A 576,716-nucleotide genomic window follows, 5' to 3' on the forward strand; every position below is an offset into this window, starting at 1 on the left:
ACATGTAACTTTAAAATTTATTCTTTCTCAAATACTGCCATAGGAGATTATCCTGAAAAAAGGAGATAAGGACATATATAAATGTATGCTTATTTCCTATTTTCAGCCTGATAGCGTTGTTCAAATTACTTTACATCACATTAGGCTTCACCACATAATAAGCTGTATTGGTCCCAGAGTCTGAGAATATAAAACGATTTCTGAAAAATCACATTGTGATGTACGCTGACTGCTTGCCCATAAAGAACAAGGAGCAGATGTCAAGGTTGAGAGGAATAGCCTGAGAACGGAGTGTGGAAAGGATAGGGTTTGGGGAAAGCTATGATATGCTATAGCTACCATTGTGATTTTGGACTATGTGGTTGTGCAAACATCAGAGGCCCCATCTGATGAGAGGTTAAACAACTCCCCCCTCCCCGGTAATGCCATTATTTAAGTCTTAACATCCATATTTGCTACACTTGATCTTAGCCAAAAGGCCGAGAAGCGATCTTAACATCCATATTTGGATGTTATAAAGGAGACTTGCATGAGTTGCCCTATGGCAAAATCTGAAGAAGCTCCTTTTCAGTTGAAGTCCTCCCTCCTCAAAGTGGATCTTGGGTCTTTGCCTTAAAACCTTTGCAGACTCTTTTGGCTGCAGGGGGGGGGGGGGATGACAATTCTCTATACACTGTCTTGAGATTTAGTGAGTTTAGACTCTCAGGCAGCCGAGTGTCCACTTTCCAGTTCTTCCCCTCTTAGGTGGCAGCACACATTAACCAGCCCTTAAAAACCAACAGCAAAAAGCATGGGGTAGGATGAACAAATCTGTCATTTTCATTTTTCTGCTCTTAAGTTTAGTTTACCACATCAGTTTGTGATAAAAAAAATTGTAATGAAAATTCATCAACATTTTAGTGCAATTTCTTCTAATGTGCACATTTTTGTATGCAATTTTACCTAATACACACATTTTAAAAGAAATCGTACATAATAGAATGCATTTAATATAATGCATTTCACTAAGATATGAGTTCATATGCATACTGTCCCATAATTTGTTGTTGTTGTTGTTCAGTCGTTTAGTCGTGTCCGACTCTTCGTGACCCCATGGACCAGAGCACGCCAGGTACTCCTGTCTTCCACTGCCTCCCGCGGTTTTGTCAGACTCATGTTTGTAGCTTCGAGAACACTGTCCCACCAGTGATTTGTTTTTGTGTGTGTGCTTTTGGTTGAGATAGGATTGCCTTGCTTTCTTTTATGTTTCGTTTGTTTTTCTTTTTTTGCTGGATAGGTGTTTTGCTTGGTTTTTTTTTTTTTTTTTTGGTAGGTGAGGATTCTGAGCCCACAACAGTGTCTTAGATTCCCATTTGTGCCTCTGAGCCCAGAAAAATTGAAGACCCCAATCTTAGATATACACAACCACCTTGTATGATAGACCGGTGTTATATTGTTGTTGTTGTTTAGTTGTTTAGTCGTATCCGACTCTTCGTGACCCCATGGACCTGAGCACGCCAGGCACTTCTGTCCTCCACTGCCTCCCGCAGTTTGGTCAAACTCATGCTGCTAGCTTCGAGAACACTGTCCCACAATCTCATCCTCTGTCGTCCCCTTCTCCTTGTGCCCTCCATCTTTCCCAACATCAGGGTCTTTTCTAGGGAGTCTTCTCTTCTCATGAGGTGGCCAAAGTATTGGAGCCTCAGCTTCAGGATCTGTCCTTCCAGTGAGCACTCAGGGCTGATTTCCTTAAGAGTGGATGAGTTTGATCTTCTTGCAGTCCATGGGACTCTCAAGAGTCTCCTCCAGCACCATAATTCAAAAGCATCAATTCTTCGGCGATCAGCCTTCTTTAGTGGTTCCCAAACTCCACCCCCACTTGAAAATTGCTGAGGGTATTAAGATCATCATCATCATCATCATCATCATTATTTCTGCTGTAGCATTTGTAATGCACTGTGTTAGATGCTGTAGGGTTAACTGTATTTTAATTGCTTATTTTATTTCTTATATTGTATTACCATTTGAATTCCATAAAATTCTGCAATGCAATAAAATATAATATAAGAAGTAAAAGATGTAAAATAAATACAATTAAGAATCCAGAGGACAGTTTAATGTTGACACAGCACAGAACACCTGAGAGAATCTTGGGAGCCCCTGCCTTAATTTATGTACTTTTGGACACTTTTTTTTGTTAAAAGAACCTGATCCCAAAATTCAGTGAAGCAGAAATTTAAAAGGATAGCCATGTTTTGGTTTGTGTACTGTTTTCAGAGGAGCGAATTAGGTAGATTCACATTTAAATATGTATCAAAACCAAAAAACCCGTATCCCTAGGCAAGGGAGACAGCAGCTGGGTCCTAAAAGTGGCATACAAAGAAACCTGTTCATAATGAATTCACCAAATGTTACACCTAACACTTATGATAGCCAAGACCCTTGATTATGGGAGATAAGGAGTGAACTAGCTACTACTGCAATATTATGTTTCCTAATCACCTATAAAAATGTGAACAATAATCTCTTGTCAGCAATGGCTCTCTTTGAAAGATTGCAGCAAGAGCAGTTTCAGCCCTTTCCAATCAAAGAAATCAAATCTACTTTATTTCTGAGAGGTGATGATCGAGCAGTGTTTCTAAACAACACGTTTTCTTAATGAGCTCACTCTTAATGAATAGCGGATGCGAAAGGAGCCTTCAAAGGTCTTTTTTTACCTGCCTATCTTCATGATCAATCTGAAATGAAGGCTATTCATTTCCCCCCTCAGGCAAGCAGGAAAGCAGCCATCATTCATGGTACACATATTAAAAGGCTTCTGACCAAAGAAGGCCCTGTGCATTATACTGCAACAGCAATATCTATTCAAGGGAGAAGTCTGTAAGCACTATAGATGGTCTATGTGAGGGTATCATTTCTTTAAATGAACCTGTAACGCGTAAAACAAATGCATAAATCCCAGAGTTCTTATATTTGGCCCAGATCATATTCCCTCCACAGCTGATGGACACATGGTGCACTCACTCTCTTGAGAACTCCAAACACCCACCACAAGTAATAACATGTCAGCGAAAAATAAGCTTCTTATGGCTGAAACCTAACCCTGGGGAGCAGTGAAAATGACATCGGTAAAAATAGCTCGACTGAATGTGCTCCTTGGAGATGTGCTTGTAAAGGAAATGCTGGTCCCAGGATAGGAGCACAATTTTTTATGCCAAATTGAGTTCCCTTCTAAGGGTGGTTTCTCTTTTGTGCAGGGCCTTTCCACATACAAAGCCTGTGCTCTATCACTGTACTATTTTTTATCTTAATTTTTGCAGACAGGACATACTAATTTATCAACTGCAGAACAGTCAGAAAGTCTACAGAGGAAAGGTAGACGTAGTTTGCTAGGCTGGAAAAGTTAAAAGGCATACAGAGGGCAACTTGCCTTGTCACTCTGCATTCAGGAAATTATTAGTATACACTTATGCTACCACTTAAACACCAATCAGCTCCTTTAAAAAAATCTCGTTTTCAGAAACAGCATTTTATATGTGAGATGAGACTGTCTGGATATGCTATGTATTTGAGCCTGAACGTCAGAAACAGAGGAAATTGGAAACTCCTGCACTTTGGTTAAATTACCAAAGGCCAGAGTAGGAAACCTTTAATTTTACTAGAAGGATATTATAGCTGGTGATAATGATTAAAGTCATTTTAGCTTTGATTTTAGTGTCTAAACTGAAGCTTAGCTCTTTGGAAAATATTACTCTCTAACTGGCAAAACACAGTGGTGCAAAGTGGAGATAACAGGCATTCTGTATCGTGTTTCGGAACTGTGTGCTCTTCGAAGAGTATCATTGGCGCTAGAATTTACAGAAGGTGCACAGGGAATCGGGCCCCTAATCTCAATAAGAGAGGGAAGCTTCAGCTCCCAAGCTGCAAAACTGCTTATGATGCATTGCTAACAGGTACTTCCAAGAAGGCAAAGGAAAAGGATTTAAAGGGTGAAGAAAGGGAAAGGAATTTACTACAGATGCAAATTGAGTCTTGGGATCTTTTTAGAAGTCAAGAGGCAGTGTGTGGATATTCTTATTTTATCTAATTAGAGGAAGAAGTTTCGTAAAGCCTCCTTCAGCTGTTAGCATATGGAAGATATGCTGTTATTCTAAAGGTCACCATTCTGCCTCATGAGCAACTGTTGTATCCTCTCAGGTCTTACTCTGACCTGACAGTCTTTCATCTCCTGACTTTGAAACTCCAAAGCTCAACAGCTTCTCTGGGTGTTCCTCTTCCTTGGGGATGAAAAAAACTTTGGGAAAAAATGTTATGCTGTGCAGCAGCAGAAATGTACTCCTTGCCATGCTTTAAAAACTGCTCAGAGTCAGTTTAGAGACTGCTTAGTTCCTTCCTCACATCACAGCTGAGTTACAATGGTACAATTCCAATATTTCCTTGAGTAAACAAAGTGTGAAAGATATATGTCAGTAAACACTTGAGGGTGTGTGCTATGGACAGCTTTCTGACGCATGTCCAAAGTGTGCTTAGGGCCATTTTGCCACCTAAAGTACTTAATCGCTTATGCTCTAGAAGAGCTCTCTCCAAACTACAGGCACAGGTTTCAATTCTGTATCAAATGTTTTGTATCAACTCAACTGGTGCTCTGTATATACTCTGCTTCAGATGGAACATACCCTGTCACACACCCCTCCACATTTCTTATGAACTGCCATCAAACCAACACAGAAGGCTAAAGGCATGCTGACATTTTCTGCTCAAGAAGAATGCAAAAGCTACACAATTTGCATTCTGTGCATCACAAATTTTAAACACCCTACAGATCACATAATTGTATTGCATTTTATACTTGAGCCTTCTACAACATAATGCCACATCATTACATAAGTTTGCATTTCATCCAGTGCGTTAGTATAATATAGTCAAATTTATTTTATCCAGAGTGGTTAACACAATGAACAAATTTCTATTCTGGGTCTTCTCAAATTACCCTGTTCCGGAACCTTAGAAACAATGCTTGAGGATGGTCATTCCCTCAATGATTCCATAACCCAATAGACCTTAGTAATTGCAATATTTATGGGGCTTTATGTAATTCACCATGTCCATGGTCCATAGGATCCTATTATATATTTATTGTGTGAAGTCAAGGTACATATGTTGAATTGGTGCTGGAGTTGCTACCCCAAAGCTTTACTGATGTCAGATGCAGTGACCACTTCCTTTGCCCATTTATTTATTTATTTATTTATTTATTTATTTAATGCCCCCAACTTTGGGAAGCAGTGGCTTGGACTATTGTCCCAAATTATTACTCAGGTTATCAGAGAAAAAGTAGGGGAACTTAATGGAATCTACAAGGGTCACCTCCTAACTTCCTGCAGATTTAGCCAAAGTAAAAACAGCCTCCTAAAAACAGCGGTCCTGTTTACTTGTATCCCCTTGATTATCATTGCAGAGGGTGGGTGGAGTGGGGACAAATTAATTGCATATCCCTGTCATCATTCCTACAGTCCTTTTTGAGCTAGGAACTGACTGACTGACTGACTGACTACAGCAGAAAGCCTATTTGACTCAAGTATGCTCTCTGCACGATTAACAAGCTTGGAAAGTTTCTTAGAAGATGCAGGGAGATCTACTTGAGTAGTGCTTGACTGCAAACATTCAGACCTAGCATTTAAAGTGGGCAGCAAGGACGATGACAGGAACATATCCAAGGGAGCAGGGTCAATGGACATGTCCCTGATTTCCCATCATGGGATATGAGACCTGGGCTAGTAGGTAAAGAGGATACCGCAAAAGATTCCCTCTTCTCTGCTGCATTACAAGCACTGTATTGCAAATCAGAACCTCCTAGTTATATCCAGCATCCTCTGTACCAAACCATCTCTCTGTACTCCCTAATCTACATCAGGGACAGTATTGTTGCAGGAATTTATGTATAGGTTGGGGGGGTTGCCCCTCCAGCAGATATCATACACATGCAGCCCACTACCAAAATCAACACAATCACTTTGGTGACTTTTGTGATTTGTCCCCACAAAACACTTCATCACAGTTTCTTCCTATCTAGTTACAGATAGGTAGCCGTGTTGGTCTGCCATAGTCAAAATAAAAAAATTCCTTCCAGTAGCACCTTAAAGACCAACTAAGTTAGTTCTTGGTATGAGCTTTCGTGTGCATGCACACTTCTTCAGATACACTGAAACAGATCTGGCAACTTCTGTTTCAGTGTATCTGAAGAAGTGTGCATGCACACGAAAGCTCATACCAAGAACTAACTTAGTTGGTCTTTAAGGTGCTACTGGAAGGAATTTTTTTTATTCTTCCTATCTACTCAAAGTTAACAGTATAATGCTTTCAGAAGTGCCATTTACAATGCTGAAGGAAAGGACAGGAAACAGGAGAATGTTTTTCCCCCCATGGCACAAGCTTTGGCGTATCGGAATAAAGGCCAGAGAGACCAAAATTATCTCAAGGAGACCTCTTGATCATTAATATTAATTATTGCTCAGCATGACAGCTGGAAATTAGATCTATGTAATTACTATACTTTGTTAGCAACTTAAGCTAGAGCAGACAAGTCTCTTTAGCAGGCTTTCTGCAACTCCAGGCACAAACTTGGCAACAGCGTAAGGGCCCAGTAAAAACTGATATGGTTCCCAGACTTGTCTCACAGATGACAGGCTCAGAAATGAGGTGGCTCCTTAGAGATGGTTTATGCTGAGTCTGAAGCAACTTATCCTTCTGGCAAATTTGACCAACTCATATGGTGTCCTTTGCACCACTGTAACCCCATGTAATATTCTGTAATGCTGAATTGCTTGGCAGTTCATACAGAAAATAATTTGATTGGGGCTTTGTTTTTAACTCTTAGTGCCTGCCAAGCAGAAAACAAACCTACCCGGGTGTTCTTCCTTCTTTCCTTCAAAAGTCTCTGTGTGGCTCGCTTGTCAAACCCTTAAAAAGTAAATCACATCTCGACAGGATATCAATGTGTGTGATACTGAGGCGATACTATGACAGACACTTTTCTTATCAATCCCAAATGAGGCCCTAACAGTAATCTAAGATCCTATGTGCCTAGGTGAAAATGTGAGAAGTAGCAACACCACTGCTTATGCAAACTTACTGTATCACAGCTCTCTCCGTGCCCTGCCGCCCCAATCCTCTGGCACAGCCCAAGAAGTTGTCAAAGAAGCTACAAAACGGGATGGAAATGGAAAAAACATTCCAGCTATTCAATAACATGTTCTTGGCATAGCTGTCAACTTTTCCCTTTTCTTGCAAGGGATCCTATTTGGAATAAGGGAATTTCCCTTAAAAAAAGGGAAAAGTTGACAGCTATGCCAAGAACATGTTATTGAATAGCTGGAATGTTTTTTCCATTTCCATCCCGTTTTGTAGCTTCTTTGACAACTTCTTGGGCTGTTCTTGGTAGAAACACTGTTGGGACTTAAGGTGGTTTTGTTTGTTTGTTTGCTCAGCACATGGTTAATTAAATTCGACTAATGAAATGACATGTTAATACCAATCATATAATCTAGTACATGGAGACCAGATCACTTTATGCACAGTAGAATTGCTTCTCATGCCATTGAAATCTCAAGTGTACACTCATTGAGAATGAAGTATGACAGCTATATGATAACACAACTGCAGAGTTCACAAGTTGACCAGTAGTGTAAAACTCCGATAAGGATTATAGATTGTACGTCTTGGGGCGCGGGGGGGGGGAGTTACTTTAAACTTCATTTTAACCAGTGAAAAAAAATCTGTATAGCAAATTTTATATAATAAACAGGATAACATTCTCATCTTAATTAGAACTAAACAATACATCAGAAGCCTTATATGATGGACTGTGAAAACGCAGGTGCTCATTGTGGAAGTGGTTAGACAGGTGACCATACCTAAACCACATTTTCTGGGGAGCATATCTGAAGAAATAGCTGAAACAAAGGTGACAGTCATTGCAGTTCTGAGGGTGACAAACTAAAAATTATGGTGCTGAGATGGATGGAGAGGTTTCAGCTGTCTACTCTGGGGTTATTATTCCTCCTTAAGACAGCTAGGGTAGAGGATGGGCTCTACAAATCTGGGTGTCTCTGGCAAGAGTCCACCACTGCCTCAATCATGGCACTGCATACCCTCCATGTATGTGTTGGGTTGGTGGCAGTGCAACTGTGGTTGATGACAGCATCCATATGGGGTGGGGCATGTGCGTTTGTTTATCAGGTTGTGCTGTGTTGCGCTGTTGGTACAGTGGTACCTCAGGTTACATAAGCTTCAGGTTATATACGCTTCAGGTTACAGACTCCGCTAACCCAGAAATAGTACTTCGGGTTAAGAACTTTGCTTCAGGATGAGAACAGAAATTGTGCTTTGGCGGCGCGGCAGCAGCAGGAGGCCCCATTAGCTAAAGTGGTGCTTCAGGTTAAGAACAGTTTCAGGTTAAGAACGGACCTCCGGAACGAATTAAGCACGTAACATGAGGTACCACTGTATATGTGGCTATGCAATTGGCAGAGCATGTGGTTTATTCGTCCTGGGTGTGCTGATTGGCTGCCACAGTGAGCTTTACTAGGGATGCACTGTACACTGTGTTCCCTGTTAGCTTGTATTCCTGTACTGGTGAGCATGAGCTGCTTTCCCCAAAAAGTGCTTGGGAACTCTCCTCTGGGTAACAACTGGTAGGCCCTGTTTCCATGGCAATGTCAGCTCTCTGTGTTTTGATGGCTTCTTTTCACTCCACTCAGCCAGCATTCACCCCTTCAAGGGAATCATTGGATCATGAGCTAAACTAGTGTAACTTATGCTGGCTTCCCCTAGTTAGGATCTTGCTGTTAATCCTCTGTCCTAAATACCTCAGTCAATTAAGTAATCTATAATTTGAAAGCATTCAAACAACCCTGGACCAAACAGAGTTTTTAACTTTTTACCTTACAGAACAAGAACTTTTGGACGTAAGACAACATTTTAGATTCATAATAAATCAGTGAAATACTTAGGGATTTTTTCCCTGAAGAGTAAATGAACAGTGGCAGGCACTAAAATATAATACTTTGGGAAAGGAGATAAAGAAAGATGTGAAGAGATGAGAGTATCTTAAATTATCCTTCTCAGGAAGAATTGCAGCAATAAAAATGAATGTACTTCCAAAGATAAACATATTTCCATGACAAAAATAAAATGAAATTATGGCAATAGATCATTGATTATTTTGTATGTGGGGAGAAACAGAAAAAAGTTAAAAACATTATGTATTAGTAGGAAAGAAGAGGGCCTTTCCTTACGAGATTAGAAGACTTAATTGTATATAATTGTATAAAATGAATTGCAGACTAGTATATTGAGAATTTATATATTGGGAAGCGGATGGCGCTGTGGTTTAAACCACTGTCCCGCTTGGACTTGCCAATTGAAAGGTCAGCGATTTGAGGCCCCGCTACAGGGTGAGCTCCCGTTGTTCGGTCCCAGCTCCTGCCAACCTAGCAGTTCGAAAGCACACAATGCAAATAGATAAATAGGTACCGCTCCGGCGGGAAGGTAAACGGCATTTCCATGCGCTGCTCTGGTTTCGCCAGAAGTGGCTTAGTCATGCTGGCCACATGACCCAGAAAAACTGTCTGTAGACAAATGCCAGCTCCCTCGGTCTGTAAAGCGAGATGAGCGCCACAACCCCAGAGTCGTTTGTGACTGGACTTAACTGTCAGGGGTCCCTTTACCTTTTATATTGAGAATAAAGTTTTTGTTTAGGAGAGTTTTTGTTCAGGATCCCCCAGCACAGTGGTGGAAACTGTGGCTCTCCAGAGTCTCCCATCTTCTGAGGAGGGACTCATGGAAGTTGAAGTCCAACAGCCTATGGAGGCCACAGCTCCCCTATCCCTATCCTACAGAAAAATATATTTTCAATTAGGGTAACTGTGATGGCAGCATGGCCAGGCAACTGCTAGTTACCCAGCACCACCTCGTCACTGCTTTCTCCATTGTCACACTTCTGCTCCAACTATGCTGCTATCACCTTCTCCTCTTCCCCTTTCCAGCAATATAAGGAGAGGTCCCACTCATGCACCTGCCCACTGGGACTGGTTATACTAAATGCCCAACTTCTGTAGCACAGGGGACAGCTAACAGTGCATTGTCATAAGAATAGCCCTGCTTGACCAGGCCAGCAGCCTGTCTAGTTCAGCATCCTGTTCTGAAAGTCACCACTCAGACAGTGAAATTTGTAAATCCAAACTTACAAATCCAATTAAAATATCCAGTCCTCGACCCCCTCCCCCCTTTCTTCAGTTACTTATGTTATAGCTTTCCTCACTGCACATCCAGTTTGTGTCTATCTACTAGTGCACATAACACCAGTCTTGAAAGACCTACATTGGCTCCCAGTACGTTTCCAGGCACAATTCAAAGTGTTGGTGCTGACCTTTAAAGCCCTAAACAGCCTTGGTCCAGTATACCTGAAGGAGCGTCTCCACCCCCATTGTTCTGCCCGGACACTGAGGTCCAGCGCCGCGGGCCTTCTGGAGGTTCCTTTACTACGAGAAGCCAAGTTTCAGGGAACCAGGCAGAGGGCCTTCTCGGTAGTGGCACCTGCCCTGTGGAACACCCTCCAACCAGATGTCAAAGAGAAAAATAACTACCAGACTTTTAGAAGACATCTGAAGGCAGCTCTGTTTAGGGAAGCTTTTAATGTTTGACAGACTATTATATTTTATTGTTTCGTTGGAAGCCGCCCAGAGTGGCTGGGGAAACCCAGCCAGTTGGGTGGGGTATAAATTATTATTATTATCATCATCATCATCCCTGACATTCTATTTGAGTTATTCTCACTGCACATTTTTATATCAGTCCTGCTAGTGATTTAAGTTGTTTACAATAGTTCTTCAAATAATCAATACATTTCCCCCATTCTATAATAAAACATTTCTCTTCATGATTTCTTAACCTTCTGGTAATGTCTTGGCATTTCCTAATGCTAACATACGATTGTGGTTGAGGCTAAGGAAGAGTAACTGAGCATCTCATATTACTGTAGTGGGTGCAGGGATGATCTCTGCAAAAGGTCGAGAGGAATGTTCTTTGAGCTTCATAACCTTTGTACAATTCGCCTGGTGGATGTGGATGTTCAGTAGTAGTAGGGTATCGGTAAATCTTTACTTGAAAGTCAGTAAGCTTGTAGGGCCCTCCAGACCACTAGTTTTGTAGTAATAATTTTGCATGCGCGCGCGCACACACACACATATATATGTATATGTATGAAAAAAATATTTAGAGGTTGAAAACTGCTGTACTAATTGAGCCTTTAAATATAGTGGGAATCCTCTCCAGCATGGAAGCATTCAAGCCCTGTTTCTTCAAAGTACAACTACCACTTTCCCCATTATTATTAGGAGCTCATAGGCAAGTGTATTCAGGGGTCCTGTGTGAAACCCCTGCATTCTCAAAAATATGCTCCCTGTCAAATCAAGTGCTGTTCTCTGTGTGTTTTTGAATCTTCCCAGACTACAAAGGTGTGCCCACATGGAGATTATAGGAAAAGAAGGAATTTATTAGAAAAAAATAACACGATTTTAACAATAAAGCTTAACAGTATACATTTACAGCACTAGGTACACATAACGCAATATTCTAACACAAGCATGCATCTAACTTAGAAAAAAGGGAAGAAGCTGTTGCAAAATTTACCTATCCTAGCACTCAGTAAAGCACTTCTGAAACCGTGTGTGTGTTTGTGTTTGTAGGTGATAGAAGAGCTGGGATCAGGCATTGAGCTCAGGAATGTATACCCAAAGTGATTTCAGATGTAATGACACTTGCAATGTGGAACTATTTATGATAATTATAAATATCCAGAATGCAGCAGCTAGACTGGTGACTGGGAGCGGCCGCTGAGACCACATAACATTGGTCTTGAAAGACCTACATTGGCTCCCAGTATGTTTCCAAGCACAATTCAAAGTGTTGGTGCTGACCTTTAAAGCCCTAAACGGCCTTGGCCCAGTATACCTGAAGGAGTGTCTCCACCCCCATCGTTCAACACTGAGGTCCAGCGCCGAGGGCCTTCTGGCAGTTCCCTTACTGCGAGAAGCAAAGTTACAGGGAAGCAGGCAGAGGGTCTTTTTGGTAGTGGTGCTCACCCTGTGGAACGCCCTCCCATCAGATGTCAAAGAAACAAACAACTACCTGACATTTAGAAGACATCTGAAGGCAGCCTAGTTTAGGGCAGATTTTAATGACTGATTTTTAAATGTATTTTTAATCTTTTGTTGGAAGCTGCCCAGAGTGGGCGGGGTATAAATAAATCATTATTATTATTATGGTTATTTAACAGATAGATAAAGGTAAAAGATGCAGCAAATTTAATCTTAAACATGAAAGCCATGGAGGGAGGGAGGGAGGTCCAAAGGTTCAAAAGAACCTTGTACTTTAATGTTTGAAATGGTTATGTTAAAATGTATAAAATTATGAACCCCCCCTCTCTCCACACATACCAAAGTGATTTCAGATCTTTATTAAAATAGGATTACAGGCATAGACCCTTCAACAAACCTTAGGTTTAAAGTCCAGTGGCAAGTTAAAGATGTTCCTGAGGTGTGCAGAGAGGTTGCTCAGAGGGAGAATAGCCCCTCAATCACTTCTGAGCTCCGGCCCCTGAGTCTCAGATGCTGTTAGTCACCTTCCCAGAAGACCTATGGATCACTGGAAACATGTAATACAGAGTACGGCATTCTGTGGCAACCATGACAGCCTATACATATGCTAGTTGAAACCTTCAAGGCGTGGGTAACAGTTCAGCCCTGTGCCTCCCTCATTGGGGAGGCTGATAATCTACAATACCTCATCTCCCTTAAGGAGAAGGGGCTGGCCATCAAGACCATGGCCTGACCCCTGCAATCACTTCCACATGCACAGGTTGCTAGAAGGTTGGTGCCGAGGTCACCCTCCAGCCCTAGACACTAGAAAACCTATCACTTATAACTGCCTTATGAATATTTGGAAAGTGCTGGGCACCCTTTGTTGGTCCAAATATGAGACCCAGCTATTCCAGGTGGCCTGTTCCTTGGCATTTCTTGGCACTCTATGTGTCAGGAAATGCACTGCTGTCCCCCATGAGCCCAAGGGGATCATGATAGGGGATGTACACCTCTCCCACTCATCCCTCAGGGTTCGTGTGTGAACCTCAGAAAACTGACCAGCTAGGTAGAGGGGCTACAGTCCATCTGAAGGCCTCCCCCCACCCAAGACTCTGCCCTGTGGTAGATCTAAAAAAATTCATTGGTGCAAGGCCAGCCAACCATTGCCCACTCCTAGTGCATGCAAATGGTCCTCGTCTGTCCAGGGGCCAATTCACGGCTATACTTAAGAAGACCATCTTCATGTGCAGGATAGACCTTTTAGAGTATGCCACCATTCTTTCCACATAGGTGCAGCCACCACAGCCTTCTGTTGTTGTTTCTCCTCTGCCTGCACAAAATCCCTGGATCGGTGGTGCTCATCTGCCTACAGGCATTACACTGGAACTGCTGGTCTCACTCTTCCCTGTTGATGGTTTTCTGTTCAGGTGCTGGCCGTGAGAAGGTTTGGATTTGTGGCCACAGTATCATGCAGTGGGCCCAAGGGCACACATCTTTAACATCTTGGAGTGCTCAGTTTGGCTTGGATGACAGCACCCGTATCACATGGTTGGGTCAGAGGGGCATGCATTGGGATGACCTAATGCAGTGGCTTACATCTTGATTCACAGTTTGTGGTCTGCCAGATGTCTTGGTGATACAGCTGGGGGGAAACAACCTAGCTGGCAGGAAGGGTATCAACCTCACCTTATCAGCAGCCTCAGACCAGGTGGTCCTTCACTCAGTGCATCCCCAGATGTTCATCCTGTGGTTGGAGATGTTGGAATGGCAGCAATGGTGGGATGTTATGGAGCCTGCATGCATAAACTGGGCATGAAAAGGATGAACGGGACAATGCTGTGTGTGGTGTTGTAATTTGGGGCTGGGTGATTTGGCACCCTGGTATAATGTTTGATAAGGCAGAACTGTATAGGTCTGATGTAGTGCACCTGGCTCCCATGGGGAATGAGGCTTGGTTGCTAGACACCGGTCATGAACACATCTGCCCCAAGTAGAGAGGCACAGCATGAGTTAGGAAGCAGCCAGCAGCAGGAAAGCTTGCATTTCTCTCGGGCAGCAGATACAACGTTAGCAGAGGGTGAGATGGAGAGAAGCCAACTCGCTCAAGAAGCACAGGCAGGCTCGGAAAGCAGGAGGGGGAGTGTTTCCTCACCGGAAGAGGGGGCAATTAATCCTATGAGCCCAAGGAGTAGACGTATGGGAAAGGTATTAGACAGGAAACAAAACCAGAAATATAAGGGTCATAGGTTCAGGATATTCTGCAGAAGCAGGAAGTACTCATCAGAAGGGTCAACTGAATCATAAGGTATGGAAGCTCCGATAGAGCGTCCAAGGCTGATAGTTTGTTTTACAATAAATCTTCCACCTAATTACAACTTGTGTGCTGTGCTATCAAGATGGCAGCCTGGGCTCCTGACAACACCTACTGGAGCCTATGTGATTGGTTGCAGATGTGAATGGTTTGGTGGTGAGAGGTGAGAGGCCAACTCGAGTGGCAGAAAAAGACATTGGGTTGGATCCTTAGCCCAGGAAAAGTGGGTGGGTAGGAGATCAGCCCCCCTCACCACTCGTCAAAGTAAAGTGCACATCATAGGGTGATCCTTAAATGCAGGATTGAGTCTACAAGCTTAATCAACCAGCAAATGTACAGTGGTGCCTCGCAAGACGAAAAGAATCCGTTCTGTGATTCTCTTCGTCTAGCGGTTTTTTCGTCTTGCGAAGCAAGCCCATTGACGGACTAGCGGATTAGCGCTATTAGCGCTATTAGCGGCTTTTAGCGGCTTATCTGCTGATTGGATCAGCTGATAAGCGGCTTAGCGGCTTAGAAAAAGGGGGGGGAGGAAAAAAACCCAGCAGGAACTCGCAAGACATTGTCGTCTTGCGAAGCAAGCCCATAGGAGATTCGTTTTGCGAAGCACCTCCAAAACGGAAAACCCTTTCGTCTAGCGGGTTTTCCGTCTTGCGAGGCATTCGTCTTGCGGGGCACCACTGTACAGGTTAATTCAAGATCCACGCCCAATGTCTATGCCAAAGCCTACTGACATCTGTAATCAGTAAAATTGTTCCCATTTTCATCCCAAGGCACTGTGTTGTATTCATTTCTACCTATCACATCCGTGACCTTGGGCTTACTGCGCCTGGGCCCACAATATAAAAATCAACAGTGTGACACTTGATGATCAGAATGGATCCTATGAATCCATCACAAATGTTTGCACAACAATTGTGCATTCTGCTGACTACATCCTCCATTTGGTTGCATAATTAGCATGGAGCTGATGTATAAGCATTCTATGGCATTGTGCAAACTGCCCAAGATGGTAACACATCAACATAAAACTAGAGCACACATGTCCACATGGATACTCCCTAAAGACTTGCACTAATTGCATATGCAAGGCGATAATTCATCAATTCTAACTGTAATGTTTCTGAAGAGGGTAACAGTTATGTGCCATCTGTATTGTGGTGCTGAATAAATGGGAAAAGGCATGCACGTATTTCCTTCTTTGAGCTTTAACATTTTTGCTTTTGGAAAGACTTGAAGAAAGTTGAGAAGGAAGAGCGGTAGGAATCAACATAATCTTCATTGCTAACTGAACTGTGATGTGTCTCCCTTTAATAAGCTTTTAGGATGTGATAAATGTTCATCAGCTGAGCTTCATAACATGAATATTTGATCTATTTACTCCAGCGATTGCCAAGAATGTGCGGAAATAAATAGAAGAAAAGCAATCTCTCCTATTAGTTGCTTGCAGGGTCACATGAAGTACTTGATTTTAGAAGTGACAACCAGGATAGTTCTCTTAATCATAGCTGATCTCCTGAATCCCCTATCCTCAAATTGATAATCTGTTTATGGGCACATCTTCTTAGTTCTTAAAACTCTGTGCTTCAAGGCCTTCTAGATGGCCCCTAGTTAAGGAACAATTCTATGGCTTGTGCCATTTTCAACAAACCCCACTAGAGTCTCAATAGCGGCCTACAGGCCCATTACCTCCTTACAGAGCGAAGCCACACTTCCAAAAATTCCTTCAAACATGTGTTGAGGTAGAAAACAATGAATTCATGGAGCCTCCCACAGTTCAGGGCCCCCACTTTCATCTGTTCACTGAGTTTCTGTCGCAGAACTCTCTTTGCCTATAGCTAGAGTAGTTTTAGCCTGGGGGATTGGTATTGTGCAGGGTCATTGAAAATAAAGGGCTGGGTCCATGGACCAATTAATCATCTCATCAGCAGTGGCAGCACCATACTGTCCCCTGGAGTATGGTGATCCATACTGAAACCAGAGCTGTCAGAACTATTGAGGGAACCTACATATCAATCTAGCAGTGGCTGATTTACATCCAGGTGCCTTGTGTTTGGAGTTCCATTCCTGGTTAGTAAGTTGTTACCTGTCCCATAAATGGCCAATATAGATTTATGCTGCTGACAGCGCCCTGTTTTTTTAGCCTTTTATGAACAGTAAGGATGGGGAGTACAAAGTTCTTCTTTTGGCCGACTTTCTTCAAAGTTAATTGATGGACTAGCAGGCACTGGCTGATCTCCCAGATGCTGAGTTATTCCAGCAACTCCAATGCGGTAAATAAGAAATTGGAAGATAAGATGGTGAATCATTACAGATAATATGAAAAGAAGAGTATGCTTCTCTCAACTTTCAACATTCACATGGCTCACTAGATAGATGTGTTCTGGGCAAAAGATGACCAATAAGCCATGTGATTTTAATTCTGAGATGCGTTTTCAAGGGATTAGTGACTAGTTCAAGAAGCCACTCAAAGCCTTAAGTCAGTCCGTGGCACCTTTTTCTCACTCTGCTTTTTTTACCTCCATTTCAACACATTCCTGGAAACTAGCTGCCTTTGATCTTTTAGATTTTGTAAGTTTAATTGTTTGGGAACCTTGGCCTGTAGCTATCCACTACTTATTCAGAAATAGCCTCTAAGTCATGTCCTGCAGGTTTTTATATTATGGGTTGCTACAGTTCTCTCAGCACTCCTGGAAATGACAACAATCTCAAGCTACTTGCTGGGCTGATGGATGGAGTTGTGCCAAAGTATCGAAGGATGCCAGACCATGCAGTCAATCTAGTAGAAAATCTCATGGGGATTTCATCGGAACATAACAGCTGTATATCTGTACAATCTTTATATACAGGGGTCATTTTACATTCCCTACTCTGGAAGGAGTTAACCTCATTTTGGATTCATATATTGCCTTCAGCTCTTTAACATACAATGCTTTGGAGTAGGATTCATAGGTTCTTATATATTCATTGATTTAAACATAAAGATGATGCCCTAGTGTTTGTTCTTTAGAAATTGGAGCCACTGAACTATTTTCAAATGCTACATCATCAAGTCCAGTTAATTTGCAACTTTTGTAAGTTTATCCACTCGTAATTTGAAGTGGTCTAAAAAAGGAATCATGCCCACACCTTATTTTGAATTGGCACTGTTTTATTATTGGGTAATTGGCTCTTCCAATCTATTCCCTTGCCAGAGTAAAGAACACTTTAGTACTTATATAACCAGTAACCCACTAACTTGTTCAGGTTTTTGAGTTTTTTAAATTATCCTTGTTGAAGGATTATATTACCCTTTAATGCCAGCACATTGAAGTTAGATTCCTTTTTTTATTCTGAAAAGCTTATTCAGTTGGTCCTTTTGACATGGGTACAATGTGATGAAGCCACAATGGGTTTATTTCTTAGAACTACAGTAACTTGTCCAGTGGTACATTAAGTTTCATATGCAGTTAAAAAAAAAAAAGGTAAAGAACCCCTGGACAGTTAAGTCCAGTCAAAGGCGACTATGGGGTTGTGGCGCTCATCTCGCTTTCAAGCCGAGGGAGGCAGCATTTGTGCACAGACAGCTTTCCAGGTCATGTGCCCAGCATGACTAAACCGCTACTGGCGCACGGAGGACCATGCCAAGTGCCAGAACACACGGAAACACCATTTACCTTCCACCACAGCGGTACCTATTTATCTACTTGCACTGGTGTGCTTTTGAACTGCTAGGTTGGCAGGAGCAGGGACAGAGCAACGGGAGCTCACTCCGTAGCGGGGATTCGAACTGCCAAACTTCTGACTGGCAAGTCCAAGAGGATCAGTGGTTTAGACCACAGCGCACAAGTAATATGTTTATTTATATATTATCAATTCAAGTATTCTCTCCACAGAGATTCTTGTGTTGTGGGTGGAATAAATGTATTTTCTGTCTCATTTCTAAAGGAAAAGAATGGAAGCCAAGTTTCACCAAAAGTGTCTATTCTTGAAGTGCCTTTAAATACCCTTCTGTGGTGAGTAAGGCATTCTGATAGGACCACATTCCAAAGATTTCAAGATTTCATTTGAGATTTCTATAGGTTGCTTCCAGAATCGGGCTATTGTTATTTGGGCTGCTGATAATAATATTAAATTTAAATTTGAGATTATGCAAGAGCAGAACTGGGTGGAAGGGATTCCCAAAATGAGTATACCATCGTGCAACTCCACCATGCATGAAAATATGAGCATATCTCCCTACAGCCTTTCCAGCGTAGGGAATAGATGCTAGTGTTTATTTGGGCTAGACGTGATGGAGCCCAGTGCCAGCAAAATAAAATTTTAAGAGAAGCCTCCTGCAAACGAGCAGAAAAGGTTCGTAGGGACGGGTTATGCCAAATTGAATGCCATTTATTATCTGCAATTATGTTCCCTACGTTTCCCCCCCATATTTGTCCGGAGGCCTCCCGTATCGCCTGCGTATTGTCAGTGGCGTAGCGTGGGTTGTCAGCACCCGGGGCAAGGCAAGTAATTTGCGCCCCCTAACCCCTAACCTGCCGCCTCTGCCAGCTTCTTCTTGCTGCTGCCTGGTCTGGGCTGGTGTGGTTCTCTCCCGCGCTCAGCGCTGCGCTGGGCGGCCGCTGCACTGTCCCTCCCCCAGATAGTCCCTCGCTCTCTCTCCGCACCGCACGCCTGGCACCCACCCCCTCCACAGTGGGCGGCGACCCGGCGGCTCGGATCGGATTCGCACAGCCAGCACTGCAGTGAGAGAGAGTGAGTGAGCCAGGTAGGGGCAGAGAGCTGAGAGTGCGAGCGCGCCCCCCCCCAGATGTTGCGCCCGGTGCGGCTGGCCCCCCCTGCACCCCCCACGCTACGCCACTGCGTATTGTTCTAGAAGAATGCTATAAATTAAAGACGCAGCTCCTTTTATTTCATATATTGATTTGTTACAGAGAGACTCAAATGACATAAGAGAATGAAGGCCCTCCCTCTTGCATCCCAAGTATCTTGCAAATGTGCACAATTGAATAGATTGGAACCAGGTTAATTGGGCATCACCCAGTTTCTCCATGAGCTTATGCTTAGAAATTGCTTTATCTCTAGGCAGAAGGTCTCTTATCCGATAGACGCCTTTCTCCTCAAGTTTTTAAAATTGTCCATATTCATCCTCCTGTTGGAATAATGGATGGTCCAACAGTGAAGTCAATGGTGAGGGTTTGGGGGCCAGAACTGAGTCCCATCAGCACTGCTTTAAAAAATGGGTTTTGAATTTTTCTCCACTCAGTTTGGGATAGTTTTAGGAAAGAAAATGCCCTTACTGACAGTGAAGAGGGAGAGGCCTCAATCTGTACCCATGGAATGTCATATTTCTCCCTAATCAAGGGGATCAGAGATTTAATCTGAAATGCTGCAAAGAAGAGTCCTAGGTTGGGCAATCTGAGACCTCCCTTAGATCTATGCCAAAATAACGTTTTGTAATTTATTCTAGATTTTTTCCCCAGATGAAACAAAGAGAATTAGCTTTTGTTGCCATTTTTTAAGCAGAGATGAGAAAATATGGATGGCCAAAACCTGAAAAAAAATATGAAAACTTCGGAAGAATAGACATTTTAACCACGGCTATCCTGCCAAGCCAACTGAGATTTAAATGTTTCCATTGTACCAATTCTTGGGAAATATCTCTGAGCAGGTTTTTATAGTTTCAGCGACTAAGCTGTTTTAGATCTGATGTTAAATTGATACAAAGATAACTAAAGCCTCAATGACCAATGCTAAATTCTGCTTGTGATATTAGTTGCTCACAAGTCATTGTGGGTAGGTTAATTGGAAGAATGGCTGAAACTACCGGTACTTTATTTTGTACACAACTGTGTGATGCTTGATGACATGCACACAAATTCACAGGTACGCTTCTTATAATGTTTGGTGAAACTTAGCATGTAACACCCCCAACCAATGGCCTCATTACATGTTAACATGTTACTAGAGTTCACCAGACGTACATACTTTGGATGTACGTTTATAGCTTTGTGCTAAGCTTCATATATGCAAAAACATGCAGCCTCTGGTGTATTAAATGCTCATCCAAAGCCACCTTAAGCAACTCTATGCCCAAGTGACCACATCAATCAATCTTAAGATGGCAACTCTTTCTTATGCCAAGAACAGCAATTCCAAAAATACTTATAATAACAATATAATTTTAATTAGTTTGGAGGATTAGAATTAAATTTGCAAATACTTGTTTATAAGCACTTTACAATAGGAAACATTATCAATCCCATTTTCTTCTCTTCCCACCCACCTATCCAAAACAGAACAGAACAGTGAGATATGAAAGCAATGCTCAGGAGGTCATTCAGCAATGACAACACCAGCAATAGCAATAGCACTCAAGAGGCCCTTGTGCCATACTCTGGCTTTCTTGAATAGCCCAGATTCTCTCCTTTAAGACCCTTGTGAAATTATTTATAGGGCATTTACTCACATAGTCTGTAGGACATCAAATATTTCTAATTATATCCAGTCATGTCAAATGACAATTATGCCTTAGCCAACTTTGCCAAACAATGCTTTACAGGGAAAGGTTAGCCAAAATGCCTTGAGTGAAGAATGGCTTGGGGGTGGGAGGACAGGGGCTGGTACTTGTGCTCATCCGAGAGTATAAAAGTGTCTCGGGCCAATTTGTGTTGTCCTTCCACAGATAGTTAATAGGTAAGTGTTGGGGGGTGATTGTGGGGCTCCGGAGGGGAGGGGGTAGCACCCCTGAATTCCACTCATGCCAGGCCATTCCTTATGCCTTTGCCATTAGCTCAGGAGAATTGACTATGTCAAATGGGATTTCAGATATGCTCCTTTGCTTCCAGTCAGTAATTCATTGTTGGAAGACTCTTTGAAAAGTCACCAGTAAGAAGAGATTTGCACTTTTTGTTTTGCAGTACTGGCCAGTGCTGAGCCTGAGCATTATTCATTTCGTATACCAGGAGGTAAGACTCTGATTGTACCCATTCCTGGGGGAGGGGGAAGAGGTTCAAAGAAAGTCTTCTTTTGGATCTGAGCTGAGAATACAGGTGCAGTGCCCCTTGCTAATTATGTACCGCATGAAATATTTCATGGGTATTGTGTTCAGATTTTATTGCACAGTGTCCATGTTAACTGATCATGCAGTTCTGGCATATGAGGCATTACTAGCAAGTGCTCCTCCCCTCTAAGCACAAGCTAGAAGTTCCAGCTTTTAATTGCTGTGGGTTATCTGTGAGAGGTCTAGTACTGTGGCCCTACCTTATTTATGTACCCCTATGATCTTATAGTTTATAATTATTGTGTTTTATTTCTGACTATTGGTGGAATAAAGGATATTGATTGATTGAGCTTTTAATTGCCCTCTGTGACATTATCTGATACTTCCAGAGGAAATCTAATTGCAAAATGGGCAACCATCAAAGTGGGCAACAAGTTGGCATCCAGGACAAAGTGAATTCTCTAATGAATACCACTCTTTGGCAATGTGTACTGGAGTAGACTAGCAGCAATAACACTGTGTTTGACTGTTCCTTTATTTCAGGTTTAGTTTTGAGAAATGATAGTGAAAATCATGTCTTGCCTTCTCATTTATTTACATTATTAGTTAATATTATAACATTGGCATGTCTTAACAAATTGAACTAAAATTTTCTAACTGGGACTACTTGAGAGCTGCTTTATGATGTATATATTTAATTCCCCAATAGCAGAATCCAAGCGGAAAGGAAAGTAATGTCTAGGGCTGAGCATGAACTTCCATCAGAATACAAAGGTTAGGATTTCTGATCCACAACCAAGAGTATACTCATCAATCAACAAGATAAGGGAGGAAAATGGAAGTTAACAGGGAGGGTGGCAGCTTAGTGTTTTGTATGAAAAGGTCCATGGTTCAATCCATGGCATCTTCAGGTAGGGCTGGGAGAGATAACTGTTTCAAATCCTGGAAAGCTGCTGTCTGTTGGTAAATGTAAAACTGAACTTGATGCACCAATGGTTGGGCTCCGTATGAGGCAGCTTCCTGGGTTACTGTGATGACTGGAGGCTAATTACATGGAAGCAAGCAAGGTGGAAGGGACGTGGGTGGCGCTGTGGGTTAAACCACAGAGCCTAGGACTTGCTGATCAGAAGGTCGGTGGTTCGAATCCCCGCGATGGGGTGAGCTCCCGTTGCTCGGTCCCTGCTCCTGCCAACCTAGCAGTTTGAAAGCACGTCAAAGTGCAAGTAGATAAATAGGTACCGCTCCAGTGGGAAGGTAAATGGCGTTTTTGTGTGCTGCTCTGGTTCGCCAGAAGCGGCTTAGTCATGGTGGCCACAAGACCCGGAAGCTGTACACCGGCTCCCTCGGCCAATAAAGTGAGATGAGCGCCGCAACCCCAGAGTCGGTCACGACTGGACCTAATGGTCAGGGGTCCCTTTACCTTTTTTAAGCAAGCTGGAGCTAGAAGCCAAAGAAACATATTCAGCTAGAGGCATGAGGATAGAACAGCTTAAAACTAGAGCAAGAAATTCAGAGGGGAAACAAATTCAGTATGTTCCTAAAATCCAGTTTGTCTTGCAAGCTTTCACATTCATTTTCTAGCTGCTTGAAAGTATTGGTGCAATCATGAAAAGAAATAAAACAGAGCCATTCACGACTGAGTTGAGGTGCTGTGCCAGAGTCGGATTGGACACTAGCACCGCTCAGCGGGTGCAGTGACCCCTTCTGCTCACCAAATGTGTGGGCAGGTGGCAGTCAGCAGGAGGCCCTGAAATGGTGCTTTCTGTGGGCTGGCAAGTGGGAGGGCCTAAGGTGGCATGGGATCCATTGGATCCCATACCAGACCCACTGCTGGCAAGTGCCCGCCCTCTGTCCCCCAGAGGGCCCAATACCTACACAAGCTCCACAAATGAGAGGTCATAAAAGGATGCTGACAAGATGTTGTGCCTCCCCCTGCCACTGAAGGGTAAATTCAGGGAATATTGGCTAACATTTTGATGCCAACAGGGTTGTGTAGACACAACAACAACAACAACAACAACAACAAAGTATGTTCATAAATGAGAAACAGTGATGCCGCAATAAACATCCACTTGGAATCACCCTTAATTATCACATTTTGGCTCTAATTCTGTTGGCATTCAACCACCTGAGTTCTGTATTAGAGGGAACAAGTGGGACTTGCAAACAAAATATTACTGTAATTTCTCTTTTAGAATGACCACTCCACCTTAGGCTTCTAGCCAGCCACTTACTCCCAGCAGGGCATTTCACTCTTCCTCCTCCCCAACCAGTTTTCTGTTCCCCTTAACAACTGACACTTAACATTCTCACTGGCTTCTTTTGGAACTTTTTGCCTCCTTAGGTTTTTCAAAAAGCTCCCCTGCCCCACTTCTGCAAATGTTGATGTTCAACCAAGCATGCTCCTACCACCTTGTTTCCAGTGGCCATCTTTGTCACTAGTCCTGTTGGCACTCACCACCTGAGCTTGCTACCGGACTGCTGTGATGATGATGAAGTTCTGTGGAGTACCATGACACAAAACTTTCTGCAGATTGTGCCAAGGTGCCCTGATCACTTCAATACAGATCCTTCACAGATGTTGGCTGCCCCATTAATTTTGATAGATCGACCAATCTATAAATTTGTTCATTTCTTTGCTTGAAGGAGTGGGAAAACTTAATGTTTGTTCTGGTTTTACAACTTCTTAGCTTTGATGGATTGGCATGATCAATTTGGGGAATTTAAATAATGTGACTGTGGTCACCTAGTAGAGCACTCAGATATAGCAGGGCCAGGGTGAGAGAGTGCTAGAGTCCTGTCTAGTCAAGTTGCATGAGATCAGTTCCAATCTGTTATCTCCAAGGATGTGGACAGGCTGCTTGGATGAGTGAAACCAACCACCTGTCTCCTTGATCCTTGCCAATCCTAGCTCATAAAAGTGAGCTGGGAACGGCTGGGTGCTGGGCTCCATGGGGTGGTGAATACCTCCCTCTGTGAGGTAGTCTTTCTAGACTGGCTTAAAGAAGCAGTTATTAAGATTGAAGTTGAATCCCGGCAGGACAGAAGTACTGTACTGTTTTGGGGGGACAGAGGGTGGGCAGGTGTGGGGGACTCCTTGGTCTTGAATGGGGTAACTGTGCCCCTGAAAGACCAAGTGTGCAGCCTGGGAGTCATTTTGGATCCATAGTTGTCCATCGAGGTGCAGGTCAATTCTGTGTCCAGGGCAGCTGTCTACCAGCTCCACCTGGTACAATGGCTGACACCCTACCTGCCCACAGACTGTCTCGCCAGAGTGATGCATGCTCTGTTTTCTCCCACTTGGACTATCGCAATGTACTCTACATGGGGCTACCTTTGAAGTTGACTCAGAAACTACAACTAATCCAGAATGTGGCAGCTAGACTGGTGACCGGGAGTGGCCTCCGGGACCATATAACACCAGTCCTAAAGGACCTTCATTGGCTCCCATTGTGTTTCCGAGCAAAATTCAAAGTGTTGGTGTTGACCTTTAAAGCGCTAAACAGCCTTGGCCCAATATACCTGAAGGAGTGTTTCCACCCCCATCACTCAGCTCAGACACTGAGGTCCTCCTCTGAGGGTCTTCTGCTGGTTCCCTCACTGCAAGAAGCAAAGTCACAGGGAACAAGCTGGAGGGCCTTCTCGGTAGTAGTGCCCTCCCTGTGGAACACCCTCCTTTTAGATGTCAAGGATATAAAGAACCATACAACTTTTAGAAGACATCTGAAGGCAGCCCTGTTTCGGGAAGTTTTTTGTTTGATTTTTTTAATGTTTTAATATATTCTGTAAGACACCCAGAGTGGCGGGGGAAACTAATCATCATCATCATCATCATCATCATCACCACCACCACCACCACCACACCATAATTTCAAATATATTGAAATACTTAGAATCCATGTGCCTCCTCAACAATTTCCTCTACTTCTAAGTCATACCAATATTAGAAATGCAAAAGAATATATAAAGTGGCATTACACAGCTGCAATTCTCATGTGGGCTGTCATTCTCTGTCACAGTGTTCTCTGCTAAGCTGCAGCCATGTCTTCGGACTCAGAAATGGCAGCCTTCGGGCCAGCTGCCCCTTTTCTCCGAAAGTCAGAAAAGGAGAGAATTGAGGCTCAAAACAAGCCATTTGATGCCAAAACATCAGTTTTTGTGGTGGATCCTAAGATCTCCTTTGCAAAAGGTGTTGTCCAGAGCAAGGAGGCAGGGAAAGTCACAGTCAAGAAAGAAGGTGGAGACGTGAGTAGAGAAACACCAACTGACATTGAAAAATTAGGAATATATTTGTCCTATTCTTTATGCTCTTTGTTGAATGGTCTCTTGTTTCCTTGCAGACTGTGACAGTTAAGGATGACCAAGTCTTTCCTATGAATCCTCCCAAATTTGATAAAATTGAGGACATGGCCATGATGACCCACCTCCATGAACCTGCTGTGCTGTATAACCTCAAAGAGCGTTATGCAGCCTGGATGATCTATGTGAGAACAGTTTAACATTTACCATTGACTTCACAATACAGATTATTATTCCACAGAGAATCAGATTTACTATCCATCTTTTCTTTACAGACCTATTCAGGTCTCTTCTGTGTCACTGTCAATCCCTACAAGTGGCTGCCAGTGTACAACCCAGAAGTGGTAAATGCCTACAGAGGCAAAAAGCGTCAAGAGGCCCCTCCTCACATCTTCTCCATCTCTGACAATGCCTATCAGTTCATGTTAACTGGTAAGTAGGTCAACCTACCTCAAAGTGATTACAAAGTGACAGTTCCCGAGACTGAGTCAACAGCTTTTCCAGAAAGTCTCATGCACGATGCGGTTGCAGCTAAGAATTATTTCTGTAGCCATTAAAGCTCAAACGAAGGAAACCTCAACTCAACTGTCCTCTAAAACACCAAAACCTAATAGCACTGTGCCAACATTTCAGGGCATTCTTCTTTATTGCTTTGTTAACTCTTCATGAGCTTATATGTAGTTTTAGAACTATTTAATAGTTCAGCATTTTCTATAGCAGCTTGCAGTTGGAAGTAAAATGCACAAGAGACATCAGGATTATAGTGAAGAGCAGTAAGATGTGAATTTATGGCATGCATACTGAAATAAGTGTTGGTTATGAATAATAACTGATAACAAGTCAGGTTGTTTTCATTCTTAATGGATGTATGGGACTTTAAAATGAAAAGAAATATTAGAAAGGGACCATCCAGATTCTGAACAATCATAGCCTAAAATTATCAGGCTACCCTAGTGTATTTTAAATGAATATTCCTTATTTCAATAATTGGGCTCATCCACATTTCCACTTATCCTGTGTGTCTGAGCAGTTTCCCCCTTGCCCCATTCCTTTCCCAGGGAAAACCTACTCTTTAGTGCTAAATCAGAGCAAATATTAATCCGGAGAAAACCTGAACAGCTGTTTGCTTCAATTGAGGGCTAAAGCATGGTTTTCCCTGGAGGAAAGCAGCGGGACAAGAGGAGATGTGGATAAGCTAAGTTACACTGTTGTTTCTTGATTTTCCTAGATCGTGAGAACCAGTCCATTCTAATCACGTAAGTATGCTTATGATGAGTATGATTCTAGTCAAAGCAAGCTTTGTGTGCAAAGCACTGTTTGACAAAGTGGTCTTTCCTTCTGTTTTTGTTGACAGTGGAGAATCTGGTGCTGGAAAGACTGTGAACACAAAACGTGTCATCCAATATTTTGCAACAATTGCTGCAGCTACTGACAAGAAGAAGGAAGAACCACAGCAAGCAAGCAAGCTAAAGGTGAGTTGTATATCTAAGAGGAAGCTAACCTTTCATTTTTGTTAACTGCTGTAGTTATAAAATACATAACTTTGCAATAACACTTTTTCAGGGAACACTAGAAGATCAAATTATCAGTGCCAACCCTTTGCTGGAGGCTTTTGGGAATGCCAAGACTGTGAGGAATGACAACTCTTCCCGTTTTGTAAGTCTTGCGTTCAGAAGTACCGTACTTTTTGGCCCATAGGGCGCACCTAGTTTTTTTGGGGGGAAATAAAGGGAAAAAAATTATCTCCCCCCCAGGCACGGGGCTGGGGCGGGGGAAGCCCGAGCTTCCCCCGACCCCAGCCCCCAGAACAGGCAGCTGTCCACAAGCCGTGGGAGAGCTGCGCGAAGCCTGAAGCCTGGGGGGGGGGGCTGAGCTCAGTGTGCCCCCAGGCTTCGGGGTGCAGGCAGCTCTCCAAAAGCCATGGGAGAGCTGCGTGACTTCACGCAGCCCTCCCACGGCTTGCAGAGAGCTGCGCGAAGCCCGAAGCCTGGGGGGGCGCTGAGTTCAGTGCACCCCCACGCTTTGGGGTGCAGGCAGCTCTCCACAAGCCGTGGGAGAGCTGTGCGACTTCGCACAGCTCTCCCACGGCTTGCGGAAAGCTTCCTGAAGCCTGGAGAGTGAGAGGGGTCGGTGCGCACCGACCCCTCTCGCTCTCCAGGCTTCAGCGAAAGCCTGCATTCGCCCCATAGGACGCACACACATTTCCTCTTCATTTTTGGAGGGGGAAAAGTGCGTCCTATAGGGTGAAAAATACGGTATGTTTAAGAGTGTACCAGTGAGACAATTTCATTAATTAGTTTTGTGATATTTTTCCTAGCATTGGTTGAAAAGAATCAGGGCCAATGTAATGCAAGAAATAAAGTGTTAGATTTGGGCATGAGTTACCCAGCCACAAAGATCACATTAATTGCTTTAGCACTATATTTCTTCATGCTAATTCTGTCTTACACAATTATTGTGATAATAATAAATGGATTAAGAATAGTAAAGCCCTATCTAATGATAGCTAAAGACAGAAACAAAGAAATAGATTTGTTTGAGTGGGTTTTACTCTGCGTATGACATATCATTGGGTAAGTCCCCATATGTCTGCAAGATATAATAATAATAATAATAATAATAACTACTATTAAAAACACAATGAAAAGGAAGAACCAAAAGACCTTTGGTTTACAAGACATTGTACATATAAGACATTTATGGTTCTTCCTTTTCATTATGCTTTCTTAGTAGTGGCTGGTGTACACCATTTTTGTCCCGTCAGAAATGTATAAAATCAATAAAATGGCACTGTGCAGATAACGAAACACATGCAAAACATGGTTTAAATGTGTTGTAATTAAAATGCCATTTCCCTCCATAGGGTAAATTCATCAGAATTCACTTTGGTGCTACAGGAAAACTGGCTTCTGCAGACATTGAGACATGTAAGGAACTTTGCTAGACCATCACACAGTCTCCTTCTTTCCTTCCTTCATCTTCTTTTCCTTCTTTCCCTCCCTGACTTTTACTTAATTACCCTTAATTGTGTTGTCAGATCTCCTGGAGAAGTCCAGGGTTACATTCCAGCTGAAAGCTGAAAGAAGCTACCACATCTTTTATCAGATCATGTCCAACAAGAAGCCAGAACTAATTGGTAAGAGGCATTTGTTATAGTGGCTGCTGCTGCTGTTGCTAAAATCTTGTGTTGATGCTTGATTATTCAATGGATGAAAATAAATCTGTATCTTTGCTTCTCCTTATTCAGAGATGCTTCTGATTACTACCAACCCATATGACTTTCACTTTGTGAGTCAGGGTGAGATCAGTGTTGCCAGTATCAATGATCAAGAAGAGCTGATGGCAACTGATGTAAGTAACTTGTAGATTGGAATATATGAAATTTGATCAGATCAGTTTTGGGCTGAATTTATTCAGCAGAAATTAGATTTCTTGGGGTGATGAACCCTTGCTACAATTTATTTGGGGGAGGGAAGCATTCTAGAAATGCTGGGGGTCAGGAGTCTTGCTAGAAATGGGAATGACAGCAGCCTCCCCTCTCCCAATTTCTCCATTAAACATAGTCTTGTTGCCTTGAGTAGTATCAGTGGCTTGCCTTTTTTTGGTCAGAATGCACCCTTGGAACAATGTCATGATGTGTGTGTGTGTGTGCGTGTGTGTGTGTGGTGTGTGTACGTGCGCACATGTCAATGTAGGCCAGCAGAGGCGGCAGTAGTGGCATCCTTCCCACATACCCTTGAATTTGCCACACGTGGCAACAGCTTTCCTTGACGCTTCCTCCCAAAATGTGCCTTGGAAAAATGGTACATCACGCTTTAGTGTTGTTTGCAGAGCATTCTCTCTCTCTCTCTCTCTCTCTCTCTCTCTCTCTCTCTCTCTCTCTCTGCGTGTGTGTGTGTGTGCGTGTGTGTGTGTGTGTGAGAGAGAGAGAAATAATAGGCCCCTCATGGCCAGTGAGGCAGACCACAAATACCTCACCAACAGAATGCCCCAGAACAACACTACACCATGACATGTTGTTCCAAGTGGGGCAATGTGAGATGAAACACAGGCCTCTAATTGCCAAAAAGGGTCACTCAGATTCTTTACCTCCTTATGGAGCAGCAAATTTGAAAGGCCAGTTGCAGTCAATATTATATCAGACAGAATTTTGACTTTGATTTGGTTGATAGGAAGCCATTGACATCCTGGGTTTCACTGCTGAGGAAAAGACAGCCATTTACAAGCTAACTGGAGCTGTAATGCACTATGGGAACATGAAGTTCAAGCAGAAGCAACGTGAGGAGCAGGCTGAGCCAGATGGCACTGAAGGTATTTGGAAGACATGTGGCAGGATACTGAGATTTTCCAGAAAGAAGGGGCTTGCTCTATAGAAATTTGTATTAAAAATCCAAAACAAATTATATTATTATTGTTTATTAAATTTATATATTGCCCTTCATTCAAATTCACAGGACGGTTAATAATAATAATAATAATAATAATAATAATAATAATAATAATAATCTTTAAAAGGCCATAGGTAGTTTAATCAGCCAAAGGTCAAATGATTAACAGCAAGCGATTGAGGTGAATGCTCATTGTTATATAGCCATCCCATAAACAAATAAGAACAAATGCTCAACGAAGACCAGGCACAATCTAACCACCACATAAACTTTGTGCAAGCAAATCAGGATGAATGCTGAATACGTAGGTTGTCTGGAGAAGCCCATAATTTGTATTCCAGTGCTGATAATCTCTCTCATGTCTATGCTTAGTTGCTGACAAGGCTGCCTACCTCATGAACCTCAATTCAGCAGATCTGCTGAAAGCTTTGTGCTACCCCCGAGTCAAGGTCGGCAATGAATATGTCACCAAAGGCCAAACTGTCCAGCAGGTAAATGCCACATTAGCCAAAATGCATGGTTTGACTTAACTATCTATGATTCACTGCCTTGATAAGAGGTGAATCACATATCATTATATCTACCATTGATTTCACTAATGATTAAATCAAACATATTTATCTGCTATCAATAGTAACTCCTGCTGTTATCTTGTCTTCTTAGGTGTACAACAATGTAGGTGCTCTTGCAAAAGCAGTCTATGAAAAGATGTTCTTGTGGATGGTCATTCGTATCAACCAGCAGCTGGATACCAAGCAAGCGAGACAATACTTCATTGGTGTGCTGGACATTGCAGGCTTTGAGATTTTTGATGTAAGGAAATAGGGAGAAATTAAAAAATAATAATTGTAAAGTGTTAGGATATTTCCGTTCCACCTTAAAAGGGAGCAGGCTTTGTGAGTCACATTTCCTGTTCACAGGTTTTATGTTTCCTATTGCTTTCGTTTTCTCTCTGTGTCTGACAACCTTGCCATTCTGGTCTGTTTCAAACCCTCAACCATCATGGACTGTGAGACTGGCAAGAGGACATGCAAAATGTCCTCTTTGCCTTTCCTGATGACACAGACACTCCTCTTGAAGGAAATCTCAAGAGAGAAACAGTGTTTTGTATCGGCCAGTTCAAAACTGTATTACATACTGAAGTGTGACTCTGGCAGCTGAAACATTTCAACTGATACAAGTTGCTATTCATTGAAAACATGCAGCATTTTCCTATACTGTACTATAAAATGTGTAATTAATTGTAATTAATCTCAAAGAAAAGGCACATCTAAACTGATGCCTTCAAAGTGTTTCAGCATGCAGCACAATACTAGAAGCCACATACCATGCAGGAACTGAAACACTCAGAGGATTGAACTGAACCATACAAATGCAAAGACTAAATGAGGCTGAGAAAAAGAACCCATACAAGTCTAGTTCTGTGGGCAAATGCCTGCAGGAGAGGAAAGAAAAGTGTCAAGCTGCTGTAGGGCTGTTTCATGTTACTGAAAATGTTTCTTGTTTTTCTGTAGTACAACAGCCTGGAGCAGCTGTGCATCAATTTCACTAATGAGAAACTGCAACAGTTTTTCAACCATCACATGTTTGTGCTGGAGCAAGAGGAGTACAAGAAAGAAGGAATTGAATGGGAGTTCATTGACTTTGGAATGGATCTGGCTGCCTGCATTGAACTCATTGAGAAGGTAACTTTCGCAGTGTGAATACTTGGTATGCTCTGAAAAGTTGTAGTTACATGGGAGAACATGCATGCAATTTGCATTCCTTTCTTAAGTGCACCCCAGCAGAGGGGTTGGTTGCAGGAAACTCCAGTGTATTGAACACTGTACCATGAGAGGAAGTGGGTTGGGTGTGGCAGGTGATTGAATCCTGTCCAAAGAATCGTATACTAAATCTTCACAGTTCTATACTCTGGGGGCCTTTCATGCATTCTTGTTTCATGCAATAATCATGCAATCGTAACTCAATTTATTGAACAGGATGTAGATACAGTGTCAGTTTAGTAGCATTTGGTTGCATTGAATCAAATTTCTCCACAGTTGTGTAAGAAAAAATGATTTTTCTAGACCAGCCTATTTATTTCTATAGCATCAAGTGTGTCCATGGCATTTCAAAGAACAGGCCTGGCAGCCCTACTCTAGGGAGTTTACAATCTAAAAGCAGACACAAGGGAAACAACAGAAGGTGGGGAAGGGAAATGGAGACAGGTGCAAGCAGAGAAAGACTATATTACTGTTACTCATACTTTAGCTTTTTAACGGTATGGCATTGTCAACAGAGGCTTGTTCTAAAGCAGGTGTGGGGAACCTGTGGCCCTTCTGATGTTGCTGGACTCCCGCTGTCATCAACCCCAGCCAGTATGGCCAAAGGTCAGAGATGATGGGAGGTGTAGTCTAAGAGCATCTGGAGGGCAATAGGTTGCCCTTCCCTGTTCCAAAGGTTTCATGGGCCTGATAGCAATGGGCCAGAAATACTCAGGTGGCTTCTTTCATAGGGAATATTGTTCAAGAATAAATAGTAATAGGGTATACACTCTCTCATAGTAGATATTTGCTGAGATTATCCAGCAGGATATATTATGGAACATGTCTATCCATATGTACCTTTTCGGTTGTAACAATTGGTTGATCTGCATCTGGTGTAAACCTGTATTCCAGGTTTTAATGGGACTTGTGCTTGCATATTTGAACTCAGCTCCTTCTCAACTTCTCTGCTCCAACAGAAAATTCTTCATGCTTTCCCAAAGGCAAGTGTTTCCAAAAGCTGACTAAGCAATCTCTTTATTATTGTTATTCCTTCCAGCCAATGGGCATTTTCTCCATCCTGGAAGAGGAGTGCATGTTTCCTAAGGCAACTGACACTTCTTTCAAGAACAAGCTCTATGACCAGCATCTTGGAAAATCTGCTAACTTCCAGAAACCTAAGCCTGTCAAAGGCAAGGCTGAAGCCCACTTTGCCCTGGTGCACTATGCCGGCACGGTGGACTACAATATCACTGGCTGGCTGGAAAAGAACAAAGACCCTTTGAATGATACGGTGGTGGGTCTGTATCAGAAATCATCCATGAAGACTCTAGCTTTCCTGTTTGCTGATCGTCCTGTAGATGCCGGTAATGGCTTTATAATCAACCCTCTGACTAATGTATATATAAAGAAACATTTATTCTAATATAAAAGTATTATTCAATAAATCTAAGGTCATTTTAATATTTTTTCATGTTAATTTTAGATGGTGGCGGCGGCGGCGGCAGTGGTGGCAAGAAAGCTGCTAAGAAGAAGGGGTCTTCCTTCCAGACTGTGTCTGCTCTTTTCAGGGTATAGTATAATCTTTATAACTCTTTTCAGTGTGTGAATTTAAAAGTGCTTTATGAAATGCCTGTATTTGTCAGTATTTGTGTACCAAACCATTTTGGATCTTCTGAGAGATATGCTGAATCTAACTGAATTCATGGAATAGTCTTCTTTTCAAAAAATATCACCACAGATTTAAAATACATGCCCACATCCTTCCACATAATTCAAATATGAACAGAGTACAGTATGTAAAATATCCTTGACTGCTCTAAGTCTCTAAAAAGAGGGGATCAGTATTGAATACAAAGGCAAATAAATCTTTATTGAAATGCTTCATGTGTTACTTTGCCTAAACGATGTGTCTGCATGCTGCTGTGATATTTATTAAAGGAAGAAATATGGAATGTGGCCCTCCAGGTGTTGCTGGACTAAAACTTCCATCATCCCTGAGCACTAGCCATACTGGTGGGGATGATGGAAACTGGGAGTTCAACAACATTTGGAAATTTACAGGTTCCCTACCAGGGGGACTAAGGATTAATTCCAAAGAAGCAGTATACACTTAAGGGAGCTCCTCTCTTAAACAGCATACATATAGTACTTTATTTAATGGTATGCTCCTAATGTCAAAGAGATAAGCTGCTATTAAACCTGAACAGCAACTTGTTTAACAGCCCAAACATCAAAAGCAAGCATTGACAGTGGATATTAGGAGCTTGAAACAACCTGATTTTTTTTTAATCTCTGTTACATTTGATGGTGCTTCCCCACCCCTATTTGCATGCACTTGTCTCCTCTGCATGCAAACATCCCTTCTTTGGACTTTTGCACAAAATATCTGCTTCTGGTCCTACAGGAGAACTTAAACAAACTGATGTCCAATCTGAGAAGCACTCATCCCCACTTTGTGCGCTGCATTATTCCCAATGAAACAAAAACACCTGGTAAGGCATACAAATAAACAAATAAAGCAGATGTTACTGTATTTTTAGCAACCAACTATCACACAATTTCAGTGGGAAAAGCCCATTTAGTTTCATATTAAGCATTAATCCAAGTCTTGCACAACATGCAAACTTTGAGAAAAGTATAATGCAAAGCAACACAATGGATCAGTTTGGTTTTCACTTGGCATGCACGGCAAAAGGAAAACTGCTAGCGAGACATTTCACAAGTACGCCATTAAATTTTCATTTCATTAAAATTTGATTGCTTTTTCAAAGCCTGTTCTGATCATGGTCTAATTTGTCATGTTTGGATTTCCTTCTGAATTTTAAAAGTAATAGTAGAATATGTTTAGCTTGTAGTTCTAAATACATTCTCCTCTCCATGAAAAATGTGTAAAGTTCCCCTCACTGTTGATTATTTATATGAACATACCAAAGCAGTCTAAAGAATGCTCCTGTGTTCCATGAGGGAAAGCATATTTAACTGAGCTTGTGTAAAAGAAGGCTTAGTTTTCTGTGCCTCAGGTGTTCAAAATATTGAGAAATCTGAACATGAATAAATACATATAAATGCAACAGCATTCGCCCTTACAAAATAGTGCTAATTCCTTTTTGATTTTTTCAAAAGGTGCAATGGAACATGAACTTGTACTGCATCAACTGAGGTGTAATGGTGTGCTGGAAGGCATTCGCATTTGCCGAAAGGGATTCCCTAGTAGGATCGTTTATGCTGATTTCAAACAGAGGTTAGTTTGGCCCTCCTATAGAGCTCCGTTCTGTACATTTCACATCTCATATGCTTTCTTGACTTTATAAAAAAAACCAACCCTTCATCATAAATCCAGTTAACAACAAGATTATATTTATTCAGCGTTGATGAATATCCCAGACTAGATAACTCCTTTGAATCAAGTGTTGTTTTCTCAACATGCTTTGAATGTTTTCAGAGATCAACAACTATTTCATATTAATTCATTTTTACTCGATCATTCCTTGACAAGTTTTTGGAAACCAATAACCACAACAAATTGCTATTCATGAAACTAGTGAATTTAATGGCAAGACACCAGCATCTTCTGTTTTCTCCAACAGATACAAGGTTTTAAATGCAAGTGCTATTCCAGAAGGCCAGTTCATTGATAGCAAGAAAGCATCTGAAAAGCTTCTTGGATCTATTGATATTGACCACACCCAGTATAGATTTGGACATACCAAGGTATAAACTGTCACTGATGCAAATACCTTTTCTTTAATTAGGACAAGGTTGCATTTGTGACATTCTGCAACCTTTCTTTTCTCCAGGTGTTCTTCAAAGCTGGCCTTTTGGGTCTTCTGGAAGAGATGAGAGATGACAAGCTGGCTCATCTGATAACACGTACACAGGCTATGTGTCGTGGCTTCTTAGCAAGGACAGAGTACCAGAAAATGTTGGAAAGGAGGTATAGCCCTCACAATTATTTAGAAAAGCACTGTCAGAAGGCCTGATTTGGTTGCCCTGCTCTACATGCCATTTAATATGAATCTTAACTTTGTTGACAGAGAGGCCATCTTTACTATTCAATACAATGTCCGTTCATTCATGAACGTCAAGCACTGGCCCTGGATGAAGTTATATTTCAAGATTAAGCCCTTGCTAAAGAGTGCTGAATCAGAGAAAGAGATGGCCACCATGAAAGAAGAGTTTCAGAAAACTAAAGAAGAGCTTGCCAAGTCAGAGGCAAAACGAAAGGAACTTGAAGAAAAAATGGTGTCTCTGATCCAAGAGAAGAATGACTTGCAGCTCCAAGTCCAGTCTGTAAGTGTTATTGGTGCCATTAATTTGATTTTATTCTTGATAAAATTTAGGTAGAGGAATGCACACATTGTAGGGAAAGTACACTGTAAATATTTGGGGTTATTTAGGCTATTCCCAAAATATGGCGCTGTGTGGGTGGGTGTGTACACCATACAATCTGGCACTGAGTATAATATATAAGACACTATGAAGACTGCATTTTATTCATGAATACACATAGGTAGGTCTAGCATACAGCTTTTTGTTTTCACACCAACATTTATATTGGATAGTTTATTTGTCCATATAAATGGAAAATCCTTTCTGAAATGTTTTTAGGACACATTCTGTCCATTTTATTTGTACCTACTGTGTGAAGGACTGAGAGAAAGGCAGTGGGGAAGCTGACGTTGTGATTACAATTATGTAATATAAAAAACACTCATGGAAGAAAAACAGCATTGATGATCATTTGGCAACACTTTGCAACTTGTTTCTTGAGTCTGGAAAATATTAGTAAAGTCACCAGCAAACGCTACTGTCTGAGGAAACATTACAGTTGCTTAGACATGATAGGAAAATGAATTTAATTCACTTATACAAATACAATTTCTATACAATTAATCACAGATTAATATAGATTAAAATTTTCAGAACGCAGATTACATTCAGTAGGAAAATCTACCCAGAAATCCTACTGAAATCCTACAGAAATGAAACATGGATTATTCTCTGGAACATTACCAGTACTGTTATTCGCATTTAGAAAGTGAAAATACTGGAAAGACATTCCTTTTACATGCTACATTTCCCCCCCAGGAAGCTGATGGCTTGGCAGATGCAGAGGAGAGATGTGACCAGCTGATCAAAACCAAAATTCAGCTGGAAGCTAAAATTAAGGAGCTGACTGAACGGGCAGAGGATGAGGAGGAAATGAATGCTGAGCTGACAGCCAAAAAGAGGAAACTGGAAGATGAATGCTCAGAGCTGAAGAAAGACATTGATGATCTGGAGTTAACACTGGCCAAGGTGGAAAAGGAGAAGCATGCCACAGAAAACAAGGTAATGGTCACAATGTGCTCAGCTCTGCAACCTATAGTCAGAATGTTGTATTATCATTCCAGGGTGGAATGATACATTGAATCTGTTTGTACATTTCTAAAAGGTGAAAAACCTCACTGAAGAGATGGCAGTCTTAGATGAGACCATTGCCAAACTGACCAAGGAAAAGAAAGCCCTCCAAGAGGCCCATCAACAGACCTTGGATGACCTGCAGGCAGAGGAGGACAAAGTCAATACTCTGACCAAAGCAAAGACCAAGCTGGAGCAGCAAGTGGACGATGTAAGCACCAACACATGCAGAAGAATAACCGTGGGGTGAAAGTAGTATTAGAGTGACAAAGTCTTTGTCCCTTCTTTGTCTTTAGCTTGAAGGGTCCCTGGAGCAAGAAAAGAAGATACGCATGGACCTGGAGAGAGCCAAGAGGAAGCTTGAAGGTGATCTGAAGCTGTCCCAAGAATCCTTAATGGATTTGGAAAATGATAAGCAGCAGCTGGATGAAAAGCTGAAGAAGTAAGTAAGGTTTGCTTCTGGAAGACCTTTTAGGAGGTCTCTATAGAACCCAACTATTATTATTTGATTTGGACTCAAAAAATCCTTGTGTTCTGTTGTGAAAAGGAAAGAATTTGAAATCAGCCAGTTCCAAAGCAAAATTGAAGATGAGCAGGCCTTGGGCTTACAACTTCAGAAGAAGATAAAGGAGTTACAGGCAAGTCAAGCATATATCAGATCCATTGTGACTATGAAAACTACTTCCTCTGAGAATATATTGTGAGTGTTAATGGATGCTTCTCTTTCTCTAGGCCCGTATTGAGGAACTGGAGGAGGAGATTGAGGCTGAGCGTGCATCTCGGGCCAAAGCAGAGAAGCAGAGGGCTGATCTCTCCAGAGAACTTGAAGAGATCAGTGAACGTCTGGAGGAAGCTGGTGGGGCAACCGCAGCTCAGATTGAGATGAACAAGAAACGTGAGGCAGAATTCCAGAAAATGCGCAGGGACCTTGAAGAGGCCACTCTGCAAAATGAAGCCACAACAGCTGCTCTCCGCAAGAAGCATGCAGACAGTGCAGCTGAACTTGGGGAACAAATTGATAACCTGCAACGTGTGAAACAGAAGCTAGAGAAGGAGAAGAGTGAGCTGAAGATGGAGATTGATGACCTTGCTAGTAATTTGGAATCTGTCTCCAAAGGCAAGGTATCATACAGCAATTTCAGTATATATATATTGCAATCATAAAATATACATATTGGATTTACATTTCTGTAGCTTTATACAGGATTGGAGTGAGGTAATTGTAATTTAAAAAGAATTTCAACTTCTGTGGGGAAAAAAGAAAAGTAATTTTATTACATTAGCATCTCTATCCATCCATATATAACGCTGCTTCTATTTAATGCTGTTTCTATTTGTAAGATGACCAAATTTTATTCCATCTCATATATATATGTGTAGTGGATTGGAGTTACTCGTGTGTAAACTGTCCCCGTTAGGGAGCTTAACTGCCTGGGTTAAACCGTCCTGACTGCACAGCCCATCTCAGCGTGGCTGCCTCAGTCGCTGGCAGAATCTGTCTGTGGGCGTTTCTTAAACCTTTTCCAGCATAAAAGCTGTTTGACCCCCAGTCGTCTCCACCTCTAACTGCGCGGGAGTCTTCTGCGCAGGGAGGGCGTGGGTAGTGGAGAACCAGTGCTCTCCTCACTGATGTCCAGGGAAGAATCCCGGAGCTCTTCCCCCTCTTCTCCCATTTGCCCTCCTGGATCCTTGGTGTTACGCTGATTTCCTTCCCCCTCTACCAAGCTGCGTCTCCCCCTGGTGCTGGTACCTTCTCCTGCAGAATCGGGGAGCTTCTCCTTCTCCTTTTGCTCTGATGTCAGTTTCCTGACAATATATATATTCCTCATTTCCCCCCTTAAATAATGCATCACTTATTCAGGACTCCTTATTACATATTATTTTTCATTATTCAAGACATTCCCCATTCTTCAGTGTTATAGTGTTATATGCTTCTGGACTTCATTGTGGCTCTAAAACATATATGAAGCGTCCATTCTGAATACTACAAAGTGTTACAATATGCAAAGTACAATGGTGTTAGTTAATATGGTTCTTTCACTGTACACCTATAGGCTAATTTTGAAAAGATGTGCCGCACCCTAGAAGATCAGCTTAGCGAGCTTAAAACAAAAGAAGAAGAGCACCAACGTTCCATTAATGACCTGAATGCTCAAAGAGCTCGTTTGCAGACAGAATCTGGTAAGATGCTTAAACAAATTTCTAAAATGCTGGAGATATTTGTGAGAAGGACATGGCTTGTTCTGCAAAAATACAACTATGGGTGATATTTCCCATCCCGTCCCCAATTCAGCGGGAGTGGTGGTTGTAGCTCGGTTTGGTGGTTGCATGGAGAGATGGTGCTCCAGCTTTTGCAGGATAGGAAGGGTGATTTCCGGCCTCTCACAGATGGGCTGAAGTCAGGAGAGCCTGCAAGGCTTCAGGAGCCAATCGGTGCATGAGCTGGGCTCCTGAGAGGTGGGGCCTTGGAGCAGCCCTGGGGGAAGACTTCACCCTACCAGGTCCACTCCAGATAAATAAAAGGAGATGTGTGGTGCAGGGCCCAGGAAAAATTGGCCATTTCTTCCCACCACTTCACAGCAATCTTGAAGGTAGAACAACCTTGAAGGTGGAAGAGGCATTGGGCTGGATCAGGGATCCCCTTAGATGGGGATGCCCTTAAGAGTCCTTAAAGGGCAGCACTTCCCATCCAAATACCTAATTCAGGGGCTGAAGAACCACACCTATGGAAATTAAAACACTTAAGTCCATAAATTTAAGCAGGTCTTCTCTTATTATAACTAATATTGAATATCACCTTCACTTTTTTACTACTTAATATGTCTACTGTGAACACCATCATTGTACCAAATAATTGCCAAAACCTATGCAAAAATGATTAAATCTTGGAGATTTCAGATATTAATTTTAATATAATTTTTCAATTTACTTATGTTAATTTATGTTATATATTCTCTACTTCAGGTGAACTCTCACGACAGGTAGATGAAAAAGATGCTTTGATTTCCCAGCTTTCCAGAGGCAAGCAAGCTTTTACTCAACAAATTGAAGAACTGAAGAGACAACTTGAGGAAGAGATAAAGGTGAAAATTTGGAATCAAGAATTTATTTTATCGTCTGTTATAATGCCAGAAACAGTGGGCAACTTTTTTGTCACAGATTCACTACTGCAAGAATTGCCTCACCTGCATAATTATTTATGTTTTATACATCTCATTCTCTGTGTGCTTACTACATCTTGTGGACTGGCAATTGTATGTGCTGAAGCCCACTCCGAATATTTACATAATCTACAATTCTATGTTAATTCTATAGGCCAAGAATGCACTGGCCCATGGTTTACAATCTGCAAGACATGACTGTGACCTTCTTCGGGAACAATATGAAGAAGAACAGGAAGCCAAGGCTGAGCTTCAGCGTGCCCTGTCCAAGGCAAACAGTGAGGTTGCTCAGTGGAGAACTAAATACGAAACTGATGCCATTCAGCGGACTGAGGAACTGGAAGAAGCCAAGTATGTGCAATGATGTGCTTAAAAGGGTGTTAGGAAATACCAAACAAATAGTTGTGAGAGAAGAATTAGAGAACTCCCTCCATTAACTGGAGCACCATTTATAGGTGGAGGACCAGAACAATTAACAGAAAGGACACATTATTATTATCTGGGCTTAGCCTGAGTATGAGATAGTTCTGTGAATTTATACAGTGGTCTATGGTGTTATTCAACACTGCATATCATCATGTTTATCTTAAATCTTCATGTTTCCTGAAGAGAGGTTTGGGGTTTTTTTGTAATCTAATGAAACAGCTGCATACAGCTGAATCTAATAGCTCCTCAATGAGTGCAATGTTCACGGTATTTTCAGATGCAGCAGGAAGAAGACAATATTTTTCAATGTAGACTGAATTAGAGAAAGCAAGTTATATTTTTATCAGAATCAGTGTACAGAATAAGTCACACATTGGTTTATGCTAGGCTCAGAGTAGGGATGTACTGCAATTTTACATGAGTCACATTTTCACTGGAGCAGAGGCAGAGTCACTTGATCATGAGCATCTATGGCAATTTCCAAGTCGATAACTGCATTCTGAGGTGTGTGTGTCCCCCAATATTTGTGGAACCTCTTCCTGCCACTGCTGCAGAAAGAATGAGTGAATGTAGTGAATCAAATTCCACAACCAATTTCTTTGTTTCTTTGTTAGATGTGCTTTCTCACAATGTCAACGTAAATTGTGCTCACAAATTCCATGGGAAAGAAAAAGTCACCAACATCAATTCTGCAATAAATTATTTTAGGTTAAGTTGCAAGGCATTTAGTGAATTGAATGACTTAAGCCAATTTTGCACATGGACATTTTGAAAACAATTGAAAGCAAAAAATTTCAGCAACTTGTATCCCTAGCTTAGAGTGGTAGTGAGACATGATTACATTATTACAATGTTATGTGTTAACATGGAAGGAAAAGATGATATGTCAAGACAAGGTTTGAAAGGAAAAGCGAATTTGTATTATCAGTATGCACTGAATACCTTTCAGCCATTTATTATCATGGATAATTAAGAAGCACTAAGTGTTGTAATCACATTCCTCTAGGAAAAAGCTGGCTCAGCGTCTGCAGGATGCTGAAGAACACGTAGAGGCTGTGAATTCCAAATGTGCTTCCCTTGAGAAGACAAAGCAAAGGCTACAGAATGAAGTGGAGGACCTGATGATTGATGTGGAAAGGTCCAATGCTGCCTGTGCAGCTCTAGATAAGAAGCAGAAGAACTTTGATAAGGTACTTTTGGCCATAATTTGAAAGAAAACTCAGCACATTGCAACAAATTCTCAGGTACACATGAACACATTTCTTATTTCTTGTGTTTCTTCTTTCTGGTGTTTTGCAGATTCTGGCAGACTGGAAACAGAAATATGAGGAAACACAGTCTGAACTGGAAGCCTCCCAGAAAGAGGCTCGCTCTCTCAGCACAGAGCTCTTTAAGATGAAGAATGCTTATGAGGAATCCTTGGATCACTTGGAAACTCTGAAGCGTGAAAACAAGAATCTCCAGCGTAAGACCATAGTCTTTACCTAGGCATTCTGCCAAGTTTGGTCATTTTTGTAGTAGGAGGCTTCCACTTAATTTGTATACCATTATTTTTTTCATTGCCCACTGATAGATTCAAACATTCAACTGAAAACCATTCACATGAATGGCAAAAGTGTAATGCTAATTATTAAATGATTGTTGGGTTCTGAATTTGTACTCCATACATAATCTAGTGTACAGATTGCGGATCTGCTCTTTCTCTGACTGACATTTTAATGTGTAAACCAACAGAGGAGATTTCTGACCTCACGGAGCAGGTTGCTGAAGGAGGAAAAGCTATCCATGAATTGGAGAAAGTGAAGAAGCAGATTGAGCAAGAGAAAAATGATCTGCAGACTGCTCTAGAGGAAGCTGAGGTAAGTACACTATTATGCATATAATTATTTTGTGGCATATATCAGACAAAAGGGTTGGCAATGCTTGCACAGTGCATACAAACTAGTGGTTTTTAGTGTTTCCTATTGAATAAACTTTCAGACAGTGAGTCCATGGTATGGTATTCTTGTTTTAAGGCCTCACTGGAACACGAAGAAGGCAAAATCCTCCGCATCCAACTTGAGCTCAACCAGGTGAAGGCTGACATTGACAGGAGACTTGCAGAGAAGGATGAGGAAATTGATCAGCTGAAGAGGAATCACCTGAGAGTTGTAGAGTCCATGCAGAGCACACTGGACGCTGAGATCAGGAGCAGGAATGATGCCCTGAGAATAAAGAAGAAGATGGAGGGAGATCTGAATGAAATGGAAATCCAGCTAAGCCATGCCAACCGCCAAGCTGCTGAAGCACAGAAGAACCTCAGGAACACCCAAGGAATACTCAAGGTACATATATATTTCTGTAATCAGGATACAGTTGTGATTGTTATTGTGCAAAGAATGGTCTCACAATAATATCTCAATATCATTTTTTAGGACACCCAGATACATTTGGATGAAGCTATAAGGTGCCAGGAAGATCTGAAGGAGCAAGTGGCCATGGTTGAGCGCAGAGCTAACCTTATGCAGGCTGAGATTGAGGAGCTCCGGGCAGCTCTGGAACAGACAGAGAGGGGCAGGAAAATAGCAGAACAGGAACTTCTGGATGCCAGTGAGCGTGTGCAACTCCTCCACACCCAGGTGAGCTTCTAGCTTGTAATGGGAACATAAAATTCTCTAAGCAGAAGATGGTTCAGGTAAAGGGAAGAAGCTACTTCTGTTTTTTGAAATGGCATTGTGTATTGCCCACCTGTGTCAAAACTCCTGATATTTATGTGTCCATCTCTTTTTGCAATGTCGCTGACTCCATTTTCTATTCCTTATGAGCATACCTTCATGATATGGTCAAGTGCCTCCTAAGGACTTCATCAATTAAGTCATCTCCATGTTTGTTAAGCCTGAATCAATGCTATAAGAAATGGAAAGTAAACGTTAACTTATAATTTGAGAGCTTTCTTAAGGGTTGATGAAGGCTCCAAACATTGCATTTGCTGTTTTCTAGATAACCAAGAATGCCTCCCACACCAAAGAAACATGAATTTCATGCTGAATATATTATGGTTTGCGACTAATAGTTAAATGTCAGTTTTATTATTCTTATACAGAACACCAGCTTGATCAACACCAAAAAGAAGCTGGAAACGGATATTGCCCAAATCCAGAGTGAAATGGAGGAGACAATTCAGGAAGCACGCAATGCAGAAGAGAAGGCCAAGAAGGCCATAACTGATGTGAGTTTGGGGGGTTTTTCTTTGGAAATATTTCCCTGATTATACTTGGCATGCATGGCTCTCTGATTAATAATAATAATAATAATAATAATATTTTACTATAACTGTTAATAGGCAGCCATGATGGCAGAGGAGCTGAAGAAGGAGCAAGACACCAGTGCACATCTGGAGAGGATGAAGAAGAACCTAGACCAGACTGTGAAGGACTTGCAGCACCGTCTGGATGAAGCAGAGCAGCTGGCACTGAAAGGAGGGAAGAAACAGATCCAGAAACTGGAGGCCAGAGTGCGTATATCTCATAGAGGAACGGTTTCTCCATGCATTTTGAATCTTGAATAATCATTTCCCACACTTTCACGTCTTCACTCCCTGCTTTGCCCGCATAGGCAGGAGACATACCATCTAGGAGAGGTACTATCTGAAAGTTCGGAAGGCAGCAATGGTAGTAGTAGTTTGCTTTTTTATATATTCTTGATGCCTTTCTTCTGGGAGAAAGTCTCCCCTTTGCGCACAAATGCCCATTCTCTCTGAAAACTATACAGAAGAAACTTTCCCCTTTGCTTCAGTTATTACTCCTACCTCCACACCAACCTCAGACCTATTTGCATATCTAGGAACCAACACTAGTAACCATGTCAAGTAACCAGAAACACACAACAGACGTTGGGTGACAGAGCAGGACTTGGGGAAACAGGGGTACATATTCAGTGTCTGAGAATTTGGAGGGGCTCGTGGTAGCATGGCCACAGGGATGGGCCACAGATGAATAGAAATGAAAGGGAGAAGGAATCTTCTATGATACGGTTCTATGAACTGAGGCAGCTCAGGTAAGGAATCTGACAGAAGATAAGGTTCAAAGTTGCTATCAGAGGAATGAAAAGGCTGCCAAGGGAAAGATGGGACAAATGTACCTAGAATGTTTCTACCCATTCAGCTACAGCTTATCATTACAGCCATATTTCCATTCACATCATCATGATTTAGTGAACAGCACTTGGATTACAATACCAGCTAAAATGCAGGAGCCTTTGTTTTTGCATTTCAGGTTCGTGAGCTGGAAGCTGAGTGTGAGAATGAACAGAAGCGCAGTGCTGAGGCTATAAAAGGTGTAAGAAAGTATGAGAGAAGAGTAAAGGAACTGACCTATCAGGTGAGAATGGAGATTTCCTTTTATCTAGGGTTGCCATATTCCCAAAAGTGAAAATCCGGACAAAGTTGTTGTGCTTTTCTTTTGGGGAGGGAGAGGGGTCAAAGTTATTGTTTGGGAACATCTCTCCCCCCCTCTCACCAAATTAAGTTTTTAGGCTTTTAAAAACATTTTAAAGCATTTTTAAAAACAAAAATTGCCCTGCTTGCTATAAAATCTGCTCGGAAGCCACTACCAGAACCTGATTCCCGGACGTATGGCAGCCCTACTTTTATCTGAAAATGCCGTAGGTACTTGCATATGAGTTCACACTCTCTTCTCTTACTTTTAAACATTTAGGCTGAAGAAGATCGGAAGAATGTTCTGAGACTCCAGGATCTTGTAGATAAACTACAGCTCAAAGTGAAAGCATACAAGCGACAAGCTGAGGAAGCTGTAAGTATCACACAGAACATGGTGCAAAAGTTTTGGCTTGTATGTATTGCACTAACACACAAAACCTGACCGAATAATGAAGTCTAGTTTTGAGCAGAACATGTTTATATCACATACAAATATTTTGAATTTACAGCACTTCTCATAAGAGAATTTATACACTGCTCTTGTGCACCCAAGAGGTGAAGACCCCATGGAGCTTTGCACATTCAGGAGCTGCCCTGCTATCTTAAATATTACCAAATTCTTCACATACTTGCAGTTTTAGATTTAAATTGAATTGTATGCCCTTCAAAATGGCCTGAGAAAAATTAGTACATGCTTTGTGTCTAGTTTGCTAAGAATTCAATCTGGTGCTGTAAAGCAGAAAGGACATACTTAGTTCTGCCTTTTTCATATCTCTCTGTCTGTTATCAGGAGGAACAATCCAATGTGAACCTTTCGAAGTTCCGCAAGATTCAGCATGAGCTGGAAGAGGCAGAGGAGCGGGCTGACATTGCTGAGTCCCAGGTTAACAAGCTCCGGGTGAAGACCCGGGAGGTGCACAAGAAAGTTGTTGTAAGCGAAGAATAAGCTCACCAAAGAGATGTAGAGTGACTGAAGAGAAGCACAAAATGTGAAGCTCTTTGCCACTTCCTGTACTTAATGTTTATTCCCCTCACTGTTTAGAAAATAAAGATTGTAGATTCCTTTGCATACTAAATATGGACATGGCTTTTCATTTTAACTTGTTAGTAAGTATTAGAGACCTGGAAGGATTGTGCATTTCTGGTGACAGTCTTAACTCTGCCCTGTTGTGCATTCAGTTGAACACAGTTCTCAGATTCATGAATATATATGATGATTCTCAGAAACATTATTACATAATCAGCGAATCACCATGAAATTGAAGTCTCCTTGCAGTTCACATTAAGCCTTAGTTCTGACCTTTAATCACGTTGGGTTTGTCTTCATGAAGCAAAGGCAGAAAACGAAATAAATGAGCAAAATTTTATATGGTTAGTTTAAGTAAATGGTAACAAAGCACATTACTGTATCATTGTTATATTGAGCCCAGCTGCTGAACACCAAATGGGATGAACAGGAAAATATGGGAACATATATTGCTAAGCAAGGACCTCAAAAAGTGGTTTTTGTTTTGCAAGAAAGCACTTTCTTGAGATGGGTGTATCAACTATTTCTGAACTGTACTGTGCCCTCTAAACTAAGAATGAACCTAATGAGCACTGAGGCTTAACCATATGCAACTCTATGCTGGATTGTGGTAATGCTGTCCAAAGGGCTATCTTGTCCTTGGGACAAACTGTAAAGGCAGGTTGCCAAGTATGCAAAGGTTCTAAATAAGCCTTTCACATCATATGTAGTCATAAGATATCAAATGCAATTGTATGGAGCAATTAAATCAACAGGTGATTTTGGGTTGTAATATTTTTAAAATCACTGATCAGTACTATGAAAACTCATGTTAAATAGATTGATTTAAACAAATAATATCAACAGTATGTTACTTAGTATTCACACCATAATGTTATATCAAAGGGATCAGCTCTAATTGAGCACTCTTTTAGGGGTTTATTTTCTGGTTCCAAACTGAAAATACATACAATGCAAATGATATGATTCCTGGAAGTGAGTTAAATAGGAAGTAGCACACAAGGAAAGTAGTCCAGAATAAATTGCATGTATTTGTGCAAAAATGCAAATTAACACAACCTATACACTTTGAACAAATATTACAGGTCAGAACAGGACTTTCAATTTCCGTCCACCTGTCCCCTCCCCCCAGCTTCAGAGAGCCCCCCAAAGTTCCACAGTAGATTTTGGGAGTACACAGAGTACAGTGGGCTGTAGCAGGGAGAAGATGAAGGAGAAACCTTGTTGTGTGGTGGACACCAGTTCACACTATGTTGAATCTCACCCAACATCTAAATATTGGGTTTCTGGTAAGTCTACTGTTAAAACAAATATATATAAAACTAGGGTTTCTTGTCAAAAAAGTTTGCCTTGAAAACAGAAAATATTTACCAGAATGTCTGGAAGGAAGTACAACAAACGTTATGCAGAGCAGACTACTGAACTACCAAATACTATAACTGGAAGTGTATCTGAAAGTGTATAACTGGAAGTGTACCAAATACTATAACTGTTGTGTATCTGAAGAAGTGTGCATGCACACGAAAGCTCATACCAAGAACTAACTTAGTTGGTCTTTAAGGTGCTACTGGAAGGAATTTTTTTATTATAACTGGAAGGTATTTTCTGTAGTGTTTTAAACAGTATGATAATCACACAAAATATAATATACCTCTCATTCTTTTTTTGATCAGTTACTAACTCACTGGATTTTAATTCTGCTTCTGGTTTGGGCCTATATAGGACATACATGCTACATATATAGGAGTATAAGTATACATTCTGTGTCAAGTGTTCTTAAATTTGAAGGCAGCTGCTGATTCACCTATCACAACTGTTCTATACTGTATCATTTCATATGCTGGGTTTTTTCAGGCGGGGTGGTGGTGGTGCTAATTCACTGTGCAGTCAGTCATGGCAAAAATAAGATGGCATAAACTGGGGGGGGGGGACTCTTTATAGTAACCTTGCATAAGAAGTCTGTAAAAAAGGGAAGAAACATCTAGTAGTTGCCAATTAAATAGCTTTTCCATAGCAAAATGTTAATAGTATCCCTGAAAGACCCTAGAAAAGACATTATTTATATCACCAAAAAACATCTGTACTTAAAACTACCTGTGCATGGTTTGCAGCAATCACTGGTGATTTATTACTTAACAGAATTTATGCTTAAGTAATATTTGTATTTTCCTATAAATTAAGCATTTAACCAATAAGTAGTTTTCATCTGTAATTGCTTTTGTTTTAGCAAATGCTTAATTTTTTTCAAAGTTGTTGTTCCTTTTCATCTTGAAGCTACGAAAAAGATTTTTGCTCCTTCCATGTAGTTCTGGATATTGTTTTACCATCTTCTAAATCCTCTCCAAATTGTTTGCATATCAAAACTGTCACCAGGATCCAGACTGAGGATCATCTAATACCAAGCAGTGCATCGCTGAACTCTCTCCCCTCTCCCTATCTAAATTATACCAGCACAGATGAAACAGCCATTGGTTGCACATGCGGGCTTGAAACAAAACACACAAAACTGTAAGAGAGGTCCTTTCCACTTGTTTGACAATATGGTGTTATTGTGGTTTACGTGGAGTGTGCAGTCCTTGGGTGTGCAAGAAGTGAGAAACCATCTCAAAGCAATTATTATGTTCACTACCGCAGAACCTAAGTCCTATAATGCATGCCTCCAAAGCTCTGGGAAATGTCCCCAGTGACCAAGTCATGTTACAACTTTTAGGGGGTCGTCGCAGATTGTGATTAAGGTCAGGGAATGGAACAAAATACCTGGGAAAGCTATCCTTACAACTACTAAAACGCTACTCATAGCTCAGTGGTACAGCTCCTAGTTAGCAGCTATCTATCTAAGCAGATGAAAAAAGACAGGAAGGAGAGACTATTGAAGGCCAAAGGTAGGTGAATGTCAAGCATGAGGGATCTACTCCTTTTCCCTAAAACCTCAAGGTCCAGCAACTAGAACCAAGTGAAAAATAGTGGCTCAGAAAGAGGGCAGATGCACACTTAGAATTGAAGATCAGGACATCTCTGAATTCAGCATAGTCCGTAAATCTGCTTTCAGTTCCAGAAATTTCCACGGCCTTTTTTTTTGGGGGGGGGGGAGGAGTGGAAGTTGTGATTGTTGAATAATAGCAAAACAGAAATCCTTGTTGATCTACTACACTTCACTCAGAGATTAGCCTGTAGATCCCTACCTACTTTCTCCTCATCGCTGTTGTGGGCACCCTCCTGGCCTTCCAAACAAACGGGCAGTGGCTAGATAAAAATGGAAGCAAAAGGAATAGCTCCTAGATTGGGTAGGGAGAGTGCAGTGGGGTGATGTTAGGCTTCCTCAGGTTTACATCTGTGGAAGAAGTTAAAGGGAGAATGCAATACACAAATAAGGACTTGGAATAGAATTATATCCAATTGTGGTGTCCCACTTGTGCAAAACATTTCTGCATGTGCATGCAAATGGGACTTACTTTTCCACCCCCCCCCCAAAACCCCATTTCTCTGGATGGTTGCAGGACATTATGGAGCAGATTATGGAATTAACAGTGTTGCAAATGAAGAAGTCCCATTTGTATCCACTGGTGCAACAGTGGATCTCACTCATAGAATCTTCAATGCAGCATAAGTGCCTCAGGATTTTTACGTCCAACTGACAGCTCATTCACTTTTCTGTCACTTTCATCTCCTTCCCAACAACCTTTGCCTTTCAAGACAGGAGTTACCCTTCACAGCCTCTTCATTTGGACTCTATTGCAGAGCACATGCTCTCTATAACTAAAATTCTAGTCATGGTCCGGAGGGTTTATGAGCACAGTAGTTGTCCAAAATGGTAATCATAGAAGGGATGCCAAGAGTCTTAAGCCTCCAATTCCTTACCCATCATCATGTCTGTTTATCACTGTCTGAAAATAGTAGACAGAATTCCATATTTTCATCAAATGATTTTAAATGCTTCAAGATTTTTGAGACACCAACATTTGCTGTAATAAATTTTGTCAAATTATTTTTTCTAGGTGCTTTTTTAATCTGTTTGGTGCTAGTACTAGTGAGGAAGTTATTTATCATTTGTCCTCTGCTTAACCTTTTAATTGTTTAGCATTCCTAAGTGCAGATAAATTATTTTAAAAAATAAAACCTAACCTAAAAAACAAAAATAAACCATGGGGCATGTTAGCTGTGATTTTCTATTTGGATAATTTCACTGAAAATATAAGAAGCCAGTGAGTCCTATAAAATATTTTTAGAAATGATACAAGCACTTGTAGTAATGGAGTGTCTTGAATATTTCTAATCTAAATATACCCAAGGATAATATGAGTAAGAATGATGCTTGCAGTCAACCTTGCCAAAACAATACTTTGCCAGAAATAATTGACCTGACCTATGCCAGAGGAGGTGCTATTCCCTGAGCAGACCTTATAAAAGAGTTCCTGGGACCTATCTTGTCTTTGATCTGCCTGCTCTCTGCATACAGCTTCAAGGTAAGTCATGCGCAGAAACAAGGGTTGCAGGGAAGGAGTAGAGGCCTGAAATTCTTCACATCCCAAGTCACTTGGTCACCTCTGGAACTAATTTATATGTGGATATTCAAACCTGCCCTGGAATTCAAACCTGTTCTTTCATCTATTTCTTCTCTCTCACCTATTCTTGGAGCTTTTTTGGCAGCAATTAAAAGAGGTTCATCTTTATTTATTTATCTTGTTTCAGTGGTGGTCAGCCTCAAGCCTGCATATAACACCTTGCACAAGGTAAGCATGCTAATCCCCATGGCATACAGAGAGTATAATATAAAGTATAAATGCTGTTGAAAAATTATATTTATAATGCAATTTATGCCAATACTAGTTACGTGTCGAAAATATAATTTGGAAACTGGAATTTTTGTACAGTGGTACCTCGGGTTAAGAACTTAATTCGTTCTGGAGGTCTGTTCTTAACCTGAAACTGTTCTTAACCTGAAGCACCACTTTAGCTAATGGGGCCTCCTGCTGCTGCCGCGCTGCCAGAGCACAATTTCTGTTCTCATCCTGAAGCAGAGTTCTTAACCTGAGGTACTATTTATGGGTTAGGGGAGTCTGTAATCTGAAGCGTATGTAACCTGAAGCGTATGTAACCCGAGGTACCACTGTATAGATGAATTAATGTAGAAAAAGAAATGCAAATGTGCAATTTCAAATGATAAATGATAAAAGATGATAAATAGGAGAGTCAGAGTGGTGTAATGGTTAGAGTGTTGGACTATGACCTGGAGGCTAGGGCATGTTGAATTTTTCAACTTTCAAATCCCCCAAACGAGGGGTGCTAAAAAGTTGCAACATGACTTGTGAATTCAAAAGATATTTTGGTCACATGAGAATCGACCAAGAGAGTGGCCGACACCTGGCCACTCCCTTAAATAGGCTGGGAGTGGGCTGCTCGCAGGCCCCAAGCCCCAACCTCCGATTGGCTGAGGGGGCACTGCCCACCCTTATCTGAAGGCCCAACGTGGCAGTGCCAGCGATCCCCTCCCTCAGCTGCCCCGAAGATGGCAGCTCCCTGAACCCACCACAGCCGCCCACCTGGAGTCCTAGCTGAGCAGATATTTTGGCTAAATTAATATAACTTAGCGTAGCTTGGTAAATAAAATGTGTGTAAAATTATAAAGAAATCATTTAAAATGGTTGCTAAGTACTTTCAGTCATATTTATTTATATATTATACATATTTTACACTACCTGACACTTTCAGAAGGTAAAATTAAAATTCTTTGGTTTCCCCGAGAACAGCTTATTTCCTTCTTAATCAAACGTAGACTAGCCAAGCTAAATGTTGTCTAATCACAAATATAGCTGATTTGAAGTCCTCACACCCAAAAACATATTTTTAAGCCCCATCACTGAAGAAATTTGCAGAAACTAAGTTTCACCCCCTAAAATGACACACCTTACTGGGAGTCCAGGGTTCGAATCCCACTTAACCATGAAGCTCACTGGGGGACCTTGCCTGTCAAGTCTAACCTACCTCACAGGGTTGTTATGGGGATTAAATGGGGAGAAGGAGAAACAGATACATCACTTTGAGATCCCTGGAAGAAAAGGTCGTATAGAAATGGAATAAATAAATAGGTAGGTAGGTAGGTAGCCCGAAAATGCGTAACTCAGAAACCTGTAGCACAAGTTTTTATTGGAACAAAAGTCTGATACTTCCATCACTTTGAGATGCTCAGTAGAAGATAGTGTTTCAATCTCTCACACTGGATCTAGATCTAATAAGGAAGACGTATCAGTTGCTTACCCAACCTACATTCTAAATGATGCTTCACTTGTAGACTTGGAGCAAGCTGATTTACTTTTCAAATTCCTGATAGGACGCACAGGGATTGTTTAAACACCGAAAGCTAACGAAGGTTGAATTTTAATTAATGGCTGCAAATACTGGGAATTGTATTTCCCCCCCACCCAAAAAATGGTAGAGCTCAAAAAGAATGAAATACAAAACTCTTTCCAGAGAAAAGCACAGGGGAGAGTTTTTTGCCTTTCCTACATAAATTTCAGAGTTCCTTCACTGCTTTCTTTCTGTCTTATCAGAATAATTTGCATACAGTGGTACCTCGGGCTAAGTACATAAATCGTTCCAGAGGTCTGTTCTTAACCTGAAACTATTCTTAACCTGAAGCACCACTTTAGCTAATGGGGCCTCCTGCTGCTGCCGCCACACGACTTCTGTTCTCATCCTGAAGCAAAGTTCTTAACCCAAGGCACTATTTCTAGGTTAGCGGAGTCTGCAACCTGAAGCGTCTGTAACCTGAAGTGTATGTAACCTGAGGTACCACTGTATAGCCAAGGTAGATTCACGCACGAGGCAAGGCAAGGACGCAGGAATCCATAGGGGCAGCACCTGCTGCTGCTGTGGTGGCAGCGATGACTGTGGCACACCCCTTGGCGGCTGGCTCTGCAGCCTCCTGAGAAGCTCCTGCTGGTCTCCTCCTACCGCTAGGGAGTGGGGCTGCCTTCTGACGTTTTCTGAGCTCTGCACCTGTCTGGTGTGATTCAGAGCGGGCCCCTTCCCCACCCCCATGGCAGCTTTTGATTCCCACTTCAACTATTGGGTAAGGGTGATTTGATCCCCAACCCATTCCAGTTGTAGATCTTAACCCTGCCCCACCCCTGCCATTCCCAATGTAGATCTTCACTCACACCTTCTTTCTTGGAAGGAGGCCATACACCATTTTGTGGTTCACCTCAGGTGCCAAAATGTCTCGTGCCAGCCCTGCAAATATGCAAAAGGAACATTTGCTTCTGAATGCCAGTTGCTGGAAATTGCAAGTGGGGAGTGTGCTGTTGCAGTCAGGTCCTGATTGTGTGTATCTCATAGGCTGGTGAGAGCAAGATGCTAGAATAGATGATCCTTTGGTCTGATCTAGCAGGGCTTGAATTAGATGTACCCAAAACACATGTTGTATGTCACTGAATTCTTGTCTTCCAGAGTAATGCCCAATCTTCATTCTCTATTCTGCTATTTTCTTTATTAGAAACAGAATTGGCTTTTTGCCTCCTAAATTCTCAGTATACAGGGTCCTGCTATATTGTTTACATTCAACCAATACTACTCTCCTTGGAATACAGATATAGAAACCATCTAGCCCAGGAGTCTAGTCTATTATGTCTTGAAGTAGCTCTCCAAGGTCTTCCCCATATTTTCTCTTAACTGGAGACGCCAGAGATCAAACCTGGGGCCTTCCTTATATAGGCAAAGCTTGTGTTCTGCCACTGTGGCTAGGGTAATTTTCCAGACATACAACCTCTGCCCAATGGAATGCTTGGTACTTGACACAGTAGGATCTTGAGCTCTACAGATCAGCATATGGGATATAAAAGTCTCATGAAAGCAAATTTTTGTGTGTCATTGAGTAGTGGCCACAGAAAGTTATATACCCTGAGAGAAGGAAACCGACAATTCATCTTACTAAAGAGGAATATGCGCTCACGTGTGCACTTCAGGGTTTTGCATTCATGCTGTTTTCTAACCATTCCAACAGAGGAATACAGCCCAAATGCCAATTTGTTTGTGCATGCAAATCAGATTCTCCTCACTGAATTAAACTGGGAAGCTCTTGAGTGTAGGGTGCTCTGTATACACAGATGTCGTATCCATATTTTTTCTTCCTTTAAATGAAGCTACTTCCATAGGAAGAAAGGAAGCATTGGATGCATCCTGAAAGACCTATGCATGCATAAGCAGTTACTAAATAAAGGTGATGGAAGGTTAAAAACAAAAACAAGTTAATACTATTGAAAGGATTATATTGATCCAATAACACGATGGAACATTTTCTCCCATTTAGTGTTGTGGAGCTGCTTTCTATAAACTGCAGCCATGTCATCAGACGCGGAGATGGCCATCTTTGGGCCAGCTGCCCCTTTTCTCCGGAAACCAGAAAAGGAGAGAATTGAGGCCCAGAACAAGCCCTTTGATGCAAAGAATTCAGTCTTTGTGTCAGATCCTAAGGAGTCTTATGTGAAGGCCACTGTCACAGCCAGGGAAGGAGGGAAGGTCACAGCCAAGACTGAAAAAGGAGAAGTGAGTAGAAGACAACAAATGCATTGTTATAATTGCCTTGCCTCTACTTTTTAAGATGCCATAAACTTGCCTTTTGTTTCCTTGGCAGTCTGTGACTGTGAAAGAAGACCAAGTCTTTTCTATGAATCCTCCCAAATATGACAAAATTGAGGACATGGCCATGATGACCCACCTCCATGAACCTGCTGTCCTGTATAACCTCAAAGAGCGTTATGCAGCCTGGATGATTTATGTGAGTACAGTCCTTGTCTTTTATTTTATTTTTTGCTTTCTGCTAATGCAGTGTTGTGGTCTCAGATTAGGGAGATCTGTGTGCTAACCTCTAAAGCTCTACTGAGACCTCTGTGGATCACCTCCCTTGTTCTTCAGTCCAGCAAGCGATAGGAACAGGCTGGCTTTACCTTTGCTCTTTGAAGTGATTGTAGTCTCAGCACCATTTCTCATAAGAATCAGGAAAAGACGTGCAATAATTTTATTAAAACTTAAAAAGTTTTACTATTATCCTGTTATAATCTTGTTTCCTTCTTTGTGATTAAACATTTGTTCAATATTTGGGATTTTTGAAGAGGACATACACTTGATTTTTAGAAATCCAAAATCTGTCAAATAACAATACTGATATAAGAACGTTGCAGTTTTTATCTTTCTCCTTACCATTTATGGATAAATTATATGTTTGCCAACTTTTAGTTTGGCTGGAAGTTTTCAGAATTTAAGTCTATTTCTTACTTTATTTCCATTCATGCTTTTCACCCTCTAAAAGAAGAAACTACTTACATATTTTCCACAAGAGAAAGAAAATAACAGTATTAATAGAAATATTACTACAAGCAGATTAATTGAACTAGTTCTGTTCTTCTTCCAGACTTATTCAGGTCTCTTCTGTGTCACTGTCAATCCATACAAATGGCTGCCAGTGTACAACCCAGAAGTGGTAAATGCCTACAGAGGCAAAAAGCGTCAAGAGGCCCCTCCTCACATCTTCTCCATCTCTGACAATGCCTATCAGTTCATGTTAACTGGTAAGTAAGTGAAAAGCTTTGGGAACAAATAATGTTTTCCTCAGAGGACCTCAGTGTCCTTTCACAATGTTGGATTACTGCTGATGACTGCATTCTTTATTCTGCTAATAAAATCATGAAGCTCACTCTCGCCACCATCTCCTAGCTTAATATGCCTGGCATTATGTGAGGAAAAAAAAGCCGAGAATTGGAAAACACTTGCACATAGTGAATATGCTGTGCAAAGAGTACTGTATTATGTTAGAGGCTTAAACTGAATATTTTGTGATATCATTTTCTCTTTCTTTGTTCATAAGCCTTTCCTACCTGCCAACACAGTTTTGGCTTCCCTAACATCCAGGATCCAAAACATAGAGCCAATGAGGTGTTTGGATTAGGGATGGAGCAGAAATGTATTTGGCCTGCTGGTTAAAGTAAACCAACATAATCCTTGATTTATATGCATGTTAGAATGCAGCTATCAATCAGATCACACAAAATGAACACAAAAGTATGTATTTTACATTAAAATGCATGAAATAATTTGGATTTTGGCATAAAAATAATCAAAAAGGCTTACAAAAATGCATATTTTATGGAAAGAATGTGTTTAACATGTATAAAAGGCATTCAAATTAATGCATTTTTGCTCATTTTAATAAAGAACTGCAAAAATCAAAAGTGGAACAGAACAGAAAGGCTGATCTACCCATCCTTAGCTTAATGAAAACCACATAGAAACCATTTTCTTAGGATTTAAAATACGTGAGACTGGGAGTTCAGATGATAATTAAAATTATGGGGTTCTACTCCTCATGTATTCTTGGACAGATGTAGGTGCTTCTACACACACACACACACACACACACACACACACACACACTGCTTCATATTATTTTAAAATTAAAAGTAACTTTTTAAACAATTTAATATTTTCAGATCGTGAGAATCAGTCTATTCTGATCACGTAAGTATCCTTTCTAGCTTTTTTTCTGTGCAGACTTTTGAAATGGAAGCAGGGTGCTGTCATTGTATTAAGGAAAAATCATCCCAATGCTTAACATGGGACAAAACTATATTCATAACTTAAATGGCATAATAGTCATAGTTCTAAGAAACTTTGGAAACTGCAGTTCTGCAATAGGAGCTACTCAGCAGTTTCCAAGATTTCTCATGAAACTGAAATTCCGAAGTCTGTTTGGGAAAAGCCATAGCAGTTAAACTGGTATAAAACCAATGTAAGTTTAAAAGTCCATAGCATATAATTATAACCATTAGAGCAGACGTGGCTAACTCTTGGTCTGGGGACCTGATTTGTGCTGTAAACAAATTTTGGCTGGGGTGACTTAAAAAGGGGGAAATTAAAATAGACCCAGCACAGGGATGGATGGAGAAATTTAAATTTCTCCACTCAGCCCAGCACCTGAATGAGATGTAAATCACTCCCTCCCCAGTCATCAGATCAATCCTTTGATGAGCAGGGAGGGGACAATAGGCCCCTCCTCAGCTGATCTACAAGGATCACCTGACGAGAGGGAGGCTGTGTGTATGCAACAATGTGTGTGCAAGAGTGTAGTAGGATGGCCACAGCTACTTTTAGCCACATATTTGGCTAGCATGCAGTCCCTGCAAGGTGGACCAAGAGTAAATGTGGCTTCAGGCAAAAAATGTTAGCCACTTCTGACCCATTGTTGAGATACTTTCCCCTTGACTATTGGTTTCCTGTCCCACCTTTCATCAACAGTGGAGAATCTGGTGCTGGAAAGACTGTGAACACGAAACGTGTCATCCAGTACTTTGCAACAATTGCAGCCACAGGTGAGAAGAAAAAGGAGGAGGCCACAGCAGGCAAAATAAAGGTAAGCTTTGTGTCACAAAAGGATGAAATGTGGTTTTGATGCAGTCTCTATATAATTAATCTTACAATAATACATACATTGCAGGGTACCCTTGAAGATCAAATCATCAGTGCCAACCCCTTGCTGGAGGCTTTTGGAAATGCAAAGACTGTGAGGAATGACAACTCCTCACGTTTCGTAAGTCATCTGCAGAACCTGAACATAATAGTTGGCCTTTAAGTGTAGTGCCTTATTATCATACACAGCAAATCTGTAGTAACCTATATGCAGAATCTGCCTCCTAGAATTTGTAATTGCCTATCTTTTCCTTTTTAAAGGGTAAATTCATCAGAATCCATTTTGGTGCCACAGGCAAACTGGCTTCTGCTGACATTGAAACATGTAAGGGCTCCTTCTTTAGATGAACTCTTTGTTTGTTTGTTTGTTTGTTTGTTTGTTCATTCGTTCGTTTGTTCATTCTATTTCATTACCTTGCCAGATTTGCTAGAGAAGTCCAGAGTTACTTTCCAGCTGAAAGCTGAAAGAAGCTACCACATCTTTTATCAGATCATGTCCAACAAGAAGCCAGAACTGATTGGTAAGAGGCATTTGTTATAGTGGCTGCTGCTGCTGTTGCTAAAATCTTGTGCTGATGCTGGATTATGCAATGGATGAAAATCTGTGCTTCTCCTTATTCAGAGATGTTGCTGATTACTACCAACCCATATGACTTTCACTTTGTGAGTCAGGGTGAGATCACTGTTGCCAGCATCAATGATCAAGAAGAGTTGATGGCAACTGATGTAAGTAACTTATAGAATGGAATATATGGAATTTAATTACAGTGGTGCCTCGCAAGACGAAAAGAATCCGTTCCGCGAGTCTCTTCGTCTTGTGTTTTTTTCGTCTTGCGAAGCAAGCCCATTAGCGGATTAGCGCTATTAGCGGCTTAGCGGGCTTAGCGGATCAGCTGATAAGCGGCTTAGCGGACCAGCTGTTAAGCGGCTTAGCGGACCAGCTGTTAAGCGGCTTAGCAATCAGCTGTTAAGCGGCTTAGCGGCTTAGTGGATCAGCTGTTAAGCAGCTTAGCGGCTTGGGAAAAAGGGGGGGAGGAGAAAAAAACCTGCAGGAACTCACAAGACATTTTCGTCTTGCGAAGCAAGCCCATAGGAAATCCGCTTTGCGAAGCACCTCGAAAACAGAAAACCCTTTCGGACCAGTTTGGGGCTGAATTTGTTCAACAGAAATTAGATGCCTTGGGGTGAGGCATTCTAGAAATGCTGGGGTTGATGATGTGTGTCTGCGTAGGGGGGGGGGGAGGGAAATCACAGTGCACCAATAGCCAAAATGCTCTTCCTCCAAATGAAATGGTAATTTGTAGGGCCAGTTTTTGCTCAGCATTTTAACTTTTGATTGATAGGAAGCCATTGACATCCTGGGTTTCACTGCTGAGGAAAAGACAGCCATTTACAAGCTAACTGGAGCTGTAATGCACTATGGGAACATGAAGTTCAAGCAGAAGCAACGTGAGGAGCAGGCTGAGCCAGATGGCACTGAAGGTATTCACAAAGTATCTCTGTTATGGCATTATACTTGGGGCCCTAAATACAATATGGATTGTGTGTGGCTATGAAGCAGCAATTTACATAGTCTATTAATAAGGTATTGTTCTTTATTATGACTATTTACCTCACTGATTAACAAACATGTTGTTAGGTTGTCAAATCTTTAAATCATAGTATTGTAGAGTTGGAAGGGATCCCAAGGGTCATCTAGTCCAAACCCCTTGCAATGCAGGAATCTCAACTAAAGCATCCATGACTGATTGATATCCAGCCTCTGCTACAAAGCTCCAATAAAGGAGAGTCCATCACCTCTCAGAATCTACTCCGCTGTAGAGCAGCTCTTACTGTCAGAAAGTTCTTCCTGATGTTTCTCAGAGTCTCCTTTCTTGTAATTTGAATCCATTGTTTTGGGTCCTAGCATCTGGAGCAGGAAAAAACAAGCTTGCTCCATCTTCCGTGCAACAGCCCTTTAAATGTGAAGATGGCTATCATATCTCCCCTCACTCTCCTCTTTACCAGGCTAAACATACTCAGTTCCCTCAACCACATAAGGCTTGGTTCCCAGACCCTTGATATCATCTTGGTCGCCATCCTCTGCACATGTTGCAGCTTGTTAATATCTTTCTTAAAAGGTGTTGCTCAGAACTGGATACAGTACTCCAGGTGTGGTCTGATCAAGGCAGAATAGAGTGATACTATTACTTCCCTTGGGGTGTATGGAGTCTTTGGGGAGGGGTAGTACTTCTGGTTGGGGACACATGTTGCTCCTTCTGGGGTAGTTTGTCCTCCTTTGGTCCCCAACCTACACTCAGCTCTCACCTGTGGCTCCTAGAAGCTGTCAGCATGCGACAGCGGCCACACCCCGAGAACAGCTTTGACTGGCCAGCTAAACCAGGTGAGGATAGCTGATAGGTCTCAAACCCTTTGAAAGTTAGGGTCTTCCCCTGCATGTGAAGACAGACTCCAGAAGATTGAACGTTCAATACCAATAGTGGGCCCAATGGTCAAGAAGGCGGTTACTGCATGTGCTGTAGAGGGAAGTAAGGGACAAATGGGGCTCATCAACCTGGGAAAGTAGCTCATCTAGGAGAACCATTTGATTGATAATAGTGCAAGTGAAAATGAACAATTTAGAAAAGATTCTGAAACCTATATAATTTTGAGGTTAATGATTGTCATAAGTAGAATCTATGTCAGACAAGCAAAATATATTTTGATAAATTATGGTCTATTTGTGCTGATAATCCTTTCTTCTTATGTTTGTGTTCAGTGGCTGACAAGGCTGCCTACCTCATGAACCTCAATTCAGCAGATCTGCTGAAAGCTTTGTGCTACCCCCGAGTCAAGGTCGGCAATGAATATGTCACCAAAGGCCAAACTGTTCAGCAGGTGAAAATCTATGAAATGCTGGATGCACCACTTGATTAACTACTATTCCTCGGAGGTTTGGTCCTCTGCTTTGTATATTAACTCCAGTTTTTATCATGTTATTCTAGGTGTATAATAATGTTGGAGCTTTGGCTAAAGCTGTCTTTGAGAAGATGTTCTTGTGGATGGTTGTTCGTATTAACCAGCAACTGGATACTAAACAGCCAAGGCAATACTTCATTGGTGTGCTGGACATTGCTGGCTTTGAGATCTTTGATGTAAGTGAATGGAACCTTGTCACAACGAAGGTGGATCCCCACTCCCCAGGTCTTTTAAAATCTCTTGGAATGTTCCTTCTGAAATAACCTGGTCAGCTTGTAGCACAGGATGCCAATTCCCACAACTGTACTGCAATGGACTGACTGGACAAGCTTTGAAGGTGGTAATAACTCATCTAAGTAGCACAGATTCATAATTTCAAAAGATAGCTAGTATACAGGGAAGTCTTGAGAAAGTATTACTAGAGAATGATGAGGTCCAGGATAGCTCCAACATTGCAGAAGGACCTCAGTGAAGCTGACAGTACACTTAAAATAGGTAGGGATGAATACACAGAAGTTCCTCTGACCCCATTAATATTACTTCTATTTATAGCATTTTTCTTCATCTGTTAGGTCCACCTATGTAGTATATTTAATCCAAGTTAATGTCTAATGGGTGGAATTCTTTCAATCAGGTTAAGGGTAGCTTAGGTAGACATGCAGGTGGAAAATAAGCATATGGGTGGAAAATATCATGAAGTACTGTACCTAGAATTGAAAGTGGATCGCACTGAGTTGTACTCTTTAGAATAAATGTACTCTTTCCCCCACTAGTACAACAGCCTGGAGCAGCTGTGCATCAACTTCACTAATGAGAAACTGCAACAGTTTTTCAACCATCACATGTTTGTGCTGGAGCAAGAGGAGTACAAGAAAGAAGGAATTGAATGGGAGTTCATTGACTTTGGAATGGATTTGGCTGCCTGCATTGAACTCATTGAGAAGGTCTTTTAAAAAAGTTTTTGTTAATCTTCCATACAATGTAATTAAGCATTCTTTAAAGTTTGAAAGATGTGTCCTTACTTTAAACAACAAAACAGCCATTTTATTTAATTTAAATTCATTCTTATAAAATAGTATTTGCTTGCGACATAAAAATAATGGGAAGAGAGAGGGTCAAATCTGCTTCTTAGTGTCTCATGTAAAAATGCCTTGATATGGCATTTTAGAAACTCTTGCCATACTCAAAATACAATCATTCAACAGGAAGCCTTACAGAACAATTCTTGACTGTCATTGTGCAATGAAATCCCGACCTTAAGTTACATATTTGCAGAAAGAACCTCTTGCTTTATTTCCCCTCATTAAAATCACAACACAAGGTGGCTGGCCAAAAAAACCTATCCCTATGACACTTGCTTGCAATAATATATGCTAATATTACAAGCCAACAGCACACAAGTTATAAAATCTTGCTTTCTCTCTGCTTCTTATAGCCAATGGGCATTTTCTCCATCCTAGAAGAAGAGTGCATGTTCCCCAAGGCAACAGACACATCTTTTAAGAACAAGCTCTATGAACAGCATCTTGGCAAATGCAAGAACTTTGAAAAGCCCAAACCTGGCAAAGGGAAGGCTGAGGCTCACTTCGCCCTGGTCCATTATGCCGGCACTGTGGACTACAACATCAGTGGGTGGCTGGACAAGAACAAGGACCCCCTGAATGAAAGTGTAATTCAGCTCTACCAGAAATCATCTATGAAGACACTGGCTTTGCTATTTGCTGACCGCCCTCCAGAAGGTAATTCCTGCTGCACTTTGCAATTGGCTTATGAACATAACCCTGAATAGGAAGGAACCTAAGTTCAGTAACAGCAACCATTTACTGGGAGTGCAGCAACACCATCTGCATATGGCAAAACCCAGTCAGTCTGGTTGAAGATTCAAGAAGGGCTAAATCGCACAATGATTTTAAACCATCAAATGTTAAACCGTCAAATACTTTGCATACACATCATACATTTAAAGCACACATGCAAGAATCCTGGGAACTGTAGTTTAAGGATGCTAGGAATTATAGCTCTGTGAAGGAAAAATTACAGCTCTCAGGAATCTTCTTTTTTGGGGGGGAAGCAATGTACTTGGAATGTATGGTGTGTGTGCACAATGGCAGCTCCTCTGGCTTTTTCTGAGGACCACTCAACTAACACTTCAGCATATCTCTGTCCCAAATATTATTTCACATTCACCCATCACATGTCTTTGAATAATCCTACAAGAATCATAACCTTCCAACCCTCAGAGTAAATATGGTGACAATATATTATTATGCTTAGGTCTGGAAGTCCCCCCACCCCCGTACTGGGAGCAGCATTTGCAGCCTCGTTGCAGCAGCAGGGTAACACACAGTCACATTCTGGTGTGGTTGTTTTCCTGCACCTCTCATGTCGGGAACAACGAGGCATTGCAAAAGTCAAGAAGCCAACCAGCATTAGTCTGGGCTCCCTGTGAACTGGATTTCCAGGGAAGACCTGGGTGAAGACTTTGCCCATCTCGGTCTGCTCTGGGATTATTTAAGAAGCTGTGGCAGGGTGAGGGTTGACCATTTAGGGGGCTACTTTGAACTTGCTGTGGGTTTTTTTTTTAAAAAAAGTTGCTGTTTTCAGAGCCAGGAAGGCATTTGTGCTACAGTCAGTTGACTGGCCAGGTCTATGGGTTTTGCCCGCCTCATAGCAAACTTTATGGTGGAAGAGGGAGACCCCCTAAACTTTAGTCAGCTGGAACAGTTCATCAACCAGTAGGCAAGCTAATTGATCTTCCTGATAAATGCCAAATGCTTACACCAAACCTGTTGCATCTGTAATCAATAAAGTTGTCACCTAATTTGAATCCAACACACTCTCCCATCCTTGTCCTTGGTCTGTGCACTCCACTGCTGCCTCACTGAACCTACAGCCACAAATGTAGTTTATACAGAAGAATAACACATAAAATCCCTGATGTATACGTTTTAATTATAATATTTATTATTATTATTCAGAGGGAAAGAAGGCTGCAAAGAAGAAGGGTTCCTCATTCCAGACTGTCTCTGCTCTTTTCAGGGTATAGTAAAATCTTTGCTTAAGATATTTGTAAGGGGAGAAAATTCTGATTTCTTAGGGCTGCCATACGTCCAAGTTTTCCCGGACATGTCCGTGATTTGGGCAGCAGAAGTGGTGTCAGGGTGGATTTTTGCTGAGTCAACAAAATGTCTGGGGAAACCCAGATGTACGGCAAGCAGGGCGATTATTTGAAAGAAATGCTTTAAAAATCCTATAAAAGTCTGTCCTTTTTAAAGAATATTTTGGGAATATAGCAACCCTAGATTTCACAATCACAGAACACCAGCATGCCTCTAAGCACAAGAGAAATGTATTATAGGTGAAGGCTGAAATTCTGTGGTAGACTACATTGCCTGCATACAAATGACCCCAGTTTTGATCTTTGCTCAGGAAAGACTCTAGTCTAAAATCCTGAGGAACTGCTAACAGTCAGTGTAAACATTACTGTGCTAGACAGACCAATATTCTGACTTAATAGAAGGCACCTTTGTATGCTCTGATAGATCCATCAAGAGTTTAAGAGTCCAAGACTGCTTAGTCCTAGAACAGAAAGCATGCAACTGAGCTTCTTGGAGAATGGGCAAGATAAATGTGATAAATAAATTATACAAAACACTAGGTCACTGCATTCTAGTCTAGCTGAAGTCTCACAATGGTCTATGATCTGGAGATTACCAAGGCAAACGTGAAAGTGCCCAAGTCTTTATCACTAGAATAGTGCAGTTTGTGAATCGGACAAGGATGATTTTTTGAAAAATCCACCTAGGTATCTAGGAGCAACCCCAAATTGTGCTCTCAATTTGTCAGAGGAAGTATGAGTCCAATCAGGTTAACCACACACCAATTTCATAGAGGTTTTTCAGAGTTTTTCTCTATTTTTTCTTACTACCTATGGAAAATTTAAAGGAAGTTTTGCATGTATATGTGTGTGGAATTTGTTAACCAGGCTCTGGCTTCTAATTCCACAGGAGAACTTAAACAAATTGATGAGCAACCTGAAGAGTACTCATCCACACTTTGTGCGTTGCCTAATCCCCAATGAAACTAAAACCCCTGGTAAGACACAGAACTCTACTTTGATTTTTAAAAAGAAAGATGTGATGCACCAGTTGTATACATTTTGGTATTCATATCTTCTCTTATTTTCTAAGGTGCCATGGAACATGAACTTGTATTGCACCAACTGAGATGTAATGGTGTGCTGGAGGGCATCAGAATTTGCAGGAAGGGATTCCCCAGCAGGATTATTTATGGTGACTTCAAACAGAGGTCAGACTGCCCCCCAATCATTAACCTATTGGTTGTTTGTAGTTGTTTTGCCCCCCCCCCATCAATAGTTTTGAGTTGCTTTTTGACTGTTTCTAATATTGCATTATAGCAGTTAGCACCACGTTTGGACAAAAGGCTTAAGAGGGGGAAATGCCATCAGTGACAATTAATAGTCCTTGCATGAAGAGATTACAAGAAGACCCCAGTTAAGTTTAGCCTCAGTTAAATTTTACTAGTCTCCCTGATTTAGGTAAATGGCCATTAGGAATAATATTTGTTTAAACATTTACAATCAGATGCTAAACTGGATGGACCATTGGTCTGACCGAGTTCCATGAACATGGCATCAAATCATAAGCATCTTTATCTTCCACTTATTCTAACAGATATAGAGTTTTAAATGCAAGTGCCATCCCCGAGGGACAGTTCATGGATAGCAAGAAGGCTTCTGAGAAACTTCTTGGATCTATTGATGTTGACCACACCCAATATAAATTTGGCCACACAAAGGTAAATTTACTTTTTATTACAAGACTGTAAAATTAGAGTTTGTTGAGACAGTGACCAATACTTTGTAATATTTTCTTTTCCCAGGTCTTCTTCAAAGCTGGCCTTTTGGGTCTTCTGGAGGAGATGAGAGATGACAAATTGGCACAGCTGATTACACGTACACAGGCTATGTGTCGTGGCTACTTAGCAAGGGTGGAGTTCCAAAAAATGATGGAAAGGAGGTAGAGTTTTGCCATCTGTAATAGAACTCATTACCACACTGGCCTATCATGTTAATATGCCCTACACAAGGATTACAAATAATAACATATATAAAATACTCTTTGGGCTACTCTCCAAATTCTGGGGCAGATTCTATGTAAAACTTGTAAGAAGTACAGTCGTACCTTGGTTCTCAAACTGAATCCGTTCTAGGAGTCTGTTTGACTTCTGAAACCATTCAAGAACCAAGACACGGCTTCTGATTGCTTGCAGGAGCTTCCTGCAGTCAAGTGGAAGCCATGCTGGACGTTCGGCTTCCGAAAAACATTCAAAAACTAGAATACTCACTTTCAGTTTTCGATTGTTCAGGACCTGAAAAGTGGCAGTTCTCTTAACATTTATTAGGTTTGTATTAAATTTGAGTGTAAGAAGTATAAAAATAAAGTGACAGCTATGCTAAAGAAGCATAATGAAATTTGAACTACTTTATAAAATAGTCCTATTTTTGGAAGCTTTATTTGATAAATTTCTTCATATACCCCATGTGCTCCTGAAAATATCAACCCCTTCTTTATAAAGAAAAAAAATATTCATTTTTCTTACTCTTTCCTTGAGATATAAACCTACACTTACTCCCAAATAAGTGTAGTTAGTAGTGCAGTCTAAGACCTGTTTTGCAACTGGACAAGAATCGGACAGTTCATATTTTTTATTAGGAGAGTCACAAAAGAATTTCATTAAACACTTTGATCACACTGTTGTCGTTTTCATCATCAAGGTTTTATTTTGTTGTCTGGTTGTTACAGAGAATCCATCTTTACTATTCAATACAATGTCCGTTCATTTATGAATGTGAAGACTTGGGCTTGGATGAAGTTGTACTTCAAGATCAAGCCTTTGCTGAAGAGTGCTGAATCAGAGAAGGAGATGGCCAACATGAAGGAAGAGTTTGAGAAAACTAAAGAAAGCCTTGCTAAAGCAGATGCCAAAGTGAAGGAACTGGAAGAAAAAATGGTTTCTCTGATGCAAGAGAAGAATGACTTGCAACTCCAAGTCCAATCTGTAAGCATTGTTGGTAACATACATTTTTCTTCACTCTAGACCAGTTTAGGTAGAGGAATTCAGAAATTGCAGGAGAAATGTGGCTATGTTTAATAAATCTGTATATCTTATATACATACTACATATCCTCTACGTAATAGTTCACCACAGTCAAAGTTAAATTGGACATAAGTATTTTTTTACACATATATAGTATACTGGTGAATATAGTTTATTTTGGTATTTGATATACCAACATATCCAGTGTCTATTAAAGAGAGATTTACTTGAACACTGAAAGAATATGGCCTTGAATAGCTTAACAATTGGTTTTAAAGGTGAGGCCATGTGCACATTCCTTTGTGTAAGTAGATTCTGTGCAAGAGATCGGCGTGTGCATGAACTTTTTAGTAGGATAATAATATTATTGCTATATGACATACATTTTCCCTGTATAGGAAGCTGATGGCTTGGCAGATGCTGAGGAGAGATGTGACCAGCTGATCAAAACCAAAATTCAGCTGGAAGCTAAAATTAAGGAGCTGACTGAACGGGCAGAGGATGAGGAGGAAATGAATGCTGAGCTGACAGCCAAAAAGAGGAAACTGGAAGATGAATGCTCAGAGCTGAAGAAAGACATTGATGATCTGGAGTTAACACTGGCCAAGGTGGAAAAGGAGAAGCATGCCACAGAAAACAAGGTAATGGTCACAATGTGCTCAGCTCTGCAACCAATAGTCAGAATGTTGTATTATCATTCCAGGGTGGAATGATACATTGAATCTGTTTGTTCATTTCTAAAAGGTGAAAAACCTCACTGAAGAGATGGCAGTCTTGGATGAGACCATTGCCAAACTGACCAAGGAAAAGAAAGCCCTCCAAGAGGCCCATCAACAGACCTTGGATGACCTGCAGGCAGAGGAGGACAAAGTCAATACTCTGACCAAAGCAAAGACCAAGCTGGAGCAGCAAGTGGACGATGTAAGCACCAACACATGCAGAAGAATAACTGTGGGGTGAAAGTAGTATTAGAGTGACAAAGTCTTTGTCCCCTCTTTGTCTTTAGCTTGAAGGGTCCCTGGAGCAAGAAAAGAAACTTCGCATGGACCTGGAAAGATCCAAGAGGAAACTTGAAGGTGATCTGAAGCTGGCCCAGGAATCCACAATGGATTTGGAGAATGATAAGCAGCAGCTGGATGAAAAGCTTAAGAAGTAAGTATGGTTTACTGTCTAGAAGACCTTTTGGGAGCTCTTTATGGCACCCAGCCCTCTTAGAATTTGACTCAAAAAACTTTGTGTTTTGTTATGAAAAGGAAAGACTTTGAAATCAGCCAGTTCCAAAGCAAAATTGAAGATGAGCAGGCCTTGGGCTCCCAGCTTCAAAAGAAGATAAAGGAGTTACAGGCAAGTCAAGCACATATTGACTCCATCCTATTAAAATCAGTTCATCAGGGAAGACTCTGTTAATGGCTGCTTCTCTTTCTCTAGGCCCGTATTGAGGAACTGGAGGAGGAGATTGAGGCTGAGCGTGCATCTCGGGCCAAAGCAGAGAAGCAGCGGGCTGATCTCTCCAGAGAACTTGAAGAGATCAGTGAGCGTCTGGAGGAAGCTGGTGGGGCAACCGCAGCTCAGATTGAGATGAACAAGAAACGTGAGGCAGAATTCCAGAAAATGCGCAGGGACCTTGAAGAAGCCACTCTGCAACATGAAGCCACTGCATCTGCTCTCCGCAAGAAGCATGCAGACAGTGCAGCTGAACTTGGGGAACAAATTGATAACCTGCAACGTGTGAAACAGAAGCTGGAGAAGGAGAAGAGTGAGCTGAAGATGGAGATTGATGACCTTGCCAGTAATATGGAGTCAGTTTCCAAAGCAAAGGTATACTGCAGCAGTATATACTTTCCTTTAGCTTTATCAGGTGGAGGCACAACATACAGAATTCACAATCTTACATGTGGAATATAAATGTAATAATAAACACATGGTTTGGGAATATAAAGAGATTGATACGTGGGTTACAGTAGCACCCATTCAAGTACCTAAAAGCAAAAGCAAAATACTCATATTAAGCAGATGGAACAGTGGATAGTATATTGGATTTTTATGTAAGAGAGCAGCTTCTAAGTTTTTTTTAATAGGTCTACACAAAACACTTTATTTATACCTTAAATCTACAAAATGTGCTTAGAGCAAACGATCCACCTGGCTCATGCAGGGACAACCAGAAGAGTGTCTGGAGTAGCTGTCATTTGGTGCTATGTCTATAATAATACTGAATTTTTTATTTATAAAAATATTTGCATAAAGTAATTTCTTTAAAAAGAAATTCAAAGTAGTTTACAACAATTCAAAGCATGTCACCTAAATAAGCACTATCTCAGTGCTGTTGTGATAAATATTATTTATCCCTGCCCCCACTTTCCTGATACTTCTTCCCAATGTGTATCATACTGTAATGTGACACTGCTATAGTCAGATTATTTTGATAAATTATGTGGGGAAATGGAAGAGGAATTCACTGTAGCACTAAGTGGATTGCTTCTTCAGGGCAAGCATATCTGCTTGCCATCCTTACCACCACCCTGAACCAGTTTGAGGGAGCATGCACAGGTAGAGAGGGGAAAGCCCTGTTGTGCTAGTGGAGGTCATTGTGCAGGCTTCTGCTGGCAGGGCCAGTTAGTTAAATCTGGCCTCAGCTGTTTTATATAGCTATACACTTTATTATTTCACATCTAGGCAAATCTTGAAAAGATAAGCCGCACTTTAGAAGACCAGCTTAGTGAACTTAAAGCAAAGGAGGAACAGAACCAACGCACTATTAATGACCTGACTGCTCAAAGAGCTCGTCTGCAGACAGAAACTGGTAAGAAACTGAAAGTAAATTATTTAATGCTGCAATTCTTAGGTCCAAAGATAGCAAAGTACCAATCTACTATGTCTATACTATCCAATTGAATCTTAACTGCACACAAGTTTAGGGCAATGCTTTTTCCTTTTCTTGCAACACGATTTCATTATGAAATCTGATTCTATGATTGTTTGTTCGGAAGTAAGTTTCTCCAGCTGCAATAGGACTTGATAGCAAACGAGGGAGGTTTATCTAAGTGTGGCTAGTCATAATTTATAACTACTAAGAAAAATATTTTATGAATAGTGAACATGATTAATTTATTTGTTGTTACAAATGAATTAATGCATTTGTTGTTATAACCATCAAGGTCATTTCAATCACCGCTTAAAAAGAAATATGTACATACTATGTGGGACGGGGGTGGCGCCGTGGGTAAAACCGCAGCGCCTAGGACTTGCCGATCACATGGTCGGCGGTTCGAATCCCCGCAGCGGGGTGCGCTCCTGTCGTTCGGTCCCAGCGCCTGCCAACCTAGCAGTTCGAAAGCACCCCCGGGTGCAAGTAGATAAATAGGGACCACTTACCAGTGGAAAGCTAAACGGTGTTCCGTGTGCTGCGCTGGCTCGCCAGATGCAGCTTGTCACGCTGGCCACGTGACCCGGAAGTGTCTGCGGACAGCGCTGGCTCCCGGCCTATAGAGTGAGATGAGCGCACAACCCTAGAGTCTGGCAAGACTGGCCCGTATGGGCAGGGGTACCTTTACCTTTTATACATACAGTAGATACATAGATAATATGTACCGGTATATATTCCATTTAATCCGTTCTCTTGTTAGGTGAATACTCACGCCAAGTTGAAGAAAAAGATTCACTGATTTCTCAGCTCACAAGAGGCAAGCAAGCCTTTACCCAACAGATTGAGGAACTAAAGAGGCAGCTTGAGGAAGAGATAAAGGTGTGTATTTTGTTCAACACTGCAGGCCCTCTATCACAGTTCTAAAGAACACAGGGCCTCTTTCTCCTATTCAGTTATCGACACCCATGTGCATTCTGCAGAAATCCTAATTATTATGATTTCAGAAGCTCTAAGGTTGCTCAGGAAACTTCTCTAGATATCTCCCTATGGTGGTCTCTCTATTCTTTCATTCAAATGGGCAAAAGATTGCATGTGCTTACCTATCTTAGGCTGCTTGCAAACTAGGCATTTATTCTGGTATAGCTATGATTCGTTCACTCACATTTGAAGGAACAACCACATCATGACATCAACATTAAATCGCTCTCTTGTGTTTTCTCCACAATTCTTCCATCTCTTTGGAGAGTCAGAATAGCTGACTTTGGGAGCAAGAGCAGAATACTAGCATAAGTGGGATGTGGACAGGAAGATGTAAAACTGAGGCAGGGATGACATGTTGGAGATGCCCCGTCTTTCTCAAATTTTTGTGTATTTCCTCAGGGCAGCTAAAAATAAACATTAAAAATACAAATGCAATAGAAACTATGCAACATAACAACAGACATGGGTAACACCCTGACATTCATAACTACTAAATTCTTTCCATATTTCAGGCCAAGAATGCACTTGCCCATGGTTTGCAATCTGCCCGTCATGACTGTGACTTGCTCCGGGAGCAGTTTGAAGAGGAGCAGGAAGCCAAGGCTGAGCTGCAACGTGCCATGTCTAAGGCCAATAGTGAAGTTGCTCAGTGGAGAACCAAGTATGAAACAGATGCCATTCAACGCACAGAAGAGTTAGAGGAAGCCAAGTAAGTACAAGAACCAAGAGCAAGGGAGAGAAAGGGAACTCAAAAGTAGAAGAAAGTATGCCATTGTGTAGATGGAATTGGGGGAAATATTTATTTGTATCACTCAGTGAACAGAACAGGTCACTGAGTTATTTGTGCTAGGCTCAGAGCAACAGATATACTGTAATAACGCAATCACATCAGTGTTGACATGGAAGGAGCTGATGACATGGCAAGACAAAGTTTGAATGGAAAATCAAATTTGTTTTTGAGACCATTTTCAGTATGCATGGGCCATTCTCAGTAAGCCATTTATTATAGTGGATGACTAAGTGTTGTAATCATATTTCTCTAGGAAAAAGCTGGCTCAGCGTCTTCAGGATGCTGAAGAACATGTAGAGGCTGTGAATTCCAAATGTGCTTCCCTTGAGAAGACAAAGCAAAGGCTACAGAATGAAGTGGAGGACTTGATGATTGATGTGGAAAGGTCCAACGCAGCCTGTGCAGCTCTAGATAAGAAGCAGAAGAACTTTGATAAGGTACTTTTGAACATAATTTAAAAGAAAACCCAGCACGTTGCAACAAATTCTCAGGTACACATGAACACATTTCTTATTTCTTGTGTTTCTTCTTTCTGGTGTTTTGCAGATTCTGGCAGACTGGAAACAGAAATATGAGGAAACACAGTCTGAACTGGAAGCTTCCCAGAAAGAGTCTCGCTCTCTCAGCACAGAGCTCTTTAAGATGAAGAATGCTTATGAGGAATCTTTGGATCACTTGGAAACTCTGAAGCGTGAAAACAAGAATCTCCAACGTAAGACCACTTTTTCATAATAAGTGCAAAAAAACTGTGAAGTTCGTTTTGCAGAGCTGAAGCAATAGATCATAAGGATGGGATATCTCATACAGTCCTTCTCCCCAAAGCTAGAAGAGACACCCATGTGCATGGGAGTTTACAATGAGTGTCTTCACAACATGCAGTTTTATTATGCAGTCTTCACAAGGCTTACGAGGAGCCTTACATCTTAGGTCATTAGGTGTTGTATAAAATTAAAAATAAAATAGGTCTGACCCACAGGGCTGCAATTTAAAATTATGCCAGTATGGCATAACAATTAGAGTGCTGGACTATGACCTGGAAGACCAGGGTTTGAATCCCCACTAAACCATGAAGCTCACTGCGTGATCTTGGGCCAGTCATAATCTCTTAACCTAATCTACCTCAAATGGTTGTTGTGAGAATGAAATGGGGAGGAAAAGAACCATGTACGCAACATTGAGCTCCTTGGAAGAGACTGGTGGTATATGAAAAAATGTAATAAATAAATTAATATAAATGAATGAATAAATGAATAAAATAATGCTAGTACTATAATTGTTCACTCCAAATAGTGGAGCTGAGATGAATAACTGAAATCCTCCTTCCCAAACCTTCCTAAATGTTTATTATTAGCTGCATAAACACTATTAATCTCCTTTCTCCTTTCTTTGTGTGAAACTAACAGAGGAGATATCTGACCTCACGGAACAGATTGCTGAGGGAGGAAAGGCCATCCATGAATTAGAGAAAGTGAAGAAGCAGATTGAGCAAGAGAAATCTGAACTGCAGGCTTCTCTAGAGGAAGCTGAGGTAAACAATACAATTATGCATAATGAAAAGACACAAATTATTGATTTGTAATACTGTGAAATATGGGACGCGGGTGGCGCTGTGGGTAAAAGCCTCAGCGCCTAGGGCTTGCCGATCGAAAGGTCGGCAGTTCGAATCCCCGCGGCGGGGTGCGCTCCCGTTGTTCGGTCCCAGCACCTGCCAACCTAGCAGTTCGAAAGCACTCCCGGGTGCAAGTAGATAAATAGGGACCGCTTACTAGCGGGAAGGTAAACGGCGTTTCCGTGTGCAGCTCTGGCTTGCCAGAGCAGCGATGTCACGCTGACCACGTGACCCGGAAGTGTCTCCGGACAGCGCTGGCCTCCGGCCTCTTGAGTGAGATGGGCGCACAACCCTAGAGTCTGTCAAGACTGGCCCGTACGGGCAGGGGTACCTTTACCTTAATACTGTGAAATAATTGAAGAGGCAACCAGAAGGATGATGATAAGGTAAGAACATTGCTGGATCAGACTGAAGGTCCATTTAGTCCAACAATCTGCTTTTTACTTGAAGGTCCACAAGCAGGGCATGAAGGCAATAGTCCAATCCTGTTGTTGTTCAGTGTCACAAATGGGACCTGCAACAAAACGCTGCAATGTGGAGTTCTCTTGTTTAGTATTTCAATCCATCGGTCAGCAATGCCTTCTTCCATTCCATTCCCTGCCCTTCAACCATCAACATTCTGTGGTCACTGAGCAAGCTCTGCTCTCTTGTAGGCTGCTTCTGAGTCCCACCCTTTTTTGTACTTCTGCAAACATTGCTGTTCCCTCAGATCTTCTGATACTTCCCTCTTATGTGTGGGTGGTACTGTTTTGGCTGAGTAACTGTTAGCACTCATGCATGGCCATTGGAAATAGAAGCATTACTGTATGCTTACTGCTATTTTTTACCCCATCCTCTTTTGATGAAGTGGAACATTTACACCCTCATCCCTTACAGATGCTCTGTCCCAAACCAGATGCTCCCCAGTTCTTGTCAGCTTTCCCCCAAAGGTCAGCTTAAAAGCCACTCTGTGACCTTTAGAATTTTAAGTACCAGCTGTCTAGTTCTATTTTGGTACAAGTGAAGACCATCCTTTAATTTAACTTATGCCAAGATGTCCCCAGGTCAAGTCTGAATACCTAGCTGAACATGCAAAAGGTAGCATTTCTGAGATGGCTTCCTTTGAGTATGGAAATGTGGTGAATACACTGCTAAATAGTATGTTCAATATAATGTTGAGCGTACTTCAATAAGGAAACAGCTGTCAAATTAAGTCCATTATTAACAGCTGTTATAAATGGTTTTCTTAAGGCCTCACTGGAACACGAAGAAGGCAAAATCCTCCGCATCCAACTTGAGCTCAACCAGGTGAAGGCTGATATTGACAGGAGAATTGCAGAGAAGGATGAGGAAATTGATCAGCTGAAGAGGAATCACCTGAGAGTTGTGGAGTCCATGCAGAGCACACTGGACGCTGAGATCAGGAGCAGGAATGATGCCCTGAGAATAAAGAAGAAGATGGAGGGAGATCTGAATGAAATGGAAATCCAGCTGAGCCATGCCAACCGCCAAGCTGCTGAGGCATTAAAGAACCTCAGGAACACCCAAGGAATACTCAAGGTTCATATATATTTCTGTAATCAGGATATAGTTGTGATTGTTATTGTGCAAAGAACGGTCTCACAATAATATCTCAATATCATTTTTTAGGACACCCAGATACATTTGGATGAAGCTATGAGGAGCCAGGAAGATCTGAAGGAGCAAGTGGCCATGGTTGAGCGCAGAGCTAATCTGATGCAGGCCGAGATTGAGGAGCTCCGTGCAGCCCTGGAACAGACAGAGAGGGGCAGGAAAATTGCAGAACAGGAACTTCTGGATGCCAGTGAGCGTGTGCAACTTCTTCACACCCAGGTGAGCTTCTAATATGTAATGGGCACGCACAAGGACATGAGGATAATCCAGTGGGGATAAATCAGGTGTAGGCTCTGCTCCAAAAATAAAGAGATTGTTGCTAATGTGTAAATAGGCAATTAACCTACTCATCGCCACACAGCCTATTTTTCTCATCATATTAAGCATCACTACTGTCAAGGGACATGAAGTGGATGTTGGTACTCAATTAAGACCTTGAAGGGAGCTCATTTTATTTATTTAGCGTGTTTTTAGCAAACCCTTTAGCCAATAAATGTTCCAGAACAGTTTACGTAAGATCAATAACAAGCAAAATAGTCCTTGTTCATAGAAAGGTGATTTACAAGGCATGACTCAAGAAGAAAAAGGCGTAAGGAGGGAAGAGGAAAACAAGCACCAGTTATTAAAGTAGCATAGTTGTTATAATGACCAGAAAGAATGGAAACAGTTTAGTAAGAGGAGCCAAATGAAGCTGGTCTCCTCATGGAATTGATGTAGTGGCCTGATAGAATGATAGTTGCTTGGCAGCAACCTGATGAAATAACCAAGTAACAGTTGAGGGTAGGGATGAATGAAACTATCTGCTTTGATTTCTCTCTGTTTCTCATTTTTCCAATCTTCAGTTCACCAAGTTTCCTCATCAGTTTGTATTTTTTAAAAAGTAACACAAAATTCATTTTTTTAAATTATTACTATTGTTGTTGTTGTTGTTGTTAGCAACAATAGCAGCAGCATTTTAGTGTGCCTTTCTCTTAATATGCACATTTCTGTATGCAAGCAATTTTCCCTAATATAATACATTTGGTATGTCATTCTCACTGATAAATGCATCTTTATCCACACATCCTCAATATGTTTTTCTGCACACATTTTTTGCATCACAAACTTCAGAGAAGGGCACATTTTTAAATACAGATGTATTTAAGTTTTACACATGGTTTCAGGATGTGTGAATTAAAATGTAAACCAAACCAAATTCCTCTCCCATTCCCTAGTTGAGGGAGGGAGGAGCCCAACAGAGCTGGTTTCTGCATCATAGGTATGCTGGGGAAATGCTTGTGGCTCATTTCTGAGTACCTGCAATTGTACTCAGCATCATTCTTTTGTACAAAATGCAAACAATATGAATGACATATTTAGGCTTGGTCCTTTACGAAAACTATGATCTCCCATTCTGTATAGAATACCAGCTTGATCAACACCAAGAAGAAGCTGGAAACAGACATCTCACAAATCCAGAGTGAAGTGGAGGAGACTATTCAGGAAGCACGCAATGCAGAAGAGAAAGCCAAGAAAGCCATCACTGATGTGAGTTGGGCAGATTTTCTTTTGAAACTATAATCCTGCTTGCAGTTGGCGTGGCTGGTTTCCTAAACTGGGGAAAATTTCTCTATTAATAGGCGGCCATGATGGCTGAGGAACTCAAGAAGGAACAAGACACCAGTGCCCACTTGGAGAGGATGAAGAAGAACCTGGACCAGACAGTGAAGGACTTGCAGCATCGTCTGGATGAGGCAGAACAGCTGGCAATGAAGGGTGGCAAAAAGCAGCTCCAGAAACTGGAGCACAGAGTATGTATTTCTTGTAAACAAGTCCACTCAGTTCTACTTCTTGGACAAACTGACCAGCTGGACAGCTAATGGCTAATTCCATTTCCCCCAGGTACGTGAGCTGGAAGCTGAAGTTGAGAATGAGCAGAAGCGCAGTGCCGATGCTATCAAGGGTGTGCGCAAATATGAGAGACGCGTAAAGGAACTAACCTACCAGGTGAGGACAGATATATATTTTCTGCATCTTTTGGAGGAACTGGTAAAAGCATTTTATAATCAGATGTACTCATGTTGTTTTCTTTACTTTTGTGAAAAAAATATCCTGCTCTGTCCAGTCTGAGGAAGACCGAAAGAATGTTCTTAGACTCCAGGACCTGGTTGACAAGTTGCAGATGAAAGTGAAAGCATACAAGAGACAATCTGAAGAAGCTGTAAGTATTATTCTGAACTTGCTGTAGCTTGAGCTAGAATTATGAAGGTAAATTTGATATAGCAAAGGTTTCATTTCTATCAATAAGTACAAAATGAATTAGTCTCCATGTGGCAGAATTAGCTGCATGAAACAGGGGAGTTTCACATAAGTGAAACTTATGTGAGAAAAATTATCAGTGGATTGTGCCCTCAGTAACATGAACCCAAATTTTCATAATGGGAAGATTGCAGAAACCTTGCTCATATTGTTTTTAAGAGGAGAAGATCCTTTAGCAGTCTGAGTAATTAAAGCAATATGAAATAGCAATAGTCACTTTTGCATACCACTTTACTGTACACATTGCAGTTCACAATAAATACTGTGCATTTCTCTAGTCGATTAAAGACATTATCATCTCATATAATAGTATTAAAGTGGTAATATACTGACCAATAATATCATGGGCAGGTCTGAATGTACAAAGAACAGTCAAGCTAAACTAACCAAGGTTTGGCATTATGTCCTAATGCTGCTACTGAGATTTATGCTTTCTCCTATACTCAAAATCATTTATACTATTTAAGTGTTAAAAATCCAGTACCTTGATTCATATATTTTTATCCATTTTCAGGAGGAACAATCCAATGTGAACCTGTCTAAATTCCGCAAGATTCAGCATGAGCTGGAAGAGGCTGAGGAGCGGGCTGACATTGCTGAGTCCCAGGTTAACAAGCTCCGGGTGAAGACCCGAGAGGTGCACAAGAAAGTTGTTGTAAGCGAAGAATAAGCTCAACAAAAAGCTGCAGTGACTGAAGAGAAGCGCAAAATGTGAAGCTCTTTGTCACTTTTGTAATTATCATTGTTCAGTTTCTAGAAAATAAAGATTGTAGATTCCTTTGCAAGATGACAAAAAAGATTTTATGCGTTGCCTTTCTATACAGTACCATTCTTTTCATAGCATTTCATGTACATCATAGTTTCTGGCTAACCAAAGCTTTCTTAATCACTGAACTGGAGGAGAAGTCAATATAGATCTTATTGTTACCATTCTTTTGAGTCAGACAATTTTGAATGGCCAAGTCCCTTTTTTACTCCAATTGGATTATTCTGGGCTTGGTGGTTTAAGTCTGTAATCCTAAATTCATTTCCTTGGGAGTCAATTCCATTGATTTCAGTGGGACTTATTTCTAGCTAGACATGGTTAGGATGGTGGTCCAAAATCCAAGCAGGGATGCTTAAGTGGTTTGTGGATCAAGCACTTGGTTTCCCTTTGCTTCAGTCACATTTAAGACAAATTAAATGGATTAGTACTCACAAATTTAAACATTTGAACAGGTATTCCTAAAGGAAAACAACTTTAAATGCCTGACTGAGAGCTGTGTACAGTCAGCTCTACTCCACAGATTATTATTATTATTCACCCACCTTTCACCCTAAGGCCCCAAGTCAGGTTACAATAATTTAAAATACAATATTAAAAACAGTGACCACAAACAGTCACACAAACTGTACCAGCCAGTGGAATTATTCAACAGTGATTAGTAAATCTTTCCTTGTCAGATAATGCATGCATGTTTTGGAATTTCACAAGAGATCAAGAAAAGGTACAGCATTCTTAGATTAAGCTGCAATATAAATATTTTCTGGTGGAACCCCCATTAAAACTTGTAATATATTGGTTCTTCACCAAAGAAAGTCAGTCAGGATGAGAAAAGAACTTCAACTTTATTTTTAAAAAAACACCTTTCAAAACACCAGCAAAGTGAATATAGAAGATAAATATCAAAGCATCTTGAAAGTAAGCAGGGATAATAAAATATGACATTTATCATTTAGTATGATGCTTTCATCTATCATGGGTTGAGCCCATACCTTCCAGTGATTCTCAGATGAAAACAGGGATGTTCTAGTCTGCATCAGGAAGCTTCTCCTGCATTTTGATCTCACTGCACATAAAGACGTCATATACACATACACACCTGTCACCTTGAGCAAACTGCAACCTCTCCGCCAAACCCACCTCACTAGATTGTTTAGAAAAAATGTGCGAGGGAAGTGATCGTGTATAAGACCTTCAACAGATAAATGGAATGAAATAATTTTTTTTGTGGTAAGCAGCCTTGAGTCCCTGTCAGGGAAAAAGGTAGGATGTGTGCTATGCTTACAAAATGAATTTGATCTGTGTGCTGCTGCTGCAGCAGCAGCAGCATAGTCTTAGGATATGTACACATTAGTGGCTGAAAACAGTGCTTTGTTTCTTAAAAAATGTTTAGGGGTGCTCTCATTTTGACTCAAGAAAATCACCATTTTATAGTTCAAATTGGGAAAAATAATTACAGTAAATGGACAAAAGTACAAAGCTTCACAAAATGTTTAGGGGTATGCGTACCCCTGCATCCCCCCCCGAAAAAAGCACTGGCTGAAAATATAGCAAAGTAGTCACCCACCCACCCCACCTTTAAGTTACATTTCCACTTGCCATACACATCAGAGACAGGGCAGGGATGTCTTTACCAGATGCATTTTCCCTATTTGGTTTCCCCATGCCTGCAATGTGCTTCATCTGCACACGCACAATGGATGTCCCAAATGTACATACCTCAACTTTACTGTGGCTTATGTTTTCAAATCAGACAGAAGCTGGTTTGAGGGGAAATGCCTCAGACAGCATTATTTCTCAAGGGACTATATGATCCATAGCTGTCAACGTTTCCCTTTTTTTAAGGGAAATTCCTTTATTCCGAATAGGATTCCTCGCAAGAAAAGCGAAAAGTTGACAGTTATGATATGATCATGTGTACATTGCTTCAAACACCAATGAGGGAAGTGCACTGAAGCATCAAACCCCAAAGCAGGGAGTGCACGTTTCAGCAAAGTACCATCTCTGTCTCAGTATCCCCTGCCTGCTGCCTATTATACTATACTATTATACAAGGTGGTTGTGTATATCTAAGATTGGGGTCCTCAAGTTTTCTGGGCTCAGAGGCACAAATGGGAATCTAAGACACTGTTGTGGGCTCAGAATCCTCACCTACAAAAAAATAAAATAAATCCCAAGCAAAACACCTATCCAGCAAAAAAAGAAAAAAGAAAAACAAACGAAACATAAAAGAAAGCAAGGCAATCCTATCTCAACCAAAAAATAAATAAATCAAAACCACAAAGAACTCTTCCTTCCTTTATTGAATTTATACACCACTCTTCCTTCCAAAGGAGCCCATTTTAAAGGAAGGGCAGCACTTAGGGGGCACCAAGGGGAGTGTTTGAGAGAGCTGTGATGCCTACAAGTGCCATATTGGAGATGCCATGTCTGAGATAATCTATATGAATTTCTCTGTGCTCTTCAGAAAGCAGTAAATCCTTGTGAGTGGGAAACAAGACAATAGCACAACAAAAATTTCCATTTGCTTCTGCGTGCTAATTTAAAGTAACAAAAAGGATAGATCATTTTTATGAAGGTCAAATCTAAAGCTTATGGGAAGGATGAATAATAGAATTGTAGAGTTGGAAGGGATCCCAAGGGTCATCTGGTCTAACCCCCAAATACATTTTGGATGAAATACATTTAAAAGTGCCACCTGGCTCCTGCCGTTTTTCTGCAATTCGCTGTGCCTCATTGTGGGGCAATGAATCTTCTGTTTAACAGAGTATATACAGATGAGCTATGATTATATATTTTACTTATTTATTTTATTTTTAGAACATTTCTATCCCACTTTATTACCCTCACAGGCTCTCAAACTAGTTTACAAAAGATTATCACAATAAAAATGACATTGAAGTCTGGTACAGGAACAGAAATGATATGGTGTCCTCATGATGCCAGGGTGAATCAGCTGGCACTCATCCTTGGTCTACTTTGGTGTTACTCTTCCTTGGTATTGCCCTACTAGGCAGTAAAGCCCACTGATGCTCTCTGAGACAAGAGAGTGGGGCTGCACAACTAGAACTCAGTCAGCCCATGATGGACGCAAGTTCTCCTTTGCAGTGATTCTACTCCTACTTGGACGACTTGGAATTGATGCTAGAAGATTTCTTCTTGACCACTTGGAAATTATGTTTTAGTGTTTCATCTGTTCCTCCACGTTGCTTAACATCTGAATGAAAATGGGTCAAAATCATCTGGAGATTTGGACAAAGGTGCCATTAATATGCAAATGACACTCAGCTCCATCTCTCTTTTTCATCAAATCCTGGAGAGGCAGGATGTGTTCTGAGTGCTCAGATGCAGTAATGGACTAGATCAAAGACTATAAACTAAGACTCAATCTAGACATGATGAAGGTATTGCTAGTGGATGATTCATGTTCCTATTTGAGTGGTATTCAGCATGTTCTGGAGGCATTTCCCTGCACTGATCCAACATTGTCATAGAATCATAGAATCATAGAGTTGGAAGAGACCACAAGGGCCATCGAGTCCAACCCCCTGCCAAGCAGGAAACTGAGACCGAGTGGTCTCAGTGACTCAGAGTGCCTTTTATCAGTTGCATCTGATAAATGAGCTGTGACCCAACTTGGGGATAACCTAGTTACAGTTATCCATGCTCTAGCAACTTCCTGATTAGATTACTGTAATGCATCATATTGGGCTTCCTTCGAAAGTGGCCTGGAAACTTCTAAAATCAGAATGCAAGGTTGTTAACTGAACATTTTGAGCATATTACACCGGTTCTTTATCAACGCTACTGGCTTTCCACAAACAATCCCCCCCTTCCTTCAGACATATTTTGCAATTATAATTATTTTTGTTTAGACAGGACTTTACAACATGAATTTTCTTTTTGAATCCTATCAGTATTTGATGATGTTTCTAGGAATATCTTTGTGGATTTTATATGTTGTATTCCACCTTGCCACATGCAGATGCCCTTTTAAATGTGTTGTGGAAGGGGCGATTATTGGTTTGTTTCTGTTCTTATTTTTATAATGTATTTTGTGTGTTTTTTTATATTGCAATTTTATGTTGTGAACCATCCTGAGATCTATGGGTATAGGGCAGCATACAAATTTAATTAATTAATTATTAATTATAATAAATAAATAAATAAATAAATAAATAAATAAATAAATAAATGTTGGGCCTATTTGACCTTTTAATCTCTAAAGAGCTTGCGGTCAAGCTATGTGAAGGATAATTTACTCCTAACCAATGATTTTTTCCTAGAAAAAAAGGTGCCAGTACTCGCCATAAAGTTGTTACAAGTAAGTGCCACACTTTTCAACAACAACAAAGATGCCGGTACTGTGTACCCTTGAGTACCCCTGGAAAAATCACTGCTCCTAACTGAACTTTGAGGTCATTCATTCTTTGGAGTGCCACTGCCAAGTGAGATCTGGCATGTGGCTATAAGGAAAAAAGGGTTCTCTGTGTTAGCACCCAGAGAGGCAACACCTGGTGCCAGGCAGAGACTTCTTATTCTCTCTGACTTTTAAATGGATTTTGAAATTTTGGCTTTATAAGTTTTTAAGGCCTGTTTGTATTTAACTATATTGCTTAATCTATGCTACACTGTGCCTTAATACTGCAATTGTTTGTTATGTTTTAACAATGTTTAGGTGTGCCACTCACTTGTAAAGGTAGCATAAAAATACTGTTCATACATAAAAGAATAACATTGAGCACTATAGTTTGTATGCTCAAACAATCAGAATATCCCTTTGGGTGTATTCAATTAAATAATTGTACAAAATGATTTCACCCTTCTCCTCCCTTGTGTGCCCCCAGCCCCATCTTTGCTTCAGAGGGTTTGGGAACTCCCAGAACAGACTTAGCAGTGTGCGGGGAGAAGAGGTGGGGATGTTCTATTATGCAAGGAAAAATCTTTGTGCTGATGGAATGTTCCCCTTAGTGCTACTTTGAATATAACACTTTTGTTATGATGAATAAACATAAATAAGTCTTGAGAATGCCATTGGAGTAATACTGTCTTGCACCAGCTGAGTTTCTGAGTCTCGTCTTTTAAATTCTTAGAATGCCATACACGTCTGTCAGATCGTTTTGTGCCAACCATGAAATCTGACCTCCCTAAGTTTCCCTAAGGCCCTGTCACTCAAATTCAGAGCTGCAGAATACATAGAGAAAGCTGATTAACGAAAGCCAGAGTCTGCAGTAAATTAAGAGTAACTCTTTTCTTCCTATACATACAAATGGAAGGCTGTCGTCACATTGCCCCCATTGAAAGATTTGTAGTGCTGCATGACAATCCTGGCGCAGCAAAAGAGAAAGCAGGTTGCAAAGCAGTATTGGCTATCACTTGGGAGGGAGGAGGAAGCGACACTCACAGGGGGAAAGTAGTGGTTTACAACAACAGCAGAGGTGTGAGTAAAGCATGGAAGGAGAAAACAGAGGGGGAAAGTGGCGATTCGAAACAATGGCAGATATTTGAATAGACGTGGTGGGGTGGGGGAGTGGCAATTTCAAATAAGGTCTGAGTACAGTGAGAAGGAAGTTGGGAAAGGCTATGTTGCATTAGCCTATTGGTGTTAGCATCTGTGTTGTACCAGGGACGCGGACTTATAAAAAATATTGGGGGGGGGGGCCGGGAAAGCTCATGGATATTAAATAAGCTCATGAATATGCAAATAAAGTGGCGCCGCCTCCTCGTGAGCGAATAGGGGAGAGCGTGCTGCGCCTATTAATCAGCCCCGAAGGAAATTGGGTGGAGCTTTTGCTCGGGAGGGAGGGCAGGAGGCATGCAGCCCGACCCTGTGCATTTTGGGCTGGCGGAGGGGCGGCGATGGCGCTCTGCTGGAGGGGCGCCCGAGATTATTGGGGGGGGCGGAGCCCCCCAAACGAATTTTTGAGGGGGCTCGGGCCCCCTCAAGCCCCATGGAGTCGGCGCCTATGTGTTGTACCCATCTTTGTTTCCCCCCCGTTAAAGTTGTTTGCTTTGGGGTTTTTCCTTTAAAAAACCCTCAGTATCCTTCTATCCCTGCTTTACTCAAATCTCTACCATTGTTTAATGGTAGACAATTTCCCTCTCAGTGTTTCACACTGACAGGAAAACAATGGCTGTTTTAAATTTCTCTTTCCATTATTCAGCTGCCTCATGTAAGAGGTATAATGGAAGCAAAGCCTGCAAATATTCAATTGTAACTTCCAGAAATCATGTATTTCACTCCTGGTACCATGTGTTGTGTTTAACATGAAGTTCCAGATTCAACATAGCAATTTAGAAGAGATACTTTATTAACAAGCAAGCACACATATATGTACAGCACCTATAAACCGAATTTAACATTCTCTAGCTGAATAATCTGACAGGCTTGCACAGTTCATCTTAACTGTACAGTAACATATATCAGCATGGAGTATATGTGCAAAGGGGGCTGCAGTATAGAAGATGAAGGCATGAAAATGGGAACAGTAAGAACATAGCAAAGAGAAACTAGAAATCTGTGTAAGACAAAATAATAGGCTGAATCTCAGGTTTCTCATATACAGATTTTGATGTTGAATATTTTCCAGTTATTTCCTGTATGTTAGGAATTCTCCAGATAGTTGATATATGTAATATTCCACGATCAGCAGTTCACAAAGAAGGTTGCACTTACGACTCAAAATTAAATTCTTTCTTGTCCTTCTGCTGGCAGGTGAAGATTTTCTTGTAACCAACAGGCTTTTGGGAATGGACTGCTTTTAACGAAAGTGCTGGTGCTATGCTGTTTTACTGTCATTATTGGTAGGGTTTTAATAGATTTTATATGGATTTAATTTTATCAGTGTTCAATTGTTTTTTAATTATTGTTTTACTATGTTTTTAGCAGTTCTTATTTTTATCTGTAAGCCACCTCAAGTCCCCATGTGAAAATGTAGAGTATTTATTTATTTATTTTATTAATTAGCAGCAGCAAGATGTAAGCCATATATTTTTGTTTTAAAGCATGAGAATGGTATAAAATGTAATTCTTGCATTTAGATTTGTTTGGGGATTAAGTGGTTAATTTGTTATGCCTGACCTGTCTGAGGATCAAAGGGGAGGTAAAATTCAATGAATATGTGGTGCTTGTCATACAGGCATTGTTTGCAGCTGAGAATTAGGACACTAATTTAGGGATTGCAAGTCACAATGGTGAAAGTCAGAAACTAGCTTTGGTTGACAGTTTCAAGGCAGAATCTGGGAGACAAAGGATGAGCAAATCAAGGTGTGATATCAGGTTACAAAGGGAACATAGCTAAAATTTAACCTGTGGCTTTTCATGGGTGTGTAGTACCATCTTTGAATATTTTCTCTCATTTTAGTTGACACTGACCAAAAAGGTCTTTCCATGGCTTTTTTTCTGGCCAGAACTTACCAGAACTCAGTTCTGGCAGCTCTCAGGTATGTGCTATTGCCATTATAAGAGAACAAGGCACCTTTTTTCTAGAAAAATAGCACTGGTCTTTTTCATCCCATTGGGTGACTGTGCAGAAGAAGACTGTGAGTAGTTTCAAACCACCTTTTTTGCTTTCCTCAATTCTTTTACCATTATTGTGCTTCATTTCTGCACCTCCATTTCTATAAGGTCCATCAACTTATTATGAATGGCTTCTCTCACACACATCCAGTGCCACTTTGCAGACCAAGAAAACAGAAACTAGAAGTTTCAAGTCAAAGGATTAAGGAACACAAAAGTAAGATAGTGGATTGTGAAGAACTGAAAAGCAGGGAAGGAAGAAAAATGTGGAGTGGAGAGAGGGAAAGACTGTAGGTCAAATTTGGTCAACTATGTAATATGTAGCCATGTATCTTGTTTTTCCTTAAATAATTACAGGAATGGGAAAACATAATTCTTACTGGGAAAGCACCGTGGTTATCTGTCACTCCCACACCATGATCAGACCTGGGATAGCTCAGTCGGTAGAGCATGAGACTCTTAATCTCAAAGTCATGGGATCAAGCACTGCATTGGGCAAAAGATTCCCGCAAGGCAGAGGATTGGACTAGATGAGCCTCAGGGTCCCTTCCAACCATATGATTCTATGAAAACTGAGATTAGCCCTCCAAGTTTGGCTAGGACTCTTAGGAAAAGAGTCTTTCACAAGGCTCCTAGCTGTGGAGGGTTGTGTGTGTGATATAGAGTGTGTGTCTCTATTCTGATCATGGTGGAAATGAAAAAGTATCCCTACGTGTGCTCTGCCTTCCCAGTAAGCACTAGGCTCCCCCATGGCTGTAATTATTTAAAAAGAAACAAGATAGTTAGCAACATGCTATGTTATTTAGCAAATGTCTAGCCTGTGTATGTCTCCTAGCCTTATAAACTGTGTTTTTGCAACCAGATGCTTGCTGGAGCAGCCAAAATGAGAGTATCCCTAAACATTTTTTAAGGGGGGAAAAGCACTCATTTAATCTATAACAGTACAGTATTTCACAGTTAACATTCAGTGGTGCTTAACATATGTATTTGGTGTCTGGCAAGCAACTGTATTCAGTATCTGACAGCACATGACAGATTACACACAGTGGTGTTTATTTGATGGTGTTTGATAGCTCACAGGTTGCAAAATTTCATATTTGATGCTTGCCAAAAAAGAGCATATTTGACTAAAGTACTGACATTTCAACACTTCAGATGAATTTGAATTTTCCTAATTGAAATTTCAAAAAAGGAAAATTGGAAAAATTAGCAAATTTCAAATTACTACAAATATTTATTTCAGCTTCACTATGCACTCACCAGCCTTCTCCTCTTCTCTCCTTACCAGTTAAAACATATTTACTGCCATTCATTCTATCATAAGCATATGGGTTTCCTTTGAGCAATATGTTGCACTCCCACTGAAACCTAACAACATCAGATGCATATATTTCTCTCCTCTACCAGAACACAAAATTGGTATCAGGATCAGACCACAATATATAGGCTGCCACCCACTCTTCCCTCCTCTTGTCAATTTATTTTTAGATTGATTCATGGAGCTGAAAGATCTAATTATATCTGTTCGCGTCAAATATGAATGGAAATCTTGCTGGGAGTTAAGGCTGCCAAAAAGGTTTTGACCGAAGAAAGAAGAGGAGGCTGCTGTGTATGCAAATCACTTCCTATATAAGTAGTCCTGGGACCAGCCTCTCATGTCCTTGCACCAACAGCTTAAAGGTAAGAGTGTGAGAAGCTCGAGTTTAAAAGGAATAGAATCTCACCCTGAATTCTTCACATCCCAGTACATTCCTGCTGCATTTGACATTTCTGAGCACAGATAGCCTGTGTCAACAGGGATTTAAAATCTGCCCATCAGTTGCTACTCTATAATTTATTACTGGACCTTTGATAAAGGATCTGTCATTTTTATTTTACAGTATTGGGCAGCTCAACCCTGCTTTACAGTCCACCTGATACCACACAAGGTAAGACACTGATTTATTAATTCCCTGGGGAAAGTCAGATACATGGTAGGAAAGGATCTGCATGTTTTTCAGTGGGTTAATTGCTTCCTCCCAACCTTTATGGAACATGTATAGCTATATCAAATTTTGTTATAAAGCAGCATTCCACTTAGCAGGAGGAAGTCAATTTTGGGAACTGGCCTTGAATATACTGATTCTTTTACTATCCCCTCTAATAGAACATCTGCCATAGCACAAACCCATGGGTCAAATTCTGAAAGGATGCACTATGGTAGGGAATCACAGTCTGCATCATGCCATGTATGCATAAAGGCCATAGTCTATATGGCTGTATGAATAATTTTGACATGGGGTTCTACTGTGCAGGGAGTACGCAATTCCTGCTGAAAGTTGTATGGTTTCTAATTTAATTGTAAACATAACAGGTAGCAGCGTAGAAGGGCTGTAGCTCAGTTGTAGAGCATCTGTTTTGCATACAGAAGGTCCCAAGTTGGATATCTGACAACTCCGGGTAGGACTGGGAATGTCCCATCTAAAACCCTGGACAATACTATGGACAATACTGACCTAGATGGACCAATGGTTTGACTTGATGGTATAAGGCAGCTTCCTAAGCCAATCCTGCTTGACAGAACTTCTTGCTTTTTGGCACACGAAAGGACATAAAAATACAGTTCAAGCTACAAACTCCTGCAATTCCAGCATTCAAGTTCCTAACAGAGCGGGCTGAAGTAGCTCAATCTGGATGAGTCTGTAGGGGATGAAATCTAGTATCTGGTGTACAGAATCATTTTATAGAGGGATAGTTAGTTGTCTTGTAATAAACAGCAGTCTTGAGGCACCTTAGTCTATTGTGCACTGATAAAACAGTAAAGTATAAGCCACTTGAACTAAAATGATAATCTTTGGCTAGTTATAAATATAAGATACAAAAAGAGAACAATTATTATTTGTATATTTATGAATCACCTTTTGCATCTTAAGACATAAAAACTAAAATAGTTTTAAAAACAGTACAAAACCAACTGGAGATAGGCATTGGATTTTGTTTTTAATCAAAATAATATTATATTCTAACTCATATCATAAGAAAGAAAACAGTAGCCTTGCTCTGATAAGCACAGTCTAGTCACTTTAATCTTATTCCTTATTGGCTACAAAAAAAGAATTTATGTGATAATTTATACTCTATCCTTCAACTGCAGTATCAATTCCTAGGGTGGCTTACAAAATATTAAAAATGACCAAAGCAAACAATAAACCAACCAACCAACCAACCTACCAATAAGGTAATTTGACTCTGGCAGTTCCTTCAGCTTCTGCAGTTTATATAATCCGGTGTAATGGATGACTGAACAAATCCCACAGACCTGAAAATATCTAGATTTCAGGATTCAGAATCTATAGGTGCCAAGTATATGGTATTCCATATGAAAAGTAGGACCATTGGTTCTAAGTGCCAATGGAGCTGGATGTTGCCAACTCTCTGAAATACAGGATGTAACGCCAAAGGAAAAGTTGTATATTGGACGTATGTCCACATTTTCTTTATATGATTCATATTTTTCTTTCCTTCAGCTTTTCATTTGCTGAGCTGCGTGCTATAAACCGCAGTCATGTCTTCAGACGCGGAGATGGCCATCTTCGGGCCAGCTGCCCCCTATCTACGAAAGCCAGAAAAAGAGAGAATTGAGGCCCAGAACAAGCCCTTTGATGCAAAGAATTCAGTCTTTGTGACAGATCCTAAGATATCTTATGTGAAGGCCAGTGTCACAGCCAGGGAAGGAGGGAAGGTCACAGTCAAGACGGAAAACGGAGAAGTGAGTAGAAGGAATGCATTGTTAAAATTGCCTCATCTCTACTTTTTAAGATGATATAAATTGGCCTTTTGTTTGGTTGGCTGTCTGTCCTATATTTGTTCATCTTCCATTTAATCCTTTTCCTCCCAGTCTGTAACAGTCAAGGAAGATCAAGTCTTTTCTATGAATCCTCCCAAATATGACAAAATTGAGGACATGGCCATGATGACCCACCTCCATGAACCTGCTGTCCTGTATAACCTCAAAGAGCGTTATGCAGCCTGGATGATCTATGTAAGTATATTCTGAAGTAACATGCCTCTCTCTTTTTATGGTGGAACTAGATTTTAATATAGGGGTGAGGAAGTCTGTGGCTCTCCAGATGAGACTCTAACTCCCAGAAACTCCACCTAGCATGATCAGTGGACAGTGTGTTGTAATACAGTTATATTTGGAGGGCCATAGGCAGTTCTGACTTTGGGGCAGAAGTCCAGGGTCCCTTGCAGCAAAATGCGCTCCAAGTGCAGCAGGGCTAGCTTACCACATTTTGAAGTACATGAAGTAATGCACGTTACCATCTAAAGAAGTAGCCTCATAAGACCAATGCCTAAAATTAGCTAACTGCACTTCTGGCCACAGGTTTCCTACCTCTGCTTTAAGACCTCCCAAATATCACTTTCTTCTCTCACACCACACAACCATGTTAGGTTTCTACCTTGTATCAGTTAGCCAGTTTGTATTGCTCTTTTGTGGGCAAAGTAACTATTAGCTGCCAGATCCTATATTATGTTCCTAGTGTCTTGTATCAATCAAGGACAGGAATGTGGCAAAAGTCTACTCACATACAGTGGTACCTCGGGTTACAGACACTTCAGGTTACAAACACTTCAGGTTACAGACTCTGCTAACCCAGAAATAGTACCTCGGGTTAAGAACTTTGCTTCAGGATGAGAACAGAAATTGAGCGGCAGCAGCGTAAGGCGCCATTACCTAAAGTGGTACCTCAGGTTAAGAACAGTTTCAGATTAAGAACAGACCTCCAGAATGGATTAAGTTCTTAACCAGAGGTACCACTGTATTTGATTTCTTTTCTTTTCTTTTCTTTTCTTTTCTTTTCTTTTCTTTTCTTTTCTTTTCTTTTCTTTTCTCTCTTCCCTCATTCCCAATGATAAACATCCTGTCCTAAGTATATATCCCTGAATATCCTGCTCAGCTCAAAGTTCCTTAGTTCGGGAATTATATACAACTGACTCACAATTTTTGCAGGGATTACATTCTGGGGGGTTGTGCATAAAACCAAAATTGTGTATAGCCAAAACAACTCTGAAACTGCCCCCACTTTACTATCCCTACCTTTCTGAAGCCAGTGTGCCAAGCATGCCTTGCCTCCTATGCAAGGCAAAGAGCATCTAAGCTCTCCATCTTGCTTACTACGCTCTGAGAGGTCTTGGGTGGCCCCTGCAATATCCTGTCAGCGCCTTTCAGAGCCTGTGTGAGACCTTCCCAGAGCCTAGTAAGCAAATTTGAGAACTCTTTTCATGCCAGGAAAACCTGCTCCAGGAAGAGCTTTAAAGCAATCTGCATTAGGGGCATTTAATCTGTGTGATTTCAGCTCTCTGGTCACCAAGTATGTAAATCTGCAATTGTGCAAGTTAAATTTGTACAAGTTGTGAGCTAACTGCATTTTAAACTCTATTGGGAATATTAGAAAAATCAACAATAGGCTCCTCTGTTGGCTAGCAAGGCCGCTCTTACACCTTAATAACTGTTGATATATACTATTGTTGTACTGTGTATTTTGGGTCTATGGACCACAATAAAGCTCTCTCTGTGTGTGTGTGTGTGTGTGTGTGTGTGTGTGTGTGTGTGTGTGTGTTACAATAGACAGGATAAAACAAGCTAGATATGTTTTTCTTCTTCCAGACCTATTCAGGTCTCTTCTGCGTCACTGTCAATCCATACAAATGGCTGCCAGTGTACAACCCAGAAGTGGTATCTGCCTACAGAGGCAAAAAGCGTCAAGAGGCCCCTCCCCACATCTTCTCCATCTCTGACAATGCCTATCAGTTCATGTTAACTGGTGAGTATACGGATCTCTTTGAAAGAGCGAACATTTTCTGAAGAGAAACCTTAATAACTTTCCTAGGAAATGTGGAGGTCTGTTAAGATAGCATATAGAGAAGCATTAGAAAGCTGGCTCAAAACAAATTAAGAAGTTCCCTAATCATGCTAATACATGTAGTCCAATTCCTGCTCAAAAAGTAACGTTGGCTCATTTTTTCACCAAAAAAGAATACAAAACTTAAAAATCAACAATTGTTGACAAGAAGAAAAAATACCAATATTGCTGAAATGTGATTCCATTTTTCAGTGTAAATAGAGAATATTCAGTTTGACTCTTAGAAATGAATGGTTCCATATTTTATTCTTACTGGGGAATTCATTCCTTAAACAAAATTCATGCAGAGCTATTTATAATTAATACACACATGCATAAATGGCACACACAGTTTTGAGAGTCATTGGGAAAAGCAATGAATATGCATTCAAATTATGGAAAACTAATTCAGTTTCCCATTGCTATAGATATTTCATCAAATGGTTTCCACACATTTCTAAGCATACTTTGTAGCCATAGAAGCTATATAGTTCCTTAAAAAAAAAAATCCCACAAGCTGTAAAAGATACAAAAGCTGTAAAAAATACAGATGAATGTATTTTGTGTGCATGGCTGAGCTCCTCTAGCATCATAGAATATACACAATCTGGGCTTTGCCCTGCATATTTCTTACCTAATATGACCTGCTTGTATGCAAGCCACTGCAAGTTCTTTAATAATTACATGCAGTGTCATCCTAAGCATGTTTGTTCAGAACCAGGTCCCACTGAGTTTAATGGGACTTTTCCTCAAGTTAGCTCACACTGAACCATAGCTGCACTAAATTAATAACAAGTTCTTTTTTGTTATATATCTTTCCAGATCGTGAGAATCAGTCAATCCTGATTACGTAAGTTTATTTCCTTAATGAAATCAATGCTGACTTTGTGATACAGTACAACAGACAATAAAGGAATTTTGTCAAAACTACCTTATCCTACCAGGGAGGAATGATTCAATTACATGTATAGTCCTCTTAAATGCTGGTACAGTAAATCTCCAGTGATCTAGTTTTCTGAAAGTTCTACAGTTGCATTATACAAAATTTCAATTTTATTTCTATAAAAGAGGGGCATTTATCTGACCCCCTAGTTTCTTAGTAGGCTTTGAAGAACATGTGCTGCTTGCTGGCTATTCCTCTCTAATATTCCTTTCTAATAATATGGGGTAATGGCAGGGTAATAATAATAATAATAATAATAATAATAATAATAATAATAATAATAATAATTTATACCCGACCCATCTGGCAGGGTTTCCCCAGCCACTCTGGGTGGCTCCCAACAGAATAATAATAAGAATAAGCAACAAAACATTAAACATTTAAAACTTCCCTAAACAGGGGGGCCTTCAAATGTCTTCTAAAAGTCAGATAGTTGTTTATTTCCTTGATATCTGATGGGAGGGCATTCTACAGGGCGGGCACCACTACCAAGAAGGCCCTCTGCCTGGTTCCCTGTAGCTTCATTTCTCGCAGTGCGGGAACTGCCAGAAGGCCCTCGGAGCAGGACCTCAGTGTCCGGGCTGAATGTTGAGGGTGGAGACGCTCCTTCAGGTATATTGGGCCGAGGCCGTTTAGGGCTTTAAAGGTCAGCACCAACACTTTGAATTGTGCTCTGAAACGTACTGGGAGCCAATTTAGATATTTCAGGACCAGTGTTATATGGTCTTGGCAGCCACTTCCAGTCACCAGTTCAGCTGCCACATTCTGGATTAGTTGTAGTTTCTGGGTCACCTTCAAAGGTAGCCCCACGTGGAGCGCATTGCAGTAGTCCATGTAACGCTCTGATATGTGTTTGATCAACAGTGGAGAATCTGGTGCTGGAAAGACTGTGAACACGAAACGTGTCATCCAATACTTTGCAACAATTGCAGCCACAGGTGACAAGAAAAAGGATGAGCCGGTCGCACAAGGCAAAATGCAGGTAAGCTTTTTGTTAGAAAGGATGAAATGTGCCTTTGCTGCAATTTCTATATATTTAATCTTACAATAATACATACATTGCAGGGTACCCTTGAAGATCAAATCATCAGTGCCAACCCCTTGCTGGAGGCTTTTGGAAACGCAAAGACTGTGAGGAATGACAACTCTTCGCGTTTTGTAAGTCTCCTGCAGAATCTGAACATAGTAGTTGACCTTCACTTTTTTAAGGGTGGTCATCATACAGCAAATCTGTAGTAATGTATTTGCAGAATCTGCCTCATAGGATTTGTAATTACATGCCTTTTCTTGTTTAAAGGGTAAATTCATCAGAATCCATTTTGGTGCCACAGGCAAACTGGCTTCTGCTGACATTGAGACATGTAAGGGATGGGATCTTTCTTTCTCTCTCGCTCTCTCACTTGCTTTCTCTTTCACTCGCTAGTTTCTTAATTGGTTGCTTCTGTTTCTTGCCAGATCTGCTAGAAAAGTCCAGAGTTACTTTCCAGCTGAAAGCTGAAAGAAGCTACCACATATTTTATCAGATCATGTCCAACAAGAAGCCAGAACTGATTGGTAAGAGGCATTTGCTATAGTGGCTGTTGCTAAAATCTTGCGCTGATGCTGGATTATGCAATGGATGAAAATCTATGCTTCTGCTTATTCAGAGATGTTGCTGATTACTACCAACCCATACGACTTTCACTTCGTGAGTCAGGGTGAGATCACTGTTCCCAGCATAGATGATCAAGAAGAGTTGATGGCAACTGATGTAAGTAGCATGAACAAGTGAGTTTTTTGGCGTATCAACTAGAGGTAATATAAAAAATATTCACTTGCACATCTTGATTCAATTGTCAGAGTGCCATTGACATCTTGGGCTTCAATTCTGAAGAAAAGACAGCCATTTACAAGCTAACTGGAGCTGTAATGCACTATGGGAACATGAAGTTCAAGCAGAAGCAACGTGAGGAGCAGGCTGAGCCAGATGGCACTGAAGGTATTTACAGAATTTGCAATGGGACTATGAGCAAAAGCCTTCAACAAAAAAATGCCCTTAATCCTCAGCTGCTCCTAACTTTCACTTGAACAGCTGAAGTCCAATGCATAAGAATGAGAGCCTAAAGTTACAGTCCGATTAACATTTACCTGCGTTTCATTGTGTTCAATGAGGATTAATTTTGAGTAGACGTGTCTAGCCTTATACTATTTTATATTCATTTTCTTGTCTAAGTCAAGCCAGAAAATGTTTGAAAGTCGATACAATCTAGAAATTTGAATAACAGTGATGGAATTTTGGTTGCCATAGTCCCGCCAAATCTATCCCAACTAATCTCTTAGCCCCATTACGGTGACAAACATAGGAGTCAACTCTTAGGGGCTGAGGTCCCTTTGCCGCCCTCCCATAAAGTATTTGAAGGGGCTGTACACAACAAAAAAAGTTAATGGGCATTGCCATTCAAATGGTGTGCACGTGATGCATTTTGGGATCAATTATGCAGGGCAGTGCTTACCCAGCCCCAGCCCAATATCTGATTCAAGTTGACACCTCTAGCGACAAACATGTAGTTTTAGCTGATTAATTTGCTATTATTTTATTTATTAAATTGGTATACTGTCCTTCATCCAAGGATCGCCAGGTGGTTCCCAGCATAGAAATACAAAGTGAGAACACAAAACTCATAATAAAACAAAAACAAACCAATAACTCTTTTCTCCCAAACACATTTAAAAGGTCATAGAATGCTAATCAGCCAAAGGCCTGCTTACAGAGAAACACTTTTGCCAGGCGCCTAAAGATATAAACAAGGCAAGCCTCCCTAGGCAGAGTATTCAACAAATGGGGAGCCATTGCAGAAAAGGCCTGTTCTGGACCTCTCATGGAGAAGGCACACAAAGAAGGGCCTCAGATGATGACTGCAGAATCCAGATAGGTTCATTATGGGGGAAAGCAGACCTTGAGGTATTGTGGTCCTGAGTCATTTAAGGCTTTATAGGTCAAAACCAGCACTTTGAATTGGACCCAACCACTGCAGTCAGGCCAGGATTGGTATTATTATTAATTATTATTAATTATTATTAATTATTATTATTATTATTATTATTATTATTATTATTATTATTTTATCGTTTATACCCTGCCCATCTGGCTGGGTTTACCCAGCTACTCTGGGAGGCTTCCAGCAAAATATTAAAAAATACAGTGGTGCCCCACAAGACGAATGCCTCACAAGACGAAAAACTCGCTAGACGAAAGGGTTTTTTGTTTTTTGAGCTGCTTCGCAAGACGATTTTCCCTATGGGCTTGCTTCGCAAGACGAAACGTCTTGCGAGTCCTTGCAATTTCCCCCCCCCTTTTTCTTAAAGCCGCTAAGCCGCTAATAGCCGCTAAGCCGTTAATAGCCGCTAATAGCCGCTAATAGCCGCTAATAGCCGCTAAGCCGCTAATAGCCGTGCTTCGCAAGATGAAAAAACCGCAAGACGAAGAGACTCGCAGAACAGATTAATTTCGTCTTGCGAGGCACCACTGTAATAAAATGTCAGACATTAAAAACTTCCCTGAACACGGCTGCCTTCAGCTGTTTCCTAAAAGCCGTTTAATTCTTTATCTCCCAGACATTTAATGGGAGGGCTTTCCCCTTTCGCCACTGCCTATGCCACCTTCCTCAAACCACCTTGCTCCAGAGAACAGCCTAACAGCCAAATTCTGTACCAGCTGAAGTTTCTAAACCATCTTCAAAGACAGCTCTACATTAGTAGTTTCCATGTCATACACCAGGAAGTTAATTTGTGTTCAGAGAGGCAGACCTATTCTTGCTTCTAATCACTGAAAAATCAGTCACATCTTAAAAAAATTAGGGAAAGTATTTTACTACTCTGCTTCTTCTATTTGTATTCCTAGTAAGATCTGTAGTATTTCTAGCAGTATTTCTATACAAGCAGTGTTGTTTATTTATACATTCATCCAATGTAGAAAATATTATATATTGGGCTCATAAACCTTTCCTCTTATATCTGTGCTCAGTTGCTGACAAGGCTGCATACCTCATGAATCTCAATTCAGCAGATCTGCTGAAAGCTCTGTGCTACCCCCGAGTCAAAGTCGGCAATGAGTTTGTCACCAAAGGCCAAACAGTCCAGCAGGTAATGATCTGCAGTACAAAACTCATGGTGGATGGGCTCCACTTTGTTGCTCCAATTATCTGCTGACTGTTGTCATTCTATTCTTATAGGTGTACAACAATGTTGGTGCTCTGGCTAAGGCTGTCTTTGAGAAGATGTTCTTGTGGATGGTCATTCGTATCAACCAGCAGCTGGATACCAAGCAGCCTAGGCAGCACTTCATAGGAGTGTTGGACATTGCTGGCTTTGAGATCTTTGATGTAAGGAAACAGGGCCTTGATGGAACAGTGTGAGAACAGAGATGTGGTGATTCTGATAGTCACAGTAAAACCTTTAAGCAATTAAAGAGTGTAGTTCAATAATGTTCTCAATGCAAAGGCAATGAAGGAGTGAAATTGTTTCCAAGCCGTTAACTGGAGAGGATGCCAGACACAGAAATATCTGGCAGTAATAAGGAATTGTAGATATGATTTGGTATGAAGAGCAGTGGCGTAGCGTGGGTTGTCAGCACCCGAGCAAGGCAAGTAATTTGCGCCCCCTAACCCGGTAGGGGCAGAGAGCTGCAAGTGCGAGCGCCCCCCCCCGATGTTGCGGCCGGTGCGGCTGGGCCCCCCCTGCACCCCCCACGCTACGCCACTGATGAAGAGCATGGTTCATAAATCCAAAGCATCTCTGGAGCGAGACAGAGTGTAAGCAATGTATCTGAAAGCACTGGAAGCAGTAAGTTCAGTGAATATGCATGAATTTGGGCTCAGCAAAGGAGAAAATAACGAGTAGACCTACATGTATGTCCAAAGTTTGTTTCGGGGGCCAAAACCAGCCTGCCCGATCCCAATTTTACTTTGGGGTAAAATTGTAAAAAACAACTTTGGTCGGCCCTCACGCATGTTCACTCCATCAAATCTGGCCCTCTTTGAAAAAAGTTTGGGCACCCTGAGATATGACTCTAAATTACTGTCAAGAACTGTAAAAAAAACCCCATTAATAATTGCAGAAACCTGAAGAGATGTAAGGTTTTTAATATTAACCATTAGAAAACTAGAATGAAGAATACTGTTAAACATGGTGGTCTCTTATACGATATATTTGCACTGTCTAGTTCAACAGCCTGGAGCAGCTCTGCATCAACTTCACCAATGAGAAACTGCAACAGTTTTTCAACCATCACATGTTTGTGCTGGAGCAAGAGGAGTACAAGAAAGAAGGAATCGATTGGGAGTTCATTGACTTTGGAATGGACCTGGCTGCCTGCATTGAACTCATTGAGAAGGTCTCTTAAAAATTACTTGTTTAGCACATGTGTAACTGCAAACAATCCCTGTTTTAGCAAGGTGCTTAAGCTTATGCTTAATTATAAAAATGAATAGCTCCATAATAATAACAGAAATTGTGATAATAAAAAAATTCCTTCCAGTAGCACCTTAAAGACCAACTAAGTTAGTTCTTGGTATGAGCTTTCGTGTGCATGCACACTTCTTCAGATACACTGAAACAGAAGTTGCCAGATCCTTCTATATAGTGAGAAGGTGGGGAGGGGTATTACTCAGAAGGGTGGTGGGAATGGGAGATTGGCAGGTAGCTGAGATGAGCCTGTTGACGACTCTTAATGACTGTAGCTACCATCCCAAACATACCAAACAGTCCACCTCACCAAGAAATTGTGATGATGCTTTTGTCTAAATTTCATGCAGGACTATGCCATTTTACTAAATGTGCACTATGAATAGTTCACTTTTACTGTCAAATACTAATTACATTAGTTGGTTGGAGCGTGGTGCTGAGAATGTGAAGGTTGCAGGTTCAATCCCTGTATGGGGCTGCTGTATATTTCTGCATTGCAGGGGGCTGGACTAGATGATGCTCAGGGTCCCTTCCAACTCTACAATTCTATTAATTTAATTTAGTAATTTCACTTTTACTCTCCTTGTTCCCTCCAGCCAATGGGCATTTTCTCCATCCTAGAAGAAGAGTGCATGTTCCCCAAGGCAACAGACACTTCTTTCAAGAACAAGCTCTATGAACAGCATCTTGGCAAATGCAAGAACTTTGAAAAGCCCAAACCTGGCAAAGGGAAGGCTGAGGCTCACTTCGCCCTGGTCCATTATGCCGGCACTGTGGACTACAACATCAGTGGATGGCTGGACAAGAACAAGGACCCCCTGAATGAAAGTGTAATTCAGCTCTACCAAAAATCATCTATGAAGACACTGGCTTTGCTATTTGCTGACCGCCCTGCAGAAGGTAATTCCTGCTGCACTTTGCAATTGGCTCATGAGCATAACCCATAATTAGCAACTTAAAGAGATGGTGGCTTTAAATTCTAGTGGTATATGTTTATGTAATTCATTGAAGGATTTTAATTTCATCCATGTATTTTATAATTTTTATGTTTTAGAGGGTGGCGGCGCCAAGAAAGGTGGCAAGAAGAAGGGTTCCTCTTTCCAGACTGTATCTGCTCTCTTTAGGGTAAGCACAACTTCTGTTTGTGAAATGGGGAATAAACGTGCTTTAAATCAATGTCTTTTTCCTAGCTTATATTACGATTTGTCAAATCACAACAAAAAAGGGAGAGGGGAAAAACATAAACATAAATGAGATCAATATGTTCAAAATAGATTGTCTACAAAGAGTATATTTATATATCAAAATCTATTTATCTATAGTTATATCTTCAGCAGCTTCCAATGTCAAAGAGGTGGGCTGTGTCTCAGTTGAAAATTTGGCTTCTTCTTGTGTATTAAACATCAACATGCAGGTAAAACAAATATTTCTGACCTCATAGGAGAATTTAAACAAGCTGATGAGCAATTTGAAGAGTACCCACCCTCATTTTGTGCGCTGTCTCATCCCCAATGAAACTAAAACACCTGGTAAGACATTTTAGTAAACATTCTTCGAAAGAGAAGGAAATTCTACCCTGTAGTGTTAATCCATACTCTAATGTTCTCTAAGGTGCCATGGAGCATGAACTTGTATTGCATCAACTGAGATGTAATGGAGTGCTGGAAGGTATCAGAATTTGCAGAAAAGGATTCCCTAGCAGGATCATTTACGGTGATTTTAAACAGAGGTCTGTATATTCCATACTATTTTACTATTATGCTTCTCAGTTCTTTAAAAATATGTTTTCAATACAATGCAGTATAATCCAAAGCACTAAGAAATAAGTCCCACTAAAGTAAAAGTAAGTGTAGTTAGGATTTCAGCCTTTGTACATGTTAAACTTTTAAGAATGCTGAAAATCAACTAAGAACTCACTGATGGATGATTAGTGTATGTTTATATTGAATGTGGTTGAGAGAACTGGGATGAAATAATAAAAAGGTATATCAGGGATAGGCTGTGTACTTCCTTAACAGCTGTGTACCTCTCTGTACAGCAATGGAACTTCTTATATTGCATCAGCTTGCAGCAGCATAATTAGATAAGCTGAAAGGCCACCTGCAGTAAGATCATGTTACTAAGAAACATCTTTTCAAATGTTCATCATGTTTAAGAAAGTTTCCCTAGACATAAGTTTTACTTCACAGCCAAATTCAGTTTTTAATCTCTTTCAGATATTATTCTGTAACAAAAACAATTGTGGAAGTTAGTACTAGCTATCATAATACTTTGGCAAAATAAAAACTGTAAGCTTTTCTCAACAGATACAGGATATTGAATGCAAGTGCCGTCCCAGAGGGACAGTTCATGGATAGCAAGAAAGCTTCTGAGAAGCTTCTCGGTTCTATCGATGTTGACCATACCCAATATAAATTTGGCCACACAAAGGTAAAATTACTTTTTATTACAAGACTGTAATATTTGAGTTTGTTGAGATAGTGATTAATACTTTGTAATATTTTCTTTTCCCAGGTGTTCTTCAAAGCTGGCCTTTTGGGTACTCTAGAGGAGATGAGAGATGATAAGTTGGCACAGCTGATTACACGCACCCAAGCTGTTTGCCGTGGTTACCTGATGAGAGTGGAGTTCAAGAAAATGATGGAAAGGAGGTAGAGTTTCATAGTCTGTAACAGGACTCATTGCGTGCCCAGGAGGAGACTCCCTGGCCCCAAGAGACCACCAGAAGGAATAATGTCTCGTGACAATGTTTTATGGAATAAAAATTGGCCACAACTTTATTAAACCTTTCAGATGTAGGAAGGCCTTGACTTAGGCACTGGGCGTGTATCCCTCCCAGCCCCCAGCCAGGGGAACTGGAACTCCTCAGGGTGAATGGGATATGGGACATGCACAGCAAGATGCTTGTGTATGCTGGCAGCCCACCCCATATCCCTGCAATGCAGGGGAGTTCACTGACAACCTTTCAGTGTATGGCCAATGACTCCCATATATAAACCCCTTTAAGAGGGGACCCTGGAATCGCTGCCACGGGGGGGGGGTTGAGTCACCACTTCACCCCCCCACCCCATTTAGGGAAGATAGACTAAAGGATTCCACCCAAGGCCTAAAACCGCCAAAGTTGTTACAAATTGCTATGGGGAAGGCAAAACCTGACAATGCAGGGAAATTCCTTCCCGGCTCTTCAACAGCAACCATCCAAAGACATAGCAGCACACACAAAACATTGTCTAATGCTTTTTGCAGGTTAACGAAAGGGAGGGTTGGGTGGGTGAAGCTCCAGAACCGCCTCCTATTTAAGCAACTGGCCCCGCCTCCCTGTGGTGCTGATTGACTGAGGTTTGGCAGGAACCTCCAATGACTAGCACAGGGAAGCCAGCCCAAACAGCTGGTGGGTCCCACATGACTGGAGTGCTGTGTGCGGCCCTGCAAAGGGCGCCCACAAAGGAAGATGTGAGCGCTCATTATCAAACTGGCAATGAGTCCAGTTTGATAATGAGTTCATCAACACATGCAGGTTTAATACAGATTAAACAAACTTGAAAACAAATTTTATTTTGGAATCGTCCTTAAGGTTTAGTTTGCTTTCTTTACAGAGAGTCTATCTTCACTATTCAGTACAATGTCCGCTCATTCATGAATGTGAAGACTTGGGCTTGGATGAAGTTGTACTTCAAGATCAAACCTCTGCTGAAGAGTGCTGAGTCAGAGAAGGAGATGGCCAACATGAAGGAAGAGTTTGAGAAAACTAAAGAAGAGCTTGCCAAATCAGAGGCCAAACGGAAGGAGCTGGAAGAAAAAATGGTGTCTCTGATGCAAGAGAAGAATGACTTGCAGCTCCAAGTCCAATCTGTAAGCATCACTATAATAATAATAATAATAATAATAATAATAATAATAATAATAATAATAATAATAATAATAATTTTTTATTTATACCCCGCCCATCTGGCTGGGTTTCCCCAGCCACTCTGGGCGGCTTCCAAAAGAATATTAAAATACTATGATACATCAAACATTAAAAGCTTCCCTAAACAGGGCTGCCTTCAGATGTCTTCTAAAAGTCTGGTAGTTGTTGTTCTCTTTGACATCTGGTGGGAGGGTGTTCCACAGGGAGGGCGCCACTACCGAGAAGGCCCTCTGCCTGGTTCCCTGTAACTTGGCTTCTCGCAGTGAGGGAACCGCCAGAAGGCCCTCGGTGCTGGACCTCAGTGTCCGGATAGAACGATGGAGGTTGAGACGCTCCTTCAGGTATACTGGACCGAGGCCATTTAGGGATTTAAAGGTCAGCACCAACACTTTGAATTGTGCTCGGAAACGTACTGGGAGCCAATGTAGGGCTTTCAAGACCGGTGTTATATGGTCTCGGAGGCCGTTCCCAGTCACCAGTCTGGCTGCTGCATTCTGGATAAGTTGTAGTTTCCGGGTCACCTTCAAAGGTAGCCCCACGTAGAGCGCGTTGCAGTAGTCCAAGCGGGAGATAACCAGAGCATGCACCACTCTGGCGAGGCAGTCCGCAGGCAGATAGGGTCTCAGCCTACGTACCAGATGGAGCTGGTACACAGCTGCCCTGGACACGGATTTAACCTGTGCCTCCATGGACAGCTGTGAGTCCAAAATGACTCCCAGGCTGCGCACCTGGTCCTTCAGGGGCACGGTTACCCCATTCAGGACCAGGGAATCCCCCACACCTGCCCGCCTCCTGTCCCCCAGAAACAGTACTTCCATCTTGTCAGGATTCAATCTCAATCTGTTTGCCGCCATCCATCCTGTAAGCATCACTGGTAACATTAAATGTTTTTGTCCAAGTGACTCAATGCCTGACACATATAGATTGGATACAAGAATTCAAAAAGTGCCAAGAATTTTTGGAGCTAATAAAACATATTTTAAAAGATAATTATAGATATCAAGTAGAGTGGTGCCCCACAAGACGAATGCCTCGCAAGACGGAAAACTCGCTAGACGAAAGAGTTTTCCGTTTTGGAGGTGCTTCGCAAAACGAATTTCCTATGGGCTTGCTTCGCAAGACAACAATGTCTTGCGAGTTCCTGCTGGTTTTTTCCCCTCCCCCCCTTTCTAAGCCGCTTATCAGCTGATCCGATCAGCAGATAAGCCGCTAAAAGCCGCTAATAGCGCTAATCCGCTAATCCGTCAATGGGCTTGCTTCGCAAGACGAAAAAACCGCTAGACGAAGAGAATCACAGAACAGATTCTTTTCGTCTTGCGAGGCACCACTGTATACAATAAAGTGCAGGAACAAGGAAAGATAGAAAGGGAGAAGAAAAATCCTCAGTTCCACCTCTTCATTTTTATTCATTATTTTTATCCCACATTCCCTTCCTTTGCCTGATAACTCTTGCTTCCACACAAGTCTCTGTCCACTTCCTCCTTCAACCCACTCCTTAGTTTCTCCCCTGCCTCCAACCTTGCTCATGTCTCCACTATCTTCCCTATGCTAAACTTCACTGTACACCTTATTACCTTCTTCCCTTGTTCAATGCACCCCTTTTCTGGTCTGTTAGCAAAGGCCAAACTTCCCAAAGTCAGAAACAGATGAAGTTTCCTCCCTGGCCCCTCCCACCCACACAGTTGCATATCAATGTGCAGATCGTCCTTGAATCCCTGGTAAAGGAATTTTATGAAACTTTTGCTTATGTGGTGTATGTCTCAACTAAAAACCTACTTCTTCACTCAACAAGACGAGAGAGATGCATTAAAAATATGTTTTCAACTTACAGGAATCTGATGGCTTGGCAGATGCTGAGGAGAGATGTGACCAGCTGATCAAAACCAAAATTCAGCTAGAAGCTAAAATTAAGGAGCTGACTGAACGGGCAGAGGATGAGGAGGAAATGAATGCTGAGCTGACAGCCAAAAAGAGGAAACTGGAAGATGAATGCTCAGAGCTGAAGAAAGACATTGATGATCTGGAGTTAACACTGGCCAAGGTGGAAAAGGAGAAGCATGCCACAGAAAACAAGGTAATGGTCACAATGTGCTCAGCTCTGCAACCTATAGTCAGAATGTTGTATTATCATTCCAGGGTGGAATGATACATTGAATCTGTTTGTTCATTTCTAAAAGGTGAAAAACCTCACTGAAGAGATGGCAGTCTTGGATGAGACCATTGCCAAACTGACCAAGGAAAAGAAAGCCCTCCAAGAGGCCCATCAACAGACCTTGGATGACCTGCAGGCAGAGGAGGACAAAGTCAATACTCTGACCAAAGCAAAGACCAAGCTGGAGCAGCAAGTGGACGATGTAAGCACCAACACATGCAGAAGAATAACTGTGGGGTGAAAGTAGTATTAGAGTGACAAAGTCTTTGTCCCCTCTTTGTCTTTAGCTTGAAGGGTCCCTGGAGCAAGAAAAGAAACTTCGCATGGACCTGGAAAGATCCAAGAGGAAGCTTGAAGGTGATCTGAAGCTGTCCCAGGAATCCACAATGGATTTGGAGAATGATAAGCAGCAGCTGGATGAAAAGCTTAAGAAGTAAGTAATGTTTACTGCCTAGAAGACCTTTTGGGAGCTCTTTATGGCACCCAGCCCTCTTAGAATTTGACTGAGAAAACCTTGTGTTTTGTTGTGAAAAGGAAAGACTTTGAAATCAGCCAGCTACAAAGCAAAATTGAAGATGAGCAGGCCTTGGGCTCCCAGCTTCAAAAGAAGATAAAGGAGTTACAGGCAAGTCAAGCACATATTGACTCCATCCTATGAAAATCAGTTCATCAGGGAAGACTCTGTTAATGGCTGCTTCTCTTTCTCTAGGCCCGTATTGAGGAACTGGAGGAAGAAATTGAGGCTGAGCGTGCATCTCGGGCCAAAGCAGAGAAGCAGCGGGCTGATCTCTCCAGAGAACTTGAAGAGATCAGTGAGCGTCTGGAGGAAGCTGGTGGGGCAACTGCAGCTCAGATTGAGATGAACAAGAAACGTGAGGCAGAATTCCAGAAAATGCGCAGGGACCTTGAAGAGGCCACTCTGCAACATGAAGCCACATCGGCTGCTCTCCGCAAGAAGCATGCAGACAGTGCAGCTGAACTTGGGGAACAAATTGATAACCTGCAACGTGTGAAACAGAAGCTGGAGAAGGAGAAGAGTGAGCTGAAGATGGAGATTGATGACCTTGCCAGTAATATGGAATCTGTCTCTAAATCTAAGGTATTGTACTTCAGTGCATTAGGGAAGGGATGCAAGAACTACTGCATCATCTCATAAGCATTTGACCCATGGTTTTCTAAGAGCTAAGCTGCCAGAACATCTCTAAAACTGACCATAGGCTAAAGTTGAAGCAAAGTCAGATTGTATGGCATAAGCAAATGAAGCAGTACTAAAAACATATTCTGGATGCCAAGAATTACTTGTTAAGGTACACTATATATGAAAAATGGGCAATATTTTTTAAGATTAGACTGTAAAAGGTCTGCTCCTAAGTGTACAATATTTAATTGCTGCTGGGTAGTCAATGTAATTGCTAGATGAATTAATTAGGTGTTTATATATTTTATCACCTATAAAGAATACACAGGTAAACACATTCCTCCACTGTTTCATGAAATTATGTTGTGTGTGTGTTAATATACTAAGGACTTCAAAGATTGCCTATAAGAATCTGACTTGAGGAAGGCAATCAAAATAATAGATTTCAGCACAATTATTGGATTTTAGCTCTTTGCAAAGTTTGTAATTTCCATGTCAAATTGTGCCAAACTTCAGAATTTGGTTTAAATGTATGCTGTCATTTACTTAGGCTGCAATGAAACTTACATTTGCATAAATACAAATTTATAAATTATCTGTATTGTTTTCATAGTTTTACTTTCTTTTTAAAGAATGTTCTTACTAATATATCAGTTTGAAGACTATTTCAATGTTTTTCCAATTGCCCATTTCAGTCAGCTCTTGAGAAATTATCCCGCTCCTTGGAAGATCAGCTGAGTGAGGTTAAAGCAAAGGAGGAAGAGCACCAGCGCACAATTAATGACCTGACTGCTCAAAGAGCACGTCTGCAGACAGAATCAGGTAAGGCACATGACTGGTTACACACTGCAAGTTACACACTGTAACACATTATATACACTGTTAAAGTTGTTTGTAAATTCTCGTAAGAAATGTAACTTGCAGCTGATTTTAACATCAAAGGATCACAACATTGAAAAAGTGAAGAATAGCATTATTCAACACTAAATTACGTAATTAATGTATCAAGGTTGTGATTCCAAAGTGAGAGAGTGGCACGTGGTCTCTAAGCAAGTGCTCTCAGCCCAATGTACAGTCTCTTCTACAATCAGATCATTCCACTTTTTGTAAAGTTCTAAACTTTTCACTTCTACATCCGTGGTGCAAGCTCTCCTGATCTGAGTACTTGTGTATATCACAGCAGGAAGAAAAGTGAAAGTGTATGCTCTTCTCAATTAGTATTTGAGGAATATGGGGTTTATGTGGCATTATGTATAACCTCAGACATGACTGTACAGCTAATTTTATTATTTTAAAACTCCCAATTGTTCCATTTCTTCTTGAGTACAGTTTTTTCAGTCAACTTTATTCCAGTCCTATTAAATATTCCCTTTTGCTCTTCTCAGGTGAATTTGCTCGCCAAGTAGAAGAAAAAGATGCTTTGATTTCTCAACTTTCAAGAGGCAAGCAAGGTTTTACTCAACAGGTTGAAGAACTGAAGAGGCAACTTGAAGAAGAAACAAAGGTGGGCACTATGACTAGATCTAATAAATGGATTTTCAGTGCTGTATTGCAAATCCTGCATGCTGCTGTAAAGGGCTAAAGTATTATGGAAATATCTTAGAAATTTTATTCTTTTTGTTTAAAAATTATACCGCCTTTTATCCTTTGAGTTGCTCAAAGCAGTTTACACTTCAAAAGCGACCATAAAAGCAACAATGATCCAACCATCAAAACACAAATTAACAAACTAAAAACAGCAACATTGTACAGACAAAACCATATGTAATGAACTGATATTTGAGCTGTACAGCAATGTCATGGAAATAAATCCCCCCCCCAAAAAAAGTTACTTAGGCTAGGGATGAGGAATCTGTGTTCCTCCAGGTGTTGTTGGACTCCCATCATCCCTGACCATTGGTCATACTGGTTGAGGTGATGGGAGCTGGAAGTTCATGGGTTTCCCATCTCAGATTGCAGTCCTAAACATACTTGCTAGGCAGAAAGATCCACGGAACTCAGGAGACTTAACTTCACACAAAAAAATCTAGGCAAATCACTTAACAAATATTTTAATTTCTCCAGGCTAAGAATGCATTGGCCCATGCCTTGCAATCTGCTCGTCATGACTGTGACTTGCTCAGGGAACAATTTGAAGAGGAACAGGAAGCAAAGGCTGAGCTGCAACGTGCCATGTCCAAGGCAAACAGTGAGGTTGCCCAATGGAGAACCAAATACGAGACTGATGCAATCCAGCGCACTGAAGAACTAGAAGAGGCCAAGTATGTTGGGGAGATTGAGATAAAAAGTGTTATTCTGCTACAAAACGTTGCAATATTTTTGACTAGGAATTCAAAAATTGCAACTCTCCATTCTCGCTAGGAGTGGTTAAGAGACTGCTTGCTTGTCCACATGCACCCCAAGCTGCTCCTCTGCTGCTCTGGGCTCTTACAGCAGCCCTGTGGCCTGTTCCCCAATCAGCCAGTGGCACTATTAGAAGTGTGAGCAAAGTGCCCAGAGAGAGTGGAGCACTCAAGGGGGGGGGGGGGAGAGAGAGAGAGAGAGAGAGAGAGGATGAGAGTTGCAGGAGGAAAGAAAAGGGAGGGAGGGGCACAAATGATGGTGGGGCGCACCGATACAGCTCCTTGCCATGGGTACAAGATCATCTGGGTATGCCTCTGTTCTCATTCAGGAAGTCCCTTTCCTGCCAGCCAATCAGTGAGGGTTTGGAGGCTTCTAGGCCACCAACGTAGCACTCACTTCTTCACCAATCAGCCAGCCCATTTCATTCCTACACAACACCCAGGTTTTCCCACTGATTCAGGGTTCTGTGGGTACTTAGCATTCAAAGTCCTCACTGGGCTGTTTTGGGGGTTCTCCCACAAGTACTCCCCAAATGTTTTTTATACTTTTGGACACCTTGGGGTTCCCTCCTTCTGTCCCTCTATGATGTCTGCAACAGAAGTTATGCAATGCTTATGGTAGGATAATAGACCTTCCTGCTTAGCCAAGCAGATTCATGCAATTTACTACTGACTTTTTTATCTTCTTCAAGGAAAAAACTTGCCCAGCGCCTGCAGGATGCTGAAGAGCACGTAGAAGCTGTGAATTCCAAATGTGCTTCCCTTGAGAAGACAAAGCAAAGGCTACAGAATGAAGTGGAGGACCTGATGATTGATGTGGAAAGGTCCAATGCAGCCTGTGCAGCTCTAGATAAGAAGCAGAAGAACTTTGATAAGGTATTTTTGGACATTTTTTTAGATGAACATATTGCATGAAGTTCTCAGGTCTAATGAATTCATTGCTTATTTCTTGGTGGTGTTTTGCAGATTCTGGCAGACTGGAAACAGAAATTTGAAGAAGCCCAGTCTGAACTGGAAGCTTCCCAGAAGGAGTCTCGCTCTCTCAGCACAGAGCTCTTTAAGATGAAGAATGCTTATGAAGAATCCTTGGATCACTTGGAAACCTTGAAGCGTGAGAACAAGAATCTCCAACGTAAGTTAATAATTGTATATTCTAAGAAGCAGGTTTAGAATACTATAGGCACAAAACTGAGAAGCTATGTCTTACTTCCAAAGAACCAGCTGAATCATATAACTTCAAACAAGCCTTCTCCCTGATTCCAGGACAGACCCTGGTGTCCATAAGGTCATGCACTGTGTGTGCAGAACAACTAATCTATTCCACAAGGATGAGCTGGAATTAAAAAATAAAGCACTTTACCCCTCACCCCCATCCCACCCTAATGCTGTGTATCATCATCCATATTACAACAACTAAACTATCCATCTATTTCTCTTTACTTTGTGTAAAACCAATAGAGGAGATTTCTGATCTCACGGAACAGATCGCTGAGGGTGGAAAGGCTATCCATGAATTGGAGAAAGTGAAGAAGCAGATTGAGCAAGAGAAGTCTGAACTGCAGGCTTCTCTAGAGGAAGCTGAGGTACACACACACACATATATATCATTCTTAGAGAAAACAGGATAAAAGTATCTTGTTCTATGATATAAAACGCTCAAAGAATTACTAACAGTGTTAACAGAATCATGATGGACACTTCTGTTTTGCTGTTGACTGGAGGAAAGAATGCACAAAATATTTCCTTTTAAAGATGATGTCTAATGCATTTTAATAAAATGGAGAGGGGGCACTTATTTTAGTCTATTATTAATAGCTAATATAAATGGCTTTCTTAAGGCCTCACTGGAACATGAAGAAGGCAAAATCCTCCGCATCCAACTAGAGCTCAACCAGGTGAAGGCTGATATTGACAGGAGAATTGCAGAGAAAGATGAAGAAATTGATCAGCTGAAGAGGAATCATCTGAGAGTAGTAGAGTCCATGCAGAGCACACTAGATGCTGAAGTCAGGAGCCGGAATGATGCCCTGAGAGTAAAGAAGAAGATGGAGGGAGATCTGAATGAAATGGAAATCCAACTGAGCCATGCCAACCGCCAAGCTGCTGAGGCATTAAAGAACCTCAGGAACACACAAGGGCAGCTTAAGGTATCTGCAGTACAATGCCACGCAGTTGAAAGTGAAATCCTGGAATTGCCATGTTGTTAAGGACTTTGTGTCTCATAATAATTTGTTTGATAGGATACACAACTGCACTTGGATGATGCTGTTCGGAGCCAGGAAGATCTGAAGGAGCAAGTGGCTATGGTTGAGCGCAGAGCTAACCTTATGCAGGCTGAAATTGAGGAGCTCCGGGCAGCTCTGGAACAGACAGAGAGGGGCAGGAAAGTGGCTGAACAGGAGCTTCTGGATGCCAGTGAGCGTGTGCAACTTCTTCACACACAGGTAAGCTTCTAATATTGTAATGTGCCCCACCTTTCATTAACCGGTAGAGAAGAGCAGGCTGTTTATCTTTGGGGATGTTCTCTTCCATCCTGCTCCACCTTTAGCCATATTACTTGAAGGAAACAAAGCTATGCCTAAATAATCGTTGCTTGCTCTTATACAAAACGTCTGTGGACATGACTATTTAGCTTATTTCTCTATGATTAGATTCAATGGTATGCATACTATGATATTTCCATCTCATGTGAAACTCTGGGGATTTAGGAATAAGAAATTCCAGGCAACTATTTGAGGCAGAGCTTCATTGAGTTCATTTCTAAGTAGATGTCATTGTTTCCTGCTTTTTAAAAATCCTGTCTTAGCTGTTTTAAGGCAATTTTTCAAATACTGTATGTTTTCCCCCCAAACAGAATACCAGCTTGATCAACACCAAGAAGAAGCTGGAAACAGACATTGCACAAATCCAAGGTGAAGTGGAAGAGACTATTCAAGAAGCCCGCAATGCAGAAGACAAGGCCAAGAAGGCCATCACTGATGTGAGTTGCAGGGAGTTTCCTTTTGAGATCTGAACCTGTATACATTTAGTATGGCTGATTTCTTGAACTGGTTTGGCAACTTTATTAATAGGCGGCCATGATGGCTGAGGAACTCAAGAAGGAACAAGACACCAGTGCCCATCTGGAGAGGATGAAGAAGAACTTGGAGCAGACCGTAAAGGACCTGCAACACCGTCTTGATGAGGCAGAACAGCTGGCAATGAAGGGTGGCAAGAAACAGCTCCAGAAACTGGAGCACAGAGTGCGTATTCCTCATATATCTGTAGTCTTTATACATTTTGAACGTAAAGAATGCAATGGAATGCAAATTCTCCCTTCTTCTGTGCCTTCCTCAGGTACGTGAGCTGGAAGCTGAAGTTGAGAACGAGCAGAAGCGTGGTGCTGATGCTATCAAGGGTGTGCGCAAATATGAGAGACGGGTCAAGGAGCTGACCTACCAGGTGAGGGTGATAAATCTTTTTTTTCAATAATACAGTCAAAGAAATGCTACTGAAGTTATTGAACACTCAAACTGGAAATGTTTAATAGTCATGAAATAGAGTGAGAGAAATTCTTTTCAAAAATATTTTCTTCATCAAAGGTTTGTAATGGGGTAAATTACATGAACTCTTCATTTCCCCCTATTACAATATGAGCAGCTCCATCACTTATATCATCATATATCATCACTTATATCATCATAAACATGTCACTGCATTCCCATGCCCTGATATCCCCAACCAACCAAAAATACGGCCAATGCACAGCCCCCTGCCAAAAAAACATTAATAGCTATTCATTTCCTCTTATCAAGCCCTCAACCTCTCTAATCCATGGAATGCTCTCCCACAACATATAGTGCAAGTTTCACTCTAGAAAAATATATTATTTAAGAAAATCAAACTGAGGAATGAATTTTAAATTATATGAACTCACTTTTTTCTTCCATTTGTTCAGTCTGAGGAAGATCGGAAGAATGTTCTGAGGCTTCAGGATCTGGTGGACAAACTGCAAATGAAAGTGAAAGCTTATAAGAGACAATCTGAAGAAGCTGTAAGTATTGACTGAAGATGGAACAATGGTTACATTTCAAATAAATCTGATTATATTTACTGTAATGAGTTTCATTAAAATGCCTGTGGGCCAAAGTCCTAAACAGTGGCACATTATCTGATACTACAAATAGGGAAAGCAAGAGTCAAAAGGAAACTGTGAGATGGAAATACTAATTAAGTAATGAACGCAAGAATATTGCATAACACAAATACAGTGGTACCTCGCAAGACGAAAAACGCGCAAGACGAAAGAGTTTTCCGCTTTTTGAGTCGTTCCGCAAGACGAATTTCCCTATGGGCTTGCTTCGCAAGACGAAACGTCTTACGAGTTCTTGCGAGTTTGTTTCCTTTTTCTTAAAGCCGCTAAGCCGCTAATAGCCGCTAAGCCGCTAATAGCCGTGCTTCGCAAGACGAAAAAACCGCAAGACGAAGAGACTCGCGGAACGGATTAATTTCGTCTTGCGAGGCACCACTGTATGGAGAATATCATTTTTAAAAATGAGCTATAATAAAGGAGTGGATAGTTACACTTTAACAATTTTGACTTATGTGTATCTGTCATATTTTTAATTGGGAGTCTAGACTAGATTTCTCATAATTTTTTCCTTGACAGGCAGAAAATTAAGAACTGAACATTTTCCCAGCATGGAGAAAACTATATGTTGAATCCAGACTTAATTAAACTTAGAGTGGACCCATTGAAATAAATGAAACTTAATTAGTCATGACTAAGAAGACTCTACAAGATTTCAATGGATCTACTACTTAGGCAGTCTTGCTAGCCTGGTTTATATTTTAACACTTGCTAGGATTATAGGGATGATGATGATGATGATTAGTATTAATTTATATCCCACCCATCTGGCTGGGTTTCCATAAACTGGTGCCCACAAACTTGTAACAATAGTTAAATCACATAATCAAATAATGAAGAATCAAGACATTAGCATCCTGCTCTCAATCACCTGGTTATGGTTGAAATAAAAGAGAAGTTGGATTTTTAATAATATGGTTTTCATAATTTTATTCTCAGGAGGAACAATCCAACCTCAACCTCTCCAAATACCGCAAGATTCAGCATGAGCTGGAAGAAGCTGAAGAGAGGGCTGACATTGCAGAGTCACAGGTCAACAAACTGCGGGTGAAAACCCGTGATGCTGGAAAGGCAGTCAAAAGTGAAGAATAAGCATGTATAGAAACTTCAAGGTGACTGAAGAAATACACAAAATGTGAAGCTCTTCATCACTTTGATGTGTAATTATTGTTTGTTCTGTCCTCGGTGTCTAGGAAATAAAGACTGTAGAAACCTTTGCATACATAAAAATGTGCCATCCTTTTTGTGAATCTCACCCTCCTGGTGTTATCTCAAGCTTTTCCTCATCTGGTGGGTCTCCAAAGTGGTGAATAAGATTAAGTGAGCACTTAGACTAAGATTAAGTAGTCAGTTGTGACTGTAGTAGTTATTCTATTCACATATAGCTGTTCTTTTTTTGTGCCTCAGTTTTCTGATTATCAAAACTAAAATGCAAGTACTGTACTTAAGAAGAGCCTAAAGGCCCATCTAGTCTAGCATCCTATTTCCTATGGTGGCCAACCAATTGATTCTGCAAAGTCAACAAGAAAGGCATCAAAATGCAGTAGTTCTCCTTTATTTGTTGCCTCTCAGCAGCTAAGTTTCAGAGGAATCACTGGATATTTTTTCATTTGTTTACAATGTTCATATGCTGCCTTTCAGGCCAAAGCTTTCCTAAGGAAGCTTATGAAACATTATTAAAAGCCACAGTTCAAATTTTAAAACACAAATGAAATAATTCAAATAATTCAAAGCAACATCAGATTAAAACAATTTAAAATCAAACTTACAGAATGCAGACTTAAACATTTTTCACTTCCATTTAAGAACAGAGCAAACCTATTTCTTTGGGATAGAGTTCCAAGGGTGTGTGGCCACCATTGAAAAGGCCCTGTCTCTAGGGACCAACTAGTATAAGGTACTTATGGCAAGCCAATGAGCAGGGACCCAGAGGTTATACCTGCCCCTTGCAGTTAATAGCAATTGACAAAACGATATAGTATATCCCTGGTGTACAGGTGTTACCTGAGCTTCTGGCTTAGGAAACAAACAAAAGAACAACCACAACCCCAAATTAGCATCCTAGACAGGAGTTTCTGCTCTCATTTGGGACTTGTTTTACTGTATGTCCAAAATGTATTTTTTTGAACATTTAAAGTCCAACCAGTCCAGCAGTATATATAGTAAGAGAAAACCGAGTGGGAGGTGGGCACGGCGTAGCTTTGCCAAAACCTATACAACTTACTCTCACTTTACATTAAATAATAATAATAAATAATAATAATAATAATAATAATAATAATAATAATAATAATAAGTAGTTGCAACCTTACATGGGTTGAGATTCCTGCATTGCAGAGGGTTGGACTAAGATGACCCTCAGGGTGCCTTCCAATTCTATGGTTCTATGATAACAGAGAGCTGGGAAAACCCACCATTCCCTGGTCTACATTTGTTTATTTCCCAACCCTGAGCACAGTGGCTTTTCCTTGCTTCCCGGGCTTCCCACAGCCCAGTCAGCATCCTCTGATTTGCATTATTCTGCCTTTTTGTGCCTGGACCCCTGGAACCAAACACTTCTGTTAAGTGCTGGGCAAACTGTACCTTCCTTTCACAACAAAACTAGGTGTAGTGGCTGGTGCAGATAGTTTCCATCTAATTTAATTAAATGGTTTATTTTTTAAAGAAACATCCCATTTTACCCACACCACAATTACAAGAGCATAGGCTAGAGAGTGATTCAACACCCTATACTGCAGGACACACAACCGAATGAGATTATGGGATGTGCAGCATGGAACTGACTGTCTCCTCAAGCCACACAGATTTAAGGGTTCTTAAGGGGAACTCTGGTGAAGGGAAGCTATGGAGAGTGCTTTGCAGAAAAAAAAGTGGGACATTAGATAAAACAATGATCTGTTCCTGGGTACAGAAGAACCAACCTTTCCCCTAAAAGGAACAATACTTACAGATAGCTGTGGAAAACACTGTTCAGCGGCGGACCAAGGAAGGCAGCGTGTTTCAGAGATTGAAATCACAGACCAAAGAATCTAGCGGAGCTTATATCAAATGGCACCCTTTACTAAACAAGCTCGCTTCAAATTCCTCTTTCTGTGTGTCTCTCTGCAGTTTGTTGGGGTACTTCCTGATGGCCGTTCCCTGCTCTTGTCCTCTGTGTCAGTGGTTTATTCTGTCTACTGCTCCAGCTTTCCTACTTACTGTAGTTCCACGCTCATTTATGCAATGGGTTGTATGCACATAAGTTTTACTTAGTGTAGTAAGCCCATTGAAATTAATGGAACCAAATAAAACAGTTGGACATTATAAATCCTCTGTGAATCTTCTACAGTACAGAGAAATTTGGAGGAACTGATCCCTCAAAAGAGATTTCTCCTCAGACTGACCACCCACCCAGTGACAGCTGGTTCTAATAAGTTCTGACAGGAATTTGCTTTCATGCAGCTCTTGTTTAGACAGGCCTTCTGGCTACAGAGGCCTCCAGATATGGTTTTCAAGGCCTGACACTTCCAGATAATTTCCTAGGAAAATGTATCAAAGGCAAACAGTTGAAACACATAGAATTTACTGCTTAGGCTTATGTTGAAGAGAAAGTCAATGTTAAATGAGGAAACTATTGCGAAAAAGTGGTGTAGGATCTGATGCCCCGGCCATAAGAACAGTACAAAGCAGTTTTACTACTCATTCTGTTCCCACAGGAAATCTGGTAAACCAGTTCAGAGGGGGTGGGAGTGATTGGATTGAAGGTACAGATCCCTGACAGAATTCTTGGCAGTCTCACTAAATTACAGCTGCCAGGATAATTTGGGGAAGCCATGGCAGTTAAATGGGGGTGGAACTAAATATAATTTGTTATTGAGGGTATATTCAAATGGATAAAAGTTAGAAGCCATCTTTCTTCCTCATGGAGAGCATACCCTCCAACATTTCTCCACTGAAAATAGGAACGTCCCATTCCATAATGATAATTTTACTACAGTATTTATACCCCACTCATCCACTCTGGGCAGCTTCCAACATATATAAAAACATAATAAAACATTAAACAAAACTTTCCAATACAGGATTGCCCTCAGACAGCTTGGGGGTCAGATAACTTCATACCCTCCAATATTTCTCCAATGAAAGTAGAGACATCCTAAGGAAAAGTGGGACATTCCAGGATCAAATCAGAAACTGGGATGGCTTCTCTAAATCAGAGACATCCCTGGAAAATAGGGGCACTTGGGGGGTCTGGGAGAGCCTACATATTTAATAGGTTGTATGAAAGTTATAAACTCAGGTATAGTATTTCCCATAATGGATTCAACAACCTAGCCTGGGCCACTAACACCTTCTGAGAGTGACAGAACTATCTGCTGATCTCAGCATCTGATAGGGTCTTTGGGAAACAGGGTAGTGGTGTTTCAAATATTTGGGGCCTACATCATTTAAATGGAGCAACTTGAATTGGGCCCTGAAATGCAGTGGCAACCGATGCAGCTGTTTAAAAACAGGGGTTATAGGAGATCTAAAGGGAACCCCAGTCAGTAAACTGGCAGCTGCATTTTGGACCAGTTGACGTTTCCAAAGTCATCTTCAAGGGCAGCCCCATGTAAAGCACATTGCAATAATTCAGTTTGAAATTTATCAGAGCATGGAGTACAGTTGCCAAGTCATTTCAAGTTCACAATGAGATGCAGCTGGAACTGGAAATAGGCACTCCTTGCCACTGAGACCACCTGAGCCTCTAGTGACAGTGTTGGATCTAGGAGTGTTGGAAAAGAGAACACATCTATCTTTTCAGAATTCAGCTTCAATTTGTTGGCCCACATCCAACCCATCACTGCTTCCAAACGCTTGTTTAGCACCTCAGCCATCTCTCCTGATTCAGATGGAACTGAGAGATAGAGCTTCACTCCAAAAGTCACAGTGGTTTCATACTGGTGTTACATAGCATGAGGGCCAAGATGGAACCCTTCAGAATACCACAGGAAAGTTCCCATGATATCATACAGTGGTCCTCTGGCCCATAATTACCGTACTTTTCCGTGTATAAGATTAGGGATTTTTTTACTAAAAAATAATGTTAAAGGGGGGGGTAGTCTTATACACAGGAGCAATCTCCCCCCCCCCATTTTCTTCATTTTGAGGCCTCCAAAATAGGGGGCATCTTATACATGTGAGCGTCTTATAGACAGAAATTAGTCCTAAAGATTTTGACTAAACTGTGGGAGGCAGTGGAAGACAGAAGTGCCTGGCGTGCTCTGGTCCATGGGGTCACAAAGAGTCAGACACAACTAAACGACTAAACAACAACAACAAAAGTCCTAAAGATAGGAGCAAAACCATGGAAGAACAATGCCTGGAACCTCTTGAATTAACTCAAGTTCTATAAGTTTTTGATCTGGCAAAGCAGCATTGTGCAGCAATAATGAATGAGAACGAAACATTATTGCATATAGCATTTTGCTGGCAGTGTGAACCCCTGAGAATCTCCCAGCATCACAGCAGTCTAGGTTACTCCACTATGACTAGATGGCACACAGTGGTTCCCTGTAGGCTCAGCCCACCAATGAGGCATGGGGAAGTGACCACCTCCAGCTGCCGACTCAGGACAAGCTCAGTTGGGAGGTGCAGCAGATCTGTTCCTATCACCACCCGCTGTGTGCCACCACTGTCCGCTTCCCTCCGGGAAGAGGAAGCCACAGCCTTAAGAGAGAAGGCTAACTGAAAAGGCACTCAAACCTCTCCTTCTCTAAAACATTCCAGACTACAGTATTACCTGCCAAGCCTTTTGTTCAAAATTCCACAGGGGGCTTATTGTGTCTTGAGCTTCTTTATAAGTGGCATGCTTTTTCTTGCAGATGCTTGACCTTTGTTTTGTTAACAGAGGACTAGATTTAAGAATTTTGTTGTGCCAATCAAGGTATTGCCACTATTGTTGCTCCTTACACATTGTTTTTGGTTTAAAACAAACAAACAAAGAAACATAGGCACAGACCTTGCAAAGGGCGTATTCACTCTCCAGCTTCTATTCAATTCTCAGCCCCTATCCTTCTTAGTCTCCCTAAGGATGTTGAGCTTCTTACAGGCCATTTTATTAGCCGCCACCCCCAATCCCCATGTGAAATTGTGGCAGGTCAGATTGGTCCTGCTTAGGATCTTACATGACTCTATGAGAATTCAGCCAGTATGTGACACTCGCCTCTGCATCCACAACCACGCATATTTAGAAGGAAATAAGTTCTGTGCTCTTCTATTGGCTCCAGATATTATTATTAGCTTGGAATATGATCATGTCTTCTGGGGCTTATTGGTATCTAAGGAGGAGTGCAATAATGGTTTTAACAAGGTCCGGAAGGGTTCTTTTCATTAGACATGAAGTGACTTTCTCTTGTACAGTTCTGAGGGAATCAGTATGGGGAATCTTGAAGAACTGCTTTAACCTTGAGGAAATGAACTGACAGCTGACAGTAATGGAGAGGTAACACTTGTTTGTGAAAGAATGTGGCTGCTGATTCCTCTGATGTTATGCATTTTACTTTGAAGTTTCAGATTTGGAGTTCTCTAAAATCTCTATTTAAAAAATAATAATCAAAAATATTCTGAGAAGTAATATCTACCCAGCCCAATTTACTGTTGTATTAACCAAGCTTAATAATGTGCTTAAAATGCAAACCGGTTTCAAACGTTTGTAAGATCATATTCTAAAATTGTAAACTAGCATCCTATCTGTGTGGGTGAAGGGATTTCAGAAGGTTAGAGAATTGATTTGCTCTCTTGGTTTTGAGTAGACACTGTTAATTTAATATGAATTAAGAAAATTAATTCCCCTTGGACCTCTTAACAAGCCATTTCTTGCTTGAGTGATGTTCCATTGGAATATACAGATTTTTCCCTATTTGAGACATCACCACAACCCTCTCTAGACTAGAGTTTTCTGCATTAGGTATGGAAGCTGGCAGTGGGTGATATAATGTCAGAGGAGGAAAAGAAATTTCTGACCAGCTGACTCCTTGTAACCTTTAGCTAATCATGTCCCTCCCTTAATTAACAGAAAGAGCATGTGAGATCAGGTCTTCAACACATTTGCAACTAAAGAATAAATTATTAATTCACCAAAAATAGAGGCCTAGAATGCTGCGTTGGCAGATGGCTGTGTATAAAGGCTGTAAGGCCCAAGGCTCCTTGATTCTTCACTAGTTCACTATCTCAAGGTAAGTCACAGTCTTTGCTGTGTTCTAAGGAAGCCAGAACTTTTGCCCTTGTTCAAGGCTTTATGTGACTGCTTCTCCAGATATCCTAATATAATGCCGAGTGTCAATAGCATTAATACAGTTGTGGTTACAGTTGCAGGAATGTACATTTATTGGCCTTTCCATAAATGCCATTTTACAGATTTGTTATTGTTCCAAATTCCTCAGATGCAAACTTTAAAAAAATCCAACATGCCAAAAGAAATGCAGATAAAGTAAATATATAATATGTTTCATAATTAATAATTTATTTGTTTAAAAGTATGTTTATTACTGATAGTAGGGGATAAATGCAAGAACAAGTCTGTATTTGAATACAAGTGTTCTTGCTCCTAGGTGGCAATATTAGTAAGAAATTGTAAATAATTTGATTTGCTGTAAAATGCAGTTTTTTCAGTTATGCCCTTTATTGCAAATTCACTGTTTTGGATTAAAATATCAAGGAAATTCAGCTATATACCAAGTCCATGCTATTTTTCTGATTAATTTCTTTATTTCTTTCTGTTCACATTCAAAAGATTCAGATCTTAATCTGCCTTCTTAGTGACTGAAGGTAAGAACCATTTCATTTTAAATTCAGCGTGCATAAATGGTTACAATATAAATAACCAGTATACTTAAATACGGTGCACAGTACTGCACAGAACAAACTAAAGCAGAATAAATCCACCACTATTTCACTATCGTTGTCAAGAAGATGTTACAGAATACATCCACAATACAACATCAGTCTGGGGAGGGCCAGAATCTCTTGCTCTTTTAACATTCACAAATGCATATTTTCTTAGTGTGGGACCATAGTAAGGAGAATATAAATGTTGGAGCATGACCAATAGTCAGAAATACTGGTGTTATCACTGTCAGTTTCGTTGAGCACATAAATACTGTGGGTGCAATTATACCTTAAACTTCTTTAATTCCTTCAGCCAATCTATAATCATGACCTCAGACTCTGAAATGGCTGTATTTGGAGAGGCGGCTCCTTTTCTCCGGAAACCGGAGAAGGAGAGAATTGAGGCTCAGAATCGTCCATTTGATGCTAAAGCAGCCTGCTTTGTGACTGATGACAAAGAAATGTACGTCAAAGGCACTATACTGAGTAGAGAGCCGGGGAAAATCACTGTCAAAATTGAGCAAGATGACCGTGTAAGTAGGAATCTAGCCTACCTGTTTCACTGAATGGTTCTTGGTTACCTAGTTCAAGGTTGGCCAGCTTCTGCAGTCTAGGGTACCACTTTGTTTTTCCAGAAAGTGGTCTGGAGACTGGGAGTAGTCAACCATTAAAATATTGGCACTATCTAACCATAAACGCTTGGGAATTATGAAGCAAATATGCTAAGTCTGAATATTACATGCCAACATGTATAGCGCCACAACACACACAAAACTCAAAAGAGATGTTTAACATTAATTGTGCTGAGATGAAAGATAAGGAGTTTTGTGAATCTTTTCAACCCCCCCCCTCCATTCTAGTGGTTTCCAAGTAAGCTTTTAAATTCAGGACAGTATTTGTTGTTGGGTCATGTCTCTGCTGCTTCAGGAACCATTTTAATATTATTATTTTTATGAAATCAACCTAAGTTGGAGTTCATTTAGCACTCCCTCAAAAATATCTTTCACCCACCAAAACGTTCAGCACTAAACATAAAAATGTGGAGTCCCTACTGGATATTTATAAATATTAGGATCCAACACAATCCCAGAGACCTCTAGTTGAAAATAATGGCCTGCTTTCAAAATACTTACCTCTCCCATATTTGTTCATCTTCTCTATAACCCTTTCCCTCCCAGACTGTGACAGTTAAGGAAGATCAGGTTTTTGCCATGAATCCTCCCAAATTTGATAAAATTGAGGACATGGTTATGATGACCCATCTCCACGAGCCTGCTGTCTTGTATAACCTCAAAGAGCGTTATGCTTCTTGGATGATCTATGTAAGTTGAAACTGAATCTGAAGCCTAGTTTGTTTCTTTTTCAATCCATCAACTATGTACCATGATATGCATTGTCTCCTTTTTCTTCAGACCTACTCAGGTCTCTTCTGTGTCACTGTCAACCCTTACAAGTGGCTGCCGGTATATAACCCAGAAGTAGTGTCTGGTTACAGGGGCAAAAAACGGCAAGAGGCGCCTCCTCATATCTTCTCTATCTCTGACAATGCCTATCAGTTTATGTTAACTGGTGAGTACTCAGAAGTTAGTGTGCAACTAGAGTGCAAAGTTCAAACCTACACATTACAGAAATATTTGAGGCATAGAAGTTTAACAAATTACATGCACCACAACCCTCATTTTGGAGGGATATACATCCATGTAGTCTTCTTAGCATGCGCAGTAGGACCCATTTGCCAACATCTCTTACAACTATCAGTATCCATCTCCTCAGCCAAAATTCCATTTGTTTCACCTTCCTTTTAGAGGTGAGGCTAAACAGGTAAAATTCTGTCTGAGGAGATGGAGATTGATAGTTGAGAGTGAAGGAGAGATGCTGGTTGGATGAAGCTGTCCCACCCTTACCGAAGAACAAGAGGACTGAGCTTCAAGCATTTCAGAAGGAGCAAGAGAAGTGTTCACATTCCTTCACAATTCCTCCTATGCAAATTGCTTCTTCGGCATAATATCAGAAGTCAGAGAAGAGGGTTTGCCTAACCACCACAGGTACTTTTTGAGAGAGGTGCTTTAAGACATTTATCTAGTTATTTGAAGTAGGATCTTGGGTGGAAAGCTAGTGCTATAAGCTCATTGGCTGGGAAAGGTCTTCTTTTCTCCAGTTCCTGCCAACTTTCCAAAAGCAGTCAAGTTGAAGAAATTATTAGATATGGCACATGGGAGAGGAGGTAGCAAGGTTCACGTTTCTATCCCATGTCCTCTAATGCTCGGTTTCTGATACTCAACTCCTCACCTTCCAGCATCCCCATACCTTGAAACACTCTCTACTATAAGAAATTGGAAGAGGGTGACAAGATGCCATTCTGAAGTGATCCTCTTACATATACATAGCACAGTTTATCCATAGCATGTTTTCAGCTGACTAATCTGTAAGAAGGAGACGGACTGTAGTTCAGTGGCAGGGTACACTGAAGCAAAGCAAATGGTCAATGTCCTTAGCATCTCCACTTGGGGCTGAAAAAGTTCCCTATCTGAAATGCTGAGAACCACTGTTAGTCAGTATAAGCAGTAATGAGCTTTATGAACCCTAGATCTGACAATTCCTAAGCATAATCCTCAGATCAGCCCTTATAGAGTTTGACTAGAAACAGAACTGACTGGTATCTCCTTTTTACCTTTCAGACCGCGAAAACCAGTCAGTCCTGATTACGTGAGTATTCCCCCACCCCCACCCCCAGAATAGCTAATGTTGTAGGAGCGGATAATACAGTCATTGGTTGTTTCCACACTTCAAGTTGTTTACAAAACAAAACAAAATTGAATATGGAAAAAGAAGTACAGTGGTACCTCAGGTTAAGTACTTAATTCGTTCCGGAGGTCCATTCTTAACCTGAAACTGTTCTTAACCTGAAGCACCACTTTAGTTAATGGGGCCTCCTGCTACTGCTGCACCACAGGAGCCCGATTTCTGTTCTTACCCTGAAGCAAAGTTCTTAACCTGAAGCACTATTTCTGAGTTAGCGGAGTGTGTAACTTGAAGCATATGTAACCTGAAGTGTATGTAACCTGAGGTACCACTGTATTTAATTACTGGCAAACAAGGCAAGGGGGGGAGGAGGGGGGTATAATCACCACAATAAGAAAGAAAGACTAAGATAATTAGTTTGGACTCCTTTGTTCCAACAGTGGAGAATCCGGTGCAGGAAAAACTGTGAACACCAAGCGTGTCATCCAGTACTTTGCGACAATTGCAGTTGCTGGGGACAAGAAGAAGGAACCTCAACCGGGTAAAATGAAGGTTTGTGATACTGATAAAAGTTTTCAATGGCTATTTCATACTGTTGTTATTTTGGAAATATCAGTAATGCACCCTAACTTTAGCAGATGTAAAAATCAAAATTAGCTGAAGACACACAGAGAGAAATGTAAGCGACTTACATTAACCATTTCTTTGATCCACCCCTACTGCATCCCTTCTCTTGAAGGGAGATCTCATTTTAAAGTTTTGTGTAGTTTAACAGAATGCTTAAAGCTGCCATAATGAACTGTGATCTTCAATGCTTTCCAAGCACAATTTCACAGGAAATTTCTCATGTTATAATTAGGGAACCCTGGAGGATCAAATCATCCAGGCTAACCCTCTACTGGAAGCCTTTGGCAATGCCAAGACTGTGAGAAATGACAACTCTTCACGTTTTGTAAGTTCTGACCATTTATGTATGTATTTATGTATGTATGATTTGCTCAGTTGTGCAGAAAATCTGCATGTGATAAATTAAATATGTGTTCACTTCCTACCAAATTTGCAAGAGAAGACTTATACCAATGTTCAATTCACCAGGGAAAATTTATCAGAATTCATTTTGGGACCACAGGAAAGCTGGCATCTGCAGACATTGAAACCTGTGAGTGGCTGCCCCATTTCTACTTGATAAATTAAGCACAGTATTACAAAGAACACCTTGGACTTTGCTTATTTGTTTTTATATTCAAATTATCACAGATCTTCTGGAGAAATCTAGAGTGACATTTCAGCTCTCTGCTGAAAGGAGCTATCACATATTTTACCAGATAATGTCAAATAAGAAACCAGAGTTGATTGGTAAGAGGAAGCAACATGGAAACCCATTTTACTGCCTTTATTCAAGCTATTCAAAAGGAAACCAACATAGTTGCTCTTTTTCTTTTTTCTTTTTTGCTTGCAGACCTTATGCTCATTTCCACCAATCCCTATGATTTCCCATTTGTGAGTCAGGGGGAACTCACTGTGGCCAGCATAGATGATGCAGAAGAGCTGTTAGCAACTGATGTAAGTCTCCCTGAGGGTGTTTGAAAATGATCATTTTATAGTGCCCTAAATGCACATTTGTTTCTCAGTTGATGGGGGGATCCAGATATCTTTCCCCAAAGAAAGGTTCCTAATGCAGAGTGATTGCATTTGCCCAGCAGTCTAACTTAGCAGATGTATTGAAGCAGTGCTATGTGAAATCTGGTTCTGTGTGGTTATGAACAAATATTGACAGTTTCCACTGGGACAAAACGAGTTACAAATTCATTATTTGCCCATTTTTCCAGAAACATGAAGTACCCAGAAAGACAAGTACCAGAGTAGTCTATGAAAGTGTTCTAAATTTGCCGTGGATTTATTACACAAATTAAGACATTTCTGAAGATACACAGCAAAAATAATTATTGATTTGGTTTATCACAATATACAATTGGAAATATCTGGAATGTGGAATACTGCAAATTAAGCTTTGGTAAAATGCATGTTTGGGAATATTTGGAGGACATTGAGGATCAGTGAGTGTTAGAAGGAATGCATTGAGTATTTTAATGGAAATCATTGTTGTTGGTGCTTCTTCTAATCTTACTTTCAACCTGAAGGCAGAAACATCAGGTGAAAATGTCTATTTGACAGCACTGCACACACTGTGTGGCGACAAGTCAATTGACTGAACCCAATTAAGAATGATTCACAAATGGAAACAGGTTTCTGTTGTTTCCATTTGTGAAAAGAGCACAAATGACTACTAAGAACTTGAGGAGGAAGAGCCCTTATCTCCTTGGTTACAGATGATCCTGGTGGCCTGCCTGACATAATTTGGTGGTAGGAAGAGAATAATTTTTATTTATTTATATTGGTTAGTTGCTCTTCTTACATAACCGAAAGCAACTTATACTAAAACCAATTAAGAACAACAATAAGGATATACTAGACTTCATCTAGTTGCCCTCCACTCCCACCTACTTAACAGGTGACCGGTTTTATCAGAGCTACGGACAGTGCTGCTGATCACATCTTAGGCAGAGCAAACTGTGGCTTCTGTGATACAACAGTGGGCAGTCTTACAGTGTCTTATAAGTTTCCTTTGTCAGTCTGAGCAACTTCCGTGACAAGGGCAAGATCTTCCAAAACATTCTGTGAGCATGCAGTCAAAATATCTCAGTCGCTACCAATAACTGCAGTTGAGATCAGAATATTAAAGCTTTTTTATGAGTCCCTGGTTATTTTTCTATGCATAAGAGATTGTAATTGGATAGTTAGTTACCTGCATCCTAACACAAACTGAATCACTGTTTAATCAATTACAGAAGATAATGGTTGGGATGTAAAATTACAGAGGGCTTTTGCATCCCCAAGTAGTACAGGATGGTCATTGCTGCTAGAGAACAGAATTCACAAGAGTTCACCTTCATTTCCTTTGGAGTGGTGAGGAGAGCTTTAGCTGATTTCACCCTGTAAAAAAAAAAAGGGGGGGGAATTGAGTTTAATCTGAACAGTACGTTTCCTGAAAATACATTAGAGGGCAGGGAAGCACGTAGACAAAAATAACCTTGTTGTTATTTACACTGCTTGTAGATCATAGACACTCCTGTAAAGCTCAGAATGCTATTATGCATGACAAAAAACTAGGAATGGCAGATCAGGGTTTCACACATTGGATAGGGCAAGAAGGATAATGGTGGGATCTCTATTCTGTGGAAAACTGGAATAAAGGGTATCCATTATTTTACGTCAGCTTCGATGATTTGGGTAAGTGATAGTATCTTATAGGAAATGACATGAAATATTTCTTCCCTGAAAAAAACAGTACTTACTTAGATGTGTGGGTGGCCTTTAACTTTTCCACTTGCAGAACCCACTAATCCACTATAGCATTGTGAATCGTTATTGACAGGTAGGAGTGCTTCTGTCTCCTTTGTATGAATTAAGTGCTCTTCATTTTTTATTTTTGCTTTCAAATGCCATCTACCGTTGGAGACTTCCACAAACTTAGCCTCTGTATATTTTTCTTGTTACTCTCTGCAGAGTGCCATTGACATCCTGGGCTTCACTGCTGAAGAGAGGGTTGGAATCTATAAGCTGACAGGGGCAGTGATGCATTATGGGAACTTGAAATTCAAGCAGAAGCAGCGGGAGGAGCAAGCAGAGCCAGATGGTACTGAAGGTAAATGTTATATGGTACATTGTCCTCAAGTCTGCATTATATGTGTTGGCTGTTCTGTGGCCAGCTTTTTCTTTTCTTTTTTTTTACAATTCCCAATTCAATCTTTATTATTTTTAAAAATATACATTTATACAACATTTATACAACACTCTCTGTTTTTGTTTGCAACAAAAAATGATGGCAACTGAACCAAAGATACTTTTTATACCTCACAATACACATGACACTACCATTTATGGAAAGAAAGAAAAAAGAAATAAAGAAAGAGAAAAAGAAAAGAAAAAGAAAAAGAAAAAGAAGAAAAAGTAGTTGAGATTTTAAAAAAGACTTCTAAACATTGTCATTGTACGTTATCTGTTAAATACACTTTTACCGCACAGTTACTTTTTTCTTCTATTTTTTATTGTATTTCTATGTAGATTGTCAATTACCTTTATATACTACAAGGCTCAGTCTAGGTCTGCCAGGAGATTACCCCTTATACCATGGTGGCCAGCTTTTTCTGATGACCAGATTGTATGTAAAAGCACGTTCCCAAAGTTCCGCTCCACACTTTTAACAAAAATGTACAATGACTGGATGAAAATATTAAAGCCAATTGCATCCTATATGGGTATTATATAAAGTCACCATCTCTACAGACAACTGGACGGCTTTTTTGTGGGTGTAACATGGAGTTTCTGAATGCTGTTGATGACTCCAGAGCTGATGGTGGACTGTATAGAGTTAATATTTGTTTTTGTTTTCATTTACTTATATCTAGTGGCTGACAAAGCAGGCTACTTAATGGGCCTAAACTCTGCAGATTTGCTTAAAGGTTTGTGCTACCCACGAGTGAAAGTTGGAAATGAATATGTGACTAAAGGACAAAATGTTCAGCAGGTACATTTTCATTGTGATATTTGCTTTTAAACTAGCAGTTTTGTCCTGAAGTATTTTATATATGTAAATGTATGCATTAAATTGATTGTAGGCACACCGCAGGCCTTAGTAGGACCCTCGGGGAACGTAACAATATATCAAACCTTAATAAACTTAAAATAAAAAAATTCCTTCCTGTAGCACCTTAAAGACCAACTAAGTTAGTTCTTGGTATAAGCTTTCGTGTGCATGCACACTTCTTCAGATAGGTATCTGAAGAAGTGTGCATGCACACGAAAGCTTATACCAAGAACTAACTTAGTTGGTCTTTAAGGTGCTACAGGAAGGAATTTTTTTATTTTGACTATGGCAGACCAACACGGCTACCTATCTGTAACTTAATAAACTTGAAACAATATATTTGGAAAAAACAGAACAATTATAAAGCACTATGATAAATAACAATTCATGTCCAAAACAGGAGCAGATTCCTACAGACCCACAGTGAAATCTGAAAAGAAAAATGAAAATGTCTCCAGAACAAACTAGCCACAAGCTTCTTAACAGCTGAAAGGCAAAATTGAGTGGTTCTTCCAAACATTTGTACAGGGGAGTTTTACAGTGAGAACATTACAATGGAGAATGCGCTGTCCTTTGTATCAGCCAACCTCATATCAAACAATGCTAGTGGTGGGAGCATGATCTTGCCTGATGAGCAGAGCACTCAGGGAGTACTCATATAGGAAAGATTTCCTGACATTCAAGCCATTTATGGCTTCTAAGGACAAGAACAGCACATGAAAATTAATTGGAAGCAAGTACAGCTCTTTTTAAAATAGAATTTCTTCACTTGCTTCTCATTGGGATAGGTGTACAATTCTGTGGGTGCGCTCGCAAAATCTGTCTATGAAAAGATGTTCCTGTGGATGGTGACACGCATCAACCAGCAGCTGGACACCAAACAGCAAAGGCAGCATTTCATAGGGGTGCTGGACATTGCTGGCTTTGAGATCTTCGATGTAAGTGAACATTAATCCTACACAACAAAATAAAAAAACCATTCAAAATGTCCATGCTCATTTAAAAATACAAAAACTATTATTTTGCTTGTAAAGTACAACAGCCTGGAGCAGCTGTGCATCAACTTCACCAACGAGAAACTGCAACAGTTTTTCAACCATCACATGTTTGTGCTGGAGCAAGAGGAGTACAAGAAAGAAGGAATCGATTGGGAGTTCATTGACTTTGGAATGGACCTGGCTGCCTGCATTGAACTCATTGAGAAGGTAAGAGATGCTTCCTGTTTTAACTCTCAGCATTTCTTGGCAAAAGACGTGCAATTAAATGAATTTCTGTACCTGAGCAGTTCAACCTATAATTCTGACTTAATACTTAAACAGTTGTTCCTTTGTGGTGTTTTTATCCTATGCTAAACAAGGTGAGTGGGTGACCCATGCCATCAAAAATGATGAGATGGGAATGGCAGAGTCAATAGAAAGCAAGGCAAATGGGACAGGTGGGCATGAAGGGCTGAGGATCTGAGAAGAACGTTGCAGGGCCTAGACAAGTAGTAGATCATGGAAGAGCATGAAGATGAGGCGCACCTGTATACCGCACACCTGCGTGGCCTGATGAATAGACAAGGAATTTGCAGAGAGAGGAAGCTGATACAGGGAAACAAACAAGTTGCAGTGGAACACAGGGAGAAGATTCAGTAAAGCTAACTGGGCCCAGGATATTAAATAAGTTGAGCAGGGGCTAGGCTTAGCTCATTTCTTGGAAAGCTCTGATGATCATGATCATAATGATGATCATGAAAGTGGTATCGATTGGGGGGTGCCTTTGGTTTAATGTATTCAGTTTAACCTATCTCTCCAACAGGTTTCTCGAGGCAGTTTACAAACGTGTCACATTTTGCACTCCCAGTGGTCCTGCTGTGTAGGTTAGATTGAATTATAGTAGCAAGCATTTGAACCCAACTATGTATCTGTTGCATCACACATGACTCCATCCGCCTCTCATATTTACTGATTTCCAACAGAAACTGTTGGTTTTGAATCAGTAAAAAAAAATGCCTTGTGTCATTTAATGTCAATGTGTAGTTATTAACTTTACATTCAGAGACAATAGCAATGCTCCAGAATAGTACTTGTGATGCAGAACAGTGATGCATTGTACACTCCACTGAACAGTGTCTGTTTCTCTACACCTGTTCCCTTCTTGTTCCCTCCAGCCAATGGGCATTTTCTCCATCCTAGAAGAAGAATGCATGTTCCCCAAGGCAACAGACACATCTTTCAAGAACAAGCTCTATGACCAGCATCTTGGCAAAAGCAACAACTTCCAGAAACCCAAGCCTGTCAAAGGCAAGGCTGAGGCCCACTTCTCCCTGGTCCATTATGCTGGCACTGTGGACTACAACATCAGTGGGTGGCTGGACAAGAACAAGGACCCCCTGAATGAAACAATTGTAGGACTCTATCAGAAATCATCACTGAAATTGCTGTCCTTCCTTTATTCCAACTATGCTGGTACTGATGCAGGTAAGCACTATTTCTGAAAAGCATAGATCTGTTTAACATCTTTTGTTTCTTGTTTACCTCTGTTTGAATCTCTTGATTCAGCCATTCTGATAAGGAATCAGAGGAATTGCTTCGCCTGGGTCCATATGTCCACATAGCCCCACAGAAGCCACATACGTAGCTCCCATTCATAGCCCAGGCTGACATCCTGCTCATCTATTCTAGGGAATTGTAAGGTCAGATGAGACTATGTAAGGCCAGATGAGACCTCCAGGTATAGGGCGATATATAAATTCAATAAATTATAATAATAAATAATATGTAGGGGAAGAGAAACTCAGCAAGTTTTGGGGATACTGATTCTTACAGTTCTGGTAAGACACTAAAGAACCAAAACAAAAGTTCTCTTGCAAACTTAGTTTTAAATTGAACTAAAAGGGAAAAGACTACTTTGGTTTTCTGTGCCCATCAGGGAAAAAGGCAGGGTATAAAATAATAATAATAATAATAATAATAATAATAATAATAATAATAATAATAATAATAATAATAATACTAATATAATATCTACACCAGAGGTTAGGTTTACTGCCACTGTTTGTTGTGTCACTGAATTCAATTATCATAGATATTAGCTCCAATCCAGAGAAAGTTAGTTATCCCATTATAATCACTGGGGCTTAAACTAATTGTGACAAACTAGTTCTACTGATTTCACATGTTACTCTTACATACAACTACTTCTCCTGGATTGTGTCCAAAAACAGGAAACTCGCTGACTTAGCAGTCATTTACTGTACTCTGAATCATGTATCCTTTATCTTAACTTGATCTGGTGCTCTTTTCCAAGGTATATACTACCTCAACTCTTTCCCAGCCATCACAGAGCTAGTTGAATGGATATGTGTATGTATGCTATTTAATATCTCAAGAGACAGGGAGATTTCTATTTAAGAGTATAGCATCTCACATGGCTGCTGTTTTGTTTGAAAGGTGACAGCGGTGGCAGCAAGAAAGGTGCCAAGAAGAAGGGTGGCTCTTTCCAGACAGTATCTGCTGTATTCAGAGTATGTGGCACTTCTTTCAGCTCCCCCTTTATAGTATAGATTAACATGGGAAACAGACCTGTGTGCTACTGCATTTAGAACCCATTTCTTTTCTTCTGATACAGGAGAATTTAAACAAGCTGATGACCAATTTGAGAAGCACTCATCCTCACTTTGTGCGCTGTCTAATTCCTAATGAGACTAAGACACCCGGTGAGTTACTGTGTCTCATTGTGTTGAATCATTCCCCTATCTGAAGTTGGTAAAATTGCTTTATTATAAATAATTTAATAATCAGGCAAACTATATGCCTCTTAATGGCTACAAGATCTCCTTGCTCAGGAGTTCATTTCCCCCCAAGCATCAGTCTCCCAAGCAAATGTACCACTTTGATATAAGGCACTTAAGAGCTAAGTTTATTAAGTAGTATCAAAAAGCTTTCAAATTCCCAGGTTTAAACTGTAGATTCCTGCCAAGATTATAAATCTGGCCTTTATTTTATTAATTACATTTCTATACCGCTCTTCAGCTGAGGATCACAGGGCAGTTTACAGTATAAAAACACGAAAATATATAACATAGTGGCAAACATAAACAATATTCCCCAATATTTTAGTTAAGTTCTTACAATTTGTCCAGCCATGTCAGGTGACCAATATGTCATGACATTATGACTCTACCTGTAAGTTTGACATTCTTTCTTCTTTTCCCCTTTCTCCTTTGGTTTTCAAGGTGAAATGGACCATCACCTGGTGATGCACCAGCTGCGCTGTAACGGGGTATTGGAAGGTATTCGGATCTGTAGGAAAGGCTTCCCCAGCAGAATCATCTATGCTGACTTTAAGCAACGGTACACTTTCCTCTAACAATATAAAAAGGCTACTTTTTGCAGTTGCTGAAGTTGGTATTTCATAAATATATTCTTTTGTGTAGGCCGTTTCAGCACCTAGTCAGAAAGACCCAGAATTTAGTCAATAACTGCAGAGTCTTTAGAGGAGAGATTGTATAGTTTCATTTTTGTTCCTGAACTATTTGGCCCTCTAAATAGTGCTGAAAAGAGAGTAGAAACAAACTGATATTAATGTTTTACTCTATTTTCTTGGTTGTATAAATAACGATTCTAGTATGTAATGAAGGGTGTGGTGCTCTAATGGGGGGGGGAATTGTGCTTTTAGGAAGTATCTGATTCCCACTTGTATAAGATATAACCATATTGGCTGTAACATATTCAGTTAGATTCTGGGTGTCTTATGGCCACATGGTCTATTACAGTCTTCCTCAACTTTGGCCCTCCAATGTTTTGAGACTACAATTCCCAGCATCCCTGACTACAGGTCCTGCTGGCTAGGGATCATGGGAGTTGTAGGCCAAAAAACATCTGGAGGGCTGAGGTTGAGGAAGCCTGAATATTCATTTTGACAGATGATTTCTGCTAGCATATTAATACTAGTTGCTTTTTTATATTTATCTGAGAGCCTACTTATTCCTATTGGGGTAGTTCATAGAAGCTACTTGTTATCACTGGGTTGTGCCTTTCCCCAATGGGACTTCGATCTCCCATTTTTCCCTGCATATCCTCTAAATATGATTCCCTCAACCCTTTGGAGCAGATTTGGGAATAGCACAAGGTGCGTGTGGTGAGGAGGGAGTTCCATTGCACAAGCAGAGGGCATTCCACTCATGCATTTATTTAGCTGGTCCTGCGTTCTCAGTTCATTTCATGGAGCACATGGCAGTTGAAAAATTCAGAAGAAGTTCTCTTCTGTATCAACAACTGTTGTAACCCTTTCAGCATGGAGAAATGTAGATTGACTCAAAACGTGTTTCAGTTCAGTCTACAGCAAAGTGTGTGATTGCATCTGGATTATAGCACTTTCATATATTTGGCATTTCACCAGTTGTGAAAAGCTATGGTACAGATGCACTATGATTGCTTTACAAGTGTCTGAGCTTCAGTGGTGACTAAGTCAACTCATATTTTTACATGCTACTCAGTCCCCATGCGAATTGGATCTGAGAATGATAGATTTATCACACATCCTCTACACACACACACACACACACACACACACGGGAAATGCTTCCGTGTAGTGCCTTGCATACTATCAGGAAGTGTGTATAAATAATCAAAGAAATAAACAACTATCTGACTTTTAGAAGACATCTGAACAAATTAAGTACTTAACCTGAGGTACCACTGTAGTAGTTACTCCCACATGTGTCCGTGTGCGTGTGTGAAGAGCTCCCATGTATATTATTCTACTGTTCTTCATATTCAGATATTGTTTCCCCATTAAGGCCCTAGTGTATTGTGTTACTGTTCTCCTACCTCTCTGTTCATTTCTGCCTTTCCTACCACAGCTACAAAATTCTTAATGCCTCTGCAATTCCTGAAGGCCAGTTTATTGACAGCAAGAAGGCTTCTGAGAAGCTTCTCTCTTCCATTGATGTGGATCATAATCAGTACAGATTTGGCCATACTAAGGTAAGTACAAGCACAGAGTTTGACAGTTGTTTCCAGCAAATAAAAAACGGATGAAGTGCATGAGAGGAGAATGGTAGAAAAGAGGAGGTAGTATATTTGGGTTGCCTAATTTATTTATGCATGGCTAATTCCCCTTTGGGACGCGGGTTAAACCACAGAGCCTAGGACTTGCCGATCAGAAGGTCGGCGGTTCGAATCCCTGCGACGGGGTGAGCTCCCTTTGCTCAGTCCCTGCTCCTGCCAACCTAGCAGTTCGAAAGCATGTCAAAGTACAAGTAGATAAATAGGTACCGCTCTGGCGGGAAGGTAAACGACATTTCCGTGCGCTGCTCTGGTTCGCCAGAAGCAGCTTAGTCATGCTGGCCACATGACCCGGAAGCTGTATGCCGGCTCCCTCGGTCAATAAAGCGAGATGAGCGCCGCAACCCCAGAGTCGGCCACAACTGGACCTAATGGTCAGGGGTCCCTTTACCTTTTTAATTCCCCTTTTAGATATTTTTACCCATGTGAATGTCATCTCCTCCAAAAGCATGGAAAGCAGCCACTGCATATTATGCTTTTCTCTCCATTCAATGGCAACGTGATTAGAAAGGGATGAGCTCTCCTCAGCTCTCCTATGATGGACTGTTGGTCCCAGACAGAAGGTTGGAAGGATATGGTTGTAAGCTGGACAGGGCAGACATAATCATATGTTCAGGTTCACCAAGATAAGATAAGCATGGCAAGGTTCAGCTTCCAGTTAGGTAACTAAGTGAGATAGGCAAATGTCAGGTATTCATAAGGTAGGTTACACAACCCAGAGATCAGGTTCTGAGGTGGTGAGTCAGATATAGCAGGTAGCACTCTGGAGAGTTCCAAATGAGGCTCAGATTTGAAGCATCAGAGCAGCAAGCTCAAATGTTGCTTCAGTATCTGGCAAACTCTGTACCTTAAACAGACCTGTAGCTCTGTCTGGGTGCCTGGCTCTGCCTCTAGTAAGCACAGTCTGCTTTGTTTCCAACATCATGGGGGACCGCATGGCTCAGCTGCCTTCAGGGCAGGAGTCCTCAAGGGTAAAAAGACAGCATTGCAACCTCCTCAGGCTGGAGAGGTGTGAGCCATATAAGTTCCTCTTGTACTGGGGCTTCCAGGGCAGAGATGGTGTTCAAGGCTGGTTCAAGGCCTGCTGATCCTTCTGAATCTGTGGCCTCATCTTCCTAAAACGATGAGCCACAACCTGGCGTCATGACACTGGCTTGGGATTTTCCCTGAAAAATCTGAAGAAATTTCCTGAGCTAACCAGAAGTCTTGGACAGAAGTCTCTTTCTGTTTCTCTCCCCTCCCACACATATACCAGCACCCTTTTCTTTTAACATGACAATAGTGCTGAGAGCAAGAATAAAAGATAGAGAAGGGGTAAGGATCACCCACTTCACATACCACTTTCCTCTCCCCTATGTGCTTGTTTAGGGACGCAGGTGGCGCTGTGGGTAAAACCTCAGCGCCTAGGACTTGCCGATCGCATGGTCGGCGGTTCAAATCACCGCGGCGGGGTGCGCTCCCGTTGCTCAGTCCCAGCGCCTGCCCACCTAGCAGTTCGAAAGCACCCTTAAGTGCAAGTAGATAAATAGGTACCGCTGTATAGCGGGAAGGTAAATGGCGTTTCCGTGTGCTGCGCTGGTGCAGGCTCGCCAGAGCAGCTTCGTCACGCTGGCCACGTGACCCAGAGGTGTGTTTGGACGGCGCCGGCTCCCGGCCTCTAGAGTGAGATGAGCGCACAACCCTAGAGTCTGTCAAGACTGGCCCGTACGGGCAGGGGTACCTTTACCTTTACGTGCTTGTTTAGTGATAACTTTTGTTTCAAACTTGCCAAAACATCACAGGTATTCTTCAAGGCTGGCCTTCTTGGGTTGCTGGAAGAGATGAGAGATGAGAAACTGGTAGCCCTCATCACCCACACACAGGCTATGTGCAGAGGTTACCTCATGAGGCTTGAATTCCAAAAGATGAATGCAAGAAGGTAACTAGCCATTTCCTTGCTGAACCTCCAGAGAGCAGCTCACTGAAACTTGTTTGTACACGTTAATGTCTGAATATGTCAGTACTAAATGTATGGTCTTCTGTACAGAATGAAGACCATACAGTGTCATACTTAGTTCCCTGTCTCATACCTAAACTTTTGGCAGAGCTAGGATATATATTTTTGATGCAAAATCTGGCACTGTTACTTTCTCATCTTCAGCATTTGAACCTTGCTTTGGCAAAGCTTGTTGCTCCTTTATGCTACAAATGTAATGCAGGTATTTTGGAATTCCCCCACCCTCTTTTTATTTGGAAACGACTAGTTTGAGTTTATTGTGCTAGCCGAAGGCCCATGCCAAAGCATAGAAACACAAACAATTTCAGATACAAAATATAAATCAAGGCATCAACTAAAACAGAGTCATCAATTTCTAGTGAGACTACAGATATAGACCCCCTGAATCCCTGTTACAGTTCACAACTATGTTGTCCCGTTCCTTTTTCCTAATCTTTCTTGCCACCAGCATGAGAAAGGCCACTTTATAAGTCACTAACACATTGGAGTAACCACTGAACCTGCTCCATTGAGGGATAATTGCTTGCTTGAGCAAGTAAGTTTTAGAACGTGGCTCCTCAGGTCAGCATATAAGGGCCAGCATAACAAATAATAAAGAATATCTTCTACCTGTAATTGACCAGTCTGCTTTAGGAGACTACTACTGATAAAGATCAGTGCTTATTTAAGTATTGAAACATGTGCCTCTGAAATCACTTTCCGCTTAAGTCCCTTTCTTTCCATACATTCGCAGAGAATCAATTTATGTAATTCAGTACAATGTCCGTTCATTCATGAACGTCAAGCACTGGCCCTGGATGAAGCTATATTTCAAGATCAAGCCCTTGCTAAAGAGTGCTGAATCAGAGAAAGAGATGGCCAACATGAAAGAAGAATTTGAGAAAACTAAGGAAGATCTTGCAAAGTCAGAAGCAAAACGAAAGGAGCTTGAGGAAAAAATGGTGACTCTGGTGCAAGAGAAGAATGACCTTCAGCTTCAAGTTCAGTCTGTAAGTAAAGTGCATTCTCCTAGTTGCACTTCTGATTACCACCTTCCATTGTAGAGAGAACACTCAGTGGGCAAGCTGAGAGCAATAACCTTCAACCTGGTTACTTGACAATCTAGATCTCATAGATGAGCTTCTGGAAAGAGCATACTGCCATCTAGTCCTGCTTGACAGAGGATTCAGTGGCAGTAATCACATCAGCACTCCTGATTTTTATATTAAAAAATAAATACACATATCTGGCTTCTTCTTTTCTTTCTATAGGAAAGTGAAAGTTTAGCAGATGCTGAGGAAAGGTGCGATGGACTCATCAAAAGTAAGATTCAGCTAGAAGCTAAGATAAAAGAGTTGACTGAAAGGCTGGAGGATGAGGAGGAGATGAATGCTGAGTTGACGGCCAAGAAGAGGAAACTTGAAGATGAGTGCTCAGAGCTGAAGAAAGACATTGATGACTTGGAACTAACGTTGGCCAAAGTGGAGAAGGAGAAGCATGCCACGGAAAACAAGGTGAAAAGAGACTACAGAGTCATAGTGCCATTACAACCCCTCTCGGTTCTGTCCCCCTGCCAAAATGAAAGTAAAATTTTAAATCAGTACAGTGGTACCTTGGGTTAAGTACTTAATTCGTTCCAGAGGTCCATTCTTAACCTAAAACTGTTCTTAACCTGAAGCACAACTTTGGCTAATGGGGCCTCCTGCTGCTGCCGCACCGCCAGAGCACGATTTCTGTTCTCATCCTGAAGCAAAGTTCTTAATCTGAGGTACTATTTCTGGGTTAGCGGAGTCTGTAACCTGAAGCGTATGTAACCCAAGGTACCACTGTAGTAAGGAAAGGAAGGAAAAGATAACTTACTTAAACTTAAGAAGTTTTGGCTACTGGTTTGTTCCTTCAACTGTTGTATTGCAGCACTTGGAGTTTGGGGTTTAGATGTTCAGCATCCAGATTCACATTTTTTGGTGCTGTCCCATGCTTTCTAGGCACAGGCCCACGCTTTTCTGGTCCAATCTGAGCCCTTTTTTATTTTTTTGCCCCACTGCTTCCTCCAGGAAAATCTGCTCTTTAATGCTGAATCAGAACAAACAGCAATTTTGGTTTTCTGTGGCTTGCCATTTGCTCTGATTCAACACTAAAGAACAGGTTTTCGCAGGGAAAGTGCCTGGGATGGGGGGCAGGGATGCTCAGACAAGGAACCTTAAAACGTGGACCTGTTCCTAGAAATGCAGAGCAAAGGTAAGTGTGGATGAGCCCTATCTTAGCTTCATTAATTCCACATTAATGTCCATAAATTGGTGAGTGCAAAATAATGAAACTGATTTTTTATTTGGTTGCAAAATATATTTAACTTGCCTGACAGAATTCTTCCTACTAGTCCTGTTGGAAGATTATGCTTGGCCCTTTGCATATTGTGAAGGGGATTTTTTTTCTACTTGTCGCATTTGTATTTTTAAATTTCATGGGCAAAAAAGAGAGAAAATCAGCTTTTGCCCAATCTTATTGTGTAACTCAGTGTGCTTTATTGTACTATTTCACTTTTGTAATGCAGAGGTCAGGAGGCATTTCTGAGGAAAGTCTCATTGTGTTTCCACATCCGTAACTAGTGCTGCTCATTACATACGTATAGGATTTTAGCAGACACCAGCCTTTGGGTGATATCATACTCAGAGTAGACCCACTGAAATCAATGAACAACTTCCTTACATCCATTTACATCAGTGGGTCTACTCAGCATATGACTTAGTTGGGTATTACCCTATGTTATTTTCTCACTCATAAGACAAGGACTGCATATAATCACCCGTAATGAGGAAACACTCATAAATGGAGGTCTTTATTGTTTCTTAGGTTAAAAATCTTACTGAGGAGATGGCAGCTTTGGACGAAAACATCTCCAAGCTAACCAAAGAGAAGAAAAGCCTCCAAGAAGCTCACCAGCAGACTTTAGATGACCTCCAGGCAGAGGAAGACAAAGTGAACACTCTGTCCAAAACCAAATCGAAACTTGAACAGCAAGTTGATGATGTAAGAGAATTTTTAGTGTTGAGAGGACACAATAAAAGCACTGGGAGAAATGAAATCTATTTGTAGTTATACACACTGGCTAGAACCAATGTTGAACCTGCTAAATCTTTTTTTTGTACTAGTCCTCAGTTCTATATCTGCCTGATATCATCAGTCCTCTCCTCCAGGCTTAGGAAGGCAGTGGGAGCACAGAACTAATGCAACCTGAAGCACCATTTAACTGACTAAACATGGGCATAAATATCTTCAAGTAAGGGCCTTTACTCTTGCCAGAAGTTCGGCTCTGCCCTTGCTGGTTCTGGAAGGATCTTTTGGAAAAGTCCTGTACGGTCAGAGACTTTGCGCCTGCCCATTAGGGGAAATAGGAAGCCCTGAACACTTATTTTTTAAGATGTCCTTTTTACAATGAGGCACATAGCGATACCATCAACCCCCATCTGGTGAGGCTTGCTGACCTTCCAGACAAGCCTAAGCTAAATTTTCTCCTCAGGCAAAAATTACAAGATGACCCGGATGGTTGCCAGATTCTGCGCGCAGATTTGTAGATGTAGAACACCCCCTGGAACAAATAGATCGCTAGGAAAACTGCCATAGCCGGCCTCCTAGGCATCCCAGGGGCAATCTGCATGTTAGTTTAACCTTAGGTCCTTTTGTGTTCATGCGACTATTTTAATTTTAATCTATAAGCTGTTATTGTATATTGTTTTAAATGTCTGTTTCATTCTTGTGAAAGCAGTCTCAGTTGTGCTTTTTGAACTGCTCTTTGGCCGTAATAATAAATTATTACTATTACTATCTTCAAGTAATTTTCAGTAACGAAATGTGTCAATCCACTGCCAGCCTAACAGTTCCTGAAATATACTCAGAGTCGCAAAGTGATTTCATGCTCTTTATTCAGCTCATAGTGGTGAGGAGGAATGAATGAAAGTCCCCTCAAAGTATCTGCTTTATATACATTATTTACACAATGGGCTGCACATGATTGGCTAATTCTGGAATTCTACTGTAAGCCAATCAGGTTGTGGATTCACTTATATCTGGAGCATGATTGGGTTGTTCCTGCCAACCAATCATACTGCTGCCTTGTTCTAGGACCAATCAGACTGCTGCATTCTGAATCCTATTGTTCTAGGACCAATCAGACTGCTGCAATTTGGATCCTATTGTTCTAGGACCAATCAGACTGCTGCAATTTGGATCCTATTCAACTCAGTACATAACAGTTCCCTTTTTGAAGAATATTCTCTTTTTGAAGACTGCAAGTGGTAGATCATTTTTAGGAGCAAGGGAACTTGCCTCAAAACATATTCACATATTTTGAACTAGGTAAACTTAGGAATATAGGAAGCTGTGTTACACCATATCAGCTCATTGTTGTTGTTTTTAAAATGATATTTATTAATGTTTCACAGACAATAAAAACCAATTCCAACATTTAAACTACAAAAGCAAAACCAATAAAAAATACACAATAGAAAAACAGTTGATAGAAGAAAGAAAAGAAAAATAAAGAATAAAGAATAAACACAAAGAAAAACACCAAAGTTCAAAGCTAAAAAACAAAAAATAGATTAATATTTTCAAATCTTATATTTTCTTCACTAGTTTCTTGACCTCCTCACACCTCCCATTTTGTATTCCAATTCAAATATTAAATTCAGCAAATCCTTACCCTCTAACGTTTATCCTTACTCCATATATTACCTATTATTATAAATATCCATTTCCAATTATCAATCCCTATTTACATTTTCTTAAGCATCTCTTTATCAGTACCACTTATTTTCAACCAAACGTCATTTCAACATTCCTTAATTTTACAGTGCTTCTGCAGGTAATCTTTGCACCATATCAGCTCATTGGTCCATCCAGCAGCTGCCTCTTCAAGGTTTCAGGCGGACCTTTTTCTAACATGTTTGGCTGGTATTTATTAGACTTTGTTATTAATAGGATATCTAAGAACTGAATTTTATTTTAGCATTGCCATCTTTGCAGGGGCTTAGAAGACTCTGCTTTAAGGCCTAAAGCGGCATCTAGCTCACTGGCCTTTCAAAACTCCTAATGCTTTATATTTCCTCCCTCCTCTTTGAAACAATAGCATTAAATCAGTGTCTCTTGTTCTTATGTACTGTTTAGCTCGAAGGGTCTTTGGAGCAAGAGAAGAAGCTTCGTATGGATCTTGAGAGAGCTAAAAGGAAGCTGGAAGGGGATCTGAAGATGTCTCAGGAATCTATCATGGACCTGGAGAATGACAAGCAGCAAATGGATGAAAAACTGAAGAAGTATACCTCTGAGATTTTAATAATGTGTTACTAGATCTCAAATTTGAACTTCCTCATTAAAATGCTTACTTTTCTTTTTTCCTCCTTCACCAGGAAAGAGTTCGAAATCAGCCAGGTACAAGGAAAAATAGAGGATGAACAGGCTCAAAGCTCTCAGCTACAGAAAAAAATTAAAGAGCTACAGGTAAATCATAGAAAACTTTGTGTATCTTTTGTGCCTCGGAAATCTCTGTTTTTAAGGTCACTCTCACCCCTCATGTACATTCACTGCTTATATAGTGGTTCTAAAATGATATTCTTCCTCAAACTGAATACCTACATACACACTTAGTATGAAGACACTAGATAAAATCAGTTTAGGAAGAATAGTGTATTACTCCAGGAAATTCAACCATTGGTCTTAAGGAACCACTGGCTGTAGGTGTATATTGTCTCCTTAATGTGAGATGTTTAAGAATATATTTGTGTTCAAATGTATTTCACAGAGAATCTGAAATATTATAAGTTTATAAAATAAGTATGGATGCACTGCTTATTATACACATGTTTTTATTGAAATAATACAATGATTTAGTACTTTTAGATTACTCCTGGCCCAGCTACTGTATGGGGGCACAGACTTGGCTTAAAGCCCACCCTGACTTTATAGAAACAGTTCAATCCAAGTACTTAAGGCAAATATTCTTAGCGCCATCTTGTGTTTCAAATCCTGCATTGCACCTGGAGGCCAACTTTCTCTCAACTGAATTACAGATTTGGTACAGGACGTTTACTTATTGCCTTTGTCTGAATTTAACCCTCACTGGTCTATTACCCTTAATATTGCAAGACTGTCACGAGAGTGCTTGGACCAAAACTGTTACTCAAAAGCGCTACTCTGATTTATCACCCCAACATTTATTAACACTGGGTTTCGATAAAGCAAATAATTTAATTAGGCAGCGCCTACATGACATTGAGAACGCGGATGGCACTGTGGGTTAAACCACAGAGCCTAGGACTTGCAGATCAGAAGGTTGGCGGTTCAAATCCCCGCGGCGGCGTGAGTGCCCGTTGCTCGGTTCCTTATCCTGCCAACCTAGCAGTTCGAAAGCATGTCAAAGTACAAGTAGATAAATAGGTACCGCTCCAGCAGGAAGGTAAACAGTGTTTCCGTGTGCTGCTCTGGTTCGCCAGAAGCGGCTTAGTCATGCTGGCCACATGACCCGGAAGCTGCACGCCGGCTCCCTCGGCCAATAAAGCGAGATGAGCGCCGCAACCCCAGAGTCGGTCACGACTGGACCTAATGGTCAGGGGTCCCTTTACCTTTACCTTTACATGACATTGAGCAACAGAATAATTTAGCCACCATAAGAAAATTTTGTCCTTGGTACTATTTTTTCCTACCTAGTCTCCTCCACATATCGGCATCCTATCTGCAAAATTAACAGTTTTAAAATACAGGTGTGCCTTCACCTATGCAAAACGATTATGTCCATGCAGAGACGGCAGTATCAAATCTGTAGTGCATGTACTCCTAGCCTCTGCATACTCCTAACCTCTGTGTAATGAGGTTAATACTCATCTTCTATCATCTATACCAGTCTGTTCATCCACTGCTACATTGGCCTTCCTTCTTGCAGACCAAGATTATCAGGTGACAGCAAACACGGCAAAAATTTTAGCTGGGGCAATCAGAATTAAATCTACCATCTGACTAATCTGTTTACTGCCTAGTAAAGAGTAGCCCACTTGTTTATGTCTTATTTGTGGTCAAGGAAAGTTATTGACTCTTTCATTTGTATAGCTGTAAATTCTCGGAACGTATTTTGTAAAGCCAGCAATCTAGCTATAGCTGTATTTGATTGTATTTGATTCCTTTGCTACGGCTTGTGGCTAACACAAATAAAGATTTTTACTTTTAGTTCATAAAATCATGAGCACAGTCTACCTAGAGTTCATTTTCAGTTCTACTCTTTTAGTGGCATAGTTAAACTTCTGTATCCTATTTCCCAAAGGCCCGTATGGAAGAACTGGAGGAGGAGATTGAGGCTGAGCGTGCATCTCGGGCCAAAGCAGAGAAGCAGCGGGCTGATCTCTCCAGAGAACTTGAAGAGATTAGTGAGCGTCTGGAGGAAGCTGGTGGGGCAACTGCAGCTCAGATTGAGATGAACAAGAAACGTGAGGCAGAATTCCAGAAAATGCGCAGGGACCTTGAAGAAGCCACTCTGCACCATGAAGCCACAACGGCTGCTCTCCGCAAGAAGCATGCAGACAGTGCAGCTGAACTTGGGGAACAAATTGATAACCTGCAACGTGTGAAACAGAAGCTGGAGAAGGAGAAGAGTGAGCTGAAGATGGAGATTGATGACCTTGCCAGTAATATGGAGTCAGTTTCCAAAGCCAAGGTAGACAGTTGCATGTCTTTATTGTGACTAACTGTTCTGCTGTAGATTCTGGTTAATTAAAACATTGTATTTTATTTCTCTCCTCAAAGAGTAATCTGGAAAAGATGTGCCGGGCCCTTGAAGACCAGTTCAGTGAAATTAAGACAAAAGATGAAGAGCATGTGCGGCTGATCAATGATCTGAACACACAGAAAGCACGTCTGCACACCGAGAATGGTGAATTTGGGCATTTCTGGAAGACATGGGCATTCCTCCTGACATTTATTTATCTTGAATAGTCCCCTCCCACCTTTCCATAAAAATCACTGTAGACATGTTATCTACATATATATTATTATCTTTGCCTTGACACATCAGCATCAATGTTGTCTAAACTGTACCCTTCCTTGTCAATCAGATATGACCAAGTATTTCACTATGGAAGATCCCCCTTGAAATATTAGTGGGGTGCAAGAGCCCCCACTGATGCTTTTACACAGTCTTCATTTACTCCCATATATTTCTGGTTTACTGTGGCTTACATTGTAGGAAACAGCATTTCTGTTTCTTAAAGTGTATCTTAGAAATGTGGGTTGTTGGATAATTGGTTTTTTTTCCTTTTCTGTGATGTGGAAAAGTAATGCTTATACAACTCTTATAAAGGTAAAGGGTAAAGGGACCTCTGACCATTAGGTCCAGTTGTGACCGACTCTGGGGTTGCGGCGCTCATCTTGCTTTACTGGCCGAGGGAGCCGGTGTACAGCTTCCGGGTCATGTGGCCAGCATGACTAAGCCACTTCTGGCGAACCAGAGCAGTGCACGGAAACGTCGTTTACTTTCCTGCCGGAGCAGTACCTATTTATCTACTTGCACTTTGACATGCTTTCGAACTGCTAGGTTGGCAGGAGCTGGGACAGAGCAACGGGAGCTCACCCCGTTGCAGCGATTTGAACCGCTGACCTTCTGATCGGCAAGTCCTAGGCTCCATGGTTTAACCCACAGCGCCACCCGCGTCCCGTCATACAACAAATATTCAGATACAAAAACTCAGCCACAAATACTCAAAGGCTTCTACTGCCTTCTCCTTTAGACCCCTATATTAGTTCCTGTTACCAGCTACAAATGCACTGTTAATGTTGAATAGAGAACTGCTCTGGTTTTTAAACATGATCTCTGTGTTTAAATCTATTCATAAGTATCAGTAGTGGAAAAACTACTGTTGATAGTCAAGTGGGAGTATTGGGGCTGCATGAACAGCATTAGCAAGTGGCACAAGTGAGAGATTCATAGCTCCATGAGAAGATTCATAAATGTTATTCAGATTTTTGAGGCACCACACACAGCTTCTGGTCACCCAATATACCTTGAGCCTCGGTGTCGCTCTCAATTTCCTAAAATTATAATTGCACATGACACTTCACAGAATATGCCTTAAATAGCCCCTACATGCAGCTCAGAGAAAATTAGGTAACCACTTAAATCCTACTGATAGCAATGAGAATAAAGCCCAGCAGCTCGTTCTGGTTTACAACTCATTTTCTCCAGAGTGAAGAAGTAAGGCCACCACTAAAAGTATATATGGATAGATCTAAAGCAAATGTATTAATCTGAGCAAAGAAATTATCGAGAACTAATGTTAAGTGCAGTATTTATTGTAATTATTGAAAACTGTAGTATTTATTGCATTTTTTAAACAGAATCCATACTATATTCGTTACAATTATTGTGGACTGTAGTAACATCCATTTCAAAGAATGGGAGGCAGAGATAGAAAAATTCTAGTTGACCAAGCGCACAAATGATTTAATTCAGCACTTGCATTGCCATCAGTGAGGCTACTTAGGAGCAGGTGGGGTGTTTTTGAACCATCTCAGCCTATGACTATGTGAATATATTTTTTTCCAATAGGCGAATTTTCTCGACAACTAGAAGAAAAAGAATCTTTTATTTCACAGTTGATCAGAGGGAAACAAGCCTTTACCCAGCAGACAGAGGAACTCAAGAGGCAGCTGGAGGAAGAAAACAAGGTGATTTTCCACTTGTATATCATGCCTCAGAGAAGTGAGGAATGAATAATCCTGATAAAAAGAGGCAGGAGAGGCAGGGAACATCAGAAAAAAGGCAATAAAACAATCAAAGCTGATTTCCAGCTGACATGGACTGATGGAAATTCAAGGACAAATTACAACATGAATGCAGTAACACATGCAACATGGAGAGGTAAAACAGGTGCTTTTGCAAATTCTGCAATTGCGATGGAAAAAGCTATGATAATATTGCACTGTTAAAAAACACACCCCTCCATAAGATTAATGTGTGGAATTTACTGCAGTGAAAGCATGACTGAGGCTAAAGAACGCAAATAAAAAATAAAAAAATCGGTTCACAGAAAGTAATAATGCTTGGTTAAGTATTATATAGTCAATACTTTTATGTTTGGGTATAAACCAACTGCTGAGGAAGAAAACATCCCAGATCTCATATCTGACATAACTAATAGACAGATGTAGAATGTCTGATTGAAACAACCTGCATACTATTGCTACCCATGTGGTGATCATTACCATTAACATTATGAACCCTTAGGCAAAAAACGCTCTGGCCCATGCCTTGCAATCTGCTCGCCATGACTGTGACTTGCTCCGGGAGCAGTTTGAAGAGGAGCAAGAAACCAAAAGTGAGCTGCAGAGGGCTCTCTCCAAGGCTAACACTGAAGTTGCCCAGTGGAGAACCAAATATGAAACGGACGCCATTCAACGTACTGAGGAATTAGAAGAAGCCAAGTAAGTACTGGGAAGGAAATCAGGGGAGAGCTTTGGAGATGCCAGGGTATTATCCTGTGGCATTTATTTTTGACAGCAAATCCTCTATTTCTAATTTTGCATCTTATGCAGATCTGTTTTTTGCTATTGCTATTTGTTTTATAAGTGTATTTATATACCACTCTCCCATAAAATACCAGGGTAGTTAGAGCAATATAAAACATGAAAAACCATTAAAAGCAGTGCAAAACAATCATTAAGATAGCTGGCTACTCAAGAAAATTGGAAACTACTGAATAGGCCTATTGCCATAAAATAGAGTCTTCAAGAGGCACCTGGAAGTCAAAAGTGGTGTTCCATAGCACAGGACCAATGACACATAAGTGCCTAATTTCTGGTTGAGGTCAACAGCAGGAGGACAACTAACTAACTGTGGTCTTCTGAACAATCTCATTTTACCAAATTCCCCTTTTTTCTAGTTTTGCAGCTGCTATCTATTTTCTGTTGCTTTTCAATAGGTGGCCTTCTCAGTCCAGTTGGCTGCCCCTCCCACTGCTTTTGCTTCTCTTTGGTTCTGTCTCATGAAACACCCCTCCCACCCCAGCAGCTATTGTCCCACCCCTGGATTCAGAAGCCTTATGTTGTCACCGCAGGCTGTCCTTTCTATGGGTCTCTTTTTTGTCACACAGAAGTCTCCCACCTAGCCAGGCTTTCTCTCACTTTCTGCTCTGCCTGTACACCAACGCGGTTTGGAAAAACACCTTTGGTTGCATCATGGGATACTTTGCCTTTCAGGAAGAAGCTGGCTCAGCGTCTCCAAGAATCAGAGGAGCAGATAGAAGCTGTCAATTCTAAGTGTGCTTCCCTAGAGAAGACTAAGCAAAGGCTGCAGGGAGAAGTTGATGACCTCATGATCGACGTAGAGAGGTCCAATGCAGCTTGCGCAGCCCTGGACAAAAGGCAGAGGAACTTTGATAAGGTTTCCTTTTCTTATTGGGTAGCGGGCAGACATTTTGCAGGAAGGGCAAACAATTTGTGCTTGTTTACAGTTGTAATCCTGGGAACTTCCAGGGCTGTCTTTTGGCATTTCTGTGAATTCAGCACAAGGCTTCTATGAGAGTAGATCAATTCCACCCTTACTCATATGTTTGTTTGGTAGCATTGTAGCCTGTATAAAGTTTATATACATGCAGCATTAGACTTTTCAACAGTAGTAGTAGTATTGAATAATATGCACTTCAGTGGTATATTTTGAGCTGTGTGAAGCAGGCACGTTCTTCAGAAGTAGAAATCCTGTGGGGGGCAGGCTCATTTCTAGCTACAACAGACTAGTACAGAAAAAAACACAATTCTACATTGTCCTTATTAAATTGGTTGCTGTCTGCAACTCACTATAACCTCTTTGGTCTAGAAATCAAAACTGCATCCTTATGTTTGTCCCTGAAGATTGATTGAACACAATACAGTTGGATGTTGCTTATTATACATCCTTAGTGAAAGTAGTTTGTTATAACTGAGCGGTTACTGAGGAACCATTCAGACAGTGTGAATGAGGTGCAGTGATTTTGAGCTCATTTGGGTGGGGGGGGGGAGGAATGAAAGTTCAGGAGTGTTCCTCCCCACACCATTGGTGGGCCATGGCAGACTCACTTGGCAGCAGTGGCAGGCAACACTAGTCCTCTCAGCAGACTGGTGATGACCCCCTTTTATTTTCGCACAATGCTTGAGATACTAAAATTGTCAAGATACTAAAATTGCAGTTGTCTCAGAAGCCAGATGCTGCTCAGAGAACCAGCAGGGAGGGCGGGAGGGATTAAAGAGGTACTGGGGCATGGGAGCCCTAGCACCTGCATAAGGATGCCAGGTGCCGTCACCTGCCCTGTGAAAGGCTCATATGTGATACACAACATTTCTCCTCAGCCATAGAGCCAGGAGTGGGCAGTGTGGTGGGACAGAACCACAGAGCCAAACTTTCGACACCGGTATTGCGGCAGCCTACCTGGATTGTGCTGGGGTGGGAAAGGTCGGCTGTGAAGCTGGGGCTGTGTGGGTGCAGTGATGGAGTCTATCTGATGTTTCCACCAGTATGTCCAGAATACCACAACACACACGTAACTGGCTGTAAAGTAACATAACATTCTAACATAACATAAAAACATATAGAAAGTTAATAGTAATATGATATGTTATTGCCATCAGGAACAGTGCTTTGCAAATTTTTGATATGACGATTAGATTACAGTTTCATTATATACAGTGGTACCTCGGGTTACATACGCTTCAAGTTACATACGCTTCAGGTTACAGACTCCGCTAACCCAGAAATATTACCTCAGGTTAAGAACTTTGCTTCAGGATGAGAACAGAATTTGTGCTCCGGTGGCGCGGCAACAGCAGGAGGCCCCATTAGCTAAAGTGGTGCTTCAGGTTAAGTACAGTTTCAGGTTAAGAACGGACCTCTGGAACGAATTAAGTACTTAACCCGAAGTACCACTGTATGTTATGTTACTTTACAGCCAGTTACGTGTGTGTTGTGGTATTCTGAACATGATTTACATAATGAGGCAATGGTGGTGTGTGTCCACCAGTATGTCAGCACAGCCCCAACCTCTCCACAGCACAGTCCTGTCCCAGCCCTATCCAGCTACGCTGCAGCACCACCAGTGTTGGAAGGGCAGCTCCACCACACTGCTACTGCATACCCCTGAGTCAAGCACAATGTTGTGTTCCTGTGCTATATGAGCCTATTTGTTACCTAGGTGCTAGCAGAATGGAAGCAAAAATACCAGGAATGTCAGGCTGAACTGGAAGCTTCCCAGAAGGAGTCACGGTCCATGAGCACTGAAATTTTCAAAATGAAGAATGCTTATGAGGAAGTGTTGGACCAGCTTGAGGCTGTCAGGCGAGAGAACAAGAACTTGCAACGTAAGCTTCTTTTTCCTACAGACTTTAATCTAATGTAAGGCATCTGTAACGGTAGAGTCACATGACCACTTTTCTCCTGCTTAGTAGTACTGGCCAAAGAACAGGCCTGCTGCTTTTACAGGTTCAGGGTAGGGAGATGTTATTCAGCAGTACGGTAACTTCCAGCTGATTGCTGCAAAGGTCTGTATCCTGCCTTTTTTCCAGACTCAAGGAGGCTTATGCAAATTAAAACACAGATAAAATACAGAAAGCTTAAAACATATAAAAATAACAGTTTAAAAGTAATTAAACTGTAGTAGCATTAAAGGTAAAGGGACCCCTGACCATTAGGTCCAGTCGTGGCCGACTCTGGGGTTGCGGTGCTCATCTCGCTTTACTGGCCGAGGGAGCCGGTGTACAGCTTCCGAGTCATGTGGCCAGCATGACTAAGCCGCTTCTGGCGATCCAGAGCAGCACACGGAAACACAGTTTACCTCCCCACTGGAGCGGTACCTATTTATCTGCTTGCACTTTGATGTGCTTTCGAACTGCTAGGTGGGCAAAAGCTGGGACCAAGCAACGGGAGCTCATCCGTCGCGGGGATTCAAACTGCCGACCTTCTGATCGGCAAGTCCTAGGCTCTGTGGTTTAACCCACAGCGCCACCCCCGTTAAAGCACTATAAAAACAAATCTTTTAAAATATAGTGAAAACTGCAGAGCAGTGTTAAAAACTCTTTCCTTAAAAACAACAAATATATAAATGCAGGCTGTGTGTGTGTTACAGAAATCTTTTTATTATTAAAAAAATCTTTGCGTCTACTGTCCTGTGGGGGAGGGGGGAAATCATACTTCAATTAAATTGAAACATTAGGTATCATATTACTAAAGATTGTAACCATTACAATAAATTACACAATTTCTACCTGCAGAGGAAATTTCTGACCTGACTGAACAGATAGCTGAAGCTGGCAAAAGCAACCATGAATTAGAGAAAGCAAAGAAGCAGATTGAACAAGAGAAGTCAGACCTCCAAGCTGCCTTGGAAGAAGCAGAGGTGAATACGAACACTTCAGAGACAGTATTAATTGGCACTCGCTATACATGGTGTGTCCCTGCCCCCCAGAGGCAGTACAAGGATAAGGACAAAGGTGGCATATCTTTGGGGGGGGGGGGGAATCCCTAGCCCATTGCTTGAAGTTAGTTTTCTGAGAGCAGTGTGTCAATTTTCATAGTGAAGAATTGGACTGCTACCAATCTGGAGCTTTGGGAAGGTTTTTAGTGCCACCTTCTGGTTAAAAATAGAACAAATGATTAAATTGAGAAGGCTCATTAGCTACATTGCAAAGGGCAAGCCAAACTAGAAATGCTAATTGCATTTCCCTCTGATGACTGGGAACATGGACTGGGCAAACGCCTAAGAATAACATGAATTGTCAAAAGCCTTCCAGTCTTAATTGTATTATTGTTGGATAACATTTTCATTTATAAAATATGTTAATTTTAGAAGAAAATAGTTTCAAGATGATTAATTTGAACAAAATAATTTTCGTGGGGGGGAACCATTGACACTACTTAATTACTAAGTGTTTTATTATAAATACAAAATGTTTTATTTATTATTCAGAATGTTTGGGATGTTTCCATTTTACAAGTTGCATCTATGATCTTACAGTGTGTCCATGTTTTCCCCCAAACGATATTTTTTTAAAAATTAACTGTGCTTGGGGTATATATTTCTCTCTTGAGCTGACAATGGAATACTATGAAGCCTGCTTTCATAGTTAAATACAAATCTATAATTGAAACAAATAATGTTGTTTCATTGATGAAAGGGATCTTTGGAACATGAAGAAGGGAAAATCCTGCGTGTCCAACTAGAACTGAACCAGGTGAAGTCTGAGATTGACAGGAAGGTTGCAGAGAAGGATGAGGAAATTGAACAACTGAAGAGGAATCACCAGAGAATGGGAGAGTCCATGCAGAGCACACTGGATGCTGAAGTCAGGAGCAGAAATGATGCTCTGCGGCTTAAGAAGAAAATGGAGGGGGATCTAAATGAAATGGAAATCCAGTTGAGCCATGCCAACCGCCAAAGCGCAGAGACACAAAAACATCTGAGGAACATCCAAGGGCAACTGAAGGTCAGCCTAACTGCATACACATGTTGGGGGCTTTGGCTTTGTAACAATTTGTATGAATTTATTTTGTGGTGGAGAAGGGAGCAGAACTGAAATTTAACTAACCTCTATACAGTGGTACCTCGGGTTACATATGCTTCAGGTTACAAGCCGCCCAGAGTGGCTGGGGAAACCCAGCCAGATGGGAGGGGTATAAATAATAAATAATAATTATTATTATTACATATGCTTCAGGTTACAGACTCCGCTAACCCAGAAATATTACCTTGGGTTAAAAACTTTGCTTCAGGTTGAGAACAGAAATTGTGCAGCAGCGGGTGGTGCTTCAGGTTAAGAACAGTTTCAGGTTAAGAACGGACCTCCGGAATGAATTAAGTACTTAACCCAAGGTACCACTGTAATGTGTCGTGTTAAAAATGTGTTTTTACTCTTTCTGTGCATCACAAAAGAGAGAGGCAATGAAAGGGTTATTCAATGCCAAAGGAGATTATGAAAGGCATGCTTAAAAACAAAAACAAATGTGAAGGTAATACAAGTTTATCAAATGCTATTGGCCATGATGGTAAAAGGATAAAAAGACAAGTTCCCAGCATACTTAAATTTTGTCTTCTAGGACTGAATAACTGCCTTGTTTAACTAGACTTGGTTTGATCCTTGTCATAAAGATTCACCCAGCTATTGTTCAAAGAAAACTTCAAAACTATAACGTTTGTCTCTCTACCCTTCACCCAAGGGACTCAAGTTGCATGCTAGCCTTATTGCTTGTTATAATATCCTGGTGTGTTCTGATCCTTATTGTATGCTGCCCTGATAGCTTTACTGCTTGGGTGCCCCTTAAACCTTTTGAGTAAAATAAAATGAATAAATAGCAGTTCTGTGAATTAGGAAGACGGACTGAGACTTGTCGAGACTTGACCAAAGTTGCCCAGTGAGCCTTGTGCTGCAATCCCAACCCTGACTCTGCCGTGGTGGAGGAGGCTCAGATCCAGCAGATGTACTCAACCACTGGCTTTTGCCATGACAGAGGCCCCCAGTGTTGCTGCAGAAAGCATGGCAAAGGCAGGGCTACCGGTGGCAGAGGGTCCTGCAACAGGGTGCATGGGTTGGGTGGAACAGAGATGGGCTGCCAATGATCTGCTGTATCGTAGGCTGCTCCAGTTCCCAGAGAGGGGGTCCAATTTGGGCCTGGAGCTGCAGCACCAAAAAAAGAAGCATGCAAGCCAGTGTGGCCAACAGGACTTCAGATGCAGTGGGGCCTCAGCTACTCTGTCCCACCCCTGTGTTCCTGGCCAGTTAGGATTCCTTTGCCCATTGTCTGGGAATTTGCATCTTGGCTTCCTGTTTTCCAAAAACAGCTTTCAAATAAATAAAACAAACATGCTGCTCGGTATATATTTTAAAACAAAGCTGTAAAGGGGTTTAAGCAAGGGTCATGATCATTGGATTACAAATTCTCTGGCTTTGATTAAAGGGTGTGTTACAAGCCTCTTCCCCATGCTCTACCCCCAAAAGAAAATAAATAAATATGCCATGTCAGTTTTAATTTTTCACAGACAGTGGGAGAATATCCACTTGGATATTCTGAAATATGGTGTCTTTTTGCAAACCACAGGATTCCCAGCTTCACCTGGATGACGCTATGAGAGGCAACGATGACTTGAAGGAGCAGCTGGCTATGGTAGAACGCAGGAACAACCTGATGACGACTGAGCTTGAGGAGATGCGGGCAGCTCTGGAGCAGACGGAGCGTGCTCGCAAAGTGTCTGAACAAGAGCTGGCAGATGCCAGTGAGCGTGTGCAACTGCTGCATTCCCAGGTACATAGTCATAGGAACATAGGTAGCTGCCTTACACTGAGTCAGAACATTGGCTCATCTAGCTCAGTATTGTCCCCACTGACTGAGATGTCATCAGGGATTGAAGCTGGGACCTTCCCGGTGCAACCTCAGATGCTCTGCCACTGAGCTACAGTCCTCTTTCCCCACAGAGTGAGAGGCCAAAACTCCCTGAGGCTGGAAGCAAAACGCTTTCTCATCCCCAGCTAGTCTGAGCCAGAAGGCAGAACCTGCCCATTCATTCATCCCTGGAGAAATGCAATAGGATACGTCTCCTCACATGTCCAGTATCTCGGGTCTTGGTTGTGGCGAGCAAATGCAATTGCATTAGATAACGCAGGGCAGTAACTGCTGACTGTGCCCACAGAACACAACCCTTCTCAGCACAAAGAAGAAGCTGGAGACGGACCTTGCTCAGTTCCAAGGAGAAATTGACGATGCCATCCAGGAGGCACGGAATGCGGAGGAGAAGGCCAAAAAGGCAATTACAGATGTAAGTGCTCCATCCTGCTTGCTGCAGGCCCCATGCTACCATGGGTTGGTGATTCCATCTGGGAAGCCATTTGTATGATTTTCACAATGATAGCTGAAACTCTCATATTTTTGCATCAATACTTGCCACACCCGCTTAGCTACTACATTTGTTGCTCAAGTTTAGTCTAGCCAACCAGTGGTTTCTTCTATTTATGGAGGCAGGGAACTCCTCCTCCCAGGCTGTCCATGGTTGGCCATATTCCTCAGTTGGCTGCTACAGCTGTTGCTGCTTCTGCTTCCCACTGATCTTCCTTCTCCTGGGGCATATACATAATGTAGGGAGGAAGCATGTTATCACAGAAATAATTGGCAATACCTCTCAAGGGAGAGAATATACCATCTAAGGCCCACTATATCCCTTACTTATCTGCTCGTTAATCATTTGTTACCAAACTCAAGTGGTTAAGATTATGAATACTTCAGACCACACTTCGAAGCAACTTTTTTTTCAACTTAGGGAAGTCAGCATTGTGCCCTCCAGCTGTTGTTGGACTATGGCTCCCATCAGCCCCAACCAGCATAGTGGTCAAGGATGATGGGCACTATGATAGCTACCACTTCTTTAACTGATGATGAATTCTGGTTTTCCCCATATACATTACTGGCTTTCTTGCATAGTAGAAGAAATTAATAGATGCTTGTTTGTGTGGTAGAAATCCTTTAAAATTGGAGCGGTTTCTTTCCCTCTTCTTTAGAGTTTGACCAAAGAACCAGCTGTTTCTAAAGAACAGGTTTTTGTTTTACTCCATTTATGTAGTGTGGTTAGCAGTACAGTATATACGGTGGCGCTGTGGGTAAAACCTCAGCGCCTAGGACTTGCCGATCGTCAGGTCGGCGGTTCGAATCCCCGCGGCGGGGTGCGCTCCCGTTGCCCAGTCCCAGCGCCTGCCAACCTAGCAGTTCGAAAGCACCCCCGGGTGCAAGTAGATAAATAGGGACCGCTTACTAGCAGGAAGGTAAACGGCGTTTCCGTGTGCTGCGCTGGCTCGCCAGATGCAGCTTGTCATGCTAGCCACGTGACCCGGAAGTGTCTTCGGACAGCGCTGGCTCCCCGCCTCTTAAGCGAGATGGGCGCACATCCCCAGAGTCAGACACGACTGGCCCGTACGGGCAGGGGTACCTTTACCTTTTTATACAAATATCACTGTAGCAACACCTAGTGTCGAAATCAAGCATTACAGCAGAAATTCAGTGCACTTAACCAAAATAAAATAATAATTTTTTAAAATCACTCAAGGCGCTTCCAGACTGTAACTATTTTCGGATGGAATTCAATCACATCTTGGCAAATTAAGGCTGTGCAATTGAAGCTGACATAGCACGCTTGTGAAACAAACCCATTTCCCTAAAAGATCTGACTTTTCCCCCTGTAACTGATGCACAAAGTGTGGGATAATGTTTGCTTGACACAATGTCATTTGATCTCCCCACAAACAAATCTGGATACATGTTCATTAAATAACCTCTCCACAAATAAATCAGACTGAGTGCTTATTAAGCAGGACATCTGGAAGCAACCTCATATATTCCAATCCAGAGAGGATGTTCTAAAGTCTGGACCCCAATCCAACTAACCAACCAACCAACCAACCAACCATAGAAAGACAAACCAAATGAACTATGTAAAGACACCCTGGTGAGCAGTGAGTACAGTGGTGCCTCGCAAGACGAAAATAATCCGTTCTGTGATTCTCTTCGTCTAGCGGTTTTTTCGTCTTGCGAAGCAAGCCCATTGACGGATTAGCGGCTTTTAGCGGCTTATCTGCTGATCGGATCAGCTGATAAGCGGCTTAGCGGCTTAGAAAAAGGGGGAAGGGGGAAAAAACAGCAGGAACTCGCAAGACATTGTCATCTTGCGAAGCAAGCCCATAGGAAATTCGTTTTGCGAAGCACCTCCAAAACAGAAAACTCTTTCGTCTAGCGAGTTTTCCGTCTTGCGAGGCATTCGTCTTGCGGGGCACCACTGTACAGAATCTACAACACTAAAAATAATGTTGGGAGCTATGCAGAGAAGTGTGCACTTACTGATGTTACCATCTATCTAATTAGGCAGCCATGATGGCAGAGGAGCTGAAGAAGGAGCAAGACACCAGTGCCCACCTGGAGAGGATGAAGAAGAACCTGGAGCAGACAGTGAAGGATCTGCAGCACCGTCTGGATGAAGCAGAGCAGCTGGCCCTGAGAGGTGGCAAGAAGCAACTCCAGAAACTGGAGGCCAGGGTACGCTGCCAGAGCTCATTTATCAGGGTTGCTTGAGCTTGTCATAGTGACTGATTACAAGCAGAGGTTCATGCACAGGGCTTCCACTGGGGGGTCTGGTTAGGTGGATCCTGCCCACACTGATTTTGGAGGTACCTTTTCAACATGATAATGCCCATTTAAGTTTTCAAAGATGTATTGACCCTTCCCCATAAAGTTTGATCTCTATATCAGAATATTCTGTTGTAGGTACACGAGTTGGAAAATGAGCTTGATGCCGAACAGAAGAGAGGAGTTGAGGCAATCAAAGGAGTGCGAAAATATGAGCGGAGAGTCAAAGAAATCACTTATCAGGTAACGATGTCTTATTCCATTTATTGAACTCCTGGGATTCTCCTCCATTACTATCATTCTCTTTATCTGAGAAAGACAGAAGCAGGTCAGCACAACATATTTGCCATGGAACCAGATGAGAGGCAACCCAGGACTTAAATCTTTTCCCCCCATTTTTTTTATTGAGTTTCAAAGAAAACATTGCAACGAGGTTAAAATACATCTAACACTCAACTGAGTGGTGTGTGCAGAAAGTGCCTTCACAGTTGGAGGCAGTATGTCTCTGAATACTAGTTGCTGGAAGCAGTGGCGTCGCAACGGGGGTGCAGTGCGCCCCGGGTGCCATGTCTTGGGGGGTGACAAGAAGACACCCTGCAGGGGCTCGCCCCACCGTGGCGGTGTGAGCAGCCATTGCGCTGCTGCAGCCACATGTGGAGGATCCTTTGTTTGCGGCTGCAGCCACAAGCAGAGGATCCTGGTGCCGGCGGCAAACCGCTATGTACAGCGCATGTGCAGTGTCGCATGTACGTAACAACACCACACATGCGCTGTACATGGCAGTTTGCCACCGGTGCTGCTTGAGCGCCGTATGGATAGTGGTGGGATCCATCCGTGCCACTACAGTCGCATGTAGAGGATCCTCCATTTGGGGCTGCAACCGCGAGCAGAGGATTCCAGCACTGTCCGTATGGCAGTGGAGTGGCACCGCTGGCAAAGCGCTATGTACAGCACATGTGCAGCATCACTATGTACAGCGCTGTGTTGTACGTAGCGATGCCGCACATGCGTCCTACGTAGCAGTGCCCTGCCCCCGGTGTCACTGCTCCCATTTGTTCGCCCCTGGCTGGGAGTCACTTGTGGGGAGAGTGCTATTTAACTCTGATCCTGCTTCTGGTTCTCCCATAGGCATCTGGTTGGCCACTGTGAGAACAGGATGCTGGACTAGATCAGCAGGGTTCTTATGTACCTGTTCTGCCTGTCAACTTCCAGAGGATAACCAAACTCTGATATCCTCTGAAGGCACGCTCTCTGGGCCTTCTAGTGTTAGCATTCCATTTACATTCCATGCAGGCTGAAGAGGATAAGAAGAATGTTTTCAGGCTTCAAGACCTAGTGGACAAGTTGCAGCTGAAGGTGAAAGCGTACAAGAGACAAGCTGAAGAGGCTGTAAGTGCACAAATCTCAAATGGCTCCCTTCATGCTTAAACCTATACTGACCATTGTTACTCACCCTGCGTTCCTGTGTGAGGAATGGTAGGGTACAATAAAGAAATAAACGGTGGTACAAATAATAAAATTAAAATACACTGTCCAAAGAAACACGCAGCTTGAAAAACACCCAGAACTGCTTATCTTTATCTTGTAACCCCTTTCAGGATTGCACTAACATAAATCATGACACCTCTTCACGCCTAACCCCACACTCTACAGTTAGGAAGACCCTGCCCCATAACCCCTATATCCTGGAACCATACAGAACCACCCATTCCATATACTACTACTTCCACATGTCAAAGGGGTGTAGTGATAACTCCTTCCCAAACCCCAATTATATCTTACTTGTCTCCTTGACAGTGTTCCACCCACAGAAGTCATACCAATTCTCACATCACAGAACAGCAAGTAGAGCCCATATCTCTCATGATGACACAGATTCACTCCCATGCCATTTACTGTAGCACTCAGGCACTTCCCAAAGCATTCCTGCATAACTAAGCAGAGGACAACCATCTCACACGCTTCTAATCTTCCCTTTCCTGTCAGTGTCTCTATTAGACATCATAGATCACACATCATAGATCCTTTCAGAATACAGCTGTCACTTCAGAGAAAGGGTGGAACACACAGTGGTTATCCTCTGCCTCCACAGCTGGAGCCAACAATGCTTCTGAAAGCCCATAGCTGGAAACCAGAGGAGAGGAGTGCTATTGTGCTCAAATCTTGCTTGCAAATTTCCCACAGGCATCTGGCTGGCCACTGTGAGAACAGAATGCTGGACTAGATGGCCCACTGGCCTGATCCAGCAAGCTCTTCTTACTGTATGTTCTTACACAGGTATAGCTTACCTCCCACAAATTCCAGCATTCTAGTTCGCATGCTATGGTAAACAATAGTTAATGGTTTAAAACAGTAAATGGGTCAATTTGGGCTGCTTTTCCATGATCCCTGTCTTAGTGTTATGTCCAAACAGAGATTACTCTTTGCTTCAGCAAACCACACCAGGTAAGCCAAGAACAAACCTTAGATGACTGCTGGTCATTGTTTGTCAGAATCGGAACAAACCATAATCCCTCATTCAGATGCAATGCTAAGCCCAGGCATCATGGTTTGTTTCCCCTGCACAATGTCAGGGAGGAGGAAAACAGCCTGGATTGGTGCAGGATGTGAAATCAACATCGTTGTGGGGCGCCTTCGCTGTCCCTTATATACTATAGCTTTGGCTCTGCTTGTGTTGTTGATTTCATGTCACGTTTCTATTGTGCAAGGAGGAGCAAGCCAACACGAACTTTGCCAGGTTCAGGAAGGCTCAGCATGAGCTGGAAGAAGCTGAAGAGCGAGCAGACATTGCTGAATCCCAGGTCAATAAGCTGCGGGCCAAGAGCCGTGACATTGGGGGAAAGGTAAGTGTCTTGGCGGGGTGGGATGATGTACTGGCATAGAAGGAAACTTTTCTCTGTACAAGGATAACACCTTCTGTCTTTAAGTTGGTACTGTTAATCTGCTTGGGTTCAAATTCCTACCTAGCTCTTCTAAGAAGTAGCCCCAAAGTGAAACAGTATATTTTCCTCCATGAAGTTTAAATTGCCTTCGAGCCTTCCACTTGCTATTGAACACTTGGCATTTGTTAGTGGTGAAATGAACAGGAGAGCATTTGCAATGCAAATTAGTATTCAGGTCAATGTAAGTTTCATATTCACATTAAAAAGAAATTGTCACTCTAAGGCTGCAATCTTATGCATACTTACATCGGAGTAAGTATCACTGAACTCAGTGAGGCTTATTTCTGAGTCTTTGGCAATCACTCGTAGCCGAGTAAGATTGTCTTCCATAAACATGGTTATAACAATGAGTCTGTAAGTGACTGTGGAGGCCAATTCTGGATCCACATGTCCTTCCACAGTGGGGACATTGGTTTCCGGGTGGGAGTTGATCACAGTGTGGATTTGCCAAGCATGCCTTCCTCTTAGCACATTTCTCTCCTGCGTCCTGAGTTTGAGTGTCTTCAAAACCCATGACACCTTTGGTAAAGGCTGTTCTCTAACTGGAGCGCTCACAGGCCAGTGTTTCCCAGTTGTCAGTGTTTATACTACATATTTTTTAGATTTGCCTTGAGACAGTCTTTAAACCTCTTTTGTTGACCACCAGCATTACGCTTTCCATTTTTAAGTTCAGAATAGATTAGTTCATCAGGCATCCGCACATGGCCAGTCCAAACAAAGTTGATGTTGAAGAATCATAGCTTCAACACTGGTGATCTTTGTATCTTCCAGTACACTGAGTATTTCTGAGTAGACATGTGTAGGATTGCATTGCACACCTAATGTGGCTGGGGCAACCCAGTCAGGTGGGTGGGGTACCAGTAATACAACAACAATAAATGAAACAAGATGCCCAATGTATGGTAATTTTCCACCTTTCCACTACTTGGCTCCATGAACAAGAACACCAATGTAAACATTTTACATTTGAATATTTGAATTCTCCTCCCTTGACTTGATAGTAAGCTTTGCAACCTATCCATCCATTTAAGTGTAGAGAAATATTATCAAGAACAGTCATGAGCTATCCTCCAATAAATTTGAAATGGCGGGAGATAGACACATACATATGGTACAAATATCTTCAATAAATATTGGAGTGTTAAGTACTAACAGATTTGTAAAGCCAGAAGCAATGACTGAGATCATGTTCTCCTTACAAACATGTGCTCCATAATTTCATGGCAGCATCTTCTCTCTGCTTCATGGCTCTTAAAACAAATAGGAATTGTGTCCAGACTAGAGTGAAATCTGGAAGGCTGGGCTGCAGACTGGCTAGGATCTTCTTTCCCCTCTTCTTTTGATTTCCCTCCTTTACCTTGCTGCTTCTCCCTCATATTATGCTTCTGAGCCAAGGAAATAAAAGCAGACAATTCCAGTTGCTGTGGTGGCAGCAGTCCCACCACAGTTTGTGGCGGGGAGAGGGAGAGGAGAATAAGACAGAGCAATTCTCCCATACCAGAAAAATAATGCAAGAGGGAGAATTCCTGCCTGTTAGTCCCTTGACATACTCTTGCTACCTACACTGTTCACATATAAACTGCTCTGTTACCTCATTATCTTCTACATTTGAATTTATTTTTGTACAGAAATCGGAAGAATGAGACGAACTGCTCCTGAAAAGATTCCACACAATGTGGAATTCTTCACAGTGAATGTACATGTAAATCATCGAACCTGAATAAAAATACATTTTAAGCAACATATTTCAGTTGTGACCTTTTAATGTTTCATCAAAAATCGGAGGCGCCTGTGAGAAATTGTGAAGACTCCCATGGGAATGCGGGCATCAAGCGTACTTTCAGAGTTCTTGAGAGCTGGGTAACTGCAGTCAGCTGTGTGAACGGTGGCGTGCATTTGTGAACATGTATAATTTTGTTTGTTTCACTCGTTTGCTTATTTATTTAATTTATACCCCACACTTCATTATAAAATAATTCTAGGGCAGCAATTACAAATGTATTAAAATTGATTCAACATTACTGCCCCCCCCAAAAAAGTCTGGTTATACAAAAGCAACACTAACCAACCGAACAGTGCAAATATTAGAGTAAAAACAGCATTAGAAAGCCGGTTGAAGCAAATCTGTCTGGGCACATCCAGAAGACCTGTTTATTGAGCATTCACTCCAGTTTGTTTGCAGGGGGGAATGCTGCATCAAAGCAAATGTTATCCCACACTTCCTAGTGCATTTCCCTATCACTTTTCTTATTGCAGAAAGCCCAATTTTTCACGAATTACGTTTGTTGCACAAGAAATCCCAGTCAACTATAATTTTGCGGCTTGAATTTGCTGGTGTGTGATTGAATCCCACTCCCCAAATAGTGGCAGTCTGGAAGTGCCCTGTATTTTGAAAGACTGAGAAAATACAGCAAGACAACGTCCGCCGGTTAGAGTGTTATTATTACAATTATTATATTTGATACTGCCTTTCATCTGAAGATTGCAGGCTGGTTCACAACATAAAAATACAAAATGAGAACACAAAATACATAATAAAACAAACCAATAACCCCCGTCCCACGAATACATTTTAAAGCCATAGAATGTTAATCAGCCAAAGGCTATAGCGAAACATTTTCGCCTGGCGCCTAAATATATGCAATGAAGGCTACCAGGCGAGCCTCTCTAGGGCGAGCATTCCACAAATGGGGAGCCACCACAGAAAAGGCCCTTTCTCGTGTAGCCACCCTCTGGACCTCTTGTGGAGGAGGCTCTTGAAGAAGGGTCTCAGTTGATGATTGCAGGGGCTGGATCGGTTCCATTTCTCTAAGCACCCTGGGTGAAAATACCAACTCTGTCGTTGCCAGAGGTGGGGGCAACCAGAGAGGGGCATACAATGAAAATCTTACTGTACTGACAGGTACGTACATATGAGGAAACACTTCAGGTATTTGAGTCCTAAGCCTAAGGCATGTGCCTCAGGGAGACAAGGATTATTTTCATCTCCACATTATCCAAAGTTGCATCTGAATGGGAAGAAGAGAGCGTATCCCTGTTTAAGAACAGCAGAGTTAATAAATACATTATTTAGCAGAAGGGGCTTGTTATCTGCACAAATAACTTCTGCTGCCATTGAAGATGCAGCTCACTGAAGATTTAAGTGCTTACTTCCATCAGCAAGGTGAATTCCAAAAGCAGAATTTCTTTTTTAAAAATAACCACTTCAGTCTACTGTGAGCAGCTCCTCTGACATTAAAATATTTACACAAGTAGACCATATGTGTTATTTTGCAGATAAATCCTGAGAGGTAACATTTGCGCTCGAATTAAGGGCCATATGTAGTTGACTGCATTTTGCATTGGGATCCTGCTGTCAGTACATGTAACATTTAGTAAAATTGGTAAGCGCATAATTTTTACACTGTGCTGCCCTTTTTCCTGCTCTTATGTACACCCACGTTAGAAAAACATAATGTGTGAAGAGAGACTTGTCCTCCAGATACGTTATAATTCTTCAAGCAGCTAAAAAAAGCAAACGGCAACAGACCAAACATAACAATGCAGCATTGTCATGACTAAATCAATTCATAATGACTCAGAATGAAGAATATTTCCTGCCATGAATATATAAACAAATACTGACTGCTGGTGAGAGTGACACAAATCCCCAGAATTCCAGAAGATGATTTATTTGGATGTTCACACCAGAGCAGCACATTTCTCCTCGAGGTATAAATCATGCATGTGCCTAGGCAGGAGCTAGTGCCAAATGGAAACTTTCTCCCAACACCATAGGCTGAAAAGCCCTCTCCATAATTAGGCTTAAGGGCTTGAAACGGACTATGCATGCTCACTGAAATGACTAACAGGGGTCTACTTTACAACCAGCAGCGCGTCCACAGATCTGATCTCTAAGCATGCGGAAGCAAGAAGAGCTAATCGCTGGGTGAAAGCCACCCAAATCCCAAGGAGGAATGTCATCTAATGGGCTCTCTGAGTCACAAAGGCTCCAGGCCTTATTTTGGTTCAAATTAGAGCTCAAGCTTCTCTCATGCTTTGCCTTGAACAGTGGCCAGTATTTTCAGAGCGAAATGTCTAATAAATGTACAACATGAGCAAATAAAATTTCATGGCATACCGTAAATAAATATTTGGGGACAGGAAATGGCCATATTGGGATGTTAGGCTAGACATAGGTTTGTTTGCCTGTTAAGAAAAAGATGCGGAAAACTGTATTTGATTGCTTGTATTTGATTATATGATGTTCTTATACTCAACTAATAAAATATTCAGAAAAAGAAAAGAAAAAGATGCAGTGGACCTTAGGCTCGCGTCACCCTACCCTCGCCTTGTTCTCCAGTGGAGCTGTGAGAAGTTTAGAAGCTTCCCTATTTGTTTCACTTCACCACAGTTTGTACTGCCCAAACCAACAAACTGTGGTTAACGTTAACCTGTTTGTTTGAAAGGAGCCGACTTCAAGCCATGGCAGAGTAGATAAGCCCTAGAATTGCTGCAGCTTATTCTCATCCTGCTAAACTTGGTTTCCTCATCGTGGCTGCAATTAGGGCCATAAACACCTCCCCTAGCACTGGTGGTACTTTTCCACTTCTCCCCTCACTTTGGAAGTAAGAAAAGTGCCATATTTGCCTTCAAAACCCTAGAACAGGTGGCTAATATTGGTCACAATGACAGTCAGCCATCCCTCCGTTGGCCACATGGCAGCAGTGGACATCGTCAGTGTATGTGCAAGTCCACACACACTAAACACTCATCAAACATGTACATTCACCACATATACAGCATATGCAGGCACACAGCACTCTTTTCCTCTCTCACTCTTTCACACATACAGTGAGGGGGGTAAAGTATTTGATCCCCTGCTAAATTTGCCCGTTTGGCCACTGATGTAGAAATGACCAATCCATAATTTTAATGGTAGGTTTATTGAAGCTGTGAGAGACAGAATAACAACGGGAAAACCTTATTGCCATTGACAGAAATGTGACCACCATGGGATTTTATCTCCCAGTAAATACTTAACATAGAATTGAGCTGACCTCCATCATGGTTTGTCTGGTAAATGACCAATCATTTCCTAATGAATTCCAGCATAAAAATGGTAAAACAGAACAACATGTTTTATAGATTCCAGCTCTTGTTTGTTAGCCTCGAGGAGAGAGAAACACCAGCATATCTTCTCCTAAACATTTTAGATGGCAGCACATTAAATCTGGCCACAGTTAAAGCAGCATGAGACACATAATCAGAATCTCCAGCCCTTCCCTCTCTAGCGCTTGGGTGTGGGTGGAAATGCTGACTTTTCTACTCAAAGAGCAGGCAGAAGGCTTTATTTCCAGACATGTCAGCACTAACAAGGCTCAGTGATCACTTCAGGTGCTGACTGACACTTCTCCAACCAGCTGTGACTTTATAAGTAAAATGCACCCAACTTTCTCTTGTCCAGTTTCTGCTATTCTGGCAGCATTGTTCTTTTCCATTTACATCTAGTTCAAAAAGAAATGTTTGTTGGCTTTTGCAAAATCTAGCCCCAATTGTTCCCAATACTAGGAATTAGAACTCTCTCTCTCTCTCTCTCTCTCTCTCTCTCACACACACACACACAGAGAGAGAGAGAGAGAGAGAGAGAGAGAGAGAGAAGATCTAGATTACACAACTGTAGTAAAGCATTTTCAATGATTTGCACTATTATGCAATTAAGCAAAGAGTTATTATCCCTGATAAGATACATACAGTAAAACAAGGCAATTGTATCATTCTAATCTGATATTTAAAAGAACTAGGCAACGTGAGAAGAGGGCTGGGAACTGAGGAGGAGATAGATGTAAGATGGAAACTACAACCAAAGTTCTCCTCAAATAATCCAGTTGTTCAAAAAAAGCAACTTAAATGAGATGACATTTTTCTTGTTCCATCTATATTTATGGAATGAATGTAAAGTGACTGATCTGTTCATATGATGTGTCTTCCCTCCACTACACTAAGAATTGTAGTGTTTATAGATGGTGCTGAGAATTGTTTTTAGAGATTCCTAATTCCCCAATTGACAGCTAAAAGGATTTGGAAATGGTTTTCATTTGTAGTACAGATATACTGTGAATATATGTCCACCTGCATGAAGACATGTTCCTGGTCATAATGAAAAAGCAACTAAATGCAGCAAACAAAACTATTGCACATATGCCTCTGCTGAGCAAAGAATCAGGAAACTGATCTGGTAGTTTAAAATCAGGGATTGTTTGGAGAAGGAGAAAAGTGAAAGAAATCAACTGCAAGCAGTATCATCTCCTATCAAGAATCTGAAAGTGAGTTTGGCAGACTTTGTGGGCACTAATGCGGAGTTCAGGTGCGAGGCTAATATATAGAAGCAGATCTGCTGGACAGGATTCTCTCCCACCGCCCTTCCAAATATATGTACTCCTCTGCAAATTTCTAAGGATTAAAGTTGTCATGGGGATGTTAATTCTGAATTCCTGGAGGTTTAAGAGATTAGGACCTCATCTTTACCACTCTACAAACATGGCATTTTACATTTAATTGTAAGAGACTTTCTCTCATGAGTCATTCTTGGAGAATAGCAGCTTTATACACAGATGGCTGCAGAACAGAGACACCATTGAGGGGCAAATACTGAGACAGCTATGTCATGTAGACCCAGGCACACATCTATACATCTCAGCCACAGAAAGCAACCTATCAGCTATGATCAGTTTTGTACAGATGGAAAAGACACCACACTATTAAATTCAGGTATGCAATGTTCTCTGTGGTATCTGTAGTGTCTCACATATGGGAATGCACCAACACACACACACACACACACACACACACACACACACACACACACACACACCACATTATTTGAGTCCTTCTCCTTCCATTGGAACTCCCAATAGTATGCAAAATTATTGACACATTAATTGACTTTTCTTGACTACAGACACACATCAAGAAGAGGCTTGAATATGTGTGTAAAAGCAGTTTGGCTGATTCAAAATGTTCATAATCTGTTTACTTGTTCAGCTATTCTGGGTGGGCTCCTTTCCTACCATAGTTTGAGCTACACTTAGCAATAGCACCAACAAGGCTCTCTGCAACTTTTCACCAGCCACACTAACAAGGGTGGATTTAGGGCTATGTTGATGATTGCACTGAGCCAAGGGGGCACCGTCTCAAAGCCTGGTAAGCAAGACGCTGGACTCTAGGAAAGAGGTGGGAGGGCTCTAGGACCCTGCCAGTCATCACACCTCCTTCCCAAAGCAGGACACCTCTTCCCTTACCTGCCTTTGGGAAGGCAACACAAGGGCTGGGGCAGGAGGGGGAATTTTGGCATCACACAGGGTGCCATAGTATCCAAGTCCACCACTGGGATGCCTTGGGGAGCAATGCCACATCATGCCTATTGTTCCATCTGTCTCATCCCCAGAGTTCTGCTCATTCCGTTTTATGGAAACATTTGTCTACTTGGCTTCTGAGATGTCTTTAAGAAAGAAGATGGTAAACAATCCTGCAAGCACAACTTCCATTCTAGTACTGAACAGAAAAACAATTTCTGCCAGATGAATCTAGCCTTCACCCGGTAACTGGAAACTCCTTTTCCTTGCTAACAAGGAAATCACATCTTGTGAATTCTGTGATTTATGCAAATACGTCCTTGTTTCTCTGGAATATGTCTGATCAGAAGACAGGTTTTTCTTTTTCTTTTTGCTTGATTCACTCAACAGCGTGATTCAATTTTGGGTTTCGCTCATCACATTCCCACCCCACCAGGTGGTGCTGAAGACAAACACAAGCGAGCTGCCATTGCAGTTCCTCACTTGGTGCATATTCTGCTAAGGCTGCTCTTCACTAAATTTGTCCAGTATAATCAGTTTCTCCTTTGTGGAATATGGCTTTCTTCCACAAATATGCACAAAGATTAATTGAACCCGGGACATCTGGGCTCAGTTAAGTGCAACATCACAAGGCACATAGTAAAAGTATGGCATTTGCTATCAGAGAATGTTGTGATAGATACCAAATTATGCTGCATACACACAATACATTTAAAGCAGATTTTAAAGCACACCTCCTGAAAAAATAAAATGGGAACTGTAGCATGCTCAAGGTGCTGGGAATTGTAACTATTTGAGGGCTAAACTACAGTCTTAGCCTTCTTTGTGGTGGAGGGGGGAAGTGTGCTTTAAACGTATGGCATGTATGCAGCCTAGATGTCTTTAAAACAGGATTAGACAAATTCATGGTGTCTATAAGGCTATCAAGAACTACTACTTATGATGGCTATATACCACCTCCAAGTGAATACCTAAATATTTTATTTAAAATATTTTATTAATAATACCAGTACTGATATTAATATTAATGTTATCTTATTAGTTAAAATAACATCTATTAATTAAAATGATAAGAATATTGATCCTTCAAAGGAGTCAAGGCTTTAACAGATTACATTTCTAACATTTTTTGTGTCTTTATTTCTTAAAATTCTATTAATCGCCCTCCCGCCAAAAAGGAGCATAAGGCAAGTTACATCAAGCAAATATCAAACAATTTATAAAAGCAAAGCACAATCACACATACATACTAGGGGTAATGCAAGTTGAGTGGTTAATGTGCGTAACAGCCAACCATAGTGCACATTCACCAGATCTCATGAAGAATGTGCATATAATGTGCCCATGAAGAGGGAATTGCGCAGATTTCCTGGTCAATATACATAATCTCCAGCAGACCTTGGGAAATGTGCATATCTCAACTGAATTTTGTACATTCAGCCAAAAATTTGTACATTCATTATGCAAAATCTCCTGGGAGTGCTTCAGAGTCCAATCCTTTTGGGGTTCCATGGCATCAGAAATACTGTAAACAAAATCACAAGACAGCAGATCATACTCTTCCCCACAGCTGGCTCCTTTATCCTTAGGCGGAAATGAAGAACTGTGCAGCAATGACCTTGTGAACTATTTTTTGCATGCTGTGAACTATTTGTGAACTATTTTTTGCATGCTGCAAGAAATACCATACCTCAACACTGGAGAGATTTATCCGGTGCCACTGCAGAATCCTGGTACCAGATAGTTTGGGACACAACCCTACTGGAAAACTTGATCTGTAAAGTTAAGAGTGTCAAGAAGACAAAACTGCAACATTTCTCTGTGGTATGATTCTGTAATGTATACAAACATTGAGATGCATAGACAGTTTCTTCTACCAGTTTATGAATGGATTTGGTTGATCTAAATCCTTTTCATCTTTGTATCTCTCCCACCTGTAAACCAACAAAATGGAAAATAAGCAAAAGTTATATGAGTACTTTAGTGCTATTGTTGGAACACCAGCTAACATACTTACCTGCTATGTAATAATATAATAATGTATAATTTAATTTTGATGTTTAATTATAATTTGACTCTGGAGATTTGTATTTTCCTTGCATTTATTGAACTTTGCCTTGTCCTATTCCTTCTGTATCCTAAAAGCTCAATAAATAAAACATTTAAAAGAAGAAAAGAAATGTTGTTATATTGACTTGGGGATGAATTCATATTCTCTGACAACACTTCAGAGACTAGGCATACAGTCTGTGTAACTGCAATCCAAACTCTGGCTATAAGGTAAGGCAGGGCTTAACGGAAGAGCAGAGCCACTGCCATGTTGTAGTCTGCAATTCATGCTAGCTGGGTGAAAGGCAAAGGTAGATATTATAAATTGATTACATCCTGTTAAACACAAATTGGGACGCGGGTGGCGCTGTGGTGTAAACCACTGAGCCTTCGGCTTGTCGATTGGAAGGTCGGCAGTTCGAATCCCCGCAACCGGGTGAGCTCCCATTGCTCAGTCCCAGCTCCTGCCAACCTAGCAGTTCGAAAGCACATCAAAGGGCAAGTAGATAAATAGGTACCACTCCGGCGGGAAGGTAAACGGAATTTCCATGCACTGCTCTGGTTTCGCCAGAAGCGGCTTAGTCATGCTGGCCACATGACCCGGAAAAACTGTCTGCAGACAAACGCCAGCTCCCTCGGCCAGTAAAATGAGATGAGCGCGGCAACCCCAGAGTTGTTCACAACTGGACTTAACTGTCAGGGGTCCTTTAGCTTTACCTTTTTAAACACAAATTGGACAACTCTGAACAGGAAAAAGCATACAGTGGTACCTCAGGTTACATATACTTCAGGCTACAGACTCCACTAACCCAGAAATAGTACCTCGGGTTAAGAGCTTTTCTTCAGGATGAGAACAGAAATCGCACAGCGGCAGCAGGAGGCCCCATTAGCTAAAGTTGTGCATCAGGTTAAGAACAGTTTCAGGTTAAGAACGGACCTCCGGAACGAATTAAGTACTTAATTCGGTACCACTGTATTTCTTTGAGACTATGTATATTGACCGCATATTATGAATACTGACTAGGGAATGTACAAAATTCAGTCAAGATAGACACATCCCTCCCTTTCTGGACAAATCTCAAGTGGCATTTTAAAAAAGCCACATATGAAAGTAATACCTGCCTACACGGGAAATTTTGTTTAGAACAAGTCACATTTATTCATCAGACATTTCCTGATTGGTCTCAGCTATCTCTCTTACAGCTGGATCTCAAATATTTGCTTTGGCAAATCTGCCTTCAGTAGTTTCATATCATTACTGCAACATTGGCAAAATGGCATGTTCTCTGATGTGTTGCTCTATCAAAACAGTTAGCATAGTTTGGCTCTCCTAGTTGGCCCACCTCCATCAGGTTGGACATCAAACATGTTTTGTATTCACCCTGTCCAGAATCCTACCTCTTCATTGCCAGGAACCCATTAAGTCCCTGGCATGGGCATCTCTAGGAATTTGTGGGGGAGGAATTAATAAATACATAAAACATAAGTACAGTGGTACCTTGGGTTACAAACGCTTTGGGTTATGAAGTCCGCTAACCCAGAAGTAGTTGCTCTGGATTGCGAACTTTGCCCCAGGATGAGAACGGAAATTGTGCGGCAGCAGGAGGCTCCATTAGCAGAAGCATGCCTCAGGTTAAGAATGGTTTTGGGTTAAGAATGGACCTCTGGAATGAATTAAATACATAACTCGAGGTACCACTGTAAGTGGCATCATGCTATACTCAAAAAGAAAAAAATGAAAATGATGTATTTAACACCTAACAAATTATCTAAAATGAATAAGAAGGTTCCTAATAATTGCTGGATGGACTTGCAAGAAAGCGAGGGAATTTTGGGAAACGATACATAATTAGATTTAAAAAAAAATTTAAATTAGTATATCCAAAAAAGGCTACAGTGCTTCTTTTAGGGATTTACAGGGACAGAAATCCACCACCACCACCCAATGTTAAAGTTGTCTATGTATGTAATATCAGCAGCTAGGATTCTGTATGAGCAGAAATGGAAGAAAGAAAAAATTCCAACCAAAGAAGAATGGATATGTAAGATAATGGACTATGCAGAACTGGCAAACTTAACAGAAAATTAAGAGAATCTAATGATGAGTGTTTTATGGAATAATGGATGCCTTTTTCTGATTATTTAAAGAAATATTATAGTATGATGAGCTCATGAGGATTTGAGCTATGAGCAACAGAAGTAATTAGATTATAATACTGTGGTTATGATTTGATAGATAGAAGACAGGGTGCAGCAGAAGGATAGAAACAATAACTTCATGGAAAAGGGGATGGGAAGTGGACAAAAATAAGAGAAAAAACAAAATTGTGTTTTGACAATGTTAAAAATGTTGAAACTTAATAAAATATAATTGGGGGGGGCACAGGTAAGTGACATTCAAGAACAGGTCTACCGTTTCTGATAGATCTGGTGACTGAGCAGCAGCAGGGCTGGGCTGAACCTGACCTCTGAGAAACTTGAATTCCAGGTCCATCCTACTTATATCTTGGTGGGTAAACCTGGAATCCAGAGCATGCCTTTCCACCCACTGCTGGAACCCACAATTATTTTCCTGTCTCCCTTCTTCCCCTGCAGCCCTTAATTAATTACATTGCTGTTGCAATCAACCTTATAGTTTCTCCCCAGTGCATTTCCCTTAAACAACAACAATAATCACCCAACATGTCAGGGAAACAACACTGGACCACATTTCCTGATTGTACCACTCTAACTAGTCCTCCTCCCACCCCTGCAAAACGTATATATATAACAACAGTCAGCTACTTAACTGGAGGCAATTTTGTGGAGCAGTGGGTCAGTGCATCCGGCTACTAACCAGAAGATTGGGGGTTTGAGTCCACCCAGAGACAGCTGTGGGTAGGGTTCATGCATTGCAGGGGGTTGGAACAGATGACTCTTGGGGTCCCTTCCAAGTCTACAATTCTATGATTAACCCAGATTCTCTCTCAGTCATAGCAAGGATGGGTTTTATCTACATTGGCATTAGCAGGCTAATATTTTTAATGTTTAAAAATCACATTTTTGGGGGCATGAAATAAGATCTAAGAAAGATCATGAACTCTCCTGCCTTTGCTTTTGTTTATCGGAAGAAACTAGAGGTGTGCACCATCCACATAATTCAGTTCTCACTCTCATCTGGCACTTTGGAAAATCCTGATCTGGCTTTACAAGGAGCTTCATAGGCTGTCCAGTTTGGCTCAGGTTTTGTCCAAGTCTGCTTGTCCACTATCGGGATTTAAAGCAGGGGGAGCAGCTATAACCTTTCCCCCTTTTGACAGTGGTTGCTGAAATTTACAGGCATATTCGTTTCTTCAGAGTGCAAGTCCACGCTTTTGTGTTGGGCACCCTCAAAGTTTGATTCCCCCCCCCAAAGGAAACATCTATAATTTTACAGATTTTGAGGTAAAATTGGATGGAGTTTTCTTGCAAGGTTATGAATTTTCGAAGGAAAACAGCAGTGGCTTTCCTGTAAAGCAGGACAGCTGTTGCAATTTTAAGGTGGTTAAAAAAGAAATCGCTACATCAGATTAATTAATATTGACTTTGCTTACCATAACCTGAGAAGTAGCACATCATAAACAATATGCTGACTCTTACTTCTAAATGATCAATTATAGTCATATTTCCATAGAACACAATTGGATGAATACCATCAGAACTCTAAGGGTTGCTTATTTTTGGCAGTTTAACCTTAGCCTTGAAGTAGCAGCAGCAAGGTTAACTTCCAACAGTGAGGAATTTTGGGAAAAGGAAGCGTTGGTCTGAAGGGAATTTAAATAGATAAGAAAGATTTTTTATTTGTGATAAGCCACTGATTTTCACATCTGTCTGATCTGTCTTGGACATATCAAGGACAAAGGCTGGAACAAAATATTCACTTCAAACAGTGTTCAAATAGCACTCAAATTCAGTGTGTTCTGGCAATTCCAAACTTTCTCCCAGGGTTCTGTCATCTGAAAACTTCTCTTAACATTGAAACTTATTCTTCCCTTTTGAAGCATGTTAGCTTTATTTAAATTTGCTAAGTGATGCCTTCAATTATCCTGGAAGGATGTTATAATGGTTTGGATGAGGCTTGAAGTTTCTACATTTACATACAGAGCTGAAGTAGTAGATCTGCAGAGGTGATATAGTGAAGGATTGGACTATGAAAGCAAGCCAGGCAAAATCTGGAGAACAAGTGGTGCAAGTCTCACTCTGAAGCCCAGTGTTAGAAACAGAGATATGAAATCTAGGAGCTAAATGGCACCTAACGCCTAGGTTATGGGTGCAACAACGGAACGTCTAGGCACCTTTTTTTTAATATAACAAGAATACAAAGCTGAAAATAATGGGAGTTTTGAACACTGATTGAGCCTACCACGTAGCAGTGTGGGCTACGAACAAGCCAAACACCTTTTACCAGCTGCACCTGGTATGACAGCTGTGGCTGTTTCTGGACTGGGAGAGCTTGACCACAGTAGCTCTGGCATTGTGACTTCTGAGGTTGGACTACTGCATTGCACTCTGTGCAGGGCACTCCTTGAAACTGCAGTTAGTGCAGAATGCTGAAGCACAGCTGCTGACAGGAGTAAGACCAGCACATTATCCCCAGTGGCGGAGCTTCATGCTCCGGCACCGGGGGCGGAGAGCAGGTGTGAGGCATGGCACGCTGCCTGCAGGTGCGTGGCACATGTTCTGGGGGCCTGGTGCATCGCCCGCAGGGGGGGTTGAACGCATTCTGGGGTGGGGTGCGCTGCCTCCGGGGGCAGGGCACCCAGTGCAGGCGGGGGGGGGTTAGCTGCGATGGAACCCCACCGGGATCATACTGCTGGGGGCGGTGCACTCCCCCAACCCCCTCTTCCTCTGCCAATGATTATCCAGAGATCTGCACTGATTGCTGATTTGCTCCTGGGCCAAGTTATTTTCTGTTACAGTAAATAAAGCCCTTAACAGCTTGGGACCAGTTTATTTGCTGGATCATCTTACCCCATAATAATAATAATAGCTTATACAGTGATACCTTGGGTTAAGTACTTAATTTGTTCTGGAGGTCTGTACTTAACCTGAAACTGTTCTTAACCTGAAGCACCACTTTAGCTAAAGGGGCCTCCCGCTGCTGCCGCGCCGCCGGAGCATGATTTCTGTTCTCATCCTGAAGCAAAGTTCTTAACCTGAAGCACTATTTTTGGGTTAGCGGAGTCTGTAACCTGAAGCGTATGTAACCCGAGGTACCACTGTACATATTTTGCATTAGGGTAATGGCAAGGACTTGCCTGAGCATACAGTCTGTGATCTGAAAACAAATACCTCAGAATTCAGTGAATGTATTTTCAAACTACTTCAGCCACACTGGGGTTGTGTACACTCTGTTTACAGCTGTACCTGTAAAGCACACTTGAGACATATTCATCCCCCCCCCCCCCGGAATTCTGGGCATGGTAGTTTGTTAAGGGCTGCTGGGAATCATAGCTCTGTGAGGGGTAAACCATACAGTGGCCGGGATTCTTTGAGGGAAAGAAGGTGCTTTAAAGGTGCTTTAAAGGGGTAGTGTGTATGAGGCCTAAGAAGAGCCTTGCTGGGACAGACCAAAGGCCCAACCAGTATTAGTTCCATGCCACCCCACTCTCCCAAGCGTTGCAAGATACTAGGGGCTCCAGACACTTATCCAGGGTTCAGTTTCCTTGGAATGAGGGACAACAGAGATGGTGGTGTGTTTATGATTATGGCTTATTTACACATATATGCAATCTGAGCCTACAATGGAGGGGCTCACACCATCAACACCCCAGAAGGCCTTGCTTCTCCCGTAGTCACAGCAGAATTCAAACATGGCTCTCACTCTCTGGCTTTTGCCTGCTTCTACTTCTAGCCCAGCTCACACCCAAGTCTTTCTCACCACCAGCCAGGTGAGGGAGGAGGCCCACCCATTTGCCCCCTGGCACAGAGCCACTTCCTTTCTTATGCAAAGGACCGTGCTTAGGGGACATTGTGGCTGTTGCCTGAAGGGACTCAGGCATCATACAGTCAAACTGCCCCCCCCCCAGTAGAACAAGATGCATGTTCTAGTAACCAGCTAGATGCCAATGGGAACCTCAGAAGGAGGGCTGCTTCCAGATGATGTGTTTATTGAAGATTCACCCTAATTTGTTGGCACAAAATGTGTAAGTTAAACAGTGCCAGCTATTTATCAAGCATTTATTCTGATTTGTTCGCTGGAAAGTTAGATGTTGTGTCAAGCAAATGTCACCCTGCACTTCTCAGTACATTTTCTGACCACTTTCCTTATTGCAAAATGTCTGATTTTGTGGGGGGAAGTGTTTTCGTTGTGCAAGAGAACTGCACAACCGGAATTTTTGGGGACGTGACTGAATCTCATCTGAAAATAGTGACAGACTAGAAGTGCCGTGAGCCATGGGTGCAATGAAATTCTCAAGGGTTTCTCAACATAGGGGTTCCTTCTGAGGTGTGCCTATCTTGAAACTTACCTGTTGCTAGTACCAAGCAAAGCTTATTTAGGAAAATTCCTTCCAGTAGCACCTTAAAGACCAACTAAGTTAGTTCTTGGTATGAGCTTTCGTGTGCATGCACACTTCTTCAGATACACCGAAACAGAAGTTGCCAGATCCTTCTATATAGTGAGAAGGTGGGGAGGGGTATTACTCAGAAGGGTGGTGGTAATGGGAGATTGGCAGATAGATGAGATGAGCCTGCATGCACACGAAAGCTTATACCAAGAACTAACAGTTGGTCTTTAAGGTGCTACTGGAAGGAATTTTTTTATTTTGACTATGGCAGACCAACACGGCTACCTATCTGTAACTTATTTAGGAAGTTCTTCTGTAGTTATCCTAGTTGCCTAGGGAGTTAATTTCTGTTTTATTGTGAGTTAACTTTATTTCCATAGCCATGGGAATACACAAAGTTTCAAACAAAACCCATGCACAAAACAATATGAAAATTCATTATCCATAAAAATCATAAACATTCTCATCAATAGTTCTTGTTGGCATCTCATAGCCATTAGAGGAAGTATAGCCACACTACGGGAAATATCTTTACTCATTTTAATTATATATATTTTTTATTTCTGCTGTCTGGCAGAGAAAAACAATTTTATGCAGGGGTCCCGCTGTTCAATGACTGCTACAGAGTCTTTAAATTTTACATGTACTGACTATGTTTTAATTTAATGATGCAATTTTGGCGGCGGGAGTGGGTAGTCTTACTATCTGTAGTGGCACCAAACTAGGTCTACCCAACTCACCACGCACCCGGAAAGCGTGCCCGCATGACACACGTGTTCGATGAATTCACACGCATTTGGTGCTTCAACACCCTCCCTCCCCCTCTTTTCCGTGTACATCACAACCATTTCACCGGTAAGTCCTACCGATACAATGCAAGTGGGCGGCGAAGAAGCGCAAAAATCCTGCTCGTGTTTGCCAGGGGCGGCGGGGAGTAACAACGGGGGCGAAGAAGAGGCGGAGGCGCCGCTGCCCCGTCCCGTCCCGTCCCCCTCTCCGCGCGTGCAGAGAGGGCGTGCAGCCTTCGCTGGGACTCCGGTGTGCGTGCGCGTGTGAGAGGGCGGGCGCGGCGGCGGTCCGCCTGTCCCAGGGGGCGGTGCGGGGAAGCGAGGCGGCCAATCCGCGGGCCGGGCTGATGGGGAGGGACACGAGGGGGGCCAGGCGAGCAGGCAGGCAAGCAGGCAGGCTCGCTCCCGGCAGCCAGAGGCGCTCGGCTCAGCAGCACCTGTGGCGGCCAGAGCCGAGTTAGTTGGGCAAGTCGCTGGCTGGCTGGCGAGGGGATGCCGCCGCCCGGGCAGGAGCGGGCGCTGCCGGTGCTGGGCGCGCGCTGCAGGACCCTGTACCCTTTCTCCGGGGAGAGGCACCGGCACGGGCTGCGCTTCGCGGCGGGGGAGCTGCTCACCGTCCTCCAGGCGGGGCCCGACGGCGGCTGGTGGGAAGGGGAGACCGCCGAAGGGCTCCGCGGCTGGTTCCCGGCCAGCTACGTCCAGCTGATCGAGGTGAGGGGCAGGGCAGGGGGGAGGGTGGTCGGTCTGCAGTTTAGCTAGGGGGTGTGTGGGGTGGGCGGTGGTGGGCTCGGGTGATGGCAACGGGGCTGCCCCGTAGGGCAGTGGGCAGACTGTGGCATGTGGAGGGGAGAAGGCGCTGGCCCCGAATTCAGGTCTTGCCAAGTTTGCTCTGCGGTGCTGTTAGGCGCCCCTGCGACGGGTTTCTACACCTTGTGGGGATCGGAAGAGTGTTGGTTGGGGAATTGTTGGGGCGGTTCCAGGAGGTGCCGGCGTGGGGTTACTTGATTGTTGTTGCTGCTATTATTATTATTATTATTGTTATTATTATTATTCACGGGTTTGCGTGAGGTGTTTTGAGTTTGGCTGGCTGACTGCCTTGCAGCGAGGGAGGCGTGTATCCTGTCTGGTGGCCCTCGCTGTGGAACTTGGCCGAAGGGGTTCCCTTTGAAGTGGCATGTGGAGGTGGTGTGGGTTGCAGAGTGGTGCAGCCTCTTGTGCAGTGTGCAGAGCTGCTGCTGTTGTGGGATGTGTGTAGTGTTTGTGGGGTGCTGTGAAGATGCTCCCTTTGGTATAGCTAACCGGAGTGCCTGTTTTGTGGGTGTCTCTTGTTTACAAGCAGTATGGCCAGCAGTATGGTGGGATCCTCTTAACTGCTTCTCCAGCGTGAAGAGGAGCTGCCTCTTTCTTCCACTGTGTGGTTTCCACCTCACAAGAGCCCTCCACATTCTTAAGCTTTGTTTTCCCAAGGTGTGTAGGTGGGCTGCTTTCCGCATGAAGTGTTTGTTCCCTGTATGAACCATGGGTGAGAAACATGCGCTGCTGAAGACCCATTTCGTCGCATGATGAGATGAGTAACTTACTCATTCCCTCCCCCTCAACCCAGTGGGAAGGGCTGCAGCTCTGTGGTGGAACCCTTCATTGGTAAACAGAAGGTCTCAGGTTCAATCCATGGCATCTCTAGGTAGGGCAATTCCATCACCTAAAAAACCTTGGTGAGCTGCTACCAGCTAAGAGCAGATCTTGACAACACTGATCTTGATAGATTAATGTCAAAAGCTGCCTGTGAAAATGGGCTGCTTCTTCACCATATTTCCAGCCAGATGTGGATTCTTCTTTTTCTGACAGGATTGCTGCCTGCATACCATGTTTCCCTGTGGTTGAGTATGATGAATTTTTTAAAAAAATATAAAACCCCCAACAGATTAATCATAAATTTACTGTCTCCAGACTTTTATTGGAAGATAGCAATGTTTACATAAGAGGAAACTTCGGTAGACCACACCACTGATGAGAGAAGAGAAGAGCCCTCTGTTTAAAGCTATGCTAAGCACATGTGACATACCGTATATGCCAATCAATGTGCTTGAACTTTTACTTTGGCGGGATTTATTTCTTAAATAATCATCTCAGCTCAATGCAATTTGGTTCTAGGATGTGCTCTGCTGCCCAAGTGCAGCGGAATGGTGTTGATGTAATATGGTCCCATTGCACAGCTGAGCCAGGATCATCACTTACATGTTTATTAATTTGGTGTTGTCATTTATTGCTTAGGAAGGCTGTTGGCAAAGCTTTAAGCTTGGTATGGGGCAGTCTAGTGACACCCTGGATTCCAGTTAGGAGATGTGCCAGTTGTTGTCTCTATACACCATCTTTAATGATGCTTTGTGAGCATCTATGGCACAAACAATCTGTCAGGATTGTGCTTTGACATATGGTTTTCAGAATCCTAAGTATTTCCAAGTAAACTTTCAGCACCACAAATTTCCCATCGGTGTTGTTCTTTAGAAGAAGAAGAAGAAGAGTTTGGATTTGATATCCCGCCTTTCACTCCCCTTCAGGAGTCTCAAAGCGGCTAACAATCTCCTTTCCCTTCCTCCCCCACAACAAACACTCTGTGAGGTGAGTGGGGCTGAGAGACTTCAAAGAAGTGTGACTGGCCCAAGGTCACCCAGCAGCTGCATGTGGATGTATCCACATGGATGTATCACCAAAAAATGCCAAACTCTGCTGCCAAGAAATGCAAGATTTGCTAGGCCTCTATGATCGGACTAGACAAGCCAAATAAAATAAATTGATAGATGAATATATTTGATTTCTACTGACTGCAAAATGCAGATTAATTGGCCATCATGCAGTTTGCAGTATTTTCCTAGGGATAAAATATAATGGTGGTCAATGTGTGTGCTTTTTTAGGGAAGGCTCTGTAGATATTAGGAAGTCTGTCGCTTTGTTTTCCTGTCTGCTGTGTAAGCACACAAGGAGAAGGGCAAGTATAGTGGGGGTAATTTAGAACAGAGTGTAAATAACCACTTGTGTGGTCACCTGTGGTGAATTAGAATCAGGATCCCCTCCAGGAAACTTGACAGAGAATCTTATCGAAACTGTTTAAAGGGTAAGTCCTTTATTCTCTTTGGCTGTCAGTATTCTACCAATGACTTGAAAAAGGTATTTGTGAACAGGTGTTCCTGTAGAATATTGGAAGTCTGGCTCAGGTGAGTCAAAAGCTTCCAGCACAATTACGGTTGCATCCTGAACATTCCAGCTTGTATTGTCAGTACTGTACAGTCCTCTTGCACTAGGTTTGCTAATAAGGACCTTGAATTGGTTGGCCAAGCTATGGAGAAGAGTTCTGGTGTGTATTTTTCTGTAATAAAGCCTGTCGTTTTGTAGAGCAAATACTCAAATGTGTGCATTTCTGCTACCACGGTCCTTCCCCAAGTTTCTACCTTTTTGTGGAGAAATGTGCTGTTGGCATTGCTGCCACCTGAAAAATGATTCAAAGGGTTTTCCTTGCTGCATGTAATCTAGTCTAGACGAAGTTGCTGTGCCTGCTCTTCAGAGTCGTGGGAGGCTGTGTTCTCATATGTGCCTCAATCCAGCTGATATGGGGGAAAGCAGAATGGATACTGTCCCATTGGCATTTGGAGATGTATCCTGCAAGTAACAAACTGCTGGTTGGGACATGCACAGTGATGAAGTGGAAAAGAGAAATTTCATCCATACACAGTTTGGCTTTGCTTTCTCAACCCAAGTTCAGAAATTCCATTCTTTTTCTCTTTGCTTATTTTTGTGCTTGCATTCATGCAGTGAAATAAATGTCTTCTGCACAATTACTATGAAGAAAAGATCATTGGTGTGTTTAACAAACCCTTGGAGTGGGGTGTTTGTTGTTTTGGAATGCAACCTTCTAACCTTTAGCTGTTGACAGTTTGCAGAAACATGTATCTTTGAAATAGATCTCTCTCTGGGCTCAGATTGAGGTAATTCTGAAACAGTTGTAGCTTTATACAGTGTTTGATTTAACACACACACACACACACACACACACACACACACCACACCCCATATATTTAATCATCTTTAGGTCCAAGTTGTAAGGGATACTTAAGAAAGTGCATAGGTTCTTTCACATATGAAGGGCACTTTTCCGAATAATTTGGTGTACACTGACTGTTCACTCCCTTTCCTGTTTTTGAAGCTTAAAACCCTTTTGCTGTGGCAGTAATATGTATTTCCTTATTACTGCTCCAGGCTGGCGCTGTTTCTGAAGTGGTTCTTATGTGTTGTTTGTTTCGCCATCAGAGTGTAATTGCTCTCAATGACTTCATTCCTGTTAGGCCTGTTTGAGATGACAGGGTAATAATGACCATAACCCTATTCATGCTATAAGGCCTCCAAATTCATATATAATTTGATTTGCATCAAAGAACTAGGGTATTGGACAGAAGGAGGAATGTATAGCAAGAAATATGGGGGTGGGGTGGGAATTTCCTCTGCCAAATATTGGGAACTGGACTTGGTTCAAGGGCAGATATCAGGAACCCAGACTCTTAGTTGATGAGGTGAACAGTAGCTGAATCAAAATTGTGACGAGCAACTTGGCACCTGGCTTGCAGGAAGAATGTGATGCCTATGGCAGAAATATGATAATCCTAGATATCTGTTTATATAAACTTCTAGCCCTCATGAGAGCAGGGAGTATCTTGTAAAAATATCTGGAAACAGAAGAAGGGAGAAAGGCAGAATGTTCTTCCAACATTATGCAGATGAAAACTAGGTCTTTTGTGTAACACTCGTACTCTAACAAGTTGGGTTTTTTTGGTTGGCATCTGTCTGCCTTGGGAGACAATGGAAGAGTGTACCTTCGGAGGTGAAGTCAAACCATTGGAGAGTTACAGCTGACTACAGGCACCAGGCCTGTTGGCACACCAACTCAGTGTTACAAAGACGTCTGCAAACGTGACATGCAGCCTGGCAGCGTTAACACTTACAAGTATCGTTCTCTACGTGAAGTCTTTTCTCCCACTGTTGCACATAGACAAAGACTGTGTTCCACCTGCTCTGACAAAGCCTGTTCTGAGCTGAGTTGAAAGATTCACAAGTAAAACATGTTTGTCCTACAGCTGCTGTGTTCAGACACAAGGCCAAACCATGGTTCAATGCTATGAGAACATGTGGTGAGCGTCAGGTCCGCGTGCCCTTCATCCTTCATGTACAAGGGGAGAAAATCTGAAATGAAAGTACCTTTAGTGTTCAGTGCACATAACATGTAATTGCATGCCCCTAAACAGGGTCCTATGGGACACGGGTGGCGCTGTGGGTTAAACCACAGAGCCTAGAACTTGCCGATCAGAAGGTCGGCGGTTCGAATCCCCGTGACGGGGTGAGCTCCTGTTGCTCGGTCCCTGCTCCTGCCAATTTAGCAGTTCGAAAGTACGTCATAGTTCAAGTAGATAAATAGGTACCGCTCCGGCGGGAAGGTAAACGGCGTTTCCGTGTGCTGCTCTGGTTCGCCAGAAGCGGCTTAGTCATGCTGGCCACATGACCCGGAAGCTGTACGCCGGCTCCCTCGGCCAATAAAGCGAGATGAGCGCCTCAACCCCAGAGTCGGTCACGACTGGACCTAATGGTCAGGGGTCCCTTTACCTTTAAGCAGGGTCCTTCTGAATTGCAGTTTTCTCTTATGCACCTTAGGTGAAGAAGGGAACTGACCTGCTGGCCCAGCTGCAGGCTTGGGGGCAGGGTGCCCTGGGCAAGCTGCCCTTGATATCACTTAGTAGTTGATGGGAGGAGGTGCTGAGCAGAGCCCTGGACTCATATGGCATATCTGTGCTCACCAGTGCCACTATATTATGCTGCCCCTATCCAGGATGTATGTATGTCATGTGGTAAGTTCTCATGAGGTGAGTACAACTTCATGGGCTGGAAGCTGAAGATGACTGCATAGGCCCAACCACCCTCCTGTCCCTGCTGCTACTTGGCTGTGCTGCTGCTGGCAGCCCATGGCAGGAACAGTAGGCTCCCTGGTACATGTTGTGGTGGCACCAGGCCTCTTGGTGTGCAGAGAAAAAGGAAGGCAGTGTGTGGATTTGGCCTTCTCTGGAGAGACATTTTAGCTTCTGCAGCAGCCTATAATTTGAAAGTGACACATAACCTTCTTTTACCACCTGTCCTTAATTTACTATATGTTGCTAATGCAGTGCAACCCTATGCATGTCTATCTGCAGTTAAGTCCTATTGTGTTTGTTGGGTCTTGCTCTTTAACAAATGGCAATAGGATTACAGCCATTATTATTATTATTATTATTATTATTATTATTATTATTATTATTATTATTATTATTATTTTATTACTTATATCCCACCCATCTGGCTGGGTCTGGGCGGCTCCCAACAGAATAATAATAATAATAATGAGCAATAAAACATTAAAAACTTCCCTGAACAGTGCTTTATTCTGATGGGAGGGCGTTCCACAGGGCAGGTGCCACTACCGAGAAGGCCCTCTGCTTGGTTCCCTGTAACTTTGCTTCTCGCAGTGAGGGAACTGCCAGAAGGCCCTTGGCGCTGGACCTCAGTGTCTGGGCCAAATGATGGGGGTGGATGCTCCTTCAGGTATACTGGGCCGAGGCCATTTAGGGCTTTAAAGGTCAGCACCAACACTTTGAATTGTGCTCGGAAACGTACTGGGAGCCAATGTAGGCCTTTCAAGTCCGGTGTTATGTGGTCTCGGTGGCTGCTCCCAGTCACTGGTCTAGCTGCCACATTCTGGATTAATTGTGGTTTCCGGGTCACCTTCAAAGGTAGCCCCATGTAGAGCGCATTGCAGTAGTCCAAGCGGGAGATAACTAGAGCATGCACCACTCTGGCGAGACAGTCCGCGGGCAGGTAGGGTCTCAGCCTGTGTACCAGATGGAGCTGGTAGACAGCTGCCCTGCACAGAATGGACCTGCATCTGCATGGACAGCTGTGAGTCCAAAATGACTCCCAGACTGCGCACCTGCTCCTTCAGGGGTACAGTTGCCCCATTCAGGACCAGGGAGTCCACCATAAATCTTATGTTCCTTTACTCCTGAAATTCTGTAAAGTTTCAGTATATTATACCATTTTTAAAAATGGACTTAACGTATCAGCTGATAGTTGTCTGCATGCCAAGCCTAGGGTTGAATAGTGAGTTGACCTAGTATGGCTCACTGTTGTTGTTTGCATTTGATCCTGGAATGGTGACACCTGCACATCATTAATATCTTGCAAAGGGTTATTTGGACATTATTGGATGCTTGATGTTTCTTTGACTGATGGCTTTGGGAACTCACTTATGCAAAGAAGCAGCAGCCAATGTAAATTTTGCTCTTCTGAAAACTGTCAGTACTTTTTATAGCTACTGTCACCTCCCATAGTTGCACATCTCTCTTGCGAAGCATAATGTCTCATTCCAGTACTGAAGGAGACAGCTTGGGAATTGGAACTTCTGCCAGCACCCATCCATTTGCTGAGAGCTGCTGTTGTTTTCAGTGGGTATCAGTTTTATATATGGATTGGGGGGGAAAACAGATTTTCAAAATAGTTTTGCTTGTCAGGCATCTAAGAGATCAGTTGTTTCCTATATGTCGCCGGCATGCTCACCTTAGCAAAGTATGCGTGTTTGTTTTGCCACATTATTGGTGGGATATTGGGGTGACTCATTCGTTACTCTTTTGCAGGTACACAATGATATACCACAGTGGCTGCCCAAAATGGCAAGATAGGTAGTCCAGGGATTCTCTTGCACAGTGATAAGCAGTATGTGTGGACCACTGTCTGCAAACGTACTGCATTTATTCCCTGTGTAGGGAACTCCTGTACAGTGAACAGGTGTGGAAGTGGAGCACCAAAGAATGATGTGGTATCCTCAGTATCCTGGAGAACAGAATCATATTTTAATATGCTGTATGTTCAATTTTCATCTTTCACTTTGGCCTTGAAATTACAAACTGGCCCAGGGTTGAAGAGAGTCAAGGGATTGTTGCGGCAAGGCAAGTGACCACATAAGTAAACCTTTCATACTGTTGTATCCTGTGTGTGCAGGGTCAGTTAACACTTCACTCCCCTTTGTGTCTTGGCTTTGCACAGGTTTGAAATCTGAGCTAAATGAGGGAATAACTCTGGTAAGCGGTTCTGTCTCCATCTACACTGTTTTGGAGCCCTTTGCTAGGTTTGTGCCAGAATCAGTGGGAAGAGTTCATGTTGTTAGTCCTTGTTTGACTTAGAAAATGCTCCCTGTTGAAAATTAGTCATTAGCTGGGGCTCTTTTAAGCTTTGTTTAAAAGTCATCATAAAGTGTGATGGTTTCGTGGAGGCTAAAGTGGAACAAACAATCCTGAGAATTCACTGTGGTTTAGTTAGAAGTAGTGGGATTCAAGCCTTGGCTGAACTACACCCTTCTCACCTGAAAGTCAGGTCCCTTAATCCCAGCTGTTTAGTGTAGGTGGTGGCTCCTGAATGGGAAGGGAAAGTCAGGTGTGCATGTTCAGAGGCATGACTTGGGTTGTGGGTACCTGAATGACAATCTTTTCCCCCATGTGTACCTACTCACATGCTAAGATCTGGAAACTTTGCTCTGGGTGCCTCCAACCTTCTGAAGCCTAGCTTTGCTGATAGAAAAAACATGTTCTATGTGGTTCATTTTTGAAAGAAAGTCTTGTGTGTGAGCTTCTCCTGCTATATGACACAAGGCAGCATCATGGGATGTGGTTTCCTGTTGCAATGACACTGGCGATGTTGGTGGAAGCCAAGGGTGGGAAAAACTGGCATGAGGAACTGGGATAAAGGACATGAATGCACAGCTTTGATAACTCACGGCTGATTCAAACAACTGTTTTTCAACAAAATGAAGTCACTGTATGATTTGGCTTTCGGGTGGGAGATACTTTAACAGTGAAGCTAGGATTGTGAATGCTCAGACACATGCCAATATTAAGAACATTCATATAGCCCCCCACCATGTGAGGCCAGATGTCCAGCTCTCTGTGTCCAACAGTGGGGAGCGAAAAAGCACAGAACAAGGTTATGATGGAGACCTCTCTCTCTCTCTCTCTCTCTCTCTCTGTGTGTGTGTGTGTGTGTGCGCGCAACCATTTTTGCAACCATATATGCAACCATTTTTAAAGGTACAAACTGGTTTGGGTGCTGGTGGCGTGGGAGTTGCTACTTGTCACTAGGCTAGTAATATTGCAGGCACTATCCATCCAGGCAGTCATAGTCCACAGAGCATTGCTAGGGAAGTGCTAGCTGGAGAAAATTGCATTTTTCTAGCAACAAAACATTATAGCTTGAGTGCTGGGAAAATGCACCCTGCTACTTAATTCTAAGATATCTGGGCTGCATCATCTTCAACAACTGAGGAACAAGAGTGCTGTTTTCTGGAAAGGTATATTGGCTTGGATTCTTTACAAAAACAAATAGCTGTGAAGCTTTGTGCTCAAATCAGTAAACTGGTAAGACCCCCCAGAGTGGTTTGTTTGCGATACATTTTTTAAAAATAAAATTTCACACCATTTTCCTCAATGAAAACATTGCAGCTCCAAACAGATTCTTTTATTGTATGTATTGTCCTTGCATGTGTTTTATACAAAGGGGTTCATTTGCTAAACTTTATAAATCTAGAAGAATCCAGGAAAGAATAACACTGAGAAGAGGTCCTTGGGAGAGGTGCATAGGAAATTCCTCTTATTTGGTAATTGTTTGGATCAGAAGTTTCCTACCCAGTATTCTATGAACCTACCTATTCCATATAGTAGTAGTATTTGGAGGAATGCAGTGTAGTCCCTAGTCTGGTCCAGGAGTATCTGGATTGCACAGGTTTTGGAATGCTGGTGTAATGTGCGAAGTGTGGTCCTAATTCTTTTTTTATACCCTTCCCAGTAGTTTTTTACTTGTATAAAATGTGTCTTTTCAGTCAAAAAGAGAGACAGATGTCAAAATCTGGTGTTTTGCTAATAGAAAGTGCTGTTTAAGATACCTTAAGAAAATGAGCATCTCTTCCATCAAACAACTTGCACAAAACATGGGCCAATTGCAAACCATTTGGATGACTTTGTGTGGGAAGTTGCTAAGAAAGAAACACTGAGAAGGGCTGGTGTTGCTGCACCTGCAGGTCAAGCATGCACTCGTCCCTCTCTTGGTCCTAGCCCTGGTAAGGTCTGACTGAGATTAAAGGTAAAGGGGCCCCAGAAATGGAAACAAGAGGAAATACCGATGATAGAAGAATGGAGAATGAAATTGACAGACTATGTGGAATTGGATAAATTAACTGGGAAAATCAGATGTGTGCGAGACCAAAAGTTCATCGAAGACTGGGGAAAGTTTGTAGAATATCTGAAAAGTGTATATGATGTACAAACAACGCTAGTGGGGTTTCAAGAGGCACTGTAAAAGTTGAGATGTATTGTCAAAAAGAGATAGAAGGGGGAGGGAAGATAAATGGCAATACAAATGAAGGGAATGCGTATTGAAGAGATAAATACGGATGATTGCCAGGGAAGCTGAAGGAAGTCCAAAAAGAGATAATTTGTTAAAATTTGGATAAAAATGTACAACTGTATTGGAAAATTAATAAAAATTTATTTTAAAAAAAGAGAGATTAAAGGTAAAGGGACCTCTGACCGTTAGGTCCAGTCGTGGACAACTCTGGGGTTGCGGCGCTCATCTCGCTTTACTGGCCACGGGAGCCGGTGTACAACTTCCGGGTCATGTGGCCAGCATGACTAAGCCGCTTCTGGCGAACCAGAGCAACGTATAGAAATTTATCCTATTTATCTACTTGCACTTTGACATGCATTCGAACTGCTAGGTTGGCAAGAGCAGGGACCGAGCAACGGGAGCTCACCCCGTCATGGGGATTCGAATTGCTGACCTTCCGATTAGCAAGCCCAAGGCTCAATGGTTTACACCACAGCGCCACCCGCTGAAAATTAGGCACCCCCTGAAAAGAATGTGTACCTTTCTTGTAGGTAAGGAGATAAGCATAAGGGCAGGGCGTTTGAAAGAGGTGGGGATCATAGCTCAGTGACTCAGGGATTCTAGTTTCAATCCCTGGCTTCTCCAGGTTAGGCTCTTAATCTCAGGGTCGTGCATTCTAGTCCCACGTTGGGCAAAGAGATTCCTGCATTTTGATGTTGTATGTCTATGTTAAATGAGCATGATGGGGGTGGGGGTGAGCACACTAGCACTTGCATGGAGATTGGACAACTACAGTGGGAAATGGAACCCTTTATTTTTTTCTTGGTTGGGGAGAAAAAAACATTTCTGTTTTCTAGTAATTGTGTACAACCTTTGGCCTAAGCTGTGGGCTTGGTTTTGCAGCTTCAGAAATTAACTTTGACTGCTGGTTTGGGCTGTGTGTGTGTGTGTAAAAATACAGCAAATGTTGGCTGCTACTTATGTTCCCCTTCACTTACCCTCGGCCACAAGCTGCCCCCACGCCCACATGCTAGGTGTGGCTGTCTAGAAAGAAAAGCCTGCATGTGTCAGCTTTCCATGTGTTTGGGAATCCTGCACAACTGGGGAACTTCCAGAACACGTGGAAAACACATAGGCGATCATTTGCAGACATCTGCACCTACATTACCATGTGACCTCAGGGCCAGGGGTGTAGCCCCACAGTCCCACTCTCTGTGTGGTACTACTTCATGCAATGCATAATGGAGAGGCCTTTACTTGGAAGATAATCCTGTTTATTTCAGGCCAACTTTTTACTCCTGATGTTTGGTTGTGTATGGGTGAGGGGACAGGGAAAATAAGATTTGACCTGAGGCATGAAACGGTTTAAGGGGGATAGAGTGCTTCCTAGAGTCATGTTTGCATGATGGTGAGAAGCAGCTATGTACAAGCATCAGCTAATGCCTGATTTTCACTGGGGGAACTGCATATGTTTGAAGTACCTCTTGGACAGTGGTGTTCATCTGATCTCTGGCCAGTGCTGCTGCTGCTTACTGAAAAGAAGAGAGGAAGGGGCAAGGCTGGTACAGAGCCAGTCCAGCACTCCTGCGGCTTGCTGCTGCCCCCCTTCCTCCAGGTAATCAGCAGTGACACCCCCCCCCGCCCAATCTCACCATCTGATACTGATGTACACCTTGCAACCAGAACATTAGGCATGTACCTCTAAATGCCTTGATGCAGTGAGAGAGCGGCAGCCATGGTTTCCTGATTCTGTCATTTGCATACCTGTGTGTTACACCTAGGGCAGTGGTGGGCCTTGGGGTCTCAAATTTCAGTGGTGCCCTGTGCGATGTCAAAATTCAGCACCTCACTGCCTCTCACCTTCCATTCTACATAATAGTTGTGGAGCTGCCTGCAGCGCCCCCGAAATTCCACGACCAGTACAACTGGTTGTGCTCCCCTAAATCTGCCTTTGGCTAGAGTTCTGCTCACTAAAATGGATGAGGGAAGAGCGGTGGAAAACAAGATTGGGGAGGGCACTGGCACTACAGGTTTGCAGTGGCTGTATTCCCTATTGGGAAGCTTGAGTGGGTGCATTCTGTGACCAAAGGGCAAGGTGGCCTCTTTTATTGCGCTTGAAGCTACAGAGATGTCTAGAGAATTTTACTGATGAGCGGCCACATAAACTTCAATAATTAGCAGTAAGTATTCACACCATTAACAGAAGCCTGAGATGAAGTTACAGTCCTAAACCAATCAATCCTAAGATTTCACATCTCAGACTATGTCCTGGGATTTTTAAGAAGCAAAAAGAGGATTTCCTCTTCCGAATATATTAAGGGTCTGTTCAGTTATGTCAGTTTCTTGAGTTGGTTTAAATCTTATAGATATGGAACGTTTAGTTTGCCAAGAAGTGCATTCTCTTGATTTACTGTCAGCATGTTTTCTAGGGCAGAACTTCCTTTATGTTCACTAACCAGCATTTTGCTTTTATGGGAGTACAGTGCTATGGATTGTGCTGTCTAAACTGGCAGTATAGTTATAATTGCAGGTATTTTATTAGGATCTACTCTTTATTTGTGCTTATAAATATGCATCATAGTAGTACGGGATTATACCTTACTTTGATTGGCACTTTGGGATTTTGCAATTCTTTTCACTTGGAATGTAACTAGGCCTGTAACTCACAGATACGAGCCTCTCTTGTGCAATAGAGCTATGGGTATGTATTTCTTTACAGCAGACAGAAGCTTGCTTAATAAACGAGTCTGTATGAGCTGAAATGACAAGTACGGAAGTTACTCAGCATTGCTAATTTGATCTTCCCTTGATTATTCTTTCCCCAGCATCTAGTGTGTATATATTTGGCTGAATGACTAGCCGGATTGGTTATAGAGCGGCAGAAAATGGGGATTTATTGTGCATCATCTGGGAACTGGAACAAGCTGTGAATTTGAAGATGGTGCAACAGCTCTGTTTATAGGGAACAGAAGCTAATAGTTAAGTTGGGCTTCTTATGCTGTGCTTTTATGTGGTACACTTCAGCATCACTTCTAATGTTTAATGGGATATTGAAGAGATGTGTTTGAGAGACCTAGGAAGATCGCCACCAAGCATGTGAGTCAAGGGTGTGTGGGCACATTTTGCATTCTGTTCATGATAGGCGTGGGTGCTTGCCTACACAATAGACAGAATGCACTTATGCGACTCTTTCTTCAACGCAGAAGGGTGTTCCCAGCAATTGTCCCATCACCCCAGGCATGTGGCATATTGTTGTTACTTTAGCAAGACGTGCCTTTATGAGTTTGTGTGCTCCTAATCAAAGCACCTATAATGAAGTCCAGTCCTGGATTAAAAGTATGTAAATAATTGCATCATCCACCATAACTGTGGAAGGGTAATTGCAATGTTTTTAAAAGTATATTTTGCTTTGCAAGAGTGTGCTGTGCTATAGCATCATGGAAGTATTTGAGACATTACAGATAGGCATTTTAGGATATTTTCTTGAAGTAACTATGGACATCAGGCTTGATGTTTTGTAAAATGGGATATCACAATCTTAGTGAATAGAATTTAATTATTTGGGGGGGGGCAGAGCATCAAGTGTGTTAATGTTGTGTGTGTATATGCGTGTCTGTCTATTAGGTAACATGGCTATTGTAAAAAAAAATAAAAATCTTATTAGCTCCTTAGGATGACCCAAACCCAGGGATTGGAAGACTTACAATTGTGAACAGTTAATGAAAGCAGTTCTGTTTTCTAGGAATCTCTTACAGCACAAGTTTGCATTGTGATATATTTTTAACAAACACAACAATCTGTATTGTGTAATTTTGTGTACCAGTACACGGCAAGGGCAGAACAAATGATCTTCTTGTTAACGGAAGCATCATGATCAGTGATGTATAGCAGAAAAATGCAACTTTTCAAGCTGCATTGCAGTGTTCATAGACTCTGACTCAGTCCAGCATCTCATTTGAAAATGGGCAACAATGGAGCTTCAGTACAGGGGGAAAGTGTTTGTGAAGTGAGTGTTCTAGATTCAAGCAAAACCTTCCTATTGATTCTCAAAGGTTTGACATGTGCTATGCTCCGAAATACAAATTGTGCTGTAAGTAGTGTGTTTTAAAATTATTTTCTAGTTTTAAGTTTCTGGGTATAAAAGGTAAACATGCTTTTTGTGCTCACCCCGCTGCACAGGCTGGGCATCATTAAGGGTAGAGACTTAGTCTGGAACAGTCTTAGTTGCCTCTAAGGAGTTGGGTTAGGTTATCACTGGCAGTCTCAGTTCAGATTCTATTATCCATGAGTGGCTTCATTATATTCCTTAGATAGTCCCAGAAAAGTGGAAATTAATTAGTCTTCACTATTGCAGGGCAGCAGCAGCAGATATATCATGGATCTGGCTTTGGTGAACAGATGACTGGTAAATGGTTTGTGTGATGGCCTGGGATTCAGATTCAGATGCTGAACCTGAGGAATCCCAGCCTGCACAGGATTCCCCGCCTCCGGGACCAGCTGAGCCAGGGCTGGGGCATGAGCCTGAAGGGTCCTCACCTGTGCTGGATCCTCAGGTGCAGGCACCAGCTGAGTCTGCTCTGGCTGCTGAGGGGATGGAGGACCCATTGCCTGCAGGTGCTCCACTCTCAGCCCCTTCAGAGGAAGCTGAGGTTGCCTCTGGGTCCGGTAACCCTCCAGCCTCTCCTGAGCTGCAGAGGCTCAGGGCAGAGAGGCGGAGGGAACTAAGTTCCCGCAGGAGGAGTGCTTGCCTCCAGGCCAGGAGAGGTGAGTCACCTGAGGATCGGGGCCGCCTTATGCCTCGGGGCAGATAAAAGCCAGCCAACCCAAGTCCCAAGTTGCGGGAGCAACATCGTTGGTTGTCAGTTCCTGCCTGAACCCTGTCCTGGTTTCCTGCCGGAGCTCCTGACCTCACCCGACTCCCTGCCCTGCACCCAGCTTCAACTTCTAAGGACTGCCTCCCTATTGCACCTTCGATCTCGGACTGGACTCGGACCTTGCCTCTCGGTTAGCCCATAGGGCCAGCACAGTTTGGTTGTGGTGGTTCAATTAGCCCATTGTTATGGATTTAGACTTTTGGTAGCAATGACTCCCTTCAAGGTATAGGTATAGTGGGTGTCTGCCGTGGAATCTGTGGGATTCCTGAATGCTTTTGGGGACCTCCCAGTTAGCATGACTGGTGCTCTTCCATATTCTTTGTCTGTATGTGGAACAGAGAAATGGAAAGGGTCATTGTGGCCCATCTGTTCTCATGGATGTAAGAAGGCCTCCTTGATTTTGGGGAGAACTCCAGTTGACCAGACAATAGCAAGTATTGTACCAAATGCATTTAGAATAGTTGAGAGTGCACTTTTGTGCCTACCATGTGGCAGTGATGGTGGTGAACAAAACTTGCTTCTCCAGCACCTTTGCATCTTCAAGAAGCTATCTGGGAAAGCTTTCCCCAGTGATGAAGGGGCTGCTGCGATCATTCCACAAAGGCACCAAGCAGTTGGAGGCCTGCTGTGATAGACAGAGTCCTGAATGGTTTGAGACTCATTTAGCAGAAAGACAATACAGTATTGGAGAGATGCTCTATGTGTTGGAGGGAGGCTCTGTTAGTAGAATGGAATATTCTCCCTCTTGAGATGAAATGGGCACCGGCACTGAATGGACTCCAGTTTGGGGTTACAAAGTTTATCTTTCATTGAATCTTTGAGCAGTAAGAATGGTTATATAATGGTCAGATTAAGGTTCACGTATATTGATTTTTATCAGAAATGCTTTACTCTGGGCATATTGATCCATATTGCTGTTTGTACGGTATCTGTAAGCCATTTTGAGAATGTGTAATGATGCATGGGATATGAATCTACTAAATGAATAAATGGGACTTGGTACAAGTTGGAAAACCTTATCGTCCACCTGTATTTACCGACCCATGAAGACACATCCCAGCAGTTCATACAGCCATGATTTGTCCTGAATCTCCACTTTGAACCAACTGCCTGTTTGTAGCTGGACATCAGTGTCAAGTTGGAGTTATAGAAAGGCTGCTAAGTCCATATAAGTGGTTAGCACAAAGCAAATGTTGTTTACTGCAGTTGTGGAATTGCACTTAGACGAGTAGATTACAAGGTGATTTATAAGACTTGGCAGACACGGCTCATGTAATGTGAAACCTTAGGTTCTCGAGCAGACGATTCCTGGGGTCCCTTAAATCCTCCCCCTCCCTTTTGGTGCATTTAGTTCACAGTGTAACACAGTGTAAGATGTGAGGCACACTTATGAGTTGGCATAACATTTTTGCACGTAGTTGCAACCAAGACCTGCGATTCAAAACAGGAGAGGGGCTCTTTGCAATCTATGGTGTCAACAGCTTCTGACTTCCTGTCTTGCGCCACCTGTGTCCTAATAGGACTAACTCTTTATCTTAAGCCAAGTAATCACTTTCAATAGTGAAATCTTGGCAAGAGTTCAGACTCTGTCCTCTTGCATCCTGTGAGATTGGGTTTTACAAATAGTAACCTCTCAATAGGATTGTGGTAAAGTTATTAGTGCTCCTGTGATGTACACAAGTGAGTCCTAACAGTACATGCAAATGTTTGTTTAATTGCTCATGTCTGATGGAGTCTGTGCCTGTTATGGTTCAAGCTTAAAAACATGTTACCACTGCTAAAAGTCATCTCCATCTCCTAAATGTAGAAATGGATAATGACTTGCAAATGAAAGTCCTGGGTCTATTTCCTTATCTACAGTAGGTCTCATTTGTAGCAGATTGTTACTGTGGTTTGCCATATCTCTTGACTGGTTCTGTATTGTTCTTTACATATCTGCTGGACTTACATGCTTCCTTGGGACAATAAACGTGGGATACTTTTAAAGTTATGTTAAATATGTGCAAATACTTTAGTGTACTCCCATGTACCAATGACTTACATGCGTGTAACAAAAGATGAGAGATGAACTCTGAAAAGCGGTAGTATTTGTTCCCTCTTGTTGAAGCAGCTTTCACAGATAGGCCTGACTGTAATCTTCCTAAACAGCTCAGAGATCTTTTAATGACTCCTTACTAGGGACAATGGAGAATTTCGATGGGAATGGGGGGAGAAATTGCCAATGTTCACTTATTCATCCCTTAAATCAATCCAGCAAACATGACTGGCACTGCTGCTGCTGTTGCTTTCCATCCACAAATGATACATCATTTATTTCACATGCACCCTGATTTGCATTGAGTTCCCTTTGCATTTAAATGAATGGGGTGGAATACCGTACATTGCACAATTAATTGTGTAGGTTAAGTAACAAATAGTGTAAGTTAGGTAATTTTGCCATAGTGGACTGCAAGACAAATGGTGTGGTTTTTGGTAGAAGGCTAACTGCAGTGAAATGGAAACAGTGCTGCACGCAATGAATGCAGTAGGGAATGAGGGCGGGGGGAGGAAGCCTTCTTACATTCCCAGCCTCTACCCACTTTCCCCCCTTGGATAGTCACTTTTCTGCAAAGGGTCGGAGAGAAATGTTTGATTCTGGCTGGCACTTTGATTCTAGGCCTAAACTGTTCTCACAGCTGAGATGTTGTATGTTCCACAGCAAACGATTCAGCATGGGGCTTAATTCGTCTTCCTCTCTGGTGGCTGCTTGCCTAAGACATATGAGTCCTGCACATCTGGCTCACATGGTTCTGACATTGCAGCTGACACACCATGCCAGGTCTTTCCAGATGATCATTTTTATTGAGATGGAAATGTTTAGCTTGGTGGCTTTAGGCGTTTTTCATACCTGAAGCAAAAAGTCAAAATGACAGCTCTTCGTTACTAACTTAAAAAAACAAAATAAAAAGCTTGGGTATGATTCCACATGATGAGTTAGGGGAAGAAAATTGTGATTTCTTAGGAATTTGCTGCACAGAGTGAGTGTTCCACAATGCTTCATTATAAGGCTGTCTCTGGGTGTTACTGAGTTGGAGTGGTGGTTCCAGATGACATTTTCCAATGCAGTTGTGATGAAATCACTTATTATTTAATGTTTGGGTGCTGGAATATGCTGTTATTCCCTGCCAGTTACTTTCCTTTCAGTCACCGCATGTGTGATATGCTGTGATTTGGTCTTCATTTGGTCAACCTTTGCTTTGAAAGCCTTGCTATAGGAACACAGGACTCTCTGCCTTATGTTGAGTCAGACCATTGGCCCTGCACTGAAGGGCACCAGCTCTCCCAAGTTTTCAGGCAAAGATTCTTTCAGTTCTTAATCCTCCCCCCCCCCCCCGCTTAGACAGAGAGCTCATGTAGTCTTAGGAAACTCCTGGGACCTGGAGTGCACACCTTTTACAAGCAGAAAACTGCAACCAACCAGCCATCCCCAAGTGGAGCAATCGTTTGCAGCAATTTTTCCACACCTCCCCCCCCTCCACCCCCAGGGAAATTGCTATAGCTTGGTGGTAGAGCTCATGTACTGCAAGCAAAAGGTCCCAGGTTCAATCCCTGGGATCTCCAGGTTGGGTCGGGAGAGATCCCTGTCTGAAACTCTGGAAAGCCACTATTCAGTGTAAAAAGGTAAAGGAAAAGGACCCCTGGCAGTTAAGTCCAGTCGCAGATGATTCTGGGGTTGTGGTGCTCATCTCGCTTTACAGGCCGAAGGAGCCGGCATTTGTCTACAGACAGTTTTTCCGGGCCATGTGGCCAGCATGACTAAGCCGCTTCTGGCGCAATGGAACACCAAAACCAGAGCAGCACATGGAAACACTGTTTACCTTCCCGCCAGAGTGGTACCTATTTATCTACTTGCACTTTTTTTGGCGTGAGTTCGAACTGCTAGGTGGGCAGGAACTGGGACCGAACAACAGGAGCTCACCCCGTTGCGGGAATTCGAACCACCGACCAGCAAGCCCTTCTCATAGCAATACCTTGCTTGAAAAACCAAGCGCCGGTGAACTGCAGTCATTTCTTTTCAATGTGTAAATCCAGCTTAGAAGCCTCTACAGTTAGCAGGAATAAAACGAGCCATTGTGTATCCGGCACATTATCTGAATGTGAGATTCACCATTCTATTGTTTTCCAGCAACCTCCTGACCCCCAGTCCTGTTCACGCTAAACATTGCAGGGGAAGTTTGAACTTGCGATGGAAAATAAAAGCTTTCCCTGCCGTTTAGGCGATGAGAGTTCAATTGCAAATTGATTTCTTTTGTATTTGCTCTGCCGAGCAGCCCCTGACCACAGGATTAGCTCTGCTTAATTAGTAGCTCAGTGATGGCTCCTGTTGTGTGAAAATGGCTTCACCTTGGTTTTGTGATGCTGAGGTTTGTGTTTCCTTCAGCCGAAGGAACAAAAAAATGGGAAAGCCAGGGCACTTTTCTATTCAATACTCAAGTGCTGGAGAAAGGTTTCTTCCTGGGTGGAATTACTTGGTGTATTGATTATTTAATGTCTATGCCGCTTATTATGTTAAAAAATATCTCGATAAGCAGCGTACAAAAAACCCCTGAAGCAACAGACAATCTAAAGAAAATACAACACAAATGAAAGAGTGTCTCTCTTTTTGTTGCTCTGTGTTCAAAGCAGCCTCAGCAACTTTCATCTCTGGGCCAGGTCTGATGCCACACACAGAGCTATGGAAGCCCCAGCAACCAGCTGCTTGTTGGCAGCCCAGGCAGTGTTGCAGGAGTTGCTGATGGGCAGTGTCTGCAAAAACTCCCCTGGGCAGCTGTATCTGTACTTGTTATTTATGTCATGGGTATCCCTCCCTTCCTCCCGAAGGAGCTCAGAGCAGCAAACATACAAATGATACAACAATTAAAACACATCTGAAAACAATTCCAGTATAGATGCATGCTGGGAAAGATCTTCAGTCGGTGCTTAAAAGGTGGTGGCCCCTGCCGAATACGGAGCAGGAAGTCAGTCCAAAGAAGATGCCATGACACTAAAGGCCTGGTTTTAGCCCTTGGGGGTGGGGGGGAGGCAAGTCCTGGGTTTCACAGCTCCCGCTCTTGGTGGGGTGGGGACAAACAAAGGCTAGCCAGGCTGTTGCTTTTTGTCTCTTAACAAAACCATTGGCTGGTTTTTAAAGTGTACTGGGGAGAAATCTGGAGCTCCTTGTGGTTCTTTGTTTTAAACATCTTGGACAGCAGCTGCCTCCATCAAGCAGGGATTGATCTGTCAATTTCAGTTTCTCTCTTTTTTCATTTTTCTCCTCTTTAAGTAAGTAGTCATCAGCATTTTAGCACAAATTTCTCCAAATGCACACATTTTGCAAAACAACTTCCCCTGATATAATACCTTTCTGTGCTCATTTTTTGCATACGGTAAGTGGCTAAGAGAGCTGTAATGAAAGATTTGGCTAAATGCAAATTTTGAAAGATGGGTGTGTTTTGGTTTGGATATTGTTTCAGAAAGTTTGAATTAGGGAGCAATTAGGTACTTGAACTGAATCAAATTTCTTGCCCATCATTGTCTTCAAGACAAGCTGCTGCTCTTTCTTTCTTTCTTTCTTTCTTTCTTTCTTTCCTCCTTTCTGATAGGAAGAGGGGGGAAGAATTTTCATTGCTACATGATTACTTACTGAACTAGTTTCTGCCTGCACTGCTTTAAAATTTGCAGAAGGCTGGCCAGGATGCTCCTCCTGAGATCCTGACCTCAGAGTTATCCCTCTGCAGCAGGCTGCTCTGCCCTTCATGTAGGTACAGTGGTAACTTGGGTTACATACGCTTCAGGTTACAGACTCCGCTAACCCAGAAATAGTACCTCAGGTTAAGAACTTTGCTTCAGGATGAGAACAGAAATTGTGCTCCGGCGGCGCGGCAGCAGCAGGAGGCCCCATTAGCTAAAGTGGTGCTTCAGGTTAAGAACAGTTTCAGGTTAAGAAGGGACCTCCGGAACGAATTAAGTACTTAACCCAAGGTACCACTGTACTTGGTTAGGCATTGAAACAAGGCAGTGAGGAGTGATGGGAAAGAAACTGTTGAGAGTAGCTGTGGGAGAGCAGTTGTTCCAGGTGGGGACAGTGACCAAGGTGGTAGTGGGCTATTGAGAGCACCTCGCCCAAGTCCCTCAAAGCATAGCTACTGAAAAAGAAGCCCTGCTGAATGTTTTTATACATCACAGTGTAGATTTAAGGTAACTTTGCAACTGATGCTAAGAACTCTGTTTTATTGTCCCCTACCTCACCACCGGAAGTCAAATTTGGGAATATGGTTAATCGGCGATCGCTTTTTCAAATGATCAAAGTGGCTACTAAGTTCAAAAGACCTGCTGTACAAATAGATCTGGTTCAGGTAATCGTATCTCAACTCACTAAGTGGCAATGAATTCAAGCTCTTTTCTGGTATAGAGAACCCCTTCACTTGAGCTGTGCTTAAACTTGGAAGTGTCTAACCAATCATTAGTTTCCCATTTCATCCAAACTTGGAAATGATGGTCGCCAGTTTAAGAACATCTGCTGCAGCTAGTGGTTAAGGAGGAGAGAACTTAACCACAAGCCTGGGATGGGATGCCACACTAAGCCATATCTTGGCTTAGCTGCCACCCAACACTGATTTAAAAGGACCGGAGAGGCGCAAAGCGGCTGCAATCTCATCCCTGGTAGCTTGCATCTTCACATATTAGCACTAAGCTATGGTTTGGCTTGCCATTCCTTGAAGATTTAGCCATTATGAGGTATACAAATAAAATAAGCTATACTGCTTTTTGCAACCTTGACTGTAGATAAGGGTATATCTCTTAAAGCTTTCAAAAATAGTACCCTGTATGTGTTTTTGGCCTGTTGCTTGACATTTACAATAGTAAAAATATGTAGGAGGAATAGAGATGTCATATGCATCCTGAATCTGCTATGTGGCCCCATGAAGACAAGGGGAAATATCCGTGTGCACTGTGAGATTATTGTACTGGAAAACAGCCTGTGACCTCTCCCACACTAAGAAAATGATGCATGAAGCATTACTAAGGGCATGAAAACATCAATATATGAATGTGCAAATATTAGCATTGTGAGTCATCGCTACCCAGACGCAGGAAACTTAAGCATCTCACAAGCAATATTACCCTTTCCAGGTGCTTTCCCTAGATGGTGGCATGTGCTACTCAGCATGTGCTGCTTAGCTTAGATAGTGCAGCTTTCAGGAAGTGATGGCCTATGGTTAGAACTTAACTTGAACCTGAATTTATAGAAGAAGTCTGGAAAAAAGCGGCAGGAGATGCAGGTCACCAGCTGGACTGAGGTGGTGGCACACCTGTGATAAGAAACCTATGAACTATATTTCGGCAAATCTGTTAATATAGCAGGTAAGGTGCAAGGCTGTGGAAAATCACAGTTCAAAGGTTGGAACTGAGGCAAGTGTAAACTGCAGGCCTAAGCATGCTTACTTGGAAGTAAGCCTCCCTGAACTCAGTTGGAGTTACATCCAAGTAAGCATGCAGTAAAGCCAGGTAATTGGAAGCAATTTAGGAGAAACTCAAGTGTAAGCAAAGAGAGACTTCTAAGGGACCAGCTGCAGGATTCAGAAGGAAGCGACATTGGCTGTTTTGCCTGGATACTTCTGAAGAGCTGCCTGCCGCGATTCCACACAGAAATGGTCAGTAAATCAAGAAAGTGACATGTTGGGCATGCATTTTTGATAAGGTTCTGACTGCAAGAAATTCCTTGTAGCTGGTTTTATTAGAGTGGGGGACGAAAGTCTGGCATGATGGAATATCCTTGAAAGATGTTGTTGCATATCTGCTGGATGCTGTGCCGTAATGTACAAATTGATAGTATGTTCTTTTTCTTTGCCCTCTCCCCCACGTCTGTTTTCCTTGATCAGGCAAACAGCATTCACTTTATCAGACTGTGTTACGGCAGAGATTAATATTGGTCCGCCTCCCTTTAAGCCCCATCCCTGATTTACACCAGCAAGCTTTTTCTTCTCTGTTGGACAATGGACAAGAAGGAGCATGAAGGTACCTCAACTTCCTGCGTTCAATCTTTTCAGGACAAGAATATCCCAGCCCAAGACCTGTCACTGAAAAGCAGCTTCATAGCCCAGCCCTGGCTGCTGAAAGAATATTCCTCCTCTGATGTTTACATCTTGCTTTTGCAAGATGCATTCCAGACTGTCCCTTTTTAAGAAACTGGTAACCTTTATAGAACTAGCTACAAATCTATATGCTTTAAGAAACGAAAAACACAGTAATCTTTAGAGGACAATATTAGCTGTGTTGCTATGGTGCAGTGTGGGGGCGGCTAATTAGACACAGATACATACAAAGTTTTCTGGTGTCCATGGCAACTATCAGGCATAAGAAGAAGAAGAAGAAAAATACAGTAACTTGAAATGGTTCCCCCCACACTTTATCCTTCCTGGATAGTGAAGCTTTTGTGTTTTGCTTCTATTGTGAAATTTTGCAATGATGTTTGAAGGGAGAATTCTACTTTCATTTCAGTAAGAGCCTTTCGACAGATGGGGACAGGTTTAGCCTGTACACACTTGTCACCTCCTCCCTGACAGTTGCAAGGAGACCTATTGATTACAGTAGAAAGGTAAATTTGTGACAGAGGGAGGTGGCTTTGATACAGTTGCACTGGATAGAATGCAGGTGAAAAGGGAGATCCTGGACTGGGGTTGAGATAAAGCCAATTCAGGTGAGATTTGTGTCTATGTGGGGGAAGAACATTTTTTGCGTTTGTGTGTGTGGTGTTTTAATTCTAGTGGCAAATTATGACCTGTGTTCCTGAAGGTTGGTTCGTTAGGCTGCTTCATTACGCAAAGAATTCTGTCCAGCCTGCAAAACACCGACTCGTCATGCACCCAGTAATGGTGTGCACTGACCCCAAGTTGCAATGAACGCTTATAAGTGAGAAGGCAAGAAAATGGGTTTTCTTCCTTTCCTGCATGCATAGGATCTATATGGAGATATAGGATTTGTTCCCTATTTCAAGCATGTAGAAAGTCTTAGGTAGCAGAACTGGGAAAGAAATGTGCCTGAGGCCTTAGGAGACCCACCGTTGGTGGGAGTTGACAGTACTGGGTTAATACGTTGACAAAGAAGTATTGTGAAACTGCTGTGTGGAATTTATTAGTGGATTTGACACTGTCAGACAGGCTCAGTTGAGACTGGGAGTGGCCAGCTCATCACAGAAAGTTATTGTCTCTCTTTCGTTGTCCATATATACTTGCTTTTCTAATTCATTACCAGTCAGGAATGGGTCACACCCACTTTGATTGGATCTTTTCCTCTTTTGAATGAATCTCGTTTTCCTCTGTGTGCTTTGTAGTAATGGGGCACACCCATCTCTCGCATTGCTGGGCCTCTGACCTCACTTTGTAATAACATCCACCACTTTCCCCTGACCCCCATTGCCTGTACCTCTGTGTATGTGTGTGTGTGCGCGCGCATGCTTTTATATGCCAACTGAGGATAGCCATATGTGTCTCATGGAATGGTCTGTGGCTCACATAAGCTCTTGGAAAGAAGCTGAATGGCATTTAGTTCCAGATGAGTTCCAATGGCTGTGGATCCGAAAGTTGCATGATTTAACACTGTACTGTCACTTAAAAATAGAACCAGGCCATTTCTGTGGGATCTCTTTGTGCTGGAATTTTTTAAAGCATATGTTAATAGTTGGGCTTGTAAGGTAGCTTCACAGATAATTCTGTCTCCTCCCCCCTCCAAAACCCCCCACCTTAAAGTAGATGGGACCTTTTAATATCTTTGCTTTATGGAACTTTAACCAAATAATGATTGAATATACGCAGGAACCACCCTTTAAGGTATAACTGTAATTTAAATTGATAGGATGATACGGTGTTCTTGATTAGTCAGTCTGCAAAACTGAAATCCTGGACTTATTTAGGAATAATAATGGAAATGGTACCATGAGGACTTGAGCAAATTCAGGCAACATCGTAAAATATACATTGCCATTCATGGCTACTCTTTTTAAAGACAGGTTCTGTGCTGGTTGGCTCTGTTCAGTGTTGTGTAAACCATTGTGCACATTCTGATACATGAATGATCAACGTTGCAGTTAAGTTGGAAATAAAGCAGCCTGGCTGTGCTCACCTGGTAAAAAGTAAAGAGTTCTGGTTGAGCAGAGCTGAGTGTCGGAGACTTAGAGGGCAGGAAGTGAGTGTGTCCATTAAAGCATGCCATTTCAACATTGATTTCAAAGATCTCCATGTTCGGCTTATATGACGAAATAATCTTGTACATTATGCTAATGCCATGTGGCCTCTGCAGGTTGTGTTCCTCTTCAGAGAAAAAGTTCCTAGTTTACTAGGAAAGATGTGACAACACGGCTGCCTTTTGCCAGTTCTCTCCCTATTCTAAAGTTGTACCTGATGATAAATACTTCAGTGGAAAATGAACTGAAACACAGCTCTTCTTTGAAATTTGCACTTGCCCAAATTTTGTGATACAGTTCTCCAAACATATACTGTGTGCATAAGTTGTGTACATTTAGGGAAAGTGTGCATAAAATGCACATATTGGTGAATATAACATACAAATATGCGTATTTTAGGGAAATTTATATACTATCAATCAAAATGCTTTGGTATTTTTGTTTTGGATGGAGTCAAGTAATTGGGACCATTTTAAGGTGGCACATTTTTGTTTCTTTTCAGCCAGAACAAGGTGATACTTTCTTTTCATCAAAGTAGGAAGGTTCTAGGTTGGTATGGTTATCTATGAAAATTCAGCGCAATTTTCTTTTAAGTTGAAGACATTCATCATCAAACCAGGAATTGTTCTGTTTTTAAGTGCCCTGACGTTTGGTGGAGTGTTAAGCTCTTTTGAAGATTTTACTATATACTTGCAGAATGTCACTATGAGTATTGATGTTCTTTAGATTAAAGAGTACCTGGCTTCTAAAATCAAATGCAAGTTTTTGCCCCACTGCTACACTTATTTCCTGGGATCATTTGCTCCTATTGACAAAAATGAGTTTTTATCAAGAGTATCTCTTAGAGTGGTGAATGGCACTATTTAGCGGGAAGAAACTCCAATGAAAATCCTCATTATTACATATTTTTACATGACTGTTTATTTGTATATATTTTAAAATTTTATATATGGCTGTTTTATGATGTCCCATGTTTGTAATGCCTAATAAAGGTTTGGTGAAGTAAAGTATGTTTCAGTGATTTTATTGTATACAGCAATTATATAGTTGGTTTAGAAATACCCTTATAAATAAACAATGAAATGAAATATTAGTAGAAATGTGCACTAGAATGCTGATGAATTCTCGTGGGGATTTTTATTTTATTTTTTAAATTGCAATCAGTTGTGGAAATGTGGCAAACTGAACTTAATACTGAAAAAAATGATAGTCTGAGAGAACCCCAAAATTGACAGGTTTGTCTTTCACTAGATGGAAATAGATGCTTCTGTCTTCCTTTAAAGGTGTCAAAGAAGTGTAGGAAGTGAGGATCAGGCAATGGCGGCATTGTAGGGGATGGTGGCTGGAGGAACACATGGCTGCCTTGCTCGTTAGATTCTGTGCAGAGTGTCAGATGTTGCAAGCATGTGTCTGCCTCAGCCCCTTAAGGGACTTGGCAAAGACTAAGCAGGCCAACGTGCTTGGAACATATCTGAGGTCATAGGTTTGTGAAATCTATGCATAATGCGATGCAGGCCTTGTTTGGGCTCATGCTGGTGTCATCTGGAGTTAAATGTGAGTTGTAAATAAAAGCTTCCTTTCCAATTGGCTTGTTGAACTGTGTTTGGTGATAGCGGTTTTGCGAGGCTCTGCGTTGATCTGAACTTTTGGATGCGTTCCCAGGCCTTCTCTCTTTCGCCTCTCCCACCCAGTCATGTTGTGTAGATCCTCTGTGAATCAGGCCTGTCCACTGCCTCAAAGAGCTGAATGCCGAATGGAGCATTGTAGCAAACCATGGAAAAGGACTGAACATGACTATGCCATCATCATAGAATGGTGGTGGAGAGCTTTCGCTGGAGATTGTCAGCATGTCTCTCTGCTGATCTCACAAATGCCAGCATTGTATTCATTCCATAAAGGAAAAGATGATCTCCCCCTTTCTTTTCTAAATCCTGAAATCCCAGTGTTTTAAATGAGCAGGTATTGTGCTACAGGTGGGGACCAGCATGGATGTTTTGATTTTTAAACAATGGAGCTGGTGTGCTGGTGTTTAAACTGTTCACAGAAACGGTTGAATGCACATCTGTTGGCACATCAGGTAAATAGTCCCCGCTTATCTGGCTATCATTCACATTTTAAAGGGCTGTTTCCTGCCTTTAAGATACCATGACAACCATGTTAGCAATTCAGAAACAAGCGAGGTAGTTGCGGGTGGGAACTTTGGCTTCACTGGGTAGCTTGTGAGAGCAGCCGCAGAGCTAGAAGGGACTCAGAGAGTTGTTCAGTGCAGCACAAAGGCAAGGTCAGCTTCCCACAGGAACAATATGCAAAACCCTGGTCCTAGAATGTGCCAGGAGCAGGTTGCTCTACAAAATGCGAGAGGAACTTTATACGTTGTAAGCTAACATAAACTTATGAGGTGGGGCAGGCTTTGCATTTCAATACTTTGTGCGAGGAAATTCCTTTTGGAGCTGCAACAAACCTGCTCCCAGGGTCTCTGAATGTTGATGTTGTTTCCATAAGCCAAATAGTTGCTGAATATTCAAAGCCAGTATCTGTGCATATTTGATTTCAGCATATATCAGGATATTTGGCAGCCAGCAACTGATATGCAGTGGTATTTAGTGTTGACATATCAGTTATCAGTACCTGACAGTGGTTGTCAGTATCTGATAGTTTACACTTTATGGCATTGTTGTTTGACATCTTGATGAGCAACAGGGAAGTCTAAAGTACTTGGATTTAAAACTTTGATGGATTTCAAAGATATACAAAATTTCAGCCCCACAGAGTAGATTCTGTTCTACCCTCAATCCAAATGATTTATGTTGCTAGTTGATGATCCACCTTCCAGAATCACTGTGATCAGCATTGCAGGTACTCTGTGCCAAAGGGAACAAAATTCTCCTCCAAAACAAACTACGAAAACTAATCAGATTTGCAAGCATTTATTTAATTCAAATAGATGATGAAGTTGTTCTTTAAAAAGCCTGTGGGTGTTCTGTTATGGATGTGTGGGAAGAGAAGGCATGTTAAGTATTGTGGCTACAAGAAAAAGGCAGAATGATAGAGACACATAATATAAAACTTTTGATAATCCAGCAATTCAGTTGCATGACATTCTCCATTGCCCTAATGGCTGTAAATGGTTTAGATAAGTCACTGCAAGTTAAGATGCTTGGAATTCCAGATTTCTGCAGCAGAGTCTGTGCTCATGTGGGCCAGGATCAACCTGAAGAATATCCTGAGATGGCCATTGAAAACTCCTAATGAATTCTCAGAACATCAGAGAAGGTGGCTGCAGGAGGAAAACTAATTACACCTCCTTGCTCACAGTTTTGGGGTTGCAGGGCATTGTGTAATTGAAACAGGCCTAAATATAGAGCAGGAGAAACTCTGTGCTTGGAGACAAGAGCTGAGCCTCCTTGCAGCTGAGCTTCACTGATGTAAAAGCTCTGTCCGTCTTTCAGCTGTAAGTAGAACACTCTAATGGTACCTGAATCAAAGCTAGAGTTTGCTCTTGTATTCCGTTCTAGATTTCTCCCATTCTGTTGTATTCAATCATTGACTGCCAGGGTCAAGGCCTAACAATGGGATATAAGCCATTTGCAAAGTTCTTACTGCTCCTTTTCTGCGAGCAACACTGGCTCTTGAACTTCCAGTAGGGTTTTTATTTTTTAAGTATGGCTCATTTTTCAAACTGGGTGACTTCAAACCTCATGAACTGATTTGCCCTTACCAGCTAAGTCAAAACTTATCATAGCTACAAAGTTAATCTAATTATTTCCCATGTTTTAAGTGCAATATAATATATCCTTGCGGTCTGTGTAGGGAAAACTTAATTTTTATTTTTTTAATGAGGCGAATTGAATGCTGGTAAAAATTGTTGACTCTGGAGATTTATACCCAAAGTAATCATCCTACCCCAACTTTTAATTTTTTTCTAAGTCAATCTCTCTCTCTCTCTCTCTCTCTCTCGGTTAATATGTTGGGTATAGGTTACTACATTGAACAGTATGGCTTGCAGAGCTGTTCTCATTGCAGCTACACCTGACATTCACACTGGGTGGTATCCAACTACAGTAACTCATTTAATCAGTGCATGGATTTCCGCTTGCACATCAGAACTTTCCCCCCTTTCTTTCCTCATGCACTTCCTAGATCTGTTCTGAAAGTTCCTCCAACACCCCGGAGTAGGTTTTTTTTTTTGGGGGGGGTGAGTGGGACGGGAGAGTTTCATTGTGCAAGCAGAAATCCTTATGCTGATGGAACAAGTTAGTTGGATACTTCCTATTTATTTATTTTTTGTAGTAAATTTATTGTTTAGCAATAAGCCATAGCAGCAACAACAAAACAGGAACCTTCATAGTTGAGCCACAAATTTAGCTCTTCATTTCCTTGTTACCAGTGCAAATAAGGGAACAAAGTAACATAGTTTTCAGATAGCTCTCCCCCCCCCCAAATACCTTGTAAATTTTTAAAAGTATAGCAATATTCTTCCTGACATTAAACTCAAATATTTTCCAAAAGGATCCTTACAAAGAGGGCTCTGAGTAAAATAATGAACAATATCCTCTATAACTGTTCAACAAAACAGACAGAAATGCTGCTCCAAGGGTAATTTTTATAGTGGCCATCTAAAAATACAGAGGGCATGACTTTAAATTTTAATTCTGTAAACATGTTCCTACATGGAACTAAGGTAATTCATTCTAAATAGTTACCTTTCTGATGATCTGGCTTGACACACACATTGGATACTAGTTCTTTTCGGGTGTTTGTTTTAGCTGATAAAACAAATGACTAAGAATAAGTATACCTGAGAAAACATCTCATTGCTTGTGTCCTGTTAGCTTCTCTGAGGTCCACTGGAGGTGCTCTATTAATGATGCCACCTGTGCTTCAGGTTTAGACACCAAGTGTTCAAAAGAAAGACATTCTTAGTAGTTGTACCCCAGCTATGGAACTACTCATTGCAAGCTTGTCAAAGTTGAACCATAGACATGTTTTGGACCAACGTCCTTTGATTGGCTTTGGCGCCCACAGTTAAATGAGCAAGGGGTGGAAACATGTCAATTGTGTTCTAATAGGATGTCATATAATTTGCTGTTTTCCTTTTCTTGCATTGCGTACTCTGAACTTCATGAACGTGTGTGTTGATTATAAAACAAAATACAGTGGGATGAACTTTCTGGCCTGAAGGGCAGCCATGGAAGCCACAGTGGTGTGCTTGCTTTGTAGAAAGGTTATTTGTATAACGCTACGCCTAATTTATGAAGGGAATGGGTGAACCAGCCATGTGATACTACGTACTACCAGCATCATTGCTATTAGGAATTCCAGACATCACACAGTTTGTGGAAAATGCCACAGCCAATATGTTTGCTGAACATGACATGAAGGACAACCGATTTGAACTGTATCCCTCTTTAAGACACTTCAAAGCTAATCATTGGAAAGAGCTTCTGAAATTCTAAGAATACAAAGATTCCAGGGTTCCATGCTTTGCATGATGGGATGTTTATATGCCCTACCACCTTACAGAGCTGAACCTTTTTTGTTTAAAACAAATCAAGATGTTTGCATGAAGCAACAAATCTTTATGCAATCCTAGGTCAACTATTTAAATCAAGAAGGCTGTCACTCTGCACACGCTCAGAACGACATCAGTATTATTTCTCGGTGTGCTATTTTTTCTTCTTATTGGACATGGCAAATGAAGTCCATCATACAGTTGTGAAGTTACTGGAGCTAAAACAGGATTCTTTTATAATGTGTTGTTGCACGATTGCTTCTCTCTCTCTCTCTCTCTCTCTCTCTCTCTCTCTCTCTCTCTGTGTGTGTGTGTGTGTGTGTGTGTCTGTGTCTGTGTGTGTGTGTGCAAGGACACATGCTCTCCAGCTGCAGGGTGGGATGGGTCATAAATGCTATAATTGTTTTTTCCCCAAGACCTCCCTCCCACTGAATAGTTCTATTTGGCTGATTTTCCCCCGTAGCTGCATTTTTCCAAGCTGAATCTCATTTTGTTATTTCCTGCCCATATTTCTGACCTCTTTAGTTTCCTTTTGCGGCTTGCCTCTTGTCCATAGCACAGTTCTCTGTCTACAGCTTTTAGTATCATCTCTGTGTACTGAGTTGATTTTTCTTAACTCTCTATGAAAATATGAATAAAGCTTGACAGCTTCCCTTAGTCTGCCCCCACTTTGAAGACTTTCAGTCAGTTTGTACCTTGGCACTGTTTCCTTATAGTTTAGTTTTAAAACAAAGACCATAAACAGGAGTAAAAACTCCTATCAAGTACTGCAGTGTGTGTAACTGCAACTGCAACTTTCTAAGCAGTAAGCCCCATTGAACAGGGGGAATTATTTATCAATAAACATGTATAGGATGCCAAAGATACTTTTGGTGCTCGAAAGTGCTTAGTTCACTCTAATCTTTAAGAATGTGACTTGTCCTATCAAAGGAAAACTCACCACGTATGTTTTTAGGGTAGGGATGCCCTTGAAGTTTTGGGTTGGAGCCAGTTTTGATTAACTTGCCAAATCCTTTTTTTTAAAGTCACCCGTTCCACCTTGCAAAAAGTTCCATGGCAAATGTTAAAAGCAACAAAAGCAAAGAAAACTTCTGGTATTCTGTTCTTTTCAGTTCTGATTTCAGTAATGTTCCAGATAGGTATTAGATAAATCATGAAACAGGAGTACAGTGGTACCTCGGGATGCGAACGGGATCCGTTCCGGAGCCCCGTTTGCATCCCGAATGGAACGCAAGGCATGACGGCGCGTCTGCGCATACGCGGGTCGCGTTTCGCCGCTACCGCACATGCACGTGACGTCATTTTGAGCGTCTGCGCATGTGCGAGTGGTGAAACCCGGAAGTAACGCGCTCCATTACTTCCTGGTTGCCCCAGAGCGCAACTCGAATGCGCTCAACCCGAAGCACATTTAACTCGAGGTATGACTGTATAGAATTCTGTATGACATGGGGAAAATGGATCTCTCCCTCTCCCTCTCCCTCTCCCTCTCCCATATATAGTGGTACTTCAGGTTACATACGCTTCAGGTTACAGACTCCACTAACCCAGAAATAGTGCTTCAGGTTAAGAACTTTGCTTAAGGATGAGAACAGAAATCGTGCTCCGGCGGCGCAGCGGCAGCGGGAGGCCCCATTAGCTAAAGTGGTGCTTCAGGTTAAGAACAGTTTCAGGTTAAGTACGGACCTCCAGAACGAATTAAGTACTTAACTTGAGGTACCACTGTATATGTGTGTGTGTGTTTTCATAACTAGAACCTTGAGGTCACTAAAATGGTGCAGATTGATGGTGACAGCTCAGCCTTCAAGCAAGAAGAAGTACTTCTCCAAATAGTGCATTGCTGAACTATGGAGTTTGGTACAAGATGTAAAGATGGGCACCCGCCTTAGGGTGGCTTTAAAGGGGTTAGAGTAATTCATAAATGATAAGGCTGTCCACTCTGAAGGCCAGTTACTGGAAAACATGAGTGGAGAGAGTGCTGTGGTACTCTTAAGCTATGTACACATAGTATATTTAAAGCACATGACTCCCCCCCCCCAAAAAAAAAGAATCCTGGGAACTATAGTTTAAGGTGCTGAGAACTGTAGTTCTGTGAGTGGTGATTGACAGTTCCCAGGATTCTTTGGGGTGAGTCATGTGATTTAAATGCATAGTGCGTATGATATGCAGCCATATATTGCTTGCGGGTTCCCATAGGCACCTGGTTTACTGCTATGGGAAACATGATGTGGGTCTAGATACACCTTTTGTTTTTACTTAGCAGGGCCTGTTCTTACGATCGTACTGTGTGTTTCATTAAATTAACTCTAGTACACCCCCCCCCCACCTTACAGGACTGAGACTTCTTTTTTTATAACCACCTTTTTGCAAAACGAAACACAAAACCGCCCACCACATCTCCATTTGAATCCTGTGTTTAAATAGTTAAATCAAGAAATGCCTTGACACAATGCAGTTTCTATCTCATGTGGTAACTTTTGAAACCCATCCAATCATTTTTCGAGTTTTAGGAAATGTTTGTTAACTTAAAAGGGTTTCTTTCTTTTTATAATACATCCTGATCTTGTTTCATCCTCATTAAAACTCTGTTAAGTAGTTTAGACTGTGACACAGAATGGCTTGTCTAAGGCCACCCAGTGAGCGCTGTTTTCTCCCACGTCCAACCTCAACATATTATTTTCTACATACTAGACTGTGAGTGTAATGCTTTTTTTTAAAGGTTCGTAGAATTGTAGAGTGGGAAGGGACCATGAGGGTCATCTGGTCCAGCCCCCTGCAAGGCAGGACTCTTTTGCCCAACATGGGGCTCGAACCCACAGCCCCGAGATTAAGAGTCTCATGCTCTGCCCACTGAGTTCCAACCAGGAATTCTGTTTGGGACTTAAGGGTAAAAGGAGAGTCTTATTTCAGTTCCCTCCCCTGCTTTTCTTTTCTCCAACCCCCCTTCCCCAAACAAGGGGGATGCTTCCCCACCACTGCTAATGCCGTTGAGATTTACTTAAGCCACCACAAACAGGTATGGGAAGGTTTTCACCTAGCAAATGTTCAGTATCAGCAAGCGTTCCTGAAGCATTCCTTAAGTGCTCGAAGTGGTCTTTAGGGAGAAAAATGCCTCAAGTATAAGTCAGGAGAAACTAGTCTTTGAACCAGGATAAAAGCAGGTGGGGCACGGTGGGAAATATATAGGCAGCTGCTGGGAATACCTTTTTGAGGGGGAGGCAGATTCAGAGGCCTGTTTTTAGAGTTATTCAAGATTACATGACAAAATTCACTTAATATAAGAACAGAGGTTTTGGTTGTCGTTATATATACCTCAGGGACGCAGGTGGCACTGTGGGTTAAACCACAGAACCTACGACTTGCCGATCAGAAGGTCGGCGGTTCAAATCCCTGCGACAGGGTGAGCTCCCGTTGTTCGGTCCCAGATCCTGCCAACCTAGCACTTCGAAAGCACCTCAAAGTGCAAGTAGATAAATAGGTACCGCTCTGGTGGGAAGGTAAACGGCGTTTCCGTGCGCTGCTCTGGTTCGCCAGAAGCAGCTTAGTCATGCTGGCCACATGACCCGGAAGCTGTACGCCGGCTCCCTTGGCCAATAAAGCGAGATGAGAGCCAGAACCCCAGAGTCGGTCAGAACTGGACCTAATGGTCAGGGGTCCCTTTACCTTTACTTATATATACCTCATATATAAACTATAGCAATGCTACAAATGAAGGCCAAGCAGACAGCACATACAAGTGAGGGTGGAATTGTATGTTAAAAGACATATGATTCCTAGCCTGTTCTTGCCTTATAATGTTAATTGGAGGCATATGAAGGAGAGAATCTGCTGTGGGGCTTAAACCGTCTTCTGTCTGCTAATTCCTCCCTCCCATATGCCCCCCAGCTCTTTTTAAACTATGTCCCCCCCCCCATCCTCCCCATTTTGATTTTGAGATTAGTGGTAATCCCTGCCATGGGGGGAAATTACCTCTGCAGGCTAAGAAGGACCATGCAGAGATACTCACCCACATCCACCGATTTTACTCTATAAATAAATGCTTTCCCACCCTTCCCCAGTTTGTTTCAGTTGTCGTTGGAATTGATGAGAGGAAGCGCTGTTACTAGCTCTTCAGTCCCTGTTCCTTTAAAAGTACAGTGGTACCTTGGGTTACAGACGCTTCAGGTTACAGACTCTGCTAAGCCAGAAATAGTACCTTAGGCTAAGAACTTTGCTTCAGGATGAGAACAGAAATTGTGCGGTGGTGACGCTGGGGCTGCAGTGTTTGTGCAAAGCATATGCAAATTTGCAACTGTAATACATATAATTGTGCAATAAATTTATTGATATGCTTTTTATAGGGTAAAAGCACACAAGTAAAATTCATTTCTGGGCATCCATTTGCTCATGGAGCAGCATGTTCTCATAGATTCACAGTTAGACTAGATGGCCTTTGAGTCCTTTTTAACCCCTTGCTGTCAAGAAACTACTGTGTTGGTATACACCAGTTCAGAACTTTAAAGCAAGTTGGATTTGGGTAAACATTGAACAGTCTTCCGAAGTTTCAAAGGAAAATAAGACCCGAAAAAATAAGCTATTGAAACTTGAATGAACAGTGTGTGCTTGACAATAAAGCCTATACAGTGGTACCTCGGGTTAAGAACTTAATTCGTTCCGGAGGTCTGTTCTTAACCTGAAACTGTTCTTAACCTGAGGTACCACTTTAGCTAATGGGGTCTCCCTCTGCTGCCATGCAATTTCTGTTCTCATCCTGAAGCAAAGTTCTTAACCCGAGGTACTATTTCTGGGTTAGCAGAGTCTGTAACCTGAAGTGTCTGTAACCCGAGGTACCACTGTAATATTATTCATTTTTGCACGGGGCATCCGTTTTCTGCTCAGTATATTGCTGCTGCAGCAGCATTGTTTATACTTCCTATTGTAGGACATCCGCATACCAAACCTCCACAGAACAAACCCACGCAAGCCAGATCACAGAGGGGCTACAGTTGGAGAAATGTTGCATTGCAGAATGGTGCCGATGGGGCAAATAGCTCCAGATGGTGCCAGCAATCCAAGCTGCACATTATAGGCACTTTTTCATCTCCCACTCTTGGTCGCCAAGTAGGCTAATCTGGGGTGTGTGTGTGTGTGTGTGTGTGTGTGGGAGAGAGAGAGAGAGAGAGAAATTGAAGACGATGGTCTTTTCTCACTGGTGTTCCCCAACCAATGAGACTTGGAGGCACACCGTGACTAGTAGCCCAGCAATGAATCTGAATGTCAGGCATGCTCTTTTGGTTTGAGAGAGATGCACTGGAGGGAGAGGTGACAGAGAGCCAGGCAGAGAGAGGTCTGTGTGTAGTGTGTGGTTTTTGTGTATGTATGATCTGCGTGAGAAATAGATGTATACTGTATATGAAGTTCATATATGAATGAGAAAGAGATGCATGTTTGTACATGTGCTGTGTGAGGGAGAGAGTATGGTGGGACCAACTGGCATATTATTTTCCCTTGGTACTGTGGACTGCTCCCTGTTGGTTTGTAACAACACAGTTGTATATGTGTGAAATCAGTATTATGTGATCTCCGGGCAGGAACGGTGGTGGACTCCCCTTCATTGGAGGTTTTTAAGCAGAGGTTGGCTTGGGACTTGTCTGTCAATTCCCAACAGCAAGGAGTGGCAGGCTGGGCTCCCTCACCTGCTTGCTTGCTTACTCCAAGGCCACCACAGCTCCTGTTAACTGGCACCCCCTGACCAGCCCCAGAGGCACCATTTGCCTGGGGAGCTTGTAGCCAGGGTTGCTGCAACAAACAGCTGCACAAGCTTTTGGGAGGCAGAGACACCAGAGGACCTAGAGGAGGGAGGGAAGGAAAGAGGGACAGAGGCCATTGTAGCCCGCAGCATCCCTGACCATCATTCAAGGCACCCCAAGGTGATATGGCACACTGGTTGAAAACCACTGATTTGACTTATAAAATGTTGATTAAGAACTCCCAGAACCATGTATATTTTACGTCACTATGTGGTGACTTTTCCTTCTGAGGGATGTGTTCATAGTCACGTTCCTATTTAGTTATTTTTGTTGTGTCATAAGTTGCTCTCTATCCTCCTGAAGTTCAGGAAGCTGAACATACTTCATGCCGTGGTGTGAGAGTAACATCAATACCCAAACATAGCACTTTTCAATGCATTCACTCTTTAGATATAAGATGTGTTGTATTTGAGAGGATATACTCCCGAGTATGTACTCCTAGTTATTAACACCATTCTCAAAATTGAAACCCGTGTTAAGATGCAAACAAGACAAATAATGATAGGAACGAGGCAATTTGGTGCTTGGAGATTTTTCAGAATGCTAAAATAGAGCTTATATTGGAAATCTTCCCAAAGGTACATAAAAATAATTTCTATATTGAATCTATGCATGTTTAATACTACTGATTTTAACAGCTGCACTGTTGGTATTGATCCAGGACTAAATATAGCCAGTTCTAGCCATCATGTGCATTGTGCTTTAGAAGAACATTTCATAAGGATAGATGGGGGAGAGTGAATACCTTAACTAGACTGAATACTCCCATAAACCATACTGTATATCCCTTTACTTGCTTCCCATATAATGTAACTTCTTCTAAGGCCAGAGGATCAAGATAACATAGGGGAGATGGCTAAATAAATTGGGTGGGGTTTTGTTTTGTTTTTACTATCTTTTGAAATTCTGGTTTAAAATTATAAATACAAGGGTATAAAGGCCTATATATATACAATATCTTAAACTGAATCATGAACATCTATCAAACAGCTGCTGTCACATAGAAAAAAAGAGAAACATGGGGGCGGGTCGTAGCGGGTTACGACCTTCTGAGGTTAGCGGTACAGTGCTTTAAATATTTATTCAGAATTAGTCTCACTTAGTTCAGTCAAGTAGGTGGGTATGGGATTACAACCAGGCTGAGCAATGGATTCTTGGCCACACATAGCATGCTCTTTGCTAGTATGTACTCCCGCCCCCTCCGAGCTTTCTGTGGTTGTAGGTGCTGTCTAGCTGGCTGGTTTCCCTCTGGACCTGGCAGAGGGGTATTTAATCTACTTCCAATAGCTGCTCAGCCAGCCTTTGGCTGACTTCAGGATGGCTGCCTTTAGCATTGTATTATTTATTTATTTGTTGAATTTACAACCTGCTCTTCCTCCCAAAAGTGCCTAGGGCAGCACAATACTTTATACAGTAACAGCACAGTTCTCTATATGTGCACTCAGTAGTAAGTCCCACTTGTTTAGGGCTTACTCCCATATGAAGACTTAGTCATGAATTGTCTTCATTGCTGTGGGCTTCTTCCCAGGCATTTCAGCAGAAGCATGAGAGTATACCACGCCAGGATATTCTACTGAGCCCATGTAGGTGATCTTGCACTATTTTATGCCTTCCAATTACCTGAGCTCTGCAGTGCATTCAGTTGCAAATTATAAATTCTTATGAGTTAATATTATGAGCTGCTCCGATAGTCTTCAGACTGACAGAAGCAGAGAAAAATACTTGTAATAAATAAATATGACTCTACCAACTGAGCAGCAGAGATACTAACATTCCAATTTATAGAGGCACCATATTTTTCCCTAGTAACCGTCAGCTTGTGCCTCTGAAAAATCCTAGACTTAGCTGCATTCTGTGTATGGCTCCTCAGAAGTAAATAAGAGTGCATAGGATCAGTGACGTTGGGCAGAAGATTTGCCAAGATGGGATATCTTTTCCAGTACTTTATTGTTCCATGGAAAATTTTCTGTTTCATAAGTTCGTTAGTAACAAATGATTGAATGCCCTTTGCAAATACAAAATTAGGCAAGCTTGGCAGTTTCGAACGTGCAATTAATGTTTTTCTGCCAGTTCTCCCAAGCATTGCCTTTAATTATTTACAAGTACTACAAAAACATTTTGACAAAGTATAACATTCAAATCATATTAAGCTTTCTTTAATTTCCCCCGCCACATATTCCAGGTGTACTGGGACAAAATGTTAACATGGGGTACTTTTAAAGCTTTGTTTACAAATCACCAGTAAAAGAAACATACTAAATTACATCACACTTTCTAGCGCATCTGGAGATTTTCCAATGCAATTCACATTAGCCTAATTTGTATAGGATCACACCCCCCCCCCGGGCAAAAAAACTCAGATTGCTGCATAGGATTGCAGGCCCTTCAACCTTCAAGGATGTGATGTTGCTTACTGATATCCTTGTGTATACAGTGGTACCTCGGGTTAAGTACTTAATTCGTTCCGGAGGTCCGTTCTTAACCTGAAACTGTTCTTAACCTGAAGCACCACTTTAGCTAATGGGACCTCCTGCTGCTGCCGCACCGCTGGAGCATAATTTCTGTTCTCTTCCTGAAGCAGAGTTCTTAACCCGAGGTACTATTTCTGGGTTAGCGGAGTCTGTAATCTGAAGGGTATGTAACCTGAAGCGTATGTAACCCGAGGTACCACTGTATACAGAAGGAGCCAAGCAGAAATTTGTCTCTTGTCCCTAAGCAGTTATCATTCTGCAGTTCATGTGAGCTGTATTATGTTCCTAGCTTGTATAACCATCATATTCAGATGCAAACCAAAATGTTTTTATGTGTTAAAAGAATCCACCAATAATGCAAATTTCTGCAGGAAATATGTGAGTTCCAAAGTGGGAAACTTAATTTAAAGCTGTTATCTAAATTAGCCTCTATGTGTGATTTTAAATCTGGAATTTAAAATAAATCCACAGGGAAATATCAAAGAAATGAAATAAGACTTTTAATATTTCCAGGAGGTGCCCTCAGAAATTTATTCAGCCGATATAGTAGTTTTGGTATCTGTTAGCTAAGCAGTGTTGTTAACCTTGTTCAAGAATGGAAGGCTGGTGGCATATCTAGGAGTTCTGTTTTTAGTACAGCTGTTCATTCCCACTTCAATATGGTACAATATGTCCTTTCTTCTGGCAGCTCAAGCTCACGAGCAAAGGTTGCTAGGTTCTTAGCTGGGGCAATCAGAATAAGGTCCATTATCTGACTGTTGACTCAGGACCCCAAACTGTGCTTTTAAATTTAATTTTCACTTTCTTCTGTGTACAGTGGTACCTCGGGTTACAGACGCTTCAGGTTATAGATGCTTCAGGTTACAGACTCCGCTAACCCAGAAATAGTACCTCGGATTAAGAACTTTGCTTCAGGATGAGAACAGAAATTGTGCGGTGGTGACGCGGCGGCAGTGGGAGGCCCCATTAGCTGAAGTGGTACCTCAGGTTAAGAACAGTTTCAGGTTAAGAATGGACCTCCAGAATGAATTAAGTTCTTAACCGGAGGTACCACTGTATATTGTAATGTTGTCTTGTTGCCATGGCCATTGGCTGAGGCAAATAAAGTTTTTATTCTATTCTATGATACAAAAAGAAGTAACATCCATTAGCACACCTCTGCCTTATGGGTCAGTAGTTGCAACATCAGAGTGAAGGGTGAAGTGTAACATGGAGTTTAAAGTATTATTTTTCTCTACCAAATCAATGGACAGATGTAAGTAAGGCAGTGACTAGAAACTACTTTTGACATGATTTGTTAACAACGATTCCTATCATTGCTGCACCTCTTCAAATTACTTACCGGGGGCAGTTTCCAAGGGGCAGTCTGTTACAGCAAAAACAACAGAGTCTTAAGATGGAGCAAATTTATTGTGCCATACACTTTATGCCAACTGCAGTCCACTTCACCAGAGGTATAATGTATCATCCTAAATTCTAGAGGGCGTGACTGAGGTCAGTAGATTTCTGTCATCTTACAGGGTTTGCCGATCAGAAAATCCCCGCAATGGGGTGAGCTCCTGTTGCTCGGTCCCAGCTCCTGCCAACCTAGCAGTTTGAAAGCACGTCAAAATGCAAGTAGATAAATAGGTACCGCTCCGGCGGGGAGGTAAACGGTGTTTCCGTGCGCTGCTCTGGTTTTGCCAGAAGCAGCTTAGTCATGCCGGCCACATGACCTGGAAAAACTGTCTGCGGACAAACGTCGGATCCCTCAGCCAGTAAAGTGCCGCAATCCCAGAGTCGTTAACTACTGGACTTACTGGTAACTGTCAGGAGTCCTTTACCTTTTTTATTAGATGCCATGAGTGATTAGGGAATTGGGTGATTATAGTGTGGCTGCAACTCACGATGTCTAGCCAACTTGGATGCAACACCCATTTACTTGAGGGGCCAAGATCTTCATGAAGCCAGTGCCCGTATCCAGTGTGAATTAGACTTATCTGGACCCCGTACCCCTCCCCCACATCCAGGCACCAGTAAGTAAGTTCAGTGTGAGCAGGACAAGGGTGTGCTTTGCATTCTTGATTTGCATACTTAGCCTGTTTTGTGCTAGAAAGGAAAGCATGCAGTAGGTGTAGACAACTTTGGGCCATGGCTTCATCGAAGGCACTCTGAAGCCTAGAAGCCTGGGGCTTGAATCCCATTTTTCTTGCAACTCCCACTTCCCAAATTATGGGGAGTTTCAATTTATGTGCAACTATGTTGCAGGGACAAGAAGTATGGGAAAATGTAAAAAAATTGAGACTACTCACTTTTTAAAGTTGCATTAGGCAATGTTAGTTACTTAAAACAACAACATGAGGAAACTTCCTCTTAATTATGTGTTGTGCCTGCCCTTTTTGTTTCAAAGGAACCAAAGGTTCAGTCACTCTCCCAGACTCCTTCAGCTTCACTATTATGGTTTTTTGGCAGCTGTATGGTATATATTGATCTCCCAGGAATCCTTTTTGACATTTGAGGGGTAATCACATTAAAATTTTCTCACCAAGATCTAAAAATAGCTCTTTTAGTTTCTGAACTCTTGCTGACTCCTGTGAATTTTCTGCTGCGGCTTTTTTCTTTTCTTTTCTTTTTTGGTTGCAAACTTCACCATTGCATTTATGGAAGCTAAACTGAAGCCAAGAATCACTGAACATGACAGGGCTTCCACTTCGCCTTTCCCACCTGTCAGGGCTGTTGACACACTTGGGATTTGTGTTCATGATCAGTTGCCTTCCGATAATAAACCGTGAATGGGCTTCGTCCTGTCATTTTGTTTATACACCCAAGAATCAAATCAAATGCTAAAGTAAATTGAAAGAAAATCATGAACCCCTGTGAAAATCTGGAAACAATCTTTGCTTGTTTCTCAGAAATAGTAATCATGTAAAGGAGAGTTGTTAACCCTGGCAGTTTGGGGTAGCTATGGAATTCCCATATGGAATTCAGTTTCACAGAGTCTCGCAAAAGGCAGCACTTCTAGACAGTGCAATCCTGTGCGTGTTTACTCAGAAGTAAGTCCACAACTCACTCACTAATAAAGTAGGTTTAGGATGGTAACCTAAAGCTCATTGTTCACGTAGACTGGGATGTTTGCAATAGAGGTTAAATAGATAAGAGTTGTCATATTATTTGGAATCCTCTCCATATTGGAGCCACAATTGTGTATGAATTGGGGAGGGAGAGGGGAAATTCTGACTTCCTCTTACAGCAGCATCATAAACTGAAAGTAGGCTGTTGTGTTCTTAATGATTCTTCCTCTGGTCCCCTTCTTCTCCAGCTCACACAGCAGTGAATCCCGTTGCGTATCAGTTGCCGCACTCAAAATTCATCCAGGACAGACATCTAGTTTGTCTCATCTAGTCACCACGATTTTAAACAAGTGGTGCCTTCCCTGTTGTCTTTTTGTGCCATACACATGTCTGTTCAGTTGAAGCTGAAGCCTTAAAGAAACAAGCTTGTATGTAGAACTCTATTCTAGACACTGTTTTACCTTATAGCAGGAGTGGGGCTCCTCCAGCCCACAGGGCAATTTTGACTCATGAGGCCATTTCCCCCAAACCATGGTCACCTACCCATCAGCTTATGTCACTGGTGATGTCAGCTGATGGGTGGGAGGACAGGTTTGAATCCTGCATTGGCAGCCAAGGTAGCAGGATTTAATCCTTCCTTGTTGGCTGAGTGGGAATTAAACGCCTGTGCAAATGCTCTCTTTGAAGTAGCTTGCTTGTGAATTTGCAGGGGCTTTGAGAAGTCCTGTATTCTGGTTTGAGCCTCCAGCGTGGGGGCTGCCTTAAAGCCTTTTGGCAAGCCTGCTCCCTCCTTCTTTAAGTTACTGATCTCAGAAAATTAAGGAGAAAGTGTGGGAAGACTTGGAAAAGATTGGGGGGGGGGCTTAAAAGGGGAGACTGGCAAAGTACAAGGAATTTTGAAAGCTGTCGTTTGCCTCATTGCTTTTGTCATCTGGAGCCATTGGCTTGCATGAACCTCCAGTTTCCTCCGCTTTCTGCTTCTGGCACTTTTGAATCTTGATTATTAGCTCTGCCATGGGCCATTAGGCTGTGCTGCTTGCTTGACTCTGCCCTCCAAACCCACCCGCTCATGCACAGAAGTGTCACTGCATTTCCTCTGTAAAATATTGGAAGGTAGGCAGCTGCCTCTTAAACCTAGCCTGTTTTAAAGTGATGGATAATTCCTTCTCCATATTCTCTTCTCCCCAACACTCACCCCAATTTACTTTCTCTTGCAAGCAAGCAAATAGAAAACCGCTCAGCTTTTTCCTCTCCACTCCACTTCCCCAGTGGCACAGTCAAATGAGGGAAGCAGTTGGCAATCTTCTTAGGCAGACCAAGGAAGGAGGGAAGGAGGGAGGGAGGAGGAAGACGGAAGACCCTTCCTTTAATAAGGGCTACTACAGGGTGAGAAAGAGAGCAGTTGCACAGCAAAGCACTGCTGGCTGGGGCAGAGAGAACCAGGCCCTCTGCAGCCATTCAGATTCCATTTGTGCTCTTGCTTGAGGCTTGTTGGCGACACTAGGAGAGCTACTGTGCTGCTGACCTCGCTCTCACGAACAGTAGATGTGGAAGTAAGCTTGAGTCTGGAGTGCAGGTGGGTGCTAAAATGTTTCTTTGGACAGAACTGCAAGCATGCTAAGGGGTAGCCTAGGTTACTGAATCCTTCCCACCTTTCGATCTCTACCTACAGTCTGAAAAGGTATAGGCCTGCAATAGATATATTGTGCTTATCAGGCTTATCTCTCAAAAGAGGCAGCCCTGAATTGATCACCTGTCTTTATTGTGCAAACAAACCCCCTTTCCTCTATATACCGTGCTTCCAAGCCACTTTTAATGTTTTCATATGGATTTTTGATGTGCATAAAACCAAATTTGTGTATGCACTGTTGCACAACTGAGAGATCCTTAAAATAAAATAAAATGTGGGGATGAAGTCTTGCATATGAAATGTCTTTGCATATTGCTGGATGAAATGTATATAAAAACCAGGCTCTTCCAAGCATACAGTTCTTTAGAGGCAAATGCTGTTTCACAGAAAGTGGACTCTTGAGACTCACCTCTGCATCTGGTTCTTTTCTCTGGAGGGCCGGTTGTATCAAAGTTTAATCTTATGCAACTCTTTCCTGTTGGGGTTCCCAGTTCTGTTTAGATACACAGACAACTTTGAACCGGAGTGGAGAATCTGAAATTCCAAGCAACACCAATAACTTGGCTCTTAGCTTCCTATTCATACTCATCCATCTCTGTGTCCTGGCCTAATCTGTGGAAGGGAGACATAGGTTGGGTTCACCTTTGCCTCCAGTGAGGCTGGATGTAGATTTGGTGATGCCTGACTCTTCCCTGTTACAGCAGCCTCAGGGCTTTAGTCAGGCATAAGGGCCACATTCTTTAAAGGGCAATCTGTTGGGGGGCCACATACTGGGCCATTCTATTTTCTCTCTTTTGGCTATCTGTCTTCTCTTTTACTGCTATGTTCTCTCTCTTCTTCCCTACGCAGCAGGCTGTGTGTTGAGGGACAGGTTGGTCTTGTCAGGTGTCTTATTCCTTGCAGAGGACTTTGCCACCCCCCCCTCTTTCTAGCCCTCCACGACTTCCCTCTCCTCTCCCTAAGGGGTCTCTGCTCCTGTGCGCACCAGCACTGCATACAAATTGTAGCTCTGAAGCACATTCAAAACACATTCTTCCCCTCAAAGAATTCTGGGCGCTGTTGCTTAGCCTTCACAGCATTACAATTCATAGCAACCCTTAACAAACTGCAGCGCCCAGAGTTCTTTGAGGGGAGGGAATGTGTTTTGAGTGTGCTTTAAAGGTGGGCACAGCCTAAATTGGGCTGAGGGCCACAGGTTGCCCACCTCTTAAGCAAATCAATAGTGCCCCAGCTGTACCTTATCATTGGTAGAATATGTCCACACGTCTTCCACAGCAATGTGTGGGACTCTCAGTAGAGGAACTGTACAGCTGCTTGCCATTCCTTAACCACTTTCACTCTGTGTGCCAAAACCTGAGGGAAAATAGCCCGCAGACAATGGGCGGCAAGCAAACACTCTTACACTTTATCTGCAAAATAGCGGGTGCTTCCACGCACAACAGAGCACTGTGCTGCAGTGAGAGCCAGTGTGGTGTAGTGGTTAAGAGCGATAGACTCGTAATCTGGGAAACCGGGTTCGCGTCTCCGCTCCTTCACATGCAGCTGCTGGGTGACCTTGGGCCAGTCACACTTCTTTGAAGTCTCTCAGCCTCACTCACCTCACAGAGTGTTTGTTGTGGGGGAGGAAGGGAAAGGAAATTGTTAGCTGCTTTGAGACTCTTTCGGGTAGTGATAAAGCGGGATATCAAATCCAAACTACTACTACTACTACTACTACTACTACTACTACTACTCTTCTTCTTCTTCTTCTTCTTCTTCTTCTTCTTCTTCTTCTTCTTCTTCTTCTTCTTCTTCTTCTTCTGCGCTGCATAGGCTGCTGGCCTGGCGGCATCTGCTGCAACAAACCTGTGCGAGAGAGGGTTGGCCGTGCCATGCAGCAATGTGAAGTAGTCAGCTTTGTGTTGATGTTTTGCACCGGCACTGGCAAGAAACGAAAAGTTACAGATAGGTAGCCGTGTTGGTCTGCCATAGTCAAAATACCTAGAACTAACTTAGTTGGTCTTTAAGGTGCTACTGGAAGGATTTTTTTTATAAAGAAACGAAAAGTTAGCACTCAAAGAAATGAAAATCTGGAAAAGTCCTGAGGAGAGGCTGCAGGTAAAGAAAACTTGAAGTGGAACAAAGCCCCGTTGGTCTCCAGGGACTTGTAGGGCCTTTGAAAGCTCTGGCATTTGGGCTTGCGATCAAGTGTGTTTATTATAAATGCAGGCTTAGTTTAGCTTCCATTCAGTTACTGAAGAGGACCATATAGAAAGCCATGTGCAACTAACTGCAGGTCTCCAGACCCAGGTTAAGTTCATCAACTTATGAAGCCTGGATGTGCCCCCTGTTGGGTGATGCTGTGGACTCCCTGAGTGTGTGACACAAGTTTTAGAGCTCTCACTTTGCAGCTGCCCTGGTCTCTCTGCCTTGTGACTCTGACAGTCCAAGAACTGCTGAAAATCAACCAACAATGAGCCTATTCTCCAGAGCTCAAGAGGGCAACAAAGCCCTTTAGAGGTGTCCTGCTAACGCCATAGAGTGTGTTTGTGGCGAGAGTGGTATGTGCAGTCTGGGCTTGGTACATCTCTCATTCATTTGGGCAAGTGACTCTTGAAAGGGTCATCAGGGGCTAAGCTGCGCCATCATGTTTGCTCCTCTTGGGTTCTCTCCAACTGTGCAGCTGCTGAATGCCACCCAGTCATAAACACTGCAGCAATGCCAGGCTTCTGTTTCCGTTGCTCGTCTTCAACATTGGCAAAACAAGCAATATTCATCCCAGGTTGGGTCCGCTCTCTGGAGCTGAGATTCCTAACAGGGTCATTTTGTTCAACTGTGAATTCTTCTACCAACTGAAAAGAATCTTGATTTGAGTAATTGTAGATAGAAGTTGTTGGTTGCTATAACAACACGAGCATATCTATTTGGGTGCTCACATGATCCCTGTTCCAGTTTCTAAATATAAGCCCAATCTCACACGGTATATCTGATGCCATGGAAACCAAATGTTCTGTAAAGATGCAAGGAAGAACCAAAATTTCAGCAACATGAACATTTAAGGGTGATTGACTTGGGGGGGGGGGGGAGAGCTGGTCATTGTCACAATCGTAAACTGCATGGTACATACAGTGGTACCTCGGGTTACTTACGCTTCAGGTTACAGACTCTGCTAACCCAGAAATAGTACCTCGGGTTAAGAACTTTGCTTCAGGATGAGAACAGAAATTGTGCTCCGGCGGCGGCAGCAGGAGGCCCCATTAGCTAAAGTGGTGCTTCAGGTTAAGAACAGTTTCAGATTAAGAACCGGCCTCCGGAACGAATTAAATACTTAACCTGAGGTACCACTGTAACAGGACTGCCCATGGTTTGGGCATTCATGTTGCATGAACACACTTTTCACGATGTTGTTGCATAATTTCCAAGTGTTTATCTTTTCTCCTGACCTGACCAGTATGCTATTTTATATGGAATCAAATAATTCTGGATGTATGTGCTTCAGGGATGGGAAACCTGCTTCCTCCTAGACATTTCAGACTCTCATCAGCCGCAACCAGCATAGCCAGTGGGATATGATGGGAGTCTAACAGTTTCCGGAGGGGCCACAGGTTCTCCAAGACTATGCTGGCAGCAGCTCTCCAAGTGCAAAAGGTCTTTCTTTTGCAGTCCTAGTCCCTGAGGCCCTTTATTCAAGGGGGATGCGGGGAACTGAAGTTTGGATCTTCTACATACAGAGCACATGCTCCCTCTCTGTCCTGTGGTCCTGCTCAGCCCATTCAAGCACTTGGAATTATAGGCTGCAAAGGAACTAGGTCATTTAGTGCAGCTGTTTGACCTGTTTCCATTTTTCAACATCTCTTAGCAGCGCAGCCTGTGTCAGCTACATTGAACCGTGCCAAAGAGAGGGAGTTAAATGGAACCAGCTTTATCATGCTAGAATTCTCTGGAAGACAGTAACAAGTTATATGTAATAAAAAATATGCTCAAGGTTTGCAGTCATTGTTTTGCTGGTAAATTGCAGCTAACACAACCATGCACGATTTTGAAAGGTGTTACATTTGTCTGTGGCCTTTTTGGTAACACTGTTTTCTTTTCTTAAACAAACAAACAAAAGTTGCCTGTTACAATGACTCATATTTTGCTTTTATTGTGCTGCTGTTATTGTATATACAGTAATACCTCCGCAAACGCCCACCTTGTCTAGTGTCCATTCCAGTGAACGTCCGCGGCAAACCCAGAAGTACAGACATGCACATAAGCGCTAAATCGTGCTTCTCACGTGCGCATAAGTGCAAACCGCTCCACACACAGATGCGGCGCTTTGCCCTGCGTCCTTTTCAGCTAGGGGCTGGGGCTCCGGAACGGATCCTGGCCTCAAAACAAGGTACGACTGTACCAGCCAGAGATCTGTCTGCATCAGAGGTAGCCAACCATCAGAAGTTACCTGCAATCATTTTATTTATTTATTTATTTATTTATTTATTTATTTATTTATTTATTTATTTATTTATTTAACATGTGCCCCTTCCTTCCTCCCAAAGGAGCCCAGGAGACATCAAAATATTGAAATTTTAAAATTTGTGCAATTTAAAATAAAATAAGCATATCTGTTTTGAAATGTTTTAATCTAAAAACATTTAAAAGCAATCACCTTCACAGTTAGCTAATTTCAAGGTTGCCGTGGTTAGTATCTATTAGCAGTCCAATGCCTGGGTAAATATCAATTTATTAAAATGTCTCCTGAAAGTGGCTTCTGTGCTGATTGTAGGGCCTGGGATGGTTGATCCTTGACATACCTCAGGGGCTATGGACTCAAGCCGTTTAAGGTGTTGTGCCACTAGCAGTAACACATTGAGCTGGGCTCACTGGCAGCCAGTGCAAAGCTGTCAGGACCGGTGACACCTTATCCAGCCAGGTTGTCCTGCTTTCCAGCCCAGCAGCCGCCTTTTGCAACTTCAAGGTCAGCCCCATGTAGTCTAAGAGGGAGGTCTCCAGAGCATAGGCAACTGAGGCCAGGCTCAGTCCTTCCCCTCAGTCTTAGTAATTAGTTCTAAATTTGCAGCATGCACACAAAAAGTAGCTAATAATAATAATAATAATAAATTTTATTTATATCCCGCCCTCCCCAGCCAAAGCCGGGCTCAGGGCGGCTAACAACAATCATATAATCCAACATTCTAAAAACATTTCATTATAAGAATTAATTAAAATCAAATAGATGGCAACCATTAAACAAAAATTCTGTGCAGATTGCCAGAGGAGGGAGTCAGGCTGCGCCCTGACCAAAGGCCTGGTAGAACAGCTCTGTCTTGCAGGCCCTGCGGAAAGATATCAGGTCCCGCAGGGCCCTAGTCTCTTGTGACAGAGCGTTCCACCAGATTGGAGCCGCAGCCGAGAAAGCCCTGGCTCTAGTTGAGGCCAGCCTAACCTCTTTGTGGCCTGGGACCTTCAGGATGTTTTTATTTGCAGACCGTAAGCATATGAAAAGATGTGCCCTCTTAGGTCTCCTTTCTTTGGTGACGCACTTCCTCTTTCTTCTGCGGTGAGTGAGTGTCCCTCCACCTGTTAGGATCATTTTCACAAGTTATGTAGACCCAGCACCAAGTCTGCCATGGACACTCAGTGGGGAGCTGCCATCTTACCTGATCTTTCCGATTAATGTATTTGTCTCTCTCTCTCTCTCTCTCTGTGTGTGTGTGTGTACACACACATGCATTTATGTGTGTTCACGTGTGTGTGCATGCACATTCCAAACACCTGTTTTTGCATTTGCACTTCACATTTTTTGACGTAGCACATAAACCCTTTAGTTTTACATATTAAATGCACAAGGAGTGAAAAGGTCTTTTCTACAGGAAAGTTCGTCCTTAGGAGAAATTGTCACAGGAGGACTGTCGTTCTGTACTTCTAGATTTGTTGGGTTCTAGCAAAGCTTCAGGATCTGGACTTGCTAGTGAATAGTGCAAACTGTACCCCCTTTGCACGAATAACTGTGTCAAGTGCGCAGATGTTTCCTCATCAGGATCCCTCTTTTTGGGGGGGTTTCCTGCAGTTTGTAAACGAGAAGTGGTTTTCTCTGTTGAGTAAGGCTTGAACTTTCGCCATGGACATGCATTCTTTTCAGGATGGGTCAGGAAGTCATGTGCTGCTGTCTTATGTTTCCGCAGGCAGCATAAATCTGCGGCGTCAGCTTGTGCCGCCCTAGGCATCTCCATAGGTTCACAGATGGACCACGTTCACAGTTTAGCTCAGCCAAACAGTGGCTGTGTGGAAAGATGTATTATACTTTAATGAGTGTGTGTGTGTGTCCATGAGCCTCACTAAAATGTTAGCTTTGCTAGGAAGAGCTAGAATTCAGTGTTTAAAAACTCTGGGCCAATATAATTCTCATCTATTAAAGGTGAAGGTACCCCTGCCCGTATGGGCCAGTCGTGTCCGACTCTAGGGTTGCGTGCTCATCTCGCTGTAGAGGCCGTGAGCCGGCGCCGTCTGAAGACACTTCCGGGTCACATGGCTAGCGTGATGAAGCTGCAGCTGGCGAGCCAGCACCAGTGCAGCACACGGAAACGCCGTTTAACCTTCCCGCTATAAAGCGGTCCCTATTTATCTACTTGCACTTAAGAGTGCTTTCGAACTGCTAGGTGGGCAGGAGCTGGGACCGAACGATGGGAGCTCACCCTGCTGCGGGGATTCTCATCTATTAGACCAACATAATTAGATCTCCTTAATGTTAATCATTAAAATTGCAATTCAGAATTACTCCTTTCTGGATGTCGATTTTGATGTCACGCGCATGCGCAGACGTGCCGTCGCTAGTTATATTTGCTTCTAGATACGAACGGGGCTCCGGAACGGATCCCGTTCGTATCCAGAGGTACCACTGTATAAAAGAAGGTGGGCAGGCACTGAGGTTCACAGAAGCCAAGCTATATATGGTTTATACCATTGAAAGTCCAGTCCAGACTTCACTTGTGTGAGAGACAGTCCTCACATCAAGCTTTTCCCTAGAAGATCTAAAGGCTCAGACCAGAGTGTAATGGGGAAGGCATTCTTCTGGGTATCCTGGTCCCAAATTGTTTAGGGCTTTATATACCAGCAATAAAAACCATGAACATTGCTGGGTCACTGACAAACAACTAATGCAGTTCTTTAAACATAAGGCATGGGTGAGCATCCCTCGGGTCACCACTGAGCACCCTGGCTGATGTGTTCTATACTAGCTGCAGCTTCCGAACTGAGCACAGGGGAAAGCCCACATACAGAGCATTATAGTGGTCTAACGAGGAGGTTGCAAATGTATGGATGGCAGTAGTCAGGCTATTCATTTTTTCTTAGATTTATATCCCACCTGGACAATCCAAGGCAGCGCTTATATGGTTCCCAGGCCATCACCCATCCAAGCACTGACCAGAGCTACATAAACCAATCCTGCGTCAAATATTCTCCAAACATATTCACATGGAATTGGGGCATTTGTCAGGGCTGAAACAGTCCCTTGCATCCTCCCCTACATTGAACATGTCCTCTGGTTTTCACCTCCACTCTCTGCAGCAGTTCTTGTGTCACTTTCCCCTGCTAGTGGCCTCCTCACATTCCTGTGATTGTAATACACTGCCAGTGCCTCTGCACCATGCACACAGCCAATCAGAGCTGCCTATGTAGTGGCATCACAAAGTCAATTCAGAGTGAATGTGGAAAGCTATGCTCTCTGTTGAGATGCTGGAGGGAAAGCTGTGGTGCAAACATTCTTGTTCTCAATCTTGCCCTGAGAAAATGAAGCATTTGTTTATAGGGTGCTGGGGGTGCAGACGGGGAAAGAAGTGTTCATGGACCCCCCCTCTTTAGTTCCAAACTAATAAGTACAGCTTGTCCTCTATATGCCAGATCCCACGTCCTCACAGTGCCCATTTGGTCATGTGAGTTTATGTTTCACTTTGTAGCCCTGAACGCAAGTCGGGTCAAGCTGTGTACAAAGGGTTGGCTTGATGTAAGTTCAAGGGAAAAGTTCCCCAGAGAGACAGAAATAGGGGACACGGAAGGCTAGAGAGGCGAGAACTGAACCAAGGGAAGCTTGACAAAGCGGTCCTTGTTTTTCCTGTCTGTGCATGAGGAGCTGTTGGTCAGTGGTACAGACCCTCGCTTTGTGCTCCCCCATCACCTACACAGACATTTGAAAGCTGGCAAAGGAAACGACTTTCCAGAAGCTTCACATCTGGAAAGCCTCTAGAATGGGTCCTTTTGATTTCCAAAGAACAAAATTGAGAGAAGGGAAGTGCTGAAGTGTTACACACACACACACACACACACACACACACACACACACACACACACAGAGGCCCCTTGCAGTTCTTGCCCTTCCTCTGAGTTTTGACACTGAACACTGGCTCATTACTCACACACAAAGTAGAACAGGCAGTGGGTAATTTCCCCACTTCATCTCGCAGAGGGAGAACAAGTTCGTGACCAGCTCCAGCTTGGGACTTAATTTCTACAAAGGACTTGGCAAAATCACCTATGGTAAGAGGACATTATTTGGAGAGGAGCCAGATGCACTGATAAATGTTGATATTTGCAGATATAAATGTTTTACACCCTTCCATTTTGAAGCTTGGCCATAATTATATCTTTGGTCACCTCCATCCTCTTGAGCTTCCCTTTGATGCTGAGCGAGTCTGGGAAGGGCATGGGGAACTTGATGGAGTTCCAAAATTGGTCGTTATGTAACTCTTAGTGGTTTGGCTGAAAGAAACCAGAATGTCTGAAGGGGCAGGATATAGCTAATTTTCTTAATCGTTAAAAAGGCTTGCACATAGAAGAAGAAGGCATCTCTCAGAGCAGCTTTAATGAGTGCCTAACGCTTCATCCATTAAATTGTTACAATGCAGCCAGCCAAGCCCAGAAAGGGTAAGCCCTGGCATTTGAAAAAAGAAAACGAAACCGCGAGGTCTTGCTAAATGAAGGTAAGGGAGAAATCCTGAGAGTGTGTGTGTGTGAGAGAGTGGATTTCTTTTCTTTTTTTCCATTTTGGGAAAAACACAACCAAATGTTGGGGCGGGTGTATTTATTAACAAGAAGCTGATGATAAAGCAAAAGGTCTTCTTGGGCTCCTAGTATGACTTTTTGACTGGGAACAGTGAAGAAGTACCAGCTTGTATGTTTTTCTGCAACTGTTATGGCTGCCACGATTCCATAGACCTTATCTGTATAGGAATAGTAGCAGGGCAGAATATAAATGTTAAAGTAGTCATAATAATAAGTACGTAAGTGTACCAACACCACATAACATATCCCCTGCAGTGTTTCACTGTGAGCATGAAAACTAAGCACACTACTGGATATTTACATGCAGTAACCTGCACAAGAGCCCACTTCAGGCAATCAACACAGGAATTGCATGAAAATCTGTACAGTAGATCTACAGTATAGTAGATCTTCACAAAACAAAAGTGCATGTGGTTTTGGGCACTGGGGTGCCACATCACAGTTCATCCTTCCTTCCAAACTCACTGTATTCATCTCTGCTTGTGTGAATTCATTGTCTGTATCAAATTACTGTAGGTAGCACCTGTTTTGTTTTTGTGTGTGTATATGTGTGTGTGTGTGTGTGTGTGTGTGTGTGTGTGTGTATATATATATATATATATATATATATATATAGTATGAATCCAAATATATCAAATGGTTTGCAAATTCTGTGGAATGGCCATACTTCTTCTTTAGTTAGAGCTATTGAATTTTATATTAAGAAAGGAGCCTTTTGAATAGTCATACTTCTGCACTGATATTTGGTGTGCGTCTCGAAGAGGAAGGTTACGTTTGGGCAGGCTTACAGAAAAACTTTTTTTGTGGGCTACAGAAGCAAACAGAGCATGGTTTTTAAGGTGGCATATGTGATTCTCAACCACCCTGTCTAAAAAATAATAATCTGTGATCTCTGCTAGACTGCTTCTAAGAATTAAGCTGCTTTAACAACTGCATGTGAAAATATCATAGCAAATTTATATTCAGCCATCACAAATCCTTGTAAGATGTTATCCTTAAGTTCAGGACAAAAGCTAGAATTCTTTTTCTGAGTTCATTTCAAGCAAAAGCATGGCTATTCCCAAGGGAGATGAATGTATCGGTGACTAAATGTATATTATACAAAGCTTTCAATATACTCAGGGGAACATATGCCTCAGAACAGAGCTGAAGCTTATTTTCAAAGTCAGGGTTGAATCAGGATCATTTGTGTAGTAGTTTTTTTGGGCATGTACAACATGTCCTTCCTGCACGCTGAGTACCCACAACCAGCTTCTGAATGTGAGATTAGAAGATACAGGCTTTCTTGCTCAGAAGAATTTTCACATGCAGTTGAGCCCCAGAACACTTTGCTCTAGACTTTCGGAAGTGTAGCTGATAAATGCATCCAAGAGTAACATTCTTAGGAGGAACCACCCAGTGGAGCAGCATTGCCTCCTTTCCCCCTGGCAACATGGTGGAAAACAAGAATGTTCAACATGACATGATCACTTACATAGTTGAACCTTCAGCTTATGAGGTGTTGTTCTGTTGCATATTACTGTGGTAGAGAGAAAGAGGGGGAATACACAGGGTTGCTAAGTAGCATATAGTCCAGGGAGAACCCGTCTGGTGCCCTCCACATGTTGTTGGACTACACTTCCCACCATCCATGACCACTGGTCATGCTGGCTAGGGCTGATGGGTGTTGGAGACCAACAAAATCTGGAGGGCACCAGCTGTAGTTTCTACCTTGATTTCTTGCCATCCCAGCTGTTTGCACATTGCTTACTGGATTCCTCCTGGAGCAGAAATCCTTTCCCATGTCAGCTTGGAAGTTGTACACAACTTCAGTAGCAATCTCTGAAACAGAATATTTTCTCTTAGCTGGCTGATGTATAGTTCAGCTATTTGGCACACAGGCACAGCCCCCATATGGTGCTTTTGGGAAATGCATCTTACATATAGATGGAGCTGTGTGCAAGAGAGAGAGAGACAGAGACGGATGGAGACGAAGGGAGGGAGGATGGGTTGGAGGAACTCTCACACACAAGTATTTTGTACAGAAAGCTAGATTGTTCATGGACAGATGTTCACAGATGGGTGCTAACAAAGTACAAAATTGCCATTGCTAAATAAATAGACAAAGATTTTGGTACTGTAACTCGCCTGTGCTGTAGCTTTTGTAGTGTTGGATTACACAGATTTTACGACTACATGTTGTCTTGCAGCTTTGTCTGTTCAGCTTGTACAAAGCTAGGATCCTGAGATACAGGACCGTGATCGTGTTGCAGTGGGCTCCAGGTCACAGTGAAAATGTTACTGAGAACAGTTCCTGTCACTTATTTCCCCCTATCCCCACATGAGAAAGTGGGTTTCCCTGTTGTGCAACCCATGGGTCAACCCTACTGCTCCTGTCTTCTGCTGTCCTTGCTAGCCGGTCCTCTGCCAAAGAACACAGTCCTGGTCTACCAGTTGCCTCCAGGTGCCCAAATATTAATTAGTAGGTATTTTTCTCATCGTTGGCCATGGCAGTCTGTTTAGCCTCCAGCTATCCTGCTGTGGAGCCTCAAAGTTCTCCCCCAGCAGTTCACACCTTCCTGTTTATAACTGCACCTAGTGGCATTTGCATGTTCAAGATACTTCACTCATAGAAGAATATACCTCACCTGATGAGTTGTAGCTGGCCAGGTGAACTGACTGCTGAATAGTGCCGTGCTTGAGGTAGCACTGTGCTGAATTTTCGTGAGGGGAGGAGCTGTAGCTTAGTGCAGGGTTTCCCACACTTCGGTCTCCAGCTGTTTTTGGACTACAACTGCCCTCATCCCTAGCTAGCAGGACCAGTGGTCAGAGATGGTGGGAATTGTGGTGCCAAAACAACAGGAGACCCAAGTTTAGGAAACTTGGCTTAGTGGAAGAGGACGCATGTTGCACGCAGAAGGTCCTATGCTGGTGTCTTCTGGTAGGGCTGGGAAAAACTCCTGCCTGGAACCCTGGAGAGCCACTGGTAGTCAGAGACAACACTACTGAGCAAGATTGACCAGGACCAGTGGTCTGACTTGGTGATAAGGTGGTTTGATTTTCACTCTCGAAAGTTGTGTGAAGAAAACCTCACCTTCCATTCTTTCATGCATTTGCACTACGCTGACCTCCCCACTGCCTTGCCCCTCCTCCCCTCCCCTTCCTGACACAGAGCAGCTGTCAGGAGGTCAGAGAAACACCACCACCCACCATGTTATTCACTGTTATTTGTTTCTAAACACAGTTTAGTGACTTGGGCTTACCACATTGCTCAAAGGTCTGTTTGGCAATCCCCAGGACTTCCCTCCAAAATGCCACTGAAGTACAGTGGTACCTCGGGTTATGAACTCCACAAACCCAGAAGTAGGTGTCCCGGGCTGCAAACTTTGCCCCGGGATACGAATGCAATTCCTCTTCTGGGGCCACAGGAGGCCTATGTACGGAATGCATGCCTCGGGTTAAGAATGCTTCGGGTTAAGAACGGACTTCCGGAACGAATTAAGTCCATAACCCGAGGTACCACTGTAGTTCATTCTTACATATGTCTGAGGTGGAGTTTGAGTCTAACAACATCTGGAGCTCCACAGGTTCCCCATCCCTGCTGTAGATGAACTGACTTGCTGTAAGGTAGCTTCCAGCGTACCTGTATATTTCAGACTGACTGAATAACAGTAACTTCCCAAGCCTAAAGTTTCAGCCTTTTTTTTTTTTAACCTCTTCCTTTCCCACTTCATCAGTGGAAAGAGATTTGAAGCTGTCAGCTGGGGGCTCATTCTTGAAGGGTGACTAGGTGTTCAGTACTCCCTGCCCTGCCTCCTAGCTGTTGCCAACTTGAAGCAAGGAGAACGAGCCTCTGGTGTTAGTAAAGTGTAGCCGAGGCGGAGAGGTTCAATCATTGCTGGAAGTCAAAGGCCAGAGCTCAAGTTTGTCAGAGTCCCCACTTACTGCAAGGGGAGCCCCAGACAGTGGGGTGTAGCCTTGGCAAGAGTGAACTATCCAATGGTTTTCTGAATGCAGACTTAGGTGTGGAAACCTGAAAAACACCTGGCAATTGTATGGAGGCATTGTGTGCAGGAACAGCGTTGGCTTGTGTGTGGTGCATACTTTTGCAATGGGTAATGCTGTTATGCTACTATGATAATGAGACTTAAGGGCTTTGGTGTTACCTCTTTGCCGTTCCGTCGTTGACCTACTCATTTGGCAGCTTCTTTCCCTGAGGCATATTGTTGGAGCAGGGCTGCAATACGGCGTACGTCACCCCTGACTGGTCAGAGAAGAGCTCGTTCTAAGATTCCCAGCTGTGTGTACATGGCCAAAAGCTATTCATGCACAGCTGCTTGTCATCGTCTTGGAGCCTTGCCCAGGCTTCTCTCTGCTCTGCACCTTGCTGTTTCTAGCCACTGCGATTGCATAAGGAAGTTTATAGGATGGTGAGCTGGAGATCTAATTGGGTTGCCTCCTCCACCCGGTTCCTGCTAAAACGAGGGCGGTGTAATGAGAGTGTCATTCAGATTTGCTCCTTATGACACTCTGTCCCCATGTGACGAGGGCAGAGCATCAAATGTGTAGCTACAAGGCTAGGGTGCGGTGGGAACTGTGAGTGTCAGAGACCATTAGCTGAGGCTGTGTGTGTATGTGTACACATGTATATATACCGTATTTTTCGCCCCATAGGGCGCACCGGCCCATAGGGTGCACCTAGTTTTGGGGGAGGGAAATAAAGAAAAAATATTTATTTCACCCCCAGGCGCGGGGGAAGCCCGAACTTCCCCCGACCCCAGCCCCCAGAACAGGCTGCTATCCGCAAGCCTAGGGAGCTCGGCGGGAAGTCGCACCGGTCTCCCCAGGCTTGCGGATATCTGCCCGAAGCACGGGGGCACATCCTAGGCTTCGGGATGCAGGCAGCTCTCCGCAAGCCATGGGAGCCCGGCGGGAACTCCCGCGGGCTCCCAAGGCTTGCGGATAGCTTCCTGAAGCCTGGAGAGCGAGAGGGGTCGGTGCGCACCGACCCCTCTCGCTCTCCAGACTTCAGCGAAAGCCTGCATTCGCCCCGTAGGACGCACACACATTTCCCCTTCATTTTTGGAGGGGGAAAAGTGCATCCTATAGGGCGAAAAATATGGTATGTACACACAGCCTTCTTGAGATAAGTAGTTCTCCTAATTGCAGTGCTTTGCTTTTTTACCATAGAAGTTGTTGTTGTTGTTATTTGAATTTATATACCTCCCTATTCCCAATGGTCTTAGGGCAGTTCCGGGGGTCTCAGGGCTGTTCAGTGGCATAGTGCTGTTTTCCCCTGAGTTACGGTATCAGCCTTCCCCAACCTGGTGTCCTCTAGATCAGTGTTTCCCAACCTTGGGCCTCCAGCTGTTTTTGGACTACAAATCCCATCATCCCTAGCTAGCAAGACCAGTGGTCAGGGATGATGGGAATTGTAGTTCAAAAACAGCTGGACGCCCAAGGTTGGGAAACACTGCTCTAGATGTTTTGAATAGCAACTTCCACCAGCCCCAGCTAGCATGGCCAATGATGAGGGAAGATGGGAGTTGTAATCCAACAACATCTGGAGGGCACTGGTTGGGGAAGGGTAGTGTAAATATTTGACTGTGCCTTCTGTTGGTGGTTTGCTTACTCCTGCTGCAGCTGTTCTCAGTTCGCACTGCCTCCCCTTCCCCTTCCATGCTTCTCTGGCCACCATAAAACTCCCTGGTGGCCATTTGAGAAGCCATGCCTCCAGGGTCATTTGCCACAGATTCCAGAGTGTTGGCTGGACCTAGAGGCAAAATGCCGAACTTAATCTCAAGATTTGATAATTTCCCCCAAAGCTTGGAGCTCTAGAATTTTAAATCTTTGTCCTTTATTGCTTCTGCAGGTTTAATTACTGCAAGAAAATTAAAATGGCAAGGTGGAGTCTGGCGTGCTGTTTTGTTTAGGAAGCTTTGGACACACATTTGGTTGATTTGGAGAGGCTTTTTTAAAAAATCCCCTTCCAGAAGCCAAAAGGACACCGTACCTATGTTGACAGCCAGTTGTATGTTTATAGGATTGAATACCACCAGCTGAATATACTGTATTTTTCCGTGTATAAGACTAGGGGTTTTTTTAACAAACAAACAAAAATAAGATTTAAAATTGGGGCTCGTCTTATACACAGGTAGTGCTGAGGGGTGTTTTCTTAATTTGGAGTACCCAAAAATAGGGAGCGTCTTATACATGGGGGCGTCTTATACACGGAAAAATACACTGCATTTCACGGGTGATAACAGAATAATGCTGGACAATCATCATAATTGAGGAGCACCATTAGGTTGTAGGGGGAAATTCCATTTGCCATAGTATGTTTTTGCCTTTGCTGATAATTTTCATCATGCTTGTTCTTACAGATGTGTATTACAGTCAAACCTCAGTTGTTGAACATAATCCGTTCCAGAAGCCTGTTCGGCTTCTGAAATGTTTGACAACCAAGGCGCAGCTTCTGATTGGTTGCAGGAGCTTTCTGCACTCAAGTGGAAGCTGCGTTGGACATTCGGCTTCCGAAAAAGTTCGAAAACCGGAACACTTACTTCCAGGTTTTCAGTGTTTGGGAGCCAAAATGTTCCAAAATGGAGGCGTCCGGGAGCCGAGGTTTGACAGTACAGTGGTGCCTCGCAAGACGAAATTAATTCGTTCCGCAAGTTTTTTCTTCTTGCGAGTTTTTCGTCTTGCGATGCATGGTTTCCCATAGGAATGCATTGAAAATCAATTAATGCGCTCCTATGGAAACTGCCTTCAGACCAGGTCCGGGGACAGTCTGTCCCCCGACCTCTTCTGAAGGCTGGGGGGGGGGGACAAGGGCTTTTCTTCCCACCCCCAGCATTTTAAAAAACCCCGGGACAGCGGAGGACTTCTCCGCTGTCCGGGGCGATCTTAAAATGCTGGCGGGCGGCATTTTAAAATCGCCCGGGACAGCGGAGGACTTCTCCGCTGTCCGGGGCGATGTAAAAGCCCCTGGGAAGGCAGGCAGGGGGGACAAAGACTTTTGCCCCCCGCTCGCCTTCAGAAGAGCTCCTGGACCTATTCTGAAGGCGGGCGGGGGGCAAAAGTCTTTGCCCCCCCCGCCTGCCTTCAAAAGCCGTCCGGGAAGGCAGGCAGGGGGGACAAAGACTTTCGCCCCCCACCCGCCTTCAGAAGAGGTCCTGGACCTCTTCTGAAGGCGGGCGGGGGGCGAAAGTCTTTGCCCCCCCGCCTGCCTTCAAAAGCTCTCCCAGGAAGGCAGGCAGGGGGGAGCAAAGACCTTCGCCCCCCGCCCGCCTTCAGAAGAGGTCCTGGACCTCTTCTGAAGGCGGGCGGGGGGCGAAAGTCTTTGCCCCCCCACCTGCCTTCAAAAGGCGTCCGGGAAGGCAGGCAGGGGGGTGCAAAGACTTTCGCCCCCCGCCCGCCTTCAGAAGAGGTCCAGGACCGAAAGTCTTTGCCCCCCCCCGCCTGCCTTCAAAAGCCGTCGGCAAAGGCAGGCAGGGGGGTGCAAAGACTTTCGCCCCCCGCCCGCCTTCAGAAGAGGTCCAGGACCTCTTCTGAAGGCGGGCGGGGGGTGAAAGTCTTTGCCCCCCCCCCGCCTGCCTTCAAAAGCCGTCCGGGACAGCGGAGAAAGGCGCTGCCTTTCTCCACTCTCCCGGGAAGGCAGGCAGGGGGGAGCAAAGACTTTCGCCCCCCGCCCGCCTTCAGAAGAGGTCCTGGACCTCTTCTGAAGGCGGGCGGGGGGCGAAAGTCTTTGCCCCCCCCGCCTGCCTTCAAAAGCCGTCCGCGATAGCGGGAAGCTCTTCCCTGCTATCCCGGACTGCTTTTAAAATGCTGGCGGTGGGGAGCAAAGCCTTTCGGCCCCCGCCGGCCTTCCTGGACCTCTTCTGAAGGCCGGAGGGGGGGAAAGGCTTTGCTCCCCACCACCAGCATTTAAAAGAGGTCCCCGGAGATTTCCCTATGGGCTTTCGTCTTGCGAAGCAAGCCCATAGGGAAATTCGTCTTGCGAAGCGCCTCCAAAACAGAAAACCCTTTCGTCTTGCGGGTTTTCCGTCTTGCGAGGCATTCGTCTTGCGGGGTACCACTGTATAGGTGTTCAGTTGGTGTACTGGTGGCATGTTGTGTTTATAATAATGATTTGTACAGCATAGCTATATAACAGAATAGCTGTCTTTCTATGAGCCTAGTATGGACACAGAATCTGCTTATATGATTAATTCTCCTTGGAGACAGTGCTCTGTATTTCTGTTTTCCAAAAGTCACATGCAATGATATGTTGGATTGCCAAAGCTACAATACTGGCTCCACGACATTCCACCATCTTCCCTGCCCTTAGGGAATGTCTGTGCTTTACAGAAGATAGTCTGAATACATTTCCCAGGCTGCAGATGGGAAGATAATTGGGGTGTTTGAGTTTTTAGAAGTGTTTGCCTCTCTTATGTCCCATATCTTACCACCAGGAATAATAAAAGATACCTCAGAATTTCGTACTGTACCTGTTTTGTCCAATCTTTTTATCATTCTTTGGAAGCAAGTTTTAACAGGATTTTTCTGTTGTCCTTTCATCAGAAACCTAGGAAGGTCATTCCTCAAGTCGGAGAAGACGCTCAAAATGGCCACCTCCCACCTGGCTGGCAGAGTTATATGTCTCCCCAGGGGCGAAGGTACTACGTGAACACTTTCACCAATGGTAAGCTTCATTTATGTGATCCTTTTATGCATAAATGTTTATCTCCTCTGAATTCTCTAAAAACTTAAGGCAGCTAATAATTTTTACTGAATTTAAAAAAAAAAAAGCTTGATATTTCTCCAGTTTCTCATTCAGATTCCAATCCTGACACATTTCAGGCCTGGGTTTCTAGTATTTCCTCTTCTGCTCTCAAGTGACCACATAGTCTTAATTTGGATTCTGGAGAACAAAAAGTTCACTTTTGTTCAAGAAGATAACCCCAGGGGATGGAAGTTCATAAAAGTTCAGAAGGTTTTTAGCAAGCAATCATCAACTTGAAATAGCAGTTACTTTGCTGCTGCTGGGATAGTCAGGACTTGGAGCTGATTTTGATAGATTTTTGCATTCTTGTGGACAGAATGGACATGCTAGCAGTCCCTGGGAACCTTGCCTGGACTGAATAGTGGCACCTTCTCTCCATGCATCTACATTCCTCTGTTCTTTGTAGACATAGGAGCAGACTGTCCTCTTCCTTGTCCTTCTCCACCACCACCTCCTCCTTCTTCATTTCCATACTGCCATGTCCACCTCCTCCTCCTCCTTCTCAGCCCCCACCCGCATGGTAGATGCATCCACCACTTGGGGGAAATGAGCCAAAACTCCAAAGGAGGGTGTGGGTGAATGGACCAGAGCCAGGAATTTAGTGGGATAAGTTTTGGCGATACCGTATCCCAGGTTTTTGGAATAAGCAACTTTGGATTCTGACCTGGCATCCACATTACAAATTAGCAGAATGATAGACAAATGGGCTCGCTTAAATCAAAGGTTTCACTTCACTTGGCCCCCAAACCTGGGCCTTGTTAAGGTATGTCTGTGGGAACTTTGAGTGTTGGTATTTCCTCTGGGACGGTGTCTCAACACTGTGGGCAGTGCTCTGTGCAAGTTACTTTGAGTGTGTGTGTTTCATTGCTGCCTTTGGGCATTTATGGGTAGGGAATTCATTCCATCCTCAGAAGGGACAAGACTAGGGGCTGGAATAGCCCTAATCACATGGAAGTACCAAATAAATAACACTACAGGCCATGGACCTGAAATAATCATTAAAATGTCTGTGGGGCTGTGATGTTTTGCAACCATGGGTGTACTTTTGAAATATGGCCTGCCGCTTTTAAAATAAAGGACGTTTGGAAACTTTGACTTCCCCAAGCATCAGCGCAGGAAATCCGTAATGCCTTACGTGTCCATTCAGGGGGTTTTCTTTGTGGTTTAGCTAAATCTTCATCAGACCAGAAGTGACTGACTGACGGGCTGATCCTTTGCTATGGAAATGTGCATCAGACAGAAGCAGGATTTAAAACTGTTGCAACAGGATGCAATGCCACCTCACCCGCCCACCCCCAACTCTGGTTGGGCTTGTTTGCCACACATTCCATGAAGAATTAATATCGCCCAAATAGTGAGAATTTCTGCTTCGAGCTGTGCCCTTAGCAGCTGCTCCCATTTTCCAAATGTGTAGTGCCTGGGATTGCATCCTACAGGGTGGGAGATGACAGCTAAATTAGGTTTTGAATTTTACAGGAGCCCATGGCAAATTATTTATGTTCAGACAATAAAGCTCTCCTTCTAATTGACAGTTCAGCTTGCATTGTAGCATGTCCCCTTCTCCCCATACTTTCACAACCAACTAATGTAAAGTAGACACTCTTGTATTACTTGTATTGAGCCACGTGGTTTCTGCTTCCTTCTTTTTAGGATCAGGTACGTAGCCAAATAATGCATTTGTCTTTTGGTGACACCTCACATTCCACAAGGGCTCTGATCTCTTATCCTAATGCTTTCTAGGCATTAATGAATTGCAACTTCTGTTCCAGGCTTTTTTGTTATTCTTTGTCGTCAAACATAGGCGGGCATGGAACCAAAGTTTTGTTTTGTTTTTTGGTAGAAGAGATTTCCTTTTAATCAAGCAAGTTAAATGTTGTTCTGTAATGTATTTATTTGTTATTCTTACACCCGCCCTTCCTCCTGCTGGAGCTAGGTGTGAGGTAATAGGGTACCTGTCCCAGGTGCAAGTCAGATCGAGAATGAAAAGTAGCCATCAAAGAACATGATGACAGTAATTAGAATTGCATTACGTATGGGACAGCTGCATATTCCTGCACTGCAGGGGGTTGGACTAGATGATCCTCAGGGTCCCTTCCAACTCTGCAATTCTATGATTCCATGATTTTCAGCATGGAAATACTGAATAGATTTTCAAAGCAGTAGAAGAAAAGATGTCACCTTACTTGGAGGCTTAGTGGGGGCAGCTGGACAAGCAGAGCAGCACTGCGGCAGCTTCTTATTACTCCTGCTGAACTCAGCAAATCAAATTCAGCCCTTGAGTAGTCTTACCTGAGAAGGAGAAAGCAGGGGGGATGTGATCCTGGCCATCTGCTGCAAATCTGATCATAACAGCCAGCATTTCTTTATTTATTTTACTTTTTTGAACAGCAGCTCTGAGCAAGAGCAGCCTACCTGAGCAGTAACAACTAGGGAATTTCAGCAGCAGTGCCCTTGAGGGTCTACAAACCTGCCTTAGATATTAGCAAACTTTCATTTCTCCCAGATGACCCTGTATTGCTAGTTATAAACATAGCTAAAGCACTAATGAGTGCAAAGAAGGATTGTTAATATACACTGAAGTACTGTGTACGATTCTTTCTCCGATTCTATATTTACTGACGAAGCCAATGGCCCTTTTCAAATTTGTTTGAATATACTATGCAAACTGAACACAGTTTAATCGAATTCACCTCAGATATATGGCAGACCTGCTTCTGATATACCCAGCATCCTTTGATGGGCTTATTGATCGATTCAAAAACTGTAAGTCCAGGGCTTAGACTTAAGGTGAGAATTCTATTGGATTTGGATACAGCATGGATTCCCACCCCACCCCACCCATGCTCACATTCTTGTGAAGACATCACCTTCTAAGAGGTTTTATTTGGTTATAACCTGTAATTATTATTATTTTTTAAAAAGTGATTCAGTCCGAAATTTAATTGAGACTTTCTGTTTGTGATGAGGAGCAGTGAAAATCAAAACTGCAAAGAGCAAAGAGCATCACACTTGATAAAAATTTCTTTGTCAAAGAATTCTGAAACCGAGGTGTTGACATTCGAAATAAAAATCATCAACAGAAAAAAGAAGCACTGTGATTTTTGGAGTGTGCTGCAACATACACCCTTATGAAAATTCTCAGTTGCCTCCTTCACTCTCGCATTTTTTGAGGTAAACTTCTTTTCATTTCATAACAAACGTGTACTGTACTTTCTCCAGATTTCCAATTTCCAGCCATAGCTAGGCATTCCATTTGCCAGTTCGCTGTATATTGACATGAATGCAGGTGCTGAAAGAGGAGAGTGGACAAATTATACATAAAAGAAGCTCCATACACACTAGCTGCTTCAGTGAGGTCATCTCCCCTCTCCCCTCACGCCTACACGCCAGAGCGGTGAAGAGGTCTTCACCTGATCTGCATTACCTGCTGGGTTTCCCTGCAACTGCAGCCCCCTTGAACTTTTATTCATGAAGCTGCCATCTGCACATACATAACGGCTATCTCAAAAAACCAAAGTTTATGTTTTCAAATCGCATGGAAGCTGTTTTGAAGGAAAACATCAGGCAGAAGTATTCCTCCAGAGACGACAGGATAGATATGGATTGTGGCTAATGTCATGTATACATGGCTCCAGTGTGCTTCCTGAGAACATTTTTCTGATGAAACTTGAACTTTTGAGGTGTGTTTTTTAATATAGATTTTAATGAGAAAAAGCAAGTTGGGGTTCCCAGCAATAACAAATTGATACTTTCCCTCTCCCGCACCTGTCCTCTCTCTGTTCCCGTATTATGAGTTCCTGTAGATTAAATCTTAAAGTTTGGCAAACTAAGCCAGGAATTCAACAAACACCCACTGCATGGTAGCCACTTGCGGATTTACCTTTACCATGTGACCAAGTGGAGAGCTTTTGGCCTCACATTTAATGGTATCCAGGAACCAATCCAGGGAATTTTACTCTGTTGTGACCAGAGACTATGGACCACTAGCTCTCCATGAGGCTTGAGCTGTCACTTAGTAAATATTCACATGAGTTCACTATGAAGATATGCATATTATAAAGATCTGGAGTGTGTATGGCCATGTTGTTAGGATTTTGCCTCCCTCTCCCCCAAACCTTTTTAAAAGGGTAACACCTATTTTTATTATGAACAGCCAATGTAAAGGTCATGGAAAACCAATAGCATATATATTATTGACTGGAAAAATTGAGTTTTGTAGGGAGGAGAGCTTGAAGCAGAATTGTAAAGTTGGGTGTTTCTTTAAAGGGGTCTTTTTGAAAGATGGAGTCATTAAAAATGGTGCTAGGGGTGTTCTGAAAAGTGCTCTCAATTGATTTAACCCAGGGCGGTCCAATGTCTCAGAACCAAGTAGGCTGCAAGAGGACTTAGACACAGAACCCAGAGGCTGCACATTATATCAGAGTGGCCCACAGAGTAATCCTGGTAATGCATTTGATCTTGCTGTTCACAGCAAGCCCTGCGAGACACCCTGCCTTTCCTCTGCATTCCAATCACGCAGTGACCAAAATAATAAAATGAAACCTCCGAAAAAACAGAACAGGCTCCCATAACTTGGTGGAGGAGCGGCCTCTGCTAGTGTGAAGGGAGTGGGGGAGGGCTGCTGCTAAAAGACCCCCATGAGTAGTGGGTGTGGCTGCCCAAGGAGGCTCTTTGGCTTGCGCCCTCTCGTGACCCTGCCATCCCAGCTCCTGCTACCCCGGGTGAGCTTAGAGGGCCAGCAGGGGGAGGACTGGCATGTTTGGCCTTACAGGGGCTGAGGGATGCACACCAAGCACCTGTCTGATCTAAGTTTATTACCTACTGATAGTGTGGGGGTTTGTTTTTGCACACTCCTAGTTCCTCCCTTAGGCATTGAGAAGAGAGGGGTTTTTTGGCTGAGGGTTAAAGGCTGGAGCTGTCCCTCACAGCAGGCAACGGGTGTTTAAAATGATTGAAAAAGGAAATAATTGAATGCATTTTTTTCTGTTCCTTGTTAATCCAAGGTTGTTTCAAACTTGGCAGTGAAGAATGGACTGTAGCCTCTCCTTTGACACAAGATATAAATCCAAATGGATGAAATATACCGAATTGCTTGTCTTCCATAAAACCTTATCCAAACAGGATATATTTCTCTTTCATTTCCTTTTATATACAAAAGCAGTGAAGTCAACTACTAAAAATCCCTTTGTTTCTAATACATTGTTCTGTCCTTTTGGAGCATAACGGCAAGCATTGGGCCTGAACTGCCTTGGGTATCTCACAGTCTCCAACAGTGGGCTCTTTGCAAGCCTTATGTCCCATTACTGGGAGAGGACAGTCTTCTCAGAGATGTCTCAGGGCTTCTGGTGGCCTGGTGGCCTGGCCTAGCTTATTGCCGGTGGCATTTAGTCGTTTAGAAAATCAGTGGCTGTCAGCGATGTTTTGTCCTTCTTGGAGGAGAGTAATTGTAGCCTTTTAGGGAAATTGCCATGTGGCTTTTGTGTAGTGTTCAAAACATAGCAGAACCTGCCTATTGTGGGGAGAAAAGTCAACACTATCCTGTCAGCTGTCCCCAGCGCACAAAAAGTCCTGATAATCTCCCATTCATGTTTAGTGTCTTGGTCATACATGCTATTGTTTTCTTGTTAATCTCACAGTCTGGTGGGCATCCCTGATGGTTCATATGATCAAGTTGTCCTCCCCCCCCTCCCTACAAGGAAGGATGGTGTTTGTGCTCTTCAGTGGAAGGCTGCGGTACCAATTCTTGATTTGTTCTTTTAAAAAACAAAGCTATGGAGAACCTAGAAGAACTCCTCCTTGTGAAATTCCCATAGATAAATGTGTTGTGATCTCAAGGCCCGCCTTAGCATGACCCCTGCCCCCAAAGCTGGAATGTACCAGCTCTTTTAAGCATTTCATGCCTGCAGGATTGGCCCACCTCTGTTTCAAGATGTTAGGCTGACAAAGCTCCCATGGAATTCTGATTGTGCAACATATGCAGGGTGGTGGCTCCAGGTGTCTGTAGAAGAAAAGGTTGCTTGCAACAAGCCGGAAGGGCCATTCTGCCGCAGCTTGTGAAAAAGCTCCTGTTAAAGTAGGCCCTTTGAAGAGCCAAGATAAAGTCTCCTCTACATCCCAGGTACCGAACATTTTGGAGTGAATCCAGTGTTAGTCCTGCTGAGAGGAGTCTCATTGAGTAACTTGGGTCTATTGATTTTGGTAGGTCTGATTTCATTATAGTTCAATCTGTGTACAAATTACTGGTTTAAAACACAGTGAGGGGGTTTGTTCTTATCTCACGTTTCAAGTCAAATTTGCCCATCACTGTACACACCAGCAAGGGTTGATGTGTATCGAAGTCACCCGCTGTATGTGTATACCAGTGGGAGAGACTGGACAGTGATATCTTCGTCTGATAAGAATTGGTCGTCTGATAAGAAATCTGGATGGAAAGGAAACTTTCACAGATGAGACTTGAATAAGGAAACAGTGCTCAAGTTGCATTGTGGCTGGCTTGAGGTAAACTGCATTAGAACACAGTATTTTACCAGAAACTACAGGATTGCTCTGGATCCTGAGTAATATCGTGTGCACATGGTTTCAAAAATGGAGCCAGAGTGAACAGTACTGTAATGTGTACACAGCCCTAATTGGATGAACCTTTTGTCTCTCATAAGTATATTACAGAGTATTAGGGAGGGAAAACACCCAAGGTTTCTGTAATGGAGAGTCAAAGTTGAACTCCCTCAGTTCTTGTGGGAATCATTTTGTGAGACGCTTCCCCCTTCTATGATAAAAGTGCCCACCATGCATCTATCGCATCTTGAACAGTTTGGGAGGAAGGGGCATAGCTGCCCTTCCAACTTCCATCTTTGCCATGTTCTTCCTTAATGCTTACATGCAAACACACAGGAGATCCCATACATATGGCAGAAGTGGATTGTCTCAACTTCTGTTCTCCCACCTCACTTTTAATTTACTTCTCAGAAACAGAAATTGGAAAGATTTTCTAGAACTGGTCTTGCTGTGCCACTGAAGTTGATCCTGGACTGTCCTTGCTCCATAGACAAGGGAGGGTAAACTGGGAAGATACCTTGTTTCTGACAGTGCCATCTCTGAGTAGATGTGACATAACTTCAGAAGCTGTTGCCATAATGAACACTGTCTTTGTTCCAGTTCACTATGAAGAGCCTGTAACAGTCTTCCTTTTTAATTTTCAAGAGTCCTGTATTTCCCTGCCTCTCCCTAGTGCTTTCTGGCAGTTGTTACATTTGACTGTAATCTGTGTGGGAGGGTTGTGTCTGTAGTCCGATATTCTCCAGCATGGTGCCCTCCAATATTTTGGGCTACAACTGCCCAGCCAGCACAGGGGCTGTGTTGGCAGGGGATGATGGGAGTTGTAGTCCGAAACCCTCAGCTGAAAGGCTAAGATAGCTATTGTGTTCTCTTTGAATATTTCCTCAGCCATGACCACTCTTAAGGTCCTAGTGTGTCTAATTTGTTTGGGCAAAATAGATCATCCCCATATTTTACAAAATATCGCAGTATTCAAATAGAATCTTTCGCTATACTGGAATTTCAGGAACTAAATATCTCTGGGCTTGTTCAGATTGCGAAAGCTCATGTTGTGAGCAAATCGAGATTGACGTGTGAGTAATACAGTGGCAGGAATGAATATAGGAAGAGTTTGTCTGAGACGGAGTTTAGATACTTCATGATCAGTGCTGATGTCTGGATTCAAAGGCAACTTATTCCAACGTATGTGAATTGTATACAAGGGAGAGAAGCAAGGTAAGCTCAACGGAGAAGTTAGCTCTTCTCCCCCTCCTCACTTCCATTGTGTGTTGTTGTTTTTTATGCCCTGACCATTAAGTGGAAGAAACAATTGGACAAGTATCATTGGTTGTTTCATAGACCAGTTTCAGTACGGAGTATCTTTTGTACGTCACTTAATAGCCTGAAGTGAATAAGTGTAAATTAGTGGCTGGTGTTGTATGCAGTGTGCTTGGAATCTAATCAGCAGTTTTTGTTTGTTTGTTTTGAATGGGCACAGTGATTCCCAAAGTAGATGCAGTGAAAGGATTTGAAATGTACCTTGAAATTTTTTGCTATAATTGTTGGAGGCAGCAATTATGCTTAGTCCTGTGGAGTGGGAAAGACCATTCCTTCCTTGGCAATACAGTGGTACCTCGGGTTACATACGCTTCAGGTTACATACTCTTCAGGATACACACTCCGCTAACCTAGAAATAGTGCTTCAGGTTAAGAACTTTGCTTCAGGATAAGAACAGAAATCGGGCTCCAGCGGCGCGGCGGCAGCAGGAGGCCCCATTAGCTAAAGTGGTGCTTCAGGTTAAGAACAGTTTCAGGTTAAGTATGGACCTCTGGAATGAATTAAGTACTTAACCTGAGGTACCACTGTATATTTGCAGTGATATGGTGATGAGGTTGATAGCAAGATGCACAGGAGTCCCTGATACAGACTATATTGTGTCTAATAGGGGTGGTGGTAGTATCCCTGTTGCCTCCCCAACACTGTCCTATGTCTGAACCTAGGGCTGGACAGAGAGAAGGGTGGGACCCCAGGGGAGTTATCCTGGTTTGTTTGTTTTTAAGAGGACTATCCTGCAGTTGCAAGAAGCATGCCTACCTAGTCCCCTGGGAATGGACTAGGAATAATAATATCTTTCTTCGATGCAAGAGTGAATTGAGCATCCAATTTTAAACTGGGAGGGAAAAAACCTGTGTACTGGGTATCAAAGGTCTTGGAAGTGCTTAAAATCCACAGAAAGAGAATCTGTATACTGCCCTAAAAGTTCTTTGCCAATATTTATGTTACCCTGTGAAAATCTGCTCAAGGGGATTCTGTTAACTTAATGATGGGGAAGGCTGCAAATGGAAAATTTTCTTAGTAAGACACTGATGTTTTGAAAACTGGTACAATGCCACTGGCTGCACTGTAAACACTGCATTGATGTGATGCGCTTACATAACCTTCATATTTCACCTCTCCTTAAACTGCCATTGAAAATGCTGTGTATGTTGGATATTAGTTAGGGCTGAACTGCAGTGCACCTCCACTCAGAGGTGGAGAGAAATGGGGGCATGTTGGTAGTTCTGGGGGTGAAGGCTGCAACAAGCACTGGTGTTGGTAGTGTGTTTCCTCACGATCACTGGCTGGCAGCTGCCATTCGTGCTGCCCCCCTCGTCTTGCCTACATCACGAAATAGCATTGTTCTGAAGAGAAAAATGGGGCCCACAGTATTTTCACAGAACTCCTCTCAAAATGAGGTTGCCTCACCTAGAGGGGCTTTGTGGGGGAAATTACTGCTGCTGGCTGATTGCCTCAGGAAGAAGCTATTGCTAGAAAACAAGTAGTGACATAAAAGGTGAAAACTGTAAGCGGCTCTTTCTCAGTCCTAAGCTACCAAAAATCCAAGCCAAGAGTTCTTGTGGAAGGATTTTTGAATCAATTATGTCAACCGGCAAGCTGTAGTTGGAACAGCCCTTTCAGTGTGGTTTTGTGGTTAAGAGCGGTAGTCTTGTAATCTGGTAAACCAGGTTTGCGTCTCCGCTCCTCCACATGCAGCTGCTGGGTGACCTTGGGCTTGTCACACTTCTCTGAAGTCTCTCAGCCCCACTCACCTCACAGAGTGTTTGTTGTGGGGGAGGAAGGGAAAGGAGATTGTTAGCCGCTTTGAGACTCCTTAGGGTAGTGATAAAGCGGGATATCAAATCCAAACTCCTCCTCTTCTTCTTTCAAGCCAGATGAACTTCTGTAAGCAGCACTTGTTCAGGGTCCTCCAAGCCATTGTTTGGATGATGGTTTGAATGTAGTCAATAAGTTTACCCCAGTTCTTAAAAAAAACAAAAAACTCTTTAAAAAAGAAATGTTTCCTAAATTGATTGGGAAATGTCTTCCTTGTCCGTGACTCCCTTATGAAGAATGGTTGCAGTGAGTAAGAGATTACATGAATATAAATTTATAACAAAATAAAAATAAAAGTATCTGAAGAAGTGTGCATGCACACGAAAGCTCATACCAAGAACTAACTTAGTTGGTCTTTAAGGTGCTACTGGAAGGAATTTTTTATTTTGACTATGGCAGACCAACACGGCTACCTATCTGTAACATAAATTTATAACGTTATTCATGACATAGAGGAAGTGGACACAGAAAAGTTTTTCTCCCTCTCTCATAACACTAAAGCTTGTAGACATCCAATGAAGCTGGATGTTGAAAGATTCGGGACAGATTAAAGGAAGTATTTATTCAAACAGTGCATAGTTAACCTTTGGAACTCATTCCCACAGGAGACAGTGATGGCCACCAACTTGAGTGGCTTTAAAAGAGGATTCGGTGAATTCATGGAGGAGAAGGCTATTGATCGCTGCTAGCCATGATTGCTGTGCTCTTCCTGCACAGCTGGAGGCAGTAATGCATCTGAATACCTGTTGCCGGAAACCTCAGGAGGGGGAGAGTGCTCAGATCCTGCTTGCAGGTTTCCCACAGACATCTGGTTGGCCACTGTGAGAACAGGATGCTGGACTAGATAGGGCATTGGCTTGATCCAGCTGGCTTTTCTTGTGTTCTTAATGTTTCCTCTGCTTCAAAGCAGTACCACTTGTTCCATAGAAATATGATCCCCAGTAGGCTATTCACAAATTCCCTTTCCATACAGATGCTATAAGTCAATCTGCTTAACTAGATGCTAGTCATTGCCAGCTCAGTGTGTGATAGCCCTTTATTTTTCAGCCATGGGGAATCTTTTAAAGAGTGCTTCAAGGTGTTGCTGAAAGTATTGCTCAATTAATTTACTTGAGTTGTACTTTGTGGGTTTAAAATACGCTTTTCATTGTTTACCTCATCCTGTACCCCTTGATTCAGGCAATATGTTCTTAAGATTTGCAAAGGCATAAGTGATGGGTTATGCTATGAGATTTATTTCATATCTGGATTAAGATTCAAATTGGTTATTTTAACATGCAAAGAAATTGGCCATCTTGCTTGTTTTGAGCTGGGGCTTCATATTTGCTATTGGGTTGCATTTGTGTGTCTCCACGAGGGGTATCTATTTTCCCACCAGATGTGCTGGGCAGAGCATGGGAGTTCATGTTATGACCGATCAGCTTGTGCCAGCCATCACTGCTGTTAAACAGTACCATGAAACTACATCACCCTTGCCACCCCATGAATTAGTTCAGACAAACACTGGTGGCAAAAGCTGATCTACCCACTCTCCTTGTTGAGACCCCCCCCCCAGCACAGAAATTTGAAGTAAAACGGGATTTCCAATGAAAACAGAGGTGGCTTAACTCTGTATGTTGTATGACTTGTATGTGTGTGCTTGGAAGAGAAAGTACCTTTGCTCTCTCCATGAATTAACCTCTTCTCTTGTGTACAGGAAGTTAATGGTTAATTAGGCTACTCTAAACTCATGTCTGAGTCAGTCCCCAAGCATCCAAAATACCAGTTAAAACCGTTTCAGAAATGCAGCGTAGCTGTGTTTTGCCACCACTGTTGTGTGTGATTTTTTTTTTTTTACCTTACGCAATTTAGGAAATTAACTGGTTAAAGTGTACTTTTTATGACCAATGTGTTGGGAAGCTGGCTAAGGTTTCCAATTGTGTGGGTGGTGTATTCAGCTGGAAGGCATTTGTCAGCCTGTGAAGGGCTTTCCTGCTGTTGTTGCTGATGCAATACAGCTGTGATCCTTTTCTCTTTTCAGTTGAGGAACAAGCCCTCCAGAGACCTCATCCATTCCACTTTAGATGAATTTGCATTTTTCCTGCCACTGCCAAAGAACTCTCATATTGCCGTCTGAGGTCTGGTTTACCGGATGCTTCCTTTAGCTCCGTTTGAGTCAGACAAGCAGGGGCGACACATTCTGTTCTTGCCACTCGCAGAGCATCTGCAACTCTTTTCCGAAACTGGAAAGTGGTATTCACAGTATGTGTGTGACCTGAGGAAGTATCTAATCCACGTCAACGGCTCACTCTGGAAAGACCACACTCGCTGTGCTGAATCAAGAGTGACTAACTCAAGTCCATGCTTGCCGTAGGGATCCCCAGATGCCAAATTTCCTCCCCCCGAAACAAAGTTCTGCTGTCCTGTGCCTTGGCTGCTAAACTAACCTCCCACCCTCCACCCCAAAAAGTACCTGGCTGGAGGCCACCAGGTTGGCCAAGGCTGCTCTTGGCTCATGCAGCCCTTCCCTAACCAGAATAGTTTCCCATTACCAACTTCCAAAAGCAACGGTCATGATTGCTAGGTAATGAAATACTAATGCCTGCAACAACTTATTAAAACTCTTGCTTGTTTTTCATTGACATCTTTTCCTTATTTTCTGCATTTTACATAATTGTTCCCTTTGTAAGGCCACCTTTCCAGGGACTGGGTGGTTTCTTCCTGGAACAAGTGAGGAATACCTAAGGGTGAACAAATTAGCCATTATTTGTGGCCATGCGCTTCACTGCGTCCTTTTGCACACATAGGGGAGAGGGAGAGAGAGAGACGATTCATGCTCTCATTTCATGCCAGACAATGGGTTAGGTCAGAGAAGAAGGAGGGAGGGAGGGAGGGAGGGAGGGGGGGGACTCTGTGCTTCTGACCGCCCTCCAACCTGGCATGAAGTAAAAGAACAACACCGTTCCTACTTCTCTTAGTCCTCCAAGGGACTTTGCCTATTCAGTCCCTCTTTCCACCCACTCATGTAAACATAATTTGGTACAGATTGTTGTTTTGGAGGCTTGTAAGCGAGTCTGCATTTTCCTGTTGACTGCTTAATGTTTGCATTGTACATTTCTGGGGAGTGTCTGCTTTTGTTTAATGGTTTGTCTTTGGGTCTGATTTAGTCTGGAGAATCATATTGCAAGAGGCCCTGCTGCTGTCTACTAGGAACACAACAGGGTGTTCCCCTTACAAAACCCTGTTGCATAAACTCATGATGTTCCAGATGTTGTAACCTGTTGGTAAGAGTTCCGTCCCACCCCCACTCCAAATTCAGTGCCTCACTCTTCAAAAGCAGACTTTTCTTTCTACCGATTTTGCAGAATGCCACAGTAAAATGCTGCTTCCTATTGCAATGGGTTCTCTTATGTTTCAGTGTGGCCTTGGTGCAGAGCTTTGAACAGCCAGCTTTGACAGTAGCAGCCATCTATTTTAGGAGAGAGGTACAATGGTACCTCGGGATGCGAATGGGATCCATTCCGGAGCCCCGTTTGCATCCTGAATAGAACGTAAGACACGTCTGCACGTGCTCAGGACGCATTTTGCCGCTTCCGCACATGCGTGTGATGTCATTTTGAGCGTCTGCGCATGCGCAAGTGGCGAAACCTGGAATTAACGCACTCCGTTACTTCAACCCAAAGTATGACATACTCCAACCCGAAGTATGACTGTAGCTGGATTAAATCTACACCCTTTCCAAATACATGATTGGCACTGTCAAACCTGGCTGTCTCAAATGGACTCTCCAAATGGACTCTATTGAATAGAGGTTCATATGACACAAACTAGCAAGAGGGGTGGTGTGCACTGGCTGCTCTGTATGGGGATCCTGCAAAAGGAACTGCATGCACGGCAGAGGCTTGGACTAGGTGACCCTCAGGGTCCCTTCCAACTCTGCTGTTGTTTGATTCTATAATTTAAAACCCTTTCCCCCATACCGTATGATGTTGCATGGAAGTCTTTTAGATCTTCCTTATAATACTATGCCTCATCCCTTCCACTTTCTGCCCTCTCCTCACCTAAAGAAAATGTCCAAGCCTGCTTTCATCTTAAATATTAATTCTTGCCAGTTTCAAATGGTACTAGGCACCCTGTAGCTAAAGTCTGGGTTGAGTTTTCATCAATATTTCTCATGTCCTTCGGATATATGTGATTTTTTTAAAAAAAAACCTCTTCTGGTTACCAGTGTATTTCCTGTGCCCCTACCAAGCCATACACCCTTCACCAAGGAGTTCTGTTGCTTCATGCTAAGAGTGGGGAGTATCATGGGATGTTCCTATCATATGTGGGAAAGTGCATGTGTTGCAGTGAATGTGCAATGAAGGGAGAGCAGGGTCTACACACATGCTGGCCTTGGCCCTGCCCCCTACATTTATTTATCATTACTTATTGTACACCCAAGCTCTGTATACTCTTAGGCTCTGACTTTGTGTTCAGGGACAGCGGAAAAGCCAGGATCCCTGATGACACATACAATGGGTGGTAATCAATTGTATGTATGTAGGTGCTCTTAGAACCTATGCTGAATACACACAAAGGGGGGGGGTGACGTCAATGAAATACTGCCCCTGTAGAAGCATGTATAGTACTGTCCTGTGATGTAAAAGGGAAGTCTCCGGTCAACAGCCCACTTCCTAGTGTGTGTTGGGTAGGAAAATAATTGGTGAGTTCTGGCCTTGATCAGCCGACTAACTAGTGGTGTGAGGCTGCTTTTCCTAACAGTGTAGAGCAAGGAGAAGGGAATAGCCATTGCTTTTGGTCCATGCCCCTTGCATCCCTCTATGGCAACAGTACTACCTGCCTTGGGCATGATATATCCCATTCCTCCTTAATGCATGCACTGTTTCTGCTGAGGCTTTGCTGGCACAAGCTTAGTTCATTATAAGATACTTGAGCACTTACAAACCTGGAAGTTTCTGTTTCCCCTCTTTAAGAGCTCTCTTAATTAAGTCTATTGACTCATAAGAGTGTGGCCTTGATGTTCACTGTGAAGATATTAAGTGAAGGGTTGAAGTCTATTGTTTTGTTACACTGTGACTGGGATATCACAGTGGTTCTCCTCCCATTACTAGGGATGGTGGTCTTGTGAGAGGTTTGTGTGTGCCATCTTGGATCTTCCACAAAGCCATTACTTAAACCGGGCAGCGTATTGTCCAATAGCTTCATGCCTGTTGCTAGAATGTGCTCCCCTCCCCCTTTTGCTCTGTACCTCACTATGTACCTCACTACGCTGAGACCATATAACACCGGTCTTGAAAGACCTACACTGGCTCCCAGTACGTGTCTGAGCACAATTCAAAGTGTTGGTGCTGTCCTTTAAAGCCCTAAATGGCCTTGGTCCAGTATACCTGAAGGAGCGTCTCCACCTCCATCATTCTGCCTGGACACTGAGGTCCAGCGTCGAGGGCTTTCTGGCGGTTCCCTCGCTGCGAGAAGCCAAGTTACAGGGAACCAGGCAGAGGGCCTTCTCGGTAGTGGCACCCGCCCTGTGGAACGCCCTCCCACCAGATGTCAAAGAGAAAAATAACTACCAAACTTTTAGAAGACATCTAAAGGCAGCCCTGTTTAGGGAAGCTTTTAATGTTTAGTAGGTTATTGTATTTTAGTGTTTTGTTGGAAGCCGCCTAGAGTGGCTGGGGGGACCCAGCCAGATGGGCGGGGTATAAATAATAAATTATTATTATTATTATTATTATTATTATTATTATTATTATTATTATTGTTATTATTATTATTCAGAGAAGTATATGTGCCATAGTGTTGTCTAGCAGGAAGACAACAAATATACCTTTGTGGGATTTAAAGCGTGAGCAGTGCTTGCAAAGTTTGGCAGAAAGGTAAGTGTGGAGAAGCCTTAGCTGATTAATGCACTTTTATGGCGAGTTTACACCACCAGACAACACAAATATTCATCATAAACTTCCTTCATTTCCAGCATAATATGTCTTCTCTAGATTTTACAGCTATGTGACGAGTTTCAGATGCCTAACATGGCTGCTGGCCTGGCATTCTATAAACCATGCAGTAGTTCTTAGCAGTAGACTTGTCATCTACTCATGTGGTCTCATTGTGATGATCTGATAAAATAAAAACAGGCCACATCTTGGGATGGGGCAAAAGAGACAGCAATTATTTCTCTTGAAAAGAAAGCAAGTGAGCCTTCTCTAATTAGTAGTCTAAGGAGAAAAGAATGCACACTTTATTTCTTGCACAAGACAAACTCGCATATGTTTTCAAATGTGATACTAGAAAATACTGCTTCCACTTGGTGGGCGGTATAATTACAAATCTTTAATGCCACAGAATGTTAATGAGGCCTAGAGTTTAGGTAGGTGTCACGGAAAGACTTGATTTTTCTTCTTTATGGCTGAGGGCTGCTTTATGCAATTTATTTCTGCTCCAAGTGAAACAAGGCATAGTCTTCCATGGCCACGTGTGTTTACATGGAGAAATGTGAAGTGTGGGCGATGGTTTACAGATATTATCAGTGGCAGTTCCCGTGTTTGTGGTGACAGAAAAAATTGCTGCTGAAATTCTAAGAATTCTTGCTGATTATATTCGTGATCCGTGCACATTTTAATTTCTCTGTGTGCCTGGTTAAAGTCAGGTCTACTGGCACAGTGGAACCTCGGTTGTTGAACGCTTTGGAAGTCGAATGATCGAGGTTCCACTGTATAGCAATAAAAATTAATTATGTGAACTAGCTTTAGATTTGTTCAAACTTAAGATGCCTTTACAAGTCATGAATAAAATAAGTCAGTGGGTGGTGCGTGAACTAACATCTGCCTGGTCTCCTTGTTATGGGAGAGCATATGTTTCTGTCAGTTGATAGGAGGCCAAACTGATAAAAGTGCGGCAACTTATCCATCTCATCTCACTGGGCAAACTCAACACATATTTACTGTTTGCATCTTGTGGTCGATATCAAGATTTTCCAACTGTGAACTTGTGATTACAACTAAGACAAAGGGTGGGATTCCTAACGAACTTGTGCAAAAGAGCTCTCCCCTCTCTTTTTCCTCCCATGATCCCTGAAATTGGTTGGGGGCAGGTTCAGCAGAGCCCCTGGCAAGCTGAAATACTTTCACACACAGAATAGTTCTGCCTTATATCTTTCTTTGGAGGTATGAAATAATAATTACTGCTGCTTTTATGCTGCCTTTTAGTTGAGTACCAAGAAACTATTCTGGTGTGCACAGTGTTTTCAGCAGAGAATGGTAATAAAATGATGGTGCCTTTGTAGCATAGATAAATGTTTACTGGTTTGACATTTCCCTGGCATATCTTCACACTGGAGGGCTGTGGAAACCTAGTTAAGCCAAATGTGTGAAAATCCACTGTGACCTATTGAGAACTGAGCTCAATGTGCACTTAATGCAAATCTCCCCTGTATGAATATATGGTGGGATGCAACTCAGCTTATACTTGAAGACTGGAGGTTTGCATGGGAGAAAGTAGATAAGAAAGAAGGATGGGGGCAGCGTGTCCACTGCTTGAGGCAAAATGAGAAGTGCCTCCCTGCTCTACCTGCCCCTCTGCCACATCACCACACACCAATGCTGCTGGCAGAAAAGTTGCACCAATTTCCAGCAAGATTTGGAGAAAATCAGCACTGATGCTGGTGGGGCAGGTGGGGCACCTGTGGTGTGCTGCCTGGGGGGCTTCCACTGCCTGATGCAGCTGCTTCACCTCACCTCTTGTGTGGGCCGGCCCTGGAGAGGAACCATCCATTCCTAGAGTGTCCTTTAACCTGGGCTGACCATCCCTCAGGTGCTAGCATGATACTCTCAGGGTTGCTGACCTCACTTCCTCCTCCTCCTCTTTTATCTTGGGAGAAGAGACATTTTTGGTCTGTCTCTTCTGCAGAGATGAAAGAGCAAGCTAGTTAGCTCAGTTCATGTATTTTCTTTAATAAACTTAGCTTACTTATGTATCTAAACTCAGAGGCTCGTTGTGATTGCATCCAGGGGTAAAGCTCCGCCAAGCAAGGATTCATTGTTAAGCTCAACTTCTGCTGATGCATTTGAACTCTAAATGCCATCAAGACAAGCATGTATAAAGCAGGTACAGATCAGTAATGTTTCTCCAGAGCTCTCTCTCACACTGCAGTTTTCATAGTAGTGCACTTGGAGAATAAAGACCTCCTTTGATCTATTCTAACTTCTTCTTTTTTTTTTGGAAGAGTTTCCAAGGAGGTGATTGGGTTTTTAGTTCTGAGTTAGGAGCTCCTGGTGGGGTTCTTCAAATTATGCTTTCCTGTGGTTTTCTTGTAAAAGCAACTTCTTTAAAAACAGCTTTTTAAAACAAGGGTATCTTCAGTGTAATTACTTACATAGCATTCCTTTCCAAGGAGTTCAGGAATGTTACTTTAGCTGTCAGAGGTGAGTACCTTTGATCAAAGTCTAGTGGTGGCTCTTGCCATATCTACTCTGACTAAACCAGTACTGTGATCACACAGAGAGGGAGAGAGAGGGAGGTGGAAATCTAGCCTGCTGTCTAGTTTCAAATATGGGGATGATTCCCCCCTCCCCCAGCCTTCTTGAGCTTAAATCCTCAGACTGCCAATTAATTAAAACAAAGAAGACTTATTGTTTGCCACCAATCCAGGTAAGGTTCCCTTTAACCCTCTAGGCTACCTTGATTTCTCATATAAAACCAAAGAAGAACAGAACGGGTTAGGCATGTAGGGCTCATTCACACAGGAGTTTATTATGGGTTTGAAGCTGCTTCTCTCTCCCCCATTCTCTCAGCAGCATCCTCCCAATGTCCTCATCCAAATGGCAGCCTGCACTTCCCCCCTATTAAATTCAGATTTTCCAATTTGCGCGATTTGTGGATAACCCCAGTAAGAGAAGAAAATGGCATGTTACCTGGCTGTGGGTGCAGTCAAGCTGTTTGTTTGTCTTACCCTGTGTTGAAGTTTCACTGGGTGCCATCCAACGCTGCAACACTTAATTCCATTTTGCTTCCCGAAGGAAAATATGTAGCTTCTCTTTTTGTTTTGCTCTGGATGGCTCTTGCACAAAACAGCTGTATTAGAAATAAAATAAAATAAATTTGCCTGTTGCAGGTACAGGAGACGGGAAAGGAAAGGGGGGAAAGGGGAAATAGGCGGAAGCAGGAGCCTTTCATACCAGTTCCTTGAAATCCTTGCCTGGCTTGGAGTGAAACACTTACATACTTACTTACTTACTTACTTACTTACTTATTTATTGACTGCTGTTCTTTGGTATATTGGTTGTTTTTTTAAGTGTGTGTACAGGAAAAGGCATGCCTGCACACGTGTCTACAATGGACCTTGGTCAGGAAGTATTAATTGAGGGAAGGAGACAGCAACACACTGCGTGAATGCATCTCCCTTTGAGATAGAAGTCACAGGCATAAAACTGAAAGCACTAACATGTGGGCTAAGGTGCACAGGTACACACATGGAGGCAGCAACCTCCATACTCGTTAATGCCCTAGTGTGGATACATCCATAGACAGGCATTGTGGGTTTAAATTCATAATCACATTAGAAAACAGAGGGGGAAACAACATTAGGTAGGAAATTGGAATCACTAGGTCTTCAAACACTTTTAGAAATGCTTTCCTAGAAAACGTTCAGTGCTGTAGGATTAAAGTAGACCAGGAACATGCTTCCATAGGTTATGCGATTCTAATAGTTCTGAGCAACCTCTGTGAGGTTTGGACACAAGCTAGCTAGAGAACAAGGAAGCTTACGAGGCAATCCTCCTCCTTGCCATGTCAGTGGCCTTCGAAGTTCCAGTTTAGTGCCCAGATGATTCAGATCCAAAGCCCATTCTTGAATAATGAAAAGCTGCCAGCACTGGTCGAAGCGTTTTCCACCTTATGATGATGTTGGCCAAGTAATATTGTATAAGAAGACAAGCGAAAAAGCTTGCAAAAAAAATCAATCTGGGATGTTTATACCAATAACAGGTTTCCATTCTCCGTACTAATGCAGACTCCCTTATTCAATTAGTTTTCTTGGCTAGTAAACTTACTGAGCATTTATTGAATCTGTTTCTAACCCACCCTTCATCAGCTGATCTCTGGACAGGATACAATGCAAACAAATATTCCATTAGAAGAATTTAAATAAAACTGCATCCAATAAAACAAATAAAGGCCAGGAGAAATACCATAATTAAAGCCACCAATCTTTAGAGGTTCACGCAGAGTGGGTGTCGCACTTCTAGCATTAAAAATGACTGATTTAAATCTAATATCCTATGGATGCCTGGATGAGCAAATAAGTTTGTAATTGGTTCTGAAATGGGGGAGGGAGAGTGTTAGCACAAAATGTATATCAGAGGGAGGACATTTCAGAAATAGGGCTCATGGACACTTAAGTAGAGCTGCAATCCTAACCCCTTTAGAATAATGGAATCATAGAATTGTAGAGTTAGAAGGTACCCCCTGGGTCCTCTAGTCCAACCCCCTGCGGTGCTACTTACCTGGTAGTAAGCCCATTGAATTCAATGGAGCTTATTTCCAAATATACGTGTTTTGAATTGTACTGCTAAAGACCTAACATATCATGCACATTGCTCATCTCCCTCAAATAGGAGCTTTCAATGGAAGGGTGGGAGCCCCATGGGAAAGATATGTGGTTGTCAGGAGGTGGAGCTCTCCTCTAGTTCTATTCTCCTTGACTTGACTGGTGAATCAGATTATGAGGTTTTGTCTGTTCTCTCACTGTGTTTTTGTGCTGGTGACTAACTTACAATGTCCCAGTGGGTTCATGAGAACCCATGATCTCATAAGATGCTGAGAGTGTTGCTCTGCCACAATCTTTACATCTTAACTAAAAGCAGAAGGTTTGAAGAGGGGAGAGAGTGACAGTCTGGTGATGATCTCTTTGGTACAGGGCGTATCCATGCTTCTTTAAGTGGAGCTGGCAGACTGCCCTCCTTCAGAAAGAGGCGTTTGGCTATATATAACAATGGGCCTAAGTTCTTCTTTCCTTGCAAGCTCTCTCAGCTATGAGGGACGTGGGTTTGAGTACAAATTGTTTCTGTTGCTGCTGCTGTCAATAATGTGTTATTTTATTGAGTCGCTGTACCACCTCCTAGGGAAGAGAGAGGAGACCTTTGATACTTTTGCACGCTTTATTCCAGCTAGTAGCTATGCTGGTGTGGCCTCCGTTTGCCATAGGCCACAGGAATAAAGCTGATTCTGAAAGGTAAAGGCTTTGTGCCTTTGCAGACTAGGTCATCTCATATTAAAAATCATTATTCATAAAACGCCTCTTGTGATTTGTTGCTGTTGCTGTTCTTACTGCCCTTATTAGATGTGTTTTCAAAGCAGCTCTGTATGCTGTAATGCTGAAAATTCCCCAATACAGGCCAATATAAGCCTTCATCACTTTTCATACAACTTCAAATTATTTAGGATACAGGCCTGCAAGCGGAGTTCCTTTGTTAGGAATAATACTGCACTGATTGTTAAAAGAGTTCTGTAGAGCAGGCTTGCACTCCCCCTGAAGACTCAGGTTTGCAATGTTGGTGTACTCGCTCCTGGATGCCCAGTTGGCAACGCTGTTTCTGTTTGTTTGTTTAAAGCCATGCTCCTACTTGGATAAGGAATGTCCTAGCCATGGTCATTCATACCTCAATCAGGCTAGATTATCATAAAGCTCTGTGGGACTGCCTTTGAAGTTTTTCCTCAGAAACTGCAAGTGGTATAGAATGTGATTGCCAGATTGTTGACTCAGGTGTTCCTGAATGAATATAATGGGGCCTATTTCACAGCAACTTCACTGGCTCTTGGTTGGTTTGCAGGTCCATGTCCAAGTGCTGGCATTGATCTTTTAAAGTCCTTTGTGGCCTGGGTGTAGCTTGGTCCATAGCCAACCTACCTGTACTGTGCTTTTAAGCACCTTCTCATATGCCCTGTTCCAAGTCCATCGACTATTGGCATTAAAGCAGAGGGGTATCCAGGATCCAACCATCCTGACAATGGAACCAAGAATAAGGAACTTCCACCTGGCTTGCTATACCTCCTCTATATACATCATTAGAGACTAGACTTCTAATGCGGTGCTTTTTTAGAAAGCCCTTTAGGACTCTTAACTTTGGTATTTTTGTGTTTGTGTTTCATTGGTTGTTTCCTGCTGCTGGATCTAATTAATTATCAGTTTCCTGTTGTGTTCCACTGTTTACTTTTTGTGGTTTGCTTTATTTACTTCTGCAGCATGGAACATGTTAGCAGACCAGTAGACACGATGTAAATTTTTAATAAATAAAAATGCTTGTCATAGCAAAAACCTACAGCCAGATTGCAGCCTCTTCTGTAATATAGCCTTCAGGGCTTAGCTGCAATATATAAATTAAGCAGGCCATCTGAACTTTTTTAAAAACAAAAGGTGCAGTTCAACAGCACAACTCTATAACAGCATGGGGGAACAAACACCCATTGTGTTTGTCAGATCTGGCATACAGAATGCACTCCTTTTCTTTTTATCCAATTCTCTGCAAAGCACCATGTATATAATGGCATATGCTTTTAGTAATATTTATATTAGTATTTGTATTTTCCCCAATTGATTTATGCGAAAATGCTATGGTCCAAATTGGATGTCATAAATTTTCATTTTTTATCACGGTGAACTGTTTCTTGAAATTATTATTATTTTGGAACTTTTCTCCCATATATACGTTGTAATCGTATTTTTGTGCTGATCACTGTGGCTTTTGGCTAGGACTGTAAAGTAAAGTGGGGTTGGGGGGAGCAGATATACATAATAAATAATGATGATAGCATTCCAGTAATAACACACTTTGTTAAATAAATAGTTTATGAAATGCTAAAATATGTGCATACTCATGAATACTGCCAAGCGCAGTCCATAACTCGGCTCCTGCCTGTGATAAAACTGACAGAGGAATTGACTAGCTCAGATTTAACAGCTAAGTTGTTCTGCCCAAATTGTTTGTCTCAATGGGATGCCAGCTTTTTCACCCATTTCAGCTACATGGTCTTTCTCATATGCCTTTTCGGCTAGAAACCAGAACTAATTAACAGGTATGATATTGTATTACAGGTTTCTTTCTTTGTTAAATTTTGGTCCAAAAGAAAGAAAGAAAGAAAAAGACCCAGACATGCCTTACAAAGAATACATGCAAAATTTAAATGATACAATAAAATACAACTTACAACAAATTTAAACAAGCAATAACGTTTACAGCTAAATACCTTACACACAAATAATGCAACTTTCCCTGGACCTAAAAGCAAACATCAGTCCCACAAATATTCCAGAAAGAACCCTCGCCCCCAATTTACCTGGTAGAGAAGTGGGCAGGTATAGTGGAAATCCTCATCCTTGATTGTCACCAACAAACAGCAGCTCCTTATATGTTTCCCAGGCAAGGTGATGGTGCGGTGCAGAGCCCATCATCCCAAATGCAGCTTTATAAACCTGTATCTGAATAAAGAAAAATCATACCTAACACTGGTCTAACATTGCAATGTAACTGCTACAATTTTAGTGTATAAAGCAGTGGAACATTTCTGCAGGTTGTTGGCTATTCGCACATCATGGTAAACCACAGTTTATAGTTTTCCTTCCATACACCAGTCATACCCTCACGTAACATGGAAGAGGGATGGGAAGGAAGCCACAATCTATGGCTTAGTGTTGAGTCTGAACTGGGAATAATGGTTTGTTTTGCTCCAAATAAACCATGATCTGGAGGCAGGAATTATTCTTGACCTAACAATCCTGGTTTGTTGGAAGAAAACAAGTCACAATCCCCAGTTTGAATGTAATGCTAAGCCAAGGATTGCAGTTCGTTTCTGCCCCATGCTAGCAGAAAGGAGCGAAATAGGCACAACCAGTTTGTTCATGGTAAACCATGGCAGTTTTGGAACGTGCCCTACATACTTGCTTTTCTTCAGTACTCAAACACTTAGCACCAACAACAAGGGAGAGAAAAACCCTTGGCCATCCCTCTGGAACAAGGCTATCTGAAGAAACACCTCTGCTATAGAGGTATATTTCTAGTACCTAGTGCTACAAAAGCACTGAGACTGCTGTGAGACCCCTGCAACCCTGTGCTTTCGAAAGCTTTTGAGTAGATAGACTATGATGATGATATCCTGGAGATGACATACATGGACGACAGCCTTGTGATGAGAAGGTATTACAGAGCGACTCAAAGACCATGCTCATTTGACAGAGAGCCCCTGAGAGGGAGATAGGTCAGACATTATGAAAGAGACAGATGTATGTAGGAAGACGAATCTTAGGCCCTCCAGAGATGGATAGGTGGCGTGATCTGTCGAGGGAGGAGGTTGTTGGGAAGCCCAGAGCCAGAAGGGAGTGGGAGTAGAAATATGGAAGAGAGAGCTGGGTTAAAGGATTCCACGGTGACGATAAGCAATATGTGAGCAGGCTCTGTCATTCTTGGGCTTGTCTTCTTGCTGTAGCTTTTCTTGCCATCACAGCCGTGAACTCTAGTGATATGTAGACAAGACAGGGACAAATGACACCTAAATGCAAAAAGCTGTGGTCCCTTAGACGGGGGATACATACAACCCCACCCCCAACTTAGCCAACGTTAGAGGAGGAAGCAGAATCATGCTAGCTTTTCGCACTGACCAGCCACGTCCCTTCAGCAGCTCTGCTTTTGGCCTCGGTGTCAACAGGTCCCATATGAGTAGGACTCTTCCTTGGCCAATCATAATCCCCCTTCAGGTAGAGCAGCCATATGTGCAAAGTGCCTGTTCTTACTGAAGCCAAGTGAGCAGCCACCAGGCTGGCTGGCGCAGCTCCTCTCTTCCCCTTTCCCAGTTTGTGCATAGCGTTGTGTGTCTGAACACCCTTATTATCTCTTGCTTAGGAGCTGCTTAGCCTCCCATAGAGGTGCATCTTCTGGAATCCACTGTATCGGTTGTTTTCCGTTCCATCTTACATAGTTATTTTCTCGTAATTTTCTCATTTCCTGTGCTTTGATACTGCCCTGTGCCCGAGTTCCGTAGGAGTTAAGTAGCATCTGAAATAATTCACAGGCTTGCCAGATCAGTTGAATAGAGCTATTAGTATAACATGTATTGACTTGGGGGAGAGGGGAAAAACAAAACCAGCCACCAGCAACCTGTATTTGTGCCAATTGTCTATAAGGCTTTTTTTCTGGAAAAGCAAACTGATTGACTTCTTCTATTCTGAGAACTGTAATTGTGGACTGCCTTGTTATTTTAGTTACTGCCAGTATATGGCAGTGTAACACTGCAGGGTTGGCAAGGATTCTTATGTTACATAACAGCAAGTCAGGGATGCCAGTTCCTTTCATCTTTTCATGTGTAAGAATTAAGGATGGATCAGCTGTATGATTTCCTTTCTGAAAGCATGAAAATATAAGGCTGTGGATGTTGGGGGTTTTTTGTGGCAGGAAAGGATGATTTTCTGCAACAATTTTGCTGCCTGCAACTTACGCAAAGAAACAGATTTGCTTTTGTTAAATATTTCTAAATACTAAATCAGTAGTTTTATTAAAATCAGTCATATCAAATTAATATGCCTCCCTCCCCAAAATCTGGATTTTGCATCATTGCTTGTTGTTGTTGTTTTTAAATATTGACTGTAAAGGATAAGAATGTGCAAATATTTAGCACTGACAACTAAAACACAGAAACTTAAAAGCAGAATGTCCATGATTCATTTGTACTTTAATGAAATTCAGTTAACATGATTTTCACAAATATTGGAAACATGACACTAGTCCACAGCTGATGGACATATTGCGCTGCTTCTGTGGAACCATTTGTGAAGCTCCTACTGCAAACTTGGTATCTTTTATTGGAGATGACTAGTTGTTTATGAAAATTTTAATTGACTCTCATCATATTGTAGGTCAGCAGGACAATACCTGAAAGTCAAGTTGGCATAACATTTTCCCCCCCTGCACTATGTTGGCATACCTCAGTCTTTCCAAAGACTTATGCAGCCTGTTGCTGGAATTCTGGCAGGACCATGATATATTTATTTATTTATAAAACAAACCTTTCAAAACAGTATGTTTTCAATAGCAAAACAAAATCCAAACTCTCTTTATCAAGCAAGACATTTTGGATTGTGTAAAGCAGGAGCGGGGAGCTTGTGGCACTCCAGATGTTGTCTGGCTGCAGATTCCCCATCCCTGGTCTGGCCTTATAGGAGCAAGTTCAGATTATGCCTATGAACCCACTTTGGGGGAAGGAGGCAGAGGATGTTAATCATTAGAGAGGAGAGGAATCGCTAGGTCCCATTCCAAAATGGTTTGACAGTTGCCAAACATGGGAGTTGAGAGCAGCCTGGGGGGGGTGTCATCCTGGGCAGGGCCAGTGCAGCCATTAGGTGGGTTGAGGCTGCCGTCTCAGGCAGCAGAAGCCCCTGAGGCAGCACCCCTGGGGGCACCCTGCCAGTACATGCCACCTCTGGCTCTGCTGTTGTGCGAGTTCTTGGCGATTCTGCCAGAGATCTCACCCGAAATTGCTGAGATATTGGCTGATATTGGCATTCCTTCTCTGCCAGTGGTGGAGGTGGAAGGGTGGGTGGTGCAGGCAGCAGGATCAGGTGCAGAGCTGTCTTAAGCATATGCAGCACTGGGGTGCAAAGATCTGCCACGCGCGTCCTCTCCCCAGGTTGCCCAGTCCCAGGTGCGCAGGAGGGCGGAGTCGGCCAGCCGCCTCAGCATCTTGCTGGCTCGGTCGCCCCCGAACTCATGGCTCAGAGCCGCCTGCAGCAGAAGAGCCTGCTGTGGTGCTCCAGTCGACGGGCGGGCTCTTCCTCTGACTCAACTCTCGGGCCCCGGACTCACCGCCTGGCGCCCCTGAGAGCCCGGCGCCCAGGTGCCCCACACCCCTAGCACCTATGGGTAAGACGGCCCTGATCAGGTGTTGCAGTGCTGGTGGCGGCCATCGCTGCAGCAGCAGGGCAAGGCAGTACTTCCTCTTTCACCTCAAGTGTTGAAGCAGGATGTACCACCCCTGATCTGTGGTCTTGACTAGGCCTCTCTGAGTTGTGGAGCTGCGCTGAGGTGAGGTGAGCATAGCATGGAATAGAATTGGCTAGGAAGCCTCCTCAGAGAGTGCAAACCATTACCTTTGAGTACCACTTCCTATGGAAGCCTCTGTAGTTGCTCCCTTGGAGCAGCAACTCCACGCACAGTTTGTAACTTGGGTCATGGCTCCTCACTCTTCATGTGAAACCTAGTGGCTCTCATTGCACCTAAACTGCACTTCTTTAAGAGCATGAAATACGCTAAATAAAATGTAAAAGTATATTTAAACATTAATTACAAATATGTCCAGAGAGACAAGCTTCTAGTTGCTGCACCTAAGGTACCGAAGTATATTTTAATTTTTGACAGTTGGGGAACTAGTGTCAGAATTAATTGGGAAAATAGAAACCATTGACATTGTAGTAAGCAAAATGAAAACTTTATTATCTGGGCTTAGAAACAGTATGTAGACTTTGGATTTATCGTGCAGAAACAGAAGAAATTCAATTTTTAGGGACAGAGCTCAGAGAATAAATCTTTAATATAATTAATGCGTCAGCAACACATTTGGATAATCAGACTTTATAATATTATTGAAGAACTCGGTCATATTTCATCGTTGTATACAGTAATTGTCATAGTGGGGGGAAATTAACCATCCTTATTTATTCATTAGTTTTCTATCCTGTGCTGTCCCAGTAAATAATACATTTTTGAACATTCTAGCATAACTCATGTTGAGTGAATGATCCTTAACTTTTTTTCTGAAAAAGAAAAAACTTTATTGATAGTTTGCACAAATAGAAATAGATGAGATGGTAAAGGTGACAATGGCAAAATGGGTCATAGATATTGGTTACAACATAGAATTGTCCGTATTGGAAAAATTATGGGGGGAAACCATAAATTTCTCTACCTGTTATCTTATTAAGGAAAACCTACAAAAGATGATGTACTGTTGGTACTTGACACCAAGCGAATTAGTGGAAAAGGGTCTAATTTATGCTGGAAGTGCCACAAGATGGAGGGAACCCTGATCCATATGTGGTGGTCATGTAAATATGTTAGAGAGTATTGGGAAATGATCCACACAGAATTTAAAAAATATTCTAAAACCCACATTTCCCAAAAGACCAGAGGCCTTTCTGTTAGGGATAATAGGTAATGACATTCCAAAAAAGGCACTCAATATTTTTCTGTATGCAACTGCTGCAGCTAGAATAGTATATGCCAAAAAGTGGAAAGAGGAAGAAATAACCACAAAGGAAATTTGGTAGAACAAATTGATAGAATACAAAGAATTAGTAACCATGACCGCAAAACTAAGGATGATTTAAAGACAAGAGAAGAGTGGAAGTGTTTTGGAGATTATTTTAGAGGATACAATATACAATTTAATCTACAAGTAGGAGTTAACATATGAGCAGTAGATAGCATCAAAAGAGGAAGACTTGAAGTGGTATTGGGTGAAATATCAGGATATGCAGCAGATCAAGATTTCCCTAGAATACCACAGAGAGATGGATTGGGAAGTTTTAGGAAAAGAGATAAGTGATGGATACTGTACGATGTGTGCATAAAAGCTGTTAAAATTTCATAAATAAAAGTTTGAAAAAGAAGAAGAAGCTTTCGGTGATAAACCCATATACCAAAGAAAAGAAATAGTGTTTTTTATCCCAAATTTTTTTTTACATATCTGTTCCTTGATTTTGTATGCGTGCGTGCGAACAATCTTCAGTTTCATTCATTGATGCAGCAGGTAGAAGAATCTGAGGAAAGTGAGATGCTGGAGAAATAGAAGGCTGTGTTATATAAAGGCTGTGTCACCATTTTGCAGGAACAATGTCTTTGGTAGACGGCCAGATTTCACACCTGTGGCAAATGCCTGAAAATGTTAGTATTCTTCAGCACTTGAGAACTCTTTATTTCCAACATCGCATCTTAGGAGCACCGCCTCTTTAATAATCTAGTCAAATACAGTAAAACAGCTATAATCACTAACATTACTAGCTGTGACTCTTTTAGCCACAAGACCTGAAGCAATGTGAATTGGTTGTTTAACAATGTTGCTGCAAATCACTGCTTTTAAAAAGCATTTCATTCATCATTCTGAAAAAGAAAATGTTTCATAAGAGCTTTTCTCAGACCATCTCCCCTCCTGCAGTTCCTAGTTTTTCTCTATATTGGGCCTCTGGATTAAAAAATGTGTGTTCAGAACAAAACAGATTCCTCATTATTCCACACCTCCTGAATCTCATATCTCTAGGCATCTTACAATAAACTGTCACACGGAGCAATGCAGAGCTTTTAAAATTTATATTTAGTTACAGCTTGACCTGTTGGTTTAGCTTAAGTGTGTTTGGATTGGGATCACTAGTCATAATGGTGCAGAAAGATGATGCTGTGCACACTTCGTCATGTGGTTTATTCATCAGCAATTTGTCACTTTTAAATTTTCCACCTGGGGTTTTTCCCCCCGCGCATATTTTACCGCTTTTTGTTGCAAAGCCTTGAGTAACTAATACCAGGGAAAGTATTATTATTATTATTATTATTATTAACCTTTCTCTTCCCCAAGGCAGAAACTGTACAGGCATGATATGTGCATGTGTGTACTGAGGGGGTGAGGGGAGATGTGACCCTAGAAATCAGCAATTTCCTATACAATTGGTCACAATAGCATTCCTATTTCTTAAAACAAATTAACACCTGTTTTCCCTCAACCTTCTGGGCAGGTACTATCTGAGTTCTGTACAACTGTGCTTGGTAGCAGTTGCTGCGCTCCCACATTTCAGAGAAACCATGACCGATATTCCATCTCTCTGGATATGAGTTGTTGGGTGCCTTTTCCCTTTCCTCCTTCTATTGCAGAATGCACACACAAAGTGCTAATGCTTCCATGGTTTAATCAAACAGTTGTGTACTCTGCACTGCTGCGAAACCCCTGATGACTCACTGTTGCCATCCTCACATTATGCAGACATTCCAAACAAGCATAAAATAAAAGCCATAACACAAGACAGCAAAATAGGAGATGGGATGCTAAGTAAAATAGAACACAAAAAATATTATACTTGCTAATTGCCTGCCTTCAATGCTGGTTTATATTTTTAAACCTCATCGACTAATAATTTGCACTTGAATCAACACAATTTCTGCACCACTTAGGGTGATGATTTTTTTTAAAAAAATGTGAATATTCAGTTGAGGGAATTCTAGGAGAGAAGGGGGAAATTATATATCTTTTCCTTTTCCTTTTGGTAGGAGAGCCAGGGCAAGGTGTGTGTATGTGAACCAGATAGCTACAGACTAGTTAGCTTGTACAACATCCAGGCCAGTATCCTTGAAAAGGGCTGCAATTAAGAAAACTATGCATGGAGACCATACTTTTTATAAGGAAAATGCTTGCACACAAGCAATTTTGCATTAGTATTTTATAAGGACTACAAGCTTAATTGGTCACTTACTATGTAGATGAATTCAACTTTGGGGTCAATTTGCAATTTATGTTACTGTCCTTATGCAGCCTTTCTCAACCTTGGGACCCCACAGGTTCTTGAACTACAGCTCCCATCATCCCTGACCACAGGCCATGCTGGCTAGGAATGATGGGAATTGTAGTCCAACAAACCCAAGGTTGTGAAAGGCTGGTCCTATGTGTGACTGGTGTGTCTTGCTACATGGATTGCATTGCGTTTCTGTTTTGACTGATCTTTGAACTCCAGTAAAAGCTGTGTTTTATGCAAAGCCTTCTTTATGTGAGTAGAAAGCTAGCAAGTACAATTATGACACATGATGAATTGATTGATGACTCATCCGCCACAAATATGCTGTAGTTTGGGAAGGAAATGAACACATCTGATCCGGAGGATTTTGTGAATCATCCCTTAGGCCATAAGGTGCTTTGGAACCATGTGAAAGGGATTCCGTTAGGTGACTGGGACAAGCTGTAATGATGTCGTGTGATTGACAGTGAGCTGTTCCACCCACCTGCCAGAGTTGGTGTTACGGGAGCCAAAAAAGATTCCCCAACCCTGTGTTAGGGAATTTCCAGGTGGATCTTGTCTTTCAGTGCCATATTTGCTTTAACCTTGATTCAGTGTCAGTGATGTTTTGGCTCGATTAGAAGGAACTTTGGTGCTGATGATATCAAAACTCATGTTTATCACATTAGATATGGAAGAGGCCTTAGCTTAGTGATAGTGTCACTGCATACTTGTTTCTTCCCTGGCATTTTTAAATAAAAGGATTTGGGGCCCCAGAGAGCTGTTTCCAATCATGAGTACTATGTACTGGAGAGATTCATTGCTTTATTTATTTTACTGCTTTATAAAAATGCATTTATGCCATCTTTATGCCTCTGCCAAGGTGTACACTATTGCAGCATAGTACAGAAGCAATAGAATTATTGGTATAAAGCATCTCTTAATTAAATGTAAAGAAAAAGATGTGTGTAAAGAAAAAGATGTGTGTTATGTTCAAGCCTCGAGGGAAGTAAGAGGGTCACAAAACAAAATTGCTGTAGGTAGTAGGGTAGCCTTGCTAGTAGGCATCACTTAAAAAAAAAAAAGTTGAAATACTATGGGTATTATAAGGAAGAGGAGCAGAGGTGGAGAAACCACCGGCCGTGGAAGCTGAGCTGTCGCGTGTGATGGTGCCGAGTGGTTGTGCCACGTCGGAGGAGACAGGAATGTGGTGGCAACTCAGCTCCTCCCTCTCCTGCAGTGGAGGGGAAGCAGTCCCTGGCCCATGGTGGTGGAGGCAGGAAGAGGAGGAGCCACTAGTCATGGAAGCCAAGTTGCCATGTGATGCCCAGAGACCCTGCATGCAACGGTGTCACGCCTGATGTCTGGGCATTGCGTGACGTTGTTGTGCACGCACGACCGGCCCATCCACCCCCATCTCATTCCCAAGTCAATGCTTCTGCAAGGAATTGATAAACTAGGATGGAAAACACATTATCACACTTGCAAGAGTGCAAAGAAGCAGTGATATCCCTGTAACTAATGCAGAGCTTTGAGAAGAAGCACCTGAATCCTGTGTCGCAACTGAGTGAGAACTCCCCAATTACTGTGCACACCTACATGCAACTATCAATTGCAAAGCGTTCTGATTTTTAAAGAAAGAATTACTACAGCATAAAACCAGTGGTACACAAATGAGAATGTTGTAATGGTATCACGAGGCAGCCTGCAGTGCAGTACCCTAAGCTGGCTTTGCGGGCTTCACAGATCAGCCATTGGCACAAATCCTTTAGTGAGGAAAGAGCAATGTGTAGAAAACAGAATAATCACGAAGGGTTATACAAAGAAAATTGGTAGGAAAGGGCAAAGAGGAGTTTAGGGGGTGTAGTGACAATCTGCCCCAGATGCCTGGTTTGTAGTTTCAGGTGTTGCTGCTGGCCGCTTACCCCCACCCCAGCCCTGATGTCACATGTTTCCTTACCTTTGAAACCCTATTCTCATGGGGTCTAGGTGAGGTTTGACCCATTAATGCATTATTATTTTTTAACTTCTCCATGCTGCCTCCCTGTGCAATGTGTCCCACAGTGTAAGTTAACGTAGTTTCTGAGAATCGGCTTGAAAATTAGCTTGATGTGTTGCTTGCAGTGCCCCTTCTCACGTACTTCATGCTTGACCTGCACAGAGCCAGAATACAGAAGCTGTAGGCATTAGAGAAATCATTTTTCTACCTGCAGTCATAAAAAGAACACAGCACTGCATTGCTTGCAGCCCAGCAATTGACTTTGCCTTGTCTGTGGTTTTGCCTCTAAGCAGAGCTAATTCAAAGTTACAGCACCACCTACCGTTGGAGATTATCATTTGAAAGTGGCTGCTGTGATTCCCTGTTTAACTCTTGCTTGTTGCCCAAATCTCCCCATGCATCATGAAAACCTGAAGGATGCAAAACCTAAAAGAGAATCTCCTTCCTTCCTTCCTTCCTTCCTTCCTTCCTTCCTTCCTTCCTTCCTTCCTTCCTTCCTTCCTTTTTTTTCTATGTTCATACTGTATATCTAAATAGAAAAGTAAGAGACATTTACTCAATCTGCAATCCATTTGTTGAATGGATGCAATTCAGTGTAGGGGGGAAATACGTTCCGAAGAAAAGGAGTCCAGGAGAAAAGATATATGACTTCCAATGAACTTTGTGTGTACATCTCTTTTATACTGGCAGCAGCAGTGTACACTGAAAAACAGTCATTCTGTTAACCTCCAACATGTATTAAACCCTGATTGTAGTTACTTGTGGTGAAGGAAAGATAGATACTCTGCATGTGGTCAATCTGCTCTTTACTCTGCATATTCCATGGGTTTGTAAAACAAAATTCAAGGCCTTGGCTCTGATTAATAGTGACTCAAATTAATGATCTGCTGCTGTGAGCCAAATGTAATGTTAACTGTTAAAGCCCTGTACAGCCAAGGACCTGGATACTTGAGGAATCTCCTTTTCCCACCCACGGACCTGTCCATACATTGAGATCTTTAGAGAAGGCTCTCCTGGTTGTGTGCTACAGCCTCCCGAAGTTCACGCTGTGGCATTCTGAAGAAACTTCTCCATAGTGGGGCCTAAATTATAGAATTCCCCTCACCTCTGAAATAAAGGAGGGAGCACTTACGGATTTTCAGTGCCTACTAATGTCTTATCTGTTGACTTTGGGCAATTGATGGAAATTAGTACTGATCTTGAGGTCATAAGTTACCGTCTTCTGATTTTATTGCTGGAATTTCTTATTGTGTTTTTAATATGCTGATAGTATCACAGCCCTCTCTTGGATTTCTTCTAGCAATGAATAATGGATAATAAATACTTTAAATGAAATAAATGCAAATTAAGCCTCTTCTGATAATAAGGTTGCTGAGTATCATAAAGGCACACCGAAATGGGACTTTCAGCTTCTCTGACTATCACAGACTGGGTGCTCCAGTTGTACACACCTGATAGGTATGAAACCACAGTGGTGTGTTGCTGTGGAGTGGCTTCCTCCAGTAAGTGTGAGGATTGCTCGAGGGGGAAAGCTTCCAGCTGAGCACGCTTTTAAGTGATGCCATCTGAAAGGATTGCCCTTAAGTTGGGGAGCATTATATAAAGCAGCACAGAACAGGAGTTAACCATCTCTTATCTGATAAGGGTGGACATTTATTTGGTCCACTTTGGGGGGGGCAGACAGGAAATCTTTCTTGTATATATTTGTGATTCTGACTGCACTCACATCAATGTTGTTTTTGAACAGAGACTACTTGGGAGCGGCCAAGCAGTGTGCCCGGGACACCAAAGAGCCCTGTGACACAGAAGAACTCCTTGCCTACAGGTAGGGGGCAAATTAGGCGGCGCGCATTAGATTTCCTGAAATAAACACACATACACTCTTCACGGTTTGTACCGAAGTGGCTAATATCTGTGACATCTCCATTGACTGGTATTTAAAGTGGTGCTTGGAGGGTAGTGCATGGTCAAGTTATGGCACATGAAGGACATTTTTTTTTCTATACTTCCGTGCGATCTCTCCTGGCTATCAACCATGTGCTTATATAAGTCTATGATGCTGATCTTTGAGAGCCAACTGCAGATTTTAGCAACGAGAAAGGCGAGGGGATGCTTCTAGATCAGTCATTAATTTCTTTCTACCATGCAATTCTGGTTTTGTTTTTACAAATGGTGTCACAGCATCCTATCCTTTCTGAGTAAGAGAATGGTAATAAACCCAAAGTCCCCTACAAAATGTGGTGGTGGGGGAGCCTGATAAGCTAAAATTGATGAATTACAGGTTGGCGGCTCGAATCCCCACAACAGGGTGAGCTCCCGTTGCTCAGTCCCTGCTTCTGCCAACCTAGCAGTTTGAAAGCATGCCAGTGCAAGTAGATAAATAGGTACCGCTCCGGTGGAAAGGTAAATGGTGTTTCCATGTGCTGCTCTGGTTTTGCCAGAAGCAGCTTAGTCATACTGGCCACATGACCTGGAAAAACTGTCTGTGGAAGCGGACAAATGCCGGCTCCCTCAGCCTTTAAGGTGAGGTGAGCGCCGCAACCCCAGACTTGTTTGTGACTGGACTTAATTATCAGGGGTCCCTTTACCTTTACAGTAATATGAATGTACTAGAGGATGCTGTCCCCACCTGCTCTGCTTGCTAGCCCTTGGTCAATCCCCTTTACTAAGCCTCTTTCCCTGTCCCCACATTTTACCCAGTCCTTTGCTCAGCTTGCCCCAAACACCCCCCCCCCGTTCTGTCACAGCTTGTTAAATGTTTAACAGAGAGGTGGGTGCTTTACAGAGCCATTTGCCAAACCGCTCTCTGAAGTACCTCCCACCCTCTTTTAAATGTCACTCCAGATATTTGGAGGGAGGGTAAAGTTTATTTCTATTTCATTTTATAATGTATATAAAACAGAGAGAACAATTATAACAACAGACAAAAAGTAAATGATGAAAAACGAAACTATAAAATAGGCACATAGAGTGAGTGGTTGTACATGAGTTAAAATAACAAAGTCCCAAGTAAAGACTATCAACTTTTATCAGATCATAAAAGTACAGTTCCAGATTTCCCAGGCTTGTGACGAGGGCTGCCTTGAAAATGACGGTTCCGCTGTATATGCCATAAAGGAATGCCAAATCATATAAAAAGTGTCTGGAGGTTCTAGTCCTTGTCAAAATCTCAAATTATGTCCGATTTTCTACATTACTGTATACCTATATTTCAGAGTGAGCAGTACCAAGCTCCCAGTGTAAGATTTTGAGCTGTTCTCCATTGAGTTGCATTTTCTATTTGTGCTGCCAAGACCAAATATTTTGGCAATATATTTACATTGGTATCATAAAAAATACTTAGTAACACAAATTTTGGACAACATACAATTGTTTCCTTAATAATATTCATCATTTCTGTCAGAAATAAATTCCAGAAATCTTGCACCAACTGGCAATTCCCACCATAAATGATAATACATACCAAGTTCATTGCATCCCCTCCAACAATAAGGTGATATAGAAGAAAACATTTTTTGAGATTTGTAGAGTGTCATACTACCTGTTAAGAGGTAATGTTAAGAGGTTTTCCATAAGTAAACTGCGAACAGATTTTAAGAGGCGCAATTCACAGATATTTTTTTCCCAGTCTTTGGGAAGAATTTGTGTGGCAGCATCTACTCCCCATATCTTTTAAAGGGGTTCCATATATCCGTAAGCTATATTATGCAATATGGAATACAGTTTAGAGATTCATCCTTTCCACTCTCTACCCATTGTTTTCCCATGTTGTGTTAAGGCTCTCAGAGCTTTTGTTTTTACATGTTCTTTTATAATACTCCAGAGATGTATAATGGCAGGGAAGAAGGCTCAGAGAATGGTTTGCCAAGCCATCCTTCTGCAGGGTCTTCTACCCACCTTTAAACATTGCTCCTTCCTCATCTGCTCGTCTGACTCGCCACCACCCATGCTGCTTGCTTGTTCATTCACCTGCCTGTTGTTCTGTCATCATGCTGTAGTTGGTATGACTGCCTATTGGCGGCTATGCAAACTACAGCGTGATGACAGTTTTACTTTCAAAAATATAGAGACATACTGAATTTTATTGCATAAATTACTTGAGATAATCAGATATTTCATTTAAAGTGGAGTTGCCTGACCCTGCTGCAGAGTTTACAGAGGCTCGTGCTTTTACATAAATAGTTGATCTATCTCAATAATGTCTTTGCAATTGATGTGTTCTAGTTGCTAAAATTGCTGCCTGCTTGCATGTATTTCTGCATAGATTGATCAATCGATATATTATGTATTTCTGCAGAGTGTGTTTCATGTAGACTTGCTGTATTTGTGGTGACATTTTGAATTATACATTTACACTTGGTCATGTATGCCAGGTAAATTACTTAATTTTGAAGAAGAGCCTCAGAGATGGTAAACCCATTTCCCTCCATCTTTTTGAATTACGCCAGCTTCTTCTGTATCTTTTCTTTACAGTGAATGGGTATCACATACCAGGAACTTTGGTACCCCAACTAGAACCAAGCCACATGAGTCTCCGCAAAGTCAGCAGTGACCCCCAGGTAAGCACAGGAAATATTCCTGGATGTAGATGAAGGCTTTTATTTTCTATGATTGTTTAGAAATAGTGCAGTGGGATGAAGGACTGAAAGCAGTCTTCGTTCACTTAGATGTGCAGCAGTGATAGTTCAGTCTTTTAGTCCAAATTGTGCTGTGAACCTCAAAGTCCTTGTATTCCTGAACACTCTCTCTCCCTCTCCCTCCCCTCCCCCCTCCCCCTTCTATTTTTATCACTGGAAGCTCTTATTGATCTTTCTCAACTTTAGCCATCTGTGATCATTTTGTAGTATGGAGTTTTTCGGGCTAGGTATCCAACGTGCTTTCTTTTTTGCCAACATTGAATTGGAATTTGTTGCACTTCTTGTAGCTGTTTAAGTGAGCATCCTCTTGCTATTGTACCATGAGACACTATAATCAAGATGATTTTTATTATCCATGCATTCTTTCCTAAATCTTTGAAGATTAGAGCTATATTTCATAGCAATGCATTCCATGCTTTCTCAAAGTCTCCTTTACCCACTACATTACTGGAGAAAAAATCACCAACTTGTTAGAAGTTTTTTGGGTAGGGTTTGGGTTTTTTTTGCAGAAATATGTGAGTTAAATCTTAGGTCATAAACATTCTAGAGCTTTATTTTTCCACTCAGTTCAGATATGCTGAATATCTGTATAGCTCTACCCCTCTTGCCATTATTACTATATTATTGAAGTCTGCATTAAAGCCTGTTATGTAATTTGGGCTGCTTCCACACTGGTCACTTACTGTGGAACAACCATGCTTTGTTCACTCATTGTTTATGGGATGTCTGCATAACATAGTGATCAAACGTCATCCTCCCAAGTTTTCTCTATTCAGTTTCCATTTTGGGGGGATTGTTTTTTTAAAAAAAACCTCAGAAAAATCTGGTTGTTTATTTGTTTGGGTTTTTTTATCACAATGTAAGCACTGTGCAACATATCCCATGTAGGTGATCCATCACACAGCTGTTCTGGCTTATACAGGCCAGTTACGGCTTTCATAGATTTTGTTCTAGCAATTTCCTTCTCTATAGTCTGTCTCATCTCTCTCGGAATCAGCTCTATCACTTTAACTGTTCCCTTCTCAAATAGCATTGCTTTTGTATTCCTTTCCTCTCTCCACAACCCTGCACATCCCAACTTGCAGTACATCCCACACAATGGTCCCAATGAAAATTGCTACACACAAGATTTGGGGTTGGGGAAGGAGTGGCTTCCCACTCGGCTATAGAATGTTATTTGGATTCCAGACATTGCTGTCCCACCTACAGCGTAAAGCAGAATAGCACTGCTTGCATACTGCTTAATTGTCACCATCTGTAAGCACTCTTGGTTACTGATGCTTTTCCGCTGTCTAAGAAAATCTAGTGATTTACCTTAGCAAACAGCATTTGTAAAGTACAAGCTACTGTTCACTGTAGCTTCCAACAACTAATTAACATTATTTGGGGTCCTCTAGAAATCTAAGGCATGACAGCAGGACATAGCTGAATTATGAAGGGCTAGCATGTTTGAGTGAATGCAGTGTTGAACCTGAGATCCAAATCTCTGTTAAGTCATTCATGTATGTTTAGATAAATCTGGTCATTTAAAGCCATGAGCTCGCAAAAGGGCTTTGGCAAGTTGCTGTTTCAAGCCTCAGTTTCTGTTCTGTAAAAAAGTTTATAATAGTTATAGTATAGCTGTGAGGCAAAGCATACTGCTACTCATAGAATATTGCTTTCTACCAGTTCTCTGTACTTTAAGGAATCACGTAGGCCAATTTCGCAAATGATGCTAAAATTGATTTTTGCATTTCTCCTCCCCACCCCCACCCCTCACTGATTTTTTGCATTTCCTGTATCTGTACATTCAGTTTGAAAAGCCACATTAAGTCTGGGTTGTTGTTGTTTTAAAAAAAACAAAAAACAGCTTTCTTCACTCTTATTCTACACTAAAGATGATTAAAAAATGTTCCTGGGCAGGGACTCACACATTTCTGTTCATCGCTTGATGACTGTAATATCAAGTACTTTCTTGTATTGTGCAAACAGCCATCGCAGATCAAACGGCACTTTCATATCTGCTGACATCATTTCAGCGCAATATGTTCCAGCTGTGTTTGCAGCTCATAACATTTATTTTGTTTTTATCCCACCCATCCTCCTGAGATTTGAATAAAAATGAGCACGTGCACAGCAGCTCTGTGCAGGGGGGCTGGGAAGACAAGATAGTGACTTGCTCAAGACAACCCAGGGAGGAATGTATCTGGGCAGAGATTAGAACCTGCACCTTCCCTGTATAAACCCAATACTGGAGCCACTGCCATGAAGTCATTGAACTAGCCATTCTGTGGGGAAGGGCTGTAGCCCAACGGTAGGGCATCTGCTCTGCATGCAGATGGCCCCAGGTTCAAGCCCCAGCATCTCCGGGTAGGGTTGGGGGAAAGACCCCCTACCAGAATCCTGGACAGTTGCTGCCGGTTAGTGAAGACAGTAGTGAGCTAGAATCTAGATGACCTAGAGGTGTGACTCTCTAGAGGTGTGAGAGCCAGTGTGGTGTAGTGGTTAAGAGCTGTAGACTCGTAATCTGGGGAACCGGGTTTGCGTCTCCGCTCCTCCACATGCAGCTGCTGGGTGACCTTGGGCTAGTCACACTTCTCTGAAGTCTCTCAGCCCCATTCACCTCACAGAGTGTTTGTTGTGGGGGAGGAAGGGAAAGGAGAATGTTAGCCGCTTTGAGACTCCTTCGGGTAGTGATAAAGTGGGATATCAAATCCAAACTCTTCTTCTTCTCTATAAGGCAGCTTCATGTGTTCCTATGGGTGAGATGTACGTGCATGTGTGAGAGTAGTTCACACAAAAGAAAACCTCTTAAGGGCTGACTAAAAAGTGTTGCAAAATGTCAGAGGAGAAAGTGTGCATTGATAAGACAATTATTTGTTACGTGACCATAGTTCGGAAAATGTTTCTGCTTTCAGTTCACTGAGCCCTGCTTGAGTCAAGCAGGTCATATGTGAGAACACGGAAAACTTGGTTTTAAAAGCTCTGAGGACCTTGTAGACTCTGTGGGTGCTTTTTCCCCTCTTCTTCTTCCCTGCTCATTCCCCTCACTTCCTCCCCTTAATGATGCCACCAGGAAAGAGGTGAAGAATAAAACTAGATTTTACATCGTGTCTTCACAGTCTCTAAAATAAGCATATGGCTGGAGTGGGCACACCAAGAGAGTGATCTTCTGAAATCTTCTCTTCCTCCCTTGCTCTCTCTGAGGCTGAGAAGCCAGTTCTAAATTGTTGGCAAAGTTGTTCTCCTTTGCCCCTGTGAGTAGTTTGTTATCACACAGTAGTGTCTTTATGAAGAGAGGCAGAGGTAGTTGAGGAAGTAATTCACCTCTGCCTTTCCTAAGCGAGAGTATACAACACATCTCCTGTAGCGTTGTATATCTCACTTTGGAAACTCTTGGACCTTGATCTGTAGGTGATTCTTGCATGAATCCACCTTGACCTGTGCTGCTTCTTCTTTGTAGTACTCTGGGTGGTGATCTGTTTTGGATACTGGATCAAGAGTATCTTTGTAGGTTTAAGATCCTACTGATCTTTTCTAGTCTTACTTGAGGGCATGGCTGGTGGGTCCAGGGAACAGCTACTCTCTGACCTAATGGCTTTGCAGGTTCATAATTGGCTGCTTCAGCAGTTGTTTGGCAGCAGGCCCGTAAATGAATCAGCAGCTTGCAGCACAGGTGAGTGCTCTTGCATTGGTTGTAGAGTGATCAGTGGGGAACCTAGTGGGCCCCCTGGAAAGCATGGAGCTGAGTGAGACCAAGAATGCAGGAAAGTTGAAAGAATTTAAGGTGTGCCAGTGTTAACCAAGAAAACTTGAGTGTTAGGAAGCTCAAGGACTTAAGATTTGCTACTGTGTCTAGCAGTTTATTATGAAAGTGCATTGTAGAGGGAAACTCCATAACACATTTCCCCCCCTTAAAGATCAGGCTCAGGGGAGTTACAAGCAGCATCATTTATTTTGGAGAGGGGATGGTGATTTAGAGTTCTTCATTACACAGTTCTTCTTTCCGCAGGTACTAGCGTCAGCTCTTCTTTTGCGGCTGGACCAATGCCAACCCGCTGTTTGGGGCATACTTTTTTCTGCTATGTGTGGGCAACTAATGCTAACAAAGAGGGATATTTAAAAATTTATTTACTTGCCTTGTCAGCATGAGATTAGAACATCTGAGGGAAATGGACTCATTTTCATATTCTGGATCAGCAAGAAGCTTCCTTTGAGGGGTATTGAAGGATTCTGTTTCACATATGTGAGGATATTTTAAAGAACAATAGCAGCTGTCTGGGGGAGGGGGGGACATAAAGAGAAAGGCAAGAAGGCTTGTGTTCAAATTGCACTATAGCACGTATAGACTGGTTTCTGAAAGAGATGTCATAGCTGGTAGAAAATGGTGCCTAAAGAAATTGTGGCATTTCTAGATCTTTGGAGTTTTGCACATAAAAATTAAGGACACATGTGGGGGGAACTGTTCTCTATCAGAGAGTGTTAAGGCAGAATAAAGTTGTTGTGCTATGTTTGTCCTTGTGGTACTTTTTTGTTACTCTGTGTAAAACTGGACAATGTGGCATAAATATTTCTTTGTGAGAGATAACCCTGGTAAGGACTACGAAGGACAAAACCCCCATAAATAAAAGCAATAAGGTTACAATGAATGGTGAAGCAGGACATGTTCCATCATGTTGTTAACTGTTGCACGGTAGCCTCAGACAGAATGGCATGCCAAACAAACACTTTAAAATAGGTGGCTGCTGACTCCATGTGCACTATACTTCTGTTTTGGGTCATTCCATTCACTGTCAGTCTGATGCAGGTGGGTTTTTTGTTGTGTTGTTTTGATGCTTTTGCTAATTTGCAGATGGAGGCAGAAGGAAGCCTTGGGGATGCCTGCAGTGTGTTAGCAACAACACTGCAGAGACTTCCTCCTCACCTTGCTTCTTGAATCCCGGCTTTTAAAGCTGGTGTGAGGGGGGGGGCAGTGGGGCGAGCGGATGAGATGTGTGTGCAGTTGCGATATGAACCTAACAGCAAAGGAAGCCTTTGTGTACAGCAGCTGAACAGCATGTGAAACGTAAAGCAGAGGTTCGAATAATTCTTTTAGGCACAGTAGCTAAAGAGCCCTGCTTCAAAGTTGGCACGCAGTGGAAGAGTTAATTCCAAAGCTAGGCACTGATTGGAAGGGGAGGTGTCGCCGTGTTTCGGATGAATTATCTGGCTGTACAGAGCTCGTGTGCTGCTTCGTGAGCACAGTGCAGGAGTCTCCCATGCAAGAGTTGAACTGTGACACCTCTGGGGCATGGAAAGAGGCTAAGCCAGAAAGCAGGGCAGAAAGGGAATCTCCTCCAATTTGGCTTGCACAAAGCACTGAGCACCCCTGCTTCCCACACACGCACACACAAACACACACATACACCTTCCAGTAACTCAGAATACATACCATGTCGGATGTGGAGTGCAGTTTTGACGATGCCTCTTGCCTCTCTCCTCAGAGTCCTGGGTCCCCCTCACCTACTCGAAAGCAGAACAAGGAGACCACGTTCACGGTAAGTAGAATCCCACCGTGATGATCACCAGTCCAGTTGCTATGGTGATCTAGTCACCAGAGCAAGTAGCATTGCAGGGCAGGAGAGCCGTCAGTCCGTCTGTGTATGTGTTGGTGTGTTGAATCCGTGTGAAAGGGTCTGCCTCATGTTTTCCAGATGTAAACACGGTGCCTGCTTTCCACAGCAGTAGCTGCATTGAAGCCATTTTTAAAAGGCTGGAGCTAGCAGAGAGCCTGTTAAAGAGAGACAGGAAAGAAATGTCAGAAAGCAAAAGGAGAGGGTGGGGGCACTTCTTTCTGCTGTGATTTTTAAATTATAGTTGCAGCAGTGTTTCCTTTTGTTCAAAGTTGCTTCTGGGTAGATCAAGCAATTAATAGCCAATGAAGTCATCTTAAGAATGGAGTGTTCCTGTGGGCAGCACACACAATGATAAAAAGTTGACAGCGAGGGTTCCCCCCCAAGGCTGGCTTCCTTTGCAGCTTTGATGGATGACTGAAGGGGCTAAAGATCCATAGAAAGAAGAAGAATATTTTTTGAAAAGATGCCCCGTGAAGTTGTCGTAGTATGCACTTTGGCTGAGGTCGCGAACATGCTAGATATTTCTCAATAGGAGAGGATGACATGCAAGCCTTTGAATCCTGGCAAACCTCTTTTGACTCTTTAAGTCCAGAAACTTATCCATTATTGCTCAGAGACCTGGCCCAGCCATCCGGGCTCCATGGTTAACAAAATATTTGATTTGATTGCAATGATTTAAGAGAGAGAGCGAGAGAGCGGGGGGTGGGGGACATTTCCCTGTGGAAGTGTGAGGTTCGCTCTTTTGCTAGCTACAGCAGTGGAAAGGAATTTGTTGAAACAACATGACACATCTCAGTGTGAATTAGAGCACCGGGAGTGGTGGTGGAGAGAACATTAGGGGGACTAGAATATGAGGTGGTGATTAGTGTCAGTGCTGTTTTCTTTGTGACAGGATTGATGTTTGGTGCTGCCACTCAGTTTTCCCAGGTTTGAAATTTAGTTTGAATGCTTCATCAGTGTTTCCTCTGCCTCCTTTACCCCCCTTTCACGGTTTGGGTTCTCTAAAATGAGAGAGAAAACACAAGCAAAAACTGCTTATTTGGTATGGGTGTTGGACTTCAGGCAGGTTTTTTTCTGGATTTTGCACTTTATGGAGTGGATCGCAAGAAATAATGCACTCTCTTAATGGCTTACACTTATTCTGAGTTGAAAAGGACATAAAGCAGCAACCTCAGATCTTGTGAGGGGTGTCTGGGGCTGTTTCGACATTTTTCGCTCCGTACTTCACCCCATCACATGAAACAAAACAAAACCCAGAACCCTTAAAGGGGCTCCAGGGGGTGTTACTGTAGAACAACTAGCTGTGTAAAGAAGACCTAGCTGTGGGGATAACCCCATTAAGTCAGAGGCAGTTGAAGAAACGGAAGCAGTGTGTTTTATCACTACTGCTCAGCTGCCATACATGTAGTAACAAAATTGAAGGCTGAAAGGGGTGATTACCTTAATCCTAAAGCACAATTACATTGCAGCTGGAGTTAGGGATGATTCAATCCATTGTGGTGCCCCGGTTAGGCACCCCTGGGTTAAAGTGTTGGGCTGTGACTTGGGAGACCAGGGTTCAAATCCCCACTAAGCCAATGAAATTCACTGGACAGTGCTGGGCCACCCACCAACTCTCAGCCTGACCAAACTCATGGGGTTGTTGTGAGCACCTTGGAGGAAAGGCAGGATAAAATAAAAAAATATTGCTCTTTGTGAATGGCTTTGTCAAGAATCATTACTGTGTTATTTGAAGCTCTTTGAGGCTACAGTAATATTTGGAATCAGCCTCATAAGTGGGTTGTCTGTATCATGGCTCTGAGTATCTGCATTAATATTGTACCTCCTTGGGGGTCAGCAATAGTGGTGCAGGTGTTTTTCTATATGGCCCATCTCATCCAAGTGGCAAATGGATGTTGCATCTGCCATGCAGTGTCCCGACCACAGTGAAATTATTTTTTGGCAGAACCATGCCACTGAGCTTGACCTGGAGAGGCAGCAAAGAACACACACATGCACGTACCGCACCACAGGTTCTCTCCCACTCTTTTCCTCAAGCCTAGCTCTTGATTTTTGAGAAGGGATTTCTACTGGATGTCACAAAGAGTTCGCTTAGAATCATAGCATTGTAGAGTTGGAAAGGGACCCCAGGGGTCATCTGGTCCAAACCCCTACAATGCAGGAAAATGCAGGCAGCCCATATGGGGATCAAACCCCCAACCCCATCACCATGCTCTAGCCAACTGAGTCAACTGGAGTTGCATCTTTCTTCTGAGAGCTATGTTATGAAGTGCCCTTTTCAGCTGACTGAATTCACGCATAATGCCAAACTTCAAGGAATGCTTGGTTCACTTCTCGCCTCCTCCTCCTCTGTCTGCCCCCTGCGCATCACAGTCTAGGACTTCTGTCTGTAGTTTAGAGGCCAACCAAAGTTGGTCTCAATGTTGGAAATGCCAAATTATGGTTTGTGCTTCCAGTAAAGCGGGATGACCAGATTTGCAGGACAGCACAAGCAGTCATTTGACTTTTCTGACACCGAGGCAAACTGTTGTTTGTCAATAAACCTCAGTCAAAAGTCCTTCACAGCACATAGGAGTAGTCATAAGCTTGAGGGGCTCATTCCTGTTGCACCAAACTGTGGTTTAGCTGCATGTGTGAACACAACCATTTTTCTCATGGGTAATATACAGAAGTTACTAACTTTCTGGGGATAGTGGGTGAGAGAGGAGAAATGTTGGTTGTGTTTCACAACTGAAGTAATTTTTCTCAGGGTTCCCAGCTGTTGTTGGACTACAACTCCCATCATTCCTAGCTAGCAGGGCCAGTGGGATGATGGGAGCTGTAGTCCAACAATAGCTGGTGACTCAAGTTTGAGAGACACTGATCTAAAAAGATAGGCATGTAAGACCATTAAGTCCGAGGTCTAAAAATTACCTAGCTTCTCCCTGTGACATAAATGCTCCTTTATATGCTCCTCTTCCAGTTTTCTCTGCTGCAGCACACTTAAATGTCTGTCTCACATATACACTCCCAGTGTGGCATTTTCTCCTACAGCAGTTTGGATGAGAAATTGTGCTCTTAAAACTTGGTCACATCCAGTGGAAATACTCTGCTAAGAAGTTTTAGCAGAAATTCGAAACATCTGGAAATGTCTCCAAACCATGTTGTAAGCAAGTGATAATCCAACATGCAGCGACACCCTTCAGGTGCCAACAAGTGCTAAAATATATATTTTAAAACCCTCTCTGCCGAAAATGAAGCAACTTGACCTTTCTGGCAATTGACAACCTCATGAGAGGCTTAGAGTTACATATGTTGGATGTGGTTCTTTGCATTCCAGTGTCTCATAACTTCTGTGATCCCATCCTACGACTTGAATGAAACACTCTTTCTTTTGTGTTACCATTCCAGTTTTCATGGATGTTAATTTTCCTCCCTGCCAAAAAATAAAATAAAAATTCTGCTTGTTGCCATTTAATAAGAGCAACTCCAGTGCACTCTCTTGTTAGCATTACCAGCAAGGACACTTCTTTTTCTGTGGTGTTCCTATTCAGGTTATGACCAATTTCTGGCCACATTTGGATGATCATATCTACCCCTAAGGAAGCCAAGTTATGAGCAAGCCTCTTGCTCACACACCCAGCACCTTTGTTCCTTTTCAGTGAGCCACAATATAAACCAGGAAGTCTCTAAACTTAGTTTTTGGTTTTTATTCATTCTGGGAAACTCTGGTTTCTAGCATCAGAACAAGCCAGGGTATTCAACTATGAATTGAAGTTTGTTTAATATCCTGGCTTGTTCCAAGGTTTTCCTGGTTCAGACTTAACAGGAAACTGTAGTTAGTTAGAAGCTTCCTCATTTAATTATAGCTTGTACCAGACGGAGGGGCAAGAAAGGAGGAAAAGGCTCATTCATATCTTGGTTTATTAAACCGATATATGATTGTCTGAACCAGCTCAATGGTTTTTCAGTCTTCATATTACAGAATCACCTTTGACTGCTGGATGCCTTGACTTCTTTGTGCATGTGTTCTTTCCGGCTATCGGTTCAACCCAGTTTATATGTATTTTGTAGTGTTTCAAGCTATACCCTGGAAAAGTGAAACAAAGCCAAATGCATTGTCAGCACAGCTACAACAGCAAAGATATACAGTGGTACCTCTGCTTACAAACGTAATTCATTCCGGAGGTCCGTTCTTAACCTGAAACCATTCTTAACCTGAGGCACCATTTTAGCTAATGGGGCCTCCCATTGCTGCCGCACCGCTGGCGCACAATTTCTGTTCTCATCCTGAGGTAAAGTTCTTAACCCGAGGTACTACTTCCGGGTTAGCGGAGTCTGTAACCCAAAGTGTTTATAACCCGAGGTGTTTTTAACCCGAGGTACCACTGTACCTTTGACTGTCCCAGTTGTCTGTTGGGCAGTGCCTATTTCAAGTTCACACATGCCCCTAATCTGGATAGCTTTGTCTGGGCAATTCTGCTTGTATTAATATTTCTTGCATGGGTGTATTTAAAAAGTTTATTTCTTTTTTATTTTTTTAAAATATTTTTCTTATATATATGGAAGTATGTTTGCTCATCCACCCAAGCCGTTATGTGGTTCTACAGAAAGGAGGCAAGTCTAACCTCTCCTCCACATTTCTGAGAACATTTAGTTAAGAACACATTTTTCTTTGAACTGTGTGTTCTTTCCCCATCCATCTCCAACACTAGAGCAAGCATCTTTGTTTCAAAAAGAGAGAAGCAGGCTATTCCTCTCCCCTGGCAGGAAAACGGTGACATTTGAACAAGGCTTCCCCTCTTTTTCTTCTTCAATGAGGGAGGTTATCAAGGTACCCCACAACAGGACTGGGTTTAGTGCCACCATAGCAATAAGGAGACAGGCACCTGTACATTCTTGATTTTGTCCTGGTGTTATTAGGAGAATCACACACACGTGTCCCAAGTCCCCTTACAGGGCCAAGAGATTCATAGCTTAAAATAATTGTACACAATAACTTGATAATCTTTTCCCTCCCAATTTTTGTGAGCGCTTGCAGATTATATTTTAAATGTCCCCTACAGCTCCTTGATAGTGCTTTCTGTTTGTCAAGTACACTGTCAACAACACAGTAAGGGCATTTAAGGAGGTCTTTTTGGTCGCTCTCTAACTAGGAAGCTTCATCAAAGCTCAAGCCCACTAATCTCTCTAAACCGTTGAGAACTTTGCATTTTGGCATGCACTATAGTATCTATTTCTTGTCCCAAGATGAAGCAGTTGGATGGATTATAAATTTAAATAAATGCTTTCTGTCAGGCTTCATGAATTAAATTAGTGAATTATGGATCCAGAGAGGAATAATTTTCAGTTGCGCTTTTTAAAAAATATGCATTGAAGTGCAACATCTGAATATTAGTCTAATGATTTTATTATTAATCTGGTTTTCTCTCCATTGTGTCCATTAGCTTCACTGGGACTTTCTGTGTACTTCTGGCATAGGCTGTTGTGTAAAATTTGGTTTTCCATTTGTAAGATCCCTTAGGCAGCTTTAACTCATTTAATGACATCCGGTCCAAGTTAGAAATGGTTTTACCTAGAGCTGCTACTAGATTTCACCAAAAAGTGAAATGATAAGGAAAACATGGAGGTTCCTGTTTGGGTGAAACATTTGAGGAATTTCCACAGAGGCAAACATTTTTAGTGAAGTGGTTGCCTTTTGAATTTCATCACTAAAGTGAAATTGCAAGGCAAACATGAAGGTTCCTGTTTAAGAAGGAACATCCAAACAATTTTGAGGGTAGTAAGATTTAAACTGCAATCCTAGCCCCACTTCCCTGACCATAAACCCCATTGGATTCAATGCATGCTTGGACTTGGGCTTAGAAGTAAGTCCAGGTAGACATACCTAGTATTGCGCTTTTAGTCTAACAATAAGTACTGCACATTCTTAGTTTTATCCTCCCTCTTCTTTTAAATAAAAGAAGGAGGCATGCAGGGTTTGATGATCAGAGATCCTGTTTTGCTTAGAGTCTGCTTCCTAGATATTGCAGCGACTTTCAACCACACAAAATCTCTTACATCTGCGTTCTATGACATCTCCTGGTTAAAGCGAGCATTACATTCAGCAAGAACCTAAGCCAGCTGTGTTGCATTTATGCAGCTTTTGTTTACATGCATCCATGTTCCTGAACTGCTTTGCACGTCCAATGTATTCCTCTTTCCTTTTTGTCAGATAAACTGTGTGACGTTCCCCCACCCTGACGCAATGCCAGAGCAGCAGCTGCTGAAACCTTCTGAATGGAGCTACTGCGATTATTTCTGGGTAAGTGAGCAGCCACCCATATGCTCTTTACTGCAGCAACCGGGATTCATACAGTACGTAGCATATTGCTAAAATCTCTGTTGGCAAACATGGTTAAAATCCAAGCTTGGAAGGAGGTGCATAAGATGTTGAAGAAGTTGTTTCCCCACCTCCACAACCTAATTGGATTGCAGCCGTATTACGCAAGACCGGGTGACTACAATGGGCTCCTATGTTGAGTCATATTCTGGGGCTTGTAACCCCAGAAGCCAGCATCATACAAATCTGGGCAGCATGTATGTGCTCAAACACCATCTTCCTGATTTGCTGCCATCCCATCTGGTCCTTCCCTCTACAAATCCATCGTGTTAAAGTATAGCCCAGGCATAGGCAAACTCAGCCCTCCAGATGTTTTGGGACTACAACTCCCATCATCCCTAGCAAGCAGAACCAGTGGTCAGGGATGATGGGAATTGTAGTCTCAAAACATCTGGAGGGCCAAGTTTGCATGTGCCTGGTGTAGCCATTATTCCCCTTTCTTATCTTAAGGAGCAAGACCTTTCCAGAAAGGGGTCTGGGGTCCCCAGGATGCTGGGATGAGCTCTCTTAATAAGTTGATTGTTGATTGGTTAGCCTGGAGAGCTGGATAGTAATAAGGTGGTAATAAATTATCTGAGTATGGACTTTAGTTTTGGATTACAGTATACACCTCCTTTAACGTTTGTAAAAAAATTGGAGTAGATAAGTTTTAGAGAAATAAGAGAATTCCCTGCAACTTCAAATGTAATGATAACTTTAGATGAGAATAGTATAAGGAACAAGATGGCCAAACTACTTACACTGGACAAAACTCACGAGTAATCATCACCTGAGAACCCACAGCCCAATTGGACTGGAGCCCTGTTCTGTAATAAGCATAATTCGGCTCCAACATGATTTGCTTCATTCAGACACAAATGGCTGAAAGGGGAAAGGGAATTTGCAAATATTATATAAGGGTTGGATGTAGTTTTCCTACAACTAGAATATTTGTGGTTGAGGGGCAGGTGTATTATTATTTTTTTTGGTAAACAATAAAATTAGATGATTTAGACTTTCTTGATTAAAAAAATGTGGTTGTCTTCACAAAGAATGAGGGCAGAGGGGAGTTCAATTGAGTTCCATGCATCCGAGGAACCATTTTGTTTTCTCTTTTACATTTCATGTGATATTTCCAAGTGCATGCAAAACGTTAGATATACAGCATCAGAATTCTCTTGCACAACTAGAGGTTGCCAGAAATGCAAATCTTGCAGCACCCACTGTGCAATATTGCCCTGCAGGGATAAAGAAGCAGTAGGGAAACAACAAATAAGTGGGGGAGGGAGAGAATGGATAGAAAAGAGGTAGGAACTGTCCCAGGGAGCAAGGCTTCTGTGGTAGGCCAGGAGGTATTCTGAGTAAGAGTCTGGGGAAGAGAAGCCTATATGCCAGTTTGCAAAAAAATATGTGGCTAGTTCTGACCTTGGTCATTTGTCCCTGCCACAAGCATGGGTTGTTTTCTCCCTTATATTAATACTGTCAATTCCTATTAACACAGAATCTGCTGCTGTTTAACTACCTGTTTCATATATGCCAGAGCAGCCCCTAGTGGCAATGATCTGGTATTTGCTGGAAATTCTGCTAGCTCTATTGAAGTCGTCTTTGAAGCTCCGCTAGCAGCTGTTGTATTTGTTGCATTAGGCAAAAATATCCTGAATAGAATTGCCAGCTTGTGACTTGGGGGCGTTTGAGGTAATTCTTAGCCCACTTTCCGATATCTGCTGCGTGGCGGAGCTGCTAAGTGCTTTGGCACATCTTCTGACGCCTCTAGTGTGGCATATATTCTAACTGCACGTTTCCTTTAGACTGATAAGAAGGATCCTCAAGGAAACAGCACCGTCTCGGGATTTGAAATTCTTCTTCAGAAACAACTGAAAGGAAAGCAAATGCAAAAAGAGATGGCGGAATTTATTCGGGAAAGGTAACTTGGAAATTAACTCCTTCTTTCATTGGTTTCTGTCTCCATTAGTGAGACACCTGCTTCCGTTAGTCCCTTAGTAAATAACTTGCTTTCGCTTGACAATCTTGACAATTGGGAAGGAGAATACTAGCATGAATGGGTTCCTTGGACTGTTCTGTCTTGACTACTTTATATTCCTACAGGCTACCAGCAGTATCTTATTCTCACTTTCATAAGCTCATTTATCTAAAGCTTTGCAAAAATGGTTTATCCAAACATGAACACACGGCAGTTATATTCAGCAAAAGGATCGACAGCTAACAAGTTTTTCAATCGGCATTTTGTATGGGGTTCTGGGCCAAATTCAGCAATTTGTGGCTATGTTAGCACCGTAGAAATGCTCAGTTTTAGAAAAACATACATTCATTTTTGTGAAATTCATGGTAAAATAGTATATGATATCTGCTCTAGATGTTGTGGTTCACACAGAGAAGATGCTGTATGCCTGTAGAGTTACCTGCCCTCCTTCTCATGCTTTCTGACATGCACCTCTGCCCAACACTTATCCACAAGCTTGTGTCACCATGGCAGCAACAGCACTTCATGCTTACAGTATATCTGTCATAGGTGGTTCAAAATAAGTCAAGTGAGTTAGTGTGTATTTCTCAATAAGATGGTTTGAAATATTCAGTGGCTGTAGCTGTTGTTTTTATAAATTCATGAACAGTAAGAAGCTATTGAAGTGATGTACATTAAGGTAATATGGGATACAATACCAAAGATACTGAGTCTGGCACAATTAGTGCCAGCACCATCCGTTAAGAGTTTGGGTGTAATCTTCGACACCTCCCTTTCCATGGAGGCGCAGATTGCAGCTAGAATAAAGGCGGCATTTTTTCATCTCCGCCAAGCTAAGCAGTTGGCTCCTTACCTCTCTCACCCTGACCTAGCCGCTGTGAGCCACGCGACGGTCACCTCGAGACTGGATTATTGTAACTCACTCTACGTGGGGCTGCCCTTGAGACTGACCCAGAAACTCCAGCGGGTGCAGAATGCCGCGGCGAAACTCCTTACGGGGTCCTCGCTGCGGGATCACATTCACCAGGTGCTATAACAGCTGCACTGGCTCCCGGTGGAGTACAGGATCAGGTTTAAGGTGCTGGTTTTAACCTTTAAAGCCCTATACAGCCTAGGACCCTCGTACCTATGGGACCGCCTCTCCTGGTATGTCCCACGGAGGACCTTAGGGTCTTCGAACAAAAACATCTTGGAGGTCCCAGGCCACAGGGAGGTTAGGCTGGCCTCAACCAGAGCCAGGGCTTTTTCGGCTGTGGCCCCGATCTGGTGGAACACTCTGTCACAAGAGACTAGGGCCCTGTGGGACTTGACATCTTTCCGCAGGGCCTGCAAGACAGAACTGTTCCACCAGGCCTTTGACCAAGGCACAGCCTGACCCCCTCCTTTGGTAATCCTCATAGAACTCTAGCCCAATGGTTGCCATTACGGTAATTTGATTCTGAACTGATTTTAGAATGAATTGATTTTAGAATGCTGTGTTTACTTTTACTGTTGTTAGCCACTCTGAGCCCTTCTTCGGCTGGGGAGGGCGGGATATAAATAAAATTTTATTTTATTATTAGTATTAAAAAAATATTCCAGTCAATATTCCAGTAAATGGTCCAGTAAATGACTGGGTCACACTTCAAGGAAAGTCTTATTAAATAAGAAGGCAGTAATAGCCACCCACACATCAAGTAGGTGCCTAATTTCAGCTGGCAACTAATTCCAGAAGGGTCAGTTGATGTGTCTGATCCAGTTTCCCAGCCATACAGTTCTATAGCTTGGATCCTATCTTTCCTTCTGTGAAAGGAACAGAATTCACCCTCATGGAATGGGACTTTTACATCTTCTTCAGCCTGTACCCATCAAAAACCTGCTCCTGGTGATTGGAAATGGTGTGGGAAATGTTGCAAATGGAATAGGGAGACAGTAGAAGTCCCTTATCATACATGAATGGAGGAGCAACTTCTATATGCCCAGAGCTGCTCTTTATAACATTCGCATATATGCCCGGAGTTGCTCTTCTTAAATGGAAGGACTTGAGAGAAGGATCTTAGCAGAAGGTGGGGAGGTGATTTTTTTTTTTTAAAAAAAAATATCCCTATACACACACACACACACACACACACCTGGGACCCCTTCCATGCTATTCCAGAAAGTCCCCCTACCCTCTAGAGTGGATTTTCAGAGTTCACAAGGGCTGTATTGGGAAGGGGGGGATGAGCAAAAATGACTTCTCCTAGTATTTTGCTGCAGGATTGTCCTGTAAACAAACAAACAAAATGCTCACAGGATCTCTATTTTCATCCCCTGTGTCTCCAGAAATCATAAAGCTGGGTTGTCGGATTTAAGAAATTTTGGTTGCAACCTAGCAAGGCATTTAATTTTTTCATATTGTTTGATATTAGTACAATCACTGTATTTACTAAGGGTCCATTTTAATCTTCACTGTAGAGACTTAGGAATCATAGAAGTACAAATCCTCTTGAGTTCTCTCTACTTCACGATCTTCAGTGACTTTAGCACGTCTGGGGGTGGGGATCTTTCCTCACCCCATCCGGTCTGCCTCTGCTCTGCTAGAACATAGTTTAAATAACTCAAAATATATGCAGGACATGAAAGGAGAAGGCGCGCGAGAGAAAGATAAACAGTTATTATTTATAGCTGCTCATTATTTATAACTACTCTTAGAAGAAAAAGAGCACTGTTATAAATAGCTTTCCGAATAATAATAATAATAGGATGGAGATTTACTTCTCTATGGCTTGCAATGGAGAACTGGAACACTGTGTTCCAAGAGTGGACTTTGCCTGGTCAGAGGACAATGAAGGCGCCACTACCATTACCCATTTCAATTGGACAGTGGTGAATTGGTAGGAAAACTTTATCTTGTGCCAGTGGAAAATCTTAAGCATAAGGACAAGTGGGAATCCTTTTGACAGAGTATAGATCATCAACAAATCCACACAGCTCTTGAGCACAGAAAGTAACCTTTGGCACAAAATGGCAAATATATAAATATGTGTCCATAAATACATTACATAGCCATATTGGATATCTTTCATGGAAATGGGAGAGCAGAGGCCATTCATAGCTTTACAAAAGAAACAGGAGTTTATATAGATTGATATCGTTCTCACCTCTTCTTGGAAAATGTCTTTATCAAGGGGGAAACTTGGAAAAGCCCCTTTGATGTGCTGCAGCATGAAAGTCCCCCACCCCCACCCCGCAGTTTTTATCAAATAGTACAACTCTGTTTTTGCTTGACACTGAGATGTTTGGTTTGGTATGGATTGGTTGTTGTTGTTTTAAAAACACACACAATAGCAGTTTATGCACCTGTCTTTTTGTCTTTTCTATGGGTGTATTTGATCCCCTGCTTGGGAGACTATTCACAGCTCCCCACAGTGTTGGGGGTTTTTTTGAGGGGTGTGTGAAGGTATTTCAAATAGATACGATTTTAGTATAGTGCAGAGGTGGCTCCACAGACCAGAGCTGCATCAGCATCTGCCTTGAAAGGTGGATGGGGCTGCCCACCTGTCAGTCACATAATGTAACAAATGACATCAAGTGTTTTGGTCAGAAAAAAGCCTTCCTTTTAGCAGTTCCTTGCTGTTTGTGAGGTGCTTTGAAGCCCTGACTTTGGCAGTTCAAAGAGCAGCCAAACTGAGAAACCTTGGATGCACTCGGTGCTTTTTTTCTGTAGGTACTCAAGGGTACAGAGTATTGGCATCTTCCTTTTTCAAATGTTAAAAGTTTGTTGCAGGGAGGAGTTCTCTCACACATCTAGACCAAGCTGGACTGAGCTCCCCACATATAATCCAATGTATGAGGGGTTCAGTCCAACTTAGCACTGAGTTTGGATGCACAACAGAGTTTCTTGCAAGGGGTGCCTTTGCCTATGGAAATTTCATGGAGGGGATAGTATGGCCAGGAGGAAGAGTGGGGGGAGCCTGAGGATTTGGAGCTAGAGGAGTCTGTGAATGATCCCAGTAGGGTGGAACTGGGGTCTCAAGAAGTGTCTGGTGCCAAGGAAAGGCTAGGAGACCTGGAAGGGGAAGATTCAGACCCTGAGGAAGACCAAGCAGATTGTCAAAGGGCTACTTGTTCATCACACCTTATTTATCAGCCTGTTTGTATTGATGGGGCTATGTAGAACAATGGAATATCTCACTGTGAGGAGTAGCAGAGAAAGATCCTCTTGCAGGTGGATCCTCTTGCATCATAAATACATTTTTTGACTTATTGAAAATTGAAATCTTGCTTTGGCTTCTGGTAAGAGCTGGGCTAGATTCAGCTGTTTTGACAAGTCGGACAGAGCTGTCCAACCTGGTTCCACATGCCAGGGAGGTGGAGCTGCTTTGTTCCGTTACACACAACCTATTCTTTCCATCATCACAGGTATATGGGGTTGGGGTTGAAGACACAAGAATTGACCTGTATTACCTTGGTGAGGATTTTCAATAATGACTACTCGGCTTGTTGGGTTTTGCAAGTTGAATTATACAATGTGTGAAAACATCTATTGTAATGTGAGATACTGTTCTTTTAAATGATGTATTTCTGCTGGTGTTCTTCCTTTCTCCAGGATAAAGATTGAGGAAGAATATGCTAAGAACTTGTCCAAACTATCACAAAACTCGTTGGCTGCCCAGGAAGAAGGGTAAGGTCATATTCTTACCATTGTGTGAGTGGATGAAATCCCATGTAGCTATAAAACCTGTGCCTTTACTTAAATAATTTCTCCGCTCTTTCCTGCTTTCTGTCTGGGATCGACATTGGACCCTGGGCCCATCCTGTCTGGTTTCTTTCTTTGGAAATCAGCACAAGAATGAAAGGTTGTAATTTGTACTCTGAGGGGGAAGAAGGTTGCTCACCTATCCATTGAAAAAATGAAAAGAAAAAAGGTGTATTGATACTTCAGTAATGTGTTAAGTGTTTAGAAGTTAGAAGAGAAAGTAAGGATCCTAGAGAAATGTACCTCTTCTCTTTCCGTGGAAGTTTGAATCCAGCACAGCTGTATAGCAGGCCAGCTGTCAAGTAGCAGCAAGCCATAGTTAATGGCTTATTGAGACAGAGCAGTGCACACTGCCTAATTACTCCTGCTTTGTGCCTCACCAGTTGGAACAACCAGCCATGAATCATTGGCTTGTTGTTAGGTCCAAACTGGGATTCTGTTTTGTTTCTCTTTAATAAACCAGATCAGCAAGCCAACAACAAACAATGGCTTTATGTCGATGAGTAGTCATGGTTTGTTAGAGTGAAACAAACCACATCTCAGGTTCAGGCTTCATGGCTTATTTCTCCCACTAGGGGACAAGCTGGAGTGGAAGCGATTGGGCAATGTACTCTAGCACACTGTTCAGTCCAAATAAGCCTTTAACCATGACTTACTGTTATTTGCAAATGAAGTCAATGAGCCTATATAATGCAGCCTTTTGATACGTTTCATTTTTCTTGCGATGGGGATTTGACCACATGTCCTTTCCAACTCAGAAATGTGATTCGCATTTTATTTTACGTCTTTGCGGTTCCATCCATTCTAGATTCGCCGTGGCATCTGGTGAGGTGGACTCTAGTCTACAAAAATATATCCCAAAATAAATGTTAGCCTTTAAATAAATTTGTTCATCTAAGGAGTCTCTACAGACCCTTTGATGTTTCTTGCCACAGAGTATAATTGAATCGCAAACATCTGATAACTTAGTTTGCTCCCTTAACAAATTCCTTGTTCCTTTTAATGTTTGTGTCCTCCTGGAGGAGAGTATATTGATTGCAGGAATTCACAGTTTATTCGTTTTCTACTCTGGAGGACAAGAGGAATTTTAATGGGGCATGCCTGCATACCAAATAGTGAATTGGGTTTCTGCTTGGATGCATTCAATTCCTGGTTCCAAAAGAGATGTAGGCAAAATAATTCCTGTCTTGTACAAATACTTTGGATTTCAGCATGTCCTTCTATAGTATTAAGATGGCTTTCAGACACTGTACGTTTCTTATGATTCAGTGGCTATGGAACTTATTTAATTTTTGTGATATGGGGGGGGGGACATGTAGCAAGGCAGATTAACTTTCTTTGTCACCTGGCATTCATTAGATTTATATCCTGTCTTTTTCAATGATGAAACTCGTGTAAACTTCCAGCTCATTGCCTAAACTGATAGCCATTATGTTATTATTCCCTCCGCTAGACTAATTCTCACAAGTTATTGGACACTTTGCTTGGAGGAGCTACTAAGAGTTTGGAAGACATGTTTGAAAAGGCTATTAAAAGAAATCACATTGTTTATTTTCTGTCACCTGAGAAAATTAATTCAATTCTCTGTGTTGTCATGGGCTCATTTCAATTGTTTGACATTTTGAGGCTTAAGAAACAAACAAACAACTCATCCAAACGGCTCCTCATTAGGTAAAACCTTCCTAAATGTAATTGGAGTCTGATGGGAGACACTCTGGATCTAATCAACATTTTATGGCTACTCTACATATTATGCTTCAATTTATGGTTAAGCTATCCCTTTTGGTATTTAAAAAGTATCAAATTACACACTCGAATCAGTAGCTGAAGAAGTCATTAGTTACCTCTGCTGAATTATTATAACTACAAGTAAGAGCACAGGTAGAGAGGTTGCTAGTTTGTCTCAAATGAATGGTAATTATGAGCCTAAACAGCACTAAGGGATTGTGAGCGTAATTTATTCCAGGGGGTGGATGGGGGAAATGGGATGAGATTTTGCTGAAAATAATTATGCTCATCTTCCTTCCCCCGAATGTGAATCTGAACATGAGTCTAGAGAGAAAAATTATGTAAGATAATTTACATTTTTTGTCTTTTGAGTTCAGCTCTCTGAAATGCCGCTGTTCCCATTATGTGTAGTATTTGGAATGCTACTGCTAACAGAAACGTACGTTTGTAATGATGAGAATTGGATGCTAATGAATGAGTAAATTTCTTACCCCTCACATATGTTTCAGGACGCTTGGAGAGTCTTGGTCTCAGCTGAAGAAAAGCCTGGCTGATGAAGCAGAGGTTCACCTCAAGTTTTCCTCCAAGGTAATCACTTCATAAGGAATCTTCTGTGTGGGGTTGAGACCAGCAGAACATGTTTTCTGAAAACTGGGGTGCAGTTTTACATAAAAGCTGCATTTGCGGGATTTTCATGGGTAAACTGGATAAGATGTCTGGGGAACAGAAGGATCCCAGTGAGTTGCTTTTCCCCAAAATCAGAAGCTATTTAAGCAAATGACTGTTGTGGCCCTCTAATGCTGGATGATAGGAAGCTGCCTTCCATCAGGACAGACTGTTGTTTAGTCTGGCTGGCAGTGGTCTGTTACATAATCTGTTCTGTGATCCTTTTTTTAAGTGGGGATGCCTAGGTTTGAACTTTGAACCTTCTGCACTCAAAGCATGTCCTCTGCCATTGATCTGTGGTCCCTTCATTGATTCCTAAGAAAGCACCATATGCAAACTTTAGGCATGAACCAGCCAAAGTTGTTGTTGTTGTGGTGGTGGTGGTGGTTATTATTATTATTGTTGTTGTTATTATTGTTATTATTATTATTAAATGTTTTCCGTTTTCAAAAGGTTACAAATACACATCTTACAGTCTTGTACTTCCAATACAAATACATGTCAGACCCCCCCCTTTTGTGGTTTCTTATTTAAATTTTTAACACTGTATTTTCCACTTTACTCCATTTTTAAATTGTTCTACAATTAATCTTACTTATACTTTTAACTTCTTGATTTAAGTTAACCCTACCAATGCTTTTAGTTGCATACCATGATTTTTCAAATATTCCACAAATATTCCCCACTCCTTAATAATAATAAAAATTTATCTTGGTTTCTTAGCACACCTGTTAATTTTGCCATTTCAGCGTAATCCATCAGTTTAGTTAACCACTCTTCCTTAGTCGGAACAGCATCCTCTTTCCATATCTGGGCAAATACCATTCTTGAACCAGTCCTATGAGTCAAGTCCATGGGAAAGATTAAAGCATTAAAATAGTGAAATTTGAAAGCTTTTATCATTGAATTGCTCTTCCAATTAAAAACAATAAACAGCCTTATTCAAAGGTTAGCAGCTTAGAAATAAGCAGAAAAATAGGTTAGCACATTGTGGAATTATCACTTAATGGGTGCATATCCTCTGATAGAAACAAGTTCTGCAGATAACTTTTTCCCATTTTCATCTGATAAATGTGCCAGTTTCCTTGGAATCACAATGCTCAAGGCTGCAAGCTCAGTTAATGTGGGTGGAGTTTAGTGTATGGGTTGTGTGATTACTGCATAATATGTGTGCTGGGGCGGTATTCAGTTTGAAAATCTGGGATGGGTAGAAATTAACTACCTTCAATGCTATCACAGCACTGCTTTAGAAAGAAAACTATTAGTTCAAGTGACCTTTTTTCATCAGTCCATGCCTGGAAGGAATCCACAGCAGTCCCAAGACTATTGATTCAGCTGAGTAACTGCCCTTCTCATGATCAAGTTGTTAAGAGATTAGACAGCAGACAAATTTTGCCTGCTTCATGGTTTCAATTGTTGCAGACATGTTGAAATATACACTGAGTCAGTGTTTGGCTGGTTATGTAGTACACATGCATCTAAGTCATGACTTGGGGTGGAAATGTCCTTCCCCTGATTGCCTTTTTCGTTCCTGCAGTTGGTTGAGACAGAATAGGTCTGCTTTGCAGACAGTACTGATGTCGTTGTGTTTGAGAGCCAAAACAGATGTGACTGGGAAATGCATGGTCAAATCTCCCAGCTCTTTTCTCTCTGTTAAATTGGGATGTGCAGCATTTTGACTGGCACACCGTTGCTGAGGGTAAAGGCTATTTAACACCTTATTTTTTGGATTCCCCACCCCCACCCCACCTGCACTTGCTAGTCCTGTTGGGGGAAATACAATACTGTTACAAGCATCTGTCTTTTTCTCTGAGGGGGGATAATAGCAGTTTCAAGGAGGAGATTTCAATCAGGAATACAGAACTTGGAGACAGGGCTAAAAATACTTTCTCCCCCGGTGCTGTTACTATTCCAATTGATGTCTGAAGTATAGTGCTCCTGGCATCCTGGAATCACCAGATGCTGCGGATAAGAAAATATTTTTAATTGTAATTGGGTTTTTAATTTTTTTTCTAAATTGTTCCATTATGGATGGCCAGCATGGACTCCTTCAGAAGGATGGGTGGGATTTAACTTGAATGAATAAACGGACAAAAAAATAAAAATAGAGTGTGTCACCCACACTACTCAAACTGGGAGTTTCCAAAGTTGAAAGAATTGTGGTCAAAATAGAGGTGTATCAATTATCAGCCTGTTAGTCCTTCCTCAACCAAATTCCCCTTGCCTTTTGTTTCAGCTCCAGGCAGAGGTGGAGAAACCCCTTCTCAACTTCCGAGAAAACTTCAAGAAAGACATGAAGAAGTATGACCATCACATTGCTGATCTGAGGAAGCAGCTGGTTAGCCGGTATGCATCGGTGGAAAAGGTAAGCCAAAGCAGTCAGATGAGTTCATTTAAGGGGGTCAGTGGGCTGCCTGAAGGTTAGGGATAACTTGGCAATTCCACCTTCAGAAACAGACGACAATAGCTTATGTTTCTTCCCCGGCCAAATCTATTTTGGTTTGAAGAAACAAGTGCATGTAGTTCATGCAGCAACTTTTTAGCATGCCCTATATTAAGCCAAAGTAGCTGACTTCTCAGACAAACATAGTGTTGCTATTAATATTATTAAATGTTCTTTGCTCCAGCATTCCTAATGATTTAACAGTTGCCGCATCTGAAGAACTACTCTGAAGAGCACCTTTAATCTTCCCTGTGGTGCTAAAACTATCACACAGAAGAGGAAGAATCTCTGTGTCTCATGGTTCATGTTCCAGGTTCATGGCCTCCAACAAGGGCATATGTTCCATATTGCAGTGATTAATTCTGAAAGGAGGGGAGGGATATGAGAAAGAGGAGGCAAATGGGTATTGTTTTTCTGCTGAGGAGGAATTCATGGTCATTTCTTTTTGTTTCAAGGCCCGAAAAGCATTATCGGAGAGGCAAAAGGATTTAGAGATGAAAACACAGCAGTTGGAGATAAAACTCAGCAACAAGACAGAAGAGGAAATTAAGAAGGCTAGGCGGAAGTCCACCCAAGCTGGTAAGTGAGGATAACGTGTGTTAAGAAGACAAGGAACAGTGGTGTAAAAAGAAAGTTAGGTGGAACAAAGTCCCTGCTGTTTTAGCTAAGGAGAAAACTTAAGTTCGGGAAGCATTGTTTTGTGAGAGGATAAAGAGAGCACAAATGCTGACTGGCTCACTCCACTTCCCCAATGTGATGCCCTCCAGATGTTGTTGGACTACAACTTCCATCAGTCCTAGCCAGAATGGCTAATAGCCAAGGATGATAACAGTTGTGTTCCAACAGCATCTGATGGACACCAGGTTGAGGAAGGCTGACTAACTCCCCAAATCTTAACATTTGGTGTTGATCAGGACTGAATTCATAACAGTTCCTTCCTTCTGGTTATATCACAAATATTTACTACAGACACCCCAAAGTTTAGGTGCTATTGATAAGTTCCAGGATTTAGCTTATTCCACGCCCCGCCCCCCCCCCCAACATACATCTGAAAGACAAGAGGAGGAAAAGTATGTAGAGCAATTAAGGAAAAGTGACCAATTATGCAGGTCTTTGTAATGCTGGAAGAGTCAGACAGGAGTTTAGTATATCAAATTGTCAACACTCCTTGAAGCTGGTTAGTTCAGTGATGTGACTTTCTGTGATTAAATTTGTCCATTTCCTCTCTGTTTCCTTGTATTAAATATGTGACTAGCAGAAAGTAGTGCTGGAGGTGCTCTCTACATTCAACACTTCGTGATTCCATGTAAATTGCATTTTATAAAATACATACTCTCCGATTTGTACACTAGATGGCAGGAGAGATATTCACTACTACTTGGCTCAAAAACCTTGTTTAAAAAAATCATATGATTTAAAAACAGCATTAGCCTGGGTCTGCTTCTGCATTTGTTCTACTCGAAAACAATATTTGGGGTCTCAGGTAGTAGCAGCATTAGAATGATCCATGCTGAAACTGATAAGAGAAGCAGCTTTTCCTGCTGCTTACCAGTATGCTGCAACGTGAGGGTAGCAGTGAGGGCTAGGCAGGGGCGCTTGATTGGCTCTGCTCATATGACATCATTGCTGCCCTGCTGCACCTCCGCACCATTCTGGTACATGGCAGCAATTCTGCTGCAAGGAGATCAGGTATATGGTGCTCCCTGACAGCTACTCCTGGCCAGGAAAGGGAGTTTAACAAAGGGAAGCTATAAAACAAGCATGGATTGCCCATTTGACATAGCAAATAAATATCCAAAGCTTGGGGCAAAAACTCCATTTTGTTTCCTCACTGAACTGTACTTTTGTTTCTCAGTCCAATGAAATTGAAATTTCAAGAAGTGGGAAACAATATTTTTCCCTTTGTTCCATGACACAGTTTCTGAATATTTTGATGACTCTTGGCCTCAGTGGCCAGGGAGACTTGGGGAGATTTCCTTGAAGGGAGAGGAGGACACACCTGGGAGGTAGGAAATCAATGGACTGGTTTGTTTCTCAGTGTTTGTCTTACAAACATGCTCCATTGTGAGGCATGCTGTCCAGCTGGATGAGCCCGCGGTATTTGTTTGAGAACTGTGTTTCACTCCTATTAATAAGGATGGAGAGATCACCATTCACTTCTCTCCTAATGGGTTTGATTTAGCTACACTACATTCTCTTCGTTCTTAACACCTTGCATGTAGAAACTTGTAGATAACTGCACTTTCACTTCTAAGTACCCTTTAGAGCGAGTGAGTGGGCTTGCAAAAAAAAAGTTACTCACTGTTCTTTGCTTTGTGTGTTGCAGGAGATGACCTCATGCGCTGTGTGGATCTGTATAATCAAGCCCAGTCAAAGTGGTTTGAAGAAATGGTGACCACCTCTCTGGTATGTCATGTTGGGTCTCTCCATGTTATGTTTGCAAAACTTCAGTGATAAGTGCCCATCTGGTAAACGTTATCAAAAGTTCAGCCCATGCCTGATCTTGCCACAACATTCTCAGGTCCAACTCTGGACGGCTTCCAGCATATATTAAAACATAGTAAAACATTAAACCTTAAAAAGCTATCTTGGCAAATTCAGCATACATTGTGTACGCAACAGTTTTCCTGGTCTGTGCATCGTTACAGTGGCCCCTGCATTCTGAGAGGGCTCATTAGAGACTATCGATTGCGTATTCATAGTAGGAGCTGTGGTAGCAGGTAAAGCCCTCATCTGCTTCAGCTCTTGTTTGATCCATGTTCTCATTTCAGATGGATTCTTTAGAGAACAATAGTGAAGTTCTTAGTCACTAAGAAATTCACATAAAGCAATCTCACCTTTCATTTGATGTTCAAGTATACTGCCTTATCCCCCATCTTTTAATGAAAATCTTTTATTGTTTCCTTTCAGGAGCTTGAGAGGCTAGAGGTGGAGAGAGTGGAGATGATTCGGCAGCACCTTTGTCAATATACACAGTTGCGGCACGAGACAGATATGTTCAACCAAAGCGTGAGTTTGCTTGGCCTTTTCTCCTTTCTGAAACAGTATTTCAGCAGGCCCTTGTAAACCTTAGAGCCTTAGAGTTGCACTGAGCCCGCCAAACTCTTGCCCTCCAGTGTAGACAACGGCAGAAGTACCACAGCTGACTTGAAAAAACAAACGATTAAAACGCATTGGCCTCCTTGATGTAATATCTGTGGTCTGCTCTTCTTTCAAAATGGTATCCTTGGAATAGCTCAAGGCCTAGTTGGAAATGTTGTCTGAGCACAGTGAGGAAACAAATCTGAAGAACTGGGAGAAGGAGGTGGAGAAGTGGTTCAGTTTTGCTAGGGGGTCTCATTAGGCATTCCTTTGTGCTCTTATGGTAACACTGCTGTTGTTTCTGTGTCTTTCAGACAGTAGAACCCGTGGATCAGTTGCTTCAGAAAGTGGATCCAGCCAAAGACAGGGAACTGTGGGTAAAAGAACACAAAACCGGTAATATCAGACCCGTGGATATGGAGATATAGACTGCTGTTACTGGTTGTAAGTGGTGGGCTCCTTGTCCCAGCCATGTTCGAGAGAGTTCTGTAAAGCCTCAGGAGTAGGGAAAAGAGAGACGTTCTGCTGTCAGCTTCCTTATATATTTATTATTGCCTGTAGGGACTATTTCTGTCATGTTTGATCATTATTTCATTTCCTGTTGTGCTTTGCCTTAAACATCGAACATTCCAGGTTTGAGAAGCCACGCTTTATACTTCCTTTCAAAAATGGGCTGCCAGCAGCCAAGCAGTTGCCGCACTCATGATGAGCTGCAGGGGCTGTTTTCTGGTACAAAGAGAGTTTTGCTATTCAATTGTGATTGACTATCTCATGCTACTCTCCTTGCATGATGCTCTGTTTGTACAGCAATGCTAAGACACAATATGCCTCTGCCAAACAAACGAGACTGGTGAATTTGAACACGACTCTGGAAGGAGTGAGATCTTCCTGAATATTGCCACTTAATTGGATGGGAAGGCGGGGGGTTGAGGAAAACGCTCCTGTCCTCCCTTTACAATTTATGAAATGGCATTTATAAAGCTAACCTACCTCACAGGGGTGTTGTGAGGATAACAGTAAAACCTGTACAATATGTATTTTTTAACAAATCCTGACTCCCGTGACTGCAGACTGCTGTTGTGAGGCCATCTGTGAAATTGTGTCTTTTTCAGTACAAAAGAAAATGAGGTAATAGGTCTGGTGACCTTTTGAAAAGGTTGGTCCTTCTTTATATACCCTCTCAGGTACTCACTGACTGGAGTCCACAAGCCACTTACTCTGAAGGGGTGGGATTCATCTAATAAACCCTATCAGTGGAAGCCCTGTAGGAGGGCTTCTACTTTACAGCAGGGCTTTCTCCCCATCTCCTCCTCCTGCACCCCCCAAAATTTGGTTCTTGGGAGGCAGGAGGGCCCCCCAGAACAACACGGTAGGAGGGGGGGATTATTCCATCTGGCAAGCTGATTTGCTTGTGTAGGCAGAACATTTGTAACAGCGTGACAATGAATCCCACCCATGGTCTCCTTGACTTTGCCAGGGACAATTCCTGAGGAAATGTTCTGAGAATTGCAGACATTTATCAGCACTCTCCAGAAGAAAATAACGTCCTCCATTGAATAGATAATAAGGCTACAGTGATTAGGACCCTGATGCTGTAGTCTTCAAAGAACTTTTTGAATGCTTCCCTTGAAAGATTGTAGCCAAATCGAATTAATTAAGGCATTGCTTGAGCTTTACTTTCCACCAAATAACTTACGAGTTTACAGACTATATAGATGGCAGAACTTCCTAGCTAATGTGTCTTACCTCAAACATGAGTTACCCAAAAGGTGGATTTATCCAATTGCTCTCTGGTTGCGTCACGCCATAGCAACCTTCAAGTGGGACTTGCTCTTTGGGGAGGATTTAACAGGCCTTTGGCTCCTGAACTCCTCCATCATGGCAGCCATTTTAAAACAAGGAATTCAGTCTGTGTCAAATCTTTTCAGAAGACCGAGTTCCATGTAGCTCCCACCATGCAGTGATAGCCAAAAATCAACACGAGTAAATTAGAAACGACTGTATAAATCCAGCCAAATATGCATTCTGAAGCTAACATTCTGAAGTGCAGCTCTTTTCGTGAATGACGATGGACCCAATTGATCCTGAGGTCCCAAATGTTGAGAACTGTTGGAGAAGAACCACAGTGTTCTTCGTCCCTCTTTTTTCTTCATTTGTCTTGCCTTGTCTTGCCTTGGTATTTATACAGAACAAATATTTCCCCTCTGAATTTATCTGATCTCTTTTCGTTCCTCATACTGCCAAGTGTTTTGTTTGATCAGCTGTCATAAGCAAATGTGAGGAGCAGATAGCCCTTTATGTCCTTCCTGAGTATTCCAATATTCTTTTTACTGGAATGCATAAGTATGTACTATGACCAGATTTCACTGGATAAATGTTTTTATTTTTTGAATGATGATAGGTGTTGCAGATAAGTGGAGTTCCATGAGCTCACTTTGGCCTGGGTGGGTTGAGGTGTAGGTGGGAGAGGAGACATTTGTTTTGTTTGGTGCTGTCAAGCAAACTATCCCAATAAGTTACAACACAACTTCAGCTAATTTGAACATTCTTGCGTACTCTTCCCTTGCTTTACTTCCAGTGAAATATCATTTCCCCCCTCTTTCTGTGTAACATCAGGTTTCTAATAGGAAACACATTTCATCTCCCCCCCCCCCCAAGAAACTGACCATCAAGGTTGCAAAAAAGAACGATTTATCCTGTTGGTATGTGTGGGGAAATTGAGACTTGGACACATCCCAGCATTAAAAAGATTTCCAAGGCATCCGTTCAATTCTTCTTCCTGTTTTGAAAACCAGAGTCATATTTCCATATTCTGTGCATCCTTCAACCAGCTTGCCATTGTCTGGAGCATCCCTCACTTGCCTTTTCCTGGCCTTCTCACATGTCACTGTTTAGCAGTCTGCTCCCTGCATGATATAGACCTTGTCTTCTCATTTTCCTTCACGTGTGTTCTCAGGTATCAGCCAACATAAGTGAAACTGCCCACACAAATTGTGAAAAATAACAGACCATCTCTCAAAATATATTTTAAGCCATTGCTCCATAAATACTCAACAGCACCTGACAGATTTTGTTCTCGTGTGTCTGCTGCTTTGCACCAAATAAGAATTGTCTCATTTTTCTATGTTCTGTAGTGACCTATGCTTTATCCTCCCTCTCCATGTTTCTGGTGTCTTTCTCCTTTTTTCTTCAGAGTCTGGAGGTATCACACTGCATTCTGCTCTACCAATTTTACTTTGAGGAGCCACCTCATTTAAAGCAAGCTCTCCCAGACATTGCTAAAGATTATATACTGATTTAGAACTCTCTTTTTATAATGTGGCAGATCTATAAGGTAATTGGTAATATGCTTGTACTAGATTTGTTTGTTTGTTTGTTTGTTTTGCTATTTTTATACACCAGATACCTTTTTCTTCTGGGCTGATACAGCCTGTTTGCACTTTAAAATTTCTGTCTTGCACCAAGTGGCACCCACTGAGTTCTAAGATTTGAGGGGCCGGTTCCATTAGGTTCAAGCCATTACTACTACCCTCTAACATCCTCATTTTTCCTTCCTTGTTCTCTTTAAAGCTCTCTTTTGCCATGTAAAGTAGATATAGATATAGGTGGCTTCAAACAGGAGGGGGGCAAGCAGAGTGGGAGAAGGGGTTGTTGAGCCCTTTCCTTGCAAATCCTGAATAGACAATTAGTTGGCAAAGAACAGATTAAATGGCCTCTTTCTTTGCCCTTCTGGTTCTCTGCATAACCTGATGCAATGGATAGTTGCTTTTCATGACTTAAGAAAGCCTTTCAGGGGAAACAATCACAGCATTACACCCAACCATTTCACTGTAACCGTACAGCCATTTTATGTGTAACATGTTTCTACTCAGGCTTGTCCTCAGAAACTTTCTTTGCTGTACTGCTTTATGATTTGTGCTTCGTTCTCATCTAAACTTATGGGCTCAAAACTTAAAAGGAGATAGCTGTTCAAATGATAATACTCTTTTAAAAGGAGACCAACAAAAAAAGTTCAGCATGCCAATTTTGTGATGTTCTTTCTCTTTAATTGAAGTTCAAAACCTCATTGCCTCTGTTGAACTCCTGTGCCATCTCAGTGTTCTCACTGGATGTCCTTCCTTTCTGGGTGCTATTGATCACATTCCTACTATTTTTATATTTTAAAAAAATGACATTTGTTATATGACTTGCAGTCATGAGATGGTTCGCAAGTGCCATTCATGCTTCAGGTGGTTCTTTTATATCAGTTCATATTTAACTTGAATTTTCATTAGATTAGCCATTCATGAACAGCCAATTTTTGTTGCATCTGTTTTCTAGCTGCTTAATCTCAATGTCATTTTAACACACAGTGCTCATGGCTTAAACACTTGCCAACACTCAACAATATGAAATAAGTCCTAACTGATTTGTTCAGTTTTCCAGTTTCACATAGGCGATCAGCCTTCTCTATGGTCCAGCTCTCACTTCTATACATCACTACTGGGAAAACCATGGCTTTAACTATACGGACCTTTGTTGGCAAGGTGATGTCTCTGCTTTTTAAGATATACTCTGAGCATATCCAGATGCAAATCTGTGTTTTTCAGTACAAAAGAAAATGAGGTAATAGGTCTGGTGACCTTACGAAAGGGTTGGTCCTTTTTTATATACCCTGTCAGGTACTCACTGACTGTAGTCCACAAGCCACTTACTCTGAATGGGTGGGATTCATTTAATAAACCCTATCAGTAGAAGCCCTGCCTTTACAGCAGGGCTTTCCCCCCCATCTCCTCGTCCTGCACCCCCAAAAATTTGGTTCTTGGGAGGCAGGAGGGCCCCCCAGAACAACACGGTGGGAGGGGGGGATTGTTCCAAGTGGCAAGCTGATCTGGAAATCCTTGATCTGATGGGATGCTGCAATTGAATACAGCCCAGTAAGTTAAAAGATTACCCATAGTTTATGAATAAAACCTAAGCACAGTGCTTGTCTTCCATGCCAGACATCCTTGTGTAGCCATCTGCTTCTATATTTCACACACACACCCTTTGTTCTGCTGGGGCACCTGTCTCTTCGTAGAATCTCATTGACTTTATTCAGGGACATACTAGTTTTGTATGCCACCTGTTCCTAAGACATAGCTTTACTCTCGCTGCTAGATGTAATCTTTTACAGAACAAATCTATGCATTTACTCAGAAGTAAGCCCTTTGTAAAGTAGGGCTTACTCCATAGTTAGTATTATTGTTTTGTTAAGGTTGCAATGTTTTCATAAACACAAGGCCTCCTAAGCAAGACTTGCTAAATCCCTGCTTCAATGCCTGCCCTGGTGTTTTTAGGCATTCAGGACTATTCCCTATGCTTTCAGAGTATATCGTCCATAAGCTCAATTTTGTGAGCTGTGGAGCTCAAGTTCTCTACAGTCATCCTTCTATTTTTGATTTCCCCACCCCCTTCCCTCCCCTACAACAGGGATGAAGTCACTATTAAAATTCTGAATTCCTTCTCATACATCTGTTGTTCTGTCGTGTACTTTTTCCTACATCCAGTTCAGAATTTTGCCAGCTGCCCGGCCTCTGTAGTGTGAAATGGGAAGGGAAAGCAAAATTTTCTGCTATTTTCTGTCACAGACAATGCAGGCTTGTTCTAGGCTTTGCTTAGCAATGCTGCTTGGGCTGCCGTCACAGCTGCATTCTGATCCAGTGTTCCATTATTAGCCAGGCTCTGATGTGAAAACAGCACAGAAGTGCCATCGTAAGGATGGCTATGAGCACAAAAGGGCTTACATTCCCATTTTTAAAAGGTGGGAGTAGAGGGAAATGTGACAGGTGGGCATAAGGGCACGAACCTGAGAATACAAGGACGAAAGAACATCTGATGAAATGAGCAGGCAACCATTTTGAAAGGAGCGGGGGGCAAAATGATTCTTAAAACTTCGTGTAGATTTAGCTTGCACAGCTACATGGCATGAGACACTCAGGATACTGATAACTGATCTAAGTTTGTTTGGCAGTTGCTGATCATAAGCTCCCTTTTGATTCCCTCCCCCTCCCTTTTTTTTCTTTTTTCCCCCTTACAAATTAATTCAGCAGACCTATAGAATTTAGAGGCTGACTAGGATATTGCTATACGATACAGTGGGGCATGGGGAAGTGTAGCACAGATGTATCCATGATGCCCCAGATTTGTTATCAAGCAGGGAAATAACAAAATATGCATCTTGCAAGGATTTTCGCCCCCATAGCTGCAACAACAGTTGTGGAGGTGGGATCAAGCATCTAAAATAATCCCTCATTGGGAAGTGTTGAGTGGGAAGCTTCTACACATGGTACATATTTCCATTAGAAACTAATAGTGATTTCATCGTGCTAGTTTAAAAGTGATATCTTCTTCCAAAGAGTCCTGGAAAATATAGTTGGGTGAAATTATGGCGAATTCTCTGTTAGAGCTATACCTAGTCGTCACCTCAGAAGTACAGTTCCCAGGCTTACCTAGGAAGAGCGAATGACGACTGTCAGAGAGGGTGAAATCTGTAGTGCAGATATGGCCTTGATTTAGGAGTGTCAGTACTTGTGTATATAATGTGGATAAAGATATGTGAATAGTGTAAATAAGTAGACTTTGTCCAGTCCAATACCTTGAGCTCAGTATGTCTCCAACAGTGAACATTCGTTGGTTGCATGAACTCGGAACTGGTTGTGCTCTATCAGTACTTGCACCAAAGGTGTTGTCTCTCAGATCCTGTCCGTAAATCACAATACATAGTAACTAAGATGTGTTACAGTGGATTTTTTTTAAACCTCAAAGGCATAGCATGCAGTTGCATCTGGCAGGCAAAAACTTAAAAGGTTCCCAGCAATTTGACTAGTGTACACGCTCACATTTAGCATTATGTAACCATACACTGTGCCTGGAGGTGGCACTGCATGTATTTTACATTTTGCTGATCTTGCATGGGGTTCTCCTGCTTGACTTTTGTGTGACTCTAGTTTCCTTCACTTTTCGTATAAGCAAGTCAACCAATGTGTTTGTAGAACTAATGGTTGTGTCCGTCTGTTAAGGTGATGTTTTGAGAGTCTTGCGGCCTTTGTTCATTGCGGAGCAAGACAATAGTTCTTTTATCCCATAATTGCTATGAAACAAAGAATACTGCACCCCAAAACATGACATTCCCATATGACTGGGACTTCAACTTACATGGCAGTGAGTCTTCCTGATGTTTAGTTTGATGTCCATTCATTCTGTGCCCACTCATACATGCTTAAGAATATTTCGCTGTGGTCTAATTTCAGACAACAATTTTTGTCAGATTTCCAAGTTGGGGTTTTGTCCCTACGCCTCCTGAAAACCTTCCACCTGCTATCAGGATTGGTACAGATACTTTTTTAAAAAGTCGATTTAGGTAACTACAATTTTTTTTAAGTGCTTGGAAATTTACTTTACAGCAAGCCTTTCTTGAGCCTCTGCTGTGTGTTCTACATAATTCATTGTGATATGGTGGCTCCTTTCTATGATATGTTCTCTGCTCAGCTGTCTTGGTTTGGTTATGGTGTGATCCAGAAAACCAATGGTATGCCATTGATTTCAGCAATATACATATCTTGCTGATACTTTCTTAGTCCTTATGCACTCCACGGTGCCAAATACTGTTGAAATCTAGCTAAATGCTCTTATTCTAACATTTGGACCATGTAAAAATAAAAAAATAAGAAGAACCTTATTTGGAGGGGGCGGCAGCAGGAAGGCCAATGTTTTGGAAGCACAGAGAATTGGAAATGAAGAGAAATAGAAAAAAATTCCCCAACTTATATTAAGTTGAAATATCTTGGATAAGATTGGTTTTAATCTAGAAGGGATGTAAAGAACAGACATATTTTCAGTTGTGTTCAAATACTCAATCTGAGATATTGGGGGGGGGGGCGTATTTTCCTTTGCTGCTCTTATCACAAGCAAACTCCAGGAAGATCTTGCTGTAAGTCTAAAGCACAACCAGTTTGGGCATTTTGAATACCAACAGCAAAATAATATTTTAGAGATTACAAATCCACCTCAGATTATTAGATTTTACATTTCTGAGCTCATAGTCCACTCTTAATATAGTCCACTTTTAATATAGAATTTTTTACAGTATTAATGCTAGTGGAAAATCACATAACACTCCTTGAAAAAGTGGTGCAGGGCCTTTTTCTGCCCTAGGTTGTGCCAAGTTTTGAGCGAGTGCCCAGTAACATTTAAGCAGACCGATTCCAAGTTTGGCAGCATTTGTTTCAAACTGATGTTCTTCTCTAGTGGTTCTGTTACATAAGCATTGCAAGTGAAGAGGATGCTTTTAATGGAAATTGTAATGAACCTTTTGGATGTTTGGGGTTTGTAGACAGTAGTAATTTCACTCTGTCAATATTTTTAAATCGGTTGACCCTAATGTGCATTGAATACGGTTAGCAGAAAAACTCAAGACTACCTTCAGTGTTTGAGTACCCAATTCATCATGTCTATGTAGTAGCAATAATGTTTATTGCAGAGCAAGGAAGTGAAGGTGGCTACAATCTAATGAATAGCAAAGTGAATTGGTTGCAATCAATGGAGCTTGCAGTTTATGCATGTTTACTCAGAAGGAAGTTTTCCCAAGATATGTGCATAGGATTGCAGCCTTAAACATCCTTAACTGTGATTGTTGACTTTGATTTCTGGCAAATATATCCTTGTGTTCCTTTCCAAAATTGGTGTACACTGAAATTTCTGTTACCTGTATTTGGTTGTCTATTTCCCCAGTCAACTGAATTCACTGTGTGTCTCCCATGTCAGAGTAGCCTTATGAAAGCAACACTCCCTGTTATCAAAACTTGTGTTTCCAAACACTGTAGGCTTATCACAGGCTCTATGGATAAGCAAATTCACAATGTATTTCTTTTTACCATCCATGAGTAAATTGAAAGTGCACAATTCAGTTTTGCAGATATAGATTTGGAGGGCAGATCTGGCCAGCAACTAGCTCTCCCCAAAACAGTTTTGTTTGTTTTTTAAAAAAAGAGATTTTAAAAAATGGCATTGCTTATCTCGTCTTTTTATCCTGTACCTTTTACTAAACACTTTCTAAATTTTTACAGTCAAATGTGTCCTCTACCAGCAGTAATGGCTTTGAACTTTGTAATAATACTTAGCTGCAGATTTTTGGGCTGACTAGACATTTAAAAACTTAATTCTACTGTAAGCTCTGTGTATCAATAACAGCAGTGAGCCTTTAATCATTGTGAAAACTGTTAATGTGGCTTTTTTGTCCCATGCAATTGTATGACTAAAACACTGCAGCTGAAGAGGTAAATAAATACTCGTTAAAATTTAAGGGCCTTGTTGTCAGTTCAGGTATGTCTCCTAAATGTTAATCTCACTGGAGTTGCACTGATTTATCCCATTTACAGATCTAGCCCTTAAATGTTGAAGGTATTTGCTATACATTCCCCCCCCCCGTCTTATGTACAAACATTTCCATAAACTTTGTACTTTCCTCTATTTTAGCAAGTTTGTATTATGCACTTGAAAAGCTTTGTCTCATCTCATGTAAAATAAACTGTACAGTCCATTAAATGCTGTGTTGCTGAACTGTTATTTTCACTAATAAGGAGCAGGATTTCTGTGACCACTTCACACTCGAATTAATCCACATGATTATGTACATGCGTACATCAGTACATAGAAAAGGATTAACATGCATCAGGATGCAAGAAGGCAGTATTTCAATGAATAGGAACAGGCACACCCTCTTGGACCCTACTGAGTCAATTGCTGTAACGATACCCTTTAACCATCTTCTGTGGTGACACTGCAACACAGCAGAAAGCAAGGCTATCAGCTCCTTTTTTCTGTTACGCTGACCCAGTGGTGTCACAAAATAAGGTGTTGCAGTCATAGAATCATAGAGTTGCAGAGTTGGAAGGGATCTAAAGGCAGGGGTGAAGCTAGGCTTTATTTCACTCAGGTCCCCAATATGTCAGTGCAGGAATCACAGCTAAAGAATCCCTGACAAATGGTCATCCAACTTTGGTTAAAAAAGACCTCCAAGGAAAGACAGCCTTTGGTCTGAAATCTCTGGCACCTTAAAAAGTGACTGCTGTTTCCTTGCAAAGGCGTCTTTGCTCATCAAAACTTGACCCTGCCTACAATGCTCCAAGGGAAGGCGCCACCCCAACGTTGAGAACTATTGTACAGAAAACTCAGAAAACAGAAATCCACGGTAAAGAAAACTTCCTTTTCCTGCCACATAGAAACATGTTTCAGTGTCATTTCGCATTACAGTGTCATCTGCAAAACCCACCTATACTTGATGTACACATTGCCTAGTATTTCATCTATATTTTGGATATTTTAGTAGTCATTCCATAGACCCACCTGGTTAAGAATGTGTTAGGGTTTCTTCAGGTGGTGGGGGGTGAATAAAAACTGCTACCAGCCCTGTGAGTAGGTTTTAACTAGCAGCAGTTTCTAGAGCAACCAGGAAGGCAAGGGCTGGCTGAGCAGAGGGTATTCTTGTTCTGCTTTACCTCAGAAATTCTTAAGGGTAGATTGTTGCCTGAAATATGAGTTGTTACTCATAGAAACAGTGGTATTCACTGGTCGGGTGGAAAGCAAGGAGACCGACAGTAAGTGGAACCAGAGCCAATGACCAGTAGAGTCATCATATTCTAGTATTGCCACTGTCTTCCCCCCCTGCTGAGTTTAACAGGGAATGACATTTCTCGGACTGAGTTGTTTTTGTTTTTGTTATGTATTTTGTGTTTTCATATCCTGTTTTTATGTTGAATCCACAGTGAGACCTGCAGGTATAGGACAGTATACAAATTTTAATAATAATAACGATAACAATAAGGCAGCAAATCAGTAAAGAACACAGCAGCTGTGCTTCCGTAGAGTATTATCTTGAAATTAAATGGATTATGAAGTTGCGGTGAGAAAAGGATGTAAGGTAAGTTGAAGTCTGTCTGTCTGTCTGTCTGTCTGTCTGTCTGTCTGTCTGTCTGTCTCTCTCTCTCTCTCTGTGTGTGTGTGTGTGTGTGTGTGTGTGTGTGTGTGTGTGTGTCTATGCGTGCACACAAGACTTCCTCCGGCTTACAGCCAATTATTCCAAACTGGCAATTCTGAAGTAAATTCCTTAGAGGTCTCTGCGTTTTGTCAAATATTCTGAACAGAGAGTCTGAAGAAGGAGTCTTCTGCCCTTCAAAAACTGGGAGTAATTGCTCTTCCGATTATTATATTTGCTGAGGGGATTGGTACCCTGACAGTGAGTTTCTTACCCGGTGGCTTCATTGTCTGTTACAATTCACAGTGTCAGTTGGGGGCCATCATGTAGTGACCACGATTCACATTAAATAGTGTTCAACAGCAGGGGACGGAGAACTCATTTTGCAATGGCCAAGACTCATGTGGTGAATTCTAATTGAGGATATGGCTGGGTAGGAGACATTTACTAGGGGAAGACTGGTCCCTAAGGTGCAGAAAGCCATCCACAGCTTCCTGATAGGATTTGCTATTAAACTGCTCAGCTAAAAAGGCAGGATGACAAAGAGCAGCTTAATTTGCCACACTGGAACTGGGACGGTTGAAGGTCAGTCACAGATAGTGATTTAGAACTAGACTCCAGAGTACAGGCCGGCGGGTGGGGTGGGGACAAGTGGGGCACTGGCCCATGGTTCAAACTTTCTGAGGGGCCCAGAGATCCACTGGCCGCTTCTAGGACCCCAGGCAATTGTACATAGAGCTGCTGCTACATCAACAGAGCAACCAGCAAACATTTGCTACACAGATGTTTCCAGAAGCTTCCAATAACCTGAGGTAGATAATTTTAGCAATTGCAATATTGGGTTGCTCTGCTTCTCTTCTGAGTGTTACAAAGGAGAATTCAAAACATGTCTAAAGTATTACTCTTCTGCATTCATGTTCTCCAGTTTGAATCATCCTCGATATACAGCATTACTAGAAGTAATTGCAAATTCTCTTCTCACCCTCACCAGTACTGAGTAAAACCTTCTTTCATTTACTGTTGTACACTGGGACAGCTTTTATATTTCTTTAAAAACAGCCCTTTCAGTATGTTTATACCAAAGTTGCAGATTCCTGTGGAATTAGACAACACTTCTTTCTGTTTGTAATAATTTTACTTTTTCCATGCATGTCATTTAAGGTATGCACTTCTAACTTCAGTTTGGCTATTTGTGCCCTGTTTTCTAACTTTGCAAACCAAATGCTCCATCTTCTGAAGATTCAGTATAAATTGTAACTCTGTTTACAGATCCATGACTTGATTTTGGCATTAGAGATAGATTATGCCTCTTACTTTTAAGGAATTGTTTGTGGAAGGATGCCTAAATTACTCCTTCTAGTATAATTTGTTTACTTGTTTGGCCTTGGTGACCTCATGTTGATTGTAGCAGCCTCATAGCAATGATAGACTTGAGGTGCCAAAAGCATCCTAGAGACCATGTCCCAGTCAAAGATAAAATACTATGTCCCTTCAGATGCAGCCACATGGTCCAGGTTGGTTCATATGAGGAGATCCCTGAGGTTACGTAGAGCGCAAAATGAGGCAATTTTGAATTTTATGTGCTCATTTTTTATCTTTGCAGTCTGAATTAATCGATCTAGGCAGTAAAAGTCATCAGACTCTGTTGGTATCTGCTTAGAAGATTGTTGATTACTACAATCAATTAGAACTTTTAAAAAAACTGTGAATATAGTTCACAAAATGTTATCTTGGTTCCTGAGCCATCAATTGGCTCTGGGAAATTGTCAAATCCTGAATTTGTACAAAATTTAGAATTTGTGTGATATTTCAGTTTTATGCAGGAATTATCTTTTATTTTACAGCACTTTGTTTTGCAAGTGTTTTTACACTTAATGATACAAATAACAATAATAAATAGTTTTCTGAAGTAATATGTTGCATGGGAAAGCTTTTACCTTAGGTATCATATTTGGTATCTATGATGGCTTTACCTACATGGATTCAGTTGTTATGTCACTTGGCCTGCCATGGAAGTCCTTTTTGGTGGTATCCTATGATAGCATGAATGTATGCTCTTGGAAGAGTTACATACATCATAGAAAGGCACCAGAGTTGGGTGGATCTGGGGCTGTAAAATGGGCTGCATTCCATAAGGCCATGGTACTGTTTCATAAAGGTCATTGTGTGAAGACCTGTATGACACAGTATATGGCACTTCATGCAGTTTCCTATACAGAAGTCACTTCCATGTGGGAAATTCACCTTTTGTGAAGTCTTGCAGGTGATATGCAAAGCAAATAAAATCAAGGTTGTTTCCCACCCCCCTTCTTTATTATTCTTGCTCTGAGTAGTAAAGAGCAATTTTAAAGACCTAAAGTGTTCTTGGGGCAGATTGTATCTAGTCCATGAGTCAGAGCAAAGAGGACACTACAATCTTTCTCACCCTAAAATTCTGACCATACAAAGAATACAAAATGAGGCTGTTATGTGCTGGTTTTGTACCTGTTTCCTTAAAGGATATATCTGCTATGGGATGATATAAAGAAAAATGAGTGCACCATTTTATTTTCTTGAAAAACGAATGAGATGGATGGTTGTTTGATTTGGATAGGTGGAGCCCTCGCTCTAACAAGATAAACATCATCAGTCTAGTTCATGGATAAATAAGAGCAGTTTCAAAGATTAAAACTGCTGATTTATACAGTTGCAGTTTTTTCCTACCGTACAGTCTGCAATCAGTTGAAGTAGCCCAAAATATTATTTTCACCTGGCCTCTTGGATTTGATTATATAAGGTCACTTGATTTCCCAACTCCAACCCCTCCCAATAAACAGGGAAAGATTACAGACGCATGAGAAAGCAAAAATGCAGAGAGACTCTCTCCAGAGAGTCTAACAGCTTCTGCTAAAGTAGCAGTGTGGAGCTTGTGACCCTCTGCAGATTGTTGGACTTCAACCCCAGTCCCTATGGAATCAACACAATCATCTATCTAGTACAGCAGGAGCAGGGGATCTGTGCCCCCCCCCCAGTTATTGGACTACAGCTCCCTATAGGCTATAGTGGCTGCAGCTGATGAGAGTTGGAAGATACCCATTTTCTGACACCCATATTACAGCACCTGTTTACCTCTGTGACCAAGCGGATGCCTCCCTCAGGCCCACAACACACACACACAGAGAGAGAGAGAGAGGGAGAGAGAGAGAGAGAGAGAGAGAGAGAGAGAGAGAGTTGCCTTCCTCCCCCAACAACTAGCATTTTATGACATGCCGCAGTGCTGCTGAAGATGGATGGTCCACTTAGCCAGAATGACTGTCAGACATTGATAGCCTCGGTCCCTGTGAATTTGTCTAATCTCTTTTAAAGCCATCTACCGTATTTTTCGCCCCATAAGACGCACTTTTTCCCCTCCAAAAATGAAGGGGAAATCGGGGTGCGTCTTATGGGGCGAATGCCTGCAAGCCTCGCGCGCCCGGCAGGAGGTCCCACCGGGTGCGCGAGGCTTGGGGCGGCAGCGGACTGCTTGCGCGCACCTAGAAGCTTGGGGCCGGCTGAGCTCAGCCCGCCCCAAGCTTCTAGGTGCGCGCAAGCAGTCCGCTGCCACCCCAAGCCTCGCGCACCCGGTGGGACCTCCTGCCGGGTGTGCGAGGCTTGGGGCGGCAGCGGACTGCTTGCGTGCACCTAGAAGCTTGGGGCGCGCTGAGCTCAGCACGCCCCAAGCTCCTGGTATAGCACAGCGATCCGCTAGCCCTGGGAGAGCCCCGCGGCTCTCCCAAGGCTAGCGGACTGCTTGCACGCACGCAGAAGCTTGGGGCGCGCTGAGCTCCGCACGCCCCAAGCTCCTGGTGTAGCGCAGCGCACCTGGGGGGGTAATAAATTTTTTTCCCTTTATTTCCCCCCCAAAAATCTAGGTGCGTCTTATGGGCCGGTGCGTCTTATGGGGCGAAAAATACGGTAAGCTGCTTGCCATCCCATCTCATAGCAGTGAACGCCATAGATGAACTTTACATTGTGTACTTCCTTTTGCTTGTCTTGATTTTTTTGCTAATCAATTTTATTGTGTCAGCTCATTTTACCCATCTTTGAAACTTGTTTGCATTAAATCTTATTTGCCTCCTGCCCCTACATTTACCTAGTTTGGAAAGTCCCTCTTGGAGCCTTTTGTAGTCTGCTTTGGTTTCCCCCATCCTGAATAATTTGATGTCATCCTTAACTTTCTCCCTGGTTATCACAGACTTGTTTATGAGCAAGCTGAATAGCACCAGATAGGGGCAGCTGAGGCAATTGCCTCAGGCGGCAGGATCGCCAGCAGCAGCTGATCCCACATTGATCTTGATTTCCCCCTTGTTCCTGATGTAAATCTGCAATCACCCCTTCTTCCAAGGAGGGACGCCATTTTGGGTTTTGCCTCAGGTACCAAAAAGTATTGGGCTGGCCCTGCCAGATGCAGTACTGATAATCAGCTATTGTTTTCTTGCCTTCATTGAGAATTGTCCATCTGCTCCTGCCTTCCATTCTTTAGCCAATTACTAACCCATAAGAAACCACATACTTTTATTCTATGACTACTAAGCTTACTCAGGAGCCTTGTTGAGGAACATTGTAAAATGCTTGTATCAAAATAATACACTTTCCCTTTATCCCAGCAATCACATATTCTACATTCTAATCAGACTGGCACGGTTTTGTCATCTTCTGCATCTGCTGTCTACTTTTCAAATAATGATCTCCCTTTCAAAAAAAATTCCACATGTTTTAATTTATACATTGATTTGACAATTCAGACAGAAAACCCCTCTAATCAGGCCTGTGAGGTCAGTGACCCTGAGTCCAGTTCTCATATTATTCCCTTCTATGGATTATGTTTCAATATTCTACAAGATAATAATCTGGTGGTACACCCTGTAGCTGAATAGCTAAACCCTTCTAATGCCATTTTATTACATTTCCTAAAGGTGGGCAACTGTCTCACCTCTACCTCCACAGATTCCAAACCCCCACACAAAATACCTCCAAACTCAATGCCTGGAGGCATTTACTTTTAAAGTCCCTGTTGGTTTTTGTTACGTAAAAGAAAATGGTAAAAGATGTATATAAGAGGCTGTGAAGATTTATATATCAGAAGATTTTATATATCAGAAGATTTTATATATATATTTGAGAGAACTATCTTCTAACAAAAATAAGTAACTTGCATCAGCATCCATAATAGAAGAATGGGCAGTAGCCAATATAACACCAATTTTTTAAAAGGTTTCCAGGAAATTTAAAGCTCTTAGCTTACATCTGTTTGAGGAAAACTGGTGGAAAGCATGATTCAACATAAAATCATCAAGCATATAGAAGGAAGTCCTGCTGAAGAAGAATCAAAATGGCCTCTCCAAAGTAAGTCCTGTCTCACAAACCTTTTAAAGTTCTTCAAGACTTTGGTATATTTATACAAGTGCCTGGTATAAATTGTGCACTTAGACTTTTAAAAAGCTTTTAGTAAAGTTCCTCTCACCAAAGATTCCTTAGTAAGCTTAGGAGTCATGATTAGTTTGAAGAGAGCTAAACCATCGGGCCAGGTTAGTACAACGCCACATCAAGTCATTAGCATGGTTCATCAGCAAAATGAGCAGAGAGGACCAAAGTGGTTGCAATCTCTTTTCTGGGAGACTTCACGCTTGCACATTCGTGCTAAACCATGACTTGGCTTAATGTAACATGTGAACCAGACCTAAATCCGTAAGATTGTTTTGAAGTCATAAACTTTGATACCTGATACAGAACTTGGCATTCAACTTTCATTTTTAAAAAATAAAGTTTCCACTCCTTGGATGTACGGAAAAACTTTCTTGGTTTCAATGTTTCAATGTTTTCATCTTAACATAAGAATTGATTCCATCTTTACCTATTCTGTCTCTCTCAGGTGATAATTAAAGCACATTGCAACCTTCATGTCTACACAGAGTAATAAGTAATAGTCCATTGGGTAATATTACTGCCTGCCTATTTGGTGTGTTCTTACAAAAGCTGTGTGCCAGAGGGCTTTGTGTACAAACCACTCATTCCCTCCTAGAGTAAAAGGAAAAGTTTTGCTTATTATCTGGGGAGTTGTCTGACCAGCATAATGATATGGAACAGGGACGTGCTGGGCATCCTCCAACTTCCTTTGTGTAAACATTAATTCAGCACATCAACAGAGCGATGAATCCCAGAGTGCTCAGGCTGGTCTCAGAGGAACTGCTGTTTTCTAGCATGTAGGCTGCATAAGTGTAAGTGCAATTATATGGAAAGAAGTTCCATTAATTTCAGTAGGATCTGAGTATAACTTTCCCTGGATTGCATCCAGCAGTGTTTGCAACTGGGTGGCCATTTTAGGTTCATCTCATTCAGTGACACAGTGTTATTCCCTACCAAGACCTGGTCCTTGTTAGAGACTAGGAAAGAACATTAAAGACAGGGAGACAGGTTAAGACAGCTGAAATTTTGTTTTAAAAAGAGCTAACTTTGCAGTATAAAGGGCATGGTCTTTGTGTCAATGGAATCCTACAAAACATTTGAAAACACAGAACATCTTAAAAGGAAATAATAGCAACCCTCATACAAGAAATCTGGATACGTACCATAAAATATACTTTGAAAGACGACTGGTCTTAAAAGAATTGCACAAATGGCCGCAAAAATCCACTGTCAAGAAGCACAGTCTAGAATGAATGGCATTTTACCAAGCCACGTTATCGCTCTCAAGGATATGGACAGTATATCAACCAGGTTTCTTGAATGATAGCTTTAGTTGATCTATAACTTGCTTGATAAGGTCCTGGAGTTTTATTTACTTCAGGATTATTATTATCTACATATATATTTTGGGAAATGGCTCATCTCTATAGGTGTGGCCACCTCCTGAGACTCAGCAGGAGGGATTGCAGAGAACGCTTGCCTTTCAAAGTTATGTATGGATTTGATCAATGATTTTTAAAAATATACTTGTACACTGCTTAGAAGTCATTGTACACCAAGCAGCACATAAATTAAGAACTAATTACACGTGACAAAACCAGCCTTTGGATTTCACAGTGGGTACAATATATAAGGAAGGAAAACAATTCGGCAGCTTCCCATTTTTAAATCTGTGAAAATACATGTAAGATCAACAGCTTGTGAAATAAAAATGACAACAGGTAACACAGCAGGCCTGGAGCTGTGCGGGTACATAGCTTAGCAGTTGCTTGTGATTTCAAGACAGTGTGAAGCAGCTTCTGGTGGACCTAGGGTTACCCATATTTTCTCCTCCATGGGGAGAAAAGCAGCTTGGTGGAATTCTGAGGAAAGGCATGGCTGGTGGTAAAAGGAGGAAGCACACCACCCATTTGGTCCTCCACCTCACTCCCCAGGCTGCTGCTTCTTAAATAAAAATGCTACATTGAAAAAATGTTACATGGATCTGGTTGCAAATTCTAGCTTGGCCCTTTTCTGCTTGCTTACCTATTCACTTGTTCTCTCATTAACTCATCCTAAATTTGTAAAACACACCATACTGTCTGGCTGTTTGACAAATAGATGCATTTGGGTAATGTTGCCCCCGCCTCCCTCCCATTTTTTTCCCCATCTGGTGACTTTGAAGCTTCTCAGATTTTTCATCTCCAGTCATATCAGTTTTCTCCCTGTTAAGAGGTGGTATAAAGATGTTTAAAATAAATTTGCAAAGTGGAAGTAATAATGACTCCTTTTGCAGGTCTGTTGGTAGGATAATGGAAGAAAGAACCACAACTTTGTATATTACATGTATTAAAAGATGCATTAGCGGCTGTGCCCTAAAAACAAGTCCGTTCAGCATTTCATAATTTTTACAGCAAAGCTTAGAAAATGTGCTTATAAATATATACAATCCCACACGTTCCTAAATGTCAATCCTGTTCATTTAGTCATTGTTGGAATTCAGCTTCTTGTTTAACAGTATCACTTAAGCAATTGTTGTCCTTTCTGAGACGCTGCAAAGCAATCCCATGGGATCAGATTGATGGCTCCAATAGTGGCGGTCAATGTTGGGAAACCTAAGAGAAACAGCAAGCTCTTTCAAGGTGCTCAGTCTATTCCTTTTATTCCTGATTTCATATCTGGTTCTTGTAGGATCAAGGAGAAGCCATTTTCATGCAATTACCAGGCTTGGCTGACTTTAATTTTGGCGGCGGGGAGTGGGAGAATGACCTGGGAAGAGTCAACCTGGAGGGAAATGCTAAGAAGCTATTTTCATCTTTTTCTTTCACGGGCTCCCCCCCCCCACCCATACTTCCAGTGGCTCCCACATGGCACACGACGCAAGATCCCTCATTGATCTAATCAGGTATCTCAGTTTTTACTTTTGTTACAAATCGAAATCTCGCTTTCTTCGAAGACTTCTTCGGTCGTCTCCCCCATTGTGACTTCTCCTTCACTGCTGTCTGAGAGGCTTGCTCTGGGAATATGCTTTAATGCGAAGCTTAGCTCCACTTTGCCGCCTGTCCTCTGCTTTGCCACTTGTGTGCTCTGAGGCTGAGTCACCTCCAGGGAGAAGCAATTATTGTTTGAATGCTCTTTCTTGGAACATCTCCCCAGGTGCTTGATGTTCTTTCCGAGAAAGCACGGCATGCAGACAAAGGGGGATGCCAGCAAGAAATGGGACCACTTCTTGCGCAGTTCAGCTTTTACCTGGAAAAGGAAGGAAAGCAAACAGAGCAGTTGAGATGGATTGCAGGATGTAATATAGATGCTTCCTTGGCCCGTCTTAGGGCTTCTGTCCTTTCAGATAAGCCTGGAGCTTCTTAGTTCAGGTATGCTGTGGGTAGGTTACCCTACAGCAAGAGTAGGGAATCTTTGGGCCTCCAGGTATTACAGAACTCCAACTAGCAACAGCCCAAGCAAGCATGGCCAATGGCCAGGGATGGTGGAAGTTAAAGTTCATTCCCCACACCTACGCAACAGGCAGAAGTCCTGACTGCTCGAGTAATTACAAGTAAAATATACTCTGAGACCTGCAGCACAAAGTACAATCTTAGGCCTCTCTGCAGTGTTCAGCACAGTACACCTGCTCCTAATGCCCCTTTCAAGAGGTCCTGATCTACTTTACACCTTTCCCCCTTACTGTCCCAATATGTTCGCACAGAACCCTGTGTGCATTTTACACAGAGAGCAGATTTCTCACTGATGTTATCACAATACAGTGGTACCTCGGGTTACATACACTTCAGGTTACATACGCTTCAGGTTACAGACTCCACTAACCCAGAAATAGTACCTCGGGTTAAGTACTTTGCTTCAGGATGAGAACAGAAATCGCGCGGTGGTGGCGCAGCGGCAGGCCCCATTAGATAGAGTGGTGCTTCAGGTTAAGAACAGTTTCAGGTTAAGAACGGACCTCTGGAACGAATTAAGTATGTAACCAGAGGTACAACTGTACTTGGACAGTGTACACAGACACTTATGAATAGTTGCTATTTAAATGACTTCAGCATGTTTTTTACAGTTCAGCAGCTGAATATTGCGAATACCACTCTGTTTATGCTTCTGCCTCCTGTACTCCACATATCTTCTGCCATCCTTTCTTCCTACCAGTTTCTGCTCCCTGCCCTCAGTGGAAAGGGGAGGAGAACACTTCCTGGAAAATGAAAACCTTCATGTAATGGAGTGTTCCCCCTTCATTTTGGGCTCAGCTCTACTCCAATCTGTTGCACATCAGGACTGGTTGGTACCCCTCCTCATAATTAGAGGCACAAGGGTAGCATCCTGGCCTTTTGCTTGGCATGCATGGGCAGCTTATTGCAAGTCGATCTGTTTACAAGTAGGTACCCTATACTGCTGTTTCAAGGAGCAGGCTGAAAGGGGTCGTGTTCCTTGCTTGATATCTCCAACTACTGCAAGGATCACAATGGAAACTGAATAACTCTTCAATGTATACTAACTGATATAAAATGCCAGGTGACCACCAATAATGTCACACAGGACTAAGTGCAAGCTGCACCAGTCAGTCTGTTCTGCAACATCTTCCAAGAGAAACAAGTGGTTAGAAATGAAGGTCAAGAAGGATATTTTACCTCTCCATTAGAAAAACAGTATAAAAGTGCTACAAAGAAACCCTGGAAGGGAAAAGAGAGAGAAGGGAAATTAGATCTGGATGAAATTTGCCAAGGTACAATTCAGCTACAAGCTTATGCAATCACATAATATTGTTCCTAGAAAACACCTGAAACCTGAGTCATCATGCTGCTAAATTGAACTTCCCCTTGCTCAAAAATCACCTTTATCTCTCAGGTATCATGTGACGAGGCACCAGTACCCAAAACTCTGTTTTATTTTGCTTAGAACAATTTTGCTCGAGGAAATGTCAGGCTTGCAATTTTAAACCACGAAATATATCACTTTGACCTAATCTGTGCATTTCGCATTAGGTTGTGCAGGAAATATTGCAACTGAAGTTTAGGGCAAAATTACACGTATAGCTTGTGAACTTAACCCTCCCGAGGATGTGACTGTGAGACCTTGTAAGAGTAGTATCAAATTTAGCCAGTTTCCCTAAAGCTCAGTAGCTGACTCCCCAACCCCACTTAGTATTGACATGCTAAAAAAGTAGTAATGCAAGAAACATGCATATTGGACTGATATACATCTGACTTCTTGCACCTGGTTCCTGCTGGCAAGAATTTAAGGACATCTAAGACTCAAAGCATTTCTCCTCAGATTTATATATGAAGATTGAAAGACACTGCATAATTTCCCATTTAAAAAAACGGACCTAATGGCAACTCTTTACTTAGTCCAAATGTCTCATTCTTTGGGACCAACAAATCCCCAAGCAAATCTGAATTTGTATTTAATAGTTAATGAACTAGCTGCAAAGTTCTTTATTGCATTTGTAGAATAGTACAGAATATGGTATACCACATGTCTTAAGAGTGATGATCATTTTAAATTTCTAATACTTGCTATTCTGAAAGTTGTTTCCTGAATTTCCTCAGCTAACTCATCGAATTACATAGTCTGTTCCCCGAATTTTCCAGCATTTGTTTGCAAACCCTTACCAGCTATTTATATTCAAGAACATTTTCCACAGAGTTCTTCTTGAGAACCATTTGTCAAAGAGTGCTCCCTCCCTCCCTCATTCGCTAATATGTCCAGCAACCATGGTTTACTGATGTGACCCTAGATGTCTAAAAGTTATACGCAAGCAATTTGGAACTTTCTCAGGTAAATAAGCATTATATTATAATAGTTGCAACATTCAACCCTATGTTGTCTTTTTCTTTGAAGATTTTTTGCTCTCTGCTCTATCTATGGTTTTAGTATGAAGATTATTATTTCTTTTCTTTTCATCTATTCATTAATGCCCTCTGTTTATTAATTAGTGGTAATAAATAATGCCCCTTCCAGCACAAGAACTTACTTGGAAGGAGCCCAGGGTCAGCTGAATGAAGACTTTTATGTGCCTGGAAAGACCATCAATTCTTTCATCCACAATGAAGTTAAAAACAATCTCGTGAATCCCAAGCAATGGTATTAACACAAGGGTTGATCTTGCCAGTCTAAAAATACAAATAACCATAAGAATGAATTCAATCCTAGAGATAAACTACATCAAGAAATCTCAATGGAATCATGATATTCTCCACTCACCTCCATTTGTTTGGTGCTAGCATCAGAATGATCAAACCTCATACATAGATATTGATATATTAATGCAGGGGTGGTGAATCTGTGGTCCTACCAATGTTGTTTGTCTGCCATCAATCCCAGCCAGTATGGTCAATTGTCAGGGATTATGGAAAAAAACATGTGGAAGGCCAGTTCCCCCACCCCTGTGATTAAGGATATATTTAAGGATTTTAGTCAAACCTCCAGCAACATGAAATTGTTGAATTACAATTTTATCAAGAAGTTCAATGTTGTCACTTGTAGACTGAATTGGAACAAAGGCTTTTTAACTGTACTATGTATTACCACTAACTATGATAGACTGTACTTTGCCGAATTTCACTTCCTTCTGACTTCACTGCTTACAGCCCCTGCCCTCCAAACATGTAGATAAGTAAGTACCTGTAACTCAGGATAACACTTCATTCTTCTGAAGAAGCAGATTGTTATCCATAAAATCTTATGTAATAGTAAACTAACTTGCTAGTCTTTAAGGTGTCATTAGCCTTAACCTTTTCACCTTCTCCCTGACATATTAATTTTATTGGCATAAGTATGTTGCAGTTGTTTTGGAGATGACAATTCACCTGAAGTGGTACAGCCCAGACACAGATTTATTGTCTTAGTGAGTTTACCATTATTAAACAAACTAGGCGCTTATCAGCCTTTTGTTTCTTCAGTGACCAACCCCAGCAAGCCACTGCCAGGCTGGGCTCATAAGAAAGCTAGTTGGTATTGTTTCCAGCCCTTGCTAATTAATGAATTGATGAGTTTTCTCAAATTCTAACCCTTCGCTGATTGTAGAGATTATGAAGGGGCTGCCTCCCAACTCATAACAATAGACACATGCTCTCTGACTACTATTGAAACTTTGTAAGTAAAACATTCACCTATGTGCAAAAAACACATGACTGTGATATATTCTAGCCTAAGTATGTTCATGGTGAATGCTTGTTTAAAGGTGGGTGAGGCTTCCCATGGTAAGATGTAACCAAGCATAAAAGTGCCTGGTGCAATCAGCCATTGTGCAACTCTGCCAAGATAGTTAGAATCTCGTCCAAACCTCTCTCTCTCCGGCACATGTAACAAAATAGACGTGGAGGAAATTATTGTGTAGAATGAACTGGAACATAATCAGTGGATTCTCCTTTCAGTTTAAAAAGTACTGTAGAAGACTAAGTAGATAAGTACAAATCTGAGAATGTAATATTTACCTGAATTTATAATCACGAAAGCTCATTTGCTGGGCTTTAAGTTTGGAAAGTAGCAGCTTCACAATTTTTAGAAAGATGCAGAAGTTAACCTTCAAAGAAAAACACCTCTTGGTTAGTTTCAGTAAATGCAATGAACATTATTTGGCTAGCAGCGGGGCAATCACAAGAAATTAACCACAAGCAACAATTCACAGCACAATCTTAACCGTGTTTACTCAGAAGTAATTCCTATTGAATTAAGTTGAGTTTACTCTCAGGTAAATGTGTTTAGTATTGCAGCCTCTGAATGTGTGAAGACATTGTTTCTAGAGATTTTCTACCCATCACATTTACACAATTTTTCCTGCCATTTCTCTTATCTCATTCTGTCCCCACCCCTTTCTTTAGGTCAGCCTTTTGATCCAAGATACTTTTGATCTTTATTAATGGTTGCTGGAACAGGGAGCATCAGTAGCAGATGGAAAAGAACACCAAGGACAAGTACCCTTGCCAATATCTTATGTATCACACACACATAATACCTGCATACATGTTTACATGCTCTCATGTATTTGAATGGGTATCACAGCATGTGATCTCTCTTTTTAAAATATAAATGCAAAAGCATTTGCCTGTTCATGTTCCCAAGACTATCTTGCTCATATCCTTCTCTGGGACACTCTCTGGTTCTCATTTTTCTGATCTTCTGAATTTCGAAGCTGATTTCAGTCCAAGTATTGCTTCAGGAAGTGCAGATTCAGTCAGTTCACAGTTTAATGCAAACTTCTCCCCTACCTTTAGTCCCTGTCCTGCCTTATGCCTTCCGCAGCCATTTTTGTTCAATCAATCCTAGCTTTAAATTATTTAGGGTTAGTCCTTATTTTGTAAAATACAGAGAGACACAAATCATGGAAAGGGTCAAGTCAGTCTCACCCTGCTGTGCACCAGGAGATGTTTCCCCTTGCAAATAATGTAACAGAAACATACCACCACAACTGTATAAAGAATTAATCAAATTTATGCCATGATGCTTACAACAATGGAAAACAAAATGGGCCCGCGAATGATCCACCAGAATGCCATGTTGTGATGTGTTGCCCAGCATCTAGGGAGTAAGTCAAAATTATTCTGTCAGCTCACATAAGCACAAATGGCAAGCCACATTATTTTTAAATAGATTTGGATAGGACCTGTGAACCTGGTTGCTATTTTTTGCCAAGAGGAATAATCAGATTACTCATCAAGATTACATTTTTCAAAATCAATTGTAAACAATAATCCATTCCTAAGCAAGTAATCCCAAGGCATGCATTTTCCCATAACACAAAACCATTATTCTAATAGTTGTGGCTGTAGTGGGTTGTAATGCAATTTCTTATTTTTATAATGAGCTTGCTAATGGAGGCTTAAGCAACTGATACCTATGGAAGCAAATGATGATGATTCATTTGTGTTCCACTAGGTGCATCTAAACGCCAGGTTAACTTCACTTAATTCCTTTGGTTTAGCATTAGGGACCAACAGGATGTAGGATGAGGTCTATTTATTAATTATACTTACATCCCACTCTTTCTTTCAAAAGCTCAGAGCAGCTTGTATTAAGTTCTCAGTGGCCTCTTGTTCAAGCCATGATCAGGCCCACATCAGCTAAGCTTTCCTATACCATTCACAAGACTGATCTTACTATGTCCACATAAATATCAATAATAGGGGGATTAGAAAATCAGAAACTGGTGGTGCTTGGGTGTGTGTATGTGTTTTAGCAAAGTCACCATCAGTATCTGGCTATATACTTTAGATCACCATCTCCACAGCCTGTTTACAAATGACCACCACAGAGCAAAATGTTTGTCTGTATCCATCCAAAGACCTTTGTTTAAACCAGCAGGCCATGCCTTCCATTGTCTTGGCAGAAACTGAAGCAACAAACCAAGCCAGAGGAGCATTTGGAAACAGTCACTTACCCCTCATACTCCAGTTGGTATTTTGTTATTCCCCAGGAAGCCACAAACAGAACTGGAAAACCTGGGAAAAAATGAGATGCAGGGACAATGTGACTTCGCAATGGGCAATATGTAACAGTTGTTGTGCTTGTGGACTAAATAATAATGGAGGAGCTGGAATATAGGGATGGGAGGGAATATTACTAATTTGTGTACAAGGCAAAGGCTATTGATCACAGCAACTTTTTTCTCTTGTTGATCGAGTCACACATTTTTGTAACCCTCTTTATCCAAGGACAGTCTCTGAGCAGATAAAAGCAGCAACAAAGTTAAAAGAAGAGTATACTTATAATAATCTGATGTCAAAATGAAGGGCAGGGTTTGGATCATTTATCAGATGGCGATTATTATTTATTCAGTTTATTGTACATTTATATTTTGTCTTTCCTCCCAAGGTAGCCCAGGGCAGTTGTGACATAGAGAGGGGTGGCTTATCTTCAATATAGACATGGCCTTCGTGGCTGCAGCTGCCTTGATGACATGGGTTTTAGATTGATGCTAACCAATCCTGAAACAAGCGCTGCTGGGGGGAAAATCTGTATATTTACCCCATCCAATGAAGATGTATCTCAACAGCAGATGTTTCTCAGAGAGCACAGTGGCTACCAATAGTCTATGGAGGTAAATCCCTTCCACTAAAATCCAGAAGAAATTTGCCCCAACAACATAATGCATCAAAAGCTGAGCCATCCTGCATAGGAACAACTTCTGTGGAAATGAGATAGTGAGAAGAAAAGTTAATATTGAACAACCGTCAACAGCAAAGTAAAACTTGGTACTACCAATTATCAAAATACAGCTTGGTACATACAGATATGTGGAATTTTTGTTAAGCAAGTCAGATACTTGTCAGTCAAAATGAATATTTGAAAAGCCCTATTCTTCTAAAGCAGTTTTGTTAAATGTTAATGACTACAGAGCTCTGTGGCTGGGTGGTTCTCAAATGGAGGGCACTAGCAGCAGAGCCCAGATACCTACCTTCTGCACTGCCAAGCTAGCCTTCAAACGAAACAAGCTGCTAACTTGGTCCCTGCTGCGTGAGCAATGCAAAGGCCCAAGAGTCCAACAGGGTCAAATTAGCCAAAGTACAATCTCAAAGTTCTCAGAATTCTATGGGAAGAAGGCTTGATTGTTAAACTACTCTAGCAATTGTAGCTCTGCGAGGAGCATAAAGGGCTCTGCTAAAAACTACCTGCAATCCATGGCTGTCAAAGTGGTATAATTATGCCTTAAATGCATCTGTATTGTGAGTGGTATGTGCTGGCTGCAGGCCATCTGAGGAAGACAGCATACACCTGTGTAAATCTTCCGGACATATCCATCTTTTGTTCCTCCAGTTGTTTTAACTTCCCATTTACCTTGTTTTTAGATGTCTTGTTTTATCTGGTTTTTAACTGGCACACCACTTTAGGGTTTTTTTTGTAAAAATAATAATCAGTCTATAAGCTTTATGAATAAATAAATAAACGAAGGAATTTTCTAGCTATTTTCATACTTGTGTGCCAGTTACCGGTGAACAAAAGAAAGTATGCAGAGCTTGAAACTTGCTAGCAAAGGATGCTCAGCATGGAATGCAATGCTTTGAATGAGTTCAATCAACAACAGTTTTCTAGCAAGCTTTGCAGCTACAGAATTCAGCCATGAACACATAGAAACTCCAGGTATCATTAGATGCTCTTTCTTCCACCCACTTGCTTTTAACAATGCCGTACCTCTGGACTTGAGAATGATATCCATCCATTTAGATCACTTGGCTTTTCAGAGTCCACATAAAGAAATACATAAGTGCTGTGGGTTGTTCTGTCTTTGATGAGAACTCCTGCAGCTCGCAAGATGAACGCAATGAACAGATTCATATGGATGTAGTTCCTTGTGCAGTGCAGTTTCCTGTGGAAGAAGAGAAGCATCCTCTTAGGAATCCACTGAAGTTGGTTTTATTCTGATCTGAATAACAGCATGTTCTTGCCCTGCTGTAAATGTTCTTCCTTCCTAGTGGGGACTTAGCGGCTATGGGTGCTAAGGACACTTGGATCAGCTAGGCCTGCATGTTGTTCCAGTAGCATAATTTCTGTCTTATCCTACACTGGGCTGAGCACACCTGACAACCAAGAGTATAGGGGCTCCCATCTCTGTTGCTCATTTTCTGTGAAGCAAGAAAGGAAAAGAGGCAGTGGCAAAGTTGGTGTGGTATTGTGTGGTTTACAACATATACTCTCTGCAGAGAACTGGACAGCTGGGGATGCTTGCTCCTAAATAAAAAAAATTGTGTGTGTGTGTTTGTGTGTCCCTCCTATAGGGCTGATGAGCAAGAGGACCTCACTGCTGCCATTGCTATTAGATGGCCTCATGTTGCAGCAGAAAAAGACAAACACTACTTAGGGTGGAACTACATCTCTCATCCCAGTCAATAATTTGCTAAGGATGGGAGTGCTGAGACTAGTGGAACACTTACAGGAGAAGATCAGCAGAAGGGGGGTGCTTAACTCATGCTGGCTACAAAGATTCCCACCCACCTCTGCCATTTCCACGCTAGCTGGGTTCATCGCCAGTTTTGGAGCACGACTGCTTCGCTGGGGAGGCTTAGAAACTGCTTGTGTGAACATTTTCAGGGGAGAATCAGTAGGCAGGCAAGCATTAATAGGAACCATGTCCAATTAATTTATTCTCTCCTGTGGGTGTTGCACATTTGTTGCAATACTTTTGCAAAGGAAACATTAGATTTGGAAGCTTGTTAGTCAACATCTAGTTTATTCCTTGCACAAGGGCCTACTTACATTATGCAATCTTTTGCCTTCTTTTATAATGCTCAGGTAACAGGTGGCCCACTGATAATATCTGATCACCACTCTATCCCTCTCAGCTGCCATGATACACAATGCAATTAAAACTGTACCGATTTCATGGTCTCATAGGTGTGGTATGACCAGGGCAACTTCGGCATTATTATTAGGTGAGCAGATCCTTTGACTGATCTGGGAAGAAGGAAGTTTCTCTTACTTTGTCCAGGATGACACCAGCCATCATTCAACGTTAGATTATAATGCAAACCCAGGTCCAAATCCCAGCTCCTGGCAATTGGAAAATGTACCACTGGGTAATTCCAAAACACCATGTTTTACTGAAAGATAGATTATACTGACCTGAGCAACATCAGTATGAAAAGTGCTAAGACAAGGGAAACAAGAGAAAAAGTATATCCCACAGTATAAATGTACAGGGTGGAGATCCACAATGTTTGTTCTTCATCCTAAGAACAACAGAGAAGCAAAGGAGTTAAATTGATGTAAAGTCTGGGAAATGGATCATTCCAGGAGAGAAAATTCTGTAGAACAGCAATGAGAAATTTGTGGTCCTCCAAATTTTGTTGGACATCAACTTCCATCAGCCCCAGTCATATGGTCAGTGGCCAGGGATGATGGGTGTTGTAATTCAAAAACATCTGGAGGACTACAGGTTTCTCATCTCATCTGCAGAAGATCACTCTAGCACATAACTCAGGGCTCATTCAGACTTCATTTTGTGCCATGTTTTTAGGCACAGGTCCAGGCTCTAAAGCTCTGTGTCTAAGCATGGTGTGGTTTTTTTGTTTTTTGTTTGTCTTGGTGCTTTCCCCAGGAAAACCTGCATTTTACTGCTGAATCAGAGCCAATCGGCAATTGGGCTTTCCATGGATTGCTGTTTGCTTTGATTCATACCTAATTAACATATCCTCTCCTATCTTTCTAAACATTCCTACAAGCCCTCACTGTTTTGGAAACCAGACGTGTTTATCAGACATTTGTGCTGACCTATTATTAGTCATTACTTAAATGGAACCTCTGGTTACCTGATGCTGAGGGCAACCAATATGACAAAATGATGATCTCCTTTATGCTGTCTTTGTAAGCTTACAAAGGTACCTAGGTATGCTAGGCTTGATAGTCTCCAGTGGTAGTCCCCATTCCCTCAAAATTCCCAGGACCAGAGAGGCCATCCAGAGCACCACACCTTAAGGTGCTGCCAGTGAAAGGAAATTCCCCTTCCCTTGTACATATAAAAGAGTTTGGATTTGATATCCCGCCTTTCACTCCCTTTAAGGAGTCTCAAAGCGGCTAACATTCTCCTTTCCCTTCCTCCCCCACAACAAACACTCTGTGAGGTGAGTGGGGCTGAGAGACTTCAAAGAAGTGTGACTAGCCCAAGGTCCCCCAGCAGCTGCATGTGGAGGAGCGGAGACACGAACCCGGTTCCCCAGATTACGAGACTACCGCTCTTAACCACTACACCACACTGGCTCTGGAATGGAATGGAATGGAATGGAAGTGCATTCTGCTTGTACAGCCAGGAAAGAGAGAGAGAGAGATGATCTGCCTATTTTGTTTTCCCTCCTCCTGGATGGACTTCCATGTGGGAATGTTGAGGGTGGCAGGAGAGGATATATTGTTTATTAATATCCTTCCTAACTTGTGTTAGCAAGTTTTTTACTTAGCAGAGTTTACATTCCCCTTCTTACAGCAGAAAGCTGGTTGCAGCCTTGTTAGAACCTCTTACTATTATGCAATTCAATCTGCCTCAGATTGAACTGTATATTGCTGGTAAGATCCCCTTTTAAATCCCTCCTAAAGGAATAAAGACACCACAGTCTTATTCATAAGTAACAAAAAGTAGTTTTACTTACGATCAATGTGATCCCTGAAGGCAGGCTTTAGGCTTAAAGTTACAAACATATACAAACAGGTTTACCCCATAAGGGAGATGATCTGGAGGACTGCTTGGCTGGCAGCCAGCAGTTCAGTCCAGGAAGATCGCAGGATGAAAGGAAGATGGAAAAGAGGGAGGGTAGCAGCATGCCTTGGCCTTTTACCAGGTCTGGAAAGGTCAAGCCCACCCACTAGTCACATGCAAGGAAGGATGCTCCAGCCAGGTGTAACAGGAAGTTTGACTGGCTGGACCAACATCCCCTTGCATGTCACTCTAGGAAAACAAGGAATGTTATATTTGACTGCTCCCAGTGGATTACATCCCACATTCCACACTTACATTCTGTGAATCATTTTGGAAAATGTCCCAGATGTGCTCTATCTGTGACCTAGATTAAAGGTTATACTCATTGTTTTGCAGAGTTCCATATTATGTGCATGTAACTCCTATCCATATGTAACTAGTAGGTGGAAAGTGTGTGTGTGTGTGTGTGTGTGTGTGTGTGTGTGTGTGTTTAAAAAAAGCTAAATTCCTCATGAGAGTTCATTACATCTCAGAGTAGTTTTATGTGGCTGGAATAGTCATAGGTGCAGATTCCCATATGAATTTGTATGTACCATATGGAAGAAAAGGTGAAAGTGAAAATGATTGCTCATTATATTTATATAGTGCCTCTCTCTTCTAATGGCTTTACTCATTCTCCTCATAACTTTTAGAACCAGCTCAGCAGTCAGAAATCCAAGAAACGTTGGGGGGAAGAATGTGCTCAACCTAAGCATCCAGCCTGAGTTGACCCAATTCTCTCTTCTAAATAAACACACAGACTACCCATTTTCAGGTGAAGTACTCAGTGGAAACAATTTGATCAAGAGGATTTCCAGAGGGGATTAAGCAGGTTACTGTATTAAACCATAAAAAGGCATCTCTACTCACTTTTCTCTCGTAGTGGCTGTCTCCAGAACATTCAGTGCGGTTATCCCAGACCACAGTGGAGTTTTCAACTTTTTTCCAAATCCCTTGGTCCAAGCAGATTCTGTATACGTTTCTTGCACTTCCTAAATGTAAACAGACGCAAGCTCAAAGGTCAAGACACACATTTCATTTTTCAGACATGCTTTGTGCCGTCATCCTTTCATCACTTGCCTAGAGACCCCTGAAAATGGAGACTTGGCTGGATGTATGTGGCTCTTTGTAATGTCTGTTTATTTGGGAGGTAACTGTAGAAAGCTTAATATTTATCAATGGATTAACACTGTCAAATTCTCCTAATTCCTTGTTTCTAAAGCCCCTGTCAGTGCTTAAACCCAAGGGATAAGATTGTATTTCACTTAATTCCATTTTACATGCTTTCGATTATTTGTGCTTGGGGTTGAGAAGCAGTCACTGATATTGTATAATTAACCAATTCAGGACTGCAGATTCCAAAGGGGGATTAAGTAAATCTGGCCACCTTCCCTCTTTCATTCTTGTGTGATCTCATTGGCTCCTTTACAGCTTGCTTCCTTGCCTCCCAGTATTGTCTCCTCCTTACTACTGTAGGAGTCTGCTGACGAAATCATGTTTCTACCTTACATCTACCTTATAATCCATACATCATACTATGTATGGAGTGTGGTAGAATTGGATTTCTGAGTATGTGTCAGGAGAGATTTGATTCAAGCATTTATTTAAGAAGCTACCCTACGCCATCAGCGTTGAAGAGTCTCAGTTAGCAGTTTCTTTGCATGACAAGGTACCCAGTACAGAACTCTAGAGGGAAAGAGAAATCTTCTCATATATATTACAGCTTTGCAATGTGCATATATTTCCAAGTCTTGCCTTACCATTTTCTATCCATGGTAAATAATGTGGACAGGGAACCGAGACTATTCCTGGAGGTGAATGAGGCCAGCAAACAAATTCATCAAAACTCCCATTGCAGTATATTCCTGAGAGAGAGGGAGAGTCTTTTAACATTCACTAAAGGATGCAGGCAGCTGATCACCAAGGGATGCAGTGTGTTCAAACCAAGCCATATTGATGTTGCACCTAAAATACATAACTCTGCACATCTTGTAGCATTTAAATTAATACCACTAAATGAAGTTTACAGCTTGATCATAAGCAGGGCTCAAAAGCAGGAGGGGATGCAGTTCCACTTCTTTGCAACAGACATAACAGAATCTGACCAAACTTGAAATGAAACCCTCTTACGTTCCTTTTTCTGCCACTTTGAGCACTAAACGTAAGACTTACAGTGAAGCATGCCAGCAGCCACCCTTGTGCTAAGCTGCTACTTGTGCTACTTAGATAAGCATTTCAGCTAGATATAGATGGTGATTTAGATTTCAAGCAAAGTTCTCAAGAACATTTATCAATCAAACTTTGGGGACGGGGGCATGAATGGAACCAAGGCATCAAAATTACTGAAGCGAGCAACCAAAACAAGCACGAAGCTGGCTGATTATCATTTTGACCACATATATCAACAGGAAATGAATGTAGGTGAGTGAGAACAAATATAACAAGATGTTCCCAAGAGGCCAAATGGTTAGTTGAAAGGATTAGAAATGAATAATCAACAAAATAATGATGATAGCATTCATACAGAATACCTCAGTAATTTTTATGACAACATATAAATATTATTATCTTGGCCAGATCACATCCTCATACCAAATGTCAGCAGAAAATGAATTAAGATGACTGACAGAAAATGAAACAAGATGTTCCCAAGGAGGTTCAGTAAATATTAACAACAACAAACAGACATTTGCATAAATTATCTCAGTAAACAGCCACCTTAAGGTAGTAGTAGAAAAGTACTATTATCACAACCGTATTAAAAATGAAAGACTGAGGCTGAAGGAACAGTGGCTTGTCTATGCAAGTTCTTGTTTGAGATTATATTTGAACTGCTTCTGTTCCAGCTCACACTCCCAGTCTGCACTGCACCAGCTTTGACAGTACTGTTGACTGTCAAACAAACAAGAACATGTCATAACAAATCCCTCTCCCTCTGAGAGACTGAGGATACCAAGGGTTTAATCCTTAGGCCCTGAGAAGGATATTCTCAGGGCAACATATCCAATATTCCCACCCCCACTGCCAATGAAGCATTAATTGCCCTGACCCAACTGATGGCAGAGGCCAAATGGGGGCCTTTCAGGGGTGGTTCAGGGGTGTGGAGGGAGACTGAGAAAGTGACTTGACACCAAAGGATCCAAAAGCTGTTCTGATCCCGCAATATGCCGTTTTAGCATATTCAATAAAATACATCTCATTCTTCTCCCTATCCTGCTCACCAAATTTCCAGCATTTCTTGCTCTTTATACTTGCATCCATTTTGGTGAGAAGCCCTACTACTCATGATCTTTTAGTTATCACTGGGCAGTATTCAGCTAACACATCCCACCAATGCAAGGATTTCCACTTGCAAATGGGACTTTCATTTCTCCCCTCCCCCATGCACCCTCCCAAAATCTGCTCCACAGGGTTGAGGGAGCCCCTAGAACAGATTGCAGGGAAAGAGGGAGGGTGAATGCTCCACTGCACAAGCAGAAATCTTTGCAGTGACATTAGGCTCATGTACTGCTGATTTGGATACAACACATTTCTACAAGCTTTGCAAACTATTATTTGTGCGTTGATGATGGTGAAGGTTGCTTTCTTACCTGGGCTGATCGCAGACTCGTGCAACATTTTCAAGCATGCTTCTTTATAGTTAAGCAAATTCACTCTTATTTTCTCATAAGATCCTTCAGCCTGCAAGCAAAGAAAACATTGTATATGAACCATTTGAATATGGAAGTTAGTTGCTTCCCAAAAGGTGCGTTAAGAGAACGAGGTCAACATTTTATATCTGTATTCTGGCAACAGCTTGCCCAATTTGAGTGCCCCAACACCACACAGTAACAACCCACACTTCTCCCACTAAGCTATTCTCTTGGGGAAACATTTCTTCCAACACATTTCCCTCAAGAAAGTAAATAGGACATGTTAATTGCCAGTAACACAATGTTTGACATGTCAGCTCTTAGGCACTGTGGCAGTTTAGTGAATGGCTGATTTTTAACATTGGACATGAAACAAAATGTTACCGGATGACAGATTGAGACAGCTAAAGTGGAGAGGCTAAACTTAAATGAGAGGTTGTCTTCAGGAGTTGCATCCAGTCAAATATAATAACCCTTCCCTTAGTATGTGAGGTGACACATTGTCAGTTTACCAGTGGCCAAGCAGTCCAAAGGACGCAAGTTCATATTGGCACCTCAATGCTCTCTTCTTACCCCGTTTTTATCTCCTAGCAATGTTCTTTAGTTTTCTTTATTTAATTACACCCTGAATAAAATATGGGGGGGGCCGCACGTAAGCCCCACCCTGCATAATCGATCACAAGACACAGTGTGCACACACCATTTGAATGGCAATGCCCATCAACTCCCCCCCCCCCCGTCACCTCAAATATGTTACTGGGAGGGCCAAAGGTACCTTGGCCCCTAGGAGTTAGCTTCTGCACTCTTTAATCATTCCTTCAGGTTCTTGCTTACCTCCATACTGAGAATGGATTCTGGTGTGGTGGGAACATAAGAAGAGGCATGCTCAATCAGATCAAACACTGATCTAGCCCAGCATCATGCTTCACACAGTGGCGAACCAGATGTTTATAGAAATCCTACAAGCAGGAGTCTTCTCCCACTTGTGCTAATCTGTGGCTGGCAATTCAAGGGGCCATTGATAGGCAGATTCATGGAGGGCAAGTCCAGTTGTCTTTGAGAGCCATCTACTCAGCCTTGTCCAACCTGGTAACCTCCAGATAATTTTGGAGTACAATTCCCATCATCCCTGACCATTTGCCATGTTGGCTGAAGCAGATGGGAGTTGTAGTCCAAAATATCTTCTGGAGGGCACTAAGTTGAGGGAAGGTCAGAGTAGCTGAAAGTGACAGCTGATCCTCGTTGTGAGGAATGCTGTGGAAGAGGACAGAAGATGGAATTAGCAGTAGATAGGTAGCCGTGTTGGTCTGCCATAGTCAAAATAAAAAAATTCCTTCCAGTAGCACCTTAAAGACCAACTAAGTTAGTTCTTGGTATGAGCTTTCGTGTGCATGCACACTTCTTCAGATACACTGAAACAGAAGTTGCCAGATCCTTCTATATAGTGAGAAGGTGGGGAGGGGTGTTACTCAGAAGGGAGGGTGCGAATGGGAGATTGGCAGATAGCTGAGAGAGCCTCTTGACGACTCTTAACGACTGTAATAGGTCTTACATGGAATTAGCATAAGGGATATCCATATTAATGGTGTTTATAGACTTGTTATAATTTCTGGAATGTATTGAAAGACTGGAATGTATTACTGATGTCTTTGGGCCCCTTTTTGTTTCTGCTTCAATATTTCATAGCTGTTTTCTGTGATGGTTTTGTTTTATTCTTGATTATGTATTTTAATAACATAAAAGAAGAAGAAAAATGAACATTTTTTTAGGACACTTAATATAAATCCAGTTTTCTAAGGTCTCCCAAACACAACTGTAAATAATTGCATCCGCTGTGGCTTTGCTAACTGCTGTATTTAGATAGTTGAAATCATCCTCTAAATACTAACTAGAGGTGATTCACCAGACCTAAGCCAAAATGTCAGGTGTAAGTGGAGCCTACTTTTAGACCTCTGGCAGTATTGGCTTAGTCCATGAAGTCTTATTACACCACAAAAAATGTGTCTGCTTTTAAGGAGCCATAGAACTCTTGGATATTTCTGCTGCAACAAACTGACATGGCTACCCCTCTGGGAACAGTTGTATTCAGGCTGTAATCCTACATGCAACTCTTACCTGGGAATAGGTCATCTTGGATTTAATCCAGTGAAGTTTCTGCACAAGCAAAATGACTTCCACTCACACAACAGAACACCCCTCAATCCCACGTACCCCCATATCTGCTCTAGAGAGTTGGGAGAATCCCCAGAGCAAATCTGGGGCATGTGTGGGGCACTAGTGGATAGGGATAGGGAGGGGAAGTTCTGTTGCATGAGTGGAATCTGATTCTCATACACAATGATTTAGTTGGATACAACCCAGTGGGACTTACATCTGAGTAAGCGTGTATATCTTAAAAAGCAGAGACATCACCTTGCTGACAAAGGTCCATATAATTAAAGCCATGGTTTTCCCAGTAGTGATGTATGGAAGTGAGAGCTGGACCATAAAGAAGGCTGATCGCCAAAGAATTGATGCTTTTGAATTATGGTGCTGGAGAAGACTCTTGAGAGTCCCATGGACTGCAAGAAGAACAAACCTCTCCATTCTTAAGGAAATCAGCCCTGAGTTCTCACTGGAAGGACAGATCCTGAAGCTGAGGCTCCAATACTTTGTCCACCTCAAGACTTCCTGGAAAAGACCCTGATGTTGGGAAATATGGAGGGCACAAGGAGAAGGGTATGGCAGAGGACGAGATGATTGGACAGTGTTCTCGAAGCTACGAACGTGAGTTTGACCAAACTGTGGAAGGCAGTGGAAGACAGAAGTGCCTGGCATGCTCTGGTCCATGGGATTATGAAGAGTCAGAAATGACTAAATAACTAAACAACAATAACAAGAACAAAGTGTGTGCAGGATTATATTGTTAGTATAGCATAGATATAGAACAGTAATTGAACACTACCTATTTTCTCCAGTTTAAATGCTGCAAAAAAATTAGTCTATGCATACACTCCTATAGTCTTCTTTTTCACATCTCTCTCCTATTCTTGTGTTTTTCTGTAAGGGGGAAATCTGAGAAAAGCAATTTCCTACTGTATCGCTAACCAAGTGCACCACGTAATCCCATACATTCTAGAAAATGAGATAAAACAATGGATACACTTGGAGAGACACAGACCATGCTTAAAGCATGGAAGGAAGAAGCAGGCAAACTGTCCCCAACCCCAACCCCATCCCCACTAATCCCACTAGCTCACCACCCACTTATCCACCACACAGCACAAATTCTCCAGATAAAAACCTGGCAAGCCAAAGGCCTATATGGCCTAGCAGACCTCTACAAAAATAACAAATCCGTAATGACACAAGAAATTCAAAACAAACTAGGGGACACCCAAATACCCTGGCTAACACACCACCAACCGCACGCCTTCCTAAACAACCCAGTAGTAAAATCAACAGCCACTAGGCCCTTGACCACCTTCTAAAACTGTCTCATAACAACAACGGGACATGGCAAGGGGATGGTATCCACAATATACAAAACACTGCTCCAAAGCCCCACAAACCCCCTTGATGCAATCAAAAAACAATGGGAGGACAACCTAGACTATGAAATTAACTCCACCCAATGGACTAGATTGGGTCTAAACCTCCATTTAAATCCATATCGCGAAAAGAAAAGAACTCACTCTGAAACTCACTTACAGATGGTACCTAACACCATGGAAACTGGCGCTGATACGCCTAGGAACCTCACTAAAATGCTGGAGACGATGCACCTCCACAGGCACATACCTCCACATATGGTGGGAATGCCCCAAACCCAACTCTTCTGGACAGCAGTCATATAAGAAATAAGCAAAATAACTAAGCAGGTACTAGAAGTCATCCCAGAACTGACCCTACTGAACATTTTCCAAAATAACAATGCCCACTCACACTATAAAAAGCTCATAACCCATCTACTCTCAGCAGACAGAGACATCATAGCCAGACAATGGAGGGACCTGTCAGGATTAAACATGGAACACTGGTATCAAGTAGTATGGGAAACAGAGTTAAACAGCTAACCAATAGACTGAAACTGACACAAATACAGTGGTACCTCGGGTTACAGACGCTTCAGGTTACAGAGTCTGCTAACCCAGAAATAGTACCTCAGGTTAAGAACTTTGCTTCAGGATGAGAACAGAAATTGTGCGGTACCTCAGGTTAAGAACAGTTTCAGATTAAGAACAGACCTCCAGAATGAATCAAGTTCTTAACCCGAGGTACCACTGTAGAAGAAGACGCCTTCACCCCGGTATGGCTCCCTTTATCACATACACAGCCCAACAAGACAACAACACGAACCCACAGACAGCATACAATTCAATATGGCTAACTTAACCCAACAACCCCCCCTCCCTGAAGAAAGAGACAATGCATGTGCTTTTGTAAACGAGGAAAATCTTTAATAAAAATTATTTTAAAAAACAAGCGTAAATGTGACACATCTGAATGTGACTCTTTGTCACGGGAGGGGGGGGACTGGCATTCCCTCCACTGTTCTCATGAGACAGACAAGGGAGTTTTGATCAACCTTGAATTGAAACTTACTAGTTTCACAAACTGCCGTTCCTGATATAAGTCCCTTGCATCACTTGAGCATGCAGAAACGCAATATATGCACCACCTTCCTCAATATGACGTGAAACAGAAATGCTGACCTTGGCAATAAACTTTAATGTCTGTGAAACATCAAAACACACACAAAAAACTCTGCAACTTCCCACTTACATTTTTCTTTCCTTCTTTCTCTCATATTGGCCCTCCTCCCATGTTTTACCTTTTCTATCTTTCATTCCCCTTCTATTTTTCAGCGCAGAGCCAAGCTAACTGCTGACATCTTTGGGGGGAGACAGAATCTTTTCTGTTACGCACTTGACATCTTCTGTTCCTGATCAAAGCAGTTTTGGTGTGTTGACAGGTTTTATCTTATTGCTGAGGCATTGCTGTCTACTGAAATGACAGGCGTATAATAGAAACTCTTCTCTACTGGCAGCTCCAGTGCCGTTGCAAGGTAGAATATTCAGAGACCTCAGACGTATACATTCCTCTTTCTCAACAACTGGTGCCTCCCCTCTCCTGCTGATGTTTGTCCCTTCGTAAGTCTGCCCACTTGAACTCACAGTAATCTCATGTTCAGGGTGAGAGCCCTTCCTAGAACAGTAAAGCAAAATTTACAAAAGCAGGAGTGTTGATTAAAGCTGTAATCCTAAACAAACTTACAAGGCAGTAAGCCCCTTTGAGATCAATGGAACATATGACTAGGTAATCATTCATAGGTGTGCTGTAAGTGATGCTAAAAAGTGGTTCTAAAGCCAAAGGCAATATTTTGATGTTTATGTAACTTGATAATTGCAAAATTAGAGTCATCAGCCCATTTTTGCCTACCCTCTAAAAGTGCAAGCTAGAACAATATAACCTCACTTGGTACCATGCTAGCTGATTTATATTTAAATGGGTACCTTCTAGTCTGTTGAAGGGGACAAAGTTGGGAAACGTAGATTTGTGAAAGTGCAGACAGAGCCTCATGCACTCTAAGGCCACATATTTATCATCAATATAAACTGCTTTAGCTTCCACAGCTTCCACTCAAAGAACCTTGGAAATTTACTCTAGGGATCCTAAATAAAGAGTTTTTCATACACTTACAAAATTTCCCACCCCCCAGACATCCCTGATAGCATCCACTACTGTTAAGCACAGACTTAAATGTGAGGAGTGGGCATGCTTTAAAAAAACCCACACCAATTATTAAGGATTTTCTTAGGTTACAATACTACAAACATTGTTCCTACTTCCATTATCATAAAGTGCTTTCTATAGATTGGTTATGTTCGATGTGAGACTTTAATGTTGTTGAGTAGGCATGCTTATAAATTGTTGGAAGATATCCAGTTTTAAGGGCTGAATTCTCCTGCATCAAAAGGAAATCAAATTGATTGACTTGAGTGACGATACGTCTGCCTACCAACTGACACTTCCTGAAACTGGCATGGTCAGGACGTGACGCAAATTTGATGGTAGAAGGCCCCACTTAATAAAGTGAATGGAAATTGGTCATTTATCATCTATATAATATGTAATTGTATCTTGCGGCAGCAACGGTCCTGCAGGGTGGATGAGTGATGTTTTTGGTTAAAATGGTCCATTAGCGTTCTGTTGTCACTCTGACTCCCGGTGTCATAACCTCTGGTTTTAAACAGTGAAATATGACTGATTGTCATTAATTGGCTTGAGGGCAGCCGCCTCAGTTGCAACCCAGTTAAGGAAAAGTACTTGAGTTGAAGATGATGGAAGGGATGTCTGCAATCTAATGCAATTTACTTTTTTAAACCAATTTAACTGCTTTCGCTTTCCTCGACAATATTCTGCAGATTGCAGCTGAGTGAAGTTGTTAAAGATCCATAGTCTGCCCAAAGAACTACCATTCCCTATTATACAGGTATGGCCTCTTCACAGTTGACACCCTCCAACACACACACACACACACACACACACACACGTATGTGCACACCTATGGAGGGGAGGGGGAGTCATGGGAAGGTGAGAAAAGCCCTGCTAGATCTGGCCAATGGTCCACATAGTCCAGCGCCCTGTTCTCATAGTGGCCAACTGTCCCCTCCTGAGGTTTCTAGCAGCTAGTATTCAGAAACATTACTCCTTCCAAGTGTGGAGGCAGAGCATAGCAATCATGGTTAGTAGCATGGAGTGGCCCCAGAACTCCATAAAAAGAAAAGGATCTTCAAGCACTAAAGTTCCTTTGAGGATTAGCATTGACTGTTCAACCATGCCAGTTTATACGGCAGGTGTGCCACTATTTCTGTTGACGTACACAAGGCCTTTGATTCTTTGGTTTAACTGGGATCTGGAGTACGTCGCCAGTGTTGATTGCATGTGTCATTTAATTTTTTTTCATACTAAACATATTTTTTTTTTTTGCATCCATATAGGAATTGGAAGTATCCGAGAGAACCTTTGGGATGATCTTAGCCAAAAATGGAAGATGAGTTGCTTTTGGACAATTGCCCAAATGGCCGGGTCAGCGTTTTGAACAGATGCCCACCCTTGCAATCTCCCTTGAAAGTGACTGCCCATACAGAGAAGTGTTCCAGGGAAAAAGATGTTTGTCATGGAGCTGAATTAATGCCCTTCCCACATGTGTGCGATGTCTCGAGCTGTTAACAGCTTGGCAAATGTCCCTGCGCTGGCAGGGAGACACTGAACAAAATGCTTGCCTTAAGCTTCAGTGAGGAAGAAACTTCGTTCCAGGATTGGTTGCTAAATTCTTCAAGAGAAGCACAGAATATGAATAGAGTTATCTTTTCCTGTTTTCCATCCAATCATTCCCTGAGCTTCGCACTGTGAACTTTTGACCTCTTTGGCCAACTGTCTGCAACTTGATCATTCTGTGCCCTCCGTTTGGCAGAAACACAGTCTCCTGCCATGCTCTTGTGCAGTCCAGTGGGATTTGCGCAGAAAACGTGTCCAGCAGTTTGTGCCCTGTGTGAATGAGTGGGCATGTGCATTCAATTTAAATGATCTTCCTCAGGCATTAAAACAAGCCAACTCTCAGCAGCTTTCTGTCTCCATCCTTCATCATGTCCCAACACTCTTTCTGACTCTCTTCCTTCTCCCAGACTCTCTGAACCAAAGCCATCCTTTCCCAGACATCAAAACCCACAGCTGGGCAAGGCCTGCATTAGGACACACCAAACTGTCACAAAACAGCAGCAAGCTTTTGAGTTCTCTGAAAGTCTTCACCAGGCAAGATGAAATAGTGGGTGGTAGGAATGGAGGACTAGGGAAAATACCCCCATTATAAAAAAAACTAGTCTGGATGTTGTAGCCAAAAGGTCAGCTTGAATATGGCTGCATACAAACTATTCATTTAAAGCACGTGGCTTTCCCCAAAGACTCCTGGCAGGTCTTGTTTACCCCTCCCAGAACTACAATCCCCAGGACCCTTAACAAACTGCAGGCCCCAGGATCCTGTGGGAAAGTAATGTGCTTTAATGCACTGTGTGTTTGCAGCCTATGTCTCTGCTACGTGCTACAAGCTTCGCAGTTTCCCATTCTCTAGTCTGGCTGCTTCTCTATTTTCTAGCCACAATCCCCACTGCTGTTTCAGTTTTAAGTCTTCTGTCACATCATCTGGGTCAGAAAAGCCACAGCACCTCCAGAGAGGGAAATAAATCTCTCTTGCACCAAAACAGGCAGCATATAAATCTTGAGAACTGATCAGAGAGGAAAACCGATAACGCAGAGGGTCGATTAATGAGCCCAGTGTTGAGAGCACAAAGAGTCACTTGATGATCGTTCAAGATAAAACTATTTACAAAAGAGCCATGAGAGAGGAATTCTCCTTTAGGGACAAGAACCAAATGGATTTCCCCCACCTACTCTTTCCCCCTCTCTGCTTTCCCTCCCCTCCCCAAATGTAAGCGATGAGAGGAGGTTTGTTGGTCAATGAACCTTGTCTTAAGAGGCATGGAATGGGGATGACGCAGTTGTTTTGTGGAAAGCTCGCTGGGCTCCGAAAACAGTTTGGCTTTCAAATGAACAAGGGGGATAGCAAGCAGCCTTGAAAGGGCAAACCAAGAGTGAGCCTACAGGTGCTCTTCATCTCCTTGGGCTTAGTGTCAAGATGCATAGGATGTTCATTGGCCATGTGTAGTGTTCTCCATGACGGTGTCTGTGCGTGGGTGTTCACAAAGTGCAAACATTTAAATTTTTTGGAAAATGTGGCTGTAGAGGCCCTTCTGTGGGTGGGGGGGGGGGGAGGGAGAGGCTCCTTAACTCTATCCCATCAGTGGAAATGGGCATTGGCAAGAATTTTTCCACTGAACGCAAGGAACAGGTTAATTCTTTCAAATAATTGGAAGAATGGTAGGGATAAATTGATGTAGCACTAGGGAGATTGCTCTGTCAGCACAAACATTTTTGCTTGGCTAATGGAACAACCTTTCCTCCCCTCATGTGCTGTTCCGTAGTTTCTCCCACTCCCCCCTAAACCAATTTGGGGGTGCATGGGGGTGAGGAGAGGGGGGAAAGCCCAGTTGTACTAACATAAGTCCTTGCATGGGCTTCTATTAGCAGAACCGGTTAGCTGAAACTGGGCAATCATCTAACCATTTTGCTTCATATCTCAGGTTCTAAGTATGTTTAAAATGTACCATGTCGGCTTTTTAAAGCTGGGAATCTGGGGGTTATTCAGTGGGGCAAATTTTCCCCTCCCCCTTGTGGATGCCCATGCTATGGAGACTCCAGTTTGAAGCAGTTTGCAACAAACAAACATTGGGGGGGGGGTAGGCTCCTTAACCTTCTCCCCTCTTGCATTTTACATTTTAAACCAGGGCTGGGAAATTCTTGGCCCTTCAGATATGGCAAATAGTAATGCTGTTCTCACTGAGACCTTCAAATATGAAGTCCAATTAGACTTCCCACCCTCTTTGTGCCTATGGAATTATTTAAAAGACTTGCATAAGACCAGAACATCAAAATCAGGCATTACACATCATTGCAATGGCTAGGATTCTGCATACAAAGTAATGGAAAAGTAAACCTGATAAACAACTAAATATTAGCCAGATGGTATAAATATATTATTATTATTATTATTATTATTATTATTATTATTATTATTATTATTATTATTATTATTATTATTATTATTAAACTTAGAAAATGTTAGAGACATTCTTCATAAATGGTGGCTCAATATATAAAATTTAAGTATTTATAGATGGAATAAATTTATAAATTGAATGTTTAGGTAATCATTTGTCAAAAAAGGTTAGGTGGAAAATGACAGGTAACAACCTTATCCACATATAGTTTTACCACTCATCCTAAGTTTCTTTAAACTCAATATATGTTAAATATAATATTTCATTTTTAAAGTAGTCCAGAAACATCTAAACATTCTTCCCCAGTAATTGCTTTCCCTGCCTTTTAAAACATGGCTGCTCTGTATTCCTTTGTTTTATTTTTAACACAGAGAAATGTCCTTACTTGCCAGGTTGCAACCTGGAGATTCTCCTTTTTACTCTTGATATGTGTTGCTGAATTCTACTCCTTCCTCCCTTGGTGCTGCTATCTGCTTCTCTCACCTGTCCACATGTGCCACGAGGGATAGGAGAACGTGCCCATTTCTCATTCTCTCATTTTCCAATCTTAAGTTCAGCTCTGCACATTTCCACATCAGTTTCTGATTTCCTTTTTTCTTTTCTTTTTTTAAATAAAGCCCTTTTGAAAATTCACCAGCATTTTAGTGCCACTTTCTCCCAATATACACATTTTTGTGAAGCAATTTTTTTCTGAACACAGCACATTTTTGTTTGTTATCTTTGCATTTTTGTGCATTTTTATAACCTAGTACACCTGTTTTGTACACATCACTTGGTTGGGGAAATGCATTGCAAAATTCAGAGAAGAGCGATTCGCCCCCCCCCCAAAAAGTGCAAATCAGGTAGTGCAAATGTGAATGGCATCAAATTTCTGCTCCATCCATATGTACCACCCAGCAGAAAGATAGGGGGCTCGAGAGCAGGGATGAAGGGGAAATGCTTACTGCCCTAGCCTTCCAATTCTGAAGCAAATCCAAAATAAAGGAGAGCTCTTCACATCACAATCTGGCAACCCCACGCCAGCTTCAAGAGGGTTTCTGTATTAACAAAAAACACACCATAAGAATAGGAAACAAAAATCTTGCAGGAGGGGGAACCCATTCACCTCATTTTAAAAGATTTCTATGCAATAAGATGCAGCCTTTTCTCTTTCGTCTTCTTGTTCCTCTGGCTCTGCTGCCTACAGAGGCTAGTTTCTCCACCAGCCATCCTCCATACAGCAGTATTTTCACTCCTGACTATGGCCCAGCTCTGAAGCTTCAGTTAAATGTCTAGTGCTATAGCCTGGGGGTGCAGAAGGAGCCTGCTGGCGAGGAAGCAATTTCTCTTATATTAATTATTGTGATTATAACTATCACTGCCATCACTGATTTATGAATCACCTTCTAAACAACCGTCTCAATGTGATTCACAGTAAAGATTTCTTGAGGTCAAAGGCAGAGAAGACCAAGCACTTAGGGCGCTTCCAGATGAACCGTTTACTGAACATGCGTCCCTATTTGGTTGCTGGGACGCCAGATGACGTTGCACCAAAGCAAGTGTCACTCCACACTTTCCGTTGCATTTTCTTGTCACCTTCCTTGCTGCAAAAAGTCTGAGTTTCCCCCTGCGAAGCAGGTTTGCTGCACAATCTGCATGACCTCAATTTAACACTGTGTGATTGAATCCCAATCCAGAATAGTGACTTCAGAATATTCAAGGGGCCTTTCTGGGTGACAAAAGTAAATAGCACTGCTGCTCATGCTATTCTTAGCACTAGAGCAACCCTAGCCTGACCCTGAGAAGCAGTGCGCTCTTCTGTACCCTTGCAAGAGATGTGGTCAGGTTCTTCTTCCTGTATGGCAGAAGAACTAGGCTGCAGGAGTCTTAGCTGCTCAGAGCATCACACACACACACACAAACACACACACAATATATGAGTACTCTAGCACAGCCTCCAGCTACACTTCTTTAAAAAGAAAAAAAAGGACGAGGAAAAGTGTCATGAAGTGATGGGGCAATGCTGAAACAGCAGCAACCAACGTCTGTGAGTCCTGGCTGGCATTTCCCTCCCCATATTGTTGTCCTTCTTCCCCCATATAACATGAGTACATCTATTGCGATGAGTCTGGCTTGGGTCATTCAGTACTTTCTGAGTCCAGATCTATCCACTTTAGCCAAGGTGTTCTCTTGTGAGCACAAAACACAAATTTACAACTGATATGAAGGTGTTATTATTTGGGGATAAATTGCTTTTGAAGGAGGAGGAGGAGGAGGAGGAGGAGGAGGAGGAGGAGGAGGAGGAGGAGGAATGAACTCTTCTGACAACTACTGATCACGTACTTCTGTGTCATCTATGTTTTAGTTGGCACTGGTAGCTGCCTCCTAAAACTTGAGAAGACTCATTAGCCCTGTGCAGGTCAAGTGGTCAAGGTAGGGGCAATATATGCACCTAGAGAATGGGGGATCAAGGATTGTGCTTGCTGGCCATGCCCAGTCTTCACACACAGCTCTTAATTTGTGTGTTCAAACATGTTCAGTTTCTAAGCATACTGTGCATACCCTCCATTTTCGCATTGTGGAGGACATACGTCCATATTGGGGTCAGGGGATTGCACATGACATTTTACTGCCTGAGGCAAAGGACAACATGACACTCCCCACCACCGTAACATTCTAGATACAAAAGCTGAGCAGACTGGCAGCTGCATCTTACTTTGACAAGGGCAACAGTGGGAGAGCATCCTCCACTGCGCCTGTGGGCAACAGACTAGCTTATGGGGCTCTTACCATGGAGGCTTCATGTGATGACAAACTCTATCCACTTTCCTGCCACTATCATCTGCCACCTAAGGCAGCTGCCTCACTCTGCCTCATGGTGAAGCCGGCCCTGGATGGGGAGTTTGTATATAGACCCCTGTGTGGATGTTCCAGTCAATATGAGGAAGTCAGGTTATAGTGGCTCTTGTTTTGCCTGTGTAGCAGTGCCCATGCTGCTGCATCAGAACAAACACCTTGGGTTAACTTGTGACACCAGGGAGCATCTACAGGTAAGCTTGGATTGGCATGACAGCCATTACACCCTGTCTCAGTTCACAAATACCACATTTGCCAGGATAATGACTCACAGAACTGGCCTCTATGTTAAGCCTGTTGTCTGCCTTGCTTCTAATCAGCTGGTAGCTCAACAGAACAAATGATATAAATATGATGGTGCCTCCCTACCTAGGAACACTAATCAACAATAATAATTTTCCTTCCTAGGTTGAATAAGTGTGTGTGTGTGTGTGTACCTTAAAGCACCTTGCATAAACCAAGAGATGCTTTGTAATGACATCATCCATGCTGAAAGTCTTTCAAAAGGCAAGAGAGCTGACTGAAATCTAGCCTTTTGATTCAACGGGTGACAAATTCACTTGGTTCTCCATGAAAATATGGCTTTTCAAAATTTGCAGACTGGAGGCACAAAGTTATCTGAATGAGACTGTTATCCAGAAGGTGGTTTAAGGCATGACACTTAAGCAGCAACATGAATGGGAAAATGTGCATCCAGAGGGAGAACAGAGGTCTGATTAATGGTAAAATAAGCCAACAGTTAAATGTTCCGCACGCATATGCTGATGCTATGCATTTGTTGAAGCTATGGAATACAGCAGACTTTTAATAGGTTTTTAGAGCACCTAGGAAGGTTTTAGTGGTGGACACAAAAAGATATGTTTATAGACACTGTTTCTCGTGTCTCCTCTGTGAAGTCCAAGTCGTATAGGTGGTAGAAGGGGGGCGGGGAGGATAGCAAAAGTGAAATGAACAAGTTGGAAATGGACAACATTTAAAAAATAAACCTGTGCTGAAATAAATGAAGAAAATCTGAAATCACACATATAGTGTCTCCAATTGCAATTGTACAGGAAAAGCAATAGCCGGCAGGGAAGAGGTAAAGAACTTGCCATGCAAAGCCCTTTAAAAACAAGTTACATGCTGCACAACATACCGTGAAATAAGCTCCGCTCGTGAACATGCCGCACTGTTTTGTGTATGCAGAGATGTCAGCCCAATGGAACATTCATGTTTTAAAATGTATCATTGCTAAAATGGCAAATTTTCTTACCTGTTTGATCAGAAACAGCATTGTGATTGCAAAGACGGGTGTGGGACATGTCCCAGAGTACAGCTTCATGGTGCAGAAGAATACTGGGTGTTCCAGTGTGATCCAGGGTGGCAAATTTGTATACTCAAACAAGTCACTGACTCTTGCAACCCAGTTAGCTTGTGATCTCCTTTAGCAATCTCGGTCACACCCGCTGTGTTCTTTGAAAATATCTCCACTTTCAAAGAGTGACTCTTTACCCATTAGAATAAGATCCTGAATGTCAGCAAAAAGCAACAGATAATCAATCTGCTCCAACCTGCAGAGTTCTTAGAATCGGGTTTTCTTTTGCTTCTTCTGTGTTGAAAGAAAAAAAAGGGGGGCAGTGAGAATTTAGTATAAACTTTACAAGCACATCTGCTTTTTGTTGCCGATCCTCTCAGCCAATGAGGAATAAGAAAAGCATCACGAAGGACTCAGGATTGGAGTTCTGTTCTCATGACACTCCTAAGTGCCCACTGATTTGGAAAGGACTTGTGTCACTGGGAAACTTTATCTGGAAGACGGTTGATGAAAAGGTGGTCCTGGAGCAAATATGAGCATGGAAAGCCTATTTCTGCAGCAATCTGACAGGCCATTTCCTGAACAGCTGCCAATATGCAGGCAGCTGAGCGATATTCTTTAGCTCTGCCCCCCCCCCCGCCGCCCTGAGGTGACTGGACAGAGACTTGAAATATGTCAGCAAGAGGAAATTAAGCCCTCCCACTCTCTCCAACCCGCTTGGGGCTGAATGAGAAGAATATATAGGAATCAATCCTGTGGACTTGTTAACTTTCTTGCATGAGACCAGCTCAGTCTACAGGGACGTTTTTCCTACATCTGATTGTTTACAATTGGCTTGTCCCAAGAATGCTGAAGGTGATTAAACATCCTGGTTGAAGGACCTGAATGCAGCAGGCAAGGATTTATGGCCATCAATGTATACTAACTGGAAACCAGGAAGCTTATTATAGTTATTTTAAAAATATATTTACAATATATATCCTGGAAAGTAGTGACAAAGAAAAGGATCTGAGTTCATGATGGATAACCTTGCAAAAAATACTCTTTGATCACAATGCTGTGATTTGGATTGTTGGTTGTACACTTGTGTGTAAGTCTTGCAAATCCGAAAGACTTTGAGCAGGACTAGGAGACCTTTGACCCTCCCGGGGTTGTTAGACTCCAACTCCCATCAGGCCTAAGCCAGTGTGTCCAATGGTTTCCCACCCCGAGCTCTTTTTTGCATTAGCATGGGTCTGCAGTTCAATTTACCATTTATTGGCTGCGCTTCAGAGCACAATCAAATCCACACAATGCAGTGGGCACCCAACCCATACACGGATTGCTCACAGATGCAGAGCTGTTGGTGTCCGAGTGAAATCTGCATTTGCCACTGTGGTCTTCCAGCACATTTAAGAAATCTGACATGGGTTCATCTATAGAGATGAGTCTAAAGGACAGTATAATTACCAGTTCTCAAAGACAAGCACCCATGATCTGCTAGAGACTGTCGAAGGAGATAACCCAAGAGTCAAACTAGACATACAACACGTGTGTGTTTGAAGCTTGATGGCCACTTTGCTTATTGAAAAGCAGCTTCAGAAGGGAGTGATTTAGAGCATAGAAGGTTTTTTTTTGGGGGGAGGTTATACCCACAGGCCAATTTTCAGCTCCAAATCATGCTCATTCAAGGTGTTGTCGCTCATGCTGTGTTCCAGACTAGCAAACTTTGCTGCAAACCTGAACATGGAACTTGAAGTGGGGGCTGGTGGGGTTGGCTTTTTTTGGAAGATTTAGAATATTGTCCAAAAGAACCCATCCCATTGCTTCTCTGCTCAAAGTTTCCCCATCCTAAAGCTGCTGAAGTAGAGTCTGGCCTTCAGCACGAGTCCATCATCCATTGCATATCGACTGTTTTCTATCAAATTATTCCACAGACCAGCATGATCCCAAGTATGATCAGAGTCAGAGGTCCGGTCTTCCTCACTCCAGCCTTAATGGCAGCCAGCCACTGAATTGCTCCCCACCATCGAACTGCTGCACACACCACTTTCCTTGGACTATTAGCAGAAAGCCCAGCTGCAGGCCTTCGTTGAGAAGCCCTGCCAGGCAGGTGTATAGAACCCTGCTGAATAAACATTGCTAGTTTCCAAAAATAACATTTAAGTACTCTTAAATTTTGCAAATCAAGTGTATCTATGCAAACGTTGGGTAATTTGTATAATGTAGTCTGATGAGATTTGGGTTTTGGCGAGTGCAACAAAGTGTAGAAAGTTCAGTAGAGAACTCTGCCCTACGAATTAGTCCCCCTATATCTGTGGGAAGTCTAATGAAGCACAGTATGTTCTGTAAGCTCTTGATATGTGTCACAGCCTTAACTCCTGACTCCAAAAGGTGGGGAAAATAATTAGGTAGCAGCTATTTTTGCACTGTTCTTGACTAATAGGGTGGAATTGGTTGAAAATGGAGGCTGATTGGCAAATGGGGAGAAAACATTCATTACGCGAGTTTTCAAAAGAAAGGGAAGGCGTGGGAACAATGTAATAAGGAAAGCGGACATGAACAAAGTCTTTAAATGAGCGGCGTTTGAATTTCAAAAGGCCAGATTAAGGTGGTCGGGGGGGGGGCATGGAGCAATTCCCCCAAATAAGGTCCCCCTTCTCTGAAAAGGAACACCCAAAGTAAAATACAACAAAAGAATAATATTTTAATAGAAACGAACAAATTTGTAGGAAGCACTACATTTCCCTATTCCAGCTGATTTATATGGCCTTCTGTATCTTCACAAAAAGCCATGTGGGGTAGGTCAGGCCAGGCCATGGATGGTCCTGTGGTTTAGAACTGGAAGCTCCCACTTTCATCTCATTACTTAAATAAGGACAGTGAAGGAAGACAATCTAGGCATCTGTAGGCAACCTGCAGCTCTCAACCTAATGAGCCAGAGGGGAGAGGCATGATTTTTGCATGCCCCTCGGCCTGCACCCTTGGCAGGGGCCAACCTAACCAACCCCTAGGTATGCCCCTAAGGGTGACCAGGAAGAACACCTAAAACCCAGCTACCCACTTCCTTTTCTCTATCTTAAAATGTCTTCCTGGAAAGACATCTTGGCCTGAGGCAGGAAAAGTAACATGGGTGCTTATGCTCACATCTTTTCCTGACTTAATTTGGGAGTAACTGGAAATCAGCATAAGGAGATCCATCTTGTCACTTGCCACTTGGTTGGTGGACACGTTCTACAAGGTGTTACCAGGGCAGAGGTACTTTATGTCTTGTAGGGTTGCCAGCCTGGCTGATGGTTAGGAAAACTAAATGAAAAGGCACCCACGGAAAGCATTGTCTTAATGAGTCTATGTTAAAGATGCAAAAGTGAGCATGCTTTTATGCAATGAAAGGAAGGGAAGGGGGGGAGTAGAAAGAGACTAATGTGGCACCACCAGGAGTTTTGTAACGATAAGGAATCTCAGGGAAGACACAGAGAAGCACAGGCATAAAACGAACTGCAATTAGAAAGAGTTGTTAGCATTAGGAAGGAGGATTTTTAAAGGCACATTAAAGGAGGCTGAAGAATTGGGTGCAGGGGAATTGTATCAGATATGGCTGTGCCTCATTTCTCAAATGTTCCGGAATATGTGTTTGGTAAATCAGTACAGAGAACAGGAGTGTCATTTATCTCATGCTGTACACTGCCGCAAGCCTCTATATTGAACGTTGAATTCATATGTTCCACAGGTCTGGGACATGTTTTCCTTGGTTTGGGGAAGGGGAAGGCAGCGGCCAAACACAGCTGGTTGCTGTGTAATCTGCATAACCCACTGGGAGGCAGGGGTATTCGTGTGATCGGCATTGGCAATAGATCTACAGTGAGATTGTTATTATTCTAGTATTTATTTATATCCCTCCTTTCCCCCCCAATTTGGGATTCAACGTGCCTTACACAAATTAAACAAGCTAAAACTGTAGAAAAGACAATCAAAATGTCATTGAACCCCAACAGAATTAAAGTAATATTAAAAGACCCACAATAAAAACATCACAGCAACAGCTCTTTCCTCAGAAACATTTGGTTCCCAAAGGCCTGCTGGAATAGAAAGGTCTTCATTGCTGGCAGAAGGACAGCAAGGAGGAAGCCAGTCCAACTTCTCTAGGACACACAGAGAAGGGCACACAATTCCCCCCACACAACACAATAGCTTGGGTGAGATGTTCTAGACCTTAATAGCACGTCCACGATGCTAAATGCTCTCTGCACAGATGGCTAAGATCAGGGATGGGAACCTGTGACCCTCCAGGTGTTGTTGGACCACATCCTAACCACTGGCCATGCCAGCTGGGAATGATGGATGTTAGAGCCCAACACCAGCTGGGAGGCCACTGGTCCCTGCCTAAGAACATCAAGGGTATGCAAGATCTCACATACTTCTTTTAAGTACCATGTAGTCATACAGAAACAGGAGTGTGATACAATCTCTTTTTCTAACCAAGGCAATAGCTCACTATCTTCCTTGATTTATCTTTGTTTGTCAACTGAAGATCACCCATACTGCAGTGACCTATTCATCTGAAAACCACAAAACAATCTTGCAGCATCTTAAAAACGAATAGAATCTGTTGCAGCTTTAAAGTTTCACAAACCTGTTGCTTTTGCTACAATAGTCATGGAATTACCCCCTCCAGACATTTTGTCATTATTTTTTTTTAAAGTATATTCTCACCTTTATAGAGGATTTCAATTTGTCTCTGAGACTGCCCAGCTTCAGCGTTGTGAGAAAATCAAGTGATCCCAGACCTGAGTAGAATTGTCACGTAAACATAATTCAGGCTTCTATATAGCCACTTCCTGTTCACCAGTGGTGAGTAAAAATAAATTCCAGGTGACCAAGTGGGGGAGGGGCAAAGCTTTGGAGGTTTTGTCCTAATTGGAGTAATTAGCCACTCATGGTTAACAAATATGTGCCTGGGTTACTTTTGTGGCTTTGTTTGCAATGCATTAAACGGAGGCACACTGAATTAATTGTGCACACTGAATTAATTGCACCCGCTGCTGCAGACCTGTGTTAAAAGCTCTGCCAAGAAACTGAATATAACCTTTTAGAGGGCTAAATGGGCCATACAAACCATAAGATGGAGAGGTCAGAGGGCTGACCTTTAATGTCAAATGGAGCACATGGAGAGGGGAGCAAATCACCGAGCAGCCATTTCCCCTTAGCCCCACTCCAATAATGAAAGTGAAGTGGCCTAGGGGCAGGCCCAAGATATTTTGCTGCTTGAGGCAAAGGACAAACATGCCCCTCCCTCAGTTCCACACACAGAAATTGATTGGCATGAGCGTTGAATCTTACTTGAGCACTGGGAATGGGACATTCTCCTTTGCCAGGAGGACAGCTGGTTAAGTTAGTGGAGGAAAGGATAGGCTGTTTAGCATGCACAACCCTGTTCTCCAACACCTTAATGGCAGCACCACCATCACCCCACATTTGATGCCTGAGGCAGTTGCCTCATTTTGCCTAAAGTGGAGAACTGGCCTTGCTTGGGGGGAAATGGCGAAATGCATCCCAGAATAGAAAGGTCAGATTGGGAGGGAGTCAGATTTTACTGCCCCATCCCTTCCATTTGACACAAAAAGTACACAGACACTTTGTGGCCAAAGAGGTCAATTCAGGGAGATCTAGTCACTGAACCCAAATCAACTACCGTATTTTTCGCTCTATAACACGCACCCAACCATAACACACACGTAGTTTTTAGAGGAGGAAAATCCGTAGGCATGCCACCCGTAGGCATTCCCTCCATAACACGCACAGACATTTCCCCTTACTTTTTAGGAGGAAAAAAGTGAGTGTTATGGTGCAAAAAATACGGTAAGTTACTAAAGGAAGTATGTGGAGGCTAAACCAAAGTTCAACACACCACAGTGCCTAAATTAGCTAAAACAGCAAAAAAGAAAAGCAAAGAAAAGTTTATTGGCTCGGCATTTAATCTGAGCTCCTTTCCCCCTTTTCTTTTGGAGTCTTCCTAATGTTTGCCTCACTTGCAAATTACAGCAGGTTTTTGTTTTCTCCAGTGTCTGTACTCACTCCCACACCACCTCCAAGTTTAGGCCGTATATAACTAGAAAACATCATGTTTAAAAATATAATGCCACGGTGAAAACATGGGCACTGTACATTACTACTGGATCAGGGAGAAAAACAGTGTTTGGTTTGTTCAAGCCGTGATGTAATACTTACACTAAATGGATAAGTGCAGAAGGAAAAGGGGATTAAACAAAAATCCCAAGGAAATGAATCTGTTATGAAGAATCCCTGATCGTCCATTACTTGCGGTGACCTTGAACAAATCAGTGTCTCTCAGCTCCGGCTTTATAAAATGGGAATAGAAATGTTATTGGAAAGCCTGCAATAATTAACTTGGCCCACAATCTTAAACTGATGTTTGAGGGTTTAATCAAATGGAAGCGCCATCTCCTCCTGTAGTTCTAAAATCCAAGTGCTCTGACTGCACAATTTTATGTGTGTTTACTCAAGAGGTACAGTCCATGAAATTCAATGGGGCTCGCTTCTCAGAAATTGTGCAGCAAGGCTTAACTGAGGGCAGATCCACACCATACATTTAAAAAGGACATCCAGTGCACACTGAAATTCCATGGCTCCCCCTCACCTGGGAACTGTAGTTTCCCCCTCACAGAGCTACACTTCCTAGTAACCTTAACAAACTACAGCTCCCTGGATTCTTTGAGTGAAACCGCATGCTTTAAATGTGCACTGGATGTCCCACACCCTAACTCCTACATCACACTGGCTCTTTCCCATGCTACTTCCCTGGGCTCCAAGGTGTGCAGCACTACCAGGACTTATGCAGATGGTGCGAAACTTGACTTTCCAAACAAACAAAGCATTGGCACCTTTCCCAAGATAGTCAGGAAAGCAAGTCCTCCTGTGTTTACTTTGCACTTAAGTAAGAGAAGTGTGTGTGTGTTTTCATTCTTCGCTCCCCTTGCCCGCATTTCCTTCCTCACCTTTCCCAAGCCTGATCCCTGCCTCTGTGTGGTTTTGGGTCTCAGCTTTCCAGCGCTGTGGCGCGTGACTTGATAAAAGTGATTACTCGTGGGGCTGGCGCCTGTTTGCAGCTTTTCACCTGGCGCTCTGTCTCCTTATCCCATCCCCCCGTGCTTTTTTTTGAGGGGGGGAGGGTGGCTGGGTTCCCATTGCTCCGCGGGGAAAGAAATACACTCTGTATGCTCAGAGGCATTCTTGGAGAGCCTCCTCGCGCTGAGCTCAGGCAGAGGCGGCAGGTTTTTGAGGCTCAGCCCTCTTCATCCCCGGCTCCCATCCTGCGCTGAGGGAGGGGGCGGGAAGTCTTGGCAGCTCTGCCCACCTGCTCGCCTCACCTTCAGAAACGGCCAGCGGCAGCCTGGTGACTGGCTGGATGCTGCGGAGGGAACCGGCGATTTGAGAGCGGGTTTTTTTCCACCAGCAGGGGCTTAGCCAAGAGGCGCGCGGCAGCAGCCCGAGGGTGCCTCTCTCTCCCGCCTCCCTCCCGTGCGCCCCGTCCCGTCCTCGCTCGGCGTCGTTGGATGCAGCCTCGGCAAGGCGGCAGTCCTCAGCGCGATGGGGGTGGACCGGCGGCAGCGAGCCTCGGCGGCGCTCTCGCTCAGCTGCCTGTCGCTCACCTTCTCCATCACCGCCTTCAGCAGCAGCTACTGGTGCGAAGGGACCCGCAAAGTGGCCAAGCCCATGTGCAGCGAGCTCCGAGGGGGCACCCACTGCATCCGCTTCAACACCTCCGGGGGCCCCAACGACAGCAACGTGGTCCAGTACATCTGGGAGACCGGAGACGACAAGTTCGTCGACCGGAAGTTTCACGCCGGCATCTGGTACTCTTGCGAGGAGCTGCTCCTCGGAGACGGTGAGTGGCGACCTCCCCGTCGGGGCAGCAGGGACTAGTGGTGAGCCGGGGGGGGGCAGCTGGAGAGGAGGACCGTCTGGTGTGTCTTAAGGGAGCGGAGGCTACTTTCCGAGGCGGGGCTGCGCCGGGGATGGGGAATGGGGGTCTTTCAATGACATCCCGCGCGGCCACCGGCAAGTCTCTTTGAGCCTCACTTTTCCCATCTGTAAAACGGGAACAAGAGCTTACGCGCCCTGGGGTATTGGAGCGCAAACAAGCTATGTTGCTTCTGAAGCACAATTTGCTTTAAAAGAAATGGCTAGTAATGAAGTGTAATCGTCAAAGGCTTCTTTGTGGGTTAATAGGGAGGATACGATCCGTTGTAGTGGTATGGCATTCTTTGTTGAGTTGTTATCCCCCCCGTCATGTCACATTTCTGTCTTAAGCTCGCTTATCACAATTCCCCTCCAATTCCGATGGGGTGGGATGAGGGATGACCCCCCCACACACACACCGTCTGTCCCCCACGCCCAGCACTGGCTCATAAAGGAAAGGTTACCCCAACAATATAACACAGACCGAGGTATTTGGAGCCAATAGTAGGAGGAACACGATATTTAAAGTGTGCAGGAGAAATAGTTAAGTAGAACTCATGTGGCATTAACTCTGCTCCCTTTTTAAAAAAAAAAATCAGTGGAAATAGGTTTTTAAAAGAAGTAGTAATAAATGATTCTGTGATAAATAATAGTAAACTCATTAACACGCACACAGTAGTATTCTGGAGCAAAAGGGAGTCTTAAGACAATGACACAGATAAAGGAGAAAACGTTTTACTTACTCAGAAGAGTTTCAGTGTGGAAAATCAGTTCTGGTACAGCAGCAAAGGATCAGCATCGTGGCTGCGTTAGGAAATCAAAAGTTTGCAACAGAGTGGGAAGATATATTACTCCTAGTTATTCCCCCCCCTATATAACTGCTGATCCAACTAAGTCTGTCTTGATGAAAAACTGCTTCTTTAAACTCCACATACCTCACCAAAACATTACTAGAAGGAGCATTTCACCAGAACTGCATATTGTCCTAGGGTGGAATTAAACTTTACAAGTGCAATGTGGGATTTCCAACCCCATGGTTTGTTTTTTCAACTGCAGGAGGGATGTTTCAGAGACCTAGACTAGTAGGGGGTGTTTAACCCTAATTCTCCCCTAAAAATGACCCCCTCACCTGGTTGCTGTAATCATTTTTCCTGAGCGAGAGGCAAAGTTGATTTGTGGGAAGATGTCCAAACTTCTAGGGGTAAGGTTGTATAAATTTGAGTCAAAATAAAAAAAAATTCCTTCCAGTAGCACCTTAAAGACCAACTAAGTTAGTTCTTGGTATGAGCTTTCGTGTGCATGCACACTTCTTCAGATACACTGAAACAGAAGTAAATTTGAGTGATATCCCTTATTTCCAAAAGAAAAGGAGGAGGAAGACTATTTACAGGAAGCTTGTTTTTGAAGTCTAATGGTAAAAGCTAACATATTTGTTAGTTGTGTGCCATTTTTTTAATAGCACTTCCTCCAGCCACAGTTCACTCAGTTTCCTTGTTCTCATGATGACACCTTTCCTGTGGGAGAACAGATTCTTTCCTGTGGGACAATAACTTGATTTGTTGCATAGAAGCGATAGTAAGCACCCTGTGCATGCCATCAATCCCCCTTAGACATCTGTCGAGATGGCATTTGTACAATGGCATTCATCTTCAGAAGCACCACCAGTGTAATCTTGTTTTTTGTTTAATTTGCTTGAAATGATGAAGAGAGCAGCAGCTCTTGACAACTACTCCAACTACTCCAGAAACCAAATTGAGGCTTCAGAAAGAAGCATGGGAGGGGAGAGGGGGGGAAGAGCAGCATCTCTCTATCAAGAGGAAGATGCGGAGAGGAAAAGTGAAGGATCATCTCCACATCCACACTGAAGCATCTTTAATTTCCAAGGCATCACTGTGCTGTTATTCTACTTAAAAGGAATTAATGGCTACTAGTCATGGTGCTTATGTTCTGATAAACAGTCCCTGAGAATCACAAGTGAGGAGGGTTATCAAGTCTTGCATGTGGGCTTCCCATAGGAATCTGGTTGGCTGTTGTGAAGACAGGGTGCTGGGCTAGTTGGAGCTTTGGCCAGATCCAGCAGGGCCCTTCTGTGTTCACAGGACAAAAAATAAACACCTGCTGTTTTTATTTTGAGATTCTGTGTTGCACACCTGTGTTTAGAGTGTATGAGGAGTGGCTGGTGGTTTTAGATAAAATGGGCTGTTCAAGAGACAAACCCTTCTCTCTCCCTCTTCCTCCCAGGTGAATGTGTGCACAGCATTTTGTGGGTTGCTATGCTTTCCTGAGCCTCTCTTTCATCTTCCTATATGGGGAAAGAACCAAAGCACAATGTGTGCTCCCCATGGAGACTGGACTGTGTGTTTGTTGTTGTTTAGTCATTTAGTCATGTCCAACTCTTTGTGACCCCATGGACCAGAGTATGCCAGGCACTTCTGTCTTCCACTGCCTCCCACAGTTTGGTCAAACTCATGCTGGTAGCTTCGAGAACACTGCCCAACCATCTCGTCCTCTGTCGTCTCCTTCTCCTTGTGCCCTCCATCTTTCCCAACATCAGGGTCTTTTCCAGGGAGTCTTCTCTTCTCATGAGGTGGCCAAAGTATTGGAGCCTCAGCTTCAAGATCTGTCCTTCCAGTGAGCACTCAGGGCTGATTTCCTTAAGAATGGAGAGGTTTGATCCATGGGACTCTCAAGAGTAAGACCAGCCAATTTGCTGAACAGGGCTGCTTGTGTCCATCAGTGAACTCTCATTCCTACCAAAAGGGTCGTGCATCACAGAGAAGCACCCAGGAAAGCATTCTCCAGTCTTCTACCCCAAACCAACAAGAAAGTCAAAGACACCCCCCTCTCCATTGAAATCCCCATTGTCATGATTCAAACAGAAGATGGCTCATTCAGTAGAGCATGAGACTCTTTATCCCAAAGTCACTGGGCAAAAGATTCCTATGTTAAATGATTCTTCTGGTCCCCTTCCAACGCTACAATTCTATAATTCCTGTTTTCTTCCTTGGCACCATCCTCTTGCCTCATTCTCCCTTAATATAAATTAATAGTTGTTGTTAAATAAGTGTCCCCCATGACACTCTTAGTTTGCAATTCAGTACCCAAGAGAAATACCAACTGAAGTCAAGGGGGCTTTCTTCTGAGAGTCCATATGCTTTTACCTTCTCCTAGTAGTTTTAGTGGGGAGGAGAATGAAAGAGAGAAGGGAGGTCAACTGGGAAGCCTGGACAAAACATTACCTTCAAAGGAGAAATGGGTTGGGGAGAGAAACAATGATTAACTCTACCTTGGATATTACAGCAAAGCTGTGGAATAAGAGTTGGATTCAGCTGTGCAACAACAGATCCTCTTGAATTCACACTATCTTTTTCATAGGATACCTGTGGTTCAGATACATGTTTTCACCTGATGATGGAAACATGGTTTTTATTGTTCCGTGAGTGGGTTTGGATCTGATGTGTAAGTTGATGGCGTTTTCAGTAGCATTCTGCCTAAAAATTATGAGGGTTCATGCTTAAGACCCATGTTTTTGTGCCATGGCAATGCTGAGAAGCACAAGATCCATAATTTTTACAGTATGATCTGTGAATTTTGCAGTGCAATCTGTAACCATAGACGTGATCTGTGATTTAATGATGTTTCAGAGGAGTGGTCCCTTGTAAAAATAATGGAAATTCAAGGGGATCTTTTTTGTTTTGTTTTTGTTTAGTAGAGCCAATGTTATGGACAGCTGTGCACATATAATGTGGATGTGCTTTTTGCAGAAAATTTAAAACCAAACAATCGACGCAGCTTTATTCACAGCTGTGCTGCTGAGTACGTGTACACTTAAAAATAACACACACAAAATGAAGTGGCTGACCATTCAGCCTCAACAGCAAAGATCAGGAAATGTAGAACAATTTATTTATTTTTATCCACAGAGCCACTCCCCCTACCTGAGGTGATGGTGGAAGTTGCCAGAACCAATCCAGCCACTCCCACCAGCCAAGAATTAAGTCGTGTATGCGTTGCTGGCTTAAAACACAGTGAGGCTGTTTTTTCTCTCACTGTGTTTCAGATTGAACTGCATGCTGCTATATATATTGGCATAGTCTGATGTGTATTGAAACCTCTTGCTCCATGTACACACCAGTGGGTGGAGACAGGGCAGGGATATCTTAACCCAATGCACATTACCAATATTTGCCAACATTACTAGGGTTGGCAAAAATGTGTAGTCCTTTCCCCCACCTTTGTTTTTAGTCTGATTTGTGCTGTTATAAACTTCTGTCACTGGTTTTAAGTAGCACTGTTCTCTGTGTACAGGTATGCATAGCTTTAGAGTTTTCCTCTATTTTTCAGTGTTTTGCACTGAAACTTACCTAAAATGTGCTCGAAATGATCCTGTGCTTTGGTAACCATTTTGGACGGCGCATGGATCCTAGCAGATCCCCAGCTTTGCTGACCTTTGTCACCAGCTCTGCTTCCAGTGAATTCTTCTATTTAAGAACTCAGGCCAATTCCAAACAACTTTCTGCTTCTGCGACTGGCAGGGAAAGCTTCCCCCAAACAATCCTCAGAAATGTAGTTTACCCCTCCCAGAGCCACAATTCCAAACACCCTTCACAAACTACAGTTCCCATGATTATTACGGTATGTTAAAGTGGAACGAGAGTGCTTTAAATGGATGGTGTGGATATGACCTCACATAATTATAGGTACTTCTTCAAGTCAGTGCTTTTTGTTTCTTTCCTGGGCTTGCAGCTAGACTTAAGTTTGGCTGCATTTATACAACACCTTCAAATTAGAAGATGTTTCACATGATGCTAGAAGTCAAGGTGCCCTGAGAAGCTTACTTTCTAAGCATTAACAGTGACAGTGATGGGGTGGGAGGGGGCAAATGTTCAGAGCCATGTGTAGTGGTGGAGTTGAATTCGGAAGGATTAGAATTGCCCAAATTGTGTGGCGTGCCACTTGCACGAATAATTTGTCACATGGTACTCTACCCACACTGTTCCATTTCCAGCATCCACCTACATGGGTAACTAGCTGCACAAACTGGGCCAGTGCAATGACACAATCATAGAGATGGCCACCAAGAGAGAACTCCTCAGAGGGATAAATGGGCAAAATATGACTGACACATGGGCCAGAGTTTTAGCGGGAGGGGAAATCGGAACTCAGAAATTCTGGTGGGAAATACAGCAAGATTTGGCAACAGCCTGGCTCTGAAGTTAGAAGAGAAGGAAGGGGTGTAGAAGGAAGCAGAACTTGCCTCTGGCAGTTAGGTTTGGTAGGGGGTATTGGGGATCTAGGATAGTAGTCAGAGACAAAACTAGAAATTTTGGACTGGAATCAAGTGAAGTGTTAGTGGTGAAAAATAATATTTGGGAATCGCTTGAAGTCAGGTCCAATGGCATTCATAAGAACATTTAGGGTGCATAAAAAAGTTCTGCAAATGTTGCCCATTAATAGTGCTCCTGAAGTTTGTGTGTATAACTTGTGTTGCGCTTCCATAGACTGGGAGGTGATCAGCTAGACTGAGAATTTGAAAACTGTTGGATTTCAACTTGACTCCCCCAGTATTTGACCAGTGCAAGAGATGTGGCTCAGCTGGTAGTGTAGGAAACCCTTAGTCTTAGGTTCGTGGGTTTGAGCACCACATTGGGCAGAAGCTTCCTGCATTGCAATGGATTGGACCAGGTAACTCTCATGGTCCCTCCCAACTCTATAGCTGTATGGTCCTATAATTCAAAGTGTACAGACTGCTCATCTCTTTTTAAGATACATGTGAACAGTGATGGAGTGCTGAGTGTGCATTTTAAAGGGACAAGTAGTGAAAATGAGGGGGGAAAGGTGGAGATAGGCCATGGCTCAGTGGCAGAGCATCTGCTTTGCATGCACAAGGTCCCAGGTTCAATCCCCAGCATCTCCAGGTAGGGAATTCCTCCTGTTTGAAACCCCTGAGAGCCTCTGCAAGAGCTGGATAGAGCAATGGTCTGGCAGCTTCCTATTTTCCTTGAAGGCACAGCTTGTGAAGCATGCACAAATACGAAAATATCATGCAAGAAGCAGCCCTGCCTCTGCTTTGTTTTATAGGCACAAAGTGGGATGCCTGTTCTTTTAATCCCCCCCCGGGGGGGTTGCATTCCAAATAACACTGCAGCATTTTAGCTCAGCGCGCTGGCTTCCCCTACCATCTGCTTACAGCTCCCTTCTTGTTGCTTGTGGGAGGCTGTGTTCCTATAAGCCTTGGGAAGGTGGGAAGGCTAAGCTGGCTGATGAGATGCTCAGGTTTTTTTCTCCTTCCAAACTATAATTTGAAAGTGTACATTTTATATGCCTTATAGGTGAGAAATGTAGAAGTTTCATCAGCCTGACACCCCCGGCGGATCGAGGTAATTATATGCTGTCACTAATTCAAGTTTCTGCTCTTTCTATCTTTATGTTCGGTGTTCTGAGTCATGGGAAACACAACCCTAGAATAAATATATCCCCGTTTCTATGGGACAAACAGTGGCTCAAATCCACGTATTCTGAATGTTTGCCAAATTTGGTATCTGCGCGTATTTGTGGTGGGATTATTTTTTCTAGCTCTAGTGCATATTACCTTGGATAATTCCCAAAGAAACCCGAACTCAGTTTAGAAGCTGAAGCCCAAGGTGCTTGAAAATGTTTAGGAAATGGTGGCATCCTCCGCAGGGTGGTGGGGAATAGTTTTGGGAAAGCTAGCACCTTTTGCTTCCATTCATCCTTCTGGAAAATGACTCTAGCTGTGTGCATGCTGCTGTCTTCTCTGTGTCCAGTACGCTCCCACTGCTGGTTTTGAAAGAGATATACACACAACATTAGCCGCAATCCTTGTTTATCCTGTGCCTATCCTGTCGTTTCTTAGGAAATGCTATGCTTGGATCTGTTTTTCTCCAAACCAGCTTCAATCCGAAGTGAGAAAAAGAGCAACCCCACTCTATTTTAAGCAGGGACTGTGTAAGCAGCCTCTGTCTTGGACAAGAAGTTGTGTCTCCAGGCTGAGTTTAAAGTAGTCAAATTTTGCAGGCATGGGGATTTCAGCGAGAGGAGCTGGCATGGCAAACTACACCTGTTGAAATTCTTTCTTCTGGCTCACTTGGCTAAGGAAATCTACAGTGGGGGATGGACCTGGCTGCTCCCCATAGCCTTCCTCAAGTTAGCGTACAGCTCAGGAGACTGAGGCTGTGTACACATTACCAGCTAGGTAAAGTGCAGCTAGGTCCTTCTTTTTCTCTATTCAGATTGAAGCTTGTTTTGGGGGGAAACTCATCAAAACACAGCATTTCATAAGAAACTACAAGATAGATACGAATTGTGGCTAATGTCACGTGATTCCCAAGGTGGTAGTGAGAGCACCCTGGATGAAGAGTAACCAGGAGTGTGCGTGCAACTGGAAGTGATTTGTGCTCATACTGTATTGTGATGGTCATTGGCTATAAACAATAAAATTTGTTGATTAGTTGTTTGCAGCTAGACTTCCTGCGTAAGGTAGGTTGGGATGCAAATAGAGGATCTGACATACTCAGCCCCACTATGCTCATAATGCAGCTGTAACTGTACTGGAGCAAGTTGCTCTGTTCCATTGCACATATCCTGGCACATACCTATGGACTGGGGTTTAAGGATTCAAAATGAACTTCTCCTGCACCATCTATGAAAACTCAGTGATAACCAGCTCCAATAAAAAGCAGTTGAAGCCACAATAAAGGGCAGGGCCGTAACTGTTTTAACTTTATGTGCATATAAAGTAAAGGTAAAGGGACCCCTGACCATTAGGTCCTGTCATGACCGACTCTGGGGTTGCGGCGCTCATCTCCCTTTATTGGCCGAGGGAGCTGGTGTATGACTAAGCCGCTTCTGGCGAACCAGAGTAGCGCACGGAAACGCTGTTTACCTTTCTGCTGGAGCGGTACCTATTTATCTACTTGCACTTTGATGTGCTTTCGAACTGCTAGGTTGGCAGGAGCAGGGACTGAGCAATGGGAGCTCACCCTGTCGCGGGGATTCAAACAGCCAACCTTCTGATCGGCAAGTCCTAGGCTCTGTGGTTTAACCCACAGTGCCACCCGCGTCCCTTTTATGTGCATATGTTGACAACTTAATGGATACAGAATGGGGGAGGGGAGGTCTTAGGGCATCTAGGATTCTCAGAGCTGCTGACCTTTGTTGTTCCAGGGGTCCTGTGGCTCTCCATTGCGGCAGAGCTCCTCTACATTGCTTTGCTTCTGATGGGCGTCGCTCTCATGTTGATTGAAATTTGCTATTCCATCAGCATGCTAGATGGGCTGAAGCTCAATGCGTTTGCTGCGATCTTCACCGTCCTGGCAGGTATTTTATTATTATTTATTAAATTTATATAAGCAGCCTTCCTCCCGAAGGAGCCCACAACTATCATTGAAAACACCAACAACAGTATACAACCAAAACTCTTAAAAACAGTTCAAAAAAACCCCTCTAAAGATCGGTTTAGAACTTCTAAGTAACAATCACTGAATGTAACAGCTAATAATTTCAGGGATGCTAGGAAACAGATCTTTCAGCCAGAGTAAACAAGAATGTTTTTAGGTTCTTCCTAAAAGTTAATGATGAAGTAGGCAGGTGCACCTGAGACTTTGGAGAGCTGCTGCCAGTCAGAGGAGACAAAACTAGGCTAAATGGGTGACTAGTTGAAATGGTGTGAGGCAGCTGCCTGTGTCAAAATCTAAGTATGTCACTAAGTATCTAAGACATCTAAGTATGTCACTTCCTGGAATATGCCCCAAGCAGCAGCTGCGACTTTGGGCTTGAATTCTGCAATCCTTATGGTCCACTTCTCATGGTGTCCTTCAGTTTGTGCAATGGCCTCATACCAAATAAATCCAGTTGGGTGGATTAGTTGTGTGCCCCTCACCTGCCTCCGTATGAGAGGGGCTTTATCTTTATCTTTCTTATTCAGTCAGGTATGAACCATCAGGAGCTAAGCCTTTTCAGGCAAGGCAGGCTTAAGGTTTGGAGAAAAGGTGAAGCCTCAACATTATTTGTCACAAATCTCTATCTAATGACAACAGAATTCATTTGGTATTGAGCAGCTGAAGAGATTACTGCCTTTGAGATGTTCCGTCAACCTCTCCCCGCCCCCCCCCGCCGCCCCGGAATTTCACCTAGTGGTACTACAAGCCTGGGTATACATTTGAGTTTTAAAAATGTTTTTAGATGTTCTTAACTGTATTTGTTTTATTTTTATTGCATGGTATGTGTTTTTTAACTGTTTGCTCCTTTGGGCTGCTTTGGGAGGGGAGAGGAGGAAATTAACCTGATGGATCTGCAAACGTGAATTAAAAAGAGGTTCCTGCTAACAAAGCATTGTGAAATATTTCAGGTCTCCTGGGAATGGTGGCTCACATGATGTATACAACTGTATTTCAAATGACCGTCAATCTTGGTCCAGAGGACTGGCGCCCACAGACCTGGGATTATGGCTGGTCCTACTGGTAAGCTGGGGGGGGCAATGGGGGGAAACATAACAACAAATGGATGAACATGACCCGCCAATCATTCTGATTGTTTGGTTAAATCTGGGGCTAGTAGTGCAAAAGAGAAAAGAAAAGGGCCTCTGACCCTTTCCTGCTTTACACACATTTGCTTTTCAAGCACCAAATAAATATGGAACAAGCTAACAGAAGTAGTTGTGTAGAAAGAGCAAAGTATCGTGATGAAACTGCCCTAGTCAAGACACTTATGGTTCCCTTTCTGCTTAGTCGATGAGGCATTAGTGACCAGGGAAGCACAGAAGAAAACGACCACTGCGGTCCTCCAGATGAGAGAGCCTGTGAAATCTTCTCCAGTTTGTAAAGAGGCAGCACACAATAGAGATTGCCACAGGCCTGAGGAGGTTTCAGACTTCCAATGGTATCCCAAAGTACCTTGGGCCAGTGTGAATATTTGCCTGTGCAGTCACTTTAGAGGAAGAGCGCAGTCAGTAATATACCTGGTTGGGAATCACCCATGTGACCAGCGCAGAAAGCATTGCAGCTTGCATTCTGATTGGCTATGTAGCAGAAAATAGCCACATCCATTGTGTGTTCTCTGATTAGGTGGGATCCTGCAGTGGATTAGAAAGAAGCTCTAAATGATAGAAATGGCAGCAAAGGAAACGGCATTTAAAAAGCTGACACTATGGAGGGGTAGAGGTGTCTGTGGACAGGGTTGCAGGTTCAGCCTCCCTTCTCAGAAGCATGTCTTTCACACTGAAATGTTGATGGGTGGACTAGAAAGTATTAACTACAAAAGCATAATGAATGCAGTGCTTTTGCATGGTCCTTGGGAAAGGGCTGTGGCTCAGTGGTAGAGCATCTGCTTTGCATGCAGAAGGTCTCAGGTTCAATCTTTGGCATTTTCAGGTAGGTCAGGGCTAGACTCCCTCCCTGAAACCATGGAGAGCTGCTGCCAGTCAGTGTCCACCGTACTGAGCTAGCCTAGATAGACCCAGTGTGCTGACAGCTTCTTGTGTTTGCTCTTTTGAAAATGCTCACCTTACCCAGCAACAAGTTGTGTGCTGGTGGTGATGTTTTTAAACGGAAGCTCCATTTTCAGTCTATGGGCTGCACAAAAACAGTTACGCAGCTACGTGTGTGTAATGCAGAAGCACTTTTAAAAGCAAACAAGGTGTGCGAGTGTGTATGGGCATGTACACATTACCAGCTTCAAACACAGGAAGGTTGTTTTTTCTCTGTGTTTCCATTTGCATGTCATTGCACACACAATTTGCCTACTGACTGTCCACAGCAGCAGATGGAGTGGGGGCATGGAAGTCTTCACATGGCTTATGTGTTTTCAAATCAGATAGAGGCTGGTTTGGGTGAAAGCATATCAAAACAGAACATTTCTCAAGAAACTATAGGTGTGGGTTGTGGTTAACATTGGGGCTTTACAAACCAGTGTTGGGAGCACTGCCATTTTGTTCATGATCTTGTTGTTTTCTTGACAGTCTTGCCTGGGGCTCATTTGCCTGCTGTATGGCTTCCTCAGTGACCACAATGAACAGATACACAAAAACTATTCTGGAATTTAAGTATAAACAGAAAAAACTGGAGAGAAGTTTAAAGGCTAAATCCAAGTCTTCCGATCCAGAAAAGGCTTGGACAATGTACATCAACACCATCCACAGCACAACCGGGGACTTGATGCATCACCTGACAGACATTCACAGTCCGACTACTCCTACAACATTTGCAGAATTAAATAATATCCCCATGGCACATTGTGAAGAATATTGCTAAACCCCTCTTATTTGCTTCCATTTTTTCTTTTTTTGGAAATAACCAGTGTTTACTTGATGCATTCTTCTGTATGTCAAGGATTGATGTTCTAACTGCAGGACATTTTGGTGACTTGCCAAGAGAAGGCCAAGAAGAGAAACCTTCTTCCTTTTCAATTTCCTTTGCTTCTGTCCTGATTGAGAGTAACTTCCAGAAAGCACTAAAGTTCCACTGATTTCAGTGTGGGCTGATTTAAGCACATGCTTAACATTCCCCTTGAAATCATGCTCTAAAATTGTAAGTTTGTACCTAGTGCATTTTGAATGTGTTGTTGTTGTTGTTGTTGTTGTTACTACACAAAGACCAACTTTTGTACTTTTTTGGAATGTAAATGGGGAAATTATTAATGTGATTGTTCATAAGAACAATGAACAGTGAAGCTGAACTCTGCAGAGGGGTTTTCTTTTCCTTTTTTTGAGACAAACATTTCTATTTTATCCGTTAAGTGGTTGTACCTCTTTGCTTTAAGATGCCTTTAGGGGTTTTTGCATAAGCCTCTATTGTTAGGACTAAGTTTGATAAACTCTGAAAACAGTTTCACCTGGTAAACTCCCATGCACTTTTTAATAACATCCTTTGAGACGCCTGAAAAAGTTCTCAGAGTGAGATCATTAAGGAAACTTCATTTTGCATTCTAACTTCCTGGTGCCAAGCAATCCCATGAGCAGGTAATTATTATCTGACTGGTAAACCTTGCCAACTGGGGTTTATACTTTTGGCTTCAGGCAAAAGTGAAGTAAACAAAAGAAGCAACTCTACATTTGGGAAGATTCAACAGCCCTGTTGTAAGGACAGCATTTCTTGGCCTTGCATGAATAGCCTAGGAGCTTGTGCTAGGTGACTGTGTGACAGCAGCCATCACATGGCAGGTAGGACAAAGATGCCAAACTTTGCCATGTATCTCCAAAGTCTCCTCCTCACAAGATAACATCCAACCAGGAGAAGTTCTTCTGATCTTGGCTACTTACAAGGATGGTCCTTCTATTAGACCAGAGATAGGGAAACCTAGTGCCCTTCTGATGTTGTAGGACACAGGCTTCCACCAGCCCCAGCCAGCCTGGCCAGTGGTCAAGGATAATGAGAACTGGCATCCAACAACATCTGGAGGGCCACATTTTGGACCACCCCTGTATTAAACTAAGGCAACCTGCTTCAGGTAGTAGCAGCTGGGTCATCATTTCAAGGACATCACATTGGCAGTTATTTAAGTAATTATATTTTTGCTAATATGTAGAGCACCTTTTGGGCTTTCTTCCTCAAGCACAAAACTATATGCTACCTCCTCTGGACCTGGACCAATAAGTAAGCTCCAGAATGTCACACATGGGAAGGGAGCCTATTTATGCTTAGAAAGTGGTCCACACACTTCACATTTATTCATCTCAGTCATCTCCACAACAGGTCTTTAAGGGAGGCTAGTCTTATCATCCTTATTTTGCTGATGTCTTGGCATAACTACTGCTTATACTGGATTTTTGGTTCTTGGCGACAAATAATAAAATTAGATGGGATGTGTACCAGGCAAACTAGTTCCAAAGCTGATTTATAAACAGAGCCCTACCAGGTAATCAGAGATAGGAGTATCATAGCTGATGTTAAAGTTGCTTAGCTGTTGAGAGTGGTGATCTTAGCTGCTGTCCGAGGTCCTAGCAACATGGACAGTAGCCTTACAACTCTAATAACCCTCTCCCTCAGCTCTTGGCCAGTGACCTTGTGCTAGTCTGCTCACCCCCTTGCTTGCTGGCTATTGAATTCTCTTGCAACCTGAGCAGCAAGGTTGCTTACTTAAGGAAATTGCTGTAGGCAAACAAACAAACTTTCCCCAGAATTTTGTGCATGGAGAGATGTCTAAACATGGCTTCATGAATTGCAAAGAAGAATATGTGTTTTTCTGTTATATCTATCTATCCATCTATCTATCTATCTATATCTATATCTATATCTATATCTATATCTATATCTATATCTATATCTATATCTATATCATCTATATCTATATCTATATCTATATCTATATCTATATCTATATCTATATCTATATCTATATCTATATCTATATCTATATCTATCTATCTATCTATCTATCTATCATCTATCATCATCTATCATCTAACTATCTATCTATCTATCTATCTATCTATCTATCTATCATCTATCTATCATCTATCTATCATCTATCTATCTATCTCTATCTATCTATCTATCTATCTATCATCTATCTATCTATCTATCATCTATCTATCTATCTATCATCTACCTATCTATCATCTATTATCTATCTATCATCTATCTATCTATCTATCTATCTATCTATCTATCTATCTATCTATCATCTATCTATCTATCTATCATCTATCTATCTATATCTATCTATCTATCTATCAATCATCTAACTATCTATCATCTATCATCTATCTATCTATCTATCTATCTATCCATCTATCTCTATCATTTATCATGTCCATACTATTCGGCAGACAGCTGTAGACCAAAGGTTAATTAGGGGAACATGCTGCATTCTGGTTCTAAGCAAGATGTGTGCATGTGCATATTTAAACCCCTCCCACTCTGTCAAAGCAGTAAGAGTGAGAAGGGTGAGCACAGCATGAGGATGCCTTGATAGTCTATTTTCAACCATGAAGCAAACCCACCCATTATTTAATTCAATATAATTTAATTTAATATAACCTGTTATATAGGCCTTATAGTTTATGCCAAAGTGCTGGTGGAGCCGTTTGGGCACTACTCTCTATATTTTCCAGACGAAAGCACTCGTGGATGTGTAGCAGGGAGCTCCCCTGGCAAGTCATGGCTATACCAAAATATGGGTTGCAGAGAAAGGCAAAGTGTGGTAACACGGATAGATCTTGAAAATGACAACAGTGTAGGTATTCCCCAGTAGGGAAGTAGTAGTCAATGTGGTGCCTTCCAAGTGATGATGTTGGACTGCACCAATGGTGGGAGCCGACCATTGGCCAGGCTGGCTGGCTTTCTGGGAGTTGGAGGCCAACATCTGGAAGTCTCCACATTGGCTACCCCTGTTCTGGAGCAAGGCTAGTTGCTAAGATGGCCATGCCTGTCATCCCAGATGGCCCTAGAGAGGGCAAACTTTTAGGACATGAGTGTTAACAAGAAATGAGGCAATGCACCACTGTGCTGTGCTTCCTTTGAAGCATCTGTTATTCTGCAGCAGATGATGCACTGGCCTGAGCCAATCTGATGGAGTGAAAGCCAGAAGAGACTACTTGATGTCATTGTTTATACATACTTTCCCCACACACTATAAATCTAGTATTGGAAGGCAGGAGGGGGAGAACCATGCCTATTAAATAGCTCATCTCATATTCTTTCTGATTTCTATCTGTTAATTCTTACCCCTGTGAGAACTCCAGTCTAGAAGTTTGGGGAAAGGTCCCCCAAATGATACAGTGTGCCAAGGGAGAACCTAGTGGTGACATCTCATTATTTGTCATGCCCATGGAGATGAGGGGTGGCTAACCTGTAGACTTCTAGATGATGTTGGACTCCAACTGCCATTTGCCCCAGCTAGTCTGGCCAGTGGTCAGGGGTGGTGGAAGCTGTAGTTCATCAACATCTGGATGTCCACAGGTTCCCTGGTGCAGACACTGCAGCTCATACTAGAGCAGCAAGCCATGGTGTCCTTTTTGTGTGTGTGTTGACAGGTCATGGGAGTAGCATGGCTTCCGCGGAAAGAACAGTTGCCGTTTCAGCTTTGATGGATGGCAGTCTGACATCATATGTGTTTATTTGCAAATAGTAAGTTCTGTTGGGCTTATTCCCAGATGTGTGTCTCTGTGTGTGTTGCCTTTGGCTATAATCCTTAACAGAATGACTTGGGAGCACATCCCATTGAAAGCAGGGTTGCTTAATTCTGACAGTTAAGATCACATTGCAAAAGTCTTCATTTATACACGAGTCTTTATTTTAACCCTAAGAAAATTCCACATTCCAAAAACTGTGCTTCATTTTCTCCCCCACCTCTTTATTCGTTTTAATATTCTCAGCACCTTTTTTCAATCAAATGATCTCCAAGGCAGCTTACAACAGGAATACTAACGGATACAAATGTACTTAATTTAGCTCCTTTATTCAACTGCAAAATCTGGGGTTTTGCATAATCTGGAATTTACTACAGTTAAAGGAAAAGAACCCAATAAGTGACTGGCAGCAATTTGGGGGGGGGGGGTAGAGGGATCCTCAGAATAAAAAGATCTTACCTTTTGATAGAGCTGGAAGGCACCTCAAGGGTCACTGAGGGCAACCCCTGCAATGCAGGAACTAAACGTCCTGAAACTCTGAACAAACCTATTTTTGCTTTCTGAAACTACAGCACATACTATGTGATCCCATCATCTCTCTGTGCACCCCGCCCACCCTTACAACCACATGGATTAGAAACTCAGGGTAGTTTTCAAAAAGGGAATTGGGTGGCTCGGCCTGTCATGTATGCCATTCTTCCAGTTTTCAGACACAGAGCCAGTGTGGTGTAGTGGTTAAGAGCGGTAGACTCATAATCTGGTGAACCGGGTTCGCGTCTCCGCTCCTCCACATGCAGCTGCTGGGTGACCTTGGGCTAGTCACACTTCTCTGAAGTCTCTCAGCCCCACTCACCTCACAGAGTGTTTGTTGTGGGGGAGGAAGGAAAAGGAGAATGTTAGCCGCTTTGAGACTCCTTCAGGTAGTGATAAAGTGGGATATCAAATCCAAACTCCTCCTCCTCCTCCTCCTCTTCTTCATCATAAAACTGTGCCTCTCAAACTGAATGCATGTGACCCAAAACTCTGTGGGTGTTCTAATACGAACAGCCTACAACTGCAATGCAAGCAAGTATCCCTCCATTCATTTCAAAATCAGGTCATGTGGGGTGGACATTCACATAGGAAAGCGAGCCGCAGTAGCAATGAATGCATCAGAAATGCTGTCCTCGCCTCTGCTGTTTGCCGTAATCACTGAATGGCTGGGATGGCGTTTCTAAAGCAATTTGTACACTTCGTCACTAGCAGAGAACATTTGCAGATAAGGACTGAATGTTCTATACCAATGAAACGTATTTTGTGTTTTAATGTATTCAACGGGTTCAATGCAGTGCGAATTGCCTAAGCCAAGCTTTGGGTTTCACCACCGCGGCAAAGTCTTCACGATAGCCACAGCTGGTGTCGCTTTGCTTGTGATGGGCGGGGGAACTTTTTCAGCCCAAGGGCCACATTCCCCAATGGGCCACATTCCAGGGGCCACGTCCCAGGATGGGTGAGGCCAGAGGAAAAAAGTGGGCAGTACAAGGGATGTGACCGTAAGCTACATTACAGCTTTGCAAATGTGAAAGAGAGAAAGAGAGAGATCTCCATCCAGAGCGTAGATATATTCAAGCCAAGCAAATAGCACTCAGAGAGGAGGGGCAGTGGAGAGGGGCTGGTTGGGGAGAGGGGGCATGGCTTGGGGAGAGGGACTTTGTGATGCTTTTATTTAAGTTCCTTTTTTGTTGTTTAATGGGAGCAAGCTTTAGGTCTGGTTGCAGGTGTGTGTTTTTTTCAGGCAACAGCATACAAAAAAAATATTGATTTACAAAATGTCATAAACCTCTGTAGCATTTGTTGTGTATCTTGTACTCAGTCACATCTGGGACATGTAAATGCAGTCTGTCTATCCCTGGCAGCCTCCCTGTGGATCCCCAGGTGCTAGATTGCTAGACTGATACTAGTCTAAACATGTGAGGCATGCAACAAAGTGTTATATGGTATCCTCACCTCCAACCAGGAGTGCTCTTGTCCAAGGTCTTAGCCAATCCGTCCTGCCCTTCTCCTTGATATTCCATTCCATTATCTCCCCACTCTCCTGATTTCTGCTGTTCTCTGCACGCCCCCCCCCCCCCCGATAGTATTATGTGGCTACTGAGTATACTCAGTCACTAGGCTGTGTTTTTGTTTAGTTTTTTTGTCCCCATAGGTGTTTTTTTTAAAGAAATATAGCTATTACTTCTGCAGACCTCAGAGTTTCCCCAAGTACAGTACATTGATTCTTCCTTCTTGTTCCTCAATAACCCTATTCAGCTCCACTTTTATCAGCACGCTCCACCTGAATTTGATGCCAGAAGGGGTGATATAAAACAAAGATAAATGTGTGTGAGGACCAGAAGGGCTTTCATGGTCAGACGATCCCTGCAGATGCTTTCTTCATCCATGCACCTGCCAGGAGTGAAGAGAATGGAAAACCTCAAAGGTGCACTTCAAATAGTTTATTTAAGGCTGCACACATTTCAGGTTCTTCAGAGGAATGTATAAAGCTGATGTACAATCCATATAGTGAGAACTGCATCATTTTTTTGAAAAAAAATCCACATCTTTGAAACATGAAAACGACATAAAAGTCAACAGCAAAAGAATAATGTATCAAAGCCTATAAAATGGCACACAGTTATAGCAGAACAATAACATTATTTTAATCTTATTTCCCATTGAAAACACCAATTCTGTCACAAACATAGTAAAATATGTTGTGCTTATCTCCAAGCACATTTTAATGTCATGTCGGTTTTGAAAGACTTTGTGCATTTTTAGACTTAGGGGACGTGTGATGTGCTAAGCAATGGGGTTGCATATTTGTTTTATCCTTGCCTGCCCTAGAGAAGAATATTGCAACTTGAAATGACTTGCTTAAATCGTTTCAAGCGCAGTGATCTATAGTTTTTGGCTGGCTTTGGTAACCAAAAATGATGGTCACCTGGTTTCTGCCCCTCCAGCTTGGCCTCTAGAAAGCTTGGCCTTCAGTCATTGTGTAGTCGAGTACACCTCTACCAACATTGGAACTAGTGAGAGGATGAATATCTCCACACTGTTGTCAAGATAATTCCAACCCACCTCTGCCTCTTCAAAACTAGCCATTTGGTCACACTCTCCCGGGAGGTGATAACCCATTCAGACACAATTCCAGCAAGCAAAAAATGTAGAAGCCTGCACTAGAGACTCCCCCTTTATTTCTGACTATTCATTCTCTTTCTTCTTTCCTCATGACCTTCTTGGCCATATGTTTTGCAAGAGGTATGGCACAGAAAGCCCGTATCAGTAGGGTCTGGTGCTGAGAGACAGGGAGCAACTAGTAAACTTCGGCCAAGTGTCTCCATAGACATATACAGAACAGGGCCGTTCCTCAAGCAAAAGTACTCTAAGCCCACTTTTAGTAAAAGCCTAAGCAGAAAAGATCTGAAGAAGACTTCCCAAGTTCCTCTAACCTATCAATAAAAGGTTAAAGCTATATAAGAGGATACTGCTAGAGTGGCTTTGGCTTTTGACTCAGAGTAGAGTTTGTGTTTGTGGGTGCAAGAGAGGCATGAAAATGGAAACCTGTAGTGAGAGTCATGTTGTGGGTGAGAATATTTTCCTACTCAATAGTTTTTTCAAAGCACCCTTCACCTCCTTGTTTCGAAGGCTGTAGATGAGAGGATTCATCATGGGGGTTACCACAGTGTAGAAAACAGACACTGCCTTATCCTGGCCTGTGGCTGAGCTGACAGAACTGGGCCTCATGTAAGCAAAGAGAGCTGTGCCATAGAAAAGGCTCACCACCACAAGATGCGAGGCGCAGGTTGAGGCAGCCCTGCGCCGGCCCTCAGCAGAACGTATCCGCAAAATGGCCACCCCAATGCGGGCATAAGAGGCGGCGATGAGGACGAAGGGCAGGAGGAGCAGGAGGGAGCCAAAGACAAACACAACCACCTCTGCCTCTGTGTAGTCGGCGGACGCCAACTTGATGACAGCAGGCACCTCACAGAAGAACTGGTTGATACGGTTTTGGCCGCGGTAAGGCAGACGCAGAGCGAAGGCATTGACTATCAGGGAGTTGATGAAGCCGCTAGCCCAGGCAGCCCCCGCTGTCCAGCTGCAGAATCGCCAGCTCATGATGGAGGTGTAGTGCAATGGGTGGCAGATGGCCACGTAGCGGTCATAGGCCATGATGCCCAACAGCACACACTCTGCCATGCCGAAAACCAGGAAGATGTACATCTGAAAGGCGCATCGGGTGAAGGGCATGGCCTTCTGCCTGGAGAGGAGGTGGGCCAACATCTGTGGGACGGTGACTGAAGAGTAGCACAGGTCCAGCAGAGACAAATGGAGAAGGAAGAAGTACATGGGGGTGTGCAGGCGAGGCTCAGCTGCGATCAGCATGACCATCATGCAGTTCCCCACCAGGGTCACCAGGTAAGTGGCCAAGAAGAGAACGAAAAGTGCAGTTTCTGCCTGCACCCCCTCTGCAAGGCCCAGGAGGATAAACTCAGCCACCGAGCTCTGGTTCCACTGCTCCATCCAACATGCCAGCTAGGCGGCACCTGTAGCACTAAGGGAGGGAGGGCAGGTGAATGGAAATGACAAGAGGCTGGCGATATCAATGCTCACAAAGGCAACTGTAGTTTTGTACAATTAAATCTCATTTCACTCTGACAGTATTGCTCTCAATAACTTTAGAGGGCCATCTGTATATTATTGAATACATTATCTGGTTATTTTTGGAAATGGCAATCATCCAAATAAAGATGCATTTTAATTAAATAGGGAAACATCTTCACATGGGCAATAAAAAGCTAGGGATGCTTCTGAAATGCTTTTACGTTCAAATTCCCCTTGGATTTCAGATTTCTTAATTGCCTGGTCTTGTTTCTGAAGTTGGTCCTGTAAGCTTAAATATTATAATTGTTGGGGGACAATAAACAATTCATGTTGTTGTTGTTGTTATTGTTACAATCTACTACATGTGCATTCTGCTGTATTCTTCTTAAGTATATTCTATACTTCAGCACAGCAGCTTGCAACAGTCTGAATGCTGAAAGAAATTTGCTGAGAGACATTTGGATGAACTCCCACTGAACTGTGAACTGAATGTGAAGCTAACTGGCTCGTTTTGTAAATGGATGAATGTGCCTTTTGGACAAGTTGAACTTGAGCTAGAACATGCTCCCTTTAAAAATGAATTTTCAAGCTCTAGACCATAGCTATGATAGTTATTATTTGGTGATTTACCAATACAGATGAGCACAGAAACAATTTTGATGTGATCATACATATAACTCTCCCATTGTGAAAAGCAGGCACTAAGTTTGTAGCAGGGCATCACACACAAGGCAGGAGCAAAGGGTTAATGTTCCACTCCCCTATGTAGAGTCCCAGTCCAGCTCAGCGTCACCTTCCCCAGCCTATTTAATTTTTTAAAAAATTGTGCATATCATGTCCAAAGATGGGAATGATTACACATCCACTCTGGTACTTGAGCACTCGGTCATAATGGCCACTCTTTAGCCTTTGTGCTATTGTCTGCCTTCATCATAAAATAATTTGGCCGCCTTGACCATTGGACCCACTATTGGTCTTGTCTGTTCAATCCACTGGAGCCTGTCTTTGCATGCAGGAGAAGTCCCTAATTCACCGAGGGTTTGAGGCCCATCGGCTACCCTCACCTGGTTTAGCCAGCCAGTCGACGCTGTTTCCAGGGTGTGGCCACTGCTGCATACTGACAGCTTCTAGGAGCCACAGGTGAGAGCTGAGTTCAGGGTAGGGACCAAAGGTGGACAAACTACCCCAGAAGCAACAAGACGTGTCCCCCACCAAAGGTACTACCCCTCCTCTAACACTCCATACCCCACAAGTTACCATGTAGATTTTAAGTACATGAGAGGATGGGTGTATATTATATTTAAATAAAATCAGCCCAAGGCTTTCCCAGCAATTTCACCCATTTAAGAACACTTCCTTCCTCTTGGAGTGTGATTGACTAGAACAGTAGTTGCTTACAATTCTTTTATGGTAAATCTCCTTATTGCACTGACTGAGGGCAAATGCTACCATTGGGGAAAAGTAGTGAACCAACCTTTCTCCACATCTGGGGGCACTTCATCACCATGAACTTCCTAAAATTTTCAAACTAGCCCAACAGGGTAAGGAATGGCACAATGGTAGCTGTTAGGGGAATGTCACTCCTATTGCTCCACAGAAGGAATACTCTTCACAGCTTTGCAACCATAAGGCATCTCCCTCTGCCTTGGGTATGCTACCTTTCTGCATGGTCATCCTGTAGCAGAGAAGTCTGTGGACTGGACTGCTTGTGGCTTATTGATTTCTGTCACTACCTGAGTAACAAGGTTGTTTACTTAAGGAAACAGCTGCAGGCAGGCAAAACAACCCCTTCCAGAACCGAAGCTTAGCTGACAGTTTGGCACAGAAGAATGTACATGGAGAGACATCTAAAGGTGTGTCAATGTACTGCAATGTATTGCAAAACCAAATATTGGTGATTTAAAATTTTCATCCAAGGGCATGCAAGTACCTGCAGCTGCACTGTTTGTAGGACAGTTTGTTGCACTAATGGTCATTGGGGGGGGGGGGATGCACAGTATATTCTGATTTCTGCATGACCTTAATTAAATGCAGTATGTGCATACAGATACATATGTGAGAGAGGTCTAGATGACTTCAATGCTATGACCACATTGGAGTTTTTTGCATTAGTCCCCATAAAGGTAAAGGGACCCCTGACCATTAGGTCCAGTCGTGGCCGACTCTGGGGTTGTGGTGCTCATCTCACTTATTGGCCGAGGGAGCTGGCGTACAGCTTCCGGGTCGTGTGGCCAGCATGACTAAGCCGCTTCTGGCAAACCAGAGCAGCGCACGGAAACGCCGTTTACCTTCCCGCCGGAGTGGTACCTATTTATCTACTTGCACTGGCGTGCTTTCGAACTGCTAGGTTGGCAGGAGCAGGGACTGAGCAACAGGAGCTCACCCCGTCACGGGGATTCGAACCGCCAACCTTCTGATCGGCAAGCCCTAGGCTCTGTGGTTTAACCCACAGCACCACCTGCATCCCTATTAGTCCCCATAGTTCATCATCATCATCCTTATTATTATTATCAGTGCTGTTAGCTTAGGTTGTACTAGGTCATATTGTTCCAGCTTCCCAGGGCTCATGGACCAGTCATTTTGCTTGCCCCTTTCTACAGCTTCTTCAGGTCTACCACAGATTTTTTTTGAGATGGGGTGCCCCGAATAGTGAGAAGTATATTTCGAAAGCAGATGCACCATAGCTTCATATAAAGATGTGGTAATATTTTCCATGATATTTGCAACCCCATTCCTAGTAATTCCTAGAATGGTAAACTAGCTGAGTGTCTTCTCCTTGTCATTATTGCCATGCTCCTATTAACTACCTGGGGGTGGGGGAACTAAAATTATGCCCGTACATTTCTTCCTTCTGTGGTTTATTAAAGCTACTTTAGGGGGTGATTTGAGACAGGGATTTAATGGTGGAGGAGGAGAAGCTTAGACTCCCCATCCCCTGTCATGTAGCCCTGATCCAAATCCTCATTTTTAAGAGGAGGGGAAACAGTTGACTGAATTCCCATGAAAAAAGGAATTTTTGACCCATAACCTGCACCGCTTTAGCCCCTATCTGTGTGTATGTGAAACAGTGGTATAGTTGTGGCCAGAATAATTTCTTTTTAGATGCATTGAAATGAGGATTGTTGAGGTCCCAATCCATCTCATTTGTGGATCTATTGAGTTGCCTTGGTAAGCGAATATATGTGATCCAAAGTTCTGTGGGTGCTCCAATATGGACATTGCTATACAAGCAGATGCCCCACATTCATCACAGTCAGAGCAGCTGAGATGAAGATTACATATAGAGATATGGGATGAAGATTCACATATGGAGCTGAGCCAACTATGAACAGAGATGCTGTTAATCGCAGCAGAGAATGCCTGATTTCGAACAAGGAACTCTCAGGCAGTCCAGTTCAGTCCAGTCTGACTAGCAGGGACAGAAGGATCTGAGCATTTTAGTTCTTTGTTTTTCATTTTGTTGTGCTTCACATTTCTGCATCAATTTTTGGATTTATTTATTTGTAATCCTAATGAAAATTCTTCAGAATCTTTTTTGCTAATTTTTCCTAATTAGAACCTTTTCGTATGCAGTTTTTACTAATGTACTCATTTTTTGCAAGCATTTTCACTAATATATACATTCTATGCACATTTTCCCCTAATATATGCATTCTTGTAAACATTGTTTGCTTGGAAAACTGCATTGCATAATAATACTACTAATAATAAATTTTTATTTATATCCCGCCCTCCCCAGCCGAAGCCGGGCTCAGGACGGCTAACAACAATAAAATAAGACAACATTTTAAAATCATTTCATTAAAAAATTACTTTAAAAATTACTTTCAATAATTCAGATAAGGGTGAACTTTGAAGGAAGTCTGTCTTTTGGTTCTCATATTGCTTTGGAAAATGAGAGTTTGATAGATTGGTCTTTATATGTGAACTGAATTAATCCCCCCACCCCACTCTGCTGATAAGCTTTGCTGTGACAGTATGTGTGCTGCTTAGGCTAGAAAATGATAATCCTTTCTATTTCAATAATAGGGTTCCATTTTCCCCCTCAAAGTATCTCCCTTCCATTTAATAGATGCAATGGAGCACTGCACATGGAGCACTGCACATGATTGATCATTGGTAAACTCAACATATGGGCAACTGTACACCCAGTCTGTGCTCTGCATTTCTCTGGTTTAATCCATGCATTTACTTTTAAATTCACCATGTGTACAATCATTTGCACAAACCTCTGTACATGTACACAAACCCCTTGTACCTGTGTGCAGCATAACATGTGAACAGCCCTCACAACTCCCTGGCATCCCTTATTTTTCAAATATTGCCAACATAACCAGTATATACAGAACGAAAGGTGGAGCATTAACAGAGCAAAGGGTGTCCCCCATAAACAAAAATAACTGTTGTTTACCTGCCGTTTTGTCACCTTGCGGGTGCACTTCCTTGCTGAAACCAAATGATTTTCCTGTCAAAGAAGTTTAATCTGCCGTGCATTAAAAGCGAATGGAGTGGCAAAGGCTTCCATGGAGCAGGGAGTCTCCCAATGTCAGGCGGAGCCTGTTAAAAGCTAAGGTGCTAGGCAGGAGGTCCCAAAGCCCAGTGAACGGAAGGGCTGACACATCTCTTGGGAGCCATAGACACAAACAACTTCTGATTTTTGTCCTGCTGGAGGCAACAAAAGCTAAAGAGGGATTTGCATCTGATTTGAACTCAATAACTGGAAAGTCTGATTGGTGTATACGGACTTTGGGACTGTGGTGCAGGTGCTTATGGAAACATGTGCAGAACTATTATGGGCTTTTCCCATTTCCTGGAGATGTATATAGTGGGATAGAGAGACTGCTGCTGCTGGCAACTGACAGTTTCCCTGATGGAATCATTCTGCATGACTTCTGGGGAAGGGTTCCACTCCACTGTTTTGTCTTAACCTCCTTTCATGTTGATGCACACAAATGGTGGGACTGTTTGCTTGCAGACCACTTGCAACCACGGAAATAAGCAATTTAAAGCAAATCAATTAAGTAACCAACAAATGGGGAAAAGTTTAATGAGCCAAACACGTAGAATCAGTTGCCAACCCTGCCACTCCAAACACCAAGACAAGCCGCAGCACCATGCTGTCATTAATGAACATAAAAATAGTTTTCACCTGGAACCTGGATGATAATAGTGCAGGTGCCAAAGAGGCATATCTGGGGAGGGTGTTACAAGGATGGTGTCCACCCCAGAAAAAAGCCCTTTCCTCAGTTGTTACCATCCTAGTCTCTGAAGGTGAGGTTCCTTGGGCAGGTTCTAAGAAGTTCTAAGAATTTATTGTAGTAAATTTCTATCCTGTCTTTCTTCCGTAATTGAACTCTGGGCAGTGCATATGGGTTTTCTGAGTGATCTTCCCTCCAGGCATCAACCATATATAACTACTCCAGGAACAAACTGAAAGCTGTTTCAGGACTGGTGATATGCATTTGTTGTGGTGACTCCCTTTTAGCAACCTGACTGCTGAATTAGTTGAAGGTTTTGAATGATCTTCAAAGACAGTCTCACATGTTGTTATGTACTGAAATGTGTTACGCAGTCCCTGGAAGCAAAGCATGGAAGTAACAGAAATGGCAAGTAATCTCTCCCCCCCCCCTTTATCTGGCTCATCCTTATCAATACAAAAGGCAGATGCTCAAGTGTCATTGATTTTAAAGATTCTTCTAAGGCTGCACACACACCAGACCTTTAAAGTAAGGTTGCCAGATTTTTTTCAAAGAATCCGGGGACACTTTTTTAAAAAAAAAAGAGAGGGGAAAAAAGTTATTTAAAAAAGTTTTTTTAAAAAAGAAGTAATATCTTCTCTGCTGTGGTCTCTTCTGTCATGCGGCCTTCCTCTGGGCCCCGGTCTGCTCTCTTGGAGTGCTAGCTGCCGTGGAGTAGGCTCAGGTCAGGCCTGGGCTCGGCCACATGTCCTTGCCCTCCCAGTGCTCTCCTACCTCTCCTACTCAGAGGCAGAGGCGGTGGCAGTGTCACCTCTTTTTTCTCCTTCCTCTTTCTCTCTCTTCCGTCTCCTTCTCCTCTCCTCCTTATCCCTGCATCAGCTCCAGGGTTTTCCTGGCCCCGGAACACCGCTGGGTAGTCGGCCGGGTTGCCAGGTGCTCTCGCTCCTGGCTCGGTTTGGGTTGGGTTGGGGGGGTCATCAATTCCCCCATTTGATCCACCGGGCATCCCCGGTTCCCCCTCGGCAGTGGCAGTGGAAGCGGCAGTGGCAGTCTCAGCAGCCCGGAGCCAGCCTGGTAGTGCAGTTGGCTCTGGCTGGCTTCAAGAGCTGCTCCCTGCCGTGGCGCCTGCCTTTTTGTCTCACCAGAAGTCCCCATATGATGTGTCTTGTGCCGTTGAACCAATCACGCAACATTCATTCCCTACTAATAAATCTACAACACTTAAATATAAATCCGGGGACATTAAATAAAATCCGGGGACATTCCAGGGACGGATTTTGTCCGGGGACAGATTTGTAAATCTGGGGACTGTCCCTGGGAAATGGGGACATCTGGAACCATACTTTAAAGTGCATTCAAAGCACACACACCCACACACCAAAAATTCTGGAAAAAAGCCCTGCTTATAAGAATAGAGCACATGCACAGTAGCTGGTAAATTGTAACTGAAATCATACCAGTATTTTTAAAAGAAACAATCTTATCACACATAGAAATGCTATTGACCATTTAGACTGGATTTCCATCACTAAGGCTGCAATCCTGTATCTACACTTATCTGAGAATCATGTTCAACTTAAGACTCTCCTCCCTGAAAGAGAGGGGAGTGGTTGTGGTCGGGAGCCCGAGCTCCGCCTTGCAGGGGGCGTAGCCCCCTGCCTCCAACTCACCTGGCTGGCGCCCACGCCCCCTCTGTGGGCCACCCAACCAGGTGCCGCTGAGGGGGCGTGTTCAGCAGCTTTTTGCTGCGGCGCCAGCCTTTCCCCGGCCTCATTTTCCCCTCGTCGCCTCCTCGGAAAGTATTCTTTAATCGTGGGATAATAGGAGTATGGGCCGGCTATGAATTCCAGCCCTGGTCCGATACGGACCAGGTCCCAGTCGCAGGCCATGGCTTCTGCGCCTCGCGCTCGGGGTGGAAAAGCTCGCTCTAAGTCTGCTCGTAATAACGTTCTTGCTGCTCCCAGCTCTTCCACCCGCACGCAGGACAAGCGGCCCAGGACGCAGTCGCCGGATTCAGGGTCTTCAGCAGGCGAGGATGACGAACCACAGGAGGTGGAGGACGCTACCACTGCAGCATCGGGGGAGAAACCCTCGGGTAAGAGGCGCGAGAAGAAAAAGCACGTCTGTAGGAAAGGCAAGTCAAGAAAGGACGACTCAGACGATGATACAGGTACTTCTTCCTCGGACTATGATAGCGACGCATCCCTGGGGTCCTACTGGGGGAAGGGCGAGGAAGTGTCTGGTCTCCCGGATTGGGCTCTTTCTAGGAGGTCCAATACCCACCGAAAAAGGTTCGGGGGGACCCAAGAGTGGAAGGATGGTGCTCTGGTAAAAGACGCCTCCATATCCACCTACTCAACCTCAGATGTTATACCAGGTGATCATCTATCCCCCAAGCTACGTGCGAAAATCTTAAATGGAGAGTTTGTGGACATGTTTAAGTTAGTGCCCCCGGCTGAGGAGTTGGGCAGGGGGGAAAAGAGGCCTTCCCACGGTAAGAAAAGGAGCAGGTATCCTTCCGTGCCTAGGACATTCGAAAACTGGCTTGATGGTTTTCAGGCCTTTATGGGGACTATTGTTGCTGCCTACCCCAAGAGGGCCGTTCACCTTGTCGCTTACCTTTCACATATCCGCACGGCTTGCGCCCTGTCCGGGGAGGCTGCAGCCATAAGCTACGACAAGAAATTTCGGAGAAAAGCTTCCAGGATCCCGCTGGCACGCTGGGATCAGATTGAGAGCGGCATTTGGTCAGTGGCGGTTGGCCCATACGTGGAGAAGAAACCAGTTGACCCATATCGGTCGGCCAGGAATGAGCAGAGAAAGGATTACAGGCGTCGCGTATGCTGGGAGTACAATAAAGGGTCATGCCAGAGGCCATCTTGTAGATACCTGCATGAATGTGAGAGATGCGGTGGGGCTCACCCCGCTACATCCTGCTTTAAGGGAGGGAAGCAGCCCTTTCGGGGTGGCCGGGGGTTCCATCATCCCAGTCCCAGGGGAGCCCCCGCAGCTGGGAACAGGAGGTGAGATGAATCTGGAATTGGCCTTCTCCCCTATCAAGCTGGCCCCCCTATGTAACCTTTTGGCCTTTTACCCAGATAAAAAAGCTGCATCCTATCTTCGTGAAGGGTTTTCCAGCGGGTTTCGAATTCCTATTGCAGGTTCCTTGATTGCGAAAGATTCACCAAACCAAAAATCAGTTAGGGAACGGCCGGAAGTCGCCGAACGTAAGATAGCCAAGGAGGTTAGCGCAGGCAGGGTGGCAGGCCCGTTTGACAGCCCTCCAATTCCAAACCTGCACATATCTCCACTAGGTATTGTGCCCAAGAAGACCCCCGGGGAATTTAGACTCATTCACAACCTCTCTTACCCGAAGGGCGGTTCGGTTAACGACGCTATCCCACCTGAGCTTTGCACAGTCAAGTACGCCTCTTTTGACCAGGCAGTCAAGTTAATCCGTAGTTTTGGACGCGGGGCGCTGTTGGCTAAGTGCGATATCGAATCGGCCTTCCGCCTTCTCCCAGTCCACCCTAGCGACTTTAGGTTGCTGGGTTTCAAATTTCAAGGAAAGTATTACGTTGACAGGGCCATGCCTATGGGCTGCGCAGTGGCCTGTTCGGCCTTTGAGGCCTTCAGCACGTTTTTGGACTGGGCCCTTCGCTTCAGGACAAATGCCTCCGGTGTCACGCACTACCTGGATGATTTCCTTTTCGTGGGTCGCCCCGACACCGGGGAATGCGCAGCCTTACTTAAGGCCTTCGCTGCCCTCGCGCAGGACCTGGGGGTCCCACTTGCAGCCGAGAAAACGGAGGGACCCGCCACGCTACTCACTTACCTGGGCATTGAGTTAGATACTGTGGCTCAGTCGTCACGCCTTCCCGTTGAAAAGATCGAAGCCCTTAGGGAATTAATTCAGGGCACTCTTAGGCTTAAAAAGATTACCCTTAGGCAGATTCAGTCGTTGCTAGGGCACTTTAATTTCGCGTGCAGAGTGGTGTCCCCCGGACGCCCCTTCTGTGCCCGCCTGACTAGATTGTCTGTCGGTCTTAGACACCCGCTCCATAGGGTTCGCCTCCCAAGGTCGGTCAAGTTAGATCTCGAGATGTGGTTGGCCTTCTTAGAGAATTACAACGGGGTATCTCTATGGCAGGATGTGTTGAACTTGTCATCAGACTTCCAGGTACAATCGGACGCGGCCGGATCCATTGGCTTCGGCCTGTACTTCAAGGGGCGTTGGTGTGCTCAGCGTTGGCCGACGGCTTGGTTAGGCCAGGCCATCACACGGGATCTCACCTTTCTCGAGTTCTTTCCTATAGTGGTAGCTGTTCACATTTGGACGGAGGAGTTCCGGGACCATCGTGTGTGCTTCAGGACCGACAACCTGGCGGTGGTGAACATTCTTGCCAGGCAGTCATCTCGGTCTGAGAGGGTTTCCTCCCTTCTACGGGCCTTCGTCCTCCGTTGCCTTGAGTACAATATAATATTTTCAGCCAAATTTGTACCTGGAGCCAAGAATGATATAGCTGATGCCTTATCTCGATTCCAGATTCCTCGCTTCCGGTCGCTTGCACCTGGAGCACAACAGTTGCCCGAACCCTTTCCGGAGTACCTGTGGAACGTTGGAGACGCAAAGTGATACAGGGAGTATTAGCGTCCGTAGCACCTTCCACGCTCAGGTCCTACAAGAAGGCCTGGAGTGATTTCATGGGTTTCAGGTTTAGGTTATCCGGGCTCTCATATAATGTGCCTCCCACCACAGACGACGTTTTGCAGTACCTTTCACATCTCGACGACCTGGGGCGTGCCCCAAAAACATTAAAAATTCATGTAGCAGCTATCAGTTTCTTCTCAAAAGCTACATTCGCTCATGACCCGTGTAGCGACTTCATGATACGTAGGGCAATCGAGGGATGGAGCAGGTTACAGCCTCCCAGGGACGAAGGCCGTAAGCCGATCTCGTATGGGTTGCTGTCTCAAATTCGTAAAAAACTAAGGTTGATTTGCTGGTCCAGGCTTGAAGCACGCCTTTTTTCTGCAGCATATTCTATCGCCTTTTTCGGCGCACTAAGGGTTGGGGAGGTTGTGTTTGAAGTTAGTGCACGGGGTTCAAACCGCGGACTCCAGTGCGAGGATGTGCAGCTGTCTAGCTCTTCCGTGTCAGTGCTCATACGACAGTCCAAAACCGATCAGGCCGGCAAGGGTGTCCTGGTGAAACTCTCAGCATCAACACAGCAGGGCCCATGTCCGGTAAAGGACACTAGGCGGTATCTCAAGCTTAGGCCGCCTGGCCCAGGTCCATTTTTGATTCACGAGGATGGGTCGCCCATGTCGAGATACCAATTCACCAGGGTGCTGCGCAAGGCAATTGAGGCCTGTGGGCTATCTGCCCAGGAGTACGCTGCGCACTCTTTTAGGATTGGTGCCGCAACCACGGCTGCGCACTTAGGGCTACCGGCGGATAGGATCAAAGAAATGGGACGGTGGAGATCAAATGCTTATAAGTCTTACATTCGCTAGTACGCCTCCAGTCGCTGGGCCCCACTTACCTGCCGTCTTTTCTGTCTTTCCCCTAGCGTTGCTCAGAAGAAATGTTTGGATCTGCGGCCACAGTATTGTTCATTGGGCCCGCGCACGCGCAGCAAGTTGCGGCCTGGCACCTAACCTTGGCCTCCCAAATGATGTCCGAGTTTCCTGGTTTGCGAGAAGAGGCATGCGATGGGAGGAGCTGATGCCGTTGCTCCGGGAGAAAGTAGCCAATTTTGGCCCTCCCGATGCCATCGTGATACAGTTGGGAGAGAATGACCTAACCAGCAGAAAAAGTGTGGACTTATTCGGGAGCATTAAAAGAGACTTGAATACTTTGGCAGCATTGTGCCCCAGAACGACGGTGTTCTGGTCCTCCTTCTTGAAAAGACTCGAGTGGCGCGGAGCGCAAAATTGTTTGGCCATTGAAAGAACCAGGAAACTCGTAAATCGGGCGGTAGCCCGTTGGGTGTGCTTTATGTCTGGCCGTGTCATCCGGCATGATCGTATTCGTATTTGCGACCAAGCGCTGTACCGGAATGATGGTGTCCACCTTTCGGACTTGGGGAACGACATGTGGCTAGCTAGTGTCAGCAAAAGCATTTGGGATTGGTTGCAGCAGTGAGGGTATTGGCGGCGAGCCTTTGGCTCGGGTGGCGGTTAGGCATTGGAATAATGTGTTGTGGTGTGTCGAAGTGCTAGGTGTGGCCATCGCCTATGCCTTCTGTTTTTTAGGGGTATTCCGTTAAAGGAATCTGGGGGTCGTGTATCCGTCCGATGCCTGCTTGGCGGGAGGCCTTGGCACGACCCTCGGTGACAACAGGGGTGGGCTTAGAGTCGGATCAGCATCGACAGGCTCCACCCACTGGTTGAATAACCCATCATCCAATGCCTAAGCCAATACCTTTCCCATTGCTGTAACCAATAAAGTTGTGGCCTTTTCTTGCCCATTAACCATATATCACGTGTCCTTGCGTCTTTATTTCACCACACGGGGGTCGGGTCCTCGAACCACAAAGACTCTCCTCCCTGAAAGAGAGGGGAGTGGTTGTGGTCGGGAGCCCGAGCTCCGCCTTGCAGGGGGCGTAGCCCCCTGCCTCCAACTCACCTGGCTGGCGCCCACGCCCCCTCTGTGGGCCACCCAACCAGGTGCCGCTGAGGGGGCGTGTTCAGCAGCTTTTTGCTGCGGCGCCAGCCTTTCCCCGGCCTCATTTTCCCCTCGTCGCCTCCTCGGAAAGTCACCCACCCTCCACTCCCTTTTAGTCAGGGCTTAGGTTTTTTGGCCTTGCTATGGACCTTAGGTTGGTCGCCCTGGTTGCCTGGGGGGCCTGGTAGGAATTTTTCCACTTGGCACTAGGCTATTTGGTTTTTTCGCCTACCTCGTAGCAATCGTCACAACTTTTTTGCGGTATTGGCGGGTAGGTTAGGCATTGGAATAATGTGTTGTGGTGTGTCGAAGTGCTAGGTGTGGCCATCGCCTATGCCTTCTGTTTTTTAGGGGTATTCCGTTAAAGGAATCTGGGGGTCGTGTATCCGTCCGATGCCTGCTTGGCGGGAGGCCTTGGCACGACCCTCGGTGACAACAGGGGTGGGCTTAGAGTCGGATCAGCATCGACAGGCTCCACCCACTGGTTGAATAACCCATCATCCAATGCCTAAGCCAATACCTTTCCCATTGCTGTAACCAATAAAGTTGTGGCCTTTTCTTGCCCATTAACCATATATCACGTGTCCTTGCGTCTTTATTTCACCACACGGGGGTCGGGTCCTCGAACCACAATTGAGACTTCTGAGCAGAGCTGCAAGGGTTGCTCTCTTAGTGACTGCAGAAGTCGTTGCACATTGAAAAACAGAAACAGATTAATTCAGTCTTGTAACATCTAGAGCCTTTTTGGAGCAAAGTGAGCTATTACCTACATTTTGCCACAAAAATAAAGAAATGAGCAATGTCTCTTTATCATTGAGTTTGTCCACTCTTGCAGGCGGTAGAAGGACTTTGAAGCCCTGTGAAACTAAATAGGTCAGGTATGTGGCTGGGGCCATGGATACTATATTTACTTTTTAAAACTCTGTCATGCAGCTGAGCTCTATACATAGCTGCCTTTGCTCAAGGCAAAAGGCTTCGGCGGATGGAGGGCTTTTTCCTTTCCAAAAATGCCTATGAGTTTAATTAAACTTCAAGTATAAACCAGCTGGTGGGAGATACTACCTTATCAACTTGTTGACGGCTTGCAATTCCAAGTAAGTTATTGCTTTATTACAGAACTTCTGTTGGATGTTAAATCGGCACTATTTCTTCAGAAGCTTTGCTTTAGTCTTTTTCCTTTCAATAAGAAATATGTAACAATTCATTCCCCCCTTCTTCTTTTTCTTCTTGCATCAGGAAAATAGAATTGACTGTTGCAAACATTGGTGTGGAACAGCACTGCCCACAAATCTGTCCATAATATCTAACAGTCAGTAGAGAAATGAACCCCCCCAAACAATTCTTAATGGGTTTTGTCATATTATGTTTGATTTTGCAATTCAAAATTGCTTTGTGTGGAGTTATTTAAAAGCAGAAAATTGCTTTGTGTACACTTTGGTAAATCTCTCTGTGCATTGATAGATGCTGAATAAATAATAATATAATTCAAATAATGGCTGGGAACACCTTACATGCTACAGGTTCTGCTTGATTGCATTTTGTTAATGGAGGGGGACCTTTGGTCATGTTTGCTGTAAAAGATATTGACAATCTCCTCCATTGCCCAAATTTGTTCTCCTTTCTGCCAGGTGAAGATGGGTGTCCTAGCTGTGCTAATTCTCCCACTGCTGGTGGTTGGAATCAGTGGGATTGTATATATTTATCGGACAGTTACTCATCTGATGTCAAAATCTGCCGTGCGGAGCAAAGTTGTAGTGATCACTGATGCTCTCTCCGGTGTGGGCAAGGGTAAGCAGGTGCAGCAAATGACTAATAGCCTGTTGTGTCACACACACACGTTAATAGAAATCTGGGTTGCTGTGATTGCATTGTGCCATCCACTTCTCTGGCACGTGCATCTTGAGGAACATTCAGAATCTTAAAGAATCCAGCTGCCATTAAAACGAAACATAATTTCTAGACCTTTTGGTTGTCAATGAAAGCTTGAAAATATGGCGAGCAATTGGCTCAGAAACCAATTGGACAAGAGTCAGGGCTTCAGCACTGCGAGAAACATAAAATCTATGTGTATTTGAGCAGAATGGAACCTCTCAGTGGTGATATTAATGGAGGGAATTCTTCAAATGGCCCAGTTCATTCCCATCATGGATGCTTTAGCTGAGATTCCTGCACTGTTGGACTAGATGACTCTTAGGGTACCTTCCAACTCTACAATTCTATGATTCTATTATTCTATGATCCACCTGTGTCCACATTCTTTCCCATTCTTTCCTAAACTGCCTGATAAATTTTCTGTTGTCTTAGTAACGGAGTACCCTGTGGCCTTTGCATTCTTTCCCCTCAACTGCACCCTGACCTGAAACAAATTCAAAATTCTTCAGAAATCAAAACGTTGCAATTGAACCTATTTAGTAAAGCTAAGTAAGATAGCTAATTTTGTTACTGTTTGCATTCTACTAACCCTTGTGGTGTGGAGCAGGGCAAAAAAGTGCATAAACAAATTATAGGTATTGATAGGTAAATTAACCACCACACCCCTTTTGCCTAATTGGTTCTGCAACAGAAACTGGGTCTTTTTTCCTTGCAAAACTTAGGTTTGCTTTCGGTGCCGACTTCTGGAATCCCAGCTGATGGCTTTATATACACCAAAATGAATTAGCAATAAAAGCAATGCACTGTATTTATTTAGAGAATCAGTGTCCATATAGCATTCTCATCATAATACTAGAGAAATGTGGGCTAGGAAGAATGACAGTCAGGTGGATCCAGAATTAGTTGAAAAGCTGCTTTCCTACAAACACTAAGTCTTAGATGAAATAAATGGGTCTATTTATAGCCGGGTGGCTGTGCTGTTGCAGTGAGATCTAATTGCACATACAGTAACTATCAGGTGGCAGCAGGGCGGTATAAATAGATTATTTCTATAATCCATAAGTTATGCACCAGTGCTGAGCTTTAAGGTTTGAGACCAGTAAGAAGGCATGCAGAAGGCTCTCTTGAAGTGAAATTGCTTACAGGCTTTGGGGCGCTCAAGCCTTGAGCAGGCAGCCACCGCAGCAGCCGTCCAGTTAACGGATGGGCTCATAGCAAAAGAAAGTATCAGAGGGCTGGAAAGTGATCCATTTCAGCTGCATGGGGTTCTCTGATCAGCTTGTTGCTCTGCTGCCTGCCAGGCTGTGGAAACAGGATATGTCAGTTGAGAAATCATCAGGGGCTCATATGCACCATTTGGCAGATGCACTTGGGGAAGTTCACAAAGATGTTGCTGGAGTCTGGACTCTTAACTCCCATCATCTCTGACCATTAGTCATGTTAGAGGGGCAACTCAGCTCTATCTGGAAGGCCACAGCTTCTTGGTTCCTGTTTAAGACGGTGCATAGGTGAGTTCTCTCACCTGACAGTTTGTTCCATAGCATGCACCCAGCGTGTCCATTTCTGTCTGACATTAACAGCTTCCACTGCAGTGGGAGGTGGAGGGTTTGCAAATTGAAACATCATGATTTTCTTACATCTTCAGAATAACTTCACAACCGGTGAGACTGCATTGGCTGACCAGTTCGTTTCTATAAGAAAACTTGGGTGTATTTATTTGTTTGCACAGTTTATGGGTTTCAGACAATATACAATGGTGCAATATACAATATTCAATGGTGCAATTTCTCAGCTCTCTGAAGACCCAGTATTTAAAATATAACCAATGCCCTGTGTATGTGTGTGCTGCAGTGTTAAGAGAACATCTCCCCATTGTTTATTTCAAATTAACAAGAATACAGGTACATGCTTTATATATGCTTTAAGCCAAGCATAGGCAAACTTAGCCTGCCAGATTTTTGGGACTACAACTCCCATCATCCCTAGCTAACAGGACCAGTTTGCCTATGCCTGCTTTAAGCCACCCAGAGTGGCTGGGGACACCCAGCCAGGTGGCCAGGGTATAAATAATAAAATCATCATCATCATCATCTAACCTGCATTATTCACTGGTTTATCTTTCAGAATGCTCACGAGTATTTCACACAGGTGGAGCAAGGCTAGTTCTGTGTGGTAAATACCTGGACAAGTTAGAAGCTCTCTATGATGCTTTAAACAGTGTGGCTGATCCTAGAGCAGTAAGTACCCTGTAAGGGACTGTGTAACGACAGCAGGATTTTTCCCTATGAAAGAAGAGAAACAGAAGATATAAGCTTGTACCTTTTCCTCATTACTTTTGAATTAGGCTTTGCTGTCTGCTATGCAGGGCCAGGGTGAAGCAATGCTCTCTGGTGGTGGATTAGCTTCTGGTAAAAGCAATTGTGCAGCAAAAATGGCTACACCTAGCAGGAAGTTGGGGGATCTAGCTCACTTTGAGATGACACATGTAACTCCCATTAAGAATCTGATTAATGAAGACTTGTAGATGAGAAGAAGAGATATTAAGGTCAACAAGGCAAACCCACCACACTGAAGGTAGCAGCGAGCCTACCCCGTCCCCCACCCCAAATAAAACCCATATGTAAACAAATAGATTTAAATAGAGCTTCTTACCTTCTAGGTCATACGGTGTGCCATAAGCAGAAAGCATGCATGAGATCAAAGGTGCAACTAGAAAAGGATTAGCTTCAGTTGAATGCTTGGTGGTTGAAGCCTGTTGATGTACTATACATGATGGAGCAGAGGGTTAAGCAATATTTGGTATGGCTATCACATTGCAATTGAAAATAAGTTTTCTATGACAACAGTGTACATATGTTCTCCCCCACTGTCTTCTGAAATGGGCCCATTTTGACCATGCAAATAATCCCAATCATCTCTGGGTATCAGCTCAGGTGAATATACTGTACAAAGTGCCTACTGGACAATCAGTCAGTAGCAATACCAACAACCTCTGAACTGGATTAAGCTCCACTTTTAATAAATGGCTACTGATTATATTCATAATTCCTTGACTCATTCAGTAGCATCCACAGGAGTGAATCCCTAAGTTTGGGGGTCAGTTTCCACATCAATAATCCCCAGTTTGCTTTGCATTCATATCATCTGGTGAACTCTAGTTCTTCTGTTGTGATGCTGCTATCTGTTTCCCTAAATGATCCGTGAACTAATCCTACCATCTAAAGCTTATGGAAGTTGTCCCATATTTCTATATTTTAAAAATGCCCTTCAAGAAAGGGCAATAACAACCGTTTGCTTCTTTTCAGACATTTACACCAAAGCTTGTCCTCCTCGATCTGTCTGATGTAAACTGCATCCAAGATGTAGCTAAAGAAATCCTGGATTGCTATGGATGTGTGGATATACTTATCAACAATGCTAGCACAAAGGTGAAGGGAACAGTGCAGAACATATCACTGGAAATTGACAAAAAGGTTATGGATGCCAACTATTTTGGGCCTATAACACTCACCAAAGGTATTTGGAACTGTGCCTCCTTATAACCCTTGTATCTCCCTGTAGAGTTGGGGCAGGTGGGGCACACTTTTGAAGCATTTCTCTTCTTGGAGAGGCTGATCACACTCAGGGCATCTCCACATTACAAACTTGCATCAGTTTTGTGCTGCCTTCAAAGAATCCAGGAACTTGATGATACTGTGGAATATTATCTGTTCAAGAGCTGTAGCCTCCTTGCAACACTACCATTCCCAAGATTCCCAGGGGGAAGCTAATGATATCTGTGGTGCAATATAACCTTAATGTCTAATAACTCCCACTACTACTCCTGGACATGATCTGACCAAATGTAAGCACATATGATCCCATTCATGCACATGTATTTATCTCCTGCTGAAATGCTTAATATTTCCTGTACTCATTCATACTAAGCTGTCTTAACAGTTACAACAGTCCGCTACCCACTGTATAGACACAACTGCAGCTAACACGATCATCCCAGTAGATGAATAAGGTTGCATGGCCATCTTTTCAACTAGCAGAAACTGATGCAGAGCACAATGACATCTGAGTTTGATGTTGGTGACTACTAGTTCTCCATATATGGGCTCACTTGTGGAATGATGATGTTGACTACAGTTCCCATTGTACAGTGCCACACTAGCTGGGGCTGATGGGATCTGGGGTCCAACAATACTGGGAGGGCACCATGTTGGCTACCTGCACAGTAGGGCATGGAAACTAGGTTGCTGCACCTTAGTTGTGCAGCTTAAGAGTTTATTTTTTTAAGATATTGGGAATGAGCAGTAGGAATTTTCTCTTTCAGTATTGGCTGCCAGTAGTAGGAACTGTTCATGGTGTTGGGATATCGTTCTTTGAACTTGTTTTTCACTGATTCATATAGCCTTAACTATTACACAGGCAGGGAAAAGAAATGTTGGAGATGTGTTTAGATAAGGATCACTGCCCTGGTAATTGCATGTCTCTAAAATCATTCATTTTCTGCCGTCTTTTCACCCTTGCAGCCCTTATTCCCAACATGATCTCCAGAAGAACTGGGCAAGTTGTGCTAGTCAATAACATCCAGGGGAAAGTAGGAGTGCCTTTTCGTGGAGCCTGTAAGTTTACAGATTGAGAAAATAACCATTTGTTGCAATGGTGCTGAAGCACTGCCCTGTGGGCCTGATCCAGCAAGTTGAGCCTTTCCAAGTGGCCCATCAGTTCCCAACCTAATTTTCTGGTGGCGGCAGCAGCACTGTTTGTGGGGGAGGAATAAGTTCAGAACACCATCAGAGACTGAACTGTTTTAATCCTCATCTAGACAGAGATATTACAAGCTCTCTGTCCAGCCCAGTACCATGCTGAAGAATCAAATTACCCACTCTTTGCTCATCAGATAATTGATCTGATGAACAGAAAGGGGCAATTTTAAGAGAGGTTTCGAGCTCTCCACTCAGCCCAGCACTGTGCAACTTGCTAATTGACCACACATCAGTTCAATTAACTGATGAACAGGGATTTTAATTCTTATTGCATGGACTGTTAAAAATGTTACTATCGTTTTTAACCCATTGAGAAAAAGCAGGTGTCAAATCTGCCCAGTGCCATTCCATTTCTCCATATTTTTCAGAAGTAAGAAACTGACGTGAGGATCCCACCCATAAGCCCAACGACAACTCTGAGTATTTCAGCAAAAACTGTCCTTTCAGTCAACACAATTTGCTTCTTCTTTGGGTTTCTGGAGGAGTTGAAAAGCCAACATTTAAAATAAAAGGCTCACTATGAAACTGGATCTGTGCTATTGTTTGGTGCTGAAATGATCAGGAACTGGGTTTCTAGGAACCCAAGTTTCCATATATTAGAACTGAGAGGATAATATACTGTGGGGAGCAGGGTTTATTTGTTTATTATATGAGGTCATCTCTTTTTTTCCTTCTAGACGCTGCTTCCAAGCATGCTGCTCTGGGCTTCTTTGATTGCCTGAGGGCAGAACTGCAGGAATTTGGTGTTTGTGTCAGTACCGTGACTCCAAGTTTCATACGTGCATCCCATGTTCAACCACAGGCTAGCAACTGGGAAGCCTCCGTGTGGAAATGTAAGATTAACCTAAGTTGGGGTGGGGATGGGGGAGCTGGAATGAAAGGTGGAAGAAGAGAAGAGTGGAGCAGGCTGGTGTGGTGGGAACCTGGAATGAGATGCAATATGAATTGCATACTAGTAGTGGGTGAAATGGGGCATGGAGGGAGTTTAGACAAATTTAGGGGAATACATATATATCCACATTTCAACAAAGGGGACTGAGGCATGCATCTTCTTGCTGTCAACATTTTTTAAACGCTCGCTTTCTAGGAACAGCAAGAGACTGAGGAGGAGTATTATTCCAGTAGGAGTCTTGAACTGGTTTAAGCATTCTGTATCATCTAACTCTGATGTGACAGTGGTATGAGATGGTTTGTGGTCTGCATCTAGGAAATCATTTCTGAGCCCACCTACCAGATGCTTACGGGATGTGCTGGCCCTGATTTGAAATAATAGGTAAATAATTTCAGAGCAGGGTCAGTGTGTCTCGTTTTAGCACTTGAAGAGAAACATTGTTTCCCTCTTTCAGTCTTTTTCAGAAAACTGGCCAATGGTGTCCACCCTGTGGAGGTAGCGGATGAAATTCTCCGGACAGTGAGCAGGAAGAAGCAAGAGGTGTTCATGGCAAATCCAATTGCAAAGGCAGCTGTTTACATTCGCACGTTCTTCCCAGAGTTGTTTTTTGCTGTTGTGGCCGCTGGAGTGAAAGACAAACAGAAAATAGAAGATGAAAAATGATTTGTATCCTGCTCATCTAAGTTGGCCGTAGGGTTGCCAGAAGCTCTCTATTATATGGGCTGATCCATTGGGAAGCTAAAAGCAGGGATGTTAGCAGAAGATCATACAACTCAAAAATGAAACAATGAAATGTTTCTGGTTTGAGGATTTGGAGGCAGTGGAGTTGGGAATGGTAGTCTTTTCAACTACTATTAAAGGTGCACTCCCGGGCTCTAGAACTACAATCCCCAGGGTGCTTTGTGAGCCTTCGGAAACACCTGTGCTTTGTCTCCTGGGAATTGCAGTTACACAAGAAAGTTAATAAAATGGAGGAAGAAGCTATGCTCTGCATGTTGGCTCTTGTAGTCAGAGAGGAGTGGTGGAAGTAGGGAGACCTAAATAGACACAAACAAAGAAAATGAGGAGGTTCAGGCACCAGGGATAACTGGAGAAATAGTTTGGGTTAGTTTATGTGTTTGTTAACAAAGTGTTGAGCTGGTAGGAAGCAAACTTGATTTAGTGAAGAGGAAATCCTCGGGAAGCAAAAGTGAAGTGCCTTGCCAATATTTGCACAAGAATTATCCCTCTTCCGTTTACCTTTCCGCTGGAGTGGTACCTATTTATCTACTTGCACTTTGACGTGCTTTCGGACTGCTAGGTTGGCAGGAGCAGGGACCAAGCAATGGGAGCTCACCCCGTCACGGGGATTCAAACCGCCAACCTTCTGATTGGCAAGTCCTAGGCTCAGTGGTTTAACCCACAGCGCCACCCGCGTACCACGGCATTTCCGTGTGCTGCTCTGGTTCTCCAGAAGCGGCTTAGGCATGCTGGCCACATGACCTGGAAGCTGTATGCCAGCTCCCTCAGCCAATAAAGCGAGATGAGCGCCACAACCCCAGAGTCAGTCACGCCTGGACCTAATAGTCAGGGGTCCCTTTACCTTCACCTATCCCTCTTCCAACTTAAAAACCCCAAGATTATTTCAATAGCTTCAAGTAGGGTTGATTCTGATAACTTGTAACTGTAAAGAATTATGGAAACACTGGGTAAGCAGGGAAGCATTCTGTGTTTCGAAATAGAGAAATCTGTACATCTCCAGGTTTTAGGGCAACCGGATGATTTTTGAAGCCCCAAATAGGGATGAGGGAGAATTCAATTTTGTTTGCAATTTAATGAGAAACTACCTAATCTGTAAGGATAAAATGGGAAGGGGGAGAACCATTTACACAACCTTGAGCTCCTTGGAGGAAAGGTGGGATACTAATGTAATAATAACTTAAATGGATAGTAAATATTTAAAAATGAGCATAGCAAGGTCAAAAACATGTTAGCTCATGTTTTGTGTTAGCCCGTGATGCATTTAAAAAGAGGAGACTTTTTGTAAAGTTCAATTGTAGCAGAGCTGGGGTAATTATTAGAGGACAATGTAGGAAGGAAAAACGAGAGGCGGTCAGTTACAAGCATGGTTGCACTTGCACTGATTTTGGGCTTAGGTCTGTATATATAATATCTCCTACAGTACACACTGGCCCAAGCCCTGCCTGCACTGCAGGAAAGCATGTTTGCAATGCCAGCAGAGCAAGCACTATCTGCATAGTTGCAGGGGATAATATCATTGCATTTGTATTGGTTGTAGCGGGAGTGTGTGGAGGTTTTTAGATTGTTTGAGCAACAGGCATGCCTCACACACTGCTTGAAGGAAACTGAGATGAATGCATCCATTCTGAAAACATAGTGTGTGCATGTGAACGAGGGGAGGGGGCCGAACTGAAAAATGGCTGCTGTTAGGCTTGCATTTGCTGTAGAACTTTCAGCTGTTGGGGCCCAAACAGTGCACATAATGAAGGTGTGCTTGTCTCCTCTTCCCTGTCCCAGTGTAGGGATGGGAGACAAGCAAGGCCTTCCCTGACTCCACTGCCTCTTCCTTTATTTCTTCTTGGCCCACCAAGCTTAAATTTATAGCACATGTGCTCCCTTCAAAAAGAGAATCCACTTCCTCAAAACACCATCCTAGGTGTACACAATAGGAAAAATATATGACAAATGCAATTAGGAATATTTGAAAATGATATGTATTTGCATTTCCCAAATTTCTAGGTTTCAAATCAAGCAACCCTACCCAGAAGTGATATAAATAAAGTCCTTGTTTCAACTTTGTTCATTGATTTCTTGTCTACCTTTCGCTAAAGGTTGGAAATAATGATTACTTTTTTTAAAAAAAAAGCTATAGCAGTGACAAAATATTAGGATTAAATTCCAAAATGGAACCATCCTTTCATGAGATTTGCATTCCAGTGCTACACAATCAGAGGGAGAACCTGCCAGCATTAGACCCAGATGAAACAAAGACAAAGAAAGAGGGAGATTGCTGGGGTGTGTTGCTGCCCAGTGTGGGTCCATTGCTCAATCGCTGTTACTGCTTTCCTCCTAACTTCAGGGTGAGATACGTCTGGGCAAGCACTTGTTTCCTGCACCATGTCATTACCGAGGAGGCAGGTTTAGTCGTTGTTTGAAGACTATCCCTGCCTCCGGGTCTGGCCTTGACCGGAGGGATGCTGGAATCAACAGGGGAAACCCACATAACCTGAAGGTGTTGCTGTGTAATGCCAGGTCAATGATGAATAAAACCACTGCCATCCACGACCTGATTGTGGATGGAGGATTTGACCTGGCTTGTGTGACAGAGACCTGGTTGAATGAGGCAGATGGGCCTGTCCTTGCTGCCGCTTGCCCACCAGGTTTCTCTTACGCACAGCAACCCAGGTCATGTGGGCGGGGAGGGGGGGTTGCAGTGATTTTTAGGAAGTCATTAGTTTGCATTAGGCGTCCTACTGGGAAGACCCAGTTTTCTGAGTGCATGTTCTGGAAGTTGGGCAATAGGGGCAGTACAGGATTCCTTTTGGTGTACCGACCTCCCCGCTGCACCAAGGATTCCCTGTCCGAGCTGCTTCAGGTCGTGGCGGATGTTCTCCTGGAGACACCTAGTTTGGTTGTCCTAGGGGATTTTAACATCCACGCCGACACGACCTTACAAGGGGCCGCTCGGGACTTCGTGGAAAGCATGGCCTCCATGGGGCTGTCCCTGAATAAGTTGGGCCCAACTCATAGTCATGGACATGCCTTAGACCTGGTATTCACCTCTAGTGACGTGGGTGATCTGACACTAAGTAAAAGTGAAACCAAAGAAGTGCCATGGTCAGATCACTTCCTGGTGCAACTGGACTTCTCCGCGACCCTTCCCCTCTGCAGGGAGGTGGGACCAATTCGGATGGTCCGCCCCGGCCACTTAATGGATCCAAATGGTTTCCAGAGAGTGGTAGGGGATGCTTTATCCCATGTTGATGGCCTTTCAGCTGATTCCCTGGTGGCCCGCTGGAATGCAGAGTTAACCAGGGCTATCAACTGTCTGGCTCCGAAGCGCCCTCTCCGATTGCATGGAGCCCGGACAGCCCCGTGGTTTTCTTCGGAGCTGAGGGCGATGAAACAATCGCTGAGACGGCTAGAGCGTCGGTGGCAGAAAACTCACTCCGAATCTGACCGGACACAGGTTAGAGCTCAACGTCGAGCCTACCAAGTGGCGATAGCGACGGCGAAGAAGACTTTCTTCACCGCCTCTATTGCATCTGCAGAAAATAGTAGCAGGAGACTCTTTCAGGTGGTCCGCAATTTAACGGAACCACCTTTACCACCGGGGCCTTGTAAAGACCCCAAGATCTCCTGCAACGATTTTGCAAAGTTTTTTGCAGATAAAATCACTCATATTCGGAAGGAGCTAGACACCACCGTGGGAGCAGGGCCGGGGCGGGAGAGTGCTAGAGCCCTGTCTGGTCAAGTTGCATGGAATCAATTTCAATCCGTTACCCCCGAGGATGTGGACAGGCTGCTTGGACGCGTGAAACCAACCACCTGTCTCCTTGATCCTTGCCCATCCTGGCTAATAAAAGCAAGCCGGGAAGGGCTGGGCGATGGGCTCTGCGGGGTGGTGAATGCTTCCCTCTGTGAGGGAACATTCCCAGATCCGCTGAAAGAGGCGGTCATTAAACCGCTTCTTAAAAAACCATCTTTAGACCCGGCCAGTATGGCCAACTATCGCCCAGTCTCAAATCTTCCATTCTTGGGCAAGGTGATTGAGCGTGTGGTTGCTGAACAACTCCAGGCACGCCTGGAGGATGTGGACCATTTGGATCCCTTCCAATCAGGGTTCAGGCCTCATCATGGGACTGAAACTGCCTTGGTCGCACTGGTTGATGATCTCCGGCGAGCTAGGGACAAAGGTGAGAGTTGTTTCCTAGTTCTGCTGGATCTCTCAGCGGCCTTTGATACAATCGACCATAACATCCTTCTGGACCGTCTAGAGGGGTTGGGAGCTGGGGGCACTGTTATACAGTGGTTTCGCTCCTTCCTCCTGGGCCGTGTTCAGAAAGTGGTGGTGGGGGATGAGTGTTCAGACCCTTGGGCCCTCACTTGTGGGGTGCCTCAGGGTTCCGTCCTCTCCCCCATGCTTTTTAACATCTATATGAAGCCGCTGGGAGAGATCATCAGGGGGTTTGGACTGGGTGTCCATCAATATGCAGATGATACCCAGCTCTACCTTTCTTTCAAATCAGAACCAGTGAAGGCGGTGAAGGTCCTGTGTGAGTGCCTGGAGGCGGTTGGAGGATGGATGGCGGCTAATGGATTGAAGTTGAATCCTGACAAGACAGAAGTACTGTTTTTGGGGGACAGGGGGCGGGCTGGTGTGGAGGACTCCCTGGTCCTGAATAGGGTAACTGTGCCCCTGAAGGACCAGGTGCGTAGCCTGGGAGTCATTTTGGACTCACAGCTGTCCATGGAGGCGCAGGTCAGTTCTGTATCCAGGGCAGCTGTCTACCAACTCCACCTGGTACGCAGGCTGAGACCCTACCTGCCCGCGGACTGTCTGGCCAGAGTGGTGCATGCTCTAGTTATCTCCCGCTTGGACTACTGCAATGCGCTCTACGTGGGGCTACCTTTGAAGGTGACTCGGAAACTACAGCTAATCCAGAATGCGGCAGCTAGACTGGTGACTGGGGGCGGCCGCCGAGACCACATAACACCGGTCTTGAAAGACCTACATTGGCTCCCAGTATGTTTCCGAGCACAATTCAAAGTGCTGGTGTTGACCTTTAAATCCCTAAACGGCTTCGGCCCAGTATACCTGAAGGAGCGTCTCCACCCCCATCGTTCTGCCCGGACACTGAGGTCCAGCGCCGAGGGCCTTCTGGCAGTTCCCTCATTGCGAGAAGCGAAGCTACAGGGAACCAGACAGAGGGCCTTTTCGGTGGTGGCGCCCGCCCTGTGGAATGCCCTCCCATCGGATGTCAAGGTGATGGACAACTACCTGACATTCAGAAGACATCTTAAGGCGGCCCTATTCAGGGAAGCTTTTAATGTATGATATTTTAGTGTTTTTTGGTTTCTGTGGAAGCCGCCCAGAGTGGCTGGGGAAACCCAGCCAGATGGGCGGGGTACAAATAATAAATTATTATTATTATTATTATTATTATTATTATTATTATTATTATTATTATTATTATTGTTTGGACCTTTCCAATAGATCATTTGAATCCTTCCTCTTTTTTTGTAACCTAGCACTTGTGACATCCTTTAGGAAATGAACAAGAAACCTCAGAGTGGATAAGAAAGGCCCTGGAGCAGTAAGAAGCCCTATGGCTTCAGCAGACGAGGTGGCCGAGTGGTGAAGGCGATGGACTAGAAATCCATTGTGCTCTGCACGCGTGGGTTCGAATCCCACCCTCGTCGGCCTTTTGGCCTCCCATAGCAGATTCTTGGAGAACATAGCTGGCGCAGTACAGAGGCGTCAGATCCTACTCCATGCTCTACACTACGGTCCATGCCATGCAAATTCCATCCATCATCCTTTGTTTCAACTTGCTATGATGCCATGCCTGGGGGGTGGGGAATTACAGATGAAATAGATGAAGAGAGCAGGGGCCTGAAGAAATCTGGGGAAATGAGCCTTGGCTATAGTTGCTGCCCATTTTCCTCCTCATTGTGAGGTGAAATGTCCTTGGGTAGCTTCCCATTTAAACTCTCCGAAGAGGGCTGGTTGTTGTGTAGAGTTCAGTGACAAAAAGGATGAAAATGGAATGAAATAGAGAGGATTAGAATGGCCCCTGCTGAAGGATGATATTGAACTTTGTGAAGTGTTCCATTTCCACACATTTTATCTTTCCATGAAGCTGTTTTGCCATGTGAGACAAAGCTCTTGGGTGAAGGGGAGCTGAGAAAGCTGCTTCATGGTTTCTGCCTAAGCTGCCTAATAGGTGCTCATGGGGTCTGGAGTTTGTATCTCCTGGGGCTCCATGCTGCTAGGGAAAGGTGACCCTTTAGAAATTCCATAAACTTCTGGGGGATAAAATGTTCCGCAACTTGGCCTATCCTATCACAAGGCTTGTGATGCAGAACACAACCACACTATCATCCTTCAGGTAATGAACAAGCAGGTGCTGACTGGAATACAAAAGCCCTATAAGAGTGACAGGTCCTGCCACTATTACAGGTGAGGTGGCCAAGTGGTGATGGCTATGGACTAGAAATACATTGTGTTCTGTATGTGTGGGTTGAAATCCCATCCTTATTGGCCTTTTGGCTTCACACAGCAGAGTCCTTCCTGGGGAAGAACATGGCCGGCCCATTAGAAAGGCCTAGTCTCCAGGCTCATGCAGTATAATTTTGTGCCATGCAAATCCACCACCCCCATGACAGGAGCAGGTGTAGGAACTGGTCAACAATAAATCACATAGAATAAGTGGTGTTAACTCTTTATTAGAAGAAACAAGGGGCCGTGGACTGGCTGGACACAGAAGAGTGCTGGGAGGCACCAGCTGGAGAATCCTCAAGGGAAAAAGGTTCAGAGCCAGGGTGGTGAGATGACAGTGAGTGGTCAGAGGGAGCAGACTGAGAAGAGGAGATGTCGGAAGCCAGAGAGTTAACAAGGTTTAGTGAGCAGGAAGAGTGTGTGGCAGAGAGCAGTCCAGAATAAGAGGCTGGAGAGGAGGGGGACAAGAGGCACTGAGGCAGTTATGGGGACTGAAATTCCCCAATTCCCACAGTTCCCTAAGTCTGTTCCTCCCCTGGGCCCACAACACTGAAGGCACAACTCCCTGTTGACATTAGTTGTGCTTTTGACCCAAGGAAAACCACTAATAGTGCACTCCCTGATTTTCTTAGTGATCACCTTGTGGTGTACAGGGCATACAATATTAGGGTGGTTCCTGTGCAAGGATGACAAAGAATATCCATATTTCTTTCTCATTACAACGCACGATGAGGTGGCCGAGAGGTGAAGGCGATGGACTTGAAATCCATTGTGCTCTGCACGCGTGGGTTCGAATCCCACCCTCATCGGTCTTTTGGCTCTATAGAATAGAATGGGGGGGGGGACTTAGCCATCGGAGCACTGACACCTTCCACTGCTGCTCTGTGCAGTGCACCTCTCCCCCATCATCCTTTGCTGTAACTTGTATTCCGATGTTATACTATCAAAGGAAGGAATTACTGGCATGTGGTCCAAATGAAACAAAGGCAATGGAAGAAGGGGTCTAACAGGAGCCTAGAGATGGGCCCTATCCATAGTTGCTATCTACTTTCTTTTTCTTAGATGAAATACCCTTGAATAACCTCCCATTTATGCCCTTCCTAGAGGCTGCTTTCTGTGCTCACTTTGGTAATATACAGGAGTTGGAATGATACAGAGATTAACATGGCCTTGCACAAGGAAATCCATGAAACGTACCATATATATGTGCATATATAACCATTCTTTGAAATCTCACTGCAGGGTTGGGCAAACCTGCTGAGCAAATAGGAGCTTGTAAACCTTTTTTCATGGCTGCTGTCATGAAGTGTTGGTCTGCTGTATTGGATTTGAGTACCCTGGGGCTCCTCACTGCCAGAAGAGAGTGGGTCGACGTATCTTTAGAATTTACCGCAATCTGATTTTTTTTAAAAAAAAACTTCCCCAAGATTCTTCCCCTTATGACCTTTCTGTCTTGTGACGGAGGAAGCAAATGTTCCAACATTGTTTATGAAATGTACAAACAACTGCAGAGCATCCAGGAAAGACCAGAAAGGAGTAAGAGGACTTGCTGCTATTGTCACCAGTTGTCTAAGGTGGCCAAGTGGTGAAGGCAATCAACTAGAAATCCTTTGCGCTCTCTCTGATTGCATAGGTTCAAATTCCACCCTCATGGTGTTTTGCTGCTGACGAGGTAGGGCTGATAGCCTGCATGTCTGGGACTCCTGGTCCAGCATGGCCTGTTTGGAAGTCATGAAAAGCATGGACGAGGTGGCCGAAAGGTGAAGGCGATGCGATGGACTTGAAATCCATTGTACTGTGGACGTGTGGGTTCGAATCCCACCCTTGTTGGTCTTTTGGCATCACATACTTGATTTTTGTTGGTTATGTGTGGGGAAGGGGAGGGAGAGAATTGGGAGAGGTCAGGGTGTAGGTTGTCCATGGTTGTTGTTCCCTTTCCTCATCAAAAGGTGAAATTTCTTTTGGTGATTGCCCTACCCGAGAAGGCTTGTTCTTGGGTGGACTTCAGTGACACTAAAACTGAAAGAACACACAGAAAATGAGCATGGTCCCTGCACAAGTACAGAGAAAGTTGTGCACCACTTCGTCATCTGCTGCTCCCCATTTCTGCAAGTCCTAGCCCAAAACCTCCTATCTGAAACTCATGAAAAGCTGCTGGTGTGGATGAGATGGCTGAGAGGTAAAGGTGATGGACAAGAAATCCATTGTGCTCTGCATGCATGGGTTCGAATCCCTCCCTAATCGGACTTTTGGTCTTATATAACAGATTCCTAAGGGACAGCTCCCGAACCCTTTCACTGCTGCAAAGAGGTCCTGCCATTGGGCAGACAGAGGTGGCTGTGAGGTGAATGCCAAGGACTAGAAATCCATTATGCTCTGAGCAAGTTGGTTCAAATCCCAACCTTGTGTTTTTACTGGCAAGGAGGAAGGACTAATTGTCTGTTGCCCCTTCTATCTGGAAGCCCCTGCCCAACATGGCCTATTGGGGAGTTGTGAAAAGCCACCAGTGTGGACAAGGTGGCCGAGAGGTGAAGGCGATGGACTCGAAATCCATTGTGCTGTGCACGCATGGGTTCGAATCCCATCCTTGTCGACCTTTTGGTTTCACATAAGAGATTCCCGGGTGAGAACTGGACTGGCACGTCATGGAGGCCTTGTCCGTGGTCCTGCACTGTACTCCTCTGTGCTGTGCATGCCCCACTTCATCATCCATCAGAGGAAGGAGTTACAAGTGCAGGGCCCAGATGATAAAAAGATGCAGTCGAGAGCCTGGTGTGAGACAGGGGCAGTCCCCCTCCACAGTTTCTATTTCCCATTCCTTCTCACTGAAAGGGGAAAATATTTGGGTACTTGCTTATTTAAACTCTTCCAAGGAGCCTTGTTTCTTATATTAAAGGTAAAGGGACCCCTGACCATTAGGTCCAGTTGCGGACGGCTGGGGTTGCGGCGCTCATCTCACTTTACTGGCCGAGGGTGCCAGCGTACAACTTCTGGGTCATGTGGCCAGCATGACTTTTATATTATATTATATTATATTATATTATATTATATTATATTATATTATATTATATTATATTATATTATATTATATTATATTATATTATATTATATTATATTATATTATTATTATATTAGATGACACACAAATTTGTGAAGTGTTTCATATATTTAAAAACTTATTTTGCTGCTTTGCTGCTAACTGGGAAACATCAGCTGAGGGATAAAGAGCTTATTCAGAGAGCTTATTTGTGCCTGGAACCTCTCTGGTGTGTCTCAGGTCTGGAATAGAGTCCTCTAGGGCTCCTTGCTGTCAGAAAGCAGGATGTTGTTCCTTAAAATCTGTCGCGTTCTGGGAAAGTGTTTCACAAATTGATCTATCACAGATAGACCATACACTGTCCTGCTTTGTTATGTGCTCCAAAATCCTTTAGGAAACACAAATACCCCCACGGGTAATGGACTCAATTTGATCCTGATATCGTGGCTGGCTGTGGTTATGATGTAGACGAGCAATGAAGGCAAGGGATTGGAAATACACTGGACTCCGAAAAGTGGGTTCCAGTTTCACCCTTGTTTGTGTTTTTACTACTGAGAAGGGACTATGAGTCATCTGCTGCTCCACATGTCTAGAACTCCTGTCCAGCATGGACTGTTTGGAAAACATGAAAAGCTGTTCTTGGTGTGGCCAAGAGAAGAATGTGATGGAACTGAAATCCGTTGTGCTCTGCATGTGTGGGTTTGAATCCCATCCGTTGCCTTTTTGGCTTCATACGAGAGTTGTGGGGAGGAACTTGGCCTGCACAGCACAGAGGCTTCTTCTCATCAGAGTGGCCATCTTCTGTGTACCTTTGCTATGGATTTGTATTCTGATGCCATGTAATCATGAGGCCCACATGAAGCAAAGATGAAGGCAAGGGGCAACTGGTGCTATTTGCCTTTCTCCTCACCATAATGGTAATATCCTTGGTCACCCACCCATATAAACCTTCCCAAGAGAGCTTCATTTTGTGTCTGTGTATGCAGAAACAGGAGCATGCCAATTCGGGGGGCGGGGAGGAACACAATTCCCCTCCCCTTATAAATTACATGGTTGGAATAAATCACAGGAAGGGTTGCTGCGTGGAAGGACTGTGACGTCAGGGACACTCAAAGCAAATTCCTGTCCTTAGCACCTGCTCAGAGGACACCCTGTTCTTTAGTTTTAAGTGTTTGCACCTAGATCCAGATGGTGGTTCTTGGGGGTTCCAGGAAAACGCAACTCAGGTCCTGCAACCCTGAAGCCTGCCCTCCCCTGCCCTGTTCGGTTTTCCTGCTTTGGGGACACCAGTTGCAAAGGAAGGTGGGTTTTGTCTTCTGAAATTCTTTGAAACTCCCTCTTTTGTGACATGGAGCAGTCTTCCTTTTAAGTAAGGTTAAAAAAAAAAAAAAGGACCCCTGGATGGTTAAGTCCAGTCAAAGGCAACTATGGGGTTGCGTCACTCATCTCGCTTTGCAGGCCGAGGGAGTCAGCGTTTGTTCAGACAGCTTTCCAGGATAAGTGGCCAGCATGACTAAACTGCTTCTGGAGCGACGTGACAGAAGCCAAGAGCGCACAGAAATGCCATTTACCTTCCCACCACAGCAGTACCTATTTACTGTATTTTTCCGTGTATAATTCCCTAAATTTTTGAAGTTTAAAATAAGGGGTCATCTTACACACAGATAGTGCATTTTCTTTATTTTGGGTTTAAAAAAATAGGGGGCGTCTTATACATGAAAAAAATACAGTATCTACTTGTATTTGTGTGCTTTCGAACTGCTGGTTGGCAGGAACTGGGACAGAGATATGGGCGCTCACCCTGTAGCTGGGATTCGAACCACAGTCCTTCTGACCAGCAAGCCCAGAAAACAGGCTGGAGTCCAGTGCTTCTCAGAGTCACAATGGGTTACCACCTTGCTTCCCGATGGGCGTTAATGGAGGCTGGCATATAATTAAGAAGACCTCCGTGCACGAAGAGCTTTTGCAGTAATAAATATGTAATATCGAGAGTCTTTCTCATGCAAGGAGGCTGCTCATTTTTTTTCTGCAGCAAAGGGGAGGGAGAGAAAGCCTCTCTCTCTCTCTGGAGGTGTTCCCCCTCTTTTCTATATAGTCTTTTCCTTTATAATCTGTGGCCCTTTTAGGAATTGAAGCCTGCCAGTCCCCTTTGGGCGGGAAGATTCCGCCGGCTCCTCCCTCAGCGTGAGGTCTTCTCCTCAAAATGGCCGCCGCTCTAATACGCCTGTTTCAAAGACGGCGGCGTCCGCTCCTGCTCCCTGACGGAGCTCCGGGCTTAGAAGGTTGCCTGAAATGTCGCCCCTTTTGGGCAAAACACAATTTTCAAATAAGTTTTTCCTCTCTCCCAGCGAAACGAGGCGCTCCTCTTGTTTTACACCCCGCCTACCCTTATCCAAATAACGGCGCCTTTTCCTGCCCAACTGCAGGGCTGGCTGTCTTCGTAAACGCGAAGGATCTCTCAGCCGAGCGCTCCCTCCAGCGCCCAACCTTTGTATTTATTATATTTATAATATATATATATATATGTGTGTGTGTGTATTTATTATATATATATATATAACGATAAGGGGCTATATATATCGATTCTGTGTATCCCACGGAAGCCCCGTGGAAGCACCGTGAGGAGGCTGACTTCTGAGGAGACGGTGGATTAAGTGGATAAGAGATAAATGGACGCTAATCTGCTAACATTTTTTTGGGGGGGGGGCATAAATCAAGACTATTCGCCGCCGCCGCGGGTTTAAAATGATCCAAGTTATTCTGGTACTGGAGCTTTGTTGGCCCCCCCCCCCCCTCTCCTTGCAGAAAGTAAGACTTATTCCTTCAAATCTTTTCGAAAGAGCAAAACGACTCGGTTAAGAGAGGGTCTTGGTAGGCTAGTGTGAATAAGTATTGAACGAGCGCCAACTTGGGACGACTGGTTCCATGGTGTAATGGTTAGCACTCTGGACTCTGAATCCAGCGATCCGAGTTCAAATCTCGGTGGAACCTGCGGATCTCCTAGAATTTTTTTTTTTTTTTTTTGCTGCGACGGGTGGCAGAGACTCAAAGGTTTCTTAAATAAATAAAAAATATGGAAAACATTTTTTGGGGGGGAGGGGGAACGAGAAAGAAAGGGGAATGCGCCATTATTTTCTCTTTATGTTGAGGCTTATGCTTTTACATAATGGTAACGTTTTGCTGGGGGTGACGGCCTTAAAACGTTTATAATTTCAGAATGTATGATTATCCATTTTAGATAGATAGATAGATAGATAGATAGATAGATAGATAGATAGATAGATGATAGATAGATTTTTGTCGTGCAACGTATGAAAAGGTGGTGTTGGCTAATCGGAAGCTTGTCGGTCTTACAAAAGGGCATTTTAAGAGCTATCGGATGACAGATTCACAGTCGCCCCCCCCCCATACAATAATATATATAATAATTATGAAACGGAAATCTATACGCATTAATGTGAACCTAAGAGAACCTTGGGAACGTGCTAGTAGAGAACTTTTCAGCCAGCAGGGCTGCCGTGTGGTTCTATGGTGTAATGGTTAGCACTCTGGACTTTGAATCCAGCGATCCGAGTTCAAATCTCGGTAGAACCTGTGTTTGTGTCTCAGGTGACATTTTAGAGACGATTAGCTTTTTTATATATTTTTAAAATTCCCCCCTCCCTCCCCATATTCCCCCCCCCTCTTTGCTTCTCTATTGAAAAAATAATATTTGGAGTGGTTGAAAGGTGCAGTTTGTTTTGATGAATGGGGGTGGGGGGAACCACGTTATTCTGGTAGGATTTAAAAGAGCTAGTCGCCGGTTTTGATTAAATGCGCTTTCCCTTGCCTTGAGTAAAAATAAAATATACAAAAATCTGCGCTGTCAGACAGAAAATGAGTGTCTCCAGGGAGCAAACTGCCCGCCCCGTATTTCGTCAGGAGTGCATGGATGGGTAGAAGCAGAAAGATGGACTCCTAAGGCAAAACAAAATTAATGCCTTTGCGAAACCATTCCTCTTTTTTGCTTCCTGCCCAATCAATCCGAAGAGGCCCAGTTTCCTTTGACAGGACGCTTCTCTGTAGTACATAAGGAGAAACATCCGTCTTGCTGATTCCAGATCCTTTTAGTTTCATATTTATTTCCTCACCTCAAAGGCCACGTGGTGAAATGGGACGGGCAAAAGCTATGCAGGAGTCTCTTTCTCTGCTTAATAATCCGAATTATCGGCCTAATAATCCTCAAATGGAGAAGACCATACAGTTGGAAGGACCCTTAAGCGTCATCTAGTCCAACCCTCTGCAATGCAGGAACCACAGCTAACCACAGATGTGGGCAGGGAGTGGATTTGTGTGTCTCTGGATGGGGTTGCGCTCCCTCTGAGGCAGCAGGTACCGGTACTTGATCTGGGAGTTTAAAACCTGAAATCCTGCTCCACCACACAGTCGATTTGTGGGGATTTTAGTTTTTAGCTTTTTAAACAAAGGTCACATGCATTGTGCTGGGTCACACCTATATCCTGACATGCTCTTGGGCGCTATGAGAATCTGCAGTGTCAGCAGAGCTCTTATAATGTTGATCCGCATAAGGCAGGGGAGTGAGATGGAGGAAGAGGGCTGCATCCTCTGAGTGTCTCACTTGTATTCAAAAGTTATAAGAATTGTCCCCAAAGGAGGTGGCAACATTAGCACCAGCCCAATTGGCCTGACTGGTGTCTTTTAGTACAATTTAGCCCTTTCAAATGAGTTAGCTGTGGTGCCCTCCAGAAAATGTTGGACTACAGTTCCCATCATCCTTGATCATTGGCTATAGTAGCTGGGGCTGATGGGAGTTTGAGTACAACATTTTCTGGTGGTCACTCTACGACCCCTGTGGCTTACAATGGAATCCTAGACACATTTGCTGAATTTAATGGTACTTAGTACTCCCAGGTCCAGTGTTGGAGCCTTAGTGCCTCTGTAAGTGAAAGAAGCTCTTAAGCGAGGAGGAGCTGAGGAATGAGGCAGCCTAGATGTAACAAGCGATGGGTTGGTCCCACCATTTGTAGCCTTGCACAGGTAATAAATTTTGGGGCACCATGAAACAGAGCAAACTGTCAATCAGTTTGGATGCTGAGAGAAGCCTGACTGAAAACACTAGAAGTTACCGTATTTTTCGCTCTATAAGATGCACCAAACCACAAGACGCACCTAGTTTTTGGAGGAGGAAAACAAGAAAAAAAATATTCTGAATCTCAGAAGCCAGAACAGCAAGAGGGATCGCTGCGCAGTGAAAGCAGCAGTCCCTCTTGCTGTTCTGGCTTCTGTGATAGCTGCGCAGCCTGCATTCGCTCCATAAGACGCACACACATTTCCCCTTGCTTTTTAGGAGGGAAAAAGTGAGTCTTATAGAGCAAAAAATACGGTACTTTTGAATAATCACTGTTAGGATCAGACTACTTGTTATAGAAGCACGTCTGTCTCTGGTATTCAACAATAAATATTGCCTCACCTACTACTGTGTTTTGCAGGAGAGAGCCTGCAGAAAGCACCTCATCAGGAGGGGCATTATTTCATTCCATGTAGGAATCTGGCGTTTAGTGTGCCAGCATTTACTCTTTGGGACTAACTTCTGTTACCCATCAGACACAGGCTGCCTCTTTGGCCTTTTAGCATCTTATTGAACACCTTCCTCCTTCAACAAGCCTTTCAGGTGGAGGGTGTTTTTTATCACAGTTTGTATTTGCACAGGATTTGAAATTGTTTTTATATATGAAATAGCTTTGATTTTAAATATGATTCTACATAAGTTTTTATTGTTGAAGTTTTACTGTTAAATTGTTTCAATATGTTTCACAGGAAGCAACTCACAAATGGAAATAAACAAACAAATGCAATAAGCATACTTAATATAAAATACTGTTGCATTTCATTTTATTTCAGCCATTCAAATTCATACTCTATTAGATTATTGAATATTGTCCAGGTACAATCATGTTGAAAAGGCAGAGATCAATGCAAACATCTTATGTTAAAATTTTACAATATCCTTTGGCTCTGAGGTCCTATCAGAAAATTTCTGTAACATTTATTGTTCCCCTTTTAAAGACCCCAAGTGGATAAATACATAGTCTAGATATTCTCCATACTAAACTTCTAGAATAGGATGCATGTACCATCATTCAGAGCATATTATTCACTTTATACCAGGCCTAATTCCTAACCTCGTAATAAATTCCTATAAATCCTGTTGATTTTCATGGATGCATATTTCCCAGGAAGTAAATCCCATTAAGTTCAGGGAGATTTACCTTGTGAGTAACAGGCCTGCAGTCAACACCCACCATAGTGGGCAGACACCTTACCTGCTCACTCCAGTACCCATTGTTATTTGACCTCCCTCTTCGTACACAGGAAGCTGCCTTATACGGAGTCAGATCATTGGGACATCTAGCTGAAGTCTGTCAACAATGACTGGTAACAGCTCTCCAGGATTTCAGACAGGGGTCTCTGCATGCAAAGTTGACCATTGAGCTGTTGCTGTACCCACTGCTCTACCACTGAGCTACAGCTGTGGCACTGCTCTGGTGCTATGCTTGTGGCTTACCCAGTGATAATGGGGCAGCAGTAATGTAGCCCCATGCATGAAGGAGAAGCTGGCAGTTTCTCTACCCTCCTGGGCTTACACAGCAGTGGTGTTACAATGGGCTGGGGAGCTGAGTAGCCCACTTGCCTAATGCACAAAGGCAATTTTGCAGTCCTGCGGTTATCAGGGGGTCAAAGTGGAGTGGGACCCTGGACAGACTGAGCAAAGTCTCCCTAAATCTGGAATGGGTTTGTCAAGTGAGCATGCCTAGGATTGGTATTTACAATGACAGCATATTTTAGGGCATCATAGACACCAAAACATCTAGACTGAGTTTTAATGTCTTTGATATCTAAGAAAACCTCTTTTTTAAAAAAGCTCATGTACACGTGCCCATCCACATACTCTTCACATTCTGTGTGTCCAGAAAGGAACTGTACCAAAACAACATTCAAATGAGAAGCAAATCACTATGGCTGGATTTCCACAGTGGCTGTAACAGGATGCGAAACAGCAAGCAGTAGCTACAAGATGGGAAGCACATTAAGTTACTACAATCACGGGACAACTACTTTCCAAAAAAGCAGCAGATTATACCTAATTGTGACTGTTGAGCATTCAGCGCTTCCATAAACACCCTGTCACAATGAACTGCGTCCGTAGCTGGCAAGTGGGAGCCTTCTGCAGTACATTGCAATCACGTAATCAAGTACCTGGTAGTACTATAATGACCACAAAGGGAGCTACTTTCAAGTACGGTAAGTGGCTTGGGTCCCACATGGGTCCACCTTCAGATGAGTGTGTGCTTCTCATGTCTCTAACCTAGATGGAGCCTAAGGTTATTCAGGGCTTCAGTCCTTGACAGACTTCCCACCTTTTTCATGAGTGCTGATGCCACAAGACACATGGGTCTGTGCAGAATTTGGAGTCTGCCATTGCAAATTTGTTAAGTTCTGCAGCTTCATTATTAATATACCCCAAAATGAGAGGTAGGTGTGTGTGTGTGTGTGTGTGTGTGTGTGTGTGTGTGTGTGTGATGGAAAAGCTCTTTGTCAGCTCCATGGGACTGTAGATAAGTGAAACTAGTGGCATGGTCCTTCTACATTTAGGTCATCCCCACAGTGTGTGGAGAGAAGGCCAACTAAAGCTTCTACTATCTGCCAAGGTGCTGTCAAATTAGAGCTTCGAGCCTGAAGTTCCTGAAGAATCCTTCTCATTGTTTGGTCTCTAGACAGGGCCATGTTCTGTGTTATCAGCACAAAGGCCACACCAAATGGTTTAAATGGTGAGAAGTGACAAAGTGTTGTTGTTGTTTTTTTAATACCTATCCAAGTGCGTTCCACTATAAAAGTAGGAGAGTGTATTTTTGTAAATTAGAATCTTTTACCACCTTGTTCCTGTGACTATTGATCAGCATGGGTATCACAGCCAGAGTGCAGAGTTTTAACCAGTTGCAAAAGGATGCTTGGGAACTTTTCTCTACCCACTACATACACACTTGGAAGCTTCCATTTTGGCACAGAAAATTAGCTTCTTTCCTAAAGGGGAGGCAACACAGGGCTTGTAAAAGTAAATTCAAAACCTAACCAAGTAGCACGATATTTCTCAAGGTCTATCACATATACACATTGCCCCCAACAAACAACTTAAAACCTATACAGTGGTACCTCTAGTTGCGGACTTAATCTGTTTCAGGGTGCCGTTTCACACCCGAAAAGTCCGCAACTAGAGCGCCTCTTCTGAGCATGTGCGATCGAGTGCTTCTGTGAAGTGCGCAAATTGCTTCTGTGCATGTGCAGGCGGCAAACCCGGAAGTAAACACTTCCGGGTTTGCCGCGTTCGTAAGCTGAAAGTCCGTAAGAAGAGCGGAAGGCAACACAAGGTACTGTATGACTGTATACAAAACTGCAGGGAAAATATTTTTTTTAAAAAAGATAAAGGATTTTAACACAAGATATCCTCCATGTGTATCTACAAATAAAAACTATGCAGTGGACTTGTAAGGCTAGAATTGCGCTCAACACATTTTGAAGGCATCCTAATGAATGAAGCAAAATTAAAATAAATTACATTGTCAGCATAATTTGAAGACACTGAAAGCTGTGCTTATGCCTCACTACAGGAATTTGGGCATTGTGCGTACATCCACATGGAAGCTTCTCTTGCTTCTGTTCAGCATGGCAGACCACAACTGGGTATGTAGAAAATATCCCTAGGAAAGGCCACTATCTATCCCCCTCCAGGATGCCCTCATGATGAAACTGGAAGCTAGTTGTGCATCCTGCATGCCCACCCTGATATCACAATAGGCAGAAATATTTGTGTGTGTGTGTGTGTGTGTGTGTGTGTAGAGATACTGAAGGGAACAAACTGCAATAAGGCATCTGATGCCCTGAGAATGTGCCATGTGGACGCACCTTTTCTATTTTAATGCAGTAGCATGCCCAGGATCCCTCAGCCATTCTGAGCGCCTTTCCTAGCACAGAGGTAGGTTTCAAGAAGTGTTTTACTTCTGCACCAGTTTTAAGCTTCATTTTATTCTTTTTATACAGACGCAAGTATAAGATGATTGAGATATATACAATCTTATTTTATGTATGTATTCAAATCCATGCACACGGAACACAGATTACACCTCTTCTATGCTGCAAAAGGAGATGAGACCCAAATGTCCAAATCATAGGACTGCCCCATGTCAGATATTGAGTCCATTTATCGTAATAACATATCTCACACCTCTCTACTAGTCAGCGTCTCCCAGGCTCAAGGATTTCATTGCCTTTCCTGGGAGGCAGGCTGAGAATTCAGACAGACACTTTGAGAGGAGTGAAGCACCAATGTCCTCTAATCAGAGGGTTATATTTTTACCATGCACAGATCAGAGCCTTAAGGTCTCATCTTGCTTGTGTGGGTTTTTTGCATGATGGTCATTCAAGATTGCATTTCTCAGTAAAAATTACAACAAAGCATACCCGTATTTTTGTGTGTTAAGATTGGAAAACTAAACAAAGGAGGAGCTATGGAAGAAGCCAAAGCTATAGCAAAAACTTTTAAGAGACGAGTGGGGGACGATCATTGTTGAAACATTTGATAAAATAAAAGAAATAATGGAAGTACAGACAAAGACCTCATCTTTTGTTTTGTTTTTGAACAGTGCAACCAAGTGGGGATAATATTGCGGGAAGAGAGGAAATTGTATTCCAGAGCAGGATAAGGATACTGTTTAGAATTACAGTTTTGTGGCATGATCCGTCAAGTACAGCTGGTGTACAGCCTCCATATATTTCAGTGATCATGCATTGGTCTCCCACATTTATTCAGACAAAGGCTGTACATTGGCAGTGCTTGGTAGTTCTGTAGTTACTTACAGCACAGTTCTATGCATGTCTGCTAGGAAGTAAGTCACACTGAGTTCAATAAGAATCCCAAATAAGGGCAGCCTTAGTCACTCATCAAGAAATCTCATGGGTGTAATCCAATTAGTCTTGACAGATATCAGGGTCTGACCTAAGCAGAATCTGCCAATGAGTGGGTTTAATACCAGTGGAAGAAATTGCTGAAACATCCTTGCCTTAGGTGTCACATAGGACTTTGCTATTAGGCAGGCTTGAGTGCCAAAAAGTGTATTAACTTCCTGGACTGGACTTGGCTGCCTTTGTGTCTGAATAACTTAATCTCTAGTTCCACTGGATTAGACTTGCTCACCTCTGCAACTTTGGCCCAGTGATCCTATATGAACCTGCTGCCTTACCTTTTGACCACCTGGATTGATAATTTCCCCCATGACTGCTACCATCTTCAGCCACCCATGTGCCTTGCTCTTTCTAGATGACTAGGATACCTATTTTATCTCCAAAGCAGACCAGAAATATCCACAGAAGCAAGGCAATTAAACGAGAGAACAGGAAGCAGTTTCTACTTTTTCAAAGGAATCACACAAGATGATATTAAAGCTGATAAAAAGGAAATTAATTACTGGTAGGGGGCAAAGTTTCTTTCTTTGTGCCACCCAATCTGACTGGCATCAAAGTAGTAAATGTGAACAGTGGAAATGGCATCACTGGTTAGTTTGTTTTGTCATATTTTGGTAGCATATGATGTTTGGTAATGATAAAAAGCCTTAGATAAACTGTAAACCTAACACAACACCTTTCTGAGAGCAGTAAAATCCATGGCACTGGATTCTTGGCATAAAGATTTGCGTACTAAGAGTCAGGATCAAAGCACATTGCAACATGCCCTGATTCTGGTAAATTTATTCTGTACCAATGTGCCTCTGTTGGGAGTTTAGAGACTCGCTGTGCCTCTTAAAAGATCCTCAGAAGCACACACAGACAGTATCAGGCTCCAATTAAATAAAGACATTCCAAATATACACAGACTCAAGCAACAATTGAACTCTACACAATTCCAGTGGAGAACAAAGGCAGTTCCAGTTCTTTGTAATGTTCACATATTTAAGCAGTACCTCCGTCTCCAGTTGCATAGAATAGTTGCCGGCGCTCTATGTACAACAAACCTACTGCAAGTCTTGCCCTTTGATTGGTCACCATTTGATATCCAAATTGTTGGCAGCTGGCTTTTCCGTGCTGTATTTTGTATGTAATGATTCCTGGACCTTCATGGAGTCCATCCCATCCAGCCATTCCTGGTAGAGCTTCTGTACCTGCCTGTTGGTTTCAGGAAGTCGGACAGGAACTGCGGCGTAGACATCTTCCATCTGCCTGAGCAGGGCTTTGTCTGGTTTTCCATCTTCAGTCTGAGCCTGACCCTTTCCATTTAAGCACCCTAAGAGTGGAAGGCCAAAGCCGGGAGAGAGAATTGGCTTGCTTAGGTAGAGAAACACATCGGCCTGGATCAGACAACAGCTGTCTCTGGTCTGGCATGGTGGGGAGCAAGAGGGTTCCTTCCTTGGCCATGCATTAGGTCTACCTGCACTTCTGACATCCCTGAATGTCCACATGAGGGTGGCATGTTCAAAGGGGGGTTGCACACAAGATCCAATACACACAGTCTCAGATTGTGCTGTCTAGCCCAAATAAAATTCAGGAATCGACCATATGATCCGAGCCCATGTATATTGGACTTTATGCACATAGGCCTTTATTTGAACATGACACCCTTGGGTGGGTGTCTAATGATGTCACAGGCGAGGCAGGTGTAGTAGGTGGATGGGGAAGGAAGACAGACCAGCATGTCTTCTCATCATGTCTTCCCATCATGTCTACAGACCAGCAACATACATTGTTCATTCCAGCCTTTTATACCTTTAGCACACTTTTTGGAGAAACTAAGCTTTACCGATTTAATAATGACAATGGTTAGGTTTCCCTAAAGCAGTTTCCCTCTTCTCCTCTTTTCCATCTCTTCCCATTTACTGTATTTACTTGAATCTAATGCGCACCTCAGTTTTCAGAACCTTGAAACCAAAAAAGTATTTGCTGGCGAATGTAAATGTGCCATCAAATCTAATGCACACCTTAATTTTCGCAATGTAATTTGGCCAAAAAGGGTGAGCATTAGATTCAAGTAAATATGGTATTTATTATAAATTTATTTATTTATTTATTCAATCAATACATTTCTGTACCACCCTTCACAATAAATAACCCTCACACACTTAAACTTATTATAATGATAAAATCCTACAAAGCACAATGTAAGAAGTCCAGTATTAAAGTCATTCCAAACCAGCTGCAGGAAGTTATCTCCCATTGCAAATGGGGAACACTGATCAACCACCTTTCTACATTTTCCAACACCAAAACCCAGGGGAAATTTAGTACTGGAGATATCAGATGCTGTTCTTTTATTACTTTGCCGTAAATGAGGCCACCACATAACGCTGTGTCCACTGAGTGACACTGCGCGCAGCAGCCCAAACGCTGAGTAAAATAGAATTCTAGGTATTTTTAAAAAATGAACAACTACAAAACATGTAGCAAAGGAATCATAATATACGTGAATAGCAAAATCTGGTGCTCAGTTAAGACTGCTCTGTAGCCAAACCAGGGCTACTGAGAAATGAGAGGGGGTGGGGAGTCCAAAGTTTGCCCAAAAATATTTAGGGGGGAGGAAACCACAAGGGTGCAAAAAACAAAACAAAGCTGCAAAAAGTCCAACCAGGACTGAGCATGCTCAGTGACTATAGAATATTAAGAATTGGAGAGGGGGACATTGGAGTATCTCGAGAAAGGGTTCAGCTGGCTGGTTGGACAGGAACACTCCACACTGCAACGCTTTGTTACAGGTCCCAGCTGAAGATATAATGCAGCATTTTGACTTTGAGCAGGGTCTTTGAAAAACCTGCATTCCATCCAAAACCAACAAAGGACAGAAGCTAGAACCTTAACCTGTCTATTGTACACCTGCCGGTATGGGGGGGGCGGTAATCTCTTAAGATTTGTTGTTACCTCCAGGACAGGCCAAAACTTCTATGAAGTGGTAGGAGCACTTTCCCTTTTTCAACTTCAGGACCATATTCTGAATGTTTCGAAAGCCATACGCAGCTGCAAAGCGTAGCACCGTCTCGCCATCCTTTTCCAATGTGACCTCCTGGAAGTCTTTGTTTCTAAAAAGACACACAGAGAAGATGCTCAATGCTACTGTCTGCAGCATTAGTTTGGGGGACAACTGGAAATTCTTGGCTGGGTCTTCCACCCAGGGAGGGGGGTCGCCGCAGGTACGTGGATGAAAAGGGTGGACTTCACATTGCTGCGTCTGGCCCTGATGGTCAGGAATACATTTTATCTGGGGGAAAGGCCCCCTTTTTCCAGCCTGAAGCATAGCCACAATTGGACTGCAGTGCCCTTGATAACAGGGTTGCCCACTAATAGCTGACACCATTGGTTCAACAGTATATATAAATGTTAAATACTATGTGTGCATGTATATCTATATGATCATCAGCATTTAAAATGCCTGGGTTAAATAGGTCTTCACCTGACATGTGATACACCCTTAGTGGTCCATGCACCAGGACAGGCCATCATTTTCTGCTGTGTGTAAAAGTGGTAAAAAGCTACCTTTGCTGCAATGCAACATGTGAAGAGGCCAAATGTACCAATTTTCTGAATCAGCTTTTCTGATAAACTTAATTCAGATGTGCAACTTACTTTAACGCTTTGTATATGACATCCTTCACTTCGGTATCAAAGAGCTCCTTGGCAGCATATTTAAATATGTGCTCCAGGTAACCATCAGACTTCCTTCCATCATGACGGATTAACTCGGCCTCCTTTACCCCATCAAACCTCATAAAACAAGGGAGGAAAGCAAGAAGGTGAAGAGCAGGCTCACCTTGAAGAAATGGAGATCCCACAACAGAGCTTAATGGGTGTATATCTGTGCTCTAGTGGTTACCAGCCAAGAACTAAAACCATTTAAGTATATTACTAAACCACAGAGAGGGAACAGAATTGCTGCAGCACTGTAGGTGGGCAGCCCAAATGACAGGGGGTGGCTGGCAGTGGGAGACACAGTCACCCAAGTCAACGTGACCAGGGCCACAAAAAAACCCCTGGAGCTGGCTCTGCGGATACACAGCCTTTTTACAATAACAGGCTGAAGAAAACCACTTTGCCATGTGTCCTTCCAAGATCACAAAATTATAGCCTGTCAAAAAATGTGATAAGTGGTCATGATTTTATGTATGCATATATATTTAACCTAATGTTAAGATGTTTTCAGCAAAACAAAAGCATCTCACAAATGCTACTTACAGGGTATCAAAGGCCACCTCAGCTATTTCTCTCAAAGATACTTTGCTCTGCTCCATTATCTGGAACACTTCACCTGTAGAGGGGAAATTAAGTTGATGCTTAAGCCCACAAAGATACAACCAGGAATGCGGGGGAGAATCAGTTTTCTAGAGGCAGTAAATGTGACACTCCAGACATTCTAGATCTGCTCTGATATATTAGCTAAGGACATAAGAAGAACTCAACTGGATCTGACCAAAAGCCCATCTAGTCCAGCATCTCGTTTTCTACAAAGACCTACCACATTTTTTCCACAACAGGGGCATTCCTCCCCATATTTCCCCTGGTGCCTCTCAGCTCCCTCCCCAAACACCCTGCTCCAGCTGTGGAGGTGCCTCTGTTGCTATGTTTGGTTTTAATTTCATTGCCTGTGTAAAAAAAAAAAAGAGAGAGAGAGGGGGAAAACTGAATAAAATAGCATCAGGAGCATGTTGGATGGAAGATGCCTACCTGACGTCAAAACACAATCAACATCTTGAGAATTGTACAGAGGGGTGTGGAAATCTTCTCGCAAGGCTTCTAGCTTCTTGTCATAGCAAGGTGCCACAATTATGTGGAAAATTTTATCAGGGGACAGATTCTGATGGATGAAGAAAACAAACATATTGAAAGAAAAGCAAAAAGCATTTGGGGACACACTGGATTAAAAACACCTTTCCAGGATGCTATTCACACAGTTTGGACATATTAGATTGGAACTTTGTGTGCCTTCCCAGAGTACTGTTTCCTCATACAGCTGTTACTCAGCTGCTATAGGAGTACGACAACTGACTTTTCTCTCAACCAGCATATCTGTAGTGGAGAAATCACATGCTCCCATTAATAAAACAATTTATCAGTGGAAAAATGCAATTCTGCCTCCTCGCTAACTTATCTGAGACTCTTGCCATAGCCATGTTTCAACTGGTTAAGGGGGTATCACAGGCACCTATAGCAGGGCTGTGTGAATGTACAGTGGTATGTCACAAGTTGATTGCTGACTTCTTAGTACAGAATCTGAGCCATCTTGGTATAGATATTTGGTTTTTGTATCTGTGGCCTCAGTGATATAACTGATGAGGATTATTAACACACTCTCCTTTTCCTTATTTTGTAGGTTAACCAAAGGTCATTCTATCTTTTTCTTTGAAGTGCAACATTGCTTTAAAAAAAAAAAAACCAGTCAAACAAATATCCCATGCATTTCACAGATTAACACTTCAGAGCACAACTTCCTCAAATTGGATTTTTTAAAATAAAAAAGGCTGCTTTTGCTAGTGGAAGTGAAACTGGCAAAACTCTATATCAAAGCACCTCTAGAAAAGTCAGCTGATCCGGAATGCGGTGGCACAGCTTTTGCCTAAGATCGCTCATAGGACACTTATAACCCAGTTTTATGTCAGTTCCTTTGCTTTTCCAGTCAGTTTGCAGGCTAAATCCATGGTGCTGGTTTTGACCTTGAAGGCCGCACATGGTCTGGGATGCCTGGGGGAACACCTGTCGGAATCTCCACTCAGCCTAGCTGATAAAGCCTCATCTTCCTCTGAGCCGAGCCTTCGGAATCGCCTCCCAACGTGTTTAACGACCTGAGCCTTTGATGAGGCTCCAAGGCACGTTCCCCGAGTCAGCAGAGTTTCCAGCACAGGAAAGAGACGAGAGGTTTGGGCTACATTGCAAAGAGTTTTATTTCTAAGCTACGCAGACAGAAAACACATCCTCTCTCTATGAAAGCAGAGAGCAACTGAACAAAGGAACAAAGGAAACAGGAAACCACTAACGTCACATCCCGTCTCCCTTCCCGTGAGACTTCCAATAGCATGGAATCCCAGGAATGTAAACAGAGTCCTATGACTCCAAGCAGCTGCTCAGTGGCAAAACAGGAACTAACAACACCTTCTCCTATAAGGTTCTCACCTGCTCAACAACAGAGGTCTAGTTCAGAGAACATAGTGTGGGTGCCACAACCAGAGGCGCCAGGAGGCCCCCAAGATTGAGGGGGCCTGGAGTATGTTGCACAGTTTGGAGGAGGCCAAGCACTCTGGAGGAGCCAGCTGCTGAAGCTGTGTCACCCGTCACACAACACATGCCACACCTATCTGTCCAGAGAATACCAGGAATAGTTAAGTTACCTGCTGCCTGGCAAAATAACCTTTGACAAGGGAGCCCATGATCTGCTGTGGTGACTTTGCAGTACAAATGTGTGGCGTCACTAGACTGGAGAGGACTCTCTCGGCATACTGGATCCAGCCTAGAATTAAGGGAGCAGAACCAAAAGAAGGAAAGGTTGAGAATTATAGCAGAAAGTTCGTCAGTCAAAGCAGGATAAATAATGAAAAATGGAGGAATGATAACATGAGCTCCCTTATTGACTAAACATTCAGCCAGTGCTTTAGAACATTCCTCACTTGACTCACTTTATTACGCTGACCTGATAATGAGGTTCGTGGAATATAATCTTTTTTGCTTTCCATAACTTTTTATCTCCAATGTCATTACATAGCCTTGTTCACTTTTAAGAAGGACTTCAAATCTCACTCCCCACCCACCCAATGATAGAACCTCAGTATATAAAAACATGTACAAATGTCAATGTTTGAAGTACAGCGTTAAGTGCATCCGGTTTGCCCAATTTGAACCTTGGGGGGGGGGGGGAGTGCAAGGGCAGAAATGCTTTCCTACATAAGTCCCTGGATCTGAGCCTTTGTCTGCTCATATTTTGTGAGGACTATTGTGGGGGGAAATGAGGTATGTATCCTACCCCCAAATCAATCGTGGATGCTTATTGAGGTACAATGGTACTTCTGGTTACGAACTTAATTCATTCCAGAGGTCTGTTCTTAAGCTGAAACCGTTCTTATCCTGAGGCGCACTTTCGCTAATGGGGCCTCTGGTGCGCGATTTTCATTCACATCCTGGGGTAAAGTTCACAACCAGGAGCAGTTACTTCTGGGTTAGCAGAGTTCGTAACCAGAAGCATTTGTAACCAGAAACGTTCGTAACCAGAGGTACCACTGTACATTACTGGGGTGAGGTGTGGACTGTACCAGCTATTCTTGGAGTACATCCCAAGCAAAAGAGCTGCTATGTTTTGCTCTACCATTGGACAAAGTGAGTCAAAAGCGTCAGCAGCAAGATACTTGGGGGCGGTGGCAGCAGTCCTCTAGTTCCTCCTCTTAAGTTCCTCAGCCACTGCCCCTGTACCCCACCTGCTTCTGGAAAATGTATAAACTACATGGTCTTTCCTGGCCCCCAATGGCCTTTTGTCCTCGGTGGCCACAGAGTGACAGGATTAGGGCTGTGCTGAATTTTAACTGCAAACACTTTGAAGTGAAAAAATTGTTTACAAGAGGAGTGGCAAGTCCCCCAGAAATGTGATCTTTCACATTTTCCTCCATGCCTGTTTATAGACTTGATCCACTGCTCCTTTGGTACCAATTCTTAGGTACCAAAGATCCCTTCACTGCAAGATCCCACATAATCAGGGACCACATAGTGAACATGATGCAACAGCGTGGCATCGCCAATCAGATCTGTCAGCTGCATTGCTCTCCATCTGAATAGTGGGTGGAAAGCATTTGTCCCTATTGCACAAGAGCCAGGCTAACATTTTCCTATCTTGTCTCTCTGCAGCCTGGTGCTGCCATTGCTGCAGGACACCATGATGGAACAGAGAGTTCAGGTTTGGTTGTCTCATTAATGGTGGCATCTCCTATTCCCAGAACACAGCAAAGTAGGGTCAGGCAGATGATGGGGCTCCAGTGCCCCAGAAGGACCCACCATGGTAACTGCCCAGGGCCTACTTTAAAAACCAAACAATCTTGTACCTTTAAAAAGTGGCGCTCAAGCACTGAGTGGTTTCAGCTGTGTTTCTATGGTGCAGCCACCTCCCATCCAGCTCCAGAATGGCTTAACTTCTGGGGAACTCATGTCAAGGCTAACATGGCAGCTGAAACCTGTTCACTGCTGGATTATTGAACATAAATATTTTGTGGAAGGGAGAATCTATCCACCAGTGGAGCCATCCCCCTCATGTGACAGCACTGGCTGGATCTGATGGGAGCTGAAATCCAGAACATCAGGAGGAGACCAGGTCAGAGATGGCTGCTGTGAAAGCTACGATTAACAGTCAGCAGCAGGTTATCTGAGCACCACACTCTGCTTTCCTTATCCCTCATCCTAGTCCTTTTTGGCTGCAGCCTCCCATATCTACAGGCAAATGAATTCCTTGACCTCTGACATGTCCGGATATATAGCTGTATGTTAAGACGCACAGAAACCCCTGAACAAGGGTGAGATGCGTTCAGACAATTGTTTTCTGGCTGGTGTCATTTTAGACCACAGGTCTCCATCAATGCACTATCAGGTCCTGCCATTTGCAGCACGACTCATCTTGGTACTGTGCCAATGAAGCTGGGTTCTTTCTTTTTTCTTTAAAGAAACCCTCTGCGCCTTATTATAATGTGTGTTATAATCTAACAAACCTTGGTGGAGTTTAATGAGCCAAAGCTAAGCTTTCCTGTTTATAGCATGAGTCATTTCACAGGTTGGTTGACCTCCACGTATCTATTTTTCAGGAAGAAAAACAGACAGAGTTCAGTCAATTAACTCCAGCCTCGCAGTCTGCCTTAGTCATTGTTTAGATATGCAAATAGACTTGGAGCATGAGCCACCGGGCCCCAGGAGACTTTTATCTACTCCCCACACAAACGCCTAGCCTAGGCCCTTTCTGCACAGTCATTGACTAAAGAGCTGAACTTGAAAAATCCAGTTGCAGGGAAGCTGGAGTGCAGAGGACTTGCTGTAACCAGAGCCCTCCTGCTTTTGCCCATAGCCCCACACTGGGAGTGAAAGAGGAGAGGGGAGATTCAGCACGGAAGTCGCAATCTAAGACCACAATCCATTCATTCAAAGCACTGTTATCCTCTTTAAGAGTCATGGCTTTGCCCAAAGATTCCTGGGAACTGCAGTTTCTTAAGGGTGCTGGGAAATACAGCTCTGTAGAGGTCTCTGAACAACTATCAGCATCCTCAACAAACTACTGTGGTACCTCGGGTTACATACGCTTCAGGTTACATATGCTTTATGTTACAGACTCCTCTAACCCAGAAACAGTACCTCGGGTTAAGAACTTTGCTTCAGGATGAGAACAGAAATCGTGCTCCGGTGGCGCGGCAGCAGCAGGAGGCCCCATTAGCTAAAGTGGTGCTTCAGGTTAACAACAGTTTCAGGTTAAGAACAGACCTCTGGAACAAATTAAGTACTTAACCCAAGGTACCACTGTACAGTTCCCAGGATTTTTTGGGGGAAGCCATGACTGCTGGAATGGCATAGAAGCGCTCTGCATGGTGTGGATGTGACCTCAGTTTTTGTGCAACAAGGAAATATTAACTAACTCAGAGGGATTCTTAACAATAATGACAGCAGTACTATGCATGCAGGGGTGGGATCTTCCCCCAAAGACACTCAGATTTTTAGGAATCACTCACTTCTTTTTGTGATGTGGATGATAAAGCTTTGACTATTCCAGGCAATCACTCACTTGCTGTTTCTGCATAGGTCCTGTTCAAAAGACCAGGATTTCTCAGCAGTGCTTGAAACACTGCCTTTTATCTGCCCCAAAGTAGGCAAGTGGCCTTTCACTCACCAGCTGCAACTTAATGCAGAACCATAAAAGAAAAAATATATGCACAGACAGATCTGCAAATTAGGATGTAATTTACAGCCTTTGCCTTTCATTCCTTTATCTGTTCCCCCTTATTTCAAAATATACCTAGAGTGGAGTAGATCCACTTACTCTAGAGTCAATGTATTTCCTTCTGCGTGGTGCTTCCTGTGGCATGACAGGCAAATATATGTTGCTGAAAATTAGTACATTTCATCTGCATCTGGAGAGTGAGACCCAGATGGAATTAAGGAACATTTTAACATGCAAACATCCTTCCAGATTAACTAGATTTCTGGCGTGTTTACAAAATGATGTCTTTATTACAGTGTTGTATAATGGCACATTTGTTTGTTGAGCTGCCATGGCAATCAAGGAGCCAATGTCAACATCGCGGATGTGGTATATATGTGTTGATCAGGGGTTGACAAGATCGTGCTAGTCTTTCTAATTTAGATTTTTTTAAATTTTTTTTTAAAGAAGCCCCTAGGAAGATGTCAGGAAACCAGAACACATAGTCATCCTCCCTGATTGTCTTGCAGTAAAACCAACACATGCAAGTAATAGATATGCTTTTGGGTGGGGGTGATTGTGAGATATATATTGCACCGTAAGCAAAGAGGAGCAGCAGCACAAGACTTTCTATCAGTCATGAGTTTGGGGCTGCACACCACCTGGCTGCAGAACTGAAACTGGCCCCATGCTTCGTAATGGAAAGGCAGGGGATTTTCTTGGCCACAGTATAATCCAGGGACCCAGAACACAGAAGATTCAAAAAAGCAGAAACGAAGCTTCAAGACCTCAGTGTCTTCAGCATGCCTAAATGAGCCAAATGACATCCATCTGAACTGTGACCCCTTGAAAAGAGCTCAGCCCTACCCTCTAGCCCCATGTTGATGACTGGAGGTGGGCACAAGTTAACATGGAGATCTAGCCAGTGCGCTCTGCCATAGTGGAGACCCCAGGAACATTCTGGCTGGCAGAATGCGACCAATGGCTGGCTGAGCCCCTGGCTGGAGGACAGGTCAGAGTATCAGACTAGGATCTTGGAGAGCAGGGTTCAAATCCCCACTCAGCCATGAAACTCACTGGGTGACCTTCGGCCAGTCACTTACACTCAGCCTAACCTACCTCACAAGTTTGTTGTGAAAATGAAATGGGAACGTGAACTAGGCTGGGACACAAATGTCAATAATAGTAATAGTGGTGGTGTTTTTCAGGTCAACAGCAGAAGCAAAAAAGGCCTCAAATGAGTTATCCTGGAGGTGGAGCAGCTGCATAGTGAAAAAGAAGGAAGAAACTCCCATCCTCTCCAACAAACAAGCCCATCTTCTGCTCTGGCCAGTTCAACCTGACAGGGTTAGGGACAGATGGTGGATTCACTGCTCTGTAACACTTAACAATGTGCCTAAGTCTGCCTTTCTCACCTGGGCAAGCTGAAGCAAACATGGGTATGGCGTGCTCTTCTTGGTTCTGATGGCGGTACCGTTGCACAAACTCCTTCTGGCTCTCCAGAATACTAAAATCAGCAGCTATTGTAGTGTCAAAGACATAATGCACTCCTAGAGGAAAACGGGTAAGAAAGGCAAGCAATAAAACATCACCAGATTAATTTTCAGAAACAAAACAATTCGTTTTGAAATAAATATGTTGTTTCCTTGCATAAATTCCATACGTTCTCCAGCCTTTTTATCATATTTAAAAATAAAGAGTTATAGCTCTTTCCCATAATTTGTGGTCTGAGAAACTTTTCAACCAGAGATGCAAGGCACTGAACCTGGGACCTTCTGCACACAGAGCACTTGCTCTACTACTGAGATCTGGCTGAAGGGACATGGGAATCATGCACAAGAACACAAAGGTGCCTGAGAGGCAGAAGCTCACTCCTGACCTCTGGAATCCCTCTCCTTCTGGCGTTTGAAGCACCAGTGCTGGAGAACTATAACACAGCAGCAGAGGAGGACTGTGCATCTCACACAAATGCATACAAGGCCCCCTTGCAGATGTCTCCTTGAACTGAGGGAGGTTTGATGAGGTGGTTGGGTGGAGGCAGCAGATACCACCCCGATCTTTCTCCCTCTAGGAGAAGAGCCATAGCTAAATGGTAGATGATTTGCTTTGCACACAGAAGGTCCCAGGTTCAATCTTTGGCATCGCCAGGCATGGCTGGCAATGTCTCCTGTCTGGAACCCTTTATAGAACTGCAGCCAAATACTGAACTAGATGGACCAATAGTCTGTCCCAATATAAGGCGGCTTCCTGTGTTCTTGAATGTACATCCCTGCACTAGTTGATGATCTCCACAGGAATCTCGTGAGGATTCTAAATTCCACACTAGAGATAGCTTCCTTCCACAACCCTCACTCAGATGCAGCATAGCACACTTTTACATTCCCTGTTTATAAGCGATACCCACAAAAAACTTGCTATGTTCTGTTCTCACCCTTTCCTCACTCTCCTAAGTGCCCTGTTATATCACAGTGTGTTAATGACTCAGGTCACACACCCATCCATGAATCCCTTGCTCAATTGTTTCACAATCCTATATTTTACCAAGCTGACACATGCTGTAAAAGTTTGCCAAGGAAGCAAAATGCAAAAATAAATGAAAAATGCTGTGTTTGGCTTTTTTTTTTCCTTTTCACCATAACAAACCTACCAAGACTTTTGAGGAAACCACATAGCCTCTGGGCTGCTTCGGTAACAGTGAGACTGAATTTTGCAGCAAAATAAGGCAAGGACTGAGGACATATAGACACTGCCAACACTTTGTGTTTTGAGGTATCACATTTCTGGAAAACAATACACAACAAAACATACAGGTGCATTACAGCAACAGTTCAGGATATAGTTTTTGCATCAGATGACTTCCTTGCATTGTATTAGTTGCTCTCTGACACAGGTTAATCCAGCTTTTCAAAAAAAGCTTTCAAGGAAGTGGGCAATTTTCCATCTCACATCTCCCTCTCCTGCCCCCACCCTGCTTTGTGGGAAATAGAGTTCTGTGCTGAAGAAGCACTGCTTTCGCCCACCTCCAATATTAAGGAAAGGGGAGAAAAGAGGAAGAACACCTTAACTGGCAATTACTACAATATAGCAAATTGTTTCTTCACACAAGGAAACAGTGCAAATGTTACAGTAGCAACTGGTCTCCTTTCTATCTCTCTCCTAACCTGCTGGTGGTAGCAGTGAGCGGCCATTTTCATTTCCCATAATGCCCCTAATAGAATGTTGCTTTGGGGTACTGTGTGAGATTCAAATGGCGGATCCCCACTGTGGGCTGATATTTTGATTTCCCATGGTGCCTCTGGAGCACTGCTATATTGGAGGCACTGTAGGTAAATTCAAATGGCCAGCTACCACCAGGTAAGCCTCACTGTTGCATACCCTCCAACATTTCTCCCATGAAAATAGGGACGTCCCATTCCATAACAATAATTTTACTATTTATATCCTGCACATTTTATTGAGTTGCCCCAGCCACTCTGGGCAGCTTCCAACACATATAAAAACATTATAAAACATTAAACTTTTTTTTAAAAAAACTTCCCTATACGCAGAGATTTTCAACCTTTTTGAATCCACAGCTCGCTTGACCAACTGACTTCTTTCTGCGGCACCCCTGTGGGGCTCAGGAACCCAGTTATGTCACCCCTTGCCTGCAGAGCTGACACCCTCTCGCCCTTTTTCGAACACCCTCCCTTGCGGAGTATTCCCTCAGCCTCTTCTCCTCTCTCCTCTCCCCTCTCCTTGGGAGTCCTCTGGGCAGCCGCTGCTGCCGCCCCTGATCTCTGAGCTCCCCACCCCACCTCAACAACAGGTACCTCCTCACGCTGCCCCACAGGGATCTGGGCAGAGGATGCCCCTAGCCTTACCAAAGGTGAATGTGAGACCTTACCTTGGGAGGCAGCAGTGACGGCAGCAGGGCTGCTACAACAAACAGCTACACAAGTTTTTGGGAGGCAGAGACATGAGAGGCCATTAGAGGAGGGAGGGAAAGAAAGAAAGAGGGACAGAGGCTAGTGACACCCCTGACCATCATTCAAGGCTCTCCAGGGTGCCACTGCACACTGGTTGAAAACCACTGCTATACAGGATTCCCTTCAGACAGCTTGGGGGTTGGATAACTCCATACCCTCCAATATTTATCCAATGAAAATAGGGACATCCTAAGGAAAAGCAGGACATTCTAGGATCAAAACAGAAACAGCACCGGCTTCTCTAAATCAGAGACATCCCTGGGGGAAAAGGGACACTTGGAAGGTCTGCTGTTGCTACTGCTCCTACCACCACCAGTTAAGCCTGCAGCCAGAGGCCCACCAAAGTAGAAGGGTGGCCTAGAAGATGCTACTTTGCTGAAGGAGCCCTTCAGAACTGACTCTCTCCCTTTGCCTTAAAACCTGAAATGGGCAGACAGCAGTCATGTTCACACAGCTGAGGAGACACAGAGCAGTGGCCTGGTGATGGAACTGATGATGCCCTCTTTCTCTCTAGATACATCACTCTCTGGAGTGAAGAATCTTGGCTAGCATTTTGATGCCAACATCATCATGCGGATTCTGCGAAAACCTTGCACGCATGAGCAGCACTAATCCCATAATAAACACCTGTCTAGGAGCACCCTCTGTCTTCTGACCTTAAGAGAGCTAAAGGCAAACAGCTAGACAACTCGTTAGGAAATGAAATCACACTAAAATAAAGAGGACTATTGCTGCAGCAGAAAAGAATACTAGCCAGAGAACAGAAGTCACAAGTGCTGTTTCAGGAATCTCTTAAAAAATTGCTGCCCTCTTACATAGAACAGAGCTTTTAATAAACGGAAGGATCTAATCTGTCACATGTCTTAACCGAATAAGAAAATCTCCTGAAGTTTGCAGTCTGCTCAAAATATATAGGGCATTTAATTCTTCATTATTATTATCATTTTTAAAATGATAGCATTTTTGGGGTACATTTAATTGAAAGGCTCAGTCAATACTGCACCTGTATGACACCTGCAAAATGTGTTGGTTTTGTTTGAATAGTTCATATATTTTCAAGTATACACATTTGTTATTTTTAGGTATACACTTAGAGTATCTGAAGCGTACACCTACAAAGCCTAAGATATGAAGCAATCCCTGCCACAGACTTTCATTTAAGGATAAGAAACAATAGGAGATCGTGGAGAGAAAAGGAGAAAAAGAAAATCAAGCAGAGATGATGGAGAAGGAGAATAGGCCTTTTAAAAATGATAACCAAGGGAGAGCTGTCTGGATGTCAGAAAGGAACAAGTACCAAAGTTAAAGAGCAGTCAAAGCAAAAATGCAGGGAGTGGTGGTGGTGGTGGTGAATATCGGGCAATATCTAATACACTTAGCGCAAGTATTTCTACGTTCCCCTCCTCTCCCTGCATGCACCCTCACCAAATCTGCTCCAAAGGATTGAGGGAACATCTAGAACAGATGTAGGGGATGTAGCGGGGGGTGGGGACAGGGCAAGGAGAGGGAGGGCAAGTTCCACTATGCAACCCAAAGTCCTGGCACTAACACAAGAAGAGCACAGAATACTGTCCACTCGGTTTCAGAAGAAGATTGCCAGAAGAATGAAGAGGATAATAAGGTGCAGAGAAAGAAAGAGGAAAGGTAAGGCAGAGCCAGGACATTTTCTTTCAGCTAGAACTCACAGGAACTCAGTTCTGGCACCTCTCAGGTAGGCGCTATTGCCATTCTAAGAGAATGAGGAAGGTGTTCATGGTGAGTTCCGGCACCATTTTTTCTAGGAAAAAAAGCACTGGGTGGAGCAATTAGTGAAAATATCTGGATATGAACTTAAGCGCTGACTCCATGGGGCCTGAGGGGGCTCGAGCCCCCTCAAAATTTTTTTTTGGGGGGCTCAGCCCCCCCAATAATCTCGGGCGCCCTTCCAGCAGAGCGCCGCCGCCGTCCCCCGCCTCCTCCCCACCTGCTCCTTCGCCAGCCAGCCAGCCAGCCGCGCGCCCTAATCGGAGAGCCCCGGCCGTCCCCCGCGAGATTAGGGAATCCCCGGGGGCGGGGGCTCCTGCCTCGCTGCTTCGCAGCACCACCGCCACTGCCAAGGCACTGCCAGAAATCCCGCGAGAACAGGGGAATCCCGACTGGCCACACCTCCCAGCCAGCCAATCGGCTGGCTGGGGGGGCGTGGCTTGCCCTATTTAGGGCCGGAGCCACTTTATTTGCATATTCATGAGCTTATTTATTATTCATGAGCTTTCCCGGGCCCCCCCAATATTTTTTATAAGTCCGCGTCCCTGGATATGAAGTTATCGTCAACTGAATGCCAGAAGAGAGAGGGAATCAGTGTCAAGACCTGAAGAAAGGAGAAGGAAGTGAACAATAAAAACCAGAAAGGCATCAGAACTTATGATGGAAGCCAAAGATTTCAGATCAGAGACGGTTGAGACCAATAATCCCAATAATGTCCCAATAACCCAGACAAGAAATAGAGAATTCACAAGAACTGTAGCAGTCAGAGACAAAGGTGGGTGTTGGGATGGTTAAAAATGGAAGCCAATGAGACTGAGCAACAAACTGGATCTGTGGTAGGAAAAAGGAGAGAATGAAAAATGCCACCCAGACCGTGTGCCTGGGGAAACGAAGGGATTTCTAAGGCTTAAAAAGGAAGTCGGTGATCTAGTTGGGAACAACATTTTTTTTTTTAGGACTAAAACAGAAGACAGGCAGGAGATGTTTCGTAAATAGGTAAAAGGAGAGGCTGTTAAGTAGAGAAGACGTGAGGAGAGCTTTAAAGTTGGGAATAAAGAACCCAGAGGATTAAAATGTCTGGAAATAAAGGCAGATGACATGGAGCAAGAGAACTTGGGAACAGGAAGGGGGGATTCATGGGAACAAGCAATTGTTTCAATCTTCCATGTTAAGATAGCATGTTTTCTTCATAGGCATGTACCTGCAGGCACCATTCCTTTTACCTTATTGAGGTTCAGTACATGGAAGAGCTCTTTCTGATTCTGCTGGAACACTCGGACTGCTTCATCGGATGTTATGCAGTTGTCACAAGCTAAGCAATCGCTAAGGAATATTTTAGCGTTAGCCAACTTATGGAATTCACTTTTCTGAAAAGGAAAAACAGCAGCAAGTCAAAGACTGAGCTAGCTTAATTCTTCTCAAAATGGTAAGGAAGGCTTTGCCAACATATGTAGGAGCTTAGAGGGTGATGCTTGAATTGTAGTAGAAAAGGTAAAGGAGCCCATAATAAAATCCATAAGCAGCCCCTCTTCTTGACCCTCCCATCCTCACTGTCAGTCATGGCTTCTGCATAAGTTTTCTGAAAATAGTTGCTATGGAGCCATGACAAAAAGGAAGAAGGCAGAGCCCCCTCTGCCCTGCCCTGTAATTCAAGTATTTGTGTTTCTTTCTTCTCTTTAACCTTCACAACAACCCTGTGAGGTAGTTTAGGCCTAGACACAGTGATCAGTCCAAAATAACTCAGTAAGCTTTGTGGCTAAGTGGGGGTTTGAATCTCCACATCACACTCAAGCATATTACCCGTAAGTAAAATAATACTATTTTCAAGAGATACAAGGCAGCATTTTTATATAGCTCTTGTATTTGTCAGTAATACCATTATATGCCCAAGTGCAGGTATCTCTACACCTGTGAAGCCCTTACAGCTAAGTGGCAGATACTGAGCCTGACTACTTTGGGGGACGGGGACAAGTTGCTCAGCAAAATACACTCCTAGCCCCTAGACAAATGCCTGGGGTTCAGATGGCACTCAAGAATACAGAAATGAGGCACCTCTGGCATTAAGGATAGATTGTAACCCTGTGATGATAAGAATGGCAGCTCCTCCTTTGGGTAACAGATTGTTTTGTACATAGAGAAATGCTTCAATTATTATTATTATTATTTTAAATGGCAAGTACTGTTGTCAATGAAGCTCTCCAAATTAATTTAGTGCGAGGAGCTGAGGAAATGACATCTTAGATGGTTTAGGTGACCCTTTGCCAACCTGGTCCCATCCAGATGTTTTGCACTACAACTCCCATCAACCCGAACTAGCGTTAGTGTTATTCAGGGAACACAAAATGTGGAACCTTTGCCTTATGGATCATCTCATCATTGGGATGTTAACAGTTGCAACATTTCAACTGTGTAAAGCACACTCTAATAAACACACAGTCTAACCAAAAAACCACAATGTTTTCCAGAAACCAGCAGTGTGCAAGGAAAGAGGGGGGACCCACAATGGCTCCAAGACAACAAAACTCATCATGGCTAAGTTTAAGACGATTGGGTACAACATGATATTGGATGTAATCCTATCCTCACACACCTGAGAGTGAGGCCCATTGAACCCAAGGGTGCTCACTTCTGAATAGACATGTACATATAGATTACCATATTTTTCGCTCTATAAGATGCAGCGATCCCGCTGGCTGTCCTGGCTTCTTGCTTGGCCGTGTGCAGCCTCTCCCGGGCAAGGGGAGCCCTCATCCCTTGCCTAGGAGAGACTGCGAGCGGCTAAGGCTCCCCTAAGAGCCGCGCTCCCTTTAAAGAGTGTGCAGAGTGTGTGTGCAGCTCTTAGGGGCTTTTCCCCAAGGAGGGAGAAGGGCAGCCCTTCTTCCTCCTGGGGGAAAAGCCCCCAAGAGCCGCACACACACACTCCATGCGGCTCTTTAAAGGGAGCGCTGAGCAGAGCCTCCTGTCTGCATTTGCTCCGTAAGACGCACACACATTTTCCCTTACTTTTTAGGAGGGGAAAAGTGCGTCTTATAGAGCGAAAAATATGGTATATTGCTAGAAATTAAACCAAAAGTGTTACCTCTTCATTTTCATCATTTGAGTTGAGAACATCAGCTGGTGTATTTTGCCGGTCTTCATTCTTCTGTTTATTACTACATTCCTGAAACAAATCATAGACTTTAGTTGGGAACGAACAAACAAAATCACTGACCAAAGCAGCTGCCCAGAACAAGATGGGATGGAACATTTCTACGCCTACCCTCATTTTCTGGGAGCTACATTTTCCCAGTACAGCGGAACCTTGGTTTTCGAGTGTCTCGGAAGCCAAATGTTTCAGTTTTCGAACGCCAAAAACCCAGAAGTAATTGCTTTGGTTTCCGAATGTGCCTCGGAAGTAGAATGGCTTCCGCGGCATGTTTTTGAATTTTCACTATTGAAATTGACATTCTCCCTTAGCGCCTGGGTTGTCAAACATTTCGGAACTCGAACCGTCTTCCGGAACAGATTACATTCGACAACTGAGGTTCCACTGTATGCTTAGACCAAATGACAGGTAGAAGTTGACATGTCTGATTATTGGTGTGGTTATTTAGGGTGCTTTACATAAGTAAAAAAGAAAAAAAAGATAAGCCTGCGCCCCTAATCTCAACAGAGAGGGTGTCAAGTGGGGGCGGGGGAGGGAAGGGAGAAAAGACAGAAGAAAAGAGAACAGTCTAGTTAGAAGTCTAGGTGCAAGTCAAAGTGGAAATGAGTGAAAACAGAGAAGCAGAGAACTCAGACATCCATGGTTGACAGTCCTGAATAATAATAGTAACAAATTCTGTGTTGAAAGGGAAAAGTCTCTTGGCGAACTTTAAGCCTACAAAATTATTATTATGACAATCTTCTCCAGACCATAATAAATGCAAATCTTTAATGTGCCTTTTTGTTTTGCTGCAACAAACCAATATAGTTACCCCCTCTGCAAAGTATAAGTTATTATTCCTAGGTGATAAAAACACTCTAAACATAGCTTTCCAAAAAGGGGTATTTGTCCTCCTTCGGTGGCTTGACAAGCTGGGGAAGGTGGTGCAAAGTAGGCTGCCCTATCGAGCTCCTGCGTGCACAGTACATATTTTCAAAGTTAAGCCATACATACACAGAGGTACTGTTTGTGAGCAAGTTTGGTTCTCGAGAGGCCCCAGGGCAAAATGCAAAGGCACAAAATGCAAAGCCAGCACATAAGTGTATATCTAGGAATCTGAGCACTCAGCCCTGTCAAAGCTAACTGATAATAAAGTAACTAAGAAGGTGATTTGGAAAGAATCAGCAAAATGGCCACAAAAGAAGTAACGAAATAGCCTAAAATACCGTTCAAAACTTGTTATAATACAGCACAGCTGGCTGCTAAGATAGTGCAGGACTGACACTGGAAACACCTTTTCTCCTGCAGATAAAAGGGTGATTGCTTAAAATTCTGAAATGGACAGACTAACTGACGTTTTTCACTGAAATTGTGAGGCAAGCAACTTGATTGAAAAAATGGACTCTTATTTCTTACTAGAACATGTCAACTGTAACGATATATACCTGTTTGTGTATTTTCAATAGTACTGATACTTTTTTAAAAAAATAAAAATACTGTGACTTTCCCAACTCCCTTTGTATGTAGAAGAACTGCCTTAATTTAGAAGGGAATCTAAATTTATTTGAGTGTTGGGACAGGTGAAGTGATAGCACTCCTCATTGCAGCCTAGTAATAAGGTTTTGCTTTTTAGATAAAGCAAAAGGTGAGGAATCCAAAACAAAACCCTTACATCCAAGTAATCTGCGTAACTTGCTGGAATCCTTTGACTGCACACTTGGAAATATGTCTCACTGGGTTCTGTGGGGCTTTCCCCAAGTTAAGGATACACAGGATTACAACTGCAAAGCCCAGCACTAGGCATGTTTACTCAGGAATAAGTCACACACAGTTCAAGGGCACCTACTTCTCTGCACATGTGCAACCTTAGAATTATATATGGAAATGACCAACTCACCTTTTTGGTGCAATTTTCACACTTCATTTGTAGGTCTCTTTGTGTCGATTTTCTTTGGTGTGTGGTTTATATGCTGCTAAGCCGAGCCTCACGCCAAACGTTGCTGGATCACTTTCTTATATTTGTATCCAAGAGATGTAGAAGAGGAAGCAGGTGCCTCTGCTTTTCACCTGCCTGAAACAGAAAAAAAGCACGAGAAGAAGCGATATGGTGGTTGCCCTTTACTTTACACTGCCTTCCAGCCCTCTTATAAACAATACTACTTTCTGAACAAGGCTTCCTGGAACCAATGAGAAACTGAGAAAGGGGGACGTCTTGACTGCTCAGCTGACAGCCCTACCTCTTTCGCTTTTGAAAGGGGGAAGTTTTTGATCCTTATACTGCAGAACTGACTAAAGGGCACTAAGTGCCAGCAGTCAACTTATCTGACATGGAAAGGCGATCACAATGCAATATGTTCCGTGTCCTATCAGTGATTAGCTCCAGGGTGGCATATTTTTATTGTACGATATAGACACTGGCAACAACGTGCTTCTCTTGCCATGAAACCAAGACAAATATTTAACTTGATAGCCATAATATGTCTCTCTGGAGCTGAGAGAGAGAAAGGAGATGGTTTTCAGACATCGTGGCAGGAGCACTGCATTGATGAGACACAGGGTGACACAGGTGAGTCAGGAAGATGCACAAGTGTGTGTGCGTGTGTGGGGGCACCACCTCAGATATATACAACTTTGCCTTGCTCAGTGACTATAAGGAACTTGGCAAATCCTCTCCCATATGGATAGCACAGCTTCCTTTCGAAATGTAGGATGTAAAAAATGCAAATCAAAAAGACACCTCTGGGAGTTCTCTAAATGCACGCCACTCAGTTTGACATGTTTTTACAACTGCTGCTTTCTCTCCCAAGGGCTCAGAGCACCAGGCTAGCAATTGCCCTTCACTTCTGCCTTTAAAGGGGTTCTCTATTATGTGCATTTTGAGCTGATGCTACCAATGGCTACAATTCCCAGGTATCCCTTCTGCCACAGAAAATGTCTGATGCCCTTAATTTCAGAATCTCACATCCTCCTCCCCCCCTTTACAAAGGGGGAAGATCTAGTACAGTTCAGCAGTCTCCATCATCTCGGAATGCTGTTTGGTGGTAAGAGTCATTTATGACAACTCATTGCCTGCCGGCATTTATTTAGCACGTGGGAGGTACCAAAGTGAAGAATCACACACACACACACACACACACACAGAATATAAACGTTCCCAGGGTACCAGGGCTGCTGGTACCTACTTGTTTGCTACAACCAATATCATCTGCTGTTCCCTGGCCAAGTCTCTTTTACCTCTGGCCAGCAATAGCCAAGGTTAAGAGATGCTTGGTAGATGCAATGGATACCTCTGGGGGAAAATCATCCATAATGCAAACATAATTTGGTGCACAAGCTCATCATACATCCGGAAATATAGAGCAGAACGACCTGCCCTGGTTCCCTTAATAACAAGGGCTATTTATGCCACATGTCCTCATGGGAACCAGCGGGGTTTACCCACATGCATGCATAAGACACGTCAGTCTGTCTGCACGACAAAGCAACCCTGCCTTCAGCAGCCCAACCCTAAACACGTTTACCTGCAAGTAAAGAGCCGTTAAACCATGCTTTGGATCCCAGCTTAACTGGCCTCCCATGATCAAACCAGAAGTAGATCTCCTGCGTTCTGTGGGGTCTCCTTTTCGGTTTAAGCATTTAATAGCTGCCTCAAAAGAATAGCCAAGCCTGGTTAACAGTTGATCTCAGGGATTACATAACGAGACTGGCTGCGTGTGTGGCAGTTTGTGGGAATCCCGGGTTCTGATCCTCCTTAATGGAGACTGGCACAAATTCAGAGCAATCTACTCCTTATCATTATCGTCATCATGGCAAATTCCGCATAAAAACCAGCAATTATCTTAAGCAACCGGCAGACAGACACTGATTCTCGCGGCTGCAGATGCAGAAGAACCGGGGGTAAAACCTCGTAAAACACGAGCAGGAGCCACGCTTCGCTGCAACAGCAGGACGACCACCATGCAAAGGAATGAGGGGAGGGGGGGAGAGGGAGAAAAGCAGAGGCACCGTACCTTGTTGCAAAACTCACTTAAGTCACAAAGGGCATCCCTAGGAGAAAGGGAACCTCGCCAGGGCAAAAGGCTGGTGCATGAGGCTAGGACAAGAGAGGAAGCGGGGAAACGGCCCAGGACACAAGCGCGGGGTCCTGAACGGTTCCTAAGTAAGGTGCAGAGAGCTCTTCTTTTTTCCTCCTGTTTTTGGGATAGTCCTGTTTGTCCTCCCTCCTCCTCCCCCGCCGTTTGCAAGCGTTCATTGTAGACTTGAGAGCTGTCACGTAGTCCCAAGCATTTTGGTGGAAACGCGGGGGGGGCAACGCCCCCGTGCGGCAGAAAGGCGCAATTTCAATATGTCCTCATGCACCGTGCTATGGTGTTTTTTTTCTCCCTAGCTGGCAACGCCTGGAGGGTGGTCCATCCGAGGATTACGGTATGATGCCAACAACAGCAGCTGGGTCTCACGCCCGACTTTGATCTCTCCCCCCCCCCCCCGCCGCCCATTAAATTCCGTTCTGGCATTCTGCTGTCGGTTTCTCCTGTGCTTTTCTTTTTTTTAATCAATCTAATCTATTTTAGACTGCCAGCCGCCAAGGATGCTTCAGGTGCAGAATATTCCTGTCTGCTGAGCTCAAGGAATTTGCCCAGATGGCTCTACCATCCCTCATAAGCTTGTGATGCTCCGTCTTTTTCTCTGCTTGCTGCTGCCAACAAATAGCAAATGCCCAGAGGTTCTAACTTAAAAAAAATATTGGGGGAGGGGGCACCCTGCATAATCGATCACAAGACGTGGCACATGCACACCATTGGAATGACAATGCCCATCAACTTGGGGTGGGGCTATTTTATTGGGGAGGGCAAAGGGACCTTGTCCCAGGAGTCAGTTCCTATAGCAATGCCAGAGGCTTGAAAGCTTGAGTTTCTTCATTTCTTCTGGAGACAATCCAGGATATGATTCTGACTACCACCACCCCATCTGTCCTTAACTTTTAGCCTAACATTTGAGCTTCAACGTTGTTGTGCTCTTTAGAAAGGCTCCTTAAAGGTATTATTTCTTATTGGCACTTATCTGGTGCAGGTCTAGGTGTACATTGTGGAAGAAATTACTTGGAAATATGCATGTCCCCCATGCATACATTTTAGATCAGAAGGTCGGCGGTTCGAATCCCCGTGACGGTGTGAACTCCCGTTGCTCGGTCCCTGCTCCTGCCCACCTAGCAGTTCGAAAGCACGTCAAAGTGCAAGTAGATAAATAGGTACCGCACCTGCGGGAAGGTAAACGGCGTTTCCATGCGCTGCTCTGGTTTGCCAGAAGCGGCTTAGTCATGCTGGCCACATGACCCGGAAGCTGTACGCCGGCTCCCTCGGCCAATAAAGCAAGATGAGCGCCGCAACCCAGAGTCGGTCATGACTGGACCTAATGGTCAGGGGTCCCTTTACATTTTTATCACAAGAACACATAAATGTCCTGCTGGACCAGGCCAAAGGCCCACATAGTCCAGTATCCTGTTCTCACAGTGGCTGACCAGATGCCTATGGGAAGATCACATGAAGGATATGAGCATAATAGCACTCTCCCCACAAGTGCGTTTCCAGCAACTGACATTCTGATGCTTCCTCTGACAGTGGTGATAGAACATAGCCATCCTGGCTAGTAACCATTAAAAGCCTCATCCTCTGCAATAGGCATATCCTGTCTCCTAAGAAGTTGCCAGGGCAGCCTCCAAAGAATCAAAATACAGTTGAAACATGCAAACAACATACTTAGAAGTGGTAAAACAGCAGCCTAAACCAAGTTCTGCTGATCCTCATCTTTACACGTGTAGTTGAAATTCAATGAACACAAAGCAGGAATGGCAACCAGGAAGGCTGATGCCGTTAGAAGAATCCACCTATCCATCATTTAATTGTCATCTTTCCCTTGCTTAATGCTGTTTCCCAACTGGGCAGAGGAACTTCTGTGTTCCTTGGAATTGGGTTCATGAGTACTGTATTTGATAAAATAAAGTAAAACAAAACAAAACAACATAAAATAAAATAAAATAAAAAGACTGATAGGAAAGCAGATTGAAAATTTGACAATTGATTTTGTTCGTCAGTAATGATACAACTTTTGAAAACTGAATGTATTTTGTTTCATTTTTACAGACAAGCGGTAGATAAATTTTGTTAAATAAATTAATAAAAAGTAAGTATGCACATTTGTTCTTCATAGCATTGAGTCAAAACATCGTTTTCAGTAAACCTATTGAGAACTACTGTTTTTAGATTTCATGTTTTAAATTCATAAAGTGACCAGTAGGTGTTAATGGGCATTTGCCATCCCACATGTACACAGAGATGTTTTGCATTTCTTTATTTGACTTCCAGGACTTCATTTCCTTTGGTTATATGACCAGTGACCCTGAGATAACCTTTTCATCTAGAGCATGCTGTACTTTATTACATGGGTAAGAATTTAATCAGAGGCTCAAGTGAGTTGAAAGTCCTAGAAGGTAGAATATCTCTTGAGGTATCCTATAAAATGTTATATAGGGATTGAGGAATTTTCTGCAAGAACACAACCATCCAAGGAGTGCAGAGGAGCTGGACAAGGGAGAGTAGCTAAAATATCCTGGATTTCCAAGTGTAAACAAGGGTTGTTGACTTAGGATAGCAGCCGCAGATCAATAGCTTCTGAACAACCTTGAGCTGCTCTAACATGGAGAGGCTAAGTTGAGGCTGATATAAAACATCAAAAATAGAAATGTTTACTTTTTTCTGTCTCATCAATAGGAACACTTAGGGAAATTAAAATGGAATTGCTTGTTCATTGTGCATAATTGTAGAGCTATTAGATGAGCTAGTGAAACCCTGTATGACATTATAACAATCCTGTTATGTTCTAATCGGCTGTTTGTGAAGAAGCCCTTCTGAGATGCTGTATAAAGTTCATACTTGTATCAAGCTCTCCATTAGAGTAGTTGTGATCTAATTTAAGAAATGCTGGGGGGAAATCACTTTCTCCAAGTTAGATTTGTTGGTGTTCTTTCTTTCTTTCTTTCTTTCTTTCTTTCTTTCTTTCCTGATGTCTACTGGTTCACTTGCTTAAATGGGTTGGGAGTGTTGTTAAATGTAACCTTTGCTCAATAGGCACTTCTAGGCAGGTGCACTCTGGACTCACGTGTTCTCTGGCTGCCTTGTGGTATGCTGCACAACAGTCTGGTTGATCACATGCCAATGTTTCCATTGTACAGATACATCTGTAAGCAATGCGTGGCTGTGGCCTGTAGGATGTTGGGCCCAGGCAGCACCAGCCAGCCCTGCCATTCCTAGATTGCATGCAGATTGCAGAAAGAAGCATCCGCTTTAAAGGCAATGAATGTTTACTTTAAAGGAACAATTTTGGTCTCAAGACAGCACACCTTAATGAGTAGGAGGGTGTAAATGGAAAAGCGATGCCAGTCCAAGGCACTTTACTACCTGAAACGGACTCCAGTGCCCTCACTTGCTACAAGGCAACACTGTTGCTGCACCATTTAGAAGCCAATTAGTGCCTTCATCTATCCCCCCATCAAGTGTTATCGGAAGCAGCCCACTTCATCCTCTGCTATGGAGGAAAGATGCTCCTGTTGAAGTTTACTGCCAAGAGTATAACTAGTGAGTGGTATGATAAGTCCCTGGTTCGAATCTCACCTCAGTCATTAACCTTGTTGGGTGGAAGGCACTCTCGGTTCAGCCTTAGTGCATGCTGGGGGAACAGATGATGGGTTAACTGGTTTCTTAATTGTACAGCAACAGTGTTAAATGAGGGGAGGCTACTGGAATACGAGGATGATATTGCTGGCTTACCTCAGGCATGCAAATGAAATCAAAACACTTCCATTGCGTTCCTGTAGTAATTAGCACAGCATCCCTGTAAGGGGCTAGACTTGTCTGTTGACCTGTGGCAAGTAAGATCAATGGCGGCCTGAACAACTTTACTAGCTTGCCTGCTTAGCTATCCCCATGAATTTGTAATTTGTGGATCATGACACAATTTGCTTTATTAAAGTTTTGAAATGTAGCTTAGATTCCCCCCCCCCTTACTGTTACCTATGTTTGACTCATTATTCTCTCTCTGAAAAGGGGTAGAATACTACATGATTACAACGGAGTGAACCGCCACGCATTTCTGGTTTTCAGTACTTGATGTTAGAAATCCCCTAAATAAAAGGATAAAAGCATTATGCCTTGGCTAATTATACAAATTGATGCCTCTTATTCAGTGCCGGATTTATGTATAGGTAAATTGTATAATTTTAAATACCCGTCATCATCCTTGGCTTCACTCAATTTTGTTTATAACACTCTTCCATTTTCTTCTAGTTGTGAGGGTGGGGGATGCGGAGGGGCCTCACAAGTGGAACAGCCTAGGGCCTCTTCATCTAAATCCGGCGCTGCTCTTATTCCATGCAATGGCTTGAACTCAAGTGTGCCACTTGAGTATTTGTCTTTATATTGTCTCCTGGAAATGCATGCTAAAAGGTAATTATGTACAGTGGTGCCTCGCAAGACGAAAAGAATCCATTCTGTGATTCTCTTCGTCTAGCGGTTTTTTCGTCTTGCGAAGCCATTAGAATGTTTGTCTACCAACGCTTATACAATTGGTTAGAACACGCCTTGTAACATAAAATGTGTTAAACCCACTACATAACACTCCTCCCCCCCCAACTTCCTAACAAAAGGAACAAACATAGTCATCAAGGAGTGTCGGCCTTTTCCACTCCTGCTGGGACCGTCGCAGTTCCTGAGCCCGAGTGGGTGACCCAGGAGGTTCCTTCAGTACCCGAAGTCTGAGTGGGGCGGTCAGCGAGGCTGACTCCGAAGGGGTCACTGCTGATGGAGCCAGAGGATTCCGGCCTGAAAACGCCTTCTGCTGGGGTAACTCAGTCACCGGCAACCCGTCTGGTTCCCACCCTGGCCTGGGCACAGAATCTCCCGAAGTACCCATTTCTCTGTCCTCTGGTTCCGCTTGAAGTTCCGTGTTCGAAGGTGCTCTGGCTATGATCTGGTCGAGGTGTCTCTTCCAAACCAGTCCTCCCTCCAACGTAGGAAACTGGACCTGTATAGCGGGCAATGATACCAGGGACTCAACCCTGTCTGGGCCCATAGTTTCAGACATACACAGTATTAAGTAGTGGGTTGACCTAGCAGCCGGCACAGCGATTTCTTCAAGTAGCTCTTTATTAAGACAAGCTGGAATAGAACTGACTGCGAACAGCTCAGCCGGCCTGTATTTATAGGCAGCCGGCTGTCAACATTGTAACCACATCTCAGAGTTCCCGCCTAAACTAACTGCCGCGGACCTGAGTGAAAACTACCTACAGACCTGAGTGAAAACTATATACATTATCCCCCTGTTGGCCCAGGGTGAAACTACACTACATAACACCCCTCCCCACCGAGATAAGGCGTTAGTTACAATCGTAATGGTTTCCTTATATACAGCACTACGCGTAATGGTTCAATTAGGCACAAAAGCATATCGGTTACATTTCCCATACTTAGACCAACAGTGATACCTGTCCAACAACGTAGTCCTTTAAATGAGTTGGGCGCTTGGAAACTCTGCCAGACCGCCGGGGACTGGTAGCCAAGTCCGGAGGGCCACACAGTTCTCGCTGAGGCTGTGGTGCGACCCTAGGTGGCGTTGGAACCAACTCCCCTGGATCCGCTGCTGTGGGTGGAGCCTCCGCAAGTGGAGTGGTCTGAGTCTGTTCTGAGACGGCTTGGTTCGGCTCCACGCTGGCAGTTTGCGAGGGAGGTGTAGGTGGGGCCTCGCCATCTGTACTTGTCTCTTCTGGAGCCGCAAGCGCAGTTGGGGGCACCTCGGTAGTGTCTAAGTCGCCAACCCTGCGCCTAAGCTGGTCTATGTGCCGCCGCCACAAACGTCCGTCTTCGAGTGCCACCTGGTACGAACGAGGTCCAGTGACTCCCACTACTGTGGCTGGCACCCAAGGAATGTCCCCCACATAGTTCCGGGCAAAGACCTGGTTTCCTGGGACAAATGACCGTGGTGCGTTGGCACAGCCTGGGGGTTCAGCCACGGCAAAGTCTGGGTGTAGCCGGTCGAGCGGTGACCTGAGGCGGCGGCCCATAAGCAGTTCAGCAGGACTCCTCCCTGTGGCCGCATGAGGAGTGATGTGCTGCACGAACAAGTATTCGGCGACCCGCTCATGCCAGTCTCCCCGGTCCAGGCGCACCATTCTTTCTGCTTGCCCGTTGCTGGATGGATGAAAAGGTGCCGTTAGGGCATGGCGGATGCCCAGTCCCAAAAGATACCGCTCAAACGTGCCTGACGTGAACTGTGGTCCGTTGTCAGAGACAAGGACATCAGGACACCCATGCGTTGCAAACAGGCCTCGCAGCACCCGGATGACAGCTTCGGTAGTGGTGGAGGGCATCAGGGCCATTTGGAATAGGCGTCCACCACTACCATAAAGGTCCGGCCGTGAAAGGGGCCAGCCAGATCGATGTGCACCCTCGACCAGGGTGTCTTTGGCGTCTCCCAGGTGTGTCCCTTAGCTGCCGGTGGTGCAGGCCTCGACTCTTGGCACGCTTGGCAGGCGGATACCCAGGCAGTGATGGCATCGTCCATATTAGGCCACCAGACGTAACACCGAGCCAACGCCTTCATTTTGACAATTCCCGGGTGGCCAACGTGCAGAGCCTCCAGGACGCGCTGACGGAGTCCCTGGGGAATCACGACGCGGTCTCCCCACAGCAGACAGCCGCGATGAGCTGAGAGTTCATGTTGTCTGGTTGCGAAGGGCTGGAACTCCGATGCAAAAGGCCCTTGTGGCCACCCCCTCCACACCCAGTTGAGCACCCGGCTGATGGTGCGATCCTGGGCAGACGCGGAGGCCACAGTGGCAGCTGATACAGGCGCTGCCGGAAGATCCTCAATCAGAAGGAGCGATGAAGCTGGAGCCGGGTCTTCCACAAATGCTGGAAGAGGGCAACGGCTGAGGGCGTCGGCATGGCCCATCGATTTCCCCGGGCGATGGATGAGCCGGTAGTGGTAGGCAGCCAGGAAAACAGTCCATCGCAGCATGCGTGGTGAGAGGACCGGTGGAGTTGGACGATCACCGGCGAGGAGGCCCAGGAGTGGCTTGTGGTCAGTGATGAGGTCAAAAGTCCTGCCATAGAGGTATTCATGGAACCTCTTCACTCCAGCCACAAGTGCCAATGCCTCCTTGTCGAGCTGGCTGTAATTCCGTTCCGTCGGAGATAGTGTCCTGGAAAAGTAGGCGAGCGGTGCTTCTCTTCCATCTGGGAAACGGTGACTAAGGACAGCACCGATGCCAAAAGGTGAGGCGTCGCAGGCAAGGACCAGCGGCCTGGATTCACTGTACTGTACCAGCACACTGTCTGAAGAAAGGAGAGCCTTGACCGCGTTGAAGGCCGCCGTCTCTCGATGACCCCAGGCCCAAGGCGTCTTAGTGCTAAGGAGTCGGTGAAGAGGCTCAGCCACAGTGGCTTTGTGGGGCAGGAACATGTTATAAAAGTTCAGCAGCCCCAGGAATGCCTGCAACTCCGTTTTGTCCTTTGGGGTGGGGGCCTGCTGGATAGCGCGGATCTTGGATGTGGTTGGATGAAGGCCGGAGGCATCGATAAGATAGCCCAGGAACTCTACCTGTGGAACGGCAATCAGGCACTTCTCCCTCTTTACCTTGAGCCCGGCCTCCTGGAACCTGGTCAGCACGGCACGGAGGCGCTCGAACAGCTGTTGGTGTGATTCTGCAGACACCAAGACGTCATCAAAATATGGTACCACGCCCGGAAGCCCTTGCAGGAGACGCTCCATAAGGCTTTGGAAGATGCCAGGAGCCACACTCACCCCGAACTGCAACCGGCGGCAACGGAATGCCCCCCGGTGGGTGACGATCGTCTGGGCTTCAGCAGTGGCATCATCGACTGGCAGTTGTTGATAGGCTTGGGCAAGGTCCAGCTTAGCGAAGACCTTACCCTCACCCAGGGAATGCAGCAGGTGTTGGACAACAGGAACCGGATAAGCGTGCTGCTGAAGTGCCTTGTTGATTGTGCACTTGTAGTCAGCGCAGATTCTCACCGACCCATCTGGCTTGACAGGCGTGACGATGGGGGTTTCCCACTTTGCGTGGTCAACGGGCTCCAAAACTCCTTGGGCGATCAGTTTGTCCAGTTGTTCGTCCACCTTAGCCTTGAGAGCAAAGGGAATCCGGCGTGGCTTAAGCTTGATGGGGGCGACTTGTGGATCAAGGCTAAAGGAGATGGGCGTACCAGTATATTGTCCCAAGGTGCCGTCAAAAACCTCGGCAAAGTCTTTGACCAGACCCTCAGTCTCTGCGTTAGAGATGCAGTTGATGCCGGTGACTTCCAGGCCGAGGGCATCAAACCAGTCTAGCCCTAGGAGGCTTGGCCGCTGACCTTCGACCACCACCAACCGGAGCAGGCCCGAAAAATCCTTGAAGGCGATCCGGAACCGGCCAACGCCTACCACGGGAATGTCGTTTCCCTGATAGTCTCTCAGGTGTACGCGGTGAGAGTCGAGTTGCCTTTTGGATACTCTGGGTACCAGTCTTTTGATGGTGCTCCATGACACGACGGACAGGGCAGACCCGGTGTCGATCTCCATGTCACATGGAGCTCCTTCAATGAGCACCGTGACGTTCAGCTTGCGTCGCGTAGACGAGTCGGTTTGGCCAATCGTGGTTCCAGACGGGCAGCGGCAGTTGGTGAGAGCGAAACAACTTTCCTTGGCAGACTGGAGTGAAGACTTGAACTTGCGAGTCGATGAAGGGGGGGTGTCAGACGGAGCCGATCGGCAGACCTTAGCGATGTGGCCCCTTCTGGAACACCTCCTACAGATGGCGTCTCTGAATCGACACTTGGCACGGGAATGGTCGCCTTCGCAGCCAGCACATTCCGGTTGGCCCTTGGACTTCTGTTGGAGCTTCCTGCGCTCCCGCTTTGTCTGGTGCACGTCATCGTCTTCACTGGAGGATGCCTCATCACTGCTGGCCTCCTCATGATGCACCGGAACTGGCCCCCTAGCAAGACGCGGGCTGCTGGACTTGCGGATCTCCTGGGCGGAGCGTTCAGCAGCTTCTGAGGCCACAGCCTCCTCAATGGCTTTCTGTAGCGTGAGGTCTGGCTTGGCTAGGAGACGCCGTTGCAGATGGATGTCCCGGACCCCGCAGACGATTCGATCCATCAGGGCATCGTCTAAGTCTCGGAACTCACAGTGCATTGCAGCCTGTCGCAGGGCGGTGGCGTAGTTGTTGATTGACTCCCCCTCTGCCTGGTTCCGGTGGTAGAACGCATGGCGGGCAGCAATCTTGGACGGCTTTGGTGCGTAGTGGTTGCGGAGCTTCTCTTGGATCGTGTCCCATGGTGTTGCCTGGACTGCTTCAGGCGCAACCAATGCTCGGGCCGTCTCAAACACCTCAGGCCCACAGAGGCTGAGGAATAGGCCCCGCTTCCGCTCCACTGATACTGTTGTCAGCTCGTTGGCTTGGAGGTAGCAGTCGAACCGAGCGAGGTAGGAGTCCCAGGACTCAGAGGCTGGCGCAAACGGCAGTAGAGGCACAAATGAAGCCATGATTCCGATGCCGGCGTGAAGGGCGATGGATGGAACACAGTGCTCTAGCCAGAACAGTCAGCTCTGAATTGGTTCTGCCCAGTGATTTCGCTCAGTGATTTCGCTCAGTGATTTAGCTCAGTTCAGAGGCTGGCCGCATCTGGCTGTGCTCTGATGTCCATCCAATCCCACCTTCGTCGCCAGTATTAAGTAGTGGGTTGACATAGCAGCCGGCACAGCGATTTCTTCAAGTAGCTCTTTATTAAGACAAGCTGGAATAGAACTGACTGCGAACAGCTCAGCCGGCCTGTATTTATAGGCAGCCGGCTGTCAACATTGTAACCACATCTCAGAGTTCCCGCCTAAACTAACTGCCGCGGACCTGAGTGAAAACTACCTACAGACCTGAATGAAAACTATATACATTATCCCCCTGTTGGCCCAGGGTGAAACTACACTACATAACACACAGAGTCCCCTGGGGAACCTTCTTGGAGTCCCCCGCCCCACACTGGATGGCTGTTGCTCAAGAGCCCGGTTGGGGGGCATACGATCAAGGAGGGTAGTGAGCCTCCTCCCCATAAGCAACTCCGCAGGGCTCTGGCCAGTCACTGCTCTTGGAGTGATGTGTTGGGCCAATAAGAACTCCACTATACGGAGAGTGCAGTCTCCATGCACTATGCGCCTAAGCACATCGTTGGTAGTACGGACCATGCGTTCAGCTTGGCCGTTAGTGGCCAGGTGAAAAGGAGCGGAACGAATGTGGCAGATCCCACTCTTGGTTACATTTTTTTTTAATTCTGCTGAAGTAAAAGCAGTCCCATTATCACTCACTAGTGTGTCTAGCAAACCGTGTGTTGCAAATAGCTTCCTGAGCACATTTATAGTTGCTCTAGCGGACACAGTTTGTCTTCATATTGTCTCCTGGAAATGCATGCTAAAAGGTAATTATGTACTTTGTTCTGTCATTCTGAGAATTCAAATTTAATTAAAACAAAAACTCTTCAGTACGGAAACTACCTAATGATTTTTTAATGTTGTATTTATGCCTAACTTCAATTGGACTAACCAACGAGGATTCAAGGGGGAAACGCCTCCTCGAGACGAGCAAGGAGCTACGCCGCAGCCGCCTCCGTAGTTTTCTCTTGTGCGTGTTCTCGTGTGGGACAAGGAGACATAGGAGCCCATGCAAAAACCTCATATGCAGCAACAGTGAGGTGGGTCGGAGGAGGGCACAGGCTGCTTTTCATTGCGGTGCTTCGAAACCATCGCGCATCTACCCTAAAAAGAGGAAGAAGATTCTCCTCCGTGAGAGCTTTCTAGGAGATATAGATCTATGGTGTTCAAGGGATACGCTCTATCTACCTCTTTCCCTGTCCTCTCTATGGTTGACTGTGTAGGACTCTCTGGTACTGGAGCGTTTCCCGCCCGAAAAGAAATTGGGAAGCGACGTCTTAGTAGGTGAGCCAGAGAGAAGGAGGGTGGAGGCGGCTGCGCGATGGGAGCATCGGGAGTGGGGCGGAAAAGGAGGGGGCCGAAGACTAAAAGGGGGTGGCAGTTAGTGGGAGCGAGAGGGCGAGATGGGGGCTGGGGAGGGGGAGCGGGACCGGAGAACGCTAACGAGCTTGTTAACGGGGAGAGAGAGGGGGGAACTTCTCTTGCATAGGAGGAGGAGGCTGGGCGGGGGGACCTGGTGTGGTCCATTTCCCAGAACTGTTTTCTGACTGCATAGCACACACACACAAATGGCCAATGGAGGGGGGGTAAATGCCTACGCACACTTCCCTTTTTGTCCCTTCCACTTTTAAAATCATGTGCGCGCTGCTCAGTAGTGATACTCGCAGCGATGCAATTATGCACAAGGCAGAAAGCGAATTTTAGATTTCTTAAGTGCTTTGGTGGGGTGGGTTTTTGTAAAAAAAAAAAGTCACAAAGTACTTTTGCATTTAATGAAGTTGACGAAACTGGAAAGCTCTCTTTCTTGTCTCGTGCTTGTGTTAAAAGTAGAAGGTGCGGCTGCCAAGTCGCAATTTGCCACTGTTTTATAATAATTGCCGTACATTTCCTGTTTTTTGCCACAGTGTGATCTTACATTGGTTCTGGTGGATGTGTTTTTGTTTTGGGGGTATTATAGATGATAAAGATGGACGACTACTGTAGTTGCTTTCTTTACCCACTCACCCATCCACTTCATTTGTGATATTACATGCCATAGTGTTCTCTGAATATAGACCTGAGAAACTAGTGTGTGGTGGACCTCCTCCTATCTCCACATGTAAGAATAACCATTCACTGGTCCGACTTTCTTAGGGCTTAGATATTGAGAAAGGTATAAAACAAAAGTTTAAACTTTGGTTTTAAAAGATGGAAAATTGAATGTAGGTTCTGTTTGTTAAAGTTAAACTAAGCATAAGAATGTTGAGAGTGCACATTCTGCTTTAAAGTACACAAATTTGATTGGCCTATCACTAGGTGTGTGCATTTGTACTTTTCACAGTATTTCTGCACTTGATAATAAAACACCACATAAATTTAACATGGGACTGAGGTACGCCTCAAAGTATGAAGGGCAAGGGTCTGTAAACAGTTGTCTCAATTGGTTTTATTTCCTGTCATTCTGTAGGCGGCTTTTGTGAGTTTTCAGGAGCTCTGTAGATTTGCCCCCACTTCCCAAGATGTATATGTTGGTTGAAGACCACTCAGACTCTGTTCTTCATTTGACGAGATCACCTGGTATCAGATCTTGGTCTCTCCTTGTAGGTAAGTCTTCAGTTTTGTATAGGCTGATACTCCCTTTTTAAAAAATGAGTTAAAACAAACCTCTACTAAAACAAATCCAGATTAAAAGCTTGCTGAACAGCAATAGTGTCCGTGTGGTGACATAGGTGGGACATTGCTGCCCACCTGGCTTCCAGACACAGTCTGTTCCCAGCACTTACTGAAGGGGGAGGTGTCAGGAAGCAGGTTCAGTGTGCCGGAGCATGGTGGAGCCAATCCGCCATCAACCATTACTAGTTAGGCCAGTAAGCACTAGTGATGTGCTCTGTTTGGAAGCCGGGAGAATAGCAGTGCCCCTCCTTTGCCGCTGCACTGGCCACTACTGCTGGAGAGGACATTTTACTTTTGCCTTTATGGCCTCTTAGGTCAGGGAAATCTGTGGTGAATATAGAGAGTGAGGCTTGGATTTAATGTGATGGGCAGGAACTTTTAACAGGCAGGATTAGATTTTACATATTGATTGGAATATTACTTTGGTTGCAAGCCAATATTCCATAACGTAAAGGGGGTCCAAAGCTCAGTAACCTAAGGTTGTATCCACCCACCCTTTATTCAGAGTAGAACCAATGAAAATGAATGATCATGGCTATCTTAGGCCCTTGGATTCCAGTGGTTCTACCCCAAAGAAAAGTTACTTGAATACAACCCTATTTTCCCCCCACAGTATTTTTCTGCTCCACTCCCACCAACAGTAATTGCAATTGATTCTGGAAATCCTCAGTAGCCAGTAAGATAATGCAGTTGTTGCAGATGAATGCATTTGGTTTGCTATTGGCATCACACTATATTTCCAGCTGTCTTTCCATGTTACACATTATAATCTTTGAGAAAGTCCTCTAAGCCTAATCAAGACAGATTGCAATGGTCTTCCAAAAGACCACAGGGTGATCAGAGATATAGCAAGTTGTAATACACAACTGGAAAAGCTCTGAAGGCGTTCTGAAAGTTTCATGATGATATAACAGACTTAGTCATTAGAGATGTCACACAACTGGCCTAATTTGATATCTGGCTCCTTATTCGGAGTTCAAGTAAGATTTTATTCTCAGTTGCCTGAATGGATCATTGTTATAGTGTTCAGTGGAATAGTTAACTCAAATGTATTACTATTATTTTTAATGAAAAATAACACTGAAATTTAAAAGGCCTGTCAGCACATGCATAAAACTTGTTTTTCTAAGAGCAAAGTGCTAAGAATATTTAAGTAGCTGAAAGTAAATTCTAAATTCATATATCTCCTTTCTCTTTCTAGGGATCTCCTCTGTAGGTCTGGCTGCTGCTTACTATAGTGAAGGTAAAGCTTAATAATTTTGCTAGAAGCTCTTACTTAATTAACCGAGGAAAACAATGAAAACAGCTGAACAGTAAAGACCCAAGCATCATGATTAAACCCAGCAGTAGCTAATAAAAATAATCATAGTAAAAAGAACCGTTTATATGTCATATTGGAAAATAAAGTTGGTTAAATAAAATATTTGCCTGGTGCTGAAAGGACATTTACTTCAGTCCTGGGTAAGCCTCATGGGGAGGGCCTTCTGTCGTGGGGAGACGGGAGGGGGCAGGATCACAGCTGAAAAAGGCTCTGTCTCTTTGCACTTCGCTTCAGAGCACTCCAACATTAAGGCTTTGAAAGCCTGTGAAAAACAGGATCTTGCTTAAAAGGGGGATATCTGCATTTGCTGCAAAGCTGTGGCTGACAGAAAGTTGAATGCCTCTGCCTGGCACAGTGTGTGTAACATACTGAAATAATTGCTTCATTACTGAACAGGTGACCTCTTTAGTTTACAAAATGTGTTCGCTTTTACTGTACTTGAGTTTATTCGTGAATCTGTTCCTATGGAGGTGTCACAAAGCAATTTACAAAATGGTAAAAATATATGTACAAATATACATATACAGCAACACTTAGAACAAATGCATATATACAACAATTAAAAACAATGCTATCCAGCCGTCCCTTGGTTGTTGAACGCATTGGCACTCGTACATCTTGGCTCCTGAACGATAGAAACCCGGAAGCGAGTGATCTGGTTTTCGAACATTTTTTTGGAAGCCAAATGTCTGACGGGGCTTCTGTGGCTTCTGATTGGCTGCAGGAGCTTCCTGCAGCCAATCAGAAGCCACGCTTTAGTGTCCGAACGTTTTGGAAGTCGGACGGACTTCCAGAACGGATTCCGTTCGACTTCCAAGGTTCAACTGTGGTTTAAAACAATAGCACACGCATATTCAATACAGATACTAGCTGAGATAAAGAGCTCAATTTAGAAGGATTGTTGAAATAAGATACCAGTTCTAAGGGTGGGTGTGGTTTAGATGTTTGCAACTAATTTGAAATATTTTCTGTTCAGACAGCTTGGGATGGAAACTCTTTTATCTTGCCGGCTGTCTCTTCGTAGCTGTGCAAAATCTGGAGGAGTGGGAGGTAAGCAGCCTGCTAGGAATAGGGCCTTGGTTGCCTTAGCCAAATGCTTGCTCAGATTGCTTTGTCCATACTGCTTTGTTAATGTTGCTTGTCAGTATCCCAGAGAAGGGCCAAAGCAAGTTCTCAGTTAATCTACCAGAGTATATGCCATGAGAGAAAGCAAAAACCTCTTAAGCCTCCCTGTGAAAAATGTGAGATTTGGTTGGTTTCACTTTGGGAGAAGGACCTGGGAACAAGCTTATTTGGTGTAATCCAATAATGGGACAGCCATGAACATCTGTTATTATGTATTTACTTAACTGCTACAATAATTGACGTTAATGGTGGGATACTTATCCTTGCCCTTATCTTTGCCTTTCAAAAAAGCAATTATTTTCCCACACTCCCACAGTTGATTCTATGCTGTGATATGGTGGTGGTTGTTTTTTTCTGCATAGGAAGCTATATTTCAAAAGGATTCGGGAAAAGTTTTCCTAAAGACGTTCAACCTTTACAAGAAGCTGCTGACTGTGTCAAGGGCAGGTCACGAACAAGGTAATGCCACAAATGTAGCAGTATGACACATGTGTTGTGCAGCAACCAAATATACACCGTCTCGAGTCCAGGACTGTGTGTACACTGTACTAATGAAAATCTGTTAGTTATGGGGAAGGGTGAAGAGTTCATCCTGGACAATGAAGAAGCTGGCACCAGGATGTTGGGAATCTAAGCTCAGTGTCTCATTCAGCTTCTGAAGCACAACCCTTTCAAGACAATGTTGTGGAGTCAATTTTCAGTGTCAACAGCACATACATATGCTTTAGAACTGCCTTTTAACATTAGGCAGGCACCCTGACTAGACCATTTTAGACTCGTGATAAAAATGATTTTTATTTCAGCAAGTCTATCCAGATTCATAATTGAGTTTTACACACTTTTTAATAATTGCTGCTTTTAACTTTGTATCACTGATGAGTGTTTTATATTTTATGTACATTGTATAGAGGGTTTTTTAATTAATGGTTTATATATTATATTATTCTGAACAAACAATTTTGACTGCCCTAAGGGTTAAACGTTGGGTTTATTGTTTTTAATGGATGTTGAGACCGAGGTTGTAAGAAAAAAACATTCTGTGCCACTAATTATTGGTGAAGGATTTGGAAAACCTAACTTTCCATTGCCTCAGTTGCATTTTCATTTAGTTCTGTTGGTCCTTAAAATAATGATAGGCAGTTGGCGGTAACATGAAAGGAAGGCTGGATTGTTTTTACTACTGTAAGTATAGGATATGGGAGTGTAATGTTTCAGAGAACACAGCAAGTGTTGCTTGGAATCACAGTGCTAACAATAATCTGGTCCTTTATCAAATAGTGGTGGTTCCGTTGGATGAAATTCGGGCTGTGAATGTGGAAGAGGAGAAAGTACGCTACTTTGGGAAGGGCTACCTAGTTGTCCTGAGATTTGTCACTGGGTTTTCACACCCTTTGACACAGAGTGCAGTGATGGGCTGCAGAAGGTACCGTATGAATTTTCTCTTCCGTGATAGTTCAGGATTTGTGAGAAAGCATCAGTGAATCTTAGGCAGACAATATAACTTTCAATAATCTAGTTGACCTTGTGCCACTTACAGTTCTTGAGTTGTGGGATGCGGGTGGTGCTGTGGTCTAAACCACCAAGCCTTTTGGGCTTGCTGATCAGAAGGTTGGCAGTTCGAATACCCATGATGGGGTGAGCTCCCATTGTTCTGTCCCAGCTGCTTCCAACCTAGCAGTTCGAAAGCACACTAGTGCAAGTAGATAAATAGGTACTGCTGCAGCGGGAAGGTAAACAGCATTTCTGTGTGCCCTGGCTTCTGTCACTGTGTTCTGTTGCGCCGGAAGTGGTTTAGTCATGCTGGCCATATGACCTGGAAAGCTGTCTGTGGCCTGAAAGCGAGATGAGCACCGCACCCCATAGTCGCCTCGACTGAACTGAACAGTCCAGGGATCCTTTACTTTTACCTTTTCTTGAGTTGTATATGATGGCCTCAGTTGCAGCTGGGGCATGCAACTTCTTCTGCACCAATTCCTCACTGTTGAAATATGCCGTGAAGCTACTAACTTGTCTATTTTGGTTGGTATTTAACAAGCTGGGGTATATTTTCATGATTGTAGTACATTCTAACCTAAACTGCAGTTGATGAACATGTTGCATGCATACTGTTCTGGCACTATGAACCCTAGGTGTGGATAACATTGAAGCTGACATGTAAAAAAATAAATTGAGACAGTTCTTCAAAATCTGAGTTTAAAAAAGAAAACTTAAGAGCCCTGCAGAGTCAGGCTCAGTGCATATCTGGTCCAGCGTCCCGTTCCCACAGTGGCCAACCAGATGCTGATGGGAAGCCTGCAATAGCCCTTGATAGCTTTATCCTTTTTGAATTTGTCCGAATCCATTTTAAACCCATCCAGGTAGTGAATTCCATAGTTCAACTGTGTGCTGTTTGAACAAGTATTTCCTTTTGTCCTAAATCTTCTAACGTCAAAAATAATTTGGATGTTTATTATGTTGTCTTGTTACTGAACTTTGTATACAAGGACAAGATTCTCTCTGAATAGAAGTTATCATTCTAAGAGCTATGGAGCCACATAAGTAGCACCATACATATTAAATGCCTTTTAAGCCTTGTGCACCCACAGAGAGCTCCTTCACTGCTCCCTTAGCATGAGCTAAGAACAAGGCAGGGTGTCTGTTAACTAAAACATCCAAACTAGGAAAGCATGCCTATGGCTTCCAAACAAGGCAGGATAAGAAGCCATGCTTTAATGTTGGCTTAATTATCCTGGCTTGTTTGAAAGCCATTAATCATAATTTGCTGGTTCAGACCTAACAGGGAAACTAACTGAGACTTCCTGGCTTGTTTGTTTGCTTGTGTGAAGGGAGGAGTGAAGCAGCTGCGTGTGGGGGAACAAGGCATGCTCATGTCTTCGCTTACTAAGGGAGATATGCTTGTCTGCATGCAGCCATTATGTGATTAGAACACAAAAGCCTTGCACATTTTGAGTCTGAGAGCTTAATAAACACTATCAGGATCACCACCACCATCGCCAGGGGAGTTATGAAGCTAATGGGGAACACAGTGTGAATTGCCCTGGGCCCAGCATCTCTCCTGCTCTGTGGTCGGGCCTGAGTGGAAGGGATACATAAGGAGTACTTTTAATTTTGCTGCCTCCACCAGCCGGTGATATTTTGTGCACTTTTGTGACCACCTCAAGCGGGCACATGAATTGCTAACTCTTGCTTCTGCCTTTTCAACAGTGATGTAGAAGCTGTGGCCAAGCTCATTACTGGCTTTCTGGAGCTGAACAAAGTCCCAGCAGACAAGTATATTGAGAATAGCAGTGAAACAGATGTCAGTGATGAAGAGGAACCCTTCTCAGAAATCTACGGTAGCAGCAGTTTAGAGGGACCAGGAGAACCTGATTTTTAAAGCCTTCCTCTCATCCCCAGTGAAATGAATCTTTTATTAGAATTTCCTTACATGTGGTTTTAGAGAAACAAAACTGAGCAAAGCTATTGGCCTGGTTTAGATGATCACCTAGGACAGCCTTGAAATTAAGCACTTCCACTTTACCTTTGTGTGCGAGAGAGGAGTGAAAGCTTTTGTTTTCATGTTGGAACAAACCAAAGTTTTGAATTGCATTGGGAATTGTGACCTGTTCTGAAACTATGGTTTGAGCCAGATTGTTGGTTTGTTTTTTTTAGAAGCACTGTTCATAAATAATGTTTTTTTTTTTTAGAAGCACTGTTCATAAATAATGTTGACCTGTGGTTTTAAGTGTAAGCTTTCACTCTCCTCTTGTGTGTGAAGGAGAAGAGGGACAAGGGGAGCCCAACGTACACTGAATTTAAACCATGGTTTAGATGATCTCTCGAACCCAGACCTTTATGTTGCCTTACACATATGTCTTCAGAAGACTTGTCAGCTCATTGGTGAGAGACTAGTATCTTCATTTTTATATTTTGCCATGAGTTTGGTGACAGCAGATGAACTTTCTATTACTGCTGTAGAAGTATGGTTTTTATGTGTGAACATTTTAAACTTTTTTTTACTATTCTTCAAAGGAAATTTCCAGTGTAGTAATAGATATACAAACTATGGATTTTTTAATTTAAAAACCCCACACAACAATGGAAGAGATTTTTGCATTTTGGGGCTGTAGGTATGAGTCCAGCCTTTCAAGATGTTACTTTTTAAAAACATGGAAGATGGGAAATTTCAAAGTGATTTAGACAGTAAGTTTTATTTTTTATTATTATAAAAAAAGTATTAAGATCTATGTCAGGGTGGGGATTTTGTGACCCTCTGGATCTTCCAGGACTCCAGGTCCAACGAACCTTTCCCAGCAAGGCCATGCCGGCTGGAGCTGTGAGTCCAGGAACATTCAGAGGGCTGCGGATTCCCTGATCTGCCATTGGTTTTGAGTTTCCCCCCCAAAATATATACCTCATTTTATAAGAGCTTTTAAATGTCTTGATTTACATGTATCCTTTTGTTTTCCTGTTCATGGTAGATACTTTATGAGCAGCTAAGGGTAGAAGATTGTAAACGCTCGTCATGCAGAAATTTTACTTCTGATCACTCCCGCTACTCTTAAGTGTTCTTCAGGTGTCAATTGCAACAGTAAAACTGTTTTATAAAGTGGCGTTTCAGCCTTTATACATTTTTTTGTAAAGCTCCCTGTACTGTTTGGATATCCAGTGTTAATATTTCCTATTGGATCCTTGATTCTTATCGAACTTTCTTTTTTTATGTTTCTTTTTAACTATAACATGTATATGTATATTTGGCTTTTAAATTAACAAAGTTTGTAAGAAGCTAAAAAAAAGCTTCCTGCAGGTACTTGTACATTTCACTTAGGGCACAATGAATGGTGAAAAAGAATGCTTCATTTAAGTACACAAAGCTTGTAACTCTTAAGATAATACGTGTAATTGTAAGTATTCTATAAAATCTGAGAGGCTATATTCAGTTGTATTGCAATTTTATCATTACAGTAGATAGAAGGAATTTTAATTTAAATCAGATTATAATGAGGTCATGTTTCACTATTAAGTGGTGTCTCCCCAAACACTTGAGATTCATGGTCTTTGGATGATCATGGAGCCTCAGCTGCATCTGGAAATTAAGGTTGTAATGGTAGTATCTGGAGCAAGCAATTCCACCACTTCTGGTCCTCATCTCTCTGATGGAGATTCCATTCCACCTTTTGGTTCAGACATGGAACTGTTACGTGTCACATGTCTGTTTACATTCCAGCAGTTTGCTGGTGTAAGCGGAACTTCCACTGTATTTTTTTTTGCTTTTGACTCTCCGAGAAGATGGCAAGGAGAGACGACATGTTTCTTTGTCCTGATTTGTTTAATAAACCCGTAGTTATAGTATGTATCCACAGCCTCAAGCCTCTTCTGTTTGTGCAGTTTGCTCTGTTAATTAGTGTGTGCCCATGTCAGCAGACCTGGGTCACTGATGTATGTCGGAACCAGAGGTCGAGGGATCTTTGCAGCGTGACGGCTGGAAGGAGACGATCCAGCTGGCCATTCGACCCCCGGATGCCGACACTCTCACCTGATGGCTTTCCTACTACTAGGTACTCTGTGTAGGTATGTGCTTCCTTCAGAAGATGCTGCTGGAGACAACCCAAAGTCCGAGGCTTTGAGTTCTGACATTCCAGCCCTAGAAGTGCAGTTTTAAATAAATAAGCAATCCTATTTGAACTCTGAAGGACCACTTTCTCATAGGAAGCCTTTTACCCTTCACCATATGCCTGTGTAGAAATATAGAAATACATATGACATTCCAGAGGGAATTGATTTATTTTACCATGCCACCAACCAAAGAAGCAGCAAGCTTGCATGCATTACCTGGGAGTAACTTGCACTGAACTGGGTGGGGTTTCCTTCTGATGAGAGGTGCATAGGATTGCAGTGCAAATACCTTTGCTGAACTGTGTTTAATGTTTTGGCTTGCAAAGTGCACTGTTTATGATCTGATCCATTCCTCTTGATTCTGTCGGCAAGCTTTAAACCATTAATTAGACCAATGAATGTTTTGGAAGCATGTAAAATATTAAATGTGAGGGATTAGGTGTTTCATTTGATGAAATCTGAGATTGTTTCTTAGCAGCAAAAAGATGCTTTTATCTAGCTCCTGGCTACTTTTAGACAAGAGCTTAGATGTCCTCTTGTGGTTTCACTTGTGTTCTCACCTTCTTACACTGGGTACCTGTGGAATCATTAGCTTAAGTGTGCAAAACAACCATCCAGCAGCAGGGGCTGTGCAGAGCCAACACCATCTGCAGCCCAGCTCTCATGGCAGCAGCAGGTGTTGGGGCCAGAATTTGCTTCTTATCTGCTTTGGGCAACTTATTTCTGCTTCCTTCTTGAGAAATCTGTTCGAGGGCATAATGAGGCTTCCCCAACACACCAGTGGAAATGTTCAAAGGATACTAATAAATGGATTGTGCAACTTTTTAAAATTTTATTTAAAGTGTCTGTGCACAGGTTTTTAAATTGTAAAAGTCTGCAATCAATCTTAACAAATCCATGAGAAATCTTGACGCCTGCTCTCACTTCTACCCAGCGCGACTCTACGCACACAGTTGATTGCTGGTACATTTTCAGAAGAAAGGGAAAGACCCGAGGCAGTAGGTATCTCTTCAAAATTTCTTTTTAAGATTAATTCCAAGCCTGTTAGTGCAACAGACTCATCTCTGCACGTGAAGAGCATCTCCCCGGCGTACACATGCTAATCTAGCTGCATAATGCTAGCTGTACCATGCTGGGCTTCAAATCTGCAAAGCTGCCTGTAAGAGTACTAGGATAATTCCTGTATTGCTCTGTCCAGATCATCGACTGTTCCCTGTAGTCTTTGCAGGCTGGGTTGGACATTCTCCTCCATCCATTCTTCTGCAGCAGATATAAAGAATGTCTTTTCCATTGCTGTTTGGAGCTCTTGGGTCACAGTAGTCCACTTGGTCAAAAGCCTAAGAAGAAACCGGCAGCAGAATTTAATATATTGCCATGTGATGTAGACCTAGCTAAACCAAAGATCAGGCTGATTCTTAAGAGATGTTAAAAGTTACTGAAGGCTACATTTAAAGGTTCTACATCCTGTGGGAAGAGGGAGCCTTTCACAATACTGCAGAGAGCTAGGGGGTAAAATCCAGTAAGGAAAACTACTTGAACACACACACACACACACACACACACACACACACACACGAGACATATATAATAAGATCCCACTATTGTATTTTTTAATATATTTTTTTGCAAATACAAAAATCTCTACAGCCAAATTAGCCAAAGTCACCAGCAGCTAAAACCATAGCACCTTTTGTGATCATAAAATCAGGTTAATTTTATGGTCTAGAGGCAACACACCAGCAGTAGACAGATTAGCAGGAGATTAGTTTATGCTAATATAGCTCGTTTCACTACAGTGGTACCTCGGGTTACAGATGCTTCAGGTTACAGACTCCGCTAACCCAGAAATAGTACCTTGGGTTAAGAACTCTGCTTCAGGATGAGAACAGAAATCGTGTGGCAGCGGGAGGCCCCATTAGCTAAAGTGGTACCTCAGGTTAAGAACAGTTTCAGGTTAAGAACGGACCTCCAGAACGAATTAAGTTCTTAACCCGAGGTACCACTGTATTGTATTTTGTAAAGTGGGAAGAGGGATTGGATGAGAAAGTCACTGCTTGTAGAATGCGGGTTAAAAAGTGAAGTAGCCTATTCACCATGACTGCTAAAAGGTTTCTCTAGTCTCAGGACTTCTTGCTATACCCCTGCAGCTCTTAAATGTTTTTTTTTTTGGGGGGGGGGAGCTGCACTAGAACTAGAATTAACACAATTAATGGCAATACAGTACAAGAGACTAATCTTTACCTATAGCAAGGCTTCATTGCTGGTTACATAATGTTTATAATATCTATCTGAGGGTAGGGGTGATGTTTGTTAACCAGTCAGGAATGCTACTTCCCCCTTCCACCATGTATTCTTAAATACGTTTAACAAAGAAGCATTTTCACTAGTTTCTAGGGGAGTGGCTTTTTTTAGTACTACTCTGAGCCTTTGGCCTTAGTAACTCGAATATTTGTGAATAGTCCATTACTTCACAGCAGTTCAGCCAATGGTTGGAGTGGCAGGAAAACAATAAGGTTTTAGATCTATTTCCTTGCTTTGGTGCTGTTGGTGTTCTAATAAAGTAACGATTGACTATTTGAGCATTTGTGAATTTGAGTGAGTGAGGTACTTAAATGCACTGTCCAAAATGGCATCCTCAACATGGAAGTTTCTAACGCCAATTGTTAAGAATAAGATCATGAACTTTTAATATCCCTGTCCCAAGATAATCTTCAAAACACAAACTTTGCAAGGAATCAGAGATTTTTAGTTACCTTAGTGCATCTGGCTGAAAGTGATGAATCATTATGGGATGGATCTTCTTCCTCTTTCTGTGGTAGGGGCTGAACCAGCCTGTGACATACCTAAAAGTGATAAGCCATAAATATATGTGGGAGGGGGAGTATTGGTTTGTTTTCATTTTTATTACATATCTTTTGTTCTCGTTTTGTATTTTTTTATGTTGTGAACTGCCCTGTGATATTCAGATGAAGGGCAGTATACAAATTTAATAATAATACAAACATAATTAAAGAACATATGGGCGTGAATGGAACTGAAAAGCTACAAGGCAGACTGAGATATCACATACTGTAGGTCCAACTGTAAGATTTAACATTTATAAGAGTAGTAACTCTTTAGCATCATGTAAGCATCTAGTAACAAGTGCAGTTAGGATGGTTAAAACGATATGGTGGAATTCCCCCCCCCCCCCAGTTCTTGCTTATGCAAGGAAAAATAACTTTTAAGTCCTTAAGTTAATACACAGTAAAAAGATAAAACATTTTATGTGGCAATAAGATCGATTATAGCTCTACATGACCGAGTGTCAGCTCCTCCTCTTTGTTCCTCACCTGTTGTTTTCCAGAAGTTCATCCACTGAGGACTTGAGGTAGAATGTAATTTGTGTCACCAGTGAGAGAATTTCACTTCCCGGGAAAGTCCCTGAGATGTCACTGTTCAAGAAGAGAATTGGGCAAGTGTGAACTTTGTCCCTAACGTATTGGGCCTGATACCCATGGGGCCTGAAAGCGAAAGGGGCTTGCACATTCCCCACTCCCCGTAATATTGCTGCCAGAAATGCTGTTGCAATCTAGAAGTTGGGGCTATTACCTCATATAAGTGTCTATTTCCAAACTGGAGATCCCCAGGGATTTTTCTACATCTTCTTTCACCTTTTCTGAATAGCCACCTTGGGAGGACCAAAGAGAGAGGAATTGCTGCTTTTGTTTTAAGTGTAAAACCTTAAACGGGACACAAAACTGGCCTAGTGATGTGTGTGTGTTCCTGCATGTATAAAACCCACTGCTATTAAAGGATGAAATTATGACCCTAGGTCACCCAAGTTTAAAAAACATTGTGATTCCTAGTGGTCTTAGAAGGATTTGTATCATAAAGGGTAGGCTAGAAATCATTGTAATAGGTTTCATAAGTTAACGATGGCTCAGAACCCAGCCAGCTATTTAGAACGGAGAAAAGGCAGCCTAGTTTTATATAGATAGGTGGGTTTTGATTTTAGGGTATGATCCTGAGCATACTTTTTTGAAATCAAGTTGCAGTAAAGCTGATGGGACTGGGGAACACAAAGCTTTTGCCCAGCACCACACCTTCTGAAGCTTTTCCTTTGGCCTGTACTATCCAATGTTGCTACCTTGTGGCAACTCACTCATAGCCTGGTGCTTGTGACTCAAAATGTTTCCTCAGAGGAAAGTCTTAACAAGTTAGTCTGCAAGCCCACCTCTGCCTTAGTTGAACCAGCCATGTTTTATGGAATCTCTAATAGACAGAGAGATTATAGCTTGCAGAGGCGGGTGGGTGGGTGGGGAACGGACACAAACATAAAGAACTGTTTTAACTACTTAATACTGTTATGTATGGGCATTAGTCACGAAGTATGCTTGACTGGTCTTAGCAACTATTATTATCTAGTAACCAGTACTGATTTCAGATGTGAAAGGCTGAAGGTCATGAAGAGTCTGGACTCCTTCAGGGCAAATCACTTTTGCCACTGAAAAAAGAATACCTCAGGTTCTTGTTAATCACGACATGAGACAATGTATGAAGTAAAGGAACTTGGCTACCCATTTAGAGTATAGCTCTAATATATTCCTGGGCAATTAGGGGAAAAAATGAATTTAAGTTAAGCAGTTATTCCAAAGGAATGTACAAATTCTGATGCTAATAATCTTGCAGTGTTTTCAGGATCCTGTGCACATGGTTTAGATCTGACTGAGGAGAGAGTAATTCTATACCGTTCTTTAGTGCCTGGAGACATACGGCTAATGATGGGATTCCTACAGGCAGAAGCTCGCACAGAACAGAGAAGTGGTCATACCTAGAGAAGAAAATGCAGAGCGATTCAGTGAGAGGCAATATAAGCAAGGGACTGAAGCGGTGCAGGCATCTGCAGTCGCCCCAGAAACTTTAGGAACTTTATTAAAACGAATCTATGGAGCCCACAGAATGTAAGGAATCTAGCTGCATGTGCTTTTCCATCATGATGCATCTGTGACAGAAAATGGAAAGTTCAGCAGTTTGAGTAAATGCTGCACCTGTATATAAACTGAATTTGAGTCATATGATCTGTTCCTCTTGCAGAACAGTTTATTCTTTTAGGATGAAACGATGAAATGAAAAAGGAAGTCTGGGACTTTAAAGAAGGTGGGGAAGGAGTTGGGGCAAAAAACAGAAAAGAAAATGTAAGGCAGGATCCACAATGGGGTGGGAAGCAGAAACAACAGAGGCCAATGGTGAGAGGAAAAGTTCCTCCACAAGCTGATGACTCTCCTTCTGTTTCTGAAATTTCTGCATTTTAAAGGCTTCGCCTCAGAATTTATATGGTCTCAAAAAAAGTGTGTGCTGTCCAAGTTCAACTCTTGGCTTCAGAATCCTTCTTAAGAGGAGAGATTCTGTAGTGTTCAATGTATTCATTAATGCTATCGCTCTCTTAATCCCCTTGTGTAACGTTTCATTACCTTTGCCAACCAGTCAGGATGATTCCTTGGATGATACCAGCAGGACTGCTTTCAGCCACTTTCAGCCACTTCTCATGGTTTTTAAGGTGGTGTCCAATGAGGGTCAGACACTGGTTGACTCCTGTGGCCCCTTTAAAAGCACTAGCAAACCACAGCTTTGAGAAGTCACACTTCTGGTACTTTTTTATGAGAGTTGCTGGAAGTAAAGGGAGAGACAGGAAAGTCCACAGTTCAAGGGCAGTGTATAAACAATCTTCTGCTGATACACAACTGGGTCCAACTTGTACCAAGTGGAAAGAAGAAACTGGCAGACTTGTGATAAAAAAGGCAATGTTCCTAAATGCAGCTACATTTGCTAGTAAGACTCACAGATCTACAGTGGTACCTTGGGTTACAGATGCTTCAGGTTACATACGCTTCAGGTTACAGACTCCGCTAACCCAGAAATAGTACCTCGGGTTAAGAACTTTGCTTCAGGATGAGAACAGAAATCATGCAGCGGCAGCGCAGCGGCAGGAGGAGGCCCCATTAGCTAAAGTGGTGCTTCAGGTTAAGAACAGTGTCAGGTTAAGAACAGACCTCCGGAACGAATTAAGTTCTTAATCTGAGGTACCACTGTATAAGGATTATGTATGTTCCGTAGGGTCAGCCTCTTCATTAGCTAGAAAAGTTAAAACTACTCACAACCCACTTATTGTGAGGCAATGCTGAACCAGTCTCAGATTTCAATTACAGTGGAGAAAGTAATACATGGATTATTGTCCACACATTACTTTATCTGGTGTGCTCATGTTTAAAACAGATAATTCAAATGACCTAAATTAAAAATGATTAAAATGTCCTATGCTATTGTCTCAATGGGACAATTCTGCTTAGTATCCCCCCCCCATTCCTTCTTTGGGCGCTGAAGAATATCTACTAGTACTGTCTAAGCTCCTCTGTCTTCACGATAAGAAATAAGCCAGTGAGGAGGAATGTCAAACATCACTTGGCTGGATGTCAAAATTGTGCCTTCGGAATATGAATAAAAATAGCTTGTGATAAGTACATTCCACGTGACCAAACTGGAGTGACTTCATGCCACATCGCTATCATTTTTTCAAAGTACCCATAAGAATATCCAATCAACATTCCTTACTCCTCCCCGCCCCCCCCAAGTACCCCAACTTTGGTATGGTCTTGACATTTAAATCAAGATGGCTGCTCCCCGAATAAGAAGACAGGTTCACTCTCATTCCTTGACAATTTCCTGTTTCCAGTGTCTGCTGTTAAAACGTTTTCCTAAACTTTGCCACTAGCCACATTAGCATAGCTGTCAACCTTCCCTTTTTTTTGCGGGAAATTTCCTTATTCCAGTGCCGTTTCCCACTGCTATCCTGGATTGTTAGTTATCCCGTAGACTGTCCCCGGGACAGGTGAAGCTGCTGATCCCTTATTTTCGAGGCTGCTGATCCCTTATTTTCAAATCTGAAAGTTGACAGCTGTGCACGTTAGTTATATTCTACCTCCGCTGTCAAAGGCCATATGCTTCTGTGTACCAGTTGATGCGAATTGCAAGTGGGGAGACTGCTTGATTCTGTTCTGGTTCTGCTTGCAGACTTGCCATAGGCATCTGGTTGGCCACCGTGAGAAGAGGAGTTATTCTATACTTCAGACAGTGACTGAACGCATTTCCCTTTTTCAAGCAAAGTCACAAAGCAATGCAAACCTTTACTATCCACATCAAGGTCCGGGGAGTAGTCCCAGATCATCAGCTCTGCAAGCTGTGCTATCCCAGACTCTGGAAAGAAACAAATATGACTCATTGTATTTCTCAGTTGTATTTGTGTAGAGATTTGTATAAAGGAAATTGGTTGGTGATAATTTCAAACACCCAAAGACTTAAGAAAAAATATGTATCGAATTCCCAGTTCCTCCTAATGTAGTGGGCTAATGATAAAGCCCAGAACAAGCAGTACACTAATAAGACCGTAAGTGAGATCCAATCCCACAGTTCATTATTAAACTGGCACATAACTTTCCCTGTGATTCAACACAAAAACTGGAAATATTGGTACATTTATATCTTATTCAGATATATTTAATTAGGCTACGCTAAGCTTCTATTGTAAATTTTCCTGTTCTTCCTTGCCATTTTAAACAGGAGTACTTTAATATGTATATATTTGGAAAATAATTAATTAACATCAACATCAAACAATCTTTCCATTGATGGTTATAATCATTAACAGGTTTACATCCTATAATTTTAATGCAAATAAGTTCTATATCTTTTTGAATTTTTGATTTCTCCTGAATAATTAAAGTTCAAACCACAGAAATTTGACCTGGCATGGCTTTTTAAAATTAGTATTTGCACTTAGTGTTTTTAACCTATTAATTTTCTCTGAGGATTTGGATCCCGCAAAATACAGCACAGTTCTATGTGGACATACTGGATGAGGATACTGCAGCAAGTATATCCTTGCTGAGCACCCACCCAAAGTTGTTGAGCTTTGAAATTTTAGGGGAGCACCCACCTTCTCCTCTTCACTCCCACCGCACAGCCTTAAGGGCTGCTGGTATGCACCAAAGTGGTGCCGTAACTCAGTTCTGGTGAGTTCCAGCTGAAGAAAAGCCCTGGTGTTTTATTTTAAATGCTCAGAGTGCTTCTCTGTGGCATTTGAAAGTATCCACTCCCTCCAATAAAGGTGTCTTCCTTTCAATACATCTGAAGCTAACTCTGAAACCACAATGAATTCTGACCTGCCAGAAATGAATTATGTTGCTCATTTTTTCTGTGAGACTCCCTTTCTGGTGACAACATACCTCTCAGTGTTTTTTCGCTCATTCCCCTCAGCATGTCATCCCACACAATAGGTTTCACTGTAGGGTAGGCTGAGACTACATGGCTGGCCACGGCTTTCATGTGGGACAGGCACAGTTTTTCTATCGTATTTTCTTCTTCCTGCAGCCACTGTTTGGATTCTTCTCCTTCACCCAGATAATACACCTGGAGACACCAACCAATGCATTCTTCGTTTACTGCTATTCTGATAAGCACCATTTAGCAATTCATTTATTTTTCAGCACCAACAACATACTAGTTACTGGCCTGATTCACGTGTCGCATTAAGCTATAGTTTAAAACAAACTATGGTTTGATGTCAACAAGCAGCACGATGGTGTATGCTGTTGTCAAGTTCCCTCTTGGACCTCTCCCATTTCCAGTTCCTACTGTGCCATGGAGGAAGCAAGCAGGAGTCTGACTTGTCATGTTGTCCGAACCTGAGCTTGTGGTTTGTTTTCCTCAAAGCACACGCACAGAGCCATGGTTACCACTTGTGGTTTGTTTGGAAAGAAACAAACCATGAGCCTCGGTGTGGACGTCACAACAAGCCAGACTCTGGCTTGTTTCCTGGTGGCACAGTAAAATAAAGAGCAGAGAACTATATATTGAGTACTGCACAACAATATGAACCACCACACTGCTCGTTTGCACTTTGTTTTGATCTATGGCTTAATATGATGTAGAAAAACAGGCAGTTCTCTCACAAGGATATTCCTGCTCCATTGATGGCTATCACAGACTTTGGGCTGGAGCACACAATGCAGTTACTAAAGTTATGCCAATGAAAACAGTTTTTCCTTGACAGTGGATCACTGCCCACTCCATACTATTTAGAAGCACTTACTGTGCATTCAGGGACGCGGGTGGCGCTGTGGGTTAAACCACAGAGCCTAGAGCTTGCCAATCAGAAGGTCGGAGGTTCAAATCCCCGTGACAGGGTGAGCTCCCGTTGCTCAGTCCCTGCTCCTGCCAACCTAGCAGTTCGAAAGCACTTCAAAGTGCAAGTAGGTAAATAGGTACCGCTCTGGCGGGAGTTTCCGTGTGCAACTCTGGTTCACCAGAAGCGGCTTAGTCATGCTGGCTACATGACCTGGAAACTGTAAGCCGGCTCCCTCGGCCAATAAAGCGAGATGAGCGCCTCAACCCGAGTCGGTCATGACTGGACCTAATGGTCAGGGGTCCCTTTACCTTTACTGTGCATTCAGCCATCCCTGCTGAAGGTCTTCATGCCTGCTAGGCTAGTGGAATGAGGGCTATGTGCTTCAAAGCACTGGGTGGGGATCAATCACCCCAGGGGAGCCATTTTGAGTTGTATTCCCATAGCGACTGTATGCTTTATCTCCATACAACAGAAAGGAAAGGGGGGATATAGCTGAGAGAAATTAATGGGTGGTGTTTGAGAGTCAAGAGGCAGAGGAGGAAAGAGCACAGTAAACTCCCCCTCTGCCTACAATTTTCCAGCTAGCCTTTTTATAAACATTTCTTTGGAGCTAAAACAGGCATACAGGAGCAATAGCGCTCCTGGTGACTTTTACAAGCTGGTTTGGTGCACAGCAGTAACTTAAAGAAGTCTTTGGGATGCTGGCCTTGTAACCTGTGGCAAGATTATAATGCACTGCTATGCCCAAGATATTTGGCATGCCACTGCAAACACCACCTTTTCAGCATCTACAGTGATGTAACAAAAATGGCACATACATATGATTGGGTGGCTATCTCCTATGTGATAAGCACAAACACAAACCCGAGATAATTCACTGGTGGACATTCATTTCAGCAAGTCCACCACATCTACCACAGATTTCAATAGGCCCTATTAAAACGCAACATAAAAGGACCAGCTTCTGAAGCCAAATTCTTCCAACCTGATTTATTCCACTGCATGATTTATTCCAAATTATAATGTGTTGCTTCTAACAAAATACCTGACAATATAAAATAACTGCCCAAAGCTAGGAAGTACAAATGAACTGAAATCAGATCATGAATCCAAAGATTCACTCATTGCTCTGTACTCTAGGCAGCCAAATTCTCTTTTCCTTCCAGTGGCCCAGTGATGGCTGAGGAAGACATAGGGGAGCCCTTGTAAGACATCTGTGTTTATTTCCCTATCATAAAAACATCAGGAAACAGTCACGCAAGTAGAAAGGTTACCTTCTAACTATAGTAGTTACTAAAAAAAATGTTCAGTATGCAAAGCTATAAAGGCCTGATGCATTAAAAACTCATAGTAAGGATTTAAACACACGCACACACACACACTCTTAAGAACCAAAGAATTTCAACCTCTGTGCATGTGAATAAGCCAGTGTGGATCATGCTATGATGATGTTTATCGCGTGATTAAGAGAATTTGACAGCCCAGCATGTCCAGGGTCAAGGAAGACATCATTAAATGCACTGGAAATGATTCCAGCTCCAGGTCCCATACTATACCTCATCACAGCCGATGTGAAACCATCGAAGATCATCATGCAGTGCTACCACTTGTTCTATCATTGTGTTGACCAGCTTCAGGGATTCCTCTTTATGGGGATTCACAGTGTTGGGGAACATTGCCACTTCCCGTAGGTGACAGAATTCTTTCTGCTTTAGGACAAACTGCAGGAGAAGCAAGAAGTAATGGGTGTGGTCACCAAACTGAAGCAAAAAGGGTGACCAAAGACATAAGCAAAGGACTTCTGCAAGTGATTATAGATGCCCCAGTTGAATAAGCTAGGGCCAAGTAGGATGCATTATAAAAGCCCTTTACTGTACCATCACATGACCTGAAGTTGGATTGTGTCCCACAACTCTGCTCCACTACATTGGTTGCTACTGCACTACAGGTAGTAAAACAAACAGCTCCCCCCTTACCCAAAGCAACTCCCATCAAATTCAAGTGTGTGTGACTTGAATCCTGGCATTTACCTCCATATGTCCAAAGGTCTGGACCAGAGGGACAACCTCTAGCTCATGTAACTTTGCCAGCTTTAAAATCTCTTTAATCTCAGAGGAACTAGAAAACAATAGAAAACAACTTTGTTACCAATGGTATATTTCAACATGTTAAACATTTCACTGTTTATATACACAGGCAACTCCCTGTTTGTGCGAGGGTTGCGTTCTGGGTCATTGTGCACATAAGCCCATTCTGCCCTGTTCCATGGCAAAAAATGACACGTATGTCAGAGGCAGCACATCAGTCTGCTGTGTGCAAAATGGCTGCCACCTACACAAACACACATACACACACATATAGGATGTGCACTAACCACAAAATCCAGTTAAGACCCCAATTTGGAACACAGCCCAACTTGGTCCAACTGGCTGATGAGGTTTAGCATATCGAAATCTACTTTGTTATCCCCACCCCAAAATTGGGAAATTTTAAAAATGGCTATGGATCCTCCCCCCCCCCTTGAGGGAGGTATGGATGAAATTTACAGGCACAGTAGCAGTCCCAGCGCAGGTTAAACATGCCAAATTACAGGCAAATACATTCAGGGGTTTACGTGCAGGGCAGTTTTTATTCTGGTCAGCCAACTGCAATTAGAAAACCTTACTATCTACTTTACCTGTATGCGTCATTTGCTTGAAGTGGTTTCAGTTCCCCATCATAGGGGAACATATCCTCATATTCAAGGAGAATGCCATTTGCACCCAGGGCATGGAACAATGGGAAGATCTGTTGGTTGCACAAAACATGTGAAATATCCAGCTAGTGTGGAATTTAGTTTTGTAAAACATTAACACATCTTAGGGAATGCTTATATTGTTGTTTCCTGCTCTCGCGCGTGAGAGATAGCCCTGCTCCAAGCGTACTCCTCTACTCCAATCCCCTTTTCTTTCCTGTCATGTCTTTTAGATTACAGGCCTGAGGGCAGGGACTGCTTTAGCACTGACACTTGTAAGCCATTCTTGGAAACTTTTTTTTGGCTGGGGTAAAAATGCTTCAATAAATGCAATCCTTTTGCTGTATCTGAAACACTAGAATCTGTATGACATAGAATAGAGCCCTTTTTTTGTATGCCTCCTTAGGGTAGTCCACTAAAGCCTGTTACTGCTCATCTTTAAATATTTATTTTTAATTTTTTTTAATTATGCAGTAAGACACCTTAGTTTTCACAGCAAACATTATCAGGAAGTGGCAGTTTTAAATACCCCTGCTTTAGGGGGTGAAGCAATTGAATCTTTTCATATTGGAGAACAAGACAGAAATGCAATTAAACCTACAACTCAGACTACATGGAACAAGGTAGTGGAAAAACTAAACTCATTGGATGCAACTAAATTCAACCAAATTAACACCAGCAGAGATTTAAATCTCTGATTTACATAGACCAACATTGTGTTACCTCTGCCAGGTATGAGACCTTTGGTGGGGCTCCCTTGAGATCTAAGTGCACCAGGTGCAGTTCAAATGGAGAAGAAACCATCACTCTGTTTTCTTCCATGTTTCAGATGTGAGTAGCAAATCCAAGTGCTTATACCTGGAAAAGAAGGAAAATTGTGAAGAGACTCATTTACTCACATAACTGAACAAGAATATAAAAAAATGGAAGCCTCCCATGGAATAATTGGAACCAAGATGAAAATCTGGTTCCTTATAAATTGCATATTCTTTATTTTCATATAGGCAATAATCATTACTGTGATATACACACTGTTGTTAATTACTTGTATACTGCACCTTTCTTCCAATGAGTTCAAGGCAGTGCACATAGCTTCTGCACCATTTTATCCTTCCCTATTCACTCTAATGGATGTTGTTCATTCCCATGAAAGAGAGGTGCATATGAACATTCTCTTACTTCAGCCTTTCTGGGTGATCCCTACATGTCAAAATAATCTGAGCTGCAAACTAACATTGAAGGAAGGAAGGAAGGAAGGAAGGAAGGAAGGAAGGAAGGAAGGTCCCATAGCTTATCACTGTACCACACACATCATCACACAATAATAAAAAAAAATTATTTATACCCTGCCCATCTGGCTGGGTTTACCCAGCCACTCTGGGCGGCTTCCAACAAAAGATTAAAAATGCATTAAAACATCAGTCATTAAAAACTTCCCTAAACAGTGCTGCCTTCAGATGTCCTCTAAACGTTAGATAGTTGTTTCTTTCTTTGACATCTGATGGGAGGGTGTTACACAGGGCGGGCGCCACTACCGAGAAGGCCCTTTCCCTGGTTCTCTGTAACCTTGCTTCTCGCAGTGAGGGAACCGCCAGAAGGCCCTGGCGCTAGATCTCAGTGTTCGGGCAGAACGATGGGGGTGGAGACACTCCTTCACTCACTCACTCACACTTCAGCATTGTCTCTACTGACTATCAGTGATCATTCGAAATTTCAGAGAGGGTTTGTCCCTACCTGGAGACGCCAGAAATTAAACCTGGGGCTTTCTGCATGCAAAGCATCTACTTTAGCACTAAGCTATGGGTTATCCTCAAAAGAGGAAATATTTAAAACAACGCACAGGCAACAACAAGGTCACCAATAAATCCAAGTCCACGTATGATGATGCAGGTAGATACTGTGTTTAAATGTACCCTTAACTTAAATATCCATCAATGAAACTGCTAATTTTGACTGCAAGATGTCAAGTGAGCATTCATGCAAGATGCAGGGGCCAAGACAGTGTGGCATCTGCCCGTTCCGTTTTGGGATCAATTTCAGCACACGGGACAGAAAAGACCCCTTGCCCCACCACCCATCAATTGACTGGCTAAACACCCTGGCAGCAAAACAAGTTTCCACCTAAAGCCAAGCCCTCCCAGCTGCCACACACGTGACCCTCCCCCCTCTCCTACCCAGACGTGGCCCATCAGCCACGAGACACGTCATGGGAAACGGCAACCACAGCAATTTAGGATTTAGGTTTGATGAGGCCCTAAGCTACTGAAGGTAATGGGGCCCTTTATATGTCCAGCTGTCCTTTGTCAACAACAAATTGTCGCTGGTTTTTGTGTTGAATATATGCTATATGGTAATTTATGGACCTAACAGGTATCTAAACCATTTGCACATGCAGAATGTAGGCACCTTATATATATAGAAATGATCAAAGCAGTGATATTTTAGGGAGCAGGTGAGGCCCATTACTTATATCACAGGAGCCTACACAACACAAAACACTGCTGCTGTATGTAGGTTTTATTTTATTTTTTATCTTATATTTTGGAAATGTACATCCAGTTCTTGTTTCTTTAATTTTTTGGGGGCCCCCCAAGAGAGTGGGGCCCTAAGCTATAGCTTGTTTAGCTTATACGTAAATCCTGCCGCAGGTCGCTCAGGCCCAAACATCCTTCGGCTCGGGCTCCCTCTCCTCCCCCGGGGAGCTGCCCCTCTTCGCCGCGCGCGCCAGCCCACCTTCTTCCACAACAATAACAACTCCGCTCCTTCTCACCTTCGCTCCTTCGCGCTCCATTCCGCCTGCAGCCTCGATTAATCTTCCCTGCCCTTCCGCGCTGCTCTCTCTTTCCGTCATCGCCTGCTCCTGCCTGCACATTCTTCCCTCTGTAGCTTCCGCTCCGGGAACGGAGAATGCCGATTGGTCGCCACCTTTCCCCATCTCCTCGGTGTCTCGCTCTCGCGCTCTCCCTCCCTCTCTCCCCTGCCTTCTGCTCCCGGCTGCTTGGAGTGGAAGCTCTGAGGCTGACACATCCTCGCGCCCCGTGCGCAGCTGCTCAGTTCCCGCGCGATGGCTCCGCAGCGGCGAGCGGGTTCCCGCACTCCGGAGAGCGGCGGGGCTGGCGCAGGAGCTCGGGCGGAGGAGCGCCGCCGTCTCAGCAGGTACCTCCTTTTGTCCGGCGAGCGCCGCGTGGCCGCTGCCGGAGGGGACCAAGGGTTGCGAGCTGCAAGCGGAGTCAGGAGGGTGCGCGCGTCTTTTGTCCTCTTCTCCCTCCAGGGGCTGCGCTCCCGGGAGAGCGCCCTCAAACCTTGCCCCCCCCCCCAATGCTAAACGCATGGTCCTCATCAATGCCACCATCCTGCCCGTATATCAATAATGTCATCACATTATTGATAGGTAGGGAGACACTTTTTCCAGTTGGTTTGGCTTCGGAGTGTGTGACTGCGATCCTAGCGTGCTAATCTAGGAGCAATCTTCTGATGAATTCAATGGGGCTTCTTTTCAAGTAACCCTGTGTGCATGGGGTTGGGGTTGTGTTGCGTGTCGGCGCAGGGAAATCCATCCTGAGTGTGGTCCCAGGCCCAGGCTGGGGACAGTAAGCAGGAAATACGGCTTCTACTACTCCGTTGTAATCCTATATGAGCCCCGCAACCCCATAGTCGCCTTTGACTGGACTTAACTGTCCAGGGGTCCTTTACCTTTTTTTTAACCTATGAAACTCACTGGAGGAAGATCCGTTGAGCTCGGTGGAGCTTGCTTATTTCTTGCTGCGTGGTGTCAGGAATGTTGGCTTTCCCCCCAGGTGATGCCTGAATCTTAGAAGGCGGGGCCTTCAGTTGCCTGCCACATGTGGAAAACACTACAGGGCCATACATATGTTCATATGTAAATTTCAATGAGTGTAGGGTCTGTGTATAATAGAGCAGTAAAAACCAACAAATGTACACACTCACACAAGCACTTGTAGTGAAATGATACTTTGTACTTCTGTTCAGTGTGATGGGTGAAGATTACAGATGAATACATTGGGGGAAAGTGTGTAACTAGTAGTACACTGAATTTGAATTTTCTATAGAACTAACCCCCCCTTTTTTGCTGAGTGTTAATTATTTTCTTGAGTCTTCTTCACGTAGTACTTTCTTGGGCTTGACACCCCTGTAGCAAGCTTACTAGCATTGACTCATTGCATTACTTTAGGGTCATTGTGTTCCTTTTCTTTAACACACTCTCAATTATTGCCCAGTAGCAGCAGTTGCAGTGTTGGCTTTAGACCAAGGGAGAAGCCTGAAGCTCACTGGGTAATTGTGGACCAGTCACAGATGCTCATCCTAATCTGTCTTGCAAGTTGTTGTGAGGAAAGAAGAGAAGACCATGGGTTGCATCTAACTAAGCTCTATTCAGAATAGACCCATTGCAATTACACAAATTAGGCATGTCTATCTATTTCAGTGGATCTGCTCTGAGTATAACTAACATTGGATTCAACCCCATATTCAAGGGGAAGGACGGCACAATAAAGCATTGAGGGTATGCAGCATTTCTTATAAAAACACCCTTTCCATCTCCACTACTAATTATGTTGATTCAGAGAGAACAGTTGGAGCACAGGTGTTCAGAGTCTCTATGGAATTCAGAGGAGCAGATATTTATAGTAAAGCATGTCTTATTAATGAAGAGTGAATTGTTCGGGATGAATTTTTCAGCAGCTTCAGGCTGTTTTTCTCACAGCTGAGATTGGATGATGGATTTGGAGCTCCATCTGAACAAGGCTTTTGAGTCAAAGGTATACAGTGGTACCTCGGGTTACAGACGCTTCAGGTGACAGACTCTGCTAACCCAGAAATAGTACCTCGGGTTAAGAACTTTGCTTCAGGATGAGAACAGAAATCGTGCTCTGGCAGTGCAGTGGCAGCAGGAGGCCCCATTAGCTAAAGTGGTGCTTCGGGTTAAGAACAGTTTCAGGTTGAGAACAGACCTCCGGAACGAATTAAGTTCTTAACCCGAGGTACCACTGTACTTTGATAGGCTTGTGCTGGAGTTCACATATACTTGGCCATGGTATCTGGTTTCTTCTGTGCCCATGTGTGTTTAGAACAAGGGTGGGGAGGTGGCAGTGGTCAGGCAGAGGGGGGCAGATCCTAACAGGTCACCCTCCAGTCAATCACCTGATGTCAGGTGACCAACTTTGGCACATGCAATTTGAAATCAAAGTCTGACTGTCAGTGCTTGCAAAGCCAGGTGCACAGCACACCACAAAACTTGCCAATCAGCTAATGGATGGAGAGCCGGGTATACAGTGGCTTGCACAGGTCTTTGCACTTGTAGGTACCATTCATCAGCTCTTTTGGCCCAGCTGCATCTTTACTTGCCCTACACCTGACATCATATATGGCATGAGATGTAGGTTAGACGAGTGTAGCTTGGCTGAAATGACTGCCATGGGCCAAGTGGTGAGGCACGGCAAGCCTAATATTCAGGCCAGAGGTTCCCCACTGCTGGTTTTGAGGGTGAAGATCTGTAAATGGCTGAAATGATGACAAGCCAGTACTCTCCTAGGTAATCTTGTAGTAAGGACCAACTTCTAAATACTATGAATTCTGAACTTTTGCCTGGCTCTTGATTAATATGCACAGTCTGTTTAATAGACTGTCTGCAGAGGTGACCCACAAAGTAAGATTTTCAGTATATCTCCTTCATTTATAGAGCATGTTGCAAATCATATTTATAGATGCTTGGAATGGAATTTGTCATACTAAATTGACCATTTTGTCAGTGCAAGAATTTTTGCTTGCAAGATGGAAAGGTGTCCCTCCTCCCCCATCATGCACTGTTCTAGAGTTTCATCTGATACTCCATACTGGATTTATGGGAGGCCATGTCTGTATGGGGAGAAGCCCCATTACACTAGCAAGAGTCTTGCGCTGGCGTCTGCTAGACCCTGGGTTAGTCAAATCTAGCCCTCTGTCTACACTCTTAAGTCAGATCACTGGCATGTTCCTCTTGCTAGTGCCCATTTCACTTGCTCCAATAGCCTCAATTTCTGCAGATGAGGATTAAGCATGGACTTGCTCCCCAAATAATACCTCTTTATTAAAATGCAACACTGTGGTTGGAGTTGCTGTTCTCTTACAAGGGGATTTTGTTTTGTTTTGTTTATTTTCAGTGGCGTGAAAGGCAGTGTCCAGAAAGACTCACGCCGGAAATGGCTGAAAGTGGCATTCCTCCTGTCATCTGCCATGCTCGGCTACCTCCTGAGTGGCAGCTACTTGCTTGGTGAAGACGGAGTTACTGAAGTACTGGCCCATCAAGGTGAAAGCTTACAATACAAATTCATCGAAGTACCCTGCTCAGAGGACTATGACAGCCACAAACGTTTTGAAGGTATTTGTGCATCATGACTTATGCTAGTGCAGTGCTGAAGAAGGCTTGCCAAAAAACAGGAAAATGTAACTCTAAACTGTCACAGGTCTCCTCTCACCTCAGAAGCAATAGCTGTCACAGGCTCTTTGCTGTAATATCACTATACACCTGCCCCTTCTACTTGAGCAATGAAGAAAAGACACAATTCGGGATAAATCTAATACTTTCTTCTCCTGCCTGCATTGATGTCCCCTGAATTGGACTAGATTTTGCCTCTTTTTCTGAGGTTTCTATTGCACATGAGGAGATGGTCAGAGAGATCATAATTAAGAATGTCAAAATAAACCGACCAGAGGGGAGGCAAACCCTGGACGTAATCCCAAGTGACACATAAGATGTGGCAGTGTTGTTGCATCAATGAGAAATGGGTGGTCATTGTACTAACAAATTCAACATATTTCTAAGTGGACAGTTGCCATGGAAATCCAAAATCCAAACTGATCACATTCGGTTTCAAAGGAGGAAACATCCTAAAAATATGGGGCTGGTAAAAAGGCAACTGAAAAGGAAAGTCAGTAGGGTGAAAAAACTGCACAAGGCTTGGGTGTTGCTCAAAATCATAGAAATGGATTCTCAGCTACAGTGTATACCACGAGTCAGTAAAGCTACTACCAAATCAAAGAGGATGTTTGCATGGTTCATGAGTAGAGTCAAGGAAGCCAGAAAATGAAAACTTCTACAAAAAATGAAAGCTTTGCACAAATGAATGAGGGAAACAAAAAGTTAAAAAAAAAAATCAGCAAAGGAAATGAAAGCAGCCAATAATAATTAGAGGGTAGCAGTTTTAGGAACATATTCCTAAAAATATATCCCCCCCCCAATCTTTTTCATACTTCAGAAGCAGGAAATCAGTTTGTGGGTAGGTGGGACTTCTAGACAACAAGGAGGTTGAAGCTGTGCTAAAGGAAAATAAAAAGTTTACAAAGAAGCTTAATGAATTATTTGCATCCATTTTCACTTGTAAGATGTAAGGTGGGTGGATATTTTTGCCAGTAGATAACCTGTGCTTGAACAGAGATTTCCAAGAAGGGGTTAGGAGTGTTGAGGCAAATAGTGAGACGAGATTCCAGTTTACTGGCAAATTTAAATATTAACAAATTCAGGTGGTTCAAACAGTTCAGGTGGTTCATGAAGGACTGAAATGGGAGATTGCTGGTGTTATAACATAAACTCGACCTTCACAGTTGGCCTCCATACTTGGGACTGGAAATTGACCAGGCTTTCAGGTTAAGAACAGACCTCCGGAATGAATTAAGTACTTAACCCGAAGTACCACTGTAGTATGTAGATCAATTGCACCATTCCTTTGAATTGGTGTCCCTGGGGGATGACAGCAAGAGAGTGCCCTCATCTTCTGGAAACAGGATGCTGGACTAAGTAGGTTTTCAGTCTGATCCAGCAGGACTCTTCTGTCCTTGCTTTTCATATCTGTTGCTTTTCTCTTTCTTGTGTTACCAAGTTCCCACTTGAGGGCACTCTTGAGATGCTTATGATGTTCTATTCTATATTCATCCTGCTCTTGGAAGTGAGAGCTTTCTGCACTTTTAGGAAGCTTCTGATTATCTCTCTAGATAAATGTTTTGTGTCCAACTTGGTGATTGGCCAGATCTAATCCAGTTCGGTGTTCTCGAGGAGAGGGTTGGCAGTTGTAGTTTATATCCTGCCTGTTTCAGAGTTGATCCATTGCTGTAATTGTTGGATCAGTGCTGCTTCCTATCTCTGGCCTGGTGTCACAGTGTAGTCGTGTCTAGTGCAGCTGTTTGATGAGATTACCACACTGGTGCAAGCTGGTTAGCACACTATTTTGAGATTATTCATTGATTTGGATATGATTAAAATCCAAATCAAGGTGGCTTAGAAATTAAAAACACAAGTCACCATGAAATTTTAAATGAACCTCTCAATAAAATAAAAGATACACAGAGAAGTAAAAACAGCACCATATGGACCATACCATCATTTTATTTGGCTAGAAAATGCCTGCTGGAATCATAGAGTCTTATATGCCTGCTTAAAAGTGGCCAAAAGCGAAGGGACAGACAAACAGCTATTGGGAGGCTATTTCACATTTTATGGCAAGAAATATACATCTCCCTGTCACCTTACTGGCATCATGGTTCCAACTTAAGAAGCAGAAAAGGATTCCTTCTTTCTCCTCCAATATTTTAGCAGTTGGCATCTTTCTTTACCCCTTTTCTTCCCCCCAACCATTCCCAATTCACATCAGAATGTACCTTTTGCCCAGTCATAAACATAACTTTATTTCATTTCTCCATCCCAGCCTGCACTCCTGCAGGTTTTTTTGTTCCTGAATGATGGTGGGTGGGGAGTTTTCTGCCATTGCTTTTTTAATGTATTGGCTCCCTAGTGGCAATTGGCAAGCAGATAAGAGGGATCAGATGCACCCAGAAAAAGCCCCCTCCCTCAATGTGAAGGAGAGAAGTCACTTCTAACTCTTGCCTAATGTACTGGTTTGAATGGTAATAAATGGTCCTACAAAGTTAAGAGTCACTTTTTACTTAAACAGAACTCTTATGGTTTTCTGTATAAATAGTATATTCCTTTTTATTTTTTCCTTCTGTCATTCTTTCACTCAGCTTTTTCCTCATCCTGAAGGTTCCTTAATTCTCAGAGGTCTTATTCCCAAATATCAACCTCATAACTCAGTATTTGTTGCTTACTTCATTTGAAGTTTAATCAATGTTTATTCCCCTGCTTCTGTCTGAAATGTTGAGATGGTGTTGTAGAAGTCAAAGATGTAAAACTAAGTAGGCAGAACAGATTACTAATATGAGCTGTTTGCAGTACTTGCACAGAATAAGAAAACTTGTTATGTTAAAGATGATTGTCTTGATTGTTCAGTTGATTGGAATATTTCAGACAGGGTATTTATGTACATATGTACATGTTGAGATCTTTTTGGTGTTTCGCACATTTTATTTTCTCCAGGACTGAGGGAATGATTAAAGATGGGTAAATTGGTTTTAAACCGACTTTATCATTTTAAGAAAATTTAAACTCTGTTATGGGCAAGAACCTCCAATCTGCTAGAGGTCTAAGTAACCCAAAATTCTTCTAGAGATTCTGTATGCTGTCAGAACCTGAGCCAAGCTACAGAATAGGCAAACATCTGTAGCAAGCTGCACATTCCCCCAAGTGTATCAAGTCTATTTCTTTTGATGGATTAGATAATAGATTTGTTTCAGGGAAAGCAAGGAATATTATATATATATATATATATATATATATATATATATATATATACACACACACACACACACACACACACACACACATACATACACACACACAGTGGTGCCCCTCAAGACGAATGCCTCGCAAGACGGAAAACCCGCTAGACGAAAGGGTTTTCCATTTTTGAGCTGCTTTGCAAGGCGAATTTCCCTATGGGCTTGCTTCGCAAGATGAAAACGTCTTGCGAGTGTTCCGATTTCCCCCCGCTCCCCCCCTTTTTCTAAGCTGCTAAGCCGCTAATAGCCTTTTAGCCGCTAATCCGCTAATCCGCTAATAGCCGCTAAGCCTTTAATAGCGCTAATCCGCTAATAGGGTTGCTTCGCAAGACGAAAAAACCGCTAGACGAAGAGACTCGTGGAACGGATTAATTTTGTCTTGCGAGGCACCACTGTATATCTGTAAGAATCCGCATGCTTGCTTTTGAAACTTAATCATTTCAAAGTGTACATGCTTCCCTGTAGTATGTCTGATGAGAACAGACATGGGGAGCCTGTTGCCCCCCAAAAGCTGTCGGGACACCAACTTCCACCTGCCCCAGGCAGGATAGCCAAGGATCAAAGATGATGGGAGTTGGAATCCAACCCCATCTGCAAGGCCATTCTTTCTCCAACCGTGGACTTAGAATGCCACAGTCTCTTGCTTATGTATAACAGCCAGAAGACAATAAAGCAACTCAAAAAAGAAGTAATATTGCTTTCCATGACATGTAAGAACCACTGGGTGAATTAAGTGAATCTATTAACTGTAATGACATAGGTGGGTGTCATAAGTTTCATACTGTAACTTTTTCATCAACCAAAAATTCAGCATTTGCAATCAGGTAACGTTCACTTCCAGTTTTTTTTTGTCAAATTCTTTGTTGAAAGTAGGGAAGGAGAGGAAACAGAGGACATATTGTTAACAATGCATCACTTATAGGAAAACATGAATTCAGGGTTATGGTGATGTGGAGAATTATAGAATGCAAAAGTCTCATAATTGTGGCTCTGGTTTGTGGGTCATTTCCAGTGGCTTGATTCAAGGTTTACTCTCCAGCCATGAGGATTAGAAACATGTTTAGCATTGGTAGCTGAAATCCTTGATGTTCTGCAAACCACAGCAGATCCCATGCTTTGCACTACAATCTTAGCAAATTTCCCGAGAGAGTAGAAGTTGTTGTTATGGCACATGTAAAAGCAGATGAAGTAGGTGATGGATGTTTGAACTGTCTTTTCTGTCTCTCTCCTTATATGTCTGTTCTAGGCTGCACTCCTCGGAAGTGTGGAAGAGGGATAACAGATGCCATAATCAGCAGGGAGGAAGCTGAGAGAATCCGTAGGTAAATTTTCTTTTCAGAAATCGTCTTAAAGGCTTTAGGATAATGCTTGTGTTTTCCTTTTTGAAAGTTGACACCATTGTTACTATTTTTGTGCCTTTTAGATGGGAACAAAGGATGGGTGTGTATATCCTGGCAGGGTCCTTTCTTTTCTCTGCCATCTTATATTTCAGGGGTTCACAGCCAGTGTGGACACTGCTTCTGTGCAGGATAATGGTTAGGGGTGCCTGTATACAGTAGGTGCATCCAACGCCTCTTGACCCAATATCAGTTACAAGATCTTCAGGTGATCATTCAGTGCCCAGGGCCTTCTGGCGGTTCCCTCATTGCGAGAAGTGAGGTTACAGGGAACCAGACAGAGGGCCTTCTTGGTAGTGGCGCCCACCCTGTAGAACACCCTCCCTTCAGATGTGAAGGAAATAAGCAGCTATCCCATTTTTAAAAGACATCTGAAGGCAGCCCTGTTCAGGGAAGTTTTTAATATTTAACGCTGTACTGTTTTTAACACTTGATTGGGAGCCGCCCAGAGTGGCTGGGGAAACTCAGCCAGATGGGCGGGGTATAAATAAAAAATTATTATTATTATTATTATTGTGAATATGGATAAGAGGCACTTAAGAGATTGTCTCTTCAGGTCCGATGCAGAAAGGGATTTAACCACGATTGCCTCTACCAAAAGTTCACCATGGTTCCCACTTATCAAAACAGAGCAAATCTGAGCTAGTTATCTGACAAAGCTCCCACTTGCCGTACTGAGAATCGCTTTTGCAGAATTACGATTCCAGTCGATGCCCTTGGCGGTGGTGGGTGGTCAGTACGGCAAAGTACAGTACAAAGAGAGACTTTGTCTGCGTGGGCAACCTTGCGTAGAGGACCTGTACCACTATTTATTGCAATGCCCGCTATATATAGAACCAAGAGACCGATTTATAAAACCCCTGCTTACAAATGGAACACATTGAACAGGGCAGAAGGGGTGAAATGGCTGCTGAGTGATACTGATGACTTTGTAACTTATAAAGTAGCACTATATGTGGCAGCTAAGAAGTATATTGTATAGTATATTGTATTTTAAAATGGGGTTTCAGAGTTTTTAGGGGTTTTTAAATGTTTTATGTAGATTTTCAATTTCATTGTTCTGTATGGGAGAATGACAATAAAGATATCGTATATCGTAAGAAGATCAGGAGAAAAGAACTAGATAAAATAGCGGTCAATTGCAAAGCTGATTCGGACATTTAAGCTGGCACATTCTATCTGAGAACCTCCTGCTATTCTATCGTATGTGTCAGGTGCTACTGGAGGTCACTTGCGAGTAACCAGGCAGGACTCCAAACCTGTCTTTTACAGGTTTTTATTGTGCAAACTATTTACAGTGCAGATCTCCAAAGTTCATGTCCGTCTTAGTCACTTCCAGAATACGGGAGTGGCCCCTTCTGGCTTCTCCCCCAACATAAGAACGTAGACACCCCAAACCTCCGCCTCCCCTCCTTGCGTTTCACCCCTCTGCACAGGCTGGGTGACGGAAGTGACGTGTGTGCCTCCTGGCCAGCTGGGCTAGGTGAGGCGCTTGGGTTCTCAGCAGCATCTTCGAGCCCTCCCCTCCCTTGGCTCCCCCCTTCCCTCTCTGCTGCACTGGAGGTGTGGAACTGCTCCTCAGAAGTTTCTGTGGCTCCCTGTATCCCAACAGCATCCCTGCCTCCCTCTCCTGTTCCGATGGCAGTCCCCTGACAGTATGCAACAAATAATTTCTAGGAGATGTGACCGTGGTTTATTGTATTTGCAGTGCCTGATGTTTTTATGGTTTTTATGGTTATTGTTGTTTTTCTTTTTGTTTCCTTTGTGAATGATGCCATGGCCTTTGGCTAGTACAATAAATGTTATGATTGATGGTATACAGTAGGTGAAAGTCTCCTGAGCAGTGGCGTAGCGTGGGGGGTGCAGGGGGGGCTGGCCGCACCGAGCGCAACATCTGGGGGTTAGGGTTAGGGGGTGCAAATCCACGGGTTAGGGGGCGCAAATCCACGGGTTAGGGGGCGCAAATTACTTGCCTTGCCCCGGGTGCTGACAACCCACGCTACGCCACTGCTCCTGAGTCAGGCTCAAACTAAATTTAGGGGCAAACTCCCATCCCACTTGGAACTTGATCCAAGCTGAAGGATAATGCCATCCACCTCTGCCATTTGGCTCTTTGGGGAAGGTTAGAGCCACCCACACCTTCTGAATCTGCTCTGGGAGCTTCCTTGCAGTCTCCATAGAAATTAGTGAAATAGCTTCCAGTGGAGGTGGGAAGTAGAAGGAAGCTGCAGCATCAAATTTAGGGGGTGGGGAATTGCAGAGTTGGAAGGGATCCAAAGAGACATCTGGTCCAACCCCCTGCAATTCAGGGATCATGGGAGTCTAGACCCCCAACACAAAGGGACTTCAGCTCCCTTCCTGCCCTCCTGGTTTTTGACCTGCAGCCTTTTTCTACCTTTTACCCACATACAGTACGATCTTTGCTTTGCTCCATTAGGTTGTGAGGTGGCAAAGATGCTGCAAGGAGGGCAGGTGGGGAAAGGTAATTTTTTAAGGCCTTGCATTGGTTTGGAGTTACCTAGGTTTCCCCCATTTTTTTGGAGGGGGGGGTTCCGGTAATATCTCAGTTAATCCGAGGCATGTTTCCTACAGTTCATGCAGCTCTTGATTATTAGTGAACACTTCTGTGGAGCTTTTTAATAGGAAAGATGTTTCATGCTTTTATTGTGCATTTGCATTCAGTGTCATTCTGTGAGGGGTCATTGTTCCCATTTATAAATTGGGATCTGAGGGTGAGAGAACAAGCTGATCAAGGTTAACTAAGGAGTCCATGGAACATTTGCAAATTGGGACTCTTGCAGACGTAAGGCTCCCAGTTGCCTAATCATGGATAGCAATTTATGTGTGGGCCATGGAATTAACGCTTGCTTTTGGACTGTGAATTCTTACCAGTTGCCTTAATTACAGTTAAGTGGTATGTTGGCAGCAGCATTATGAGTGGTTAGGTCTACTCAGAGTTTTAAACCAAGGCTCCAAATCTTGCATCCCACTCCCAAATTAAGAGCCTGGAACCCAGAGCTCTAGAAGCCTGTTTTCCACCAAAATATGCATTTGCTTTACAAGTGTTTACTGCAAATACACAGGCTAGAAGGTTTCTGTATGGTGTTGTGCTTGCCTTCACTCTAGGCCAAGTATTTGCCATGACCAAGAATAGCCATTTAGTATGTTCTCTCACCCCTTCTGCTCACATCCAACCTTGACATAGTGATTTGATTAGCTAAAGCTATTGTTACCTGCTATTACTGAAATTCCTTAAGTGTTAGTTTACTTACCAGGATGTTAAGCTATGTGTAAACTGCAATTTTAAGATTCTGGTTAGTAAACTGACATTAAATCACAGTGCCTAATTTTAAACACAGTGGGGACCAGAAGTTCAAGCTAACTGGGACTGGCATGCTGTGGAGGCGAGTGGGGTGGGGGGAACAGACTGTAAAAGTGCTTGTTCCTGGCTGCTAAACTGGGAAATGTGCATCTGAACCAGGGCATTGTGTAAATATTCTGCAGTTAGCAATAGGAAGAAGTGGGGTTACTTTAATTCACTGTGATCCTACTCTGCAGCAGTTTCTTCAGTAAGGTGGGGAATCATCTTTCACCTCAACTGAGTCATTAAACTCTTTCATTCTGCATGCAGGGCTTTGCATCCTGACAGAGCAGTATTTCATTGCAACTGGAGTAAATGGTCTTAACTTTGGTTATTTGTCATTAGCAAAAATTCCCAGACTTCTGGACTAAGAAAAATAGCATTTGCTTTCGCTTCTTCCCATTGCCTGGAAATGATTGGGATAAATCTGGGCTTTGTATTGTCTGGCACGCCTTGGCACTGAGGCAGCTAACCTTTTAAGGGCACTGGGCTGCACTCAGCAATGGTCAACCCACCAGAAAGTGTCAAAGTGGATGTAGCATTTTTTAAAATTACAGATCTGAGGGAACCAGATTTAGCTCACTGACTACAGGTCAGCCACCCCTGCTTTGCAATATGACAACTTTTTCTGCTAGGAAATCCTCTGCCTCTGTTTTTCCCCCCTGGCTGGGTTCTATGTGTGAAGAATTCTGATTTGCTCACTGTTATGCCAGTGTAAGTTGACCTTTCTGTTCCTCCTGTGTCAACTGTGACAGGTCTGGTTTGACAAGTGGCATTAAATGGTAAAAGGCTGTGCTGCAGTTCTGATTTGAAATTGTTGTGTCGTCCACAGAATAGCAGAGAAGGGACTCTCCCTTGGAGGATCAGACGGAGGGGTGAGCAGTGTCCTGTTACCTTTTACATTCTTCTGGTATCCAGGCAAGATTCTTCAGATTTTTGTTTTTTAAATGTGTTTTGGGGAGGAGTGTCAGGAATGGGGAAGAAATGTAGGACTCTGCTCTCATCCCCGTGTGGCAAAATATATATTTTGCTTGTCTATAGTTATTCTAGACCTCCCTTCAACTGCTCCAATGTTGATTGCTCCTAACTGCAAATTAAGATTGTTTTTGGCAAGGCTGAGCTTGAAGAGGAGGAACTAATACATGGTGCTTTGAGAGTGAGGGGCAGGCATTTGTACCATGGTGGGTGGTGAATGAGTTGGGCAGCAGCTTGGGTCAGGGAAAAGGAAGCACGCAGAGCAAAAAAAGAACCTTTTCCACTCGCTCACAAGGGAAAGTATCCTCATGTAGTTTCTGATCCTGTGTTTTCCTTATCCCCCCCTTTACACCAACAAGGCCTCCCATTTTGTGCATCCAAATGGGATTGGGTGTTGGACTTCTAGGGAAGCATGGAGAAGGATTCACCTAATCCCATACACAGAGCCCTGCACATGGACTTCCACTTGCGCAAAGTGGTTCCCCCTCATGCCCCCCTGAAATTGCCTGGAAGGGGAGGAAGAACCCCCAAAACAGTGCAGTGGAGCGCAGGTAGGAGAGGAGGGATTGTGCCATCTGACAAGCTGAAAATCTTGTGCTGGTGGAACATTTGCCTTAGAACAATGGTGAATTTCTCCCATGGGCCTGAATCCCAGCTTGGCCATAACCCTCATCTGGTGGTCATTGGCAGGACACTGCCACTCAGTCTAATCTATCTCTCTTGACCTTTTGGAGAGGGATGGTGGAAGATGCCGGAGCAATCAGAGGAAAAATCTGCATCCTCCAGAGGGGGGGGGGGGAAGAGTTTGAGGAAAGATGCCTAATGTAGAAGGAGTATGGGATGGAAGATCAATGTTACCATCCTCCAGTAGAATGTGAGGCATCACCAGACTTTGCATAGTTAATTGTCAAATAAGTGAAGGTGGTATACTTCAAAAAAAGTGAGAATATTTTTGTATCTAAGCTTTTAAAAGCTGTGTTACAGACTATATGCCATCTCAGTTGTGTCCTCCCTTAATCCTCAATACATTTGCTTGGAAAAAAGCACCCTTGCTTTCCATGGCACTTTCAAGTAAAGGGGTTTGAGACCAAGGTCTCAACAACCTTAAGTGTCAATGCTCCAGCTTCAGTGTTTCTTCAGCTGCAGCATACCCAACCAGAAATCATTTAATGAGGGTGCCCTTTTGTACTTGCAGTGCCCCAGGGCCTCTCAGTGCTGTGTGTCCCAGTGAACACTCTTTCAAACACCCCCACAGCCTCCATAGGTGCCAACTCCCTGGGCCCTGGGTGCCCGAGCACCCACAAAATTCCCCATGAAGAGGCCGGGCACCCACAAAATTTGGTGCCAGGGCTATGCATGCTGCATGGCACCCACAGCCGTGGGCACCCACGGCTGAAGGGCCAAGTTGGCACTCCTGCAGCCCACCAGTACAAAGTGAGCTACCTTTCCATTCTGCCCACAGAGACAGGCAGCAGTCTTTCACAGTAAAAGACTGTTCGATAGAAGGACGTTCTTTTTACTATTCCTGTATTTCATTGCATTCTGTAGCCTACTGAGAGCTGAAGCGGCTCTGTTGTTCAGTATGGAATGTAATTGCTTTGAGTGCAATCCAATCAGCTCGATTGACAGGTGTCTCTGCAATTGGCCATGGACTGTTCGTGACGTAAATCGTGTTGATGTCTTGGGGCCATTTGCCAGATGCAGAGAAATCAAAAGTAGATTTAAAATGCTAGTCTGTTGAAGAACTGAAGTTTTGATTTATGGTTTGCAAAGGTGCAATGAGAATGACTTTCCAAATTTAGCCCCCAAATGCATCAGACCAGCTTTGAAATCATAAATGCTAGTAATTGCAGTTAGCCTTTGAATGCAAGTTTTACAATTTTCCATTCAGTTTCTATCCTTTTATGTTGCTTTACTTTTTGTAATATAAGGAGCTAAAATTCCATTTACCTTCTGAGTAAGTACAGGCGGTAAAATAATTGCGCACCAAGGATCCATAGAAAAGTTTGTTTCTAAAGCTCCCCCTTCCATGATGGTAGAGCCAAAATTGGGAAGATATGGAGTTTCTGATTGGGGCTAACAGGAGGGGAGCTTATTTCAATTCAGTTGACTCTTGTGAGTGTTGGAAGTGCAACAGCAGAAATCGTTCTGCATGCTATTTAACGGTGGTGTTATTAGTGCCAGCCAATGGCTCAAGGGGCTTGTGGTGGTATTACTTAGCAACCAGTCAGAATGGCATGAACTTTCCTGAGGTAGCATGTGCTCTGATTGGCTGTGTAGTTCTATGGGAGTTGTTCTTCTGCATGTTTGGTTGCAGGTCTCCCTGCTTTGTACAAGGCCTGCACTAAGAGACAAAGCCCCTGCGTATTTCTGTTCAAAATATACACTGTTTTGCTCAGTTTCCTCAGTAAAGTGTTATCAGAACTTTTCGCTCTGGACTCCGTCTACATTATCTTACTGACTTTGCTAACAGTGAGTATACTTTTGGAACATGAGAAGAAAGTTTGCTACAAACCTGCTGCCAGTGAAGCTGTTTTAAAATGGGGGTTTAAAATAGAACTCCAGCCAGTAATCTGACTGTTATAGTTTGGACCACTTGAAGTTTCTGAGTCATCTTCAAGGGCAGTCCCATGTAACTTCAATCTGGGAGTTATCAGAGCATGGAGTACTGTGGCCAAGTCATCTCTATCCAAAAGGGGCCGCAGCTGGTAAACCTGGCAGAGCTGGAAACAGACAGTCGTAACCACTGTCGCCACCTGTGCCTTCAGTGACAATGTTGGATCCAGGGTTATCCCCAAGCTACAGAGCTGCTCATTCCATGGGAGTGCAACCCTGTCCAGAGCTGGCTGTCTTCCCACCTCCTGGACTTGAGAACTTGGGACACATGTGAAGCCATTCAATACAGGGCTTGTCTTCTATTACCTTTTCCAGCTCTTCCAATTATGTTCTTTCCATCTTGATGCTATCCAGCATGATCCTACTCATGAGAGGTGTAAGGACTGAGTGAATACGGTTTCTGACATTTGTATTGTTTTCTGCTGCTCATGTTCCCTCTGCTATGAGTCACTTGTACTTTGTTTCCGCAGAGTCTAAGAGTTTCACCTTAATGGAATTAGTTTATTCGCAACTGGCTGTCTCGCCTGTGCCTTTCAAAATTAACCTTAACAACTACCTAAATGGCACCTGTATATTTTGATCAGGATGATGATGGAGGATGCGACTCCTCCTAATAGCACTTCAAGAAATCAAATGAATAAGGCTTTTGTTGTCTGTTTTCTTGTTATTGCACATCTCCATTCTGAATAATTCACTAAGGACTTCACTGCAGCGAGCAAAGGGTAGGAGTCAAAACAAGATAACGGTCCTTGATTCTCTGCACTTGATTCAGATGCAAATGTGCATTGACTAAATCTGATGGCAAGCAATTTGTCAAGGCTATGCATTCTTCAGTCTGTTTCAAAATCTCCTCTTGCTGCAACATTAGGCCGCCGTGGGGGATTATCATAGGCTTAAATTTGGGGGTTCATTCAACACAGGTAGGTTCCTTCCAGCATAATAGAGAGGCAACTGATTTTCAGAGACAGTTTCACAATCTTCATGTAGATTTTCTGCCTCAAAGAAATTAGCAGCGGTCGCACAGTTTATGTGCTGGGGTGATTTCAAGAGTCAATGGGATAAAAATGGTCATGGTTGCAATTTTCCAAGCCCTAGTAGTGAGTCATGTGTTGCCTTTGGGAAACCAATGGGCTATAGAGAATAGGTGTAGGGTTTGTGGCTTGCAATGTGCAGTGAACAGAGCCAAGGAAATAATCTCAACAATCTCAACTTTAAAGAAAAAAGATAGGATTAAGCCCTTAGGTTTCAGAGGAAAAAAGTTGACAGTAACTGTAACTGACAGGCTCAAAAGTCAGAAGGCAAACATTTATTACAATGGCTTAGATCCCACCTTTCAGGATACTGATACTGACAAGTAACTTCAATGTGCATTTAAATATGAACACAATAAGCAATATCAACATGTAGCAAGTAAACAGGAACCTTCCTGCAGGGCAGCTCACAATAGATGGCTGGAACAGTTCCTGATGTCTTCAGCTGCCTGTACCACTTTCTTGGGAGTCCTTCCAATGGACAGTTAGTGATAGTTGGTGCTGGAAAGAGGAAAGTTCACCTGCAGCAGTCTAGGGTGACTCCCCCCCTCCTCATTTTTTAAAGTACAGCACAGTCATAGCATTACTTTCTCATGCAATCACTCCCCCTGCAGACCTTTGCCTAAAGTGCATGGCTGGGTGGGCTTGTGACAATGGCATCAAGAGGTATCCTTGTTTTCTGAATGAAGAGGGATGCCATTGCATCTCAGTTTCAGAAACTGGTTTGCAAACCATAGTTTGTCCTAAAACTGGAATCCAACTATGCACATAATGCTAAACCATAGCTTACTGTTGCATCTGAATAATAATCCCATGATGATGAAATCCAGGGATGGAGGGTTTCTCTGCATCCAAGGGCTTTCTTCCCAAGTGAATAGCTGTGGCTTGCCTAATATTCTGTCCTGTTGCCAAGGCCATCTGGGAGCATCTTTACCCAAATCTAGGTGTAAAGCTATCTCCAGTTAAAGATACTTGAGGTCATTAAAGTAGAAGTTGCAGGGTAGACCATAACAAGCAGAAGATTCTAAATACTGCTCCCTTGACCAGGCAGAGCAGAAGACCAGTGCCCTAGTGTTTGACCAGAATAAGGTCCAGTTTGGGTAGCTGGTAGCCTCACTGGACATATTTTTTATTAAAGACTTTAGTGTCAAGAACTCTAAGCAGTTGTGACAGTTCACAAATCCTGATTCGAAAATTGAGGCTTCTGTGAATTTGTCATACTTTGGTCCACATTACCAAAGAATAGAACATGGACCCAAAAATATCTGCTGTGAGATTTTTTATTTTTTGGTGCAAAAGCAACTGCTGTTTATTTCTTTACAGCACAGTCGTTTAGCAAATACAGTGGTACCTCGGGTTACATACGCTTCAGGTTACAGACTCTGCTAACCCAGAAATAGTACCTCAGGTTAAGAACTTTGCTTCAGGATGAGAACAGAAATTGTGTGGTGGCAGCAGGAGGCCCCATTAGCTAAAGTGGTACTTCAGGTTAAGAACGGACCTCCACAACAAATTAAGTTCTTAACCCAAGGTACCACTGTACAGTCTCTTGTTACTGTGGTCCACTCAGCACCTGACATTTAATTAGTTCCCCTATGAAGCTGAACCTCTCATTTCCCAGCACATTTAAATCTTAAGCATTTACCCCTTAGGCCTACATTATTGCAGAGATTTTCTTCCTGTCTGTGTGGTTTTGATACTGTTTTTTTTTTTTTTTAAAAAAAAAAACAAGCTCCTGAAAGTCCCATTAACTACCCTTTCAGTATAATTGCCTTAATAATTTTCTTTCCCCTGCAGTGCTCCAAACTTGTGCTGCTTCAGAAAGCAGAAAGGTCACTTCTTTAGCTGCTAAAACAGTGGAAATGTGGGACTGGCCAAGTCACAGGATAGTGTGAAGTGTATAGCCTTCTGTAATGATTGCGGTTTAAAAAGGCCAGCAGTTTTTTTGCAGGTCGAAAGAAGAACCTTGAAAATGAGTTCTTGGTCATGCATGAGCATAAGAGATTCATCTTTCCCTCCTCTCCCAGCCTTAGTGGTAAATTGAATTGCTTTAGAACTGTATAGGAATCAATGCAGGAAAAACATGTTATGGATAATATTCAAATACTTGCATGCCAGGGGAATCTAGGGGAAGATAAAGCTGAAGAAGGAAAGTTAACACTAGATAATTCTATTGTGCCTTGCTTTCTGACTTGGGAGACATATATATAACTTTAAACCAAGAGTGCTGTATCTCATGTCCCCGCCAGCTCCCTGCATGCCCTCAAAACCGGCTCTGGGAGGTTGGGGGACCCTCTGGAGCAGATTTTGGAGTACATGGTGGGGGGAGGAAACAGAAGCCCTGTTGCACCAGCCTAGCAGTTCGTGTGGAGCGTTGGATACAACCCACCATCTGAGATAATAGTCTTCCTTTTGCTGATTTGTTTCTTCTTGTTTGGATTCCCCCCCCCTTCCAGGCTTCAATTCTGGACTTGCACTCTGGAGCTCTTTCTTTGGGGAAGCATTTTGTTAACATGTACAGGTAATGTAGAGTTGCAGCTTGGCATTCAGTGCCTTGGATACAGGTGATTTTAGTGCTCTTAGCTTCTCAGCATGGAATAGACATTTGGGTGGGGGAAGAGAAATAGCTCTGATGCTGCAGGTTAATTAATGGATTCTTCAGCGGTTTGCTGGCCTTTGCAAAAAGCTGTGATACTAAGTGTTGTTAGCAAGTGGTGTTAAGCTGGGCCTGTAGGAGAGATATAAATATTTGCTGTCTCAGTAGATGCGGGATGTAAGAGTTTCCCCCACCACAGTTTAGATTTGTAATGTAATGCAGAAAGCAAAATAATTTGTGCCCTCAAGTGGTGATCAGTTTTCCTGCAGAATTAATAGTTTTCCTATCTCCATAGCATCCTTTAAGTCATCAGAGTGCTTCTTGTTTACTAATCTTTAATAACTGCTTGGGATAAAGTTGGTTTGAGTAAATTAATTTGCAAAGAAAACTTAAGCACCAGCTGCTGCAGGGATTTAACTTGCACTTTGTATTATTTATTTCAGTCTTTGAATTGTCTTCCCCCACAGATACTTCAGTGATAAAGTCCATGATACCTTTACGGAAGAAGATTTTCATTTATATCGGTAAGAAAAACAACAACCCCATTAAGGGTATTTTTTTTTTTTTTTTTTAAGTTTTAAAAAGTTTTTATTGTAGTCCATCATTTAAAAAAAAACATATACATAATGAAACATAAAAAAACAGAAACAATATAGTAGTTCAAAAATCAGCATACAATCTTTACATTCTTTGACTTCCCACCACCACGACGTGACCGCTATCTCAACAATATGTACAGCAGTGTCTTTATTAATTGTCTTGTTCTACCTCGTAGTTTTTATACTACACCTACTGCGATTTTGGTGTTGCCCAATGTTGTCTCCATGTATGAAAAAAATTTGTTCCAATCATTAATAAATTTAATGTTTTTCTGCTGCCTAATCTTCTGCGTCATTATTGCTAAGTCGATATATTCAATTAGTTTGTTTTGCCAGTCCGTGATTGAAGGGATGCTGGTTTTTTTCCAATTCTGCGCCAGCAGTACCCTAGCGGCTACTGTTGCGTACTGAAAGAGGGTTTGGTCATCCTTATTGATCTCACTACCCGCCATACCCAAAAGGAATGCCTCGGGTTTTTTTGGGAAGGTGTATTTTAGCATTTTTTTAAGTTCGTCATAAACGGATCCCCAGAATTTCTTTACTAAATCACAGGACCACCACATATGAAAGAAGTCACCCTCTTTCTTTTTACATTTCCAACAGGTCTTATCTCCGGTTTTGTACATTTTAGCTAACTTTATTGGGGTGATGTACCAGCGGTACATCATCTTTTCCATGTTTTCCCGGAGGCCGACACATGCTGAGAATTTCATGTCTTTGGTCCATAGTTTTTTCCATTTTTCGTATTCTAGGGGGTGTCCTATGTCTATGGCCCACTTGATCATAACCTCTTTGACTTCCTCATCCATAGTATCCCAGTCTAATAGTTGGTTATACATTTTGGTTAGGAGCTTGGACTTCCCTTCTATTATTTCTAGGTGGAATTTAGATTTATTTTTACTTATTCCAGCTTTTTTATGTACGTTCCATAAAGAATTAATTTGGTGGAATTGAATCCACCCATCCAGTTTATCTTTCAGCTCTTCATAGGGTCTAATTTCCCAACCTTTCTCAGATCTTATCAGGAGTTCGGCATACGTCCATCTTCTACCTTCCATATTCACCTTTTTAATTGCCAGGATATCTATGGGTGACAGCCATAGTGGAGTATCTTTTTCTACCAAGTTCTTACATCTATTCCACACTTCCAACAGTGCTCCTCTTATAATATGATTAGAAAAACTTTTGTGTACTCTTCCCTTATCTTGCCACAGGTAAGCATGCCACCCAAATCTGGCATTGAAACCTTCCAGGTCCAGCAAGTCGGTGTTATCCAGGACTATCCAATCCTTTACCCAGCATAAACACGAGGCTTCATAATATAGTTGTAAATTCGGGAGCGCAAACCCACCTCTGTCTCTTTTATCAGTGAGCAGCCCATTAAGGGTATTTATTGTCTTCCAAACTGCTGTCAAATACAGTGGTTCCTCAGGTTACAAACACTTCGGGTTACAGACTCCACTAGCCCGGAAGTAGTACCTTGGATTAAGAACTTTACCTCAGGATGAGAACAGAAATTGTGTGCCGTTAGCACAGCGGCAGTGGAAGGCTCCATTAGCTAAAGTGGTACCTCAGGTAAAGAACGATTTCAGGTTAAGAACGGACCTTCAGAATGAATTAAGTTTGTAACCAGAGGTACCACTGTACAACTTTAATTGTGTGGATGAGGACAATTTGTAATGTGTCTCTTAGAAGAGGTATGTAATGTGTCTCTTAGAAGAGGTATGCAGCATGATACTTGAACTGCTGATGATTGCTTGTTACATGGCTAAGAAGACTCCTTAACAGTCAAACATACCCTTCAATAGTGTAGGAGAAAGAGGCATGTGGCATTGGCTGCATTTCAAAGAAATTGGTAGCTCAGCCTTTATTAAATCAAAGGTCAAGCTCCCATTAACCTATGCAGTCCAGATCACACCGTGCCACAAGCAGGGAGCAGGTGCTCTGCAAATGAATGAAAGAGCAAGCTGCAGAGGAAGGCAAAATACCACCGATGTTGCTTTCCATACAACCTTGGGGCAGGGGTATATTTTTAAAACTCCCATCCCACCCTGTGACGACCACTCAGGTCTTGTGTGAGCACAACCCATTCATCAAGTTACCCCAAGGAAACTTTAATGGGTTGATCTCCGCATTGCCTAACATCCTGTCTCTGGTTGCCCTAGGCTAGAGGAAGGGGTGACGAGGAGGAAACCCCAGACTTCACGCAGAGAAGAGGAAAGCTATTTTGGCCATAATTAAGTGTTCAGCAAAGCAGTTGTACAGTATTCTTCATATACTTGTTTGACCAGCCTAGTAAGGTTCTAGTAAGGTTCTTTACCACCTACTATTGTTCCATTGGACATCTCTAAGATTTAGGCACTTTCTTCTATTTCCTAACCAAAATCATGTTAATATACTGTCATATTTTACCCATAGCTGCCTTTATCTTGCTTCCCTCATTTGTTCTACCACTTCTAAAACAAGCTGAAAGGCTCCAACTTTCTTAAGAGCTCTGCTCTCAAGAAAAAATGTTCTATTCCTTTCAACAGTTTAGTTCTTCGTTCTACATGCATGACCTTGAATAAATCCTTCTCAGGCATATGTGACCAAAATAGGATGCTTTATTCTAAATGTCAGCTCACCGGAATGCCTTCTGCATTGTACAACGGTATCTGTACTTCTCTACCCTATCATATTAGCTCTGTTCATTGACAAAGGACGGAGACAATTCAACCACGCTTGACATCTACAGGGTGCCATTAAAAAAAGAAGAAGCTAGCAATGTTAAGTTTATTGTGGATTTGTACAATGGATCTAATAGTTTAGAATAAAAAATCAGGAGTAAGGGTCAGCACTATTCATGGTCTTTCATACTGAGGTGGGAGAATGGCAGTTTTACTCCTGGGAGAGGAGGGGAGGGCGGATGACAGAGCAGAGGTTTCCTAGACTAGTTCCCAGTTAAATTGCTGTGGTTAGCAGGAAGCCAGAAACCTATCTTCACCTGTTTACTGTAGACAGCCACTGTCCCTGCTCATTCTAGTTATCCAACTTGGATCTCTGCCTTTGTGTTTCATGGCACTTGTGTATTTTGTGGTGGTGGTGTGCTACTTAACAGAAGCAAAACTACCATTATTGAATCTAGACCAGGCATAGGCAAACTCAGCCTTCCAAATGTTTTGGGACTACAACTCCAGCCATCCCTGACCACTGGTCCTGTTAGCTAGGGATGATGGGAGTTGTAGTCTCAAAACATCTGGAGGGCCGAGATTGCCTATGCCTGATCTAGACTGTGTAGAAGAAAATGTTTGTCTGCCACAGAAAACCTGCAGGCTTTCTCTTCTGAATCTTCTTTTCCCAATGGCAACACTTTTCTCCCAGTGTCTCGCATACCTTAAGGTTTATGCTAAACACACTCTTCATCATGACTTACTTGTGTTAAGCTATGAAGGACTTAAAAAAACAAACTCACAAAAATAACACCTTGTTGAGGGCTCATTAAGAAGCAGCACTGCTGAGCATTCCAGGCATTTTCTGGCAGCGAAGTAGTGCTGACATTCCGAACTAGTGAGTGTGTATTTTAAACTCTGTTAAAAGAGCAGCTACTTGTGGTGATGAAATATAGCTTGATTTCTCTCTTGTGTTATGCTCAAGGTGGGTAATGCTTGGACTGGTTATAGTACTGAGCAGCTTCACGTAGTAAGGAGGAGGGATGCTTTTGCTTTAAAACCAACCACTTTAATGAATTCAGTGTAATTATTTAGGGCGTTACTCAGCTAAGTTTTATTCAGAGTAGATCCATTGAAATAAATGAACACAATGCTATTAGATACCTTAATTTCAATGAGACTACTCAAAATGTTGTTGAATACCACCCTTTGCTTGCAGCGCATGGTTTGTTTGTTTTTTTACATTATCAGAAGCTACATTTTAGTATATCTGATGCAATAAAAGGTTTATACTTTGAATAGCCGGAAAAATCATAACATCAGAATCATGGGTTGATATTAAAATACATTTTCATCATATCAAATGAAAATGGTTTGCATTAGGGAGTGCCATTTCATTATAGGTATAATGAGAAGTATTGCATAGAGCGCAGGATAAATTCTTAAAGGAGTTCTCAATACAATACAGCCGGTGGATGGGTCTGCAGAATGATAGCTCAAGGGAACAGCAGCAAAGAGGCTTATTGTCTACCTGAATGGCTGGATTGATTTTTTCAGAGATAGACAGTGCGCACAGAAGCTGTCGTCACCGAGCAAGATTTCAAAATGAGCTGCAACACTTATTGAAATAAAATACCTGAGACTTTAAAAAACTGATTTGCTTGGGTAAAAATAGCTTTCCTTCTGAATGAACTTCCATTTTCCTTGGCTGGTAGACCTAAGAAATAGGAAAGTGGCATTTTGGTGACAGATGGAAACCGTATTACTATAATAACTCATGTGCAGCTTGGAAGCTGGCCATATTTCCCTTCTGAGTCCTGTTATTCCCACCAGGTATGCTGGTCGAAAATATCTTCTGGAAGTCTTTCTGTCTTCCTCCGAAAAAATATGCAAGCCAAGCAGTACCAGCATAAGCCAGCTTGATAAAATGAGCCTCCCACTTTTCTGAAGGTCATCACTTCAGGGTACCTGTACAGCAGGTATAGCAAGCTGTGCATGTGCAAATATGTGGGTCTACTGCACTGGCTATTTGCTTCTAAATTTCTCACTGATGGAAATTTAGGACAGTCAGAAGCAACATTTTTGGTTATCTTTTTTCCAGTAAAGAGACAGCTTGCCAGATAACCAGGTATAGAGCCTTGCTGGGCTTAAGTCTATTAAAAGTCAGCATATTCTTCTTCTTTCCTTTGATCTGCTGAATCTAATATTATGACCAGTAATAGGCATTAGGAAGAGGTATCCTTTCTGCATCCTGAGCTCTTTAATGTAGAGCAACTTCTCTACCTATTTTGAATGAAACTCTTCTACTAGCTTATCCAGGGCAGAGTGGATAAATGTAGGCACACAGATGATCTGCCACACTTGCAATCAGGTCAGGAAGGCCAGAGAATATATCCAAAGGTGGCTAAGCAAATGACAGTGCAGCTAGAAAAGCAGTTTAGTCTATTTCTGAGTGATGAGCTGCTCAGTCAGAGGATCTCAGCCAGAGTCTGCTGCTTTGTTAGGGCCAGATGGGAGCCTCTTGGTTCCTTGCGTCATCTGATGCTGGGTGGGCTGGAATTTGTAGTATCACTGTTTGGTCATAGAGCTGTGGTTCTGTAGCATAGCTGAGAGCAGGTCAACAATCCCTGTGGAGTGCCCTCCCATCAGAAGTCAGGGAGATCAGTAAATATACAACCTTTAGAAGAAGACATCTGTATAGGGAAGTTTTTAATGTTTAATGTTTTATTATGTTTTTGTATGTGCTGGAAGCTGCCCAGGGTGGCTGGGGCAACCTAGTCAGATGGTAGTGGGGATACAATGCAAGATCTTGTTGCAGGGCCCAGCTTCACTTTTCTCAGGAGTCCTCATGTCAGTACAGTGGTACCTCGGGTTACATACGCTTCGGGTTACAGACTCTGCTAACCCAGAAATATTACCTCAGGTTAAGAACTTTGCTTCAGGATGAGAACAGAAATTGTGCTCTGGCAGCGGGAGGCCCGCCGGAACGAATTAAGTACTTAACCTGAGGTACCACTGTATAGACAACGATGTCGTTTGATGGCTGAGTACTGATCAGGAAATCCGATTCTGATCTTGCCTCTGCTGAGGACTCACTAGGTGATTTTATGCAGGCCACACACTCTCAGCTCACCATTTGCAATACATAATATTAGTGGACTGCATCAGACAGAGGTTTTTTTTTAAGGATTCCTGAGAATATGTATGTGAAGCACTTTGAAAACACTGTATAAATGCTTAAGTATTATTATAGAGAGAAAATACTGTTGAGTCCTGTGCCATTGTACAGCGTCCCAGTCACTTAAGATGCTGTTTTCTCCTTTGCAGTGATGTGAGGCAGAGAATCCAACAAAAAATAGCTCTCACTTTTGGTATCAGCTCCTCTTCCATGTATTTGACGAAGCCAACCTTCTTCTCTAGAATAAACAACTCAGAAGCCAAGACAGCTCATGATGAATACTGGCACCCACATATTGATAAGGTAAGTGGGTTTTTCCCCTTCTACTCCAACAACCCTTCATATCTGTTCTTTAATTATAGTGTGCTATTGTCTTAGTAAATGTAGACACTAGAACAGTAATTACTGCATTACTACAGCAAGTTATTGTGATTAATACTTCAGTTCCAAGTATGTTTACATAGAAATAACTCTCACTGAGTTTAAATCCTGAGTAAATGTGTATAGGATCACATTGTTAATTCCATTTTCCAGTTGATAAACTTAGCAAATTAATTCTTAAACAGAGATTTGAACCCAAGTGTTCCTTGTCCAAATCAGATATTCTTCCTGCTCGCATTGGCCTTACATGTCTGGTTTGTTTCATACATTCTGCTGGATTTTCATAATCCTTCCAGATGAGAATCTATTAGATAGACTCAGATTGCTGTATCACATGGATTTCAGCATTTGTAACTCTTTGTCCTCCATTAGCAGTAAGATTGAACCCCCCCTTCCCCTTTTTAGCTTTTTACGTTTCTGTATGGTGGGGGCTGTAGATTTGTGTAATACACGAGCAGTTAAGGCTTACCATACTTGGTCGTCTGTGGCTGTAGCTGTAAAAACAAGCAAGCAAAAGGGCCAAAACAGAAACTGAAAGATAACAGGCCAACAGTCGAACTGTTTTGTACTTATGTAAGAACTTCCAGGAAAATAAATTACAGCTACAAGAAATCTTGAAACTTAGGCATGTATGTTTGTGTACAGAACATGCACCCCGATTTAGTATTTGCAAAATGTCGCTCCTCCTTTGAATAACACCAGTGTTTATAAATTTCCTTGCCTTTAAAGTGATTTTATTGGGTTTATATTTTACAACTGTGTGAAAGTAGCTTTCTAAGCAGTGTTAAATCCTTAGAAAAGTTAACTGTTTCTACAGGTACTGGGTTTTCTCTCCTGAATCCCCGCCCCCACACATACTGATTCATGTTGTGAAAAATAAATCAGGGTGTATCACTTTAACACAGTGATGGTGAACCTGTGGCTTTCCATATGCTTTTTGGACAATGACTTCCATAATCCTTGACGGTTGACCACATTAGCTGGGACTGATGTGTGTTGGAGCCAAACAACCTTTGGGGAGCCAGGAGTTCCCCATTCCTGCTTTACTTAGCACAATAGTTGTGTTGGACAGTCTACTAGCAGAAATTTAGTGACTGGCATATCTCTGTTTTTTCTTTCGAATGATGTAGTCACTGCATGTTGTTGAGTCACTTTTCCATCTGTTGGAGCCCTAGACAGACAGTAAACGTGACTCCCACTTTTCCTGTTTTTCCTCCCCACGCTGTCTGTCCCTTTGCTCCACCAAATAAATAACATAGTAGAGTAATCCCAAAAAGCATATGCTGGTTCATGGAATGCCCCCCCTCCCCATGAATTTTCAAGTTAGCCTTTCAAATCTCCCTTGATTTTCACCTGAGGAACTTATTTCTTCTGTGTTTCCCTCCCAGAATTGTGTGGTGGTATCTTGGCAACGCTAAATATATTTCCTGGTATTTGTTTTTAAAGGTTAGGGTTGGGACTCTGGGAATTTGGGGTTTTGGTATAGAATTCTAAATCCTGACATGTATGAAAGTTCTTGTTTATTTTGTGGGCGAGGCTCTAGCCCACAAAATAAATGTTTTGTTAATTTGCTAGAGCAGGCATAGGCAAACCCGGCCCTCCAGATGTTTTGAGACTACAACTGCCATCATCCCTGACCACTGGTCCTGTTAGCTAGGGATGATGGGAGTTGTAGTCCCAAAACATCTGGAGGGCCAAGTTTGCCTATGCCTGCTCTAGCAAATTAACAAAACATTATTTTACATTGCATCAGTCACGTTCAAAAGGTCTTCTCATATCTGAAATATGAAACTGTGGCCTATGCTGAAGTAAAAATCAATTTCTAAGGGAAACATTCTGTTGTTTGCTCAGAAATCCATTTAAAGTGCTCCAATAACATTGAATGATACAGCGTTTTATAAGAGGTTGCCAACCATGACCTATAGGGCAAATGTTGCAGGGGATTTGAAAGGCGTCATTTCAGATGGCACAATGAATGGATTTTCTTCCTTAGGACGATTTCAAGCTTGCTTTAACAGTAATTGTAAATACAGTTCGCCCACTCTGTTTCAGTTAGTAAATGCTTGTCAAATGGGGAAAGTGTTTATCAGATCAAAAGAATAATCAGCAATGTTGCAAAGATGAAGTAGTAAAAGGATAGGAATGCACAAATTCTTTGTGGGGACCAGCAGAATCGAGTGTTGCTGATATCCCAATACTTGTAAAAGAAATGTCACAAAATGAAACCTTCTGATTTTAAATATTGGAAAAAGGAAGTGAAAATTAGGTACCTTTTGGATCTGTATCTGCTATACGAAGGTACATTTCTTAGCTGCGTTTATTTTAGTTCTGTTTGGCTGGGGTATTGACATGGGGCCAGCATGATGCAGAAAATTCCACAAAGTGATTTGGCTAGATAACAGTCTGAGACCCTGCTATATAGCTGCAGAGTTCTAGGATTCTAGATATGTCTCCACAGGGGTGTGAGAGCTCAAAGTCGTATCCATTTCTTCTGAGAGATGCGATCCAACAGAGTTGGACAAGATTGGTTCTCAAGAAATAGATATTTACAAATATTTATTTATTTACAAATACAATTACAAACCAGTTTGAGATGTTCTTCAGCTTAAGTTGTTGTTTAAGTATAATATCCCTAGAAGAACTTTGTCTGTTTTGCAAGTGTTTTAGTCTTGTTTTAAATTTATTTGTGTGGTTCCCCCCCCCCCCAATTTAAACACTTTTTAATAAGAGTAAATTGCCTGCTTGTTAAAAGGCAGTTAATAAATCAGTGGTGATGATGATAACTCCCAAGATCCTCAAACTTGCACAGAGAAACCCCTATGGGACTGGATATTTTTATTTGATGGTTTTATTTCCTAGGTGACTTACGGCTCTTTTGACTACACGTCGTTGCTTTACCTCTCAGACTACACAGAAGATTTTGGAGGTGGACGGTTTGTCTTTATGGATGAAGGGGCAAATAGGACTGTAGAACCCCGAGCAGGTTAGAGTTAATCTTCACTGTATAACTACCAGTAGTTCATACTTGAATCTTACATATGTTACACTCACATAACCTATATATCTGGTTGTTTCCGCTCTGAGCTGATTATCCAAGGATGTCACCAGCAATATCTGCTGAGCATCTGTTCTGCATTCACTGGTGCCTTTGATTATTTTTCACTCTTTAGAAATATGGTGCTAATTTGGTGATAGGAGGCTCAAGTCTTTATTTTTCATCTTTGCAAGGGTAAATGCGGGGCGGTTATCTCATCAATTGCTACTTTTTGTAAAATGCCATTGAGAGTGGTAGTGGAAGAGAAGCAGTCTAAGATGCTACAGAAAATTTATGAAAATGGTATTCCAAGAAATATTGCACATCAAGTGTGATTGCTGAATGTGCAGCTGTGGAGGAGAATGTTGACTCTCCTTCCCAGCTGTTAAACCCCTCAAAAAACTTTGTCTAATGCCAGTGAAGGGTGTTGTGTACAGGCAGGGTGTGTGTGTGTGTGTGTGTGTGTGTGTGTGTGTGTGTGTGGTGAGGTGGGAATGGATGGAACTCTGCAGGCACATGCTTGCTTCCAGGGTTGTGTTGGCGATCCCATGAATGAGCTGGCCAAACTATTTTGTGAAAACTGTTGCCTAAGTACGCACAAGGTCTTTTCAAAGAATACTGCTGTTCCTTCTAGTCCCCTGGAAACAATACTCACAGCCTTCAAGAGCACCAGCTTTTGTGTCCTGTTCATCCCATTGATGACTCATGTTTATGTAGCACATTTTTCTGTTTCGGAGGTTATCTGTAAGTGTTCTTGTATAGACAGACATTAACACTAATCTTTTATCTGCACATTTCGCTATTCATTCCAAGCTTCTGTCCTTGGTGAGTTTAATCGCTTTTGTAAGCTGAATGCTTCTGCTCATTCACTTCATTTTGACTTTTTAGTCTACATGTTAAAATAGTTATTTCAACTTACAGTAATAACAGGTTCTTTTCTGCTGTTGGAAGGAAAACCTGGAAAAGGCTATGTCAACATGCAAAAACTGGTGCATTGACTGTTGGTTAAAGCTTGGTGCTGATACTGCCAAGGTTGCAGGTTTGATCCCTGTATGGGACAGCTGCCTATTCCTGCATTGCAGGAGGTTGGACAAGATGATGCTCAGTGTCTCTTCCAACTCTACAATTCTGCGATTCTATATAGGCAAGACAATCCCAGCATCACATATTTTGTGTAGTCTTTTGAAAGGTACTATAGAAATGGAAAATAGAAAAGTAAATTGAACCATCTTCTGTCTTGATTAAAATAGCAGTTGAACAAAATGAGATTTGTTTCTAAAGCACTTTCTATCATTTTAAAGCAAATTCTTTTTTATGGTTTAGCAATACATCTGAAGCAGCCCCATAAGTCTCTAGTGCTCACTAGTTCAAAGGAAACTGGATCCTGTAGTGCTGTTCCTCATGATCTACAGGGAATATTTAACGCTGAAGTCAGTGGGCTTTAACAGAGGCCCTCAAATATCAACCTGGCTTGCTAGCTAAGCCTTTTTGTCCTCACTGCCAACTGCTGGGCTTTTCTAAGTCCTCTGGCTTGTGTGGAGAGCTTGAGGGAGCACCAGGGCAGAGATTTTTCTTTATTTGCACTCTGTTAAGGAAAAGGCAGGGAAGCAGGTGGCACTGTGGTCTAAACCACTGAGCCTAGGGCTTGCCGATTGGAAGGTCGGCAGTTCAAATCCCCATGATGGGGTGAGCTCCCGTTGCTCAGTCCCTGCTCCTGCCAACCTAGCGGTTCGAAAGCACATCAAAGTAGATAAATAGGTACCACTCTGGCGGGAAGGTAAACGGCGTTTCCGTGCGCTGCTCTGGTTTCGCCAGAAGTGGCTTAGTCATGCTAGCCACATGACCCGGAAAAACTGTCTGCAGACAAACGTCCGCTTCCTCAGCCAGTACAGCGAGATGAGCGCCACAACCCCAGAGTCGTTCACGACTGGACTTAACGGTCAGGGGTCCTTTACCTTTAAGGAGAAGGCAAGAAACAGGAGGAGTCTAACCATGATGGCTATGCTTTACCTTCACAGTTGGAAGCAGCAATGCTTCTGAACACCCGTTGCTTCAAACCACAGGAGGGAATAATGCTCTTGTGCTCATATTTTGCTTGCTGGGTTTCCCACATTTGTATGGTTGGCTACTGTGAGAGCACAATGCTGAATTAGATGGGTCCAGCAGCCTACACTTTGGTTCTCCAAGCTACTATACAATGAAAGGAAACGCTGCCTCTTTTTCCAAACACGACAGGATTTTCTAAACCTTCTATGTCTTGCCTGGCCAAGATGTTCCAAGTAGGGCAATGACCTTATGGGCTGCAAATTTGAATCCTTTTTCTTGCAGGTGGTTCTTGCACACCTAGATATGCAGCAAAAGGGCATTCTTGCAAAACCATTACAGATGGCTGTACTCTCAAATTAATTTTCTGCAAGGCATTTCAAGGGAGAGATACCTTCATGTATCGAAGAGCTCAGCCATGCATACTTAGGTTAATAGCACTGCGGAGGCTGCCCATCGGTGGCAGTAGAATGAGCCTGTTGATGAGGTTGTTATCTGAAGTGGGGGAAATGAAATGGGAAGGGGAGGCTGCAAGGAAGACGACGAGGTGGAGGACTCTTAATTTTTTCCCCTGCAGCATGGGAGTGAAGAGACTTTGGGTAATTAGTCTGATCTTTTGACACCCTGTCCTTTGCTGGATACAGCTACTTCTGTCAGTGATTATGGTTCCTATAGAAATAGAAACTTGTTTATGATTAATTAGGTCTTTGGATTCAGAACAGTTTTTTAAACAATGTAAATAGTTCCTTCGCTGCTTTTCCACCAGGATAACATGCCAGTGTGGGAGTTGAGTAAAATCACAATGGTGCCTCCCTAACGATCTTCAGGATTTGTTCCGTTTCTTCGGGAGGAATACTGAAATAGGATTACTGAAATGCCAATTAGTCAAAAGAGATTCTTGTGGCAAGGTGGTCTACTGAAATAATGGGCTTTTGCTGCCCAGGAGCAGTTGTGTCAGGTGCAGCCATTTAAACTAGAGCATAAACTGAGAAATTTTCTCCGGTTTGAATTTTAATCCAAGCTGGAGCAGACTTCAGCAGCTTCCAGTGCTCCTTTCAGCTGAGCACTTCTGAACCCATGGAGCTAATTTCTGGGTCTGAATCCAGCTTCAGCATTCTAAAGTTCAGTGACTGTGACCTCTTATTGTTGTTGGGTTCTCTATAGACAGTTTAAAATTAGTTTAAGAACACAGAAGTAGAGTTTGATTCATTGTCTTATGTGGTGCAAGATTTATTGAATTATTTTTTTCAGGAACAGAAAGTACTTATGCAAATATAATTTGAATAATTAAACTCGTCCTGCATAGTACATATTGGATATGTTTCAATACTCTTTCTCCCAGTAGTGTGAATAATAGTTTTGAATTAGCTTGTGGCTTATGAAGAATTATCTGTAAATACACATGTCTTACATATGTTTATCTGCTTTGGATTATTGGGATATGTACATATCCATTGTTTACATCTGCTGTATTAATGCTGATGAAATCAGAAGGCTTCCTTCAGATAGGCATCAGTGTTACTTCTGACTGACATGTTTTTGAGAGTGAACTATATACATTTTATCAAATATAGAACTTTACCTGCTTGTTGTAATAATAGGCTGTATCCAATAAATCCATCCTGTTAGCAGAAGAACTTGCGTCTGCGCAATGAGACTTCCTCCCCCTGTGCCTCGCCAAAGAGTTCTGGGGTTCCCCCAACCATCTGAAGCTGGTGGGTGGGATGCAGGGAGAGATGGGAAAGAAAGGTTTTTTGCACAGATGGAATTCCTTGTGCAGATGGGATTACCTTGGTGGATGGCTTTACAAACGAAAAGGCAAAGGATTTCCTTAGTAGATACATTTGAGTGGTTGCAAAATAACTACCATGATATGTATTTGTGGCTTTAAATAAACCAAACCAACCATTGTGGAATGTAGTTCTTGGGAAGCTGGTAATATTTTTTTGAAACCTGCTTGACCCTAATATACAGGGCTCGGAGCTAGGTGCAAATTTGTGAAATTGTGGTTCATTGTCTTGATATTTTTTTTCAGATCAGTTGTGATTGATTCATTAGAAGGTTAAAAACATGTTTTAGAATAATTATAGACAATAATGGAACCATGCAAATTAAAAACTAATTATTTTGAATAATACGACTGATTTAGTTCTTTTATGGGCATTAGCAGTATTCATGTGGATGACACATTTCTTAAACTTTTAAGAGATCTCTAATTAAAATACATTGAAATTCGGACAATGTAATAGTTACTTAAAAGCCCAGCTCTAGGAATATTATAAGAGCACCTGGTGGAATGAAGATGTACTTCGCATATTGAGTATTCACATATTCCTATTAAAGGAAGCTCCCCTGGTACCCACTTTGTTGTTTTTAATTATTTTAAGTTGCTGTGAGTTAATTAGATACTTATACTATGCTATTTTGTGGTTTGTGTTAATAGGTTTTATAGTATTTGTACTTTTAACTACTTCATAATTGACTGGTGAAGGGCAGGAGTAAGCAAGCACATGCAAAATTTGGGAAGTGATGAATTGAAGAGACTTGGGTTAATCAGTGATTTTAGATATCTGACACCAGCACCAATTCCACTTGCATGTGATGTGGGCAATTAGGAGTATTGCAAAAACCTGGATATTTGTATATTGTAGAGATTGTATACAGATTGTATATGTTTTTTGTTTGTGAATTGCTTCATAAGCTTTCACTTATCCTTAATTTCTGATACTTTCCTTGGGTGTAGGATTTGAATGTTTTGCTACAAAGACAGGTGTCTAGTTCAGAATAATACACAATGTATTCTTACTTCACTGTTCTCTCAAGTAATCTGCAGTTGCAACATTTTCTTCTCCAGACGCTTCTGCTGTTATAAAAAAAAGTAAGATCTTTGAGTAGTGGTTTGTATTCATGTTCTCCGGAATACCCTGTGGATTTAAAATTGAAAGAACTGGGGGCTGCTTGTTAACCTGAATGTGATGTTTGGGATTTGTCAGCTCAAAAGCTTCTGGTGAATACTCCAAAATGGATATACGTGAACTAATATGAACCCTGAATGTGTCTATATTTTGTTACACACATTTTCCTGTATTCTCTTTCTCGAAAGCAAAAATATGCTTTCTAAAATGAAAAGCAGGTACTCTTGTGTCAAAGTGGAATGGCCAGGAATTATTTGTAAAGATTTGGCAATATGGGAAAGAACACAATAATGGCCTCTCTCTCAGAAGGGTGTTTGGAAGGGTTTTGTAGCAGACACTGGGCTCAGTCTAATAAAGGTAGTCATGCTTTATAGAACTAAAGTTTGTTGCTACTAATTTGACCCATTGATTTCAGTGGGATTTATGTGCAATTAACTTTTGTTAATTACCATGGATAAGCATTAGTGTTGCTTTTTGTCGGTTCGTTGGCACCATTGACAGCCTACAGCTTGCAAGCGCAGTCAAGTGAGGAACTCGGAAGCCTTTGTATCAATCTGCTAAAAGCTATTCCAGACTTGTACAATACTTCACACTGGCCTGTTGCTGGTACCAATGCAAGAAACACTTTTACCACTTTGAAATTCAGTTTGCCAGAAAGGTAGCTGCATGTTTTACTAACCAGCTGCGGTGCCACAGATGCCTAGGAAACCGTTTTTTCCCCCCACAACAGTGCCAGCCATATTGAATCCAGCATCTTTTACAAAACTTTAGTCACTAGAAGGGAGTAGAAGATTACAAACCATACCAGCATGTTTAGAGAAGTCCAATGTGTATTTTACCACAGATACCGTAGCATGCTGTGAAGTGCCTACACACTGTAGTCCTAAACTAGTTTTACAGTCATCCTTCTCAGCAGGGCATTGTAGTTTTGTAAGACGATAGACATTACTTATTATCAGCACTTGATCAAATAAGACATTTCCCACGGTTATGGAAAAGCTATGGCTGTTACGGTGTGTGTGTGTACGTGCTAAAGTTATCATTATAGTTGAATTAGATATTGTTATCCTGGGAGGAAGAACTGTGTATAGATCTGACGAAGTGGCCTTCCTCCAGCTGTTCAGTTTCCCTTCTTTAATGCTTGTGGTTTCAAAGCACCAACTGATAATTCTCCTTAGGATGTTTGATAATAAAGCAGCATTTTTGCCTTTCAAGCTCACATCTTAGGAAAGCTACATCTTAGCACTGCTTCATGCAAAATCCATTAAGTTATATTATAGGTAAACTCATAATAAGAAACAACAGTATATCTTACCCTTTTCAAGTTTGTAGCTTTGTTGTGCTTTGAAGCAACCACATATTATGATGAATTCTCCAGAGTGATAATGATCTAGTAGCTTTCTTGGTAAATATTTATCAGCCAGAAGTGACAAGAAGACCTTCAGCTTGTTTTGATATTATTTTTTTTAGTACTGCCTGTATTATCCTTCACAACTACAGGCAAAAACGAAACTGGTGGCTGAAGTATCTAGTTTTGCACTCTGCCATTTCTGTTTGCGACCACCCAATTATGACCAGATGCATGATTTCATTGCATATTTTATTAAATTTGATTAGCTTTGGAATTTTGGTCTTTAAAAAACCAAACCTTTGATTGCTTCATTACGAAGGATCTTTTTTTACTGCTAAGTATGCTGCACAGGCTTGCTATCAAAGTATCCGAAATTCAACTCCATGTATAAGGGAGGCCCTTGAGCCTTTTAATAGGGATGTAGTAGGGGCACTGTTAGTGGGTGTGCTTCCTCCTGCCATTACTGTGGAGCGATAGGGAAGCTTGCTTTTGTAATGAAAAATGGGTAAGGAGAAAGTCTGGGGTAGGGAGCCTTCATCTTCCCTCCTATCAGCTGACTGGGGCTGATGGAAGCTGGAGCCCAAGAATATGGGTTATCTGAATATTGGAATGCACAATTTGATTATCTGCCTCATTAATCAAAGAATAACCAAGGCTTACAAGCTGAAATATCACAATGTCCAAGATTCAAAATAAGCTGCATGCTTAGAGGCTTAAGCTGCATGTGGGGTGGGGAGCTTACTAATTCCATTTGCAACAACAAATTGCACCCATTTGTGTCCTGGTAATTTCAAAATATCTAGAGAGTATAGATCTGGAGTCCTCAGTGTGCCATCAGATGCCTACCCATAGTGCCCATCAGGGACCCGTGCTTTTCCCAATATTTAAAACACTTAAAAAAAACAATTAAGGATTTTATTTGGCTAGAGGCAGGACAGACTTTGGGGGGTTCTTTGGAGGTTGCCTGCTTCTTATTTGTTTTGGTGTATGTACATTCTTACCTGTCCAGAGTCAGGGTGATAGTGGTTCTGAGCATCGCCAGCGTTTTTTGTTTTTGTTTTTTGTTGTTAAAATGGGTTGTGTTGTCTATGGCAGTTCTCCAAATGTGGCCCCGAGGCTCAAAAAAGGTTGGGAACCCTGCTATAATAAATGGCATGGGGGAGTGATAGAGAGAAAGGGGGATAAGGCACCTCACTGCTAACTGTGTTTGCAATTATGTTTTAAGGAGCTACAGGAGTCCTGTGGTGTTTCAGTATCAGCTTCCAAGTTTGAAGCCAAATTGCCTTTTCTTACACATTAGCAACACACTTCTGTCCTCAAGCAATCATTCAGTTTCTATAGTGATTGTAAATATTCATTTTGGCCTGCTTGAGGTGTTGGGGATCCTTTCGTTTCTGACCCTGCAAAAATGGGATCCGAGCCATTTGCTGAAAATGCTCCAAACTTTAATGTATCTTAAAGTATGAATTAGCAGAAAGTAAAGCTGCTTGCTTGTCGCACCTTCCCCAAAGACAAGGAACATTCAGAAACCATTCGTGGGTTTATATTCTGATTTTATCGTGTGAACCGCCCTGAGACCTGTGGGTATAGGGCAGTATATAAATTTAAATAATAGTAGTAGTAGTAGTAGTAGTAGTAGTAGTAGTAGTAGTAATAATAATAATAATAATAATAATAATAACTCGTGTTCCATATAAAAGCTGCTGTCCTTGAATAAACACTGTAGCTCCATATTTATTTTATTTTTTTTTAAAAAAATGAAGTATTGCACTGAAATCTTGTTTAGTATAATATAGGCATTATATTTTGTGTGTTAGTAAGCATTTCATAGTTAGGGAATTGTTATTTTGGAAGGTGAATAAGTCCTCAAGAGTGTAGTTAATAAAGCCCTGGCATAAACTGTTTTGAAGCAATGAAAGAATAGCTGGACATTTTACAAGTAGCATGGCAGAGAGCACTTCTTAAAACCAGATACTCCTGCTACAATCATGCAACTTCAGCCATTTGAGAGTTCCCCCAGCCCTTTGTTGCCTAGGAAAGAGATTTTCTTTGCTTAAGCAGCTCCAGACACCTGCCCTTGTTCTAAGAGTCAGTAAAAAGCTGGCCACTACTCAGTAGAACGTTCATTTGGGCAAATGCTTATGCCACTCTTAAGTACCTGGAAAGTCCAATATGCCTTGTGCCACCTACCTCACCCATATAGTCCTCCTTCCCAGTTGGCAAAGTTTGTATCCGTTGGTGAAGAAAGTAAACTAACAGATAATTTAGAAACCTGCAGTTCTTCTGAAATTACAAATTCTGTCACCGTTCAGGCATTTGTTTCTTGTGGGTTGATTGTCTAAAACCAAAAACAGCAACAACATCCCGAGTTCAAGCATGCCAGCTCTTTATTTTTTGTGGTTGCTGGGTTTTTCCAAATAGTAGATGGAACTAAAATCCTTGAATGTGCATTCAAAAATTCACTGTACTAGCAACAACATGTTGTACAGAAAGATTTGGCCCTACTGACTCCGAACAGTTAACTTTGCTTAAACAGCCAGGTGTGAAATCCACTCTCAGATGTTGGCTGTGCGCTTCCGCAATTTTTAAAAGAATCTCAAACATTGTGCATTTTAATTGGCAAAATTGGGCACCTGAGAAGGTTCTGCTATGAAAGTGCATGTGCTCTGTGCTCGCTTGCCTACGTGCAGAAATGTTTTCAGCTCAGGGGGAATTTGGTGTATAAACCTAATTATGGCCTCAGCACTCACGACAGCTTTCCTGTTTATTTATATTTCAGTCTTTAAAAGTGCTGGTGTGCTCAGTGGAGGAGCTAATGGGGGAACTCGTGCAGAGCAAGCTCCTCTGGGTTTTCTCACTATGTGTTGTCAGTTCAGTAGCTGGCTTGAGTTGTGGCTGGTGCACCAGTGCTAGCAGCAGCCTTTATCTTTCTGCGCTTCCCTTTTAGGATGATGTTTGTGCTCTCATGAGATGACACACGAGAGGGGTGGGGGGCATCCCATAGCAGTGGGGCCATTTGTCTGCCTCACCATGACTGTGAGCTATGCAGTAGGCTAGGGCAGATTCTTTATTTTACTGGGCCCTTCGATTAAATAAACAGGCTCTTTAGACATCCCGTATAGTGCACACTTCTGGGTTTTCTTACTGCAAGCTTGGTCCCTCATTTGGTAGAGAGGGGTGGTATTCCCTATTGAAATGGCTGTCAAACAGCTTTGGTCTGTAGAACTCAAGAACCAAGCCAAAAATCTTTTTTTCTGACAGCCGGGATTGAATGTTACTAGTAATCTGCATAGCGGCAGCATTCACTAGACCTTGTGCTCCATGGCAGCTGTGTTACTGCATGTCTCTGCCCTCCAGAACAAAGTATGGTTACATGGAAATAAATAAATCCATTAAATAAAGCAGTCTTTCATATTGCAGTCTGTCTGTGTGCATCTTAAGTAGCATGATCTTGTTCTTTGGGGACCAGGTACCATGCTTTCGGATAGCATTCAAATCTTGAAATCTGTAGATGTCCCAGGGTAGGCATGGGATAGCAGTATCCTAAGTACTGGCCACTGGGCAAACAGCATGCATCCTTTCGCTCTCCTGACTGTACGTTCTTCTCTTTGCAGGCCGGGTTTCCTTCTTCACTTCTGGCTCCGAGAACCTCCATCATGTGGAAAAGGTCCACTGGGGCACCCGTTACGCCATCACCATTTCCTTCACCTGCAATCCGGATCACGGTATCGGGGATCCTGTTTTAACATAATGGGACAGGTGGCTAGATGGATTGACAACAAAAGCCCTGTGCAGAAGGGGGGGGGGGTTTAACTTCACATGTAAATTCCCCTCCACAGATCCTTCTAAACTTTATTTAATGTGAGCCGTTTTCTCACACTCATCTCCCTCTTAAGTGTTGCAAACAGTGCCTTAGGGATCACCTTTCTAAGTCTCCTGTAACCGTTTTGCTTTTTGCAAGGTAATAGTCATAAACTGCCCCCCCTCACCCCACACATTTAAGGGCACATCAGAATTCAGAGACTGCGGAACATGCCACATGCACATTCCTCTAACACCGAAGATCAAAATGTAGTCACTTCAAATAGTCCCTTCAGTTGTTGCTCTCAAAAGCACTATTTGGTGAGTCCCATGGAATAGTTCATGGGCAGATAAACACTCAGGAACATGTTGTGAAGGAAGACTTTTCTAATAAACTTGTTGAGCTTTGTTGCCCTCCCCACCCATCCCCCACTCCTCCTTTCTTCTGTTATATGTAAATTCTGGAAAATAAGTGGGGCATTCAATTTACAGTCTTGAGCATTCACACATTTATACACACTAGAGTACCATGCTTCAAATTCTATGTACATATAACCCAGAACTACAGAATTTTATGGACATTATCCATGTGTCAAGTGTTGTTTTTCTTTAATGTTACTGCAATGTTTCTCCTTGGAAGCAAAACATGTGCTTTGACTACTGGAATGGACTGTTCTGTGCAAAACTGTATGTGAACTGAGAGATGGCTTCAAATGGTCAGATAGGAGGAGAATTCTCAAGTGATCTCAGGATCCATTAAAGTTTGCTTTGTTATGAACTCTTTGCCTTTGTCGTACTAGTTATTCACCTACCAAAGTGAGTCTGAAATCATTTCATAGCTACTCTAGGGCTGTCATCCCTAGCTAGCAGGACCCATGGTCAGGGATGATAGTTGTTGTTGTCTAATAATAGCTGGAGATCCAAGTTTAAGAAATCCTGCAGGGCTTCAAGAATAATGAGCCAAGTTTTCTTTAAGCGAAAGTGAAATTGGCTGAACTTAAGGAAAACTTAAAAGCTATCTAGAATAGGCAAAAAAAAAATGATTCAAGAGTTTTGTACAATTGTGAAAATGTACTTTAATCAAGTTGTGTAAGAAGATGTTAAGTTGGAAACATCACTGGGTAACCTGTCACTTTGCATGCCATTTTAGCACAGAGGACACAAACTTCTTATATCACACAGATTGCCAAGTGGGAACTCTTGGCTTTGCTGGAAAAAAGGGAACAGTTGTTAACCTGAAGTAATGAAGTAGCAAGCCCTAGCGGGCTACATTCCATTCATCTTCTACAAGATGGATAAAAAAGGGAGCAGTATAAACTAACTCTGTGCCCAGCCAGAAATAACAGCACATAAAGCGCCTGTCCTAAGTGTTGAAGAGTAGATGTTCTAACAGACCAGAAATCATAACCGCCTCCTTGGATAAGCACAAGACTTTCATCTAAAAGAACAACTACTGGGGTAAATAAAAGAGATGGGGAAGTGGTTTTTAGTTCCACTGGCTTGGAGTGACCCATCTCCTGTCAAGCCTGGGGAGGGCATAGAGTGATGACAGATAGGCATCCTCCTATCTGAACCCCCCTTTGACCAGCAAACTATGGTGATCTTACAATGATACACAATATTTCCCACCAGCACTCTCCCATCCAGAATTTCCTTGAACTGCAAGCTCAAGATAAGCATTAATAAAGCTAGTGCTATTGCCAGAAAGGCCTCTAGAATATGGGGTATGTTTTGCCAGGCATTTCACATAAAATAATCCACAATACAACCCATGTGGTAGTCTTTGTTATGGTTCTGTGTAAAACTGCATTTTAAGTATTCACAGAGGTACAATGTACACTAAGATTTGTTATTTGTCATCTGAATAACTTGCTTTTGAAAAACGAAAACAAGAGATTCACCAGTACACAGGGTGTACAATGTGCTTGTAGGAGACTTGTAGCAAGTTACTCAGTGTGTTCCGTTTGCAGCAGAAAAGAAAAAGAGCAGGAGAACCTCTTTTCAGTGAAAAGCATCAGAAAAGAAACTTACGGTAACTGGAAAGAAGGGGAGAAGAGTGTAATAATCCTGAAACACGTTGGATAGAATTCTAAATTTAAAATCAAGACTTCATTGGCGCTTTTTGGATATTTTGCTCCTGCTCCGAGTTGCCTTTCAGCAAGACACCCAAGTACCAGGGAAATATTTACTATTTTGAGCTGAATGCTTCTCATTTTCTACTGGGTTCAGGACTTAGCTTTTCACATACCCATGTGCCCTATATTATAAAATTGTTTTCTAAATAGATTTTAATTTGCTTCAACAACAACAGCAAACACTGGTGTCGTGTCATTACCATTATCTATTCCAGATGGTATAAATTCCATGGGCACACATAAAAATCATAATCAACTTGTTCAAAATTTGTGTGCCGTTTAGATGTTCCTCTTAACACTTAACTGATGCTTCACAGCACACAGACCCAGTGGAGGAAACAAATGTGTTTCTTCCTCACCAACCAATTTGTTCCTTGAAATTAAGTGGAGGGTTCTTTTTAGCATTAGAGAGGTTCTGTTTTCATGTAGATTAAAAATGGCTTAACTTGAGTGGGTCACAAAAAACAACAACAGTGAAATGAAACACTGATGATTAGAACTGCTTTTAATAGCATGATCTAACTAATGCTTTGTAACCCTTAAGACTGATATTGAAGTTAGCGGGGAGGACCCAAGCCTGCTGCTGGGCCATTTATGATGGCGTGTTAACATATACAGAGTGCAACAGTAAGAGGATAACTTATTTTATGCCAGAACCCCTGCAGGCTAGTGGTCGCTGGATCACAGAGGAACGTAAGTTCAGCTTTGGAATAAAAGTGCAAGAAATGCTGATGTCTCAAGCTATTTATTTTAAGAAGTGGCTAAACATGGCAGCTAGCTGGCAGTAATGATTTTGTGGGTGACACTTGAACTCGCTCTAATTCTGCTTGTGAAAGCAGCCGGCTTGATTGCTTATTTTGGTTGAAGGAAGCTGAAATCCATTTTTTATTGATGTTGCTATGCCAGGCCAGCATCTTCAGCTGTAGCCCAAGAGGCTTTTCTTGTTGCAAGCAGCCAAACCTCCCAGCTACAAAACTGCAGCAAGTTAGCAAAGCCCAACTTTTCATGCCAAGGTAATTCATTACAGGAAACCCACTGAAGGAAATACCCACCCACCAGGGAAACCCAGCTATAGAAGCTTAACATGTCCAAACTGAGCACTTTGCCTACTGTACCTCTAAGTACATTAGGGAATACCTGAGGGCCAAAAGCAGCAGGGAAGTTGAGGGCAACCTAGAAGCAAGAGGCATTTTTAGAAGCATTTTGTAAGCCACCTTAGAAACCTGCTGCAGGGTGGAAGTGTAAATAAAACATTGCACATTCATGTATCAGTTCTGTTCATATACAGTGGTACCTCGGGTTACATACGCTTCAGGTTACAGACTCTGCTAACCCAGAAATAGTACCTCGGGTTAAGAGCTTTGCTTCAAGATGAGAACAGAAATTGTGCTCCAGTGGTGTGGTAGCAGCAGGAGGCCCCATTAGCTAAAGTGGTACTTCAGGTAAGAACAGTTTCAAGTTAAGAACGGACCTCCGGAACGAATTAAGTGTTGGGAATCAACACTTAATGTACTTAATTAAGTGTAGTTAATGTACTGCAGCAAAATACGGAAGAGAAACTTCTACTGAGTGGAACAACAGTGAAGCTTTTGGCTTATAGATCTCAAGAGGTCTACATTCTATTCCATTAATTCATTTGGTAGCCTCTGGTAATTTGCTATGTACATGTCTGAAGTAGATTGGCATCAGCATGGGAGTGTTGTTAAAAACAGCAAAGTGTTGGCATCCAGCCATTCCACCCTCTTACCTTTCTCCACAGCTGGAGGGTATAGCTTGGGTTTCCAGACTTCTGAAACTCTTCAGAAGACAACAGGAAAAAGGTCCTGCTACTGCCTGATAATTCTGGGGATAGGGGAGTGATCAGTTTCAGAGATGGGTGGTGTGTGTGTGTGTGTGTGTGTGTGTGTGTGTGTGTGTATGGGGTGTTTGTCTTATCTGCATTTTTTAGATTTATTGGCATGGGGGTGGATTTGCCTGCTTTTTTTGTTGAGTTGTGCTGGGGGGGTTCACTTACTTTTTTGTTTGGGGTGTTTTGTCTTTTCTCTTTACTAGTGTTGCCTAAGGGATTTTTTGTGCTGTCTGGCTGGGGTGGTGCTTTGCCTATTTTTTGGGGGGGGGGCTAGGCATGTGTTTAGGCTGGGGTTGTTGTGGTTCAGAGCATTAGCAGTTTTCTTCTGTGAAATAACTGGGGTTTTGTGCCCATTAAAGTTGATCACATTTCTGAATGTGCCCCAAAGCCAAATAGATCAGGGACTCCACCCTAGATTTCTAATGGGCTATCAAAATAAAACAGGCATTTACGTAAAGTAGCGCATGGCACTATGCATGTTTGGTTTGTCCATTCCCTTACACCCATGATGTAGCAAAAATTAGACTTCAAATCCTCTTCTTCATACTACCCACACTCCTACGCGCCTTCACTTATAAGATAAAAATCCCATGGTTTCACTAACAGAACATTCCAGCATGAAGAAAATATATCTAATCCCCCGCTTCCTTGTACATGTTCTGACAGGAGTAATGAAGTGCTTTTAAGATGCTCCCCCCCTTAAAAGCATCCTGCCTCATTTACTAATGGATGAACTCCCTCCCCAGGAGATAATCTTCGCTTTACAAACTTCATTACTCAGGCCTGTAGCTCTGAAAGCAAGGCACTTCCTGCAGCGTTCCCTGCGGACTTGAAGAGGATGTGAAGATGACAACTGCTGTGTGCTAAGGAACTTAAGGCTGCTATGTATATGCACTGGTGGCTGCAAACATGATGCCCACTCAGAAGCCTTTGCTGGTGCCCACAGGGTCCCCTCTCCCCACTGAAATCAGCCTCGAAAGAAGCATTATATTGTGGCCAGTAGGTTACAATGTGAGCATGGTTGCGGTGTGCTGCCCTCAAGTTTCTCCAGTTTCTAAATATGCACACACACTAGTCTGGGAGCACAGTTCAGCTTGCTTCTCCCCAGATGCACAGGATTGCAGTGTATGGCATTCTCTTCCTCCCTTCATAAAACTGCATGGACACAAACACTTGTAGATCATGACAAAGTTTGAAGGCCCTGGACCCTTTCTTAAGTAAAACCCAACTGATAAAGCTCAATGTGGTCATGTTAGCAAGAACTTTTCGTGCAATGTAGCTTGTCATACAAGCAACAACTGCTGGAATTTCCTCTTCTACACAACCATTCAAGGGTGCAGAAGCCCTCTACCATTTCTGCATCTAGCAGAATGGAAGATGATTCTTTCTCAGTTCTAACACTGTGAGCCAAGGAAATGGACCTACAAACACAGCTTAGTGCCGTTGTGTTGTCCGAAGATCTGCTACATTCTCATGCTTGTATGAGAAGAACTTTCCCAACTGTTTCTGTTAAAAGTTGGCACTTCTCCTTTGTACTGTATTTGTAAAACTAGTTTTGCTTCCACCACCATTTCGTCTTGCAGCCAAAAAGGAAACTGTTTCCAGTCTGCAACACGAAATGCTTGAAAATGTGCATTGGGGACTATCATTAAGGTTGCTAACCTATCAGAACAAAACTGGCATAGCCTATTCTTATCCTTTTAAGAACCACTTGCTGTTTAGAAGTTAGCAGACGAAGCTGTTCACACCTCAGCAGTAGTCATGGTCATGTACAGCTACAGTGGCCACTGAAAAAGTTGACAAACTTGGTAGGCATCTTTTCTGGTTACAAAATTCAACAATTGGGAATTGACAGAGTTGTAGGATCCTTCTTAAAGATTTGCCTCTGGTTAATTTGCAGTAATAGCCAGCCTGATTCTGATGTATGATCCCCATAAGTGCCAATGCTATACTGAAATAAACTATGTATACCAGCTGTGCTTTCCAACCCCACTAGGCACTGCATTTATTCCCAAGCCTGAAAAGCAACACTCTGTAGCATACTTTCTTGGGAAACTGCACAGCTGCAGTCTTGATGTACTTTAGTTATTAAATTAACACCTTGTAATTACAGAAGAATCAAAGAGAGAGAGAATGAATTCCAATCATCATGCAGCAAAACAAGGCTTCCTGGAAACACAGAAATTCTCTCCTCTGTCTCTAGCACAGCAGGCGCAAAAGCAGTCACCTGAAATCCAGTTCAGTATCTCCTTTGCAGTCCATTGCCTTAGTGTGGTTTCTCTACCAAGCCATACATGGAGAAAATGCATTCTGCCATTGTGCCTTTGTTGCTGAAAAGTGTTCAACTGCAGTAACACAGATTTGTAGCTATCCCTTCAATTTGTTGCCTGAAATAGCAGTGTGTGAGGCTTCCATTGGTGCACTTATGAAACCCTGACCTTGCCGCTGCCAGCTGATCCCATCTAGAAAAGTAGCAGCAAGGCTGGTGTCGGGAGGGTGGCTCCACCCCACCCCCTGCTACTGGTCACCTGAAAGAAGTTAGAATTGTCCTCTACTCTATTTGGGCTCCCAGGACTCTCCCTAGGAGAGGCTTCATCAAACTCGGCCCTCCAGATGTTTTGAGACTACAATTCCCATCATCCCTGACCACTGGTCCTGCTAGCTAGGGATCATGGGAGTTGTAGGCCAAAAACATCTGGAGGGCTGAGGTTGAGGAAGCCTGCCCTAGGACAACTGCCTTTCTGCTACTGATCTGCAGCCTCCTCACTTGCTTTTGCATAGCTGCAATGTGTCCTTCCAAGTCACTCTGCTTGTTGGATGCATAAAGGTTGGAGAGGTGTGTATGCAGAAGCCTCTGGTTTTGTGTTGCTGGAATGTGTTCTACCACCCAGCAGTAAGAATCACACCCACTGCTTCGCACACTCTTGTCTCTGGCCTGCCCACCTCTGGAATGCAGCCTGCAGAAGGTTGTTCATGACAGCATGTGGCCCTCAATCCTATAAAGGCTTCCCAGCCTTGCTCTATTGCAGGATTTCCCAAACTTGGGTCTCTAGCTGTTTTTGGACTACAGTTCCCATCATCCCTGACCACTGGTCCTGCTAGCTAGGGATGCAGTACAAAAGCAGCCGGAGACCCAAGTTTGGGAAACCCTGCTCTAGGGCAACCAGGCTGAAAAGATTTGGTAAATGGGAAAAGAGGAGTTTTTGTGTCCCAGAGGATCTATGTAACATAAAATCATCAACAATGGTATACGTTTTCTCAGGAGTTGGCCAGTTGAAAACAAACAAGCAAAAACAACAAGGCAGCGCTCTGGTGCATTTAACAGTTCTGCGAAAGAGGGAATTTGGACAGCCACTGCTTATTATGAAGGGCTGAAGATAAACAACATCCACTGAAATTCCCTCTTCTGAACAATCATTGTGCAGGAAGAGCTCTGTCTTCATTTCAACTGGTTACCGTCGAGAATCATAAAGGGAGTTCTCAAAGGGTTCCTTCCTCCTGCTGCTATCTCATATTTGGTTTTGATGATTTGCCTCTTTTCTGCCCTGATTAACTCAACAGGTCTAATCCACCCCTCATCCTAATTCCAGTGTTAATATCAGCCTGTTCAATAGACCGGCTAAATAGACTGAAGTTATAAGAAATGGCGTGCAGCACAATTTTATGCTTGTTTACGCGCAAGCGAGTCCCACTGAGTTCAGTGGGGACTACTGCCAAGGAAGTGTGCACAGAACCTCGTCTTGAGAAGTCTCTGAGCAATTTGATTCAGCAAGTATTCAGTACACCCAAGAACCCGCCAATCCCCACATGTCGTGTGCTACTAGCTTTGAAGCATCATGCAAGTCATTAAAAATGTACAGTTTTTATGTTCAATTATGTATAGGAACATTTATTTTAAAACACTGGGGGGTGGAATGAACAAAAAAAAAGTGTGTTTTCCTTTCCTTTAAAAAGCAAAGCATCAGCAGAAACCCATCAGATTCAAAGGTGTTCCTCTTTGCATGTAAGGATAAAAACTCTCTAGATACGCTTGAAGGGGCCAGCTCTCTTTTTTAAGAGAGGGAGGACTAAAAATCCAGACCCCCCCCCAAAAAAAGGTATTTTGAAAGATGGTATAGATGTCAGGCCTTCTGGCCTTCTTCACTTGGTCGCAAGCGGCCAATAGCCAGCTGCAAAAGGCACCTAGCACCTGGCGAATTTTGAACGCTGACCCAAAGGCTGATTCACGTATCATGCCAGCCGCATCAAGGACACCATACAATGGCGGCTTTGTACCATGGCTATAACCTCTGTAATCAGAACACCATCTGCACCTGTCCTTTCATAAAGGGGTGACACCATTCCACCGCTGCTTAGCCTTAGTGGTGGCGGGCCACTTTGAAAGTTGTTCCTTTTATTGAGTAAATAGGCCAGCGTGCAGAAGGGTTTCTTTGCCATCTCATTGGGTGCCATCATGCATGCAGAAGTCCTAAATGGCTTAAGATGAAAAAGATCACAACTAGCTTTGACACTTTGCTAACTCCAAGCTGCTGTGCCTTTCAGTATAGGAAGGTCAGCAGACATTTGACTGCTGTAGTCTTCCGTCTGGGAAGGACAACTCTTAATCACTTAGCCCTAGTTCCCTATAAGAGAAAGGGAGAGCAGAATGGGTCCATTTGTGCATGGAAATATTCCCTTGATCTTTACAGCAACAGTCAGCAGCAGAATCTCAATGAATTAGGTTGGGGGTAGAGGATGGAATGCAATCCACCGCCCTCTCCAAATTAAGCCACGCAGTGGTACATATAAATGCAGTAATACATACCAAATGGAATATGGATGTTTTTGAAATGCCAGGGCACTGCTATTTAGAACACTTGCTACCTCACAAGAACAAGCCATAAATGTGTCTGCCCCTTTCATTTTCTTATTACAGACGCAATTCTCCAGAACATATTTATGAAGTATCTGTAATGGAAATTTGCCATTACCTAGGCTGTGCAGGGAAATGGGATCATTATGACTTTAGGAGCGCTACACCAAGAACAAATTTGCCTCATTAAGTCTAATTCAGATGCCCCAGACCATTAAGCAGTATCAACCAAAAGCATTGGCGTTTCTTGTTAAGGGATTTTGTAGTGCTGGAGAAAACTCCCAAGAGTGACAATGTGAGCTGTTGTGATGTCACAGGATGCTCACAGAGAAGCAGAGGTTCACATGGGTCACATGACCCATAATAGTGCTTGCTCTCACAGCTGGGAAGCCTACTTGCACATACTGCTGTGCGCTTACCGGATCCGTTCTCACAATCCACCCAACAGAGAGATTGGGTGTTGGGTCAGCAGGTGAGTGGGGCCAGTGGCCACAAACTATCCTTCCACTCGTGCAGTGAAGGTGTAGGCCAGAAGCCTAAGAACAGGCCTACTGTGCTAAGCTAAAGAAGCTCTGGACAACAGAAAGGTGATAAACAGGTCAGTTTTTATAGGGAAGCAGAAGTCCATCTGACCACCACCAATGCAAAAGCCGAGTGGGAAGAGATCCCAGGCAATAGGGAAATGAAGGAACAGGCAGCCCAGAGACATGGGTCACTGAGCGAAAGGTGCAAAGAGACAGAAGCTTGAGGATAATGCAGGTGAAGGAGAAAGAGGCCTAGGAAGAAGTCAAGCACCAATAAGAAAGGAGGCTGAGGAGTGGGGACCCAGCATCACTCAGGGCACAAAGGCAGAAATGGCTGTTGACTGAAAGGGAAAACAGAAGCATTCTCCCTTTATCTGACAAGGCAGCTTTCTGAGAGTGCGTGTGGACAGTGTTAGAAACTCAGATATGTAAGCTAGGTGCCAAATGGCTCCTTAAACCAAGGTTACAGTTGCCAAAATGGAATGTCTAGTTGCCATTTTGGGGCAAGCCGGCTCTAATGCCTTATTTTTCAAATGATGGACTGACTGTGATTGATTCTCAGTTAAACATCTGGCTAGTTCAGATGACAACCTTGATCTAGGTTAAGAGCTTGACTTAAAGACGAAAAGTCACTTGATAGCGGGACAATCTACATATATACTGGCCTATTCCAACCTCTTTTTCTTAACAGTGACTGCTCCTGCTCAGGCTGCACAGAAAAAGCATTTTGGTTCCCAAAATTCATTCTGACTGTGCAGATAAGATATAACTGATGGAATTCTACAGGATGGGGTATTAGTGTGTGAAAACAGTCCAGATCCAATGATCCCCAGATGGTGAAGAAGTCAAGCGCCATCCTGGTGACCAGCCATCTTCACTTGGTCGCAAATGGTTGAAAGCTAGGTGCAAAATGCCTGCCTAATTTTGAACACTCTGTGTGGCACAAGGAATTGGCCAGCGTAAGGAGGAAAAGCCTGTTGGAAGGTGTAGGCTTAAGATCAGGGGCCTAAGGAAATGGGTGGTGGAAGAAAGGTGGGACTAAGGAGAAGGGTGTGCAGGTGAAATTCTCCTAGCCTAGGTGTGGGGAATTGTATACAAGCATCAGGAAAGGAGGCAAGAATGCTGTGGATGAGGCTTGGGCACCTTGGGCTACAATACCAAGAGGCCACAGGGTTGTCAGACTCCTGTGTCATTACAAGTTAGAGTGGAGTGGAGAATTTTTCCACATGGCTTCTCTCATCACAGCTCAGCCATAAGGAGGCAGGAAGAGCCAAGGGACAGGAAGAGAAGGCTCATGGCGCTGAAATGAATTTCACATAATAATTCGACAAACCAATTCTTTTATCGACAGCCTTTTAAAGTGTGGGTAAGCAGGTGTTTAAGTGTTTGTGGAAAGTAATTGTCAGGATACTTACAAAGGATGGTATTCAACTAAATAACCGAGTGAGTGCAAGGATTACTGCTATCACAAAATGACTTATTCTACCCCCCAAATATGCTCCAGAGGGTTGGGGGAACTCCCAGAACAGATTTAGGGGTGTGTGATAGGAGAGGATTTCTCATTCTGTGGCACTATATCATTTATGGTGGACATGTAAAAAGGTGAAAGGCTTTTGGGAATTAATTTATAATGAACTTAAAAAAATATTTAAGTATACCTTTCCCAAGAGGCCTGAAGCCTTCCTGTTGGGAATGATGGATAAAGAAATTAAAAAGGAAGATAGGACGATATTCCTCTACGCCACCACAGCAGCGAGAATTATGTTGGCACAATATTGGAAAGTGGAAACCATCCCCAACATAAAGGACTGGCAGATTAGAATGGTAAACTATGCTGAGCTTGACAAACTAACAGGTAAAATAAGAGATCAGGATGAACAGAAATTTCTGAAAAATTGGAGTAAATTTTGGAAATATATTGGAATAAATGCTTAAAGTGAATTGACGGGGTTAGAACAATACGACCAGCGAGTGAATTTAAGACTATAGATTGAAAATCAAATACATAATGGAAGGAGATATTTGATACTTATCAAAAGGATGGAGGGAAGTTCAGATTGTGTGTCTTTCTTTTTTCGGATGTGTGGTTTTTTTTCCCCTCTTTTTTTTTTCTTTGTAATTTTTTCTCTGTATTTTCATATATATCTGTTTTTTGTGTATAACTTCAATAAAAATGCATTATAAAAAAAAAAAAAGAGAAATCCTGGTGCTGGTAGAACAGTAGCCTGAGGGCTGTGCTGCATACAACCCACAGAATTTATTTCTGTGGGACTGCTGTGGATCAAAGAGTTTGAGATTTCCCAGCTCCTGGGTATCATTTATAGTGGGAGCAGTTTCACTTCTCGCCAGCATTCATTCCAGGTTAGGTAAAGGTAAAGGGACCCCTGACCATTAGGTCCAGTCGTGACCGACTCTGGGGTTGCGGCGCTCATCTCACTTTATTGGCCGAGGGAGCCGGTGTACAGCTTCCGGGTCATGTGGCCAGCATGACTAAGCCTCTTCTGGCGAACCAGAGCAGCGCACGGAAACACTGTTTACCTTCCTGCCAGAGCGGTACCTATTTATCTACTTGCACGTTGACGTGCTTTCGAACTGCTAGGTTGGCAGGAGCAGGGACCGAGCAACGGGAGCTCACCCCATCACGGGGATTCGAACTGCTGACCTTCTGATCGGTAAGTCCTAGGCTCTGTGGTTTAACCCACAGCGCCACCCGTGTCCCTCTCATTCCAGGTTAACAGTTACGGTATTTAAAATGTAGCTTTCACACACTCTAGACTACCCTGAGCTTTCCTTACCATTCATTATTGTTCCTCCAAGGTTCATTATGTTGGGGGGGGGGCGGACAAAAACACACTTTATTCCCAGGAAAAATACATATATATTTAAAACTTCTATCCTATTGCTTGGTTTATGTAGCAACACCCCCTCCCACACTGGACTTTTCCACATAGATGAATGTAAAAACAAGTATTAATAAATGGTCCTGACCTTTCAGAAGCAGCAATTTTATCAAACTATTCCATCATTATTTAAAAAAAAATATAAAGACTTTCCACTTATCATTTAGTACCAAAAAGGCAGATTTTGGGCATATAGGCTATTTTTGGAGGGGGATTGGCTGTTTACAAAAACTACAGAGACTGCATGTTTTTCAGGGACTATCAGCCTCAAAATCAAAACTAGTGTAAGGCGTTCTGGAGCTTCAGACATACCAGTAAAAACAACCTGTGATTGCACATTATTTGTCCAACCCTAATTAAAGAAATCACTTTCTGAGTGGACTTTTATTCTGGCTATATTAATTGTAGAAATTAATTAAGAGGGGTGTATATTCTGTATGGCTAGAAAAACTCTTAAATTCTTCTAAGCCAGCAGGTTTCAACCTGTTCAGGTATATGGAACATCTTCCTCTCTTTTTCAATATTTTCCTCCTCTCAAATTTCTGCCTTCACCACATTCACCAAAACCAAAATGGTAGTGGTGGCCTAGTTCAGTTGCATTTCTATTTAGGTCCAGACTCCAGTTCCACTAGCAAAACTCATATTCAACCCAATCCAGAAGCAAGAGTCTTTTATAATGACACTCTTTTAAAAGATTACCTTAGTCTAAAGAAAGATTATTTATGAAGGCCACTGACACTGTATAACTAAAGCTGTCACAGTCATTGGCTTCCACAATGAGCTAACGCCTATTGTTTGCAAAGCAGAATGGTGCAGTGTTCTCGGACAGGTGTAAGTATTGCAAGTCAAATCTAACAATCAAGTGGAAAATGAAGATTTGTGTAGTGCAATACTAAACATGCCTGCTCAGAAGTCCCACAGAGTTCAATGAGACTTACTTTCAAAGCAAGCAAAGCTAGGACTGCAGCCTGAATCATGGCTCCTTAGGTCTGAAATAAGCTTAAGAATGATCTAGTGAAGGCACAAAAGCATTCCTCACTGATCAGTCTATGTAAGAAAACAATGAACCTGACAAACATTCAGAAAAGAAGTCTGCAATAAACTTCCAAGGATGCAGGACTGAGTGTGACATGTAATTCAATGGTCTCCCCATCTAAAAAAATCCCTGCCCATAGAAAGCCAGCTAAATCCTCTTCCCAAATGTGCTAGCTTTTCTCAAGCATAAAACTTTCTATATAGAATTAAATCATGTAACTCCTCCCACACAAACACACACCTGAATTCTGAAATTCTGTAGTTCTGTGAGAACTGTACCAAGTGCTCTGTTTCATTCTGAATGTTTGAAGGGACTCCAGTGTCACTCCAGGCCTTTTTAATTTTTTTTGTTAAGGGTTGGGGGGAGAGAATTTGATCAGAAGTTAGGATTGTCTAGCCTAGAATATTTGGGTTGGTGCCACTTTTGCCTCTGTGGCCCAAGTCAGCAAATAGTTTTGCCAGAGCAGAGTTTTTTTGAGAAGCAAGTGTGAGGGAGAAGCAGGCTTCACCTTAGCAGCCTGCTAGCAGGTCCCTTCTGCATCTGTTCTAGCTCCCAAATTTATTTCCCCCTTTTTGACAACTGCACAGCCTGTGGCCTTAACTTTGAGGGGCACAATCAGAGGTACTGCCAGCTGCTGATCCTAGGGACCACTCAGAGATAGGTTTAGAAATGCCAGATTGAAAGCATCTTTACACAAGTGATACTTGAATAGGCTTTTGACAGAAGCAAATAAAAATATGTATAAAATCCTGGGTTTTCACTGCAAAGACAAATCACACATGAACCAGGATGCCCAACTACTTTAAAAAGGGCATACCTTTTATTTTTAGTCCACTTTAACAAGATTCACAACTGACATGATCTAATTTAAGACTGCACGCCTATCTAGGAGTAAAACCCACCAAATTCAAAAGGGAGTTTCCATTTTATATGAACAGCATCGGGCTGCAGCGCCATCAAGGAAGACTTACTTCTGAGTTAACAAGCTTATTGTACAATGCTGCGCATATTTACTCCAAAGTTTCACCAGTACTTAATGGAACTGTTGGTAGTTGGCACAGTTAGGCTGGCAGTACTTGCTTGGAAACAAGTCTGGCTGAAATCAAAGGGGTTTACTTCTAAGTAGAAGAAGAAGAAGAAGAGTTTGGATTTGATATCCCGCCTTTCACTCCCCTTCAGGAGTCTCAAAGCGGCTAACAATCTCCTTTCCCTTCCTCCCCCACAACAAACACTCTGTGAGGTGAGTGGGGCTGAGAGACTTCAGAGAAGTGTGACTGGCCCAAGGTCACCCAGCAGCTGCATGTGGAGGAGCGGAGACGCGAACCCGGTTCCCCAGATTACGTGACTACCGCTCTTAACCACTACACCACACTGGCAAAGCTAGGCTCATTCTACACAAGCCTTTCTTTACTTAAGTGTCCCTCCTTGGAAGTGGGCCCAACTCCTCCCAAACTTTAGTCAGACACATAGGAGGCCTTACCTTGCCCAAGCCCAGCTGGATCTCGGAGGTGTTTGCAAGCTGCTCCTAAGAAACCGGGGGAAGAGAGTTCATTTGCAGTCCCTTAACGTGGCCATGCTCAGGGCCTCGGATCCGGACTCGCCGTGGGTGCCGGAGGAGGTGGATCGCCTCCAGGAGCAGTGCAGGCTGGAGCCCCTCTTGCGGAAGGACGACGTGAAGCGGTAGAAGTTGCTGTGCCTGTTGCGCAGGTACTCGCGGTAGTTCCTGGTGAGCAAGGTGTAGAGGAACGGGTTGATGCAGCTGTTGCTGTAGGTCAGGCAGGTCACCAGGTAGTTGATGCACTTCTGGGTGTGGGGCGCGAGCCCGAGGGGCCCGTGGTAGAGGGGCACCAGCTGCCAGATCCAGAAGGGCAGGAAGCAAGCCCAGAAGACCAGCACGATGGTGAAGACCAGGATGAGCACCTTCTGGCGCGGGGAGCGCTTGGGCTCCTTCTTGCGCGGAGGGTTCCTCTGCGACTCCAAGTAGGTGGTGGCCAGGCGCGCGTACAGGCAGCCGATGATCAGCCCCGGGGCCAGGATGCTGGTGCTGAAGAGCACCGTCAGGTAGAGCCGGTAGGCGTCGGGGCTCCAGGTGGGCGCGCAGATGTGCTTGCCGTCCTTGCTGCGGCTCAGCGTGACCATCAGCATCATGGGCAGCGTGAGCAGCAGCGACACCCCCCAGACGGCGCCGGCCGTGGCTTTGCTGAAGCGCCGCGACCGCTGCCGCGTAGCCAGCGGCCTGGTGACGGCCAGGTAGCGCTCGGTGCACATGACGGTCAGCGTGAAGATGCTGGCGTGCATGGTGAGCAGGTCCAGGCTGAGCAGCACGCGGCAGCCCAGCTCGCCGAAGTACCAGTCCTGCGCCACCGACGTGCCCACGATGAAGGGGATGGAGCACAGGTAGAGCAGGTCAGCCAGCGCCAGGCTGGCGATGGAGCCCGACAGGGGCGCGCTGCGGGCGCACCGGCCCGAGCGCCACAGCAGACCCAGCGTGTACACGTTGCCCGCCACGCCGGCCACATACATCACCGACAGCACCGCGCCGAAAGCCCACGCGGCCGCCGCCTCCCCGGGCCCGCTCGACGAGGCATTGCCCGGCCCCCCGACGGCGCTCCAGTTGCGCTCCATGGCGGCCGGGCGCACGCGGAGAGAGTGGGGCAGCCCGGCCGTCTCCCGCCCAACTTGCAGCGCGCCGTGGTCCGGGCAGCCAATCGCAGAGCCCGCTTCCAAGCTCTCTCTCTCTCTCTCTCTCTCTCTCTCTCTCTCTCTCTCTCTCTCTCTCTCTCTCTCTCTCTCTCTCTCTCTCTCTCGGGCCCGCCCCTCCCGGCGTCGCCTCTCCCCTCTCCGAGCGCCGCAGTTTTTCTCCGAGGAGTCCCACCCCGGGAAAGGCAGAGCTGCGCAACGACGGGGAAGGCATGCTAATGAATGGACTCGGAGGAGGGCAGGCGCTGTGCAGGTGGTCCGGGCGCTTCCCGCTAAGCGAAAGCAAGCGAAAGTCTCCTGGAGCCATTAAAGACTAAGACATTCCATCTGGCGTAAACTTTCCCGGGACTGCAGTCTGAGTCTGCTCCATCAGCTGTATGAAGTGTCAGCCCGGGTTGCGTCTGTGCGCGAGGGGAGGGAGCGCAGGCAGTAAGGTCAGGAAACGCACAGATGGGGATAACGTTGCCACCCGTCCTATATAATACAGGACTGTCCCGTATTTCGATGAAAAATGCTACATCCTGTATTGATAAAAATTTGTCCTGTATTTCAGGGGTCTCTCTCTGTCTCTCTCTGCCAAGTTAGGGGTCTTCTCCAAATGCATGCGTTTGAGAGTTCATTCATTTAAGCTCTGGGTAGCCAAGCCCAGACAGATTTACAAATTTCTGTGACCAATTCCAGAGGGGCCATCCTGTTAGGCTGCAATAGATTGTAATGGATCGCTTTGAAGTCACTTCAGCACCAGATAATAAATTTTTTTGCAGCGCCCCACCCTGTATTTTGCCAAAAGAAAGGTGGCGACCCTAGGGCTGATTCACAAAACAGTTGGTTGCTAGCAGGCATTTTGGCATCGGTGAGCCAATTACCGCATGTTGTGGTTTGATAATAATCCATCATGCCAATGGTAGCATTTAACCTATTGGGTGGATTTTGCTCTTTAGCTCCAGGGTGGCCACCTTAAGCTCAGTTACAGAGAGTCTCTTGGTATACTGCCATTTCTGATGTCAGATTTGTGTCTGTTTCTTCTCTTGCGTAGAGACTGGCCTGTCTATCCTACATAGAATGCAGAAGGGCATTATTGGCAATCCTCATAAAAAGCTTCTTGTCAGTGGGGAGGCAAAATTACAACCTCTTGTTTGAAAGTGGAAGAGGAGAGTTGGTTGACCATCCTTAAAGGTTTTAAATCAGGTTGTATGGTCATCTGTCACGTATGATCAAGCTGAGATTCCTGCACAGCAGGGGGTTGGACTAGGTGACGCTTGGGATGCCTTCCAATTCTATACTTCTATGAATCTATAACATACAGGAACTCCAGAGAGTCCTCATTATGCCAGGAACCGGAGCACTTGGAATGATCCACCCCATTCCCTACAGAGTCCACACATGGCTGGAAGACAGGAGCAGGGTGGAGTTCCACCCCAACCAACAGTGAGGTTTGGTAGCATAAGCTGGGGAAGGGAAGGTTTGCTGCTAAATGCATATCAACCAAAGCAGGATTCACTAGTGGAGAAGGTTGTCAGAAGGAGGACTCTAGAATGGGAGGCTTCCCATTCTTATTTTTACTATCACACACAATCCAACCTGCACCCATGCTAAAAAGTTCTGAAAATGTGAGCCATGAGCAAGCCTCAGGGGAGGAAATACAGCCTGGTGTTGTCATGGGAGAGGACCAAACACCTTCAAGAACACCTTTTCCATCTATATTCTCATTTACATTCTCAGTCTCTATATACTTAAAATAAAGTCTGAGGCTTGCTAGAGAGGAAAGCACACAGAATACTTCTGATGCACACTGGGGTGTCTTTGACCTCCTAGATCAACTACTGGCCAGAGGAGCCCAGACCTCTTGATCTTCAGAGCTCCTTTTGGAGAGACTCGTTGACCTGGTGCAGTTTGCATGGAACACTTGAATTTACATGTTCCAATCTGCTACGGGCTGTATATGTTTTGAGGCGTGGCTGAATATAATTCTGGGGCATACAAACTGCAACCTATTGTTTGTGCTGGATTGTTCTGTTATTAATAAAAACGCAAAAAAAAAGTATTGAGGGAAAGGTCTGCATTTCAGGCAAATGTCTGCAATACAGGCCCTCATTTTTTAAAAAACATGAAAAGAGCATCAGGACGAGGAAAGTGGTGCTTAACCCTTTCCCCACAGGCTGTTTTTTTCTGTTAAATGGATGTGGAACCAATAACATGGGTGAAGGAAATAAACTGGAGCTGATTTTGAGCTAAAAATTATTTGGCTGGGAAAGACCCAAGTGCCTTGCTGATCCTCTGCTCAAGACTTCAGCTATTTTGGGCTGCTTTTCTTTACAAACCGTCAGGACTTTGCTGTGTATATTTGTGCGTAGTTTGCCTGCAAAATAACTGACACGTTAAGAGATTCAATCTACTTTCTGAAATAAAGCTGTTCCTGGGCTTCGTGACAATTCAGCCCACACAAATGACACCCAGAAACCTCTAAGTCACTCTACTTCTTCATGCCTTTTGGATTTTGGAACAAAAACTCTCAGACACATGCACACGAAAGCTCATACCAATAACTAACTTACTTGGTCTCTAAGGTGCTCCTGGAAGGAGAATAAAGGGTTTATGACACGAACAGATTTGCTTCTAGATAAACTGTTAAACATTGAATTTAGTTTTTTCTTCGCTATTTCACTTGGACCTTTTCCTTTTCTTCAGACATCTCTTTGGCAAATCCTTACTACTTGAATGAATTGGAGCAGAATACATAATGTGCACCAATACAGAAAAAACAGATGTCATTCATTGTTTTCCTCAGCTAGCCAGTACATAATGTTCTGAGGATATTCAGAGCTGGATCTATACTGTGGCAGGCAGCATTCAATATTCTGTACAGATATACCACAGCCTTCTCATCCTGAATGGCTGATTATTGGGTGTGTGTGTTTTCCTCATGATATCTATCACCAGATTTCTACCCCCTTTCTTTTCCCTTGCATTTTACTATTTTTTATTTCTCATCTTTACAGCATCATCCACATATATTTGAAATTGCATTTTTAAGGGTCAGACAACCAGGGCCAGCCCAAAACATTTTGCTGCTTGAATCAAAGGACAAAATGGCGCCCTGCCTTGTTTCCATATACAGAAGCCATCTGGACTGAAAGCTCAATCTCACTTCAACACTTATGAAGGGCTAGAACTCTGTTATATACAGCACCTGAGGGCAGCAGATGAGTGGAGTGGGGGGGGGGCAGGGCGGGGCAGGACACATGTGTAGCACACACAGCTCTGTCCAACAAGAGGAATAGCTGAGAGGCCTAGGTGGAACAGCCAGGGGACTGTTCCCTAGCATCTACTGCATGAAGTAGTCACCTCACTTTGCCTAATGGTAGGACAGGCCCTGCAGGCTCCTCCCTTGTACATACAAGGATTTTTTTGAGAACAGCTCAGAAACCATGTCTAGTGTTGTGCCCTAGTTCATGCAGACTTCTGCCTTACTAGCTCACCCTTAGCACCACCAGGGTCATTATCAAGTTCATTACACACAACTTCTTCCTGTTTTGGTCCAGTAAGTAGAACAGTGTTTGATAAAATGGTTTGTGGTATCCACCAATGGAGAAAATAGTTTTCATCCTTCAAGTATCCTTCTGTCTTTCTGGTCGAATCTGTATTCCCTGTTGGTAGTCCACGAGTATCTGCAAATTATCTCACTGTCATCAAATTGGATGCAGATTAGGAGCAATTTATAGTCTTTTCCCTTTGTGCACCAAGGATGACCTGCAAGTCAGAAGTAGTCCTTGTGACATTTCATCTAGTCGTTGAATCTGCTAAATCTTCATTAAGTTATGATAATTACTTGTGTACAATTCACACTAATATTTTTTCGTGTTGTGAGAAATATAGACCTTCCACATGGTGACATTATAGCTGTTATCTGGGTTTGTTCATGTAATATAATTGTCTGAATTGTTGTACCTAAGTGCCTGTGCTCCATAATTTTTAAGCCTAGATTCCGAAATGACTCCAAGTTGTTCATGCAGCGCAATCACTTGTGTAGACAGGATCATTTTGTGCAGAACAATACACTTCCAGGCCCTGGGACATTGAATGGAGAACAGGGCAGCCTTCCAGATACTGAAATTGGCCATATCCAAGGGTACCTCTTCACCTCTCACAACTTCAGTCACTCTGTTGAAGTAGAGCAGAACCCCCTATCAATCCTTCATCTGTTTAGCAATATCAATTCACATCATTATGTAAGCTTATGTAAACAGTACTAATATTTATACTAGGATCTCATCTTGTAATTGCCACGCATGTTCCCATTGGACTATTTGGATAAATCAAATTGCACTGTATTTCCAGGCTTTTCCTTGGTTGCTAATTACACTTATTCAAAAATCATTATGTTGACTTAAAAAGGACTAAACGCCAAATTTTGAATTCCCCCCCCCCCAGCCTGTTGGGTTATGTTATTCAAAATGACCACTGCCTGAAGCCATGAGCTGGAAATTTCTAATGATCTTATCACATGTTGCTTAAGTTTTGGCCTTAGGTAACTGTGAATTTATGACAGTTGACAACCATGTGTTTTTCATAATATACTGGAACGTAACAGCTGCCATCACTTGAGAAATGAATGGGAAATGTGATAAGTACTGTGGCTTGCTCTTTTTTATCTTTTTAAAATGCCATTTTCTGGGCTTGGTAAGTCAGACCTGTTTGTAACAAAATTTGTACATTATGCTTGCCTGTATAAGAAAATATAATTAAAAGTTAAGCCTGTAAAAATAAGATGTAAATACAGTCCTTAGAGTCAGGTTTTATTGTCTATGATGGTTTATTAGAATCTGGAAACCCCTGAAGAGTGTGTCAAAAACCACTCAGAGCTCTCTTAAGCAAACTGAAATAGCTGCATTGAACAGATGGATTTAATTAAAGGTTCCTGAAAAATAACTTTGATCCCCATACGGTTTAGATGAATCCTTGGGGGAGATAAAACAATAATTGCTTCCATGCTGAATTGCATTAGGTTTTGAAAACGATTTTTAAAAACAAAAGCAAACTAATGGCTTCAATGAGAGATGGTCCAGCTCCATCTGTTTCAAGCTTAGCGCTTTGTACTCATCCGTTTTAGCATCATAGAGATAGATTTTTAATTGGGTATAAATTGCTGTGGGTAAAAAAAATTCCCTTTTCTATCTGGGGAAAACCAGGTTAAAAAATCCTGAACCCCAACTGCTTTCTATTATCCAAAGCTGTAGCTATTCGGTGGGGGGGGGTAGCCAGGTTTTTTGCCCCAGGTGAGGTCTCCAGAGGGGCACCACTGAAGCTTCCAGCCTGTGTGTGGGATGTCAAACTGGGTCTTTGACCCAGGTGAAATAAAGTCTGGTTTTTCACCTGTTTTAGCCTGCGTTGCCAGTCCACATGTCAAACCTTGCCTGTCCTTTTCACCACCATTGTCATCAGATGGCCCCTTCCTATTCTGTATCTGGTAGACGTGGCCTTAGTCATTCTTTTTTGCCTCCAAATCCTACTCCAGAACCTCCTATTTTCTTGTAGGAAAGATAATGCATGGTCCTCTGAAAAGTTAACCCATGTCAGTCCAGAAGAAAAGATTCCAAAGTCCACATTAAGGTAAAGGTAAAGGGACCCCTGACCATTAGGTCCAGTCGTGACCGACTCTGGGGTTGCGGCGCTCATCTCGCTTTATTGGCTGAGGGAGCCGGCGTACAGCTTCCGGGTCATGTGGCCAGCATGACTAAGCTGCTTCTGGCGAAACCAGAGCAGCACACGGAAACGCTGTTTAACTTCCCACCGGAGCGGTACCTATTTATCTACTTGCACTCTGGCGTGCTTTCGAACTGCTAGGTTGGCAGGAGCAGGGACTGAGCAATGGGAGCTCACCCCGTCACGGGGATTCGAACCGCCAACCTTCTGATCGGCAAGTCCTAGGCTCCGTGGTTTAACCCACAGCATCACCCGCGTCCCTCTGAAGTCCACATTAGCAGTGTCTTTATTAGGACTGTCACAAAATAGGATCAAGCATTTGAGTTCTTCAGAACTCTTCCTCAGGTTGTATTGTGATGCAAAGCAAGGAGGAGGGGGAAATGGATCAGATTTTGTGGGAAGGGGATGCCACTCTCTTCTGCCTTATTCATTTGCGCTTCAGCACAGGACACACAGAGAATGAGGACTTTTGAGCATATGAAAATGCTGTTATTTTGATATATATATATATATTTGATATATAAATGCTGTTATTTGATATATATTTTTGAGAAATGCTGATATATTTTGAATATATCTTGTCTCACTGTGTGCCCTCAGAAAGCAGCTTATGAATAGCAGCTTGATTAACAGCACATGTCTACTCAGAAGTAAATGACATTGAGTGCAGTGGGGCTTCCCCTCAGGTGAGCAGATAAAGGATTGCAGCCTCAATTCTCCAACATTTTCTAGGGCTCTGTTTTTAAGAGGCACAGCAGACCAAGGCTGGGAAAACTATGCCCCCCCCCCGATGTTGCTGAACTATCCTGACCATTACCTATGTTGGCTGATGGGAGTTGGAGTCTAAGAATATTATCTGCAAACCACAGAGATACCCCAGCCCTGCACGAGAGAGTGACAGGATGTGACAGCAGAAGATTGGCTTGTGATTTACTTCTTGGCTTGCGAAATATGATGACATCTGTTACAGAACTGGTGGTCTTTGTGACATGACCCCAGCCCTGCTGTTCCTACTGTGTTCTAACCACTTGAAACAGACTTAGGAAAGGTTGGGCGGGTGCTGGCAGAAAAGGGGTAGCTGGGTCTCAAATAAAACATTGAACCTCTTTTGGATTTCTGCATTAGATTGTTGCTGTGTCAAATGCTTGATGTTTTTACTCGTGCAAATAGCTCTTTATTGAGGGAGTGGGAGAAGTAAGTCTTTTTACCATCTCACGGTTTTCTCATTATCTGACAGTTACTGCATTGTCTTCAGTGATACACATCACAGAGGACTTCTAAATATACTCGTGTTACAACAATTTGCTATATGGATCTGCCTAGCATGAATTCTGCCTTCCCCTCATCTTGATGAAAGTGTCCCTGCTTTGTCGCTTAATCTTTTGTAAGCCACAGTGCAAAATGAGCAGCAACAGCATCCGATTCACCTCCACAGCCAGTAGGGTCTGTCCTACCATTAGATAAAATGAGGCAGGTGCCTCAGGTGGCACATACTCTCCTCCATGCCTTCTGAGCCCTACAGTTGTCTTCACCATGGAGTCTGCATGGCTGCAACCCCTTGCTGCCTTCAGGTGCCATGGAAGAAAGTTGAAGTAAGCTTCAACTGCTAGTCCAGTCAGTTTCTGTGTATCAAATGGGGTGCAGAAGGGAGGCATCTTGTCCTTTGCCTCAGGCAGCAGAGTGTATTGGGCCAGCCTTGGCAGCAACTGAAGTGGGCAAATCCACCCATTTACTACTGCCACTTGGGACAGTATCACCACACCACAGCTACTTTGGATTTTTTTTTTGGGGGGGGGAGGAAAACCAATATAAAAATGCTAATAACAACAAAATGGATGTATTTACATTATCATTATGTATTGCTATTATGTCCATTGCTAAGATTGCCTGTAATCTAAACTGTGTTAGGAGACAGAGATGGGCAAAGATAGCACATGCAGGGCGATAATCCTGGCACTCTGCCCAAATCTGAGATTTTTGTGATAGGCTGGCTTGTTTACATGACTTCAGTTCATACACATCTGCAAGGATACACCTGGGTGTACAACACACACACAAGATTATTATCTGAAAAGAACCTGTGATCCAAAGTCTAGAACCTGTGCAGTTGTGGAGTTCATGCACATAAAAACATAAAGCTGAATTTGTGTGAAATCTTGATAACTGGAGACACAGGCAGGGACATTCTTGTTTTTAATTCTTGGCACATAGAAAACATTAGGTAGTTTGGAAATAATTTTAAAACAACACCCATTCTTTGTATAAAGTCCCGTTGCCATCAACAAATTTGGATTCCTCAAGGTCATGGTTGTGAACCAGAAGCCTTTTATCTCCAGCATATTTCTGCTTCCAGCTGTGAAAAGGTAATAATTTTTTACCTTCAGGGACGTGAGGAAGCCCATGGATTATCTGTGGATGAAAGCGTGGAAGAAATCCTACAAAATTATGCAGCTTCTCCAGCTGCATTGCCTGTGTTGAAGTAGTTTGGGTGATGACAACAGGAGCTGCTTTGTAACACACCCATTGGGAAGTTCATTGGCATTCAAAGACCCATGTAATAACTAGGCATTTAATCAATTATAATCACCCCAAACAATCCTGTGCAGCTGGAGACAATGATATTGGGGCCTCTCGCCGCAACTGCTATGCTTTACCAGGTAAATGTTCTAATAGTTTTCAAGATTGGCACAGTAAGAATGGCTATGTGTTTAAATACCACAGTATCTAGGAAACTCAGCCACAGATCTGGACTCTGACGAACCACCCAATTAGATTTTCCTCAAGAAAATTGACAGTGTAACTAAATAAACTATTACCAAACCCTATCTAAATATCATTAGGTTGGCAACAAGGCAGATCAACAGAGCTGGCTCCAGCATGTCTGGAGTTCTGCGACAGATGAGGCATTGCCCAGCTGCTACATTGGGCTATTGCCCCAGACTGGCATGAAAGCCATCCTAAGGAAAGAAGGCGCTTGTGGAATCACATGCTTAGCATTTCTTCCCTCAGTTCCAACTAAGCTTAGAGGTAGAGTGGCCATGTGCCCTACTTTACAGACAACAGCCCTCTCTTTAAAAGCATCTTCTATTTGAAGGACTGACCAGACAAAGCCTAGCTTAAAGATGAAGAAAAGAGGTATAGTGGTGAGATAAGGAGCAGCATGGTGTAGTGGCTAGAGGCCTAGGAGATCAGAGTTCAAATCCTGACTTTCTTGTTTTTAGGATAATATGGAGTAGGAGGATATATAGGGGAAAAGAATATAATTGCAATAATAAATTAACAAGGGAGAGCAGGGGCCTTGAAGTTGCCCATGATTGACCCAGCACACTGGACTATGGTCAGGTGCATGGTATAAATATCCATCTATATAAATTAGCATATGTGGATTTCATACAAATCTCTGTCATCTTTCATCCTCTCCTTTGATTAATCATTTCCTAATTTTTGGTGATGAATAAGTGGCAGCCCTAAGAAGAAGGGAAAACATGCTGTCTGCGCAGTTTCCTCCTTTTCCTCCATACTCCTCAATGTTCTCACGCCATGGTTGTACATGAGGATGTTATGGGAGCAAAGTGTGAAATGCCTTAAAAGTAAACACAGACAGTTAGAGGACAACATTAGAGCAGTGGAAGTCTTTGGTTATGGCCTGTGTTTGTTCTAAGAATATTCACAGTAAACATTACATTCTTGACACCACAATCTAAGACATGTCCTTGGAAATAACTCCCATTGATTTCAGTGCCTTTTTCTTCCAAATGTCCCTGTTTAGGATTGAAGTTCTCAAGAAGGGTAAAGCATGGAAACTGGAGAAAGAACTCATTTCTTGCTTTCTACAGAATAGTATAGTATGTATTATACATAGTGATATGCTCACCTACTTCCCTGAATGGTGAGACATTCCAGAGGCATAGCAGTTCCCTTTGGAAGAATGCCAGTAGAGGTTTACTGTGGTTTATTTACAACTATACAAATTGATCACGGCTGGAGGAAGACTTTAAACTCTTCAACTGGCAGGCAATGTCCACTGTTCCCACACCAGACCTTTTGGGAGATGGCCAACCCCCTAAGATGCTTGCACCGCCCAGCCCTCCATCCTTTGTTTCCTTCACAGATACCTAGACTACATCACCCTTAGTTGGAGAGAGTGTGCAGGAAGGGAGAAAGGTGTGTTCTTCCTCCAAAATGATTCTTACCTTCAACTATTAATAGTTACAACTTCCTAACACAGCTGCTCCTCTGGAAACCATTACTATTCATTGTGTACTATTTACTTGAAGATTCCCTATCAAAGGAAGTACTTGGCATTTTGCTAGGACGGTTATGGCAGATGCCACCAGCACTCTTGGGCTGACTAACCTTCTCCTTTCCAAATTTCTAATGTAATAACAGTTCCAGTGCAGGACCTTCCAATTGCTGTTGGACTACAATTCCTATCAGCCCTAGCCAGTGTGGTCAGAGATGATGGGAGTTGTAGTCCAACAACAACTGGAAGTCTACAGGTTCATTCTAAGCCCCATTTTACTCCACGCATTTCCTTCTTCCCGCTTTGTGTCCTTGGAGGATGAGGAAGTGGCTTCATGGCTTTCCCAGCACTTCTGTGGCTCTCTCTCACCACAGTAGGCAAAACTAAAATTCCTGACAAAGCAAGGGAAAAGGTTAGTTATCTCCAAGTTCTTTCTGTGACTATAGCAGGGCCAGATTTAGGTTTGATGAGGCCCTAAGCTACTGAAGGTAATGGGGCCCTTTATATGTCCAGCTGTCCTTTGTCAACAACAAATTGTTGCTGGTTTTTGTGTTGAATATGTGGTATATGGTAATTTATGGACCTAATTTATCTAAAGCCATTTGCACATAACAAAATATGTATTTTATCAAATACTGAAATTCAATTAAGAAGAAGTATATTAATAGTGATAGTGATATTTTAGGGAGCAGGCTAGCAGGTGGGGCCCATTACTTACATCATAGAAGCCTACACAATACAAAACACTGTTGCTGTATGTAGGTTTTATTTGTTTTTTATCTTATATTTTGGAAATGTACATCCAGGTTGTTTTCCCCCCTTTACATTTTTGGGAGCCCCCAAGAGATTGGGGCCCTAAGCTATAGCTTGTTTAGCTTATACGTAGATCCAGCACTGGACTATAGCCACCATGTTCTTACTGGGACCACAGCCACCACGCGTACTAAGCTCATTTGGCATCTTTGTACCCTGATTTGTGATGTAGACATTGAGAAGGCATTTTAGCTGGGGGGCAGGATTTGGAAAAGAGCCCTCTTTGTTACACAATGATATCCTAAGAATCACTTCATTGGGTAGAATTGAGTATTTTTTCTCTAGTAGCAGTGGCTATGTTTTCTCAGTTTGACGGAACTGTGGTCCAAAACTATCTTGATTTAATTCCAATTCCCCCCAACCGATCTTGTTGATCGTGAAAAGAAAGTGAAAGAGTTGGTCATAGAATAACCATCAACAGCATCGCTGGGAATGTTTTTGCTGTTGTGTCTGAATTATGCCCATGCAGTTACTGGAACATGTACTAATTAAATAGGACAATTCATCATCATTATTAAATTGAGGGTTGCATTTTTACTGGTGCAGAAAATACTGATTGATTATTCCAAAGAGGAGATGATTTATGTTTTAATATTCAGTCAATTTTGCTAGGCAGCTGATTGGTATGTAAAGCGGAGAGTATCTAGGAAGGCTTGTAAAAGACAAGCTGCTGGCGTGAAACATGTGGCTGAGTTGCAGGCGTTTTAATCTTTGCGCTATGACTCATGGATGTTTCCTGTTGTTTGGCCTTTTTTTTTACCCTCCACAGTGGATGGTTTGCTTTGCTTCAGACATCCTCCAGACATCACACCTCCCAGCCAGCCTCCTTTAAGCCATTCAAAGCTCTGTGTCCCTGGCAGAGTGTTTTATCAGCAGGTCCCTAGAACACAGGGGAAAACAATAAAAATCCACACGAAATGTCTGACACTTGAAATATCTTACTTCTCTTCTGATTCAAGAATGGTCCTGAAGGTTCTTTTACAAGACAGAAACATAAGCTGCAGTCCTATCTGCTGCTGCCACCATCACCAACTCTCAGTTCTCCAGAAGATCAACAAGGGTTCATAGAGACAGCAGCATCTCAGGTGTCCAGTTCAACATTGTCATACATGAACCTATATCTTTCCCCCTGACTGGGAGCAAGGACAGGGCTGGATTTAGGTTTGAGGAGCTACTGAAGGTAATGGGGCCCTTTATATGTCCAGCTGTCCTTTGTCAACAACAAATTGTCTCTTTTTTGTGTTGAATATATGCTATATGGTAATTTATGGACCTAATAGGTATCTAAAGCCATTTGCACATAACAAAATATGTATTTTATCAAAGTAATTGTTGAACTGAAATACAATTAAGAAGTATATTAATAGTGATTTTTTTTTGGAGGCCCCCAAGAGAGTGGGGCCCTAAGCTATATCTTGATTAGCTTATACGTAAATCCGGCACTGAGCAAGGATTATTTTGAACTGGAAAATGGAAGGAGAAGGAAAGGTTAAACAGCTCCTTGCCTTGTTCCTCTGATTACATTTGTAGGCTCTGGAAACTGTTTTCCTTTCCTTCCTTTCTTTGCTTAATGCTTCGCTTGGCCCTTAGGGAAGGCTTAAGCAATGACTCTTGAAGTGGGAAAAGAGATGGCCAGAAAACATGGGTGAAGGCTGTTCCAAACGTATTTTGAATTATGTATTTTTGCTGAAGTGCCTTAATTGTTTATTAAATAGTTTTTGTTTTAATTATGTTACTGCATTTTCGATACGCTGTTATGCTATTGGAAACATTACTTCATGTTTTCCTATTTTTTGTCTTTGTTTTGAGCCTCTATGAAAAAGTGGCATGCAAATCCAACATACGGAATGGTATGACATCAAGAACAGAAAAGGTGAATACATAACTGTATTTTTGCAGAATGTAATGAGGTATGAAGAAAGATGAGAAAGGAGGAAACGTCTGAAAAACAGACAGCTTTAACAGTAAGGACTAGAAGTCTGTTGTTGTAGAGCATGACAGTAAGCCAAAGCACGAGTGGAATTTTTTGTTTTTACTAAATAGAGGCCTTGCTCACAATCCTTATCTCTCAACTGATCCACTTTTGTTGTTGCTTTGCACTTGTGAATCAGAGTCTTTGAAGCGACAAAAGATATTAGCAGGTTGCATTGAAATCTGACTTTGCTGGATGTTTGAACGCCAGCTCTCTGCTGCGAAACTCATTGGGAGAACAACATTTTAGAATTCAAAAGCAGGTTGTGTTAGAATAAGAACTCTAATAGTCCTGCTGTATTAAACATTGGAACAAGCTGTTGTTCCCAAGAGTTTTAGGCAATTGTTGCGACATTATATGAAAGATCATATTTTAGAAACAATTGAAATTTGTAAACCAGGCATTATTGTGTTTTGCTTATTGCTTGTGGTTTCTTTGGGGAAGACAAACCATAACTGTGGGTCCGCATGTAATGGTAGTGTGGCGGCAGCAGGATCAGGAGGAGCAAAGTGGCTGAGATTTTCTAAATGTACAGCAACAGCAGCAGCACACTTCCTCATTTATTCTTAACATTGCATGCAAACTGAACCGATATTTTCAAGCAAGATCTCAGTGGAGACCATTAGAGTCCTCAGAAGTAAATTTCTATTGGCTACTCTCACTTGGTTTAGCCAGAATGACTTTGTCAGAATAAAATAATTCGACAAATTATTTTTAAAAACATTAGAAATACTTAATTAACAACTTTACACTTTGTTGTTGGAAACTAATTTAACAGCACTGCATTGCCTTTTTAATGCTGTGGTAAGGCCTATTGCATTTCTGTTCTGTGGACTGAAGTATGCAATTGGAGATACAAAGTGGATTCATTTGTAATCCTCTTGAGATATAATGAACTTATACAGTCATTGGTTTTGTTTCATGTTTCAGAGCAGTAATCCGATCAACTATCACGTTAATTCAAATGTCCACAGACTCTGCTGGGGAAAAGCTGCTCCAGTAGTATCAGAAATGATAGTGAATTGCCAATAGAGCTTCTCATCCAGCTGCACATACAGATGTTTAAAGGGTGGCTTTGAAATTAGATTGGAAAAGAATTGTTAGCATCCAACAAATGTTTTTAGAAGGGCAGCGGTGCAAGAGGAAGGGCTGACACTCAGCGGTAGCACTTCTGCTTTACATGCAGATGTTCCCAGGTTCAATTCCTAGCATCCCCACTTAGGGCTGGGAAAAAGACATCCCTGAAACCATGCAAAGGCTATAAAATGTTGAATTAGCTGTTCCTCTGTGAATCCTTCCGTGTGAATTCTTAGCTCTGAATTACTGCATCTGACCAGCATATGGCGCTGTTAAACTGAGTAGCACAGCACAGTGTGTTAGGGGAAGATGACAAGACATGGCTTGGCCACCACACCAGCATGGATCAACAGGCACACTACACAACACTGTCTCTTGCACAGCATTACATAACACAGCAGTTTCCTTAAACAAGCATTTAAAAAATCCTACTGGGAATGAAACATACGTTGCATTCGTTTTTACAAAGTGGTAAAGCTGGTACAACTTGGGCAAAAGCCTTATGTCTAGAATCCAAGCAAGCAATGCTGGAAGTCGAAACCTAAAGCTTCACAAAACCACCCTTGGATTTTCAAGAGAGGATGCACAGACAGTTTCTTCAAAGCCCCGCAGCTTCATGGAAATGTAGCACTTGTACAGGATTTTGAATCAACTCCATTTATTCATCAATGGCAAAAAAGCTCAGGTTTTTTTCAAATAAAAAAAATCACATGTATTAAGTGAATGCACTTCTATTAACCCCCTGTCAAGATACTTAGCAGCCCACCATAATCAAGAATTGAAGAATTTTGTGCATTGAATGATATTTTTCAAATCATCACCATGATTTTTTTAAACATATCATATTTTTTGCTCTATAAGACGCACCAGACCACAAGACAAGTTTTTGGAGGAGGAAAAACAAGAGAAAAAAAAAATAAAAAAAAAAAATCTGAATCTCAGAAGCCAGAACAGCAAGAGGGATCGCTGTGCAGTGAAAGCAGCAGTCCCTCTTGCTGTTCTGGCTTCTGGGATAGCTATGCAGCCTGCATTCTCTCCATAAGACGCACACACATTTCCCCTTACTTTTTAGGAGGGAAAAAGTGAGTCTTATAGAGCAAAAAATAACGGTACTTACTTATTCAGCAGGATTTATACACAGCTTTGGGCTCATCCAGACTTCCACTATCCCTTGGGGAAACCCGATCTCTACGTCTGCATCAGAACAAATGTCAACCAGGTTTTCCACGGGTTGCATTTGAAGCCGGTAAGGTATACACAACCCCCTACAGTTGCCCCTTGAGAATAAAGTGACAGTTTGTTTGCAATCAACAGTTGGTGGCTTTACATGGGACTTGGTCATGATTAAGAAGCAATTAACAACAAAAAATATATTAATTACATTTGATTTATGACAACAATAAGTTTCAGCTTTCTGGTTGTCATGGGGACTTGCCAGTAGGAAGGAAATTAGTAATAATCACTATCATGGCTCAACAATAGGCCCACTGATGAGCAGTGCTCAGTTTAACTGGGGTTTGGGCTGTACAGCTCATTTACACAATTTATAGTAATTATACTATAGTATACTAATTATATTAATATAGCTATAATCATTATGTTTTATAAAAAACCCACCAAGTGCCATTATTTCATTGCATAATACTGAATTTTAAATCCATATAAAATGTTTATTTCCATTTTCCTTTCTCCCTTCACTTCATACATTTTGGAAGGATTAGATAATGATAATGACTTCTGTACACCTAGAAGCATTTCTTTCATTTTTTGTTTTCAGTTGCAGTTTTCCTTCTGGCAGGAACAGTGAAGGGGAGAAATACTTTCTCCCCTTCATTCCTCCCCCCAGCCAGTGGTGGAAGTGATGAGGAGCCCTGGGATAGGGGAAGTGTGTTTTGTTTTGTTTGTGTGTATTTTTGGAGTGGAGAGTTGTGAGGGGAGGGGTTGGGTGGTTGATCTTATGGGGCAGAGGGTTTGGGTGACCCATGGGTGGGGCTGGACAAGGTGTAAAGGGATGGGGGGTTGAGCAGAGATTGTTGTTTAGTCATTTAGTCATGTCCGACTCTTTGTGACCCCATGGACCAGAGCACGCCAGGCACTCCTGTCTTCCACTGCCTCCCGCAGTTTGGTCAGACTCATGCTGGTAGCTTCGAGAACACTGTCCAACCATCTCGCCCTCTGTCGTCCCCTTCTCCTTGTGCCCTCCATCTTTCCCAACATCAGGGTCTTTTCCAGGGAGTCTTCTCTTCTCATGAGGTGGCCAAAGTACTGGAGCCTCAGCTTCAGGATCTGTCCTTCCAGTGAGCACTCAGGGCTGATTTCCTTCAGAACCGATAGGTTTGTTCTTCTTGCAGTTCATGGGACTCTCAAGACTCTCCTCCAGCACCATAATTCAAAAGCATCAATTCTTCGGCGATCAGCCTTCTTCATGGTCCAGCTTTCACTTCCATACATCACTACTGGGAAAACCATAGCTTTTACTATATGGACCTTTGTTGGCAAGGTGATGTCTCTGCTTAACACTAATCTAACTTGTTCACAGTTTCAAATTAATAAGCATCTTCCGTGCAGAGTACAGGCTGCCCTATGACTCCTTCCCGTACCAAAAGTTGTTAATGTAACCATAGTCAAGAATATGCTGCAAGCGGGGGCCTTTGTTTTTAAACCTACCCCAATTATAGTTTATCACCTGCCTTGTGAGTTGGGCTGTGCTAATGATCCCATGCAATGTAATTCCATGAGTACACAGTCTTGTTCATTTCCAATTATTTGTGCTGTCAAGAGTAAGATTTGGGTGTCTGCAATATGCCAAATTTACTGAGCCTTCTATGGTACAAACATTACATCTGCACTATTTTGTAAGGAATGCAGCATCAGTACAATCATGTCCTTGAATTAGGCTGGCTGGCTGAGGATAAGATGGCGACTTAATATTGTATGCTGGTGCAAACTCTGGTATGGTACTGGCCATCTGAACAGGACCATAGGACAGGACTGCCTCATACTAACTAGAACAGGGATAAGGACCTCATGACTCTCTCTTTTTTTTAAAAAAAAATATTTATTAAGTTTTCACAACTTATAAAATACAAACAAACACACACAAAGACAAACAAGTATAATTTCAAGTCCTTATTCTCTTAAACCTTACTTCACCGACCTCCTCATACCTCCCCTTTCTGCATTCCAATTTCAAATATTTAGTTCAGCAAATCCTCACCCTTAATTTAATCTAATTGTAATCCTTTCTTTTCTTTTAACCTAATCTTTACAGCTGTAATCCGCTTACTTCTATAGCCGCAACATTTTAACACTCATTAATTTTACAATGTCTCTTAAGATAGATCTTAAATTTCTTCCAATCTTCTTCCACCGTCTCTTTTCCCTGATCTCGGATTCTGCCAGTCATTTCAGCCAGTCCATGTAGTCTATCACCTTCATCTGCCATTCTTCCAGAGTGGGTAGATCTTGTGTCTTCCAATACTTTGCGATGAGTATTCTTGCTGCTGTTGTAGCATACATAAAAAAGTTCTGTCTTTCTTTGGCACCAATTGGCCGACAATGCCCAAGAGGAAGGCTTCTGGTTTCTTAAGGAAAGTACATTTAAGTACCTTTTTCATTTCATTATATATCATTTCCCAGAAGGCCTTAATCTTTGGGCACGTCCACCAAAGGTGATAGAAAGTACCTTCAGTTTCTTTACATTTCCAACATTTATTATCAGACAAGTGGTAAATTTTTGCAAGCTTGACTGGAGTCATGTACCACCTATACATCATTTTCATAATATTTTCCTTTAAGGCATTACATGCCGTAAATTTCATACCGGTGGTCCACAACTGTTCCCAGTCAGCAAACATGATGTTATGACCAATATCTTGTGCCCACTTTATCATAGCTGATTTCACTGTTTCATCTTGTGTATTCCATTTCAACAGCAAGTTGTACATTCTTGACAAGTTCTTAGTATTGGGTTCTAGGACCTCATGACTCTCTGTATTCTTCATTCCTGGTCATTGGCCATTGCTGGCTGGCTGGGATTAATAGGAATTGGAATCCAACAGCATCTTGAGGGCTGCAGATTCCCCATCCCCAAATGGAAGTATGGAATAAACAGCAGGGGATGGTGCTTCTTTATATTGTTCTCTGTGATTATGACTGAAGAAGGCTATATCAGATGTCTGAGGAATTGGAGATTTCCCAAGTACCCAGAAATTTCTTTTGAAAAACCTTTTGAATAAGAAGACTGGAGCAATTGGACTGCTTCTTGGAAATGTTTCAGTCATCATTGCTGGAGATGGCATTCTGTGACTGATAAAGATGTTTCAGGATTATCTAAATGCTTTTGAAACGGAGCAGAATTCTACAAATACTTTGTCATTTTAAAATATCACCTGGGGTGGGGAACGACATGTTAACAACTCTCTAAAGAACAAAAGGACATATAGGTCTACCAAAGCGCTCAAAATATTATTACTGTAGTCAAATGTTTCTGGCAAGATTTTGTTTTAATCCAACCAGCAGATGGGCCATGGAAACAATTTTGTGCTTGATTTCTGATGGCAGCGGATGGTATGGAATCTCAAAATGGCAATCTCCAGCTATGCCCTTTATTCTCATGAACTCTGCACAGATTGATCTGAGTGAAACAGCTACTGAAATGTTCATGTTACAACAAAAATATATTATAATTGTGTTTCATTTCTCCATTTAGACAACACCAAATGCCAAATAAGCTTCTAAACGGATTATAAATCATAAAATCCAGTTACACAAATATTAAAATATGAACACCCATAACCGAAATACCCAAAGCAATACTATTATAACAGCACATAAAAATGAAACAGGAGTCACATTGAGAGATCAAGAGGATGTTTGTGCAAATGTGTGTTGTCAAATGTTGCTGAAATGCTAGTGTAGATGGTGACTCACCAATGGATAACTACCGTATTTTTTGCTCTATAAGACTCACTTTTTCCCTCCTAAAAAGTAAGGGAAAATGTGTGTGCGTCTTATGGAGCGAATGCAGGCTGCACAGTTATCCCAGAAGCCAGAACAGCAAGAGGGATTGCTGCTTTCACTGCACAGTGATCCCTCTTGCTGTTCTGGCTTCTGAGATTCAGAATATTTTTTTTCTTGTTTTCCTCCTCCAAAAATTGGGTGCGTCTTGTGGTCTGGTGCGTCTTATAGAGCAAAAAATGCGGTAGTTGGGAGAGAGGATGGAATGGATTATCATGGAGGAAAACCTGGCTAGCTGGCTGGCCAGTCCACACTGCAACCTTTCACATTCCTTAATCTTATACTTGCATGGCCCTTTAATTCTCTGTCCATTTGTTATTCCGAAGCCTTTGTTTCCTATGTTCTGTTCATCCCATTACTTTAATCATTCCAGCTGTAATTACTTTTGCAAGTTCCACCCACCACCACCACCTCAAATATTGCTAAATTAGGGGACTAAAGAGAGCAATTGCTGAAAGCGTCAAATATTGGAATGCTGATTTCTTGCCACAGAATGATGGCTGAAAGGCTTTTATAATATAAAGGCCAGCAAATTTTGTAATAAATGGCAGCTAAGCCCTCCTTACTGCTGCAATTTTGAGCAAGTACAAGACAACTGATTAGAAAGGCTGATTCACAGTGAATGAAACACAGTGATTTCAAATTCATGTGCACCCCATGAAACACAGGCCCTGCTCCAGTAAAAGAATAAGTTTATTGATTTTCTTTGGATGAAACCCAATACAAAATTATACACTTCACATCCTGTTTGATACTCTTTACTGTGCAAAATGTGGGCGACTTTTCACAGAATTTATCCTCACTAACATATAAAAGAGATTGGTAAGCATTGTCATCTGAATCAAAAAAGGTTGAAGAGTATTTACTGGATGAAACATCAAACCCGAAGGGACAAGACGTTTCTTTACAATTTAACAGATGATTAAGGTGAGGTTTATGATTATTTGAATAAAATGCTGCCCTCCCCAATCCTCTAGAAGCAAACACAGAGAAATAACTGCACAGGAGTTTGACTTTATTAAGTATTTCTAAACCACTTTTCCAACAACCAAGTTGAGTTCAGGACAGCTCAGAACAATAGCAGTTCAATAACAAATTATAATAACGTTTCCTAATGTGAAATAAATATATAATGAAAGTACAGTAAATGAGTCAAAATAATATAAAACAGCAAAAAGTACAAATCAATCACATTGGGTATGTGTTAGGAGTGTCAAGCAACTGAAGCAACAAACAGGAAAACCATAAATCAAGCCACCACTTGGAATGTACATTCTTCCCTCCTGTCTCTTAACAAGTGGGATGGGTCCTACCAACAGGCTCTCACGCTGAGGGAGAAACCATTTTTCTCTCCCACTGAAGTCAAGCATCTAATAGACAAAATACTCATCAACTCCATATTAGTATAGCCACATCCTAAAGAAAAAAGTGGGGGCGGAGATACAACATACAGCACCCACTCCTATCTTGTCTCCCTCCCAGTGGGGCAAGATTCATGACAGCAGACTCTTTCTCTGGAGTGTTTAACACCTTCCTTTGCTAGTGTCACCACCAGCATCCTGTAAAACTCCACATGCCCAAGCTTAAAACAACAGGACAACAAAAGAAAACTCAAAAAGAGGTGACTTCAGCATGGTGACCCAAAAGGGATGAACCCCCTTTGGGGTCAACCCATAGAAGTCAGCCTGTCAGTGGTGGCCCATGTGAGCTGGATGTTTTCAGGATGGACTCTATTGAGCTATGAACTGCCTGGCTATAAACTGTCACAATTGCCCAGCATTTCCTCATTGCCTTCCCAACTGCAGCCAGTGTTTCTCAGCTGGGAAATAGGAACTGGGAGAGCAGGTGTTCTAAAACAATGTTTCTTGACCTGTGAGTTGCAAAGCCTCTTCAAGTGAGCTATGGGCTTTATAAGTAAACCCAAAATAATTATTGCTTTTCATCCATATGGTATGATGAAAACCTCTTTACAATTTGTTGTTCTGTTGGCATATTATAATGTTTTGTTGACACCTGTAGCCAAGCCTCAGAAACACCCAAGACTTGCATTTTAACACTTGCAGATCTCTCTTTGCTGGCTGGCAGCATATCCGGCGACTGTTTGCCAGCAGGTGCTTGTGCAGGAATTAATTTTTTAGAGGCTCTCACAGCTTGGCCACTGATGTACAGGCGCTGCCTTTGGCGCCAGTGAATCAGAGGTGAGCTGTAACAGATACACAAAATAGCACCTTCCCGCAAACCATCCCCAGATCTGCTGCCATGGTTGGTCAACAGTTAAGCCAAGGCTGATTTGAAGTTTATTTAGAAATAGAAAAGTCAGTGAGTATTAAAAAAAACATGTGCAATGGAAGTCACAAAGCTGGCTTTGGGCAAAAAGAACAACTCACTGAACGGTCATGTCTTACCTTACCTCGCAGGCAACTCATGGGTGGAGAACCTGTAGCCTTATACTACTCCCAACATCCCTGACCCTTGGCCATGCTGGCTGGGGCTGATGGGACTTGGGAGTCCAAAAACACCTGAAGGTCCCTGCTGTACTGCATGTTTTTGTTCAAAGTGGATTTTTCATGGTGTACATCCTAAGCTGCTGAATATGAAAAAGTTATTATGTGGTAGCCATTTAATGCAGCTGCCATGTGCCAGCTCTAACATAAACCAGACCTTCGCCACATTTAGTTACTTGCACTGGGAGAGGTTCCTAAAATATATTTTTTTTATTGGCTAGAACTCATGTGTGGAGTGTGTATGTTTTCCTCTAATTAAGTCTGAGAATCCTTGTCAAAATGTGAGGAACACTTGCTTCCGGTTGCATGCAGTTTTCCTGCCTCCCCTCAAATAGTCCTTATTATCCAAAGTTCTTTTTTCTCTAAATTAAAAGAAGAAAATATTCTAGCCAATAGACCAAAGAAATGTTTCATCTGACCCCAGGGCACACCGCAGCATATTTGAAATGCATGACTTAGTCCTGAAAATGTGAAGTAAAAATCTCTGTTCATGTGCAGAGTTCATCACAGCAGAGTAATTATAATCAACCTCTGTTAAGTCTGAGGTTTGAGAGAATATCTTTCAGGCTTAGGGAAGGATGTGGAGTCATATCCATACAGACACGGAACCCAAACTTCTTGTTTTAGAAATTCATTGACAAACTCACAAAAGAGCAAGATAGAAATAATAGTGACAGCCTTTTCCTCCATGTGCATTCAAGAGCTATCTGCAACTAGGGAATGGTCTTGTTGGAAGCGGACCCACACCTCTTTTCTGGAAACACTCTGGAAAATGCTCTGGAATTGCCTGTGACCCAGATCTACCTTACCTGCCCTGTCTCACCCAGCAGCTGCTGCAGCTTTAAATGTGGGGATACGGTTAATACAGAGCTTGTTGCAGCACATACACAAGTTTGTTAAGGCTGTTGGGAATTGTAGCTCTGCAAGAGGTAAACTACAACCCACAGGATTCATTGGGGAAGTGTGATATAAATGTATGGTGTGTATGCAGCCTTAGCTGCACTGGGACATGGAGATGCTGGTTAATTGGGCAGGGTATTTTAACAGCTAACCATGTCTCCCTGTGGGACGTGGGTGGACGCTGTGGGTTAAACCACAGAGCCTAGGACTTGCTGATCAGAAGGTCGGCGGTTTGAATCCCCGCGATGGAGTGAGCGCCCGTTGCTTTGTCCCTGCTCCTGCCAACCTAGCAGTTCGAAAATACACTGAAGTGCAAATAGATAAATAGGTACCGCTCCGGCGGGAAGGTAAAGAGCGTTTCCGTGCACTGCTCTGGTTCGCCAGAAGCGTCTTAGTCATGCTGGCCACATGACCCGGAAGCTGTACGCCGGCTCCCTCGGCCAGTAAAGCGAGATGAGCGCCGCAACCCCAGAGTCATCCGCGACTGGACCTAATGGTCAGGGGTCCCTTTACCTTTATGTCTCCCTGACATGCCCCCAAACTCCTGTTTCTGTGCCCCCATTGTGCGTAGTGTTTCTGTCTATGAAGCAGCAATGGCCTGGCTCCCACAGCTTGGCTCCCTTATGCTTCCTGAAAACAATCAGAAGCTTTTATATATGGAGTTCAAGCAAAGTACCATACAAGGAAAGCTGCTTCTCATCCCGGGATTTGCACCCAGAATGGAATATATTTCATAAAAATGCAAATGATCCTGTATCAGATCTATTTGAAAGTGGTGCTTCATAATAGAATAAAATGAAAAATATTCATTACTTGGTTGTGCATAGGCCACAGTTCCTTCTTTTTACTTACGTTATTGGAAGGTTTTTAGCTAATCACAAGTGAAACACAGTTAAGACTACCAATATGAACTGACAAGGAAAGAGTGGGATCAAGCAAGAGAATTTGGTCCAGCCTCTTATGCATTTTCTTTATCTTAGCAACAAGTAGAAATATTGAAGTCGCAAGCGTTTCCTCCTATGAGTAAACAGATGAATTAGTTTGACTCTGCATCTTAGGAGAGTGGAGAAAATAATGTTATTAAAACATCTGTTTTGTTAGATGCTAGTCACAGCTGTTCAAATCAAGTTCTGTCATTCTTCTAGGATGTTGCTCTAGCATGAGGGAATAAGAAACATATATTGAATTTATGCACATGTAAGGGGAAAGTGACTTGATGCTATAGAGGTCCCCCTCCTTGTAGCCTTTGAATTTGGTTGCCTTTCTCCTTGTTATGGCAACAGTCAGAATATTTGTAGCATGTGGTTTACTAACTAGGCAGTATCTAGTTTCTGAAAATGACAAAACCACCTGCTAATTGAATCCCTTAGAGAAATTAGGCAAACCTATGTGCTCAATTCAACTGCATTTCTATGGTCATTTGTTTCACACTGTAATAGCTTTTGGAGGACATCCATGATCTTTCACAGATATCAGGGGGCACTCATAGAGAGTGTCTTATATATTATGCAACTCTACAATCTGAATCAATTATTTGATGTGTGTATGTGTTTTAACAAACTATTAATGAGCAAAACAGCCCCAGCTTTCAGTCACAGCATTCCCCAACCTGGTGGCTTGATAGTTGTGTTCAAAACATCTGAAGGACCCCAAGATAAGGGAAGGCTGTTCCAGAAGAACATTCAAGGTGCAAGTGCCTGCGAAGAGAGACACCAGCAGAGGGTGATGTTTCAATGAAAAATGGACCAGAAAGAAAGAAATGGAAATCGTGAGATCATCAAGCATTAGTATTACTAAGCAGCAGAAAACAGAAGATAAAAAGATAACATTAATGTAATCATATAAGCAAAGTTTAGAATGGCCACAGTGTGGAAAAGAGCCTGCAGAAAAGAATAATGGGCAAAGTGAAGAGCAAGGAAAGAAGTAACTCGGTATTGGAAAAAGGAAAGAGGTAGAAACAAAGATTTGGTAGCATGCAATAGAGAGCATAGGGATGCAGGTGGTGCTGTGGGTTAAACCACAGAGCCTAGGACTTGCCGATCAGAAGGTTGGCGGTTCGAATCCCCATGACGGGGTGAGCTCCCTTTGCTCAGTCCCTGCTCCTGCCAACCTAGCAGTTCAAAAGCACGTCAAAGTGCAAGTAGATAAATAGGTACCGCTCCAGTGGGAAGATAAACGGCGCTGCTCTGGTTCACCAGAAGCGGCTTAGTCATGCTGGCCACATGACCTGAAAGTTGTACGCCAGCTCCCTTGGCCAATAAAGCGAGATGAGCGCCGCAATCCCAGAGTTGGCCACGACGGGACCTAATGGTCAGGGGTCCCTTTACCTTTTAGTAGAGAGCATTACAGTAGTCGAGATGAAACAGAATAAGTGAATCAGATGTATGCATGTATTTATTTTTTAAAAGTATTCCCCACCCTTTATTCCTGAGCATTCCTGGGACACCTGGCAGGCAGCATCCCTTAAGCACACACCCCAAGGAGCAAGGTCCATGGAACAAAGTGGTACATACTTCTCAATATAGACACATAAGATATTGTTGTTCTCCAGAGTCTGCATAGCTGTGTCAAAGAGAAATGGGGGAAGTTTAGAGGTGCTGCATAGCTGATAATGGCAGGGTTTAACTGTAACACTAATCAAAGAGGAAGGGGGTAGGGAATAAAGGAGCCCAATCCAGCCCAGAGTTAGGCACACTAAAGTCTTGTTAATTTCGCTTTGGGGATGCAATGATGGCAAAGATGCATCATTTCCTCAGTGCTGCCATGGCCACCAAGTTGACCTGATAATGGTCCCCCACCGCTGCTTCCTCACACTTTCTGCACCATCACTTTTGCTCCAGCTGTCCCCCAGTCTGCTTCGTTACACGCCAGGCTTGTTAGTTAAACCCTGGGACTGACTGAGTATATTTCACAGCAGTGGCTGGAAACACAACAAGATCATTGCCCCTACTGCATTTCAAGCCATGTTTGCATGGAGATGTTCACATCACAGAAGGGTCAGGCTGTCTTCACCTGACACACACAACCTTTTGGGTTTCCCCATCCCAGCAGCCCCCTCATCTGTGCTTGCCCAATGGCTGTTAGGGTATGTTCATATTCCTGCTTGTTTCGCATCCAGTTTTTTGGACCGATATTGGTTTTTGGCTAATGTTGTATGAATGTGGCTTCAAAAATTAGCACTGGGAGCACACTGGATGCACAGTAAATGGTAATGAGAACCTAGCCTGAGAAAGAGAAAAGAAGGAAGGGAGTGTGAGAGCAGGGCATTTAGCTTAAGAAATATAGCATCTGAAATAATATTTGGGGATTTGTTCCAACTCCAATCCTCTCTTTACATCTAAACCTTGCCTGCATTTCTATTAAGAAGCTGTACCTAAGCACTGAGAGCCTCTGGGTAGGTTTCAGCATAAGCAGGATCTTAAACCTTGGGGGATTTTTGGAGACCTCATTCATATCTGCTTTGGATTTATAATTCAAGGATGTTGTGACTGGGGACTCAGCTATACAGCAGCAAATAGATATCTATAGACGATTCCTTATAAGGGTCTAAACTTTATCAAATATAGCAGCCCTATCAAAGGCAATAGAACTCTCTAGGGTATGCGGTGTGTGGCTTGCAGTTGAAGCACGCTGTAGGCACCCCCAAAGCCTCATTAATAAACAAATTGATGCAGCGACGACACACTTCACAGATGCCAGGCTGAGAAATTGTAAATGCTGTGAAAGCTGTCAAGTCAAATTTGGGCATTCATTCAAATGCATTCATCTCAGGATTCAGGTTTTGCATTCCCCTCCTTTGCCTGACAATATTGGCTAGGTTCGGTTTTTCCACCCCCGCCCACTCGGATTTGCATTTGTGTTTTTTAATTTCACAATGTCACTCTGGGTCATTTGGATGGGATTAAAATTACTAGGAGCCTGGCACCTGAATGGTAGTGTTAAGTGCAGGCAAATTTGTGCCAGGTAGCAGCTGGTAGTTTTCTCCAAGCTAATGGTTCTGCTAAATTACAGTTAAAATTGTGGATTCATCCTGTATGTTTTTTTGGGTGTTTAAAAGGAGTTCTACTGCTTGGGGGTAGGGCGAGGGAGAGCTGCAACTGTGGCTGACTGTTTCAGAGGCTCCCCAACTTTAAATGCTCTGTTTAAGGCTTCCAAATATTTGCTGCATTCGAGGTTTTATCTCTTTATCTCTGATCTCTTATTTAGACTTGCTGCTCCACATGCAAATGTATTCATTCTAGACTATGATAAACTGCAAGAGGTAGGAATTGGGTGAGAACATATCAGGCTGAAAATGTATTAAGTGCAGAACGGCTGGGTCTTAAGACTACCGACCTACAAACCAGAGAAAGCAAAGACCTATAATTTTAAGAGACTGGCTTTTCCATGTTTTGGAAATGCACATTAACCTCCCACACTAGGTTCAACTGAGACAGGATCGAGCAGGTGGGAGGGAGGGGGCTCAAGCAGATTTCCCAACTGTACAAATTCCCCATTGGACACCCCAAACTAAAAAAGAAAATACCAAATGAATGCTAAATGTGCTTTGCTCCTTGCTTACACCCAGTATTAGTGGTAATCTCTCCACAGCAGTCAGTAGTTCTTACCTAGTATAATGTGATTAATAGGACAACCCAATGGCTCTTATAGTGATGTAGATCCCAACTCATTGAAGCAAGGGCCTTTGGACCATCCTGAAAGTGATCTATCTATTCCAGCTGCCTTATCAAACTTGTGCTGGCAAAATCGCTACCTCTCAAACACCTGGGCTTTTCCAGTAGTCAGCAAGAATTCCTGCTAAGAACAGCTCTGCTGGTGACTGCAGGTCAATAGGGCCTGCAGTGCAGACTTTCAGCACTGGCTGCTGTTAGCTCACAAGGGAAACAGGTAAACTCCTGACATAATCTATCATTGTTTGGGTGTTTGTGGGCTTAGTGCATGGCGCTGAACCTGGAAGTAGCCCTGAAGATGTCATGAAAAAGAGCATGGCAGGGGCGGAGCGGGCTTATGCATATGAGGATCCAGGACAGAACCCTTGTGCAAAGTGAGGATTGCCTGTACAGGACCTATAAGAGACTATAGGAAGGCAGAGGATGGTGCAAATGCACATTATAAAACTTATTTTTAATAAATATTTTTAATTAGATTTTACATAACAAATTTCAATTTAAACATATCATTTACCTTCACATTTAGGATTCTCAGAATCCCGTGACCTCCTACCGCCCTTCCCTGGTTTCCGTAGTCATTCCCTTTTTCCTTCAGCTTATCCTATTTTCTCCAATTTGTTAGAAATATTATTAACCATTTTTCCATTGTATTTTGTACATTACAAGCATTACTCTAATCCTGCCAAGGTTTTTTGTTGTTTACAGTGTTCTCTTAAATGCATTATAATTTTTTCCCATTCCTTCTTGAATTTCTCCTCTTCCTGGTCTCTGATTTTCCCAGTCAATTTTGCCATTTTGGCATAGTCCATTATCTTCATCAGCTACTCCTCTCTGGTTGGAACTTTGTCTTCTTTCCATCTCTGGGCCAGTAGCATCCTTGCTGATTAACCTTGACTGGCAAAGTTATAGCATTGGTTCTAATAGGCATGTTTAATATAACACAGATATGCTGAGCCACTTATCTCAATAAGCACTTTTTGCTGGTAGACTGTATGGCTTATTTGTTTAGTTCGCTGTTATTTTGTATTTAAAACATTCATAAGCTATTGAAGAAGCATTTCCTTCCGCAAATGTTGAGAACATATTCAAGACGGTCACAAAACATTCTGAACTCAAGTGTGATCACTAAGGCTGAATTTGAAAGCACCCACATGGTCATTTAGAGATATTTTTGTAAGCAAAAAGGAGTTCCAGCATTTAAGTTGACTGAGAGATCAAGAAGAATGCCAGGTTATATTTAGTTGACACTGAGAAGCTTTGTTGCTGGTTAAGGATGAAGTGACACTGCCAAAACCAGTAATGACAGGTTTCTACAAAAAAAATATTCTGCAACGTCAAGAGCTATTCACCATCACTAACCCTCTCCATCTCATGAACTCCAAGATCAATGGAAAACATTTTTAGAGCATGGGAATAAACCACTCTCTCCAAAACTCTGCTTTATATTTAATTTCCTCTGGCAGATTACATGTAAACATCACTGAGAGAGATTAAAATTAATTTAAATCACAAAGCAGCAGTTGAAAACACTTCAACCCTTCCATTTTTGTTTTGTGACTGTCTTGAGTTGGCTTTCAGGCCACCTGCGCACAGAGCCTTTATTATTATGTCCAGCAGTTTAAGGGCTGTTGGCTACAAGCAGGTTTTTGTTTTGATTTAAAGTTGCTCTTAGTTGGGCAATAACTTTGGTCATGCTGTTCACTTAAGGAGAATACTGCAAGCTTGGTGATAACAGGCTTTGAGCTGAAATAAATGTTCTTAGATCAGTGGTTGAGCACTTGTAACTCCAAAAAGAAGGTTGGTCTTAAAGGGAAATTTAGAAACCAGCACAGTGGTTCCAAAAACACTTCTGCATGGACCACCTGGAAAATTGCACTTTGAAAATTGCATTGGGTCTTAGTGGACTACTTAATTATTTTTCTGTCTGTTGTAACAATTATAATGCCACATGCTAGATGCAGTATTATTTTAATTGGATTTTTACGGGCACCCTGTGGAGTGGCTGAATGAAGTTCATGGAGCACAATTTGGGAACTCAAGCACCAGTACGTTAGAGACACTGAAAATTGCAAGACTCTACATACTGAGTTCAATGGGGGTTGCTCCCAAGAAAGTAGGTATAGAGTTGCAACCTTGAGATTTCAATTACTGCAATGTTTACACATACCAGCCCAAACATTCAGCACTGTGCAGTGATTTGCAGACTAAAAATTCAAATTTTGCGTCAAGGAAAACTAAATTCTGCTTGTTATCAAAGCTACACTATTCTGTGCATATGTGCTTCCTTTGCATAAATTATTTTTTTACATTGCTATCCAATTTTTTCTCCAATAAGCTCAAGATAGCGCATGTGCTTCCCCACCCTATTTTATTTTAACAACAATCCTGTGAGATAATGATTGCTTCAAGGTCACTCCTTGAAGTTCTCAGCTAATTGAGAACTTGCACCTGTCTCCTCCAGTTCTAGTTCAGCAATCTCCACATTGGCTCCTATCCATTTGCTATAGTCATGGAGATGGGATCGGCACAAAGCCAGACAAGCAATGAAACCTTGTCCCATGGCTGGGCGCTTGCTGAGAAGTCTATTGAACAGTCCCATGTCAACTGCTTATTTCATCAGCCTCCAGCAAAGGTCTCAGAGCTGATATCTTGATACCTAAAGACTTCAAAGTGGGCCTACTCATCAAGCCAAAGGAAAGAAAACTGGACCCAGTTCATAAAACATATCTCAGGCTTCCCAAAGATTATCATAGAAGTGGCACATGAACAGTAAGGATAGCTATGTTGGCCCAGAAGAAAAGATCCAAAATCCATATTAGGTCAATACCCTTATTGGACCAACCAATGTCACAAAATAACCTGCAAGCTTTTGACGTTTCCAGAACTAAAGTCTGATGAGGAGTTCTGGAGAACTCAAAAGCTTGCACACTATATTGGCCTGCCTAATACCATAGATGAAGTTTCCTCTGAGCAAAAGGGCAGGCCACAAGAACAGCATATTTCCAATTGAAACGGACAAAAATTGAAATGGACAAAAAGTGCCTAAAAACCATATAACACCAGTCCTGAAAGACCTACATTGGCCCCCAGTACATTTCAAAGCACAATTCAAAGTGTTGGTGCTGACCTTAAAGCCCTAAACTGCCTTGGCCCTGTATACCTGAAGAAGCGTCTCTACCCACATCATTCAGCCTGGACACTGAGGTCCAGCTCCAAGGGCCTTCTGGCAGTTCCGTCACTCAGCTTCACTGAGAAGTGAAGCTACAGGAACCAGGCAGAGGGCCTTCTCGGTAGTGGCGCCTACCTTGTGGAATGCCTTCCCATCAGATGTTAAGGAGATGAGTAATTATATAACATTTAGGAAACCTCTGAAGGCAGTCCTGTATAGGGAAGATTTATAAGGTTTAATGTTTTACTGTGTTTTTATATATGCTGCAAGCCACCCAGAGTGGCTGCGGCAACCCAGTCAGATTGGCAGGGTAAAAATAATAAATTATATGATTACTATAGCTAATTCATCAATATTGCCTTTTCTATAATGCATCCTAGAAACTATAATAAGATATTAGAAAGTGTCATTATTGGATAGAAAACTAAGCTATCAGGATGACATCATAAGAAACCTGCCAAGTCTGCAATGAACAAAGAATGGAATTATATCTGAAAATGAAATGAACAAGAGCTTTACAACTTTTTGAAGTTGTACACCTTTGTACACACCTTAATAGGCACATTTTTATTCCCAGCCCATAAAACATTGGCAAGAAACTCTGCCTTGGCAACAGTTCAACATCCAATGCACAAATCCATCTAATTATCTCAAAATGGTCAATTGACTCTAGTTAATGGAAGCAGAAATCAAACCAACACCCTTGTTGCAAAATACAATGTTTTTAAACAGCATATAAATCCCAGCAAAAAGGAATCAACACTGTATTCAAAAATGCTATATATATTCCATATGTATATGTGTGTGTGTACACATATAAAAGGGAAGGGGTGAGAGAGACAGAGACAGAGAGAGACAAACAGAGAAAGAAAGAGAGAGAGAGTGACAGAGATCCCCTTTGAAGATTGTATATCCAAAATGTGCTTCTGAACCTTTGTTATTAAACATTTTGGGTACCAAGTCCAATTGGAATAATACTTTTCATAAAGCCTTTCCTACAGCATAATTCTATGCATGTTTACTGTGGGCACTTAGTCCAGATAACGGTGTACAGGACTGCAGCCTTAGAGTAACATTTGAATTAAATATGTTTCTTTGACATACGTTGGCTACTCTTTACACAAGGCGATACACGTGCATAATTCTACTGGCTGTTTATCATTAGTTTCCAACTACAATTCCTCTGATGACTGAAGAGGCTCCTAATTTGGAATCAACAGGGTCCACCACAGGCGTATCATCTAATATTCCATATAGTGCTCCTTTTGAATAGGACCAGTGCAACAAATTGCACTGCCTGAGGCAGGTGGTTGCTCTACCCTCCCATCCTCCTCTACCCTAAACCCATGCCCTGTATTTGTGGTGGTAGCAGTACCAACACCATATTTTTCTTTCCCACTGCTGTTCCCCATTTCTCCCGCTCCTTTACCTCTCACTTAAAACAAAAACGAAAAAACATTTTGTCCCTTGCCTTGCTGGAAGACTGGATGGCTGACCAGCCATTCAGCAGCCAAACTAATCATGAGGTGAGTGGACAGGTGGGGTGGGTAGGGGCAGCACAAGGTGCCTGAGTCAATTTTCTCATTCTGCTTCGTTAATTCATTTAAATGGGTGAAAGGCATCTTGCTTTTCTCAAGGGGAATTGTAAAAATTGCGAAATCGGGGATGTCCATTTGTAGAATACTGGTTTTTGGAATGCTTGTTCTCCATGGAACAAAATGGCTTCCCCCATGACAGTAACTCTGAATGTAATCAAAAGTCATGAGTGCCTGTATTTGTCAGGAATTTTCCAGGGGGTTGAAGTAGGAACCAGTGATTTTTCCTGGGGGTACGCATGGGTAAACATTTTGTGAATCTAACAGAGAAGAAACTGAAAATTTCAATTTTTTTAGTTTCTTCTCTAGCACCGTGAATCATCAGTTCCATTGCTACCCCCGATGGTGGCCTCATTTCCTGTCATGGTGTTTCCTGAGTCTCAGACGGAATGAGAGCACCCCTAAACATTTTTAAAGAAAAAAAGCACTGGTAGGAACCTATGCTAGTGAGTGAGTGATCATGGACTGAATATGCTTGGACCTCACAGACAATTTCGGGAACAGAAGGGAAGGAGAATATGTGACATTAGCTGCTAAGATTAGCAGATAGCGTAAAACGTCCCCCCTGGGCAGGCCTGGTAATAATATTAAGAGCCTGGCATCTTCCATCCCCTCTCACTGCCTCCCACTTGATGAGGGATGAAGAGCTGCTTGCTACATCACAGGCCTGAGTTCACGCCACTGATATTAGTGGTCCTAAAATGGAGATCTTCCCGGTCTAAATCCAGGGGCACATCAATGGTCTGAAACCATCAGACCTTTCTTTGGTCCCAACTCTGCATGCCACAGTGATGACTGAAGTCAACAAACACTGCCGAGCTGTAGCTGCCTTTTTCAAGTAAGCTTTTGTCCACTCCTCCTTCCTGCTTTGATTTCCACTGTGAACACTCAGCTACCGGTAATTCTAGTCACAATACCTCCTCTTGGGCTATCAATAGATCTTTGGTAAGTACAGGAAAGAGGCAGGCAATTAATTGCACACATTTAATTATGATCCCTCTACTGGGAGGCACCTTCTGGTAGGACAGTTATTAGGCAGCTGCCAAAAGCAAAACACTTCATGTTGCTTCTTGTGTAAAAGCATCCTCTGATGACGCAAAATTCATATCACTCCAATTGTTGAACAGCTTGGTTGGTTTCAATTTGGCGGAAAAGAGGAGTGATGGATAAAGAAAGCAGCACAGTGAATTCTGTAGACTCGTAGAATTAAAGGAGAGGTGTTGATAACCAACAAGCAGCATAGAAGCTTTAAAAGTTAAACTTTAAAAGTATAAAAGCCTTGGGAAATTGTTACCCTTTGTAACAGAGAAACTATTGCGGATCTGTTAGTCTAAAGGTTCTGGAAGAGAAAGAGAGAGAGAGAGAGAGAGAGAGAGAGAGAGAGAGAGAGAGAGAGAAAGAGAACCTGATGACTCTGGAAATTATTCTATACAGTGGTACCGCAGGTTACAGACGCTTCAGGTTACAGACGCTTCAGGTTACAGACTCCGCTAACCCAGAAATATTCCCTCGGGTTAAGAACTTTGCTTCAGGATGAGAACAGAAATTGTGCGGCAGCAGCAGGAGGCCCCATTAGCTAAAGTGGTGCTTCAGGTTAAGAACAGTTTCAGGTTAAGAACGGACTTCCGGAACGAATTAAGTACTTAACCCGAGGTACCACTGTATTGACTTAAAAGCTGGTGGGGCAAGGGAGAATAATGGATAGATTGATCAATAGTGCAGATTAAAATAGTCTGTACTTAGGTGTCAGAAGAGGGAAGACCTGATGAGCTGTTCCTAATGTTAATCAACCTAAAAGTAATATGTAATCACAGGATTATGAACAAGAATATAGACCATTACTTGATCTTTCAGTCCCCTGCCTTAACTTGAGGCAGGATCCTCTTCATATAGGAAAGTAGAAAATTCAGATGGGTTAATTCTGCAATGAGTTGTGCTGTGAATTAGGAGACAAGCAATAGGGCACACCTGAAGGTGGGATTGGGGCCAGTAGAAAGGGCTGCTCACCACATCACAGCCTAACTCAAGATGGAGTGAGCATTTAAGTGATGGCAGGCAGGAATTCAAAATGCAACCCAATTTGGGTGAGTGTGTAAAAAGTGAGGAATCTTTATGGAACTGAACTATTGCTAATTTGTTACAATGTATCTTTTGTTATTTTGTAACATTAAAAATTTAAAATGCTTTGTTCTGCAGGTAAAGCTTCAAAACTTACATTTTGATGGTTACCCCTCATTGTGCAATTTGTCTGTTTACTTGTTTACAAAGGAGAATTATGAGTAGAGAAATGCCACCCCTGTTTTTGTGAGCATTCCTTGCAGTTGCTTGCAAAACACCTCGAGGACTTCTGAGTCCTTGTGAGAAATGCTTGCAATACCACATATTGTTATTTGTAACAGGCCAGGGGGAACCAATTTTGTTGAAAAGAAATATGTTTAAAACTTGCTTCAAAATGAATGAAGTGAAACTACTAGTTGTTTAAAATGCCTTTGCCCCTCATCAGTAAGTACGTCATAAGAGCTCCTTGGAGAATAACATGGGCTATGTCAGATATTTTGATGAAGTTGATGTTGCTGAAATGGGCATTGGGATGTTGTAGCTCTTCCCTGGTTTAGTACAGTATTTGCATGTTTAAATCACCACAGTTTATGTCCTTGTTTCTTTTTTTGGCTATCTACAAGAGCACAGCCTTGGCTGTGTTACATTGCTAATCAGGTTTTAGTTGATTGGGTTTCAACCAATTATTAGACCATCTTATTCCTGATAGCAGATCTGATAAGGATACTATATGGTGTTAATGGAGGGCCCAGGCTGGAGTTTCACAGCTGATATTAGCTAAAAATGACTCGAGTGGGCAGCAAGAGACTTTGATGCAGATAAGCCTAATTGCTCACTGAGAGGAACACCTGCAGCCAAGGCAGCGAAGTTAATTATCCCATGAAGGAAAACTGCAGGGATTATTCTGTTGAGAACGATGTTGGTGACAAGAACTTTATTTTTAATTTTTTAAAGCAGGATTAGCAGTAAGAAGTAAAATTGGACAGTATTGTATCTATGTTTTTGTATTTCTTGAAGAGAACAAAATGAAAACGAAAACTTCTGTCCAACCAGCTTGGAGTATCTTCTTGCATCTCCCAGTCCTACTTGGACCTGCCAGGAATTGAACCTGGGGTCACCTGCAGAGGAAGCAGATGCTGTTCCATGGGGCTTTCCAAAGGAAAGTTCCCCAGATATTTCCCAAAGGAACAAGCAGGATCGGCAAAGGCAGCACAGAAAAGAAGCACTGATTGTGACTCATAGTACATACTCTCAAGTAAATGAGTTGTTGTTGTTTAGTCGTGTCTGACTCTTCGTGACCCCATGGACCAGAGCACGCCAGGCACGTCTGTCCTCCACTGCCTCCCGCAGTTTGGTCAAACTCATGCTGGTAGCTTCGAGAACACTATCCAACCATCTCGTCCTCTGTCGTCCCCTTCTCCTTGTGCCCTCCATCTTTCCCAACATCAGGGTCTTCTCCAGGGAGTCTTCTCTTCTCATGAGGTGGCCAAAGTATTGGAGCCTCAGCTTCACGATCTGTTCTTCCAGTGAGCACTCAGGGCTGATTTCCTTCAGAATGGAGAGGTTTGATCTTCTTGCAGTCCATGGGACTCTCAAGAGTCTCCTCCAGCACCATAATTCAAAAGCATCAATTCTTCGGCGATCAGCCGTCTTTATGGTCCAGCTAATCGGCAAGCCACTGCAGAATCCCTGCCAAGAAAACTCCATGGACAAAGACAACAGTAAATGAGTACAATCTAGCTAAGTGGAGCTTACTTCTCAGTAGGCATACATAGGATAGTACTGGATATCTCATGGGTAGGCAAACTAAGGCCCAGGTGCCAGATGCGGCCCAATCGCCTTCTAAATCCAGCCCACGGATGGTCTGGGAATCAGTGTTTTTTTACATGAGTAGAATGTGTCTTTTTATTTAAAATGCATCTCTGGGTTATTTGTGGGGCATAGGAATTCATTCATATATTTTTTTTCCAAAATATAGTCCGGCCCCCCACAAGGTCCAAGGGACAGTGGACTGGCCCCCTGCTTAAAAAGTTTGCTGACCCCTGGGATATCTCTTCTTACAGGTGCTTCCAAGTTGCTGGAGAAGCTGAAATCTGGGAGAACCCTTAAGCACCAGCTGCTTAGCAGTGTTGTTTACACAGGAAGTATGTTTACTTAAAGCCCATTAACCGCTGATTAGTGGCTTTCTGTTTACTTAAATAAAGCCAAGCTCAGAAGTGCCCCACTGGGAGAGCCCTGAAACAAGCCAAGGCTATGAGCCTTGCTATTCGGGAGGCTGTTAGCTGCAAGATCAATCAAACCAGGTAAAAAAAATATATTCTTGGCAGCTCTGACCTGGTGCTTTAGACATATTTTCTTTCTTCTTGCGAATGCAAGTCTCTTCTATATGTTTATTTCAATGAAATGTAATCATGTAAGATTGCTATTTACATTTAGTATCTTTAAGTGCACTCAGTTGGGGGCTTTGCGATGAAGCACAAATTATAAATTTGCCAAATAAATATAACAAACTCCTCTCTCTCTGTCTCTCTCCTTGCATCTTCTCTGTGCAAATGTTTAGGAACAGTTAAGAACTGGAATAGGATCATCTAGGCCTGTAAAAGCCTTTCTTAGGGATGATTCTCCCTACTCTTTGAAATTAACAAAAATGTGTCTAGTAAATGTTTCAAAGCATGTATTTTTGCAATGTGCAAATGGCCAACTATGAGTCTGAGGGCTGCTTTGTAGTTTACATTTTGAATTCAGGCACCCTGTGTGTACATAGTTTTATGAATAGTGAATGTGTAAAAAAATAAATATTCCAAGCAATTTTTTCAAGGCAATGTACAATAAAACGGGGGGGGGGGGTAGTTTAACACACACACACACACACACACACACACACACACACACAGAAAATACATTTAAAACTTAAAATAATACAAAATAGACACTCATAGCAAAGATCCATTTGTCAGCTGAGAAAGCCAGTCAGAACAAAAATAGCTTTGGTTGTTTCTGGATAGTAGGCTCCTGTTGCATCTCAACAGAAATTTGCAAGAACCTGATGCCTTATGATGGAATCCTCTCCACCAGGGGCCATACCATTCCCGACCCACAATCACTGGAATAGAAGAGGTATCCTCATTTCTACCCAACCCTACACTTCACAGACACATAATGAAGACAAATACACAGCCAGCTATTCAGTACCAATAGGTTTTTGACCAATCAATGCCAAGAAAGCACAGACAAGAGACACCTACTGCATAAATCATTGGGCTTAACCTATTCCCAGCTCTCACCTTGGGCTAAAAAAACAACACTCCCCATTGTCTCCCAGACAGGATGGGCACAGATCCATGCTAAAAAGGACTCACTCCAGGGTTCTGAAATTGAAATTAGGTGGGGGGTTTTTTTTTGGGGGGGTGTTATTGCAGGCAAAGCTTTTATTCCTTTGTTTATAACCTTCCTAATCGATGCCATGCTGAATAATTTTTTTTATTTGACGAGTCAACGTCCAGCTACAAAATGCATCACGTGGTCCTGAAATATGTACGGTAGATGCTGGTGAAGCCTCCTAGAGTTTGGGTCTCTCATGCCTATGTAACAAATCCCTCAGGATGGCAAGGATATTTTTGCTGGCCTCAGAGTTCCCAGCACTTCTTTGCAAAGCCTGAGAAGTTGCAGCTGGCTGCTTGCTGCAAACAGAATTTGTCAGATGAAAAAGCACAAGCTTTGAAAATGAAGAATGGATAAGGACAAAGAACTTCTGCCCTCTGGAGATCAAGGGGAGTCAGAAGAAAATGATTTTCCACAGAAAAGAAGTATGTTATGTGATAGTAAAAGCTCTTCCTGTTACTGTTATCTAGTGAACTCTGCTCATTTTGAACTAGCGAGAAAATTGAATGCAGGAATTGCTTTCAATGAAGTCACAATAATGTATCTGATATTGCTCTCAGACACTGCTAAACAAAACTAGGAGTTATCCAGCGGTTTATTCAAAATGCACTTTAACTTAATTCAAATGCGGATAGCATGAAAACCAGTCCACATGTCATTGCTGGGGATCAGGGTGAGAGAACTTGTACACAATAAGAAATGATGGCATAAGTGGTATGCTTACAATTTTCTATCAGCAGCAAATGGATTCATCTGATAGCAAAGCTGTTCATGGTAAATATATACACTCTGCAAATAGTGTATTCTATTTGGTGTTTTACTTTACCCAGCTGGAAGCATTGAATATACATAGCCTGCATTTGCTCAGTTTCCAAGGGAAGTGGCGTATGATACTTACTATGTGATTAGGCTACCTGGCCATAATTTGTAACCTATCCCATCCAGTATACTTTGCGCAGTTGTTTTATCAAGTCCTTTTGGTAATTTCATTTGTTAGGGAAAAATATGAATGTAGTTCACAAAGTTTCTAAAATCAGCTAAGGATTCAGATGTAAGTCACCACCAGCTGGTATTCTTCATATCTCTGTGCTGTAAGGCGCACCAGTTACTGGTTTCTGAAATAATTTCTGTTCTACTTGTCTCTGCCTTTGGCTCCACTGTAGAATGCCCCCTCCCTTCCAAATACACCCATGGAGGTATTTGTGATTATCTTTCTGACAAAGTGGATTCTAGCCCATAAACAACTAGTTGCATTTATTTATCCTCAGGGTTGCTAGCTCACAAGGGCTCTTGAAGTGGCTTAAAAGATATAAAATTTAGACATGATTCAGCCATAAAAGTTAACAGCATCAGCAGGCAGCAAGCCAATTCCTCAAAATACTAAATATGCCACAGGAGTCTTTTTCTCCATCCAGTATCCTAAAGGTGACCTAATTTGAGAAAACACATGGGTACAGAATCCAGACAGCTTTGTGTGTAGTAATAAATTCTGAAACCTGTGTTTCTGTGGTAAATATATATATATACACAGTGTGTGTGTGTGTGTGTGTGTGTGTGTGTGTGTGTGTGTGTGTAGACAAATGCTCCCTTCTCCCAAGGAATATTTTGCTTGGATTTGCACTGCAATCTCTGAATATATTTATTGCATGGTAGTGGAAAATAAATAAAGCAGGTAACCAGTTTTTAAAAATAGCAAGGATGTTGCAGAAACACCTGCTGTTGTGTTAGACTCCATTACAGCACTAGTCTTTTCTTTAAACAGCACAATCCTATACATGTCCAGTCACAAGAAAGTCCCATTACATTAAGTGAGGCATACTCTCAGGGATGCGGGTGGTGCTGTGGGTTAAACCACAGAGCCTAGGGCTTGCAGATCAGAAGGTCGGCTGTTCAAATCCCCGTGACGGGGTGAGCTCCCGTTGTTCAGTCCCTGCTCCTGCCAACCTAGCAATTCGAAAGCACAAAGTGCAAGTAGATAAATAGGTATCGCTCCAGCGGGAAGGTAAATAGCATTTCTGTGCGCTGCTCTGGTTCGCCAGAAGCGGCTTAGTCATGCTGGCCACATGACCCGGAAGCTGTACGCCGGCTCCCTTGGCCAGTAAAGCGAGATGAGTGCTGCAACCCAAGAGCCGTCTGCGACTGGACCTAACGGTCAGGGGTCCCTTTACCTTTACTCTCAGGGAAAGTGGGTATAGGGTATTTCAATCTAAACAGTGGCTTTTCCACCTCAATAAGCTATAAAAATTCATCAGGGATGATGGTTAAAGTGATACTTTGACTTTCCAAAAAGCTCCATATTGTAGCCCTTTACAAGGCCACGCTTCCCTTAAACTGTTGGATTGGTGGTGGTCAGATTCCAAGTACATCTTTAACAGGCAATCACAATTTTATAGGCTTTTAAAGCAATCTGTTTACATTGGCCATCTGTTTTGGCTTAACTTATGTCTCTGTCCATTCCCTTAGTCCTTGCAAAGAGCAACTATTTAGGAGGACATGAGATATACTTTAGTAGCTTCTTTTAACAGAGCATTTGAATAATGAGAATGTAAGAGTGCTCACATGGGGGTTAATAATTGTTGGGTACCATTGCTTTCAAAGCAGCCCAAGTGGTAATTTTAGTGCAACTAAAACTGGCCAGGGTGGGACCTTTACTTTTAGAGAAATGGTGTCTTCCACCCAACTGCCTAATCTCAATTTTATCTCTTTTCATAAAATATCTGCAATTACTGAAGTGGTAGTGAGTGGAAGCAGGATAGTACCGACTGCCCCAACCAATGATTTTCACATATACGGTTAGAGGTATGAATGGAGCCTACACATACCAATGTATGCAAGCAGTGTCTGTACGCATAATGAAGAATCCTGCCTTTTGCAGTGCTTCTCCTCAAATCATAGGAGCCAACTCCTAGGGACCAAGGTCCTTTCAGCCCCCCCTAAAATATTTGAGGGGGCCACCCCCTCAAGTTGTTGGGTATTGCCATTCAAATGGTGTGTGCGCATGCCATGTGTTATTATGCGGGGTGGAGCTTACCTGCCCACCCGCCCAAATATTTTATTGAAGTTGGCACCCCTGGGTCACTTAGAGAGGGAGAGCCTCCATACATACACAACTCTATTCACACTATCCATGTGAAGATCAGGAGCAGGTGCTGTCTTGTTCTCTCACCCATTCTGGATTCAGTGCATGTGTGAAAATGTCTTATATTATTAAAACAACAATGATGATCTGTTGTTGTTTTTTCTGGGTAAGTTTTGACCACAGGAAAACATGGTTTTGAAGAAGACAGCACCTACTGGAATCCCCCATCCAGGCTCTAGCTCTGCCTAGGAACATCCTGCCCCCCCCCGCCCCCATGTGCTTAGGTTTAGTCAAGAGTGACATTGGCTTCCACTCTTCCTGAGCAAATGCAAAGTTCTTCTGTTATAGGGTCAGACCTGCTAAAATGAGAAGATTTTTCCATTTGGCAGAATCAAAGCCTGCCATGTGATCCTACCTTAGGGCCTTGGAATGAATCCACATAATAAATATTTTGAAAACCAATTCTCCCCAGGCGGTAGCAAAACAGAAAAGAAAACGAGATTGGCAAAGGCAATGCATAGTTCACATGCAGTTCCAAGCCAGGCTGCACGCGGTAGGATCATACAGCTGAGCTATGTTTGCAAAGCAAGCCCTTGTAAAAAGGAACAAGCCCCTGTTAAGAGACCAAACAGCATTAATGCAGAACGGTTATGCCTGCCGTATTTGACTAAACGGCTTGCTCCATCTAAACCCTTCCATAATCAGCTAAAATAAGGAATAATGGCTTGCAACTTCACAGTGTTTTCATTTCAGTGCCTATCAGGGGTGCTGACAGGATTCTCTGGTCCCAGCGCACATTATGTGGAATGGGGCCCCTAGCCCATTTGCAAAAGAGTGCACAAAGGACCTTCTACAGGCACCATCAGAGCAGCAAGCCCATATGTATGTTATCACATTCCCGACTGTACCAATGTATTTCTCTTTTGCTCCATGTGGAATGGCAACATTTTTTGGCTGGCTAGGTTCAACTCTAATCCTTCTAACCTCCTTTGGGGTAGGTTTGTGGGTTTGGCAGAAGGAGATAGGATCTGCCCATGTGATGCCTACCTGGTGGAAACTCTAGCTCACATGGCCCTTAAATGTAAAATGTATGATGATCTCCACCAACAATTTCTAGACCATCTATGTATTCCAACATGGAAACCAGAGATGGAGGTCATGCGCTTCTTATTACATGGGAGAGACCAGGAGTTCACCAAGACAGTAGCTAAGTTCCTCTATTTGATTTTTTTGTCACCAAAGTATGCTACAAGACCCTGCCCTTGCTGGAAACCCACAGAGATGAGGCTGATTGCTCGCCTCTTCTGCCCTTTGGCGGGTAACTGTGCCGTTGGGTTGGCGACGAGATCGCACTGGCTTATCTATTCTGAATGTATTCCGAATGTTCTTATGTGATGTCAATAAAGGTTACTTGACTTGACTTGGAATGGCCACATGTAACCAACCCTACATCACACTGAGCTCCCCGTGGCCTTGCCCCTCCCTTTCTCAGGGACCAGCAGCAACACAAGCCATTGAAAATCCAAGTCAGCAGTGCAGCTTGCCTATCTGCTGCCCTCCCCCCGGCCTCTACTGCCTGAAAGGTGGGCTGCAAATAATTGTAACAATTGTTTACCATTATGTACCCCATTCCATATAGTTAAAGCTATGGTATTCCCAGTAGTGATATATGGAAGTGAGAGCTGGACCATAAAGACAGCTGGTCGCCGAAGAATTGGTGCTTTTGAATTATGGTGCTGGAGGAGACTCTTGAGAGCCCCATGGACTGCAAAAAGATCAAACCTATCCTTTCTGAAGGAAATCAGCCCTGAGTGCTCACTGGAAGAACAGATTGTGAAGCTGAGGCTCCAATACTTTAGCCACCTCATGAGAAGAGAAGACTCCCTGGAAAAGACCCTGATGTTGGGAAAGATGGAGGGCACAAGGAGAAGGGGATGACAGAGAAAGAGATGGTTGGAAAGAGATAAGCTTTCCAACTGCGGGAGGCCGTGGAAGACAGGAGTGCCTGGCGTGCTCTGGTCCATGGGGTCACGAAGAGTCAGACATGACTAAACAACTAAACAACCACAACAACCACAACCCCATTCCAGAAAGGCAAGGGACTCCTGACTGTAGGAGACTCAGTAGACTGAGGCAGGGTCCACCATTAAACCATGTGAGATGACCCACCCCAGCTGGTACAATTTGAGAGAACATCACCAATTGCCAAATATTTAAATTATTATATATTTTTACCACAGCAAGATGGTGGTGGTGGTGGTTATTGGTTTGAATTTTCTGTGTCTGGCATTAAAACATTTTGGACTGTCTTTGAATTAAAGGGAACTTCTTTAAAAAATACATTTATTTCTCCAGAGACATCTTGCCTCTGTTGCCAGCAGTACGCTTGGCTGTATGGTATCCTCCTGTGTTAACTTTTATATTCGTCACTCAGCTATATCTGTTGGCGGTGATGGTGGCCTACAGCTCTCTTTACAAGGTCCACGGGGGAGAGCAATCAGAGCAATCTCTTCCTGTCAAGAAGCTTTCTCGACCTGTCATTTCCATTTGTGAAATACTTCTAGTGATTGACAGGATGAATAGAACAGACAGAAAGGCTGAGACAATGCATGTAGCACTGCCTTGTCAAACAGCATGTTTCTGCCCATCAGCATGGCTTGTTTTCTTAAAAGAGTTGCGTTTTGTATTTGTTTTTTTTAAATCCTCATGCAAAATGTGTACATTAATTATATTGTGCGGAGGAAATATCTGTAAAGTTAATATTGCTAAACAGAGGCGGGCCTTGACAGTGCCTAGTCCTTCGAAGAAACAGCTGGATAAAATGTAATAAATATAGATGCTCTTCCTGATATAATAACTGATAATCTTGCTCGTACTTGGGCTAGACAAAGGTGTGTCATTCCCCTCTCCCTCAGGCCCCATTCTGTTTACAAAGAAGCCAAAGAACCCCACTCCAAAAACTCTTTTTCTTGAGTTACTAGTCCACACTCCTGAAAACTGCATTTTGTTTTTGCAAGTTGGGAGACGTTATTTACCGAGAAGTGGATCTTTGCTCTGATTCAACAGGGCTCTTCCTATCGTTCTCAACATGTGTGCCTATCGGAAGAGTGATTCAGCTGTGTTCCTCTGCCTTAATCTGCTGAAATGTCAGTGTTTCTTTTCTAGAAAAATAGGGGCTGGTACTCACCATGAAGTAGTTACAATAACTGTCACAAAGCCAAAGAAGAAGAAGAAGAAAGAGATTCCAGTACTCACTATGAAGTCGTTACAGTAAGTGCCACACTTTTAAAAAACAATTAAGAGGTGCCGGTACCATGTACCCTTGAGTACCCCCTGTGGGCACTATGAAGGTTTAATATTCATGCTCCTTTCCCAGAGTCACAATTTGCTTCATAATGGCAAGCAGGTAATACAGCGACAGCATCCCATCCAATTTATCTCTGCCTCCATGTTTCTCTCCTTTAGGCTAGTGGAACCAATGAGGAAGGAGTGGGCAGGTGTAGTTTGCCTGAATTTAGAGGCAAAACCTGTTTCTTTACATTTCCACTGTGAAAAACAATTAAGATTAGGCCAGAGTCCTCCAATGAATTATTTTGCTCTTGTGCAGCCTCTGTACACCAGCTGCCTGCCTGCCTGCATTCAAATTACATTCCACTACACACATAATGATACCACTTCCACCCATCCCTGGCATACAAACGACAAATCTGCTGATCTAATGCTCAGTTTCCCAAATGCTGCCCTCGCCCCATGTTCTTTGTCTCATTGAGTTTGACAGGATGTGACCTGAGCTGCCAGAAAATGGTGTTTGTGAAAGCTATGCCAGCTCTTGCAAATACACTATTGCTGCTGGATAGTAATAAGACAGCTGTGGGGAATACAGCTGGTCGCAGGGGGTTCTTTGCTGGGAGAGAAGCCATCTTGGTTGTGGCCTGTTATTCTTGCCAAAGTTCATCCACACTTTTGCAAGTGGCCATTTGCTTACTCCACTAGTCCTTAATGGGGAGGAGGGTTCTTGCAGTTGACCTCCAGAAGCACTTAGTGTTTTCTTGTCCTCTCTTTGCTCTGGTCTCCCACCTGCTAAGGTTTCATCACAATCTGTTCTCTTACCCCCTCCCAGCTCCTGAAATCTTATTCTGGTGTCAGTGTATCCAGATTTGAGTTGACTGTGGGTACCATACCTTGCAACCAGCTTCCAGGCTCTGGTTGACGTCAGCAGTAATTTATGTCCTGTAGTGTCCTGGCCTGATTTCTTGCATAGTCTAGCAGTTCAGAATGTACAGTATGTATTCCTCACTGGAGGGTCATAATTTTGCAAGAATTACTCAGTACATTGCCCTTCCTTCTGGAGGGTTCCTGCTAGTACTCCCAACATCATTGATGACACTAATTGCTTCTCCAAAATAAAGTTTGGAAAGACCCTCTCCATACCCAATAAATTAATGAATCTAGCTAATATTTGGGATAGGAAGGGGGAAATGCTAGCTACAGAACTGTTCCAGACAAGGAATTCCTGGGGGCAGCTTATACAAACCAGCCTGGCTGCTAGTTAAGTGCAGAGCCATTAAGGAACAATGGGGAAATAGGTACTGATCCATAAAAAGTTATTGGCAATGCAAAAGAACTGTCCAACCTCCCCACCAACAATGGAAAGAGAGGGGAGGGGTGTGAGGTGACAGGGGAAAGTGCCTTTTGCAGCAGGCTTTTGAAACAGAGGTTCCAGATAGATGGGGGGGGCGGTGCTAGAAGCAGAAGGGGAGGAGATGTTTTTGTCAAAGACTGCCTGGAAGATGGAGGAGGAACCATCTTGGCTGCTAACTGGTGAGAGTGCAACTGATACACTGGGGAGCATAGCTGGCTGCTGTGGACTCAAGCTTGGCTGAAGCTATGAGAGAATCAAGGAGAGACACTCTGGAGATGTAATACTGTGGAATGTCTTCCTCTCTGTGTAGATCCAGGTGTATATAGGTGTGAAATAAGCCATATATCTTAAAACACTGTGATCTCCACCATGCCCAGAATTCACAACAGAAACATAAGCCTGAGGTGAGCGCCTGGAACCCTGCTACCAATCAACAGATTGGGGTGGCATGTACGTAACAATATGTAGCTTTCATTTATCAATGGCAAACATGCAGCAAATTGCAACACATCAAATACAGTTGCACAGCATTCCGATGGCTTTCTTTTTAATTTGGGCTTTTGCCATGCTTCATTGACCTTCAACAATAGGTGGACCTGATGGAATTGTTTGGCTCTTCATATTAATGCATTTCCTTTCTGAAAATTAGCTAGGAAATGATGGATGGTTTCAATTATGCAAAGTGCTGTTTTCCCTTCCCCAAGCTGGTGTAGTATCCTTTTCAAGTGACAGCCTTTCTTGTTGTATTATGAATAAATAAAGGCTGCTTTCAGTTCATTATTATTTTGCTGCTTTGTGGCACTTGTACAGTCAATAAGTAAATTAGGAGTAGTCAATGTAGTACCCTCCAGATGTCCTGGATTACAACTCCCATCATCCCTCACAATTGGCCATACTAGGTGGGACTGATGGGAGTTGTAGTCAGCAACTGGAAGGCACGGCATTGGCTGCCCCTGAAGTAAGTCATACTGTGCTTAATGGGTACCACTCCCAAAGTTCAAAATACCTTATCTAGCCTCCCAACTGACTAGAGCCTGTGCCCTACAACACTGGTGAGCTCTGGTATGTTTACTAGTGGTGGAGTATCAGGACCATGGTGACTGGCAGCAGTGGTGTAATCAGCTAGGTCTGAGTCACCATTTTAATGTCTCACAGTGCTTTTGATAAGTGTCTTTCCTGGGCACTGTGAGGAATTAATACAGCAGACTAGTACCAAAACCAAGAGCTGGTATCAATGAAGGGGAGTACCAGAGTACTGGGGCCCACAGCAGCTGCCTGAAGATGCTGAATGCAGATGCTGGGTGTCATTGTTCCCGCTGAGGACCCTGATTCAGATCAGAAGTGGGAGGCACTTGAGAATGAGGACTTGGAATGGGAGAAAGGGGCGAAGGGATTATGTTGCAGATCCCTCTTGATTAAGACTTCCCCCACACTGTCCCTGAACTTGCCCAAGTCTATGGATGAGGTATGAGACCCAGGACCTGCTCCTGCCCCACCCATGGGGGAGGGCTCAGTGGTATGGCCTGCTCTGAAAGAGCAGGAGGATTCAGAAAGAGTCTAGTGATGTCTCCGAGGAAGAAGCAGTCCATCAAGAAAAAAAGAGTAGACTCTACCTCCTAGGCCCTCAGCTAGTAAAGCGAGATGAGCGCGGCAACCCCAGAGTCGTTCACAACTGGACAACTGTCAGGGGTCCTTTACCTTTAATTAAGTGGCACGTAAATTGTTGAAGCAATATAATACAGATAAAATCAATTAATAGCATACTATAAAATCAGAAATGTATTAAAATGCCTCCTGGGGAAAAAATGTCTTCACTAGGTGTTGGAAGTTCAATTGGGTGTACAATACTGAATGCATGGTTCCTGGTGGAAACAGTCAGGGATATAAGAAGTCAGGCAGTCCTTAAGGTACCTGGGACTCACAATTATTATAAGAACCTTAAACCTGGCCTGGTACCTGGCAGTCAGTTTTAGCTTTTAAGCACCAACTACCACTGAACCACAGTCCTTCCCTAAACAACTGGAATATCTTCTGTTTCTGACTGTGGAAATACAGACAAACTTTGTGAATTTCTATACTGATTCACATCCTTGGGACTATGGGTGTGGATTTCAGTGGCCAGGATCTACATAGTGAAGCTACAAAGAAGGCTAAAGAGTGATGTAAGAACACATGCTTCTTTCAGATTCCTGACATTTCCCAGAAACAATCCATTTTTTTAATGGGGGGGGGGCATCAGTAGTGATGGCCAACCTTTAAAAGGTTCAAAGAGCTTCACCTATAAATGCCAGGAAGTCAGCACAGTCAAATTATATCATGTATACTGTGAAGGTTTTCCCTGAGTAACTAAGATGGCTTTACTGGTATTTCTGCTAGATTCTGAACGGAGTTTGCTGTTCCTGAAATGTTCAGAACCCATGGGAGAAAAAGCATAATTTCCCTTCTTAAAGAAAACAAGGTTCAAATTGAGAGAACCATGTGCTTTTCTAATTACAATGGCACATTGTGTATTAGCTTATCAAATGGTTTGCCATGAAAAATATGCCTTAATTGGAAATGTGACTTTAACATGTCATTGACAATCTCTTTATCTTGCATCTTATTAATTAGGAAAAGAAAAGTTTCTGTGGAGACAAGATAGCTTTTTTTAGTCGGAACATTTAAACAAATGGACAATAGAAGATTTAAATGCAGTCATTCAGCCACTCATTAATGTTAATTATATTTATTCCAGTAGCACTGAGGCTGTGTCCATGTATTGCATCTATTTGCTTTGAGTAAACACATACCGTATTTTTCGCACTATAGGACGCACTTTTTCCCCTCCAAAAATGAAGGGGAAATGTGTGTGCGTCCTATGGTGTGAATGCAGGCTTTTGCTGAAGCCTGGAGAGCGAGAGGGGTCCGTGCGCACCGACCCCTCTCGCTCTCCAGGCTTCAGGAAGCTATCCCAAGTCTTGCAAGCCCGGCGGGATGTCCCGCGGGCTCGCAAGGCTTGCGGGCAGCAGCCTGCACCCAAAAGCTGGGGACAGCGGGGAGGCGCAGAGCCGCCACCCCGCTATTCCCCGACCTGATCTGGAGGCTGGCGGGGGGAGAATCAAGCCTGCTTCTCCCCCCCCAGCCCCACAAGCTCGGGGGATAGGGGGATGGCGAAGCGCCGCCATCCCGCTATTCCCCGACCTGATCTGGAGGCTGGGGGTGGGAGAAGCAAGCCTGCTTCTCCCCCCCCCACCATCCCCACAACCTCCAGATCAGGTCGGGGAATAGCGTGATGGCAGCGCTCCGCCATCCCGCTATTCCCCGACCTGATCTGGAGGCTGGGGGTGGGAGAAGCAAGCCTGCTTCTCCCCCCCCCCACCATCCCCACAACCTCCAGATCAGGTCGGGGAATAGCGTGATGGCAGCGCTCCGCCATCCCGCTATTCCCCGACCTGATCTGGAGGCTGGGGGTGGGAGAAGCAAGCCTGCTTCTCCCCCCCACCATCCCCACAACCTCCAGATCAGGTCGGGGAATAGCGGGATGGCAGCGCTCCGCCATCCCGCTATTCCCCGACCTGATCTGGAGGCTGGGGGTGGGAGAAGCAAGCCTGCTTCTCCCCCCCCACCATCCCCACAACCTCCAGATCAGGTCGGGGAATAGCGGGATGGCAGCGCTCCGCCATCCCGCTATTCCCCGACCTGATCTGGAGGCTGGGGGTGGGAGAAGCAAGCCTGCTTCTCCCCCCCACCATCCCCACAACCTCCAGATCAGGTCGGGGAATAGCGGGATGGCAGCGCTCCGCCATCCCGCTATTCCCCGACCTGATCTGGAGGCTGGGGGTGGGAGAAGCAAGCCTGCTTCTTCCCCCCCAGCCCCACAACCTCCAGATCAGGTCGGGGAATAGCGGGATGGCGGCGCTCCGCCATCCCGCTATTCCCTGACCTGATCTGGAGGCTGGGGGTGGGAGAAGCAAGCCTGCTTCTCCCCCCCCCCAGCCCCACAACCTCCAGATCAGGTCGGGGAATAGCGGGATGGCGGCGCTCCGCCATCCCGCTATTCCCCGACCTGATCTGGAGGCTGGGGGTGGGAGAAGCAAGCCTGCTTCTCCCCCCCACCAGCCCCACAACCTCCAGGCTTCAGGAGAGCCCCACTGCCAGCCCCACAAGCTCGGGGGACAGCGGGAGAGGCGCAGCGCGCCCTTCCCGCTGTCCCCCGACTTGGTTAGAAGGCTGGGGGGGAGCCTGCTCCTCCCCGTCGCCAGCCCCGCAAACTCGGGAGACATCGGGAGAGGCACAGCGCGCTATTCCCGCTGTCCCCCGACTTGGTTAGAAGGCTGGCGGGGGGGGGGAGCCTGCTCCTCCCCGTCGCCAGCCCCGCAAACTCGGGAGACAGCGGGAGAGGCGCAGCGCGCCTTTCCCGCTGTCCCCCGACTTGGCTAGAAGGCTGGCGGGGGGAGAAGCCTGCTCCTCCCCGTCGCCAGCCCCGCAAACTCGGGAGACAGCGGGAGAGGCGCAGCTAGAAGGCTGGCGGGGGGAGAAGCTCTGGG

General features: G+C 42.9%; 11 protein-coding genes, 4 long non-coding RNA genes and 1 pseudogene across 30 annotated transcripts; 10 read left to right on the forward strand and 6 right to left on the reverse strand.

The window, feature by feature from the left end:
• Positions 1 to 21,083: 21,083 nt before the first annotated feature.
• Positions 21,084 to 112,418, forward strand: LOC308582165 (myosin-1B). 3 transcript variants are annotated; one of them, XM_081185051.1, is made up of 40 exons: positions 21,084 to 21,102; positions 21,327 to 21,374; positions 25,429 to 25,654; positions 25,750 to 25,893; positions 25,984 to 26,140; positions 26,937 to 26,964; positions 27,063 to 27,180; positions 27,272 to 27,364; positions 28,572 to 28,635; positions 28,746 to 28,844; positions 28,956 to 29,059; positions 29,881 to 30,019; positions 30,469 to 30,587; positions 30,760 to 30,909; positions 31,611 to 31,781; positions 32,899 to 33,205; positions 33,325 to 33,410; positions 34,246 to 34,333; positions 34,965 to 35,082; positions 35,429 to 35,552; positions 35,639 to 35,775; positions 35,876 to 36,131; positions 36,930 to 37,172; positions 37,276 to 37,452; positions 37,538 to 37,683; positions 37,789 to 37,879; positions 37,974 to 38,363; positions 39,296 to 39,422; positions 40,206 to 40,324; positions 40,557 to 40,753; positions 41,835 to 42,018; positions 42,128 to 42,293; positions 42,563 to 42,687; positions 42,844 to 43,152; positions 43,243 to 43,446; positions 43,911 to 44,036; positions 44,151 to 44,321; positions 45,082 to 45,186; positions 45,523 to 45,618; positions 46,036 to 46,321. In XM_081185051.1, exons 3-40 carry the CDS (start codon positions 25,451 to 25,453, stop codon positions 46,189 to 46,191), a joined length of 5,838 nt encoding a protein of 1,945 aa, XP_081041177.1. In that variant the 5' UTR covers positions 21,084 to 21,102; positions 21,327 to 21,374; positions 25,429 to 25,450; the 3' UTR covers positions 46,192 to 46,321. The 3 variants fall into 3 exon arrangements, with proteins under 3 accessions (XP_081041177.1, XP_081041176.1, XP_081041175.1); XM_081185050.1 differs by lacking the exons at positions 21,084 to 21,102; positions 21,327 to 21,374; positions 25,429 to 25,654; ... (35 more) ...; positions 45,523 to 45,618; positions 46,036 to 46,321 and adding exons at positions 50,671 to 50,735; positions 50,962 to 51,002; positions 54,578 to 54,813; ... (35 more) ...; positions 76,772 to 76,867; positions 77,480 to 77,897; XM_081185049.1 differs by lacking the exons at positions 21,084 to 21,102; positions 21,327 to 21,374; positions 25,429 to 25,654; ... (35 more) ...; positions 45,523 to 45,618; positions 46,036 to 46,321 and adding exons at positions 86,862 to 86,927; positions 87,128 to 87,175; positions 88,754 to 88,995; ... (35 more) ...; positions 110,997 to 111,092; positions 112,128 to 112,418.
• A 5,085-nt stretch (positions 112,419 to 117,503) lies between these two features.
• Positions 117,504 to 159,299, forward strand: LOC308582164 (myosin-4-like). Of its 2 annotated transcripts, XM_081185047.1 has the most exons (42): positions 117,504 to 117,651; positions 118,225 to 118,384; positions 118,942 to 118,976; positions 119,350 to 119,569; positions 120,215 to 120,358; positions 120,449 to 120,605; positions 121,715 to 121,742; positions 122,219 to 122,330; positions 122,638 to 122,730; positions 122,874 to 122,937; positions 123,036 to 123,134; positions 123,238 to 123,341; positions 125,346 to 125,484; positions 126,248 to 126,366; positions 127,215 to 127,364; positions 127,461 to 127,631; positions 128,579 to 128,888; positions 129,861 to 129,934; positions 130,039 to 130,126; positions 130,646 to 130,763; positions 132,275 to 132,398; positions 134,261 to 134,397; positions 135,209 to 135,464; positions 135,726 to 135,968; positions 137,305 to 137,481; positions 139,618 to 139,763; positions 139,857 to 139,947; positions 141,761 to 142,150; positions 142,240 to 142,366; positions 144,038 to 144,156; positions 144,716 to 144,912; positions 145,687 to 145,870; positions 147,651 to 147,816; positions 148,726 to 148,850; positions 149,629 to 149,937; positions 151,547 to 151,750; positions 152,136 to 152,261; positions 154,352 to 154,522; positions 154,751 to 154,855; positions 155,906 to 156,001; positions 157,321 to 157,455; positions 159,183 to 159,299. In XM_081185047.1, exons 4-42 carry the CDS (start codon positions 119,363 to 119,365, stop codon positions 159,195 to 159,197), a joined length of 5,820 nt encoding a protein of 1,939 aa, XP_081041173.1. In that variant the 5' UTR covers positions 117,504 to 117,651; positions 118,225 to 118,384; positions 118,942 to 118,976; positions 119,350 to 119,362; the 3' UTR covers positions 159,198 to 159,299. The 2 variants fall into 2 exon arrangements, with proteins under 2 accessions (XP_081041173.1, XP_081041174.1); XM_081185048.1 differs by lacking the exons at positions 117,504 to 117,651; positions 118,942 to 118,976 and having other exon boundaries at positions 118,370 to 118,384.
• LOC308582173 lies at positions 123,680 to 174,496 on the reverse strand. The gene is made up of 3 exons (XR_014005535.1): positions 174,331 to 174,496; positions 134,248 to 134,290; positions 123,680 to 124,772 (listed from the first exon to the last, which is right to left on the reverse strand). It is a non-coding gene; the product is annotated as an uncharacterized lncRNA (long non-coding RNA).
• A 156-nt stretch (positions 174,497 to 174,652) lies between these two features.
• Positions 174,653 to 308,912, forward strand: GAS7 (growth arrest specific 7). Of its 4 annotated transcripts, none has more exons than XM_081185052.1 (14): positions 174,653 to 174,963; positions 235,776 to 235,896; positions 269,906 to 269,983; positions 272,632 to 272,717; positions 278,258 to 278,311; positions 284,583 to 284,672; positions 286,538 to 286,653; positions 291,281 to 291,355; positions 293,668 to 293,746; positions 296,061 to 296,189; positions 296,723 to 296,846; positions 298,594 to 298,673; positions 299,178 to 299,276; positions 299,663 to 308,912. In XM_081185052.1, the coding sequence occupies exons 1-14, from the start codon at positions 174,745 to 174,747 to the stop codon at positions 299,774 to 299,776; spliced, it is 1,464 nt and encodes a 487-aa protein (XP_081041178.1). In that variant the 5' UTR covers positions 174,653 to 174,744; the 3' UTR covers positions 299,777 to 308,912. The 4 variants fall into 4 exon arrangements, with proteins under 4 accessions (XP_081041178.1, XP_081041179.1, XP_081041181.1 ...); XM_081185053.1 differs by lacking the exon at positions 174,653 to 174,963 and adding an exon at positions 187,990 to 188,028; XM_081185055.1 differs by lacking the exon at positions 174,653 to 174,963 and adding an exon at positions 226,594 to 226,709.
• Positions 220,250 to 222,179, forward strand: LOC308582174. Its single transcript, XR_014005536.1, has 2 exons — positions 220,250 to 220,313; positions 222,055 to 222,179. It is a non-coding gene; the product is annotated as an uncharacterized lncRNA (long non-coding RNA).
• Positions 308,913 to 315,520: 6,608 nt separating the features above from the next.
• Positions 315,521 to 356,294, reverse strand: GLP2R (glucagon like peptide 2 receptor). Of its 5 annotated transcripts, none has more exons than XM_081185399.1 (14): positions 356,031 to 356,294; positions 347,287 to 347,622; positions 333,499 to 333,589; positions 331,669 to 331,773; positions 330,779 to 330,900; positions 328,306 to 328,412; positions 326,878 to 327,052; positions 325,714 to 325,873; positions 325,127 to 325,187; positions 324,198 to 324,267; positions 323,184 to 323,272; positions 321,722 to 321,860; positions 320,376 to 320,417; positions 315,521 to 318,993 (listed from the first exon to the last, which is right to left on the reverse strand). In XM_081185399.1, the coding sequence occupies exons 2-14, from the start codon at positions 347,353 to 347,355 to the stop codon at positions 318,655 to 318,657; spliced, it is 1,569 nt and encodes a 522-aa protein (XP_081041525.1). In that variant the 5' UTR covers positions 347,356 to 347,622; positions 356,031 to 356,294; the 3' UTR covers positions 315,521 to 318,654. The 5 variants fall into 5 exon arrangements, with proteins under 5 accessions (XP_081041525.1, XP_081041526.1, XP_081041524.1 ...); XM_081185400.1 differs by lacking the exon at positions 356,031 to 356,294 and adding an exon at positions 353,536 to 354,221; XM_081185398.1 differs by lacking the exon at positions 356,031 to 356,294 and adding an exon at positions 352,021 to 352,050.
• Positions 327,060 to 341,148, forward strand: LOC308582415. The gene is made up of 4 exons (XR_014005674.1): positions 327,060 to 328,115; positions 330,568 to 330,683; positions 338,388 to 340,015; positions 340,524 to 341,148. It is a non-coding gene; the product is annotated as an uncharacterized lncRNA (long non-coding RNA).
• On the forward strand, positions 354,296 to 366,986 carry GSG1L2 (GSG1 like 2). Its single transcript, XM_081185447.1, has 5 exons — positions 354,296 to 355,213; positions 361,620 to 361,667; positions 363,475 to 363,627; positions 364,658 to 364,769; positions 366,266 to 366,986. The coding sequence occupies exons 1-5, from the start codon at positions 354,916 to 354,918 to the stop codon at positions 366,555 to 366,557; spliced, it is 903 nt and encodes a 300-aa protein (XP_081041573.1). The 5' UTR covers positions 354,296 to 354,915; the 3' UTR covers positions 366,558 to 366,986.
• Positions 366,987 to 373,813: 6,827 nt separating this feature from the next.
• LOC308582388 (olfactory receptor 2D2-like) lies at positions 373,814 to 375,298 on the reverse strand. The gene has a single exon (XM_081185445.1). It carries the CDS (start codon positions 374,912 to 374,914, stop codon positions 373,967 to 373,969), a length of 948 nt encoding a protein of 315 aa, XP_081041571.1. The 5' UTR covers positions 374,915 to 375,298; the 3' UTR covers positions 373,814 to 373,966.
• Positions 375,299 to 387,795: 12,497 nt separating this feature from the next.
• DHRS7C (dehydrogenase/reductase 7C) lies at positions 387,796 to 397,182 on the forward strand. Its single transcript, XM_081185446.1, has 7 exons — positions 387,796 to 387,957; positions 388,492 to 388,651; positions 390,860 to 390,972; positions 392,041 to 392,251; positions 393,256 to 393,348; positions 394,170 to 394,325; positions 394,839 to 397,182. Exons 2-7 carry the CDS (start codon positions 388,498 to 388,500, stop codon positions 395,045 to 395,047), a joined length of 936 nt encoding a protein of 311 aa, XP_081041572.1. The 5' UTR covers positions 387,796 to 387,957; positions 388,492 to 388,497; the 3' UTR covers positions 395,048 to 397,182.
• Positions 397,183 to 413,704: 16,522 nt separating this feature from the next.
• NARF (nuclear prelamin A recognition factor) lies at positions 413,705 to 437,727 on the reverse strand. Of its 3 annotated transcripts, none has more exons than XM_081185406.1 (12): positions 437,463 to 437,727; positions 435,333 to 435,506; positions 433,391 to 433,471; positions 431,535 to 431,678; positions 427,248 to 427,380; positions 426,016 to 426,150; positions 421,056 to 421,174; positions 419,398 to 419,527; positions 418,909 to 418,981; positions 418,303 to 418,440; positions 417,601 to 417,758; positions 413,705 to 415,975 (listed from the first exon to the last, which is right to left on the reverse strand). In XM_081185406.1, exons 2-12 carry the CDS (start codon positions 435,357 to 435,359, stop codon positions 415,734 to 415,736), a joined length of 1,380 nt encoding a protein of 459 aa, XP_081041532.1. In that variant the 5' UTR covers positions 435,360 to 435,506; positions 437,463 to 437,727; the 3' UTR covers positions 413,705 to 415,733. The 3 variants fall into 3 exon arrangements, with proteins under 3 accessions (XP_081041532.1, XP_081041530.1, XP_081041531.1); XM_081185404.1 differs by having other exon boundaries at positions 437,446 to 437,727; XM_081185405.1 differs by lacking the exon at positions 437,463 to 437,727 and adding an exon at positions 436,957 to 437,308.
• A 10,964-nt stretch (positions 437,728 to 448,691) lies between these two features.
• On the forward strand, positions 448,692 to 457,620 carry CYBC1 (cytochrome b-245 chaperone 1). 3 transcript variants are annotated; one of them, XM_081185470.1, is made up of 8 exons: positions 448,692 to 449,020; positions 449,634 to 449,770; positions 451,041 to 451,082; positions 452,137 to 452,210; positions 452,648 to 452,744; positions 453,564 to 453,708; positions 455,490 to 455,943; positions 455,975 to 457,620. In XM_081185470.1, the coding sequence occupies exons 2-7, from the start codon at positions 449,686 to 449,688 to the stop codon at positions 455,659 to 455,661; spliced, it is 615 nt and encodes a 204-aa protein (XP_081041596.1). In that variant the 5' UTR covers positions 448,692 to 449,020; positions 449,634 to 449,685; the 3' UTR covers positions 455,662 to 455,943; positions 455,975 to 457,620. The 3 variants fall into 3 exon arrangements, with proteins under 3 accessions (XP_081041596.1, XP_081041595.1, XP_081041594.1); XM_081185469.1 differs by lacking the exon at positions 448,692 to 449,020 and adding an exon at positions 449,068 to 449,285; XM_081185468.1 differs by lacking the exon at positions 448,692 to 449,020 and having other exon boundaries at positions 449,330 to 449,770.
• A 1,068-nt stretch (positions 457,621 to 458,688) lies between these two features.
• HEXD (hexosaminidase D) lies at positions 458,689 to 472,656 on the reverse strand. Its single transcript, XM_081185403.1, has 13 exons — positions 472,548 to 472,656; positions 470,501 to 470,635; positions 469,721 to 469,830; positions 469,074 to 469,161; positions 468,600 to 468,764; positions 466,142 to 466,325; positions 465,042 to 465,113; positions 463,334 to 463,529; positions 462,611 to 462,693; positions 461,472 to 461,550; positions 461,213 to 461,314; positions 460,634 to 460,723; positions 458,689 to 459,217 (listed from the first exon to the last, which is right to left on the reverse strand). The coding sequence occupies exons 2-13, from the start codon at positions 470,597 to 470,599 to the stop codon at positions 459,049 to 459,051; spliced, it is 1,437 nt and encodes a 478-aa protein (XP_081041529.1). The 5' UTR covers positions 470,600 to 470,635; positions 472,548 to 472,656; the 3' UTR covers positions 458,689 to 459,048.
• Positions 472,657 to 472,752: 96 nt separating this feature from the next.
• OGFOD3 (2-oxoglutarate and iron dependent oxygenase domain containing 3) lies at positions 472,753 to 512,147 on the forward strand. Its single transcript, XM_081185443.1, has 9 exons — positions 472,753 to 472,933; positions 475,936 to 476,153; positions 480,690 to 480,765; positions 485,034 to 485,076; positions 491,280 to 491,344; positions 491,887 to 491,943; positions 497,994 to 498,147; positions 501,085 to 501,208; positions 511,183 to 512,147. Exons 1-9 carry the CDS (start codon positions 472,842 to 472,844, stop codon positions 511,317 to 511,319), a joined length of 966 nt encoding a protein of 321 aa, XP_081041569.1. The 5' UTR covers positions 472,753 to 472,841; the 3' UTR covers positions 511,320 to 512,147.
• LOC308582411 lies at positions 485,126 to 490,536 on the forward strand. Its single transcript, XR_014005669.1, has 2 exons — positions 485,126 to 488,947; positions 488,980 to 490,536. It is a non-coding gene; the product is annotated as an uncharacterized lncRNA (long non-coding RNA).
• Positions 512,148 to 526,093: 13,946 nt separating the features above from the next.
• Positions 526,094 to 527,290, reverse strand: LOC308582527 (urotensin-2 receptor pseudogene; annotated as a pseudogene). The gene has a single exon. The product of its transcript is annotated as a urotensin-2 receptor pseudogene (transcript).
• Positions 527,291 to 576,716: the final 49,426 nt, after the last annotated feature.

The sequence above is a fragment of the Podarcis bocagei genome, assembly GCF_964188305.1.
Source record: "Podarcis bocagei genome assembly, chromosome: 2".
NCBI lineage: Eukaryota > Metazoa > Chordata > Lepidosauria > Squamata > Lacertidae > Podarcis > Podarcis bocagei.

Excerpts from the sequence above, each read along its gene's own strand:
- LOC308582165 (XM_081185051.1), top strand. The coding sequence starts at position 25,451 with ATGTCTTCGGACTCAGAAATGGCAGCCTTCGGGCCAGCTGCCCCTTTT. Across the intron at positions 39,423-40,205 it reads TCGTTTGCAGACAGAATCTG|GTGAACTCTCACGACAGGTA; the intron begins GTAAGATGCTTA and ends TCTCTACTTCAG. Across the intron at positions 44,322-45,081 it reads TCCAGAAACTGGAGGCCAGA|GTTCGTGAGCTGGAAGCTGA; the intron begins GTGCGTATATCT and ends TTTGCATTTCAG.
- LOC308582164 (XM_081185047.1), top strand. The coding sequence starts at position 119,363 with ATGACCTCAGACTCTGAAATGGCTGTATTTGGAGAGGCGGCTCCTTTT. Across the intron at positions 147,817-148,725 it reads AGAGAACAAGAACTTGCAAC|AGGAAATTTCTGACCTGACT; the intron begins GTAAGCTTCTTT and ends TTCTACCTGCAG. Across the intron at positions 156,002-157,320 it reads AGAGACAAGCTGAAGAGGCT|GAGGAGCAAGCCAACACGAA; the intron begins GTAAGTGCACAA and ends CTATTGTGCAAG.
- GAS7 (XM_081185052.1), top strand. The coding sequence starts at position 174,745 with ATGCCGCCGCCCGGGCAGGAGCGGGCGCTGCCGGTGCTGGGCGCGCGC. Across the intron at positions 278,312-284,582 it reads ACAAGGAGACCACGTTCACG|ATAAACTGTGTGACGTTCCC; the intron begins GTAAGTAGAATC and ends CCTTTTTGTCAG. Across the intron at positions 298,674-299,177 it reads AAATGGTGACCACCTCTCTG|GAGCTTGAGAGGCTAGAGGT; the intron begins GTATGTCATGTT and ends GTTTCCTTTCAG.
- GLP2R (XM_081185399.1), bottom strand. The coding sequence starts at position 347,355 with ATGAAGCTGTACTCTGGGACATGTCCCACACCCGTCTTTGCAATCACA. Across the intron at positions 321,861-323,183 it reads TTTCGTGATTATAAATTCAG|ACTGGCAAGATCAACCCTTG; the intron begins GTAAATATTACA and ends TTGTATTTTTAG. Across the intron at positions 318,994-320,375 it reads ACTGTTTTTCTAATGGAGAG|GTAAAAGCTGAACTGCGCAA; the intron begins GTAAAATATCCT and ends TTCCTTTTCCAG.
- GSG1L2 (XM_081185447.1), top strand. The coding sequence starts at position 354,916 with ATGGGGGTGGACCGGCGGCAGCGAGCCTCGGCGGCGCTCTCGCTCAGC. Across the intron at positions 361,668-363,474 it reads GACACCCCCGGCGGATCGAG|GGGTCCTGTGGCTCTCCATT; the intron begins GTAATTATATGC and ends TTGTTGTTCCAG. Across the intron at positions 364,770-366,265 it reads GATTATGGCTGGTCCTACTG|TCTTGCCTGGGGCTCATTTG; the intron begins GTAAGCTGGGGG and ends TTTTCTTGACAG.
- LOC308582388 (XM_081185445.1), bottom strand. The coding sequence starts at position 374,914 with ATGGAGCAGTGGAACCAGAGCTCGGTGGCTGAGTTTATCCTCCTGGGC.
- DHRS7C (XM_081185446.1), top strand. The coding sequence starts at position 388,498 with ATGGGTGTCCTAGCTGTGCTAATTCTCCCACTGCTGGTGGTTGGAATC. Across the intron at positions 393,349-394,169 it reads AGTGCCTTTTCGTGGAGCCT|ACGCTGCTTCCAAGCATGCT; the intron begins GTAAGTTTACAG and ends TTTTCCTTCTAG. Across the intron at positions 394,326-394,838 it reads GGAAGCCTCCGTGTGGAAAT|TCTTTTTCAGAAAACTGGCC; the intron begins GTAAGATTAACC and ends TCCCTCTTTCAG.
- NARF (XM_081185406.1), bottom strand. The coding sequence starts at position 435,359 with ATGAAGTGTGAAAATTGCACCAAAAAG. Across the intron at positions 433,472-435,332 it reads GTGAAAATTGCACCAAAAAG|GAATGTAGTAATAAACAGAA; the intron begins GTGAGTTGGTCA and ends GATTTGTTTCAG. Across the intron at positions 419,528-421,055 it reads GTTATTTTGCCAGGCAGCAG|AATCTGTCCCCTGATAAAAT; the intron begins GTAACTTAACTA and ends TTCATCCATCAG.
- CYBC1 (XM_081185470.1), top strand. The coding sequence starts at position 449,686 with ATGTATATGTTGGTTGAAGACCACTCAGACTCTGTTCTTCATTTGACG. Across the intron at positions 449,771-451,040 it reads ATCTTGGTCTCTCCTTGTAG|GGATCTCCTCTGTAGGTCTG; the intron begins GTAAGTCTTCAG and ends TTCTCTTTCTAG. Across the intron at positions 453,709-455,489 it reads GCAGTGATGGGCTGCAGAAG|TGATGTAGAAGCTGTGGCCA; the intron begins GTACCGTATGAA and ends CCTTTTCAACAG.
- HEXD (XM_081185403.1), bottom strand. The coding sequence starts at position 470,599 with ATGGAAGAAAACAGAGTGATGGTTTCTTCTCCATTTGAACTGCACCTG. Across the intron at positions 469,162-469,720 it reads CAAGCAAATGACGCATACAG|TTCCTCTGAGATTAAAGAGA; the intron begins GTAAAGTAGATA and ends ATTGTTTTCTAG. Across the intron at positions 460,724-461,212 it reads GAACTTCTGGAAAACAACAG|GTATGTCACAGGCTGGTTCA; the intron begins GTGAGGAACAAA and ends TATCACTTTTAG.
- OGFOD3 (XM_081185443.1), top strand. The coding sequence starts at position 472,842 with ATGGCTCCGCAGCGGCGAGCGGGTTCCCGCACTCCGGAGAGCGGCGGG. Across the intron at positions 485,077-491,279 it reads TTGGAGGATCAGACGGAGGG|GCTTCAATTCTGGACTTGCA; the intron begins GTGAGCAGTGTC and ends CCCCCCTTCCAG. Across the intron at positions 491,345-491,886 it reads CATTTTGTTAACATGTACAG|ATACTTCAGTGATAAAGTCC; the intron begins GTAATGTAGAGT and ends CTTCCCCCACAG.